We start from the raw sequence: 550,575 nt of genomic DNA on the forward strand, positions 1-550,575 counted from the left end.
CATGGATCATTTCACTGCAACTCCCTCTATGCCTCTCTCCCTTCCTGTCTCCTTTACATCAACTTGTCAGCACCCTTTCACACTTCCTCAGTCCACGCCCATTTTACTGTCTTTACCTGGTGTCCAGGTTCCTGGATTTGAACAGTGCTGAGTGAGTGAGGTAGTTGTGTCATGTGCTTAGGGGACAGGCTTCCAGTCCTCGCTTAACAACTTTTGAATAACTCAAGAGGTAGGCGGGCTCATTCAAGGCAGCTTTGTTTCTTTTTCTTAACTGTAAGCCTCCGACATGTGCTGAGAAAGGATTGTGTGTAAGAGCCCTACTTAGTGCCTGCTTACCCGCGAGGCCCACCTTAGAATAAACAAGCTCAGGTAAGCCTTTGCTCCATTTTATAAAGCTTCCTACCTTGCCCAAACTCCAAACTTACAGCAAGCTTCAAACTTGCCGTTCTCAGGAAAATGCTTAGAGTGGATTAACCCTTTACTACCTTTGCTCTTAATTTTTTAAAAAGGCCATTCCCTTTTTTTCTACCTTCCTGCCATGACCACTTCTCTTCCAGCACCTTTCCCCCTACCCCACTGATCCCCTGATCTGTTAAATGGGACATATAACACACTATCTATTGCCTCTTTCTTCTCTGAAGCGGGATCGTGGGTTAGTGATGGCAGGTAATTCACTGTCAGGGCAGGAGCTGATGTCAGACCCAATCTTGATCTCGGCTGAGGTCCTGCAGCAGTTCTGAGCTTTAAAAAAAATTGTGACAGATCCTGCTCACCCATTTGTCCCGTGCATGCATGCCTACATTGGCTCATATTCCAAAATTTAAAATTCACATCAAAATCTCTACATGTCACTGTAACCTCCTGCAGCCCAACTGCTCCCTAAAATCAATGTGCTCTTCGAGTTCGGGTCTCTCTCTTTGACGGGGTTGCTAAGGGATACAGGAAAATGTAAAAAAAAATGTGTCACACAAAGGGTTGATGTTTACAGTACTAGTGTGGATAAAAACCGGTCGAATTACAGGGAACAGCAGGATTAAACGGCTGTGTTCGGCCTGACTAGTTATTATTTATGGAGTGCCGAATGCTCTACATTCATATTAAAGACTGAGATGAAAGGACGGAGTGTAATGCCTGGATTAGAAGGTATGTGCTATAAAGAGAGGGGTTGACAAACTTGGGTTTTTTTCTCTGGAGCATTGGAGTCTGAGGGAGATCTGATAGAACTTTGTAAAATGATGAAAGGTATAGATAGGGCAGGGAGTCTCAAATTATAGACGGCATGCACCATCTTCTTTTAAGACTCCTTAGCACACATCTCTTCAAGCACACTTTCAGACCTTTGTCCTAATATTTGGCTCAATTTAAATTTGGACTGATTATTCACCTCTGAAACTTCTTGGGTTGCTAAAGACTATAGGTATGCAGCTTGCTGATTGATTGCCTTTCACTCCACTTGCGAAAGTATTGGCTCCTCACAGTGGGCAAGCTCCTCAGACAATACAGACTTCCCGTTAATTCCACCATGTCAACCCCTCCCCCAACCACTTCCTGTAGGCTGAGTGCAGGGTGTCAGTTGATGTTTGGAAGCATCACAGAGGAGTTTGATCTTGTCCTCCACATGCGGCTCTCGCAGAAGAGGTAACAGGGACCCTAGTGCAGGAAGCTTTGCTGATTTGACCTTTGTAACTTGGGGAACCAAGGTCAATATTAATGAGTAGAGTGAAGATCTCCCTGGTTAAAGAGCTCAGTGAACTGAGCGACAAATTGACTGAAGCACAAGCCCTCCCTAACAGTTACTGGCGTCCCAAAGTAAACTGCTGAGATGTTTTGGACTGATAAGGAGCTGGACAAAATCCAAGTAAGAAAATATTGTGTTTGTCTGAAAATGAATTGGGTCTTGTGATAGGTCAATAATGAAAAGTAAGCAAAGAGATTGCTGGAATGCTGGCTTTTATCTTGAATACAAAAGACAGGAAGTTTTGCTTCTGTTGTATAAACCCTTCGGTCTGATCGAGGTTGGAGATTTGTGTGCAGTTTTGTGCATTGCCTCTCGGAAACGGTCTATTGTCCTTGGAGAGGTGCAGTGTTGAGTTTTATCACAGCTCCTTATTTATGTGGCTTCTTTAAGATTTGCAGAGCTGATATCAATCAACATTAGACACAAGCACGTTCAGGATATGAGGGAAGTTGATAAAAATTTTGCTCCAAGAAGTAAGTTTTAAGAACCGCTGTCAAAACACTTGAGAGAATTCCAGCACCATGGCCTGGGCAGCTGAAGACAAGGCAGTCAATGGCAGGATATTAAATTCAGGCATGATCAAGGGGGTTATAGGATTAGTGATTTCTGAAGTTGGAAGCCACTGAGGGATTTGGAAACAAAAATGAGCATTGTTTGATTGGGAACCAAGATAAGTCAGCAAGCACCAGAGGATGGGTGAATGGACATTAGTGCTGGTGAAGGCAGCAGAGATTCTTAAGAATCACTTAAGGTAGAAGATGGGGAAATATCTTAGAAAATAAATCCTAATTGTAAAAGCCAAATGGGTGAGAATTTCAGCAGCAAGCACGTTAAGGCTTGGCAGTCAGTCCATGTTACAAGATATTGTGATAGAGCAGACACATAGTAAGAAGCTTACCTCAGGGTAAGATACAACACCACTGTTGTGATTAGTGTTGCTAAAAGATTTACGGGATTAATTTGAGGAAGAATTGCACATTGCTTGCATTCCCCTAGCTCACCCGTTTTAAGCGCTGAGCTAATAAAGGTCTTTAACATGATTAAGACATTCAAAAGAGATACTCATTCCTCTGAGAGACACAACCCTGAAGCTCAAGCTAGGTAACCTAGGACTGAAATCAGAAAGCACTTCAGCGAAGAATGGAGAAACGAAGAATCTCTTTCCTTAAAAGTCTTTTGGTCAGTTAGAGCCTTAATGCTGAGCTGAATGGATTTTTATGAGGTGAGTGTATCATGGGATAGAGAAGCAGTACTGATAAATGAAATTATGGTCTATGATCTAAGTAGCAATACTCCCGTTTCTCTAAATTATAAACTATGATGTTGGATGTCTAATTTGCATTGTCTGGTGTTTTGCAATGGATGTTAATAGCCTCTGCCATATCTTAAATAAGCCACAAAACTGATACCCTTTGTGCCCTCCATGAAAGATCCTGTGGCAATATTTCCAACAATAGCAGAAGGTTCCCTGCAGATCATATTTTATCGATTAACCAATTCTATCAATATATGCAGGTGGTCTGGTCATTATCAATTTTCTACTTGTGTGACTTTGTATAATGTGGTTGTTGTATTTCAGAATCAGAATCAGGTTTAATATCACTCACGTCGTGAAATTTGATAATTTAGCGGCAGCAGTATAATGCAATACGTGATAATATAGAAATAAAAAGGAAGTCAATTACATTAAGTACATATATGTGCATTAAATAGTTAAATTAAAATTAGTGCAAAAACAGAAATAATATTAGATAAGAAGTGAGGTAATGTTCATGGGTTTAATGTCCATTTAGGAATCAGATGGCAAAGGGGAAGACACTGTTCCTGAACCGCTGAGCGTGTGCCTTCAGGCTTCTGCACCTCCTTCCTGATGTCAGTATTGAGAAGAGGGCATTCCCTGGGTGATGGGGGCCCTCAATAATGGACGCTGGCTTTCTGAGGCACCACTCCTTGAAGATGTCTTGGATACTACGGAGGCTAGTACCCAAGAATTAAGCTGATTAATTTAACAACTTTAACAATCTAGAGGAGAATCTAGAAGTTTTCGAGTGTTTTAGGTGACAAAGCAAATCTCCTCAAACTCCTAATGAAATATAGCATCAATATGTTGGGAACAGGTTAGATCCTCAGAGATCTTAACAGCCAGGAATTTGAAACTGCTCACCCTCTCCACTTCTGTTCCCTCTGAGGATTGGTTTGTGTTCCCTCATCTTACCCTTCCTGAAGTCCATAATCAGTTCTTTGGTCTTACTGATATTGAGTGCATTGTTGTTGCTGTGACTCCACTCAGCTAGCTGGTATATCTTGCTCCCCTACATTCTCTCATCTCCGTCTGAGATTCTGCCAACAATGGTTGTATCATCAGCAAATTTATAGACGGCATTTGAACTACATCTAGCCACACGGTCATGGGTATAGAGAGTAGAGCGTGGGCTAAGCACACACCACTGAGGTGCATCAGTGTTGATCATCAATGAGGAGGAGGTATTATCACCAATCTGCACAGATTGTGGTCTTCCAGTTAGGAAGTCGAGGATCCAATTGCAGAATGAGGTACAGAGGCCCAGGTTCTGTTGCTTAGCGACCAGGACTGTGGGAATGATAGTGTTTCAACACAACATTTCTAATGTACTCTATTGGCTGTTAACACTTTGCAATGCCTTGACATCATGAAACTTACTGCAAAAGTGTGAGCTCTTTAATAGGCATTGAAATCCTGCTTTAATCTGAATATATAGTTCGCATGGTTTCTGAAATTGCAAGCACGACATGGAAGGAGGTATTTAATTAACTCTATTTCAGTTTGTCAAGCTTAAGTCTGTAATTGATGAGCATTTCCAAGGCTTTAATTACCTGTGAAATGGGAATAAAGAAGAATTGTGACCAGTTGTAAATAGAAGTGTGGGGACTTACTGCGTTACTGTATGTGGTATTATATCATTCTGGTATCTCACCATTCTTCACATGCAAGGCTAAAATTAATCTTCGACTATTTGACAGTAAAGGCTTCCTTGGTTTATCCGCTCCTTAACCCATCTTGTACTTCATGCACGTTTATAATAGTGATGATGGAATCTGTTGGAGAATGCTATTTGCTGACTTGCCCTTTATAGTCTAGGGGGTGCAGAGGCTAGTTGTCATCAACTGCTGCCTTGACGAAGATCAAGGATTCTTCACCACATACTGTATGTTTTTCTTCTCTGGTAATTTTGCATAGAATTGCCAATTGTGCTTTTTATTTTAAAGATTATTTTATTTCTGTGCCAAAAGCATATGAATAAGATCGTGGCTTGAGATTCTGGATGGATCTCTGAGGTCAGGCATGTGACATTGGATAATGACATCTAATCTGTGATGTCGGGTCTCCAGTAGCGTCAGAAGCCCCTTAAGCAAAGAGCTGACAGTTACAACTTCCTTGTAAGGCCACCCATTGGATAAGTTCATGCAGTCTGCACAGAGAAGGACAATCCCAGATTTGGTCTTTGTCCTATACTGAATTAATCTGACTTTAAGGTTGGGAGTTTGCTTTAACTCCTTTGAGTATAGAGATGCTGTGGAGAAAGGCGAAGGCAGTATGGGTGGCACAAGGACACAGCTGCTGCCTCGGAGTTCCAGCGGAACAAGTTTAATCCTGAATTTAGGACCTCTGTCTGTGTGGAGTTTGCACCTTCTCCCTGTGATCAAATAGGTTTTGTCTGGCAGCTCCAAGTTCCTCCCACATCCCAAAGACATGAAGATTAGTGGGTGAATTGCCCAGATTAAATTACCCCTACTTTGTAGTTGAGTGGTGAAATTGGAGGGTATTGAGAGTGAAGCTTAGGGAATAAAAAGCGATGAGTGTAAATAAGTGTTCAATGGTTGACGCAGACTCGATGGGCTGAAGGGCCTGTTTCAATGAAGAATGAATCTACGACTCTACCGGTTGCAACATTACAGCTGTTTATTGATTAACAATGCAAGGAAAAACAAACTAAAAAAAAGTTTAAATGGATTTAATTCCTTTATGCCTTAGACTCCTCTTTGGACTTCTTATGCATAAGGGACGTTATTGTTAAAAATCTCAGTTTCAGTCCTTTTTAGACATTGTTCTTCACTTTCTGAAGGAATTACAATACTTGATATTTTCTCATTGAATACAGTAATGCAACCCTGTGCTGGATCAAAAGAAAAACAGATACTGGCTTATGTGATTGCTGAAATTGGTACAACAGAAAAGCTTCATTAATGCATCAAGTGCCCTCAGGATATGAACAACAGAGTCTGAGGTTACATTTATGCTTGCTGTTCTTGGAGAGAGAGCACAGGGTGTACACTATCTCACTGGGCGCTTTCTTGTCTGTGACTGATGGGTATCGAAGAGATTGGAGCACATCTTGGGACTGAGGGCAGCTATTTAAGAATTTTTCAGTGATATTTTAGCGAGATTATTTTAGGAACAGTGTACAAAAATGCACAAAACAGGTGTGTGGACAAAAGCTAAGAAATAAAAAAAAGGGGAAAAAAAGACACATTTGATGCAGAGTACAGTTTTTCCTACACTGTGCCATAAAGCACTCCCATGGTCAGTTGTCATTAGCAATCAGGGTTCGTCGCTGCAGTGACTGTGATACAGAACTGAGGGTTGGAGAAAGAAGTGGGGATGAGGATGTTGTCTTCAACACCTTTTGTTGGTGTAGTGAGAAAAAGGAGAGGAAGTTATTTTATTTTTTGTTAAGAACTTATAATATTTATTAGGTTGGCATCTGGATGAAAGATGACTGTTGGGGGAGTCAGCCAAAGCTGGAAGATTGTGAGTATGGAGCTACCAGTTCTGCTGGGAGACAATATCTCTGTCCTTTGATCTTAACACAAGAAAGTTCCCTTCCCACCCCAACAGTAAGACCAAGTTAGCCTGAGCTGCCTGGCTGAAGAATACTTGTTATAAAGTCTTTATCTTTGATCGGGTATAGACAGTTTTCAGCGAAGATGACTCCCACAGCCAAAGAACGGCCTCAAAGACTTGAATTAACGTCTGTGCTGCACTCATGATCTGTGGCTTCCTCTACCATTCCATACCCCCTCTCTAACCTTTGCACTTGATACTTTTCCAGTAGGGGTGCCTGTGGTTCCTACTCCATGACCACATCATGATTGGTAGGCATAGGGCTCTTCCATAGCTATACAGCTGTACCAAGAAGTTTTAAACTGGCTCAAAGACTCCCAGGCTAACCCGAACAAGTCACTGTTCCATATATACTCAGTGGCCACTTTATTAGGTACCCACTGTAGCGAATGAAGTGGCCAATGTGTGTATTTTTGTGGTCTTCTGCTGCTGTAGCTCATCCTCTTCAAGGTTCAATGTGTTGTGCGTTCGGAGATGTTCATTTGCACACTACTGTTATAACGTTGTTATTTGAGCTACTGGCACCTTCCTGTCAGCTTGAACCAGTCTGGCCATTCTCCTCTGACCTTTCTGACCTCTCTCATTAACAAGGTGTTTTTGCCTACAGAACTGCCGCTCACTGGATGTTTTTCATTCTACACCCCATTCTCTGTAAACTCTAGAGGCTGGGTGTGCGTGAAAGTTCCAGGAAATACTCAAACCACCCCATCTGGCACCAACAATCATTCCACTGTCAAAGTCATTTAGATCACATTTCTTCCTTATTCTGATGTTTGGTCTGAACAACATCTGAACCTCTTGACCATGTCTGCATGCTTTTATGCATTGACTTGTTGCCAAATGGCTGATTAAGTATTTACATTAATGACCACATGTACCTAATAACCTAATAAAGTATATAGTGTGTGTGTATATATATGTAGTATAAAGTATATAGAATCTGCAAGGTTGCAGCTACTGTTTTAAAGGGGCTGCTCCTCAAGTCCTGGTTTCACTTCAGTTCCTTCTCCTGATCTACAGGAACCCAGTGTGGAAAGGAGTGAGATGGTCTAGTGATTACCTTGTCAGTTAGCTCCTGGGCTTTTTCAGGACAGTCATTCACAGGTCCAGGAAGTGTTTCATGAGGGTGGATTGGGTTTGTTTACATGTGTACAGTGGTGTCCTGGAGTGGGGCATTTGGTGTCCACTAGATTACCTTTGACAGTCTAGGACTTGGGATGGGGGCACATCAGGAGTTAGAGTGCATTCTGCTTGAAGAAGACAATATTTTAATTTAAGCTTTTCATTAGCAAATAAAGTTACTTTAAGCTAAAAAAAGAAATGTTGAATAGTTGCCTGGGGATATAACTAGGGGATAAATGCAGACAACAAACAAAATAAGAACAAGTTAGGTTTAGCCTAGCATTTATTTGTTTTTCTTTTTGCACTATTATTTAATTTATCGTTTTAAATATGTATATATACACTTACTGTAATTTACAGTTTTTATAATGTATTTTAATGTACTGCTGCCGCATAACAACAAATTTCATGACGTGCCGGTGATATTAAACCTGATTCTGATTCTGACAATCAAACGTGTACTACATTTGACTATATTTTTAGCATTTCTGTGGGCAATTTATGGATTTTCTACAAATTTCACTGTGGTGACTATCACATGAAATAATGGAAGGCCATATGCTATTACTGCTATTCATATTTTCTTGTTGATGTTGATTTACAACTTGGGTGTTGAGACTGTGAATTGCTCTAACTTAATTGTAATAAATATGTTGAAGTCAGAATAATGCTGTCCCCACACTGTCCTTGTAAACATGTCCCAAGCACATTCAGGCTGGAGAAGACGAAGAGTAAAGCTCCTCCCACACTCCCCGTCACACTCTCTCAGGATGGAAACATAAAGAAGAAATAGGTTAGGTACAGAATAAAATTCTCTGCACTCACCTTCCATCTCAGAGGCGAGATATTTTAGTGTAGCAAGGTTTACATGGGCATCAGATACAGTACTCGCATTCATTAAAGATTAGCAAACATTAAACTGGAAGCAAGCAGACATAACTTCATATTCTAATACAGTTTTGCAAGTGTAGGATTGATAGAGGAAAAGCTTGAGATGGGAGAGTGATTTCCCATCTGTGTTGATGGTGTGAAGTTCCAGTATATGAACCTTTAGCACAGTGTTAATGTTTATGCTGTGCAGTATGCTGTGATATGAATTGCTGGCACGCAAATAGAGCACCACAGGTCATTAGACTACAACATAACAAAACACACTTTTCCCTTAGATGTTCATGATGATGAACATCTCAATTGACTTGACAACAGGATTTCTGATGGCGGAGATGACTCCTGTCTCACAAAATGCCAGAGCACTCTGGTTTTCTTTCACCCTCAGTAAGCCACAGTCAAATGGAATGAAGCGTTTGTACCGGACCATGCATCCCCTAAAGATAGGTTACAGGTTCTGACGAAGGAAACCACCTAAACCAATGCAATTATTCAATGGGCTAGCTGCTTCAACTCTTTTATCTACTTGTATTGGCTTATTGTTCAAAACAGTGGAGTTCCAAGGCCAGCAATTTATATCAATTTAAAGCACAGAAAATGCTTGACACTGCTCATTTTACAAGCACAAAACAGATAACAAAGGGCAAAGTACGGTATGCCATCCTAATTGCCTACTGTTCTTGCATATTAACTTTCACACATCAGAGCCTCACTGAACACTTGCCCTTTTCAATCTCACATCAGGTAAAAACAAAAGCTGGCATTTCCTATTCAATAAAGTGGTTGACCACACGATTTGCCACATTATATTCCATCTATCATGTCCTTGCTCATTCATTAACCTGCTTACTTCCCCTGTACCCTGCTCACGACTCACATTGTCACCCAGCATATGATACTTGATCGCTGATCCCAAATCACGAACAGTTGGCGCCCTGAAATCTGCGGCATTCCTCTAGTCACAGTGTCCTAACCCAAAAATGAGCCATTCATTCCTGCTCTTCATATTTGTCTGTTAACCAGTCTTCATACATTTCTTATGATCCGATGTGTTCTAACTTCGTTTAACAAGATTAGGTGGAACTTTCTAAAAGTCTAAGTACAATACTTCAGTTACTGTGCCCTTAATTATTCCTATTTACCCTTATTTATTTTGCGGTTATAACGTTGAAAATCTCTAACAGATTTGTCAATCATGATTTCACTTTCATAATGACGAGGAATTTCTTTAGCCATAGGGTGGTGAACCTATGGAATTCATTGCCTCAGATACCTATGGAGACCAAGTCATTGGGTATATTTAAAGTGGAGACTGATAGGTTCTTGCATAGTAAGAGTGTCAAAGATTATGGGGAGAAGACAGGAGAATGGGGATGAGAGATATAATAAATCAGCCACTATGGGAGGGGGTGTGGAATTGATGGGCTGAATGGCCTAATTCTACTTCTATGTCTTATGGTCTTATAAATCCATGTTAAACTTGTCCAATTATAATTTTATTTTCAAAATATCCCTATATCACTCCCTTAATAATAAATTCTAGCCTCATTCCTACTATTGATTTTGGGTTAATATGTTTGCAGTTTCCATTTTCCTTGCGGCCTCCTTTCTTAAGTAGTGAAGTTACATTTGCTACCTTCCAAATAATGAGAACCGTTTTGGAATATGTGCAGTTTTGGAATATGCCATTCAATATATCCGAACTTTCCATGGCCACCAGATTTCGCAATGCTATTTTTTTAAACTGATGTTAATATCTTTTCGGATGTTCATTCCTTTCAGATCTATAGCTTTCCATTATTTCCAAGAGATTTTTATGCCTCCTTTCATGTAGACACAAAATTTGTCTTTTCCCTTGTGCCTGAATATAATTTATCTTGAACTTGTTCTTAAAGAGATCCATGTTAACTTTAGTGAGCCTTTTTGCCTATGTTTAAATGTTTCTGCGCTCTGTTTTTGGCAACATTTTAAGCCTTTAATCTAATGCCATTTTTAACTAGGGATGGACTGCTTTTCATGTTGGGCTATTGTGCCTTAAAGGAAACTGGAATTATTATGTAAATGATAGGCATTGCTTGTTTATTGTTAAGCCTTTTAATGCATTTCAGTTAACCACTGTCATTGTTTCGTAACTTGCTTTGTTTGAACTTAATACCCTGGTTTCAGACTGAACTAAAGCATTTTCAATTTTTATACAAAATTCTACCATTTTATGATCCCTCTTCCCCAAACGCCCTACAGCTGACAGGTTATTAATTAACTCTTTCTTGATACACAATATTGTCTCATACATAAATTTGACCTCTGCACTATTCCTGCTAATTTGTCTTATCCAGTTTATATTTAAAGTTCTATCTGATTATTGTATTACCCCCATTACAAGTAGCTCCAAAATCCTGGTTTATACTAAGTCCTACTGTTTCTTAGCTCCACCCAAAATGATTCTGTTTCTCGATTTCCTGGGCCAGATTCCTTCTTGCCACTGCCATTGCCTTATCATTTATCATCAGCACTATCTCTCTTCCATTTTGCATATCCCTTCTTAAGGTTGTGTACCCTAAAATATTTAATTTCTAACCTCAATCACTATATCTATTATAGCTGTCAGATTTTAACCACATATTTGCATGAATCAATTAACTGATTACCATGCATGCCATACACATTCAGAGCTTCTGTTTCTCTTTTAAACCACTTTTCTTGCCTCTAATTCTAATTTAAGCTATGTTGGTCTGTGTGACTATTACTTCTTGACTGAATGCATTTATTATTACCTGCTTTACCATCCTGCACTTTCTCCTCACCACCCCCCCCCCCCACAAAACACTACTTAATTTAAAGCCTTATTTTCTGCTCTACATATTTGATTTGTCAGGATCCCAGCAAAGCCATTACACTGGAAGAGTTACTTCTTTCCCCAGATGAGTCCCAGTGTCCCATGAATTGAAACCCATTTCCTCTACACCAGTCATGCACTTGAATACCTCCCTGTACCATGGTATTGTGGTCAGTTTGCTCATCCTCCCTGTGGCTTAAGCTCTCATCCACACAAACTGCAAGAACCACCTGCTTCTAGAATAATAGAAGGTGACACTGTCTTCCAGATGCCCATGCCTGCCTCTCACATTTCTGCCCTCTTGACCAAACATTTGGACAGCACTTAATCTAAAAGGTGCTACTGTCCTTTGAAACATAGTCTTCAAGCATCGTTTACCTTCCTTAATGCATTGTAACATCTGAGCCTCGGGCTCCAGCTCATCAGCTGTAGGCCAAAGTTACTCTAGTGGCAACATTTACTGAAGAGATGGTTGCCTGGAAGACAATGGATTCTGCGAGCTTCCAAATACCATAGAGGCAACACATAGAGGCTTGTCTTAATTTATTTAATTATTAAAATAGAAAGCTATCCCATTTCCCTTAAAGTCTATACTCACCAAATCCCACACTTCTTGGGATTTTTTTGCTGTGCTAAGTACAACCCGCAGCTTCAGAGAACCCACAGACTTGTATTTCCATGTTCCTGATGCTATGGAGTTACTGCAGAATAGGGGTTGGAACAGAGATATGTTTAGTCATACAGCATGTAAACCAGCCCTTTGATTCACTGAATCTGTGTGGACCACAATGTCTCCATTTACACTACTCATTATTTATTTATTGAGATACAGCGAGGAATCGGTCCCTTCGGCCCTTCGAGCTGCTCCGCTCAGCAATCCCCCAATTTAATCCTAGGCTAATCATGGGACAATTTACAATTACCAATTAACCTACCAACCGGTACGCCTTTGGACTGTGGGAGGAAACCAGAGCACCTGGAGGAAACCTGCGCAGTCACAGGGAGAACATACAAACTCCAAGTGTTAACCATCGGCGAGGAATTGAACCCAGGTCACTGGCACTATAAAGCGTTGTGCTAACCATTACACTATCATGCTGCCCCACACTCCCATCAATCCATCCCCTTCAGATTTTATCGTCAGCCTATACGTTCAGGGAAATTGACAGTGCCTAATTAACCTATCTGCCTGCACTACTCGGGGATCTGGCCAAAACCCAGACCACCCAAATGAAAACCACAAGGTTACTGGGAGAAATGCTAGCTCCATATAGATAGTATTAAGCCAGAGTTACAGTTTTGGAGTTTTGAGGCAACAGTTCTACCGTCTATTCTACTGGAGGAGCCCCAGCCATAATAGTCATTCATTTTCCAAACATCTTTAGATTTGGAGCTAATACCCAAGGAAGAGAAAATTGCAAGTATTAAACTCATTCAAAAGGGCACAGGGATAAATCCAGCAGCTGCAGACCTTCTTTGTAGGGATAGTTACAGAAACAATAATCAGGGCTAGAATTATCAGAAACTTGGGTAAGTATAGATTGATTAGAGAAAGCCAATATGGATAAGATACTGTAAACATTATTTCCTTGTTACAACCTTGACATGGTTTTTAATGCAGTAACAAAGAGAGCTGATAAAGTGATGAAGTGTAGCCAGGCTTCTAAAAGTAATTCAATAAATTACCACATAACAGGCTTGCCATCAAGATTGGAACATATAGAATAAAAGGGACCGAAACACAATGACTAGAAAATTACCTAAGTAACATGAAAGTGCAGTAGTGAAAGGTTGTTTCTCAGACTGATAGAAATGTATATTGAGGTCTCCCAGGTAACGTACAGTAATGAGATATACAGTAGAGTGAACAATTTCCAAATCTGTGATTGCACAAAACTAGATGGTAGTGTGATGTGTATCTTGAAACAAAACAGGGTAAGGGAGGATTTGACAGCAAAACACATCCTAGAGAAGGGTTTATGAGGTAATTAAGAAGAGATTGTTCCTAGAGCTAGCAGGTTCAATAAGCAGGTTGAGGGAACTGGCGAAAGAAGTTAATAGCATTTTTTCAGAACATTCTGATCTGTCCAGATAAGTTATCCGTCTTGCACCAGTGAACTCTGTAGGTGGATTCAGGAATAACTGAACCAGAAAACTGAGAAAGAAACATACCCAGAGCAATGGGAAAGAGCTGGGGGGTGGTGGGGAGAGGCTCACTGGTTGGTCCTTACAAAGAGCTGTCATTGGCATGAAGGGCATACAAGAGAACGTGTCTTGTATACCAGTCACCCTGATGTCAGGTTGCTCACAACATAAAAGCCTCTCTAGTTACATGACAACAACAGTCCTGACGAAGGGTCTCGGCCTGAAATGTCGATTGTACCTCTTCCTAGAGATGCTGCCTGGCCTGCTGCATTCACCAGCAACTTTGATGTGTGTTGCTCTAGTTACATGACCTCCCTCTCACTGTCAAATTGCAGGATTTGTGCTTGTAAATTTTACAACGGCCGAGAGACTAAATAGCGACAGGTTTCCCCAGATACTCAGTAAAGCAATTGCTCTTGGTTAATGATTCAGACCAAAAATTCAAAGGAGAGTTTTGAGGGGCTCGCTCTGTAAGGAAGAGAAATGCCTTGATATAAGAGGTTGGGAAAGGCAGATGCTTGCGCTGGGGACTAGATAAACTCCAATGGAGAAAAGAAGGGATAATGGTGTGAGTGTGATCGGCAGCCATGTAGACAATAGACAATGCAGGAGTAGGCCATTCAGCCCTTTGAGCCAGCACCGCCATTCACTGTGATCATGGCTGGTCATCCACAATCAGTGGAGGGGTGGAGCTGCAAGTTCTGGGGCACTGTGTTGAGCAACTAAATTTCCTACAGGTGTGTCACTGTCCTAGAATGAATTTACTTTACATTAACACCCAAGGTGATGACAAATATGCATTTAGTTCCCTATTGTTTTAATTGCCACTTTCCTTGGATGTGTCTGTGCAGATTGTATCCTATGACTGACTACCAGCTTCCCTACTTAGTTGAACAGCCACTTTTGTTTTTCTTTCATCTTCCAGCTCCAAATATTTTCCTCCATAGTGACTGGCTGATTTTTCTTGGAGTTTTTGCTAAGTTGATGAGCTCACTGTAATTCCAGGTAATGTGCCAGCCACTGCCCACTTTCATGTTTACCACTTTTCCAGCATGCGTGCCCCGGATTGGTTTCCATTCCCTATCTGAATGCCTCTAGTCGTTAATTCAAACTGATCTAAGTAGCAAAGCAACAAATCTCACGACTATGTCAGTGATAATAAACTCGATTCTGTTTCTGAATTAGGAAGTGGCCACAACAAGATTTTCATTCCTGTGACTCACATACATCCCAACAGAATAAAACAGCTGGTGGAAATAGGAACATTTTGTCAGGCTTCAGTACTGATCAACCCTTTACACCACAGATTGGTCTTGACTTCTGTCAGCCATGGCCAATTTTACATGAAGTTTAAGTAGTTTCAAGCTTGGGACAGCAGACACCTGAAATAAGGCCAAAGTTATTGATTTTATCTTTCTGCTCAAGTGTGTTCAAGTGGTGTCTGCATTTGGTGTATGGACCCTGTACAGACTCTGTACCTGGCAGGGCCAGTTGATATGAGATACTGACCCTGTGCCAAACAAGCATTGTTGTACCTGAAGTATAGTCTGCATCCCAGGTAGCTCCTGTTGTATCCCACATTACCATCGGCCACCCCCTCAGCCCACTCACTCCCGTGTGGAATATGGAAAGAAATCAGAACACTTGGAGAAAACTCATGCACTCAGGGAGGACATGCAGGCTCAACACGGAGAGCGCCGAGGTTGGGATTGAACCCGGATCTCCAGAGCTGTAAGGCAGCACTCTCACTGCTGTGTTACTGTGCACCTACCTCTGAATAAACATTCAAAGGACTGTTGTGACTGTGCACGTGGCACAGTCTGGGATATCCAGATTATGAATCACTTCACCCTCCCCATTCCTGAAGGGTCAGCCACAAATTAGTCTATTGGTAGAGCTCTGTCTCATAGAGGCAACAGTGTCCATCACAGGGAATTATTGCAGAAATGTCAATGGAATCAACCGTCCTGAGAGGTGTTTTGCAGCAGGGATTATTAGAGCTCTACACCACAGAAACAGGCCCTTCAACCCAGCTCGTCCATGCCGATTAGTGTGCCTCACCAAGCCAGTCCCACCTGCCTGCTCTTGGCCCGTATCCCTCGGAATCTTCCCTATCCATGTGTGTGTCCAAACGTTTTTTAAATGTTGTGATCGCACCTGTGATGATAATGACAAAGATGGGGTTCATGCAGGACACTAGTGCTGAGGTAGAAGATCAGCCACGATCTCCCCAAAAGACAGAGCGTGCAGAAGGGCCATGTGACGTGCTCCTGCTCCAGCTTCTCACCAAAATGCCGGCTGAACTCAGCAGGCCAGGCAGCATCTACAGAGAGGAATACGCTTGCTGAGTTCCTCCAGCATTTTGTGTGTATTGTCCTGCACTTCCAGCATCTGCGGAACCTCTCGTGTTTACAATGCTGCTCCCACTTCTGTTTTCTTTAATTGTCTCTAGTGGCAGAAGGGGCAGTGACAGGCCATGGATTTAAACTGATCAGAGAATTAGCCAGAGGGAGCATACTGCGATGATCAGGAAGAGCTGTCTCAGCAGCTCCATTAGTAACTCTCAAAGAGAACTGAATAGATACTTGGGGAAAGTAACAATGCATGTCCACGGGGAGTGGGAATAATTCAAGATCTGCACCGATGAGACAGAACTGGCCTAAAGGCCAGAAAGCCCCCCCTTCTGTGTTGTATTGTTGAATCTTTTCTATAACACCTTTCACAAAGCACTTCATTGACATAAGGGATCAGTGTCTGCATGGCAACATAAAGTTACCAGGTACAGGTACTTCTGTTACAACACGTATTTCCATAACACAAATTGCTTATAACGCATTTGGTGGATGAGGGAACACTATTTGCATTATGTGGGTCACGTTGATAATAGTGCCAACGTAGGGAAAAAGTCTGTGCTCTGAAGGTAACTACAGCCTGTTTTGCTATAATCCAACTTCCTATAACACGAAGTTTCTGAGGAATGTAACTCAGGCCCCACTCTCCCTCTCTCTTTTCTATAAGACCACAGAGTTTCCCAAAGCACTAATCGATATAAGCGAGCTGCAGTGCATGGTAACATAAAGCTGGTAGGCACGGGTATTTCTGCTGTGCACCTGTGGGCCTCTTCACACAGGTCTCTTCCAGCTGCACTGTTTGAAGAGCTATCACCTCAGGGCACTGGTGCAGGGTCTCGGCTCAAAAACGTCACCTGTTTACTCTTTTTCATAGATGCTGCCTGACTTGCTGAGTTCCTCCAGTGTTTTGTGCGTGTACCTCAGGGCACTGCTCACCTGACCAGGGCCTGAGTCCCTGACAGGAATGGGGATCTGGATAGAGGTGGCAGTTGATGGAATTCTCTGGTGGCTGGCAGAACTGTCATGAAGAAAGCAATCCCTCTCCCTGTGTCCCCCCCCCACCTCCATCTCTTTCTTCCTTCCCATCTTCACTCCCCTCTCCTAAATGTTCTACCACTGAGAGTGTTTGCAGGCTGCTTATCGGTCGAAGAATTCCTTGTGATTGAAGGTTTCATGTACCCAATTTCCCTCGGGATCAATAAAATATATCTATCTATCTATCTATTCTCAGATTCAGCTTCCTGGGTGGGCTGAGGGTCAAGGTGATGGTGAGCCTAATAAACTGCCCCCTACACACAATGCAGGCTCTGAGGGCAAAACCTAAGGACATGGATAGTGTTAAGATCCCAGGCTGCTGTTCAAACATCCCCACCCTTAAATGTGTCTCCGGGAGTGCCATGTGTAACCTCCCTCCTCTGCACCCACTCAGTTCTCGCAGATCAGCCTGCCTGTCTCCACAAGGGGAGGGTTGCTCTCTCTCTCTCTCTGCTCAGTGTTGAACTCCCACATTTAGTTTGCTGGCAGTCACTCTGTTGCCACTCATTGTTCTGCAGTCACTGTGGACCAGGAGGCAGGCCAGGGCCTGTGTAATAACCACTCCCTCACCCTGTTATTTGCTTACTGAAGTCAGCTGCTCTGCTGTTAAGGAGGACAAGACTTTATGAGACATGGGAGCGGCCCTACCTGCGAAAAAGGAAGACTTATGTTTACGTATCACCCCTCACAATCTCAGTACCCTGCAGACTATCTCTTACATTGCAGTGAATGATGTAATGTAAAAGCAACTCCAAATAAAAACTGGTGCTGCTGGTAACACTCAGCTGGTCAGCCCATTTAACCGCTGTCCCTGTAACTTCCAATCCTTACACCCTACACATCTTACGATCTCGATCTCCTCCCCAAACTCCACACGCCTCGTTATCGCTGTCAACCCCATTCAGCCCCTACATCCTTCCCTGTATCTGTAACTCCCCCAAATCCCCACATCCCTCTCTACCCCTGCAACCTCATCCAGTTTCTACATTCCTGCTCATCTCTGTACAATCTCTATAGCTGTCTCTATCGCTTTTAACTCCTGCATAACTCTGTAACTTCCTCTAGCCGTTACCCACCTCTCTATCTCTGTAACTTGCATCTGTGACACTCCTCTCTCTGTAACTTCCTCCAGCCCTGACACACCTCTCTCTCTCTGTAATTTCTTCCTGCTGCTACACTCTTCCCTAACTCTGCAGTTTCTTCCAGCCTAAAACGTCTCTTTTTCTCTGCAGTTTCTTCCAGTCACAGCAACCCTCCCTATGTCTGTTAACTCCTCCAGGCCTGACAAAACCTCTGAGAGCTCTGTGCTCCTCCAGTTCAGCTGTGATTTCCAAAAAGACTACCATTGGCAGTCATACCTTCAACTGCACTGGAAATCCCTCTCTAAATCCCTTCTCTCTCGCTAAGTTGCAACCTAAAACCCAGGCTCTTTTGGTCACCCATATGTTATTCTATTAACTGTCTCATGTTGTTCAGAATTGTTGAACATGAATCGTGTCTCAAGCACTAAAAAATGCAGAAGGCTATCCTGAGGGATGTCTACTAGTAGAGAGTTCTGGAGAGAACTAGGTGTGAGGCAGAAAGAGAGAGATCCTCACACCCAAGACTGGTAACAGTTCTGCTCCTGATTGCCATTGCCCAGAGGATGCTCTGGTATTTCCAGTAAGAGTCAGTGGTAGACTGCAGTCGCAGTGCTCCCATCCTAACCAGATACCAGCAAGCAGCTGTAGCAACTGTGGCCACAATCTGTCCCTCACGTGACCTGGGCCAGGGCCTGTTGTCAGATTAACAGATGCAATTCTTCTTCTACTGCTAATCCACCTGCCTCTTCTTCCATCCTCCATCTCTAATTTCCTGTCCACCTTCCTCCCCATCTACTCAATCTTCTTCACTCACTCACTCAATCTCTCTCTCCCCTCCACACCTCCCCTCCTTCACAATCTACTCTCTTCATGTATCTTTTCTCTCACTTCTAACCATATAACCATATAACAATTACAGCACGGAAACAGGCCATGTCGGCCCTTCTAGTCCGTGCCAAACTCCGACTCTCACCTAGTCCCACCGACCTGCACTCGGTCCATAACCCTCCGTTCCCTTCCTGTCCATATATCTATCCAATTTAACTTTAAACGACAACATCGAACCTGCCTCAACCTCTTCAGCTGGAAGCTTGTTCCACACAGCCACAACTCTCTGAGTAAAGAAGTTCCCCCTCATGTTACCCCTAAACTTTTGCCCTTTAACTCTCAACTCATGTCCTCTTGTTTGAATCTCCCCCACTCTCAATGGAAAAATGTCAACTCTATCAATCCCCCTCATAATTTTAAACACCTCTATCAAGTCCCCTTTCAACCTTCTATGCTCCAAAGAATAAAGACCTAAATTGTTCAACCTTTCTCTGTAACTTAGGAGATGAAACCCAGGCAACATTTTAGTAAGCCTCCTTTGTACTCTCTCAGTTTTATTGACATCTTTCCTATAATTCGGTGACCAGAACTGTACACAATACTCCAAGTTTGGCCTTACCAATGCCTTATACAATTTCAACATTATATCCCAACTTCTATACTCAATGCTCTGATTTACAAAGGCCAGCATACCAAAAGCTTTCTTCTCCACCCTATCTACATGAGATTCCACCTTCAGGGAACTATGCACCATTATTCCTAGACCCCTCTGTTCTGCAGCATTCTTCAATGCTCTACCATTTACCATGTATGTCCTATTTTGATTAATCCTACCAAAATGTAGCACCTCACATTTATCAGCATTAAACTCCATCTGCCATCTTTCAGCCCACTCTTCTAACTGGCCTAAATCTCTCTGTAAGCTTTGAAAACCTACTTCATTATCCACAACTCCACCTATCTTAGTATCATCTGCATACTTACTAATCCAATTTACCACCCCATCATCCAGTTCATTAATATATATGAGAAACAACATTGGACCCAGTACAGATCCCTGAGGCATACCACTACACACCGTTCTCCAATCTGACACACAGTTATCCACCACTACTCTCTGGCGTCTCCCATCCAGCCACTGCTGAATCCATTTTACTACTTTGATATTAATGCCTAACGATTGAACCTTCCTAACTAACCTTGCGGTTGCAACCTTGTCAAAGGCCTTACTGAAGTCCATACTTGCCTCTGTTCTCCCCCACTTTCCAACACTTCCCTCTCCTCCCATATGTGGCATCTCCCCTCTCATCATCTCCTTATTTCTCCTCCACATCCCAGTCTCCCTTGTTCTCTCATTCTCCTCTCTCCAATCACCTTTACAACCCTATCACCATTTATTCTATAAAACTTCTGAGTAGGTCCCAGTCTCTCCTACATATCTATTATTATAATAACCAACTGTGCTCTCTAAGTAGACAGATATGAGCTTGTGTCTCATTCCTACTTTTCTTGACATTATTTATTTGACCAAGTAACTCCATTGGAACTTGTAGCTCTAGAGCTCAGAATCAGAGTTTAATGTCACTGGCATATGTCATAAATTTTATTGTTTTGTGGCAGCAGTACATTGCAATACATAATAATAAAAAACTATAAATTGCAATAAGAAATATATATATATATATGTAAAATTAAATCAGATAAATAGTGCAAAAAAGAGAGCAAAAAAAAAGATAGTGTACATGGGTTCATTGTCCATCCAGAAATCTGATGGAAAAGGGGAAGAAGCTGTTCCTGAAACGTTGTGTGTCTTCAAGCTCCTGTACCTCCTCCTTGATGGTAGCAACAGGAGGAGGGCATTGGGGGTCCTTAATGATGGGTGCTGCCTTTTCGAGGCATTGCCTTTTGAAGGTGTCCTCGGTGCTGGGGAGACTACTGCCCTTGATGGAGCTGTCTGAGTTTACAATTTTCAGCAGCTTTTTCCGATCTAGTGCAGTGGCCCCTCCATTCCAGATGGTGAGGCAACCAGTGCATCTGTAGAGATCTGCAAAAGCGTTTGGTGACAGACTGCCAATGAAATATCGCTCTTGTTGTGCTTTCCTTGTAATCGCATCAATATATCGGACCCAGACTGCATCTTCAGAGATGTTGACACCCAGGAACTTGAAACTTCTTACCCTCACTGCTAATCCCTCAATGAAGACTGTTGTATGTTCCCCCGACTTCCCCTTGCTGAAATTCACAATCAATTCCGAATTCTTACTGACATTGAGTTTAAGGTTGTTGTTGTTGTTGCGATACCACTCAACCAGTTGATCCATTTCACTTCTGAACACCTCCTCGCCACCATCTGAAGTTCATAGTTGTGTCATCAGCAAATTCGTTGATGCTGTTTGAGCTGTGCCTAGCCACATAGTCGTGGGTGTAGAGAGAGTAGAGCAGTGGGCTAAGCATGTATCCTGAGGTGCACCTAGTGTGAGTACATCCCATCCACTGATTTACACTGTATTACATCAATCCATAAAGAATCTGAAACACCGGGCCAAGTTGGTACGTGCGCACAGGCTTCGTCATGCATTTATTACCTCACTCCATCAGCACGTCCTTCATTCCCTTTCTCTCTACCTGTTTACGTAATATTCTCTTCAGTCCATCCATGCATTTTGTTGGTTTTGTGAGTGTTCGCAAACTGTCTGCCCCCCACTCCCCATCCCGTGTTTCCCACCTGTCTCTGAAATGTATCACTTCTGTGAACTTGAACTTAAGATTGAAGGTTCCAAGTAATTCTCCGATTCAGCTTCCTTTAGGGGGTGGGGGTTGGTGGTTGGTGGTGATAACCTTGCCCCTGCCCTGTGGGACAACATTGCTGGCAATGAAGGCAAATCCTGAGGACGTGGAAAGTGACATGACTTAGGTTGTTGTTCAAACTTCCCCACTCTTAATATTGCCTCCGGGAGTGCCTGGGACATACTCCCTCCCTTCTCAATGTTGAAACGCTGGTCTCCTCTTTAACTGACAGTCTTGCTCTGCGCTCTACACTCTTGTCTGAATTTCCTTGAATTCCTGACTGGGTTTAACAATGTTTTACGTACCTCTTTCTGATTGTTACGGAGAAATTTACCCGTATCTACTTTTCTTATCCCCTTCTTAATATTAAAGACTCTTTTGGGTCAGCCCTCAGCTTTGCCTGTTTTGGAGTGAAGCCCTCCAGCACGTGATGCCCCTCCTGATTGTTACAAACTCTCAGTTTGGTTAAAATATTTGCAAACTTTTTCTTTTTGTGCCTCCCCTCTCACCACTGCCTCCCTGTTCTGAGCTGCACAGTGTGTATCTCCGCAGCTTCCTTGTAATATATATGTTCAAAGGACTTGCCTCGAGATGTTTTTCAATTAGTCACCTTTTCTGATGGGTTTGAATAGGGTGAGTGGGCAGAACAGCCTGTCACTGTTGCTGAGATCAGAGGAAAGATTGCTTCCAAGGGCAAGCTCCTACTTGCTAACTGAGAGTTGACACGGACTGAAAGAAAGAGCAGAACTATTTCAGACATTGCATTCTCCTGGGCTCTTCTGTCAGCTTCATCCCTGTGAGTACAATTCAGGTCCATCTGCTTCTCTTGCCTTGACTTGCTACATGGTCACGTAGCCCCTCAGTACCACAACTTAAACACTGGGTCCGTTTCAGATGCAATCACAGGGGCTTGCTTCTGAGGAAACCACCCCATCAATTCCACCCCATAATCCCATCTGCTCACAAAGCAATTAGCATTCAGTACTCTGTTTACTGTCCACCTCCCATAGCTGTCCAAGAGAATTTAAACCCATTTGAAATAAGTTCACTGACCACACATGGAACCTATCTCAGAGCCATAGCTAACTAGGCATATACATCAGAGGACACTCCAATCTCTGCAAAAAGCAGACAGGTGTGTAGTTTGTGAAGTGTGCACTTTATCGGCCATTTACACACGGCTTCACTGTGAAGTTTCTCCGCTGCTTACAACTGCGCAGTTGGTTGTCTCCATCCTTCACCATATCCCTGTGGGAGTCACTGACTGGCTTTACCTCATTGGTGATCCTCTGGGTGGAGAACACCAGGCAGTGCCTGTCTCCAGACGTGGGTGGATTTTGGCTCATCCGTCCTTTGGCAAGTTTTGAGTTTAGATCCTTGGGGCAACACAACACAACCTGACAGACTGAATGGGGCTTTTAGTTTTGTGCCAACAATGGGATATGATACAGGTAGCACTGGGGACATGGCACCAGTGATGGGGTGAACACTGGTCTCACAAGATCCTTCATGAAATATGGTGGAAATCTGAGGCCCAGGAACAGATCCTGAGGGCACTTCCTGCTAGATGAACTACATATCCTTTATCCCAAATCATTGTTCCCATTGCCCAACCAATTTACTTACTATCAATGGGCTACTTCCAATTGCATATATTTTCATTTTTGTGAACAGTCTTCTGTATTATTGAACATTATTGAATGGCTTCTGCAAATCCTATTCATTGATATTCCCTCTACCACATTTCTTACCTTCTCAGACACTGTAATTGATTATGTTAGACAGTTTCCTTCACAGATCCAAACTTTCTGCTTGTCTAAACATTCAGTCATTCTATCCCGATTGACAAATTCTAGCATTCCTCACAACTGACTCTCAACTAACTGGTCTGTTATTTCCAAATGTATTTCTTTCTATTCTAAAAGAGAGAAACAACTTTGAACCCTTTCCCATACATACATAAACATAGTCTATAGTATTGTTATATAGAGCATCTCAGGCCCTTCAGCCCACAATGTTGTGCCGACCTTTTAACTAATCTAAGATCAGTCTAACCCTTTCCTCCCACATTTTGTATTTCTAACATCCATGTACCTATCTAAGAGTTTTTAAAATGTCCCTAATGTATCTGCCTTTACCACCACCCATGGTTCCACACACCCATCACTCTCTGTGTAAAAAAACCTACCTCTGATATTCCCCCCATACTTTTCTGCAGCCACTTAGTATTAGTCATTTCTGCTCTGGGGAAAAGTTTCTGGCTGTCCACTTGATCTGTGCCTCATACCATCTTTTGCAGCTCTATCAAGTCACCTTTCAACCTCCTTTCCTACAAAGAGAAAACCCCTAGTGACAGGATATATCAAGCATCACCTGCAGTCCAAGACATCCAGTGAAATGCCTGCAACAACCAGTCCTGTATCCCATCATTACGTGTTGATAGTCCTGTCTCCCATCGTTACACATTGATAGTCCTGTATCCCATCATTACACATTGATAGTCCTGTATCCCATCATTATACGTTGATAGTCCTGTATCCCATCATTACACGTTGATAGTCCTGTACAGCCAATATCTCATGGCTATACTGAACAAATCTGTACTATCAATAGTGTACCTCAGTGTTACACATTGACTGTCCCTACTAGCTAATACTTTTCTCACTTTTTACAATGACGGACCTGTACAAATCAATAATGAACACCAGTGTTGCATAATTCTTACTTAGTACAACACAGAAGGTATTCGGCCCAACATGTTTATATGCTAGCTCCCAGCAAAGCAATCCCATTGGTCCAATCCACCTTCTCCTTATTTCTCTGTAACATTGCCATCTATTCACTCTCTTTCTCTGCCAGTCAAATCCCCTTTGTTTCTTTAGCTGTCTGCCTCCACTAAGGATAATTTAAAAGTATCCAATTAATCCACCAGCCCACATTTGTGGCGTGGGAGGAAACCGGAGCCCTCAGGGAAAATGTACATAATCACATGGAGAACGTGCAAACTCCACATGGAAAGTAACCGAGGACAGGATCTAACACAGGTCCCTGGAGTTGTGAGGCAACAGCGCTAACTGCCGTGCTTGTGTTCCACCCAAGGCAGACTTGTATCAACCAATATTACTGTATTAACAACATTAAATAATAACTGACTGGCACCAATCAATATTCGATACTACTGCTATAACATAAATAAATAAAGGCATCCGTTAGTCTTGCGAGACCATGGATCTGCGCCTGGAAAGTCTTCACTCTCCAGGCCGCAGGCCTGGGCAAGGTTGTATGGAAGACCAGCAGTTGCCCATGCTGCAAGTCTCCCCTCTCCAGGACACCAGCGTTGTCCAAGGGAAGGGCATTAGGACCCATACAGCTTGGCACCAGTGTTGTCACAGAGCAATGTGTGATTAAGTGCTATAACATATGGTATTGCATACTAGATTAAAGCAATTTTCTTGGAAAAAGTATTCATCAGGAAGGGCGAATTCTTGACTTGTTCTGCAAGGGTGTATTCAGGGCTAGCTTTGGCATCTGTAATCATTTTATCCATCCACAATTATACAGTGATGTAATCCTAGTGACGATGTTGAGTTCACTTCCTGGGATGACAGCACTTCACTCAATACTTCAGTTTTCTTGCTCGCCCTTATGTAAACAAGGTAGGTGGCAAATTAGTAACTGACGTCACTGCCACTCTGCCATCTGGCTTCCACCGCCACCTCTCCACACCGTTTTGGCAGCTCCCTCTGCAACTTATTACCTACAATCATCAGTCTCCTGAACCAGGGTGACTAACTTCACTCACCTCAACAATCAACTGATGCCACAATCTACAAGCAATCAAAGTCTCATGTTGTCAGTACTTATTTTAAATTTGCAGTTTGTCTTTGTCTGCACTTTGGTTGTTTGCCATACGTTTATGTATAGCCTTTTATTGGTTCTATTCTATTTCTCTATTCTACTGTGAATACCTGCAAGAAAATGAATACTATATGGAGACATATATGTTCTTTAACAATAAATTTGCTTTGAACTTTTGAACTTAGAACTTGGTTTCTTTCGCAGTGAGAGGGGAGCTGGTATGCAGGCTGTTTCCTTTATTCTGTTGTCTGTTCCCTTTGTGATACGAACAGACTTCTAAGAGCTATAAAAGTAAACTGATCTTCTTGAACTTCTTCCTATCCACAGGCACTGAAGCAACTGTACCTGTTCTGAATTGGCCAGATGCCTGGAACTCTGTCACCCTAGTCATTAATTTGCCTCTTCTCAAGAAGAAGGAAGTTCCCTCCTTACCATCTCAAGTGTGTTCTGTTGCTTCAACCTTCAATGCTCACTCAGTCAATGGAAAGCCCTCCTAGGAATGCTTGAGGCTCAACTAAACAGCAGCATCAAGTGCTCTAAACCTTTGCCAGGTGTCCAGGGGAGTTCTGGGGGAGACAGGAAAGAACATCTGCATATGTGATCAGCAACGCCTGTGAGAACTCACTGCATTGTGCCAGAGACAGAAAGGAGGTTCTTTCAGTAAGACTTGCCTTTGGCCTGTTTGACGGGAGAAGATGAACCAGATCTCACCACAGTCAGGACCTAGGAGCTATGAGAGCCACGAGAGGCTCCAGGAGAACCATGTTCTGTGTTGTAACCACTTCTTATCCACCAACACCATGTATGGGGGTAAGTTACTTTTGAATGAATAGTTATTTTTGGGTTACGTTATTGATATTAGCGGAATGCATGACCGACTGATGAGGATGCTGGGTGGATTGAATGTGAAACAATAACTGAATGTGGGAAAGATACTTACTTCCACTTCCACCCCTAACCCCACCCATCCCTCCCCCAGCACACCTACCACCTCCTCTCCTACAACCCCTGGACAGTGGCTGACAATGAAACACCACAACAGCACCAGGGATGACGTTAATGGAGGGCCACATTTCCCACAATGCAATGCATTATAGAAACTGTAGAATTGAAGATAATTTTTAAATTCATTCTTAGGATGAGTGTGTCAGTGGCAAGACTGGCATACATTGCCTCATGAGACCTTTTCAAAGGATAGTCTGGATCTGTATGTGACACCGGACCCATAACCATAATGCTAACATACAGACCCGGACTGGGAAACGATGGTAGTGAATTCATTTTGTAAATGAATTTTGGTTTTTATGACAATCTGGCATATTTGTTGTTACTGACACTGGCATTTTATTTACAGGTTTAAATAAGATAATTCAAATGTTGACACTAAAGCCTGGGATTTAAACTTGTAATATTCGGTGTTTTAGTACAAGCATGTTGATTGCTGGTCCAATACCATTCCACCTTTATACCTGAGCCATATCACAGGCTCCTCTCTCCTGGACAAACCCTTCAGGATCCTATCAATTGGATGTGTGTAACTGTAGAAAGCAGCTTTCTGAAGTGGGAAAAGATGCAATGGCAGGAATGAGGAAAGGTCATTTAACATACCCACACTTCCCATTCTGTGCTAACATTCGACTTTCCTTCACTAACCAAATCCTGGGAAGCTGCTCAAGATGTAGCCTGGAATCTGAAGTACAACAGTGATGTTTGCTGCTAACCCAATCTTCGCCATTCCTCATGGGAAAATCCAAAAGGCAACCCCTATTAAACAACTGTTGAGTTCAGTCAGAGTACCTGTGCAGTGGTCTAAGATCTCAGAATGAAGAATAGTGACTGTTATTAAGTAATACTTTACAGCTGAGTTATGGAATGCAATGTCTGATGTGTGATGGTTAGGTGTTGGGATCTCCAAGAGGCTGTGCTCATGTCCAGTTGGAGAAAAGGAACAGATGAGTATCCAATGTCACACATGTATCAAACACACAATAAGTACCCTGCTCCTGCTCTGAAATTCTGTCCTCAGGGGAAATGAATCTTTGACGTAGAGCATGACTTGCTCAAACTACTGTGCACTGTTGCTTATTGTGTGTGACGAAGGTGAATTCTTTACCCCCGAGTCTTCCTTTTGTGTTCATTCTAATGAACTATGGTTTTCTTTGGAGAGTTAGCGCTGGGACTACTGCACCTTTTGATATATATTCATCACCTTACTCTAAGGAGCATCGTTTCGATGCTTGTCCTGTCGATGCTCCAGGACATATTCAGGATTGTGATGGAGGAGTCTTAGTTTAAAACTTAACTCTGTGAGGACAACTGTGTCAACTTGAGTATTGACTGGCCTATAGTTTGTAAGGCTTTGCAATGTCAGCCTGGCTGACTCCAAATTTGGTTCTGCTGTGTCTGATGCCAGGCGGTCAGTCTGATCTTATTCATTTTCTTTTCACTAAAGGAGACAGGAAAGAACTGAATGGTGTAGACCATAAGAAACACGATTAGGAGTGTTCTGCCATTCATAAAACCTTAGAAGAATTAGAGTGAATCACATAACCCCTGTAGTAAAGGAAATTGAATAAGGCTGGCAGATTCCTTCAGATTCAGATTAGTTTATTGTCGTATAAGGCAAGGTGCAATGAAATCCTTGCTTGTGCGAAACTCACAGAGTAAACAGAATACATGGTAATAATAACTACAGCAGTAAAGATGGCAACAAGCACAAAACAACAGTGGTGTAAAGTGTAACACGATGGTGTAAAGACATGCTGCATTCTGCAGCCGGGAAAAAGAAATGGCAAAGTGACAATGATGGAATAACCAATAATTAAGCTTCCAAAACCATAGCAGCAAACACTGGGACAGGAGGATGTGAAACAGGTGATTAATTCAGAACTCTGACAGCAGTGGGGAAGAAATAGTTTTTATTTAGAGATACAGCATGGAATAGGTCCTTCTGGCCTACCGAGCTGTGTCACCCAGCAACCCATTGACTTTAACCCTCGTCAAATCACAGGACAATCTACAACGACCAATTAACCTACTAACCGGACTGTGGGAGGAAAACGGCTTGCACACGAAAAGGAACGTACAAACTTGCACACGAAAAGGAACGTGCAAACTTGCATATGGAAATTGCACTGGAACTGAACTCTGAACTTGGATGGCCTGAACTGTAACAGCGTCGTGCTAACTGCCACACTCTGGTCTGGTCTGATAGGCTTACAAGCTCCTATATCTTCTCCCAGCAGGTAGAACAGAGTAAAGGGAATTGCCAGGATACAGGCATCCTTGATTATACTAGCCTTCCTGAAATAAAGATGGGCTGGACGGAAGGAAGTGTGGAGTCTGTGATAAACAGTAATGTTTACACTCTCTGCAGCTACATTAATCCAGAGCGGTACCTTTGCCATACTAGGCTGGGGTGTGTCTCGTCAGGATACCTTCTATAGCGCAACTGTAGAAATTCAAAAGAATCCCTGTGGACATGCCAAATCTTGATGGATGTGCACATGCTGATGTACTTTCCGAATGTGAAGGGACCAGGTGAGATTACTGGTGGTATGGGTGCCTAGGAACTTGAAGCTGTCACCCAACTCCAAGAAACTACCTTGATGAGTACAGAGTTGTTGAGTTGGTTCCAGCCATGCCCTCATGGGCTTACAGAGCATAGAGCAGGAGACTGGGAACACAACTGTAGGGAGCTCCAGTATTAGGAGTAACAGTGGATGATATGTTATGAAGAATTGCCACTGATTGTGGTCTACTAGTTAGAAAGTCTAGAAGCCATTTCCAGGTTGTTTGGGGGGGGGGGCGTTATGTGTTCATGTGTAGCAAGGCCAAGATCCAAGAATCGCTCACCATCCTGGTAGTTTTATAGTCATTATTACAAACACCAGTTGTTGTCATCAACTTCTTCCTTTAGGTCTTCAGATGGTTGTGGTGGGATTTGAACTGATACCCCTGGAATATTATTTCAGACCTCATTAGCCTTGTAATTTAGCCACAGCACCACCAATTTAACTAGCTGGATTATTGTGGCCATCTCCTGATGCCACACCTTAGGAAAGACGGTAAAGACTTGGAAAGAGCATTCACACAAAGAGACGTTGTAGTTAGGAATCCACTGCTAGGAAGGTTGTCAAAAATAGTCAGCATTAGCTTTCAATAGATTATTGAAAGTTGGAAGTGGAAATGTTTGCTTTGGGGAAAGAATGGGAATCACCAACTAATCTTTGAAAGACAGTGCAGACTTATAGCCAAATGGCTTCCTTCAGCACTATTGCCCTTTGGATTCTCAGTGTCCAGTTTAGTATGTGCACATTGTTAATTACAAACAAGATCGGCCCACTGCTGGGAGCAATAACCCTGCATCAAATACTCCCATGGCCAGCTCAAACTTTACATTTTATCTAATGAGACTGTGCTAAAACTGTTGAATTGAAAGGAACCAATACACCCCACATCATCTTGGGCTTTACAGCCAAGGGAGGACATGACAAAGGTTTCTGAATCTGAGCTCTGTTGAATCACTTTGAAGCTGAATCTAGATAAAATAAGTCAAAATATCTTGTCTTGAGGTATATAATGGGAAATTGTCTGTTGTCAGGTTTTATGCATTTATGAATCATATTTGTCATTTATACAGGTCCCTCGTGATATTGAAATATCTTGAAATGATTCACATTGAACTAATTTTGGGTACTACGACTGTCATTTTCTTGACAATCGCAGGAACAATATGAGCTCAGAAAGAACATTCATACAACATAAACCTGTTCTTGCTGATGGTTATGGGACTTGTAGTACGTTTGTAGGGCTTTCTTAGAAGTTTGTGTAGGTTTGTCATGTCACCAAAAACTTTGACAAACTTCTATAGAGGCACAGTGGAGAGTTTCCTACCTTTCTCCTAGCCCATCACAGGCAAAGCCCTCTCCAACCTTGAGTACATTTACATGGAGCACTGCCGCGAGAAATCAGCATCCATCGTCAAAGACCCCCACCGCCAAGCCCATGCCTTTTTCTTGCTACCACCATCAGGTAGGTATTAAAGGAGCCTTAGGTTCCACACCACCAGGTCCAGGAAGAGTTATTATCCCACAACCATCAGGATCCTGAACTGGTGTGGGTAAGTTCCTTCACCATTATTCTGAGCTGATTTTGCAACCTGCAGAGTTTCAACGATTCTTTGCAACTCATGTTGTCAGTATTATTCTTATTTGCAGAGTGTGTCTTCTTTTGCTTATTGGTGTTTGTCAGTCATTGTCGGTTTAATAATAAATACAATAAAATTGTATTGTATTTCTTTTTTCCCTGTAAATGCCTGTGTAGACCCCCTGGTAAGCCTCAGGCTTGCTCAACTCACTTTCGTCTAGGGGAAGCATCCTGCGGCCCCGCCAAACTGGGTAATCAAGTTTGTGTGGATGCTGTGTGATGTACCCCACCCCGCCAAATAACAGACAATACACCATATGTGATTAAATGATTACAATTTATAGAACTTACTGGAACTATGTAATTAATAGAGGTAAAGTATAAAAGGAAAGTAAAAGGCGCCAGACTTATCAAAGTTCAACCACTTCGTGCACAACAGTTGGAGCTCAAGTAACAGGGTCCTCTTTTCGATCCCTTCCGACCACCTCGACCCGCCGCCTGGGACCAACCACGGTGGTCGACCAGACGCTCCACATGAGTCAGTCTTCATCTCCTCTCCTCGCTGAAGACCCTGGGCCTCGGACTCCCGCTCGGGGGCAGTCCCGTCAGCCAGCTCACAGCATCGCATCCACTCTCTCTGTCCCCATTGTGCCTTCTGCGCCAAAAACCGCGCAACACAATAGCTTACAGACACACAAGAGGAAATAACATCTATCCCAATTGTTCCGTTTCCTCCCTTATCAATAATATAACCCAAACAAGCAGAGAGAGAGAGAACTCTCTCATCGCAGTTATTTCAGAAAAGCCATTTTAATTATAACATAACAAAGAAGCCATTTTGATTAGCCTACACAGTAACATAAAAGAAGATACTCAAAACACACTGGAGGAACTCAGCAGGTCGGGCAGCATCTGTGGAAAGGTCGACTCATCGTTTCCATGGATGCTGCCCGACCTGCTGAGTTCCTCCAGCGTGTTTTGAGTGTTGCTTTGATCCCAGCATCTGCAGATTATTTTGTGTTAACATAAAGGAAGAAACCCCTTACTCTCTCCCCCCACCAAATAAAGTCATGTCCTCATGACTTCTGAATAACTCGCCCACCCTTCCTGCAGACACAAAAACCCAATCCAGGTACAAACAGTCACATGGCTCCCCAAACAGTGGACATTATGCCCGGTCCCACGGGCGCTACATAGGCCAATCTATCTGGGAGTTTCCTAATCCTCCAAGACCTCTGTACCCCCTTGCCTAAACCCTTAAGGCTCGGACACTACCGGGGTTACCTCGGGTCTGCTTGCAAACTCCTCTCTCAATCTCTCGCTCATGCCCCCACTGCAACTTGGAGCCCCCTGTCCCATGTCCAGGGCCCCGCTTCTTTTGCTTCCGGGTCCTACTGTAACCCAGGCTGCCCACAGCTAGCCCTCCCCACTACACCTGACTCAGTGGGGGAAGGGCCAAAAGTCTCTTCCTCATTCAAGGGGAAGTTAGCGAAAGGCAGCATGTACCACACATCCAGCACGTCATCCTTCGAATCTGTATTCTTCCTCATTCCCTCGATCAGTAGCTGCTGTTTGATTTTCTCCAAACTGAAGCACTTAGCCCGGGCTGCCTCTGCAGCCTCTTCAGCCTCCTGCAGTCGAGACGCCAGCTTCTTCTCCGACTCCTCCAACTCTTGCCCCAGTCTCAGCAGTTCTGACCCATGCTTTGTGTCCATCTCCATCTGGGACACAATTACACCACCAGTTTCTTCCAATCTGTTCTGGATCGATGTCTTGAGTTTCTGCTGATCCTTTCGAAAGCTGGTCATGGTTTCGTCTCTCTGGATTAATTCATCAGTACATGACCGCAGTTTCGGCTCGGAATTCCGTTTCTCCGTCTCCACTTTGATGAGCGTGAACTCCAAGTCTTCAATGGTTGTCCCTGGCTCCGACAGTCGCCTCACATCATGGTCCCCCAAGGCGAATCCAAACCCTAGGTGATCTCCACATACGCCAAAACTCCAAACACCTCCACATCCCCCATGGTCTTCCTCATGCCCCATGGGAAGATTGCAGGGGCTCCGGATATGCCCTGGGACATCTTTTCAGATCGAAAGAATCCTAGGGAACCTATAATGGCTGTCTTCTCCTCGTCGGCCTCACTCATCAGGATCTCGCAACATCCACTCCTCAGATCCAGCACATTAAACCACGTCGCACCATATAAACAGACCATAGCGTCTTCGGCCCTCAGGGCTGTATTCTGGTCAATGACAGTGCGACTGTTCAGAGTCCTATAATCCACACACATGCTGCCTACGTCTTCCACAGCTACAGGGTCCAGTCGCCACGACCTCTCTCTCACCGAGGTGTCTTCAGCAGTCAACTCCCCTCTCTTGTGGTATTTCGGAGCGTCTACTAAGAGGGTCTCACCCTCAGATACTTCCCCCAGGCCGTACCACAATCGGGTCTCATTTAAATTCGGTACTGGCCCAAGGCTGCTACACACGTCCTCACAAGCAGCTCAAAATGCTGGGTGCACAGACAATGCCCCCATGAACTCCAGGTGCCCCAAATCTCCAGTGCCCTTAATGTTGTCAAGGGTAAATGCTTGAGACACCAGTTGTAAAACGAACTGTACAACAAATTGAGCTGCGCCCCGGTGTCGAGGATGACTTTAGCATAGCTTCCATCTATCCATAACGACACACTGGGGCGTGGTCCCTCTAAGCCTTCAGGAATGGGGTCTTTTCCTTTCGGAAGTTCCTTGGTACATTGCTGGGAACATGCTCCCCCAGAGACCCCAAGCCATAGAACCATAGAAACCATAGAAACTACAGCACAGAAACAGGCCTTTTGGCCCTTCTTGGCTGTGCCGAACTAATCCAATTTACCACCTCTCCATGTATACCTAGCGACTGAATTTTCCTAACTAACCTCCCATGCGGGACCTTGTCAAAGGCCTTGCTGAAGTCCATATAGACAATATCCACTGCCTTCCCTTCATCCACTTTCCTGGTAACCTCCTCGAAAAACTCCAATAGATTGGTCAAACATGCTACCACGCACAAAGCCATGTTGACTCTCCCTAATAAGTCCCTGTCTATCCAAATGCTTGTAGATTCTGTCTCTTGGTACTCCCTCCAATAACTTACCTACTACCAACATTAAATTTACTGGCCTATAATTTCCCAGATTACTTTTCGATCCTTTTTTAAACAACGGAACAACATGAGCCACTCTCCAATCCTCTGGCACCTCACCTGTAGACAGCGACATTTTAAATATTTCTGCCAGGGCCCCTGCAATTTCAACACTAGTCTCCTTCAAGGTCCGAGGGAACACCCTGTCAGGTCCCGGGGATTTATCCACTTTAATTTTCCTCAAGACAGCAAGGACCTCCTCCTTTTCGATCTGTACAGTTTCCATGATCTCACTACTTGTTTCCCTTAATTCCATAGACTTCATGCCAGTTTCCTTAGTAAATACAGACGCAAAAAACCTATTTAAGATCTCTCCCATTTCTTTTGGTTCCGCACATAGCCGACCACTCTGATCTTCGAGAGGACCAATTTTATCCCTTAGTGAAGCCATTCCCCCTCTGGGCCACCACTAAATTTCCCGACACCTCTCTGATCAGCTGAACAACTGAGGGAGGGGCTGATCCCCTGAAATGATTCCCCTGGCACTGCAAGCAATTTAGCTGCCTTCCTAGCCAGAGAAGATACACTGAGAGCTTTTCCCCGTTTTTCAGACAACTGGCAGCTGTCACTACAGGGTAATTGAACCTGACAGTTCTAACACCGTCAACAGCCCACCTACTCAAACTTTCAACCAATCCCTGTCAATCTCCCTCAAACGAGCACTGCCACTCATCTAACAACTGAGAGATCCGCTCCACCCACATCTCGTACGCCTCTGCCCCTTTAGGGGTGGACAATATCCCAAAAGCCAGGCAGAGCCTGCCATAGCTGAACATTTATTCGCAGACACTACCTCCGAATCAGACTACTCTTTCCTCTCTCTCCTAACAGTATGGACAGCCCCTGGTCCCACCACCAACTCGTCAGCACTAGTCTGAACTCAAACAAAGACTGCACCCAACACGCATGCAGCAATAACCAGCAATCCCACAGAGACACACATCACTAACCACAATCCCACAGAGGCACACATTACTAACCACAATCCCACAGAGACACAGCAGCATTAATTTAAACAGAAGGCACTGAGGCAGCACACCACTGAATCCAATCCCGGATGAGCCCCCAAATGTAGCCCCCCCCCCCACCGGTAACCCTCAGGCTCGCTCAGCTCGCTTTCGTATAGGGGGAGCAGCCTTCGGCCCCGCCAAACTGGGTAATCAAGTTTGTGTGGCTGCTGTGTGATATACCCCACCCCGCCAAATAACAGACAAAACACTATATGCGATTAAATGATTACACTTTATAGATTTTACTGGAACTATTTAACTAATAGAGTTAAAATATAAAAGGAAAGTAAAAGGCGCCAAACTTATCAAAATTCAACCACTTCGTGCACAACAGTTGGAGCTCAATTAACGGACTCCTCTTTCCACCATTCGATCCCCTCTGACCACCTCGACCCGCCGCCTGGGACCAACCACGGTGGTTGACCAGATCCTTCACACAAGTCTGTCTTCGTCTCCTCTCCTTGCCAAAGACCCTGGGCCTCGGACTCCTGTTTGGGGTCCATCCCATTGGCCAGCTTACAGCATCGCGTCCACTCTCTCTGCCCCCATCGTGCCTTCTCCCCCAAAACCGGCACAACACAATAGCTTACAGACACAAGAAAGAATAACGTCTATCCCAATTAGTTCGTTCCCTCTCTTATCAATAATATAATCCAAGCAAGCAGAGAGAGAGAACTCTCTCATCGCAGTTATTTCAGAAAAACCATTTTAATTATAATATAACAAAGAAGCCATTTTGATTAGCCTGCGCAGTACCATAAAAGAAGAAACCCCTTACACCTGCATGAAAATGAATCTTAAGGTAGTATATGGTAATGTATACACACTTTGATAATAAGTATGCTTTGAACTTTGGTCAGGTTGGAAGACTGTGGGAGGAAGGTCCCATTCCTCTTCAGTGATGCTGCAGGTCCTCTGAACACCAGGAACAAGTGGATGAGACTTTAGTTTAATGTTGGATTGTGATAAGTAAGCCACTCTCTAGAGCTATTGAACACAGTAGAAGGGAACAGGACCAGGAATGTTATGAACTAACATCTGCTATGTTTGCTTATGACTCATATACCACATATAGACAGCTACATACAGACACACCACTTTTCTAACCAATAGATATTACGTCTTACAGTGTAGTACCCTCCTTGTGTGTCACCACAGCAGTTTAAGAGCTCACATTGTTGAGCAGGACTTGAAGCAACAGAGACAATGGTAAGCCTAACCGAAGAACTTGAAGCTGGGATGGACTGGAGCTGAGAACTAGTTGTATAAACATAGAAATCTACAGCACATTACAGGCCCTTCGGCCCACAATGTGTGCTGACCATGTAACCTATTCTAGAGACTGCCTAGAATTTCCCTAGTGCAGAGCCCTCTATTTTTCTAAGCTCCATGTACCTATCTAAGAGTCTCTTAAAAGACCCTAATGTATCCACTTCCACCACCGTTGCCGGCAGTGCATTCCACGCACCCACCACTCTCCGTGTGAGAAACTTACCCCTGACATCACCTCGGTACCTGCTTCCAAGCACCTTAAAACTCTGCCCCCTCATGTTAGCCATTTCAGCCCTGGGTAAAAGCCTCTGGCTAGCCACACAATCAATGCATCTCATCACCTTTTACACCTCTATCAGGTCACCTCTTATTCTCTGTCACTCCAAGAAGAAAAGGCCAAGTTCACTCAACCTATTCCCAACTTCTATATTCAGAGCCCTAACTGCTAAAGGCCAGCATGCCAAAAGCTTTCTTCATCGCCCTGTCTAACTGCAACACTACTTTCAGGGAACCATGTCTAGGTACTCCGAGGTCCCTCTGTTCTACAACACTCCCCAGGGCCCTACCGTTCACTGTGTAAGTCCTACCCTTATTTGAATTTCCCCAAATGGTTAACCTCACACTTAAACGATGACCAAAACCTCTGGGAAGAATAAAAGTGTTGAGTATTTTCTGAACGGGGTGAGAATTTGGAAATCGGATGTGCAAAGGGATGTGGGAGGCCTAGTTCAGGATTTCAGGTTGAGTAGGTGGTAAGGAAGACAAATATAATGTTAGCGTTCATTTCAAGAGGGCTAGAATATAAAAGCAGGGATATAGTGCTGAGATTTTATGAGGCATTGGTCAGCTGCATTGGAATATTGTGAATAATTTTGGGCACTGTATCTAAGGAAAGATGTGCAAGCCCTGAAGAGTATCCTGAGGAAGTTCACTGGAACGCATCCAGGAATGAAAGGCCTGACATATGTGAGCAATTGTTCTGAGCCTGTGCACAATGCAGTTGAGAGGGATGCTGCACTATCTCATTGAGTCCTACTGAATACTGAGCGGTCTGGATAGACAGGACGTGGAGAGTCTGGGATGCAAGAGCTCTGCTCATTATAAAGGGACGTTGATGAACCTGAGGAATTCATTCCCATAGGGGGTGTTGGAGGCCACGACATTCGGTACATTTAAAGTAAAAGTTCTTGGTTGGTAAAGAGTTTAAGGGGAAGAGGAACAAGATGGGAGAATGGGGTTGAAAGAAAAATAAGCCATGATTGAATGGCAGAACAGACTAGATGGGGTGAATGGCCTAATTCTGCTACCATGTCTTATGGGCATAAAATCTTGGTCAGAGAGATGTTTATGAGCCTTATGAGATAGAGAGAAGTATACAGAGAAATCTATAGAGTGGGAATTGCTTCTCAGACTCTGAAAGCACAGCCTGTAGAGCTGGGGGAACACGACTTAGGAGGATGGGAAGCTGGAAAGGTTTCGTGAACACAGAAGGAGCAAGCCAGCTGAGGGGGTTTGAAGGCCCTGTCAGGGCTACCCAAGGGCTCTCCAGCCAACAATGTCAAGTTTAAAGTATAGTCACAAAGCCTGCACACTGCATGGTCCCAGATTCTGTTGGCTGAGGATAGCTGTTGATCGGAGCACGTGAGATAGCTCCCTTGGTGCTCTGGAAGACAGGTGACCATTAGCAGCCACCTGAGGGGCTTTGGTGTAACATCTCATCTGAAGGCTGGTTCTCTTGACAGTGCAGCGCTGCACTGGCGTATTCTGTGCGCATCTCGTGAAGAGCAGATTTTGGGGAACCACCATCTATGAAATGCACATAGTCAGAGTACTGAGAGGCAGCAACAGACACATTCAATGCCTCTTTCAATGTGAAACAACAGAGCAGGGCAGCCATGCTCACTTTCAGTTAGCCATCCAATATTTGGCTATTCACAGCCCATTAGGGAATGTATCAAGGCTTAAGGCCAATTTATACTAGTGCATCAAATCGACACCGTAGGTACGACATAGTCATGTACCCTACACTGTAGCCTGACACACGCCTCCCCAAAATTGTAACTATGCATCGCAGCGACGCAGACTGCAACAACTGTGATTGGTCCGCTTGGTAGCATCGCATTTCCTCCTACGCTGCAATGGCTTCCCACTGGGCGACTGAAGGGCAGGGAAGGAACTCTGGCTGCAATGCTTTCAATAAAGCTTTACAGACCTCCAAAATTATGGAGGACCCTGTGCTTGACACCAGTTTGTAGCTAGCTGCTACAGCCTGTTGACTTCCACCTGAAGCTAAAACTCGAATGGTAATTGACAGTCTCTGAGTATACTGTGCGTACACTGATGTGAAATAAATGGTTGGAGACCATGAACCAAATTGTCAAATCTACCTGCCGACATCTGAAAATATTTGAAATGCATTTCCTCATCCATGTCTCTCAGTGGCCGGACAAGCACAGAAAATTCACCCTCCTTCACTTTCAGTTGCCATTGTTTGAGTTTGAGTTTTTTCATGTTGAGTTTCAACACGAAGAAACTCAACACAGTGGCATAGAAACCCCACCGCCAACTAGCGTTTTGGCGGTGAATTGCAGAGCGACACAGACACACCAACGCACAAGTATAAATGCTCACAACGGCATAGCCCACTTGTGTAGGCTACAGCGTAAGCTAGTATGCACAGGTATAAATCAGCCTTCAGCAGTAAATCAAGCAGCAGACTCTTAATTAGTTACTAGCAGATTCACTCAAGTAATTACAAAGCTACGGTCTCCTTAAGGGATTTTCTGAGTCCTTTGCATTTATCAGCTGGTCTCCAGGCCACTGTTGCTTGCTGATCTGTGGGCTTTGTGAGCCTGGAGTACTTTGGGATCTCTGTAATCCGCTTTTCTCATGAAGGTGCTAATGTTCACAATGAGCCTGCAGCTAATTTGATCTTGATCTTTTGTTTTTAACCATAAAGCTTCCCTTACAATGCAGAGATTTGTATTATACCTCTCAACAAAACAAAACATCCCTATGAGAATCACGGCGGTGTAATTAGACAGAAGTGTGGCCCTGAGCCTCAGAAGGGACATTAGGCCAAGCAACAAAACAAATAAACTTGTCAGCGAAGTAGGTTTGAAGGAGCATCTTGAATAAAATACAGGAGTTGGAGAAGGTTAGCGAGAGTATTACAGACCTCAGAGTCTTGGGACGGCATTGTTATGATCTGGAAAGTATTGCCTGAAAGCCAGTTCATTAGTAATTTTCAGATAGGAACTGGATAAGTACTCGAAAAGGGATCATTGTAAATAAAAGTTGGGGGTCTGTGGCTAATTGGTAAACCCCCTGAACCGAGAATGAACATCCTCCCGGCTGTTGTTGACTACAACACGGCTCCAAGTGATGAAGAGAGGATGATGAGGGTGTGGGGTGTGGTGAGAACTAGCTCTCGGAGGATGGTAGGGCAAGAGGAAGGTCAGAAGTCACAGCTGAGGGTAGCAACAGCTTCCCATTCTCCACCACTCACCCCTTTCTTCAACTCCTCGCCCCTTTACTTTCCTCCCAGCCCACCCTTTCTTCCCTTCTCGCTCCCTTCGCGCTCCCCCCCACAGGGGTGATTTCCATATAGTTTGCACTTGTTGAGGCACTTGTGGGTGCACAAAGTTAGTTTGTGTAACTCCTCGCCCCTTTACTTTCCTCCCAGCCCACCCTTTCTTCCCTTCTCGCTCCCTTCGCGCTCCCCCCCACAGGGGTGATTTCCATATAGTTTGCACTTGTTGTGCACTTGTGGGTGCACAAAGTTAGTTTGTGTAGTCAAGGTGTGGCACAGTACAGCACCAGCAACTAGGATTCAGCTCTGCCGCTGTCTGTAAGGAGTTTGTACGTTCTCTCCATGACCACGTGGGTTTCCTCTGCTTGCTCCAGCTTCTTTCCACGTTCCAAAGATGTACGGGTTAATAGGTTAATTGGTCCCGTGGGTGTAATTGGCGGTGCAGACTCATTGGGCCGGAAGGCTGCATCTCTAAATAAATATAATCACAATTGCATCCAGTTGTCTCCTGACTCCATTTACACTGCCCTGCTCAATGTCCTTTCCATGGTAACTCACCTCCCAGGCCCATTAGCTGCTGTGAAGTGTGTTTCAAGGGTCTGCACCAGGGTTTGCCGTCTGTGTTTAGGGAATTGGCAAACTGCTGGCAGGGCGAGAGTCAGAGTGCTCATCCCTTGATGCTTATTAACAAAAAATTACAAGGTTCTCAGTGAGAAAGCATGCAGTTCAGAGTGGGTAGGTTTGGCATGAATTCCTCTTGGCTAAATATTTTGTTTGACTATGCTCCACAGGATTGTGCATTCTGAATCCAAGGTCCTAATTTAAAACTGGTCACATTATTGAATTTCATCCACGGTAGATGTTAAACCATGTCACCCATGCACATGCAAATCTCTTCCTTCTCCTACCCTCCAATATGCTTGCCTCTCCCATACCCTCACTTCCACTGACCCTCATGAGGCCTTAAGACCCTGCTCACTCAACCCCCTCTCTAAGGTAGGGGTGGCGAACCTTTTTAAGAACATGTGCTAAAATTGGCAATAATCTTCTCAGAATCTTTTTCGTGTGCCACGACAATTTTGAGCAGAGATTATCATTGATTAATGAGTTAGTAACAATAATTATGGACTTTTTTTAGACAGGGAAAAGGATGTGGCCCTGTTGCTTACTTACGTGTGTTAATGGTTTTACCATTAATAAAAGTATAACAGAGACAGATCGGGCGACATAGTAGTGTAGTGGTTAACACAATGCTTTATGGTACCAGTGACCCAGGTTCAATTCCCGCCACTGCCTGTAAGGAGTTTGTATGTTCTGCCCATGACAACAAGGGCATTGACTCTGTGCGCTCTGATTTCCTCACACATCTCAAGACGTACCAGTTGGTAGATTAATTGGCCATTGTAAATTGTCCTGTGGTTAGGCTGGGGTTAAATTGCGGGATTCCTGGGCAGCGTGGCTCGAAGAGCCAGAAGGGTCTATTCCGTGCTGTGTCTCAACAAATACATAAACGAAGCATTTTAGAAAGCCTGTTCAATAATTATTAATATTAATCTTTTAAAAAGACAACTGAAATATAACATTATTTCTAAAGAGAACTGTTGTTGTTACTGCCTGGGAGGTGTGAGGCAAGAACTCTCACAACATTTAAGAAGTATCTGGATGAATGGTAGAATAGCCTGTCCTGCATGAATGGGGTTGGTGTCGATAAGTCCTTGGTTGGTGGTGCGATGAAGGGCCAGTTCTGTGCTCGTGCCTTTATGAGTCTTCGTCCCTCCACTGGACTCCCACCACTGATCACCTACCCTTATGATTTGGGCTGCACAATAGCATAGTGGTTAGCACTACGCTTTACAGTACCAGTGACCCGGGTTCAATTCCCACCTCGCAACCGTTTCGGGCTGTCGTCGTTCATCAGGACTGGAGAGGAAGGGGGCAGAAGCCAGAATAAGAAGGTAGGGGGAGAGGAAGGCAGACAAGCTGGCAGGTGATAGGTTGGGTGGCGATCGCCCCTCCCCCTCCCCCCACCTTTTTATTCTGGCTTCTTCCCACTTCCTTTCCAGTGCAGATGAAGGGCTCCGGCCCGAAACATTGGCTGTTTATTCCCCTCCGTAGATGCTGCCCTGACCTGCTGAGTTCCTCCAGCATTTTGTGCATCTCTGGCAGCATCCTGGTCAATCTCCTTCGCACCCTTTCTAGGGCATTTGAAGGTCTAGGCAGTTGAACGTATTGTGATGAGCCCTCCTGTGATATGCATGACCGGATTTGCCACTTCCTGCCGCAAGTATCTGCCCTCTGCAGAGACTGGGGCTTGTGCTCGTGCTCGAGCACCGCTGGGCTTGCACAGCTGTTTCCACTGGCCTAAACTGGCATCACCAACCCTCCATGGAATTTCTGGATTCCCCAGGAAGGGAGACCGGTCGCTAGCACATCTCTCAAGATGGGGGAAATCATTTCATAGAAGCAATGTTATCTTTATTTCGAGTAGTTAGTATTAAAAATATTGAAGAAGTGAAAGGCCATCAGAGTGACAAACAAGATTAGTCTATGGCAGGGAAATCTTTTCTTTCTCCCCCACCTCTTATTCTATCTTTTGCCTCCTTCCTTTCCGGTACCGATGAAGGGTCTTGGCCTGAAACGTCGACTGATCATTCACCTGACCTGCTGTGTCCCCCCCAGCATTTTGTGTGTGTTGCTCAAGATTGCCAGCATCTGCAGAATCTCTTGTGTTTAGGGAAATCACATTACCTTTCAGCTGGTTTGGAAGGAACTCAAGAGAAGCAGCCAATCAGAGTTAGCAACCCAAGGCTCACTCCAGTGAGCCACCAATGCTAACATGATGCCCGCAAGGTATCCCTGGGTGCTGCCTTAAAGTGTTGCAATTTTGTGGTGGTTGGATGTGTTGTGCTGCATCCAGTTGCTGCCGGATTTGCCTTGCCCTACAAGGAGTCAGCCATTCTGTAGGGGCGGGGTGGTATGTAAGACTGCTGCTGAGATGCAGGCTGTAACATTTTTCAAACCTATTAACCTGTGCTTTTCTCCCTCTTGTCTAACAATCCTGGATTATTGTCCTTGTACTGTAACACAAGTGCAGAACTACGACAAGTGGTAATTGTATAATCAGAATCAGGATTAACATCGCCGACTTATTTATTGACTTTGCGGCAGCAGTACGATGCAATACATAATAATAGAGAAAAAAACTGAAGTACAGTAAGACTATATATAAATAAAATAGTTAAATTAAATAAGTAGTGCAAAGATAGAAATGAAAAAAGTAATGAGGTAGTATTCATGGGTTCAATGTCCATTCAGAAATTGGATGGCAGAGGGGAAGAAGCTGAGTGTGTGCCCTCAGGATCCTGTACCTCCTTCCTGATGGTAGCTGATGCACTATCAATTACTCCAAAAGACTGGAAGTAGAGTAAATACTGAAAGGCTTTTATTAACAGTAAAATGGATCCATGTCCATACTGAATATCTGTCCTGGACTGAGGGAGGAGCAGTGACACAATCACCTTTATTCAGGGGTCTGTGGGAGGAGCCACAGGAGCAGTCAGCAGAGGGGCGTGTCCAGACATGTCCAGACAGGTAACCCAGTTACAACCTATATACATGGTTTACCACATTAGCAATGAAAACAGGGCATATCCTGGGTGATGGGGGTCCTTAATGATGGACGCTGCCCTCCTGCGGCATCACTCCTTGAAGGTGTCCTGGATACTACAGAGGCTAGTGCCCATGATGGAGCTGACTAAGTTTACAACTCTGCAGTTTACTGCGATCCTGTGCAGTAGCTCCCCCGCCAACCCCCATATCAGACGGTGATGCAGTCGGTTAGAAAGCTCTCCACCTACATCTGCAGCACCTTTAATGTAGGCTTTGTCATTTCAAATAGACATCTAAATACTTCTTAAATGTTGTGAGTGTACCTGCGGCCACCACCCTCTCTGGCAGTTCCAAACTTCACTGACCCTCTTGAAAAGAAAATCTACATCAATTCATAATCTCCCACCTTTTACACTTTACCTTAAACCATGCCTCCATGCCATGCATCCCTTTTGAAGGGAAAGCTTTCTGACTATTTATCTGATCGAAACCCTTTATAATTTTGTATATCTTAATCAGTTCCCTCCTCCCCCCAGCCTTCCTCACAGCTCCTCGCATCCAGTCTCTGCTCATAACTAAAATACTCCATCCCAAACAATATCCTAGGGGATCTCCCCTGGTCTCTTCTCAGTCCAATCATATACATAGAACATAGAACATAGAAATCTACAGCACATTACAGGCCCTTCGGCCCACAATGTTGTACCAACTATGTACCTATTCTAGAGACTGCCTAGAATTTCCCTAGTGCAGAGCCCTCTATTTTTCTAAGCTCCATGTACCTATCTAAGAGACTCTTAAAAGACCCTATTGTATCCACTTCCACCACTGTCGCTGGCAGTGCATTCCACACACACTGTACTCTCTGTGTGGAAAAACTTTCTCCTGACATTTCCTTGGTACCTATTTCCAAGCACCTTAAAACTATGACCCCTCATGTTAGCCATTTCAGCCCTAAGGCTATCCACACGGTCAATGCCTCTCATTACCCTATACATCTTATACTTCTCATGGTGTGGCAGCCAGAATTTTTACACAGTATTCCACCTGTTATATCAAACTAATATAATTGCACCTTAAACTCTGCCTTCCGTATTCTATGTCCCATTTAATAAATCAACTATTTCAAATGCTTACTAAACTAACTTCTGCCATCTTCAAGAATCCAAGAACATGCCCACCAAGATCCCTCTGTTCCTTAATACTTCCTTGGATCGTATCATTTATTGTATACACACAGTGGCCACTTTATTAGATTACACCTGTATACTTGCTCATTAATGCAAATATCTAATCAGCCAATCATGTGGCAGCAACTCAGTACATAAAAGCACATAGATGTGGCCTAGAGGTTCAGATGATGTTCAGACCAAGCATCAGAATGGGGAAGAAATGTGGTCTAAGTTACTTTGACTGTGGAATGATTGTTGGTGCCAGATGAGGTGGTTTGAGTTATTTCAGAAACTGCTGATCTAGGATGTTCACACACAGCAGTCTCTAGAGTTTACAGAGAATGGTGTGAAATACAAATAACAAAATAAAAAATCCAGCGAACAGCAGTTCTGTGGGTGAAAACACCTTGTTAACAAGTGAGGTCAGAGGAGAATGGCCAGACTGGTTCAAGCTGACAGGAAGGCAACAGCAACTCAAGTAACCAAGTATTACAACAGTGGTGTGCAGAAGAGCATCTCTGAATGCACAACATGTCAAACCTTGAAGTGGATGGGCTACAGCAGCGGAAGACCATGAACATACACTCAGTCACCACTTTATTAGGTACAGGATGTGGCAATAATGTGTATATACTTGTCTTTTTGTTCTTCCAAAATGTAACTTCTCACATATTTCAGGATTACATTCCATATCCCTTATTCTACCCAATTTTGCTAATTGATCAAATTGTTCTGTAGCCAAACCCTACACTCCTCCAAATTGCTGAAAGCCATGTACATAAATTACATTGTAGATTCCATGTCTTCTGTTCTTAACATGTCTTGCCATGCTCTTAATTGCTGGATTTACCTCAAAGACAAAGTGAACCTAATCTGCTTCTGGTTCATAAAAATTCAATGGATTTCCAGAGAGATGGGTTTGTACTTGCCTGGGAATCTTGGCTGTTGCAAGACCTCAAGAATGTGCTGTGTGCACACAGATTTTCTCTTTAAGAATGGGAGAGGAATTCCAGCTCCAGCTCCTAAACATGTTCAGCACCGTTTGGCAACGCAGGGATGTGGAAATTTGAGCTGGGGCTAACAGAAACAAGGAATGAAACAAAAAGGATTAAAATGTGGAGACAACAAAGGAAATGGGACTTCCTGAGCTACACTGACATTCTAAGTTTTAATTGAAGTTAATCCTTCAATTTTACCGAGTTTGGAACTCTCTCCCTACTCCCCTCCTCCATTCTTTCTCCCAGGTGTACACCCATCCCTCTCTCCTGCCTCCCTCCCTCATCCTACTGGCTCGCCCAGGCATCCTCCCACCCTCCTGCCTCCCCTTGTCCTTACCCTCACACCCTTTCTTTCCCCAATCCATCCTCCCCTTTTCTCACTTGCAATATCTCCCCAGGAGAGCGAGGGGGAATGAATGAGAACTCGGAGAGTGTCGTGAATGGAGGGCAATAAGAGAGGGATGGTGGGGTAGTGGAGAGGTGAGGAGGACTGAGGGAAGTGGGGGGGGTCATGTCAGAGGATAAGTAAGGGAAGCATCAGCTCAGTATCATCTGGGAATGGAGGAGAAAAGTTGAGTCGTATGGTTAGGAAGGAGGGCTGGAGGGCAAGGGCTTCCTTGTGAAGCCACTGTGGGATACTGGGGCTCCTCCTGGGCTGAGGCAGAGCTCTTTCAAGGACTTCTTCTGGTTGGTCAGCTTGCCATATTGCTGTTTCAGGGCAGCAGGCAATGTGAGACCTACCCCTGATTCAGGGTAACACCACATTGCACAGCCAGTGACAGGGTCTGACCCGTAAGCAGGCTCACGTGAGGCTCATTCAGCTCCGAGATCACTGGTGTTGCCTGACCCTCGGGCCATGGTTTAATCCACCAGCCTTCAAACCCAAGTCAGCTTTAAAGTGCCACCCCAATTATTTGTGTTTTCAGATTAGATTAGATTTATTTATTAATCACGTGTACATTGAAACATACAGTGAAACGTGTCGTTTGAGTTAATATCCAACACAATCTAAGGGTGTGCTGGGGGGGAAGCCCGCCCGAGCAAATCAAGACTATACATTTGTGGTCCTAATATTCTGCTCTGAAGATTCTTACTTGCTTTATAGTTATGGCCTTCCCTAATCCCTTCCTCTGAGTGGAATCAACTGGTATCTCTTTCTCTGATTTTAAGACGTCCGTGGAATCAAAGTCTCATCATAACTCTGCGGACAAATGAGATTAATGTGGATGGGCAGAGTGGTTGGCAGGGACATGACGGGCCAAAAGGCCTGTTTCAGTGCTGTACAACCCTATTCCTCCAGTGAAAGAACCCGAGGCTGAATACAAACGGTACATAGTCTGTGAAGTATGGAGAAGCAGAGGCCATCAGAGGGATTTTTCCTGTGATGTGTTCCCACTAGAGGGCACCTGTGGCATTCCCTCTCTGGCAACACCATCGCACTCAGCCACATTTTCTTCTCTTTCATATTCATCCTTTCCTTATACCACCCCCATGCTTTCTTTTCCCTCGTCCACCTTCCCGTTTTCCTTTCTGTAACTCTCCATTTGCTTCAGTTAATATTTAGCCATCTGTTTTTTTTTCTAATCTGTCTCTGTTGAGTCCCAGTCTGGTCTCCTAACTCCATCTATCTCTCTCCTCCCACTTCTGTCACTGCTTCTCCGTTACTCTGAACTGCTTCATTTTGCTCCCTCTCTCACTAAGTACTTTCAGTTTTGTCTCTGTCAAAACATCCCTCTTTCTGCCCCTCACTCTCTATCATCTCTGTGAGCCTCTAAGACCAAGGAGCTGGTGGTAGACCTGAGGAGAGCTAAGGTACCGGATCCAGGGGGTCAGTGTGGACATGGTGGAGGATTACAAATACCTGGGGATACGAATTGACAATAAACTGGACTGGTCAAAGAACACTGAGGCTGTCTACAAGGAGGGTCAGAGCCGTCTCTATTTCCTGAGGAGAGTGAGGTCCTTTAATGTCTGCCGGACGATGCTGAGGATGTTCTACGAGTCTGTGGTGGCCAGTGCTATCATGTTTGCTGTCGTGTGCTGGGGCAGCAGGCTGAGGGTGGCAGACACCAACAGAATCAACAAACTCATTCGTAAGGCCAGTAATGTTGTAGGGATGGATCTAGACTCTCTCACGGTGGTGTCTGAAAAGAGGATGCTGTCTAAGTTGCATGCCATCTTGGTCACTGTCTCCCATCCACTACATAATGTACTGGGTGGGCACAGGAGTACATCCAGCCAGAGACTCATTCCTCCGAGCTGCAGCACAGAGCGTCATAGGAAGTCATTCCTGCCTGTGGCCATCAAACTTTACAACTCCTCCCTTGGAGAGTCAGACACCCTGAGCCAATAGGCTGGTCCTGGACTTATTTCCTGGCATAATTTACATATTACTATTTAAATATTTATGGTTTTATTACTATTTATTTATTTATGGTGCAACTGTAACGAAAACAATTTCCCCCAGGATCAATAATGACTATGACTATGACTATGACTCTCTGTCCCTGTCTGCTTTCACTATACTGTTCTCTCTCTCTCTCTCTCTCTCATTCTCTTTCTTTCTGATGCTCTCACCCTCACTTATATTCACCATTTTCATCATTTGTCTATCCTGTTCCTCTTGTTTCCCTCATTCTGCTCAAAATGTGCCTTCTCTTTACTCCCTGCTCTCTCTCCACCCATCACTCTCTTCCTTCTTAAGCAGCCCTGCTTCCTCAATTTATTTTATACCTGCTGCTGAACGTTGCAGCTAGTTTCTTGTGCAGTAAAGCATAATCTATTTCTCATTTAAAATTAATGAATGGGTTTCTTGTTCCTCTGTAAATGAGAGGGTGCTTTTCACTGAGCTGGATTGTGGTAGATTGTCACAGAGCAGCTGTCCATCCAAGACTCCAACTTTCCTCATGACCAGGTGATGACTGTAGGTAGGTTCTAGGTTCATACCCAATAAAGAGATTTGAAAATGTTGGCAACTCTCTAGTAATCAACCTGAAGAAATGTGTCAGATTTCCTTTTTACATAAAAGGCCATTCAGCCCATCAAGTTGATTTTGGCTCTTAGGATTATCTCATTCACCATGTGTTCTCCCAATACCCCAACTTTCTTACTCACATGTGCACCTTACTTTCTCCCCCAGCCACCTACATAGTCACCAATGAATCTACCCACTTGTACATATTTAGAACGTGTGAGGAAACTGGAGCATCCAGTTGAATCCCACACAAGCACAGGAGGTCAGAATCAAATCTGGGTTGTTGGATCTGTCAGGTAGCTGCATTACCTGAAGCACTTCTGTGCTGTCCTCAGAATCAGCATCGCACCGCCCTCTCAGTCCTGCCCCGGAAGGTAGTACTGGGCCATGTGCTCCAGTCCTGGTCCTAACATATCGATGCAGTTATAAAGAAGGCCAGACAGTGACTATACTTCATTAGGAGTTTGAAGGGATTTGGTATGTCAACAATTACACCCAAAAACTACTATAGATGTACCATGGAGAGCATTCTGTGAGCATCACTGTCTGATATGGGGGGTGGGGGGGGGTGTAGGGGCTACTGCACAGGACTGGAAGAAGCTGCAGAGGGTTGTAAATTTAATAGGCTCCATTTGGGTACTAGCCTACAAAGTACCCAGGTCATCTTCAAGGAGCGGTGTCTCGGAAAGGCAGCGTCCATTATTAAGGACCTCCAGCACCCAGGGCATGCCCCTTTCTCACTGTTACCATCAGGTAGGAAGTACAGAAGCCTAAAGGCACACACTCAGCGATTCAGGAACAGCTTCTTCCCCTCTGCCATCTGATTCCTAAATGGACATTGAACCCTTGAATACCTCAAATTGTAAATATATATTATTTCTGTTTTTTTGCACGATTTTTAATCTATTCAATATGTGTATACTGTAATTGATTTATTTTTTTTCTTCTTCTATATTATGTATTGCATTGAACTGCTGCTGCTAAGTTAACAAATTTCACGACATATGCCAGTGATAATAAACCTGATTCTAATTCTAATTCTGAGTCTTTGTGAAGTGGGACTTGAACCTTGTGATTCAGAATCAGGATGTTACCTATTGAGCCATTTAATAAGCAAAGCCAACTAATTACACCATAAGTACTGCTGAAGGGTAACCACTACCATGATACAGGAGTTACCTAATCTGTGTGCGCGTATGGTGTGTCTTTGCATAATATGTAAATAAGTTCTATCAATACAGAATGTGGCGAAGATGTTATCATGCGTATTTACGTTATAAGCCTCATGTGCTAATGTAACTTACAGTAGTTTAAAAATAAAGCCCACACCTTTGCTGAATTGAATTGTATTGAATTGACTTTATTTCTTACTTCCTTCACATACATGAGAAGTAAAAATCTTTATGTTACGTGTAAGGGGTTTCTTTTTTTATGTCACTGCGTAGTCTAATTAAAATGGCTTCTTTGTTATGTTATAATTGAGAGGGCTTCTTTGTTATGTTAGCTGCTGAGAAAGTCCTTCCCGCTAGCAGTTTGTTTGGATCACGTTACTGATGAGAAAGGTGTTATGAAGCAATTAGGATAGTTGTTATGCTTTTGGGGTGTCTGAAGTTGTTGTATGCACGGGGTTTTGGGGCAGAAGGCAGGAGAGAGAGACAGAGAATGGACCAGGTGCTGTGGGTCCGCTAATGGGGTTGGATCCCGAGCGGGGCATTCGGCGAGGAGAGGAGACGAAGACGGACTCGTGTGGAGTGTCCAGTTGACCACCATTGTTGGTCCCAGGCGGCCGGTCCAGGTGGTCCGAGGGGTCGCAGGGTGAAGAAGAAGGGTCCTGAGCTCCAACTGTTTTGTGCACGAAGAGATTGAACTTTGATAACTGTGGCGCCCTTGATTTTCCTTTTATATTTTATTCTCTATTAATTATATAGTTCCAGTAATATCTATAAATTGTAAATCATTTAATTGTATCTGGTGTATTGTCTGTTATTTGGGCGGGGTGGGGTACATCACACAGCATCCACACAAACTAATTACCCAGTTTGCCAGGGCCGAGGGCTGTTTCCCTAGACGACAGTGAGCCGAGTGACCCTGAGGCTTGGCTGGGGGGGCTACATACATCTCTGTCTAAATGTGCAATGTGCAATTTATAGTAATTTATAATAAATAGAACAATCAATGTAACATAGAAATGCAATCAAATCAGTGTGAGTTAATCAGTCTGATGGCCTGGTGGAAGAAGCTGTCCTGGAACCTGTTGGTCCTGTCTCTTACGCTGCGGTACTGTTTCCCGGATGGTAGCAGCTGGAATAGATTGTGGTTGGGGTGACTTGGGTCCCTGATGATCCTTCAGGCCCTTTTTTCACACCTGTCTTTGTAAACGTCCTGAATCATGGGAAGTTCACAACTACAGATGCGCTGGGCTGTCTGCACCACTCTCTGCAGAGTCCTGCGATTGAGCGAGGTACAGTTCCCATACCAGGCAGTGATGCAGCCAGTCATATGCTCTCAATTATGCCCCTGTAGAAAGTTCTTAGGATTTGGGAGCCCATATCAAACTTTTGTTCTGAAGTTCCTGGTTTCCTGTAGGTATTATAGTGTACCAGGACTCTCAATATTGTCAAAGGTCCATTGCAGTGTATGGTAAGAACACAAGGAAACAGGAACAGAAGTAGATGACTTGGCTGCACAAGCCTACCCTGCCAGTCAGTATGATTACAACTGATCCACCCCTGGTCTCACCTCATCTGTGCCTGATCCCCACTCTGTCATCCCTAACGCCACTTCCAATGAACTGGCCTCCACAACTCTCAGGGGCTGTCATTTCCAGAAGTTCAGTCTTCTCTGTGAGAAGGTGGTAGGCTTCTTTATTTATCTACTGATGCTCGTCTGGGACATTGTCCTCCTTGTGCTTGTAGACTGTAAGGGAACATGATTGTTTCTGCTCACCTGAGGTAATGGACAAGGGCCAAGAAATTAGCTTGTGCTGATCTTCTGGCAGGAAACCAATGTTAGCAAACTTCTTAATACTCTAAAATACTCATTAAATTCGTTAGTACCTATTTAAAATGGAGCTATTGGGCTGCCTTGTGTAATGATACTCTGTTCAGGTAGATCAGATAGCTCTCGACCATTTTCCAATGTTGAATGGACATTTTCTCACAGTTCTGACCCCAAGAAGCAGATGTTAATGTGCCACCCACAAGCAGCACCACCTATATTGCCATGGATCTCCTCTGGAGCCACCTGCACAGCTAAATGACCCTTTCAATAGTCGCAGTCATCAAAAACAGAAGAATACTCATTTTGCTTTTCAAGATTTTTCTGAATGCCTGCAATGGCAACATAGCCCTGATTCTTCCTGCCATGGGTTCCCTTTTTGGGTTTCCTGAGTGCTCTGTTTTTGAAAGCCTGGCTTCCTTGGGATGGCAGGTCGTCTATTCCTCCACCCCACTGATGTTACCATTACTGGAGCACCAGAGCACTCCCAGGGAAAGGTTCCTGCGGCTGGACAGGATGGATTGATGTACCGTGTGATCGCTGAAGGATTACTTCCTCGGATCAAAGTCTGTGCTGACCATCAAGCACACAATTACACCAATTACAATTTGTTCTTCCGGCATTCATTATGAGAAAGGTGGAGAAGACTTCTGTTGCTACCTTTCTGGTCAGATGTCTTTCTTCAGTCTTGTACTTATTCCTGTGGGCTTGCTCAGTGTGGCTCTTAACAGTCACATTTAAATCTGCAAGCATACGCTGTCACAAGAACAAACACCCTGGACTTGACTGTGGCGTACACTGTGCAGTCTTTGAGATAGAGAATTGGAGAGTGAAAATGTTATTCCCAGAACATGGAAACAGGATAAGGTGTTCCTGGGTTTTTCTCTGACAGACAGGTTAGTGGTTGGTCAGGTACTCACACGAGAGCTCACCCAACCATAACCGAGAGATAGAGTCAAATGCCAAGAAGTCAGCTCTTCAGCAGGTATTTTTCTAATTGCATTCTGTCAAAAGGTGTTGAATTGCTGCTGTATAGCTTAATGTGTAAATCCTTAGAGCCTGGCATCAATTTTCTTCAATGATCTTCACCAATCATCTGCAGGGATTGCACATCTATTTTATTTAACTTGACAAGAGTACCATTAGTATTCATGAATCCACAACATCGGCTTGGTTCAACAGGGTGACAGTTTGTTTATTTCGCATCACCTCTGGAGTGGCAGCATGCTCTTGCTTTCCTTCTCACTTCTTGACTTTCCTTCCTTCTTTTCAAACTTCACCTCAAACAAGATGTACTTCTCTGGGATTTTTATTCTGCGTCCAACAGATGTTCTGGAACCATTTGATGAGACAGTTTAAAAGGAGAATTACTTTTTATCTAACCCCAGCTCTCTGATTTTTTTGACAGGATGGTGTTGAAGGAGCTTTATTCTGTATCCAGCTCTTGCTCAGCAGTGTTTAATTAGACAATGTAGAGGAAGCTTTATTCTGTATCTCACCCCTGCTCAGGGATTATTTGACAGGACAGTGTAAAGGGAGCTTTATTCTATATACAACTCCTGCTCAGGTGTATTTGTTGGGAGAGTGTAAAATGAGTTTTGATCTGTATCCAACTCCCATTTTGGGAAACACACACAAAACGCTGGAGGAATTCAGCAAATCAGGAGGGAAAATGTTTTGGGCTGAGAGCTTTCATCAGGACTGAGAAAGGAAGGGGGCAGAAACCAGAAAAAGAAGGTGGGGGAAGGTAAAGGAGTACAAGATGGTAGGTGATAGGTGAGGGGAGGAAGGTGGGTGGGTGGGGGAGGAAGGATGAAGTAAGAAGCTAAGAGGTGATAGGTAGAAATGGTAAAGGGCTGAAGAAGAAGGAATCAGATGGAAGAGGACAGTTAGCATGGAAGAAAGGAAAGGAGAAGGGGAACCAGAGGGCCTACAATTTTGGGATTATTTTACAAAACAGCACAGAGACAGTTGTATTCCTCATCCAACTCTTCTTCAGGGATTGTTTTATAGAACCTATTCATTTATTTCCTAATGGGATGTGGACAGACATTTGTTGTCCATCCCTAATTACATGTGAGGAACCATTTAAGAGTTAGTTATAATGGTGGGTGTGGACTGATGTTTAGACAAGATTTTTTATCATCATGGCCCCGTCTGTCTAAGTAGACAATGGATGCACCCAGTCCTCTCCGGGGCACAGACCTGGGCGATGAATATGGAGATCCTGGGCTGCCCAGATATCAACATTCCCCTCTCGGCCTTGTGGATGTGGTCCAAAGGAATGCGAAGCAGTACATTTGGCATCAGCTTGGCTGCAGGAGCTGCCGGGAAATGACGTGATACGTCATCTAACTGCCTTAGGGGCTCCACTCCGGATTTGTGTAGGGTTTATTCCTTAGCCTTCTCTTCTCCCAAAGATACCCACAAGGCAGTGGGATCCGTAACCCTGGATAGGGGTCCATACCGGGTACTGTCAGCCGGAGCCAGCTGAGCCCAGAACTTGTGTAAGGCAGGGTCGTCACGCCCTGTAGTACTGACATATGGAGCCACTACCCACTACCTATTTTTTATAATCAGAGCAGTACCACATAAGACTTTCTTTAAAAATCCAGATTTATTTAATTTCTTGAATTCAAATTCACCGGCTCCTGTGACGGGATACAAGCCCCTTTCTCTGTATCAATAGCCAGAACCTCTCACTGCTAGCCCAGTGATTAAAGGTAAGGTAGCCTTTCTCTTTACCTAATCTGTGCTGTACCATGCCTGCTCCGAACAATGTTTGATAGAAGGTTTGGCATGGCTCGGTAGGGTATGGGAAAATAAAGTTTGGTTAAGTCCACTGAGGAATTGCTCTCTGTGTTTTGGCTGCTGTCAGCAAAGTAAGCTCTTGGACCTCCATTGTAACCTTTCATCTTAAACACTTTATTTTCAACCCACTCCCTGACTTTGTTATTAACCCTTTCGACCCCATTCTCATGACTTCACCCCATAATCTTAGATGCCCTTACTAATCAAAACCTATTAACCTTCACTTTAAGTATATTCAATGACCTAGCCCTCACATCTTCCTTTGGGAGTTTGGGTCAGCATTTGCAAATTGCTTTCAGATGTCCTTCCCTGATAATGACCGCTTACAAGCACAGTATAATGTTGATCATGAACACCTTGTGTTGTCATGGAGCAAAGTACAACCACCAGGCCACTGCCCATGAAAACCCTACCATCGAGCAAAGGAGAAAATAAAAATCTCACTGGTTTTATTGGACCTTGAAAGGCTAAGTGTAGAAAATCTTTAGGCTGCACTGCTCATGCCATCAAGTCTGCCTGAGCAGTGATCTTACTCTCTTGATAAACACAACAGAAGCATCTGACAGATTTATTTCCTCTCTGACTCTCCGATTTCCATTGTTGTGCCTGGACAAGGTCTTTTATTGCAAGGGAAAGTTTATCCATTTTTAATGTAGTTTGCAGCCACTGCACCATTTATTTGGATTTACGTTGACATCCCAGATCATTCCTTAGATTCAGTTATATGACTAATGCAGCCTGTACTAGAGTTTGTTTTCTGCACTGGTGCAGAAATTTGCAATTTTGGGAGTGTTTGCTGACATGGACGCACTTGATCAGCTTTTAACTGTCGTAGGTTTTCTATTGGCTTACCCCACAGTACTTAAAGTTTCCTCCTGGTTTTCACATCCATCCATTCCCCATATGTGTAACAAGCAGACTGACTACAAATCTATAAAGTCTCTGTTCTCCTCCAATCCACCACATTGCTTAAAGGTTAGCTCTATTTGTCACACGCACATCAAAACATCGCAAAGAAATGAAACCTGTCCTACACAACAGGGGCAATTCATAGTGGCCATTTAAACTACCAGTCTGCACATTTTTAGGATTTTTTCCTCTAAACTTTTCTACCTTTCTGTTTCACTAAAACTTACATCATTGACCACTTTTTCGTCATCTGCCCAAATATCGCCTTGTGCTTCACTGCCGAGTGCCCTGCAGTACGCCGTATGCAGCTCCTTGGAATATTCTGCTATATTATAGTCAATAATCAGGTGCAAGTTATTATTATTATTATTATTATTATTATCTCTGTCCAAGAAAAACTCTCATGTTGACAGGAAGGCCCTTGTCGTAAGAAGCACTGGATAAAGAATCAAAGGAAGTGCAGATTTGGGTAACTTTTGCTGCATATTCGGAGGAAAGTATAGCATGGAAGCTATGGTCCAGGTGTAGGTCGATGGGACCAGGCAGATTAATAGTTTGGCATGGATTAGATGGGCTGAAGGGCCTGTTTCTGTGCTGCAGTGTTCTGTGACTCTGAAACTATGAAATACAGAAAGAGAGGCAGAAGGAGAAAGTGAGAGAGGAAATGACGGAGGGAGACAGAGCAATAAATCAGGAATGGGTAGAGTGGGTGAGAAATGGGTGGGATTTGCCGAGAGAATGAAAGTTTGATGTAAAGTATGTAACCACAGAACCTTACACCGGTGCAACAGGTATTTCAGCCCTTTGTATTTATGCCAGCCCATGGACTTAGTTGGTTAGATGCATCTCATTATGCAGCAAATAAAAGTGCTATCTGTGAAACGGCTGCAATTTTGAGTTATTTTTAATTCTTGTGCATGGTAACAAAGGATAATTTTACTACTGAAGGACCTTTCTGATCCTGAGCCTTATGGTGCAGTAATGCTCCTTTCCAATCTGTGCTCTGACTGGCCGCTAAATCTGTCTGCAAAGAAACACTCAATGGCCACTTTATTAGTTACACCTGTACACCTGCTCGTTAATGCAAGTATCAAATCAGCCAATCACATGGCAGCAACAGAGCGTGCAGTCATAGTCAAGAGATTCAGTTGTTGTTCAGAGCAAACATCAGAATGGGGGGGAAGAAATGTGATCTAAGCGACTTTGACTGTGGAACGATTGTTGATGCCAGACAGGGTGGTTTGAATATCTCAGAAACCGATGACCTCCTGGGATTTTCGTGCACAACAGTGTCTAGAGTTGGTGTGAGTAACAAAACGAAAAACATTTAATGAGTGGCCGTCCCATGGGCGAAATGGGCATGTTAATGAGAGAGGCCAGAGGAGACTGGTTCAAGTCGACAGGAAGGCGACCTTAACTCAAATAACCACACATTACAACAGTGGTGTGGGGAAGAACATCTCTGAATGCACGACAAGTCAAATCTTGAATTGGATGGGCTACAGAAGCAGAAGACCACGAGCAGAAGGAATACACTCTGTACCTAATAAAGTGGCCACTGGGCGTATTTCATAGAGTAATTGTTTGGCTGTGAGGTGCTGGAACATCTTGAAGTTGTATTGTAAATTCTTCCTTTCTAGTCTTGGGATGACCTTCACTGCCAGTGTTGACTCTTGCTCCTCTCTGTTTCTGGTCAGTATGATACCTGCTGAACCATAATCCCTTTGTTAGATTGCTCAAGATCTAAGAACTAAAGACTAGGTTCTCAGGACACTGGTGTGAGTCAAAAGATCAGGGCAATTCCAGATCAAGTAGTTTTAACCCAAACATCTCTGAATCAGTAGGTGGTATTGATAGTGTTATCAAGTGGCAGTCACCAGTAACCTGTTCACTGATACACATTTTGGGTTTTACTAGAGACCCAGTCCAAACAGTTCTGCACAGGTTCTTCACTGCAGGAGATCCCCCCGTCAGTGTCCCAGGGCCACCCATCTTCCGTGGCTTCATCAACGGCTTTCCCTTCTCTTCTCAGATCATAAATATTCAATTCCATTTGCAGCTCCTCAGGGAATGAAGCTGTCCATGTCTACAAGGAGGAATTTGTGCACTGACCTGTCGGTCAGAGTTGACCATAGATATTGCGTCCTAGCTGTCTAGATATGCAAGCCTGGACAGTTCGATATGGAGAGCAAACTGTTGCCCATGAAGCAAGCTCCTCCTCTCCACACATCTGATGAACCCGAAGGGACAGAGCGGTGTCGCAGGGGTTGCCACTCAGCATTGAACTCAATGTAGAATTGCCTTAGGGACCCCACTCTGGATTCTTCCCTTGGGGTTTACTCCCGAAACCTTCTTCATGAGTGGGTATAACCACAAGGCAGCAGAGGTTTGAGATCAGAGTTTTCCTTCTCTTAGGTGAGCTACCAACCACAGCTGACAAGCCCCCATCTCCCTGAAGCAACTGGTTTTAAGGCACCAGTATCCCGCCTTTGCCCCCTCTCTTGTCAGTAGAAATAGTTCTGCCGGGCTTAGTAACGTGAAGGCCAGGAGCTGGACTTGGTTGTCAGAAGCTATTTGAGGTGCATGCCGTTGAGAGCATTTAATAGATAGTGGAAGCTTATCCCCACTACCACCCCCCGGCTATAACAACCTTAAGGAACCATAATAAGTGACAAGTAACATTTGCACCACAAAAGTGCCAGGGAATGTGTGCCTCCGGCTAAAGTCTAAGCACCCTTCCTTCACATTCAATTGCATGATAACATATCATTTCCACTGTCATCAACTTCCTGGGGATCCACCAGCGACCTAGAATTCGACTGGATATATTGCAGTACATAAATGTTGAGGCAGCAAAGGCCAGTCAGAGGCTGGGTATTCTTGGACAATAATCCATTTCCTGGCTCAAATGTCTTCCACCATCTGTCTGAAATATGATGGAATTCTCCCTAATAAGTTAGATGTGTGTAGCTCCAACAACACTTGATAAACCTGACATCATCCAGGTCCAAGAATCTCACTGGATCAGACATCCATCCACCAGCTTTAATCTAATTCCCTCCACCACTTACAAATTTACAAATGACAGTGCAGTTATTCAACTAGGCCTCTCCTTCCTAGTCCCAATTCTACCACCAAGAAGAATGAGGATGCCAAGGGAAATGCACCAGTGACATGGTGGTACAATGCCATTCTATTGTCATTGCTAGGTTTGCATCCTGGAACCCAGCACTGTGGAAGTGCTGTACGCAAGAGGTGGTGCCTTCTAACACAACGAGGAAATGCCACCAGTTTAGGAAGGCTAGGCCAACACCATCATTCTCTTTGGACGTCTTCCATTTATATTAATATTGGGGGTGAATATTCTTTGTCACAGACAGCAGTAAATCATGTAGAATCATGTTATGTCCTGATGAAGGGTCTCGGGCTGAAACTTCAACTCTTTATTTCCCTCCATAGAAGCATCTGACCTCCTGAGTTCATCCAACATTTAGTGTGTGTTACTCAAGATTTCCAGCAGGTGCACAATCTCTTGTGTCTCCTGTGATGTTATACGTGTTCAATTTCCTATCGGCTGCGAATCTGGGCAGAATCTGCCTGGGACATCAACCCTATTGGGCTGCGAATTCATAATCAAAGTTTCAGGCCGGTGACCTTCTATTGAAATACAACAGGTGCTAGAAATTTGAGATGAGAACAGAAAGTCTGAGCAGGCAGTGAGAAATGAGGTCAACAGCCTGAAGGAATTGGGTAGGAGACAGCTAGAGGACATTACATGAAACTTCCAGAAATAAACACAGTCAAATTTATTGACCTTCCTAGTAAGTCAAACCAGCTCTAGAGTACCAGGAAGGCCACAGAAAGCATAGATCCAATACAGTAAAATCCAATCCATTAACTTCTGAGTGTCCTTCCTCTACAACTCATGAAACTCATTGTGTGAAGGACAATAACTTTCCTTAGCCCATGCACTTTTTACTAGAAGGGCATAAACTGGCATAAAGGTAAAAGGTAAAGGCATCCGTTAGTCTTGCGAGACCATGCATCTGCGCCTGGAAAGTCTTCACTCTCCAGGGTGCAGGCCTGGGCAAGGTTCTATGGAAGACCAGCAGTTGCCCATGCTGCAAGTCTCCCCTCTCCATGACACCAATGTTGTCCAAGGGAAGGGCATTAGGACCCATACAGCTTGGCACCAGTGTCGCCGCAGAGCAATGTGTGATTAAGTGCCTTGCTCAAGGGCACAACATGTTCCCTCGGCTGGGGCTCGAACTCACGACCTTCAGGTCGCTAGTCCAATGCCTTAGCCAGTTGGCCACATGCTCACATAAAGGTAATGGCTTTAGCATTTAGCACCATCCTTGATTGATGATGTCTAATTAAAGTCCATTCCTGGTGTTGACATTTGATAGTATTTCAGTATCGTTTAGGGCATGAGTAAATTCTAATTACTAACACAAGTTCAGAACACGGATCGATTGAAGGGTTATTAATTATATTTCTCTCTGCACGGATGCTACCTGACCCGCTGAGTGTATCGTTTCCTATTTTTGTTTCAGGTGCCCATCACCTGTTCTTTTACTCCATAATAAGGAGAAACGTTTGGGAAGGAATGCTTCCTGAGTCACATCTCATTGACTAAAAACAGATTGTTCAATAACTTTAACAGGAAATTGGAAACAATTTTGAAAAGAAAAATAATGCAGGGTTCTGAGGAAGAAGAAGGTTAGATTCAATAGTTCTTTAAAAGAGTTAGCACAGCATGTTGAGCTGAATGGCCTCACTACTTGGCAGGATTGTGAAAAAGTCCCAAAGGTATATTAGTGAAGAGTAATGTAATGTATTGCTCTATCGTGTTCTTGCAGCCATTGGTTACAGGTGGAAAGTGAAATGATGCAGGGACCTCCCTAGCAAAAACTGAGATTTAGGGAGTTCTGGTTCCTTCCTAATTTTAAAATCCTCTCTCTTGCCTCAAAACGTCTGTCAGTTCTCTTTATTCTATAACTCCCCAAGACACAGTAGTGTGGTGGTTAGCGCAACTGTAAGGTATGGGTACAATTCCCACCGCCTTCTGTAATGAGTTTGTACGTTCCTCCAGGTGCTCCAATTTACTCCCACAGTCCAAAGGCATACTGGTTGGTAGGTTAATTGGTTATTGTAAATTGTCCTGTGATTAGGCTGGAGTTAAATTGGGGATCACTGGGTGGCACGGCTCAAAGGGCCAAAAGGGCCTATTCCGTGTTATATCTCAATAAAAGAACATAAACATCTGTGCTGTTCCACTTTTGGCTTCTCGTCTGTCTCTGTCCTCAGCCTCACTTGACCACAGTGTGCTAAGGCCCTAAACTCCAGAATTCCCTGTCCGATCCAACAATTACCACATTTCCACCATAAATGCCTTCCCTCTGCCATTCCTTAAATCCTATTGCTCTAAATTCCTTTAGGTCAACTTGACATTTGTTCCATAGGCCGGCCGGTGGGTTTGAAACTGGTCAGCTCCTTGCACACTTTCCATCCATGCTGAATTGAGCATCAGGCTAGCAACTCGGTCTTGTAAAAAAACAGACAAAAATGCAGAAGGATCGGCCAGGTTACCGCCTGATGCGTCGCAAGGCGCGGTGGGGAGCAACAGTAACGTTTGTGCTGTGGTGTGGTGACAAATTTTCTTCAGTGCCACTCATGTAAAGTGCCTTGGCATGTTCTTGTGCCATTATAGACATTCCGTGAATGTGAATTGAGATTGCTGTTGAGTAAGCTTTAAACTGCCACTGGCTGGACGATAATATTGAACCTTTCAATGCACAGATCCTTCATTTTAATGAGAACTTGCTGAGTTAAGTTTCATAGTGCTCCTCTGTGGATGAAAAGGACCAATCAAGTGTAAATTCTGTTTTATTACTTTCTCACAGTGACTGACAGAGTTGGTCAAGCACTCCCAGGTTGGCTGAAGAAAAGACAACATTATTGACTTTCTGCAGAAAGGCAATATTTATAACCACCTTACTATGGGATCAATAGCGGTGTTCTTCTGATGCACAGCACTCATGAGAAGAATGTACCAAAGGGCAGAATTTGCATGACGTAAATGGAGAGAACTGGGGCCACTTCGGTACTTTGCTGCTCAACCTGGTCAAGCAGCACTGCCTGGGTGTTCATGTGGTGGAAGGCCACACTTCAATACATCACAGGTAAAGCCCTCCCAGCCATTGAGCACATCTACATGAAACGTTGCTGTAGAAAAGCAGTGGCCATTATCAAAAGTCCTCACCACACAGGCCATGCTCTTCTCTCACTGCTGCCATCAGGTAGAAGGTACAGGTACCTCAGGACTCGCACCACCAGGTTACTACCTCTCAATCATCTACACTCGTTCTATTTCTGGTGTCTTCACAACTGTTAGTCTCACTTTAAGGACTCTTTATGTTGTCATTTCATGCTCTTTCTTTTCATGTTATTTACTGCTCATTAATTATCGCTCTTTACAGTCAGCCCTCCGTATCTGTGGGTTCCGCATCTGCGGATCGAAAATGTTCGGAAAAAAATTCCAGAAAGTTCCAAAAAGCAAAACTTGAATTTGCCGCGCGCCGAGCACTACGCTGAATCCACGCAAATGAAGTGATGTGTAGGCATACCCTGCTGTAGCCTCCCACCATTTCACAGATCCTCAGTCTCTCTCCAGCACTCGTTGTTTGAGCATTGTCGCCTCGCGACTCATTCGTTCGCTACTTATGTTGTGAGTGAGAAGAAGTTTAAGGCTGGTAAGGGATAGCTGGCTAGCTGTGTAAAGCACTACAGCCTCAAGAACTTAAAGATCACGGGAGAATTGGCATCAGGTGATGCCGAGGCAGCATCAGCGTTCCCAGAAGAGCTACGATGGTTGCGTCTGTACTGAACATGCACAGACATTTTTCTTTTCATTATTCCCTAAACATATAGTATAACAACTATTTACATTGTATTAGGTATTATAAGTGATCTAGAGATGATTTAAAGTATACGGGAGGATGTGTGTAGGTTATATGCAAATACTACGCCACTTTATATAAGGGACTTGAGCATCCGCGGACTTTGGTATCCGTGAGGGGTCCTGGAACCGATCCTCCGCAGATACTGAGGGAGGACTGTGCGTTTGCACAGTCCTGTTGTTCATCGATCCTGTTTACAGTTACTGTTCTATAGATTCTATAGATTTTCCCGCAGAAAAAAGAATCTCAGGGTTATACGTGGTGACATGTATGTACTCTGATAATAAATTTTAGTTTGAACTTTGAATGAGATCCTGACCCATCCTAATGAACATACTTTCTTTACTCTAAAGGAATATAGAATAGGTACCATGAGTGGAAACCACAGTCAATTTGTCCCTCCCTCCACCTTCTCCCCACTGCGTCTCCTAGTTCAAAGGGCACGTTAATTTGGTTGATCATTGGAACTGTTAGTTAACATGGCATAATTTTATTGGATTGGGGATTGGAGAGAAGCCTGCCCTAAACTGTGTAGCCTAGTAACATGTTGGACAATTGCATTTTGGTTTTATATCTAGAAACAGAATGCAAAGTTATGGAGCCATGCTGAATCTATAGACCTCAATTAGGGTATATTTTGACGGTTCTATATGTTCTTGGATATCCTTTTTAAGTTCTAAAATGTCTCTCCCATGTGTATAAAGCAATGTAGAACAATACAAAAGGAGCAAGGCAGGATACTACAGTTGTAAAGAGAGATAATCCTTCTTGACCAAGAAGGGTGTTGAGAGACCAGACGGAGACATTCTGTGCGGGGAAGGAAAAGTCTGCGAGATTGTCCCACTGATGAGGAGAGGCTAATGGAAGAGTCACGTTCAATTCGATTGCAGAAGGAACATTCAAGGGGAAAAATTCTCTGGAGGAGTTGCTCTGAGGGCAGATCTCCCAGTCCGAAACAGTGATTTATTTAGAGATACAGCAGAAAGCAAGCCCTCCTGGCCCTTTGAGGCACACTGCCCAGCAATCCCCAGGACAATTTACAACAACCAATTAAACTACTAACCGGTACATCTTTGGAATGCGGGACGAAATGGGAACACCCGGAGGAAACCCATGCGGTCACGGAGAGAAGGTACAAACTCCTTACAGACAGTGGCAGGATTTGAACCCTGGGTTGCTGGGACCGTAAAGCATTATGCTGACCAATGCACTACCGTGTTGGAGCAGAGTCCATAATCTTTTAGAGGACCTAGATCATTGCTTAGAACATTGAAGAATATGGTGAGTAAGCGGGATTAAACCAGGTGGGGCGCCGGAGGATCTTGAGAAATGAGTGGGATTAGGCTGGGTGGGATATTAAAGTGAACAGTGAGTGGAATTTGATTTAGTGGGGTGTTGATGGATCTGAGTAAGAGAGGGAGGAGAGCGTATGAGGAGAGAAATGGGTCGTTGCCATTTACCCTGGGAGGTGTAGAGGAGCTGGGATTCACTGTGTGTAGATGAACAGAGAGTGAATGAGATTAAGGTGCTGAAGTTTAGCTGCAGCAGGATTTAGAGAACGCTGAACCAATCAGCACCAAGAGGAGGCAGCGTCTGACTGCAGGGAGACAGCCACTGTCGTAAACACAAAAAGAAGATTAACTCCAATCCACCACATCTCTGTAATTTTGAATAGAGTTTTAAAATTATCCCTCTCTCCAAACGCCAGCTACCATCTTGATTTAATAGTGTGCATAGCAACTAGAAATAGTTTAGAATTTGCTCTTCATGCTGTCGGCTTCTCACCACAATCATTGCAGTACTTACATTGTCAAGGGTCCCATTGAATCCAATTCCGTTGCTCTCAACGAAAACTATTACAGTGGCAGTTCATAAGTTGGTATCCCAAGGGTTTCAGCTGCTTGAAGAGCCGCAGGCTTATTTTAAATCAAATCTAATAATGCAGAGGGAATTGCTGAAGCCTTTAACTCTGCACTCACTGTGTGACAGCACTTGGCTCCCAGAATGGGTGTTTAGACAAACTGCAAGCTTAGCAATATTCTATATTGAGTTAATAAGAGCCTTGTCATCAGCGGTGGCTGAGAACCATAACAGCAAGACTATTTGGTGCTTCAGGTCTGCGCTGGCTGCTTGGTACTTGCTCTGTGTCCACCGACCTGCAGTTCTGTGTCGCCTTGCGACAAGTATTGTTTCATTTCAATTTTTGAATCCACCTTTCCAGATCACACTTCACATTCAGCAGCAGTGAACACCATTACCCCTGAGTCAGACAATAGCGCTTCAAACCCCAGAGCAGAGACATCCCCGCAACCAATGTACCTTCCAAACTTCGGAGGCTAACGTGCAGATTATCCTTTTATTTAGTGATGGTGGTTGCGGCTTAATCGTTAGCCAAAGTGCCAAAAGATCTCTCCTGACAGTCTTTGAACAAAGTGATCTTTTTTTCATATGCACCTCAGAATGCATTTGTGGCTTTGGAATGGGTTCAGGGACAGAGAGATCCTGGGGGGAGGGTGGGAATCTACATGTGTTGTTCATAGAAAGCACGAGAACAGAACAGAATCATAAAATGGTTAACATGCAGTCGGCCTGTTCAGTGTTTGAGTTACATAGCTAGTCCCACTCTCCACCTCTCTCCACAGTCCAGCAATTTCCTTTAGGATACTTATCCAGATCCCTTATAAACTGTATAATTCAATGCCTCCACTATTAGCTGTGGCAGTGCACCCCAGAACACAAACACCCTTAAAAAAATCCTCAAGTCTCTTTTGGTTCTACAGCCAATCACTTTAATTTTAAGTCCCCTGGTTCTTGATTCTCCTTTGATAAGAACACCTCTCTTATGCCCTGCATTCTTTTTAAATACCTGGACTGAATCCCATACACTTGCCTCTGTTCTGTGGAGAAAACAACCAATTTCTTCAGTATATCCAGATAATTAAAGTCTCTCAGCCCTGGAACCAGCCTAATAATTTTCTAAAGCCTTTACAACATTCCTAAACAGAGGAACCCAGAATTGGGCACATTATTCCCGTAGCGACTGAATAGTGTTTTACAAAGCTTAATCATAACTTCCTTATTCTTATCCCCTAATTTATAAAACTATGACTCTTGGACACCCACCCCCACACGGTAGCATAGTGGTCAGCACAACGTTCTCAGGCTTGCCTCCACCGCTGTCTGCAAGGAGTTTGTACGTTCTCCCCGTGACCGCATTGGTTGCTCAGGCATTCTGAACCAGCCTGTGGCTTGGAGAAGGATGTGATGTGTAACTATTATCACAAGCGTGTTGCACCTGCTCTTCCAACAGACAGACAGGGGTTCAATTCCACCTCAGTCTGTAAGGAGTTTGTACGTCCTCCCTGTGTCTGGGTGGGTTTCCTCTGGGTGCTCCTGTTTCCTCCCACATTGGTTAGTAGGTTAATTGGTTACATGGGTGTAATTGGGTGGCACGGGCTCATTGGGCCAGAAGGGTCTGCTACCATGCTGTATCTTTAAAGCTAACTCTCTCAGTTCTTGAACCTATTTTAGAACACTGCACTCAAGTTTACATTGTCTCTTCTCTTTCCTTCCTACCAAAATGTAACGCATAAACATGGGAAAGTAGGAGTAGAAATAGATCTGCCCCTCCATTTAATATAACCATGGTTGATCTACCCCAGGCGTCAGCTCTTCCTCTGTGCCCTTGATTTCCTGATCATTCAGAAATTTATGTACTTCAATTTTAAATACTTGTAATGATCTCACCTCCAGGACTGTCTGGGGTAGAGAATTCCAAAGATTCATTATCCTCTGAAAATGAAATTCCAATGCACTTTGGTTTGAAATGATTGGCCCTTTATCTTGAAATGATGTCCCTTCATTCAAGACTCTTTCAATAGTAAAAATGATATGTACTGTCACATCCCATTGTATGTTTCAATGAATTTCTTATAAACTCCAAAGACAGCTGACCCAACCTGTTAGCTTCTCTTGATAGGACAATCACCTTAGCATAGGAATTAGCCTGCTGAAACATTGCATTTCTCAACCATCTACCATCTTCCTTCCTATTCCACCATCCTTTCTTAAAATCCACTACTATTCTCCAATCAAGTTGGCACTTTGGACAATGTAGCATTCAGCTCTGAAATTTAGTTGGGGCTTGAACATACAAAATGTTCAAGAGGCAAGAGAATTACAATTCGATCAGAAGCACTGGCACTGGTGGAGCACCCCCAGTGGTCAGATGAAGAGCTACAGCACCTGTGGTGGTTGCAAGAGGGCAGATGGGGAAGTGGTCCAAAGGAAAGTTTGAAGTTCAGGGTAACTTATTATCAAAGTACATATATGTCACAATATACTACCCTGAGATTCATTTTCTTGTAGGCAATCACAGTATAGCAAAGAAATACAATAAAAATGACACACAAAGACTAACGAGGAATTGATGTGCAAAAGGCAACAATCTGTGCAAATGCAAAAATAAATAAATAAATACATAGATGGACAGATAAATAAATAGTACTGAGAACATGAGTTGTAGAGTCCTTGAAAGTGAGTCTATAGGGGGAGTAATGAGTTCAGGGTTGAGGTGGGTGAAGTTATCCATGCTGGTTCAGGAGCCTGATAGCTGAAGGGTAAAAGCTGATGCTGTGGGACATTGGGCCTCCTTCATAATGGCAGCAGCAAGAAAAAACGTCTCAGGTAAATAGGATTGTAAAGAAAGCTTTCACATACATAGAACATAGAAATCTACAGCACATTACAGGCCCTTGTGACGACCATGTAACCTACCCTAGAAACTGTGTAGAATTTCCCTAGTGCACAGCCCTCTATTTTTCTAAGCTCCATGTACCTATCTAGGAGTTTCTTAAAAGACCTTATTGTATCTGCTTCCACCACTGCTGCCGGCAGTGCATTCCACACACCCACCACTCTCTGTGTGAAAAACTTACTCCTGACATCCCCTCAGTACGTGTTTCCAAGCACCTTAAAACCTGCCCCCTCGTGTTAGCCATTTCAGCCCTGGGAAAAAGCCTCTGACAATCCACACGAACAATGCCCCTCAGCATCTCATACACCTCTGTCAGGTCACCTCACATCCTCCGTCGCTCCAAGGAGAAAAGGTCAAGTTCACTCAACCTATTCTCATAAGGTATGCCCTCCAATCCAGGCAACATCTTTGTAAATCTCCTCTGCACTCTCTCTATAGCATCCACTTTTGGCACATTGGCCTTTATAAATCAAAGTATTCCTCCAGGATTGGGGATGTTGAAGTTGTTTAAAATGTTACTGAGACCTAATATGGAGTGTTGTGTGCAGTTTTGGTGACCTACCTGTAGGAAAGATGTCAATAAGATTGAAAGAGCGCAGAGAAAATTTACGGGGATGTTGCCTCGAGGTCCTGAGTTATAGGGAGAGATTGAATAGGTTCAGACTTTATTCCTTGGAGTGTAGGAGAATGAGGTGGAGATTTGATCAAGGTATACAAAATTATAAGGGGTAAATGCAGACAGGCTTTTTCCACTGAGGTCAGGTGAAATTAGAACTGGAGGTCATGGGTTAAGGGTGAAAGGTGGAACGTTTAAGAAGAACATGAGGGGGAGCTTCTGCGCTCAGAGGGAGTGAGAGCGTGGAACAAGCTGCCGGTGGAATTGATGAATACTGGTTTGATTTAAATATTTAACAGAAATTTGGATAGCTATATGGATGGCAGGGGTATGGAGGGATATGGTGAGTGCAGGTTGGTGTGACTAAGTGGATTAATATTTTGATGGCTGAAGAGCCTTTTTCTGTGCTGTAGTGTATGACTATAAGAGAGCCCGGCTAGGATAGTGGTCCTTGTTGATGGATGCTGCTTTCTTGTGGCAGTGCTCCTTGTAGATGTGCTCAAAGGTGGACCTCAATAATCACAGGAGGAATCTTGCGAAGAACACTGTAGACGTGTTTGGCCCGACAGTCTGTTTCTATGGTGTGGGACCTAGGTTATCGCTGGCCAGCGTGACTTGGCTACGTCTCTACAAGGATAGCAGCAGGGCTGCTACTGTGACTGTCTGTTTCCTTCTCATGAACTGCAATCTAGGAAGCCAAAAAATCAGTAAGAGATTTGGGAAGAGGAGGTGAAAAAGTCTGAATAGAAGATGAGAATTTAATTTGCATTATGTGGATTGCACTATGGACGGGGGAATCTGGTTCATTGGGGACTGTCAAAGAGGAAAGAAAAGAGAAGTTCTTGAGAAGAAAAATGCCTGCAGTACTGTGGGGAAAGATCAGGGCCAAATTGGATTGGTCTTACAGAGAGATAAGTTCGACCGACCATCGTTCTTCTGTGCTGTAACATCTTTTAATTCTGCAATTCTGACAGGTGAAGATTGGACTTTTAATTAATTCTATTAACCAACAAGTGGCTGGGTATAGACAGCACTAAGTGTGCAGTGTAATGGGCTTTGCTGGAGTTACTGCCATTTAATGATGCTGCAAGTCAATGATGACTACACAACTTGAGTGAAGGTGACAGTGTTTTTCTCTTGCTGGGGACGGCAGTTTTGGACAGATACTTTAATTAGATTCTCATTCTAGGCCTGGCTGCTTATGAGAGGGCTTTTCAAGCTACAGGGTCCAGCTGCCCGACGTGCAGTCGGTCACAGACAGTCTACAGGCACAACATTGTCTGCTAACCCTCAACTCGTACATAGTCCCAGAGGCGATGCCTGTTTCCTAGGAGCCATTGCACCGGACAGACAAGAGCAAATCTGAGTCCAGACTGATTGCTGGATTGCTGAGGAGTGTGAGGGAATCAATTGTAAACTGCACACGACCTGTAACCTTGAGCTAAGAATACAAACACAGCAAATTTAGGGACATGTTAGCTGAGGAATAGTGCAACTGAGAAACATTTATAGTCTTGTTCCTTCAGGGTGAGTGAGGGAAATGCAAGACCTTGCATTTCTTACACAGTGAGAGAAGGTGAAGGTGCTGAGGCTGTCCACATATTCAGAGCAAAAGCGAAGACCTTTCCTCGACCTGCACTGTGAACAGATGGTTAATGGTGAATCTTAATGGGCCAGAAGGGAACTGTATCACTGGAACAAGAGGGCATCAGCACCCAAGCCAGCGGCCCCAATTCAAAGAGATTGCAGGTGAAGTGTGTCCCCACCTAACCACTTTGGTTGTATCACCAGGAATACAAACACAATCAACCTCACTTCTGAAAATTTCGTTCAGCTCTGACCTCAAGAGCTTTCTGAGGATGAGACTGAGCCTCCCAGTGCCCACGTGAGAGCGGAGCACACGGACAGACCTTGAATGATTTCACAGAACCACACAGAGAAGCAGAAGTGGAGGAACTGACCTTAATACATGAGAGGTGGTAGCAGTGACGTTTCCTGGTTCTGATTCTCATTCAGTGTCCTCAGTTGAAACTGAGATAAGAACGGACGCAAGCTCAGTTTGTTGCATGCAGACTCTTGTGGAATTAAATTAGACCGACGGATACCAGCTCTCTGTAGTCAAACTCTGTGGAGTCAATACCAGTGGACTGTACGTCAGCATGAGTTGCTGCCAGTGGAAATGTATCCCACTGAAGCACGGCCAGTGGAATTGTATCCCTGGGGAAATCATTGCCAGTGGAAACATGTTCCAGTGACAGTTGGCTCCAGTGGAACTGTACCCCAGTGATGGTCAGTGCCAGTGGAACTGTAGTTCAGTGAGATCCACTGCCAGTGGAAACACATCCCAGTGGCAGTCAGCTCCAGCAGAACTGTACCCCAGTGGCAGTCAATGCCAGTGGAGCTGTACCCCAGTGACAGTCATTGCCAGTGGAACTGTATGTTAGTGACAGTCACTGCCAGTGGAACTGTACCCAGTGACTGTCATATCCAGTGGAACTGCACCCCAGCGACAGTCAGTTCCAGTGGAAACATATTCCAGTGACTGTCAGCTCCAGTGGAAGTGTATCCCAGTGGCAGTCGGCTCTAGTAGAACTATACGCCAGTGACAGTCAGTGCCAGTTGAATTGCAGCCCACTGGCAGCTAGTGCCAGTGGAACTGTATCCCAGTGACAGTAATTGCCAGTAGATCTATGTCAGTGATAGTCACTGCCAGTGGAGACAAATCCCAGTGACAGTCAGCTCTAGTGGAGCTATACCCCGGTGACAGTCAGTGCCAGTGGACAGGACCCCAGTGAATGAGAGCTCCAGTGGAAGTGTACCCCAGTGACAGTCAGCTCCAGTGGAACTATATTTCAGTGATTTTCAGTATCAGTGGAACTGGATCTCAGTGCCATTTCTGGCATCATGATAGTGACTATAAGAGTTTTGTACGGTCACGAAAGAAGCTATACAAGTGTCTTTCTTCCTCCTTCATAGTATTTTGCCACTGATTAACACTAGAACCTATTAAAAGCCATAAAAACAGATGCCCATGCTATGTGTGTTTGTCTCTAGGCTCTCATTTATTTTCCTACCCTACTTGATGTTTGAAGTGGTGCTTCTGCAGCCTCTCCTGGGCCCAGCAAATTCTGCAGTGCTGTGAAAAGCGCAAGGCCATGAGGTCTCCTATAGGATCATTACAGAGCCAATTATTTTCATAACAAGCTGAAGGTTTTGGGATCACTTTTACAGAAACCAGTATTTTTTTATTTTTGGTTTTTATATCGATAACTAAGTTTGAATTCTCAGCTTCCAAAGAGGGATTTGAACTTGGGTCACCTGTTCCACTCACCTAGTAACAGGATTAATGATGTGGTTGACAAGGCTGTCACTCCCAGTAAGTGTGTATCATCAGACATGGTGACAAAAGTGATGGCTTCAAGCTAACTCACCTTGAATTGCAAACTTTATTTAATTTTTCCTTGACCTGACACATTCCTCGAGGGATTTGTTCCAGTCAACTCTGCTTTGGTTTGCTTGCTTCAGAAAGCGGGCCTCTGCTGCTGCAAGATGGTTCAGCGGACAGTGTCACTACTTCCAAGTCAAAGGACTGAGTGTTTCAAGAGGCACGGGCACAGGCACAGCAACCTGGGCTGATGCTCACAGAGCAACGGTACATGGGTGCTGCACGGCTGGAGGTACTGACGTTCACCTGAAACACTAATCCCAATGGCTGTTTGTATGATCAGATAGCTGCAATGGGTTCCATGTTGGAGGCTATGTCATTGGGTGCATATACAGTGGAAATTGATAGATTCTTGATTAGTAAGAATGTCAAGGGTTTCAAGAAGAAGGCAGGAGAATGGGGTTGAGAGGGATAATAAATCAACCATGATGGAATTTAAAAGTTCAAAGTAAAATTTATTATCAGAGGACATACATGTCACCATATATAAGCCTGAGATTCTTTTTCTGTGGGCATATTTGGCATACCTACCCAAAGGACAGCAGGACACCTCTCAAATCATATGTTAAATGGCTATTCTTATAGCATTTTCAAAAATAAATGCTAACAATTTAGCCCTAAGTGCAAAGTTATTATCCAGCCCATATATCCATCATCATAATTCCACCCTGGGCTGTCAGCTTTCATCTGTCCCCATCAAGTCCTAATAGCCAAATCAGGCATTAATTAGTAATGCTTCAGCTAGGAGCTAGCTCATCACATGACCATTGAAGTGATGTGAAAATATAGTACTGTGACAAAGTCTTAGGCAAAGATATCTAAGACTTTTGTACAGTACTGTATTAGTCAACATGGAGCAGAGAGCGAGTTTGTAAATCGGGCGGGTGCAAAGGATGTTGGGAATGGTGAGGGTGGAGTGCCGCTGGAGGGGTGTGGGAGAGGTGGCAGAGAAGGAGTGCCAGGGGTGGGGGGGAAGTGGCACAGGTGCAGACACATCCAACCCTGAAACACCAGTCAAGGTAATTTGATTCCAAACAATTGGTGTATTGATCATTATAGTACATCTCTCTGGTGCTTCTCTCTCCCTTCCCCTTTACCTAACCATGATTCCCTTCTCCCTGCCCCCTTCCCACTCCCAGTCCACAATAGAGACCCATATCAGAATCTTTATCATCACTCACATATGTGATGAAATTTGTTTTTTTGTGTGGCAGCAGTATAGTGCAATACATAAAATTACTACAGTACTGTGCAACAGTCTTGGCACCCTGGCTATATACATGTGTCAAAGACTTACACACTACTGTAGGTAGAGCAGATTCGTTGGGCTGAATAACTAATTGTGCTTCTCCGTCTTATGGTCTTATGGTTAAATCTTTAAGGAACTGTGGTAAGTTCTCCATGATAGGCTGCTAATACTGTAATGCTCAATCAGCACCAGTAAAAATAATAACATCCGTGATTATTTATCTCATTGTCATAATTAAGTTCTTTAGTGTTTTGAGGCAGGTGTAATTTAAATTTCATATTTTTTTTACTTAACTAGGTCCTTTGTAACTCTTCATTGAGTCTTTCCAATGCTGTTGCGCTTTACAGTGAACATACAAGAGATCAGAATAGGGTTATTACCAGGAGTGATGGTACCTGCACAACAAATGAAAATCAGTACTTGACAGCATGGGTAATGTGAAGATTTCTGCTCTGAAGTGGAGCAGAGAGTCCACAACAAGGAGGCATCTCACAATCAGAATCAGAAACAGGTTTAATATCACCAGCACATGTCGTGAAATTTATTAACTTTGCGGCATCAGTACAATGCAATACATAATAATTTAAAAAACCTGTGAATTGCAGTAAGTTATATTTTAAATAAGCATTGCAAAAATAGAAATAAAAAAGTAGTGAGGTAGTGTTTCAGAAATCAACCACTCAGAGCTAAGGGCATACAATGGGAAGTGGGAATCTGGGCCTCTTGTCCCCTTCAGCCTCCAAATAAAAGCTGGGGTAATTTTGAAAATAGTGAAATAGCAGGAATATTAAAAGGGTTAGGGAATCAAGGGGGTAAAATAGACTTGTAAAGCACAGAAGCGGGTCACTTAGCCCACCATATCCAGGCTGACCATTGTACTTAACTGTTATATGGTGCCAACCATCCAGGATCTATGAGATCGGCAGAGCCTGCCTAAACTGTGCTAATGAACTTCTGCTATGCTAATGGTTTCAAAGCAGGTGTGTTCAAGACTGCACTGTATGAGTCTGTATTTTGAGTCACAAACCGGAGCATTTCTACACTCTCTCTCTGTCTCTCTACATGTCTGTCTGTCTCTCCCTCTTACACACACACACACACACGCACGTATGCACACAGTGCAAGAGCACCCATAACAAAGTAAGGCTTGAGCAGTGGGCACCCAGTAATTCGGCGAGAATATGTAGTTGTAAAATCATTGCTGTCCTTGTCCCCACTAATCCCAGGACAAATAGGTCAATTTAGGTCTATTTTCTTGAAGATGAACATTCGATAAACGACAGTGACCAAGGTGCACGGACCACCTCACCATATCTGGTGGCAAGGTGAGTATGTGAACACTATTAGCTAAGAAGTTAGGGGAGCAAGCTAGGAGAAAGATCAGGGTTGTGGGGTGGTGCTGTGTTAGTGAGGTGCCACCGTGCCCTGATTGTCTTTGAAAATTAGCCAGATTCCAACTATTTACATTTCTGGAGTGCCTTCAACATTGAAGATCATGGAAAATATATCACAGGGCTAAAGTTCAAGCAGAAGTGGACATGGACCTATAAAATGTGGGGTGACTGATAGCCCTCAAAGAGGAGTGAGAGCTCGAAAGTAGGAGGACCTAATGGAAGTTCTGGAGCTTAGGACCAGTAAGTGGAGATTGCATGCAGGGAACACAGGACTAGAAAACAGTCAGCCCACAGTGTTATAGGGAGAGTGGAGGTTGTCGAGACTGGGATACCTTACTGACAGAAGAGTGTTGGATGCGCTATGGGGTTTCTGTAGGTTTATTTGTACAGCCTCCAAGGCAAAATGGGAGAGGAGGATGAGAGAGAAGAGACCTCAGACAGTTGCAGAACCTGCTGCAGAGAAAGTGGATGGCTAACAATGCGGCGAAGAGATTAAATGCTGTCTGGGCAAATAGCTGGCACCACATCGCAGAAGGTGTGCACTACAAGAGAGGAGAAAGATCTGCATTCTGATTCTTTGAGCCCTTCGACACTGCGTCCAACAACCCCACCCCCACCCAACCCCTCCTGCTTGCTAACGGATAACAACTCTTCCCCACTCTGGCTGTGGAGTTACTTGCCAGTATTTTGCAAGCTGACAACAGGACAGCCTGATGGTCCACTCTTGGGCAGGTTAATAAATGAATGGAATTTAAGCCACCTCGCACAGGCTCAGAAGGTGTCAGAGCTTGAGAGAGAGAAAGAGAGAGAGAGAGAGTCAGAGACAGAAGAGAGCTTAATACACACATCAACTCTCTCTCAGTCCTGAGGCATCTATGAGCTACTCGCTCGTACCAATCTAATTGCAGGCGGACTTCAGGAATGGACAAAGCAACAGCAGCGAGGGATCACAGTATGTTGAAGCGGCTGCAGCGCTTTACTTTGTGTTCAATCCTGTCTTTTGTGATTTTTGTTTGAAATAGTCAGCCACACAGCGTGTGTTTTACTGCATGAGGCGGGATTTGAAGATGTTTCTGTTTTGCATTGACACTCATCTTCAGGGAGGTTGGGTTTTTTTTTACTTGGGGGTATGTATGGTGGTGGTCGTGGTGGGGTGGGCTAGTCTTGCCAGATTTAGGCTCCCCTTTCTGGTGAGACTGAGGAGATGGGGTGGATTGTGACGGGGGAGGATGCAGGAGGAGGTACACTTCTTCAGCACTCCCTCACCTACCAGAGCGAGGATTGGAGTGGAGGGAGGGGATGAGGAGCGCAGCGAAGCGGGGGGGGGGGGTTCTTTTCAGGGAACAGCTGGCGCCCGGCGCGAGTGGACCGGCTGAAGTTTAGGGTCTAATCTGGCATTTTATCCAGGAGAGTGGGGCAGAGGGAGGCGGGTCGGGTACCGCCGGCTGGGCTGCCAAGGCGCAGAGCGAGCATTGCCTAGCGGGCAGTTTGTAGACAGAACGGGGCCAGATCTGCAAAATGAAAAGGGGTGTGCAGGCTATCTCCGATTTTGCAGCAATTCTGAATCCGCGCACCCTTTGTTGTGGTTCGGGCTGAAGAGCGCCCCTGCTATAATGTTTTGACGCGATTAATTTCATTCTTGCAGATGTTGCTGCAGGTGACTGGATGCGCTGTCTCGTGTCCCAGGAGCCGTGGGCTCGTTGCCTGGTTAACCCTTCCCGGCTCAGCCTGTCCAGAGAGCGGCGAAACTGCTGCGTGTATGCGCCGCTGTGTGAATGGGGTTTGAATGCGTGCGTATGTGTGTCTGTGAACCCTTGGTTTCTGTGTGCGTGTGTGTGTGTGTGTGTGTGTGTGTGTGTGTATGTGTGTGTTTCTGTGTGTGTGTGTCTGTGCGGGCGCGTTTCTGTGAGCGTATGTGAGTGTGTCTGGCCGCCGTGTGATGCTCCGGCCGTGTGCTGGAGCCGCCGCTCTCTGGCGAAGCCGTATCTCTGCCCACCCGCTCGCTTTCTCGTTGCCTTCCTTCCCACACTCCCGTTTGCCCCGCTTCTTGTTGCACTTCGGTTTAGCGGCGAGAGGACAGAAAACGGCCTCGCACCCGCGGTGGGGAGGGGCACCTTCTCCGACCGCACGGGTGTTGTGGCGGTTGTCGTGGGTGCGACTCACCTACCTGATCCGCTAAGTTTGCGAAAGAGCAGGGGAGGGGAACGGTTCGGAATTTGTTCTTTGAATTTGGCCAGAGATGTGGCGGGAGGCGATGGCTGGCTTACTCATCCTCATCTCATAAGATTCTCATCCTCATTTTCAAAATCGTTCAGAGCCACACCTCTCCCGATCTCTGCAAACTCTTCACGGTTTAAGGAATAGAGACTGGAGTTCGCCAATTAAGACGATCATGGCCATTCTTTTACCTTAGCAACACCTTCCACTACTAACCCCCTTATCGTTTAAACTACTCTCAATCCAGTATCCAAAACACAAGAGATTCTGCAGATGCTGGAAATGCTAATATCCAAAATATCTGCTCATCCCTGTCTTGCATACTTTCAGTGACCCAGCCTGTGCACCTTCCTTGCAAGAGATTCGCTCCCTCTTCTCATCTCTGTGCTGATTAATTCTGCGTCTCAACACCCTAACCAGGGAAAACAATATCCCTTACAGGTAGCCTGGTCAAGGACCATAAGAATTTTGTATGTTTCAATGAGATGATCGCTTATTCTTCTAAGTTCTAGACATTATTCTAAACCTGTCCTCTCAGACATTCTGCCCCATTGTAGGAATCAATCTGGTGAACTTTGTTGCATTCCCTCTATTGTACTATCCTTCTTTCAAAGAGAGACCAGATAGTATTGCTGGTGCAGTTTCACTGGAGTCCTGTGTAATTGCTAATATGACATCTTTACATCTGTACTCGGATCTGTCACAATAAAGACCAACACATCATTTGCTTTCCTACCAGCTTGCTATTCCCAATGAGAACTTGGACTTGCATGACCAGACATCCCATATCCTGTTTCAAAAGAGTCCATTTAAGTCCATGTACTTAGCTTTTCTATAGCTTTTCTATCAGTTCTGTCAGATAGAATGATCTATTCCCCCCCCCACGCCCGTCTATGTCCCTCCTGAAGCATCTCTTCAACTTCCTCCTCTACATCCTTTCTTTGAATTCCGTCATTTTTGGTAGTTCAGTAACCAGTAGCATTAGTCTGGAACTCCCATTCTTAACCTCTCCATCTTTTTTTTTCTGATGTTGAATGCACCTTAAAGTCAACCACAAGCTGTTAATGTTATTAGAGGAGCAAATACTCTCCTCCAAGGAAGAGTACTCATTGTTCCCTAAGCATCCTGCCTTCACCCTAAGTACCCAAAAGATCGGACCTCCAAACTGAGGATGGCACTGGAAGGGAAAGTGAGGACAGGTGCTGCCAGGATTGTCTGTACATCTCCAGCCAACTCATCCTAACCTCTCTAGCTCCTGGATGGGGTTTGACAGCACCACACAGTGAGAATATTTACATTTTCAGGTTTGCAGTTTTGGGGGTTAAAGGGTAAGGACTGATAGGAGGCAGTGGGAATAGTTGCTATTTCCTGTATCTTTCTTTAACCCCCCCCCACTCACAGTTATTATTTTAGTTTTTTTAATCTATTTGTATCTTCCTTTTAATAAATGATCTTATCCATACCAGCTGTGAAAGTAGCAATCAGATCAGTCCCATTTCCCTTCTCCTGCCATTCCTTAAACCTGAGCAATTTACTCCCTCTTTCTCATGTGATATCAACTCCCATTTGATTCTTTTCAACCTGCAGAGCTTTGGGCCAAGAACTGGGAAGTGGGTGTAGCCTAAACAGCTCTATTATTTTGGCTGGTATGGGCATGATGGGCTGAATGGCCTCTTTCTGTGCTGTAAAACATTCTTCATTGACCATTGACCATATTAAAATGGCTCTGTAAATACTGTCTGTTTCAAGCACCTCCCGTGATTCTGAAAACTACATTCCTGCCTCTGAGTGTGAAGAAATTCTTCCTGTTGGTGACATTATTACCTTTGCCTGAATCTCTCTAGAATGAGGAATAGTTACTGTATGTCCACCTAGTCAAACAGTTCATTATTTTTATCCAGGACACAGTGTCAGCCATTCATATTCACTGGATTCTACATCCCTGATCCTGCATTTTCCACTTGCACTTACTCTGGATAGACATGGTAAAGAAAATTCCAACACATTCCCGTTTCCTTCTCTCTCCCTGTAAAGCTCTTATCAGCCACACAGCAACGCTGACTTACTCGGCAATCATACAATACACGTGGTTTGTGCACACACTACAAGCTTCAGCGCATATGCTCATGTTGACGTGCACTTAAGTATACATTCATTCCGCACGTTCACAAAGCACCCTGCGCAAGCAGAGGTGTGAGAGGGAGAGTGTGTGTGTGTGTGTGTGTGTGTGCGCGCGCGTGTGCACGCACACCTGCAGAAATACTCCTTCCACATATTCATACTGTAATTTTTCTATCTCTCTCTCTTCTGCCCCATTTCTTCTTGTTTCTTTCTTTTTCTCTATTCCGTGACCCTTTGCTTTCTCTATTTTCTCTCATATTGTCTTTATCTGTCCATGCTTCTATCTACATTTCTCTCTCTCTGTCTCTTTCTTTCAGACTCTTTCTCAATCTGCATTCCTCGCTGTCAGTTTATCTTTCACCCCCTTTCTCACTCTCTCTCTCTCTGTTTCTCACTTCATCTCCCACCCTCTCACTTTGTTTCTCATTATATCCACTCTCTCACTCTTTAAATCTCCTTCATTCTGTCTCTACTTTAATTGGGAGGACCGCTCCGTTGAGCACTTTCGCTCCATCCACCAAAAGTAGAACTTCCTGGCGGCCATACATTTTAATTCCCATTCCCATTCCTGTTCCGACATGTTAGTCCATGGCCTCCTCTTGTGCCAAGATGAGGCACCCTCGGGGTGGAAGAGCAACACCTTATATCCTGGATAGCCTCCAATCTAATAGCATGAATATTGATTTCTCCTTCCAGTTAAAAAATCTCCCCCCTTCCTCCTTTCCCCACTGTGACCTTTTACCTCTTCACACCTGCCTATCACTTCCCCTGGGTCCCCTCCTCCTTCCCTTTCTCCCATGATCCACTCTCCTCTCCAATCAGATTCCTTCCTCTCCAGCCTTTGACCTTTGCCACCCGCCTGGTTTCACCTATCACCTTCCAGCTTGCCTCCTTCCCCTCCCCCACCTTTCTATTCAGGCACCTTCCCCCTTCCTTCTCCGTCATGATGAAGGTCTTGACCGGAAACATCAACTGGTTATTCATTTCCATGGATGCTGCCTGACCTCCTGAGTTCCTCCAGCATTTTGTGTGTGTTGCTTTGGATTTCTCTCTATTTAATACTCTGTCTCTACGTCTCAGACTATCTTCTTCTTTCCGTCTCTCAGTCTACGTCTTTCACTTTATATCCGCTTCCATCTCTCTCTATATTTCTCTCTCCACATCTCTTTCTCCCATTCTATTTCTTTATCTCTGTCTCTAGTGCACTTTCTCACCCTCCCTGTCTGTGTCTTCCCCAAGCTCTTAATGTGTCACAATCACAGTGGCTGAACTAATGTGCTTCAGTTGTTACCAGCTGACTGGCCACAGACCAGGGAGGAACCCTTGTCCTTCCTGTCCCGTGGGCTAAGGAACACCGTGGGATCTGATCCAGAAGTCGGTGTACTCAGAGCAGTAGGAAGACGCTGGGGGCTCCGTAGATGGAGGGAGTCTGAGAATTTCCCTGCCACCTTCCTTCTAACAGCAGAATAAGAAACTTTTTCTGCTTTTAGTGCTGAGGTATGAATCCAGCACCTAAACTGTTGATGTTGCTGAGGTAAACGCAGAAAGATCCCAAACCATGGAGTCGTAGAACACTAAAGCTCAGAAGCAGGCCCTTTGACCCATCCAGTCTGTGCCGACTTGTTATTCTGTCTAGTCCCATCAGCCTGCACTTGGACCGTAGTACTCCATATCCCTCCCATCCATGTACCCATCCAATTTTCTCTTAAATTTTTTTTTTGGCAGCTGGTTAAGGATTCTGGGACACCTTATCATGTGACCTTTCCCCTACTTTATCAATTTTTTCCCGTTCCCTTTTGTGCAGAATTCCTTAAAGCAAAAGTTGTCGAGGGAAAATTGCTCCTCATTCTAAGCAGCCTAGTGCAGTTCCTGGAGCCCCTGGGTGAATCCACTGGCTCCCACGCCACCCCACCCTCCTACTCTCCCCCTCTTCTGATCTCCAGTGGCCTCTCAGAGCCTTTCCAGTCCCAGCCAGCTCAGGCTTTGTGTGGCTTGTGTGACAGAGGGGTTCGGCTGCAGTGAGTCTGGCTAGCAACAGCAGCTGAGGCAGTGACTATTTCCATCAGCGCCAGTGACTGAGCCTTTCTAGCAACACAAATTAGTTTTCACTAGCTTCACCTTCAAAGCTGCTTGTCTGAAAGGGAGCTGGCTTGTGCAGAATCTCTTGCTTTCCCTCCTGGGTGTTGATGATTACAATGAAGAAAATGCTCGGGCTTTCAGTGACCCCTCGTCCTAAGCCCAGAGACAATCGATGCAGATATATTTCACAGTACTTGCTCAGTTTGCTGATGGCCCTGGATTTATAGCGTTCAGCCTCTGAGTTTGGCTGGGGCCTGAGGTGTGTTTTGTGCTTCAGCTGCCGTAGCCTCTCTGCCTGCTGTTACCCCTGTGATTCACGGTGACACACTTCCTTGCTGTGTCGCAGCTCCAGTAGGTGCTACCCCGCCACCGATGTGACACTGTTCTGGGGAATGTGTCCGCTTATCCTGACATGGTTCTGCTGGATTTGCCCTGTTGCAGTGCTGTGCTCTGAGGATTGTTCACCCTGCTGGCGATGGGGTTCCATGCACAAGGCAGTGGTGCGGCTCCCCACTGATTCCCCGCTGTTGCAGAAGTTTTATCCACCTTTTACTGCCGCTCCCGAATGCACAACCCCTGCCCTGCCACCATCCACCATTACATCTCAGAGGGTTAAGGCTTTGTGGGTCACTGGCCCACCCCTCCCTGATCCAATGCTTCGCCATTTCATCTTCATTGTAATACACGATGAGATCATCACTAATGTATTGCTGTCTTGATCTGAGATCTTCCCCCTTAGCGCAATTCTGAGGCATGTTGCACCTTAGTACAACACAACTTTATTACCTTCACCCATTGCTGCATTTCTGTTCATTTTTCTTCAATACCTCAGTCTGTTACTGCGTCACCCTGCAATGCAGTTCTGGGAGATAATCCCCCTCACGGTGATGCATTTCCATGCAAAGTTCCCTCTTAATGTGCTGCAGATCTGAAGGATTATTCCCCTTGCCGCTGTGCAGTTCTCTAGAAACTTCCCTGCACTTTGCTGCACTGCAGCTCTGAGAGAACATTCCTGCTTTGCTGCGGTGCATTTGCCTAGGATTTTGTTGCAGGCAGCTCCAAGGGATATTCTTCCCAGCTGTGATACAGTTGTGTTGTATGATCCCCCTTTGCCAAGAATATTCCCCTATATTGCGCCCCCTAGTGGTGAAACAATTCAGAGGAATTGTTTGCCTTCACCATTTCACCAAGGTGCAATTCGAAGCGAAGATTTGCTTTGCACCTTGAAGTTACAATAAATCTTTTCCTCCATTCCACACTTCCTTTGGGACATCAGCATTCCAGGGAGCAAGACCCTTCATCCCTCTTGTAGGTCTGCTCACATGGAGCTCAGTGTCTTCGGATTCAGCAGGCATCGAGTGGTTGAGTCCACAGTGTTTTGTCACAGCATAGTTCAGCCACAGAAATGTTGCAGCATATTCTGCACTTTGAAATGTGCAATAAATGAACAATTTGTTCTATTTCCTTACCTTTATAAGGATTGTGTGAGTACGGTGCATTAAAGCTCAAGCAGGCATATCTGCAACCTTTTAACCATGGATGGAGGAGTTTTTGTGGCTGTGTGCATTACGTCGCTTCTGACAGAGATGGCATTGTAGAGGTGCTGTGCTCATGCAATTCAGCCACTCCCCACAGGAGGATGTGAAGGCCTTACAGGGTACAGCGGAGATTTAGCAGGGGTGAAGGACTCTTGTCACATGGATAATCTGGGGAAGACAGGCTGTCCTTCACCCTGGCCCTGCTGACCATTGAGTATCCAACTCGAGCAAGTACAAGTGTGATGAGCTGAGAGGCCTCTTGTACAGTAACTATTCCGTGACTTCTTTCAGAACGTAAACTCCCAGCAATTGAGGACAACTCTTGAGAACTGAGTGACGCCTTTACAGCACCTTCGGATTAGTGAAAGATCCAAAGGAGCTTTATTGGCGAGTTTGTCACCCTTTGTTTGTGTGTAGTTTTTCATTGATTCTATCGTATGTATTTCCCTGTTCTACTGTGAATGCCTGCAAGAAAATGAACCTCAATGTAGTAGATGGTGACACAGATGTACTTTGATAATAAATTTACTTTGAACTTTGATATCAAGCATAATCTGATAGGTAGCCACCTAAAGAGATATTAGGACGGATGAGCAAAAACTTGGCCGAGATGAAAGAGTTAGAAAGGTTTAAGGCAGCAGTTCCAGGTCTTGTGGATCTAAGCATTTGAAGGTTCTGCCGCCATTGGTGGGGGCTGATAAAAGGCCAGAACTGGAGAAGGGTAGAGAGATCAGTATAACGTCTGGTCCAATTGTGATTAAATACGATGGAGTCAGGGACTTGGTATGGTTCAGATTCTGTTATTTGTCAGACTGAATATCACCACTCCAATATTATTAGGTCCTCCACAAAGATTTATATAACAAATATGTTCATTCATGTTGTGTGTGGGTGCTTTCAAACAGGTCAAGGTGAGCAGCCAGTTGGGTATTTATTGTCAAGCTTGTAGTTCACAGGTGCTGTTCCCGAGTAAATAATTTCTTACTAAACAAGTTGTTCATTTATCAAACTGGGACAAAATTTACAAATCTCAAGTGCGTTAATTCCAGCTCCAATTATTTTCGGCAGAGCTGTGGAACTTTGCATTTGTTAATTTGCTGTGATCCACAGTCGTTCCTTGATTGTTCCAGACATTTTCTCAGTCCCTTCTGCTTCACTGCACCAACATTGGGAAAAAAAAACTATTGGGAGGCAATATTCTGAGAAAATGAGCCTCCGACAAACCTGTTCTAAAACAAAAATAGACAAGAAGCTGTGAAACCAGGCAATTAGCTGCTGAGTGTCTGTGAGCATGCCTCATTCTTTTTCTGCATTTATCTCTGTATTAGCCGGTACGTGTGCCAGATTTGTCTCTGTATCTGCACTGTGTGTGTGTCTGTGCTTAGATTTTACTTGGTGAAAATCTCAGTGTGTTTTTCTTTCCATCTCTCTCTTCCTCTTCATTCTTCTGTCACAGATCAATCGTAGATGTCCGTCTATATTCCATCTCCTGTCTCTGCCGCTCCCTTTCATCTATCTCCAACTGACCTGTACTTCCACCTCTCCTCTCTGTACCACCCCCCGCCCCGCCTTGGTCTTTCCATAGTTTAGTTTGTGTCAATCTGTTGCTGCTTTCGAGAGACCCATCAAGAGAACAGAAAACCCATACAGCCATGCCAGCTGTGCCACAGAATTTTGGGTAGGGGTGTGGGGGAATAGTGATCCATGATTCTCTCCCCTCCACCAGGCCAGTCTGGTAACGAGCCACTGAGTGGGATTGCTATGTGTAAGCCACATGGTCCCCTGTTTTAAATAGAGTGTCACTACAAAGCACATCAAAACATCAAACAGCCGCAGAGTGTCACGGCCATCATTAATATTTCAGCCTTATTTGTGTCTATTTTAGTTGATTTTTGCACAGGGTTGCACCTTAATAGAATGTGCTAATGATGTTACGTGGGAATGAGCGGGAACAATTACTCAACTGTAGTGAAGGCAGCAATAAACTGCCTCGAGAGTGACACTGGATTAAGCACAGAGGCCTCCGTTTCTGCCGTGCCTATTTATCTATACTATATTTAGAGCTCTTCCCTGCAGCATGGCATTAGGGCTTGAGGAGAGAGCTGGTTCCACAGCACTGAATGAACAGTCTAATGACTTCCTTAGGGACTGTTGAGCTGAGTTTTTTTCAGTAGACCAATTGCTCCCTCCGTGGCAGGTCAGCGCTGAACAGTTTGTTACTTATTTACTGGTGGCATGAGCATCGCCAACCGGGGAGAAGATCCCCTATCCTCCCCACCCACTGTCGAGCCGTCCAGCCCGAGAGCCTCACTGTAGTGTGGCTGATACGAGGGGAAAGCGGGCTTCAGCTCTCGTTCTCCATACTCTGGGTTGAAGGCCTGATGTTTGCATTGAAAAAGATGCACTTGTTTCTCCCATTGAAGAGTAAGTTGGCAGACGAGGCAGCCGGAAATTGTCTTCATAATGTTGACCTTACTGAACAGTGGAGCATTCCTTCTGAGCCAGATTTTGATAGGATCTTCAGTTTTCCATGAGGTAGCTGGGATGGGGTTTGACTTGATTGGATGGGCAGACTTGGGCTGGGCAGTGGGACGACATTTGATAGAGCAGAGGGGCGGATAATGACGGGAGCCGTGGTGTGTGATAGGATCTCCTCACCAGATTTGCTCAGCTTCCATAGCACCACCCTGCTGTGCCTCGGAAGTGCCTGGGGTTACCAGTGCTGGTGAGAGGGTCCCAGGCTGTAGATAGCTGCATTTAGTCACGGATTTGCTTCACCACCCTGCTACTGCCTTTCGTCGTGTTTGTTAAGATCTGAACTCCACCATGGTTCTCGCTGGCTGCAGAATGGGGGAAGGAGTGAAGATGTGAGGTTGATGAGGTTGCTGGCGTAATTGGGATACTATCTTCAAGGGTCACGGGTAGTGAGAGGAATCTCCTGCCCGACCTGACGTTGGGTACAGTATCCCATTCACACCAACAAACCCCTCCACCTTATGTCCTCACTCTTCCCTCCAATCCTAAAGCCCGGGAAACCATGAGGAGTAGAGCCCATGGTTCCAGCACAGTGAATGTCAGTGGGTATATCAGGGTGAGGGTATGGGGTATAGCAGGGTCAGAGTGTGGAGTATATCAGGGTGAGGCTGTGAGTATATCAGGGTGAGGGTCTGGGGTATATCAGGGTGAGGCTGTGGGGTATATCAGGGTGAGGGTGTGGGATATAACAGGGTGAGGGTGTGGGGTTTATCAGGGTGAGGATGTGGGGTATATCAGGATAAGGCTGTGGGTATATCAGAGTGAGGGTGTGGGTATATCAGGGTGAGGGTGTAGGTTTATCAGGGTGAGGATGGGGGTTTATCAGGGTGAGGGTGTGGGGATATCAGAGTGAGGGTGTAGGTTTATCAGGGTGAGGGTGTGGGTTTATCAGGGTGAGGGGGTGGGTATATCAGGGTGAGGGTGTAGGTTTATCAGGGTGAGGATGGGGGTTTATCAGGGTGAGGGTGAGGGAGTGGGTTTATCAGGGTGAGGGGGTGGGTATATCAGGGTGAGGATGGGGGTTTATCAGGGTGAGGGTGTGGGGATATCAGAGTGAGGGTGTAGGTTTATCAGGGTGAGGGGGTGGGGATATCAGGGTGAGGGTGTAGGTTTATCAGGGTGAGGGTGAGGGAGTGGGTTTATCAGGGTGAGGAGGTGGGTTTATCAGGATGAGGTTGTGGGGTATATCAGAGTTATCTTGACTTCTGCAGCTGTGTAGGGCTTACAACTCCTCCCACATCCCACCGGGATGCTGATTAGTAGGTTAATTGTTCTGCGTGAATTGCCTTCAGGTGTAGGTGGTTAGTGAGAGAATCAGGGAAATTAATGGTCAGGCATTTATATTATTGTTATTTATTTAGAGATACAGCCCAGTGACAGGCTCTTCCTGCACAATGAGCTAGCACCACCCAATTACACCACATGGCCAACTAACCTCCTACCCCATGCAGAGGGAAACCCAGGCAGTCACTGGAGAACGTACAAGCTCCTTACTGACAGTGGCAGAATTGAACCCCGGCAGCCAGTGCTGCAGTGGCATTACACTAACCGCAACACTACACTACCATGCCATTCATACGTATGAGGGAGAATAAGTTAGGATTAATGGGATTGTTCTGAGAGCTAACATAGATGAAATGTACTGAATGGCCCCTTCTTTTTTTCAAAGGCAATACTCTCAGTGGCCACACTATTCGGTACCTCCTGTACCTAATAAAGTGGCCACTGAGTGTATGTTCATGGTCTTCTGCTGCTGTAGCCCATCCACTCCAAAAGTTTGACCTCTTCCGTGCACCACTGTTGTAACACATGGTTTTTGATACTGTCACCTTCCTGTCAGCTTGAATCAGTCTGGCCATTTTCCTTTGACCTCTCTCATTAACAATGCGTTTTTGCCCACAGAACTGTCGCTCGCTGAATGTATTTTGTTCTTCGCACCATTTTCAGTAAACTCTAGAGACTGTTGTGCATGAAAATCCCTGGAGATCAGCAATTTCTGAGATACTCACACCATCCCATCTGACGTCAACAATCATTCCATGATCAAAGTCACTGAAATCACATTTCTTTCCTCATTCTGATGTTTGGTCTGAACAACTGAACCTCGACCATGTCTGCATGCTTTTATGCATTGAGTTGCTGCCACATGATTGGCTGGTCAGATACTTACATTAACAAGCAGATGGACAGGTGTACCGAATAAAGTGGCCACTGTGTGTACACCAAGTATTAGTCCCAATGCAGTTGAGAATTGATCGCGACCTCAGGAAGAAACCAAACCTGCAATGATGGCAGTTCCTCCCTGTAATCCACAGCAACAGTACATGGCCCCCAATTAAGCCACGTTGCTGATTGCTCACAAATCGAAAGGAAATAATTTGCATTTCCATAACACCTTTCAGTTCTGAGGATGTCGGTGAAATATTTTGGAGTTTGGTTACAGCAGCACTGCAGTAGTTTTGTTATCTGAGTCAATGCTGGGATGGGTACTCCACCCCTATCACTGGGATCCTCTCCGTCAGCAGGAAGAAACAAGGCTTGCAAAAGTCAAAGCCAGATCAGCCATGTTAAAATAAAAATAGAAATACCGACAAAGAAATAAAATAAGATAAAGGTTGGTATTTATATAATATCACAACATAAATCTTAGAAATATTCCAAACTGCTTCAGTGACTTGGTGGATGCCAGGACTGTGATGGAATACTCTAGCCTACCTGAATGCAGTTCCATTGACACTCAAGGTGCTCAGCACTTACCTGGGGCAGAGCAGCCTGGCTGATTGGCACTCCCTTTACCATCCTCGGCATTCTTTGCCTCCCCCCACCCCCCCAGCAGGCTGAGTCCGTGCTGTTTACACAATGGCACCGTTGCAGTTGATTAAGTATTCAAGATTCAAGTTTATTTATCATCTGAGCACTGAAACATACAGTGAAGTGCGCCATTTGTGTTAGCAAGCAACACGCTGGGGGGGGGGGGCAGCCTGCGCGTGTCGCCACAAATTCTGGCACCAACGTTCTTCCACAGCTTCTCCTGGAAGTACAAGTGTGGTGGGCACACAGAAACCCCACACCCTGCAGATGTCCCTAGAAGTCACACATCTCCCCGACTAGAAAATATATCAGCCTTCCACTCCTCACCTCTGTGTCTAAATCCTGGTCCTCCCTCCCTAGAACCACCGCAGAAACACTTAAACCAGTTAGTCAGATTTTGAGTATGGTGGATGCCCAGCAGTGAACAATAACCTCTGTTCTTGCCAGCCAGTGACTCCTTCATCCAGAGAATGCATGAGATAAATGTGCAATGAATTTTTTTGCAGTGCGCTGACAGTTGTTACACATGCAAATGTAACAACTATTTTGGCAAACAGCAAGCATTTTTTAAAATCTGTCGCATGGAAAATAATGAAAAAAGAATTGCAGATTCCCAGCGTATTATGGTTACCTTAACCCAGTGGAGACAATCATCTCTGCACACCAGGAGGCTCAAGGCTTCATCTCACTTCAGAGATATCAGTACAAAATTTCAGGCTGATGTGTCAATGGAGATGCCGTTTCTCAAATAAGATGTTAAACTGAGTCTATGCCAACTCTCTCAGGTGGATGTGAATGATGGACTGCACAGTGAATTGTTCCTGGGCATCTCGGCCAACAGGTATCCCATAAACAATGAATTGCTCCTGGACACCCCGGGCAACAGATACCTCATAAACAGCGACCTGCTCCTGGGCATCTCGGCCAACAGGTACCCCATAAACAGTGATCTGCTCCTGGGCATCTCAGGCCAGAGGTATCCCATAAACAGTTATCTACTCCTGGGCATCCCGGGCAACTGGTATCCCGTAAACAACATCAGAAGAAACTGGTTTGCATGTCATCACATAACTGCTTGTGGCATCTTGCTTTGTATAAATCGTTCCTTACAAATGTAATGTTCAGAACAAAGGGAAACAACTGGAATATTATCAACAGCAGGATAGAATAATTATTGGGAAAGGGGGTTGTTGGAACAGAAACCCATTGACACACGGACTGTAACAACAGAAAGAGGGAGATGGGACGCAGCAATACTAAAAGGACTTTGAGGAAGGGTGAAGCGTGACGTTTCTCTGTGCCTGCCAGCCTTGTACTTCCAGGAGATGCTGTGGAATAAGAGGGCACGCTATACCGAATCCGGAACATGTGGTGACGGTTGCGGGCTGCCCCCAGCGCATCTTCAGATGTGTTGGTTGTTAATGCAAACAACACATTCCATTGTATGTTTCAATATATGTGTGATCAATATACTTGAATTTTGACCACTGCTGGAGTCCTGGTTTGATGTTTGATATTGTATGTGTCGTTCACTGGCTTTTTACTGTTTGCGCAATTTGTTCTTTTTTCGTGCGTTGGGTGTTTGATGTTTCCTTGAAAGGGTTCCATGGTGTTTCTTTGTTTTGTGACTGCCTGCGGGAAGACAAATCTCAGAGTTTATTCTGTATACTTACTTTGATAATAAATGTACTTTAAATCTTTGAATCTTGAATCTATTATAAATTGCAACTGCATCATATAAACAATAGTAGTTCGCTTCAGCCGCATAGCATGGACACAATAGGCTGAATGGCCTCACCCTATATTGTACATTGGCAGCTGGACTAGTTCTATTCAGGAGGCTTTCTTGTTTCTGTTGTGATTTATGGATGGATGTTATAAGAAGATTACAAGACAGTGAAGGGTTTTAGGACTTTGATTGTCACAGGCGGCTCTATGACACAAACAAGAGCGAGGTCATTGTGTCAGAATAAATGGTCTTAGTGAATCTGTTATCTTCAGGAATGACATCTTTTGATATTTTATGTGAATAGTTAGATTAGCGAGTCTGCTATGTTGAACTGTGACAGTCAGGGCTCTCAGCACATGGGTGGGTGAAAGCTCCGATAGGATGAGGATGAAAGGAGCCTAGAAGAATAAAGGATTCCATCAGATTGGGTCCCTGTACACCAGCGAACAAGAAAGATAAAGTGCAGTTTTCAGACATCACACAGAACAAACACCAGAGTGAAGGTAGGATCATTAAGGTAAGGACATGGGAATGGGCACTGATCTCATTAGATAGGCTGCCTCTGAGCAATGAACACAATGAGTTTAATAGTTTAGAGATCACAGTTCACAACATATTTCCCTTTCTCTTTTCCTTTATCATTTCTTTTTACTGATTTTGTTTTTCATTCCCTTTCCCTACCCCAATGCTCTTTCCTCCCTGCCCCACCTTTTAACACCTTCTTTACACCTTCCCTTGCTCTGAACTCTTCATCTCTTCACACATTCTCTTTAGCCCTTCTGAGTTGCCCTCCAACCATCTCTACTCTTACCTCAAGCACGAGGAATTCTGCAGATGCTGGAAATTCAAGCAACACACATCAAAGTTGCTGGTGAACGCAGCAGGCCAGGCAGCATCTCTAGGAAGAGGTAGAGTTGACGTTTCAGGCCGAGACCCTTCGTCAGGGCTAACTGCAGGCAGAGTTAGTAAGAGATTAGAAAGTGGGAGGGGGAGGGGGAGATCCAAAATGATAGGAGAAGACAGGAAGGGGAGGGATGGAGCCAAGAGCTGGACAGGTGATTGGCAAAGGGGATAAGAGAGGATCATGGGACAGAACCTACGCTCTGTCCGCCAGAGAAAGCAGGATCTCCCAGTGGCCACACGTTTTAATTCCACATCCCATTCCCATTCTGATATGTCTATCCACGGCCTTCTCTACTGTAAAAATGAAGCCACACTCAGGTTGGAGGAACAACACCTTATATTCCGTCTGGGTAGCCTTCAACCTGATGGCATGAACATTGACTTCTCTAACTTCCACTAATGCCCCACGTCCCCCTCGTACCCCATCCGTTATTTATTTATATACACACATCCTTTCTCTCTCTCTCCTTTTTCTCCCTCTGTCCCTCTGACTATACCCCTTGCCCATCCTCTGGGCTTTCCCTCCCCCTTTTCCTTCTCCCTGGGCCTCCTGTCCCATGATCCTCTCATATCCCTTTTGCCAATCACCTGTCCAGCTCTTGGCTCCATCCCTCCCCCTCCTGTCTTCTCCTATCATTTCGGATCTCCCTCTCCCCCTCCCACTTTCAAATCTCTCACTAGCTCTTCCTTCAGTTAGTCCTGACGAAGGGTCTCAGCCCGAAACGTCGACTGTACCTCTTCCTAGAGAGGCTGCCTGGCCTGCTGCGTTCACCAGCAACTTTGATGTGTGTTGCTACTCTTACCTTATTGAGTTTTAGCCCCCCGCTTCACTGCCTCTCTTTTCAGACCCCTCCCTTTAACCTGCTTCTTCTGTATCCCGTCCTCATTTAATCCTATCCTTTTAATCCTACCCCCTCTCGATAGATCCAACTGTTGTATAGCTTCTCTCCTTTCTCCCTCTCTTTCTCTGTCTCTCTCCTTCTCTCCTTTTCTCCCTCTGTCTCTTTCTGTTTCTCTTTCTCTCTCTCTCTTCCTCTCTCTCTCTCCCCTCTATCTCTGTTTCATTCTCTCTTTCAGTCTCTGCGTTATTTACCTGTACTGAATCAACCTTTCTTGGCAAGTATTTTCAAATCCTGTTTTGCAAAAATAAGCAGAAGCGTATACCTAGAAATAATTCAATAAACAGTAACCAAAAAGCATAGCTGCTGGTGTTAAACATATAAATAGGTTTGGCAGGATGCAGTGCCTGCACACTGCGAAGCTGGCTGGACTCAGGTGTCACGTAGGGTGAATGCAAATGGATGGAGCACACAAAGGCAGCGTTCCTCCAGCAGAAGGTTACTCAGCTTGAGAGCCAACTGGACGTACTCCACTATATTAGGCTGGAAGAAAGCATCCTGGAGCAGATGTTCCAGAAACAGAAATGTTTCAAGCAGCTGGATGCATTGAAACAGTCCTCAAAGTAGAGTGGGGTGGGGAAGATAAAGGGAGGAAGTGAATGGCAGAGGGGATGGACTTGTCAAACCAGTAGCAAAAACAGGGAGCAAAATGGTGGCAGAGAGTAGATTGACTGTGAGGTTCAGACTCCATCAGCAGTAAGTAACGGGTGCCTTTATTGATTGATTGATTGATTGAGATACAGCACAGAAGATACCCTCCTGACATGCCACCCAGCAACCCCTGGTTTAACCCTAGCCAAATCACGGGACAACTTACAATGACCAATTAACCTACCTACTGGGGTGTAGACTCTGTGGGTGGTACTGCCTCCAGGTTAACGTTTTGTAGGTTAGAATCTTACTTGATGGACATCAGCGTGAAATCTCAGCCAGCGAGCTGTTCTTCTCGATAGTGCTGGCTTGCGGTGGTACACTTCCCACTCTTGACAACATCATTTACAAGAATGTTGCTGAGTCCTGAGGATCTGAATTACAGGGAAATGTTGAATAGATTAGGACTTTATTTCATGGAGAATAGGAAAATGAGGGGAGATTTGATAGAGGGTACAGTGTACAATATCATGAGGGGTATAGATAGAGTAAATGCAAGTGGACTTTTTCCACCAAGGATGGGTGAGATTGTAACCAGAGGTCATAGGATGAACTATTTAAGGGGAACCTGAGGGGGAGCTTCTTCACTCAGAGGGTGGTGAGAGTGCGGTTTGAGGTGCCAGTGGAAGTGGTGGGTGCAGGCTTGATTTCAAAATTTGCAATACATTTGGATAAGTACATGGTTAGGAGGTGTATGAGTGCTATAGTCCAGGTGTGGATTGATGGTACTAGGCATGGACTAGGTGGGCTAACGGGCTTATTTCTGTGCTCTACAGCTCTATGACTGTGCCTGCTCAGCTAGGTGGAAAAGACACAGGGGTCTGTTTGGCAGGGCAGCAGAAGATCTTGCCCCAATTTCTTAACCAATTGTTATTCCTTACCCAGCAGCTAAAATTAGTTTATCTAGTTTGTTATAACATTGTAGGGGATCTTGTCGATCATAGATCAAATACTGTAATTCCCACAATGTAAAAAACATTTTACGTGAGGTGTTTGGGAAATTACTATAGAAATACAATGGCTCCTGCCCCTTTATTTATTGGAATATTGAATCAACTGGAGCACAAAAAAAGTTTTAAAACAAATTATTGCGCCATTGATGAGGACTATTATTGACTCTCTATTCTCTGTGGATGAATCTGGGCTGCTTCAGAATTCTCAGGAAGCTGAGGAAGTCGATTAAGTTCTGAAAAAGAGCAGGGAGTTTGATCCTGGAGAAAATCCATACCCTTCCAAATTTTGTTTGAAGCTTCCTGGAGGTTGAAATGGAAAGCACAAGTCCTGGGCCAAACACAGGCAGAGCTGGAGGGGTTGACAAACGAGGTCTGATGTGGGGAGAGTGGAAGAGGAATAGGGGTGTGTACAAGAGAGGCCTGGGGAAAGACGAGCCACCGCATAGGATAGAGCCGGGTATGTGGGGGGGTGAGTGCGGTTTTGGTGTATTTGACCAGAGTGGATGGATGTTTTGTGGTGGAATCCTCCACCTCTATACCCTCTCTGAAATCTGCAATCTTCATATTCTGGCCTTATGAGTGCTGGCATTTGAGTAAATTTCTATTTTCTTCAAGCCTCACTACCTCTGGGTTAGCGTTTTGCAGGTTAAAGTCTCACTCTATAGACATCAACAGGAAATCTCAGCTGCCAGAATGGGTAGGGAGCTGTTCTTCTCAGTGGTGCTGATTTGTAGCTGGTACGCTTCCACCACCTCCCCGCCACCTCTGCTCGCTCAGCTGGCTGTAAAAGGACCCAGAGGTCTGTTTGGAAGGGGAGAGGAAGATTTTTCCCCAATTTCCTAGTTATTCTTTACCCAACAGCTGAAGTTGGATTATCTAGTTTGTTATAACATTAGTGGCTGTGCCTTCATCAGCCAGGGACTTTATCTCTGGAATTTCACCTCACCAACAACTCTCTGTCTCCTTATCTCTCTCCTTGTATCTTTCGCCAGCCTTCAGATATCGGTCTCAAAATCCCATAATTGACTTATTGGCCTTTCTTGGATTTACTAGCAATCTTTCTTTTTTAATTTTTTAAATTAATTTTCAAATTTATAAGCATAGTAACAGTACTAATACAGAGGGATTGGGATTACATTATTGGTGATTGACATATGCAAGTAAAAACTACAGATAATACAAATATATTGAACCTCCCAAACTCTTAATATAATTGACTATGATTGAAGGAAAAATGAAAAAATATCAAAAAAACCCAAAGTGATAAAAAAAACTAAACAAAACCAAAAACTGACCTAAACCAAACAAAACAAAACAAGACTGGGCTAATATATTTGAAGCACAGATTGTATTATATTAATGATGCTATATAAATGCAAGTTGCTATTGTTACTGAATTGAGATGAAGAGTGAAAGAACGTGATGTAATCTGGTTCCGATTTGTCATCTGCCTGACTGTATTTTCTGACTGGATATCGTATGAGCTAATAGTTAAGGTTCAAAAGCAGAGGTCTTTAAGGCAATCTGAATATCAGAAATGCAAAGCTGAGCAAGGCACGGGAGTTTTGCCGCAGTGTATACTGTAAGACACTGAATAATGGGGCTACAGTGCAGATAGTGGAACTGTAGTGTAATTTATTTACAGAGACACCTTCATAATACAAAGGTGGACATAGAAACTGGCAACAAATTCATGTGTAGAATTTAAATATATGTAGTCCAATTACCTCTAAACCTTGTCATTGTGCATTGTCATTAATTTACACACAGGATGTAACTGCTGTACAGATGTTAAACTCTGAGGCTTGAAGAAAATGGAAATTTGCTCAAATGCCAGGACCCAACAATTGTCTTTATCAATGATCTTTACAAAAAAGTCAATAAGGCATTCTGTTTTTACATAGAGCTGTATGATTTATCTTGTTAGCATCAGGTTCTGGTTAATTCTCAGTTTAATAAAGAAGAAAGAAGGTAAAAGTAGACTATTTGAAAACTGCTGCAGGGGACTGAAACACACAAGGGAGCTTTTCCAAAATATATAACAACTCTAATTTATTGATCTTAAGTTCGACTGTAAGACCTACCCGATACCTGAATTTCCCACTCAAATCATCACTGAGCTTTTCAGCAACTGACTGACTGTGTCTGTCACAAAACGTGGGCTGTAACCATCACAAAGCACGGCTGAACCCACTATAAAACACAGGTTGCACCAGTCTTTAAACACAGGCAGTGCTTCTTATAAAACGTCACCCATCATGAAAACAAGGTCTGCACATGTGACAAAACATGGACTCTATCTACACAGATTGCAGCTGTCGCAAGACTTGGACTGATTGCATCATGACAAGTCACAGACTGCGTCACAAAGCACAAAATGTACCGGTCACAAACAGGGTCAGTGGTGTGAGTTTGAATCCTACCACAACATTTAAATTCTGTTCCGTAAATAAATCTGAAATTTTGAAACTGCTGCTCACCACAAGTGAAGGTGACCATAAAACTTTCCAGTTGCTTGAAAAATCCATTTCCTTCAAGGGAATAGTTGAATTCTAAAATTTTCCTGTCTCTGAGACTTACAATTCTTTCTGGCAAGATTGTAAGTCTATAACCTAGCATGCTGTCTCTAGTATCACATTAACCACGGTTGCTCAGAGTTTCTAACTCCGTGAAGGGGAGGATATTGTTGCAAGTTATGAAATACTTTCTTCGAACGTTTGTCATTACTTATCACACAGTCTATCTCTCACAGTATAACTCATTCCTCATACCTACTTGGTTTGATATGTTCAGGTTTGAAACATTATGGAAAGAGATTAATGTATTATCAAAAGCTGACCAGCCTATTTACAACAATTAGATTTCTGATTTAAAAAGCTTTGATTGTGTTAAGCACAAAGGCAAAATAACTTATTGGGAGTTCTCCTGTACTTTGAGCAGGATCGTGTACCTTTGTGTTTGTTCTAGGAATATGAGTAATAACACAGAAGCCAGAGTAAAAGCCACTGCGGTTCTTGCAACATTTTAATTGATCATTGGCTCCTTTATAAAGCTTGAAGCAGTTCGGCATGGTGTTGATTTGACAGCTGTTTGAACTTTGTAATTTTCAGCCTAAAATGCTAAAGTTCCTCAGATTTTTTCTAACTGAATGTAGGAATTATGCAGATGCAAATAATCCATAATGGATGGAAGAAAGAACAGTGGGCATTGACCAGGGGCCCTGGGGGTTGGGCTGTGTTGTTCTCAGCTCCCAGCACCCGTCCAGTGGGTTAGTCCCTGCCACCATACTCCTGAAACTTTACACCCTTTACCTATCCCTTTGCGTTGTTTCCCTTGACATTTTCAGTTGGCGGGTTTCTTCCTTGAAACCTCCAGTTAATAGCGAACATTTGAGTCTTTACTGGGAGGGGAGGAATCCATGATTTCCACAGCCTGATTGTACATAATTTACTTTTCTCATGGGCAGTCTAGTTAAAAGATCCCATGCCCTCGCTTTGAGTTCCCATGTTGAACCCTAGTGTCACTCCAGAGAATCTCGATTGCAAGTCCCTGGGACAGTATATCTTTCTGAAAGTGTGGTCTCCAGGACTAGGTAAGGAAAAGAAGAGGCTTTGCATTTCTAGAGAACATCTCAAAACAATTTACAACCAATCGAATATTTTTGACATGAAGCCACACTTATAACCTAGGAACGATTGTATATAGCAAGCAACCATAGATCACTTTAAAGCACCATGGCAGAGATTCTTCACTCACTAAGCACTGATGTGAGAGTATTTGAACACTGTCCTATCTTCAACACATTCAACCAATTTCCAACCCAATCCATTTGTTTTGGGCATGGGCTGAGAGGTAGGGCAGTTAGGACACCAGAACTCCCCTGCTCTTCAGAAGGACACTGTGGTATCTTTCTTTAATGCTTCCCTGAGAAAGCAGAGGGGCCTTGGCTTCACACTTTCTCGGAGAGACAGCACCTTCAGTACCGTAGTTCCTCTTCAGCACCGTGCTGCATATCAGCATGACGTGTTGAATTGCAACAGTCAACTTGCATACAACCCTAAGTTCAACAAAGAAAAAACCCTTTTGGTGAGAACTCCCCCTCTACGTCTGCTGGAGAGCCTGCAGATCTTTTTGTGTCCTTCTGAGATGGCATTAGGATTCCAGTTTGTCACCTCATCCACAGCGCAGCACACCTTCAGTGTTAAACATAAGGCAGGTCTCCAATGATGGATGGATGAGTGGTGGGTGAACCTACAGATTTCAGACTGGGCCAGCAATCCACCGTTGTTGACACCTAACAATGGTTTTGTTATTTTCGACAAAGTTTTCTTTCCTTTATGTTTCCATTTGAAACAGAGAAAGATTTAGACTTTTTCCTTTTCTGGCAGTTAATCTTGGAAGTATCCTACATATATTGTTGTTCGGTGACAAGATAACCATGCAGTGAACAAGCAATGCCTCCAAAACTGTCCATGTGTGCACATGGAAGTACTCACAGAGATAAAGGCTTGCACCTATTCATATTTACACTTGGAGACAAGTATATCTACCTACATATACACAAAGAGAGATAGAGACACACACACTCTCAATTCCGAGACATACGGAAGCACACAATATATTTGCTTAACTATCTATGCTGAAACATCCACATATACATGTGGACACACACAATCTCTCTCCCAAGTAGAGATGTACATATGCCCATGGACACACATGCACACTGACCTATACACGAGCATGGACACACCTAGGCACAGACTCATAAATCTCCGCATATGAGCATGCACACAACACACACTCACACTCACTTAACTAAAATTGAACTTGTTTTTTTTTTGGCATGTGCCTGCATGCGTGCACATCTGCGTGTCCGTGTGTGCGTCCGTGATGATGTTTTTTTCATGGCTTTTACAAGGCACGGAGCGAGAGAGAGACTGTGTGGCGCGCCACTCCTCACACAGACATTTTCACAGTATCTTCCCTTTTATTTTACGAGGTCGAGTTGCGATCTCGATACTCAACCTGGCACGGATGGAAAGCGTACTCAGGAGTGGACCCGACTAGTTTCGAACCCGGGAACCTCTGCTCCCGGGACCGGCGCCAATGTCGTTGTATTGAACTTGTTGTTAAGTAAACACACAAAGTGAGGGTGCAGGGATAAAGAGAAGTCTTTTGGGAACTCTATCGCTCAACAGACCCTTCTAGTCTGGAACTGGTTGGTTTCGCTAAAATCTGCTTCCAATCTGACCAGTCTCTAGTTCCACTGACAACTCCCAACACTCAATAATGCCAAAAACAAGGGCAGTTTTTATACATTGTATTGAGTCTGCAATACCTGCACGGGCCAACCAATCAATCAACTTCACCTAAGCCTTCTCCCACCCTATCAGTGTGGCCCTCTGTTCCATTTTCCCTGTAATTTCTATCTATTTTTCCTTTCAGTGCCTACAAGCGCTCCACTGCCAGCAGAAGTGAAGAGCTTGAGACATTTAAAGGAAACCTAGATAAATTCAGTTTAAGATAAAAAGGAGTTTCTCCTGAATTGCATATTGAATTTCCCTAGGGTGATTACATATTGGAGGTATTCTAATCTCACTTATGCCTTCTCCTTATCAAACAACGTCTTGTTAGTCACTCTGATTATTTACTTATTTTTGACCAGACTCTAAAGAGAACAAGGATGGGCTGCCCAAATGCCTTCACTTAGCAACCAGAGTGAATCTGGAGCTGGATATCAGCATTCCCTCTCTTGTCATCTCCTGGCCATGGGTCCCCTGCTGTAAAGTATTTTTGTCCAGGAGCTGGCAGGAGGTTCATCACCGATGAGTCAACAGGACTCTTGGGAGCTCCTGTATCAGAGACAGAAGTCATCCTCAGCCTGCTGTCTGAGCACAGGAGCCGGATCGCTGTGACTTCGGCTCAGGAGTCACTAGATAACAGCTGTGCATGGCTGCTTTCTGCTTTTGAGGGGCTATTATAGCAGCTGGAGAGAAACTATCAGTGGCAGGACCAGGGCAATCAATCCAAGTGAAGTGAAATGAGTTAGTACCCAAGATCAATATTTACAATCAGGGATCATCTGTGCAAAACAAAGATAAGGGGAATTTTTTTTCTGGTGATCATGAATCGTTGGAATTCTCATAAGGCAGTAGAGGCATAGTTTGGAATATTTTAATAGTGAAGGTGATAGATACTTGATTGTATGAGAGGTTATCGCGGGGATAGAGGAAAGAGGAGTTGTGCTAACAGCCACAATGATATTAGATGGTACTACAGGATTGAGGAGCTGATGGCTACTTTCTCTCCTACTTTGTACATAGCTGTGGAATCCAAACAAATAAGGTTGTTCATATACATTAACAACCATTCCTGCACACATACAAACATGACACGCATAGAAACACATGGATGACTGAGAGTGGAGGTGAGGCCAGAGGAAAGGAGAGTTAGTTGCCATGATTTGGAACACATAGAAAAGTGATTTTCAAAAGTGTCCAGTCCAAGGAGAGGCTGGTGTGTTTTACACTTACACCAGATCTTGTCTTTCTAGCCAACATCAAATACCTCTGCCTAAGGAGTGCGGATGAACACGGAGATCTTGGGCAATATTCCTGAAAGTGGCAACACAGGTGGATAAGGTGGTGGTGGCTCTTGGGATACCTACCTTCATCGCATGAAACATTGAGATTAAGAGTTGGGATATTGTGTTACAATTTTATAGAACATTGACTGGGCCACATTTGGAGTATTGTGGAGACACAAGAAACTGCAGATGCTGGAATCTTAAAGTTAAGCTGCTGAAGGAACTCAGGAAATCAGCCAGCATCTGCAGAGGAGATGGACAGTCAATATCTCAGGTCGGGGCCCTTCCTCTGGACTGAAAGAGTGGAGGGAAGATATCCAGAGGGGAAGGGGTGTGGTGAGACTGACAAGAGATAGGTGTAACCAGGTGATGAGGGGAAATTGACAGATGAAGGAGGGGAAGGGCCTGTTTCTCTTGGTGACCCTCTGATTCTAGGAGAGTGGGGAAAATCATGGAGGGATGTCAGCTGTCTAACTGCATGCTCAGTAGTGCGCAATGCTCCGGTGACCCAACCACCTTTTCAAGAAGGCGCTGAGCTGCGACTTCCTTTGAGTCATAGTTTAGATTTAGTTGTGTTTTTAATGGCCTTCTTAGATTCGTAAGAATGGTTTTGGGGACTAACCTTAGGGATTAGGTTTGGGTTTTATGAACAGGGATGTGGAGAATTTGAGGTTAAGCCAGAATCTAAGCCTCTGCTCCACGTTCAATGACCAGTGACATGGATGTTAGATGTTGGATTGGCAGAGAGTGGATGACCCGCCCCCCCTCCCCAGCTCAGCGAATTGTTAGCAGGTTCCAGAGTCAGGGTTCTATGTGGGCAGGAAGACCAAGTTCTGATGACCCCCCCCCCCCCCAGTTCACAAATTGGTGAGACCAGAGGTCAATGCCTAACGTTGGGTTCCCGCCATCGGCCATTCCGGATTTCAAGGCCTGGTGTTACGTAGTCGGTGTGTCTTGGGATTGATGCTGAGGATCGAGGCCTGCGAGGAGAATTAGAAGTCAGGAAGGCAAGTCACGTTGGCCGGGGCCGAGTGTGTGAGACTCCGTGAGTCCACTGGGAGGTCTAAGGCCAGTCTCTGCAGGTCTCTCCCATTGGGTGTTGGAGCTGGAGACCTGCCCTGGGGCTAAAGGGCTGTGTATGTACGCGGGTGAGAGGGCGGAACGGGGTTGTTTTTGCTCTTGCTGTTTGTTACTTGTGTTCTGCATTGTTCTGCCGAGCATTGTGGGCGTGCCATGTAGGCGCCAGAATGTGTGGCGATACTTGCGGGCTGCCCCCAGCACAACCTCGGGTGTGTTGGTTATTAACGCAAATGACTCATTTCACTGTCTGTTTGAATGTACACATAACAAATAAACTTGAACATTGAGTGAAAATAATATAAGAGTTCTTACAAGGGGCTGGCAGGAGCATGACGGGCTGTATAGCCTCGCCGTGCTGTAGATTTCCACTTAAAAAAAGAGCAAACAATTTAATAGACAGAATGTATTGAATTGGACAAGGATCGAAAATAAAATTGCAGAAGCTGAGGGAGACTGTGACATATGTAGCACAGATGCAATGAACCATATCAGAAGAGATTGCTATGATCCAGACTTCAGGAGGCAAGCATCCAGATTTATCTATTTCTCTGCTCCCCGGGTGTGTAGCATAAACAGAATTAGTTTTGTTAGAGATACAACATTGGAGATAAACTGGTCCAGTCTCTGAGGTGAGGTGGATGGAGGGGGGTGGGGGGTGGTGTTCCCACCTGCAGGTCAGAGTGCCTGAGCTGGGGCTTGTACCCATGGGGCTGATCTGCAGACTTCGTCGGTGCTGCCTTCAACCTCCAAGCAGCAGAGACTGAACGAGGCTTTCAACAGCAAAAGGCTCCCCAAATCTGGACTGCTGCCCGATCACAACTGATTCTATACCCTTCTGCTACAGTGAAAGCTCAGCGAGTCAAAGCTTTTTCCATAGAAGTTACTAATGGACTTTTCAGTCCAGTATGCTAGCGTGCAGCAGGGCAGGCCTGTACTCACCCATCCTATCCCATGACAAATCTGTACCCAGCAATGCTGAACTCTCCAGTACACCACCACACTGATACAAAGTGCAGACCTGCACCAGCATGCTACCCCATGATTTTACACTGAGAGATCCATACACATCAGCACTGTACACGTTACATAATGACAGATCTGAAACCACCTGCACTCACTCTATGAGGGGTGATTGATAAGTTCGTAGCCTAAGATAGAAAGAGTCCATTTTAGAAAACCCAGCACATTTATTTTTCAACATTGTCCCCTCCTACATTTACACCCTTAGTCCAGTGGTCATGGAGCATACGGATCTTGGAACTCCAGTAAGTGTCCAGAGCAGGGGTGATTGATAAGTTCATGGCCTAAGGTGAAGGAGATGTTATACAGCTCTCGTTACATGCACATGCAGTTCAACTCTTTGAGTGATTATGCAGAAAGTTGAAGTTAATAACTGATCAGGGGTGATTGATAAATTCGTGGCCTAGGGTAGAAAGAGATGAGTTATTAACTTCAAACTTTCTGCATAATCACTGAAAGAGTTGAACTGTATGTGCATGTAACAAAAGCTGAATAACTCATCTCCTTCTACCTTAGGGCACAAACTTATCAATCACCTCTCGTACTGTGTTATACAGTGGCAGATACCAACGCTGTATTCCTGTTGTTACGTACCCCGTAACTGGGTTGCCAAACCAGCAGAAATGGAACGCTCGTTGGAGTCTGTGATTACTAGGAACTAATAAAGTTTTATTAAAGAAATAAGTAATACAATACACTAATCGCAAGGATATAAATGTAACAGGTTAGCAATGATAATACACACATATACACAGAAAAAGGGTAATAGGATCAACCAAGCTCTATCACAGTCTAGGGGTAAAATGATCAGTCTTAAGTGAAGCAGAGTTCAGTTCAGTTTAGTGCAGTTCGAAGTAATCACTGTTGTTGTACCATTGGAGAGAGAGAGAGAGAGAGAGAGAGAGTGAGAGATGCAGTTGGTTTCGGGCAGACCTTTTGATGTCTTCTGATCCTGCTGTGGTCACCGACTGTGACCCCTCCGTTCCAGATACGATCATTCTTCCGCGGTGAACCCGGCGCTCAGGCAAGGGTGGACGCACACCCCAGGTTCCCACCGATCGTACCTTTACACCCTGTGAGCCTCTGACTGATTTCCGCGAACCGGACCTCCAAACTCGCACCTACTTGTGGGGGCACACTGCTCTTTCCAGGGTCTCGTGGCGTGTGATGCCTTAGCAAACCTGCTCTTTTTATCCCCCTGCTGGGGTATCACCTGTCCATCAAACTTCAAACAGTTCAGGTTCAAAGCAAATGGTCTGTCAATATCTGAATTGTGTTTCTTTCTCGTTAATCTCGCTCTTCTCTCTTATTAGCATTTTGAATGTTTCTCCGTTGTCTTCCGTTGTCTCTCTCATTAGCATCATCTGTCCGGTAGCTCTGCTTGGCGTCACACATGACACTGTCATATAGTGATCTAGGCCCACCAGTACTGTATGTGTGTTATATAGCAGTAGACCGTAGCCACCAATATTATATCTGTGGCAAGCAGTGACTGACCTGTCCTCACCCATCAGTGAACCACCCCATTGTTGTATTGTGACAGATCAACACCCACCAATGTTGTACCCATGTCATAGAGCTCTCTCAACCCAGTCCCGGATTGTGCATTGAAATACTAAATTCTTCTTCTAAGGTAACCTGGAGACAGCAGAGGGGGAGGGTTTGATGAAGGTAAGGAGTGGTTTTCCATAAAGCCTTTCCGATACTCCTCATTTTTTTTGGTGTGATTGGGTCAGAGTTCCCCTGGATTGTCTATGCCAGTAATTGTATTTTTATGCATAATTCCATCCAGAGCTGTCTTGCAGATGGGCAGCAGTCCCACGCTGCAGTCAATTACTGAGTGCTCAATGCCAGAGGTGGGTTCCTTGCTTCAATGAGCACAGATGTTGATCGAGTAATTCCTTCTCCGAATGGTTCCACTTCACTGATGGAGTTTGTCAGATCTACGGGAGAGGGTGCTCTAAAGGGCTCATCACTGTTGGGAATGTTTGTGCCAAGTGTCCCATATTATGACAGTGATTGCAGTTCCCTTATACCTCAGTGGCTGATGTCCAGTGGTTATGAAAGGCACAAGATTGAGAGTCCATTCCTCAAGTGTACAGTAGACATCATTGAAAGACCAAGTCTGTGAGATCTCTGGCATGAGCTGGGCCACAGGGAGCTCAGGATGGACAATCTCAATTTGTAACTGACTGTCCCAGTCTAGTGGAGGCCAATTCATGAGCAGTGATGCACTGCAGAAAACTGAAAAGTTACAAGTGGTTTGGAAGGTGTGTTCAGCATCCTGGACTGTGGGCAGGCAGGAAGTAACAGGGAAGCACTGTGGGGCTTGTAACCACTACATGCAAAGATATCAACTTTACACAGCTCATATTGTGTCTCCCTAACACTGATCTTCATCCGCTGCGACACTACTGATCCTCGGGATTAGGATGTTTACAGAAGAATCAATAAAGTCACTGCTTAAATTCTAAGGCAGGATTCTCAGCCATTATATGGTCTACACAGAAATAGTCTTGGCCTGACAGTCAAACTCAGTTGTGGCATCTCTTGTACAAGAGATTAGTCAGAGTAATTCTTAATCCCGGAATTAGAAAATTAACCTTGAGGTAGAATTTAATCCTGAAACTGCGAGTCAGAGGTGGGGGAGGGAGGTGGAGGGTTAATCGTGGAGTGGGATTTCGCCCCACCTACAGGCTTTGGTTTAATTCCAGAATTAAACACTGAATGTAAAAGTTCTGACACCAACCAAGTAATCCCACCTCATTCTCCAGCTCTGAATGGTTATTCCCTTCTCCCTCCCTGTTGCTTCCCCAAGAGTGACATTTTACTCCCCCCTTCCTCCCTTCCTCCACGTCTTGTCACGTTGACCAATTACTGTAGTTGCCTCTCATTCTCTGCCGCTCCCTCCTTACTCTCTGATCCTGGTTCCATAGCCTTCCTTATCCCAAATGTAACTGGTTATTCTCTCTATTTTCTCCGGACACTAACAATTACTCCCCCACCCCCGCCTCCACACTACCTGTTTAATTCTCCCCATTCCATCTCCCCCTCTAAACTGCTCATGCATTCCAGCTCCCAGCCTCAGTGCTGCTCATTCCTGAACCATAAGACCATACGACATAGGAGCAGAATTAGGCCATTTGGCCCATTGCGTCTGCTCTGCCATTTGATCATGCCTGATTTATTATCCTTCTCAATCCATTCTCCTGCCTTCTCCCTGTAAACTTTGACATCCTTACTAATCAAAACCTATCAACCTCCACTTTAAAAACAGTATGAACAATGACTGGGCTTCCACAGCTGTCCGTGACAATGAATTCCACACATTCACCAACCTCTGGCTAAAGAAATTCCTCCCCATCTCTGTTCTAAATGGAGGTCTTTGTTTTCGAAGGCTGTGCCCTCTGGTTTTAGACTCTCCCACTACTGCCAATATCCTCTCCACATCCATTCTATATAGGCCTTTCATTTCATTTCATTTTTAAATCTTTTTATTAATTATTATTGAAAATCAACAACAAAAAAAATTAAAATAATCAAGTCAACATATCAATATGTATAATAATAGAGGATTGGTTGCGAATTTTGAAGTTGGTTAACTCTTCTTCGACTTGCGCCAGTCACTCTCTAATTCAATTTAAAATTGTTTGACAAAGGAGAGACCGTCTAAAATATTTGCTAATTAATAGTCAGTGTGATAGATGTAAAACTGAGATAGCTACATTAACACATATGTTTTGCTCGTGTTCTGTATTGAAACAGTTTTGGAAATCTATTTTTTCTACAATTTCTAAAGCTTTAAAAATTTATTTACAACCTAACAAATTGACAGTTTTGTTTCGTATAATTCCTCAACATATTCATAGTATTTCTATATCAGACCAACATTTCTTTGCATTTGTTACATTATTGGCTAGAAGGGCTATTTTATTAAAATGGAAAGATGCTTCTGCTCCCACTTTGATACAATGGTTCTCTCAGGTGATGCTATGCCTTAGTTTGGAAAAAATCAGAAGTCGAACTTTTGATCCTCGATTTGACTTTGAGAAAAGATGCCCACTACTATCATTTGATTTGTGTTAATTAAGATGGTCCCCTTCTGATTCTTGGGTAAATGGATTTGGTTGGCGGATTGATGTCTTTTTTTATGGAAGCTTGTTACGCGTATAGCTCCGGGTTTGTGCTCCAAATGTTTTTTTTTTCGTTTTTTTTTTGTTAGCAGGGTTTTTTTTGTTTTAGTTAGTAGGGGTTCTTTTTTCCTTCTTTCTTTTTTCCAAAAAACATAGGTTTAACATTTTTTTAATTATTATTATTGATATACTGTTTAGCTTGGTCGATAGTTTAACTCTTATTATAGGCCTTTCAATATTTAGCAGGTTTCTGTACGAGCACTCGTACCACCCTTCATTCTTTTAAACTCCAGTGAGTACAGGCCCAGAGCCATCAAACGCTCATCACACATTAACTCTTTCATTCTCGTAACCCCCTCCCCCCACTGAAGTAAAACAGAGGCTGCTGACCACTCAGCAGCTGGCCAGCAGCTGCTTAACAGATCCTGTGACCCAGGTGCAATCTTCACAAACTCCTCACGCCCAGTGTTATCTGTGTCCAGTCTGAACAAACTCCCAGTGTCTGCAGCGTTTTCTTTGGGGGCACATTCCAAAGACGTAAATTGCCAGCGGTGTGTAGGTGATTAATAGAATCAGGAGAGGCTGCGGGTCGCTGGGGTTAGGTGAAAGTGGGGTGAATACAATGACATTAACATAGGATTCATTTTTACGGTTAGCATGGATTAGATGGGCCAGTTTCCCTTGGTATGAAGCCAGAAGCAGAGCCTATGAATGTTAACAACGGACAGAGCAGAGTGTCTACTCTGAAGGTCTCAAGGCCCAAGAGTGGAAAATGTACCAGTGTTCAGCCTCACTACTCTGTGCCAGCCAAAGTCCCCTACCTGAGCCCGTCCCGTCTGCCCACCTTTGACCCGTCTCCCTCCCCTGTCCCTATCACCATCAGGTAGGGGTTGGAAGAGTCTCGGATCCCGCCCTGCCGGTTTCGGGAGCAGCTGTTGCCCAGCAGCCACCGGGCTCCTGGACCGGCATGGATGGCCTCACTCGCCTCAGCACTGAACTGACTCTGCAGCCCGTGGGCCTCACTTTCAGGGACTCTGCCGCTCACCTGTTTCAGTATCACCCGTTTACTTTTCAAATCATTTGCATGATTTATCCTCTTTTGCAAATTAGCTGTTTGCCGGTCTTTGTTAAGGGTTTAATGTGGCTTCTTATGTATTTCTTTGTTTTCCTGTGGGTGCCTGACTCTCAAGGTTACACCTGTATGGTATATATACCATATATGTATAGCCTTCATAATAAATTTACTTTGAACTTTGTTTACAGGACAGGTACAGGGCTTTTACCATCTGAGTATTATCCTGCTGCTGATGTTCTTGCTGCAACCCTCCTTTGCCTCTGTTTCCCTGGTGAATTTCTCTGAATTGTGGTCCCAGCAGACCATGTTGTTTTGCTCGGGCACAGTCTGCTACGCAGCTCCTGCCCTTCCTGCTGTCGCCTTTACTGAGCGAAGAAGCTGTGCCTTCTCTGCGTGCCCACTGGCCCCTGCGAGGGTCCCTGTTTGCTGGTCCTTCGCCTGCAGCTCCCAGAGAGGGCGGGCCTGGGAGAGGCAGGGCGAGGGGCAGGGCTGGGACTGACCCGTGTTGCTCGGCTTACCGGAGTGACGGCCCCTTGGGTATAGCCGTGGAAGTGTTCGCACCTGGCAATGAGAAGGGCAACTGAGCTGGGAGTGAGCGAGCAGAGACGTTACCACCCAGTGCTGCTCTGCCACTCGGGGGCTGGCCCTGGGACATGGAGGATCTGTGTCGGTTTCGCCAGCTGAAGCCAGAGGAAGGTAAGATGGTGGGCTGAAGGTGGCTGTTCAGAGGGGTACCCCTGTCTCTGCAGGAATGGGGTATCTGGCAGTATTTATCAGTCCTGACCCACACCGCTGGGTATGCTTGGTTGCAGTGGGCATCCAATGTCTGTGATGGTTTAAGTGGATCTCAGTCATGCTCTGTACATTTTGAGGATTGCTTTCATCTCTTCAGGAGTCGGAGGGCCCTGTGTCATTGGGCATAGCTGACAGCAGGAACCCGAGAGAAAAATCTTAAGGTTATCCAAAAACACTTCCATCTCTGTTCGTGATTTCCTTTGCTTGTGTATTGGCAATGTGGGATAAAAATTTACCTGACTAACAAAAGTTTGGACATAACAGAGATTTTGCACTGTACTTTGGTTCATGTGACAATAAGAAACCAATTTAACAATCATGAGGGGTATATATGCAAGTGAAGAGTAGCTGATCAACTTTACGATTGTGTCGGGCATCACAATGTGTTTCTGACCAATGACAGTGGCTTGGAGATCAGACAACTGGAGACAGGAAGTCGAGGGACACATCCACAAGGAATTGGGAGCCCAGAGAGTGGAGGTGTGTGGAAGTGTTCTCTCCTCTGGAACTGCCCGGTCCTGTGATGTCATTCCTTGCTGCCCTGACATTTGTCCGACAACATCTGTGCGAAGGGGAACAAAGTTAACGTTTTGGATCAAAGATACTTTCTCAGAGCTGGAAAGGAGACAAAATAAGTTTGTTAAATTACAGGGCGGATGAGGGAAGGGATAAGATTGTTTAATGTTTAATGTCATTTCCAGTACACAAGTGTAGAGGAGAATGAAATAATTGTTACTCTGGCTCGGATGCAGATCAAAAGTCACAATAAGATAAAGAACACAATAATAATAAAAATCACAATAAATATAAATAGATAAGATAGCATATATATACAGATTGATTGTCTGCCCCATAAAGTGACGCTAGGCGCAGGTGTATCTGTATATAAGGTGGGGGAGGGAATGTTGACTCAGACCATGAGAGGCCTGCGTTGGGCATTTTCATGCCTTACAAAGCGCAGATTGGAAGTCTGTGTGGGGCGCCACTCCTCGCACGGACCCTAGAGCAATGTGTGGTTAAGTGCCTTGCTCAAGGGCACAAACACGCTGCCACAGCTGAGGCTCGAACTTGCGACCTTGAGGTAACTAGATGAGCGCCATAACCACTTGTCCACGTGCATAAGGTGACCGACAGGAAATGATAAAGTAGTGGTGGATGGGTGTGGAGACGTGGGTTAGTAGGTGGAGGGATTGATATACATAGATAGATATATAAAATATAATTAAATAAATAGTGCAAAAAAAAAAAAAACAGCAAAAAAAAAAGCAGGGTAATTTACATGGTTTCATTGTCCATTCAGAAAAATGATGGCAGAGGGGAAGAAGCTGTTTCTGAAACACTGTGTGTGTGCCTTCAGGCTCCTGAACCTCCTCCTTGATGGTAGCAATGAGAAGAGGGCATGTCTGGGGTGATGGGGGTCCTTAATGATGGACACTCCCTTTTTGAGGCATTGCCTTTTGAAGGTGTCCTCGATGCTGGGGAGGTTAGTGTCCATGATAAAGCTGGCTGACTTTGCAACTTTTTCCGATCCTGTGCGGTGGGCCCTCCACACCAGACGGTGACACAACCAGTTAGAATGCTCACCATGGTAAATTTGTAAAAACTTGCTGGAGTCTTTGGTGACATACCAAATCTCCTTAAACTCCTAATAAAATATAGCCGCTGTCATATCTTCTTTGTAAGTGCATCAAAATATTAGGCCCAGGATAGATCTCCAGAGACGTTGACACTTCTTCCACTGCTGATCAGTCGATGAGGACTGGTGTGTGTTCCTTCAACTTCCCCTTCCTGAAGTCCACAATCAATTCCTTGGTCTTACTGATGTTGTGCAAGGTTTTGTTGCGACGCTCCTCAACCAGCTGATCTATGTCACTCCTGTACGCTTCCTTGTCACCATCTGTAATTCTGCTAACAATAGTTTGTGTCCTCAGCGAATTTATAGATGGTATTTGAGCCTGGCCACATATTTATGGGTGTAGAAAGAGTAGAGCAGTGGGCTAAGCATGCGTTCTTGAGGTACACCGATGTTGATTATCAACGAGGAGGAGATGTTATTTATGATCTGCATTGACTATGGTCTCCCAATGAGGAAGTCTAGGATGCAGTTGCAGAGGGAAATAAAGAGACCTAGGTTTTGGAGCTTGTTGTTTAGAAATGAGGGTATGATGGAAGTGAATGCTGAACTGTAATCAATAAACAGCAGCCTACTATAGGCATTGCTTTTGCCCAACTGGTCCAAGTGTCTAAATGGAGAGCCAGTGAGATATCATCCACTCTGGAACTATTGTGGCAATAGGCAAATTACAGCAGATCCAGGTCTTTGCTTAGGTAGGAGTTGATTCTGCCCACGACCAATCTCTTAAAGCATTTCAACACATCAGATATGAGTGCAACTGAGTGATAGTCGTTGATAGTCAGAGAGTAAAGATCTGTGCACCATGCTACCAAACATTCATAGCGGCAGCACAGCACAGAGTAAGATATAGTCGTACTTGTACACTAAACGTGTAGCTAGTGACATCATTACACATGCAGCCCTCCTGGAATTGGGGAAATTAGCCCTCGTTGTTTAAAATGACCACCGTTTACCATCGTTTCCACTGTTCATCCTTGGAACAGCACAGGTAAACTTCATATTTAAATATACCTTGTTACTCCCTGTACCATCCAGCCCACCATACCAAAACCAATTTGGACCAGGACACAACCAACACCCTCCACTTCTTCTGGGCCCAATAATCCCCCCACCCTGACTCCCTAGCCCTGAACCTCTGACTTCCAACCATCACCTCCCTACCCTGGTCCTGATAACCATCTATCATCCCTCACCCGAGCACCAGTCCTTCAATCAAAGCCTAGCAGCCCCAGTTTCCCCCACTCACCAAGGAGAAACCCAGGTAGGACTTCATTCCCTTGGAGCATAGGAGCCTGAGAGATGATCTTATAGTTGTCTATAAAATCATGAGGGGCATAGAGAGAGTGATTTCGCTCAGTCTTTTTTTCCCAGTGTTAGGGAACTACAGGGCATTGATTTAGGGTGAAAGGGGTTAAGATTTGACTGGATCCTGAGGAGCAACATTTTTTACACAGAGAGTGGTCAGTGTTATGTTTTGCAATGCTAACACTAATCAAAAGAAAGACAGAGCCAGGGATAACTTGTGTACACTTTATTTTTACTTTAGTGAGGTGCACACATATGAAGTGGTGACATAATGATGTATGCCATTTACGTACTTTTACATATGACCCACAAAGAATTATGTAATAACAAAGATTGCTCAAATATAACTGAAATATTAAATACACAGCAGTCAGTATATGGAATGAACTGTCAGAAGAAGTAGTTGATATTGGTACTGTATAATAAAAACTTTTAAGGACATTCAGACAGATATATGGATAGAAGAGGTTTAAAATACTTATGGAAAAATATTGCAAGTGGTGCTCGCTTGGATGGATATTTTGGTCAGGTTGTCCACTGGGGCCAGTGAGCCTGCTTTAGTGCTGTATGATTCTGTAGTTCTTTGGTCATAAACTCTGGGAATAGGGGTCACAGCAGGCCCTTGGCGGATCACTCCATCCAACTATTCTGGTGCACGGTGGATTCCAGACCACTGCTGCACCCTCCCTGAAGAAAGACAAAAAGCGCGAGGTAGTTACACATTCAACTGAGCTTCTGAGTATCGATGGATGGATCAGCAAAGATTGAGAGCTGTGAGCCTCTGGAATTCTCCAGCCCCCAGGGAACTTGTTCATGACTGGGATGAATAAACTTCAAAGACAGGTATAGGCCAGGGACTGATATCTTAATGTTGCTGGAGAATTGACTGGGCTGCTAGGTGCTACTTCTCCTGCTGAGGGGTAGGGATGCCAGGGAGGCACCTCCTGAGGAAGGTTCAGGTGATGGGAAGTCCAGCTGGGGTGGGCTCCACCACTTGGAGGGTAGCACAGGAGACTTCCACGCTTCCACTTTAAAAGACTAATGGTGATTTTCAGACAGGAGCTGAAAGCAGGCCTGGATCTGAGCGTTCATTCAGGCTCGACGGTGAGAGGAACACGAGGCAGGGAAGGCAATCTGCTCCCTTGCCATCCGACTGAGAGCACACGCAGTGTGTTATTGCCAGTGAGACGCCACACAATGCACTGAGTTCCAGCACTCAGTTGACACCACTCCTACCTTCCTGTATTTCAATGTGTTAAAACATTGTAACATATTGTGTGTTAGATTTTAATTGGATATTCTAAAAATTTCCAAACTTATTTTTAAAGGAATTATTGTATTTTTAATGAGTTGATCTAATTTTATACAGTGCTGTGTTGTCTTCCTGTTACAGCTGCCCACTAATCTCTGCTTGGTTACTGTTTGTTCCCCAGGCATTTAAGGTGCTGGTAATAGTCCACACTCATGGTGTGGTGGGCAATACCTCACGTGGGCAGATGTTTTAATACTCCACGGGATACTTTATGGCCAAAAATTCCAGCGCTAAGCGCACTCAGAAACTCACCGCGCAGGTCACACAAAGTGCAAACTACACCGTCCTCTGCGCATACGGCACTAATGCAGGCACGCCCAGACATGTGGCAGAGCCGTTAAACTGGCGCTGTGCATACTGCACGTCGGTCAGGAACATTCTCCCCGCGTGCATCTGACGCAGGAGCTGCTGAGTTCACCCCGCCACGGAGGCTTCTATGGTGCACTTGAGAGACAGGTTCGTCTAGTGTGCCACAGCAAAGTCCAACGCCCATATTCTTGTGTCTTTCCCCCTGCCCACCTCACGATGGGATTTCCTCATCCCTCCACTCATGGTTGACAACACTTGGCTCCTAACCGGCCTCATTACAGTCTCCCTTGACCCCTCTCCTCTGCAGCCCCCATCCCTGGGCTGGAGGGCTTCATTTACTGAGAAGAGACTGGATAGGCTGGGTTTGTTTTCCTTGGAGCGGAGGAGGCTGACAGGACGCCTCTGTTATGAGAGGTATAGGTAGGGTAGAAGGAAACCTTTCTCTGTTGTAGAGTGTCTGAAAGTAGAGGGCATAGATTTAAGGTTATGGAAAGATAGAGGGGGATCTTTTTCAGCAAGAACGTGATTAGATTCTGGAGCATTCTGTATCACCACATCACAAAGGCAGATTCTCCTACTAGAGATAATAGTTATCTAGATGAGCATTGGAATCGCCCAGGCATAGAAGGCTTTCTAAGACATAAGAGCAGAATGAGACCATTCAGCCCATCAAATCTGCTCCAATATTCCATCATGGCTGATTTATTATCAACGCCATTCTTCTGCCTTCTCCCAATAACCAATTAAGAACCTATTAACCTCTACTTTAAATACACAAAATGACAGTCTCCACAGCCACCTGTGGCCATGACCAAAGGCTGGTAAATGGGATTATTATATGGTCAGCATCAATATGATATGCTGAAGCATCTGTTCTGTGCTGTCTGACTTGCTGATTCGTATGTAAGCCTACTTAGCCTCAATGTTCAAAAGGTCAAAGTAAATTTATTATCAAAGTATGTATACATTACCATAAACTACCTAAGATTCATTTTCTTGCAGATGTTTACAGAAAAAAAAAGAAATACAATAGAATTTGTGAAAAACTATACATAGACAAAGACTGACAAATAACCAATGTGTAAAAGAAGACAAACTGTTGAGAAAAAAATTACTGAGAACATGAGTTGTAAAGAGCCCTTGAAAGTTAGCCTATAAGTCCAGAATCAGTGCCTCCTGTAGCCTCAGTAATGTTCTGGTGATGCAAATAAATCTGTTGATAGAATTGGGAGGATTGAAGGCCAGTGACACCGAGGCTGGAAGTGGGAATTCTAGGGATCTGAAATCCCGGGAATGACTGGGACCAGTGTTCCCTCTAAGCTGCAGGGGTGTGTAGCAGCGCAGTAACTGAAATGCTCTTGCGCACATAGCCTTTGTTGCTACGCAGCTGGAATTTTATTGACCTAGCTGGTGGCATAGTGGCATCAGCGTTGGACTTCGGGACGAAAGGTTCCGAGTTCGAATCCAGCCGGCTCCCCTGCACGCTTTCCACCCGTGCTGGGTTATGAGCTGGTAATCTCTTTGGAAACTCACCCGGCAGAAACAACGGCAAACCACTGCTGTAATTTGCCTCGTACGCGGTTCCCCACTACGTCAGAGAGGCGTGGAGGGAAATTGTCCGCTAACCAGAGAAACACCGGATGCGACGTACCTTTCCTTTCCTTTTATAATGTTAATATAATTTTGAAATCTATGTGAAATACCTTTTAATTATTTATGTGTTAATAAATATAATCAAAATAATAAATGGACCACAACCTTTACTTCGAAACATTTTAGAGCTTCAATGTATGTATATTGTCAGTTTTTAAGTTACAGCACTGTTACAAGTTATAACAATAGACACAGAATGGAAGTTGGTAGCTCATGGTTAATAAACTGCCGGCTGCTGAATGTCGATGCTGTAATATGTAGATAACAAAAAAAAACATTTAAAGTGCCGTGCAGTTTTCAGGCTGCGTAAAAAAATTCCTGCTCAGAGCAATGGTTAGACCACGCAGCTGTAAAAAAAATTAGAGGGAACACAATGTAAGGAGAGTTGATTTCTGCAGAGTGAAGACGTGAGAAGAAGCAACAGTTCACAAAATAGAATATTTTGAGGAATGAGGATGTAAGTATCAGGATAACAAAAATCAGAGCAGTGCTGGCAATCACAAACAACCGAGGTGCAGGTAAAGACAGGCATGAGAAAGAGGAAGCATGGATCTTACTTTAAACAGAGACAACTCTATAGTTCAAAGTAAATTTATTATCTGTGTCACTATATACAACCCTGGGATTCATTTTCTTGTGAGCATACTCAAAAAATCCATAATTGAATAATAACCATAATAAAATCAATGAAAGGCCACACCAACATGGGCGTTCAACCAGAATAATAAGAAGAAATAGTCATAATAAATAAATAAACAATAAATATCAATAGTACAAGAAGAAGAGACCATGAAAGTGAGTCCATGGGTTGTGGGATCATTTCAATGATGGGGCAAGTGAAGTTGAGTGAAGTTATCCTCTTTGGTTCAAGAGCATGATGGATGAGGGGTAATACTGTTCCTGAACCTGGTGGTGTGAATCCTGAAGCTTCTGTACCTTCTACCTAATGGCAGCAGTGAGAAGACAGCACGCCCTGGGTGGTGGGGGTCCCTGATGATGGATGCTGCTTTCCTGCGACAATGCTTAACGGTGGGGAGAGCTTTACCTGTGAGGAGCTATTCCATATTCACTACTTTTTGTAGGATTTTCCGTTCAAGGGCATTGGTGTTTCCATACCAGGCTGTGATGCAGCCGGTCAATACACTCTCCACTGCACACCTATAACATTTTGTCAAAGTTGTAGATGTCACGCCGAATCTTCGTAAACTCCTGAGGAAGTAGAGGCACTACCGTGCTTTCTTCATAATTACATTTACATACTGGGACCAGGACAGATCCTCCAAAATAATATCACCGAGGAATTTAAAGTTGCTGACCCTCTCCACCTCTGAGGACTGGCTCATGGGCCTCTGGTTTCCTCCTCCTGAAGTCAATGATCAGGCCTTTGGTCTTGCTGACTTTCAGTAAGAGGTGGTTGTTATGGCATCACTCAGCCAGATTTTCAATCTCCCTCTATATGTTGATTCGTCACCACCTTTGATTCAACTTATGACAGTGGTGTCATCAGCAAACTTGAATATGGCATTGGAGCTGTGCTTAGCAACACAGTCATAAGTGTAAAGTGAGTAGAGCAGGGGGAGAAGCTCACAGTTTTGTGGTGCACCTGTGCTGATGCAGATTGTGGAGGAGATGTTGTTGCCAAAATGAACTGACTAGTGTCTATAACTGTAACCAAAATGTCTGACTAGTGATGTTGGGTTATAAGTGAGGAAATCGAGGATCCAATTGCACAAGGAGGTATTGAGGCCAGGATCTTGGACCTTCTTAATTAGTTTTGAGGGGATGATGGTATTGAATGCTGAGCTGTAGCCAATAAAGAGCATCCTGATGTATGCACCTTTGCTGTCCAGGTGTTCCACGGTTGGGTGAAGAGCCAATGAGATGGCATCTGCTGTGGACCTGTTGCTCCCATAGGCAAATTGGAGCAGATCTAAGCCGCTTCTCAGGCAGGAGTTGATATGTTTCATCACCAACCTATCAAAACACTTCATCACTGTGGATGTAAGTGGTACTGGACTTACATCCATGTTACTGGAAGCTTTCCTGGCTGGGATTTCCTCAGGTGGGGAAAGGTACTGGAGAAGTAGAAACTTTTAATTTTTATATCAACTTTTAGTTTCCTGACAGATGTTGCAATGAGAGCACAGAGCTAATATTGGACTGACTGAGGTGCAGCCTAATCAAATATATTTTACTGCACAGAAAGACTCGATTAGGCCTCATTGTCTCCTCTTTGTATCCAGCTTCTCCTTAAATCCATCAAGTTGTATTGTTCAACTACTCTCTGGTCAAAGTGCTTCTCGTTGGATTCCCATTTCTATGATCCTATTATATAGCCAAAATCCTACTTTCGGATGTCCCCACCAGCAGAGGAACATCCTTTAATCACCTGATCTACCTCCTTCACCCATCAGCACACTGCCACTTCTGGATTAATGTGGGCCCTGCACAGGGCTGATGGAAAAGTTCTGTCAACCAGCAAAAATTCAATGGGAAGAATGGCATCGTTCGATATTTTAAGAAAATTTGACAAATATATTGCTCGTGACTGAAAAGGGTTTTACATCCTAAAATAAACTTTACTCTGAGAACCAAGGATATGGTTGGGGGGTCGTCCAGTAGCCAAGTGATCACCATATCCTCCAAGCAATTTTGAGTTGAGTGGAAAGCCTTGCAAGACCATAACTAAAGCAGCACAGTAGCATAGCAGCTTTATAGCTCCACTGATGAGGGTTCAATTCCCGCCTCTGTCTGTGAGAAGTTTCTGAGTGGGTTTCCTCCAGGTGCTCCTGTTTCCTCCCACATTCCAAGGGCATGCGGGTTAGTAAGTAGAAACATAGCGACACTTGCAGCTGCCTTCAGCGCATATTTGGGGACTGTGCTGGTCATTGACGCAAACGACACATCCCACTGCATCTTTCAATGTTTCAATGTAAATGTGACAAATAAAGCTAATCTTTTTTCTTTCCTTCAACTTTTCCAACCTCAGGAAATCACAGTTGTAAGGCAGGAAGGACTGGAGCTGGGTTCGTTCTCAGCAGAATCGTGATAACAATAACATGATGATGAGCAGATTACCTCATCAGGATTGTATTGAATGATGCATCTTTTTTATTGGTTTTATTGTTACATGGACTGAGATACAGTGAAAAAACTTTGCTTTTTAGCCCATTCAGAAAGGAAGTTCTATATACCATTACATCAAAGATACTACAAAGAAAACAGAATGCAGGATTTCATGATACACTTACAGGGAAATTGCAGTCCTGGGAGACAAATGAAGTGCAAGAGTTACGATGTAGTGGATTTGGAGAGTATGAGTACAAGAGTTCATCTTCCGGTGTATGAGCGCTCCATTCATTAGTCTGATAACAGTGGGATAGAAGCTGTCCTTGAGTCTGGTGGTTCATGCTCTCAGATTTTTGCATGTTCTGCCCGATGGGAAAGAAGAGAATAGAGACCAGGGTGGGAAGGGCCGTTGATTATGTTGGCTGCTTTCCTGAGGCAGCGGGAGGTGTAAGTGGAAGGGAGGTTGGTTTGTCTGTCGCACTGGGCTGAGTTCACAACTCCCTGAAATTTTTTGCATTCTTGGAAAAGGCAATTGCCATACCAACAACACTGTGCGCTGTCATACCAAGCTGTGATGCATCTGTATAGGCTGGCTCCTATGGTGCTCCGATGCTTGGGACAAATTCCATGCTGATCCTAGAGAGAGAATACCTTGGGATCTTTTAACCTCGCATGAGAGCAGACAGGGGCTTCTGTCCCCTTCCTTTCTAGCCCCAATGGAAGTTTCATCCCGAAGTATTGACTGTTTATTCCCCTCCATAGATGCTGCCTGGCTTGCTGAGTTCTTCCAGCATTTTGTGCGTGTCGCAGGGCATTTGTCTATTGTCTGATCAGTAGGCTCTGATAATGTAGCACTCCTTCGGTACAAGACTGGAAATCTGAGGCTGGGCATTTCTGCGCACGTCTCTGGAGAGAGCCTTGAACCCATGACCCTGACTCAGTGATGACAGAGTTGAAACTAAGTGAGCCACAGCTGCAGTCCTGAAGGTTTAATTGAAGAATTTTCCTCAGTGTATTGGAGTCCCAGTTATATGTGCCAGGATTACATTGCTGAAGACAAGCCTCAGGTTGCTCACTGTATTTTATACTAGCTATTCCCAGAGGCAAAAGCAAATACCACATGTACACTAATAATGGTTTTGTTACTGGACCAGTAATTCAGAAAATAGAAATTAATAATCAAGCAATTCAGTTAAATTAAGTTGAAAAACTTGAAGTTAAAAGTTAATTTTGTGAAGTTGTCAGTCATAAAAGCCATTGACTTAATCAATGCCTTTTGCAAACAAATATACACTTAGAACCATCTTACCAGGCAAATATTGTTGACGTTTCACTTGTATCTACCTGTAATAGGGTACCTGAAACCAGCCACATTCGCTGTTTACTGACAGACAGACATTAACTGCAGTTCTTACCAACGAATCCTTTATACCAAGGAAACGGGAGCTGGTATCTGGAAGAAGGGCATGATGTGTGTGTGTGGGGGGGGGGGACGGTGGGGGAAGTGTTGGGCAAGTTGTGATGTGTGAGGGAATGGGACTGGTGATGTGCTGGTGAGGATTATCTGGGAGTTGATGTGTGTGAGGAGGAGGGGCAGGTATCTGGGAGTGGGATAGGACATCATCCTCCTGCACTGGGGTCAGCTTTCTCAGCTGAAGTGTCCGATAGACCTTGAGGTTTTCTTGCTCCTGTGGGCTACCTTCAGCATCACAGCAGTGTGGGATGTTCAATGTTAATGGAAGACGGGGAAGAAACTGTGGTGACTCTAGCTCTGACTTGAATTCAGGTACAATAGAGGCAGATGTGTGTTGTTTGTCTAACAGTTGATATCGAGAGTATATTTTAACATGTTCCCACAGGCCTCTGCCGTTGCTTGGGGTGGATGTTACAGCCGTCTGACTGGGGGTCTTGGTGCCCCTCTGCTTGGTGCTGATCAGTAGGCAGGAGACATAATTATCTGTGAATTAAAAACAGGACATACTACTGTATAATGGGCATCTGTGTGTGTGTGTGTCCCCATTTCTACACACATCTACACTTCGGGTATCATCAGCTTGAGAACATGGCACAGGCTGGTGTTAGAAAGAGTTTAGAATAGATGAATTGATGATGCTTTTGTTACAGACTTTTTCTTCGTTTTGTGAGACTGGGTCATATCTATTTGTACCAACTGAGCAAACCCCAGCCGGAACCCAGGATATAGCCAGGAGCTGGGCTGTTAATAGACAATGCTTGTGTCTTTCCAAATGCTCCACTTTGTTTGTGGATAAACATCCAACATTCTGCTCTGAAAGCCATTCAGCTGCTCAGAATTGACCTCAACCCAGACTAAGGGATCAGTATCTCACCTACCCACAGCTTTCAGTCCAGTACGCCTGCGTGTCTAGTGTGCCAGATGTTGTTAGCAAATGGATTTGTGATCCCTGGATCACAGGGGGAAACAGGGCTCACCAAAGATATTGGTGAAGGAATTAGTCAGCTTGGTACCCTGCCTCTGCAGGGTAACCCAGCACAGAGGCTGAATAGGGTGTCCCAAGGCACTGAGGAAGTTCATGAGGCTGATCCTGCAGATGAAAGGGTTAATGTACGAGGAACATTTGATGGCTCTGAGTCTGTATTCGCTAGAGTTTATAAGAATACTGGGGGGTGGGGTGATCTCATTGAAACCTATTGAAAGGCCTGGATAGTGTGGACATGGTGAGGAAGTTTCCTATCATGGGGGAGACTTGAACAAGAGGGCACAACCTAGGAATACAAAGATGTCCCCTTAGAACAGATGTTGATAGGTTCTTGATTTAGTAAGGGTTTCAAAGGTTACAGAGAGAAGGCAGGAGACTGGGGTTGAGAGGGATCGTATATTAAAGTCCAAGTCAAAGTAAAATTTATTATCAGAGTACATACATGTCACCACATACAACCCTGAGGTTCTTTATCTGCAGGCATACTTAGCAAATCTATAGAACAGTAACTGTAAACAGGATCAATGGACAGCAAACTGTGCAAATGGAGATTTAAATAAATAATGAGCATGAAATAACAAGATAAACGAGTCCTTAAATGAGTGTTGTTATCCGCTTTTGTTGAAGAGCCTGATGGTTGAGGGGTAGTCATGATGGAATGGCGGTGAAGACCCGATGGGCTGAGTGGCCTAATTCTACTCCTATGTCTTATGGTCTTATGATCCTAGAAATGTGTCACAAGACGGTATGTCAAGTGAGTGTTTTAGCAAGATGCTGAAGAAAATTTCCCAGAATGATTTTTCTATGTGATGTCTCAGGAGAGTATCTCAGTGTTTGAGAAGAATTCACTAAACAGAAACATATAAGATTCTGAATGGGGTGAAAAGGTAGGTGCTTACGGTTGAGGGGTAGCCATGATGGAATGGCGGTGAAGACTCAATGGGCTGAGGAATCTTAAACAAGGAGACACTTTCAGAATAAAGGTCTTATTCATTAAAGATGGGGATGAGGAAGAATTTCTTCTCTCAGAGAGTTGTGGATGTTTGGAGTTGCCCAACCAGGAGGGCTGTGGAGAGCAGCACACACAAAGTGCTGGAGAACTTCAGTAGGACAGGCAGTATCTATGGAGGGCCAAGGCTCTTCACCAAAACTGGAAAGGAAAGAAGAAGAAGCCAGAATAAGAAGTTGGTGCAGAGGGATAAGAGTACAAGCTGGCACTTGAAAGGTGAAACCAGGTAAGAGGGAAGATGCATGGGTGGGGGAGGAGGGCCAAAGTAAGAAGCTGGAAGGGGATAGGTAGAAGAGGTAAAGGGCTGAAGAAGAAGGAATCTAATAGGAGAGGAGAATGGACCATGGGAGTAAGGGAAGGAGGAGGGCCCTCAGAGGAAGGTGATGGGTAGGTGAGGAGAAGAGAAGGGGCAGGAGGGGAAACAGAATGAAGAATGAAAGAAGAGAAAAGGGAGAGGGGGAGAAATTACCAGGTGTAGAAAGATCGATGTTCACGCCATCAAGTTGGAGGCTACCCAGACAGAATATGAGATATTGCTTCTCCAACCGGAATGTGGCCTCATTGGGGTAGTAGAGGAGGCAATGGACAGACATGTGAGAATTTGAATGAGAAATAATTACAGCTGTGTTAAGCTTTCTGCTTTGTCATGTAGGATAATGTGATTTTTTATATTTGCGACAACCGACAGTCGTGTGAGCAAGGAAGTGTTCTATGGAGCAAGCAGCTTTCTCCACATTTTGCTGTGCATTATACACATCATTCATAACACTGTCCTATTTCTGCGTGACCCAACAACCTCACACACTTTCTATTGTTCTGTTTACTTCGCATTATCCTCTGAATTACTCAAGGTAGTAATCTTGGGATTGTTACCTGTGCCACGTGCTAGCGAGGGCAAGAATAGTAGGATCAGGCAGATGAATGCGTGGCTGAGAGACTGGTGCAGGGGGCAGGGCTTCAGATTCTTGGATCATTGGGATCTGTTCTGGGGGAAGTGTGACATGTTCAAAATGGACAGGTTACACCTGGACCCAAAGGGGACCAATATCCTGGCGGGAAGGTATAATAGAGCTGTTAGGGAGGGTTTAAACTAATTTGGGAGGGGGTTGGGAACTGAAATGATAGAGCGAAGGAAGGGGAAAGCAGAAATAAGTCTAAGATAGTGAGAAGTAAAGACGTCAGGAAAGACAGGCAGGTGATGGGGCAAATTTGTAGCCATTGGGATGTGTTGCAGTGCAATAAAGTTGCAGTGAAATCAAAGCGAAAAGTACCAAATACTGGTCTTAAGGTGTTATACTTAAATGCACGCAGCACAAAGAATAAGGTGGATGATCTTGTCGTACAGCTACAGATCGGCAGGTATGATATTGTGGCCATCACTGAGACGTGGCTAAAGGATGCATGTCTCTGGGAGCTGAACGTCCAAGGATACACAGTGTATCGGAAGGACAGGAAGGTAGGCAGAGGGGGAGGCGTGGCTTTATTGGTAAGGAATGATATTAAATCATTAGAAAGAGGTGATACAGGATCAGAAGATGCAGAATCTTTATGGGTTGAGCTAAGAAATCGCAGGGGTAAAAGGACCCTGATGGCAGTTACTTATAGGCGTCCAAACAGCTGCAGTGATGTGGACTACAAATTAGAGCAGGAAATAGAAAAGGCTTGTCAGAAGGACAGTGTTATGATAATTGTGGGGGATTTTAACATGCGAGTGGATTGGGAAAATCAGGTCGGCACTGGATCTCAAGAGAGCGAATTTGTAGAATGTCTGCGAGGTGGCTTTTTAGAACAGCTTGTTGTTGAGCCCACTAGGGGATCGGCTGTACTGGATTGGGTATTGTGTAATGAACCGGAGGTGATTAGAGAGAGTGAGGTGAAGGAACCCTTACGAGTCAGTGATCATAACATGATTGAGTTCACTGTGAAATTTGAAAAAGAGAAGCCAAAATCTGATGTGTTGGTATTTCAGTGGAGTAAAGGAAATTACAGTGGCATGAGAGAGGAACTGGCCAAAGTTGACTGGAAAGGGATACTGGCGGGAAGGACGGCAGAGCAACAGTGGCTGGAGTTTATGCGAGACGTGAGGAAGGTGCAAGACAGGTATATTCCAAAAATGAAGAAATTTTCGAATGGAAAAGGAATGCAACCGTGGTTGACAAGAGAAGTCAAAGCCAAAGTTAAAGCAAAGGAGAGGGCATACAAGGAAGCAAAATTAATGGGAAGACAGAGGATTGGGAAGTTTTTTAAAGCTTACAAAAGGAAACTAAGAAGGTCATTAAGAGGGAAAAGATTAACTATGAAAGGAAGCTAGCAGATAATATCAAAGAGGATACTAAAAGCTTTTTCAGGTATATAAAGAGTAAAAGACAGGTGAGAGTAGATATGGGACCGATAGAAAATGATGCTGGAGAAATTGTAATGGGAGATAAGGAGATGGCGGAGGAACTGAACGAGTATTTTGCATCAGTATTCACTGAGGAAGACATCAGCAGTATACCGGACACTCAAGGGTGGCAGGGAAGAGAAGTCTGCGCAGTCACAATTATGACAGAGAAAGTACTCAGGAAGCTGAATAGTCTAAAGGTAGATAAATCTCCCAGACCAGATGGAATGCACCCTCGTGTTCTGAAGGAAGTAGCTGTGGAGATTGAGGAGGCATTAGCGATGATCTTTCAAAAGTCGATAGATTCTGGCATGGTTCCGGAGGACTGGAAGATTGCAAATGTCACTCCGCTATTTAAGAAAGGGGCAAGGAAGCAAAAAGGAAATTATAGACCTGTTAGCTTGACATCGGTGGTTGGGAAGTTGTTGGAGTCGATTGTCAAGGATGAGGTTACAGAGTACCTGGAGGCATATGACAAGATAGGCAGAACTCAGCATGGATTCCTTAAAGGAAAATCCTGCCTGACAAACCTATTACAACTTTTTGAGGAAATTACAAGTAGGCTAGACAAGGGAGATGCAGTGGATGTTGTATATTTGGATTTTCAGAAGGCCTTTGACAAGGTGCCACACATGAGGCTACTTAACAAGATAAGAGCCCATGGAATTACGGGAAAGTTACATACTTGGATAGAGTGTTGGCTGATTGGCAGGAAAGAGAGAGTGGGAATAAAGGGATCCTATTCTGGTTGGCTGCCGGTTACCAGTGGTTTTCCACAGGGGTCCGTGTTGGGGCGCTTCTTTTTACATTGTACATCAATGATTTGGATTATGGAATAGATGGCTTTGTGGCTAAGTTTGCTGACGATACAAAGATAGGTGGAGGGGCCGGTAGTGCTGAGGAAACAGAGAGTCTGCAGAGGGACTTGGATAGATCGGAAGAATGGGCAAAAAAGTGGCAAATGAAATACAATGTTGGAAAGTGTATGGCTATGCACCTTGGCAGAAGAAATAAACGGGCAGACTATTATTTAAATGGGGAAAGAATTCAAAGTTCTGAGATGCAACGGGACTTGGGAGTCCTCGTACAGGATACCGTTAAGGTTAACCTCCAGGTTGAGTCGGTGGTGAAGAAGGCGAATGCAATTTTGGCATTCATTTCTAGAGGAATAGAGTATAGGAGCAGGGATGTGATGTTGGGGCTCTATAAGGCGCTGGTGAGACCTCACTTGGAGTACTGTGGGCAGTTTTGGTCTCCTTATTTAAGAAAGGATGTGCTGACGTTGGAGAGGGTACAGAGAAGATTCACTAGAATGATTCCGGGAATGAGAGGGTTAACATATCAGGAACGTTTGTCCGCTCTTGGACTGTATTCCTTGGAGTTTAGAAGAATGAGGGGAGACCTCATAGAAACATTTCGAATGTTGAAAGGCATGGACAGAGTGGATGTGGCGAAGTTGTTTCCCATGATGGGGGAGTCTAGTACAAGAGGGCATGACTTAGGAATTGAAGGGCGCCCATTCAGAACAGAAATGCGAAGAATTTTTTTTAGTCAGAGGGTGGTGAATCTATGGAATTTGTTGCCACGGGCAGCAGTGGAGGCCAAGTCATTGGGTGTATTTAAGGCGGAGATTGATAGGTATCTGAGTAGCCAGGGCATCAAAGGTTATGGTTAGAAGGCGGGGGAGTGGGACTAAATGGGAGAATAGATCAGCTCATGATAAAATGGTGGAGCAGACTCGATGGGCTGAATGGCTGACTTCTGCTCCTTTATCTTAAGGTCTTATGGTCTTATGAATTGAGGAGTAAATTTTACAGAAGATTCACTCCATTGCCAATGAGTTATGCATATGCAGTTTTTTTTAGTGTTGCGTAACACAGTAAACGTGCACTTCAATGCATTCCTCTGTAATGAGGCTCGAGGCACACATTATTCTCTGCATTCTCCTGTTCAGCATTACAGACGCTATTATCTGCTCAAAATATTCTGCCCAGAGGTACTCACATTTTCTTTGCACTGTCTGTTGTGTTCCAGAGGCATTTGATAAAGTGCCACAGAAATAAAAGCTCAAGATGTAGTAGCTAACACGTAGACATACATAGAAGACAGGCCGACAACAGCGAGCACACATGAATGTCTTTCTTGTATTGATAAGATATAACATGTGGTGCATCACAGGGATTAGTGCTGGGGACTCAACCTTTTATAATTCATGTCATTAACTTGGATAAAGGCACTAAGCATATGGTTGCTAAACTTGCTGATGGTACAAAAGTAAATTGTGAGGAAGATTATCAGGAGACAGCAGGGGGGTGTTGATGGATTAAGTAAATGGGTAAAGGTCTTGCAATGAGGGAGAATATGAAGTTGCTCATTTTGGCAAGTAAGATAGAAAGAGAACATTTCTAAAGAGATTAGCTTTATTTGTCACACATAAGTCAAAACATACAGTGAAATACATTGTTTTGCATCAGTGACCAACACAGTCCGAGAATTGTGCTAGGGGCAGCCCGTGGTGTCGCTATGCTTCCAGTGCCAACATTGCATGCCCATGACTTACTAACACTAGCTATATGCCATTGGAACGTGAGAGGAAATGGGAGCACCCGGAGGAAATCCACGTAGTGACGGGGATAAAGTGCAAGATCCTTGCAGACAGTAGCAGGAATCAAACCCCAATCAGGTTTGGTCTAAACGTTCACCGATGCAGAACAATGTATTTCACTGCAGAGCTCTGGGACATAGACGAGCTGAGCGTCCTGGTGCACGGTTCACAAAGCTTGCCTGCGGATGTAGCAAGTAATTAGACAGAAGGTTATAATTTATTGCTGGAGGAATTGAATATGAAAGCAGGGTAGTTAAGCTTCTGTAAATTATAGGCAAAACCACACCTGAAGTATTGTCTGCAGTATAGATGTATTTATTTAAGAAATGACGTTAGTGCTTTGGAAGCAGTTCAGAGAAGGTCTACAAGTATGACACCAAGAATGAGGTGCCTTAGGAGGAAAGGCTGGTCAGACTCAGCTGCTGTCCATTTAAAAGAGTAAGAGGTGACATGATTGAAATGTATAAGATCCTCAGGGGCCTTGACAGGATGAATGCGGAAGGGATGTTCCCTCTTTGGAGATTAACTATTTAAAAATAGGGAACTTGACCACTTAAAACAGCGATATGGGCCCTCTTTCGATAACTGACACCTGACTAATGGACACTCCATACATATGAATGAGATGCCATTAATATTATTAAATTCAAACAAGAACCAGTCTTGGGGAAAAATTACCATGCTGTATCTCTAAATAAAATGAATAGATAAATAAAATCCCCAGGGTAATCAAACAGCATTGTCTTTGAAGAACTCGGGCTGTGGGCCACTTAAGAAGGTTGGCTTCGAAATTAACAAGGAATTAGTTCTACGGCTATGTATGCAATGATGCTCTAATGAAAATCTTAATGGTCATTGATACTTAAAGCCAATGGAAACCAACCATTCAACATGGGACATCCTGATTCAGTAGCCCTGTAAATAGGCAGGGAAGATAATAAAGAAACGTTCATGTTAATGTGCTCTCATCAACACCACTCCTTACAATACTGTGAAACTATCACATTGTTGAGTGATTTTGTGTATGTTTCCCATTTGCGGACAAAGGTGAATTATGGGGATCTGTAAAGGCGGAATCTCTTTGTAACTCAGGGGCAGCTTAGGAGACATTTCTTTCTCTCTGAGGGTCACAAGTCTTGGAACTCTCCTCCCCAAGAAAAGTGAAAGCAAAGATGTTGAATACTTTTAAGGCTTAGTGAGAAAGATTCTAGATAAGCAAGGGAGTGACAGGTTACCAGGAACAGGTGGGTATGTGGAGTTGAAGTTATAGTCCAATCAGTGATGTGCGGTGCTCCCTGCTTCTAGGTCATCTGTTGTCCAATTTGTTGTGTATTTAATATTTCAGTAATATTTGAGTGATGTTATTTGATTAAGCATTTTTCATTGTTTATATAATTCATTACAAGTTATATGTAAAAGTATGTGAATGGCATACATCACTGCACCACCATGTCACAAGTACACACCTCACTAAAGTAAAGAATAGGCACAATAGTCCTAACTCCGTGTTTTTCTTTCAATTAGTTTTATGTTTTGAGATTACAAAACATAACACTGGTGATGAGCTGGTTTTAGATTGAGCTACGTAGATACTACCTACCTGTTGAAGTGCATTGCATTTCTTTCTTCGCAAGTGGAGAGACATGGTCGAGTTAAAAGTAGATCGTGGCGCATGTCTCTTCAGAAAAGGAGAAATACAGTTGAATTATAAAAGGCACAGATCGGTTGAAATTCACGGTTCTTAAACACTGGGTAACAGGTGATAATAATAAATTTTAAAAAAACAAATAACTTGCTACATTGGACAGATAGATGCATTTGATTGCACAACAGATAACTGGCTGATGTATACTGAGCAAATTGTTTTGAAGCAAATCAAATAGTCAATGAGAAACGAGTGCCAGTTTTGTTGAATGTAATAGGGGAAGAGCAGACAGTTTGCTTACAAGCTTAAATGCTCCAACCAAACTAATCAAAATTAGCTTTGCTAATATTGTGAAAGTAATGCAGAAGCATTTAGATCTAAAGCCAGTGTTGACTGTAGAACACTTTAGATTTCATTAGCGGAATCAAAAGGAAGTGGGGTTCATTTCAACGTACGTGGCTGAATTGAAGAAATTGAACATTGTCAATTCAGTGATGGGTTTAATGTTGCACTGAGAGATCATTTAGTTTGTGGAATATTGCAAGAAAGCAATCAAAAATAGCTTCTAACTTAAGCACAGCCTACATTTAAAAGATCAGTTGAAATTGCTGTTTCAATGGCAACAGTAGACAGAGACACAATTGAGTTGCAGTCAGAAGTGAAAGTGAGCATGAACAAAATTGCAACACCTAACCAGAAACCTGCCTGGCCGAACAAATTGTGTTACCTTTGTGACAGGGGTACATATGCAGCATATACAGCAGACCAATGAAAGTTTAAAAGTGAAACTTGCAGAAAATGCAATAAAATGGAACACATATAAAGAGCATGTCCGGATGCCGAAAATAAATGGACTGCACAGGGAAGAGAAAAGGACAAAAAGTCAAGCTGCAGTTTCAAAAAGAGCACTAATCTGCATGCTGTAGATGAAAAATCTGTAATGATGAGAGGGAAACAGTACTGGACAGCCTTGAGATTTATAATGTGAAAACTAACAGAAGACATCCAATATTACTTACACCACAGGTAACAGACACTTAATTAAAATGGAATTGGACATTGGCTCGGCTGTTTCAGTAATCCACAAATTGGGTTTGAACGGCATTTCAAAGGTACTGAACCGAAACCTGCAGATATCCAACCAAGAACTTATACTGGAGAAAAGATAATTCCTGTGGGAATGACATTCGTGACAGTGAAATACAACAATCTACAAGCCACCTTGTCGGTATATGGTAAAAGCAGGAGGGGCAGCATTGTGGGGACGTGATAGAGTAGACAACTACAACTTGATTGGAAATCCATCCACCATTTGCATGCCACAACCCCTGCAAAAGAATCAACTGAAAGCAAATTACAAAAGGTACTGGATCATGACACACGCAAGTTTTGCAAAGCCTATCTGGTTCCTTATACCATCCGTGATAACATAGCCAGTGGCTAGATCACATAGAGGTGGAAGGTTCCAAGGTTGAGTGGAGCCGATGGGCAACACCAGTGGTCCCAGTAGCCAAGAAAGGTGGGTCTGTCAGATCTGTAGTGATTTTAAGGTCACCGTCAACCCAGTACTGAAAGTAGATCAATACTCTCTGACCTGTGTAAGAGCTTATCTTTGAAAACCTTTCTGGAAGGAAACACTTCAGAAAGGTGGACTTAGCTGAGGTCTACCTACAGATGGAGATGGAAGAAAGAGTCTAAGGTGTTTCTTATCATAAACTCTCACAAAGGACTTTATCACTATAAAAGTCTTATTTTTTAAGTAGCATCTGCATCTGCACTCTGACAGAAAACTATGGATCGGGTGATGCAAAGCTGCCCAGACACTGGATGACATCATTGTTACCATGAAGGATGACAGGGAATATCTCCAAAATCTCAACACAGTGATAAAAAGATTAGATTATGAGCTCAGAGCATGACACAACAAGTGTGAATTCTTTGAACCAAGCATCACTTATTGTGGTAACATCATTGATGTACAAACATTACACAAGTGTGCTGAAAAGATTCAATCAGTGGTGGATACCCCAAAGCTGAAGGATGTGTCCCAGTTGTGGTCCATTTTAGGATTTCTCAATTACTATAGCAGGTTCCTGTGAAACCTGGCTACTGTGCTGCACCCCTTGAACTCGTTACCACAGCCCAGGAAGAGGTGGCAATGGATAAAGTAGTGTGAGGTGGCTTTCAAAAAGGTAAAGGAAATGGTGAGATCAGACACCATACTCACATATTATGATCCATATCTGCAGTAAAGCTTGTCTGCGACACCTTGCCTTATGGTACAGGTGCAGTCATGTCATATGTTATTTGTGATGGAAGTGAACAGCCCGTAGTCTTTGCTTCACATTCCCTTACCATTGCAGAGAAAAATTATGCACAGATTGATAGAGAGGCCTTGATTGTGGTTTGGGCATAAAATGTTTCAATCAATACTTGTATGGGATAGTTTAACCGTATTACTGATCATCAACCACTAGTGTCCATTTTCAATCCACAAAAGGGTGTTCCACTAACAGCAGCAGCATGAATGCAGAGATGAGCTCTGTTTCTCAGAGGACACAAGTACAAAATCAAATTCCAGAGGACGACTAATCATGGAAATGCAGATGGATTGTCTCATTTACCCTTGGAAATGGGAATTCATGAAAAATTTACAAAGGTGGACACTCTTCTTGACTTATTCTCCATAATGCAAATCAAAAGGCTCCCTATTATGACAGAGATGATCCAAAGTGAACTAGAAAAGACCCCACACTGTCTCAGATCTTCACGGGCATTCAAAGTGGCTGGAATGTGCAGCAGAAATCCCATTTCCCCCATTTTTACCAGCACTGGGATGAAGGTTGCCTTATGTGGGGATTGAGAGCTGTTGTACTATTTAAACTGAGAGATGAAGTGTTGGAGGAGCTACAAGCTGGTAATTAGCTGTGGTCAGATGGAAGTGTTGGCTCAAGGCTGTGTCCGGTGGCCTGCGATAGATCAGCAGATCAAGCAGCTTTCAGTGCACTGTTCAGGATGCCAACACGTCCAGAAAATGCCAAGAGCTGCACCTCTCTATCCCTGGGAATGGCCTGCAGTGCCCTGGCAGAAGGTTATGTGGATCTTCCCAGGCCATTCATGGGCACAAATTTTTTGGTAGTAGTGGATCCAGCTACAAAGTTGCCACGTGTGTTCCCCATAGCTTCCACTACAGTCACGCACACTGTTGACGTGTTGAGAAGCCTCGACTCAAGTACTGATGTTCCATTCACTTAGTCAGTGACAATGGACCACAGTTTGTGGCGGAACATTTTCAGTCATTCCTGAAAGTGAATGAAATAAGACTTATTACATCTGCACTGTTCCACCCGGCTACAAATGGCTAAGCAGAAAGCTTTGTCCAGAGTCTAAGGAAAGCACTACTAGCCAACGTCATCTTAACGCACTACACTAACACTGAATCAGAAGCCTGCCAATTTCCTCCTTGCATATCGTAATGCAGCACAATCCTCACAAACAACTCACCAGCTGTGCTGTTCCTTGGATGTCCCTTGCACTCATTTGGATCTCCTCAAACTCAGTTTCGGAAGGAGTATGCAGGACAAGCAGCTGACAAATGGAGGGCTCCTCAGACAAGGAGGTTCTATGTTTCACTCCCGGAAAAAAACAGTCCTGGCAGAACTGGAACACTTCTACACAGTGAAGATTGCATCGGATGCCATCTGGAGATGACACATTGATTGGCTGTGGAGAGCAGGGTCAATTGTTAGAGGAGAAAGGCATTCAGAGCTGGCAGTGCCAGAGTCAACTCCAGAAGGCCACAGAATCTGAGCTTGCTTCACTACCACAAGTCTCACCTGCCAAGCAGAGTGACCCTTCCTTGTCAAGAAAGATATTATCCTACAAGAGGAAGAAGTCTCCACAGTGACAAATCTTTAGGCCTGAATGGGACAACTTAAATGTTATTCTGCTGTGGATGTTTATATAGTAGTTGAATTATATAGTACACTCTGTATGTATGTGTATGTACAGTATGTATATAAGTTGTGCATTCTATATTGAGTTAGAGTTTATAGCTAAGCAGAAAGGAGTGTTGTGTATTTAATATTTCAGTAATGCTTGATTAAGCATTATTTGTTCTTTACTTAATTCATTACACAAAATATTATGCAAAAGTACGTTAATGGCATATGCCATTATGCCACCATGTCATAAGTGCTTAACTCTCCGTCCAAACAACAGGTTCTGCGCTTGAACAGGGAGTTAAGTGCCGGGCCTAATTGAAAAGGTCAGGGTGTCGAGGCCCGAGGCGAGGTATGGGCCGTGTAAAATTATAGCTTCACAACGTTTACTCGACTCTACACTTAACTATAGAAATCTCTCGCAGGCTTCAGTTCTGAATGGTATTTGTTTGCGGTTACTGTTTGCATGATGTTTTTCTTCATTGCACATTGGATGTTTGAAATTTTCTTATGGCCATGATGTGTTTTTCATTCTCTGCACATTGGGTATTAGATGGTCTTTTTTCACATATATGGGGTTTGTTTTTGGGTTTCTTTGTTTCATGGCTGCCTGTTAGGTTGTATAATTATACATATAAACTTTGATAATATATACAAAGTATACATACTTTGATAAAAATGTACTTTGAACTTTGATAAGTGCATACCTCACTAAAGTAAAGAATGAAGTAGATGCATTATTCTCAACTCCATGTACTTCTTTCAATGAGTTTTATGTTTTGGAACTACAAAACATAACATAATAATTAACGTAGCACCGCCTCTGTAGTGCTGATAACTGTGTTATCCTCTGAATTCCACACACTATCCCTACATCATCCTGTGAGTTGCTTATATAGTTGATAGCACTTTCCCATGAGCTGCTCTCAATTCCTCTGCATTATTCACTGAATTCTATGCGTCATTCAAAATGTGCTGAGTTACACAGACCTTCTGACATTGCCTTGCAATTTACACACACTATCTCCGCATTGTTCTCTGAGTTATGCTCATGATTCACTGTATTGCTTGTCAGTTGTCTGTACTTTAGAAAGTATTGTTCTGCAAATCACTCACACCTATTATCGTAAGTTACAAAACTTCCTCTGCATTTTTCAGTGAATTACACATACAATTATTTGCAGAGAGTTCTCAGTTGCTCTCCCTCTCTGTGAAATGCCCTGTGAGTCACTCAATGTTCCCTGTATTCCCCCAACTGACCTTGCACCCTATTTTCTGAACTACGCACACCATTCTCTGTCACTCAGCTGAGTTGCACACTTTGCTCAAAGCCCGATCCTGTGTGTTACACACTTCTAGTGTCATGTGAGCAACTCGTTCTCTAAACCAAGCCAGTCTCTGTTTCGTGCACACTCTGTATTGTCCTGCCTTGCACACTTCTCACTTCATTGCTTGAGTGTAATGCACAACGTTGAAAGCACCAACTTCCTTTGCGTTCTGCTCCAACACTTACCATCTCTGCACTGTCCAGTGAGCAACACAGTTTCTCCAACGACATGTGAGGGGTGCGGTATTTCTGTGCCCTAGTCACACAACAATACATCGATGTACTAAAACTGTCCATGTTCTGAGCTGCACAAAATGTCCTCTACATTAATTGCTGAGTTACACACTCTTACCTCCCATTGTCCAGTGACATGCCCTGTGACTTACATACACTTCCCATGCAGATTCCGGGGAGTTTCAAACAATTATCAGAATTGTTCATAACTTACACCTGGTATCTGCATTGGCCTGTGAGTTGGACATACAATTCTGTTTGTAGCCTGTATGCAGGCACACCTTCTGAGCATTGACTTGTGAGTTACAAAGTTGTTCCAAGCAACGTCCTGTGCATTAGTCTCAATATGTCAGCAGTGTTCTATGAGATAGACATAGTGTTATTTGTATCTGCATTGACCCCTGTCAATTGTGCACACTTTTCACTGTGCTTTAGGTACACTGATCATTACTGTATGAGTAACACACACACACTGCATTCATACTTAGCACAAGTCAAACGGTTATGCTCGTTGGAAGTACATAATCTCAGCCTTAGTACATTGCAAAGGTCCCCAGGAGAGATTCTTTGTGGAAATGCATCCTGCTTCCCTCTTGATGTGTATCAGTTTAACAAAAGCTCCTTGACGCTACACTTAGTCAGGAACTATCTTCATGTTGGTAGCAGTCACTCTTGAATTCAGCTCCTCAGTTGATGTTTGGACCAGGGTTCTGATGAGGTCTAAAGCCAGGCACTCTTGGCAAGCCCCAAATGGAGTATTGGTGTACAGAGTAAATCCTGTTATATACCGTCAAAGATGCTCCTAACCCATATACAAGTTTGCTGATGACACCACTGTTGCGGGCCATATCAAAGGTGGTGATGAATCAGCATACAAGAGGGAGATTGGAAACTTGAATGAGTTGTGTCAATAAGGCCAAGGAACTGATCGTCGACCTCACGAGAGGAAACCAGAGGTCCATAAGCCAGTACTCATCAGAGGTGGAGAGGGTCAGTAACTTTAAATTTCTGGGTGTCACTATCTCAGAGGACCTTTCCTGGACCCATCATATAAGTATCAGCGCAAAGAAAGCACGATAACACTTCCGCTTCTTCAAAAGTCTATGCAGGTTCAGCATGTCATCAAAATCCTTGACAAACTTCTACAGGTGTGTAGTGGAAAGTGTGCTGACAGGCTGCATTACGACCTGGTATGGGAACACCAATGCCTTTCAGTGGAAAATCCTACAAAAGGTAGTGGATTCAGCCCAATATATCATGGGTAAAGCCCTCCCAACCATTGAGCATATCTACATGAAAGATTGCTGTAGAAAAGCAGCACCCGTCATCTAAGATCCTCACCACCCAGGTCATGCTCTTTTCTCGCTGTTGCCATCAGGTAGAAGATACAAGAGCCTCAGGACTCGCACCACCAGGTTCAAGAACAGTTACTAACCCTCAACCATCAACTCTTGAACAAAAAAGGATAACAACCCCTCATTCTATTTCTGGTCTTCCCAAAACCGATGGTCTCACTTTATGGACTCTTTATTTCATACTCGTTATTTTTTGCTATTTATTTATATTTGCATTTGCACAGTCCTGTTGCTCATTGATCCTGTTTACAGTTACTGGTCCACTGTGTTCTCTTGTGAGTTACATACACTGTTCACTGTATTGGGTTTCACCACAGTATTCCCCTGAGTCACATACATCGTTCACTGTACTCGTCATGTGCACATTGAGACTTCAAAACATACAGTGAAATGCGCTATTTGGTGAGGACGACCAACACAGTCCAAGGATCGTGCTGGGTGCAACTCACAAGTGTCACCACACTTCCTGTGCTAACATAGAATGCCCACAACTCACTAACTTTAACTGTATGTATTGAGATTGTGGGAGGAAATCAGAGCACCCAGGGGAGACCCACGCAGTCATGGGGAAAACATACAAACTCCTTAGAGCCCGTAGCTGGAATCGAACCGTGATCGGTGATCATTGGTGCTCCTTTATGAAAGGAGCACTGGCCAAACAATTCTGCGGGGCTATGAGAAGTAGAGGTTTCAGGTGGACTATGTGGCTGTTGGTTTGATATAATTTAATTTCATTCCTTTTTTGTGAATCTTTTCACCTCCTGCCCCAAAAATGCTGTGGCTGTCAGTAGTAAATTGTCTCTGGAAATTGTTCCTTCTCCTGGTCAGCATATAAACTCGAAGACTTCAGAGGGTATTTCATTGAAAGTAATTGAAGGCTTCATACTGGAGAGTTAATAACTAAGGGATGGTTAGAGTCAGATGCATTTTAAGACAGGCAGCCTGCTGGCTCCATTGACTGGTGTGTTCCTATGAAACCATTTGCTCTATTAATACATTGATGGCCTAAACAGCGCTGTCAGACAGAGTAGGCACTAATCCAGCTCTCATCAAATCCATCCAACCCCATTCAGACCAATCTAACGCCGCTCAGACTTAGCCTGTCTTAGTCAGACCAGTCTAATATGGGTCAGTTTAAAGTGGAGGTCAATAGGTTCTTGATTAGTAAGGATGTCAAAGGTTGGCCCAATTCTGCTCCTAAGTCTGATGGTCTGGTCTGTCACTCGTCATGTTGACCAGATGTGGACCAGATTGATCTGGCACAGGTCAGACCAATTCAGTGTGGTAGTCAGACAGATCAGCCAAAGGTCAGACTCATTTAGTATGGGTCATACTGATTTGGCACTTGTCAGACTTTGATTGTTTTCTGCAACAAATTGTGAATTTAAATGAATTTCAGATCAAACAAATATCTTACGGAGAAACTCACGTCTTTATTCTTGATTCGCTAGAAACCTGCAATGGAGAATTGACGAGTTAATTTGGGTTGGAAAAGGCATAGTTATGGAGAAAGAGGTAAGGGGAATGGAGCTAGTCATCTACACTGCCACAGGCACAATGGGCCAAATGGCCTCCTCCTTCTCTCAGTACTGTGAAGGAAGGAGAGGGGGATCTGATGGGGAGAAATCTGGGCAGATTAACGCAGGGTCTAAGCAACTTTGGGCAGAAGGGCGGTACAGTAGTAGAGTGGTCAGCACAACGCTTTACGGTACCAGCGACCCGGGTTCAATTCCCGTCGCTGCCTGTCAGGAGTTTGCACGTTCTCCCCGTGACCGCACGGGTTTCCTCTGAATGCTCCGGTTTCCCCCCACACTCCAAAGATGTAGCGGTTGGTAGGTTAATTGGCCATTATAAATTGTCCCATGATTAGGCTCGGGTTAAATCGAGTGTTTGCTGGGCAAGATGGCTGGAAGAGCCAGAATGGCCTATTGCATGCTGTACCTCAATAAATAAATAAAAGTAAATAAATCTGGGCAGATCAACACAGGGTCTAGGGGACCTTCCCCAAGGAGATCGTCCTAGTGGAACGTGCTGTGATTTCTCTTCGTATTATGGAATCATAAATCATGGAGGCAGCTCCTTTGGCTCGCTGTGTCAGTGCTGGTCATCAAGTGTCAATCTATACTTGCCCTATTTCCCAGCACTTGCTCCATGGTGTTTCCCATGTGGTAAATGTGAGATGATCTGCCTCCACCACCATCCCCGGCCGTGCATTAATGTTTTCAGAAACACTGTGTGATTTTTTTTTTTCTCTCAAATTCCATTAAAATCTCCTGTTCCTTACCCTAAACCCGTACTGATCGCTAGTCTTCCAATTCCATGCAGCAACTCTTCTCGTTATCTGTGGTTGTTTTGCCCCATGGCCAGATGACTTTCATGCAGAATGGCATTAAGCAACTTCTAGATCAGGTACTGACCTCAGAAGCACCATTTCCGCCTGCTCAGGATCGTCTACCTCAATTGCAAGTTACCTGAGTGCAAAGTTTATTTGCTGAGAAAGAGTGCAGGAAGAGAAAGCTTTTGCCTATTTCAATGTGTTATTGGTACCTGAGCCCCAGGAATTCTTAATCCAGTTCTGGAGCTCACACTTCCCAATGGCAGAGGAGTGAAATCCATGGGATGCACGCTAGAAGTGTGAAGGTGAGGGCTGGAAACCCTGGAGTGATCCATTCCATACCCGGGATTGGATGGAAAAGTAGCCAGGAACGCTGTTTAGTTTGCTCTCCACTTCCGCAACCTGTACACACCACAACCTTGCCTCCCCGCTTCATGGAACTCCTCTGTTTCATGTACCTGTGGCTGTGCTCCTGTGAAGTAGTGATTTGATTATTGGTTCTTCCAAGGTGAACGTAGATTCTGAAGAATGTGAGTTCAAATCCTTCTCTCATATTTGAGATTTATCAATTAGTAAGTGTGTCAATGATTATGGGGAGAAGTCAGGGTTGAGAGGGATAATAAATCAGCCATGATGGAATATTGAAGCAGATTCAAAGGGCTGAATGGCCTAATTCTGCTTCTATGTGTTATGGTCTTATGGTCTTATAAAACTTGGAAATCAATAGATGTGACTGCAAAGCTATGGCTACCTTGCAAACATGCTTTTTTACTAATGGGGACACAAGAGACTGCAAATGCTGGTATCCAGAGCAACACGACGTGTTGTTACTGGTTCAATATCCTTCAGGAAAAGAAACTTGCATTCTTACCTGCTGTGCATTACATGAGGCTCCAGTTGTTGATCCATAGCTGTCCTCTGTTGTAGCATCCATGATAGTCACTAAATACCATCTTTGCTGGTGTATAAACTCAGAAATTTGCTGAGGTCTTCACAGGGATAGAGTCAGGCAAGGCTTCGAAATGCCTTGATCCTGAGGAGAAGATGAATTGCCCACTGAGTCCCACCAACTTTCAGATTCAACACTTGGTGCATAAAAAAACGGCCAGATTCCTGTCACCATTCTGAAAGGTGCCACTCCACCCGTGGAATTTCAGGACTCAGTCCTCACAGACAGCTTGGGATTGAATGCTGGCTGTGGTTCAGCGGATAACAGCCTTGCATATGAGTCACACAATTGTGTCCTACCCCAGAGACTGAAGGATAACAGACCAAGATGATGCTCCAGCAGAGAACTGAGGGAGGGCAGTGCTATAGAAATTTCACATCTTCAGAAGAGATGTAAACTTGAGGCCCCTGTTGGATCCTGTTGCCGTTGAAATCCAAAAGTTCTTTGGAAGTCAAGAATGAGACTTAAAACTTGGTGGTTGCAGCCGTTTTATTAAGACCATAAGAGCAGACACATATTAAGTATTTTAAGAACAACAAATGATCAAAGAAGTTGGGGCTGTGCTATACAAAAACTAGCTCCAACTTTAAAGCTAACAACATTCCAGTGACACCAATTAACCTATATAAAATAGCCAGGCTCAAATGGCATGATACCTGCTGCAGAAAAACTAAGAAGCTTCCAGAAAAATACAGAAGCAGCTGTACTACAATTGCTGGAAAATTCACAGAGCAATTACACATATATGGGTGATTATATAAAAATACAATAAGCATAGAAAAGTCAAAAAATACAAGAAAAATAACAATTCTATATCCTAATCCAACACGCCTTTAGTTGCATGTGAAGGAATAAAAAAGACACTATTTCGAAGAAGACTAGGGTTTCATATTTAGCATTCGCACAAGATGTTAATACACATTGTGGTTTGTACAGGTTTGCTGTGTGCACATTTGCAGACACATTTCTTACGTCAGATGAATTATCAAACTTCAAGTGTACTTCACAGGCCGTGGAGTGCTTTTGTATTACATCAAATCTATACCATAATCTGAAATCACACGGACAGTGCTGAATAGCTAAGTATTGAGATCACTCACCTGTAGTGAATCAGTGCCTTGACACTGATTAAGTTGCCATTTGCTGGAAAGATGGAACTTAACATCCTCTAACTCTGAGTGATTGATCAGTCATGTGGATTCTGCAATGATTATTATTTAATCTGTTCAATGACTCCCATTCATAAATGTACATCGAACCGATAACATCATAATGCATTTCACCCTCCTAAAGCTTTGTATCATTTTGATTTAAAACATGCCTTGGAATAAATGGGATTTTGTTTTACTTTAAGTAGATCAGTAGCTGTTGGCAAGATAATTAAAAATAAGTTGGGTTTTGGAATCCATCGCTGCCAACAGATCTTGGATATCCTATGAATTAGGCTGAGTTCCCATGGTCCAGCCATAAAATATAAAATATGAAAAGCTTTTAGGATTTTGCAAGCTGCTGATGGGACAGATAGAGGGAAGCGTTATCAGCCGATGGGGAAGTCTAAGATCTGAACCTGGTGAGAGAGGAGCAGAGTGATGAAATGTTCTTTACGCAGCAACGGGGCTAGAGATGTGGAAACCTCGCCTGTAAAAAGCAGCAGATAAAATGTTTCACATGTGAGCTGTACAGATCTTTGCTACTCGGAGGAATAGATGGATTTGGAGCCAAGTCAGGCGGATGGAGTTATAACGATTAGCTTCATTTGTCACATGTACATCGAAACATACAGAGAAAGGTGCCATTTGTAGCAAATCAAATCAGCAAGCATTGTGTTGGGTAAGTGTCGCCTCTGTTCTGGTGCCAACATACAAAACTCTTTGCAGGCAGCAGTGAAACTGAACCCCCATGGGTGATCACTGGTGCTGTAAAGCGATGCACTAGCCACTATGCTGCCATGCTGACCCTTAAGCTGCAGGTCAGTGAAGATCGGACTAATGGAACAGGCTTAAGGGTTAGAATAGGTGCCTCCTGTTCTGAGACTCCTGGTGAACCTCTGACCACAGCCTAAGAAATGGGCACACACATTTGAGCTCTCTTTCTGCTTAATCATTTTACAGGATGGGAGCACCACTGGCAAGGCCAGCTGTCACTGCCAATCCCTAAGTGCCCTTGCGAAGACAGTGGTGTGCCACCTTCTTCTTGAACTGATGTTCACTTGTTTGATAAAGGTGCTCCCTTGAGGGCTTCATGTGGGGAGTTTCAGGATTCTGGTACAATGTTAAGAAGGGAAACTGATTTGTTTACGGATGAGGATGTCACATAACTGTTCAGAAAATTGAAAGCGATGGGTTTCCATTGCCTATTACCCTTGTCACTCTGGATTGTTCCTACAACCAATGATCTCAATTTAAGGACTCGTTATCTTGTTATTTCATGCTCTCGTTATTTTTTTGCTATTTATTTACTGTTTATTTCCGTCTGCACAGTTTGTTATTTTCTGTGCTCTACTTGTTCTTTTATTGATCCTGTTTATAGTTAGTATTCTATAGATTTGCTGAGTATGCCTGAAGGAGAAAGAGTCTCAGGGTTACATGTATGTACTCTGATAACAGATTTTACTTTGAGCTTTGAACTTTGAGGTGGTGGAAAGTACTATTTATTCATGGATGGTGCCCACTGCTATCACCTTGTGCTAGTGGCAGAGTGAGAGGATGTTTACATGTGGAGATGTTGTCCATCAAGCAAGCTTCTACCTACTGAAAGAATCAAGCAACTTGGAAATAGACCATTCGACCCAAAATATCCATGCCGACCAATGGGCACCTGTCATCACTGGTCTCATCTACCAACACTTGGCCCACTGCCTTCAGCACCCAAGTTCTGTCAACAACCCTGCCACCTGCCTCCTGCCTCTCAGAGGTGGGTTGGGTTGAGCTGCTGATGAAAATTTATGAGAAGTCCAAACAACAGGTTGGTGTCCACCAGCAGGAGAAGTGGAGAGAGATGGAACGCACTGTGGTGTGGAAACCAGACTATCCGAGAGGCAGTGCATGTGGCGTGGAGTGTAAGATGTCCCCAGACCCCCTCCTACAAGCACTCTGCACCCATCCCCACCAAGAACAATTCAGCCCAAGTAATGGGAAATTCAACTCATAAAGCTAGCTCTTTGCTGTCCAGTTGGGAAGAATGCTAAACTGGATAGACAATGATTATAAATGGCTGGAATGAACCCAGGGCACAACAGGGGAAATTCTCATGATCTAACAAAAGAAATCCTTAGTCTCCCATAGAGAGTACACATTAGAAAGGTGTTTGGGACATTCTAGGGTTGTGAAATCTAATGGATAAATGCAATATTTTCTCTGGTGTTCGTATATCATCCTCCCTGATGTATTTTACTCAGAATCCTTTTATTATTCAGACCTCAGATCTGGGTTAAATCCATGATTTTAATTGCTTTCTCAGCAACCATCCACTAGGGTTCTTCGGCTTTGGTTCTGGAAATCTCTCCCAGAGCCTCATATCTTTCCTTCCTCTTTTAAAACTTGCCTCAATGGCTTGTCATACATTCCCCTTGTGGCCAGTGTCAATATTTCAACATGCCCACGTACCATGCTGTGACTGCTGTGACTGTGTTAAAGGCTCTGTACACATAGACAGAGACACACAGTCACCAAGCAGGGAAAAGTTGTTTTTTTTTTTCTGAAATGCCTCTTCAGGATTATACTGTCTCAATGAGCTCATAGTTATCCCTTAGCCCAGTTTGCACACTTCAAACATTAGGTTGCCACGGGAATATATTCTGATAGGATGGATTTGGGTATTGGTGGTAGGTAATAGGCTTAGGTGTCATTTTCAAAGAATGTATGACACCTTAACCTTTGACCTGAGGTGTAAATGAAAAGGACCATTGGAGATCGTCAGTTTTAATTCCTGCTATACTGGCAGTAATTGGAAAATTTTCACTCTGCTTTATAAAAGCTAGGTTCCTATTTAGTTGCTGTCAGTCTGCATTATGGACGTTTTTAGAATTACAGATGGGAAATTTGAAGCAGGTAAAAATGAGTGCCCATGGCCAATTGAGCTTGAGAAGCCTTGCTAGAACGTTTAAGTTCAGTTTGGGTTTGAGAGCAGTGCCCAAGTGATTACCAAGTGAGAGAAGAGTAAGTGATAGTCAAACTAGATACTGTCTCACTTGTCTCTGATTAGAGCAGAATATGGCACCAAGGTGTCATTATCAATTTAGGTGCCTGAGTCTTTTGATAGGATCAGAACTGCTCTATCCCAATAGAGACCAACTTGCATCAATAGTTGGCAGGGGAGGTATAATGTGCTAAAACCTTGTGTGTTCAGTGATGGGAATCCGATTTCAAACAAATCTGAGACAAAGAATTTTGTCTCTTTTGTGGTTGTTAGCATCCTGGGCAAAGCTGACCTCTGACTGAAGTATGAATAATACTTCCTTGAGACACAGAAAGGGGCTGCTTGGTCCATCGAATCTGTGATGGTTTTTAGAGCATTCCATCTATTCCATTCCTGTATATATATCCTTGTTCTTGTTCTTCTGATTCTACCACCAGCCAGCAACTCTGGGGTAATTTTACAGGACCCAATTAACTTAACGGCTCATCTTTGGGATGTGGGGTGAAACTAGTTAGGAAATCCATGCAGTAACAGCAAGAACGTGCAAAATTATCGCAGACTGCCCCAGCAGTCAGGATTGAATCCGGTTCACTGGGGCTGTGAGGTGTCAGTTCCAGGATTCAAGAAGAAATTATTCAGCAACAGAAACCCCATCTACAAATCCACCAGATATTCCAACACAATCCCACCAGAAATCACATCTACAAAACCCCCAGTAATCCCAGCACAATCCCACCAGAAACTGCATCTACAAATCCGCCAGAAATCCCAGCACAATCCCACAAGAAACTGCATCTACAAATCCACCAGAAATCCCAGCACAATCCCACCAGAAACTGCATCTACAAATCCACCAGAAATCCCAGCACAATCCCACCAGAAACCCCATCTACAAGTCCACAATAAATCCCAACACAATCCCACCAGAAACCGCATCTACAAATCCACCAGAAATCCCAGCACAATCCCAACAGAATCTGCATCTACAAATCCACCAGAAATCTCAGGAGGAAAGCCAAACTAAAGTCAGAAAAGCTTGTTCAAATCCAGCAGATTCACCAGCATTACTCTCAAACCTAATCCTAAAGTCCAAGGAGGTACACACCCCCACTAAACCGAGGCACACCCCGATTAATCCTGACCACAACACCACAAACCCAATGACTTGTGTAAGGAGGAACAAGATCTAACAAAGGCAAGTGTTGGATCTGGTTAATGAAGACGTGGGCCAGATCAAAGTGGCAGGGTTGGGTGACACTGAATCCCGGGTGATGAGATCAAATAGCACAAGAGGGATGATTTGCCCAATGCCCAAATTGGACCCCCTACAATTCGCCTACCAACACAACCGATTGACAGATGACGGAATAGCCACTGCTCTCCATACCGTCCTTACATATCTGGAGAAGAAGGATGCTTATGTGAGAATGCTGTTCTTGGACTACAGTTCAGCATTCAACACCATAGTTCCATAGTTCCATCCAGGCTCGACAAGAAGCTCAGGGACCTCGACCTTGACCCTGCCTTGTGCAGCTGGATCCTGGGCTTCCTGTCAGGTCGCCAGCAGGTTGTAAGAGTGGACTCCCTCACCTCCAACCCTTTGACTCTCAATACAGGAGCCCCTCAGGGCTGTGTACTGAGCCCCCTCATTTACTCCCTCTATACCCATGACTGTGTTGCCACCCACAGCGCTAATCTGCTAATTAAATTTGCTGATGACACTGCAGTGATTGGCCTTATTTCAAACAATAACGAGGTGGCCTACAGGGAAGAAGTCATCTCTCTGACACAGTGGTGTCAAGAAAACAACCTCTCTCTCAATGTCGCAAAACCAAAGGAGTTGGTTGTGGATTACAAGAGGAATGGAGACAGGCTAACCCCTATTGACAACAATGGATCTGGGGTTGAGAGGGTAAACAACTTCAAGTTCCTTGGCATTAACATCACCGAGCATCTCACATGGTCTGTACACACCAGCTGTGTGGTGAAAAAGGCACAACAGCACCTCTTTCACCTCAGACAGTTGAGGAAGTTTGGTATGGGCCCCCAAATCCCAAGAATTTTCCGCGGGGGCACAATTGAGAGCATCCTGACTGGCTGCATCACTGCCTGGTATGGGAACTGTACCTCCCTTAATCGCAGGATTCTGCAGAGAGTGGTGTGGACAACCCAGCGCATCTGTAGTTGTGAACTTTCCACTATTCAGGACATTTACAAGGACAGGTGTGTAAAAAGGGCCCATAGGATCATTGGTGACCCAAGCCATCCCAATCACAATCTATGCCAGCTGCTACCATGTGGGAAATGGTACTGCAGCATAAAAGCCAGGACCAGCAGGCTCCGAGACAGCTTCTTCCACCAGGCCATCAGAACGATGAACTCACGCTGATTTGAGTGTACTCTATAGTACATTGACTGTTCTATTTATTATAAATTATAAATTACTATGGTTGCACATTGCACATTTAGATGGAGACGTAACATAAAGAGTTTTACTCATGTTTGTGAAGGATGTAGGAAATAAAGTCAATTCATTTCAGAAACCCCACTATAAACCCACCACATGACCATCAGGAATGAGAACATACCCAACACTGGATCTGTTGAAGATGAATTGGATTCACTTACATTGACTACAGGATGGCAGCCTGGCTGAACGAATGGGAGTAGCAATGGTTTGTCTCAAGTAGAGTGGGGGAATAAAATAGGCTGCTTTACCATCCTGACAACGCGGGGAGGGAACCAGCTCCCAAACTAAAGGGAATGCGACATTGTCCAAAAACAGTAGAGCAACGCCCTTTCTAGATGTGTGGGTGACCCAGAGCTTCTTAAAAGGGCGGCAGCATCCGATTGATCCAGATTTTTTCAAATCCACAGTTTCTGTTTCTGTTGCCAATTTGGTAGGTGTGGGGAGAGAAACAAAGTTAACATTTCAACTCAAAGACCTAGCATCAGAAAGCAAGAAACTAGTGTCTGTCTCCTTAGGTGTATGGGGTATGCCAGTTGTTAATTTCCCATCCCTCCCCATCGCCGAGTCTGGCCCAGTATAAATGGAGCTAAATCTGCAATCATAAACATAAGAGATTCTGCAGATGCTGGAAATCCAGAATAATGCACACAAAATGCTGGAGGAACTCAGCAGTTCTGGCAGCATCTATGGAGAGGAATAGAGAGTCAAGGTCAGTGGGACTCATCAGGTCTTGATGAAGGGTCTCAGCTCGAAACATCAACTCTTCATTCCTCTACATGAATGCCGTTTGACTTCCAGCATTTTGTGTGTGTGTGTGTGTGTGTGTGTGTGTGTGTGTGTGTGTTATTATGCAATCTGCAATGGTGTCAGTTATAGAGAAAGGTAGTAGATCAACTGAGAATGTGCTGCTGCCCAGTGTGGCCCCATAATTACCCAATCTTCATCTTTGCTCAAGTGTCCCAGCTAGCTGGAAGCCAGCAGGAAGTCTGCACCTTGCATGGGCTGCTTGGGGAGTCTGCCTGGCTCTTTACGCTATCTATTCTGGAATATGACAGGCCGATGAGAAAGAATTCAGTGAAGCAGAAGACTGGCAGGATTCACATGTGTGACTGGCATCTGCTTCTCCCCTGCCAACTTACCAACAAGGGCTGCGAATTTCAGTAATTGCATTACCACACTATTCTACATCCAATGTCAGGGGAGCTGTCCACTTCACAACTCATTCCCTTTTTCCTCCATGAATGGCTGAAACTCTCGCTGACTTTTTGAACTGTGAAAGCAGCATGGGTTGTCCAACATGGGTTGATTAATATCGACTTGCTCTGCTCTCCAGGGGAGCATTTTATTAACCAGGCTGCAAACTCGTCAGGGTAAGGAGACTTCTTTCAGTTCACAGCAGGACCTATTCAGAACAAAGACTCCTCACTTCATACACGATTCCGTGCAGACATCTGAAACATGGCAATGTAACGTTACAGGAGTTAGCTAAGACCACAATGGAAGATCCTGGATTTCTAAAACACCTTTTATCACCTGTAGAGCTTCTCATCCAGTGAAACATTGCCACAGCATAATAACTGCTTTAAAGTAGAAAATGCAGTGGTCAATATGTGGCATAGGAAGCTCCCATAAAGACGATGTGAATAGCAAAGCTCGACTTCATCTCACAAATTTTATCTTTATTTATCTGCTGGGAGGAGGAAAAGATGGTGGCGCGACGCAGCGCGCACGGCCTCTCTGGTGAATGATATCTGTAATCTGTCAAGTAGGGTACCGGGCACAATTCTGATTTAATGGAGACAGACGTGAGAGTACGGAGAAACATCTGGAGAAACTTCTGAAATGCCCGCTTCGCTGCCGCTGCTACTGTGTGGCAACCGGAATCTCCGGAGCAGAAGGCCCCGAATCTTCGGCTTTGCTTGTTTCGGCAGCTGGGGCTAGGTCGAAGGTGCTCGGCAGAGGATGGCGCTTGGGAGGCTGTATCGGTGGGGCTGGTCGGAAGCTCAAAGTTTTCGGATGGACGGACTCAGTGTCGGCTGTGGTCGGCTGCTTTCAAGGCATCGGCAGATGTCGGTGCCTGGAGGTTTATGGCAGGGAGTTTCTCCCTTTTGCCGCCTGCTATTGGGGACTCAGGAGTCAATCGGAACTTGAGACTTTTTTTTTACTGTGCCCATGGTCTGATCTTTATCAAATTATGGTATTGCTTTGCACTGCTGTAACTATATGTTATAATTATGTGGTTCTGTCAGTGTTAGTCTTTGGTTTGTCCTGTTTTCTGTGACATCACTCTGGAGGAACATTATATCATTTCTTAATGCATGTATGCATTTCTAAATGACAATAAAAGAGGACTGAGTATTCTCATAATCTAATCTAAACTACAGAACAATAGCAGACCCTTCTTGCCCAATGATCCCAATCAGACACGTGATAAATTAACCTGCTAGTCCATACCTTTGGAACCAGAGCGCCCAGAGGAAACCACGTGGTCACAGAGGGAAAGTACAAGCATCGGCCAGGATCAAACCACAACCTTACAGCTGATGATGTAATAGCATTACGCGAACAGCCCCGTAATTAATTCGAGGAAAAGAGTATGTACGTTTGTATTATTGAGCCACATATAAATTAATTAGTACTTGATCAAAAGCATTAGAGACAGAGGAAGGTGAGAGGTTACCAAAGTCTGGGATCTAGATGGTTGAAGACACATCCACTACTGATTGAGGGATACAAAGATTTTATTGATTTAGAGAAACAGTGTCTTCTGGCTCTTTGAGCAGTGGTACTCAGTAATGCCTGACAACCCCCGGATTAGCCTTAACCTAATCATGGGAAATTTACAATGACCAACTAACCAGTACATCTTTGGACTGTCAGAGGAAACTGGAGCAACCGGAGAACACCCACATGGTCACGGGGTGAACGTACAAACTCCTTACAGAGGCTGCTGGAATTGAACTCTGAACCCTGGAACTCTGTAATAGGGTCGTGCCAGCTGCTATGCTACCATGGTGCCCTGTGTGCAAGGGGCTAGTATTAGACAAATAAAGGGCTGGAAGGATTTACACTAAAAGGAGGGGCATGACCTCGGAGAAACTTAGAGAAGCTCATTGGGTGTATTTCAGGAGGATGTTGTCAGATTCTTGATAAGTCAGTGTGTAAAAGGTTACGGAGAGAAGGCGGGAGAACGGGGTTGAGAGGGAAATGGATCAAATGGCAGAGCAGACTTGATGGGTCGAGTGGCCTAATTATGTTCCTATGTCCTATGATCTAAACCAAGAATGAGGATTTGAAATCACAGTGCTGTTGTCAGTGGGTCAGTGTGGCTCAGCAGATGCAGTGAGAGAAAGACGTTGGAATGGTTGCAGATGAACAGACTGTTCCATCCAGTAGGATGTGAACCATGAAGTCGGAGCGGGAGTAGGCCACTTGGTCCCTCTAACCTGTGCTATCATTTAATAAGTCTGTGGCTGATCTGATTGTAATCACTGCTCCAGATTCCCATGCACCTGTGGTAACCTTTCACCCCCTTGGCTTGATAATAGGAGATGAAAGGTGCCGTGGAAGGTTGCTTATCTCTTGTTTATGATATATATTAGTCATCTGGATGCGATTGATATGGGACATGCCAGATTTCTTCATCCTTCTGACGAAGTCGAGGCTCTGGTGAGCTTTCATGGCTGTGGCATCAATGTGATTGGACCAAGACAGGCTAACCACCTTTCCTTAAATCAATGACTAACTCTTCTGTTCTGCTGACAGTGAGGGAAACGTTTTTGTCATGACACCAGCATCAGTAGGCTCTTCACCAACTTGCTGTACCCTGACTCACCGTTATTTGAGATACAGCCCACTATGGTGGTATCATTTGCAAACTTGTAGATAGAGTTACGGCAGAATCTGTCCTGAGTGTAGAGGAAATAGCGTAGGGAGCTGACAACGCAGTCTTGTGGGACATAAGTGTTGAAAATAATCTTAACGGAACTGCTGTTGCCTGTCCTTGCTTGTTGTTGTCTGTTGGTCAGGAAGTCAAGGATCCCTTTACAAAAAGGGAAGTGTTTAGGAATGTGGAGAAGAGTTTGCTTGGAATTATAAGACCATAAGACATAGGAGCAGAATTAGGTCACCCGGCCTATCGAGTCTGCTCTACCATTCAATCATGGCTGATCCTTTTCTCTATCTCTTCCTCAACTCCAATTCCCGGCCTTCTCCCCGTAACCTTTGATGCCATGTCCAATCAAGAACCTATCAATCTCTGCCTTAAATACCACCCAACCACTTGGCCTCCACAGCTGCATGTGGCAACAAATTCCACAGATTCACCACCCTTTGGCTAAAGAACAAATTCCACAAATTCACCATCCTTTGGCTATTATGTATAGAAGGCGGAGGTGTAGCCAATAAATAATAGTCCTGTCGAAGGGTCTTGGTCCAAAATGTCAACTGTACTCTTTTCCATAGATGCTGCCTGGCCTGCTGAGTTCCTGCAGCATTTGTGTGTGTTGCTTGGATTTCCAGTATTTGCAGATTTTCTTTTGTTGTGACAGTCTAATATAGGAGCCTTTACTGTCCACATGCTCTGTAGATGAATGTAGGCCCAAGGAGATAGTGTCAGCCATGAACATGTTACACCAGTAGGCAAATTGCAGTGGGTCGAGTGTCTGAGAGGCTGAAGTTGATGCATGGTATGATCAGCTTCTCAAAACACTTCCTGATGGTGGATACCAGAGCCAGCAGACAGTAGTCCTAAAGACATATTATCTTGCTCTGGGATGATACTGGTCTTCTTAAAGCAGGTGGGAACCTCAAACTGAAGGAAGGAAAGGTTAAAATTGTCTGCAACGACCCCCGCCTGCTGATCTGCACGAGATCTGAGGATATGCCTAGGGACACCATCCAATCAAAGGTTGCAAATTCTGATGTAGTTTTGATCACAACACTGTAGGAAGTGTGAGATCACACTGGGAAGGGTAGGAATTCACCAGGATATTGGTTGGGTTGTAGAGTTTCAGTTACTAAGAGAGATTGGATAAATTTAGTTTGTTTCGCTTGGAGTCGAGGAGACTGAGGGGTGGGTGATCTGATAGAGACAAGAGGTATAAATAAAGTAAGCTGTGAAGAGGACAAAGGAAGCTGCAAAGGATTACAATAAGGTTAATTAGGTGAAAAATAGCTGATGGCAAATTCTAAAATGAATTACAGCATATCTGATCACCCCAGATGTCACTTTGCCCTCCCCTCTGAAAGTAGGCCATTAGAACACAGGTTTTACGCTGAGAAAGACTCCTTTAGAAAATCGTTGTTTTCCCCTTTTATAACATGTATAGCTCTTTCCAGTTCCAAAGCTAATTTTGTTGTTTTATTTTGTTGATTTATAATATTTAATCAGGGAAAGGAGGAAAATTTACTCTGTTCCCACAGTCCATTTCCAGCACTAATCAAAAGCTATTTCTTATTCCCTTTTAAGTAAACAGTGATTGTAATAGGAAGAGTGTCTGTCTCCCTTAGTGGGGAGAGCACAGGCTTCAATTAAACTGATTAAGCACTGATTTAAAGAATGCTCGTACTGAATATTCATTAAGTGAGGGGGATGATATTGCAGTTAATCTGGTAAAATGCCTTGTGATGAAGAAATAAGCACACAGCAATTGTTTTCCTTCCCCAGGTAGCTCAGCTAGCCGCAAGGGAATTTTGCAGTTAATCCGAAACAATATTGCGGTTTTCTTCAGACTCCGTCATGGTTCTGCATTTTACGGTTCCCTTTTGACTGCTTTCACATTGACCGCCGTATTTCTTAGATGCTGTCACATGCAGAGAAGTGCGGCAGGTGCAGTCAGTAATTCCAGCACAAATTGTGGTCAACTGGTCAACCTTCAGCTTGCCGGCCCCTGTACTCTGCTCTGAAGTCCAGCCCAAACTGATGGGTCCTAGGGGCCGGAGTCAGGCTGACTTCCAGGTGAAAAACACCTCAAGGAGAAAATTAGGGGTCAAAAATCCCACCAACAAGGGGAAGGCTTTTGGTAACAACCCTCATCATTGTCGGTAGTAAGGCCAGTGTTTCTTACGTTAGTGTGGTGCTCCCAGTTTTTGAGCTGACCTTGCACTGATTGAGAAGGTTGTGTTTCCGTAGCCAGACAGGACCTCAAGGAAATCTCAAATTTAATGTAAACTCAGTCCAGGGCTGAGAGTTAAAGTAAGCAGTAAAGGACTTGAATTTATACCACATCCAGATACACTCAGTGGCCACTTTATACTTAATAAACTGACCCCTGAGTGCATGCTGGTGGTCTTCTGCTGCAGTAGCCCATCTACTTCAAGGTTTGAAGTGTTGTGTGTTTAGAGATGCTCTTCTGCACACCACTGTTGTAACAGAGAACAGCCGCTCGCTGGATGTCTTTTTTCCACGATTCTCTGTAAACTCTAGAGACTATTTTGCATGAAAATCTCAGGAGATCAGCAGTTTCTGAGATACTCAGACCACCCCATCTGGCACCACCAATTGTTTCACTGTTAAAACACTTAGTTCAAAGTTCATAGTAAATTTATTATCAAAATACATACTACCCTAAGATTCATTTTCTTACGGGCATTCACAATAAAGACAATGGAATCAATGAAAAACTGCACACAACAAAGACAGACAAACAACCAATGTGCAAAAGGCAATAAATTGTGAAAATACAAAAAAGAAAAAAAATAATTAGAATGATAAATACACAAATAATTAAATAATATTGAGAACATGATTTGTAAAGTCCTTCAAAGTGAGTCCGTAGGTTGTGGAATCTGTTCAGTGTTGGGGTGAGTGAGGTTATCAACTCTGGTTCAAGAACCTAATAGTTGAGAAGTAATAATTGTTCCTGAATCTGGTAGTATGGCACCTAAAGCTCCTTTCTGACGGCAGCAGTAAGAAGAGAGCAAGGCCTGGATGGTGAGGATCCTCGATGATGGATGCTGCTCTCCTGCGATAGTGCTTCTTGTAGATGTGCTCAGTGGTGGGGAGAGCTTTACCTGTGATGGACTGGGCTGTTCCATTACTTTGTGTAGGCGTCTCCATTCAAAGACATAGGCGTTTTCAGAGGGATACACACAAAATACTGGAGGAATGCACCAAGTCAGGCAGCATCCATGGAAATGAATTAACGTTCGTCGTTTCAAGCCGTGATCCTTCTCCAGGACTGGAAAGAAAGGGGAAAGATGCCAGGACGAAAGGAGAGGAGAGGGAAAGGATGATAGCTAGAAGGCGATAGATGAAGCCAGACAAGTGAGAAAGGTAAAGGGCTGGAGAGGAAGGACTCTGACAGGAGAGGAGAGTGAACCATAGGAGAAAGGGAAGGAGCAGGAGGGGACTCAGGGGGAGGTGATAAGCAGGCGAGAAGAGTTAAGAGGCCAGATTGGGGAATAGAGAATAGGGGAAGGGGTGGAAAAAATTTAGTGGAAGGAGAAATCGATGTTCATGCCGTCATGCTTTCATACTAGGCCATGATACAACCGGTCAGTACTCTCCACCGTGCGTTTGTCAAAGTTTTAGATGGCATACCAAATCTTTGCAGACTTCTAAGGAAGCAGAGGTGCTGCTGAGCCTTCTTTGTAATGGAATTTACGTGCTGGACCCAGGACAAATCCTTTGAAATGGTAACACCGAGGAATTTAAAGCTGCTGACCCTCTTCATGTCTGATCCCCGATGAGAAATGGCTCATGGATATCCAGTTTCCTTCTCCAATAGTCAATAATTAGCTCTTTGGTTTCACTGACAAGCTCTTTTCTTCCCCATTCTGACGTTTGGTCTGAACAACTGAACTTCTCGACCGTGTCGACATGCTTTTATGCATTGAGTTGCTGCCACGTGATTGGTTGATTTGATATTTGCATTTTCAGGTGTACCTAATAAAGTGGCCACCGAGTGTATATTGTTGTTGTTGTTGAGTGCTCTGAGTCATCGTCGACTCATGGCGACCCTATGGGTAGTGCAGTTGTCCATAGGGTTTTTGTGGCAAGATACAGAAAACCTTTCTTCTGCACAGATACTGCTGCTGTCCAAGTTGGAACCCAGCCGGATTCGAACTCAGGACCATCCGCCTCGAAGACCAGTGCTGTGTATTAAAGCAGTAATATATTTTTATCAAGTCTAGGTTTTTATTGTTACTGAAGGGAAAATGAAAAAAGTAATGGATGCAATCAACAAAGAAGTTACACCAGTGATAACACTTGACCAGTGCACGAGGGTAAGGTGTCTTACTCCTAAGTGACGTTGATTGCTAATCTTTTGTTTCCATCTGATAGGATAGCAGGATCCCAGTTTGTCACCTCTCTCTCGGCATGCACATGAAGTATCAGCCTCTGTTGTGCACTTGGAGGGGTGTTTCAGCCACCTATCTGAGGGACAAGTGTGCTATCAGCTGAAGGGCGCTGAACGGCAGTGTCTGAAAATCTGCAGCTGAAACACTCAGTGGGTCAGACAGCAACTGTGCAGAGAGAAGTGGTCTCTGTTTAAGGTCGAGAGTGTTTCTTTTTTCCCAGTGAAAGTCTTCGATCTGAAACATAACCCCTGTTTCATTCCTTACCTGATCTGCTGAGGATTCTTTTTAGAATCAGAATCAGGTTTATTATTACTGATGTAATAATTGTTGTTTTGCAGCTGCAGTGGAGTGCAAGACATGTAAAAGAATTGCATTTAAATTGCAATAAAAAATAGATAGTGCAAAAGAGATATAGTGAGATAGTGTTCATGATTCATGGACTATTCTGACAGCAGAGGGGAAGAAGCCATTTCTAAACCCTCGAGTGTGTGGCTGCAGGCTTCTGTGCCTCCCTAATGATGGATACCACCTTCTTGAGGTACCACCTTTTGAAGAAGTCCTTAATGCCAAGGAGGGTTTTGTCCATGATGGAGCTGGCTGAACCTACAAACCTCTGCAGCCTCTTTCTTCATCCTGTGCCTTGGAGTCTCTGTAACAGGCAGTGATGTCAGCAGCCAGAATGTCCTCCATGGTACATCTGTAGACATTTGCTAGAATCTGGAGGCATACCAAATCTTCAAACTCAGAATGAAATGCAGCCCCTGGCATGCATTCATCCTGATTGCATCAATATGCTGGGCTCAGGATAGATCCTGTGAGATCCTAACGTCCACCACATTGAAGCTGTTCATCCTTTAGTTCTTCTTTAGCGCTCTCATTTCAGTGCTTTTGGTTTAATAGTTTGTCAGTGCTGGTAATGTTACCAGTTAACTTATCCATCAAATGATCTGGATTATCAGTTTCATTATGTGAACACGTAACTGCGGTAACTGTACAGGAAGTCTCATCTTTCTTACATTCCCAACCAAATCTGAAAGGCAGCGTAATCTGTCACTGCCGCAGTGTCAGCCTGGTTGTGTGCTCAGATCTCTGGACAGGTGCCTTTCAGGGTTGCTGATAATATTTAACGTAACTGGCAATGTACTGTGGGTTGTGAAGGGGAGAAAGTGTATTTACCCTGGGGCAATCTTTTAGGATTTGGAACAGGTAGAAGGAAGATAATAACTGAAGAAGATGGAACCTCCAGACAGAGGTACCTAATAAAGTGGCCAGTCAGTGTATGTTTGCGGTCTTCTGCTGTAGTAGACCATCCACCTCAAGGTTCAACGTGTTGTGCATTCAGGGATGCCCTTCTGCACATCATTGTTATCAAGCATGACCATTTGAATTCCTCTCACCTTCCTTTCAGCTTAGTCTTGGTGATATGGTCCGAATGACCTCCTTGCATATCATTTGTTTCTATGGCAAGTCATTGGCAGATTTTAAGTTCCAAAGAGAAATGAGTTACTCCTTCTCTCTCTCTCTCTCTCTCTCTCTCTCTCTGTTTGATGCTTCTGACACTGTGCCTGAAATGTGTCTGTTGGCACAAGATTTAGACAAGTAACGATATAGCGCTATCTTTAGTATCCTGGTGCCTGTTCTGGTGGAGTGAGCTAGCACTCAACGATCCTTCTTCACCTGTGGGTGGAGGGAGAACGAAGGTCGCTGATGCCCCTGCCTCCAGGGATCTATATGGAACTCCTCGGTGCTGGGATTTGGTGTGGCTTTGCTTCCTCAGTAGGGCACCATTAACCCTCACGGACACCGATTCCCTTGCAGAGAATGAAAGGAAGAATTATTGGTGAGGTACGAGATTGTTCTAAGGTGTTGATAGAGCTTATTACGATGGATGCTTTCACATGGTGAAACATGGGCATTGCTTTAGTGTATGTTATGGGATTTTGCTAGGATGGTGCAATTGACTAGAGTGACCAGCTTTTATTATGGTTAATTGTCATACAATTAAATGTTGGCAAGTTTTAATACATTGAGGTAGGCTATTGCTCAGAATGTGGCTAAAAATTAAATCCATAAGGGATTATAGAATATTGTGGTGGATTTTCTTTTTTGTTTAAGGAATTCATATAGAACAGTGTGTCAGTATAGGCAATTAATGCTGTAGAATATTGGGTTAGATTATTTTTATGGAATCCCTTTAGGGAAGTGTTGTAGAATTGTTACAGGCTTTGTTGTACGGGAGGCCGGAGGTCGGCCTACACCATTGTGCAGCCAGGAGGTGTTCAGTTTTATCTTGGTTGCAATTTGATCTTGCCTTGCACAATGCCCAGCATGCCCGGGTAACAAGAAGTGAATACCAGGAGCTTAAAATATTCAGCAGTAGTCACTCTGAGCTCAGGTGGCAGAGTGCACTTTTGAGGAGATGGGGTGGGAGGGAGGATGAGGGGCAGGGTAAACAACTACGTCAGCTCACGTTTTACTATCCCATGAATATTAGGCAAGAGGCTTGACTGTCTCCCCCATTAACTATGCATATAGTGAGGTGCTCAGCCCTGGGATTCTGGGCACTGACAATGGGCGAGGGACCACTGTGGCTGTTCAGTTAATGGGGGGAGAGCGAATAACCAGCTAAGGCTAAGCTGCCTCTGCCTCTGAGTGTACGCGTACGAGTTGGCAGATTTGGATTACAGTCAGAAGCCGATTTGGACGTGCCTCTACAGTTAACAGCTGTGTTGTCAGCATAAGTCAGAGAGGAAAGCTCCGGTGACCTGAGGAATCCCAGCGACACACAAAGCCGTAACAGCTCCCTCTCTGCTTTTATTTTTTGACAACGTGCCAGAAGCAGTGAGATTCTTCACTGATGTGCACCCACTCGAGGGATTGTTGGTGTGAGGGAGAGCGGTAGGAACAAACTCCGAGGAGATGTTTCATTTCCGGGAAGGAGCTGGATTAACAGATTGGTCTGAGAGGAGTGTAGCAAGGGAATGGTGGCTGCAATGGACGGGAGCTTCTGAAAGAGACATTACGCACTTCCAGTTCGTAGGGCTTTGACAGGATGAATCCCGAGTGACAGCAGGTGCTCTGGAAGATTTGGAAAACAAATAAAACTGGAAATGCTGGGATCTGAAAGACAAACAGAATACTGGAAGAACTCAGCCAGTCAAGCTGCATCTGTGGAAGAGAAACCATTTAATATTTCAGGTTGAGAATCCTTCAGCAGCGTTGTTGTAGAGATCTTGCACTTCTGACTTCTCTAACAAATCCCAAGTGCAGAACGAGAGGGAGAGGTGGTGACAATGAGTGGCGCCAAGTCCCCCTTATCCACGCTTCACCACCAGTCCTCTGTTTGCCGTCTCGCTGAGGACTTCTTCTGGATTGGGGGCAGCATCGTGACGCCAGCCTCGTGGAGACTGGGACACTTTGGTAGGTTGCACAGAGGGGCCATGTTCTGCTCGTCTAGGTGAATGAGAACGAGACCGAGAGAAGGGGAAAGAAGTGAGCAAGGGCGGATAAAGATAGAGTGGAACTGCCTTATAGCTTCAGCAGCCCAGGTTCAATTCCAAATATGTGTTCTGTGTGGATGTTGCACTTCCGCCTGTGGCAGCTTCCTACCACATCCCAATGACCTGCTGAAAGTTATGCCAATGGGTTACTTAAATTTCTCCTCATTGAGCTGGGTAGTAGGGGAATGGGGGCAGAGGGCAGCATTACATTGAACGATGAGAGGGTAGATTGCAGGGAAATAATTGGGCAAATGGGATTGACCAGAATGCTCTGAGCTGGCATTGACTAAAGGGGCTGAACAGCCTCATTCTGTGTAAGGAAACATAAATTAGTGAAAGGAAGGGCATAAAAAAGGAAAGGCAGAAGTGGAAGAGAGAGTTAGTGAAATGAAAAGAGGAGAATGAAAGAAGGTATAATAAAAGACAAAGAAATTTAAATTGATGTAGCAGTATTCAAAACCTCCAGATGTCAATTCAAAGTTCAAAGTAAATTTTATTATCAAAGTACATATACGTCACCACATACAACCCTGAGATGCGTTTTCCTGCGGGCCTACTCAGCAAATGCACAGAATAGTAACCATAACAGTATCAATGAAAGATCACCCAGAGTGCAGAATACAACAAACTGCGAATATAAGTAAATAGCAATAAATAACGAGAACATGAAATGACAAAATAAAACACCCTTAAAGTGAGATCATTTGATGTGGGCACATCACAATGGATGGGCAAGTGAGTGTAGTTTTGTTCAAAAGCCTGATGGTTGAGGGGCAGGAACTGTTCTTGAACCCGGTGGTGTGAGTCCGAGGCGTTTGTATCTTCTACCTGATGGCAGCAGCGAGAAAAGAGCATGGCCTGGGTGGTGAGGATCTCTGATGATGGATGCTGTTTTCCTACGACAATGTTTCATGTAGATGTGCTCGGTGGTTGGGAGGGCTTTACCTGTGATGTACTGGGCCGAATCCACTACCTTGGTAGGATTTTCCATTCAAAGGCATTGGTGTTTCCATACCAGGCCATGATGCAGCCAGTCAATACACTCTCCACTACACGTTTATAGAAGTTTGTCAAAGTTTTTGATGTCATACCAAATCTCTGCAGACCTCTAAACAATTTTTATTAAGTTAATAAAATACATTTGATGCAATTCATTGTTGTAATGTAGGAAATTTGTGAATGGTAAACACACAAATATGAGTTCTGATAAAGGGTCTCGGCCCAAAATTTCTACTGTTTATGCCTTTCCGTAGATGCTTCCTGACCTATTGAGTTCCTCCAGCACTGTATGTGTTACGACTGTGAATAATAAGTTTGTACAAATGCTGATTACGCGATCATCTGATTTAAATACATTTGTGGACTGATAACTATTGGCCCAGTTAGTGGCCAATATCCCACAGATATGATTAAAAAATACTACCATGAGATTTCTTGTACAAAGGGCCAGCTTGGCCTCTCTTTACTGTCCCACACTCAAAGATAATGCAGCAGCTTTGACTGGAAAAGGTGATGGCAATGATCAAAGTCTGCTGTTGCCAAGGCAGGGGTTAAGGAGACCTGCATGAGAGAATGAGTGGAGAACTGACTCCTGTCCAAGGGAACTGTGTCAAGTGGGAGACCGAGACAGTTTTGCTCTCCCCAGTCACCGCCCACTTGTCAGAAGGTGTCTCTGTGATGAGTTAACAGAGTGCCGATTTGGTCGTCGCCTTGCCCAGGCTCAGCGTAATGCCAAATCTCTTTCATGTGAGGCAACAAATAGATTTAGTAGCTAAACCAGCAAGGCTCACAGTGGCCCCTGAGTGAATCATTTAGTTGCAGAGGCAATAGCTTAATCCTGCTGATAATGTTTGCTGCAGTCAATCTGACAGCTGTTAGTACCTGACAACAAAGCAAAATAAAAATCTGGACAAGTTGTCCTCCTCACTGCCACGATGTGTGACCCTCTGTTTCTCTCTTTCACGATCTAATTCTCTCTCTCCCTCTGTTTCCTCTCCCACATTTTCTCAGTGCACAAGATTCAAAGCATCCCCTTCTAAAAATGCTCTTTATGTCTCTCTCCAGCTATTCCTCTTTAACCATCTAATGTTCTTGCTGAGTCCTTTCTGAGCAGAGTTTCTCTAAAATTGCTTATTTGACTTATTATTGACTGCTTTGCATTTATGAGCCCTAGTTTTAATCTCCCCCCAAATGTTCCATGCAGCTTCCTGGTAAGCCACCATAAAGCCCCATTACCCATTCTCCTGAGATCAAAATTTCCCCGATATGAGCTGCTGCTGCAGGCACGTTCTTGAATACAACACCTCTTCACTTTGCAAGATAATTTACACTTATCATGCATTTCTCATTTTCCATGGCGCCCACTCACCTTTACTCCATTTCTTTAATTTGCTTGCCCCTTTACAAACCTCTGTGGCCTCTCCATCCCAGAGCCTTTGCTTTCTAACCTTTCCATCTTTCTGCTCCTTCCACTTCCCAATACTACTACCCCATCTGACTGAGCTTCTGGTTGGTACCCCTCCATTCCCCTGTCTTCCCATATGCTCCACAGAGCTTTGACATTTTTACAGTCGTTGTATCTAACTCTTCCACAAATGCTGGGTCTCTGCCCCACCCCACTGTGCAATGTTGTAGCATCTGCAAAACACTCCCAGTTCCCACTCCAGCCACAGTCCATCTGACACTGCTTTGTTGCCTCCTGTCCTGGCTGTTCCATCAGACTCCTGGCCTGCCCCCAACCTTCACTCTACCATGGCGCTGAAAGCCTGCTGCCCACATCCTGACCTGAAGCATCTGGTTCACCCATCGCCCAGTGCTCCCCAGTATTCCCATCCCAGTGAACTCTCTCTATTTATGTGCCCTGCATTCCTCTGCCCTTTTACCTTTGGAAAAAGTTAGTTATGGAATTTGGTGGCTGAATACAACATTGAAGGCGGCTAATTTTCAGAATCCACCTTTAATGAGAACATGAAGTTAATTATTAACATACCTGAAAAGTGAGTTGCTAGAATTTAATTTGAAAGCAATTTGTACCAACAGAATGCAGTCTTCAATTATTTACTTGGTGTTGGCTAAGCAATATTAAGCTTTGATAAATATGGGAATAAATTTGAGAAGCTGTGTGGGCACGTGTGTGGCTATGTGTTTGTGCATCCATTGTGTCCAACTGGTTTGATGAGAACGACCAGGAGATCCAGCAGCTAATTAACCGTAGACATAGGCTGCCTGGAATGGAGTCTCAAGGGAAGAAGAACCTCTCGTCTGGAGGCTGAAGTTCAATATAAAACCTGTATTCTAAAGGACAGATGGTAAAGGCCTGTCACACAGTGGTAGCTGTGTGGAACGAGCTTCCAGCAGAAGTGGTTGAGGCAGGTTCAATGTTGTCATTTAAAGTTAAATTGGACAACTATATGGACAGGAAAGGAATGGAGGGTTATGGGGTGAGTGCAGGTCGGTGGGACTAGGTGAGAGTAAGAGTTCGGCACGGACTAGAAGGGCTGAGATGGCCTGTTTCCGTGCTGTAATTTTTATTTGGTTATATGGTTATAAATCACTACTCACTACAGCATGCAAGAGAATAGGCCTGGCACTGAACATCTGCAAAGCAAAGGTTGAGCTAAACTAGTCCATTTGAACAGCAATAACATAGTCCACTATCCGCACATTGGGAGCTACCTCTCAGTAGAGGCAGACAGCCATGATGAAACTTTACCATCGACTTCTTCCCCATTCTAATGTTTGGTCTGAGCGACAGCTGAACCTCTTGGCCGTGTCTGTGTGCTTTAATGCATTGAGTTGCTGCCACATGATTGGCTGGTTAGATAATTGCATTACCGAGCATGTGGACCAAATGAAGTGGCCATTGAGTGTATGTAAATATGTACATAGGCACTGAATGCATGTGCGTGTGTGCATGTGTATGGCATATATTTGTAGTTATGTGCACGTGTGCTGGGTTGCACTCTGCTGGGCAAGACTCGCCGTATGCATGCCTGAATCTAGACTCCTGAAAAAGACACTCTGCTCCAAGGCACTGTCAGAGGAAACAATTCAAAGATGTGGTCAAAGCAACGCTAGAAAAAAAAATAAAACATCCCCACTGACACCTGGGAATCCATGGTCCATATTCACTCCAAGGTGAAAAGCAGCACTCAGTAAATATTGAGTTACAAAGAAAAAATGATGAAAATGTTCTGACTGCCTGAGAAATGGGAGTGTAGATGGGTGTTGGATGGTTAACATGTACAAGGTTTCTGTGCTGTGTTACTATGATTCTCACCTCAAGTCCATATGTCAGGAGTAAATAATTCCCTCCATAAATAAATAAGCCAACCCTCCTGCCCCATTTGTGGAAGCAGAATCAGAATCAGAATCAGGTTTATTATCACCGGCACGTGTTGTGAAATTTGTTAACTTAGCAGCAGCAGTTCAATGCAATACATAATCTAGCAGAGAAAAAAATAATAAATAAAATTAAAAAATAACAATAATGATAAATAAGCAAGTAAATCAATTACAGTATACATATATTGAATAGATTTAAAAAATGAGCAAAAACAGAAATACTGTATATTAAAAAAAGTGAGGTAGTGTCCAAGAATTTAATGCCTCATTTCAGATCCCACAAAAGCAAATCATCCTCCATCCTGAAGGACTGTCTCAGAGACAGAATCAGAATCAGGATTATTATCACCAGCATGTGTCATGAAATTTGTTAACTTAGCAGCAGCAGTTCAATTCAGTACATAATGTAGAAGAAAGAAAAATCAATCAATCAATTACAGTATACGTATATTGAATAGATTAAAAATCATGCAAAAACAGAAAATATATATAGGAAGAAGCTGTTCCTGAATCACTGAGTGTGTGTACCTTCGGGCTTCTGTACCTCCTCCTACTTGGTGGTAACAGTGAGAAAAGGATATGCCCTGGGTGCTGGAGGTCCTTAATAATGGACTCTGCCTTTCTGAGACATACCAGACAGTGATGCAGTCTGTCAGAAGGCTCTCCACGGTACATCTATAGAAGCTTTTGAGTGTATTTGTTGACAAGCCAAATATCTTCAAATTCCTAATGAATTATAGTCACTGCCTTGCCTTCTTTATAACTGTATCGATATGTTGGGATCAGATTAGGTCCTCAGAGATCTTGACACCCAGGAACTTGAAGCTGCTCACTCTCTCCACTTCTAATCCCTCTATGAGATTGGTATGTGTTCCTTCATCTTGCCCTTCCTGAAGTTCACAATCAGCTCTTTGCTCTGACTGACGTTGAGTGCCAGGTTGTTGCTGCGACACCACTCCACTAGTTGGCATATCTTGCTCCTGTACACCCTGTCATCACCATCTAAGACTCTACCAACAACGGTTGTATCATCAGTAAATTTATAGATGATATTTGAGCTATGCCTACCCACACAGTCATGGGTATAGAGGGAGTAAAGCAGTGGGCTAAGCACACACCCCTGAGGTGCATCACTGTTGATCATTAGTGAGAAGGAGATGTTATCACCAATCCACACAGATTGCGGTCTTCTGGTTAGGAAGTCGAGGATCTAATTGCAGAGAGAGGTACAGAGGCCCAGGTTCTGTAACGTCTCAATCAGGACTGTGGGAATTATGGTGTTAAATGCTGAGCTAGAGTTGACGAACAGCATCCTGACATAGGTGTTTGTGTTGTCCAGATGGTCTAAAGCCGCGTGAAGACCCATTGAGATTGCATCTGCTGTTGACCTATTGCAGCAATAGGCAAATTGCAGTGGGTCCAGGTCCTTGCTGAGGCAGGCGTTCAGTCTAGTCATAACCAACCTCTCAAAGCATTTCATCACTGTCGATGTGAGTGCTACTGGGCGATAGTCATTAAGGCAGCTCACATTATTCTTCTTAGGCACTGGTATAATTGTTGCCTTTTTGAAGCAAGTGGGAATTTCCGCCCATAGCGGTGAGAGGTTGAAAGTGTCCTTGAATACTCCTGCCAGTTGGTTGGTACAGGTTTTCAGAGCCTTACCTGGTACTCCATCGGGACCTTCCGCCTTGTAAGGGTTCACCCTCTTTAAAGACAGTCTAACATCGGCCTCTGAAGCAGAGATCACAGGGTCATCAGGTGTAGCAGGGACCTTCACAGCTGTAGCTATATTCTCCCTTTCAAAGTGGGCATAGAAGGCATTGAGTTCATCTGGTAGAGAAGCATTGCTGCCATTCATGCTATTGGGTTTTGCTTTGTAGGAAGTAATGTCTTGCAAACCCTGCTGGAGTTGTCGAACATCCAATGTCACTTCCAACCTCATTCAAAATCGTCTCTTCACCCTTGAAATCGCCCTCCACAAATCATACCTGGTTTTCTGGCACAGGCCTGGGTCGTCAAACTTGAATGCCACAAATCTAGCCTTCAGCAGACGACATACCTCCTGGTTCATCCACGGCTTTTGGTTTGGGAATGTACAGTAAGTCTTTGTAGTCACACACCCATCCACACAGGTTTTAAGGAAGTCGGTTACAACTGCAGCATTTTCATCCAGATTCGAAGATGAATCCCTGAATACAGTCCAGTCCATCGATTCAAAGCAGTACCGCTTCTAAGAGAATGCGTACGACTATGAATGGATGGGTACATGTGCACACGTGTACGGTATGGATTTGTGTTTGTGTGGATGGGTCAATCTGTGTGCACGCATGTCCATGTGCATACCACTGCATGCCTGAGCATATGTGTGTGTGTGAGTGATTGCATGTGTGTTACACAGTAGGGTCAGCCAAGGGGTGAGTGAAGTCCAACGTCCAACACTTTTTGCTGCAGGTGTCAAAGGTTATGGGGAGATGGCAGGAGACTGGGGTTGTGAGGGATAATAAATCAGCCATGATGGATGGGCTGAATGGCCCATTTCTGCTCTTATGTCTTATGGTCTTATGATCCTAATTGAAGGAGGAAGTGTTTGGGTGCAATTACACAAGTGGAGAATGGACACCTTCTGGGTGCCGACTCATAACCACCATTCCCTCCCATGTTTCCTTCTCCATCCCTTCCCTCCCACCACCCTTTCCCAATGGTCTCATCACGGTCTCTCCCCCTGAACGCTTCAGGCACTAACAGGGGCCACAACATCCTTTTTCTCTGTATCCACGGGAGTTATGTAGAACAGAAAAGGAGTAAATTAAATGAAAGCATCATCCCTTGTGAAGAATGATGTAAAGGCCACCCCTGCACAACTGCAGAGCTGGAGCTGTGTGCACAGTCGGAGCATGGCTGTCAGTTCCAACTCCTGTCCCTGACAAGGTCTGTGGCATTCAACAAAGCCAACATCCTGATCTGTGTCAGCGAGACAAGCCCAATTATTGCACCAGTATCCTCTCTCTCTTGGACTGCACTTAACCGCTTCAAGCAATGTAATTGGAGATGAAAATCCCTCTCTGGAACCCAGACATAGAATATCACCTCCTCTTGCTTTACAAAAATATCTGCATAAAACACTCAAAATTCAAGACTCAAGATAGTTGATTGTCATTCTTCAGTACATGAATATGAAGGGGAACAAACTGATTGTTATTACAGATCTGATGCAGCATAAAAACACAATAAGCATAAAGAACACAACAATAAACAATAAATATAAACATAAAAGCAATCCTGTAAAACACTAGATTATGTGTATGCAGAAGCTGCTTTATTAGGTACACCATGCAGACATGGTCAAGAGGTTCAGTTGTTGTGCAGACCAACCATCAGAATGGGGAAGAAATGTGATTTAAATAACTTTGACCACTGAGTGATTGTTGGTGCCATGCAGGGTAGTTTGAGTATCTCAGAAACTGCAATTTTGGACAATGTTTCTCACCCCCTGCATGCCAGCTTCAGTAATAGAGTAAGACAATTGTGTTGCTCCAAGGAGCGTGAAATGAGGTCATTCTTACCCTTGGCCATCAGGCTCTATAGTGAGTCGACCTGTAGCCGGGGAAGTGATCTTGTAACCTTTGACTTGTAAATCTTGTACATCTTATTTTTAAGGGAAATTGTTTTTATTCTTTCTTACTTCCCTTCTAACATTTGTACATCTGTACACTTGGAATGCTACTGTGACACTGTAATTCCCTTTGTGATCAATAAACAATCTATCTGTCTATCTCCTGGGATTTTCATGCACAACAATCTCTAGAGTTTATGGAGAAGGGTGTGAAAAACAAAAAAATATCCAGTTACTGGTAAGTTCTATGGACGAAAATGCCTTGTTAATGAGAGAGGTCAGAGGAGAATGGACAGATTGGTTCAAGCTGACAAGAAGGCGACAGTAACTCAAATAACAGTGGTGTGCAGGAGAGCATGTAGTTGTGTCACACACAATATTTTATTACATATACAAGTGTGACATACATTTAAAAATACAAAAACAGACATATAAATCAGGAAAAAAAAGTTAATACAGTATTGAGCTCCATTAGGGCAAGTGACCAAAAACTTGGTCAAGCAGTTGTTCTTAAGGAGTATGCTAAAGAAGGTGCTGGGCTGCCTTCTTGAACCTTGAACATCTCATTAGTTCTGGAATGAAAAGCTTCATCCTGAGAGCAGATAGGGTGAAGGTGGAGGAATTGGGAGAAGGGGGATGGCATTTTTACAAGTGAGGGTGTGCAAAGAGGTATAGTCCAGGTAGCTGTGAGAATCAGTGGGTTCATAAAATGTATTTGTGGATAAACTGTCTCCAGAGATAGAGAGACAGAGAGAGCAAGAAAGGGGAGGGAGGAGTTGGAAATGGACCAGGTAAATTTGAGGGCAGGGTGGAAGTTGGAGGCGAAGAGGCGAAGCTGATGAAGTCGATGAGTTCGGCATGGGTGCAGGAAGCAGCACCAATGCTGTTGTTGATATAATTCCTGCTTAGTTCCTCTTGCAATTTGTTTGACTGTACTGACATTGAATGACCATAAGACAAAGGAGCAGAAGTCGGCCATTCGGCCCATTGAGTCTGCTCCGCCATGTTATCATGATCTGATCCATTCTCCCATTTAGTCCCACTCCCCTGCCTTCTCACCATAACCTTTGATACCCTGGCTGCTCAAATACCTATCAATCTCTGCCTTAAATACACCCAATGACTTGGCCTCCACCATCACCCGTGACAACAAGTTCCATAGATTCACCACCCTCTGGAATGGGCCTTTATCTTGCTGGAAAGTTGAAAGGAAAGTTTCCAGCTCCTTCTGACTGGGCTGATTGATGAGGAACCACACTTTGAAAACAGAGACAGTTATAGTCCCCCCCATCAACATGGCAACTTGAGCACACAGTTTGATTCAGGTCCCTGACCCTGAGCTGAATACACTCTCAATAAAGGCTTTAATAAAGCAACCATCAGTAATTAATGACATTATCATTTGGCTAGTAAATCATCATTCTGATAGTGACAAAGCCTTTGGGTCATGGCTTGCCTTTCATCCGTTGATCAGCCAGAGGAAATGGCTTCATTATTACCTCAATTTGTTACACTGTCACCTCCTCCCTCAACATCCAGCAGCCACAGGATATCTTGAAGCTTTTAATATCATTAGTACTTGGCTATTCAGCCAATAAGAGCATGGGATGCTGGATCCTCATCTCAAAACTGCAGTTACTTCTCCTCCAGCCAGACACTACCTCCCTTACCCCACCCTCCAGATGCAGAGCCTCCGCTATCATCAAATCCCACCTCCCACATCCACATACCTGCTTCCTCCTGGCAGCTTCATTGGTAACCAGGAGGGAGGGAGGGAAAGTCGACTCAGACCATGAGAGGCCTGCATCGGGCATTTTCATGCCTTACAAGGCGCAGATTGGAAGTTTGCGTGGGTTGCCACTCCTCGCGCAGTCACTAGAGCAATATGTGGTTAAGTGCCTTGCTCAAGGACACAAGCACACTGCCACAGCTGAGGCTCGAACTAGCGACCTTCAGATCACTAGACGAACGCCTTAACCACTTGACCATGTGCCCATCACAACCAAATAGAAAGAAATACTGCACAGATTTTTACAGCATGGGAATAGGCTATTTGGTCCATCAGTTAGAGACTCCATTTGCTAGTGAAGGCTCACCAAGAGTAATGTGAACAGTTCTGGTCTCCTCACCTAAGAAAAGATGTGCTGACCTTGGAGAAGGTTCAGAGGAGGTTCACAAGGATGATTCCAGGAATGAGAGGGTTATCATACGAAAAACATTTGATAGCTCTGGGTCTGTTCTCACTGGAATTTAGAAGGATGAGTGGGGATCTCAATGAAACCTTCCAAATGTTGAAAGGTCTCAATAGAGTAGATGTGGACAGGATGTTTCCCATGGTGGGGGAGTCTAGGACAAGAGTGCACAGCCTCAGGATAGAGGAGCATCCATTTAAAACAAGGATGTGGAGAAATTTCTTTAGCCAGAGGATGGTGAATTTGTGGAATTTATTACAATAGACAACTGTGGAGACCAGGTCATTGGGTGTTTTTAAAGCAGAGCTTCATAGGTTCTTGATTGGACATGGCATCAAAGGTTACTGGGAGAAGGCTGGGAAGTGGGGCTGAGAAGGGGAAAAAAGCAACAGGCATAATTAAATGGAGGGGCAGTCTCAATGGGCCAAATGGCCCAATTCTACTCCTATGTCTTATGGTTAGAGACAATCTTATATTTATAGACCGGACTCTCACACTCCTTTACAAATAGAAATGCTTTATCTTTGTTCACCCTATGTAATTCACAATACTGAAGACTTCCTGCTGTTTTCACCTCAGGCTTCGTTTGTCAAGATATATGAACCCCAGCCCCTTACCTTTATCATCCCCCTAAATCTGCTTTGCTCCTTTGCCAGTAGCCCGATATCCTGGAGACCAGAACTGTGCAGAGTGTCATCTAATATGTCTTTTCTATTTCTCATTTCTGTTTCTCTGTCTCAAGGTTTAAAATTTTAAAGAGTTGTTGACGGGTATTAACTTTTGACTTAACTAACCAGTGAGAAACTGGGATAAGATTAGATTTTATTTTTCAACAACCTTGTTTCCCTCTGGGCAAGATTGGAATAAAATGAGCTACTGATACCTGCCCATTGAATTTCATCTCATCATATTCAGCTTTGCTACAAAATCGTGGTAAGCCCAAGGGCCATAATTTTATGTGAGGTCAGTGAAGATTGCAACTCAGATCCTGTGACATTTTTCATTGTCTAGAGTATTGTTGACCAGAGAATAATTGACAAAAGTTCAGAGGAGGAGATTTTTTTAGTATTATAATCTGGATTTCTTTGCTGGAAAGAATAGAGGAAACAAATTCAACAGGGGCAGCACAGTAGCAAAACAATTAGCGTAAGGCTTTACAGTTCCAGTAATTACCTATCAGAGTTTAATTCCTACCACCATAAGACATCTGCATGTTCTCCCCATGGCCGCGTGGGTTTTTTCTGGGTGCTTTAGTTTCCTCCCACATTCCAAAGACATATTACTATTGAGTTGTGTGCATGTTATTTTGATGCCAAAAGTGCGACAACACTTGGCTGCCCCCCAGCACAATCCTCAGACTGTGTTAGTCGCTGAGGCCAAGTGACACATTTCACTGTAAGTTTTGATGCACATGTGACAAAGAAAGCTCTTCTTTAATCTTTAAAGGGAGTTAGATAAATACATTTTAAAATAAAATTTTCTGAGCATATAGAGAAGGAAAATTTGCACAGCTGTGAATTAAGGGATGTAGGAGGGTCTGATGGGAAAAGCTCGGGTGGGTTGTACAGGCTCCTGTGGTGGTGTCAGGTTCCATGTTTCAGCAGCTGTTTGAGTTACGGGAGGAATGGCTTCTGCACTGATAAGTCTCCCTTCTCTCTACAGTGGAACGATGTATGAGCCTGATGCAGGCCGGCACTCAGATGGTGAAGCTCAGAGGAAGCTCGAAAGGCCTAGTTCGTTTCTACTACCTGGACGAACATAAAACCTGCATCAGGTGGCGACCGTCCAGGAAAAACGAGAAAGCCAAAAGTAAGTGACCGTCGTCATCGGATCGAACGCAAAGCAACAGCCGCCACCACTCCTCACCACGCACACACGTATACCATCGACAGCTTGCTGTTACATAGCATCCTTAATTTACTTACTTAGTATTTAGAGATACACCGCAGAGTAGCCCTTCCACCTCTTCGAGCAGCACTGCCCCAGCAACCCCCAACTCACCGATTTAACCCTAACCTATTCACAGGACAATTTACAATGACCAATTAAACCACCCAGTTACTTTTTTCTAAGCTCAAAAATTCAAAGTAAATTTATTATCAAAGAACATATATGTCACCCCATATACAACCTTGGTATTCATGTTCTTGCAGGCACAATAGCATATAATAACCGTAATCGAATCAATGCAAGACTGCACCAACTGGGCGTTCAGCCAGTGTGCAAAAGACAGCAAGCTGTGCAAATACAAAAAGAAAAAATAATAATAATGAATAAATAAGCAATAAGTATTGAGAACCTGAGATGAAGAGTCCTTGAAAATGAATCCATATGTTGTGGGAACTTTTCAGTGATGGGGCAAGTGAAGTTAGATTAGATTAAACTGGATTATGAGGACACACAGTCCTCTTTTATTGTCATTTAGTAATGCATGCATTAAGAAATGATACAATGTTCCTCCAGAATGATATCACAGAAACACAAGACAAACCAAGACTGAGAAACTGACATGTTCCTGAACCATATGTTATCCCATGTGGTTCAGGAACTGATGGTTGAGGGGTAGTAACTCTTCCTGAACTTGATGGTGTGAGTCTTGGGGGTCCTATACTTTCTGATGGCAGCAGCGAGATGAGAGCATGCCCTGGGCGGTGGGGGTCCCTAATGATGGATGCTGCTTTCCTGCAACAACGCTCCGTGAAGATGCTGTCAGTGGTGCGAAGGGCAGTGGTAGGAAACTGGACACCCAGGGGAAAACGCATGCGTTCCACATTATGTCCTCAAGGCAATGAAAATCTTATAACCATTAACAAATTCCTTTTGAAATATTGTCGTTTTGTTTAATCATAGTCCAACAAGAAGCATTGTGTTAGGTGACAGACTACCAAGAATGGTCACTGATGGAATACTAGTGGCCACTCAGTTGCCATTGTATTAGGTATGTTCATGGTCTTCTGCTGCTGTAGCCCATCTACTTTAAGGTTCTATGTGTTGTGCTCTTCTGCACACTACTGTTGTAACATGTGGCTTTTTGAGGTACTCTTGCCTTCCTTTCAGCTGGAACGAGTCTGGCTCCCTTCCTCTGACCTCTCTGACTAACAAGGCGTTACCGCCCACAGAACTGGATGCCGGTCACTAGGTGTTTTTTGTTTCTCGCACCATTCTCTGTAGGCTCTAGAGACTGTTGTGCATGAAAATCCCAGGAGGTCATCAGTTTCTGAGATACTCAAACCACCCCATCTGCCACCAACGAAGTCACTTAGATCACACTTCTTCTCCATTCTGATGTTTGGTCTGATCAGCAACTGAACCTCTTGACCATGTCTGCGTGCTTTGTTGTATTGAACTGCTGCCACGTGATTGGCTGATTAGATATTTGCATTAATGAGCATGTGTACCAAATAAAGTGGCCACTGAGTGTACATTTGGTTTGGTGGTGGTAGTGAGGGCAGAGGGAAAAGTCCCAGGAACCTTCCTTGGAGATAAGGTGGTGGTGATGCTGGGAGCTGGGGGATGGGGAGGAGATCGATGCTGTTGATGTAGAAACATTGGTCTGCGGTGTTTCCCTTGGAGTGAGGCTTCCACAGGACTCTGTCGGTCACTTGGTCCAGAATGTGTAAGCCCATGATTAATTATTCATACTGAGAAATTACATGGGCACAATTGATTTGCTGTCAGATCCTGCTTTATAATTTATGCAGTCAGTGTCTCTGCAACATAAAAAGGTCTGTTTTGGTTCAAAGATTAAAGATTAGCTTTACTTGTCACATCAAGACGTACAGTGGAATGCACTATCTACAACACAGACCAGGGATGTGCCGGAGGTAGGCTGCATGTGTTTCCGTGCTTCCGGTGCCAACTTAGTATGCCCACAATTTACTAACCTTAACCCATGTGTCTTTGGAATGTGGGAGGAATCCTGAACACCCGGAGGAAACCCACATGGTCACAAGGATACTGGAGCACGACCTGGGAGGTAGGGGACCCTGATGCTAGGTGCTGCTTCCATGTACATGACAACGCTCCATGTTCGTGCACTCAATGGTACAGACAGCGGTAGGAAGTGAACCTGCGTCCCTGGCACTTTAAACTGTTACAATAATCCCTACACTACCCTGCCACCCAAAGAGGAGATCCACTTTTGAGGAAACATATTAAGCGAAGATGAAGCTTCAGCCTTGGACTTTGTGTTCTGGGGGATCTCAGGCACCTTACTGCCATCCACCTGACCATCTTGAAACAAGTCTGTTTATTGGATAGGTGGATTAGTTGGTTTGCTAATCACACAGAAATAGGTGGTATTCTGGTTAGTGTAGAACAGGGGTCCCCCAACCTTTTTTGCACAGCAGACTGGTTTAATATTGACAATATTCTTGCGGACCGGCCAACTTGGGCGGGGGGGGGGGGGTTGTTCAAGTAGGGTGAAACTCACCTCAACATGTCTTTTACAGTTAGCGTTGCCAACTTTCTTACTCCCAAATAAGGGACAAAAGTAGCAGTCAAATCCCGGGACACTTGTGTTTACCCCAGGAAAGACTACCACGACCATGAAGTCTTGCATGGGCACCTGTGTGCGCATGTGTGACGTGCACATGCGCGTACATGCCGATTTTTTTTCCACAAATCAGTTTTGGTTTAATCTTCCCGACTATACTGTACACACATTATTTCTTTTTTATATAGGCTATGTATTTATCATATCATTCCTGCTTTTACTATATGTTAGTGTTATTTTCAGCTTAATGTATTATTTGGTATGATTTGTTAGATTATTTTTTGGTTCTGGGAACGCTCAAAAATTTTTCTCATATAAATTCATGGTAATTGCTTCTTCGCTTCACGCCATTTCGGCACGAAAGGTTTCATAGGAACGCTCTACCTTAACAGGGGAAATACAGGAGAAGAGTGGTCCCGTATGGGACAAACCAATTTAGCCCGATATACGGGATGTCCCGGCAAATACGGGACAGTTGGCAACCCTATGTTCAAGTTAAACAATGTGTGACAGGGAATGAGGAAAGGTGCAGCTGACTCATATCGTTTCCTTGCTGCCCGGTAGCACATGCTTTGTGGCTTGGTACCGGTCCACGGCGCAGTGGTTGGGGACCACTGGTGTAGAAGGTTGCCGAAGGATGCAAAAGGTTATAGATCAGTAGCAGACGTGGGCAGTAAAATTGGAAGACAGAATTTAATCTAGGCGAATATGAGGTAGGGGTAGAGGGATGGATATATGTCTCGACCAAAGGAGGTGTAAGACGCACTCTTCCCCCTGCTAGCCTGCAGATCACCCTTGGATAAGGTGTAGCACCTGATTAGCCCGCTGATCAGGGTCACGTGAGCAGCTGGTGCATATCACAATTCCTGGCTATGCGACCAGTAACGCCAGGCAGAAAATCTCGAAAGAGTATTGATAATGGCTGAGGGTCACTCGTCTTGTAAAGACACCGCTCAGAAGAACGCAATGGCAAATCACTTCTGTAGAAAAATTTGCTAAGAACAAGCATGGTCAAGACCATGATGACCCATGTTATATGACACTACGCATAATGAATGAATGAAGTATGAGGTGTTGTACTTTGTGAGTTCAAATGTAAGGGGAAAGTTCACAGTTAATGGCAGAGTCCTTAACAACACTGATATACAGAGGGATCTTCTGGTCCAAGTTCTGGTTCATAGCTCCATGAAAGTGGCCATGTAGGTCGATAGTATGTAAAGAAAGCATATGGAATGCTTGCATCTATTAGTTCAGAATCAGAATGAGAATCAGGTTTATTATCACCGGCATATGTCGTGAAATTTGCTAACTTAGCAGCAGCAGTCCAATGCAATACATAATATAGAAGAAGAAGAAAAAAATCAATCAATTGCAGTATATATATAATGAATAGATTAAACAATCATGCGAAAACAGAAATAATGTATATTTAAAAAGTGAGGTAGTGTTCAAGGGATCAATGTCCAATTAGGAATTGGATGGCAGAGGTGAAGAAGCTGTTTTTGAATCGCTGAGTGTGTGCCTTCAGGCTTCTGTACCACCTTCCTGATGGCATTGAGGCATTGAGTACAAGTGTCAGGAAGTTATGTTGTAGTTTTATAAAACTCTGCTTAGGCCGCTTCTGGAGTTTGCATTCAATTCCAGTCAGCCCTTTGTGGGGAGGATGGGGAGGTTTTAGAGAGAGTGCAGAAGAGATTTTCCAGAAAGCTGCTTAGATTAGAGAACATGTGCTATAAAGGAGAGATTAGACAAAATTGAGTTGTTTTCTCTGGAGTGTCAGGGGCTGAGGGAGACCTGATAAAAGTTTCTATAATTATGAGAAGCATAGCTACACAACTGACTTTTTCTCAGGGTCGAAATGTCATGCATTCAAGGTGAAAGGGAGATAGTTCGAAGGAGAAGCAGAGGGCAGGTTTTTAACACAGAAGGTGGTGGAATGCATTGCCAGGGTGATGGTTGAAGTAGTTACAATAGAGATGTTTAAAATGCCCTTAGACTCACAAATCAATATATACACAGACGGGAGAGATATGAATCATAGCCCAGAAGACATAAGAACAGAATTAGACCATTCAGTCTCTGAGTCCATCATTTTATCATGGCTGATGTATTAACCATCACAACCCCATTCCCTGTCTTCTTCCTGTAACATTTGACACCCTCATCAATCAAAGATCAGCAACATTCACTTTAAATATATCCTATCTCTTAGCCTCCACAGCCATCTGTGGCAATGGATTCCACAGATTTACCACCCTCTAGCCCGAGAAGTTCCTCCTCATCGCTGTCTAAAGGGATGTCCTATTCTGAGGCTGTGCCCTCTTGTCCTGGAATCCCCCACTACAGGAAACATCCTCTCCACATCCACTCGATCGAGGCCTTTCAATATTCAATAGGTTTCAGTCAGATCCCTCCTCATTTTTCTAAACTCCAGCACGTACATGCCCGGAGCCATCAAACACTCCTCATACATTAACCCTTTCATTCCTGGGTCATTCTCCTGAACTTTCTCTGGACCCTCTGCAAGGCCAGCACATCCTTTCTTAGATAAGGGGCTGAAACCTGCTCACAGAACTCCAAGTATGTCTTATAAAGCCACTGCATCACATCCTTGCTTTTATATTCTAGCCCTCTCTAAAGGAATGCTAACACTGCATTTGCCTTCTTCACCACCAACTCAACCTGCAAGTTAACAGGTAGAAAGAATTGAGCGTTGTACAGCATCATAGGTTGAAGGGCCTGTTCCTGTGCTGTATTGTTCTATGATCTGTTTTGGATGTATCAGCCAATCCTGGATGGCTAGAGGCAAGGACAACCCTCAGATCCCATTGTTTGGCTCATTGGTAATGTCAGGATGCTCCCTGCCTTTTGGGTGATAGTAGAGCCATGCAGCTCTTGGCAGGAAATGATGTGTGTTTAGATCTGTTGTCAGCTTAGGGATTTAATACAGGACCTCCTGGCCTTTTATAGAAATGGCAGTGTGATCAATGTCCAGGATGTTGGGGAGAGCTCTCTGCTCCTTGTTTAACTTATGCCAAACCATCTTATCCTTCCACTTGAGAAAGCAAACAGGACATGCCTTAGCGAAAATCAAAACAAAAACTGCACTTGTTGGAAATCTGAAATAAAAATGAGAAAATGCGGAGAGTAAATGTTTCAGGTCTCCCGTAAGGTCTTCGATCTGAAATATAAATGCTGTTTCCCCTTCCACGGATGCTGTCTGACCTGCTGAGGCTTCTGTTTTAATTTGAGACCCCATTTAATGTCTCCTCTGAAAGACAGCACTCTGACAGAGTGACACTCCCTCAGTACAGCCCTGATTTCAGCTGAGATTACGTCCTTGTGTCTCAGGAATGGCATTCAAACCAGAGGCTGGAAGGTGGCCCAGAGTCATTGACTTCAGTAGAGGAGGACCTAAGTTATAAGGAAAGATTAAATAAGTTAGAACTTTATTATTTGGAATGTAGAAGACTGAGAAGTTTAATGGAGGTACACAAAATTATGAGGGGTATAGATAGGGTAAATACAAGCAGGCTTTTTCCATTTTAGGTTGCACTGGTCTACAACCAGAGGTCATGGGTTAAGGGTGAAAGGTGAAAAGTTTAAGAGGAACATGGGGGAAGCTTCTTCAGTTAGAGGGTTGTGAGAGTGTGGAACGAGCTGCCTGCACAAGTGGTGCATGCAAGCTCAACTTCAACTTTTAAGAGAAGTTTGTTTAGGTACACGGATAGCAGGGATATGGAGGGCTAATGGTCCCAGTGCAGGTAGATGGGAGAAGGCAGTATCAATGGTTCAGCATGGACTAGATGGGCTGAAGGGCCTGTTTCTGATCTGTACTCATCTATGACTAGAGGTAGGAAAACAGATTCAAAGGGAAGGAAGAGAAACCAGAAAGATATTTACAGAGGCAGAAATGTGGTTCAGTGGGCTGTTCCTCCAGAGAAGATTTGAAAGGATGACTACAATGATTGTTTGCTTTCTTTGTTTTAAAATGCCCACCAGAAACTCTGCTGTCAGTTCACTCATTATTACTCAGATGCACTGATTGTTCCTGAGTAATTATTCTGCTGAACTATAATCTATGGTTTATCCTTCAAGAGATTTAACAAAAAAAAGCCTGATTATCACATCTGTGAGGAACTCCAGAAGTGTTGCTTAATAAGATGCAGAGGAAATTGAAAATGAAAGTGTGCTAGTAATCAGATTGGTCAGTGCCTGGGTAAACTGTGACAAGTTTATGATGTGCATTTAGTGGTGAGGGAGGCACACCTAGAACACTGGAAAGAGTTCAAAGAACATGGCTCTGGACAAACTGGACTAGTGTTCCTCATCACAAATCGAGAGCAGTGATGACAGCGGGAAATCAGAAGATTTCAATGCAGCTGTAACCTGAAAATGTAAGCCTGTTCATCTTAAAAACGAGTAAGGAGTTTGGAAAAGAAAACATGCAGTCCCTACAGAGGGATGCAAAACACAGGCACTAATATCGAACAAGAGAAAATCTTGCGGATGCTGGGAATCCGAGCAACCACACACAAAATGCTGGAGGAACACAGCAGGCCAGACAGCATCTAGGAAAAGAGTACAGTCGACATTTCGGGCCGAAACCCTTCAGCAGGTACTTAAATGATGAGTTTGTGAGGGATATAGACAAAAACTTCTTGCAGATAAATATAAAAAATGGCCTTCTGTTTTCTACCTAATAAACCCCCCAAATAAACATTTTTATGTCCTATGATGTTCTAAAATCATTAACGTGCTTTAATAGACACATTAAAATATTTAAATGCATAGTCAGAAATAATATTAGTTAACAAACTTTTCCACTAAAACTTAAAAACAATGATCAGGTTTGCATTCACAGGATACAACTGTGTAAGCAATGATATCTCTAGATCGGTGCAAAGCGAGGAGCCACTTGACCCAAGTGGTTTGGAAACTAATCTCTATATTTTATTGACAATGGTTGGTTTCTCAGTGTTTATGTGCATATAGATATCTTTGTTAGAAAAAAGTCAACAGGAGTTGAGACTAACTTGTCACGACACAGATCCTCGGGTAGTAAATTAGTGATAATGAATATAGATCCAATATGGATCATAGAGGGTGGTTGGAGAGTGAAAGTTCTGTCACAGGAAGTAGTTGAGCTAAACATCCTGCATGCTTTTAAGTGGGGGGGGCAAGAACTTCAAGGTATTGTGTATTTAATATTTTAGTAATATTTGAGTAATATTGTAAATATATTGTTTGATTAAGCATTCTTTGTTGTTTACATAATGCATTGCACATTATATGTAAAAGTATGTAAATGGCATATGTCATCACACCACCACGTTGTATGCGCAAACTTCGCTTAAAATAAAAGCTAAGTTTAACTCGCATTTCGGACTCCTTTAAATTAGTTTTATGTTTTGGAGTTACAAACATAACAAAAGGTATACTAATTGGTGAGAAGGGGGCTAGGAGAAACATCACCAAGAAGAATTTGGGCTGAATGACCTCCATCTTTTTTCATAAAGTTCAATGAAAACCCTCTTCTGTGTAAGAAGGCGAGCACATTCCATTGCTGGGGAATTGAGCAGGAGAGATCTGATGGATAATGAGAATAAGCTGATAAGTGGAAAATGATTTCTTCTCTCTGATGGCGGTAAATGGAAAAGATTGTGAAACAAAATGAGATTCAAAGAGACGCAACTCAATTTCTTTCAAAACTTTTTTTTCTCTCTGCTCCAGCTTTCGAGCAAGCCCATTCCTTCTTGAATTATGGTGTTGCTTCTGCCTATGTCAACTGGGTGGAATGCTTTTTGTTCTCCACCTTCAGTTCGGAGAAGCAGAAATCAGCAAGCTTGTGGGGAAATGATGGAAGTTAATTGAAGAGAAGGATTGAGCTGATGTTCCTCGAAGGGGCTCAGTAATTAAATAAACTGCTTATCCTTGAACTATTTAAAGTGAAAACTTAATTTCTAATCTACATTTTGTTGTGTAGCCAAGATCACTGGTATTCCCTTGGCACAAATATTGATCCTGATAACAAAGAGAATGGTTTGACATCAAACACCTACTGAGCTACCCAATTATATCATCTCATTTAGAAACATTTACCTTCCACCTCCATCTTTTTGCTTCTTTTCTCATTGGAGACCTCCCTAGGTTGGAAGAATGTTAAAAGTGCAAGTAGGCCATTCAGCCCCTCAGATCAGACCTGATTTTCAATCTGAATTCCACTTCCTTGATTTACTCTTGCAGGCTTTTTATTTTGCTCTGATTGGGACCAAGAGCATTGCTGACAAGACTTTGCTGACAATCCACCAGCAGCGGATTGTGGGTCCACTCGTTGAACTATAAACTGTGAGGGAGATTTCCATTCTTCAAGAAAATAGGTGGTACAGTGACATAGCGGTTAGCGTAATGCTATTACAGTGACAGCAAGCCAGGTTCCATTCCCCATTCCATTCTGCCTATTAGGAGTTTGTTTGTTCTCACCGTGATCTCGTGGGTTTCTTCCAGGGGCTTCAGTTTCCTCCCACATTCCAAGAGGCTTATGGATTAGTAGGTTACTGGTCATGTGGGTGTAATTAAGCAGCACAGGCTCTTTCGACTGGAAGTGCCTGAAGTATCACTAGAATTAGGGGACATGGCCTCAAGATTCGGGGAGTAAATTTAAGAAGGAGGTGTGGAGGAACTGCTTTTCCCTGAGAGTGGTGAATCTGTGGAATTCTCTGCCCAATGACGCAGTGGAGGCTACCTCAGTAAATATACTTAAGACAAGGTTGGGTAGACTTTTGCATAGTAGGGGAATTAAGGGTTATGGGGAAAAGGCAGGTGGAGATGCGTCCATGGCCAGATCAGCCGTTATCTTATTGAATGGTGGAGCAGGCTGGACGGGCCAGACAGCCTGCTCCTGTTCCTATTTCTTATGGTTTTATTATGTTATCATGCGCTATCTCTAAATAAAAATAAATAAAAACAGTGTACAGGTTGGATCTCTTTGTGGTTTGTTTTACTGATCCCAACCTTTTAATTCCAGGAGGTTTAAGCTACACTGAAGTTCTGAGAGTGGGATTTGAACAAGTTTTCTGTTGAATTCCAAGTCTAGCTCTCTTCATTCCTGGAACAGCCAAGTAACTACATTGTTACCAAACCAACACCACCATTTGATGGAAAGGGGCTGTCGCTGATCTGATACCTCTGACCTCCCTCAGGGATGCCCATTAATTTGAGGTGACCCAAACTTTCAACTTTGACCCTACTTAGGAGAGAATCAATGCGGTTCTTCTGTATAACCTTTTGATGGACTGTAATGAGAGTCAAGAACTAATTATTCAATAACATTCACCACTGTAGCTTCTCTCTGATGTTTCTCCAAGATGCTGCCTGGACTGAAATGATGTCTCACTATTCTCATTTAGAGTCTTAGAGTCATAGAGAAATTCAGCACAGAAGCAGGCCCTTCTGAAACATTTAAACTGCCTAGTCCCATCGACCTGCACCCAGACCTTAGCCCTCAATACCCCTACCATCCATGGACCTAGCCAAGCTTCTCTTAAATGTTGAAATCGAGCTTGCATGCACCGCTTATGCCGGCAGCTCACTCCACACTCTCACATCCCTCTGAGTGAAGAAGTTTCCCTTCATATTCCCTTTAACCTCTTCACCTTTCACCCTTAATCCATGACTTCTAGTTGTAATTCCACCCAACCTCAATGGAAAAAGCCTGCTTGCATTTACCCTATCTATACCCCTCATAATTTTGTATACCTCTATCAAATCTCCCCTCAGTCTTCTACGTTCCAAGGTATAAAGTTCTAACCTATTCAATCTGATATACAGGTATCAGATTTATCCTTGATTTACAAGGGAAGATAGTTTTCTTCCACAGAGATGAGGAGAGAAGCGGAGATTGTTTTTCCTTAGGAGTGTTAACAGTATGAAGGGCTTTGAAAGAATGAATATTGAGGAATAGTTTCCACTACTAGAGAAGTCAGTAACCAGAGAAACCAGGGAAAAAAACTAGAGGGCAAATGTTTTCCATTCAGAATGAAGACATTGGAGGTCCATGAGTCAGTCCTCAGAGATTCAGAGGTGGATAGGATCAGTAGTTTTAAATTCCTTGGTGTTCTCATATCAAAGGATTTGTCCTGGGACTTGCACAGAAGTGCCAACACAAAGAAAGCATGACTGCGCTTCTACTTTCTTAGAAGTTTGCGTAGATTCGTCGTGTCACAAAAACCTTTGACAAACTTCTATAGGTGCACAGTGGAGAATATCCTGATTGCATCGTGGCATGGTATGGAAACACCAAAGCCCAGGAATGGAAGTGCTACAGAAAGTGGTAGATACAGCCCAGTCTATCACAGGCAAAGCCCTCTCCGCCATTGGGCACATTTACATAGCGCTCTGCTACAAGAAAGCAGCATCCATCATCAAGGCCACCCCCCACCATCCAGCCATGCTCTCTTAGTACTGCTACCATCAGGCAGGAGGGACAGAAGCTTTAGGTCCCACACCACCAGGATCAACTGACAGATTCACTTTCAAGGACACGTTCTCAGTATTATTTTTTATTTGCACCATTTGTCTTTTTTTGCACATTAGATATTTGGTCAGTCTTAGTTTATGTATAACTTCTCATAAATTCTTTATTTTCCTGTAAGTTCCTACAAGCAAATGAATCTCAAGGTACCATCTATATACTTCACAAAGATAGTGCTGGTGAGACATGGCGATGCTTTGCAGACAGTAAACAAAAGTACTAACAACTCTACTAAATATGCATTTTTTGGAATACCGTCACTGCAACCCGCAGCATGTAATTTCCCACTGGGAAGGTGTGCTTTTGAGCTGTTTGTAAGAACTGGTATTTTTGTGGTATCCCGAAATATTTGGTGAACTGGACTCTGGAGAATGCAGGTACAGCTGCGGTGGGCTTGAGGCTGGCCTGAAGCGGCAGGGCCCGGGCTCAACAGCTGGTAAGGAATCGATGTTTGGCCGGTTTAAGCACCGAGCCAGATTTAAAAGGTTATGGCATTAAGGCTGAGGGCAGAGCACAAACCGATGTTCAGCTCAGTGTTGAACCAAGTCCACAGCCGTGGCCTGCAGCCGTCAGCACTCGCCTCAGTGCTGAAACTGGCTCCATGGCTGTGGCCTGCAGCCATTGGGTTCCTGGACCAGCTGCAGTTCTGAACTGGCTCCATGGATGTGGACTTACTTTCAGGGACTCCGTGGTTCATATTCCATGGGTTGTTTGTTTACATGATTTGTTCTTTCGTTTTCATACATTGGATGGATGGCTGTCTTTGTGGTGTGGGGTTTTTCATGAATTCTATTGTGTTTCTTTGTTCTGTGGCTGCCTGCAAGAAGATGAATCTCAAGGTTGTATATGGTTTATGTACTTGGATAATAAATTTCCTTTGACTTTGAAAATGTAGGGATGTAGAAAGGTGAACTGATGTTGACCAGTAATTAATGTGCACAAATGACTCACAGGGAGAGGAACGAATGAGACCTGGCGACGATGTTTCATTGGGAGAAAGGAAACAAGTTGAAATAGTGAGAAGCTGTAGCAGCCAAGAGCAGGATTTGTGGAATCTGAATAAATTAGCCAAACCCAAGGAGGAAATGCCAACCAAATAGGGGCTGTGGAGCTGACAGTGTGGTAGAGAGAAAGGTCTACTTCAGTAAAAATGAATTAAAACCAGAAAATGCTGGAACTATTCAACAGGTCAGGCATCTGCGGAAGAAGAAACAGAGTCAACATTTCAGGTCCAAGATTCTTTGTCAAAACGGCATTCCCTGTCAGATCTCTTTCAACAGTTTCCCCAGGTTTACCCCTCGATCAGTTTCATTGAAACTGTACTGCAATTGTGTTAGTGTTTGGAGAGCTCACTTGAACCTTTTTTTTTCAATTGGTGCTTTTGGTAACTAGCTAGCACATAATATAAATGGATCAAACCCTACCCTCTCTTAGCTTTCTACTTCAGCTCGTACCTTGCTCTCCCACTCTTCCCTCCTTCACCCAAACCTTCCCTCCCTATCTCACTCCTTTTTCCCTCACCTTTCCTTCCCGTTCTCAGTCTAATTCCTTCTCCTGTTACTTTACAACAGCTTACGGGCAGTCATCCTTTTTTCCTTTCTTTTCCTCCCTCTCAAGTCCCCTATATTCTCTGCCCCTTGTTTCGTTCTCCCCTGCTTTCCCACACCATCCTTTCCTCTCGTTCTCACCCCTCCACTCTCTCCTCAACTCAACTCCTCTTCCCCCTACCTTTCTCTTCCTTTGCAACACAGACACAAACTGCTGGAGGAACTCAGCAAGCTTGGCAGCTTTTACAGAGGGGAATAAACAGTTGACATTTAGGGTCTCGGCCTGAAAACGTCGACTGTTTATTCCCTTTCATAGATGCTGCCTGATCCACTGAGTTTCTAGAGGATTTTGTTTGTGTTGCTCTGGACTTCCAGCATCTGCGGAATCTCTTGTGTTTATCATTTACTGCCTCTTCCTTCTCCCTCCCTTCTTTTCTCACCCTCTGCCTCTCTCCATCACTTTTCTGCCCCTCCCTCCTCACCTATCCTTTCCCCACCCCCTTGTCTCCCTCTGCCTGTCCCTTTTACCTCAGCCTCTGCCACAAGAGCCTGCCATTCTCTGACGTGACATCATACTGGTAGGATTCCATCGTCAACCACAGGTGGGGTCTCTGATAAATGGTGTCCACACTTGGAATGCAGCTTCACTTGTTTTAGAGCTGCAAAGGGATTGGTAACGTCCCACAGTACAAGTACCTCACAATGCCTGAAATGTGGTATAATTACTGTGCTATTAGCAGCCACTTATTCTGCAAATCACAAGCTGTAGTGCTGTTGGCTGGTACAATGAAGGAAACCTCCTTGTTTTCGTCAGGTTGTAATCAGAAACAATTATTTACAACATGCTGAAAGACTTATATTTAAAAAAACTGTAGTGTATTATCAGGGGGGGGATTGCAAGTATCTAATAATGGAATTGGAGGCCTATTTCTCTGGAAAGCCATTGGCTGCTGAATGGTCTATAAATGGAACAAATTGCCAAATATTGAGCAGCTCTTCTAGGTCATTAGGTCTTTGTTAAAAAGGGCATCGGGAGCTGGAAATGGGACAGCAGCTTCACGAAGGGACTCATAACCGCCTCGGTAATGACCGCCTTCTTTAGAATGACGTCCAGGATTGGGAGGACAATCAGCAGAGCTGACAAGCGAGCCAGCAGGTGGTTGAGCAGCCTCTGGCTGCAGCGAAGGATTTGCACTCTTCAACCTGAATGTGAAAGGGGCAGGGCTTTCTGATTACGTAAAGTTGCCAAGAATACTTCAATCTGTGGGGTTTACCTCAGCAAAGCTGGAGATTGAATGACTGGACCCAGAGAGTAGCTTTGAGAGGACGGAGTTGATCACAGGCATAATGATGCTCCCCACCATCCACTGGAGAGGCAGCAGATCAAATGGCACTCCATATTTCTCCAGTGACCTCCTGTATCCGAGCCTCTGCCATCCCACCAACCCAACCCATCAACATCTGCAGCCAGACAGGTGAAAGGAAGACTTGCATTTCTATAAACAAAAGAGATAAACCCAAAACATAAAATGCTGAAGGAAACCAGCAGGTCAGGCAGTATCTATCTACAGAGGGGAATAAACAGTCGATGTTCCAAGTCGAGACCCTTCATCAGGACGTAAGCTCTGCCCAAAAATTCAACAGTTTATTTCCCTCTTTCAATGTTGCCTGATCTGTTGAGTTCCACCTGCGTCTTGCGTGTGTCGAACTTATATTGTGTCTTTCACAATGTCAGAATGTCCCAAAGCCTTTTCACAATCAACAAAGCACTTTTGACGTGTGTTCAGTTATGGTACAGCCAAGCCTTATACAGCTTCGTATGATAAGGAGCAGATCATCCTGAATAAATATGAGCCAGGACACAGGGGAGAATTCCCCTGTTCTTTGAAATAATGCCATGAGTTACATTATACGCACCAAAGGGAGTAGATGAGATCTTGGTTTATCGCACTTTCAGTGGGTGGTCCAAAGGTTATGATTATTGTCAATGGAATCGTCAGCAGGAATTGTGCCAGCATTTCATCAACGGTGGTCCTAATATTTTTTTGCAGGATGGGTGAGCTCCTGCTCGTCAAGCCCAGGAAGACTGTGTCAAGGAGATGAAGGCAATTCCTATCAGCAGCCCTCACTGAGTCAGCTGAAGGCCAAAGACTCTCTCTGCGGCCCTGAGATTGTACCATAGCTGCAGTCACCCCCTTTAACCCCTGTTTTTTTAGTGAGTTGCCTGTTGTTACTAAATTAAGTACCATAGCACAGGAAATGGTAGGGATTCTTTCTCAATCTGCACTGGCTTCGCAGCTGAGTGCCAGGGACTGGGGATCTAGCCCCTGTGCCATCTAGTTACCATGGCAATGGGATTTACTTATGGTAAGCTGTTGAAGTGAATAACATCAGAGGTGAAATTGGGAGCAGCTGATTCCTGGCATGTAACGAGGCATTCAAATCCCTTCATGACCTCTGTCCTTGTCCTACAACTAGCACGTATGTCACTGTGCTCCTCCTGTGCCGAAGGCATTCATATTGTAGACTGGCAGCAGTCACAAGTCCTCTATGGCCCAGCAAATATTTAACACCCGAGCAATGTCTATCAAGCAGGACAGTTGTTTATGAGGTTTATCACCCTGCTGTGTCACTGCACTCTGATGTACATTGCAGCATGAAGCATGTGATGTGATTAGAAATCCTTTCTGTTACGCAAAGGTCTATGCTTTCTGTTGATAATGTCTCCTCTCTCTGTCTCCAGTTTCAATAGATGCCATTCGAGAAGTGTGTGAAGGGAAGCAATCAGAGATCTTCCAGCGGTATCCTGACGGGACCTTTGACCCCAACTGTTGCTTCAGTATTTACCACGGGGACCACATGGAGTCCCTTGACCTGATTTCATCAAATGGCGAGGAAGCGCGAACATGGATTACAGGCCTCAAGTACTTAATGGCAGGGATCAGCGACGAGGACAGTCTGTCAAAGCGGCAGAGGACACGCGACCAATATCCTTTACTGTCTTGGCCTTAGGCATTGCACTGATGTTTTAAACATTTTAGAGTGGCGGGCAGAATGTGGGCCAGCTGGTAGAGCTGCTGTCCCATGCCTCCAGTAATCTGAGTTTAATCCTGACCTTCAGTGCTCTCTATGTGAAAATTTAATTCTCCTGTGACTGTGGGGTTTCTCTGGGTGCCACGTTCCTTCACACAGCCCACAGATATGCGAGTTGATGGGTTAATTGGCCAAGTGTCTGGGAGGAATTGATGGGAAAATGGGATTAGGGTAAAAGGGTGGTCATGTTCACTGAAGCTCCTATTTCCATGATCTTAATTGCCTTAGAATAGATCCTCCAACGTTGACAAAACAGTGGCAGATCCCTCGTGGGGCCAGAACTGAATGATAGAATCTGTCCAGTCCAAGTTTATTGTCATGGGCATACATGCACAGGATATTAAAGTCATGAAAATTAACTTTTGGTAGCAGAAGTACTTTATAAGCATAAATTAATATAAACTCAAATGAACATAGTCACATGTTCACGTCTTCTTCTGCTGTTGATCACCCGATACATCTCTCCTTTGGGTGCAAGCACTTCCCACAGGTAAATATATGGAAAGCAAACTCTTTCCTACGCCAGTTGAATGAAGCTTGATCTTTAGTCAGTGAGAGCTTCTATCCATTGATAATTGATCAAATAAAAGTGTCCAAAACCAAGAAAATGGACATTTTTTAAAATTCATTTTTTCCCTCCCATCTTTTCGCCTATTCATTGATCATGGTAAATCTTGGAGCATCTATAACCAGTCCCAAGTCTACTAGTGAGGTGGCCCAGATCTTGAGGTAAGCTACTAGTTAGAGTATTCTTCCTTTCATTTAGGAATAAATCCCTGAGAGGGCCAACTCTTCGCTCATATTGCCTTTTGCAACTTGACTGTGGTTATATTTCATTAGGAGAGTTGAATGGGAAGAGATAACTCTTCAGAGTAGTGAAGCTAACTGAGGAAACCCCAATCTTTGGTGTCAGCTCCCCAGGTGTGATACAGTCAATTCCCTCTCACTGCTAATTTATCTTTATCACACGCCGTGTGCACAAGCTGTCTTGGTGTCTCATTTGAGATTGAATCAGCAATGAGACAGCGATGTTGAGAACAAACAATTTAAGCTCTCAGCCAATAAAACTCAGCCAGGGAAAGGCATGAAATGTACGGTAGATTGAAAGGAGGCTACCGGTCTTCCATCTGCCTGTCATCTCCTTTTCATCTGGTTCTACTTACCAGCTTCTGTCCATCCCTCCTCCACATTTCTACATTCTGGCCATTCTCCCCCTAAATCCCTGTCCCCGCAGGCCTGACGCAGCTTTTCAACTCAAATTGTTGACAGTCCTTTTACCTCCACAGATGCTGCTTGACCAGCTGAGTTTTTCCAGCAAGTTGTTTTTTTGTACCAACATTGGTACAATGTGGTTAAAAAAAAGTATTCAACTCATCCATTACATCTAAAGCTATCTCTTTTAAAAGTTGAGATGTGAGATCATTTTATCCTTGAGACTTTTTTTCACTTCATTAACTTCCCTAGAATACTTGTTGTCTAATATTAATTTCCTTTGCTTCCTCATTCTCACTAGATCTTACTTCTTTAGTATCTGGCACATACATGTCACTGAATGGTAAATATCCCACTTCCTATTAATGACCAAGATTGGATGTAGAAAGCAAATATGCAGGCAAACATCAGAACACTCAATCCTATCACATCACACTATTAATTTGACTGAAAGTGAGAAAAACTGTGGCTGATAATGGACAGCCGCTCAACAAAACACAAAATGCTGGAGGAATTCAGCAAGTCAGGTAGTATTTATGGAGGAGCTTAAATAATCGATGTTGTTCCAGCATCTGTAGAACCCCTTGTGTTGATTTATTCCTGCCTGCTTTCTCCATATTGAAACACTGCTCAGAGTAGAACCTCTATTCTTGGCACTTCAATGTTATCAAGGGTGTTACAGTCAGTAAGAAGGTGCTGCTTGGTGAATTCCCTGTATTTTAAAGAGCGCTTAGAATTTTTAAGACCACCAAGAGCAGCACACCCAGTTGTTATAAGAATCATAAAGTATCTATTTCATCAAATCCCTTGCCTTCAGTACCTCAATCATTCCAATTGCATCATTCAATCAACATCTCTTCAATCTTCACAATATTCCTCAATGATTCCCAATGTATCCAAATTCTTTTCCCATTGTTTCACTCAAATCCTGCCCACTATAATCAGGGTTTTCTCACTATAATGTCTAATCTCTACCCAATATTACACTTAACCCCCTCAGAACACATCCTTTAATCCTTATCATTGTGTCCCACAATCAATTATTGTTGTAATTGTTGTACCTTTTCACGCCTTGTAGCACATCGGATGGCATTTTTGCCATTTCTCTAGCATTTGACTGGTTTTTACGAGGCCGAGTTGCTAGCTCAATATTTAATCCAGCACAGATGGAAAGCGTGCAAGGAGCCGGCCGGATTCGGACTCGGGAGCGTTCAAATTCCAGTCCTGATGCCACTACACCACCAGCCAGCACAATCCATCATTACCCTAACCCTAAACGTAATTTCAATTTCCACTTCTCCCCATCCCTTAGCTCTAATTTCTTTTTGTGTCCCTTAATTCTTACAAATCTCAACCAAAATCCCCTAACTTCCTTAAACTTTCCTTAACTTTTCCCCAATTTAAATTCAAGGACTATCCATTTATATCTCATTTTACTAATGGACTTGCCAAAAATCAAAACAAGTTTGATCTATCTCAGGGCATCTCTGAAGCATGTCTAGGATAGACCAGGTATCCCATCAAACCCATAGCATCCACAGAGTGCACAAGGTACCCAGCTCCACACCACACCACTTGGAGACAATTTCAAGTTCCTAAACACTCCTAAGTGAAGAGAAGGCTTGTTTTTCTGGATTCTCTTTAACCAATTTTCATGTGGCTAAAGCAGACATTTGCAGAGGCGGATAAAAACGGGGACGGCTGCCTAAGTGTTGGTGAGGTCCTGCAGCTAATGCACAAACTCAATGTCAATCTGCCACGCCAGAAGGTCAAACAGATGTTCAAGGTAAGAATGTTTCCTGCACATCCATTCATTTAAACTTTTCCCGAAGTTGAGGCATATATTGAGCACATACCGACATTGACCTACCTTCTTGCACCTTCCTTCTGCGTGATGGAGAGGAAATTGGTATGGGTGGAGTGGGTGCTATTAGAACAGGAAGCAGCTTCATTTATATAGAGCCCTTCACATCCTCTGAGCATCCCAGAGTATTTTGCAGTCATCAAGGTACTTCAAAAGGTTGCACCCAAAAGTATAATCCATTCTTTAGTGATGTTGATAGAGTGGTAAAGCATTGACCAGATCGATGGGAAAAATTCCTTTTTTCTTCCTTAACGACTGTACGTTCTTTAACGTCCACCCAGTCTGAGTCTTTGGTTCACAGCTATTGTTGGCAGAATTTCAGGTGGTGACAAGAAGGCGTACAGGAGTGAGATAAATCAGCTGGTTGAGTGGTGTTGCAGCAATGACCTTGCACTCAATGTCAGTAAGACCAAAGAATTGATTTTGGACTTCAGAAAGGGTAAGACACCCGTCCTCATCCGTCCTTGGACTCACTTTACACTGCATGCTGTCGGAGCAGTGCTGCCAGGATAATCAAGGACACGACCCACCCAGCCAACACACCTTTCATCCCTCTTCCCTCCGGGAGAAGGCTCAGGAGCTTGAAGACTCATATGGCCAGATTTGGGAACAGCTTCTTTCCAACTATGTTAAGACTGCTGAATGGATCCTGACCCGGATCTGGGCCGTACCCTCCAAATATCCAGATCTGCCTCTCAGTATTTTTTGCGCTGCCTTACTTTCCCTTTTCTATTTTCTATTTATGATTTATAATTTCAATTTTTAATATTTACTATTGATTTGTACTCCAGGGAGCGCGAAGCACAGAATCAAATAGCGCTGTGATGATTGTACGCTCTAGTATCAATTGTTTGGTGACAATAAAGTAAAAGATCAGCAGTGGAAAGGGTGAGCAATTTCAAGTTCCTGGGTGTCAACATTTCTGAGGATCTATGCTGGGCCGAACATACCGATGCAGTTACAAAGAAGGCACAACAGCGGCAATATTTTATTCAGAGTTTGAAGAGATTTGGTTTGTTACCAAAGATACTCTCAGGTTTCTATAGATGTACCATGTATTCTAACTGGCTGCATCACTATCTGATATGGGGGTTTGGGTGGGGGAGTCACTGCACTGGATCGAAATAAGCTGCAGAAAGTTGTAAACTCAGTCAGCTCCATCACGGGCCCCCAGCATCCAGGATATCTTCAAGGAGTGATGCCCTTTAAAGGTGGCATCCATCATTAAGGACCCCCATCACCTGTGATAGCCTTTTTCTGATTACAATCATCAGGGAGGAGGTACAAGAGCCTGAAGGCACACACTCAACGATTCAGGAACAGCTTCTTCTCCACTGCCATCTGATTTCTGAATGGACATTGAATCCATGAACACTACCTCACTACTTTTTTATTTCTCTTTTTTACATTGCTTCAGTGGTTCCATTTAATATCAGAGAATGTATACAGTATACAACATGAAATTCTTAATTTTCTCAGATATCCACGAAACAGAAGAAAACCCCAATGAATTAATGATAGAAAACGTTAGAACTCCAAAGCCCCCCCTTCCCCCCCAAACACAAGCTGTTGCAAAGCATCAACCCTCCCTGTACTTGTTCTAGCAGGAATTATCACCCACCCCCACCACCCGCCAAGCAAGCAATAGCAAAGACACCATGATCTAGGTCCATCATAAATACAGTCCATAACCCGGCACTTTGTCTTGCCACAGGCTCTCTCTCTCTTACTAACAAGGGAGAAAGAGATGTCGCCCCTTCCATGGCGAGAGGGAGACCAACAAACAGCTCGTTGTTTCAATGTTACAGTCGGCAGCATCGCTTTTATTCTGAGTTTCTCCGACTCAAGAATCGGCAGCAAACTCTCTCTCACCATTGAGAGAGAAAGAGAGCGATCACCTGAGTGTAGAGGCCTTCAGCAGCCGCACTCACTGTCTCGACGTCCCGATATCCTGTGATGCTTTGGTTGGCGACACCAGCGAGGAATCAAGTCCACAGGGCCGCACCTTGAAGGCACATGTCTTTCAGGCTGCTCCTGGAGATATTGAGAAACGACTGGTCAGTGTTGAGTGCAGCTCTAGATCCCGGATTCCACCAGAAACCCAGCCACCTCGAAAAGGAAAAAAGAGACATTAAAGAGAGGAATTTAAGCTGCTTCACAGATGAGCTCGAAGAATTCACCCTCTGACACCATCTCAGCTCCTCCCCCCTCAATTAACTTATTTAATTTAACTTTATATACCCATACACACACACACATACACTTCCTGTAATTTACAGTTTTTGATTATTATGTATTGCAACATATCGCTGCCGCATAACAACAAATTTCGCAACATGAAGGTGATATTAAGCCTGATTCTGATTGGTCAGCTTTCCTAAAAATCTCCCAAAAATGTTGTCAATTTTTATTTGATAATGTTCCTGTGAAACCCTTGGAAAAATGTAATACAAGGATAGGTTATTGTTACTTGAGCTACCTAGAAATGAACCGAGAAACTGGAATAGTTTCAATTAACTTACCATGCAAACTAGATTCAAGCACTCCTCAGATGGGGCACATGATTCACCAATGTAATTACTGTCTTCATTGCTATGTGGCTCTATGGTTTATAGTCCATTTGTACTCTCGATGCATCAGTAAATAGGAAACGGAGCAGAAGTAGGCCCAAGAGCCCCTTGAGTCTGCTTTTTTATTCATAAATAACATTGCTCTTCTATTCATGACCTCAGCTCCACTTTTCCGCCTGTTTCCCATAACCCTTGCGACCCCTATAAACAAAAAAGACCTATCTTGGCCTTGAATATATTCAATGATTTAGTCTCTGTTGGATAATTCCAAAACACATGACTTCGTCATTTGTCTTAAATTAGTGTACGCCTTGTTCTGAATCTCTGCCTCTCAGTTTGAAATTCTCCCATGAAGTACAGCATCCTCTCAGCATTGACCTTCCCAAGGCCTCAATAATATCATCTAAGCTCCAATGCTTAAAGGGTTAAGATGCTCAGCCTTTGATCATAAGACAATCATTTCATCCTCAAGGAATTCACGCCTGAGAACCTACTTTCAATACGAATACTTTACTCCTTAAACAAGGAGTCCAAACTTAGCCAAGTGTGGCCTTACCAAAGCCCTTTAGCAAGAAGACCTATAATGAAATGCAGACTGCATTGATGTAATACAGATATTGACACTGATGGTAGCTAGGTTTGACAAGTACACAGAAAGGCCTGCAACAGACCTCCTCAGGTTATGAAATCCCACCCATACATATGAATGAGTAATTTAAGAGAGTGGAGGGATGGAATTATTGGCTGGTGTGGAGCTACAAGGCTCTTCTGCCAGTAGGACCAGGGCATTTCTGTGTGCCTATTTCCCCACACCCCACCAAGCCACAACAATCAGGGCCAGGCTGAGGAAAGCAGAGCTTTGCTGAGCAGACTCATTCATTCACTTGAGTCAGTGAGGCCGGCTGAAAGCCACTCTTTCTGCAGCTCTTCACTATCCGACAGTTGTTTCTGTGATGATTCTCTCCCTCACTCGTTGTTCATTTCATTGGCTTTTCAGTTACAGAACATTCAAAGGAATAGAAACCTGTTGCAACCCGGGGACTACTTCTGGTTTGAATGATCCTGAACACTGTCTTGGGCATTAAAGAATAAGTCATCTGGAGTCATAGAGCTCTGTAGTACAGAAACAGACCCTTCAGCCCATCTAGTCTGTGCCAAGCTGTTATTCTGCCTAGTCCCATCAATCCACAGCTGGACCATAGCCCTCCATACCTCTCTCGTCTATGAACTTATGAAAACTTCTTTTAAATGTTGCAGTCAACTCACATCCACCACTTCCACTGGCAGCTTGTTCCACCCTCTGAGTGAAAAGTTCCCCCTCAAATTAAATATTTCAACTTTCACCCTTCACCTATGACCTCTAGTTCTAGTCCCACCTACACTCAGTAGAAAAAGCCTGCCTGCTGTTACCCTATCTATACCCCTCATAATTTTGAATCTCTAGCAAATCTCTCCTCATTCTCCTACTCTCCAGAGAATAAAATCTTAACCTATTCAAATTTACCCTGTAACTTAAGTCCTTAAGTCCTGGAACATCCTTGTAAGTTTCCTCTGCACTCTTTCAATCCTGTAGGTAGGTGACGAAAACTGCAAACTGTACACAAATTTGGCCTCATCAATGCCTTAAACAACTTCACATGGCACCCTCACTCCTGTACTTGATGCTTTAATTTAGGAAGGGCAATGAGCCAAAAGCTCTTTGCGACCCTATCTACCCATGACACCACCTTCAAGGAGTTATGGATCTGTATTCCCAGATCCCTTTGTTCTACCGCACTCCTTAATGCCCCACTGTGCCCACTGTGCAAGTTCTACCCTGGTTTGTCCTTTCCAAAGTGCACCACCTTATAGCTGTCTGCATTAAACTCCATCTGCACTTTTTCAGCCTATTATTCCAGCTTTGATAGCCTTCCTCGCTGTCTACTATGCCCTCGGTGTTCATGTTGTCTGCAGATTTATTGATCCAGTTTATTACACTATCATCCAAATTACTGATATAGATGCCAAGCTACAAAGGATCCAACAATGAATCCTGCAACATATTACGAGTCACAGGCCTCCAGTCAGAGGGGCAACTAGTTACTATTGCTCTCTGACTTCTCCTGTTAAGTCTGGGTTCCCAACCTTCTTTATGCCATGGATCCCTACCATTAACCGAGGGGTCCGTGGACCCCAGGTTGGCAACCCCTGTGCAAAGCCACTGTTGAATCTGGTTTACTAAGCTACTGAACCTTCATGATCAGCTTCCCATGCAGGACTTTGTCAAAGACCTTGCTAAAGTCCATGTAGACAAAATCCACTGCCTCCCCTTCATTGACGTTCCTGGTAGCCTCCGGAAAAAAACTTCCTGTCAAAACCAAACTAATGGTTTGGATTAGGACACGCATTTTGCAATGATGGTACCCCTGTTGATCATTTCAAATGATGATATATTGCTCCCAGTTAGTCAACACTAAGTGTGAGTAACTGACCCGTTAGCCTCAACACATTCTAGCTCCTTTACAGATGTCTTTACCTCCCCTCCACTCTGCTTTTCTCCAGGATCACTCCCTCCGTAATTCCCTTGTCTGTTTGTCCCACACCGCACCTCCTGGCACTTAACCTTGCAAGCAACCCAAGTGCTACATCTTCCCATTCACCTCCTCCCTCACATCCATTCAGGGGTCCAATCAGTCCTTCCAGGTGAGGCCACGCTTCGCCTGCGAACCTGCTGGGGTCGTCTATTGTGTCCGGTGCTCCCGATGTGGCGTCCTTTACATTGGTGAGACCTTGTCGTGAGTTGGGGATCGTCTTCCTTGAGCACCTCCACTCCATCTGCCAAAAGTGGACCTTCCTGGTGGCCAAACGTTTTAATTCCGATTCCCGTTGCCGTTCCCGTTCCGACATGTCAGTCCATAGCCTCTTCTTGTGCCAAGCTGAAGCCACACTCAGAGTGGAGGGGCAACATCTTATACGCCGTCTGGATAGCCTCCAACCTGATAGCTTGAATATCGATTCCTCCTTCCACTTAAAAAGAATTGTTCCCTCCCCCTCTCCTCTTCTTCTATTCCCCACTCTGGCCTTTTACCTTTTCTCACTTGCTTATCACTTCTCCTTCTCCTCCTTTCTCTAATGGCCCGCTCACCTCTCCTATCAGTTTCCTTCTTCTCTAGACTTTTACCTTTCCTACCCACCTAGCTTCACCAATCACCTCCGAGGTAGCCTCCTTCCCCTCCCCCCACCTTTTTATTCTGTCGTCTTCCCCCTTCCATTTCAGTCCTGAAGAAGGGTCTCGGCCCGAAACGGCGACTGTTTATTCGTTTCTGTAGATTTTGCCTGACCTTCTGCATTCCAGCATTTTGTGTGTGTGTGTTGCTTTGGATTTCCAGCGTCTGTAGACTTCCTTATGCTTATCATATTTTATTGCCGTTTGAGGATCCAAAAGCCTAGGTCCGAGGCAGTTAAAGTAAAGAAGAGGAATATAAAAAGCTGAGTTTGAAAGCAATTGATGATATCCTGTTGAAGAAAACGCTTAGATTTATATAATGATTCATAACAGTTTCACAAAACCTACACAATTTGCTTAGAATGATTTACAATGGCTTGATAAAGAATTAGATCATGTATAAATGTGGTGGGAGATGCTTTTGGGAGTTTAATCTCAAATCCCTCCTACATTATTTAATCTGTTCAACTAAAAGGCATGTGGTTCCAGGCACAGAGGAGACAACTGATTGGAAATAAATATATAGCAAAAGAAACCAGACAGAAGTACAGAGATCAGTATACTGGTCTAAAATATTTTTATTCTGAGCTAGTTTCGTACTTCCTCATATAAAGAGGATGAACAGGTGATCTGTGGGGGTTTGCTACTGTATGAGGGAAGGGTAGGTGCAAGTTCCGTCTCTGGTGACCACTAATGTGAACATCAATTTGATACGCTTTAACCTCGACGTTCTTCAAATGCTCTCCCCCACTCCCATCAGCTGAGGAGGAGTCAATGGGGGGAGGTTAAGCAATTTAATGGGTCATTTAGGAAAATGAGTGGTTACATGAACATCTGTCCCCTCTCACCAGTGTCACTGGACACAATGACGCTGTGCAAGGTCTTCCATTCCTTTAAACAACATAACAGATAGCCGGCATTTTTCGGGTTGTGTAAATGAGTTTTGACGTAAAGGGTTTTCTTAAAGGTTCAATATAATATTGTCTAGTTTCTTCAGCCTTTGCAGAATTACACACACCATTAAGTAATGACTGTACTTAATAGCGAGTGCCATATGTCATTACCCAGCCCAGATGGTTGAGCCTAACACATAATCACAAGTGTCTCAAGGCCTATTTGAAGAGAGCTTAGCTTCATTTTTGTATTTTCCATATTGTTTGTATGACCATCATTTTCCAAATCTTTTAAAACCTTTGTTTGGAAACACAGGTCCTTCAGGCCACAATGTTGTGTTGACCTTTTAACCTACTTCAAGATCAATCACTTCCCTCAGACGTAACCTTCCATTATTCTTTCATCCACAGTTTAAAGTAAAATTCATTATCATAACATTCGTGTTGCCACAGACAGCCCTGAGATTCTTCTTCCTGCAGGAAATCTATAGAATAGTAACTGTAAACAGGATCAATGAACAACAATCTGCGCAAATGCAAGTATAATTAAATAGCAATAAATAACGAGAGCATGAAATTACAAGATAAAGAGTCCTTAAAGTGAGACCATCGGTTGTGGGAACACCAGAAATAGAATGAGTGTAATTATCCCTTTTTGTTCAAGAGCCTGATGGTTGAGGAGTAGTAACTATCCTTGAACTTGGCGGTACAAGGCAATTGAGGCAATTGTACCTTCTGCCTGATGGCAGCAGCGAGAAAAGAGCATGGCCTGGGTCGTGAGGATCTTTGATGATGGATGCTGCTTTTCTATTGCAATATTTCATGTAGACGTGCTCAATGGTTGGGAGGGCTCTACCTATGATGTACTGGGCCGAATCCACTACCTTTCGTAGAATGTCCAGTTCAAAGGCATTGGTATTCCCGTACCAGGCCGTCATGCGACTGGTCAGCACACTTTCCACCACTCATCCACGTGCTTATCCAAACGTCTCTTAAATGCCCCTAATGTATATTGTCTCTACCCACAACCCTGGTAGCAGATTACATTTGCACCCACCACTCTGCGTAAAAAACTATCTCTGATATCCCCCTCTATAGTTTACTCCAGTCCCCATAAAATTATACTCCCTTGTATTGGCCATTTCTGCCCTGAGTAAAAGGCTGTCCACACTATCATCTTATACACCTCTATCAAGCCACCTCTCACCCTCCTTCACTCCCAAGAGAAAATCCCTAGGTTGCTAAACCTTTCAAGTTTAGTTGTCAATAAACTGTACACATGTATACAGCAAAATGAAACAGCGTTTCTCTGGGGGTCAGGGTGCAAAACAGAGTACATTCAGTCACATACAGCACACAGTACATACAGTTACAATAGCATATTAAGTCAAAAAAAATAATTTTAGCCCAAATGTCTGAGTGGCACGTGCTGAAGATTGGTGGTGCATGGGATGTTGTCCTGGAGCCACGTTTCTGCAAGGACAAGTACACAGCAGTTTCTGATCACAATTCGGCTTGTCTTCCACGGAGTGAACACTGGAGAGCAGCACCAACGGGAGAGTTGGCCTGCAGGGGCCAGCCCTCAACCCAGCATGCCCTCTGTTCTCTGCCACACCTCCTCCCCGAGTGACTGTAACCGATGTCGTCACAACATGAGGGTCTGCTCCACACAACTTAGAGCACACAGCTCCCCGCCATTGGTCTCGCCAATGAACCAATGAATCAGACTTACAGTGTTTTATATTACCAATGTCCAACAGGGTCTTGCGATCCTAAGAAAAACGTTTTTGAAACATATTTGCACCATTTGTTGGACCCAGAGAGGTCATTGCAACCAAGCACGCCGCCATCTTACCAAAGGGACATGCTCCCTTCTTCACAAGACATGCCCTTGAATCTTGGTAGATTCATGGTAAATCTTCTCTCCTCACAATACTACCAATCTTTGTGTTAACTGCAAAATTACTAACCCACTCTTCCATTTCCTCATCCAAGTCATAAAAATCACCAAGAGCAGGGATCCCTGAACAGGTATCTGCAGAACTCCACTAGTCACCGATCTCCAGGCAGAATGTGTTCCATCTAATACCAGCCTCTGCCTTCTGTGAGCAAGCCAATTCTGAATCCACACAGGCAAGTTCCCATGGATCCCATGCCTCCTGACTTTCTGAATTAGCCTTTCATGAGGATTCTTGTCAAACATCTTACTAAAAATCCATATACACCATATCCACTGCTCTACCTTCAAATTGTTTCATCACTTCCTTGAAGAATTCATTCAGGCTTGTGAGGCATACCTTGATCCGTAATGACTATCTCTAATCAGACTATGCTTCTCCAAATGCTCATTAATCCTGTCTCTGAGAATCCTTTCCGATAGTTTGCCCATCACTGAGGTGAGACTCACTATTCTATGATTTCCAGGATAATCCCTATTGCCTATCTTGAACAAAGGAATAACACTTGCCATCTTTCAAGTTTCTAGTACTATCCTGCGGCCAGTAAGGATGCAAAGATCATTGCCAAAGGCTCAGCAAACTCTTCCCTCACTTCCCCCGAGTAACCTGGGGAATATCTCACCCAGCCTTGGGAACTTATCTATTGTAAAGTTTTTCCAAAAGTCCCAGCACATATCCTTTCTTAATGTTGACATGTTCTAGCATATCAGCCAGTTTTACATTGTCCCTCCATTTATCACAGTCCCTCTAACTGGTGAATTCCTTAAGGATCTGTCCCTGATCAGTCCTATCCTCACTCTAATGAAGCAAGTTAATTTTCATATAGCAACACCTAATTTTATCGGGAAATTTTCCCTTCCCTGCTGCTTTCTCCTATGGTTTCTGATTCTAAGATAGACTAGTGAGTGACCCCCCCGTAATCCAATCTCAGACCCAGTTAACTCGGTGATAACTGACAAAATCTATCACTCAGCTGGCTGGCAAACCACAGCTCAATCTTTATCCACCTTTAATTTGAGTCAGTGTTTGACGATGAAGGAAATGGAGCTTGTAAGTGCAGCCAGTTCCACTCTCCAGCTGGAAGACCAACAATGCACAAACAATTTTGACAGTTCACAGAGTACAGTTGTCCACTATGGCTCATATACCTCGAGGTTTTACCCCCATCCTGACACTCCAGCCACTGTCTACCAACGTGCTCTTCTTGTGGTCCCTGCCTTTTACCAATCAGAAAATGAATCGCTTCTTTGTTCCCCAGTTGGATGCTTCTCAAACCTAATTTTTCCCCACCCTCCCAACTCCCCCTCTCCCTCCATCAATGCCTTTTGCAAGTAATGAAGAACGCAGGTCTTTAACACAATATGCTGGAAAGCTAGAGCAACACACACAAAATGCTGGGGGAACCCAGAGGGTCCAACAGAATCTTTGGAAAGGAATAAAGGGCCAAGACCCCTCATTAGGACCTTAATGTTTCTTTGGCCTGTACAGAGCAATCACCTGAAGATTGCAGGCATCCTCAAGGATTAGCGGCCGTGACAGGGAGTTATGCTGAATGGGACCGCTGGCTGGAATAACGGTTCCGCACCAAACAGCCTCTTTCTCTGGCAAGGAGTGAACTTAACCTCAATTAAATTCAAAATCCAAAGATGCAGACTGTTGATAATATCTTAACCACCTCTCCTCCTGCTGCTTTTGAAGGCATGAGTTCTTTCCCACCCTCTGAGCTTTCCTTGCACCAATCACCGGTTCTTTGCACCACCTTGAGTTTGTTGATAGTTAAGTCTAATCCATAATCAGACCCAGGCAATCCCCAACTGTGAATACATGTGAAATTTAAGAGAAAGAGACTGAGATTAGCCATCCATTGCAGATACGAGGTGCCAGGCAGGAAGGGAACAGAAGGATGAAAGCGAGGACTAACCTGTGTCGAAGTTCAAAATGAAAGCGACAGAACAGTAAAACCAAGAGGATAGGTTACAAAGGATATTCAGTCTAGTCAGCACATTGAAACTAATCATCTTATATGATTCCCCACCCTCTAGTGACCCTCATTCCCTTTCTTCTATGGTTCACTGTCCTCTCCTTTTAGATTTCTTCTTCTTCAGCCCCTGACATCTTCCACCAATCACCTCCCAGCTTCTGACTTCATTCCCCTCCCCACCCACCCATCTTCCCCCTCACCTGGCTTCACCTATCACCTGTCAATTTATATCCCTTCCCCCACCCCATTGTCTTATTCTGGCGTCTTCCCCCTTCTCTTCCAGTCACGATGAAGGGTCTCTGCCCGGAACATCAACTGTTTATTCCTCTCTCCATAGATGCTGCCCGACTTGCTGAGTTCCTCCGGTAACTTGAGTGTGTTTCTAGATGATTCCAGTAGCAGCTTGTACACAAGATGACTTGATGCCATTATACATCCCAACATACGACACACTCCTAGTGAAATCTGGTGCTTTATCTCGAGATATCCCCAGTGGAATAATAATCACAGTCAGATGTTTTACCTATCAGGGTTGGGTAGGAAATAGGTCCAGGGGGAATTGTGCAAGTGGATTAAATGTCAGTCGGATCCAATAGGTAAGCAGTTGAAACACTGAAGAATCATCAGACAGAACTGTGATTGTTTGATGTACGTGGGCAGCTCTGCTCCAGGGGAATTGGATTTCAGTGTTCAGTTGCAAAATGCTACCAACTTTAAAATAACTTTGCACCCAGACTTAATGGTTTGGTACACAACCTACAATTGTAGTTAATCACATATTTATTATCCCACTTTAAATGTTTATTCTGGATGGCAGAGCCTGTGAGGTGTCTAGCTGCTGCGTGCTTCATCCAATTTCTCATACAATCTAAACAGAACTCTCCTTCTTGAGGAAGCCAGGTTCTCACATAAAGGTCATTAGAAGCCATTACAATTAATTCAGCTTTGATTTGTAAAGCTGAGTAGTTCTCAGATCACTGGGTCGGAGGTTGGTGGTTTCATTGCCATCATATATTCTGACTCTCGACCACCGACGACTTTAACACATCATTTACCCTGACTCTTGAGTGAAAATAGTGTTTCGCTAGCCACAAGACTTTAATCCTGTCGTAGTCAGGTGAACATTGAAAATTTTGAACTCCACAAAGAGGAGTTATGTGTTCAACCACAGGTCTGTTTTTCCACACAACTACCACCTCCATCACATACAAATTGGAGGGTGTTGAATCTTCTTGTGCCTCCCTTTAGCTCAGTTAACAGCACCTCAGATTGAGATCATTCTAAGCATTAGAATTCTGAATTTCATGCCCAGCTTTTACATTATTTTCTCCTTTTTTTATGTTGTTTTCCCTCTTTCCTACAACACAGGAGGCTAGTCAGTCCTTTGTGCCTCTCAGGACCCTCCCAAAGGACTACCCATTCATCCTGCTCTTCTGCATTACCTTATCTCCTCCAAATTCCTCTTTTCCCATATTTACACATTCCCTTTGGAACGTAATTGTTGAATCTGCTTCCATATACCTTCCAAGTTCCGGACAACAGCATTAGGCTGCACAACAGAACATTTCTCATGCCCTGCTCTGTGATTTCCCCTCCAATTATCTTAAGCTGGTAACTTCTGGTTGCTTCACTTTGTCTGTTGTAGCAGTTTCTCCAATAAAACAGCCTTTCATTTCTCTCGGTCTTTCTGCTGGTCATTCTCATCTTTATTGTTCAAAGGAAATTGATAAAATACATTACACTAGAGAAGGAGAAACTCAGATAGCAACCAAATACTTGATGCCTCATGCATCTACTGAAAGAGTCTTTCTTACATTTAGTGAGGCCCCCTTGAGACCAATGCAGGCAGGGTGAAATCCATTATGGACACAGTAGGAGCAAATGGTAGGGAGGGGTGAGGGGGTGAGTCGTTGCACGGTGCTAGATAGCATAGAAGACAGTAGAGGTGTGTGGCAAATCTAAGCAGGAAGCTCATAATTGATTTATAGAAGTGGTTAAACCAGGTCCTGTACAATGGAGAGAGCTACCCAAATACTAACATCCATTTCTTTTTACCTCAGTTGCTCGGTGTTGGGGCTATAGATTTTGTGTATTGCCCGATTAATTCATAGGCACTCAGTTTGCTCTTGGACGCCACCTTTTGCTTGTATTCAAAGGTGTAAGCGTTATCTGTAGGGAGAGCATTGTAGTAGCCCACTTGCTAGCTCCGGATTAATTGTAACACCATTCCTCGTCCCCCACCTCCTCCTCCTCCCCCTCAAGTCAACACAGAAGTCTTGCTGCTTAGTGTGACTTGAGCTTCATGTTCTTGGTCAGTGGTCCTGATCCGTGCAGCATCCCCAGAAGAGGATGAATTAGAACAGACCGTTCTGTAGAACAGCACAGGAAACGCTCTTTGGCCCACAGTATTGCACTGAACTAATTTGTCATCAAATGCCCAACTAAACGAATCCTTTTGTCTACAGAATGTCTATATCCTTCCATTTCTTGTACATTCCTACACCTTTATTTTGTATTTATCTCCCCCACTACACAAGGCAGCGCATTCCAGGCACCTATCACTAAAAAACACTTCCCCCATTACATGTCCTTTGAACTTACCCCCTCTCACCTTAAGTGCATACTCTCTAGTATTAGACATTTCAGCCCTGGGGATACTGGCTGTCTAGTGTGCCTATCATAATCTTATAATGATATATTAAAGTTCCTGTCAGTCTCCACCACTCACAAGAAAACATCCCAGTTTGTCAAAGTTCAAAGTACATTTATTATCAAAGTATATATATTATATACAACCTTGAGATTTGCCTCCTTACAAGCAGCCTCAAACCAACGAAACCCAATAGAACTCATTAAAAAAGAAGACCGTCAGAGACCCAGTAAAAAGTAAATTGTGCAAACAATAAAAGTAAGCAAATAACAATCAGAACTGAAGTTCACAAAAGTGAGTTCACGGCCACGGAGCAAGTCACAGCCAATCCAGGAGTCCGTCAGTTGCAGGCCACAGCCTCAGTTCAGTGCAGGGACGAGTAAACCTCGCGAGCAGCGAGCTGAACGCTAGCCCGTCCCTCTCCTCCGGCCCCGACACCCTGACCTTTCCAATATGACCCGGCGCTTAATTCGGTCAAACATCGGCTTGCTTCTCACTCTCGGGACCGAGCCCGCCATCTTGACTCCGCCTCACTGCGGCTTTGCCACTTCAAATCAGCTCCGTCCACTCTAGCAAGGCCTTACTTTGGCCCATTCCCTGTTCTTCGGCCCAGGTCCCACTGCCTCAGTTGGGCCTGTACACACCGTGCCGTGACTACACTGTACCTCAGAGATTTCAGTTTACACCACAAAATTGCCAGGTTGTACAGGTGGTTCGAAGGCTCAACTCCGAAAGGGGAGTTACGGGTTATTGATTTCAGTGATCGCTTACCAAAACAAGTGTGATTGATAGAGTAGTTAGCAGTTTTGTTTGCTGCCAGCAAGTCATCACAGTGTTTCACCAGGACCATCTTAAACTGAAAGATCCAGCCTCTTGTTATCACACATGCCCTCTCATCCAGGCAGCACCCTGATAAACCTCTTCTGCACCCTCTCCAAAGCTTCCACATCCTTCTTATAATGGGGTGAACAGAATTGAACGTAATATTCCAGAGGTAGCCTGGTTTTATAAAGCCGCAACACACCTTCCTGATTCTTGAACTCAGTTCCTCATCTAATAGAGGCAAGGACGTGCCATCGTTCAGATGACTAAGGCTTTGTCTTCCTACTCAAGTGGATGGATTAAACCAGGTGGCCTCTGAATGAGAGAAGATACCTGGGTGTCCTGAGTCAATATTTATTCCTCAGCCAACATCAGTAATAAAGCAGATTATCTGTAGGAGCTTGGGTGCACAAGTTGGCTGCTACCTTTCCTGTAAAATGACTGCATTGGCTGCAAGGCGTGTTGACATATTCGGATGGTATGAGAGGCACTGTATAAGGGCAAACCTATCCTTTGAAAACCAGTAGTTTAATGTTGCCCAAGAGATCCAAACACAAGTGTATTTTCAGCGGTGCAAGCCATGCTCGTTATGGAAAGTGAGTGAGAAAAACTATATGCTGAACATTCAGCAGCTCCACTTGTCTCCTGTGATATTTCACCACTGCTGAGCTTAAGGCAGGCTTGTCCTCATTTGCATAGTCATTAATATTTTGCATTTTATTAATTGCTGTGTGAAACTGATTGAAGCTTATTATATCTCAGAGATGCATGAAATTATCAATTTCTTAATTCATTCTGCTTTTACAGAAGCTACTAGTTGATAGAGAGTGCATAGTGAGATTCCAGTAAGGAAAGCCAATTGGTCCATTGTGGCAACACCAACACAGTTTCCTTAAAGTATCTCTAAGGTTTTATTTTTGTTTTGCTGGTGGGGCTGGGGGCCCCTCCATCAAGACTCAATGGCTGCAGAACTCTCCAGCATCAAACTTCATAATCAGTCTTTCAGCAACTTGTCCCAGTTCACATAATAGTGTGGTAGTGCGATCATTTGAGACGAGTATGATGTTCTGCCAAGGGGGTTATTTCCTTAACAGACAATACGTGTGCATGACTTCATTTAATGTGAGGAGGTTGATGCACGGGTAGTCACCACACGATCCTTGACAGATCGGCGTCAGGGTCCAGTGGTATGGAATGCAAGATGACTGGGGGTCCTTCGTTTTTGCAGCCTTCACTGCCATTGTGATATGTCATCACCTTCTGTCAGCTCTGCCGTTGAGGTCTTGCTTGGATCACACTTTGTCTGGAACCTCCTCTTTGACCTTACAGCCATGGGTGACCCCACCAGGAGCTAAGGTCCAGAGAGCACCCCTCTCGGGATCTCAGGAGCTCACAAACCTCTCCACCATGACAGGGTGATGATCCTCAGAGAACAAGAAGTTCACATACACTGCAGACGTCTCTGACTGTCATCTCTCCTTCGCCTCCATTCAATGTTGAAAAGCCCCGAGGTTCCTGTCGTGTCTTCTTGATGAACTCGAACTTTGTTATATGGTTATATGGTTCTGGTACTGCTGACCCTGTAGATGCCCTGAATGGCTCCTTCCAGAACAAATCTGGTTGTCCAGAGCCTGATCTGTTGAAAGTCTTGAGCTGCTTGATGGAAAGCAGACAGACTCTGTGCTCCATGTTCTTCAGGGCTCAGTCATCTCTTTATGAAACAGAACTAATAATGTTGCTAGGTGACCTGGCCTTTGTTTATTGCCAAAGATATTGTTTTAAAATTAAGTCAGCAGAGCAAGTATTATAACTGACCTGAAAATATGAAGTAATGCCCTTAGGAAGCTGATAACGATCTTCTTGAAATTGTATCTCATCCTTGCAATGTAATATGCAGTGTTTATGATGACTTTAATTAAATTGGCAGGAAGCAAGATTCATGGGGTGTGACTTATGCATGGAGAGAGACCCAGCGTGATCCCATCCTTTGAGTGAAGAAGTACTATCTGATTTTACTTCCATTTTGCTCAGCACTTATTTTAAATTTCTATCATTGAGCACATCTTCAAGGAGCGCTTCCACAACAAAGCAGCAAACATAATCAGGGGCCCCCACCAACCAGGCCGTGCTCTCTTCTCGCTGCTGCCATTGGGAAGGAGGTACAGGAGCGTTAGCTCCCGCACCTCAGGTTCAGGAACAGTTATTACACTTCAACTGTCGGGTTCCTTAACCGGTGTGGATAACCTCACTCACTTCAATACTCAACTGATCCCACAAGCTACAGGCTCACTTTCATGGACTCTACAACGCATGTTCTCAATATTATTTTTTTATTTGTTTGTTTATTATTATTTGTTTTTATTTTGAAATTGCATAGTTCGTTTCCTTTTGTACAATAACTGTTTGTCCCTCTTTGTGTGTGGTTTTTCACTGATTCTGTTGTGTTTCTTTGCATCTACTATGAATGCCCACAAGAAAATGAACCTCAGGGTAGTATATGGTGACAAATTTGACAATAAATTTACATTGAACTTTGAACCTTCACCTCCTGGATTTTTACAGATAGAAGGCTAACTGTAAGATTTCACAAATAAAATGGTAGGGGCAATTTATGTTTCAGAAAACTTGTTTATTAAACACCAAGAACTGAACACAAAGCGCAGTAAGAGTACTTTACGTAGTTACCTCATCACATCAGTCCAGCCTCTTAAAGTGAACCCTAACCCAATATAGGTGGTTATGAATTCTGTACTTTTCCACCAATTAAAAGCATCTGTTAGTCTTGTGAGACCATGGATCTGCGCCTGGCAAGACCGGCAGTTGCCCAAGCTGCAAGTCTCCCCTCTCCACGACACCAATGTTTTCCAAGAGAAGGGCACTAGGGCCAATACAGCTTGGCACCAGTGTCGTCGCAGAGCACGGTGTGGTTAAGTGCCTTGCTCAAAGACACAACCCGCTGCCTCGGTTGGGGCTCGAACTCATGACCTTCAGGTCGCTAGTCGAATACTTTAACCACTTGGCCACGTGCCCACAATTACATTACCTGATATGGCCTCCCCAGAATTAACTAAAACTGCCCAGGCACGGGTCCTATGTTCCATGGTGGATGAACAATAGGTGCCTCAGGCTCATCCAGAGGGGTGTTGACATGCTCATGGTCATGTCACAACAGCAGGGGCATGGTAGCAGAATCGTCCAAATCCTGGTGGGTCAGTTTAAAACGATCTCCAAAAGCACATTCAGGCTTACCCCTCTTATCTATGATAAAAGTCTTTTCTCTCTGTTCCAAAAATGCAGAATGGGCCATTGTAAGGGGGCCTGAGGGGTTGTTGGTGTGCATCGTAATGCACAAAAACGGACAGGCAGAATGTAGGTCAGCAGGTACCAAAGAGTGCTTTGCGCCTTGGTGGGAGGTAGGAATAGGTGCAAAGGAGCTGAATTTACTGAGGGGTTGGAGTGCTGTTGAGAGGCCGACCAGGTGATCGAGGCATCAGGAATAAAATCACCTGGCTTTTGTAATGGCTGTCTGTTTACCATGTCAGCCGCGGACGACTGCTGCTTCTCTTTTGGAGCTGTTCTGAGCCCCAGCAGGATCCATGGGAAATGATCTTGCCAACACTCATCCGTCAGGGAAGCCCTCAGAGCAGCCTTTAAGCAGCGGTGAAACTGCTCGCATAGGCCATTGGACTGCAGGTAATATGCCTAACACTGAGGTTCTAGGCCATCGCAGCCCGGAGGTCTGATATGAATTGGGACCACGATCAGAGGAAATATCAGATGGAGTGCCAAACTGAGAAATCGAGTGCTGACGAATGCCCAAGCTACATCTGCAGCCATCGTCGATGCCGGAGGGACATCCTCTGGCCCCTCGTGGTACAGTCCACCATGGTATGGAGTTGCATGAAACCATGGGAGGGGAGAACAAGGCCAACAAAGTCCACATTGACAAGGTCGAACCGTCACTTAGGGACCTCAGAAGTGCCCTAAGTGGCCCGGACGTGGCGGTTAATTTTTGCCCGCTGGCATTCCACACAGGCTGGAGTCCAATCAGTTCAGATAGAGGCCGAGAAGCTCACAGTCCAGCACGCTGTACTTCCTTTCAGGGGGACGGAAAAAGGCAAGTGGCTGCCACACGCCTCCAACCAAATGTTTGTGCGCAGCACCCGCAGCACAGTCTGAAGCATCAGCAGTAATGGCTATGGGTGTGTTGGGGAGCGGTTGTGGCAGCAGGGTCACATCGGGAAGAGCTTGTTTGGTATCAAATGCCCTGGTCATGTCCCGCTGACCAGTCAAGCGTGTGATTGGGGTACTGCCATTAAACGCACTGTAGGAAGCATAATTTCAGTATCTCTCTGAATGAAGTGCTGATAGAAATTCCCCATGCCTAAAAACTCCTGTAGTTTTTTGAGTAGTGTGGGGTGGTGGGAAATCCATTATAGTGGCTACTTTTATGAGAGGGATTTTGCACCTTCTGCGGAGATGTGATGGCTGAGAAGGTCAATGGTTGACAATCTAAACTGACATTTAGCAGGGTTAATAATCAACCCGTTTTGGCTTAAGCACTCGAAGAGTGTGTGGAGATGAGACCCATGTTTGGATTTAGATGCACTGGCGCCAAGTATGTCATCCAGGTAAACAAAAAGATCTAAGTCTTTTAATACAGAGTCTATCAGCCATTGTAAAGTTTGTGCTGGATTTTTCAGCCCGAACGGCATGCACAGAAACTCAAAGAACCCAAATGGGGTTATCACAGTTCTTTTGGGAACGTCCTCCGAGCACACAGGCACCTGATGTAGCCCCTAACTAGATCGATTTTGGAAAAAATTAGTTTTCCGGCTAGTGCTGAGAAGTCCTGGATGTGTGAGACTGGATAATGATCAGGGACAGTGGCCTCATTAAGGCAGCAACCACCATCAGACTTAGGGACCAAATGGATGGGTGAAGCCCAGAGGCTAATCGACTGGCGTACAATGCCAAGTCTTTCCATGTTGGGAAACTTAGCCTTTGCAGTTGCCAGCTTTTCTGGGTCCAGTCTACGCGTGCGGGCATTGACTGGCGACCAGTTGTAGAAATGTGGTGCTCAACCCTTTGCTTTGCATCACCTGTCATGTTCTGTAGGTCTGCATCCTGCTGCCGCTGGCGGCCTCCAGCGAGGTTTCGTCACTCTTTGCCTTCTCATCTATCGGCGATGCTGGCCGCACATTCACTTGATCACTCGTGTCGCACAGGAGGTGTTGCTCTGAAAGGATGCCTGTAATGAACACTGGATGAACCTGACAGCTGGATGTCCCAACGCACTGGTACTGTCAAAGCTACGAGGTGGTCGGCACTTCCTACCATTCGTACCAAAGTGGGCGCCTCGCTGATCGGGCTTATTGAGGTAGAGAAAGAGGGAGCAATGATGCACCATTGCTTGGCTGAGTATAGACTATCAGCCATTTTAGCAAGCTCCCTGTCATCCTTCACGGGTGCATTAGTGTGGGCTATGCAGGCTTGATCAAGCATTTGCTGCATGAAGAGCTCTTTAAACATAAAACAAGGATGGTGAGTTCCCAGGAGAGACAGCACATGGTCCATTTACTCCTACAGCTTAGCATCACCGAGGCCAGGCAAGGAGAGCAATTGTTTGGTCTGCTTAGACTCCGATAGTACAAAAGTCTGTAAAAGGTGAGTTTTCAGCATTCGGTATTTATCGTGTTAAGGCGGGTGTTCTAGTAGACTCACCACCCTCACAGCCATGGAGTTACTGAGCAATGCTATCACATAGAAATATTTGGTATTGTCGGTGGAGATTTCTCACAGAGCAAATTGGGTCTTGGCTTGAACAAACCTAGCAACAGCAATTTGATCCCAAAACTCCGGCAGTTTCAAAGCTACGGCATTTGCTGACACGTTCAATAACTCTGGAATCGTCCTTAAGCATCGGGGTCACCAATGTAGATTTTCACAAATAAAATGGCGGAGGCATTTTAATGTTCAAGAAGAACCGTAGCAACTCATTTATTGAACATCAAAAATTGAACGCAAAGCAAGTAGAAGTCCTTTACATAATTATCTTATCACGTCAGGCCGGCCTCTTAAAGTGAACCCCAACCTAATGTCAGCGGTTGTGAGTTCTGTACGTTTCCACCAATTACATTACCCTACATAAGATTCAGTCTACAGCACACTTATAAAAATAAGAAGAGCAGATTAGAGAGGCTGCAGAGAGGAGATACAATGTTCTGAGCCTTTGGATTTGGGGCAGTGTCGGCTGGGACCACAGAAGCTACCATTGACACCGGACAAGAAGCAAGTACGGGTTTGACAATTGTTCCTAGGCATACAGCTGGAAAAATTATCAAAAAATTTCATAACGGCGGCATCGCTGTTCACCTGCCAGTGGTTTTCTGAAGCATCCACACTAGCTTACCAACGCCAAAGGCTTATAGATGATGAGTGATTCCTGCCCAGCACCACGATGGCATAACGGTTAGCGTGACGCTATTACACCTTAGGGCATTCCAGAAATCAGAGTTCAATTCCAGCACCATTCTGCCAGGAGTCTCTGTACGCCCCCCTTGTCATTGTAAATTGTCCCATGAGCTGGTCAGGGTTAATCGGGTTTGTAGAAGGTTGATGGGGCAGTGTGGCTCGAAAAGCCAGAAGGGCCTACTCTGCAATGCACCACAAAGTAAGTAAGTAAATAAATAAATAAATAAATTTTTTTCCCATCTACAGAAGGTGTGTGCATGCATTTTAATTTGACTCGTCTTGGAGAAGCATTTTAACATCTGTTAATTATTCACACATTCACACAGGCATATGTGCACATACACATCTATGCATTTAATACACATTCATGCACACACAATCACGTGTGTAACTACAACATATACACACAGACACAGACACACACACGTTCATATCATTAAAGTGCCTTGTGATTATGTGACATGCGACAATTTGGTGAGCCCAGTGCTCCTGCTTGCATCCACCTTGCACTCTTGCAAAAACACTCCGATATATTTTCTTCCACATTTTGCCTTTAACTCTTGAAGTCCACAGGCAACCCTGGAGGACTGGTAACCTTGGAGAGATATAAAAATAGGGAAAGGCTGATCAGGTTAGGACTTCATTCCCTAGAACATAGAAGATTAAGGAGACAGTTGATAAAGGTATACAGAATTGAGGGGTATAGATAAGGTAAATGCAAACAGTCTTTTTCCACTGGGGTTGGGTGAAACTACAACTAAGATCATAAGTCAAGAGTGAAAGGTAAAATATTTAAGGGGAACTTTTTCTATCGGATGATGATGCAAGTATGGAAAGAGATGCCAACGGAAGTGGAGGATTCAGGCTCCACTAACAGAAAGCTGGATAAATTCATGGATGGAAGGGGTATGGAAGTCTATAGTCCAACTGAGGTTGTTGGCTCTAGGCAGAATTACAGTTTGGTGTGGACTGGATGGGCCTGTTTCTCTGCTGTAGTGCTCAGTGACTCTACGAACCCAAATTCTGTAAATGCATTGTCCTACAACCAGCAACAGGATGAAATACCCCAAGCTATTGTGATGGTTGGAATGGTTGTGATTGCCTGGAGACCCTAAGCACAAAAATATGTTCTTCATTGGAGTGTGGGAGCCTTCATAATATCATAAGAACCCAGAAACCGGCTTTGAGTTAGCATCTAAAGTGAAAAACAGCAATCCTAATAGTACAATACATCCTTACAACAGTGCAGAACCCGGAATTACAAGCTGGAACTTTGCGTTGTGCTTTCTTTAAATCAGGCTGAATGGCAGCTTGGATTTCCACAAACCCATTTATTATGCTAATGAACTGCATGCTATCACTTGCTAAATAATAGAGTCAACAAATTAGCTGCCAGAGGCAACTTGATGTCCACTGATCTGTTTTCGCCGCCGGTTATTTTTTCTGCTCAGATTATTATGCTACCTTTTATGTTCCTTTATTTGTCATTATCTGCTGCACATATTCAAGTGGTCATTAACTCAGTGCAGAGCATCTGCACGCGATAATGTTTCCCATTACTGGAGAGTGAGTGCACTTTCAGTTGTCAGAAATGATTTGGGTTATTGGGCACCGTCTGAATTCCAACAGTAGTTTATCTCAGAGAAAGCAGCGTGCCCCGTCAACATTAGATATTATCCTTGGGCCCCACTCATCCTGTGCAGTGTCTGTCCATTGGATACTGTCCAGACATCACATTCATCCTGTTGATAATTATCTGTGTTTATTTCTTCATCCCGTTCTCCTGCCACAGGTTTATATCTATTGCCCTTATTTTCTTTGTTGTGCTTCCTCTTTGAAAGTGAGCTAGTGCTTGACTCATGTGTTTGTCTTCGTCTCGCTGGATATGCCTTTCCTTGTACATCCTGTCAGACTTAAGTCTTGCTGACCCTCAGTCCACCTCGCTTGGTTTACACACTGTCCATTCTTTGATCATCCGTCCCTCTCTCTCTCACTCTTGCCATTTTCTCTATTTTAATTTTCAGTTCTTCCCATTCTACCTCCACCCTTTTTTTTTGTGTGTTCTTACTTTCAAACCTTCTGTATTCAAGAAGATGGTAACCTTTAAGGGTGTTAAAGGTTACAGCAGAAGTCAGGAGCATGGGGTTAAGAAGGATAACAAATCAGTCATGATGGAATGGTGGAGGGGTCTCAATGGGCCAAATGGCTGAATTCTGCCTCTGTGTCTTATGGTCTTAAAGTTTATTTCATCACAAGTTTGACTTGCAAATGTTGAGTGGAACACTGGCACGCTCTCACTTGTTCACGACCAGAACAAAGTCCTAGTGCCTCAAAACTCAAATTGAGATAATTGACAGTTTCTGGAGCTGAGCTGGTCTGAAATCAGCATTACCTTCCTCCTGAACTGCACTGTCACCCCAGGACTCTGGAGTGGGGCTTGAACCCCGCTTATTCCCAGTCAGATATCATCCATTTCACACACACAGCCAACAACTAAGGAAAGGATCATGATCCCGAGTGATATGGGGGCAGGCATGAGCAAAGGCTTCAGCTGGGAGATGGGCGTTAGGCTGAAGGAGATGCCTGTGTGAATATTGGATGGGAAGTAAGTGTATGCTGCCAGAGAGGGGAAATAGGAACAGGGACGTGGGGGGAGTTAGAGGTCAGGTCAGAGTCTAGGCCTCCGGTCCACATTCGAAGATCAGCAACGTGGGCATGGAACGAAAGACATCCATGCCCAATGATAGACCGGCAGACCAGTGACGATTACGGTTGGTGACCTCCCCAGGCCAGTGAGTCATTGGTGGGTTCCGGGATCTTAGTTCCATATGGGCAGGAAGCCCAAAGGCAGGTGACTCCCTCAGAATATGAGTCAGCAAGATCGGAGTTTGAGGCCTAGTGTTTGGGGACCCGGTCAACAGAGATCTGGAATTCGATGCCTGGAGTTTACAGTCCTCATCCATGATTTTCATCCAACATTATTGGTGGATCCTGGGGTCAATACTGAAGGTCAGTTAGAAGTCGAGGCCTGATGGCTGAAGCCCTTGGTCTGTGCGTCTGCAATTCCACTGGAGAAGTCAAAAGCCCAATGTCTTCAAGTTCATAGGCTCACGGGAGGCCTGGAGGCAGCCTATCCTGAGGTCGGAGGACTGTCTGTGTCTGTGCATCGGTAGGTAGGTGGATGGGAGAAACGGGGCTTGTTTTGCTGTTGTTCTGTTGTTGTTGTTTGTGTTGTTTTGCAAGCATTGTGGGCATTCTATATTGGCGCTGGAATGGGTGGCGACACTTGCAGTCTGCCCCCAGGTTGTGTTGGTTGTTAATGCAAACAACACCTTTCACTGTATGTGTGATACATAAATGAATCTGAATATTGACCAGAAGCTACCCAGTTCAGTGCTCGTGATCCAGGCCATTGGGAAGATGGCAGGTCCTGTGAGATGTGCCTGTGTTCATGATCTGGAGATGATTAATGTGAAATGAGCAAAATCTAGGAGGGACCTGTAGTCATTCCAACTCCCCACCTCTCAATACCCACAGTACTCAAACCTTCTAGGTGGTGTCATAAAGTCTCACCCTCCCAAAAGCCTCACTAAAGTCCACGTAGACAACGTCAACCACTGTGCCCTCATCTGGTCACTTCTTCAGAAGAATTAATGAAATTCAAGAAACATGATTTCCAACACACTGTAATGATGTCAATCTACCGGAATCCTAACATTTCTGGGATGCTTAACTCTAGCCTTGTGGCTGCTTCTCCCCCTTGCTGTGCACAGATCATATTTTCAGTTCTTATATCACAACGGTGAAAAGCACTCTGTCAGTGCTGGCAGGTCCTGCTGCTCAATAGCCAACAAACAATAACAGAGGTCAGAGAGAAGACTGACAGAAGAAATTATTTTAAAACAAAGAAAGTAGGGATGAAATTGCAAGAGAATATGGCAGCTCTTTTTGCTGAGACCTTTAGGAAACTTTCTTTAATTATATTGGGATTTATTATTATCATGCATACTATTTACTCTGTGTGTTTCAGCTGAGCAAGGAATTTCATCACTCTGATTAGATTAGATTAGAATAGATTAGATTCAACTTTATTGTCATTGTGCCAAGTACAGATACAAAGCCAATGAAATGCATTTAGCATCTGACCAGAAATGCAAAGAATAGTGTTATTTATAAAATAACTGCGAATAAAAAAAGTGCTACAGCACACAAATATAAAAGTACTGAGACAGTACAATATGGGTGCAATACTGCTTAGCGCTGTGATGTGAGGTTCAGCAGTGTCACAGCCTCAGGGAAGAAGCTCTTCCTGTGCCTGCTGGTGCAGGAGCGGAGGCTCCTGTAGCGCCTACTGGATGGGAGGAGAGTAAAAAGTCCATGGTTAGGATGAGATGCATCCCTGATAATGCTTTTGGCCCTGCCCAGGCAGCGTTTATGGTAGATGTTCTCAATGGTGGGCAATTGGGTGCCGATAATCCGCTGGGCAGTTTTCACCACACGCTGGAGTGCTTTGCAGTCTGAGATGGGACAATTGCCATACCACACTGAGATGCAGTTGGTGAGTATGCTCTCAATGGTACAGCGGTAAAAGTCCATCAGTATCCTGGGACAGAGGTGAGCTTTCTTCGTGCTCTGCAGGAAATAAAATATATGACAATGAAATAATTGAAAGTGAATACAAATCTGGAGACTAATCTTTAAAAGTGTTTCACCACTTGTAGAATGCTTTTGACTTCCTCAGATTATGAGGGGCTTTGTGCCTCTTTGTTTCTTGGGCATTTTGTAGAATATGTCCACTTCACTTTATCTGTTACATTTTTGGTTCCAGCGGGGAATCCAGGACCCAGGGATATTAATTGGAAAATTAACGGAACTTTCTTTTCTTCATTACCAGGAAGCAGACACAGATGACAACCAAGGCACATTGGACTTTGAAGAGTTCTGTGCCTTTTATAAGATGATGTCCACACGACGGGATCTCTATCTCCTGATGCTCATGTACAGTAACCACAAGGACCAGATGGACACCGATGACCTGAAGAAGTTTCTGGAGGTGGAGCAGAAGGTGAGCATTTTAAGAAAGACTCAGTTCTAAATGGAACAGTTCCTTCTCTTTACAGATTACCATTTGCCAATTTGAACTGGGTGAAAGGGCACCACTGGGCCAGTCAGAATATTGGTCAACATGAGCTTAAGGGATTACTGTCTTGCTTTATTTACAGAAAGTTATGGACCCTGTGTTACACAGGTCTTGTGAGTAGATGTCCAAGCACCATTCAGCATCCATGACCACACATCAAAAGCTCCTTGGGAACTTAATCCAATGTGTTAGGCAAATAGAAAGGTTTAAATGTGAAACGTTACTCTTATTCAGCAAGGCAGGCAGAATCTATGGAGGGGAATAAACATTCAACATTTCAAACTGAGACCCTTCATTAGGACTGGAAAGAAATGGGGCAGAAGCCAGAATAAAAAGGTGGGGAAGGTGAAGGAATACAAGGTGACTTTCCATTCCCTTTATGGCATTCTGTCCATACCCTCCTCTACTGCCACGATGAGGCCAAACTCAGTTTGGAGGAGCAACACCTCATACCTCCAACCTGATGCATGAACATCGATTTCTCAAACTTCTGGTAATTTCTCCCCCTCATTCCTTCTCTAATTTTCCATTCCCCATTGTTGTTCCCCTTCTCACACCCTCTCTTCTCCTCAGCTGATCATTACTTTTCTCTGGTTCCCCTCTCCCCTCTCCACGGACCTCAGTCCCCTCCTATCAGATTCCTTCTTCTTCAGCCTTTTACCTATCTCCTCCCAGCTTCTTACTTCATAATCCCTCCCCACCTTCTCATATTCTCCCTCAATTGATTTCATCTGCTAGCTTCTACTCCCTCCCCTCCCCTCACCTCCTTCACCCTTCCTTTCCAGTCCTGATGAAGGGTTTCAGCCCCGTTACGTTGCATGTTTATTCCTCTCCTGACCTGCTGAGCTCCTCAAAATTTCCAGCATCTACAGAATCTCTTGTGTTAATAAATCCTATTCCTTGTCATTGATCCAAATTTCTTGCCAGATGTATTGAAGGGCATGAAAAAAATCTTCAGTATGGAGTGATATTGGCTTTGTAAAAGCGACTTGCATATGTTACATGCTTTTGGCGGTGCACCGGGTAGTGCTGCTGTCTCATAGATCTGGGGTTATGGGTTCAGTCCTGGTTTCCAGTGCTGTATGAAGTTTGCATGTTCTCCTTGTGCAAAGGGAGGTACGGTAGCATAGCAGTTAGTGCAATTGCTTTAGATCGCCAGCAATTAACAATCGTGGTTCAATTCCCATCACTGTCTGTAAGGAAGGAGTTTGTACGTTCCTCCCTGGCCGTGTGGGTTTCCTCCGGGTGCTCCAGCTTCCCCCCACGTTCCAAAGACAAACGGGTTATGGTTAGGGCTAATATCGTTAATTTTGTGACTAAGAGGGCTATCCCAAGTATCCTGAGGTCCAGCCAGATCCCAAAGACGTGCTGGTAGATTAAATGGTCACTGTAAATTATGGACAAATTGTTAACAGAAGCAGACGAATATAGTCATTGAGGGTATACTTATACCGTGATTTAGTTTCAGGGGCTACAGGTCACAGAAAAACACTTCATAGATTCACATTCAGATTTGGATTTACTTATCACATGTACGTTGAACTGGACAGTTAAATGAGTCATTTGTGTTATCTACCAACACAACCTGGAGCATGTGCTGGGGACAGCCGGCAAGTGTTGGCACACACTCCAGCACCAACAAAGCGTGACCACAATGTTCCACAGAACAACACAGGTCGCGACAACAACAGCAAAACAATCCCCTTTCCCGTAGGGATACATCCCAGGATTACACAGTGACTGAAAGATGCAGTCAGAAAGGGACACAGTCACAGAGGGATACTGTCGCAGGAGGATACAGCCTCAGGGGCTTACAGTCAGAGAGGGAGACAGAGAGGGACACTCACAGAAAGATACAAACAGACATTCATTAAGAGGGAGTGTCAAAGAAGTGCTGAATAAGGAAAGTTTATAGGAGTGGTTAAGGAAACAGGAGAAGTGGAGAAGGAGATTGTTTAGGGAGACAATCCAGGGAGCTTAACCCATGATGTTGTGACAGGTGGTTTAGTAGTGGTTGAAAGGAAGAAAGCACAGTTGTAGTTCGAAGAACAGTGGGTTTACGGGGCGTTGTTGGGATGAGCAGATGAAGTCAGGCAGGGGGAGTGAGAAATATCAAGAAATGGCAACTTTGAGCTTAAAGATAGCAGTGGGTAAGAAAGGCAACGTGAGAATAATGAAGGCGTTTAACTGTAACTTTGATTAAACATCAGCCCATGGTGCTGGATCAAGAGTGATGATGAGTCTTTAAATAAAGTAATACCAGCCATTAATCTGTAATTGACTCACAGTCAAATGTGAACTTGAAGTTGTAGTCTCAGGAAAGAGCATCAATGATCTCCCTGGACTGTCGCTCACAGAATGTGCTGAAGCAGAGATTTCCACTGCTTTCTGGACTACCATTACAAGCAGACAGCTCTGTTTACTCATTGCCTCCTGCCCAATGAATCTTAAGGATAATGTTACTAAAATGATTTCCCAGGTGCTGCTTGATATAATAATATCTTCATGGTTTCGCTGTATCATTATCAATTTGAACAGGCATGAAAACAGCAGCATTTAGCTTTAATATCTTTTAATATATTTGAGCTGCAATTCTACTGGCTTCATTATTTCTTGCCTCTCTTTTGTTGCTCTGACATGCTTGTTGTGGGATCTGGTGCCAATGCTTAGTCTTCTGGAAAGAGAGCCCAGAGTCTGAACTCAAAACTTCCAACTAATTCAATCACATACTCTTGTTTAAAGCTGCTACATCTTCCTTCAACCTGGGTACTGCGAGGCTTGGCTGGAACACACTCCCTTTAAGGCCAGTGACAGTCCAGTGTCCTATTCAACCATGCAGAACTTCATAGCCGTATCCCTGTAATGTCCACATACACAGTCAGGGGCTAGAATTCAGAATGAAAATCTTACCACCGATCCCAGGAGAAGAATGGCTTGCATTTCCAAAGCACTTCCACTGGCTGAAGAAGCAGTTATGGTTAAGGCAGTATGTTTGGGTGTATAGTTCATTGTGTAAGAAATCAGATAACGCTCAAGGCTCCCATAATCAGTATTGCGAAAGCAACCACACAACCGATTTATTGCGATATTGGTGGAGGGATATGCTGGGGACAACCAATGCTTCAAGTGCTAGTGCCTTTTCATCTTCCCCAGGCATCACAAACCTTCTCTTTAATTCTTGCCACTCCTCCCTCCTTTCTATCCACTCTGAAAAACACATTTCATTTCTAACATCTGACTCTTCTTCTGTCTCCACAGATGCTGCCTGACCTGTTGAGCATTTTCTGTCTTAGTTTCAGATTTCCAACAACTGCATTTTTTTGCATTGACTTGCACGCGAATCAGTTAAGCACACCCGGTGTGGTCTCCTGTACATCAGTGAGACCCGACGTAGACTGGGAGACCGCTTCACCGAGCACCTACGTTCTGTCTGCCAGAACAAGCAGGATCTCCCAGTGGCCACCCATTTTAGTTCCACTTCCCGTGGCCACCCATTTTAGTTCCACTTCCCATTCCCATTCTGATATACCCACCCATGGCCTCCTCCACTGCCGGGATAAGGCCACACCTAGGCTGGAGGAACAATACTTTATATTCCATCGGGGTAGCCTCCAACTTGATGGCATGAACGTCAATTTCTCAAACTTCCGGGAATGCCCCCCAAACCCCCCCCTTCATTTCCCATCCCCTTTTTCCTCCCTCACCTCATCTCACCAATCAACTTCCCAGCTCTTTACTTCGTCCCTCCCCCTCCAGGTTTCACCTATCACCTGGTGGTTCTCTCTCTCTCCCCTCCCCCCATCTTTTGAATCTACTCCTCGGCTTTTTTTCTCCAGTCCTGCCGAAGGGTTTTAGCCCGAAACGTCGACTGTACTTTTTTTTCCATAGATGCTGCCTGGCCTGCTGAGTTCCTGCAGCATTTTGTGACTGTTGCTCGAATTAGTTAAGCACGTCCACGTGGCACACAAACTAGTATCACATGCAGCACTAATGAGTTGAACACAGTTAATGGTCAGCAAGTGCAATGTAACTTGATTTCCCTTATTATATGGGAACTAGGAAATAAACCCTAGGGTTCACTGTACGGTCAGCTAACTGGAGACAGCTGGACTGCTGGAGGCTCTGACTCTAATTCTGACTCATACCAGCCTCAGGACCTCGGTGTGATTGCTGTAGTTGCTGTTCGGGCTTCATTCCATTTCCAGTCCACTCCACATCTCCCCCCGCCACACCGTTCCCATTCAGCCTTCTACAGACACAGTGACTGCACTGTGTAGAATTAGCAGAGTGCAAATTTCAAAACCATCGCAGCCCTCTCACATCTCAGATCTTCCAATATAACTGACCACGTGTTCTGTGTTGTGAAGTGTGAGACATCCAACCATTGGATCCAACATCGGTTGAAACAGTGACCTGGAATTTCATTCAACAATCAAAACAGAATTGCTTCCGGACTTCCGACTTTTAAAATAGATCCATGACATTTCCTTGATGATGCTCCAGCTGAAGGGTCCTGGCTGCACTTCATTTTCCTTTCTCCAGGGAATGGTACAAGTCGATCATTCACTGGGGTAGCCTTGGTAACATTTATTCTTCAACCAATCCCATAATGGAATAAATCATAACCTTGGTTCTCACATTAGAAGAGGAATATGGTTCTCTGACTTTCTGTCTGTTTCTCTCCTCTATCTATATACTAGTCTCTATTTTATTCTTGGCCTTGCTCTTTCTAGAGCTCTCTCTCTCTCTTCTATCTACATCTACATCAGCGTCTCTCTATTCTTTTCTGCACCCTGAGTATTAACTCTTCTGTTCTGTCTACCAGTCTGTGTCTCTGTCTGTTTCTTTGTTAATGCTTTTCTTACTAGTGATGTGTTTTTGTCTCTTTCTATGCCTGTCTCTATTAGTCCATCTCTCTGATGTTCTCTGTTAGCATTTCTCTGTATTGTTCTACCTCCCCTTGTAATTCTATTGATTGTCACTCCTCCTGTCTTGTAATTCTATTGATTGTCACTCCTCCTGTCTCACATCCTCTGTATGCCTCCCCCACTCTCTTATCACACTTTCTTCTGTGCATTCAACTGAAACTAAACACATTGCTCAAGTCTAAGCAGGGGCCACTTACAAAGGAAGCTAATTTAAAGAAAATTCTCAATCCAATTTTCATGGATTGATGAATACACTTGCGCTAAGACTGGATTGTCCGTATGTCAGTGGCATTGATGATCTATTTTTCCGCCAGCCCTTGTAAGGGCCAAACAGAGGTTTTGTATAACCTGAGGTTCTCAGGTATTAGACTAGAGTACCAGTCGTCAAGGAATTGTCTTTTTTGCTATCACCCTGTTTAGAACGCACCAGGAAAGACCACATTGCCCGAACAATTTTCACTGAACAACTGAATGAGTTACACCAACCCAATGTTTCAGTCAGTGAGACCTCACCACCACTCTCCCTATGTAAGCATGCATTCTGGTTTGCCTCAGAATCATCTCGGGTTTAATATCACTGACATACAATATGTCATGAAACTCATCGTTTTGCGGCAGCAGTACAGTGCAAAACATTAAAAACACTATAAGTTACGATAATAAATAAATAAATATGAAACATTAAATTAAAAAGTAGTGAAAAAGGAGAACAAAGATAGTGTGGGGCTGTGTTTATGGGTTGGTTTATTATCCATGATGGTGGAGGGGAAGAAGCTGTTCCTAAACTATTGAATGTGTGTCTTTAGACTGCTGTACCTTCTCTCTGATCGTAGTAATAAGAGAAGAACAAGTCCTAGGCAGTGGGAGTCTCCAATGATGGATGCCGCTTTTTTGAGTCATTATCTTTCGTAGTCGTCCTCAATGCTGAGGAGGCTAGTGCCCATGATGGATCTGCAGTGGCCCCTCCGTACCAGATGGTGATGCAACCAGTCAGAGTGCTCTCCACAGTACATCTAAAGAAGTTTTATAGAGTCTTTGGTGGCATCCAAATGAAATATAGCCGCTGCCGTGCCTAATTCATAATTGCATCAGTATGTTGGCCCCAGGATAGATCTTCAGAGATGTTGACACCCAGGAACTTGAACCTGCTCACCGTTTGCACTACTGGCCCCTGTATGAGGACCGATGTCCATTCCTTCAACTTCCTGAAGTTCATAATCAATTCCTTGGTTTTACCGACGTTGAGTGCAAGGTCATTGCTGCGACACCACTCAACCAGCCGACTCAGTCTCGCTCCTGTACGTCCGCTCATCAGCTCACCCTGGTGCTGTCTTTCAAATAAGGGATTAGACTGTGGTCACAGCTGTCGGTTCAGATGGACGTGTAAGATCTCACGGCACTCTTTGAAGTACAGAGTGCTTTATCAGAAACATATCAAAGATCTTTCATTAATGAAAGGCAAATGGGCTGCTCATTCATCTCACTGCTGCCTAAAGAATGTTTCATTTATTGATTGAACAGCCTACATGAAGGCAATTTAAAAGTAATTTATTTTGTGCAATGCTCAAAGAGGCAGTTTCTTCTGATAAATCTTTATTAAGATTCAGCTCCTGGATTAAAGCAAAGCTCTTGTTATTTGTAATATTTTGCCCTTTGGGAGCAACTCAATAATCCACACCAACACGTTTGCAGTGGTTTAATTGTAGTTAAGATCTGAGTCTGCAATTCCCCTAGAATCATATTAGTGATAGTTTAAGACATCGAGGGCTTGCACTTACAGCTTTCTCAGTGACAGAAGAAGTTTACAGATTCACACACGTCCTCTGGGAGGCAAATGTGTTTTTCTTTCAAATACTTGGACTGTTTCTAATTACTTTTCAAAAACGGAGAGGACCTTCCTATCGATTATTCATTGCATTCACCCTTTTATTCGATGAGGGATGGAGACAGAAGAAAACATATCCCTAATATTAGGATGGGGGATGAAAAGCAGAGTACCAGGTCAGAAAGTGGAGGGATGGAGAGGATGATAGATATCAGGGCCAGTTAAAACAGGCAGGAGCAAAATGATAGATACAATAGGACAGGTAGTTTGAAGTGCGGTGTATTTTAATGCTGGGAGTATTATGAGTAAAGGTGATGAACTTAAGCATGGATCACCATATGGAACTATGATCATGTAGCTGTTAGTGTCTTGGTTGAGGAAGGGACAGGAATGGGTGCTTAATGTCCCAGGGTTTCAATGTTTTAGAAAAGATAGAGATGGAGGCAAAGGGGAGGGGGAGTTGCACTACTAATCAGGGACAGCACTCAGAGGGGGCAGTTGAAAGATTTATCAGCTGCGTCTATATGGGTTGGACACAAAAATAGGAAGGGTGCAATCACTCTGATAGGATTATACTGCAGACCACCCAATAGCCACTGGGACATTGAGGAACAGATATACAGACAGATTAAGGAAAGGCGTAAAAATAATAGGATTGTCAGGGGGGATGTCAGCTTCCCTGATATAAACTGGGATCTCCTTAGTGCAAGAGATTTAGATGGAGCAGAACTGGACAGGAGGGCTTCATAAATCAATATTTAGATTGGAGATAGTCCATCAAGACGAGAGGCTGCACTGGATCATAATGAGCCTGGCTAGGTGACTGACCATTCAATGGGTGAGAGTTAGGGAACAGGGACCACAGCTCCTTAAATTTTAAGATAGCTAAAGATAAGGATAAATAATGGACTTTCCAGTAGAATTTTAAACTGGAGCAGGGCACATCCTGAATACATGAGGCAAGAGCTAGGGATAGTTAATTGGGAACAGCTGTTTTTGGGCAAGTCCACATCCGACATGTGAAGGGTGTTTAAGGCCAATTGTGCAGAGTACATGTCAGGTATATTCCAGTCAGAAGGAAGGACAAGGATAGCAAGGTAAGAGAACCTTGGATGTTGAGTGAGGTGATGAATTTGGTCAAGAAGAAAAAGGGAAAAGTACTGTATGCAATGCCTTGGAAGCTAGAATCAAACAGACCTCTTGCGGGTTATAAAGAAGCTGGAAAAGAACTCAGGAAGGCAATTAGGAAAGCCAAGAGGGGCATGAAAAGTCCTTGACAAGTAGGATTAAAGAGAATCCTGAGGCACTCTATGAATACACCAGGAGCATGATATTAACTAGGATAAAGGTGGGACAAAGCATACGGGGGAGGGGAGACATTTGCTTAGACGCAAAGCATGTGGGTGAGGTCCTTAATGAGCACTTTACATCAGTATTTACCAAGGTGAAGGACATGACAGAGAGGGAGATCAGTGCCGAGAACATTAATATGTTGGAGCATTTTGAACTAGGAGAAAGTATTGGGTATCTTAAGGAGCATCAAAATAGATAAGCCCCCAGGGTCTGATGGGATATATCCCAGCTTATTGAGAGAGGCAAGTGAAGAGATTGCTGGGGCCTTGACCAATATCTTCGTGTCTTCTGTAGCCTTGAGGACCGCCAACTAGATAATGTTGTTCCATTCAAGAAGGGAACCAGCGATTGCCCTGGAAACCATTGACCAAAGAATTTCACTTCAGTGGTAAGGAAGTTACTGGAGAGATTTCTTAGGGATAAGATTGATGAGCATTTGTAAAACCATGGCCTAAATAGGGCAAGCCAGCATGGCTTTGTGCGGGGCAAAATTTGTTTTACTAACTTGATTGAGTTTTTGGATGAGGAGACATGAGTGATTGATGAAGGCAGAGTTGTGGATGTTGTCTGCATGGATTTTAGTAAGGTGTTTGACGAGGTCCCTCATGAAAGGCTCATCCAAAAGATTAAGATGTATGGGATCCATAGTGAATTGGCTATTTGGATTAAGAACTGGCTTGCCCAAAGAAAGCAGAGGGTAGTGGCTATCACCGGAGTTTTGTGATTCGCAGGGATCTGTACTGTCACAATGTGTGCTGGCAATGTTGGAACCCAAGTGCGGAGAAAAGGCAGACTTTGATGTAGAGATGGCAAGCAGGGTTTATTCTGTGGCACTCCTGGGGTGTGGTTGACAGTTCACCCCAGCATTCCTAGCGTCCAGTACTACTTATTGTTCTTGTTTTAAGATGCATTTGTGGAATTATGGTGAGATATTCAAGTTCATTTATTGTTACATTTTAGCTCGGGTTACACAGTTGTTTGCTTGTGTGTTTGTGGGTCACCTTGACTGTACCCGGGGGTGTGTAGTAATCACCTCCCCACCGTCTGTACGTGACTGAGTAGCTCTCTCCCCAGGTCATTGCGCTCGGTCTGTTATTATGCTTGTCGCAATAAAAACTGCAGTGGCGATAAACAAGCTTTTCTCACCTGTCATCATGGACCAAATGCTCGCCACAATTCATCAGAATTCCAGCACAACATTGGTTGCTTAGCCGAGTGACACCATGAGACTTAGCATTCTCAAAACTAGGACCCCAGGATTAGTGCTAATCAGGCGTCCACTTAAATAATACAAATAATATGGAATCCCCAATCTTATCAAAATAAACTTAACAAGTTTAAACATAAAGCTCCAGGAGACTGCAAGATAAAGAGAGAGTCCCTTAAGAAAAAACACAAGGAACGCTAAATGATTAACAACTCTTGTTAAACAGCAATTAACCAATTCAATTGTTCTTAAAAACCTCAGAGCCCAACACACTCTGGCTCATTGTACTGTTACGTAACCGGCGACAATGAATATTAATCGAGACAGGTTATATAAAAACAACGAAACATTTATTAAACACGTATAAACGATAAGGGAAAAAAACAAACGAAAACTTTAACCGGAAGTTAACCATTATGCAGCCGTTCACCAAATCATCACTCGGCACTGGTTCTTAAAGCGTTAAATGCGAAAACAGTTCTTAAAGCGATGCAATCAGATATAGTTCTTAAAGTGATAACTTCGAAAGTCCAACAGTTTTACACATTCAATTGGGAGAGACTTCTCTGGAGAACGATTTCTTCACTGACGCACCTTTACTGCTGGTTCTGTCCACAGGATTCCCGATGCCGAAAATAAACAGTTTAAATCAACTGACGTTACATTCCTTTAGAGAGAGATCACCTTTCTGCATGAACTCATTGCCCTTTTGCAAGAGTTATCTCAATGCAGGTTCTCTCCAACGAAGACTCAATAAGGTCGATTCTTTATTAAACTGCCAAACGATGCCGACTTCTCTCGATCCTTCACTTCGATGAATTCTTCACTCTCCCTACAAAACTGTCGGAATTGAGTAAACTGGCACTTCCAGCCACAAATTTCCAGTCCAATAACACAATATCTTGTAAGGGTATGCACCTTCCGTTTTAAAAATGAAACTGCGTCACAAAAACAAACTCGCAACAGAAACGGAGGCACAGCACGTTCTACCTGGAAATCTACAAACTCAAAAACTAACTGCGTCACCTGGGTCGACCCTTATATAGTCACAGGGCACATGTCATCACATGACCTCACATCGGCGGGAAAATCACATCAGGTGACCTCCAAAAGACCATTTTCTCACAAAAAAAACCAGATCTCCTTGAGCATGTAACAGTATAAGCCCAAAGATCTCATTATATGTACTGAGATCTCTGCTGTTTGTGACGTATATAAATGACCCGGATGAAAATGTGGATGGGTATGCTACTAAGTTTGCAGATGAAATGAAGATTGGTGGTGCTGTGGGTGGTCTAAGCCACTGGCAAAGAATACAATGCAATATAGATAGGTTGCAGATACGGACAGAGAAATGACGGGTGGAGTTTAACCTGGCTAAATAGGAAGTTTTGCAACTTGGCAGGTCAAGTTTAAAGAGACAGTACACTGTTAAGGTGTACTGTAACAGTGTTGAGGAGCAGAGGAATCTTGGGGTCCAAGCTCATAGAAACATAGAAAATAGGTGCAGGAGTAGGCCATTCTCTCTGGAAGTGGCTATACAAGCTGAAAGGTCGTTAAAAAGTCACCTGACATGCTTACCTTTATTGGTCAAGGCACTGAATTCAAAAGTCAGGAAGTCGTTGTAGCTTTATATAACTCTAGTTAGTCCGCAAATGAAGTATTGCATACAGTTCTGGTCACCGCACTATAGGAGGGATGTCGAGGCTTTAGAGAGGGTACAGAAGAGGTTTTATCAAGACACTGCCTCACTTAGAGGACATGTGCTATAATTAGAGGCTGGACCAACTTGAGTTGTTTTCTCCAGAGCAGTAGAGGTTCAGGGAAGATCTGACAGAGATTTAAAAGAATATGAGAGGCACAGATAGAGTAGAAAGACTGTATCTTTTTCACAGGGATAAAATTTCTAATACCAGAGGGCATGCATTTAAGGTGAGAGGGGGTAAATTTAAAGAAGATGTGAAGGGCGAGTTTTTTTCACAGAGTGTCTTAGGTGCCCGGCACGTGCTGCCTGGGGTGGTGGTAGAAGCTGATACATCAGGGACACATAAGAGACGTTTAGATAAGCACATGAGTGTGAAGAAAATGCAAGGATAAGGACATTGTGTTGACAGAAGAGATTAGTTTAGTTGGCTATTTGATTACGAATTTATTTGGTTTGGCACCTGTTCCTGTGCTGTTCTGTTCTGTTCTGTCCTAATAGCATTGTTTCTTTCTAATGTTTGGCATTTACCGGACACAGTTCCACCCTACGACAATGCACAAGGTTAAAGACATACCCTCTGTTGTATATGCTGCATGTTAAATCCTAGCTGAACCCTTCTTCTGAAATTAATTCCATTGATTGCACTAGAACCAAGTTTCAGGAGCAGAGTTCAAAGCATGTATGTGACTACACAAGTATGCGGCAATACATCAACATATAAAACTCTACACTTGTATCTCTATATGGAGAGTGGGCATACTGTCTATGTATGGATATAGTGGACCTTTTATCTGCATAGGTATCGGCACCTCCTCCCCATCTGTAAATTCAGTGACCTTAAATCTACCAAACATCATTGAAATCTCATTTGCCTCACCGATGTCCTTTAGAGAAGGAAGCCTACCACTCTCACCAGTCAACGTCAGCCCTCACCAACAATGTTGGCTCATAGTTGCGTAGCTCAGGGCCAGTTCAGGATGGACAATAGTTGCTGGCATTCTATGAACAAATAAATAAGACAAATTCCATAGACTGACCCTGGTTCCCATCCCCTTTATTTCAGCTCATACAGTGGAGTGTGGTTAATTGGGACACATTGGGACCAGTACATTTTGGCCCAATTAAGTGGCTGCCCCCAATTAGCCAAAATTTCATGGAAATATTTAAAAAGGTATGAAAAAGACAAACTACCATCTAACTGAGTAACAATCTATGTATTTAAATGAAATACAGAACAAAAGAGAACACTATCATTACTATTACAATACTATAAAACAGTGTATTAGTTCCTAATAGTTCATCCAGTGTATACTGCCACGTTCTTTTGATTGACTGTAAATGGACAAAATCAGCACAGGCAGCCAGTGTAGATAGTGGACTGCCTGCATACAATGCTATTGACAATGGCATCCTCTGAATCTTCATTTTAGTTGTAACATTTAAGATGATTGCTGATACCTTCAGATTCTTCGTAGCTTCTAACTTGCTGAAGTAGTGAAATTGTTTCATTTTCACCTCCGGCTGTTTCTGGTGTCTCCAAGCCTAAGTGCTGGAAGCTGCAGTGAGCAAAATAGTGAACAGTGAATTGTCTTACCGCTTACTTCTTGCCAACTATCAGTGACAAGAATCACTGATTTTTGAACACAAGCACATGCAACTGACACTACTTAAAAACCGTTCACTCTAAGCAAGGTGTAGCGTCTAACAACCACACAAATGCACGTGCCTGACAGTGGTTAGAAACTGTTCAGTAATAGTCTCCTGTCCCAATTAAGTGGCGCAGTGCCCCAAATATGCGAAGGGAGCCCTGTCTAATTTCATGATTAGTTTTTGTTCTTTAAGAATTGTCCCTAGAGAGAGGCACTAGACAGGGATGCCCAATTTCTCCTCTCCTTTTTGCGCTATATATTGAACCGCTTGCCCAACTAATAAGACAGAGCGAAATCGTAAAAGGTATCAAGGTGGCAGGGATTGAACAGAAAGTGGCATTATTCGCAGATGATGTTTTGGTCTATCTGAGTGAACCCGAAAAATCATTTATAGGATTGTTTACACTGTTGGATGACTTTGGGAAAATATCAGGTTATAAAATAAATGTAAAGAAAACGCAGGTTATGTCCCTAAATTATACACCATCCAAAAAATTGCAGGATACATACGATCTTAAGTGGGAAGCTAAATCATTAAAATATTTAGGAATAACCCTGCCGAAGGATCTTTCAACACTGTCACAGGTAAATTATGGGCCATTAATCTCAGAGATAAAAGCAGATATGCATAGATGGAATCTTATCTCCTTTTAAAGTTTAAATTCAAGGATAAATACTATAAAAATGAATATTCTTCCTCGGTTATTGTATCTTTTCCGTACTTTACCGGTGGAGGTGGATGATAATCAATTCAGGGAATGGGACAAGTGGATTTCCCGCTTCATTTGGCAAGGAAAGAAACCTAGAATTCGATATAACACTTTACAGTTAGGGAAGGAAGGAGGAGGTATGGTTCTTCCTTGCCTGAGAAATTATTTTTATGCCTCACAGATAACCTCTCTGTTATATTGGTGTAATAGGGAATATAAGGCTAGATGGAAGGAAATGGAATTTGGATTAGTTGACAGTTTTCCTCTTCAGGCCTCAATAGCTGACAAAGGATTGATGGCCCAGTTGGAAAAATTTAAAAACGCTTGGATAAATCTTACATTAAAAGTATGGCAGAAGGTGGTTAATTCATGTGGAATTAATAACATGTTAAAACTCTTTAGATGGTGTGCATATGATACCGAATTCCTTCCCAACAGAGGAGATAAAAGATTTGAGCTATGGATAAAGAAAGGTCTTACAACCTACCTCTCATTTATAGATAAAAGAGTATTACAAAGTTTCCAAATCCTGCAGGACAAACATGGCCTAGAACATAATGACTTTTTTAGGTACCTTCAAGTACGAAACTATGTTAACCAGAGTTGTAGATATACAGACCTATCAACAGTAGAATTAGAATTTTTCAAGATTCTGAATTCGGCTTGCAGTTCAATACCTAGTAAATCAGTTTCTCGATTATATAATGCACTCTCCCATGCTAAAAATGTAAATACACTGTATATTAAAGAGAAGTGGGAGAAAGAAGCGGGGTTGGTACTTTCAGAGGAGGCTTGGGAGAAAATCTGCAGCTTTCAATGGTCCTCGACTAATTCTTTGACTTGGAGAGAACATTGTTGGAAAAACATTATAAGATACTTCAAGACCACATATCAGGAAAAATATAAAGATACAAATGTGATGTGTTGGAGAAGGTGCGGCTCTAAGGAGGCAAATCATTTTCATATTTTTTGGGATTGCCCTAAATTAAGTCTATATTGGGAAGGTATTCATAGAACATTAGTTAAGGTACTTAGGTCCCAGATACCTCTGAACTTTGAGACGCTCTATTTGGGGCATGTATTGTTTCTTGAACAGAAGGAAGATATAAAGTTGCTGCAGGCCCTCTTAGCGGCAAGTAAGAAATCAATCACTAGAAAATGGCTAAATCCAATACCACCTACATTAGAAGATTGGTACGAAATTATCTTGGAAATACTTAAAATGGAAAAGTTGACTTACTCCCTGAGAACTCAAAAAGAAAAATTTTATCAAATCTGGAATAAATGGATTGAATATATAACCCCAATGCGAGCAGACTTTAGATGACTCTCCTAATGATTTATACTGCTCTTCTCATCAACACAGTAATATTGCTAACGTAAGCACCCCTAGTCTAAATGTTTGTTTTTTTTTTTGTTTTCTTTTGGAAAATAGAGAATTAATGCAAGTAAAGGGAAAGATTTGGGAAAGGGATAAAAAAATGAAAAAATTAAGTAAATAAGTACATAGGGATTGGATAATTATGTCTGCGGGCAGGAGCAGGCATGAACATATTAGGATATAAACACCTACAATGGTTGATACATAGGCTTATATACAACATTTTGGACCAGTGGAAATGGTCCAGAAGGGTTATATGGAAACTATTATTACCATTTTTCTTAACAACTAATTCCATTACTTAGCCTAATAGGTTAGATTTACCACAGTACATAATTATCTATTTAAATGTTTATTTTCCTTTTATATCATCTCAATGTGTACTTAAGAATGTATAAATAATTGTAGTTTTATACATATAAAAAAATGGAAAAGGTTATATGTGTGAAAAAAGTACATGATATTTGTGAATTCCTTATCCAAATAAAAATAAAATTAAAAAAAAAAGAATTGTCCCAAAAAAGTTGCTACCCATGATTAACTAATGGCCCAATTAACAGGCATCCATCGTAATCGGCTTTTAATGGATTTCAGTTTGGTGCTTTCCCTGTATTTTCTCTTGCTTCTCTGAAAGATCTTGGCTGTCAGTACGAGGATCAGTTGTCAGGCTGCATGGCTGTTCTTCTCATGATTTTTTGATTTTGGTCCAAACAGCCTAAGGCCTCCAGGACTCAATTTCTTCTTTCACCTCTTACTTCCCAAAACTCCACACCCTAGCATCCTATAGCATTTTCTGAGCAGGCTATTTATCTGTCATAGAGTTAGCTCATCCAGTCTGCACTGAACTGTTATTCTGCCTGGTCCCATACACACCAGGACTATAGCCCTCCATACCCTTCTCATCCATGTACTTATCCAAACTTCTCTTAAACGTTGCAATCAAACCAGCATTCACCACTTCCACCGGCAGCTCGTCCCACACTCTCACCATCCTCTGAATGAAGAAACTCTCCCTCAGGTTCCCCTAATATTCCAGTTTTCAGCCTATGACCTCTATCCTTTCCCAGCCTCAGTAGAGAAAGCTTGTTTGCACTAACCCTCTCTATACACTCATAATAATATCTGACAACCTGAGCAAACAGAATGTGCAACAAAATAAGTCTGGGTAACATTGACAACATACGTACTCTCAATGTCCACTTCAATAAGTGCACCTGTACGTCTACTCATAGATGCAAATATCTGATCAGCCAATCATGGGGCAGTATCTCAATGCATAAAAGCATGCAGACATGGTCAAGAGGTTCAGTTATTGTGTAGACCAAACATCAGAATGGGGAAGAAATGTGATCCACAGGACTTTGATTGTTATGCCAGACGGGCTGGTCTGAGTATCTCAGAAACTGCTGATCTGTGCTTTTCATGCACAACAGCCTCTAGAGTTTACAGAGAATGGTGCAAAACAACAAAAAACAAAACATCCAGTGAACGACACCTCTGTGGGGGAAAAATGAGAGGTCAGAGGAGAATGGCCAGATGGTTCAAGCTGAAAGGAAGGCAACGGTAACTCAAATTGCCACATATTACAACAGCAATGTGCAGAAGAACATCTCTGAATATACAACATGTTGAACTTTGGAGTGGATGGGCTACAGCAGCAGAAAACCATGAACATACACTCAGTAGCCACTTTATTTGCTATAAGACGTACCTAATAAAGTGGCCACCTTGTGTGTGTCTGTATCTTTTCATGCAATGTTTTAAGCAAGAAAATCCACTCAACACAAAGGATAAAAAAAGAGATGTGATTTTGTCATTTTTCCAAGCCTATATGTCACATATCATTTCTTTCTCAATAAGCACAAAGTGGCATTTATCAAACTGCACAGTGCACAATCCAGTAGGTAATCAACACCCCAAGGCAACAGAGACATTCTTCACTTCCAGGGCAGGGTGAGACTAATTCCGTCTACAGTATCTATGTTGACACTTCCTGGAACAAACAGACTAATCCTCAACACATAAGATTCTACAGATGCTATAAATCGTCAGCAAAACACACAAAGTACTGGAGAAACTTAGCAAGTTAAGCAGCATCTATGGAGTGGAATAACCAGCTGACATTTCAAGCCGAGACCCTTAATTAGTCTTGGTCCAAAATATCAACCGTTTATTCCTCTCCATTGATGCTTCCCGACTTGCTGAGTCTCCAGCATCATTTGTGTGTTGCACAGACTATTCATGTTTTCTTATTCAAATTATATCAATGTACAACCTAGATATGCCAATTTGAGTTAAGTCTTTGTCAACCTTTAGGTAATGGCTATCAATATGTGGTGAGTATATGTTAATATTTAATGAATGTATTTTAATATTCATTTTGTGTATTTTTCAAAATTCTGGCAGTGTATATCTGTATATAATCAGTGAACATTAGTATATAATAATATTTGATCAACTTATAACACTACTGAGTGAGTTTATAAATATTCAACCACTATATATGAATACTAACCTGTGTATATAATGTTCTGTGCTAACATGCTAATATTTAACTCCAGTGTACTGTATATCAATATCCAGCCAGTGCATTTTAGTATTTAACACATTTAAATATCAGTTTCTGATTGGCAAAGGGTGCCAATTAATTTAAGAGGCTGTTTTTAAGGTTTGCAAATTCTATTTTTATTTCAAGATTCTGTACTCGGTTTTTTTTTGCAAACAATGCTCTTGCTTAAGTTTCAATGCTATCGTCACTTTCTAGTGTTAGATGAATGTACAACTGCAATATTTCTGACCCAAACTTCCTCTGCTTAGATTGGGATTTCCTCAAACTGTGGGCAACTTCATCCTTCCTGCTCTCTTCTGTAAAGCTAATCTCTAAGCTGCTGCCACCTCTCTCTTCTCACCAGATGAACTCTGTGACGAAGGAACATTGTCTGGAGGTCATTGACAAATTTGAGCCATGTCTCGAGAACCAGAAGCGAGGCGTCCTTGGGATTGATGGTAGGTTCACACCTGCTCTCTTCTGCTTTTCTACTTGTTGATTTCTCCCCACCAAAGTTCTATGGACTGCCGGGCGCCATTCTGTCCAAGTCTGCCCAGATGGTAGAGATTACTCCCATGAGGAGAATTTGACCTTGCCCCTTCTCCAGTATCTCTCCTTATTCACATGTGCAAACACCCATACCTACCTAGTCACCCAACTTCGCTATATGCTCACATGCCCAAGCATACATTTTTCCAGCAGTGAGTGGGAATCAGCTGATACTGCCTCAAGGAAGTATCTTTCCCAGGGAGTTTGTTACTCAATGATGGCTCTGGGCCTGTACTCACTGGAGTTTAGTATGATAAGGGGGGATCTCATTAAAATCTACCAAATATTGAAAAGCCTAGATATAGAGTGGACGTGGAGAGGATGTTGCCAACAATGGGAGAGATGAGGACCAGAGGGCCACTGCCTCAGGATAGAAAAATGTCACTTTAGAACAGGAGTTTTTAACATGGGATTCTGTGGATAGATTCCATGGGGTCTATGAACTTGGACGGGGGAAAAAAATTACATCTTTATTTTCACTAACTTCTAACTGAAAGTTAGCATTTCCTTCAATTATGAACGTAGGCAACAAACCAGGGTAGTATTAACGGTACCTGTGACTTTGTCACCAATAGAAATCACAGATATTTTTAGATCACATTACAGTTGTTACAAATATCGCAAAATATTGTTTACAGCATGTTCATTACTACTTCAAAATTACAGTACTTAATAGACTCTACACTAGATCGAAATCAAATTTAATTTTAATTTCCCCATGTTTTAATGGTATAGTCTTGTTATTTAATATTTTAATAAAGAAATAGATGTATTACTATATCACAATTTTGTCTCAGTATCTTGATAACTGTATTTCAATATAATTGGTTTCTTTTGCAATCCTTTGTATTTTATTTTATATATTTAAATATGAGAAGGGGTCCATAGGCTTCACCAGACTGGCAAAGGGGTCTGTGGCATAAAGAAGGTTAGGAACCCCTGCATTAGAACAAAGAGGAGGAGGAATTTACTGAGCCAGAGGGTGGTAAATCTGTGGAATTCATTGCCACATTCAGCCGTGGAGGCCAAGTCATTGGGCATGTTAACACTGGAGGATGATGGGTCCTTGATTAGTAAGGGCTTCAAGGGTTACGGGGGAAGGCAGTAGAATGGGGTTGAGGGGGAAAATCAATCAGCCATGATCAAATGGCTGAGCAAACTCAACAGGCCGAAAGGCCTAATTCTGCTCCGGTGTCGAATGGTCTGACAGTATAGTGGAAACTCACTACTTGGGAATCTTTGCCCTTCCAGCCCATTTACCAGGTTGTTGGTTTTGATGGTTTAACATGTGAACAGGAGGAGGCCATACAGCCCTTTAAACCTGAATCGTGGCCGATCTGTATCCTAACTCATTCGTCTGCCTTCATTGCATTTTAAACCCTTTTCTGATAGAAAAAAATATTTCAATGTTGTGGAGTTAATTTATGATTTAAGCCGGACAAGTGGCCCCTTTCCCCCCGCACTTCTGCCTCTCTGTCCTCAATGCATTTTAAACTTACTTATCTCTTCTTTTGGACTTCCATCTAAGTGGAATGAACTGCAGTATAAATCCTTCCATCGACACCCGCAGGTTTCACAAACTATATGCGGAGCCCAGCCGGAGACATCTTTAACCCTGAACATTACAAAGTGACCCAGGACATGACACAGCCTCTGTGTAACTACTACATTGCCTCTTCCCACAACACCTACTTAATGGGGGACCAGCTGATGTCACAGTCACGAGTCGACATGTACGCCTGGGTGCTGCAAACTGGTTGTCGCTGTGTTGAAGGTAAGATCAGAGCTAATGCTTTCTCTTCTGGATTTGTCCCCCCATTGTTTTTTTTTGCGTGGAGTTTCATGTAATTTCCTCCCACGTTCTAAGGTGTACGGGGTTAGAAGGTTAATTGATCACGTGGGCGAATTGGACGGTGTGGCTTTGTTGGGCTGGATAGGCCTGTTTATCGTGCTGCATTTCTAATTAAAAAGAATAAAACAATAAAAAAGAGTCAAATAAGTAGCCGGTTCATTTCCCCACCAATAGATCGTGGTTTCAAGTTTTGCCCCATAGGCATTAAAGTAAATTTAGGTGAAATTCAGGGCTGTACTGAAGGAGTGCTACAGTGTTAAAGATGTAACTGTAAGGTTAAAGTGCTTTTGTACCTGTTGGGTCCATACCAGCTCTCTAGCAGAACATTTCACCACTTCCAGTCTCTGACCCTTCCCTTCAGCCATACAAACTTCTCAGAATTTATTTATATAATTCCCTCTTCGAGGCCACTATAGAGCTTGCCTTCATCACATTTGCAGGCAGTCCATTCCTGGCCTGAACAATAGGCTGTCTAGACATGTTTTTCCTTAAATAAAAGGGCAGGGTCACTTTTGATCATGCTTTTCCACGGGACTTGCATTAAAGCACAGGTACTTTGTCACGCACTGCCTTTTATGAGTAACTATGCTGCATTGCAGTTGACTGCTGGGATGGTCCAGATGGAGAGCCCATCGTTCACCATGGCTACACCCTCACTTCCAAGATCCTCTTCCGAGATGTGATTGAAACCATCAACAAATATGCTTTTGTTAAGTCTGAGTGAGTACCATGATTTCAATTTAACGGTTTCAATTTTTGGTTCAAAGTGGCAGAGAAGATGGCACACAGTTTTACCTAAGACTCTGAAGAACCATTATTCCTTGCAAAGGCATATGTCCCATCAAACACCAACAGTGCAGGCATAGCACAGGTTAGATACAGAGTAAAACTTCCTCTACACCTTCATATCAAGCACTGTTCACGAAAGACATAGAAAGGACTAAAATCAGGGTGGTGAACTATGACACACATGTCCAAGATGGCATGCAAAAAATTTGCTGGCATGCAGTGCCGCTGCATATTTCTTTAAATCCTACTCTTAATAAAAAAAAATACATCATGAATATCTTTACTACCAAATGAAGCAGCAAATGATTTTCTACAACCCAAGAGCAGTGAGATTTTTTCATAGGAACATCTCACACCAGTTTGGTGCCAACTAGAAGGTTATAAGAACATGTGACAGTGGATGATATGTTTTGAAATCCTCACAGACCTGGTGTACATATCAGTACCTGGATAGTAATTCTTACAATAATATTACTATTTCAATTTCGATTGTCTTTTTAAAAGATTAAAATTAACATTTTTTGAACAGGTTTCATAAAACACTTCATTTATTTCAATGTCTGTGTTATATTTTTATTAATAATAAAGCAATGAATACATTTAAATAAGTAAAATGATTCATCTATCTTCTTCCTTAAAATATGCCCATAATTACTTTTACTAATTCACTAATTAATAATAATCTCTGTTCAAAATTACCATGGCATACAAGGAAATTTTTAGAAGGTTTTATCACCAGTTTGGACACAGGCTCTCACAAAGGTTCACCACCCCGGGATGAGATACAGAGTAATATTCCCCCGACACTAAGCCATCAAACACCCATTATGGGCAACGTACACAATAAAATTCCCACTATACTGTCCGAGTACATACTTGAGGACTGGTGTAGTACAGGTTAGATAGAGAGTGAAGCTCTCTCACACTGTCCCATCAAAAGCTCCCAGAGGAGCTATGGTAAGTTGCAGAATAAAACATCCTCTGCAATCTGTGTTGCAGGATTGAATTTCTAGGCCAATGTATTTTAAAGCCTTTAGAGTCTGTGATGAATGTTTGGGTTGCAGATATCCAATCATCCTCTCCATAGAAAATCACTGCAGCGTGCCCCAGCAGAAGAAGATGGCTCAGTACCTTTTGGAGATCTTGGGGGACAAACTTGACGTTTCTTCTGTGCACGTGGATAACGTGACCCAGCTGCCTTCCCCTGAGAACTTGAAGGGAAAGATTCTTGTAAAGGTACCAAGGCAATCAAATCTTCATTAATATTTAGCAAGTCTTGATGAGGTCATTGGGATTACCTGCCTTAGAGATTGATTAGAGGGCAACTAAGTCTTGGCTGAAATCAATTTGTGAAAAAGAGAACTTGAAGTTCATTTTTCCGATGTTACCAAGGTAACATGCTCCCTCCCTCCTGTAACTTAAATTGGAAGGCTGCTATTATAAAAAAAATCAATTAACATTAATAAAATAGCATTTGACCCAAAATATAATCACTGCTGTGGTTTGGGGAAAGGATCAATCAATTCACAGCAACCTCCCATGAAAATCAATCAGATAAGGCCCAGGTATCTGTCATGGCGATAAGAGAATAATAAATGGGTGCAGGAGTTGGTCGTCTGACCTGCCAAGCCTGCTCTGCCATTCCATAAGATCATGGCTGATCTAGCCATGGACCTACACTCACAACCCTTAATTCCTCTGCTGTGCAAAGATCTATCTAACTACTTTTAACAGCTGATTGGACAAGCATTAGCCTCCAGTCTAATGCACCCTCCAAATGACTCTGTCAGTAATGCACAACTTTAGAAGCATGCATAAATCCCAGTGTTGGGACCCATCTGCCTACTTCGGAGAGCCAGATGTTGCTGCAAACATATTCCTGCAACATGCCTAATGCAGACCTCATTTCTGACCCTTCCCCCAGAGGATCTGGCAATAAGTCAAAATGATACAGGTTTAGGATAGGTGTACCTTCTTGGGTTCAGCGTGGGCTCAGAGTGGGCTCAGTCTGTAATAAGTAAATAAGCCATCAATACTTTTTGTTAAGTCTAACTGTACAAAGGTCTCTTGAAATTATTTCTGGCTTCATTGGAATTACTGCAGACAATGAAAGGCCAAAGGCCTGAGAGGAGTTCTCCAATTCATAAACACAAAAGATTCTGCAGATGCTGGAAATCTTGAGCAACATGCACAAAATTCTGGAGGATCTCAGGAAGTCAGGCAGCATCTATGGAGAAGAATAGATAGTGGACGCTTCAGGCCAAGACCCTTCATTAGGACTGAAAAAGCAGGGAGCAAAAGCCAGAACAAGAAGTGGGGGGGGGGGGAGGAGAACAAGCTGTTAGGTAATAGACAAAACTATGTGGGGGGGGGAAGGAGGGTAGGAGGGGAGGGAGGATGAGGTATGAGGTGATCAGTGGAAGATGTATGGACCAGAAGAAGAAGGAATCTAATAAGAGAGAGCAGCAGACCCTGGAAGATACAGAAGCAGGAGGGACAGCAGATGGAGGTGATGAGCAGGTGAGGAGAAAGGAAGGGGTGAGAGAGGCTATAATGAGGAATGGAAACAGAGTAAAGGAGGAGGGGGAGAAATTACTGGAAGTGAGAGAAATCGAGGTTCATACCACCAGGTTTGAGGCTACCCAGGTGGAATATGAGGTGTTGCTCCTCCAACCTGAGTGTGGCCTCTTTGTGGCCATGTATGACAAAATGGGAATGGGAAGTTGAATTGAAATGGGTGGGCTCCAGGATATGCTGCCAGCTAATTGCATGCTTGAGATACCTACAGCGATGAATGTGTTAAGATGAAAAGTGGACAAATTGTTTGATTAGTTGTTGTTGGATGCTGGTTGAGAGATATTTTTAGCCAGGGCCTTGGGAGAACCCTGTGCATAAGTAGTGACATGCAATCTTTTGATAACTACATGTAACTAAAACCATTCCTTCTGTGATTCTTTGGGTCAGGGGAAATTAATTTAGCTTGAGGGTGAGTTCGAAACAAAGATGCAGAATTGAAAGATGGTTTCTGGCAGATCACATAAAGTATTCAGGAGGAATTTCTGAGCATGGAGCATGGTGAGAAAGTTCAAAACAGCTTCAGGGAATGGTTGAAGCAGGGAGGGTTTGAGGGTTTGATATGTCCACAGCAGAGATGGGCATACAGTGACTCAGGGCCTAAGTGCAAAGAGGTAGTGTTGGAGGAGATACCTATCGACCTTAGATCACTGTAGCTGGAGCTCAGTAATATTCTTACCTCTCAGATTCAAGGTTACAGGTTCAAATCTCACTGTAGATGTATGCACACAAACCTGCGGGTTTACACTCCAAAGCAGTACAGAAGAAGGTGGTGTGCTTCAGACCAGGTGCTAAACCCAGGCCATGTTTGCCCTCTCAGGTTCCTGTGGCACTATTTTAATAATGATTATCTCAACCAATGTCACTAAAAACCAAACCGATTACTTGCCCAATGGTAATATGTGGGAGGTGTTCTCCCTTCTACACAAAGCATGAGCAATAAAGCGATAGAAGTGGAAACAGGCCCTTCAGCCCAACTCTTCCATGCCAACTAAGTTGCCAACCTGAACCAGTCACATTTGGCCATATCTCATTAAGCATTTCCAATTTATGCACCTGCTTGAATGTCCTTTACACATTGCAATCGTACCCGCTTCTACCACCTTCATTATCAAACTGCATACACTAGCTTGAGACTCATTTTCTTGCAGGCATTTACAGGAAAAGAAGAAATACAATAGAATTTACAAAAAAACTATACATAAACAAAGATAAATAGCCAATCTGCAAGAGAAGATAAATTGTGCAAATAGATAAATAAATAAAATTACACTGAGAACAGGAGTTGTAAAAAGTCCTTGAAAGTGAGAATCAATTCAGAGTATGGTGTGTGCAGTTACCCACGCCAGTCCAAGAGCCTGATGGTCGTAGGCTAATACTCCTCCTAAACCTGGTGGTGTGGGATTTAAGGTTCTTGTTCCTGCTGCCAAATGGAAGCAGTGAGAAGAGAGCTTGGCCTGAATGGTGGGGGTCCTTGATGATGGATGATGCTTTCTTGTGGCAACGCTCCATGTAACTGTGCTCAGTGGAGGGGATAGCTTTGCCTGTGACGGACTGGGCCATATCCATGACTTCTGTAGGTCTATCCTTTTCTAATTAACAACGCAAACCAGTCGGGTGAATGGATTCTATATGATGTTTTCTAGTCTGGCTGGTGCCAGACTGAATCATATTGTTACCATATCACCATCCCAAGACAATGACTTCAATTGTCGGCAGCGTTCCCTTGTGACTGTCTCCTCACCTCATTTGCTACTTGATTATGTGGATCTTCCCTGTCAGCCCTCAGCACTCTCAGTTACCAGTCAATACTAAAAGTCACCCTACAGATGTAACAGGGGTACAATAGCGTAGCAGTCACTGGACTAACAGCCTGAGCTCTAGTCCACTGATCTGGTTGCAAAGTTTGGATTCCACCATGGGGACCTTGAATAGAGCTTGTCCCAGTAATGGGATCCATGAAACCTCTTGTTGTAAAACCCACCAGCTTCATTTACGTTCTTCAGGGAAGAAAATTTGACACCCTTATTTAGCCTGGTGTTTAAGGGACTCCAGGCCCACAAGTATGGATGAACAGCAAGATACTTGCTCAAGGGTAATTATTATGGACAATGAATGCTGGTATTTCCAGCAATGGCCACATTCTGTGAAACAATGGGAAAAAAAATATGTAGCATCGTACGTGACTGACAAACTAATGATTGCCATGAGGTAGAAATGAGAACTGGAGGTGAATAACTTGCTGACTATCTCTGTTTTACTTCACCTGATCTAAATTGGGTAGCTCTGGAGAGATTGGGGACACATTTGATTTATGCTCAACTTCTGATCTGATGTAAATTTCACATGTAATGAAATTGTTCACAGAAAAGAAAAAGAAACTGGGTCATTTAAGGAAAGCACCTATTAAATGAACCAAGGTGAATGTTTTCCTTACAATGACACAACTGCTGTACGAAGACCATGATCAACCACAGGTTTACATGTCTGTGAATCTGCCTCCCTTTTAATGGTTTGCTTTTCCTCCGGTCTTTTCCCCCTTACACTGCAGGAGGAACTGGGAGGTTCCCCAGTTTGGTCTGCTTGGCTGTTCTTCATGGCCGAGGCCTAGCATTGTTTCCTGAGCATCCATCAGACCTGTTCTTCCTGACCCACATTAACAAAGCCTCAATGTTGAAATTTTGGTTTCAAATCCCTCCTTGTTTCACCTCCCCTCTATCTCTGTAACCTCCTTCCACTCCACTACCCTCTGGGCCATGCTCTCCACTATTCTCATCTCTGTGGGCCTTACGGGTGGCAGTACCTACGGGTGACATATCTCAGTTTAGGCTAAGAATCGAACCGGTTATCATTTGGACTATCCTTGACCTGAGAAGACAGCAAGACTATATCGAGATTTAAAGCCCCTGGTCCTCGTCTTTCAGATTCACTTTGTAATTTCTGTAAATTGTGAATCAGACTGACACATCAGAGCTGTCTTCAGGATCTGTCTCCAGTCTGTGTTCATAAGACAACTTCTGCAGCTGGATGAAAGGTCTTTATTTGACAGTTGGCCTTTTCCATGGAGTATGTCTTATCAAATTGGATTCAAAGGCACTAGCACAAAGTTTTTAAATTACCATCGACTTGGGTAAATCTCTCATTTTGTTTTCTGTCCATTTCCTTTTCTCTTCCCATAAATCTCTCTCTCTTACTGGACCTTATTTTCTTCATTATCTTTTGTTCCTTCTTTCCTATCCCTCTCTCACCTTGTTTCCCATCTATTTACTCTTCCCATCCTTCTCCTTTTCTTTCTTCTTCCCCATTGCTTTCCCTATTCTCGCTCCTACTACCTTTACAACTATTATCCCCTTTCCCATTTCCTTCTGACTATTCCATCTCAACTTATACTTTCCCCATTTCTTCTTCATATTCCCTTCTCATATACCTTTCTCTTCCCCATTCTCTTCACTCTCCATGGTTTGCATGATCTTCTCTTCCCATTATTCACGTTGCTCACCACCTCTTTCTCATTATCCACGTCTCTGCCTTTCCCATGCACCCTTTCCCATTTCTCTGCTATCTTTCACTTGCATCGGTTGACCTCTCAACCATCCTTTTCACCACCTTCACCATTTAATCTTTCTCCCCATTATTTGTTTCTCCTTTATCTCTCTCCTGCTCTCTCTTTTCTCTCTCTCTCTCTCTTTCTGTCTCTCAATTCCCTCCGCCCCTCCTACATACTCCTCTGTGCTATCTTTTCTTCTTCTCTCCTCTCTGGCATATCCACCTCTCCTACTTCAGGGCAAGAAGCTATCTGCAAACATCAGTGATGACGCCGAGGAAGGCGAAGTATCGGACGAAGATAGCGCAGATGAGATTGAAGACGATTGCAAGTTAATGAATGGAGATGTAAGTAGAAAAATATAAGCTGAACATTTCTATTTGGTTCTCATGGTGTTGTGAAGAATAACACTGTCTTAATTTTATACGGACAGTAATTTCGAAATGTTAGAAATGGAACCGCTCTAACCCATTAATTCCTTTTATATGTAGTGACAAAGATTGCAATTATCCTATTTTGACAATCATTAAAGATGATTGTTAAAGGTTCAGATGTTTCTTGAATGTTGGTGCGGGGGCTGAGAAGGGGATGCGGTATGAGAATGAGGAAGATTGTCAATGCCACAAGAGCACATTTGAAATTAATTACCCTTTTTTAATTCTAGATGCTGTTGGGAAACCTCCCTGTCTTGGTGATTTTCCTGGTTAGTGCAGTGGATCTGTGCTTCTGGGAGAAATTAATGTTGTGATACCGTGAAAAATTAGTCACAGCATTGGTGGGTATTTAAAACAGCCAAAGATAGAGATAGCAAAGGCATTATTAAATTCTTTGGCGTTGGCACCAACATCGGATAATGAAGACTTATTTAATGAGGGCTATTCATCAGGATAAACATCAGAAAGAAAGAGGAAGAGAAAGAGTTTATGTGCTGGACCTCAGACAATTCTGGAGCAGAAAGATGGTGTTAAATTCCCCACCTGCTCACAGTGTGAAGCATGGGCTTGGGCAGTAGCAAGCAATTTTCAATCTTCAACCAGCACTTGATTGGCAATCCAATCTGAGGAGACGACAGCACAGGAGTGAATCAGGCAGGCTACTCCTGGCAGGATGGCGTATTGTTCAGTTCTTGGGGGAACAGAACCTTAAAGCACTGAAATTAGCTTAGCATAATGTTTGTTGAGACACCATTGAGGGACCTCTTTGCCAAATTCATGCCCAGGGAGTGTTTGCTAGTGCAGTGAAAAGGGAACTTTACTCTATACCCAACCCATGCTGTTCCTGACCCAAGAGTGCCTGAAATGCAAAGCATTCAGTCCTGTAACTTTATGAGCTACATCAATTGGGTAGAAGTTTTAAATTAATTAGATTATAATGGTTGTCCCAGACAGTTCTAATATCACACACTGAAAATAATATGTGAAGATTAAACACTACTCATTTTAGGTGTTAGGGCAGCAGAGAGAAAGACCTTTACTTTGTATTGATACATGGTGTACCTGCATCGTGACATTTGCCCTGTCACAATTCTGGAGAGTAGCTTCTCTCTGTTACCAAGGTTACGCATGAACTATTAATCATCCATTCCATTGCATCTTCCCAGGAATTCCGGTTCCTCTCCTGTTCTTTCTGTTTGCGAACTAGCCACTGTACAGCTTATGACCCAACACTATGGCAGCCCTTTCCCCTCCCACTGCTCATTGACGTATCAACGCCGCCTGGGTAAGAAACTGGGCGTCATTTGTTTTATTCTGCTTTTTCCTCATGCAATATTTTACACCCTCTCTCTTCTGAAAACACTTATTCCGTGCTGGAGCAACACACTCAAAATGCTGGGGAACTCAGCAAGTCAGGCAGCATCTGTGGAGAGGAGTAAACAGTTAATGTTTCAGGCTGAGACCCTTCATCTAGACTCATGATCATGAGGGAGGGGTTAGATTGATCTTAAAGAAGGTCAAACATTGGCACAACATCGTGTATTGTGCCGTAATGTTCTATGTTCTATGAAATATCGACTGTTTACTCCTCTCCAAAGATGCTGCCTGATCTTCTGAGTTCCTCCAACATCTAAAGGTTGCTCAAGATGTCCAACTTCTGCAGAATCTCCTGTGTTTACTCCATGCTGAAGGAGTGTTTTCCACAGTAGCTGTCCAATGATAGCTACTTTAAGGATGTAGGCAAATACATAAATCAGCTGCTCCCCATGCCCATTCAGTGCAAAGCCACCCCCCAACGCTTCCAACAAGAGTCATGGACTATCTTCCAGGAGCAGAATGAATTTTGTTTCTATGTTGTGCATTCTATGTAATTCTTTGCAGCTTTCACATTGACTTCATGAGATTCTCTCTAATTAAGATTTCTGTGCTTCCATGCCTTTTCTTACTGCCTTTTCTTCCTTTTTGATGGCACATTCATATGAAGTGGAAGGTACCGTTGACTGAACTCGCAGCATCTTAACCCTCACCATCACCCCCATCACTCCCCACCATTGTCGCACATGGCATAGTACCGCAGAGTTGCTCAAAGGGAGTACTGAGGTGCCTTCCAGATATTAAAGAGGGGGCAACTTATAACTGAGGATCCTGGGGATCATGCTACAGATTAACAACCTTAAACTATTCTGGCTAACCTCTGAAATGAAGTCAGAAAACAATAAAAATACATTAGGCAGCAGCTCTGCAGAGAGAAATATTGTGTTTTATGTCTGGTTAGCCTCTGTCCTGATCTTTCTAGGGAAGGGAGCTTTCTTAAACTTGCCACAGTTATAGGAAGTGTTACAGCAATAGTGAGTGATTAGATAGCGAGAGCATCAGTGTAGTGGGAATGCCAACTCCTTTGCAAGTAGCTTGCGTTTTCTAAGAAATGAAGGTTAACCTCACAGAACCATTAGGCTCTTCCAACACTTTTGATTATTATTTCCAAAAGTTCTGTGAAGGCCTAGAGTATAGGAATGGGATGGGGCACAGTAGAAACTTCTGGCATGTGATTTGTCATTAGTGTCTCAGCTAGTGTGGTCATTCAGGAATTAAAAATCAGGAAGTAACTTTTTGCCCAACGCGTGGGAGAGATCTAAACTACTCTTCCCTCTGAAGGTTGTGGATGCCAAAGGGAAATTATAACTTTCAAGTACAATACCTCTTTTGCAGAGGAATGGTGGGTGAATGAAGTTCATTCACAAACATACCTTTCAAAGAGCAGGCTCAGAGAGCTGGAAGTTGTTAGTACACCTCCCATCAAGGAACATAATAGTAATAATAATAGTAAGTACTTTATTGATCCCAAGTGGGAAATTATTTAGCAATATTTAAAAACACATTTAGTCCAGAATAAAAAATGGTATGAAATTTTAGCCTTGGGGCTTACCCAGTGTAGTGAAGAGCTGGAGATGAACGGGTGGGTGATGGTTAAGAGCATTCTCTCTGGTCACCTCAATGCTCCCAGTGACAAACAAGCGGCTTCATCTTTCACAATGATGTTGGTGTGGTGAAAGACCTCATTTACTGACTGCAGCCTCAATCCTTCTGAGTTAGATAGGTATTTTTATACTGTGTTAAGAAGAGCCTCAATTTCCCTGAACTGCTAGGTTACACCATCTGGATACTGACCCACACTGGGGGAGTTATGTGGCTCATCATTCCCACATTCAAATAGAGAATTAATGTCTAATCGGATGGTGCAGGTAGGGTTTTGAAATGTCTGTGTTAAACAACTCAAAAGACAAGTCTGGTACATCATTGATGTGTGTCGTCAAATGTAGCCAACAAACTTGCTCAGTTATAATCTGTGCCAGTCCTGTGTATGTCACAGTGGATAATGGATTTACTCAGTAGGTCAGGCAGCATCTACTGTGAAGAGATAAGCAGTGTTACATTTCAGATCAAGAACCATTCGTCTACACTGAGACTCCTTGAGGGCAATGTTGGATTTCTGACAATTGGATTTAGTTTTAGAGCCAGAAACTGTATTGTATGCATTCTTCAGATTCGTGTCTGCCCATGAATCTCCTTAACTGCTGGCTGATGGAGTCCAACAGAGGGTCATCAGCGCAGAGGATTGTAGGGTCCTTGGACCTTTCAGCCATACAGAATGGGTGTTCAGTCAGAGCCTGTCTGTGGTTCCATGCATTTGTGATGGGGTCAACTGTAACATGGGTGACTGTTTAATCTTCTGCAATACAATGGAGACTGGAAGTTGGGAGCGATGTGGTTGAGGAGATGATATGTGAAAATGGCATTCCACCCAATCCCACCCTGCCTGGCTCCCCCCACTTTTAATAAACACAAATTAACACATCTGGGCCCATGTGAGCACAGTTGATTTGGCTAAGTGTGAGGTGTTTTCACTCCAATTAACAGGATACCACTAAAGTTATAACGTTCTCCACCAATAGCAAGTTATTCACTATTGTGAATAGGCCAGTGATTTACACAAATAACTTTCCAAATGATTCACAGAAACATTTCCTGTCCAGGTCACACTGTTCTTGTCACCCTCAGTGCTGCATTTGGCCATCACCGCGACAGCGATGAAGTCCATTGACAACTTGTGGCAGTTGGAACTTCATATTAGAAATGAAAGAATGTGGTATTTAATTATTATTTAATGGATTCTGACTATTATTTGCTTGAATATAGTTGCAGTTGGTTGTGTTACACTGAGGTTATTTTAATAATGTAACTCTCAGGATGTAGTTACACAGTTTCTTCAAAGTAAACCAGTTTTCAACATACCTATATGTCACCTTGAGATTCATTTCCTTGCAGGCCTTTGCAGGAAAAAATAAATACAATAGAATTTATGAAAAAACTATAAGTAACAAAGACTGGCAAACAACCAAAGTGCAAAGGAAGACAAATCGTACAAATAAAAAAAAAAAATAAATAAATAAATAAATAAATAAATAATACTGAGTTGTAGAGTCACTGAGAGTGAGTCTGTAGATTGTGGAGTCAGTTCAGTGTGAGGTGAGTGAAGTTATCCACGCTGTTTCAGGAGCCTGATGGTTGAAGGGTAATAACTGTTTCTGAACCTGGTGGTGTGGGACCTAAGGCAACTGTACCTCCTGTCCAATGGTAGTATCTTGCTTCCATCCCAGCAAATATAAAGCTGACATTGAAATTGTAAGGCTAATGTATCACTCACTGAGCCAATTGTACAGTGTTTATGATTGTAGTGTTGATGCTGGTGTTGCTAATTGCTTGTGTCCTCTCCGTACTCACACTTGAGGTGTTTACCCTCTGTAGCTCACTCTTCACACACTGTATTTCCTCAACAATTCCCTTGCAAGGCATTTCCCCTCTGAAGCTGAGCTGTGTTCCCTTCGCAAAAAGATCAATGTGTATTTCCTCTGTGTGCTCACTGCTGGGTAGGACACTTTGTCAGTGTTACACATTGCAGTCGCCTTGTGCCAATGGTGAAGGAACTGAATGTTTCACTTGGTTGATGGCTACTCTGTCCTGGATGGTATCAAGCTTATGGACCTCACTCTTCTAACACAAGTCCAGAGTATTCCATCTCAGTCCTGATGTGTGCCTTTAAAGTCCAACCCAATTTAAAACCTTCCCATTTGGAAGCTGTTTGGAAGACTTTCCAAAGCAGGTGATCGATGTTTGCAAGTCTCTCTCCCAAAATATCAGAAACACCATATGTTCCCCACTTTTATCAATCCCTGGCCTCAAGAAGGGATCAACTAGTTTACCAATCACAATAAAGAGAAATTCTGCAGATGCTGGAAATCCAAGCAACACACACAAAAGCTGGTGGAACGCAGCGGGTCAGGCAAGATCTACGGAAAAGAGTACGGTCCATGTTATGGGCCGAGACCCTTCAGCAAGACTGGAGAAAAAAGATGAGGAGCAGAGTAAGAAAGTGGCTCTTCATCTTTTCTTTTTCCAGGCTGGAGAGTTGTGTGGCTTAGAGGCAAACATGGGGGTGACGGTGTTTCCATATACCTGCTTCCCTTGTTCTTCTTGGCAGTGGGGATCAAGGATTCAGAACCTGTGCTGTGGTGGTGGTAGGAATGAATGCACAAGGTGCTGGATGGACTGCCAGCCAACTGGGCTGCTTTGTTCTAGGTTGTGTTGAGCATCCTGAGAGTCGTTGGAGATGCACTCTTCAAGCTGAGTGGAGAGTATTCCATCATGGTCTTGAATTGTGCCTTGTGGCTTTTGGAAGAGCTTTGGGATGTGAGGAGTGAGAAGGATTCTCAGGCTCTGGTATACCTGGCATTCATTCAGCTTCTGTAGGTTTCCTCTTATTTGTGATACATTCAGGTTGTCTAGTTGATTCTTTAGTCATTGGTGACCCCCGTGTATTGAAAGTGGGGTGTCAGTAAACGTAAAGCCATTGAATATTAAGGGAAGGTAGTTAGACTCTCTCTTGTTGAGAATAGTGATTGTGTGGCACTTCTGTGGCATGAATGTCACTTACCACTTATAAGCAAACGTCAATGTAGTCTATGTCTTGTTGCTTGTAGGCATGGACTGCTTCATTTGCTGAGGAGTTGCAAACAGAACTAACACCAGCAATGACCCTCACTTCTGACACTGACAAAGCAGCTAAAGATAAGAGCATAATGTATAGGTGCAGAATTAGGCCATTCAGCCCATTGTGTCTGCTCCGCTATTTGATCGTAGCTGATTTATTTTTTCTCACAGCCCTCTTCTGCCTGCTCCCATAATCTTTGATGCTGTTACTAATCAAGAACCTATCAACCTCCCCATTAAATTGACTTGCCTTCACAGCCATCTGTGGCAATGAATTCCACAGATTCACTACCCTCTATGAGGAATTTTTTTCCTCATTTCTTTTCTAAAAGTAAGCCCCTTTATAGTGAGGCTGTGCCCTCTAGTCCTAGACTATTGAAAACATCCTCTCCATATCCACTCTATCCTCGCCTTCAATATTTGATAAGTTTCAATGAGATTTTTCCCCATTCTTCTAAACTAGCCATCAAACACTCCTCATAAGTTAACCCTGGGATCCTGGGATTATTCTCATAAACTTCTTCAACGTCAGCACATCCTTCCTTAGATAAGGGGCTCAAAACTGCTCACATTACAGCAAATGTGGTCTGACCAATGCCTTGTAAAGCCTCAGCATTACTTCCTTGCTTTTATGTTCAAGTCCCCTCAGGATGAATACTAACATTGCATTTGCCTACCTTACCATTGACTCGGTTAATCTTTAGGGAATCCTACACGAGGATTTCCAAATCAATTTGCACCTCTGTTTCCTGGATTTCCTCCTCATTACGAAAAATGTCTATGCCTTTATTCCCTGCACCAAAGATAGATTGGTCCAGGACGCTGCTCTGAAGAATTTTATTTAGAGATACAGCATGGTAACAGGCCCTTCGGCCCAACAAACCCGCACCTCCCAATTACACCCTTGTGACCCATTAAACGACATCTTTGGAATGTAGGAGGAAACCGATGCACCCAGAGGAAAGCCACACGGCCATGGGTAGAACATACAGACTCCTTACAGACAGCTGCAGAATTACACCCAAATCGCTGTCGCTGTAATAGCATCACGAAAGCCCCCAAGCTACCGCGCTGCCCATCGCTGCAAAAGAATCTCTGCAGTGATGCCCTGGGAAAATTGACCTGACGACCACAGCCATCTTCCCTTGTGTGAGTTGTGACTCCGTCCACAAGCAGGGACAAGGTCGGTGCGCAGATGCTGGCTCAGTAACCGTGTACTGAGCTGACGGGTTTGCACAGGGAGACTGTCCATCTGGGGGTGTGGTGCCTGAGGGCTGCTTGCTGATGTGAAGGGGGTGAGTGGAACATTGTAAAGGCAGGAGCTCGATGTGCTGTCAGTTGCTTTCTTCTGTTAGATCTTCTGAAGGAACCGTTTGACTTTAGTGCCCTTGCCACAATAGCAAATGTTACTTTAACAACGTCAGGAAAGAACAATAATCCTGGCATATCAATGTTAAAATTTAAAAATAGGAATTCCAATCGAACTTACAAACAGGGTCAATGTCAAGGACGAAGATGTCAGTGGATGAGGAAGTTGTTGTCACCTGCCGTTGGGATAACGCTAGGACCAGCCTGAGCTCAGTTCCACTGTGCCCTCCTGGCAGGGTGCAAGCTCAAGCTTTGTTGGCCAAACAAGACCAGGGCGGTGGTGAAATCCAAAATGTCAGCGAGAGGGGAGGTGGGGTAGGGCTGTGATGGGGGGAGGGTGCGCATGCAGTACCTTTGCGCAAGATGAGCTGACCTTTTTATACACAGCAAGCTGTTATGATCTAAACACACCAGCTGAACAGTTGCAGTTCCAAGCATAACCTTCAAAAGGCATCTAATTAAAATTCTTGATAATATTCCAGTTTTGTGGGAGGAGCAGGAAGCAGGAGGTGGGACTAATCAGATACGTCTCTCAAACAGAGCAGAGAGAGAGTGGACCAAACAGCCTCCTCCTCTCTTGTAGTGTTCTGTTAAAGTGATGGAGAAGTGATTGATGAGATATTTTCAGTGGCGCGCGGGATATTTTCCTTCCCTCCAGATCATTGGGCAAAAGCATTAAAATCATATCATTTGCAGAATGGGAGATTCTATCCCCACTGTGCTGCCACGACATCAAAATATGTAATTACAAGTCACACATCCTACATCACAGCCGATCCTCGTTGCTCTGGAGTGGTGCTGGTTTGGACTGAGTGAACCTAAGTTGGCAGAGTCAGTGTGATAATCGCACTCGGCTCTGACTGAGTAGGATAGCCAGCTCCCCCAGAAGGAGAAAGAGGATGAAGTTAGCCTTCCAGTTCAAAACTCTCTGGGCAGATCCAACAAAATCTGTGATCTGTTACTGGATCTTAGTCTCCTGGGTGGACCTGTAAGGGTGCAGTTGAAGGAACATGCACAAAGTGGTGGAGGAACTCTGCAGGTCAGGTAGCATCTATGGAGGGGGAATAAACAGGCGAGATCCTTCATCAGGACTGGAAAAGAAGGGGGCAGAAGCCAGAATAAGGAAGTGGGGGGAAGGGGAGGAGCACGGAGAGAGGTGAGCCCAGATGAGGGGAAGGTGGCTGACTGGGGCAGGAGAGATGAAGCTAGGCGGTGATGGACGGCAAGGGTAGGGGCTGAAGAAGAAGAAATCTAATAGGGAAGAACAGTGGACCTTGGAAGACAAGGAAGGAGGAGGGGAACCAAAAAAGAGGTGATGGGCAGGTGAGAAAAAGAGAAGGGGTGAAAGGGGAACCAGAATAGGGAATGGAAGAGGAGAGAAGGTGGGAGAGAGAATGTTCATGCCATCGGGTTAGTCTCATGGCAGTGGTGGAGGCCACGGACAATCATCTTGGAATGCAAATGGGAAGTTGAATTGAAATGGCTGGCCACCAGCGGAGCGAAGGTGTTGAACGAAGCAATCCCCTGCAACTCCCGGTCTATTGACGTAGAGGAGGCCGCACCAGGAGCACCGGATACATTAGCCAACCCCACACAAAATGCTGGAGGAACTCAGCAGGGCCAAGCAGCACCTATGGCAAAAAGTACAGTCGGCATTTTGAGCCGAAACCCTTCGGCAGGACTGGAGAAAAAAAAAACTGAGGAGTAGATTTAAAAGGTGTGGGGAGGGGAGAGAGAAACACTAGATGATAGGTGAAATCTGGAGGGGGGAGGGATGAAGTAAGGAGCTGGAAAGCTGATTGGTGAAAGAGACAGAAGGCCATGGAAGAAAGAAAAAGAGGGAAGGAGCACCAGAGGGAGGTGATGGGTGGGCAAGGAGATAAAGTGAGAGAGGGAAAGGGGATGGGAAATGGAGAGGGGGGTGGTTTGGGGGTCATTACTGGAAGTTTAAAAATCAATGTTCATGCCATCAGGTTGGAAGCTACCAAAACGGAATATAAGATGTTGTTTCTCCAACTTAAGTGTAGCCTCATCATGACAGTGGAGGAGGCCATGGATAGGCAAATTGGAATGGGAATGGGAAGCGGAATTAAAATGGGTGGCCACTGGAAGATCCTGCTTGCTCTGGCAGTTGGAGCGTAGATGCTCAGCAAAGCGGTCTCCCAATCTACGTTGGGTCTCACTGAGGTACAGGAGGCCATACTGGGAGCACTGAACACAGTAAATGACCCCAACAGACTCGCAGGTGAAGTGTCGCCTCACCTGAAAGGACTGTTTAGGGCCCTGGATAGTAGTGAGGGAGGAGGTGTAAGGGCAGGTGTAGCACTTGTTCCACTTACAAGGATAAGTGCCAGGAGGGAGATCAGTGGAGAGGGGCGATTGGACAAGGGAATCACATAGGGAGCGATCCATGCGGAAAGCAGAAAGTGGGGGGGGAGGTGGAGGAAAGACGTGCTTGGTGGTGGGATCCCATAGGAGGTGGCGGAAGTTTCGGAGAATTATGTGCTGGATGCAGAGGCTGGTGTGGTAGGTGAAGACAAGAGGAACCCTATCCTTGGTAGGGTGGCAGGAGGATGGGGTAAGAGCAGACGTGTGTGAAATGGAAGAGGTACGGGTGAGGGCAGCATTGATGGTAGAGGAAGGGAAGCCGCTTTCTTTGAAAAAGGAGTACACCTCCTTCAGTCTCAGCCCGAAATGTCGACTGTACTTTTTCCCATAGGTGCTGCCTGGCCTGCTGAGTTCCTCTAGCATTGTGAGTGTGTTGCTCGGATTTCCAGCATCTGTACATTTTCTCCTGTTGTTGACAGTAGACGATCCCGACAGTTTGAAGGAGGTGGGAAGAGTCTGTTAATCGGCTGATATCCAGTAACCACCAACGAGCTGCATGAAAGCTGTAATGGTTCCTCTTTGCATAAACTTCATATAACTGCATGTGCATACCATTCCATGACGTAGTGACCAATCATGATCTAGGCATCCCATCTGAGTCGCATTTACTCCTCCATTTCTCCCCTCCCAACTCATCACTCCTCTCTCTTTCATTTTCTCCCCTTCTCACCCTGCCTCCACCAGGGTGGCATTAACAAGCCTGTCCCTCATCTCTCCTTGAACAGGCCACAGCCAACCGGAAGCACGTGGAGAGTGTGGCTAAAAAGAAGCTCGACTCGTTGTTGAAAGAGTCGAAAATCCGTGATCGGGAAGATCCTGACAGCTTCAGTGTAAACGCCATCCCTCAAGCGGCCAAAGTGTGTCAGAAATTGGACTCAAAGAAGGTATGTCCCCCCCCCCCCCCAACCCCGCCACTTCACTGATGATTTAGTGCTGAGGTGCTGAACTAAAAACTGCCGGTCTGTATGATAAAGTTAAACATCAAAATATAAAGATAGCAGGGCAGGTAGTGCAACGCTTTCCAGTGCCTGCAATTACTGATCACGGTTCAATTCCCACCACTGCCAGGAAAGAGTGTATACCTTCTCCCCATGACCAGGTGGATTTCCCTGGGTTTCCCCCCACATTCCAAAGACGTAAGGGTAGGGTTAGGGTTAATACATCATGGGCATGCTAATGTTGTTGCTAGAAGCATGGCAACACTTGTGGTCTGCCCCAGCACATCCTTGGACTTTCTTCATTTGCTTATTCTATTTTGTTTTATTTATTGGGATACAGTGTGGAATAGGTCTTTTTTGTCCCTTCGAGCCACGCTGCCCAGCAACCCCCAATTTAACCCTCGTCTAATCACAAGAGGGACAGACAATGAACAAAGCATAAGCAGCATCTGTGGAGACGGAAGGTTTAAGTCAACATTTCAGGCCGAGGCCCTGTAACAGGACGGATCAAGAGCACACAATGACTTATTCAAGATCCCCTCCAAAAAGAAGGGGGTCTCTGACAGTGTAGCCCACTCACAGTACTGCAACAGAGCATCAACTTAACATTTTTGTGCTCGGATTTCGATGGCAGACTTGAGCCCATTTCTATCCAAGCCCCAACCCTCAAGCAAGTTTAGTTAAGTTTATTGTCATGTGCACAACTGGGCGCAGATCCTTCTGCACTCTATTGAAGACCAATAGGAGATTCCCCTCGGACCCTGGCAATTGTTTATCCTTCCATTTGCATCAAAAACCAGATTTTTCCATTGTTAATTTTGGGAGCTTGCTATGCACAGATACAATCTGTGGCCTCTTTATTAGACACACATATGCAGCTGCTCATTAAATGTATCTAATCAGCCAATCATGTGGCAGCAACTCAATGCATAAAAGCATACAGGCATGGTCAAGAGGTTCAGTTGTTGTTCAGACCAAACATCAGAATGGGAAAAAAAGTGAACTAAGTGACTACGACCATAGAATGATTGTTGGTGACAGATGGATAGTTTGAGTATCTCAGAAACTACTGATCTGGAATTTTCACGCACAGCAGTCTCGAGAGTTTACAAAGAATGGCATGAAAGCAAAAAAATATTCAGCGAGTAGCAGTTCTGCGGGAGAAAGCCCCTTGTTAATGAGAGCGGTCAGAGGTGAATGGCCAGACTGATTCAACTGACAGGAAGGCGACAGTCTCTGAAATAACCACACGTTACAACAGTGGTGCGCAGAAGAACGTCTCTGAACGCACAGCACATTGAACCTTGAAGTGGATGGGCTATAGCAGCAGAAGACCATGAACATACAGGAATACACTCAGAGGTACTTCATTAGGTACCTCCTGTATCTGATAAAGTGGCCACTGAATGTAGACTCTTATTTTTATAAGAATGATTATACTTCAAAAAACAACATTATTTGTAAAGTGCTTAGTAGTGGGTGAGACCCTGAAGCCATGAAAGGTGCCACAGTCCTTCATTCTTTCTCTCATGTGATATTCCTACGGATAAGGCAGGCCTATCCTCCCTTTGGAACGCTAAATCTAGCTTCTTCACACCCGACAGAGTCACTTACATTTAATGTTTTGATCATCTTTCCATCTGTCACAGTCTAGCTGCACACATTGACAGTCTCACTCCAGATGGCAACCCTTGTTATTAGATGCAAAGCAACCCCAAGGAAAGGGCCAAACGTCGATACAGAAGCTGCCCTTTGCACTTACCCTTTGCCTGCTCCCATGAGTGTGGTACTTCAGTCACATCCTTAAAAGGGACAGGTCCCATTAACTGTGAAACACTCCGGTTCCGAAAGTCTAGGGAAGACAATCTCCGACCCCACCAAAACATGGGAGATTGGAGTGGGAGCCCACTAAATCCCCCGTTTGTGTGGACGCTGCATGATTCATCACCGTTACAAATAAGTACTCTGAAATAGCGGACAGTAGACCGCATACAATTAAACGATTTAGCTTTATAATTCTTAATTTGACTAAAGGGTTGGTAAAGAAAAAGCGAAAAAAGAAAAGGGCCCATTTTAATGAAACAGCCTAAAGTGCACAAGTTGGAGCTCATGGTTTCCCCTTCGCCGATCCTCCTTTGATCACCCCAAGCTTCATCAAGTCATGGCCCCGCTCCAGGTCAAGTCTTACAATTTTTTCTCCCTGGCATCTTCTCTCCTTATTTCCCACCGAACTAAAAAGCAAACCCAGCTGACACCAGTGTCAGGCACACAATACAAAAACACACTCCCTTCATTGGACGGTTCGCAATCCAAAGCACCCGTTATCTCTAACCATAACCCAAACACTGCTTCTACAGAAAGACCATTACGTAGGCAGTGGAAACTCGCCCAGGGTGTTACAACTGCCTTTCAGTGGTGGGACAGGCCACAAACCCAGCATCAGGACTGACCAAAGCAATGCCACAAATCTGTTGGATTTACTTAATATTGTGTTCTTCAGGCAACACTCAGTCTTTGTTGCCATACAACAGAACATCAACGTTCAAAGTAAATGATTATCAAAGTACATATATGTCATCATACACTAAGCTGAGATTCATTTTCTTGCGGGCATCGCAGTAAATACAAAGAAAAATAATAGAGTCAATGAAAAACCACACATGACGGAGGCGGGCAAACAGCCAATGTACAAACAAACTGTGCAAATACAGAAAGGAAAGAAAGAAAAATTAATAATTATAATAATAAATAAATAAGCAATAAATACTGAGAACACAAGTTGTAGAGTCCTTAAAAGTGGGTACATAGGCTGTGGAATCAGATCGGAGTTGGGGTGATTGAAGTTATCCCCCCTGTTTCAAGAGCCTAATTGTTGAGGGAGAATAACTGTCCTGAGCCTGGTGGTGTAGGACTCGAGGATCCTGTACCTCTGTCCTGATGGTAACAGCGAGAAGAGAGTGTGGTACATAGAACAGTACAGCACAGTACTCTTCAGCCAACTATATTGTGCCAACACTTTAACCTCCTTCACTATCAATCCAACCCTCCCCTCCCACACTGCCCTCTATTTCCCTTTCTTCTATGTGCTCAACTAAAAGTCTCTTAAATCCCGGTAACGTACCTGCCCTTACACACCTCTGTTTCCGCACCTACCACTCTCAATTAAAAAAATTACCTCTGTACTTTCCTCCCAATGCCTTAAATTTCTGCCCCTTTGTTTTAGCCACTTCCAACCTAGGAAAAAAGTCATAGTCATAGCCATACTTTATTGATCCCGGGGGAAATTGGTTTTCATTACAGTTGCACCATAAATAATTATAGTAACAAAACCATAAATAATTAAATAGTAATATGTAAATTATGCCAGGAAATAAGTCCAGGACCAGCCTATCGGCTCAGGGTGTCTGACCCTCCAAGGGAGGAGTTGTAAAGTTTGATGGCCACAGGCAGGAATGACTTCCTATGACGTTCTGTGTTGCATCTCGATGGAATGAGCCTCTGGCTGAATGTACTCCTGTGCCCAACCAGTACATTATGTAGTGAATGGGAGACATTGTCCAAGATGGCATGCAACTTGGACAGCATCCTCTTTTCGGACACCACCGTCAGAGAGTCCAGTTCCATCCCCACAACATCACTGGCCTTATGAATGAGTTTGTTGATTCTGTTGGTGTCTGCTACCCTCAGCCTGCTGCCCCAGCACACAACAGTAAACATGATCGCACTGGCCACCACAGACTCGTAGAACATCCTCAGCATCGTCCAGCAGATGTTAAAGGACCTCAGTCTCCTCAGGAAATAGAGACGGCTCTGACCCTTCTTGTAGACAGCCTCAGTGTTCTTTGACCAGTCCAGTTTATTGTCAATTCGTATCCCCAGGTATTTGTAATCCTCCACCATGTCCACACTGACCCCCTGGATGGAAACAAGGGTCACCGGTACCTTAGCTCTCCTCAGGTCTACCACCAGCTCCTTAGTCTTTTTCACATTAAGCTGCAGGTAATTCTGCTGACACCATGTGACAAAGTTTCCTACCGTAGCCCTGTACTCAGCCTCATCTCCCTTGCTGATGCATTCAACTATGGCAGAGTCATCAGAGAAGTTCTGAAGATGACAAGACTCTATGCAGTAGTTGAAGTCCGAGATGTAAATGGTGAAGAGAAACGGAGACAAGACAGTCCCCTGTGGAGCCCCAGTGCTGCTGATCACTCTGTCGGACACACAGTGTTGCAAGCACACGTACTGTGGTCTGCCAGTCAGGTAATCAAGAATCCATGACACCAGGAAGGCATCCACCTGCATTGCTGTCAGCTTCTGCCCCAGCAGAGCAGGGCGGATGGTGTTGAACGCACTGGACAAGTCAAAAAAATGACCCTCACAGTGCTCGCTGGCTTGTCCAGGTGGGCGTAGACACGGTTCAGCAGGTAGACGATGGCATCCTCAACTCCTAGTCGGGGCTGGTAGGCGAACTGGAGGAGATCTAAGTGTGGCCTAACCATAGGCTGGAGCAGCTCCAGAACAAGTCTTTGGCTATCCACTCAATCTATGCCTCTTATCATCTCATACACCTCTATCAAGTCAGCTCTCATCCTCCTTTCCTCCAGAGTAAAGCCCTAGCTTGCTCAACCTATCCTCATAAGACCTGCCCTCTAATCCAGGCATCATCCTGGTAAAACCTCCTCTTCACCCTCTCTGAACCTTCCATATCCTTCTTATAACATGGTGACCAGAACTTGAATATTCTCTTGTATATATCTATTTCCTTTTCATGTGAAAAAATCCAGTAATGCCCACCAAAGGACCTCCCAGAGATGTTTTATTGCTTGAATCCTGCCTTTTATGGGTGCCTAATGAAGCTATGGTTTCCTTGGGTTCAGTCACTAGTAACTACAGGGCCACCCAGAAGTAGAGAACAGGCATTTACAAGCACTGTGGAGCTTTGTTGAAAGGATAAGATTTTCAATTACAATTCAAATAATATGTTTTATTAAAACTGAAATGAGTTTTTTAACACAGAGCCATTCTGGTAACTCTACTCTGTTTAGCTTAGTGCTCAGTGTAATTAAATTGCTGGAGCAGTGCTTTAGTGTACTGACATAGAATGATATTTCCCACCTGACTGATGGTTAATGAATGAGTGCTGGTTGAGTTTTGCTGCCCACACTTGGCCCAGGGACTGCTGGATTATAATTCCAGTACAGGCAGTGGTTGCTGTTAGACAGTTTACAGGGGGAGCATCTGGTCAAAGGTACCTTTTCTCTGGAAGTTCTTTCCTGTAACCACCTCCCTCAATTCCCCTTGCCCAAGCTAACAGCTAATTTTCCTTGGAGCCCTGGAGAAGGGTCTTGGCCTGAAACATGAACAGTTCATTCATTTCCATAGATGCTGCATGACCTGCTGAGTTCCTCCAGCATTGTGTGTGTGTGTGTGTGTGTGTGTGTGTTGCTTTGGATTTCCAGCATCTGCAGATTTTTTTCTGTTTATAATTTTCCTCTCTGCGCCCATATTTTTATTACTGATAAACAAAATAATTCAAGGAATTTGTGTTTTTTTTAAATGGGTCAGTATCTAATCTCCTGAGTTTTTTGGGCTGCAGTGACTAATCTTTAGTTCAGAATGATCCTGGTGGTTGGAAGACCTGGGCATTTGTTCAGAATTCTACTTCTCCCACTGATCTGGGATCCCAGAGGTGACCTGTGGCTGGAGCACTGACACACAGATACTTCCCACCTGAATGAGTGATGGCTGAGTTTAGCTGCTCACGGTCTTTTGCATAGCTCTGAGAAGCTGCAAGATGCCAGTTCCTCTGTAGGTAAAGGGGCCAGTCCTAGCCAAAGCTCCCTCTCTCGGAATAGAAGAGATCCATGTGGAAGCTGTAAGCAGGAATTGAGCCCAGCTCGTGTGTCCATACCAGTTGAAGTTGACCTGACCAGCCTCGTGCCAGGATTCCAATCATGGTCTGTGGTCCTGCAACAGATCCAAGACTCTAATTGTGCCAATGGTTCTGCTTCCACCATCTCATCAGCTAACAAGTTCAGTTTTAGAGCCAAAACTGTTGGAAATGTTGTCTTTCTAATGTCCTATATCATCTCAGCCTGCTCCTCATCTAAGAAAAGGTGTGCTGGCATTGGAGAGGGTTCAGAGGAGGTTCACAAAGATGATTCCGGGAATGAAAGGGTTATCATACGAGGAACATTTGATGGGTTTGTACTCACTGAAATTCAGAAGGATGAAGGGATCTCATTGAAACCTTTCGAATGTTGAAAGGCCCAGACAGAGTGGATGTGGTGGGAGATTCTAACACAAGAGGGTACAGCCTCAGTATAGAGGGTCATCCATTTAAAACAGAGATGCAGCGAAATTTCTTCAGCCAGAGGGTGGTGAATTTGTGGGATTTGTTACCAGAGGCAGCTTTGGAGGCCAGATCATTGGCTGTATTTAAGGCAGAGCTTGATAGGTCCTTGATTGGACATAGCATCTCAGGTTTTGGGGCAAGGCCAGGGAGTGGGGCTGAGGAGGGGATAAAAAAGATCAGCCATGATTGAATGGTGGATCAGACGCGACGGGCCAAATGGCCTAATTCTGCTCCTATGTCTTAAAGCCTTACGGTCTAAAGAGGAATGAACTCTCATTCTTGGTCATAGCAAGTCAGCTCAATTCCTCACTTTGCCATCCAATGAGTGATTAGCGTGGCTCATCACTGCCATGACTAACAGGGATTAGCTGCGGTCATTGTAACAAGATAGCCAGTGATGTAATGGCACCAGCACCAGACTTCGAGGGGAGACGTTCTGGTCGGAGTGGGAAAACAACAATTGTGACAAGAGACCATTCTCCCTATAAACCCATTCCACTATTTAATTCAGTCCATCAACCCTACTTTGTCTCTATATCCTTTTCTGCTTTTGACTAAGATCTATTGATTATTAACTAAACTGGCATCCACTGCACCTACATCAACTTGTCACATGATCTTTCTTTCCTCTCCAACAGCATAAACGAAGCTCCAGCTCCGTGTCGACAGTGGAGAAGTCAATGGTAGGCTGATTGTTCTCTGAAGTGTCATCACTGTCAATTGGGATGGTATGCCCGATGCTGGGAATACATAGAATGAAGCCAAGGGAATGGTTATTTTGCCCAACTAGTCTGTGCTGATGTTTGTATATCACATGATCCTCCCCATGCCATTTGCCTACACTCAGCTTTTCGGCATACCAACCTGTATACCTTTTCCATTAATAATCAGGAATGCTTGAGATTTTGGTTTGATTAGACTGACAGAATTCCCATTTTTCAGATTGTTTGTATGTGTAGTGTCATACGACATAGGCGATCATGGCCTTTCCATCACTATGATTGTTCTTGGTAAATTATTCTACAATGTAGTTTGTCATTGCCTCCTTCAGGGCAGTGTCTTTACAAGACAGGTGACCCCAGCCATTATCAATACTCACCAGAGATTGTCTGTCACAGTGGTCACATAACCAGGACTTGTGATATGCACCAGCTGTTCATACGACCATCCAACGCCTTCTCTCATGGCTTCTGATTGGGGGACTAAGTGGGTGCTACGCCTTGCCCAAGGGTGACCTACAGGCTAACAGAGCGAAGGAAAGCCTTACACCTCCTTTGGTAGAGACTTATCTCCAACCTGCCAACCTATTTTTGGATGTTATTCCTATTAATAACCCAGTACATTTATAATTTAGGGCAGCACACACAAAATGCTGGAGGTTCCTCTGATATTTATAATTCATTTTTTTAAAGTTACACAGCATTGTAGTAACTTTTTCCATTGAACCTTACAAGTTTAAAAGGTTCACAGAAACTAGAACCCCTGTGAGCTTCAGGGGAGGTGAGAACTGTGACCGCGGTGAGTTTCAGAGGCAGGTAGGAACCAGGACTGATGAGTTTCAGACGTGTGGGAACTGAGACCATGGTGAGTTTCAGGGATGTGGGAACGGGGACCCCAGTGAATTTCAGGGGTGTAGGAATGGGGACCCCGGGGAGTTTCAGGGGTGTGGGAATGGGGACCCCGGGGAGTTTCAGGGGTGTGGGAAGTGGGACCCCAGTGAGTTTCAGGGCTGTGGGAATGGGTACCCCAGTGAGTTTCAGGGGTGTGAGAACTGGGAATGATGTGTTTCAGGGGCGTGGGAATGGGGACCCCGGGGAATTTCAGGGGTGTGGGAATGGGGACCCCGGGGAGTTTCAGGGGTGTGGGAAGTGGGACCCCAGTGAGTTTCAGGGGTGTGGGAATGGGTACCCCAGTGAGTTTCAGGGGTGTGAGAACTGGGAATGATGTGTTTCAGGGGCGTGGGAATGGGGACCCCGGTGAGTTTCAGGGGTGTGGGAATAAGGACCCAGGTGACTTTCAGGGGATGGTGGGAAGTGGGACTCTGGTGAGTTTCAGGGGTGTGGGAACAGGGACCCCAGGGAGTTTCAAGGGTGGTGGGAACTAGGGACCCCGGTGACTTTCAGGCATGTAGGAACTGGAAAAATGGTAAGTTTCAGGGGTGTGGGAACTGGGACCCCAGTGATTTTCTGGAGTGTGGGAGCTGGGAACAACGTGAGTTTCAGGGGGCTGGGAACTGGGTACACGGTGATTTTCAGTGGGGGTAGGAACCAGGACTCTGATGAGTTTCAGGGAGAGTGGGAACCGGGACCCTGGTGACTTTCAGTGGATGGTGGGATCTAGGATCACAGTGAGTTTCAGGCATGTAGGATCTGGGATCTAGGTGTGTTTCAGGGGTGTGAGATCTGGGATCTAGGTGTGTTTCGGTGGGGTGAAAACTGGGATCTAGGTGTGTTTCAGGGGTGTGGGAACTGAGAATGGTGTGTTTCAGGAGTGTGGGGACTGGGATCATAGTGATTTTCAGGGGGTTGGGAACTGGGTACACAGTGATTTTCAGTGGGGGTAGGAACCAGGACTCTGATGAGTTTCAGGGAGAGTGGGAACCGGGACCCTGGTGACTTTCAGTGGATGGTGGGATCTAGGATCACAGTGAGTTTCAGGCATGTAGGATCTGGGATCTAGGTGTGTTTCAGGGGTGTGAGATCTGGGATCTAGGTGTGTTTCGGTGGGGTGAAAACTGGGATCTAGGTGTGTTTCAGGGGTGTGGGAACTGAGAATGGTGTGTTTCAGGAGTGTGGGGACTGGGATCATAGTGATTTTCAGGGGGTTGGGAACTGGGTACACAGTGATTTTCAGTGGGGGTAGGAACCAGGACTCTGGTGAGTTTCAGGGGAGGGTGGGAACTGGGACCCTGGTGAGATTCAAGGGGCTGTGGCAAACATCAGCGGGTGAGCCTGATGCCGACTCTATTAAAAAATAAAGCAGATGAGCTTGAGGCTCAGTTGGAAATTGGTAATTATGATGTTGTGGGAATAACAGAGACATGGCTTCAAGTGGACAGGGCCTGGGAAATGAATATTCAAGGATATACGTCCTATCGAAAGGACAGACTGATGGGCAGAGGGGGTGGGGTGGCTCTGTTGGTGAGGAATGATATTCAGTCCCTTGCGAGGGGGGACATAGAATCAGGAGACGTAGAGTCAGTATGGATAGAACTGAGAAATTCTAAGGGTAGAAAGACCATAATGGGAGTTATCTACAGCCCCCCAAACAGTAGTCTGGATGTAGGGTGTAAGTTGAATCAAGAGTTAAAATTGGTATGTCGCAAAGGTAATGCTACAGTTGTTATGGGAGATTTCAACATGCAGGTAGACTGGAAGAATCAGGTTGGTACTGGACCCCAAGAAAGGGAGTTTGTGGAGTCCCTCCGAGATGGATTCTTAGAACAGCTTGTACTGGAGCCTACCAGAGAGAAGGCAATTCTAGATTTAGTGTTGTGCAATGAACCGGATTTGATCTACAAATTGAGAGGGAGAAGGGAAAATCGGAAGTGTCAGTATTACAGTTGAACAAAGGGAACTATGGAGCTATAGGGGAGGAGCTGGCCAAAGTTCAATGGAATGATACCCTAGCAGGGATGACAGTGGAACAACAATGGCAGGTATTTCTGGGAATAATGCAGAAGGTGCAGGATCAGTTCATTCCAAACAGGAAGAAAAATCCTAAGGGGAGGAAGGAGAGGCTGTGGCTGACAAGGGAAGTAAAGGACAGTATAAAAATAAAAGAGAAGTATAATATAGCAAAGATGAGTGGGAAGCCGGAGGATTGGGAAACTTTTAAAGGGCAACAGAAGATAACTAAAAAGGCAATACGCGAAGAAAAAATGAGGTACGAAGGTAAACTAGCCAAGAATATAAAGGAGGATAGTAAAAGCTTCTTTAGGTATGTGAAAAGGAAAAAAATAGTTAAGACCAAAATTGGGCCCTTGAAGACAGAAACGGGTGAATTTATTATGAGGAACAAGGAAATGGCAGACGAGTTGAACAGGTACTTTGGATCTGTCTTCACTAGGGAAGACACAAACAATCTCCCAGATATAATAGTGGCCAAAGGACCTAGGGTAATGGATGAACTGAAGAAAATTTATATTAGGCAGGAAATGGTGTTGGATAGACTGTTGGGTCTGAAGGCTGATAAGTCCCCGGGACCTGATGGTCTGCATCCCAGGGTACTTAAGGAGGTGGCTTTAGAAATCATGAACGCATTGGTAATCATTTTCCAATGTTCTATGGATTCAGGATCAGTTCCTGTGGATTGGAGGGTGGCTAATGTTGTCCCACTTTTCAAGAAAGGAGGAAGAAAGAAAACAGGGAATTATAGACCGGTTAACCTGACGTCAGTGGTGGGAAAGATGCTGGAGTCAATTATAAAGGATGAAATTACGACACATTTGGATAGCAGTAACAGGATAGGTCCGAGTCAGCATGGATTTACAAAGGGGAAATTGTGCTTGACTAATCTTCTGGAATTTTTTGAGGATGTAACGATGAAAATGGTCAAGGGAGAGCCAGTGGATGTAGTGTACCTGGGCTTTCAGAAAGCCTTTGATAAAGTCCCACATAGAAGATTAGTGGGCAAAATTAGGGCACATAGTATTGGGGGCAGAGTACTGACATGGATTGAAAATTGGCTGGCTGACAGGAAACAAAGAGTAGCAATTAACGAGTCCCTTTCAGAATGGCAGGCGGTGACCAGTGGGGTACCGCAGGGTTCAGTTCTGGGACCGCAGCTGTTTACAATATACATTAATGATTTCGATGAAGGGATTAAAAGTAACATTAGCAAATTTGCAGATGACACAAAGCTGGGTGGCAGTGTGAAATGTGAGGAGGATGTTATGAGAACGCAGGGTGAATTGGACAGGCCGGGTGAGTGGGCAGATGTAGTTTAATGTGGATAAATGTGAGGTTATCCACTTTGGTGGTAAGAACAGGAAGGCAGATTATTATCTAAATGGAGTCAAGTTAGGAAAAGGGGAAGTACAACAAGATCTAGGTGTTCTTGTACATCAGTCACTGAAAGCAAGCATGCAGGTACGGCAGGCAGTGAAGAAAGCTAATGGCATGTTGGCCTTCATAACAAGGGGAATTGAGTATAGGAGCAAAGAGGTGCTTCTGCAGCTGTACAGGGCCCTGGTGAGACCACACCTGGAGCATTGTGTGCAGTTTTGGTCTCTAAATTTGAGGAAGGACATTCTTGCTATTGAGGGAGTGCAGCGTAGGTTCACGAGGTTAATTCCCGGGATGGCAGGACTGTCATATGTTGAAAGATTGGAGTCACTGGGCTTGTATACACTGGAATTCAGAAGAATGAGAGGGGATCTGATTGAAACATATAAGATTATTAAGGGATTGGACACGCTGGAGGCAGGAAGCATGTTCCCGCTGATGGGTGAATCCAGAACCAGAGGCCACAGTTTAAGAATTAGGGGTAGGCCATTTAGAACGGAGTTGAGGAAAAACTTTTTCACCCAGAGAGCGGTGAATATGTGGAATGCTCTGCCCCAGAAGGCTGTGGAGGCCAAGTCTCTGGATTCTTTCAAGAAAGAGATGGATAGAGCTCTTAAAGATAGCAGAATCAAAGGTTATGGGGATAAGGCAGGAACTGGATACTGATTGTGGATGATCAGCCATGATCATAGTGAATGGTGGTGCTGGCTCAAAGGGCTGAATGGCCTACTCCTGCACCTATTGTCTATTGTCTATTGACCCAGTTTCCAGTAAAGAAGGTTGGTTTGGCAAGTCCTGTGACAACAGTTTCTGCATCCTGCCCACTAGGATGTTTCTTGATATTTCCCACTGGACACATTAGTAAAGTTTTTGTTCTAATAGCTTTGGGTTTTTAAATTTCCCACAAGTCGAAATATTTTTCTCATTTCTGCCCTGCATCAACCACAACCTGTTTGTTCTCTCCAGAGAGCCGTAATCACTCAGTTCTCATACCATGCAGGTAAATCTCGTCTGCACTTTCCCCACTGCAGCCATGTCCTTTTTAGAGTCTGGGACCAAAAACATGTGGCTTGATCGCGGGGAGGTTAGTGCATAGAAACTCACCCCTTTGAGGGAGACGTGGGTTCAGTCAGATGACACCTCGGGGTTCTGCCCAACCCTGCAAATGGGACTTGAATCCATGACGTAGTTAAATTGTTATGCACTCGGGACAAGTCAGGAAAGATCATTAAAGCAGCTTCTCGGCATCCCTTACATTATCAAATGAAGCCTATAAATAAACTTGCCTGCAATTTGAGCAGATTTGATGGAGAGTAACAATAAACTGTGATGTGACTTTAACTCCAGCCGCTTCTTATAGCCACTGGGTACCATTGAGGCTCTCTGCAGGGAGTAATAGATGGAGTCAACTACACTTTTTCAAGCCCTGGAGACTGCAGAAAAGCGAGCGAGACAGTAAGGAGCCAAACAGCCTTGATATTCCTCCAGGCCCCATCACTGTGTGTCAGAATCAGCTCTGGCCTGGGCTGCAGCAGTAACAGTGTGGACAGTGCCAAGTGGAAACACAGCGGCAGTTCAGAGAGTAAACCACAGAAAGGCCATTCAGCCCATTTAGAAATTGTGGTGTTGGTGCTCCTCATTCCTCCCACCCACCTTCTGACCCCATTCTTTGATTGTGAAACTTCTCCTTAACTACATCCTGCTGTCCTCCTCTGGCTAAAGGCAGTACTATTCTTCATTGTTTTTATTACTAACTGAGTCATAACTCTGGCTACTCATTGATAGAAGCATCTTCTCTTCACTCAGTGGCCGCTTTATTAGATACACCGGTACACCTGCTCGTTAATGCAAATATCTAGTCAGCCAATTATGTTGCAGCAACTCAATGCTGAAAAGCATGAAGACATGGTCAAGAGGTTCTGTTGTTGTTCAGACCAAACATCGGATTGGGGAAGAAATGTGATCTCGGTGACTTTGACTGTGATCTCAAACCACCTCACCCCGTCTGACGCCAGATGGGGTGGTTAGAGTATCTCTGAAACTGCTGATTTCCTGCGATTTTCATCTATATCAGTCTCTAGAGTTTACAGAGAATGGTGCAAAAAACAAAAAAAACCTACTGTACCCAATAAAGTCGCCACTAAGAGTATATCTAATCTACTAAACCCTTTCAGAATCTAAAGGGTCTTAAAGGAATGAGGTTGCTTTTGCTGATTTGCTTACTTTTGCTGTTTTTGTGTAATACTGGTTCCAGTTCTTCTGCATTCTTTGTATATTAAGGAAAGAACAGTACACAACTGTTGAGAGGCAATGGTCCTGTTCCAGCCAGAGCCATCTCTCACTTAATTCGCTTCAGAACATACTTCACCTTGTAGATTATAGACATTTTGCACGCCACAGTTCTCTTTTTAAATCTTTTTATTGAATTAGTACACAAAAGGTAAACCATATAGGCACTAATACACTGTTGGAATATAACTTTACAAGAGATATTAATACACAAAAAAAATTAGTACAAACAGTGCAGTTTTGATATAAAATAACAAGGTAATATAATAGTATACTAATTTTCATACATATCAATAAGGAAAAGAAAAAAAACCAAAAAAACCCCAAAAAAAACCCCACCATGCAACTAATCTAAAAACCAAAGCAAAGCAATTGGCTAACTAGGAATCAAGTAGAGTTAAACAACTTAAAACAATCACGTCCTCAAACCCGACCTCCATTAAAAACAGTTAAAAAGCAAGAAGGGAATGTAAATATGGACCGAGAGAGAAAAAAAAATTACATTAAATGAAAATGTTGAATAAAAGGTCTCCAGGTCTGTTCAAATTTAGCTGAAGAATCATAAAGATTACTTCTAATTTTCTCCAAATTTAAACATAGTATCGTCTGGGAAAACCAAAAGAACGTAGTTGGAACATTAGTCTCCTTCCAATGTTGTAAAATATATCTTTTCGCCATTAAAGTAAGAAATGCAATCATTCTACGGGCTGAAGGAGAAAGATTACTGGAAATTTTAGGTAATCCAAAGATAGCAGTAATAGGATGGGGAGAGATATCTATATTCAATACCTTTGAAATAATATTAAAAATGTCTTTCCAAAAAGTTTCCAGAGTAGGACTGGACCAAAACATATAAGTTAAGGAGGCTATCTCCCCATGACAGCCACAGTTCTCAAGGAGACTTTGGATTGCGAGTGGATGCAGTCAGTACATTTTGCGCATCACAGTTCCTGAAGGGACATTGGATTGTGCATAACTAGGTACTTGGCAAGATAAGAAGCCAAGTTTAAGCAGAGTGGCCACTGTGTGAGTGGACCAGCATTTAGAGTGGGGAGTTGAGACCTTTGCTCAGCGAGGCTTCAGTGAGGAGAGGCGTAGGCTGTGGGTAGAGGGGTTTTTTTGTTACTTATTCTTTCTTTCTTTATTATTGCACATTTAGAACAGTGTGGATGCCAGGCAGGATAGTGGAATGCTCCTCTTGTGGGATACGGGAAGGCAGGGAGACCTGACAACCGCACCTGCAGGAAGTACATCCAGCTTTAGCCTTTAAACAGACCGTATTAATGAGCTGGAGCTGGAACTGGATGAACTCCAGATCACTCAGGAGGCTGAGGGGTTGATAGACAGGACAAGGTGCAACTACCTCCCCATATGCAAGACACAGGTAACCAGGTGATCATCAGGAGGGGGAAAGGGGATAGGCAGGCAGTGCAGAGTACCCCTATGGTCGCTGCCCTCAACAACCGGTATACTGCTTTGGATACTGTTGGAGGTTGATGTGGACTAGCCCAAGAAAGCCACAGCAAGCAGGGCTCTGGCACTGAGTCTGGCTCTGTGTCTCAGAATGGAAGTGGGTCGAAGAGGTAAGCTATAGTGACAGGGGATTTGTTGCTTAGGGGAACAGAAACAAGGTGCTGTAGACGAGAACAAAATTCCTGGATGGTATGTTGCCTTCCGGCTGCCAGGGCCGGGAACATCTCGGATCGAGTCCACAGCGTTTTTAACTGGGGGGGGGGGGGGAGGAAAAACGGACAGAGATCATGGTCGGTACCAATGACATGGGTAGGAAGGGTGACAAGGTCTTGCAAAGTAAGTTCAGGGAGTTAGGTACTAAGTTAAAGAACAGAACCTCCATCCAGGGCTATGATTTCAGGATTGATACCCATGCTACATGCTAGTGAGGCCAGAAATAGGAAGATCAGTTTAACACATGGCTAAGGAGTTGGTGCAGGAGGGAGGGCTTCAGATATTTGGATCATTGGGCTCTCCTCCAGGGAAGGTGAGCTCTGTACAGGAAAGACAGTTTGCACCTGAACTGGAGGGGGGCTAATATCCTAGTGGGAAGGTTTGGTAGTGCTGCATCAGAGGTGGTGGGGGGGGCGGGGTGTTAAACGAGAGTTGCAGAGGTATAGGAACCAGAGGCACCAGAACAGATACTGAAGTGGTTGTAGAGAAGTACATTGTTCAGCCTACGTACAAAGTCAGGGATCAAAAGGTTGAGCATGGTGAGACTAATATTCTGAGCTGCACATATTTCAATGCAAGGAGTGTTGTAGGAAAGGAGGTAAGCTGAGGGCATGGATCAGCATGTGGAATTATGACATTGCAGCCACTAGTGAGACTTGGTTGCAGAAGGGGCAGGAATGGCAGCTCAACATCCCAGGCTTCTGTTATTTTAGTCATGACAGAGCAGGAGGGATTAAAGGGGGAGGGTGGCATTGTTAGTCAGGGAAAATGACACAGCGCTGCTCAGACAGGATGGACTTAGGGCTCATCTAGTGTGGCTGTGAAATGAGAAATAAGAAAGGTATGACCATGTTAAGCGGATTATACTATAGACCACCCAACAGTCCGTGGAATTTAGAGGAGCAAATTTGTAGAGAGATTGCAGACTGTTCCAAGAAACATAAGGTTATGATAGTAGGTGATTTTAACTTTCCACACATTGACTGGGACTCCCATACTGTAAAAGGGCTAAATGGGAAAGAGTTTGTCAAACGTGTTCAGGAAAGCTTCCTTAATCAGTACATTGAAGCCTCAACTAGAGACAGTACAATGCTAGATCTCCTATTAGGGAATGAGACAATCAGATGACAGAAGTTTGTGAGAGGGAACACTTTGCATCTTGTGATCATAATGCCATTAGTTCCAAGGTAATTATGAAAAAGGTTAGGTCTAGTCCCTGGGTTGAGATTCTAAATTGGAGAAAGGCCAGTTCTGATGGTATCAGAAAGGATCTGGCAAGTGTGGACTGGGACTGGCTGTTTTCTGGCAAAGATGTACTTGGTAAGTGGGAGGCCTACAAAAGTGAATACAGAGTTTGTATGTCAGAATAAAAGGCAAGGATAACAAGGAAACCTTGGTTTTCCCTGTTTAAGAAAAGAAGGAAGTACATAGCAGATATAGACAGGCAGGAACAAATGAGATGCTTGAGGAGCAGAAGAAATGCAAGACAACACTTAAGGAAATCAGGAGAGCTAAAAAAAAGTCATGTTGCTGTAGCAGATAAGGTGAAGGAGAATCCTAAGGGTTTCTGCAGATATATAAAGCAAAAGGATAGCAAGAGACAAAATTGGTCCTCTGGAAGATCAGCGTGGTCATCTATGTGTGGAGCTGAAAGAGATGCGGGGTGGATCTTAAGTAGAATTTTTGCACCTGTATTTACTCGGGAGATGGACATAGAAGTGGAGCAAAGCAGCAGAGAGATCATGGACCCTATACAGATTACAGAGGAGGAAGTGTTTGCTGTCTTGAGGCAAATTAGGGCGGATAAATCCCCAGGGCCTGACAAGGTGTTCCCTCAGACCCTGTGGGAGGCTGGTGCAGAAATTGTAGGGGCTCCAGCACAGATATTTAAAACATTTTTAGTCCGAGGTGTGGTGCTGGAGGATTGGAGGATAGCCAATGTTGTCCTGTTGTTTAATAAAGGTTCTAATAATAAGCCAGGAAGTTATAGGCTGGTGAGCTGGACATTAGTCATTGGACAGTTAATTGGAAGGCATTCTAAGTGACCAAATATATAAGTATTTGGATAGACAGGGACTGATTGGAGATAGTCAACACAGCTTTGTGTGTGGTAGGTGGTGTCTAATCAATTTTATAGAGTTTTTTTGGGGAAGTTACCAGGAAAGTTAATGGAGGCAAGGCAGTGGATGTTGTCAACATGGACTTTAGCAAGGCCTTCGACAAGGTCCCACATGGGAGGTTTGTCGAGAAGGTTCAATTGCTCGGCATTCAAGATGAAGTAGTAAATTGGATTAGACACTGGCTTCATGGGAGAAGTGTGAGGTGTTGCTCCTTGGGAGGACTAACCAGAGCAGGTCCTACACAGTGAGCAGTAGGACACTAAAGAGTGCAGCAGAACAGAGGGATCTGGGAATACAGAAAGTGGCGTCACAAGTAGATAGGATCATAAAGAAAGCTTTTGGCATACTGGCCTTCATAAATCAATGTACTGAGTACAGGAGTTGGGATGATATCTTGAAACTGAATAAGACATTGGCAAGGCTTAGTTTGGAGCATTGTGTGCAGTTTTGGTCACCCGCCTGCAGGTGACCTAAGATGTATATAAGATTTAGAGAGTGCAGAGAAAATTTACATGGATGTTTCCGGGACTTGGGCATCTGAGTTATAGGGAAAAGTTGAATAAGTTAGGATTTTATTCCCCAGAATGTAGAAGATTGAGGGGAGATTTGATAGAGGTATACAAAATTATAAAGGGTCTAGATAGGGTAAATGCAAGCAGGCTTTTTTCATGGAGGTTGGGTGAGATTACAACTAGAGGTCACGGGTTAAGGGTGAAGGGTGAAATTTGAAATGTTTAAGGGGAACATGAGGGGGAACATTTTCACTCGGGGGGAGTGAGAATGTGGAATGAGCTGTCAGTGCAAGTGGTGGATCTGGGTTCAATTTCAACATTAAAGAGAAATTTGGATAGGTACATGGATGGGAGGGGTATGGAGTGCTATGGTCCACGTGCAGGTCAAAGGAACTAGGCAGATTAATGATTTACCACAGACTAGATGGGCCAAAGGGCCTGCTTCTGTACTGTAGCATTCCATGACATTATGACTCTATTTCCGTTCTCCCGTCTTCCATTGACCCAATGAGGCTTGTGGTCAGTGTCCATGCAAGCAGGGGCCATGGACCTTGCCTTCATTTCCATTTCAATTGCACATAGAATTCAGAAGGACAATTGTGTTTGAAAAAAAAACAGAACAGTGATATTGTGGTACATTGTGTTACAAAGAGGGTTCTAGCAGATAAAAGTCAAAGGGTTACGAAGCAGGAAAGCGAGTCAAATGTTGGCCTTCTTTGCAAGAGATTTGGAGTATCTTAGGACAGAAGTTTTGATGTAAATCCACAAAGGGTTGATGCCATCAGGAAGAAGATACAAGAGCCTCTGGACCCAGCACACCAGGTTAAGGAACAGCTATTTACCCCTCAGCCATCAGGCTTCTGAACCAGAAGGGATAAGTTCACTCAGCTTCACTTGCTCCATCACTGAACTCGCATCCCACAACCTACAGACTCACTTTCAAGGAGAGAGTTCATCTCATGTTCTTGATATTTATTGTTTAGTTATTTCTTCTTCTTATTATTATTATTATTATTATTTCTTTTTTTTTTCCTTTTGTATTTGCATTGTTTGCTGTCTTTTGCACACTAGTTGTGTGCCCTGTTGGGTAAAGTCTTTTAATTGATTCTATTATGGTTATTGGATTTATTGAGTATGACCACAAGAAAATGAATCTCAGGGTGATACAGACATATATGTACTTTGATAATAAATTTACTTTGTATCTTGAGATACTGTACATAGTTTTGATCTCCATATTTAAGAAAGGATCTTTTTGCATTGGAGGTAGTGCAGATAAAGCTCAGTTGGGTAAGTCCTAGGATGAAGGAGTTAATGTATGAACGGAATTTCAGCTGGCTGAGCCTATACTCACCAGAGTCAAGATGGGAGGTAATATTGAAACATACGATTTGAAGGCAGACCGAAAGGGTGGATGCTGAAAGGGTGTTTCCACTAATACAGGCCATGGTTTCAGAACGAAATGTGCAGCAATTTCTAATCCCAGAGAGCTATGAGAAGCAGAGTTAGTTAATGTTTTTACAGTGGAGAAGACAGACATCTGATTTTCGAAAGAGTCAAGGGGTTTGGGGAGAGGGCAGAAAAGCGGTGATGAGGCCACATTTGGATTAACATGACCACACTGAATGACAGTGCCAGTTCAAGGGTCATTTATCCTACTCCTGCTCCTGTTACATTCTGTTAGCAAAGAGGGAACAGACAGGGCACAAGACATTCTGCAGATGCTGGAAATCTTGAGCAACGCTCACAAAATTCTGAAGCAAGTCAGGCAGTATCTCTGGAGGAGAAGAAAGAGTCAATGTTTTGGCCGGGTCCCTTCAACTTCTACGAAAACAGGTGACCCAATACAGAATCCCAGGTTTCTGAAAGGGTTCAATAGGTTAAACATAGAGAAGATTCTTCCAATCTGTTAGGGGTCACAATTATAAGTCAGTGACTGATAAAAAGCAATGAAGAATTAATAGAAACGTCTTTGGTCAGAATAGGAGTTTACTCTGGAGTGCTTGAGGTGAATAGAATGGATGTAGTTAAGGGAAAAGTTAAGGGAAAACTTAAGGGAAAGAATAGGATGTGGATTGAGAGTGAATGGAACAATAAGCACTAACAATGCCACTTTCATTTCAATCCCAAATCCCCCCCCTGCACCCCCAGATCAACCTACTTCGAGAAGAGTGTGGACTCAGCTGATTGAATATTTACATCACAGCTCAGGTCACATCAGTTGTGATTAAACTATCTCATCTTTGAGTCAAACGGTTACTGATTCAGCCTCCTGTTGGAGGCCGAGGTACGATATTCCAGGCTCGTACTCCAGAGTAATGCTGAGGTTGGCTGCACTGCTGGAGATACCGTCCTTGGGACAAGACCTTTAATCAAGGCCCGGTCTGCCCTCTCAAGTGGAGTAAGAATCCTCTAGGCACTACTTTAGAGCCTCTGGTCCTGGGCTCATCATTATCCCCTAAACAATATGAGCATAAAGAAGGCAGATAAATGAAGATTGGCCAAACTACATAGAGAGCAATACACTGAAAATACTCCTTTACATTCAAGTCACAGAAAGGGGTGAATCTCCCACAATACTACACACAAGGAATTTTTTAAACATTGGCTTTCTCATCACTTTTGAGCACCTAATATCTTGTGTAACTTTTTCTTGAAGTCTGTCTCTCCGCAGTAGTGAGTGGGCAATGTCTGATAGTCTGGTACGGCAGTGGCGCCATGGATGAGACAGTACTGCTTCACTGGCCACCACTGTGAAACATCTCAGCTGAAAACCGCACTGCATTGCAGTCCCTAGATTCAACATTCTTTGAGCTATTTAGTTATCGAACCCTTTGATTAAAGCCTACAAGGGAGGAACAGGTTGTAAACATGAAATGTGACACTGGCTGTAATTTATTGCCTTTGTAACTCAATCAGTTCAAAAGATTCAATCCATGCATTGAATAATAATTTCTTCCTTTCTCTGTCCTTTCTCCTTTTATCTGCACACGCCTTTCATCCTAAATGTGTCTTTGAGTCACATATATTGGAAGATGTCTACTTCCTCACTTCCCTCTCCTTGTCCATGCCTCCATTTTCCTCAGAATCGGGTTTAATATTACTGGCATATGTACATTGCAATATATAATAAAAACTGTATATTACAATGTATATGTGCCTATGTATGTGTGTGTGTGTGTGTGTGTGTGTGTGTGTGTGTGTATATATATATTTATATTTTAACAGTTAAATAAAAAGTGCAAAAAGAGGAAAGGAAAGCAGTGAGGTAATTTTCGTAGGACCAATGTCCGTCAGAGATCTGGCGGCAGAGAGGAAGAAGCCATTCCTGAATCATTGGATGTGTGCCTTCAGGGTCCTGTACCACTTCCCTGATGGCAGCAGTGTGAAGAGGGCATGTCCTGGGTGGTGGTGGTCCTTAATGATGGATGCTGCCTTTTTGAGGCATCGCTCCTTGAAGATGTCTGGGATGCAGGGAGGCTGGTGTTCATGATGGGCTGACTGAGTTCACAGCTCAGCTCACCTCTGTGTTTCTGCATTTGTAACTATATGTTGTTCTCTCTTTGTGCTTGACTCTGATTGTTAACGTCGTGTTATCCTGAGCTAGGATGGCACCTGTGTTGTAAAACTACTCTACTCAATACCCTCGAGTGGCTAAGTTAAGGGAGTAACTTCTTACACAGCGAGCTGCACATCTACTTGCCGAATCCTAAATGGTGCTGATATCCAACATTTAAATACCGTGAATGGTGATTTAATTGAAATGAGTGACAGTGATAAATGATGTGAGACTGGGGTAGCTTCAGAAGCTAGTGTTTCAGGTTTGCCTGTTGTGAGCTTTAGTTTTTTTTCTCTGGAGGTGTGGAGCAGCGTAGTTTGCTAACTTTATGACGGGCCCTCTGACTGCTTCCCTTCCTCATTCTGAGTCAATCTTCCTGTCTCTCTTTCTCCTTTCCTCTCCCTCTTTCTCTCCTACCCTCCCTACACTCTGGCTAGCCCTCTCCTTATGTCTATCACTCATGGAACTATCCAGAATAGAAGCGGGCTACTCACCCCATTTATCCATGCCTACATGGTGCCTCCCTAGGCTAGTGCCAGTCCCAGCCACCTGCATTTTGCCCACATCCTCCTAAACCAGAGGTTCCCAACCTTTTTTATGCCATAAGCAAGGGGTCTGTGAGACTCAGGTTGGGAACCCTTTTCTAAAACTTTCTTATTCATGAACCTCCCCAAATGCCTTTAAATATTACAACTGTACCCACCTCTGCCAATCTGTTCTTTATACCCACCACCACCCTCTGCATAGAAACATAGAAGCATAGAAAATAGGTGCAGGAGTAGGCCATTCAGCCCTTCGAGCCTGCACCGCCATTTATTATGATCATGGCTGATCATCCAACTCAGAACCCCGCCCCAGCCTTCCCTCCATACCCCCTGATCCCCGTAGCCACAAGGGCCATATCTAACTCCCTCTTAAATATAGCCAATGAACTGGCCTCAACTGTTTCCTGTGGCAGAGAATTCCACAGATTCACCACTCTCTGTGTGAAGAAGTTTTTCCTAATCTCGCTCCTAAAAGGCTTCCCCTTTATCCTCAAACTGTGACCCCTCGTTCTGGACTTCCCCAACATTGGGAACAATCTTCCTGCATCTAGCCTGTCCAATCCCTTTAGGATTTTATACGTTTCAATCAGATCCTCCCTCAATCTTCTAAATTCCAACGAGTACAAGCCCAGTTCATCCATTCTTTCTTCATATGAAAGTCCTGCCATCCCAGGAATCAATCTGGTGAACCTTCTTTGTACTCCCTCTATGGCAAGGATGTCTTTCCTCAGATTAGGGGACCAAAACTGCACACAATACTCCAGGTGTGGTCTCACCAAGGCCTTGTACAACTGCAGTAGTACCTCCCTGCTCCTGTACTCGAATCCTCTCGCTATAAATGCCAGCATACCATTCGCCTTTTTCACCGCCTGCTGTACCTGCATGCCCACTTTCAATGACCGGTGTATAATGACACCCAGGTCTCATTGCACCTCCCCTTTTCCTAATTGGCCACCATTCAGATAATAATCTGTTTTCCTATTTTTGCCACCAAAGTGGATAACTTCACATCTATCCACATTAAATTGCATCTGCCATGAATTTGCCCACTCACCCAACCTATCCAAGTCACTCTGCATCCTCTTACAATCCTCCTCACAGCTAACACTGCCACCCAGCTTCGTGTCATCTGCAAACTTGGAGATGCTGCATTTAATTCCCTCATCCAAGTCATTAATATACATTGTAAACAACTGGGGTCCCAGCACTGAGCCTTGCGGTACCCCACTAGTCACTGCCTGCCATTCTGAAAAGGTCCTGTTTATTCCCACTCTTTGCTTCCTGTCTGCCAACCAATTCTCTATCCACATCAATACCTTACCCCCAATACCGTGTGCTTTAAGTTTGCACACTAATCTCCTGTGTGGGACCTTGTCAAAAGCCTTTTGAAAATCCAAATATACCACATCCACTGGTTCTCCCCTATCCACTCTACTAGTTACATCCTCAAAAAATTCTATGAGATTCGTCAGACATGATTTTCCTTTCACAAATCCATGCTGACTTTGTCCAATGATTTCACCACTTTCCAAATGTGCTGTTATCACATCTTTGATAACTGACTCCAGCAGTTTCCCCACCACCGACATTAGGCTAACCGGTCTATAATTCCCCGGTTTCTCTCTCCCTCCTTTTTTAAAAAGCATGAAAAACTTGCTCCTCAGACTTTCCCCTCTCACCAGTTTTAGACTCCCCGACTCTGGCAAGAGGATTTGTGATTAACCACTCTATCTATTCCACTCATAATCTTACAAACCTTTATAAGGTTGTTTCTCAGCCTCCTTCGCTCCAGGAAGTACAATCTCACCCAATCCGCTCTCTCCTTATAACTAAATCCCTTTAGTCCCGACAACATCCTCATGAATCTTTTCTGCGCCCTCTCTCGTTTAGGCACATCCTTCCTATAGCATGGCAACTGGAACTGCACACAATGCTCTCTAGTGTAGTCTCACAAATATCTTACTGAGTTGGAACATAATGTTCCAACTCTTTTATTCATTGCCCCAGCCATTATGTCTTTTATGTCATATACCTTCATCACCATTCTATTTACCTCACCGCTTTTGGGAACTATGTACAGTACTTGTAACCAAAGTTCTTGCTGTTCAGTTACACTCCCCAGGGCCCTGTCTTTTACTGTGTATATCTGTGCCTGGTTTAATACCCGAAAGAGCTGCGCTTGATGCCTGTCTTGAGTTAAATTCCATCTGCCATTCTTTTGTCCATTCCCCCAGATGATCTAGATCCTGTTCAAAGTTCAAAGTAACTCTATTATCAAAGTAAGTATACAGTAAGTCAGCATATACTACCCCGAGATTTGTTTTCTTGTGGGCATTCACAGTAAATACAAAGAAACACGATAGAATCAATGGAAAAGCTACACACAGCAAAGACAAACAACCAATATGCAAATACAAAAAGAGAATACAAAATAAAATAATAATAATAAATAAATAAGCAATAAATATTGAGAACGTGAGTTGTAGAATCCTTGACATTCAGTCCATAAGTTGTGGACTCAGTTGAGTGCTTTGGGGTGGGAAGTTGAGTGAAGTTATGCCCTCTGGTTCTAGAGCCTAATGGTTGAAAGATAATAACTTTCTGCACCTGGTGGTGTGGGACCTGTGCCTGTACCTCCTTCCTGATGGTAGCTGCGGGAAGAGAGCATGGCCTGGATGGTGGGAGCCCTTGATGACGGATGCTGATTTCCTGCAACAGAGCTCCTTAAAAATGTGCTCATTGGTGGGGAGGGCTTTACCCGTGATAGACATCGACAACTCAATCCTGTTGTAACTTGAAACAATTTATCACACTGTCCACTATACCAGCAGATTTGGTTTCTCGCACAAACTTACTCACCGAAATTTACAACATGCTTATCCAAATCATTAATGTTTATTACAAATACCAGAGGCCTCAAACGGATCCTTATGGCACCCTGTTGGTGACAAGTCTCCAATCTGGAGAACAACCCTTCCCTACCACCCTTTGACACCCTACCACCAAGCCAGGTAGGCAGCTGACCCTGGATCCAATATGATCTAACCTGAATCAGCTTACTATGCAGGTTCTTGGCAAAGTGCTTGTTAAAGTCCATGTAGATAACATCTACTACCCTGCCCTCATCAATCCTAGTCACCTCTTCAAAAATAAAACTCGATCAAATTAGTGAAATGCAATTTCCCGCAAATAGAACCTTTATCTGATTCTCACTAATGTGTACTTTTCATTCTGTCCCCATTTTGTTAATGTGGCTAAATCTCTTCTGCTGACAGAGTAAAACTGATGATGGGACAGACTCTGGAGAAGATCCAGTCACCAACAAGAGGCACAGTCGCTCCTTCATTGGCAGTTTCTCCAAGCGCAAGGTCAGTCGAGTTGGTACTTCCAGAAACTTCCAGAGAGAGGCAGCTGAAGTAGTACACACAAAATAAATCTTGTGGCTGAAGTTTCCTCTTTCTTATGGGTGATATGGACAACATATCAGTGCAATAAATGACAAATTTCCAGGATAGCATCTATAGGGTGGCCCATTAGATAAGGTAATAGATAGAGGGTAGCCCCAGACCCCTCTAGCTATTACCTCAGTCAACGGAATGCACTGGAAACACTTTAAATCTCATTTTATAATGCTGTTTAAATTGTAAGTGCATGCTGGTATTATATGTATTAATGAACATTGTATTCCATATCCATACTTTAGCCTCTAACTTATATATAAGCCGGCCAGTGGTGTACTGGAACTTCGAGGCAAGTGGTCCCAGGTTCGAATCCAGCCTGCTTTCCATCTGTGCTGGGCTGGGTGAGCACTGAGCTAGCAACCCAGCCTCATAAAAAACAGATGAACACTAAAGAAATGGCGAGGTTACCACCTGATGCGCCGCGAGGTGCAGAGAGGAACAGCAACGATTTATACATAATATTTTATTCTTTATAATTGTTGAATGTTGTTTTCTATTGAACGTCGTGCCAATATACCACAGCAAGTTCCTAATTCTTATAAGCGTATATGGCGAATAAAGTTGCTACTTGGTCCTATTTATCCAACAGGGGCCTGCTGTGGCTGAGTAGGGAGCACCTTGCTTTCTGAGGCGGAGGTGACAGGAGTAAAGCACCACTCTTAGAGAACTGAGCCAGCCTGTCTCAACCTTTTTGCTCTGGAGGAACCCTTGAAATAATTTTCAGGTCTCACTGAAGATGTAATAAAAATTATTATATCTACAGCTCACGGTACGTTAGTGTGATCAGTAAGTTGTAGATATAATAATCTAAAAATAATTGTCAATGCTCTTTCGAGTAGAGAAAGAATTTTTAGCCAACCTTTCTTGAAAAAAATCAGGTGGTTAAGTTTAGCTTACCTTTCTTGAAATTAATCTCTTTCTTTCCCTTTTGTAAATTTTAAAAACTCATAAGGCAAACATAATAAATGTCTGTTAAATAACTGGATTAAGCCAAATTGGGGTTTAAATTTTCTAAAGGTAGGCTCTGTAGATTCAATTTAAATAAAGATTGTAAATTGATTTAAATTAATGCTATTTACAACATGAAAATTTATTGACATTGTTGAACAGTAAAGTCACTAAAAACCATAAGCCAAAGCAATACGAATTAAAATATAGCTCATGACACAATTTTATACAAGACTTTAAGAAAACATTTTCTTACTAAGTGACGTGATCAGACTCAAGTATAGGCCCAGCATATGAAACCTGTGCTTGATTTTTGCTGCACAAATACTCAATTCTGGGTCGAACTTGAGATAAGCACACAGGGATTTCACCTTCAACTGGAATGAGACGATTTCTATCCTTGCTGTTGATGCTTGTTAAACAAGAAAAAGCTTACTCACACATGTAAGAAGTTGAAACTGCAGTAAAATGTTCATTGCTTTCCTATGAATGGCAGGATACTCTTCTTTCACAGAAGTCCAGAACTTGTCCAGGGTCAGGTCAGTAAATCTCATCTTGAGCGCACGATCGGACTGCACCTCACAAAGTTCTTCCTCTTCTCTCAAAGTCACGTGCTCAGGCTAAGCAGAAGATTCAGAGATACACCTAGTCATACACTTGTGTTGAAAGGGAGGAAAAATACTGCTCGATTTTGTCCTGTAGTTCTTCCAGGTGGTTTTCAATAAGACTCGAGACTTGCTGATCCTTCCTCACTCTCAAGGCCAAACGGCAGTGGAAACATTTCAAGATTTCCTTTTGCAACATGATTTTTCCAAAGAATCAGTTTCCTTTTAAATCCAAGAATCTTGTCACTTGAAGACAAAACATTTTCTCCAGGACCTTGCAAAGGCTTGTTCAACTGGTTCGTATGATGAAAAATGTCTGCTAAGTAGTCTAGTTCCTGCAGCCATTCTTTATTTTCAAAGCACTTAGCAAAATCTAGCCTACTATTTTCTTGAAAGTACTCCTGCAAATCACCTTTCAGCTCAAACACCCTGTTGAGAACTCTTCCTCTGCTAAGCCACTGGATTTCTGTATGTAGCCAAAGACTGCAGTGCTCTTTGTCCAGGCTTTCACACATTTTTTAAACATTCTTAAGTGAACTGGCCTTTGTTTAATAAAGTTAACTATTTTTGTAGCATCATCCAGAACTTTTTCATTTCATCTCCAAGAGTTTTTGACATCAGCGCCTCTCTGTGTAGAAAGCAGTGTTGTAACAACGTCATGATTTTCTATTTTTACAGGAGAAAGGAAATCTCTCATAGAACCAGCCAGTGATGGGGCACCGTCAGTACAGATGCCAACACAGTTCTTTCGGCGTGTAAAAATTCTTTCTTTAGAATGAAAATTTCCCTCTAATTTTCTACTACACTGGTAGAGTTTGTTCATTTCCATAAAGTTAAGTCATAAGGGAAAGTTGGGGAGGTAATTCATGAGGCTGACATCACAGCTCAAGTTGAGCACATCCATTCAATGCTCAGAAAACGCACTTCACGCTCCTCATCAGCCTACCGTCCTCCCCTCCTTGCAGTACGGTGCTCACCAATTATCAGCGGCCTCCCCTATCTCACCTATCACGGAACCCCAGGGTTCCACAGAATCGGATGAGAAGCCCTGAGCTAGGCTCATGGCTGTGTGCATTACTGACAGAGGGCCATGCTGTTGGAGTTGGCATCCTTCCATTAAGATCAGTCTTCGTCTTGGTCTTCCTGTGCCCGTGACGTTATTGGGAAGAGAGCAGGGGTTGCTCCCGGGAGTGCTGACGAGCTTACTCATCACTTAAAGCAAACAATCTAATCACAGATACATGTGGGAGTTTGCGTGGAGATGAACTGCTCTCTATCCTTCCTTATTCAGTGATGGTATTTCAGAGGTCATTCACTGGTTGCACTTAAACTTCCTAGGGTGCTTTATTTTGTGCTCGATAGCACCTAGCACAGCTGGGACTGCGTTGTGTGGAAATGAGGCAAAGATGGGAGCAAACAGCAAGCCATCTTGAAGTTGTATTCACAAAGTGTCGGAGCTGTGTCACAGAAATCGGACTCATGCTGTGTCAGGATATCATGGTGGGACAGGATATCACATAAACCCATTCAGACTGAGACCTGAGGCTCCATAGAATTATAGAGAACCAGGCCCCTATTCCCATCTAGTCTGTGCCAAACTATTATTCTGCCTAGTCCCATCAACCCACATCTGGACCATAGCCCACCATACACCTCCCATCCATCTACTTATCTAAGCTTCTCATAAAGATTGAAATTGAACCCGCACCCACCACTTCCGCTGGCAGCTTATTCCACACTCTCCCCACCCTCTGAGTGAAGATGCTCCTTCTCAGGCTCCCCTTAAACATTTTACCTTTCACCCTTAACCTGTGACTTCTAGTTCTAGAGTAACAATTACAAAATGCTTGAGCAACTCAGCAGTCGATGTTTTGGGTGGAGACCCGATGAAGGGTCGAAGCATCAACTGTTTATTTCTCTCCAAAGATGCTGCCTGAAATGCTGAGGTCCTCCAGCATTCTGCGTGTATTACTCTGGATTCCCAGCATCTGCAGAATATCTTGCGTTTATAGTTACTTCTGAATCTAGTCTTACCAAACCCCAGTGGGAAAAAAACCCTGCTTGCATTTAACCTATCTATACCTCTCATAATTTTACATATTTCTGTATGCCATCATAGACAAAATGGTGGGTAAGGGTACAAGGATATATCTTTTGCTCCCTCTTTAACCTTACATTGTGGTTGCACACCAGGATGAGACCAGTGTTAAGGACTTCTTTAAACTTTGTCCGCAGACTGTAGACATATGTTGCCCACACATAATGGCCTCTAATCTGACAATGTCATTGAGGGTCAATATAGTAGTGGTTCTGGAGTGAGCCACAGGCCAACCTGGGTAAGGATGGCAGGTTTCTTTTCCCATAAGTCACTAGTCAAACAGGTAACAATCTAATAGTTCCATCACTATCTTTAATATTCATTCCCAAATTTTCCACAGCCTTCTTGGTGAAATTTTAACTTGATCTCTGCATCAAAGAGTCTAAATTGCTGGAAGCCTGTTCAGTAACATTCTGTGGTACTGCCTCACCGGGGTCCCTATAGGGGCCGCAGAAAAGGGCACTTAGCAACGTCAGGAACATTGCACCCTCAGAACCTATGACCATTCAATCAGTGTTACAATTTCACTTGTTGCAGAAAAAAGCTGTGAAGATAAAGAAGTCCTCGAGCCTGGAGGATGATGAAGAAGAGCACGAGCATCAGACCACTGCTGGCCGAAGCGCGGTGCATTCAGCAAGGTGAGTAAGAGGGATGGACTAAAGGAGGGGACTGGCCGTGCCCAGCACAACATTCAAACAAAGGTATTGTGGACGGTAACCATTGGAGAAGGTGCAGGCTGGCCAATTTTGTCCAGTTCACAATGAGCACTTATTGACACAGTCCCATTGCCCAGATCTAAGGATAGCCTCTCATAGTTTATTTATAGAGCTACACAAGCCAATTGCAGGAAGGCCATTCTGGCCATCGTCATTCAGCCACTCTTAATGACACCATGGATCAGACGCTTAACTTTCCCTTCTTTTGTCAGGAGCAGCAGGCAGAAGAAGACCATGAAACTCTCCCGGGCCCTCTCGGACCTGGTTAAGTACACAAAGTCTGTCGGCATATACGATATCGACTCTGAAGGTGGGTGGTACAAAATGCATTGATTTATTATTTCATCTGACCCATGGAAAAAAAAGCCTGACGTAGTGAGTGATGGGCATAGGGTGTGAGACCAGGGGCAGCTAGATATTACAAGGCGTAATTTCAGCCAGTCCATCCCGGGTGATACAGAGGGAACTATCTATAATCCCGCCCACAGAGATAGTCCACAGACCTCACACCATTAGCACTCCAGGCTCAGACTTGCCTTTGAAGGGATCCTAGGCCAAAGGGAATTCAGTCTGAGGTCAAGCATTGTAGAATCAGAGGCTATGGATTGGGAAGCGGCTGGGGGACTGGAGAGTGGAGAATGGGGAATGGTTGGGAGATTGGAGATTGGGAAGTGGTGATAGTCAAGAGAACGGAGACTGTGGATGGTTGAGAGCAGAGATTAGGGAGTTGGGGGATGTTGGGAGTTTGGAGACTGGTGAGTAGGAGGTTGAGAGATTAGATGGTGAGCAGGAACTTGTTGGCAATTCAGCCACTGAGCTATGGCCAAGTACCTCAGTACCCCTGGTCCACACCAAAGAGATTTCAGTCCAGAAACAACAGGCCATTTTTCAAGGGAGAGAAGTGTGCAGAGTGTGGAAAAGGGTGGAAGAAAGCATAGAAGTGGGACCCACGAGGTGGGCCTGGCATGGAGAAGTGGTCAGCAGAAATGGCCACCTTCTTTGCTGTTTAATTCTGTGACAAACCTGAAGCTGTTGACTGAACGTTCTCCTCCCATATTCCCATTGTTAGGAAGGCACAGTATCTGGTCCGGTGATGGTCACTATTTCTGATTCGTCAGTGTGGCAAGAGGCCTGGGCAAGTGAGGGGGCCTGGGAAGCCGTGAGGAGTGGGTCCTTGCTGCTTTAAGTGTGGGTGAGGCTGTGTTCCTCTCACTTGTCCTTTTGTAACCGCTCCTGTGCTTGGTCTCTCCAACAGTCGTGTGCAGTTGGCAGGTCTCTTCGTTCAGCGAGGCAAAAACCCACCAGCTCCTGCAACAGAAGCCCCAGCAGTTCCTCCGGGTGAACCAGCAGCAGCTGTCACGCATCTACCCGTCCTCGTACAGGGTGGACTCCAGTAACTTCAACCCTCAGCCCTTCTGGAATGCAGGCTGCCAGCTAGGTACAAAAACCACACAGCACCCCTGCACCTAACGCTTTGCCCCTGCACCTGGTCCCAACGGCCAGCTCCCGGCCGTGTTCCATTAGGAGTTTCCCACTCAGTCCGTGCACAACGACTCTTCCTTCACTCCTTGTCTGAAGCTCGCTGGTGTTCTGCGTAGTGGGCACCGGATCCACATCAGGCAGGGTAAGAATTCAGATTTAGATCAGACATGTCCTCACTGATTGGCAGAGCAGACGCATGAAAGACGGCGAGACCAAGACATCATTCAGGTATAAGCTGCTGAGCAATACCAAGTTTCCAACAAGAGAACACGTAAGCTACCCTTGATATTCATTGGCATTACCATTTTAAAACCCCCAACATCAACAACCTCACCATTCAACCAGAAATTCAACAGGACCAGCCACATGAACTCATGTGCAAGCTGGAGACCGGTATCTAGTAGTGAGTGACCCACCTCCAGACATCCAAAGCCTTTCAACTATCTACTACACACAAATGAGAGACTGATGGAATATTGTCCATGGCCTAGGACAAGTCCAGCTCCACCTTAAGCATTCATTCCCCCCACTACCCCATAGACAAACTGCACTGCGGTTACTTGCCTTGATAATTTTGTCAGCGACTCCTAAACCCAAAAAGGACATGTGCTTCAGGAAAACTGACACCTGCTCTCTGTTGTCACTGGGTCTAAACCCCAGGATCTTCGACCTACACCATTGTGGAAGTCCCTTCACCAGAAAAACTGCACGCTTTCAAATAGGTGCTCCCTGCCACTTTCACAAGGTCAGTTAGGTATTGGCAATAAATCTGCCATTAACACCCAGATCCAAAAACACTAATAAATGATAAAATAACCATTCCAACGTGTCAGTCCATAGCCTCCTCTACTACCATGATGAGGTCACTCCCAGGCTAGAGGAGCAACACCTCAAGTTCCACCTGGGTAGCCTCCAACCTGGTCTAACTTCCAGTAATTTTCTCCCCTTCTCCCTTTTACCATTCCCTCTTACCCCTTCGTCCTATTCTCACCTGCCTATCACCTCCCTCTGGTTCCCCTCCTCCTTCCTGTTCTCCCATGGTCCATTCTCCTCTCCTACCAATTCCTTCTTCTTCAGCCCTTTACTTTTTCCACCGATCACCTCCCGACTTCTCACGTCATGCCCTGATTTCACCCGTCACCTGCCAGCTTCTACTCCTTCCCCTCCCCCACCTTCTTATTCTGGCTTCTTCCCACTTCCTTTCCGGTCCTGGCGAAGGGTCTCAGCTCAAAATGTCAACTGTTTATTCCTCTCCATAGACGCTGCCTGACCTACCGAGATCCTCCAACGTTCTGAGTGTATTTCTCTGCATTTCCAGCATCTGTAGAATCTCTTGTGTTTAAAAGTGATCTGCTCCTGCTCCTGAGAAGAAGTTCTGCTAAGTGTGGGAGATTGGTCTTCGGAGGAAAGTGATACACCTGCATTAGATGGTCCCTATGTCAAATCCTAGCAACTGATTAATCAATAATATTAATTAGAGACAGAAGCAACTCACCAGGAGTAAAGAGACGTCATGGCGGATCCAGTCCAGGTGACCATACAGCCTGGACATTGGCTGACACTGCTTAATGTGTAGAACTCTCAGCTCAGACATTTAATGGGGGGGAGGGGGTGGGTTCTGAGAGTAGAAATAGTGAGATCTGTGGCAGCTTGAAAGCTCGAAAGGCAGTTAATGCACATAAAACAGTAATGATCTCCTTCTCTCCGTCTTGCTTTAGTTGCATTGAATTACCAGTCTGAAGGAAGAGTGCTGCAGCTTAACAGAGCCAAGTTTAACTCCAATGGGAACTGTGGCTATGTCCTCAAACCCAAGTGTATGACTGAAGGTAAGGAAGAATAACCTTAGTACCTAGGGTTGGTTTATGTAAGGGCTGACACTCAGCTCTGATTTTTCACCTCTGATGTCTCGGTGTGGATCTCGCCCAGTCCCAGTAACCGCCTGCCATGGGGAATGGGTTTCATGAATTGGTGAGAGACATATCCTTTCAACCCTGGTGGGATAAAGATCTTTTCTCCATATGAGCATCTGCGAGGGACTGTGTGATGGACTCTGCATCATCCTGGCCAGCAACAAATTTGTAGCACCAAATTGCTGTTAACTTATACACAATCAGTAACTTACAATAGCATCTTCACTAAATTTCAAGTCAAGTGAAGTTTATTGTCATTTAACTACATACATGTATATAAAATAACGTATATAACCTTCTTCGGCTGTCCATCGATTTTCAACGATGACTGAGGCCTGGGCAAGGTTGTATGGAAGACCGGCAGTTGCCCATGCTGCAAGTCTCCCTCTCCACACCACTGATGTTGTCCAAGGGAAGGGCACTAGGACCCATACAGCTTGGCACCGGTATCATCACAGAGCAATGTGTGGTCAAGTGCCTTGCTCAAGGACACAACATGCTGCCTCAGCTGAGGCTCGAACTAGCGACCTTCAGATCACTAGACCGACGCCTTAACCACTCGGTCACGCGCCACACAACGTATATAACCATATAATATATATAGAAATGAGACAAAGTTTCTCCGAACCAGGGGGTGGAGGACAGTAGTACATTTAACACACAATAACTTATGAAGGTAAGGATAAAATCTACAAATGAATCACACATAAATAACGAACTAAAGTCCATTAGTATTAAGTATTGTAAGGTACGGAACAGATTAATTAGTGACACTTCAAATATGATGTGTCAGAGAGTTCAGAAGCCTGATGGCCTGAGGGAAGAAACTGTTTCCCATCCTGACCGTTCTCATTTTTATGCATCGGAGTCTCCTGCCTGATGGTAGAAAGTCAAAGAGGATGCTGGATGGATGGGTGGGATCATTGGTCCCGGCATACGCAGCGCTCCTGATAAATGTCCCCGATGGATGGTAGGGAGAGCCCTGTGATCCTCTCAGCTGTTCCTACATATGTTTGATCCTCAGGGTGCCTGCCAGGTAGCACAACCCAGCTGAGCAGGTTGTGTACTGCTTGGTCTGTACAGCGCGAGCCTCTTCCCACCCAATCCATCTTGCTCCAGCAGCATAACCTTCAAATCTTCCTTTCTCTTTGTGAGCCTGTTAGATTCACGTTAAATGTTAACCTCATCCCCTGCCATGGATTATCACAATCCCATCCTCTGCCTAAAAGAATCTCTCCTGAATTTCTTTATTATTTACTTTGTCTGATATTCAAGTTTGCTGGTTCTGGCTTGTATGTCTGAAATAACCTTGTAAGAATTAGACGGCAAAACCATAACAGATGGAAAATGTTAAGCCTGTGGCTGATTACTTGGATTTGATGGAACAGACGGAGATGTTCTGCATAATTCTCAACTCAGTTTAGACTTGTCACATCAACTGCCTCGTCGTTTGTACAAACACCCTCAGGAAACTCAAATCAATGACATCTTATGAGGGAAGATCGGGGGAGCTAGGGATTTTCTCTCTGGAGTGAAGGAGAGAGAGAGGTGACAGTAGAGGTGTATAAAATGATAAGGGGCATAGACAGAGTGGAGAGCTCACACAAAGTGCAGGAGGAACTCAGCAAGTCAGGCAGCACCTATGGAGGGGAATAAGCAGTCAACGTTTCGGGCCAAGACCCTTCAGTGGGACTGGAAAGGATAGGGGAGGGGAAGGAGTACAAGCTGGCAGATGATAGATGAAACCAGGTGAGGAGGAAGGTGAGTTCCAGGTGAAACCAGATGAGGGGGAAGGTGACTTCCAGGGCAGATATGCCTAATACAAGAGGGCACAATTTTAAGGTGATTGGAGTAAAGTGCAGGGGGGAATGGCCAAGGTAGGTTTTTTACGAAGAGGGTGGTGGGTGCGTGGAGTGCAGATACATTAGGAACATTTAAGGGCCTCTTAGATAGGCACATGGATGGAAGGAAAATGGAGGGCCATCTGGGAGTGAAGCATTAGAATGATCTTGGGGTAAGTTAAAATGTCGGCACAACTGAAGGGCCTGTATTGTTCAATGTTCTCGGTCATCCTCCAGTGAACCATTCCCTTTCCTTGATGGCATCAATGTTTGGTGCTTGCTGTGAAGATGTTGATGCTAGTTGGTGGTTTGCATTCAGGGTAAGTGACGGAAGAGGCTGGATGTAAACTTGGGAGTTTGATGCCTGCTGCATCGATCTGCCATTATCATTGCCGGTCAGCGGCCCCATCGTTGCTGGCAATCCAGTGCCCATCTTTTTGCTGTCAGAGCCCAAATGATCCAAGCAAGAGAAAACAAAGGGCATAACATGTCCATAGTGCCTTCCACTGTATCCTCCCCACTGAACTCTTCATCAAACTGTCCCTCCACTGGTTGTTCACCAAATTATCCCTCCACTGGTCTTCACTGCAGTGTCCCTACACTGTGACCTACAACAGTGTTTCCTGCAATTTTGTATTTCACCAATATATTCCTGCACTCAGTGTCCACTTTCCAAGGCATGCTTCCTGATTCTGTATCTTTTACAATACCTTCTCTTAAAAATGTCCGTGTCTGATGAATCGTCAGTTAAATCCCGAATAATGTTCTCCGTCTGTTAAATGAGTTCGTCATCTTGCTCTCTGTCCTCAGTATGACCCACTCTCGTTCTCGTCCTGCCACAGACTTTTTATTGATATTCTGTGCGCATTACCTTACGTCTTTTTCAATGTGCCCTCTAAATGATGTGCCTTCTTGCGATCTAACTTGTACCGAGTTCTGTTCAGCCATCACCCAGTCCTGCTAACTCTGATAGAACCCACTCGCCCTCTGACAATGTCTTGTTCTTAAAACAAGATCTCATCCTTGACCGTGATTCCTTCTCATGCTCCCTTCCCATTGCTAGTCAGAGAGGAGATGCAGGAGTCTGATGACACACACCTAATGTTTTATGAACAGTTTCTTCCCTTCCACCATCATATTTCTGAATGGACAATGAACCCATAAACACTACCGCCCTATTTTTCCATTTCTTGTAGTGATTTACAATATTTTCTGTATTGCATTACATTGTTGCGAGAAAACAAGTTTCACAACCTTTGTCAGTGATTTAAAAAAACTGGTTCTGGTTCACTGACCCTCCCCTACCTGTCCTCCGTCAACCCCACAACCCTCAGAGACCTCTGAATCTCCAATTCCCTCTCTTGAATGATCTCACTTTCCACTCCTCTGCCAGGCCATGGTCTCCCACCCCTGTACTCCCCTCACACCTCCTCCAAGTTACTCCCTAACACCCTTTGCAGGACCCTGAGAGCAGGCGGCCGGCCACCACTCGTGACATGGTCCTTCGTAAGTGTGCAACTGTTTAGGACTTGCCTGAATTACCTGAGAATGTTTTGTTACATTTATTGTTTCGGGAGCTGGGAGAAGAAGGCTTTTAATGAGGGGGACTTGTCACATACTAAAGGATTACTTTCCTCCAGGTACCTTGAACTCAACAGCAGACGACTTGCTGTCCGAACAGACAAAGAAACAACTGGTCCTGAGGATTATCAGTGGCCAACAGCTTCCGAAACCCAAAGATTCAATGCTGGGCGACAGGGGAGAGGTCAGTGAACACTTGGTGGTAAGACTCACAGAGGCTGTTCAGCCCACACAATCCATGCTATCCATAAGGTGCCATTCTGTTCTAATCTCAAGCAAGTTGGCACTGGGGTGAGCCCACTCATTGTAAATTCCTCTCTGCAGATCTACACTGCCTACTGTTATAATGGTTCTACCTCAGTGCACTGTTGTAATGTTGTAATCAGTATGGACAGCATGCAAAGCAAAGTTTTCACTGTACCTCGGTACCTGTGATAATAATAAACCAAATTTACTGGCTTACAATTTATCAGTTCATAAAGTCATAGAGGTATAGAAAAGTACACCTCAGAAACAGGCGCTTCATTCTACACGAAATCATTTAAACTGTCTACTCCAATCACCCTGCACTGGGACCATAGACCTCCATACCCCTATCATACATGTATGTACCTGTCCAAACTTCTCCTAAAAGTTGAAATCGTGCTCACATGCATCAGTTGCACAGGCAGCTGATTCCACACTCTCACGACCCTCTGAGTGAAAAAGTTTTCCCCCACCCCCGTGTTCCCCTTAAACTTTTCACTTTTCACCCTTGAACCCATGACCTCTAGTTGTAGTCCCACATATCCTCAGTGGGAAAAGCCTGCTTGCATTTACCCTATCTATACCCCTCATCATTTTGTATACCTCTATCAAATCTCCCCTCAATCTTCTACAACCCAAGGAATGAAGTTCTAACCACTGTGGACATGGTCCACAGTTACCTATGCTTCAGCATTTGAAGTGCTCACCTAAACACTTCTGAAGTGTTATGAGAGTATTTGCCTCACCCTCCCCCTCAGTCTGTGTGTTCTGAATACTAACTACCCTCTAGGTAAAATAGGTTCCTTCTCCGATCTCCTCTAAACCTCATACTCCTTACTTTATCCTTAGCTCTAGACATCATCGCCACGGGGGAAAATTTCCTCCGTCCAGGCTCTCATGTAAGGGACGTTCAATAAAAATCCCTCCTGAGTCCCTTCCAGTGCCTGAGGTTTAATCAGCTTTGTTGACAGGGTTTTTATTGTCCCAGTGTCTCTGGAAATGGACGGTCAGTGTTCAGGACCCAGCCTGAACCAGGAAAATATCATTGGTGAACAGGAATGATTTGGACGTTCTCCTTGATCTCATTTTATTGGTAGTTCTTGTCACAGGTACGTTGAAAGACACAGTGGAATATGTCATCTGCATCAAATCAAATCAGAGAGGACTGTGCTAGGCAGCCCACAAGCATCACTATGCTTCTGGCAATGACATAGCATGTCTACAACTCACTAACCATAACCATGCAGCTTTGGAATGTGGGAGGAATCCAGAGCACCTGGAGGAAACCCACATAGTCATGGAGAGAACGTACAAACTCCTTACAGGCTGTGGGCGGGATCGTACCCCTGACCTTACAGGTGCCACTGTGAAGCAATTGCACAAACTGCTGTGCTACTGTACCACTCTGACATTAGGAGAGCAGATAATCTGACCGAGGGTCACGGATCATCTACTTGAACGGCCAAGGGTCTGTTCGCTTTCCAGTTGGTCACCAGAAGAGTAGGTGGGAACTGTCCTGGGAGATCAGAGGTTGGAGGTCACATGAGAAAACCACCAAGAGTTGTCCAACTGTCCCAACCCGCAGTCCAAGCTCAGTGCGCTAATAAATCTCCGGGCTTGTGAGTCTAGAACTTCCTCCTTACAATAAGATTAATGATCAAAGGTAATGGAAAAGCAGGACTGGTGCAGTTTTATTATGCTGGAGTATACACCAATTTAAGATCTAGATCGAAATAAATGTAATTTGACAACAGAATGGGCTTCAGGAGCCAGAATGGGGGACACAGCAGTGCCTCTGCCTCATAGCCCTCCGGAGCTGAGTTCAGACCTGAGCCACAGTGCTGTTGGAGTGGAGTTTGCAGGCTCTCCCTGTGACCACATAGGTTTTCCCTCAGGCTCCAGTTTCTTCCTCATCCCTAAAACACATGTATTGGTGTATTAACCCCAGTGTGTTGGTGAGTTGGGGGAGGAGGGGACGTTGATGGGAATGGGTGCTAGGGTAGGATTTGTGTAAACGCGGGTGTTTGAATGGTTGGCACAGACTCAGAAGGGCCAAAGGGCCTGCTTCCAAGCTTCATGACGCTGGTTGAAAGGCTTGCTCAGCACCCATGCATTTGCTTCCTTCTAAGATGGATGACGACGGCGGGGGTAATTCCCCTCTCGGTATCTGATGGGTTAAGGCTGACAGGACCTCCTTAAAACAGGTCCCTTTGCGCAAGCCGCCCAGTAACTGAAGGATGGACATTGTCAAAGTCAGATTTTGGTTTAGGTTGGTGGGATGCTTTGATAAGTCCTTGGTTATAGCATTTCCTCTCCTAACACTGTCCAATTTATTTACTTATTTAGAGATACAGCACGGTAACAGGTCCATCTGGCCAAACGAGCCCATACTGCCCAATTATACCCACGTGACCAATTAACCTACTAAATTGTACACCTTTGGAACTTGGGAGGAAACTGGTACACCCAGAGAAGACCCACAGGATTACAGAGAGAACACAGAAACTCCTTATAGACAGTGGCAGAATTGAAACTGGGTCACTAGCACTGTAATAGCTTTACGCTAATCAATAGATTACCATGGAGCTCTACACCTCTATAGTAAACCAGTGATTATGGCATTGGACTAACAATTCAAGGAAAACCCCAATGTGGGGCATTTGAAAATCTGAATTTGCCCTGTTCACTCCATGAGGTGCCAGCCCATTGGATCTATAATGGCAACCATTTCACACCACAGCTGAGGGGTAAGTGGTTCTAAACCAATGACTGCGATCTTCACCGACACTTTTGCTCGTTTTGTTCCGTAGATAATCGACCCGTTTGTGGAGGTGGAGATAATCGGCTTGCCCGTTGACTGCTTCAAGGAGCAGACCAGAGTAGTGGATGACAACGGTAAGCAGAGCAGGGTGCTACACCAGTGTTGGGTGGGGAGGAGAGGTCTCTATGGGTGAACTGGGGGCCTGCGACTCACAACTCCATTGGCTGGGTGAGATTTATAATTGGCTTTAAACTTTAAACGAGCACTTGAATCGCCAAGGCTTAGAAAGGTATGGATGAGTGCTAGTCAGTTGGCATGTTGGGCCAAAAGGCCTTTTTCAGTGCTGGCAAACCCTATGACTTCAGTGCTGTTGTTAACTGAGACATGGAGCAAGGAGGAAACCACCCATCTGTGCTGAGTACAGAAGTTTGTCTCTTCAGTTGTTTATGTGGAGACTGTGTGCAGGGTCTATGAGAATATCCATATTTTTCGCAGATGAATGATACCATGAAGTCACATGAACAGGACTTGAAATTTCTGTTCTTATCACTTCTGCCTTTTTTTTGTTTTTGAATCCATTTCTAAGTTTTCAGCTATTCATCCTGATGGTGTATGCCCAGAGCCAAGGACCAAGCCATTGTCAGGATTCTGCTGCCACTTCATTCATCCACCCACTAGGTGGCACCCAACACCAGAACAATAGTCAGCTCGGTCAACAGCCAGTGTTTGCTGACCTCTCAAAGAGTCCGTGGAAGAGGCACAAAGATTTAACATGAGAATATCCACCGACTATTAAGGAACCTCCTGAATTTCAACTGCAGGAAACAAGTTTTCTTTTGTATAACGCTTCTACAATTTCAAGACGTCCCACCAGGTTTTTAAGTCAGTGAAATTCTTTCACAGTAGTAGTGTATGAAAACAGGAGGTACCCAATGAAGTGGCCCTTGAATGTCTGTTTGTGGTCTACACCCCAGGGTTCTGAAGGAGGAAGCTGAAGAGATTGTGCAGTCATTAATAATGGTCTTTCAAGAATCACTAGATCGTGGTATGGTTCCGAAGGACTGGAAAACTGCAAATGTCACACCACTCTTTGAGAAGAAAGGAAATTATAAGCCAGTTAGCCTGACTTCAGTGGTTGGAAAGATGTTAGAGTCTATTATTAAGGATGAGGTTTCAGGGTTCTTGGAGGCAAATGATAAAGTAGGCCAACGTCAGCATGGTTTTCTTAAGGGGAAATCCTGCCTAATAAATCTGTTGGAATTCTTTGAGGAAATAACAGGCAGGTGAGACAAAGGACAGTCAGAAGGTATTGTTCACTTGAATTTTCAGAAGACCTTTGACGTGAGGCTGCTTAACAAGATAAGAGACCATAGTAATACAAGAAAGGTGCTAGCATGGATAGAAGATTAGCTGATTGGCAGGAGGCAGAGTCAGAATAAAAGGTGCCTATTCTGTTTGGCTGCTGGTGACAAGCAGTGTTCCACAGGAGTCTGTATTGGGACTGCTTCTTTTCATGTTATATGTTAGCAATTTGGATGGTGGAATTGATGGCTTTGTGGCCAAGTTTGCAGACAGTACAAAGACAGGTGGAGGGGCAGTTAGTGTCGAGGAAGCAGGGAGTCTCCAGATGGACTTGGACAGATGGGAAGAATGGGCAAAGAAGAGGCAGGTAAAATATAGTATAGGGAAGTGTATGGCCATGCTCCTTGGTAGAAGGTAAAAAGGCATAGACTATTTTCAGAACAGGGAGAAAATTCAAAAACCAGAAGTGCAAAGGGACTTGAGGGTCCTAGTGCAGGATTCCCTAAAAGTTAACTTGCAGGTTGGGTTGGTGGTAAGGGAAGTAAATGCAATCATTTCAAGAGGGCTAGAATATAAGAGCAAGGATGTGATGCTAATGGTTTATAAGGCCTTGGTCAGACCACACAGAGTATTTTGAGCAGTTTTCAGCCCCTCATCTAAAAAAAGATGTGCTGGAATTTCTAGAGGGTCCAGAGGAGGTTCATAAGAATTATTCTGGGATATAAAGGGTTAATGTACGAGGACCATTTTTATGGCTCTCACTGGAGTTTAGAAGAATGAGGGGGAAATCTCATTCAAACCTATCGAATATTTAAAGGCCTAGATAGAGTGAATGTAGAGAAGGTGTTTCCTATAGTTGGTGAATCTAGGACCAGAGGGCAGAGCCTCAAAGTAGAGAGGTGTCCATTTAGAACAGAGATGAGAAGGGATTTCTTTTTCCAGAGGGTGGTGAAGCTGTGGAATTGAGCGTCTCTACCAATGCTTCACAATCCCTAGGGTTGAGAATTCCAGAGCTTCATCACCCGCTGCGAAAAGAGGTCTCCACATAGCTTTGTTTTAAATGAGTGCCTCTTACCTTGGGATTATATTTCCTCATTCAAGAAACCCCCTCACCAACCAGTGAAAACATCTCAACATATACCATGTGATGGCTCTTAAGATTACAATAAAATCACCCATCATTCTTCGAAACTTTAAGAATACAGATGTTCGTGATAGGATGTTTCTCCATCCCAGGAATTAACCTGGAAAATTTCCTTTGGACTGCCTCCAATGCTACCCTATCCTTTTCTAGGTAAGAGGACCAAAACTGTACGTATTATTCTAGTGTGGCATCATCGATCCTCAGCAAACCACACACCTGCCCCCCACCGCCTGTAATTTCCCTATTTCTTTGCTTCACCTTTCCAATGAAGGACAAAATGCTATTCGCCTTCTAAACTATACAGCACAGCACTTGGAGTACTGTGTTCAGTTTTGGTCACCTCACTATAGGAAGGATGTGGATACTAAGAGAGAGTGCAGAGGAGATTTACAAGGATATTGCTTGGCCTTTTCTCCTCGGAGCAATGGAGGATGAGAATCAACCTGATAGAGGTGCATAAGATGATGAGAGGCATTGACCGTGTGGATAGCCAGAGGCTTTTTACCAGGGCTGAAAATACGAGGGGGCATAGTTTTAAGGTGCTTTGAAGTAGGTACGGGGGATGTCGGAGGTAAGTTTTTCACACAGAGAGGGTGTATGGAATGCACAGCTGGCGACAGTGGTGGAGGCAGATACAATAGGGTCTTTTAAGAGCCTCAGATAGGTACATGGAGCTTAGAAAAATAGAGGGCTATGCCGTAGGGAAATTCTAGGCAGTTTCTAGAGTAGGTTACATGGTCGGCACAACATTGTGGGCCGAAGGGCCTGTAATGTGCTGTAGATTTCTATGTTCTACGTTAAGCTACTTGCTGCACCTACCTGATAACTTTTTATGATTACCTCAAAGAACTCTGAGTGATGAACTAACCTGCAATATTTCTCCATTTAGATAATAATCAGTGTTTTGCTTTCTATGACCAAAGTGCGTGACCTCACATTAAACTCCATTTGCCAGCTTCTCACCCACCCAGTCAACCTAACTGCATCCTATTACAGAGTCACAATATTTTTTCATCACACCTTACCTTTTCTCACGTCAGCATACATTATGCGCTCACATCTCCAGACAGGGACTTGACTCTATAATTTATGGGCTCTGACCTGCGGCTGAGCCTTAAGGAACTGTGTGGTTGTTGGTAATCCAGTATCTTATACAAGGCCTGGCCATGCTCTAACAGGGTGACCTCATGTGTTGCAGGATTTAACCCAATGTGGGAGGAGACACTGGTGTTTACACTACACATGCCCGAACTTGCACTGGTACGCTTCCTGGTCTGGGACCACGATCCTATTGGTCGCGATTTTATTGGTCAAAGAACTTTGGCCTTCACTAGCATGATGCCTGGTAAGTCAGAGAATGTCCCCGTATCTCTGGAGAAGCGCTCAGTAGCTGGGTGTTAAGCACACAAAATGCTGGCGGAACTCAGCAAGCCAGGCAGCATCTCTGGAAAAGAGTACAGTCAATGTTTCAGGCCGAGACCCTTCAGCATGACTTGGGCTGAAACGTCGACCGTACTCTTTTCCATAGATGATGCCTGGCATACTGAGCTCCTCCAGCATTTTGTGCGTGTGTGTGTGTGTTACTTGGATTTCCAGCATCTGCATCTTTTCTCTTGTTTGTAACTGGGCGTTTGCACATGTTTGTTCAGCCAGACCAGTTGTGGCCTGGAAATGCCGCTAAATGTAACACTCCCAGTGGTCAGGCTCCTGTGGGCGCAAGAGCACTGTGTGTCAAAGGTTCCGGGGAGAAGGCAGGAGAAAGGGGTTGACAGGGATAATAAATCAGCCATGATAGAATGGTGGAGCAGCCTTAATGGGCCAAATGGCCCAATTCTTGTTCCTATGCCTATGATCTTATGGCCTTACCTGCAAAGAGCTGTATTGCTAGCTTCCACTTCCTTCTCTCTCCACAGGTTATCGGCACGTGTACCTGGAGGGGATGGAGGAAGCCTCCATCTTTGTTCATGTCGCCATCAATGACATCAGTGGTAAGGTGAGTGCCTCTTACGACAGCTTTCACATCCTTCCTCTCGGCAAGCAGTGAAGGGGGTTTGGGTGAGGTTCTCAGTTCACACCTCTTTATGAAGAAGCTGAGACTGATTTGGTTCTCCAGTTTTCTAAGTGATCTATTAGTGTTGCCACAATACTTTGGTGTTGGTTACACTGTCTGATTGTAGAAGCAAAGCAGATGCAGGCCTGGCTGATTATGGGCTGAAGCCCCAGTGGGAAGCCCAGGTATATGCGACCTAGTGAAGTAATGGTGACACAGGACTGCCCAGCCTGTAGAAATCCAAGGTGCCCCACACTTGTCACAGCAACTTTACAACTCACTTTGCCTTTGGTTTCCTTAGTTGGTGCAACTCTTCATCCCATCCTAAATAAGCATCGGTCCCCAAGGCAAAGAGTGGATGAAGCCCAACTCATACAAGAGTGAGAGAGTGGAATAAAGGGGGGTGGTGTGGTCAGTGCAGATAACCTGCCCCAGTAGTGATCCATCAGGTGGGAGAAAGGAGTGTAATGGCACGTTTGACTGTTAACCCATTCAGTGCTGATTGGAAATTATGTTCCCATTGAGTTCACCAGTTCTGCCTGAGCTGCATTCGGGTATTGTTGGTTAACCCTCTCACGATGCTTATTTTTTAAATATAATTTCTGTGTTCATTCAGTTGGTTGCTATTTACCTTGTAAGGATTAAATCAAATGCAGTCGAGCCTGAATGAGCTACAGTTAGTTGTATGTCACTCAGTTAATGCCCTGGACATTTCATATTTGCTCTAGAAAATTTTTGGATAGAATACCTCCTCTGTGTTCCAGAAGATCCTGGGCTTTGCCCCCCTGTGTTCTAGATGGCCATCACTCCCCAACCCATGCTGCAGAGTTCTAGATCTTTAGCGGGTCTTCCCTGTGTTCCTCAAGAACTTGTGCCAGTTTCCCCACCTAATGTTCCCGAAGAGTTTATTCGTCAGGCAGCCCAGCCTTGTTGTTTTAGAAGCAGATTTTTTTTTGGCCTTCTATGTTCTAGAACAATTCCGGCTGTCCATGACGTCACAGACCTGACGGAAGTTGTCATGACACAATTACAATTATGAATCGGCTTTGAAGGGAAGAGTATTCATAATTGCAAAATTTCTCAGCAGCTTTTCATGATATTTCTGGAAGTGCTTTATGAGTCTGAAATTGAGGTAGTCGTCCAGGCCATGTGGGAACCAGTGCAGTGAGCTGCTCTTTTCCCCACTGATTCCAATGACGAACACTACTCCTTATCCTTTAATCTTCAGCTAAGTCAGATCTGGGAAAGCTGGAATAATACCAGCTATTCAAATAATCAGAGGTATTGAACAGTGCCAGATAAATATGGCAATGCATTTCTCTGCTTAAAATCCCTTGCCTTTCAATAAAATTCAGGAATCAGAGTGCTGGATCTATTTTAATTAAGAGACATCTGCACTAGAGAAGGCACGAAATAAGGTGATGATTAAAATCAATCTCATTCAGTCAGTTCTGTCAAAGGAAAAGGCTTATACAGCCAAGACACCCGGCAGCTCCACAAGTGACAGAAGGGCTGGATCTAATCAGTTGTAGGTAATATTTCTGAGACAAATAGAAATTGTTTTTTTTTTTGATAGTGTGCTCTAAGATTAGAACACAGCTTTAATCTTCTCCTCCTTGGAGATGTGTCTGTACGTCCTTTTGCTTTGTTCCATTGATGAATGCACAAGGCCGATCTGTTGGAGCCTGAGCTGAATTGAAAATCTGTATCATCTTAGAACAGGGGAAAGATGTTAACACACATCAGTTTGGACGAGCAGTGTATTAACAGCCTTTCCCATAAGTGAAACTGACATCCTGATTTTGTTCTTCTTCATGCATTGTTCAGATTCTTAATGTTTGAAGACAAAAAATGATTATTTCTAATTTCAGAATCTGTTAGACACATTCAGACTCATCCATTTTAGTTTCACCCATTTGTTTTTAATTCTGTTCGTTGAGAGGATGGGTAGCTCACTGGAAAGCCCCAGTTTTTAATTGTCCTTTGCCTTGAGGATTTAGCTGAGGGGGAGTTCCAGGACTCTGACCTAGTGATAATGAAGGATGTGCTTCCAGGTCAGGATGTGTACTCTTAGAGAGGATCCTGCAGGTGATGTCTTCACTAATCTGTTTTATTTTATCCTTATCGACAGTGAAGATGCTGGCTTTGGTAAATGTAGTGCAAGGGACAGGGGTGGGTGGTAGCCTGATTAGCAGGGCACATTTGCACACCTTGATGCAGTGGATGTCTAACCTGAGTGAGGAGGTGCTGATAATGTGGTGATTCTGTTCCAGATAGTGTCGCGGTGCTTGACTTCTGCGACGCCACTTCTCCAGGCAGGCGGAGGGTAATTTCCATGCTTGCGAATGGATTATTGGAGCTCTTTCATAGTAACCCATACAAAATTCTGGAGGAACTCAGCAGGTCAGACACCATCTTTGGAGAGGAATAAACAGTTGACGTTCTGGGCTGAGACCCTTTGGAGGGTCTCGGCCCGAAACGTTGACTGTCTATTCCTTTCTGTAGTTCCTCCAGCCTTTTGTGTATGTTACTCTAGACTTCCAGCATCTGCAGAATCTCTTGTGTTTATGGAGCTCTTTCATATCCCATAACAACACAGAAAGAAGCCACTTCGGCCCATCCGTCAGTACTTGTGGATACTGGTCCACAAGGTAATTCCAGTACCTCCATTATTTTTCTCTGTATCGATTCCCCTATTAACTTCTCCCAGATTCTACCAGTTGCCTACACATAAATGAGGTATCTACCATGGGCATGTTTTGGAATATATGAAGAACCCAGTGCACCCAGCGGAAGCACATGAAAAACATACAAACTCTACACAGACAGCACCAAAGGCCAGTTTTGCTGGAATCGTGTGGGCTTCTGTTCTCCACAAGAAGTAAAATGGCTAAGGAGTGATTTTGACATCTGTGCAGGAGAGACATGGAGTCAAATACTGCCAGTCATTGCGATAGTATTATCACATCTAAATCCATATGGAATTCAGGGAGAACAGTGGACAAAAGAGACAGCAGATGCTGGAATCTGAAACTAAAATAGAACACTCGAAGAACTCAAAGATTCAAGCAGCATCTGTGGAGGCAAAATATATGAAATGTTTCATGTTGAGACCCTGCTTCAGGACTGAGAGGAGAGAGGAAAAATTGCCAGTCTACAACAAAATGAGCAAGGGATGGGACAGAGGCTGGTAGCAATAGGTGAAACCAGATATGGAGGGGATGGTGGGCAGGTGGAGGAAGAAATGGGAAAGGTCAACAAAGGGGAAAGACAAATGAGTGGATGGGAGATTGTATGTGTGGGAAGGGTTATCTGAAAATGAAAAATTCAATGCGAGCTACCCAAACAGAATATGAGATGTTGTTCTTCCAGTTTGCATCGGGTTTTTCCGTAACAGTAGAGAAGGCCGACAAAGGGCAGGTCAGTGTGGGATCGGAAAGGAGAGTTAAAATGACATGCTCAAGATGGCCATAGTGGGCAGACCTCTTGTGCTCTGTAAAATGCTTGGCTCGTCTACGTTTGGTTTCACCAGTATAGAGGAAGACACATCACAAGTACCAAATGCAGAAGATCACGTTGAAAAAGGTGCCCCACCTGGAAAGGCTTTTTTTAAGTCTCTGAGTGAGGATGAGGAAAGAATTGAAGAGGCAGGTTACACCTCCTACAAGTGGTGAAAGTGCGGTGGGGCCACTGAGGAGCAGATCAAGGAGACGTGAGGGGAATATATGACTGGGAATTAAGTGATGTTGAAGTTGGCAGACAGATGGGAAGTGGTTGCAGGATCCTGAGTTTTATAAATGAAAGCACAGAATACAAAATCAGGACAGTTTTATGGAAGCTTTCTGAAACACCAGTGAGGCATAACTCAAGTAGTGAAATATTTTGAGACTGTAGTAAAACTGTGAAGTCCTTAAAAGATGGTACAGAAATGTTGTCCCAGGTACATATAAACTGGGGAAACCAAGGTTGTTCTCCTCAGAACAGAAAAGATTGAAAACTGGTTTGACAAAATTGTTCAAGATTAAGAAAAGTCTGAAGGACTATAAAAAACCTACCCTGGCAGAAGTATTTATCTAACTTTGCAGATTTAAGGTGATTGGGAAAAGAGCCAGGTGTGACAAGAGAGTCATACTCACACTGTGAGTGGTTGTGGCCTGAAGTTCACTGTCTGAGAGGATAGTGAAGACAAATCCATTCACCAAAAGGGATCAGGTACAAGTATTTGCAGGGACATGGGAGATAGGACTGGCTGGAATCCTGCAGAGGGACAGCGAGAGTCAATGGGCTGATCAGCCTCCTTGTTACTGTAACTCCCCCAACGCTTCAGGAGAATCTTAGCTCAGAATGTTTTGGCACTGTCACAGGGGCTGATCGAGACTGGCATCTCTGAAGTAAAGTAAGCCCATGGGGCAGTGTATAGAGAAGACAGTTAGAGGACAGATTTTGTAGAACTTCAAGGCAAATAGCTCCTTAAGTGGTAAATTCTCTGCAATTCTATGCTAATGTCTATGTAATTCTACCCTGAGTTCAGCAATATATCAGCAGGGGTTCCATGCTGCCACTTTGCTAAAATACTCAAAACTTGAGCATTTTTGAAGTAAAGTTGCTGGAAGAAAATTCCTGCCAAGGGTGCTTTACAGGGCCCTGGTGAGACCACGCCTGGGGTACTGTGTGCAGTTTTGGTCTCCAAATTTGAGGAAGGACATTCTTGCTATTAAGGGAGGGCAGTGTAGGTTCACAAGGTTAATTCCCGGGATGGTGGGACTGTCATATGTCAAAAGATTGGAGTGACTGGGCTTGTATACTCTGGAATTTAGAAGGCTGAGAGGGGATCTTATTGAAACATTTAAGATTATTAAGGGATTGGACACGCTGGAGGCAGGAAGCATGTTCCCGCTGATGGGCGAGTCCAGAACCAGAGGCCACAGTTTAAGAATAAGAGGTAGGCTATTTAGAACGGAGTTGAGGAAAATCTTTTTCACCCAGAGAGTGGTGGATATATGGAATGCTCTGCCCCAGAAGGCTGTGGAGGCCAAGTCTCTGGATGCTTTCAAGAAAGAGATGGATAGAGCTCTTAAAGATAGCGGAATCAAAGGTTATGGGGATAAGGCAGGAACTGGATACTGATTGTGGATGATCAGCCATGATCACAGTGAATGGCGGTGCTGGCTCGAAGGGCCGAATGGTCTACTCCTGCACCTATTGTCCATTGTCTGTTGTCTATTGCTTGGGGGAAAGTCTGTTTGCATGTGAGGTACTCCCTAGATAACAGATGCGTGTGATCACTGGGATATTAGTGCTATCAACCAATTGTCAGGAAAGATCATCATGGAAAGAATTGGAAAGAAAGGAGTTCAGTGCCTCGGATCTTTGGGAGTAAACCTTCTACTAAAGGCACAGAGGTGGTAAATTAGAACTGTGGGTGAAGATGTGTGATACTGTGCACATGAAAATATATTTTGATGTGCACCAATCATCTTTTTAATTTCTATATTAAAGTCCAAAAGCCCCATAATGAAAATTTCAAAGTTTTGTAGTAGAAAATGAGTTACTATTGAAATCTCTGAATAGGAGAGGGGAGGGCGACATGAATAAGTTAGGAGGAAATGAAAGGGTAGTAACAAAGAAGGTGAGGGAGAAATTGACAAGAAAAGATTGACAGAAAAGGTGAACAGCAGCCTGCAGCACAAAACAAGAGTTAGTAAAAGCAGGACAAAATTGAATTTTGTATTTTAGAAAGCAGTTGCAATAAGATAGATGAGTTAACAGCATAGACTGCAACCTATGAGTATGGTCTGAAAACTATTACAGAGACAGGGTGATCTAGACTGGGTGCTCAACAGATTATATGTTGTCCAAAAGGAACAGTCTGAAACGAAAGGATACAGGGTAGTATTATTAATCAAGGAAGAGTTCAGAACAGTGTGCAGTGTGATATTGAAGCAGTGAATGGTAATATAGGATTATTTTGGGTTGAAATCATAAATATTAGGCCTAAGAAGACATAGATAGGACCCCAGAACGTACCCTCTCGATAGGATGGAGTACAAATGTGGAAATACCTAGGGCATATTTGAAGGGGGCAAAATTCTCATGGGGGATTACAGTATATTAACCTTGTTAATATACGCATTGATTCAATGAATCAATCTGGCAAGGAAGAATTCATGGAGTGTGTCAGGGATTGCTTCTTAGAACAGCATGTTATGGAATAACCTAGGAACAGGCTAGTTTAGATTTGGTCATGAGTAATGAGGAAGGATTCATAAGGGTTCTCGTGGTTAAGAATCCCCGAGAAGGTGGAGACCACAATATGGTAGATTTCCAGGCGCAGGTTGAGGGTGAGCATCGTAAGACCAAGACCGTTGTCTTGGGCTCAATTAAAGACAATTATAAAAGTATGAAGATGGACTTGGAGAACAAGCTAAAAAACAAAACAGGTCAATAGATGAACAGTGACAGATAGTGAACCAGCTGGTCCATAACACTCAGCAAGAGCTTATCCCAATTAGAAAGAGGGATTCCATGGAAAACAGGCACAATCTGTAGTTAATAAACAAGGTCAGGGATAATGTTAAGTTGTAAAGTTAGTAGACAAAGAGTCAAGAGCTGGTGGTGGCCAGAGAACTTGGAAGTTTGAAGATCCAGCAGCAAAAGACTAAAAAGTTCATTAGAAAGAAGAAAATTGATTATGAGAAAACAAGTGTGTAATATAAAAACAATAAGAATTTCTATGGATATGTAAGACAGGCTAGGATAGGTGTGAGAACAAAGAGAACAACACTGGTAAATCAATTTACAGGAAACACAGAAATGAAAGATTACTCTTACTTAAAAAAAACTTTTTTTTTGCTTCTGTCTTCACTGTGGAGAACTCTGCAAGTATCCCAGAGATAACAGATGGACTAATTCCAAATGACAGGCGGAACCTGCAAAAGCCTCCATCACAAGGGTAAAAGTGGACAAATACTAAGACAAAATAGCCTAAATCCTGGGATTTTAAAGGAAATGGCTACAGAGATAGCGAGCCCATTGGTTGGAATTTTTCAAAACTTACTAAATTCCAGACAGATACCAGAAGTTGGAAAACAGCCTTTGGCTCTCCGGTGTTCAAAAGGGAGGGAAATGGAAGCCGGGAACTATTAGCCAGTTCAAAGTTCAAAGGTCCAATTTAATGTCAGAGAAATGTATACAATATACATTCTGAAATGCTTTTTCTTTGCAAACATCCACAAAAACAGAGGAGTGCCCCAAAGAATGAAGACAGTTAGAACCCCAAAGTACCTTCCAGCTCCCCTCTCTCCCGCCCATAAACGGCAGGGAGCAACAATCCCCCCCTCCCCCCACCGGCAAAAAAAGCATCAGCTCCGCCACCGAACACCCAGGCATGAGCAAAGCAATAACAAAGACACAGACTTGCAGTTACCCCAAAGACTTCACACTTCACCCAGTATTCGACATACCACAGGCTTTCGCTCTCTCCCTAATAAGGGAGAAGGAGGTGTCTTTGTTTTTCCCAGCGAGCGGGGAGATATAACAAACAACTCACTGGTGTGCGATGTTAAAAGTCCATTACGTCGCTTTTTCCGAGCTCTGTGCCTGAAGATCTCAAAGATCTCGGGTCTCTGGGCACACAGTCTCAGATATCCTGACTCCCCCAACAGCACACAGGTCTCCTGCCATGACACTGACCCTCGATCCGCCCATCTCCAGGGGCTCCAAGATCCTTGGCTTCCAAGTCCGAGCCTGACTCTTAGGCCGAGCCCTTGGCGTGCCGAACTATGGCCGGTTGTGAAACCCTATTCCGGTAAAGAACCGAAGTCAGTGTGTAACTCCAGGTCAGGGTCTTCAATCAAAAGAACCCTGAAAGGGAAAAATTAAGATACTAAAGATGGAAATAGAGCTGCTTCCGAAGATGCAAGTAAAGGAGTCGCCGTTTAGCATCATCTTTACTCCACTTCACCAGTTAATGTTAATTTTAACATCCAATGGCAGCAAAAGGCTAACGTCTGTAATTAAAGAGGAAATAGCTTGGTTGAATTCTGGGATGTGAGAGGGTAGGCTGCTAGGAGAAAACCCATTGATGAGGTGTATTCAAATTTCCAAAAGGCATTTGATAAAGTCCCACATATGAGGCTGGAAGCAATGTGTTAGCATGGAATGAAAAACCGGATGTCACATAGAAAACAGAATTGGAATAAATGGATCTTTCTCAAGCTGGAGAAATGTTAACCAGTGAGGAAGCCCCAGGAATCAGATCTTGGCCCTCAGTTGTTTGCTATTTACATTGAGGAGGGAATGAAATGTAAGATTTTCAGCTTTGCCTATGAGACAAAAATAAATGGAAGAGAATCTTATAGTGAAGATATTGTGATCCTACAAAGAGATGTTCTGTAAATAGATTGGATGATTGGGTGAAATTTTGGCAAACGGAAGCGTGAGGCCTTGCCTTTCAGTAAGAGGAATCAGATTATTATGTAAATAGAGAGAGACTAAAGTGAATATAATTCAGAATCACAAAGCAGAAGCACACTAGTCCAACAAGAAGACAAGATGCATTTTGGCCTTAGTTTTAAAAGGACTACAGTTTAAGAATAGAGAAAGTTTTAATACAGTTGTACGGGGTACTGGTGAGGCCACACCTGGAATACTGTGTACGTTTTTGTTCCTCTCATCCAAAAAGGAATTAGTAGCATTAAGCCAGTCCAAAGGTGATTCACCAGGCTAATTCTGGGGATTATTGGTTGTCCTGTCAAGAAAGACTAGACAGCTTGGGTCTGTATTTCTTGGATTTTAGCTGAATGGGGGATGATATATTCGAACATATAGAATCCTAAAGAACTTGACAGGGTAGATATTGAAGCAACACACATCAAAGTTGATGTGTGTTGCTTGAATTTCCAGCATCTGCAGAATTCCTGTTGTTTGAGGGTAGATAATGAGATGGCTTCACTCAGGGGAGAGATTCAAACAAGAGACAAAGTTATTTAAATCTGGGGTGTAGAGAAATACCTTCTCCTGGTGGGTATTGAATCTCTGGGATTCTTCAACCTTGAGGGCGGTGAATACCAGATCATTAGATACACTTAAGGTGGGGATACTGTAGATAAATATTTGGATCATCGAAGAATCAAGGGCTTTGGGCAGTTGGCACAGAGGAGGAGTTGAGGCCAGCGTAGATCATCCATGATCATATTGAATGTTAGAGCAGGCTTGAGGGCCCTGGTGACCTACTCCTACTCCTGTTTCTTGGGAAAGATTAAATGACTGGCAGTCAAGCTTCTCAGAATGTTTTTCTCTGTCAATCCTCTCATCCTTTTTCTACTTTCCACTCTTTTTTTCCATTTTTGTTCTCCTTCCTTATTGTTGTCCTTGTGTATATTTCGAGCTTCTAGTGTGGTGTCTGATCTAACTTTGTCCCTACTCGTGCACTTAATTAACTCTTAAGAGCCTGCTTGCTAGAGAGGAAGACTCCCATGTTTTTCATTGGAACTACTGGTAAATAAAAGTATGCTGGTGAAGATTCCAGGTACCTCAAATGAAGTTCCATTTCTCCCCCAAAAAACTGGCATCACTCTTGCCTCTAACTCAGAATGGTTGTGATCACTTCAAAGACTTGAACGCATTATCTGAGCTGAGGTTATCAGTATAGTACAGAGGGTGTGCCACAGAGTCAAATTTTCATTTGAGACATTAAACCTGGAGACCGTCTACTTGTTCCGGTGATCTAGGAAGGTGCCAAAAGTGACAGATCTCCAGAAAACTCCAGGGAGCCCTAATATTTGCGATCCATCTCCCACCTTCCTGCAGTCGAGACAGTGGAAATGGCTGGATGTTATGTTTGCTTCATTGATATGTGTCTGTTCAAGCTCCATGCAAAGCGCCTGATAAGCATGAGAGCAGTGATTACACTATAAAATAACTCAATGCATGTAAAGTGTTTTAAGAGATTTCTGAGGGGTTTGTGAAGAATTCATGAACAAATGTAGGTCTTATTTTATCTATGCCTATCTGGTGCAACTGTCCTTGGTATAAACAGAACCACAGATGCAACATTATCCCCCGTAGCACCTACACACAACTTTTCCAAGCGGTTGGCTTCTTCGTGGGTAAGTAGTCTCCACGACTCATCTCCAATGCTTTACCTATCTGAAAATACCAAACCCAAAACTGGCAGGTGCAAGTAAATATGTACGGGGCCAATACTATTGTTGGTACAACAGCAGATCAGGAGTGCTGACTGATTTATGGGCTATTAAGCAGATTAATGTTGACGCAGAAATACCATTAACCATCATTCTAAAATATGGAGGAGGGCAGGCCTAATCCCTTGCTTAGGGGAGATGCTTTTAAAATGTATTTCCTGTATGGTTTGGTCTAGTTATGTGTTGTCAGATTGCTGCCAGTGTGACAGTAGCATTGTTGATGTCCTGTATGCAAGATCTGTTTCTCACCAACTCTCACTTTGTCTGTTTGTGATTTACAGTGCAACCCTCTCTGTCAAACCTCCACTCTCACACGCTCAGAGTTTTTAGGAGCCCTGAAGGTGCCTGTCCTGACTCAGGGAAGGTGTAGTGAGACCAATCACAAAGCTGCATGCTTCTCCGCCTATGTCATCATTAGCATCGTTGCTTCTGATTTGCTTTGACACTCTCTACTCATCCATGGATTTGTCACCCGGTTTGCCCTGCGCTTATCCATCTTAATTGCATTAACTTTCCGACTTCCAGGTGCAGGATTTTAATTTGGATGTGTGTGCCGTACATATTTAACGATCACAAATGGCAAATGCACAGACAGATCCAGGGTGCAGTGGTTGACGTCAGCAGACAATTTGGCGTTCTGAGAAAGGCAGCTTCCAGATGAGTCTGTGTGTGGCCAGAGCCTGGCTCAGGAAATCCCAGTGCAGTGCCCTCACTTCAGTCAGTCCAGACATTCAGACTCCTTCTTCACCACTCAATGTTCTGAGCTACCCCGTCTGACACCTGAGATTTCTACGTCATTGGCTAAGCCCTAAATTACCAACATCACCGTCCAGGCTTAACTTAAAGTGGGTCAAAAGGCGATTGACACTGAGAGCAAGCAAAGATTTTGGAATGACGCTTTAGTCATGTGGGGATTCTGCTACGTCTTCTATTCAGTTGACTTCAATGAAACCTTACAGTAGCATCCGTGTGTCTCCAGGCTGTCCATACGGCAGGTGTTTACTGTGCTGAGCACATTTGGCACTTTTGGACAAAAGTTAATTCATTCCTCCAACTTCCTCCTGAAGGCCAGCCTGTTGTCTCTTTGACCTTTTGGGTTATCTGTTTTTAGAGTTGAGTGGTGTCCAATTCTTCTGTTGCCCAATGTTTTTGAGCTGGCCTGATGTTGGATGTAGGACTCGACCATTCCCCCTGAAGGATTTTAGCCATCAGCAGATCCCTGGGGCTTGGTTGTGCTGTTCCCTTTCACCATGACTTTTGTGGCTCTGCAGCGCACCACTGACCAACAAATAATATTATCTTTGTTGATGGCGCTCTGTACTAGCAACTGCCAAATTAGGCAAAGGAGGTTTTATGAACCCAGGGTGGAAGGGTTCATAGTACATCTCCCTGTCGATCCCTATTCCACTTGATGGGTGCCCACCTCCAAAGGCACAGCTTACCCAACCGATATTCTGTTCTCCAATAACGAGTGCGTGGTGGGATGGGCTTGTGATGTTAGCACGTGTCTGATTACTGCCCTGCCAATCAATTAGTTGACAATCAGTCTGTAAATTTTATGCCCAGAGTGTTTATCACTCAAGAGTGGTGTGGCTGATCAGATCACGCGTTAGAATGGTTAATCCCACAGCCATGAGGTTAAATATTGGACAAGTTCACCGAAAATCACGCAGCCAAAATATTAGGGAGTTACTTCAAAAGCCTCCAATACACCCCCTGGATCTGCCCGTATATATAGACTTTTTTAAAACTTTTTTGTTTTTGGAAGAGAAACTTAAACTTCCTACTCTTGAATCACTGTCCTTTTGATTTAAGAATTAATTCATTTTATTATATCATAACAGCATGGTTTTATTTGGCTGTGCCCAAGGTGCTACCACACATTTATTGAACTAACATCAACTAGATTGCCACCAGATCTCATACTGGCTGTCTTCTCCTTTCCACCAAACATACTTCACCTGTAACTAACCGTCTGTGCCCAAAGGGCTATGCATTTACTTTCCTAATCCCATAGAGTTGCTGCCTCCCTCCACCCAACCCCAACCTCCCCTCTGCCTCTCCATCCCTTTTCTTTAACACAAATTTGCCTTCACAGGCCCTTGCAGTTATGTGAAGAAACAGAAACCCCAGCCAACAAAACATAGTACGGGTTTAGGAAGAGTAGGTCAGAAAGAATTCAGTGGAGTTATGTGTTCTCCACAGGGAGAATGATGTGATAGGTCTCATTTTGTCTAGGAACAGCTGTTTGGAAAATGCCACTGAACATCAAGGTTCTCTCTCTCTCTCTCTGTTTTCTCTGAACACATTAAATAAAAAAGCCGGTCACCAAGTATAACTCTCAATTAATTCCAGTAATCTTAGGGAACGGGAGGCTCTTTAACCCCTCCAGCCTATTGCATCTTTCGATTAGATCATGATTGATTCCATGTCAATTCCATTTACCTGCCTGTGCTCCACAGTCCTTGATACCTCGGCTCCAAATAAATTGAAGTTGTGATTTTCTTCTCAATTACAACAGTTTCTTTAAGTGTGAGAGGAAAAAAAAACTTTAGATTGAATCCTTTTAGCATTATAAACACCTAGATCAAGCCATCCTCCATCTCCCAGACTTGAGGGAGCATGGCTTTCTCTTCCTGCTAAGAAAATATGCGGAGACACGAGAGGAGAACTGTCTTTGTTCATCTGCGCTAAGCTCTGCGGGAGTATCAGTCATCAGTTGATATTAGACCCCAACACTGTCTACAACAGAATGAGATGAGGTGAGTAGAGTGATTGGCACCAACGTAGCATGCCTGTAACTTACTAACCCAAACCCGTATGTCTTTGTAATGTGGGAGGAAAGTAGGGCACCTGGGGGAAATTTATGCAAAGAGAGAATGTACAAACTTCTTACAGACAGTGGCAGGAATTAAACCCCAGCCACTGGCCCTATGAAGCATTAATGGTAACCACTAGGCTATAATTCTGCCAATGAGGAAAGACTGAATGTAATATTATTATTATATTATTTGGAGCAGAGGAGGCTTAATTGAGGGACAGAGTAAATAGGAAGGGTCTATTTCCCATTGCAGAGGGATGAAAAGCTGACAGGACAGAGGGGATTGGGAGGGGAGGGAAAATGTTCACACTGAGAGTGGAGGGGTGAATGCATCACTGCCTGAATAAATGGTGGAGGGAGAAACCCTCCCCATGAGTAAACAGATTTTGTACCAACAAAGCTATAAGCTTCAGGGCTGTGTCCTTGTGTTGAAAGATGAGATTAGAGCAAGTACCTCTTTCTTGGGCATTAGGAATAAAATAGTTTGGACAGTCTCCACATAAGCTTTCTGCAATTCTATGATAAATATAAGATCTTTAGCATAAATCCAGCAAGAAGTGCAAGGTAGATTTCTTTACCCACACAGTTTGTTTGAAGCAGATATTATAGATGTAGATGCATTTGAGGGATAAGAGAAAGGAATAAATGGGCTTGGTAATAGTGTGAGTTCAAAGGTGAGAAAGAGGCTTGTACCAGCTTGGTTGGGCTGAGTGGCTTTGTGCTCAATGAGGCAGAAGATTGCTGGTGAACATCATTCGGCCAGCACCAGCTGAGCTTGACCCAGCTGATCTTCCATATTAGAGAGGGTGTTGCATCTCAAGAATGTTAACTGGGTCATTGCTGGGAACTGAGGGACTGGCCTGGCGATGAGGCGGTGGAATTTGAGGAACTGGATTTTCTGTTCCCTCCCATCCTCAAGGATCTTCCATGTGTTAAAGAGAGAATGATTAATCAGTTTCAGAGCTTTATAAACCCCAGATTAGAGTAATTTGCGCAACAATGGGCTGTTTATTCCCAAATGGTCTAATGATTGATCTTTCCAATCATAAATCATTGTCCCTGAGAAAGGTACTCTTGCTGATGAGCTTCCTCACTTCGTCTATTTCAATAAAGCAACGCCTCAACTTTAAAGTTCTCCATCCCACTCTCAGGAGCACTTTCCAGCTTCACAAATCTCTCTCAGTTCTGGCTTCTTGTGCTTTCAAAATTTAAGTGTTCCACCTTTGCAGAATTTTGGAATTCACTCTCTTATCCTAGGCCTCTTCCGTTTTCTTTAAGATGCTCCCTAAAACCAAGCTCTTTGACTGAATAATATCTTTCATGCGAGGGTTCCCAGCTATGGACCATAACCATTAAGCAAGGGGTCCATGGACTCCTGCTCTTATGGATAGTGTAAAATGTCATTTGCTGATCAGTTTTAGTACATTGAAGACCCTGTCTAATACAAGCAGCTTTTCAATAACATGACTGTTTTCAATAACATGCCTGAGTGAATTTAATCTAAAACCAGTGAATGGGAACTTTGAGTTGTGCTTCCATGGTTTTCAGTGTTTGTACTGAGTGCTGTCTGTGTGCATAACATGGATGCACGCAGAAGCTGCTCGACAAGTGCAATGACGTACTGGCATCCACTGTATAAGGTCATTGATATCTGAGGCATATGAACAGCTCAAACCATTCACACTGAAGCAGGCCCTACCAAAACGGTTGGGACGTGCTTCAACATTGGTTAATATGAGCCTGATTTAGCAGACCTGTTGACAGGGAGTCGAAGATGTTGATCTTCTCTGAGATAGGTCCTTCTTTAAGTGTTTAATGCCATTGCCCACAAATTCAGGAATCCTGATCTGTAACCCTCGAAAATTCTGCCCTATATATTCCGAACCTCTTCTCCTGGCCCAATCTTACCCTCCCTCCAGCACGTTACCCCATCTGTTCCTTTTTCGCTTGTGTGGGTAAAGCTGTTCCTCCATGCAAAACACCTTGAGCCAGGAAGGGGGTGATGAGGGCAGTGGGCAGACCTGGCAGAAACGGCGTGGGAGTCCCCTGACAGCATGAGTTCAATACTGTATGCCTTTCCTCGGAGCTAAAGGACTTCTGCTGCACCCTGTGAAGCTGATCAGGTGGCGGTCTGAAGGCTGAAGAGAAGCCCGTTCTCCAGGAGACTGCATGAACGAGGCGTTCAACTTAAATGTTTAGTTAAATGTTAAAATTACTCTTCAAGTGTAAAAAATTCCAAGGCAACCCCCAACTCCACTGGTACCTCCTGTGCTGCATTTATGCCTCATTTGAATATTGGCATCTAACTAATTGATGGGATTCCCTGCAGTTTGCTCTAAAGACCACCCATCAGTTCACTCCATAAACACAAATAGTTTCAGTATCCTCAGGAAAATACACACTCTTAAGCCAAAATCTTCCAGGCTAGCAGAGCACGCTGCTGGAGTGACAGGTATCTTCACCTCCAGTTGCTCAGTTATAAGACCTGTGACATACAGTAGCACCCCCCTCAACTTTACACAACTCAAAACGCTCCCCCCTGACCCAAGCCAGCTTTGTAGGACTGATCCGATAATTGTACTGCTGACAGTCTTCACAGTTTGAGCGGGCACTGTCCAAACATTTCACACACCCACTGTTAGTTTTGCTAAAATGCCAGTGACATGCTGGAGTGCTGCAGGCGACATAGAGCTTACAAAGGATGGAATTAAAGTGTAAATGAATGCCGTTACGGTGCACATTAATGAGTATGTTTTATTTATTGACGTACAGTGCAGAATAGGCCCTTCCAGCAAAGCCCCCTATTTAATCCTAGCCTAATCACAAGACAATTTACAATAATTAATTACTCTACCAACTGAGGAAGGGAACTGGAGCACCCGGGGGAAACCCACGCAGTCATGGGGAGAACGTACAAACTCTTTAAAGACAGTGGCGGGAATTGAACCCTGGTCACCTGCACTGTAAAGTGTCTTGCTAACCACTACACTACTATGCCACGCATGAGTGAGTGTGTCTGCAAAGGTGTATGTGTGCGTGAAGGTTGAATTTATCGTCATATACACAAGTACATATATGCACAGGTGCAATGAAAGGGAAGCAGGCCATTTGGCCCATCAAGTCTATGCTACCAAACACCCATTTACACTGATCCCATTCTATTCTTCTCACATTCTCATGTACTTCCCCCAAGTTCTACCACCCACCTACACACCGGTGATAATCTACCGTGGTTTAATTTAGATAAATGTGAGGTGTTATGTTTTGGGAAGGCAAGCCAGGGCGGAATTTACACAGTAAATGGCAGGGCCCTGGAGAGTGTTGTAGAACAGAGAGACCCAAGGGTGCGGGAACGCGGGTCCCCAGAAAGTGGTGACACAGGTAGACAGGGTGGTGAAGAAGGTGTTTGGCACACTTGCCTTCATGGGTCAGGATATTCAATACAGGAGTGGGAATGCTAACCTGTGGTGCGATCATTTCAGTCGAGTATGCTGTACAAGATTGCCGGAAAGGCACTTTTGGAGTACTGTCTGCATTTCTGGTGGAAAGGATGCCATTAAACTGGAGAGGGCGCCAAAAAAAGATTTGCAGGGCTGATTCACAGGGTGAACGAGCAAACCCCACACAGGCAGGAGCCACTGGGGCAGCCCACAACTGTCACCACACATCCCAACACCAATTTAACAAGCCCACGATGCTCGGCAGGACAACGCAGAACACAACCAGCAGCAACACCAACCCCTTTCCTCTGTACCACCCACGGACATTCCAGGCACCCAGACTCCAGGCTGCAGGCTTCTGGCACCAAAATAGGATGCCCATGAACTTGCTAACTTGTAATTCTTTGGAATGTGGGAGGAAACGGAGGCACCCGGAGGAAACCCACACCACGCGATCTCAGGGAGAATGTACAAACTCCCTGCGGAGAGAGCGGCAGGAACCAAACCCTTACCACTGGCACTTAAGTATTATGCTAACCAGTTTGCCACCCCATGATGATCTGACGATCCCACCCAACAGAACTGAGTGTGCAACCTCCACTGACGCAACAGAGAGGTGGAGGGTGAGCTGTTCAAAATCATGAAGTATTTTGATAGTTGAAGAAATTTGGAAATGTTTACACCACAGGGAGATAAGTAGCCAAGGGAGCAGAGGAAGGGAATACTATTTAACACAACAGGAAAGTGGGGCCAGAGCAGGGACAGCTGGAACACAAGCTTCTCATGAACGTTATGTATGCACACTCATCGGCTTACGTGTGTTATGTGCACTTGCCGAAATGCAGTCAGACGCGACTAGTCCACGTTACATGTCAAACAGTGCACTGAATTGTCCAAAAGGCTAATGAAAGCACCAGAAAGGAATTATATCGTTACTTAAAAAAGGAAAAGATTTGCGAGAAAGTGTAGGGGAAACGGACTGAGCTGAACAATGCCAACAAAGAGCAAGCAAGTGTAAGATGGGCCAAATGGCCCCTTTCAAAGCTGTATGATCCATTGGAATTCTCAACAGTGTGTATTTGTCTTTGTTTGTCTGTTCTGCAGATCAAGCAAGTCATGGGATTAAAGGGGCTCTTCCACAGAAACCCAAAGCAGGCTTCGCTCGACAGTCATGCTGCTGTAATGCTGACTCGCAAACACTCTTTTAGCAGCCACATCCTGCGCAGGACTGCCAGCGCTCCCACCAAAGGGCAGCAGAAAGGCAAAAAGGGCTTCCCACACATTGTTCTAGATACCAAAGACTGCAGCTCAGAGGGAGCAAGTGAGTCTGATGACACCTCCCAGCCTCGCTTCGAGCAAGAGGCTGAACATGCCGAGGCTGCTCCAGAAGGTGCTGAACGGGCTGGCAGCGAAAGGGAGGTGCAGACGGAGGCCTTCAAAGGTAAGGGGACCAGACAGGGGTCGGGGGAAGGTCAGAAGCAACGTGTGACTAATATGCCGATGGGTGTGGTGTTTAGCGAGCCCTTAAGGCGGGCTAACCGAGTGCGTATTCTGGACCCCGAGGAGCAGAGGCAAGGCGTGTTTACCAGGTGTGCCCTAAATGGCTGCGGTAGAATTGGCATGGCCACCAATTGCATGAAATGCGTCATTGGTTCTAGGGAGAGCCCAGATCTAGAACGCAAGTGGAAAGATCACGTTCACAGGCCAGCTGCCCTGGCAGTGTCCAAGCGGGCAGGTCAGCGAGCCTCACCCGAGGACGAACGGCTAATACTCCCCCAGCAGGCGGTCCAGTGCCAACCCAAGCAGAGGTGGGGATGCCAGATCGCCCACGGTGCCAGCTGCAGCAGCACAGAGGTCGACCAGTCGGAGGCCACCACCAGGGGCTTTGACTCAGCTGAGTCTGATAGCCTGCAGGGTCTGGGCAGTCCGGGGCTCTCACTCCACCTGGCACGTGACCCTCCGAAGTATCCAGGCACCCTTCAACGTGAAATGAACTCTTTGTTTGTACAAAAGATGGAGGAAATCCGAAGCACATCTCCAATCTTTTTCACGGGTAAGACCTGAATGGACCATTTTATTGACCTGTCTTTTGCTTTGTAGATCAACCTATTTCTCCTGTCCAGCTAAACCCCTGAACCCTGAGCACCGTGCCCACTGTAGATTTGCCATCTGTTACCTCTTGAGAAAACTGGCACAGCCTGGTGCAGACGTGGGAATCCAAGTTAGAACCAGCTGTTCCCCAGTTTGGCATTTCCTGCCCAATGTTTCAAGGTCAATTTTCTTTTCCACTTAGAGACTTCAGAATAGTTCAATCCAGCCGAGCACCTTAAACAAATTGGGTTTTGAGGTTTACATTGCCTCAGAGTGGAGGGAGAGGAGATTGAAACCACTTCTTTGAAACTAACTTGGGTAACAGCACATGATTAGCTATGCTAACCATAACGATGACAAATATATTCAGTCTGGGTAGCATCCAGCATGGTGGCATAAACATTGATTTAACTAACTTCTGATAATTTCTCCCCTCCCCCTTCTCTCTTCTGTTGCCCATTCTAACTCCCCTCTTACCCCTTCTCTTCTCTGCACCTGCCCATCACATGCCTCTGGTGCTCCCCTTCCTCTTCCTTTCCTCTCCTTTCTCCCCTGGTCCACTATCCTAAGTGATTACTTCTTCTTCAAGCCTTTACCTCTTCTCACTTCACCTCCCAACTTCTTACTTCATTTACCCTCTCTCCCACCCACCCACCTTCCCCCTCACCTGGTCACACCTGTCACCTGCCTTCCCGCCACCACCCCCCTACCCCCACCGTCTTATTCCGGCTCCTGCCCCCTTTCTTTGCAGTCATAATGAAGGGTCTCAGCCCAAAATGTCAACTGCTTATTCCTCTCCAGGGTTCCTCCAAGAGTGTGTTCTACATACGTAATGAAGAGGGAAGTCGATTCCTCATCTGGGTTTCCCACTTGCTTTAGTCCCTTCAGTCTTCGCCCACTACTGTGTAGAGTTCTGGTGACACACATACAGTGGAAGAGAAGGAATTTGAGTAACTACGAGTGTTGGCCTGAGGGGAGGGGAGACCCACAGGCACTTTGTGTAGCCAGGAGGGACACCTATGACTTCTGGCCTACCGGGAAGTCTTAACTGGGCTTCTTTTGACCACTAATAGAACCCTAAGTCCTGTGGAGTCTTTTCCTCCAGAAAATAGGGGCCTAGCAGGTCCTAGTCAAGATATGAGTAGGTGACCATTATATCATCAGGCCACAGGTCTGTTGTGTCACAAGAACCAACTGGTCTGGAAGCAGGTGTCTATTCCAAGCACAGGAAATGGCCAGTTAATATATAATAAGTTCTCAGAAACAACTCTGAGTCCTGCTCCCAAAGGGCAGGGCTAAAAATTGAAAGATTGAGACCATTGTGGGTAAATCAGTGCAAAACTGAGAGAAAGTTCAATATAGCACTGAAAAGGGTTAGCACAGATGTTGGTGAGCTGGTTTTGAAGTTCACCCAATATTGGGGTAGGATATAAAACAAGGTTGGTCCTGATGCCCAATGAACAGGTTGAGTTAAAGTTGCCTCCAACTTCCTATCTTTCACTGAAAGAAAGACTTGTGACAGTGTGACCTTTCAGTAAACGCCACTAGTTTTGAGTGTGACTTGTCCGTCTTCCTTTGTGTTTCCTTTCTCTTTTCTTCCTGCCCAATGAGTTTAACTGTTTGCAATGTTCTGCCCTTGCTACCACATGCAGTGGACAACTGACCAGGAGAGCAACACAAAGGTAAAACTCTGTTCCCCTTGGATTTCTCCCTCAACCCCCAACCCCACATCCTGCAGGGAATGCCCTGCTTCATTGAACCTGTTGCCTAATGGGTGACAAGCCCTTGCTTTCCATTGCAGCGAGTTTTGCAAAGATGTCCCAGCATTGGACCCAGACAAGGAGAGGGCTAGAAGGTGAACACCCATCCGCATATTAGTGGAACTCATCCTGGGACACATCCTGGTAGAAAGTTTTCTATTCCATTGGTACAACTTAGTTATTTAGTTCGTTAGTCAGTTATTGAGATATGGTTCAGAATAGGCCCTTCCAGCCCTTCGAACTGCACCGCCCAGCATTCCCCCGATTTAACCCCAGCCTAATCACGGGACAACTTACAATGACCAACTAACCTACCAACCAGTATCTTCTTGAACTCTGGGAGGAAAACGGAGCACCCTGAGGAATCCCGCACACAGTCACAGGGAGAACGTAAATGCCCCTCACGGGCATCGAAGCTGGGTCGCTCGTACCGTAGAGCATTGTGCTCACCACCATGCTACCACTATTCTGCCTGCCTGCTACTCGACAACATACCAAAATCAAAAGTGACGTGCACAGAGAGAATTTAAAACTCACACCGGACCGATCTGATTCGGTTGGTTGAACTCTCATTTGAGTCGGAAGGTTGTGACTTGAAGTCCCACTCCATGGAGCTGAGTCTGGAACCCAAGCTGGCATGGTACACCGTTGAAGGAGCTTCTGCCCGACATAGGAGACGTTACACACAGGGGGCTCTTCGTCCTCTCAAGCAGGTGTAAAGGGTTTCATGGTAACACACGGAAGAAGAGCGGCGGAGTTCACCATATGGGGGCCATTAACACCTTGCTCTTGGCCACATTTCCTATCACACTACAGTAACTGCCTTTGGAGACGCTAAAGACTGCAGATGCTGAAATCTGGAGCCAAAGGCAACTCAGTGTGGCAGCACATCTGACCGGGATGTTGGGCCCTTGACAAGAGTTTCAACTGTCCAGTCCCTTTCACAGGTGCTCCCTGACTGATGATTTCTCCAAAATGTATTCCTTTAGAAAAAACAAGGGTTATAAATGCATTGGAGCATCCTGTGGCTGTGAAAACTGCAACAAAGCGGGGCAGTGAGGAGCAGGTATAATACCTATGGCCTTTAAAAATCTGCTTGCATTCTGTCTTGGCTCTGACCCCACCTGCTCAATCAGTCCCTGATTTCTTTAGTTCCCATCCATAGAGCCATCCATCTCAGGCTTGGATAGACTTCACCATCACTCTCTGAGGTAAAGAGTTCTGATGAGGTACAACCCTCCATCACTGACATTTCCCCTTCTCATGCTCCTAAATGATTGACCCCTTATCCTAGGGTAATGTCTCCTGCTGCCGGGGTAACGTCCCCTAAAATGCAAAGACAGAAGCAGCAACCTCCACAATGAGGCCCCACAGGGAGCCTGCACGTTTCATTAAGATCACCTCTCATTCCTCAAAACCCCATTGTTACATGGCACTGGAAGTCTGACCTAAAAGCAAAGACAGGCACCAGGAGAGAGACTGATGGCTTTTTGTCAAAGGTGATCAATCCAAAATGCTAACGTTAACCTGCCTCACCTGCTGAACGTCTCCAGCATTCGCCTGCTGCTATTCCAGAACCTTATGCACAACCTGCTCGGCCTGCCCCCAGCCGCCCCATCCCGGGATGCAAGAGCTTCTTTTCCGTCAGTTGGTTTAAAGACGCCGTGGTGGAAATCCACCCTGGACGGCTTGAGGCAGCAAGGAATCACAGTGCGGCTGTAGGAGGAGTAAAGGACGCTGCTGACTTGGTATCTGCCATTCCGCATGCTCTCAGTACCAGGAACTATAGCTCCGTCATTGATAGCAGGCAAGATCTATAAAGGAACTTCGATTCACAGAAGGCGGACATCAGCCCGTTGTAAACCCACCTGTTCCATTCGCCTGCTCTTTGCCATAGCCATGTAATTATTCTATGTTGGGTGCCCATCCAGCACCATCTTGTAAACTTTAATGTTTATGAAGTACTTCAAACCTCCTCAAACAAATCCAGAAAGAATGATTTAGCCTTGCATATTGCCTGTCCCACTCTCAGAAAGTCCCAAAAAGTTCTTTGATTCTAGGAACTCCTACTGGCTGCTTTGAGCACAGCAATATCTCACAATGTGATGGCTCAGGGCAGTGGAGGGTCATTGACAGATTGGTGTAAAGGTATCTTTACCCCGCAATAAAATCTTGTTGCAGCCATCCCAAGGGTCATTGATACTCAGGCTCCATTCCAGCATGGACTATCATTCTATAGCCCGCAACCTTAGACATGCCCAGGGTTGGCTGTTAGTTTGTTATCCAGGGTCATCATTTATCATATATTTCCAAAGTCACGAGCAAAGGCTTCTTTCCCCCACGCTCCATACAACTGTTGTTTCTTGGTCCATGTAGTCATCATGCTACAAGAACAGTGGGTGACTCCTACCTTGTCGCAAAGTTCTATGATTGAGACATCTTTGCTGAAACTCAACTGTAATTTCATCCTAATAACATGTTAAACCATCTGATTTGGAAACATTGGGTTTTATCACCAGTAACATTTTCAACGAAGCTTTTCGACTGGTCTGCATGTTCCGAGCCTCTGTATGTGCTTATTGACATTTCACTGACCTCAATAATGCTATTACTTAGTGAGTCAAAGAGTCAAAGCAATCATCCGGGTACCAACATATGTTGTGAGGTGGCCGGGTTGTTGTAAATCTTTATGAAAATTTATGCATACAGAGCATGACAGTAATGTGGATGATTGTGTAAAACACAACTAATAAATAAACTAGTCCCCGGCTGAACTCAATTTTTGAGTGGATCAGGTAACCTTGCACCGCTTACACAAAGAAATAAAACATCCCCGCTGTTTTGAAGGTTTCATGCATCAGCAGTTAAATAATGAGCGAGAAGTGTTTGTTTGTGCATGTATGGTCATGGCCACTGAGTGTAAGTTCATGGTCTTCTGCTGCCAGAGCCCATCCACGTCAAGGTTTGATGTGTTCTGCGTTCAGAGACACTCTTCTGCACACCACTGTAGTAACGCATGGTTATTTGAGTCACTGTCGCCTTCCTGTCAGCTTGAACCAGTCTGACATTCTAATTTTGACCTTTCACATGAACAAGGCGTTTTTGCCCACAGAACTGCCACTCACTGGATTTTTTTTTTTGCACCATTCTTTGTAAAACTTCAGAGCCTTGTGTTAGAAAATCCCAGCAGATTTGCAGTTACTCAAACCACCCTGTCTGGCACCAACAATCATTCCATGGTCAAAGTCACTTAGGTCACATTTCTTCTCCAGTTCTGATGTTTGGTCTGAATAACAACTGAACCTCTTGACCATCTCTGCATGCTGCCATGTGATTGGCTGAATGGATATTTGCATTAACGAGCAGGTATACAAGTGTACCTAATAAAGTGGCAATTGGGTGTATATGTAATTCCCTAAGTCCTCAAGTTGCCATCTCGACCATGGGGTGATGTGTGCTCAGAGCTAAAGCATTGCTATATTGTGCACTAAATTAAGTCTCCTCCAGATAGATCCAGTGATATGTGATATGAATACGTTACTAATCACTGTGCTGTTCATTTGTGTGAAAGCACAGTCCGTCTACGTTTGCAGAATAGCAATACTCCTCTGTAGACTTCAGTGGTAAATGCTACAAGAAATGATATTTTGCAAAAGAATTACAAACAAAACAAACACTATTCAACCAATACTATTTAAATCATCCCAGGGCAAAGAAACTTCAAGGTTATTTCTTCACAGAAAAGTCAGGATTAGGGCGAACTTTGCTACATCTGAGGCAAGTTACTATTATGCTCCAATAATCTGCTCTGAAAACTTAGGACATGTACAGTAACAAGCCTACCCATCAGTGGCATTACCAATGCCTTGATAAGGCATTATGGCAAAAAGTACTTTGTTAAGTGTTGAACAAGTGAATCTCCTTGCTCCTGGACATCTGCTATAGGTGAAACAGCTGCTTCTAACAGTAGTGGTCTTTGCATTGAACTGAGACTCAGCTCCTTTGAGTAATCATTGAAGTGGAGTGGACTTACATTACAACAATATCAACTTTTAAGAGGACTTGTCAATTGCCAGCTGTTTTGTTCTCTGATGCTTTGGGGTGAATCTTTCAGGAAGATGATAGTGTGCCCATTGTACATGGCGTGGCTAATACTCAAATCAATCAACACAGGCCAAGGAGATGACCATTAAGACCTAGGTTGCAAATCTCCAGAATTTACACTACCTTCTTCCCACAAAAAGGCATTTTGCCCTTTGTCTCAATGTTACTGGATTTGTACATTAATTGCTCATTGCTACAAAAAGTTAGGTTAGGGTTTCTAATAAATCCTTCTTACCAGCCTGGTAATCCTTCAGGATAGCTAATCAAAACTACAGGTTCAGTATGAAGAAAAGCTAACCATTGAGGCCTTTCCCACACAGCCCGTAATTGTTTGTTTACTTCCCGTTCCTCATGACCTAAGCATCCCTTTCTTTCCCTTTTCAACCCACTTTCTGTACCTGTCTTGAATTTAATTCATCCTCCCTCTCCATCACCCCTTGACCTTTTTTCTTCTCAGTTCCTAGGCCTCATTGGTCGACAAGAGTTAAGGTTGGGCTTATCACCTACTGAGCTCCCATTTGCCTGTTTCTGCCCATCCAGTGTTATCAGCCCATCATCCAGCTTGTCACCACATTGAGCACTTCCAACAGTCGGCTAATGGTGCAAAACACGAGCTGTTTGGCCTCATCAACACTTGCCTCTTGTGCTTTGCTGCACTTCATTGAACTGTGCTGACCCACATAGGCCTGCTGTGCTCCTTCCCTATGATGTAGAAGGAGGCCATTTGATCCATCTGATCAATGCTGGCACTCAGGGCAATCTCAGCAATCCCATTCCCTTGCTATCTCTTCTTCCACTCATGCTCGTTAACTCCTCCATGATACCCCCACTGGCCATTTACGCTCAGGTTTACAGTGGTCATTTGACCTACCAACCAGTCTTTAGCTGTGATTGGAATCTGGAGTGCCCCAGTGGCCACTGTTGTAGCGTGGATGAAGTCACCGGAGAGACAGAGTCACTGGTAGATACAAAGCAGCTTTATTCACACAACAAGGTACAGCAGGCATCTTACAGATGGAGATGCTTTCCGCAGAAAGGACTGCTAGCTCAATGTGGGCTCGATATTTATATGCTAAACACAAAGGCAATCGCTACTTAAAAAGTTATAGACAATGCTTCCTATTGAAGCTACATACAAAATATCACACCATCCTTTCCTCCCGAAGCCAACATGTCTGGGTTGCAAGTTAAATCCACAATACCATTATTTGGCATTTTACTTGCTAACATAGAAGACAATTAATATTTATAATGTACAGATAATACTGTCTGAAACTACAGCATTAGGTCAAACTACGGCGCCAGAAGCATCTGGTATTCACACCTTTTTAGGAAGCCCATTGTGGTGGACTCAATCCACAATACTTTGTCAAATAGAAGTCTGGTGGCCAAAGTCATTTAAGTGTAAACAAATCATCTACCCAAAAAAACTCACTCTAACAGCCACGAAGAGAATGTACCAACAGCTCGAGAAGTCAGAAGCAAACCTGGCTTACTGTGAGACAGCTGCACTACCTTCAGAGCCACTGACTCGTCCACTGGACTATGCTGTGTCAAACTGCGCTGCCTCATTGTGTTGGAGAGTGGCATTGTACTGATGCAAGGTGTTGTATTGGTGTGTGGTGTGTTGGACTGTGCTGTGTCAGAAGGTACTCTGTCTTTGTGTTGGAGTGTCGCGTTGCGCCAGCATGTCGTGTTGGACTCGGCTGTACTGGACTGTGTTATGAAAAGCTTGACTGTTCTGTGCTGGTGTGTGCCACGTTGGCCTGTGCTGTGTGTTAGTTTGTGTTGTGTTTATGTGTGTGGTGTGTGCTGCAGTTGGGTGGGTACTGTGACGGAGTGCATTGCAATGTATTGCTGTAGACCTGTGTAAGAATGGATTGTGTTGAACAGCTCTCTGTTCATTTTCCATTAAAGGAACAGTTTCTACATTAAATGGAAGTCTCAATTTCTCCGGTAGCCAATTGTTTGTGGTTACAAATCATTGCTGGCTGTGTCAACTGGTTTACTGTGCATTCACTAACCACCAGAGAAATGACATTTTGAAATTGAAAGAGGCAAAGCAATTGATTTAGGAATGATCACTAACAGAGCAAATACCTTTCAAAAATGAAACAAATTGCTTTTTCAAAGGCGTGTGTTACTTAAGCCACTAAAAGAACAACTTTTCACCTTGGGTATTATTGGGTAGGAAGAGTTCTCGATTTCACTGGATGTGCTGTCTGTATCAATGTTTGAAGTGTGTGTAAATGTTAATAGCTTCGCGAGGACTTGAGGCAAAATAAAACTCCTTGTGTTCCTCAAGCACCAGTTCATCGGTTTGTGTCTCCATCAGAAATGTGGGAAGGTGCATTGGAGTTCTGAGCTAATGGTTCAGGTGCACTGGCTGGGATCCCTCTGGCATATATCCCTCTGACATATATCCTTCTGGCATATATCTGTCTGACATATATCTCTCTGGCATATATTTCTCTGGCATATATCCCTCTGGCATATATCTCTCTGGCATATATCTCTCTGACATATATCTCTCTGGCATATATCCCTCTGGCATATATCTCTCTGACATATATCCCTCTGGCATATATTCCTGTGGCATATATCTCCCTGGCATATATCCCTCTGGCATATATCTCTCTGCAAGGGCCCAATGAGCTAGGAGTCACAGGGCGAGGCTCAAAAGGTTATACAGCATGGGAATAGGTCCTTCGGCCAAGGTGGTGAGAATCATCTAAGAGTCCTTCAGATCATTTAAGAATCATTTCCGAGTCCTCACCTCCAGAAGCACCCGCCCTGCCAGGCTCCCTGCTGCTGGAATCAGCTCCAGTGCTTCCTTGACTGTGGAGAATCCCTCGGCCATTGATGGGACTCACCCAAGAAAACACTGCCTCCCTGAAGTGAAATAATCGGCCCGAGCAACGGCCTTGGGAATGTCAGGGGAAGAAGTTGGACATGTAACAGCACTTTGACCCTAGTGATGCAATGATGCTGACTGGCTCCTTGACTTTGCCTGCCTTCCATTCATTGGTTTATTATTGTGATGCTTGTTGAGATACTGTGAAATGCCTTTGTTTGCATATCATCCAGATCATGTCCTACCTTCACACTGTGGGCTGGGATGGGACGGGACAGAGGTAGGCTGATAGTTATTGACTGCCTCCTTCTCTTCCTCTTGCAGGTGTCCAGCCATTCTCATATCCACTTCCAAGCGTCCCCATGCACACTCTCGAAACCATCACTGAAGAATCTATGCATTCCGAGGGTAAACCTTTCTCTGCCTCCCAGCGGATTCCCTCAGCCACTGTGAGCAGCTCAAGAGAAGAAACCAGCACACCAACAGCACATCCAGTTCCAGAAACAAGTCAGTCATCACCAGAATCCGAGGCGGTCTCTGCCACTGATGGTGGAGCAATAAAGGCCCCAGGTACTTGCCTTGCTGAGGAACAGTTGGGAAATAGAACTCTTGTCCTAAGCCCGGATGTCCTCGCGGGAGGCACCAAGCAGTGGGAGGCCCCTCGTACTCATGCTTGCCTGTCATCAAGTTCCTACCATGATTCTCAGGGGAGTGATGAATCTTCCCATATTCCTGCTGATGACACCATGTTGTGCATTGTTGCCAGTCCCTCCTCAGGTACACTGAGCTCCTCCCCAATTACAGGGGATGCCTCGGTGGCACCAAGTAGCCAAGACGAGGGGAGGACCAGGCAGCCCGCTGGCCACCCGGCTCAACCTGAAGCTTCTCCCGCAGGAGCCCCAGCCGAGGCTCCGAGGCAGGAGGCACCTTGTGAAAGATTTGGCATCAGGGAGGCAGCTGAATCCCCAACAAGTCCAGCTACTGACATGATATGTGATGCTCATAACAGCCTGGGTAAAATCATCCCCAGCTGTCAGGTTAAGAGAAGTGTTCAGCCTGGCATGGCGCGAAGTGTCAGTTGCGATGGGTGTCTAATTCAAGGTCAGCAGCCACTATTGGTATCTCCTGTGCAACCATGCATTTCTCCAGTCCCTGCTGTGTCATCCGATGTGACTATGAACGACAGAATCTGGTGCAAACTGGAATCCAGCAGCCACAGGGATAGCATGTCCTCTTCGTCCAGCATGTCCTCTAATGACACAGTCATTGATGTGTCCTTGCCCAGTCTGGCTAGGAAGAGCCTGTCCGACCTCACCTCCAGGCAGAGTGTAACCCTGGAAGGGCTTTTGATGGATAAACAAATGCGGCCCCGGTCAGCTACAGTTGGCTGTGAAATGCTTGCTACAGTCAGCAAGAGCAAGTCGAATCCTAATCTGAGATCTGATGCTGACCAACAACCCACTGATGACCTGCAACCCATTGATGACCTCCAACCCAAGCCCTTGTCGAAGTCATCACCGGTTCCTTTCCGGGCAAACTCCAGGAGGCACACTTGGAATAGGCTGTATATGGAGAGCCTGAAAGAGTCTTTGCCGGTTCTGAAGTCAATAGCGCAGAGCACGAAGGGAGCTGACAGTGTGAGCAAGTCAAAAAGCCTGGGTGACCTGACCTCCGAGGATATTGTGGCTAGCTTTGACAGCAAGTACAGGAGCATCAGCCGCAACTTCATCACCAGGCCCATGCGGGAGCAGCGCTGGGCGGCCGGGATGAGGACACCCTTGCAGGATGACCTGACGGAGCAGCTGAGGAGGATCACCAGCTTCGAACGGGAGAACGACATTACCTCCCCCACGGCAGAGCAGCTGCCCGAGGCGGAGGAGGTCAGCCCTGTTGTCCTTCGCAGGTTTTCATCACGGAGCCAGAGTCGGGTGCGGTACATCGCCAACCGGGCAAAGCAGGCGCAGGAGCGAAAGAGGCTGTGCGAGTTGGCGCAAGCCAACAAGTCTCTGACCGAACTGGGAGAGAGGGGCAACCCTGAGGGGGCCTGCTGTATCTCCAAGAGTATTTGCATGGACCTAGCCTCGCCACAACTAGCCCCAGGGAGCAAAGCCCTACCAACAATTGGCACTGAAGCTGAAGTCTACTTCATGCTGAAACTTTAATGCCCATTTTAAAACAAGTTCTACGATCCAGGCTGTAGATTTCAAATGAGTTGTTCCACTCCAAACACTGCATAAAGACAACGGCCTTAGGGGCGGGTCCAATTTCTAAAGAGCTGGAAATTTGTGCTTTTATTTTGTTGCACTTTTTGCGTGCCATACTTTGCACAAAACACGTGGTTTGCACAGGAAATTGAAGCATTTTCCACACAGAAGGATGCGTCAAAAAGTGTACATAGATTTTGAGTGTGCGGAGAGAGCGGGAAAGAGAGATCGAAAGCGAGCGAGCACAGGAAGGAGAGATAGAGGGAGAGAATCAATTCAGCTCTCAAGAGCAAATCAATAACGAAGTCTTCCTCCCATTGGTGAGGACGTGAGTCGTGTGATGGTATCCAACGGTTCTCAGTCCTGAGTTGGTCATGCACAAACGTCTTAAATTCTAAGTTCACGTTATGTTCGAACACCTTCCCTTTCCACCCTTAATTAGATCAGTGACGAACATTTCCAAATTATATTTTAAAAATATGTACATGTATGAGAATAAAATACTGCACGATGCTATTGATTTTATTTAAAATATAATTCCTTTTGATTGTTTTAAACAAAATATCACCAAAAACCTGAAAATTCAATATATTTCATAAATGTGCAGTTGTGTTTATGAAGCATACCTCCCAACACAATCTTTTAAATGTTGCATGTTTTTTTACAATGCCGTGTATTTAATACACAATTAAGAATGGCTTCAGAAGCGTAGATTTAAAATTCCACTGTGCACGAAGGTGTGTTGCAGCTGTGTTGGTCACTATGTTAACCCTTCCATTTTCAGCTGTAACCGGGCAGATGTTTTCAGGGACACTGATTAAAGTTAGGCTGTGGTGCTTCCAGCGGATAAAGGCTCCCTCTGAATATTCAGAGATCACCCAAGAGCCTGATCTAGGTAGCAGAGTCGACTGATCGAAAAGTGATATGCTGATCAAGGAAAAGAAATGAGAGAGAATCGCTGATCTCTGTTCACTAGGTGGTGCTAATAATCACAGGCATGTGGACACTCAGAATGAGGGGAGGCCATTCGACCCCTTGAGCATGTTCTGACTTTCAATGACATCTTGCTCATCTATGGTTCTGTGTCAAAAAAGCGTATTGATTCCTTGTTTGTGAAATTTGCAAAAGACTCCCAGCCTCCTTAGACTTACCTGCACAAGTTCCCTTTATCTGAAGAGGGGCTTCCTAATAAAACCTCTGAACGATTTTAAAGTTTTCCCAGTTTCCCAGAGCCCTATCCCCTACCAGAGGAAATAATTCCTATTTACTGTACTATCTCCTATTCACGCAATATTACTAATAGTGCTCTGGAAATAGACTATTTTCTGTGCGCAAATTGCAATAAAAGTGATTTAACCTATTGAAATAATCCATCACTTCCAAGTGAAATGACCCCCATGGTGAATGTGGACCATATTTATCATAATGCATATCCATACATTATCACACCTGATTTTTTTTCCCTGACACTATTAAAGAGTAAGTACTGTTTTCGCTTTCAGTGATTTCTGAGTGGAAAAAATGTTGGTTGAACTCTTTTTCTGGAGATCCAGTTATGGTAGTGTCCAGCCTTGGCCTGGTGACCATGGGACAGGAGTGGACGATGAGGCTACCATTTGATCACGAGTAGCTCATGCAGATGAGGAAATCCACTGGGAGCTGGACTCGGTACACGAGTGGCCTGGAGTTCCAAGGCCACGTCTTACCCCCTTCAACCGTGCCCTCGTACCTGGACTCGCAGTATTAACCCTCATCTTTCAGGTCATCTGAGCAGCAGAAATCCACCTCCTCTCTCAATAGCAATCACAGAAAGACTCCAGGTTTCCAACAGTGCAAGTGCCAATCCCCACCCACCACACAGACCTTTTCCTCAACAGAAAGGACTTCTACTCCCTAAATGCGAAAACAGTAGTGAATATGTAGAGGACTTTCCTAATGATTAATGTTTTTGGGAAGCCCATGTGACTCGTACATCATCAGGATGACCACACAGCCAGATGATTTCCACAGAGCGATGGCTTCTGGGAGACAGCACAGCCCTATCTTTCCACCAATTCACAGTCCCATCTCGCCTGCTGAGCACCACTATAGTAAGAGCCCAAGTTCGCAGTCCGTAGGCAGCAGCCGATGTGTGCAGATCCTAATCCTGTCAGGCACGAGGCATAGACTAGGGATCAGTTGGAGCAAAAGGGTCAACAGGTGGAGGGAGGCTGCCTCGGCCAAGTCCCAGCAGAACACCAGCACCTTCATCTCCAAGCAGAGTAGAAAAGGAGGTACTAACTGCATGGACTCCCTAACAGATGCTCGTCAAAAAGAGCCTACAAAATTCTAGTCCCCAGTACAAAGCACCATGTTCCACACTCCAATCCCTGACACTAATATAATTCACCTGTAAAGCATCTGAGGGAGCCCTGATAGCACACGGCATTCTTAACAATCCTCCTTTTCTGTTCCATTGGTCAATAACAAATGCTTCCCAAAATGGCTTGTGTGGCTTTGCGGATTGCTTTCAGAGATGCCAGGACAGGCTGCCAAATCGTACAAGGTGGATTCTCATAACTGGAGTCATCCTCTACCCCACTGGCAGCCCTACTGGGTCCCCTGGTCTCCTTGGCATTTATCACACTGAAGGAATGTCCCAGTCTCTTTCAGTATCTGAAGCCCCCATTTCCTCAATGACAGTAGCTGTTCTGCAGAGAGTGCATGTAGGGCCCTTTGCCTGTAATACTGCATTTCTGCATTCAGCTGAGTGCGGTCTTATCTGCAGCTGCAGGGTCTTCTTTAATACGTTCCAGACATGTTGCCACCATGTCAAATGTGGTTTTTGGACTATTACACAATTCTTTGCAAGAGAAACCAAATGGGTGCTTGACCAGGTTCATTGCTGGAGCACCTATCAAACTCCAGGCAATTATCTGTATTAAGCACTCTGCTGACTGTGGGAGCTTGCTGTGCCAAACGAGATGGTGTTTCTCTCTACGTGAGTAACTTCAAAAAGCTTCAATGACTGCAACACGCTTTGAAAATTCTAACAAGGCTGTGAAGGGTGCAACAAAAATGCAACTCTTTTTCATTTAAAAAAATGTAGATCAGATGTCACTATAATATTACAGAAAGAAAGGAGATGAGTCCAGATCCACTCCTGGTCTGTGACGGCAGGGAGAATGAGAACTTAACTCGTGTTTCAGACACTTCTGTCTTCCCCCAGAAGAATTCCGAGGAAATGAATTGGGGGCTTCTCCGTGACACTGCCTGTCCACTGCTTTGCCCTGAGCTTTCAGCTGGTGGTTCGCCAGGAAAAAGAGCAGATTCTATCATGTCAGGTTTACGTCACAGCTGTACTGTGAAAAAAATACTGCCCGTTACTGCATTGGATGGAGACAGACTCGGCAGGGGAAAAACCTGCACCTCTGATCCAATCTGAGGACCCAGCACACCCTAAGAAGATGCAGCAATAAGGCAGTTGTTGTTTCAGCCAGTCCCCATCAACTGGTCTATATATGAGTTAGTCAGAGTGGCTTTGTCACTGTCTTTGTCTTTCAATCTCCATCGTCTGGGTGTGGCCAATATCCGCATAGTACATTTACATCAGTGTATTCATTTCCGCCCACTTATCTCAGGAGCAAAGGTACCAACAGTCTCCGTCCATAGGACACTTCACAGGAGGATTATCAGAGCAAAATCACACTGAGTCATGTGCAGAGCTTAGTCAAAGAGGTAAGTTTGAAACAGCATCTTAGAAGTGGAAAGTTGAGAGAGAAAATTCAGGAGCCTGGGAAGTTGTAAGCAGATTTTTTCCACTGAGGCAAGGGGAGAAAAAAAAACAGAGGACATGGGTTAAGGGTGAGGGGGGAAAAGTTTAAAGGAAACATTAGGGGGGGCTTCTTCACACAGAGAGTGGTGGGAGTGTGGAACGAACTGCCAGACGAGGTGGTAAATGCGGGTTCTTTTTTAACGTTTAAGAATAAATTGGACAGATACATGGATGGGAGGCGTATGGAGGGATATGGTCCGTGTGCAGGTCAGTGGGACTAGGCAGAAAATGGTTCGGCACAGCCAAGAAGGGCCAAAAGGCCTGATTCTGTGCTGTAGTTTTTTTAAGCATAGCTGCTAGACGATGTTCCCTCAAAGGACTGTGGAGGACTCAGAGGACTATGGAAGTTTAGGTGGCAAAGGATGGCTTGATGAGATGAAGATCAGATGGGTGTAACATTGCAAAAGCACATATACTGCCTGAAGGCTAGTCTGTGCTGGTTTTCATGCTCTCCACAGGGTCTATCCCACCAGCTCCCTATCAACAGTTCCTTCATTCCTTTCTCCATCACCCAGCCTTGAATGTTTCAGTGCAATCTCCCTCAGTTCAGTCCAGCTGGATTTCATGTATTAATCATTTGCTTTCACAAGTTATATTCTATAAATCTCCTCTTGGATTTATTGCAAACCTTATTTTCAAGTTCCATGACTTTGCAACCAGCTGGAAACAAGCTCCTTTTAAAAAGTTCAGAGTAAATTTATTATCTAAATATGTATATGTCACCATATACTACCCTGAGGTTCATTTTCTTGCAGGCATTCACAGTAGAAGAACTATAATAGAATCACTTTTTTAAAAAAAAACTACACACAAACAGACTGATAAATAACCAATATGCAAAAGACATACTGTGCAAATACAAAATAAAACAACTAATAAGCAAATAAATAATACTGACAAAATGATTTGTAGACCCCTTGAAAGTGCGTTCAGTGATCACTTCAATCCTATTATCTATGCTGGTTCAGGAAACTGATGGTTAAAGTGTAATAGCTGTGCCTGAACCTGGCGGTTATGGGATCTAATCTCCTGTATCTCCTTCCTGGTGGCAGCAGCAAGAAGAGAGCATGGCTTGGATGGTGGGGGTCCCTTGACGATGGATGCTGCTTTCTTGTAGATGAGCTCAGTGATGGTGAGGGCTTTTCCTGTGATGGATTGGGTTGAATCCACCAGCTCTGGTCGGTCTTTCCATCCTTGGACTTCGGTGTTTCCATACCAAGATGTGATGCAACCAGTCACGACACTCTCCACTGTGCATCTACAGAAGGTCAATGGTTTCTTCACCTTATTAAACTGTTTCAAAATTTTAAAAATCCTTATTTTTTTTCCTTGGGTCATTCCCTTTTCCCTTCCAGAGGAAAGAGCCGTAGGCTTCCCTATACCTTCCGGTTTCATTGTTGCTAATTGGGTTGCTGTCCATCAGGAAGAGGCCTGTTCAACAGTAAATATTTACACCATCTCCACATCTAGCCATCTCACAGATACCCAAAGTAATTGGAAGGAAACCATCATTGTACCTACCACATTCCCCCCCTACCCCGGCTGATATGAAAGATTCCAAAATTATGGATTCAATGATGGTTGACACACAAATTGTAGACCCCACAAATTGATTAACACTTTAACTCATTAACCATTTCCAGAAATGTCTGCCTCTTCAATTCTTAGTGTTTTAGTTTGCTGCTGTAACTTGCAGTAACTCAACAGGTGCACTGGCCATTTGCATGAGAAATCATTTCAACCAGAGATGTTGTTAAATATTGTTAATATGTAAGCTTTTCACAAAAAAAAAGGCAAAAGGAACCATTTTACAGCTGAAATGTACACTGGAAATATTTTTAATTTTACTTGTTTATTTTTAATGTCTATTCAAGAGTAATAATTGAATATTTCAGCACATGAAATGTTTTGTTTGCTGATATCTTGGATGTAATATTTCAAATGAAAGTTTCTTCCATGTATATTAATGAGGGTTGTGAATGTTATATGTCCATATTGCAAAAAAAATTACAGAACAGAAATATGTAACTTCCTACTACTTTGATAATTCTGCAACAGCTAAGATTTTGAACATAATTTGTAACTGAAATATTATATCAATCAAATAAAATGCAATGGAGTTTGCTGTACTTGTCTTTATTTCAGGTGTTTTCTGTTTGGTTCTAGTCAACTCATTAGAGAAAGAGAGAAAGATTGTGGAAGCTTTATAGATGCAGAGGAGATTTACCAGGATGCTACCTGGATTGGAGAACATGTATTATGAGGAAAGGTTGAGCGAGCTAAGACTTTTAACTTTGTAGTGAAGGAGAGTGGGAGGTGGCTTGATTGAGGTGTATAAGATATTAAGAGGCATAGATTGAGTGGAAAGAGCAAGACTTTTTTGTCAGGTGGAAATGGCTGATATAAGGGGGCATAATTTTAGGGTGATTGGAGGAAAGTGAAGGGGGAGGTGGCAGCAGTAGGTTTTTATACACAGAGTGTGACTGTGTGAAGTGTGGGTGGTGGGAGAGACAGGTACTTTAGGGAGTTCTAAGAATCTATTAGATTGGCACATGGATGGAAGAAAAATTGAAGGCAATGTGGAAGGGAAAGGTTAGATTGATCTTCCAGTAGATTAACAACACTGTGGGCCGAAGGGCCTGTACTGTTCTGTGTTCTATGTATTATGGAGACCCTCCACACGCACCCACAACACGAATGTAATAAGGGACAGAAGTAGCTTTTGAGGAGTAAGAGGTTGTGAACAGGAAAAAAACACAGCCATGGAGTTAACATAGAGGTTGAAGGATAGCAAAGCACAGCAAGACTGACATCAAAGGCTACAAAAGTAGAATATAAACAGAAACTTGCAAGCAAAATTAGACCAAAATCTTTTATATACTTATTTAGGAAAATGTGGTCTGGAGCTAAGTCCACCCTGTAGAATTGACGACTGTTGATAATATAGCCAGGGAATTATAGGTTTGCTTATAAATAAATGGAATTAAAGACAGTGAGTGAGTACTGTGAAAATTGTCAGTTGATCAGAAGTAGGCAGAAACTTCATTTTTTGAAGAGGCTGGCTTTGTGTGATACTTATATAAACCCCCAGAAGGCAGTTGATATGAGCTTTGTTAACCAATGCGAAAGCTCATGGTACTGAGGCAAACGGTGGTTCTAATTAGGAAATTGGCTGTGTGACAGGAAGCAGAAATTACAGAGTCATAGAAAACTACATCACAGGACCAAGCCCTTGGGCCCAACTAGACTGTGCCGAACTTATACTGTCTAGTCCAATCAACTGGCACCCGGACCATAACCCTCCATACCTCTCCCTTCCATGTACCTATCCAAACTTCTCTTGGACCAGGAGTTCCCAACCTTTATTGTGCTATGGACCCCTGCCATTAACCAGGGGATCTGTGGACCCCAGGTTGGGAACCCCGGTGTTAAATGTTGAAATCAAAGTCGCATCTGCCACTTGTACTGGCAGCTTGTTCCACACCATCACAATCATCTGAGTGAAGAAATCTCCCCTCATGTTCCCCTTCAACATTTCAACTTTCACCCTTAACCCATGATCTCTAGTTGTAGCTTTACCCAACCTCAGTGGAAAAGTCTGCTTGCATTCACCCTATCTATACCGATCATAATTCTGTATACCACCATCAAATCTCCCAATGATCTTCTACGTTCTAGGGACTAATGTTCTAACCTATTCAATCTTTCCTTATAACTCAGGTTCTCCAGTCCCGGCAACATCCTTGTAAATTTTCTCCATACTGTTTCAATCTTCGTTACATCTTTTCTGTAGATAAGTGACCAAGACTGCACCTTCAACATAACTTCCCAACTCCTCTACTGAATACCTTGATCAATGAAGGCCAATGTTCCAAAAGCTTTCTTTACAACCCTATCTACCTGTAATGCCACTTCCATTGAATTATGGATCTGTGTTCCCAGATCCTTTTCTTCTTCCACACTCCTCAGTTCCCCACCCCTCACAGTGTAAGATCAACCCTGGGTGGTCCTCCCAAAGTGCAACACTTGTCTGCATAAAATTCCAACTGCTATTTTTCAGCCCATTTTTGCAGCTGGTCCAGATCCCGCTGCAAACCGTGATAGCCTTCCTCACTGTTCCACCACACACCCAATCTTGGTGTCATCTGCAAATTTGCTGATCTAGTTAACCACATTGTCATCTAGATTGTTGAGATAGATGACAAAAAACAACAGACTTAGCACTAATCTCCGTAGCAACCTACTAGGCACAGGCCTCCAGGCAAAGAAAAAGCTACCACTCTCCAGCTTCTCCCACAAAGCCAATATCTAATCCAATTGACAACCTCATCTTGAATGCTGAGTGACTGAACCTTCTTGACCAACATCCCAAGGGGAACCTTTTCTAATGCCTTGCTGAAGTCCATGTAGACAACATCCGTTGTCTTGCCTTCATCAACCTACCACACACAAAGCCGTGCTGACTAATCAGTCCCCGTCTATCCAAATACTCATGTATCCAGTCCCTTAGAATACCTTCCAATAACTTTTCCACTATTGATGTCAGGCTCACTGACCTGTAATTTCCCTGATTATTCTTAGATCCTTTCTTAAACATTAGAACAACATTGGCTATCCTCCAATCCTCCAGTACCTTATCTGTCATTAAGGATGATTTTAAAAATCACTGCTAGGGCCCCTGCAATTTCCGCACTTGCCTTCCACAGGGTCCGAGGGAGTACCATGTCAGACCCTGGGAATTTATCCACACTAATTTGCCTCAAGACAGCAATCATGTCCCCGTCTGTAATCTGTATAGTGTCCATGACCTCACTGCTGCTTTGCCTCACTTCCATAGACTTTGTGTCCATCTCCTGAATAAATACTGATGCAAAAAATCCATTTAAGATTTCACCCATCTCCTTTGGCTCCACGCATAGACTATCATTCTGATCTTCCAGAGCCCCAATTATGTCCCTTGCAGCCCTTTTGCTCTTAACATAACTGCAGAAGTCCTTAGGATTCTCATTTGCCTTGTCTGTTAGGCCAACCTCATGTCTCTTTTTTAGCCCTCCTGATTTATTTCTTTAGGGTTCTCTTGCATTTCTTATTCTCCATAAGCTCATTTGTTGTTCCTGCCTGCCTATACCTGTGTTACATACCTCATGGATATCTTGTGACTGTCTTGTGAGCATGATGTAATGTTTTTTTTTCTGGAGGTCACCTGATGTAGTTTTCCTGCCAATGGGAGGTCACGTGATGACCTGTTCTCCACAGGTATATAAAAGTGAGACCCCTTGGGTGATGCAGTTAGTTTTCCAGTTAGAACAGAGACTCCGTTCCGTTGCGGGGTTTTTTTTTATGATGCAGTTTCATTTTTAAAATGGAGTTTTACGTTCTATTGTAAGGTACAACAGTGCTGGACTGCCAGTTTACTCAATTTCTGCTAGATTTGTTGGTGTACCTTTTCAGTAGTATTGGAGAGTGAAGACTTTATCGAAGTACAGGATCTGAAAGATTAAGAAAAGTTGGTAATGTTCAGCAGTTTAATAAACGATCGACCTTATTGAGTCTTCATTGAAGAAGTCGTGACCTACATTGAAGATAACTCCTGCCAAAAGAGCAAGGTAGTTCATGCAGGGTTTTGCTCATCAGAAGAGAGGGTAGTTGTTTTTAAGCTGTTTATTTCCTTCACCGTGAATCCTTTGGACAGAACCGGGAGTACGTTCAGCCAGAGACTCATTCCACTGAGATGCAACACAGAGCATAATAGGAAGTCATTCCTGCCTGTGGCCATCAAACTTTACAACTCCTCCCTTGGAGGGTCAGACAACCTGAGCCAATAGGCTGGTCCTGGACTTATTTCCTGGCATAATTTAAATATTACTATTTCATTATTTATGCTTTTATTACTATCTAATTATTTATGATGCAACTGTAACAAAAACCAATTTCCCTCGGGATCAATAATGTATGACTATGACTATGACTAAGACACATCACAGGCCTGAAATGCTGTTTGTTTTTCCACAAATGCTCTCTAAGTTATTGATTTTTTCCAGCTTTTTCTGTTTTTATTAGAGTTCTGTACACTTGGTGGCCACATTATTAGGTACATCCGTACACCTGATTGTTAACAAGTTTCTAATCAGCCACTCATGTGTCAGCAACTCAGTACATAGACGCGTGCAGACATGGTCAAGAGGTTCAGTTGTTGCTCAGACCAAACATCAGAATGGGGAAGAAATATGATGCAAGTGACTTTACCCGTGGAATGATTGCTGGTGCCAGACAGGGTGGTTTGAGTATCTCAGGAACTGCTGATCTCCTGGGATTTCAACGCGTAACAGTCTCTAGAGTTTATGGAGAATGGTGCAAGAAACAGAAAGCATCCAGTGAATGGCAGTTCTGAGGGTGAAAACAGCTTGTTAATGAGAGAGGTCAGAGGAGAATGGCCAGACTGGTTCAAGCTGACAGGAAGGTAACAGTAACTCAAGTAACCACCTGTAACAACAGTGGCGTGCAGGGGAGTATTTCTCAATGCACAGCACATCAAACCTTGAAGTGGATGGGCTACAGCAGCAGAAGACCACGAACGTACACTCAGTGGCCACTTATTTTGGTACAGGAGTTACTCTACCTATCAAAGTGGCCACTGTGCATATGTCAAACCAGGATTTCCTATTCATTCACCATAAGTACTAAAAGATTTTGATTCTAGACATCTGGATATTAAAGAGTGTCATGTCTTTGACCTACGTGCTTTGCCTGTTTACACTTACACTCCACACCTCATACCTACACTGACACAGTCACGGTCCTCCTGTGTTTTCATAGGACCTAATGCTGCCTGGAAAATTCACTTTGTCATTTTATCTTTCCTGTCAGTCACCTTATGTAATGCACATTGTGTTTCATCAGATTGCTTTTATATTTGTACTTATTGGGTGTTTTTTATGCTTATTATGTTTTATTTTGCTGCATCAGATTCTGAATAGCAATCATTTCATTCTACTTTACACTTGTGTACTGAAAAATGACAATAAACAGTTTTGAATCTTAGAATTTTGACGATTTATATACATTGACTCCCTAAGTCTCTTTGGACTACTGTTGCTTCTAACATTTCACTATTTGTTGAGTACTTGAAGCTGTTTTAGAACTCATAGTACTTCTTATGTATACATTGAATCTTTTTAATTTAATCTACAAATACATCCTAATGATGTTGTACTATCTATGCCAATTATACTGCAGTTGCATCTTGCTTTGTGTCACCAGCAGATCTGAAAAGATTACTTTCTAAGCCTTTATCTCAGTTTTTTAATGGGAAAAGTTGGAGCCATAGCAGAGATGCCTTCAGGGTCTCATTAGTCACACCAAGAGTAGGATGATTTGGCGGATGAATGTGTGGCTGAGAAACTGGTGCAGGGGGCAGAGTTTCAGATTTCTGGATCATTGGGATCTCTTCTGGAAAAGGTAAGTGGTGTACAAAGGCGAGGGTTTACACCTGAACTCGAGGGGGACCAATATCCTCGCAGGCAGGTTTGCTAGGGCTGATGAGGAGGGTTTAAACTAACTTGGCAGAAGGATGGGAACTGAAGTGATAGTGTTGGTTTACCAGCAGAAGCGGTATGTAGAGAGACTATCAGGAAGGACAGGCAGATAAAAGGTCAAAATTGAACAGTGGGATGTGTTGCAGTGTAAAAGTGGGACAAAATTGAAAAGGGTGATTGACAAAATCAAAAAGAGAGGCAGATACAGGACTGAAGGTGTTATATTTGAATGCACGTGCGGTATACGGAATAAGATAAAGGATCTTGTAGTGCATTTAGAGATTGACAGGTGTGACTTTGTGGACATCACCGAGACATGGCTGAAAGAAGATGATAGTTTGGAGCTTAACAGTCAAGGATACATACTGTATTGAAAGGGCAGGCAGGTAGGCAGAGGAGGTAGTGTGGCTCTGTAGGTAAAAATGAAATCAAATCCTTAAAAAGAGATGACATATGATTGGAAGATTTAGAATCCTTGTGGGTAGAGTTAAGAAACTGCAAGGGTAAAAAAGACCCTGACGTGTTTTATTCTGGCCTCTGAACAGTAGCCAATACGTGGGCTGCAAATTACAAGATTTCTAAATTAATTAATGAAGTAAACAGAAACCTTTTGCTGGTTGGTAAATATAGAACGAAGGAAAAATATCCAGTATTAGGTGTGGACTTTACCATCGTAACTTTAGAAAATATTTTCACAGCAAGGATGTCAGAAGATTAGAAGTGTATTCCATACATTGCAACTGGTGCCCTGTGGTTTGCCAAGTTTAAATTGGAGACCGATGGATTTCGCTGATCAACATGATGAAGGGATATGGAGAAAAGTCAGGTTACAAATCAGTCCTGATGTCATTGATCAGCAGCACAGCCTGAAAGGGTTAAATAGCCTGTTCCTGTTTCTCCACCACACCAAGTTGATACTGTGCAAAATAACATAACATCAACTAATGTGGCCAGCTTCCAAGGAGACTTCTGTCTTGTGTCACACAATAACAACACAATACTGATATTGCTCTATATTAATCTGTAGAATAAATACCATATTAATATTGCCTCACTATTAACCCAAAGATAATTGCATAGGATTTCTAGGCTCTGAAATCTGATAATCAGAATCAGGTTTAATATCATTGGCATAGGTCTTGAATTTTGTTGTTTTGCATTTCATCATGGCTGATCCACTTTTCTCCTCTGCCCCAATCTTCTACCTGCTCCCCGTAACCTTTGGTGCCTTGACTAATCAGGAACCTATCAATCTCTGCCTTAAATATACCCAATGACTTGGCCTGCACAGCCATCTGTGGCAATGACTTCCACAGATTTACCACACTCCGGCTAAAGAAAATTTTCCTCAGCTCTGTTCTAAATGGACATCCCTCTATTCTGAGACTGTACCCTCCGGTCCTAGAACCACCACCCCACCCCACCCCCAAAAAAAAGTTTCCACATCCACTCTATCTGGGCCTTTCAATATTTGATAGGTTTCACACTTCTAGACTCCAACGAGTACAGGCCCAGAGATCCTCATATATTAACCCTTTCATTCTTGGGATCCTTCTTGTAAACCTCCTCTGGACCCTCTCCAATGCCAGCACAACTTTTCTTATATAAGGGGCCCAAAATTGCTCACAATACTCCAAGTGCAGTCTGACCAGTGCCTTATAAATCCTCAGCATGACATCCTTGCTTTTGTATTCTAGTCCTTTCAAAATGAATGCTAACATTGCATTTGCCTTCCTTACCACCTGCAAATTAACCTTTAGGGAGTCATGCACAAGGACTCCCAAGTCCCTTGCACCTCTGATTTCATGAATTTTCTTCCCATTTAGAAAATAGCACACCCTTTTATTCCTTCTGCCAAAGTGCATGACCACACACTTCCCATTTGCCATCTTCCCATCACCCATTCCCCCAATCTGTGTAAGTCCTTCTGCAGATACCCTGCTTCTGCAACACTACCCACCCTTCCACCTACCTTCGTGTCATTTGCAAACTTGGTCACAATGCCATCAATTCTTTCATCCGAATCATTAAAATATAACATTAAAATGATCCCAAGACCAGCCCCTGTGGCACACTACTAGTCACTGACAGCCAACCAGAAAATGTCCCTTTTATTCCCATTCTTTGCCTCCTGCCGTTCAGGCAATTTCCTATCCTTGCTAGTATCTTTCCTGTCAATATCATGGGCTCTTACCTCGCTAAGCAGCTGCTGTTATTTCCTCAAAGAATTCCAACAATTTGTTGGGCAAGATTTCCCCTTTAGAAAACCATACTGACTTTGGTCTATTTTATCAGGTGCCTCCAACTACTCCAAAACCTATAATAATAGATTCCAACATCTTTCGAACCACTGAAGTCAGGCTAACTGGCCTATAATTTCCTTGCTTCTGCCTCCCTCCCTTCTTAAAGAGTGGAGTGACGTTTGTAATTTTCTAGTCCTCAGGAACCATACCAGAATCTACTGATTCTTGAAAGGTCTTTACTAATGCCTCCACAATCTCTTCAGCTACATCTTTCAGAACCCTGAGGTGTCGTCCATCTGGTCCAGGTGACTTATCTACCTTCAGACTTATCTTCCCGAGCACCTTCTCCTTAGTAATAGCAACGACGCTCACTTGGCCCCCCGGCGCTCTCGCTTTTCTGGCATTCTGCTTGAGTCTTCATTCAGGACTGACACAAAATACTGACTCAGTTCATCCACCATTTTTTTGTCCCCCATTACTACCTCTTCAGCGTCATTTTCCAGCAGTCCAAAATCCACTCTCATCTCTCTTTCACTCATAGTATATCTGGAAAAAACATTTTTAAAATCCTCTTTTATATTATTAGCTAGCTTACCTTCATATTTCATCTTTTCTCTCTTTATGGCTTTTTATTTGTCTTCTGTTAGTTTTTAAATTTTCCCAATCCTCTACCTTCCCCCTCATTTTTGTTATACTATATGCCCTCTCTTTAGTTTTTCTACTGTCTTGAATTTCTCTTATCAGCCACAATGCTGCATCCTCCCTTTAGAACACTTCTTCACCCTTGGGATGTATCTTTCCTGTGTCTTCTGAATTTTCTCCAGAAACACCAGCCATTGCCGTTCTTCTATCAGCCCTGCTGGTGTCCCCTTTCAATCAACTTTGGCCAGCTCCTCTCTAATACCTCTGTAATTTCCTTTACTCCATATCTGATTTTAGCTTCTCCTTCTCAAACTACAGGGCAAATTCTATCATATTATGATCACTGCCTCCAAAGGGTTCATTTACTTCAAGCTTGCTAATCAAACCTGGGCCATTACACAACATCCAATCCAGAATTGCCTTTCCCTTAGTGGGCTCAACCACAAGCTGATCTCAAAAGCCAACTCATAGTCATTCTACAAATTCTCTCACTTGAGATCCAAAATTAGCACCAACCTGATTTTCCCAATCTACCTGCATATTGAAATCCCCCCATAACTATCGTAACATTGCCCTTTTGACGTCCATTTTCCATCTCCCATTGTAATTTGTAGCCCATAGCCTGGCTACTGTTTGAAGGCCCGGATATCACTCCCATCAGGGTCTTTTTACCCTTGCAGTTTCTTAACTCTATCCACAAGGATTCTATATCATCTCTTTCTAACGATTTGATTTCATTTTTTTTAAGAACAGGGCCATCCCACCCCCTCTGCCTACCTGCCTGTCCTTTCAATACAATGTGTATCCTTGGATGTTAAGCTCCCAACTATGATCTTCTTTCAGCCATGACCCAGTGATACTCACAACGTCATACCAGCCAATCTCTAACAGCTCAACAATAACAGTTACCTTGTTCCATTTACTGTGTGCATTCAAATATAATACCTGTAAGTGCTCCTCTGATTCCCTTGATCATATTTTCTTAGCTCTCACCATTGGTGCTGCGGTCATTAGTCTCTGCCTATACGCTGGGAGTAGAACTACAGCCAAATGATCAGACTTTCCAAAGTGTGGGCGTGGGATGGCATGGTAAACGTTCTTGATGGCGGTCAAGTGTGTTGGCTCCACTGGTTCCACAGGTGATACGTCGGTGGTAATTGTCCAGAGACTTTTTCAAACTGGCCTGTTTGAAACATCCTGCAATGATAGGGAAGTCATTGGGGTTTGCTGACTCTTGCTGATTATGATGCTCTGTCCCTCCACTGCCTGCTTGACATTGGCCTGAGGTGGAATGCACACTGCTTCCAGGATGCTATGGTGGAAAACGCTCTTGGCAGATAAAAAAGAAGATATTTGACCACTGGATATTCCAGGGTCAGGTGAGCAGAGCTGAGACAGAACCACCACATCTGTGCACCATGATGAGTTAATCATAAAGCATACTCCACCTCCTCTACCTTTAAAAGTTTGAGCTGACCTGTTTTTGTAGAGAATGGTGAAGCCATCAAGCTGCAGTACTGCATCTGAAATGGTGGTAGGTAACCATGTTTCCGTGAAGCAAAACACATAGCAGTCCTTGATGTCTCTCTGGTACAATAATCTTGCTCCGAGGTCTTCAGTTTTATTTTCCTGAGACTGTATATTTCTACCAGGATAGTCAGGAGTGGCGTTTCAATCTTACCTGTAGACCAGCGCACCATCCTCATTTCCATTTTCTTAAAGGGAACTGCATTCGCAACCCAAGTCTGCTGTTCGAGGTTTGTCAATTTTGAGCGTCGATAAACTTTTTAAACATCCTTAAGAAAATGCTACTTACTGAAGTACCCACAGCTGTGACTGTGCATTTCAGCTGTAGTGGCCCTAATTGGGAATATTTGATGATTCCCATCAGAGCTGGACACAAAGAATCGCCACTTATCAGACTCATCTAACAAATGATAATAAATCATACCAGCAGACCCATTACAATGATGTACAGCAACTCTAAATGCCCCGCAACCGTCTCTTTACACACCATACTAATGACACAGGTGAAAAGACAGACTGAACCATATCCAGAATTTCCAATGACACAAAGTTAGGTTGGGAACATGAGCAAGAGGCGGGCTACAACAGGGCAGCGACAGGGACAGGTCAAATGCGTGCGTGGATGAAAAGGAAGCAAATAGACTACACTGGGGCAAACATGAGGCTGACTCTTCTTTAGAAGATTGGGAAAACAGTAGAAAGTAACAACCTGCTGTGCAGAAGGATCTCTGGTTGCTGGTGCATGAAGCACAGAAAATACACAACATACAGCAAGTAAGTAATGAGGCAAGTAATAGTGATAGTCATAGTCATAGTCATACTTTATTGATCCCGGGAAAATTAGTTTTTGTTACAGTTGCACCATAAATAATAAATAGTAATAAAACCATAAATAGTTAAATAGTAATATGTAAATTATGCCAGGAAATAAGTCCAGGACCAGCCTATTGGCTCAGGGTGTCTGACCCTCCAAGGGAGGAGTTGTAAAGTTTGATGGCCACAGGCAGGAATGACCTCCTATGGCGCTCAGTATTGCATCTCGGTGGAATGAGTCTCTGGCTGAATGTACTCCTGTGCCCAACCAGTACATTATGTAGTGGATGGGAGACATTGTCCAAGATGGCATGCAACTTGAACAGCATCCTCTTCAGACACCACCGTCAGAGAGTCCAGTTCCATCCCCACAACATCACTGGCCTTACGAATCAGTTTGTTGATTCTGTTGGTGTCTGCTACCCTCAGCCTGCTGCTCCAGCACACAACAGCAAACATGATCGCACTGGCCACCACAGACTCATAGAACATCCTCAGCATCGTCCAGCAGATGTTAAAGGACCTCAGTCTCCTCAGGAAATAGAGACGGCTCTGTCCCTTCTTGTAGACAGCCTCAGTGTTCATTGACCAGTCCAGTTTATTGTCAATTCGTATCCCCAGGTATTTGTAATCCTCCACCATGTCCACACTGACCCCCTGGATGGAAACAGGGGTCACCGGTACCTTAGCTTGGCTCATAATTTGGCTTTTATCACAAGAACAAAAATAGGCAAGTCTTTCCACAGTCCTGAAGTGGATGAGGCTGCATATGGAGCTCAACGTTCAGTTTTGCCTTTGTAACTCAGGGAAGGATCCTTGCCCGAGTCAGTTTTAGGTTCGTAATGGGGACTGTGGGGGTGAGTGATGAAAAGATATGGCCTTAACTCGCTAAATTTGGGAGTGGAAGGTAACTTCAGTGACTTACTGATTACAAGATTCAGAGTGGGGTGAACAGGGTAGAAGCCGAGAGGCCCTCAGGCTGAATAATCCAAGACTAAGGGGCAATCCTGTGGTATAATGGGGTCAGTCTTTTCCCACAGCGATCGGCAGAGAGACTTGTTTGGCCTATTGGCTGTGGATGCTCAGCCGTTGAGCTTTATCAAGGCTGAGATCAGCAATTTCAGACACCAAGGGATGTGGGGACTGAGTATTAAAGTGTAAATTAGGTAGGTCAGCCATGCTCAGAGTGGATGTGGATGTTAGCACAGGGGATCATGTGAACTCTCACTGCTCACCTGTCGTCAATACTCAGCACAGACTGATGACCTTCCACAGATGTGAAGTAGGAAGTGCATTTACCAGCTGCATTGCAGCCTGGTATGGGAACACCGATGACTTTGCACAGAAAATCCTACAAAAGGTATTGGATTCAGCCCAGTACATCACAGGTAAAGCCCTCTCAACCATTGAGCACATCTGCGTGAAACGCTGCCATAAGAAAGCAGCATCCATCATCAAAGATCCTCACCACCCAGGCCATGCTCTTTTCTCCCTGCTGCCATCAGGTAGAAGGTACAGGTGCCTCAGGACTCGCACCTCCAGGTTCAAGAACAGTTACTACACCTCAACCACCAGGCTCTTGAATAAAAGAGGATAACCACACTCACCTATTGAGATGTTCCCACAACCAATGATCTCACCTTAAGGGCTCTTTATTTTGTTATTTAATGCTCTCTTTATTTATTGCTACTTATTTATATTTGCATTTGCCCAGTTTGTTGTCTTCTGTGCTCTACTTGCTCTTTCATTGGTCCTGTTTATAGATACTGTTCTATAGGTTTGCTGAGTATACCCGGAGTTGTATAGTACGTGGTGATGTGTCTGTACTCTGATAATAAATTTTACTTTGAACTATGAACTTTTTGAACTTTGAGATGTAGATCATCCTGCACAACCATCCCTCACTGGTCAGATCCCTCACCCCTACGGTCTCCATAATGAACCTGCGCAACACTGTTACCCAGGGAGGGACTCTTCCTTCCTGAGATGCAGAAACCAAAACCACACAATGTGCTCCCAATGCAGCTCATCAGAGGTTTGCAGAAACACTTGACTGTTTTTGTGCTCCAACCCCCTGCAGAGACATGTGCCTTAAAAATTGCTTGCTGTATCCACATGTAAAATGGTGCAGAACATTCAGCACGTCAGGCAGATTCCATTGAAGGAGAAACAGAGTTGTTGCTCCTGGTGGCAGACCCTTCATCAGATTCTCGTTTACTGGAGTGGGGCTGTGTGGTGATGTGATTAAGACTGAAAGAGTGCAGAGAAAATTTACAAGGCTGTTGTCAGGACTCAAGGGCCCGGGTTACAGGGAAGGTTGAATAGGTTATTCCCCGGAGCATAGGAGAATGAGGGAAGATTTGATAAAGGTACACAAAATCACGTGGGGGAAAGATAGGGTAAATGCACGCAGGCTTTTCCACTGAGGTTGAGTGCGACTAGAACTGGAGGTCATGGGCCAAGAGCGAAAGGTGAAATTTTTAAGGGGGGACATGAGGGGGAACTTCACTCCAAGGGTGGAACAAGCTGTCAGAGGAAGTAATAGACTATTCAAGTTCAACATTTAAGAGAAGTTTAGATAAGTACATGGACAGGAGGGGTAGGGAGGGCTACGGTCCAGGTGCAGACTGATGCGATGTAACGTGTGAATAACTGACATAAGAATGTATGTTAGATGCCTAGGACAGAAAGCAGCCCTGCCTCGATTATACAAAGGGCTGTGACTCCATAGTCTGCATGTCTGGGGTTAGTACTGAGGCAGACACCATGTCACCATTAAGGAACTTGGATTCATTTCAATATTCAAGTTTATTTGTCACATGTACATCAAAACATCCAGTAAAATGAGTTGTTTGCATTAACAACCAACAAACCCAAGGGTGTGAAATGAGTGAAAAGGGCGTGCTGGGGGCAGCCTGCAGTGTCCACAATGCTTTTCAGAACAACACAGAACACAACAAGCAACAAAGAACAACAGCAAAAACACAAGCCCTGTTCCACCCTCTCCCCTACGTACATACATAGACCTATAGCCCCAGGACAGGTCTCCAGTCTTCGGCCTTGCGTGAACACAGACTCGGGCCTTCAGATACCAGGCCTCCAGTCTTCGGCCTTGTGTGGACACAGACTCGGGCCTTCGGACACCAGGCCTCCAGTCTTCGGCCTTGCGTGGACACAGACTCGGGCCTTCAGACACCAGGCCTCCAGTCTTCCGCCTTGCGTGGACACAGGCTCGGGCCTTCAGACACCAGGCCTCCAGTCTTCGGCCTTGTGTGGACACAGACTTGGGCCTTCAGACACCAGGCCTCCAGTCTTCGGCCTTGCGTGGACACAGACCCAGGCCTTCAGACACCAGGCTTCAACCTCCCCAGCAGACTCACGGAGATTCACAAAATCAGCTCCTGCCAACGGGCCTCACATCGCGGACTTCCGGATTTGGCTTCTAGACTTCCGACTTCTACCTCAGTGCCGTCGAATGCAAATGATGCACTGACATTTTTATATTGGAGATGGATTAAAAGAGTAAAGGAATGGTTAATTATGTAGTTGAAGGGGAAGAAGGAGGAAAGAGATGAGGGAGCTGGATGGCTATGTAGGTTTAAAACCAAATTGGAAGGAAAACCAGAACTAATTCATGTGTACTCAGTGGCCACTTTAATAGGTACACCTGTACAGCTGCTCATTAATATAAATATCTAATCAGTCAATCACGTGGCAGCAACTCAATGCATAAAAGCATTCAGACATGGTCAAGAGGTTCTGGTGTTCAGACCAAACATCAGAATGGGGAAGAAATGTGATCTAGGTGACTTTGACCATGATATAACTGTTGTTGCCAGACAGAAACAGCTGATCTCCTGGAATTTTCACACATAACAGAGTCTAGAATTTACAGACAATGGTGTGGAAAACAGAAAAAGAACCATCCAATGAGTGGCAGCTCTGTGGATGAAAACGCCTTTGTTAATGTGAAAAGTCAGAGGAGAATGGCCAGACTGGTTCAAGCTGACAGGAAGGTGACAGTAACTCAAATAACCATGCGTTACAACAATGGTGTGCAGAAGAGCGTCTTTGAACGCACAGCACATCAAACCTTGAAGCAGAAGACCACAAACTTACAGTCAAAGGCCACGTTATTAGGTTCAGCAGTCCGATAGACTCCAACACCAAATGTTTGTCAAATCAGTTTGCTTAAGGTTCAACAACCCGAAACTCAGTAGCTTGACCCACAATGTCCAGCAATTTTTGCCTTTACTCCAACCTGTTTTGTTTTTCATTTTACTTTTAACCTGAGTTATTGAAAATCTGTCTACTTCCTTCCTTCAATTAAGACAATTGCTGAATGTAGGAGGCTCATGGTTTGGTCTCAGCTCAAATGAACACACAGAGGGATTAAGCTATGTCCTCACAAGGTTAGCCACAGAGAGTACAGGAAGTGGAGGAGGTGGGGGGCGGGGGGGGGGGAGTTGGAGTGCGAACTGCGCCAAAAAAGGGAATAATATTTGAAAAGCAGAAATTTCCAGTGAAATCCTGCACCAGAGTGACCCCGATGCATTCTGAATAATCCAAAACACAGGATGAGTGGCAAATTTGACAAAGCAGCCGCAGGCCTCAAATGGTTGTCGGCATGGGAACCATCAGCAATGGACACTGAACATCCCATGATTGATGGTGCAAGTTCTATTCAACCCCTCATCACCACACTGTCAACAGGAAGAAAATCCCAGCCTCGCCAACACAAAGTTTCATTCATTGCACTCTCTGCAGCATTCCATCCGAATAGAAATGGACAACGTTTTATAAAACGCTACTCTTCTTTTAACAGCTGCTCCTGAGATTAATTTGATTTTGAAGTCAATCCTGAGAATTCCAATAATTTCTTAGACAACTTTTACTATTTCCTGAATTTTCTTTCCTGTTTAAAGTATTTTGAACATGACAACCCAAATACATTTTAAAATCTTAAATGTTTAAAAAATTTTTGATTTTTCTTTACTGTTGTTCAAGTACAGCTTGTACTAAATTTTCCTTCAAAAGCTTCAAGCAGACCAGGTTTCAGTTTCAAAGAATACACTGTTCTGGTTCTCATTAAAAGACAATTGATTGTGACACTTATCTGCTCTTGGCCAATTATTGACTACCCAGGCAGTGTTGAGAAACACCACTGCACAGTTAACAGAATGTTCCATGGCTGACCTCAGTACATGTTTAACTCACGTTCCTTTTTATTTGTTCTCCAGTTCCCACTCCCATCTTTCTCCAAATTCCTGCTCTCATCTGTGACTTCCTCCAATTCCATCCTCCCTCTTCTTCAATTTTCTATCCTCATTCTCACCTTCCTCCAAATTCCCAATCTTCACTCCCACCTTCTAATTCTTCTCCCTCTGTCCTGCCTCCTTCCAAATTCCTGCCCTCACCCACACTTTCCTCCAATTTCCTGTGTTCCCTCTTTTCTTCAATTTCCAGATCTCACTCCAACCTTCTTTTTAATTCCTTCTGTCATCTCTCTCCAATTCCATGACCTCAAACCCACATATTTCACCCTCACTCCAACTCCCCTCTGATTCTTTGTCTTCAGCCCCTTCCTCCTCCTACCCCTACCCTACCTCACTTTTATGGTCCTGATGGAAACCTCTTCTAAACAAGTTCTTACTCACTCCTGCTTTCTTCTATTGTTTCCATGCTGATTCTTTTCTCTGCCTCAGCCCTAATTTAGACCTGTACTGTCAAATGCTTTCCATTTGTGGTGTGAAATTGCTAATCCTTTTTTTTTGTAATTTTTTTTTAATTGAAGTTCATCATCAAACAAACTTTTCCATAAGATATATTTCAGATCAGACACTGTACATATATACATCATATAATCATATTTGTCACAAATCTCCACATAATATTTATCTGAGGTATACACTTATAGAAAGGAGAGGAAAGAAAGAACAATCGAAAGAAGAGAACTATGTACAGAGTAGGGAGTGATCTTTTTTTTACAACATATTCATTGACTTGTGAGAATAAAATCAGGTCTATGAGGTGTTATGTAGTTAAACTATTTTTCCCAGTATGAATCAAATTGTTCTAACTTATGATTAACAGATGCTGTTATCTTCTCCATTTTGTAAATGTCCACGGTAATTTCCATCCATACATTTAAAGTTGGGCTCTCCTGTGATAACCAATTCCTGGTCAGGGTCTTTTTACCAGCTACCAGCAGCATATTCATTAAATACTTATCTCTTTTCAACCATTCTTGAGGTATATATCCAATATGTATGGTCTTACTCTCCAAGGGTATTTCACATTTAAAGATGTCTCGTAGGGCATTGTGTATCCCACTCCAATAGTCTTTGATAACAGGGCAATCCCAGAAAATATGATAATGGTTTGCATTTTGATTTCCACAATTTCTCCAGCGAACAGGGGGGTTACTATCATAATGGGATTTCTGAGAGAGTGTAATAAAATATCTTATCAAGTTTTTCCACCCGAACTCCCTCCATTTCTGTGAACTGGTACACTTCTATTGATACCTCCATATTATTGTTCATTCTTCCTCAGATATTATTGTCCAAAATTGCTAATCTTAAAACCCAGACTCTGTTTCTCACTCTCCTCGGATGCTGCCTGGCCTGCCAAGTGTTTCCAGCATTTCCTGCTTTGTGGGACCAGAGACACCAGTTGTTGAGCTTGAACAAGAGCCAGCCGGCCCTTCCTAGAAGGCACTGGTGAATCATCTGGAATTTTACTATGACCCAGCAGCTTCTTGGTCAATTTTTTATGTGATGTCCATTGATGTTTTTGGTATTTGACTTACTATTTTCACACATGCTAAGATACAGTAAAAATGGTTTGTCTTGCATGCCATCCACACAGATCATTTCATAGCAGTCAGATCTCTGGCACTGAGTGTGGTTCTATGACTCAGAAAGGAATGGGGGAGAAGAGGCAAGCTGTAGCGATAGGGATTCAATGGTTAGGGGAACAGACAGGAGGCTCTGTGGACGAGGAGAATCCCAGATGATACACTGCCTCCCAGGTGCCAGAATCAGGCACATCTCGGATCAAGTCCGTAGCGTTCTTCAGCAGGAAGGTGAGCAGTCGGAGGTCATGGTCCACAGTGGTACCAATGGCACAGGTAGGAAGGGTGATGAAGCCTTGCAAGGTTCAGGGATTTAGCTGCTAAGTCAAAGGACAGGACCTCCAGAATTGTGATCTCAGGATCACTACTGTGCCATATGCTAGAGAGACCAGAAGTAGGTAGATAATACAGTTTAACATGTGGTTAAGGAGATGGTGCAGGAGGGAAGGCTTCAGAATTTTGCATCATTGGGCTCTCTTCCAAGAAGATGGGACCTGTACAGATGGGACCGTTATGCACAGGACTGAAGGGGACTAATATTCTTGCAGGAAGGTTTGTTAGTACTGCATGCAGTGGGTGAGGGGGGAGGTTAACTAGATTTGCAGGGGGATGGGAACTAGAGTGCCAGGGTAGATAACGGAGGAGTTGTAGGGAAAGTAGATGTTAATCTGATGCAGTAAAACAGAAATTGAAAGGATGGACATGGTGGGAATGAGTTGCATCTACTTCAATGCAAGGAATATTGTAAATAAAGCAGATGAGTTTCAAACATGGATCAGCGCATGGAACTATGACATTGCAACCATTAGTGAAACTTGGTTGCAGGAGGGTCAGGACTGGCAGCTCAATATTCTGGGGTTCCGTTGTTTTAGACGTGATAGAAAGGGAAGGATTAAAGGGAGAGGTTGGCATTAACAGCCAGGGAAAACGCCACAGTAGTGCTCAGTCAGGATAGAACGGGGTCTTGTCTACTAAGGCTATATGAGTGGAACTGAGTAATGAGAAAGGGATGACCAGATTAATGGGATTGCATTGTAGACTGTTCAATGATCTGTAGAATTGCAGACAGTTGCAAGAAACATAAGGTTGTGTTAGTAGGTGATTTTAACTTTCCACATATTGACTGTGTCCTATTCTGTGAAACTGCTGAATGGAATAGAGTTTGTCAAGTGTGTTCAGGAAAGTCTCCTTAATCAATACGGAGATCCCAATATATAAAGAGAATGTGCCACTGATCTCCTATGAAGGAACAAGATAGAGCAGGCGATAGAGGTGTGTGCAGGGGAACCCTTTGGATCCAGTGATCATAATTCCATTAGTTTCAAGGTAACTGTGGAGAGGGATAGATCTGGTCCTTGGGATGAAATTGGAAAAAAGCCAATTTTGATGGTACCAGAAAGGATCTGCAGAATGGTGATCTATGCATGGAGCCACAAGGGACGGTGGCGGGGGGGGCGGGTGGGGGTGAGATCTTAAATGAATTTTTGCATCTGTATTTACTCAGGGACGGACATAGCGCCTATAGAAGTGAGAGAAACACCAGTGAGGTTATGGACCATATATGGGTTATAAAGGAGGAAGTACTTGATGTCTTGAGGAACATTAGGGTGGATAAATCCCAGGGTTTGATAAGGTGTTCCCTCAGACCTTGTGAGGAGCTGGTGCAGAAATTGCCGGGGCCCTAGCAGAGGTGTTTAAAGCATCCTTAGCCACAGGTGCGGTGCCAGAAGATTGGAGGATAGCCAATGTTGTTCCATTGTTTAAGGAATGCTCTAAGAATAAGCCATGAAATTATAGGCCATGAGCCTGACAGCAATAATGGGCAAGATATTGGAAGGTATTCAAGGTACTGGTTATATAAGCAGACAGGGACTGATTAGGGATGGTCAACATGGCTTTGTATGTGGTAGATCATGTCTAACCAATCTTACAGAGTTTTTCAAGGAAGTTACCTGGAAAGTTGATGAAGAAAAGGTAGTGGATGTTACCTACGTGGACTTTAGCAAGGCCTTTGTCAAGGTCTAACATGAGACATGAAGCAGGTTGGTCAAGATAGGACAGTCATTTGGCATTCAAGATGAGGTGGTAAGTTGGGTTCAACATTGGCTTTGCAGAAGAAGTGGTTGTAGATGGTTGCCTCTCTGACTGGAGGCTTGTGAGGGATCGGTGCTGGCTCTATTGTTGTTTTTCATCTATATCAACCGTCTGGATGATAATGTGGTAAACTGGATCAGCAAAATTCGTGGCTGTCACCAAGGTTGAAGTGCAGTGGATAGCAAGGAAGGCCATCAAAGCTTGCAGCAAGAAAAAGGGCTGAAAAGTGGCAGATGGAATTTAATGCAGATAAGTGTGAGGTGTTGCACTGTGGGAGGTCAATCCAGGGTTCGATTTACACTGTGAACAGTGGATCGGGTTGTAAAAAGCACTTTTGGTACATTGGCCTTCACTAATCAAAATATCGATAACCGAAGATTGGATGTTAAGTTGAAGTTGTACAAGATGGTGGAGAGGCCTAACTTGGAGCATTGTGTGCAGTTCCAGCCACCTTCCTACAAGAATGATATGAATAAGATTCAGAGAAAATTTACGAGGATGCTTCCAGGACTTGAGGACCTGAATTATAGGGAAAGGTCGAATAGGTTAGGACTTTTTCCCTGGAGTGTAGGAGAATGAGGGAAGATTTGATGAAGGTATACAAAATTATGAGGCATGTTGATAGGATAAAGGCAAGCAGACCTTTTCCACTGTGGCTTGTTGTAAATAGAACTAGCGGTCATAGCTAAAGGGCGAAAGGTGAAAATGTTTAAGAGGAACATGAGGGGGAACTTCTTCACTCAGACGGTGTTGAGAGCTACCAGTGCAAGTGATGGATGCAGGTTCCATTTCAACATTTAGGAGAAGTTTGGACGAGTACATGGATGGGAGAGGTATGTTGGGCTGTGATCCAGGTGCAGGTTAATGGGACTGGGCAGGTTAACAGTTCAGCATGGACTAGATGGGCCGAAGGGCTTGCTTATGTGCCGTAGCATTCTATGACTCTATAAATACATCGAGGTGGTACGAAGAGAAGAGCAATTACAAAATATAGAGTTACAGAGAAACTGCAGCGTGGGTTGACAAGTAAGGTGAAGGGCCATAATGAGGTAGATTGCCAGGTCAAGAGTTTGTCTTTATACTTTATACTTTATTGTCGCCAAACAATTGATACTAGAACGTACAATCATCATAGCGATATTTGATTCTGCACTTCCCGCTCCCTGGATTACAAATCGATAGTAAATATTAAAATTTTAAATTAAAAATCATAAATAGAAAATAGAAAAATGGAAAGTAAGGTAGTGCAAAAAACACCCGAGAGGCAGGTCCGAATATTTGGAGGGTACGGCCCAGATCCGGGTCAGGATCCGTTCAGCAGTCTTATCACAGTTGGAAAGAAGCTGTTCCCAAATCTGGACGTTCAAGCCTTCAAGCTCCTGAGCCTTCTCCCGGACAGAAGAGGGACGAAAAGTGTGTTGGCTGGGTGGGTCGTGTTCTTGATTATCCTGGCAGCACTGCTCCGACAGCGTGCGGTGTAAAGTGAGTCCAAGGACAGAAGATTGGTTTGTGTGATGTGCTGTGCCGTGCTATCACACAAGAGGTCTTATAACAGCAGGAATAGAAACTGTCCTTGAGCCTGGAGGTGTGTATTTTCAAGCTTTTGTAGTTTCCATCCAACGGAAGGGTAGGAGAAAAGAGATGGTGACAGAAGACTGCAGATGCTAAAAACCTGCAGCGATGCACAGAAAAATGCTGGAGTAACTCAGTGTGCCAGGCAGCACCTTTAGAGGAAGATGGACAGTTGATGTTCCAGGTGGAAACCGTTCATCAGGACTGGTCTTTGGGGTGTGGGGGCGGGGGTGGTCTTTGATTACGTTGGCTGCTCTCCTGAGGCATCAGAAAGCGTGGAGTCCACTGGTGTTTATGATGGACTGAGCTGTGAGTTCACTGAGCTTCAGGATGGATTTCTCGCAGTCTTGAGCAAAGCAGCCATGATGCACCTGGAAAGGATGTTTTCTACAGAAACTGGCAAGGGTCAACAGGGCCATGCTGAATTCCCTTGGCCTTCAGCGGAAGCTGCTGTGAGTTGTCATTGTCGAATTTGATTTTTGAAACTCGTGATTGCTTCAGTAGCCCCTCTGTCTCGGGTCAGCTGCCTGGACAATTCATGGGTGAGCTGCAGTTGGCAGCCCATTCCCTACAAGACATGATCCTGCTGCATAGTAACATTCAGACAAGCAGCAGGTACTGCACACTGTACTGCATATGATGGGCCATGGCTGGAAGTTAGGCTTACTGCCATCTCAGCTCTTTCGAATAGTGCCAGGAATCCTTTGTCGGGCCACTGAGAGGGCAGACACGGCCTGTGTGATATCTGGAAGGTATCGCCTCTGACAGTGTGGTGGTGAGCTGGGGTTACTACCAATAGAAAGGGGCAGATGTGAAGCCGCGGAGGTTGGCAGGTTTGCCTCTGGGGGATATCCCAGTTGCTGTACCATGGAACTAGTTCCTCCAAGTCCATTTCCACATTCTCAAAGGGCTCCCAGATCCCAAGACTCACCGATTGGAGCAGTCTGCCTTTGGAAACTTATTGTGACCAAAGAGAGAAAATAACTCAGAAGGGCGCTTCTAATATCTGAGCTCATAGCCTGGATAAAAACTGACCAGGGGTCATTATTTTTTTTATCCAGTGCCTTAAACCGAATTTATATGCTTGCTGTGATTGCCAACTATTTAAGTGTACGAACCCTTTTTGTGTCCGTTGTGCAATCTGTTCACACAAACAAGCTGTGTGACACTCTTCTGTGCTGCCAAACAGTGGGGGGCCATCACAGCTTTGACATCTTTACAAGCAGGGCCAGGAGTGCTTACTTGACAAGCTGAGGTGGGGGAAGAGATGGGGAGAGAGCCTTACGAATCCGCTCCGGCAGTTTCACATCGGGTCTGAGGCTCACACTGCAAAAATAAAATGCTCGATGTATTTCAGAATGAACTCAGGTCACCGATGTGTTCGGCAAGCTTTGGTACAAGTGCAGAATCAATTTTGTGTGTGTAATTGTCACAGCATGGCTTGATAGTCTTTATGCACTCATTAAGGAGTCCTCAATAGACGACGCAGCAGGGGGCCAGCACAATCATCCACTATTTAGAACGCTTTCAGGTTCTGAATAGCCACAATTGTACTGCACAGTCTGATCCAGAGGCAACATTCCCAGACTGGTGAAGGTGGAGAAAAGCTTTCCCACATTGTGCACGGTTTCTTCCTGCTGAGTTGGTGACAGGATGAAGGGAATGAGGAGGCATGAAACAGTGGGAATTCTTGGTTGGGTTTCAAGAAGCGATTGCATGGGAGAAATGTGTAGGAATGGGAAAAAAACTCATTGTATGAAGGGTGAGCTACAGGGACCTAACAGATTATAAACGTAGGAGCAGAGTTAGGCCATTTGGCCCGTCGAGTCTTCTCCACCATTCTATTATGGGTGATTAATTTTCTCTCTCAAACTCATTCTCTTGCTTTCTTTTTCCTGTAACCTTTCATGTACTTTCTAATCAAGAACCTATCAACCTCCACTTGTAAATATACACAGTGACTTGGCCTTCACGTCATCTGTATCAAAGAATTTCACAGATTCACCACCCTCTGACGAAAGAAATTCCTCCTCATCTCTGCTCTAAAGGGGCATCCCTGTATTCTGAGGCCTCTGGTCCTAGACTCACTCTCTATTGGAAATGTCGTCTCTATGCCCACTCCATCTGGGTGTTTCAATATTAAGTAGGTTTCAATGTAATCCCCCCTCATTCTTCTAAAATCCAACAAGTGCAGGACCAGAGCCCACAGTCATTCTCGGTGAAAAGGTTCATCTGGTTATTTGTTTGATGGAGAATTGTAAGCCTTTCAACATGATGGGGTTCTCTCTGATCTGTCTCTCTTCCAGCTCCCTGTTATGCCCCACATCCCTCAGTTCAGCCTCATCTCTCACTTCCTTTAGTCCTGTGCACCGCTATGCTAAGGGCTGTGCCAACTCACCAGCCTATGGGCACTTAACCAAATGCCCTCAGCTACCTGCTCTGGGTCTATGCACCCTTCTGTACTCTGTGCATACCCGCCTCTATACTATATACATACCAATTTGTACCCATCCTGTATGCACACAAGCATTGAGCATACCATGTAATTCATGCTGTGCATGCGTTTCTGCCTATACTATATAATGACATACCTGCACCAAATGATTCTGTAATGTAATGCCCACATTGAATCTAGACAGCTATCTATGAATATGCTCATATCAAAGGAGAGGGTACTCAGATAATGCCCATTGGGCATTTGTTCTTGTGATGTGGGCTACAGTGGGAATGCCACTTTGATTTATTAACAGTATCCGGGATTATGGAGGTGTGAACCCCACTGTATTTATTGCCAATACCTCATCCAACCAGAGCAATCTTTTGGATTCACTGAAGACCCTCAATTTCCTTACCCAGCATAGAAAGAGGAAACTAGACCCAGAGTCCCACTGCTGCTTGGTAACCCTGTAACTGCTGCGGGAAACGTGGCCAGGGTCAGTGGTGACGCACCCGTCAAACCTGCTGGGATTGCCATTGAATGATCATCCAGACAAGATATAAACAATGGCATGGTAGACAGGGGACCCAGTACCTCAGAGAGCAGGTCAACAACAGGCGTTGGAGCCCAGTCCTTGTGCCAGACCTTTATTCATGGATTCAAAGAGTCATGCAACACAGAAACAGGTCCTTCAGCCAGCCAAGATGCCCTGTTTCGCAATTTATCCCATATCCAAACCTCTGTTTACCCCGTATCCAAACCGGTGTCTGCCCCATACCCAAACCACTGTCTGCCCTGTATCGAAACCTGAGTCTGCCCCCTATCCAAATCTGTGTCTGCCCCGTATCCAAACCTGTGTCTGCCGTGACCCAACCCTGTGTCTGCCCCGTATCCAACCCTGTGTCTGCCCCGTGACCCAACCCTGTGTCTGCCCCGTGACTCAACCCTGTGTCTGCACTGTGACCCAAACCTGTGTCTGCCCCATATCCAACCCTGTGTCCGCCCCGTATCCAACCCTGTGTCCGCCCCGTACCCAACCCTGTGTCCGCCCCCTATCCAACTCTGTGTCTGCCCCGTGACCCAACCCTGTGTCTACCCCCATCCAACCCTGTGTCCGCCCCGTATCCAACCCTGTGTCCGCCCCATGACCCAACCCTGTGTCTACCCCCTATCCAACCCTGTGTCCGCCCCGTGACCCAACCCTGTGTCTGCCCCCATCCATCTGTGTCTGCCCCCATCCAAACCTGTGTCTACCCCGTATCCAAACCTGTGTCTACCCCGTATCCAAGCCTGTGTCTACCACGTATCCAAACCTCTGTTTACCCCGTATCCAAACCTGTCTACCCCTGCATCCAAATCTGTGTCTACCTGTATGCAAACCTGTGTTTATCCCCTATCCAAACCTTTGCAATTCACATACCTGTCCAAATGTCAGATAATTGTTTAATTGCATCAGCTTCGACCACTTTCTCTGCCAGCTTGTTCCATGCATCCAGTGCCCTTCATATTCAATCTTGCCCTTGAAATCTTTCTCCTCTCACCTTAATCTTATGCCCCCTGGTTTGACAAGCCCCACTCCATAATCTGGGAAACACTTGTGACTATGCACCCTATCTACAACTCCTCAATTTTAAAAAAGTCTATAAGGCCATCTCTCAGTCTCCTTCCCCTCCAGCAAAAGTAGTCCCAGCCTATCCATTCTTTCCTCATTGCCCTTGGTCTAGGCAACATTTCTGTACTTTTTTCTGCTCTCTCAAGCTTAATCACGTCCTTTCTTACAACAGAAAATTAATCTCAGGGTCGTACATGGTGGCACTTTGATAATAAATTTACTTTGAACTTTCACACCGACCAGAGCTGCAGATAATATTTCAAACGTGACCCAACCAACAATTTGTACAACTCTGGGCAAAAAATTTTGTCATCCTCCTCTTTTCCCAAATACAAGTTTGTCCTTGGCATGTGTCTAACCAATTTTCTTCTGAAAATTACTGTACAATCTCCTTCTATCACACTTATTTGAAGCTAGCTGGTGGTGTTGTGGCATCTGCACCGGACTGCGAGGTGAGCTCCAGCTCTCCTTGAACACTTTCTATCCGTGCTGGCTTGAATGAGCAACTCCGCCTCGAAAGAAAAACACAGACAATAACGCTCAAGAAATGGCAAAGTTGCCGCCCGATGCGCCACAAGGCGCAGAGAGGAACAACAACACTTACTTAGAAAGGAGGAACAGAGGGGCTGAATGTCCTCCTATTCTCCCCGGGAAGATAATCGGACAGAGTTGAATTGGTCAGTGACATTCAGTTGTGTGCTTGTGCAGCCGGTTCTGTAGTCCAGAAAAATGTTCAATGTCATTCCCTGCAGCGCAAGTCAAACACCGAGTATATCTGTGCCAGCTACAGAGCTGAAACACTGTCGCTTGTTGTCCAACAATGCACAGACCAGTCCAGATCAATCAGTCTCAGTAAAGAATTAACTCTTGGTTCACAGGATCCCCAGTGAATTTCCACTTCTCTCATTGCAAGCTCTAGCTCTCATTCATTCTGCCCAAATGCAATACTGTAAATATTACTGAACTCATGCACAGTTACCTGCATTTAGTATATAAAGTGCTTGTGGGGGCAGTTACACACAGAAAATTGACACAGAGCCGCTTGGGGCTTTGGGAAAGATAGCCAGACTTAACTAAGGAGGAAATACCTCATTGAGGGAGGAGAGGTCAGGGAGGATTTGGTGGGGTTGAGACAGGCCTGAGTGGGAGGAGTCAGAGAGGGAGTCAAAGAGAGAGGGGGTTACAGAGAGGGCAAGTCAAAGGGGGAGAGGGTTTTAGAGGGAGGGGGTTGAGAGGGAGGGGGCTGAGAGTGGAGGGTGAGAGTGGAGCAAGAGGAGAGGCAGGAGCGGGGACAAAGGCCAGTGAGAGGGGTGCAAGAGGAAGTGATAGGAGTGCTGAGAGAGATGGTTTATGAGAGGGAGTGGAGAGAGGAAGCAGAGAGGGGGTGGAAGCTAAAGCAAGTGAGAGAAGATGAGAGGACCGAAGAGATGGTGAGAAAGGATGTGAAAGAAAGATGGAAGCCTTCTCTATTGATTTGAGGAATGCAGATGGGTTCAGTTTAACATCTCGTTGGAAACGCTCCTTCATAAGTCAGCTCGAGTCTTTGGAGTGAGGCCTGAACCCTGAGCCTGAGAGGACAGAACTCCCCACTCAGCCCAGGATTGGTGAAGAATAAACCCTGCATGGTATGTTACACAATCAGACTGCTACTGGGAGATCTGTCAGTGTTTCACAAGAGCACACACAAGTCTCCATTCTCAGCTAACCTTTCAAAAGCACCTCTCACTGGCATTTACTTTTGCATTGAAGGGGTTCAGCAGTGTGCTAGCATGTGTCAACTTATGCCACATGAAGGCATTTTGAATCCTTCCCACAGACCATAGTTCATGAGTTTTGGAGAAAACAAAATCAGGATCTAACCCAAGTCAGTGTCTCCTTGTAGGCTGAAAAGCTACAACAGGGTTCCCAAACTAATTTAGTATTCAGCAATCTGGGTAGTTGCTAGAAAGTTCTTCCACTGGCTCCTCCCAGGCACGTGAAACCCTTCCTCAGCCCCTAAACACCCCTCATTTTGATCTCAGCCAATCATTTGTAGATTGGACTGCTTACAAAACAACAGGAAAGATAAAAGTAATCCACAACACCAGACCATAGAAAGAACCACATCGGTGAGAGCAAGGAATTTGCAAGCTCTTTCTATCAACGTCTGAGTAAGTTAATGCTGATTTCAGGGACCCATAATATCTTTGGGAGCTGAGAAAATATAATTAATTTTTAATCAAGTTGAAGTGCAAAATCCTCTCTCTTTGCTTTATTTGGATTGATATATTGAAAGGTCCAAGTACAGTGGGGGGGGGGGAGAAAAGAGAACAGAGAGTGAGTACTGAGAGAAAGGGGGAAGAGAACAGAGATGGAGGAAAGGGTGGTGGGGTAGAACAGAAAGAAGAGAAAGCAGAAAACAGAGAGAAGGGAGAACAGAGAGAGGAGGTAGAGTCCAGAGGCAGAGAGAGAAGAGAACAGAAAGAGAGAGTGTGGAGAGAATAGAGTAAGAGAAGAGAACAGAGAGGAGAGAGAAAAAAAGAGGGGAAGAGTGAACAGAGAGGGAGAAGATGAGAACAGACAGGGAGGAGTGATGAGAATAGAGCAGGGGAGAGGATGAGAGTAGAGAGGGAGAGAAGTGAAATCCATCTGTCGTCCCCCTGGTTTTCTATTTCTGTGCCTCTCGGCACTCACTAAACTTTAGTAAATCACTGTTGAAGTCGGAGGATGCTGGCTTGCACCATGCATGTTTAATCAGTAACATCTGGATCCCACAGCTCTCTAAGCAATTGGAATCAGTTCACTTGTTTATTTTCGTGCGGCTAATAGCAAGAAAAGCTGCTTTTGTTAGTCAAGCTCTGCTATCCTGGATAGAATTTATCCCTTTAATTCCCCTGTAAAACGGCGGGTGCATCTAAAATTCTGGGTTGCAGCAGCTCGTTGACATAGTTTGCTAACCAGTGGAAGGATCCGAGCTCATCCACACCTCACGTAATTAACTAGCACTCTCCACCCTGCTTCGGAAGAAAAGGAGGGTTGGTGCTGGTGTTGGACCAGTAAACCTAACCTCTCCAGCATGAAACCCAAGACTGTGTGTGTTACCCTGTTACTTAAACTCTTACAGTCAGTGTAAAAAGGGTTTCAAACCCAAGGGTTTCCTCTACAGTAGGTAGGTTAACATCTACCTCCAATGTTCTTAGGACTGGGGTGATTAATTGGTGATTTTGCAACAGGCCACATCTGAAAAGTGGGCCCCTGTGATTCCAAAGTACTCCCCTATTGTTGAGTAACAAGGGTAGCATCTTCTCAGCAGTGCATAAGGGAGTACGCTGAAGATAGTACTGGTGAACACACCAAGTTGTGTGCAGTTATGTCCTACTGGGAGTGGTGAGATATTTCTTTATCTAATCAGCCATAAGCAATGGTAGCATACTCTCTGAAAAGGGAACAGAGCAAGGGAAATGGGACTTTCTGGACATTAGTTCTCGAGAGCTGCAATAGGTATGAGAGGCGAAATGGCCTTTCTTTGTAATGAAGCTCTATGAATCTGTGGTTACCTGTTTTAATGAGGTCGGTTGAAATGTTCTTCAAGATGGCAGGGGACCAGGTCCTACTCACCTTTGACGAGCATTTTAGGATTAAGAATGAACAGAGAGAAAAGACAGGTCCTTATCTGGCATCTCACCCAGCAGGTGGTGCACCTGACATTGCAGCAGTCCCATAGTATTGCTCCATTTAAAATCAGTTGTCATCCAACCCAGAACCAAGGACAATACCTCTGAACCCAGTCAACATGTAGACTTAGTAAATATAATCTAAGTTATGATGAGGAGGAATTTCTTTAACCAGAGAGTGGCAAATCTGCATTGCCACAGACGGCTGTGGAGACCAGGTCAATGGGTATATTTAAAGCAGAGGTTGATAGGTTTTTGATTAGGAAGGGCATCAAGGGTTGCTGAGCAAAGGCAAGTAAATGGTGCAAAGAGGAATAGTAAATCAGCCATAATGAAATGGCAGAACAGACTTGATGGGCCAAATGGCCTAAATTTGTGGCAAGTTAAATTATAATAAATTTACATAATGCACAATAATTGAAATCTGCTGATTTGATATGTATTCAGACCACATAAAGGGTATATGTTCTATATATAGACTGGACAGGGAAAGAACTGCAGGTATAATTCCCTTAATACCGGTGAGGCACTTGGACCTCTACAACTGGCCAACGGGATCACGGTCACTTTGGGTAAGTTGCGTTTATTTTACAAGTTGGATACAAACTTTCAAAATGCCCTTCTGGGTATTAAACACTTGCCTTGCTGAATAATGAAATGAGGTCTCCGGTTCGCTGGTTAATAACATCACAATAGAGCAGTTCCCGATTCCAGCAGCTACAGTCTCTCGTGCCTCCAGCAGTCCTTTTTGGCAGTAAATTCATATTCCGCAATTCAGTGCAGAATGACCTGTGCCATTTTCAACAGCACCTCCCCCAGGTGCCAGGGTACGCAGCGGGAGCTGTGCAACGATACTGGCAGCAGAATCCTACACCCCTCAGTACTCTCTGAGTCTCCTTGCCTCGGATGGGTTGTTTTCCTACTCACAGGCTTCATACGCAGAAAGTTGCAGTAACTCAACAGGTCAGGCAGCATCGATGGAGGGAAATAAGCTGTCGACGATTTGGGCTGAGACCCTTCATAAGGACTAGAGAAGAAAGGGGAAGAAGCGATAGATGCTGTCTGATCTGCTGAGCTCCTCCAGCGTTGTGTGTGTGTTGCTCAGGATTTCCAGCATCTGCAGAATTTCTCGGGTATAATCACAAGTCTCACGCTCCCTTTCTTGTCACAGTAGGAATTGAATCAATTGTTGTGCAGGGGTGGTAAACAGCCTACAGTGCCATGCTTGTAAGGATTGTGCAAATTGTTCACATCAGACTGAAAGGGCAGAAGAGCTTTGACCAGCCGAGCATGGGGCTGCTTCGTCCCAGGTAATAATCTTTTTATTGAATGTGTCCTTTTTTCCCCAGCAGACTGCAACGAGGAACAGTATGAAGTTGCTGCTCTCTTTGGTTCTACTGCTGCCCTTCCACACAGCTGAGACAGGTATGACGCTGAAATCTTGCGAGCTGCGGATTATTGAGTTCAGGCAATAAAGTTCAGCTTTTGAAATGGGAATTGCATTTCTATTGCACTCTTCACCCTGGGGTGTGCTGGGACGTTTCAGCCAAGTCCGTACTTCAAAACCATTGCTGCAAAGTAAGAAATGCAATAGCTAATTTACGTACAAACAAAATCCCACCAGCAATTAGGTGGCAATGAACAAGTAATCTGCCAGTTAATGTGGCCGTTGGTTGTGGCTTGTCCTCCTCTTCTTCAGAGAAATATCATGTCTTCCTATGTGCCCATCTGATGGGGTTGAAGGGACAATAAATTCGTCCAGTAAAGGGCATCCCTGGCAGTGTGGCACACCCACAAGTTCTGTACAAGCAGCACCATATCAGCCTATGTCTGTGCTCACTGACCACGGTCAGCAATGGTGCACAGAGTCACCAACCATTAGCACCTCAAATGACAATGAGATGAACACCGGGCTTCTGCACATGTGCAGTTCATGCCGAAGTCCGGGACTTACTGACAAGTTGAAGATGCTAACCCTGCCGCGTTATCTCTGCAGCTGTTACAGCCTGAAAAACTGGGGCCAGGCTTTGGTGAACAATTGAGCTGTGGGACTTGGTCAGCAAATGGCAGCCACCCAGTTCAGGATAGGGAGTTCTGCCCCAAAGATGTCTTTTTGTCAATGCTATCAATTATTACCAAACTGTTGTTTATGGAGTAAATTGCTGGAGAATATCCTGCATTATAACAGCAATGCAGTTATCAGCCAGGAACCACTTTGGAAGTTTTGAGAAAAGTGCTTTATATATCTGTATATCTGTGCACTTGTAATGCCACTGTAACACTGTAATTTCCTTTGGGATCAATAAAGTATATATCTTTCTAAATCCATTGAATTTCTTTAAGGTGGCTCTCCTTTGGGCTCTGAGATCTACGAAGTCCAACCAGGGTAGGTGGGTATACTATAACTTGTACTGGGGACAAGCCCGACCGGGTCATCAGAGTTTCAAAGGGAGACCATTTTGGAAACAGTGATCGTAACTCCCTAAATTTACAAATAATTCTAAGGATAAGACTGGACTTCATTGGAAAGTACTAAATTGTAGAGATGGATATTATTCCGCAGCTGGGGAGAGTAGATTGGGAGTGGATGTTATTGGTAATGTGGGAGTCTTTTAAAGTCCATCAAGTCAGAATCACAGATCAATACGTTTCTGTGAGGAAGAAGGACAATGATGACTAGATTCAGGAATCATGGATAACAAGAAAGATAAAGAAAGCATCTACAAGGTTTAGAAATCTGAAATCAGACACAGCCCTTGAGAAATATCAGGAAATCAGGAGCTATTCCTGGTGACTACGATTAAAGAGATTCCAAAGGCATTTTATACAAACATTAAAAATAAGAGAGGGTAGGACCACTGAATGACAAAGGATGGAATTTATACCTGGAGCCAAAGGAAATGGGCAAGATACTAAATGATCATTTCACATTGGTACTTATTAAGGAGAAGAACATGGACAATAGAGAGATCAGGGATAAGTATACTGATATTCTAGGGCATATCAAGGAGGAGATGGCATTGGGTTCCTTGAAGAACAGTAATGTGGAAGAGTCACCAGGGCCTGAAGAGATTTATCCATGGTTATGAGTAAAACAAGAGAGGAGACTTCTGTGGCCTCTTCAGTCACAATTGAGGTGCCAGAGGATTGGAAGATAGCTGATGTTGTTCCTCTGTTTTAGAAGCACCTGTTCCTGTGCTGTACCATTCCATGTTCTACGTGCCACTGTGGTTAAGTTACTGGTTTATCAGCTAGAATTTTTCAACACCGATCTAGGGACATAAGTTTGTATTCTGCCACAACAGCTGGTGCATTTAAATTCAAGTAATTAAATAACTGTAGTTGTTTTTAAGTCATAAACAGTAATCATGAACTGACAGATTTGTTATAAAAAATCTGGGGAGGAAATATACCATTCTTATCCAGCCTGTCTTACAAATGACTCCAGACTTACCAACCTACAGACTTTCAACTGCCTCTTCTGTTCAGAGGGACTCAGTTGAGTGTGCCAAACATAGGCACAGCCAGCAATGTCCACACCTTGGGAACAAAGAAAACTTAAAGCCTAAATTTCTATAGACCGCTGTCAGTCACTGTGGTAAATCTGGGAGTGGGGTTAGGTATGACACCTTTATAGTGGAATAGGCTCCTCTTGTGGAAAATAACATCCCTTGACTGCCCTGGTACCCTCAGAGTGGTATTGGGATTTTTAAAACATTGAATTTTGTACTTACAGCTCTATCCAGTGAGAGTATTCTTGTTTGTCATCTTCTACAGCCCGGGCACACATAGTTGACTACATTTACATTACCTATCTGAGCTGAAGTCAAATGTAACACCCACCACACACCCCCTGCCTCCTGCAATCCCCACCTCCAGGAGTCCCTTATCCTTCAGTCTAGCTCCTCAAGGGAAATGTGCGAAAATATAAGATCTCACTGAGATTCTCAACATTATCTGATGCAGGCAGTGAGGAAGCAATTCAAAGCAGTATTTAAAAGGAGCTTATTTTTCTTGAATGATTATTAATTATTCAGACTCTCAGCATGCTGGCTTCCTTTCTGCTCTTCATTCAATTGTAAGCTTCCTTTTTGGAATGGAGTAAAAGGGCTCCCTTGTTCAGTCTGAGCTGTTTTATCAGTTTTATTGTCAGGGATTCTGAAGTAAGAGAGGGAGAGCACACAAGAGGGAGAATGTTTGAAGAGCGCCACTGGGGAAATTCTTGAAAACGAACACCAAATACACAAGAGAGGACCAGTCTTTAGTTTCCTGCAGTGCCATAAGGCTAAGGGCTGATGCCTCTTCATCCACTCGCTCCTGGCACTCAAGTTATGGGGGGGGGGGGGGGGGGGTCAGAGGATATGCTTCAGTGGCCAAAGGCTGTGGGAATGGAATGAAACTCCTCTATCATTGCAAAGTAATTTCTCTTTTCCCTACAACGTGCATTTGCAGAAATCATAGTCAACATCGATCTTTCAACAAGATCAACTTAATTCGATATATACATTGACAAGTATTGAGAATTTGCTGTGGTATGTTGGCGTGACATGCACAAAATAAACAACATTCAGAAATTATAAGGAATGGAGAATATTTTATATAAAGTATAAAGTTAGAGGTTAAAGTACAGATATGAAATAAATAATGGTTAAAGTCTTTACTGTCTAGTATCGTCATGGGGGTGATAGATACTGTAGAGGGGGTGAGCAGAACTGATTAGGATGGGTGATCAGATTAACCGCATGGGGGAAGAAACTTTTTAAAAATTATTTATTGAGATGCAGCGTGGAATTGATCCTTCCGGCCCTTTGTGCTGTACCATCCAGCAACCCCCAACTTAACCCAATTCAATTTACAATGACCAATTAACCTATCAACCACTACTACGTCTTTGGGCTGTGGGAGGAAACTGGAGCACTCATTGGAAACCCACGCGGTCACGGGAAGAACGTACAAACTCCTTACAGGCAGTGGTGGGTATTGAACCTGGGTCGCCTGTACTGTAACGTGTTGTGCTAACCACTACACTACCGTGCCGCCCTTTTAAAGTGGCATGAAGATTTTGCGTTAATGGACCTATAGTACTTTCCAGAAGGGAGCTTTTGGAAAAAGCAGTATGCAGGGCAGGTAGCGTCCACAATGATTTTTCTTGCCCGCTTCTTTGTCCTGGATCCATACAAGGGTTGCAGCGAAGTTAGACTGTAGCCAACAACCTTTCCTGCTGACCTGACAGTTAGCTGCAGTTTTCGTGTATTGTGAGAGGATCTTTCCAAATTCCTGAGGACGTTTTAGAGAAAGCAGCCTCCAGGGTTTATGCAGGCAAAAAGCATTTAAAATTTCAATTGGCTCTAATCATTTGACACCACAATGCTGTGGGAATCTTCAGCTCTGAAGAACTGAGAGGGCCTGCTGTGTTGAGATTAGGATACCATGTACGTGGCCAACTGCTCACTGGGGTTGCAAGAGCAGGCCACTCCCTGACTTCTCAAGGCCTTTCCCCTATCTACAAGGCACAAGTGAGGAGCGTGGTGGAATATCCTCCACTACGCAGATGCTGTAGGTGCAGTCACTCAGCTGGGTGATCCAACAACATCCAGGAGAAAGCATCCCACTTGACTGGCACCTTACCCAATCCTATAAACAACCACTCTTCCGTAGCCATCAACAGAGCGCACTTGACGAGGACTTCAAGTTCATGGGATCGCAGGTTCCTCTCCATATTGCACAGCATCCCGCCTTGGAAATTCATTACTATTCCTTTACCGTCACTGGGTTTAAATCCCGGATCTCCCTCTCCAATACTGGTGTGTGCGTACCTTCATCAGAAGCACTACAGTAGCTCAACAGGCAGCTCACCATCACCTTAGCACAGCTGTTAGATTAATACCATTACACAGCCAGCAATGCGGGTTTGAAACCTACCGAGTGTTGAAAGGACTACATAGGGTGGATGTGGAGAGGATGTTTCCTCTGGGGGTGGAGGGTATCCAGAATTAGAGGGCACAGCCTCAAGACTGAGGGGCGGCCCTTTGGAACAGCCGTAAGGAGGAATTTTTTTTAAGCCAGAGAATGCTCTGCCACAGACTGCGGTGGAGGCCAAGTCCGTGCATATATTTAAGGTGGAAGTTAATCATTTCCTGATCGGTCAGGGCATCGAAGGATACGGCGAGAAGGCAGGCGTTGAGGGTTGAGTGGGATCTGGGATCAGCCATGTTGGAATGGCGGGGCAGACTCGATGGGCTGAATGGTTTAATTCTGCTCCTATGTCTTATGGATTCCACTGCTATCTTTAAAGTGGATTTGTGGGGAAAAGTGTCTGCCATCCCCAACCCTCGCTCGCTTGCTCGCACACACGCGTGCACACAGAGCAGCTGAGTCTGAAACTTGGTGTCATCGGATGTGGTGGAGTCAGATACAGCCATAGCATTTAAGATTCATTGAGACAGGTAAGGTCTGGAAAGATAAAAACCACTGCATGCAGAAGGTGGGTACGACATGGAGGCTGCTGTTTCACTCTACAACTTTTGGCAACCAATCATGTAATTAAGCTAGGACAGTGCTGATCCATATGACACATAAATTCTCAGTCTGATCCCTGGTCTTCACTGATCTCAGAGCCCTCTGGTGGAGCTCACGACCTATTGAAATAATGATGAAGGGAGCTAATGCCACCAAAACCAAGGAGATGATTGTCGATTTCAGACAGTCTCAGCCTGAGCACACACCCCTTAGCATCAGCGGCTCCACAGTAGAGAGAGTGAAAAACATCAAGTTCCTTGGGGTGCAGATCTCGGACAATCTCACCTGGTCCAGGAACACCACTGGAATTGTGAAACGGGTCCAGCAGACATTGCACTTTCTGAGGAAGCTTAAACAAGCATCACTCCCCACTAACATCTTAACTGCATTCTACAGAGGCGTGGTTGAGAGTGTGTTGACCTTTTGCATCACAACCTGGTACTCCAGCTGCAGTGCTGTCGACAAAAAAGCCTTGCAGAGGGTGGTTAGGGGAGCAGAGAAGGTTATTGGGGTCTCCCTACCTTCTGTCTAAGACCTCTTTCAGAGTCGATGCCTCCAGAAGACACGGTACATCACTAAAGACCCCTCACACCCTCTCCATGAACTGTTTGTTCTTCTGCCATCAGGCAAACATTACAGGAGCATCAAAACTAAAACCACAAGGCTACTAAACAGCTTCCTCCCACAGGCAGTCAGACTGCTAAATAGCTGCTCTACCTGACTCTGCTTTGGACACTTTTAACTTGCACTGGACACTTATAACTGATTTTAACTGACATGTGGCTGTTGTGTTTTACTATTTATTGTTATGTTTATTATTTAGTGTTGCGTTTGTTATGTTATGATTGCACTACCCCTGAGAAACGCTGTCTCATTCTGCCCTGCAGAGCTGATGTATGGTTAGAATGACAATAAAGTTTTTTGAATCTTGAATCTTTGAGTCTAGAAGAGTGAGGTGGAAAAATAAGGGGAAAAATAGCTACGGAGGAGGGAGGAGAAGATGGCGGCGCAACATAGCGCATGCAGCTCTCCAGTGAAATGATATCATATTTGTAAGTAGGATGCCGTGCACAATTCTGATTTGATGGAGACAGACGTGAGAAGCATAGAGGAACATCTGGAGAAACTTCTGAAATGCCCAGTTCGCTGCCACTGCTACTGTGCGATCGAGAATATCTGGAGGGAAGGCCCCAAAATCCCCGGCTTTGCCTGCTGCTGGCGACCGAAGCTGGGGTCGAAGCGTTCAGCAGAGATGGTGCTCGGTACTCAGTGTCGGAGGCTCGAAGTTTTCAGACGACTCAGAGTTGGACTGTGGTCGGGCATGGCAGGGAGAGTTTTCTTCCTTCTCCCGTCTGCGTGAGATGTGGGACTTTCAAGAGACGTTGAACTTTTTTTTTTACCGTGCTCATGGTCTGTTCTTCATCAAGTTACGGTATTGCTTGCACTGTTGTAACTATATGTTATAATTATGTGGTTTTTGTCAGTCTTTCAGTCTTGGTCTGTCCTGTGTTTCTGTGATATCACACCGGAGGAATATTGTATCATTTCTTAATGCATGCATTACTAAATGATAATAAAAGAGGACTGCGTGTCCTCATAATCTAATCTAATCTACTAATTATCATACAGCTGTTCCCACTGGTTTATCGAATCAGAGCAGCATATTGCTTCATCCAGCCACACTTCACTAATTGTTTCATCTGGAAAAGGACAGGGGTTTAGAATCATAAGCACAATAGACTCTGGAGATACAGTACTGGAAATCCAGAGCAACCACAGGTATCAGAGATCAACTTTTAAAAGCATAATCCTTAGTCCTGTACTTCAGTCTCATCTGGAACTAAGTCGTGTATTAAGTTGCTTTATGTATTTTATGTTAAAATGAATGCTGTTTTAAAAATAAAAAGCACCTTTTGTTCATTTTTGTCAACATAATTTTACAGGAGCTGTGGACAGTCATGACATCCCTCCAAAGGTTAGTATGTTATTTAACATACTTTCTCATGGCTAGTAGTATTATTAGATCTTCTGTATTTGAAAAATATGTACAGACATCAAGTTTTATATTACATTATAATATACATTCAGTGGCTACTTTATTAGGCTCACCTTTATACCAGCTCATTAATGTAAATATCTAATTAGCCGATCATATGGCAGCAAATCAATGCATAAAAGCATGCAAACATGGTCAAGAGGTTCAGCTGATGTTCAGATCGAACAGGGAAGAAATGTGATCTAAGTGACTTTGACCATGGAATGATTGTTGGTGCCACAGGCTGGTTTGAATCTCTCAGAAACCGCTGATCTCCTGGGTTTTTCATGCACAGCAGTCTCTGCAGTTTACAGAAAATGATGCAAAAAAACAAAAAAAAAAAATCATCCAATGAGTAGCAGTTCTGTGGGCAAAAATGCCTTGTTAATGAGAGAGATCAGAGGATGTGGTTCAAGCTGACAGGAAAACAGTAACTTAGCTAACCACATATTGTGCATTTCCGTATGCACAACATGTCCAACCTTGAAGTGGATGGGTGGATGGCCAACAGCAGAAGATCATGCCAGATTCTACTCCTATTCCTAATAAAGTGGCCATTGAGTCTACATTTCTTTGTCTATTCAACCTGGCTCTCCAAAAATTGTGGGTGAGCTTATATTGAAACTTATGAGAGGAGCAATGTTATTCCCTGGGAAGATAAATATGAAGGTGACATTTATTGTGGAGAAATACAAGAAGATATATATTTCATTCAACCAATGAAGGAGGCTGTGCCCACCTATACACAAGCAACTGAAATGCATCAGAGCTTCCGTAAATATTTGGTAAATAGAAGGATTTGTTTATAAAGCTGTGAGAGAAAGCACATTCTGTACGGTCTTTGCACTTACGCACGACCTTCTATATAAGAAGATGTCCTAAGACGCTTCTTCACAGGACTGTTTCCAACCAAAATTTGTCATCTAGCCATTTAATGATTCACATGTTGGGTTGATAAAAAATAAGATGGATCAGAGGTGGAGTCTGACATAAGGAAAGCAAAGAGGGATACAGAGGGAGATCTCAGAGCCTGGGGTTCTATCGCAACAACAACCTCTCACTCAATGTCAGCAAGACTGAGGAGCTGATTATTGACTCCAGGAGGAGGAATCCATGAGTTAGTCCTCTTCAGGGAATCAAAGATGGAGAGGGTCAGCATGTTTAGATTCCTTGGTGTTATCATTTCTGAGGACCTGTCCTGGTCCCAGCACGTTAGGTACAATTACAAAGAAACCATGGCAGTACCTCTACCTCCTTAGATGTTTGCAAAGATTCTGCATAACATCTAATACTTTGACAAACTTCTATAGATGTGTGGTGGAGAGCATATTGACTGGTTGCATAAAAGGCTGGTATGGAAACACCAATGCCGTTGAAAGGAAAATCCTACAAAAACTAGTGGATATGGCCCAGTCCATCATGGGTAAAGCTATTCCTGCCATTGAGCATATATATGCATATATCTGTGTATTGTGTATACACATATTCACAAAGAGCACTGTTGCAGGAAAGCAGCATCCATTGTCAGGGACTCCTACTATCCAAGACATGCTTTCTTCTCCCTTCTGCCATCAGGAAGAAGGCACAAGAGCCTCAGGACTCACACTATCAGGCTCAGGAACAGTTATTACCCCTCAATCATCAGGGTTTTGAAACAACTGGGATAAATTCATTCAGCTTCACTTGCCCCATCAATGAACTGTTCTCACAACCTATGGATTTACTTTCAAGGACTCTTCATTGCATGCTGTCAATATTTACTGCTTTTTTCCCTCTCTCTTTTGTATTGGCACAGTTTTTTGTTATTTGCACATTGGTTGTTGGCCTGCCCTGCGGTCTTTCATTGATTCTATTATAGTTCTTGGGTTTACTAAGTATGCCCGCATGAAAACAAACCTCGCAGTTGTAAATGGTGACATATATGCACTTTGATAATAAATTTACTTTGAATTTTGAACTTTTGGGAGTTAAAGTACAGTCACCAGAGGTGAAAGTGGGAAACAGTTGGGAAGAGGGTGATGGGAGGTAAAGGGAAGAAATAGAGGAGCACAGAGGCATGGAATCAGATTGGAGGTGGTAAGACAGCTAGGAAGGATAAGGTCTGATGAAAACAAAGGTAACATAATCAAGCAACACACATCAAAGTTGCTGGTGAACGCAGCAGGCCAGGCAGCATCTCTAGGAAGAGGTACAGTCAACGTTTCAGGCAGAGACCCTTTGTCAGGACTAACTGAAGGAAGAGTTAGTAAGAGATTTGAAAGTGGGAGGGAGAGGGGGAGATCCAAAATGATAGGAGAAGACAGGAGGGGGAAGGATGGAGCCAAGAGCTGGACAGGTGATTGGCAAAGGGGATACGAGAGGATCATGGGACAGGAGGTCCAGGGAGAAAGATGGGGTGGGGGAGAACCCTGAGGATGGGCAAGGGGTATAGTCAGAGGGACAGAGGGAGAAAAAGGAGAGTGAGAGAAAGAATGTGTGTATAAAAATAAATAACGGATGGGGTACGAGGGGAAGGTGGGGCATTAGTGGAAGCTAGAGAAGTCGATGTTCATGCCATCAGGTTGGAGGCTACCCAGACAAAATATAAGGTGTTGTTCCTCCAACCTGAGTGTGGCTTCATCTTTACAGTAGAGGAGGCCGTGGGTAGACATGTCAGAATGGGAATGGGATGTGGAATTAAAATGTGTGGACGTGTCAACATGTTGCAGATTGGAGCTAGTGCAGCTTGTTAAGTATAGTGTTGTTTAAAGTCAATGATGCAAGTCAGGAGATGGGTACAAAGCTTGTAACAACTAGGCAAAGCAAAACCTCTACAAGTCATTGATGGAATACTGTGGAGAGCTCGGAATTACTTAAACACACAATTATCCCCACATTGAGGTTTTAGTTATAAAAGACAATGGAATTATTTCATTTGTGACATTGAAAGTGATGACATCCTTTAGAGCTGCTCAGCATTAGAAGAGAACTAGACAAATTAAAGTGTTGAACTATTTTCACTGGCCCCCAAATGAGTAATTATAAGGAATAGGTATTCTCAATTTTAAAGAATGAAGGAGGAGGTTAATCAAAATATTTAACACGGAGTAAACAGGTGGAAAAACCTAACAATAATCACAGTTGTTACTTAAACACAGAAAACAGAAGCAGGAGCAGACCTCAGACCTGCCTCACCATCCAATGTGATCATGAATGATGTATAGCCAGGCCTCAACTCCTCCTGGATCACGTGCCCATAGCCCTTGATTCCTCAATCTTTGAAAAAAATGTTCTATCCCAAGTAAAATACTTCTAATGATAAACATGAGAAAGTCTGCATATGCTGGAAATCCAAAGCAACACACACACACAAAATGCTGGAGGAACTGAGCAGGTCAGGTGTTCGATGAAGTGGTCTCCCAATTTACGATGGGTTTCATCAGAGGCCCGCATCAGGAGCACTGGACAGAATAGACAACCCTAGCAGATTCGCAGGTGAAGTGTAGCCTCACCTGGAGGGACTGTTTGGGGCCCTGAATGGAGGTGATGGATGAGCTGCTAATAAGCTGACCTTCAGAATTCCCTGGGGTAGAGGATTTCAGAGATTTACCAACCTCTGCAGGAAGAAATTTTCAGGTATATTAGTATTTAAATACCAGCCCCTAATCATGAATCTATGCCTCCCTCATTTGAGAATCTCCCTCTTCTTAGGATCTGGTGTTTCAATAATTTCCACCCCCCACCCATTATTTTAAATACTGAAGAATAGAGAACCAAATTTATTCAGCTGCTTGTGATAGGATAATCCCCTGATCTCAGGAACTAATTTGGTAAATCTCCTTAGACTGCCTCTGGTACTGCTGAGTACTTTCTTGGGCAAGGAGACCAAAATTAAAATGAACTGAAAAGTAAAATTAATTTCAAGGATGTACTTGTACAAGGGATACTGGGAAAAGGCAGTACACTGAGAGCTAACACTGGAACAAGGCCCATAAACTGTGCTGTAAATTTCCACGAATCTATGAATAGGTAATTTAAATATTTATATAGTTCAACTGAAGATTATCATCTCAAGTTGCATGTTTAACAAAATCAGAGAATTGCAGCAGAGAAAATGTGCATACACCTACTGTGCCTCTGCCAAGTCTTTGAAGGGGTTGTTCAAATAATCCCTTTTGCCCTGTCCTTTCCCTGTGATTTTCTTACTTTTTCAACTCTCATTTCAAAGTTATTATTGAACTTCTTCCAACTGCCTCTTCTGTCTGGGTATACCAGATAAAAGTTAATATCCATGCATACAATTTGAATATTCAAATAACCTTGAACATCAATGTATAAAACATAGTATTCTGGTAGACTTGTTATGCCACATGTGAATTAGTTAACATCATACTGTGGAATGACAATTGCTATTTTTCCAACCAGTTTGATTCAAGAAGGTTGCTCTTCATGGCAGTGCAGAGGGGATTTTCCTAACTCATTTTAATTCCACTGGGTCATGGGAAGAAGGATTAAATCCTTCAGTCGCCCTGTAGAACAGTTATCGGTGTTCTCACTTGATGAGGGGAATGAACAAGCCTGAATCCGAGAAATTTTCAGATTTTCAAATTTTCTGGTTGGCTGCCGGTGACTAGTGGTGTTCCACAGGGGTCTGCGTTGGGACCGATTCTTTTCACATTATATGTCAATGATTTGGATGATGGAATTTATGGCTTTGTTGAAAAGTTTGCAGGTGATACGAAGATAGGTGGAGGAGCAGGTGGTTTTGAGGAAGTAGAGAGGATTTAGACAGATTAGGACTTCAGAAACACAGACTGATTAGGAGAATGGGCAAAGAAGTTGCAGATGGAATACAGTGTTGGGAAGTATATGGTCATGTACTTTGGTAGAAGAAATAAAAGTCTAGACTATTTTCTAAATGGAGAGAAAATTCAAAAATCTGAGGTGCAAAGGGACTTGGTAGTCCATGTGCAGAATTCCCTACAAGCTAATTTTCAGGTTGAGTCTGTGGTGAGAAAAGCAATTCATTAAGAAGGCAGAAGGTCAGGGCTGAGAGGAAAAATAAATCAGCCATGATGAAATGGTGGAACAGACTCGATGGGCCAAGTGGCCTGATTCTGCCCTTATATCTTATGGTCATATGGTCTAATTTTAATCTGAACTCCTACATCACCAAAACGAAAACATCTCACTGTTAAATCTCTCCAACCACCTCCCTTGTCAGAAGAGATTAGAAACCTTCACAAGATGTTTGACAATTTGCTCACTCAATTTAAAAAAAACTCTTGTTATTTCTCAGCAGATTCCAGAAAGAGAAAAGCGGGAGCTCTTTGATAAGCCTCTGATAGTGACCACTATTCTGGTAATGTATTCTTCCACAGTTCAGCATTAAGCATAGTGTGCAGACCTGTAAACTACAGCAATCACAAGCCACACAAATACATCATCACAGAATAATGAACAGCATTTTGCTGTTCTAAATAATTTTACTCTACAAGAGATTCAAGGTGAGAGCCTTTAACCAGTTTCTGGGTCAGGTTTAACCCATGATCAATGGAGCCAGATGAGGTTTTGTAGGGAGCAGCAAAGTTTGTGTGTAAAATGCCCAAGGCCAGCTCCTGGTGGCAAGGATGAACAGCAAGATGCTGTCACTAACCTGGATAGAAGGAAGGCTGCCGGGAATCATCTTCACACTAGGAATTTTACATGAGCCTCATCCACCAGAATACTGAGTGAGAAAGAAGGAAAGGTGAACAAGGAAACAAATTTTTCATCACATCTGTTCTCATGGATTCAGTGACAAGTCTCCAGTTAGGTTAGATGCACTGGTCTATTCCTCGAACTCTTCTTGTTTTTTTTTGACAAAGTGTTCTAGGCCTTTACTTTAATAACTGAATAACTTGCATCATGTGCTACAGCTTAATAACGGTAGAAGGCAGTTTGGGCTATTATAAGATGTTCGTACTTTATCTTGAACTATGAATATATTTTCGAGGCTGGCATATTCAGAACCATTCAGACATATGAAACATGGTTGCAACTATCACCTTTTGGTTTAGTGAGACATTAAACCAAAGGTTTCACCTGACTTCCCACAAGAATGTCTGTTAGACTTAGTGCTAATAGATTAAGTCAATATTTATCAAAGGACATTGACAAGGAAGATTATCTAGAAATAATAATGTTGCACTGTGTTGAAATGGGTCACTGCGTTTGCTTACTTCACAACAGCGACACATGAAAGTAATCAATTGATTGTGTGCAGTTTTGGGCTCCTTATTTTAGAAAGGATATACTGACATTGCAGAGGGTTCAGAGAAGATTCACAAGAATGATTCCAGGAATGAAAGGGTTACTGTATGAGGAATGTTTGGCAGCTCTTGGGCTGTATTCCCTGGAGTTCAGGAGAATGAGGGGGAATCTCATATATACATTCTGAATGTTAAAAGGCCTGAACAGATTAGATATGGCAAAGTTCTTTCCTGTGGTAGGGGTGTCCAGGACAAGAGGGCACGACTTCAGGATTGAAGGACATCCATTTAGAACAGAGATGTGGAGAAATTACTTTAGTCATAAGGTGGTAAATCTGTGGAATATGTTGCCACGAGCGGCTGTGGAGGCCAAGTCATTGGGTGCATTTAAGGCAGAGATAGATAGGTTCTTGATTAGCCAGAGCACCAAAGGGTGTGGGGTGAAGGCAGGGAAGGCAGGGAGGAGAAATTGGATCAGCCCATGATTGAATGATGGAGCTGACTCAATGGGTCAAATGGCCTATTTCTGCTCCTATATCTTATGGTCTTATGATTGTAAAGTATCTCTGACAATAAGATATTCATAGACTCAGGCCCTTCAGTCTATCTGGTACATGCCGAACTATTATTCAGCATGGACTACATGGGCTGAAGGACCAGAGGAATGAGATCCCCTCCAGCCAGCATCTTGTTAGCAAACGTGCAGTTGCTCGAGAACAAATTGGAGGACCTCAGGGCAAGATTGCTGTATTGGAGGGAAATGAGGTTTTGTTGTGTTGGGTGTTTTACCGAGACATGGCTTACTCATAGTACACCAGATACAGCGATCAGACCTGAAGACTTCTCAATACACTGGATGACCGGACTGCTGATTTGGAAAAGGCAAAAGATAGGGTGTGTGTTTCATGTTAAACTCTCTGTGGTCCTCCGATGTGGCTGTTTTGTCATACTTGTGTTCCCTCGACCTGGAACACCTAATGATCAAGTGCAGATCATTCTATTTACTGAGAGTTCTCCTCCGTGATCCTGACCACAATTTACATACCACCATCGGCCAACTGTAATCAGGCGCTCGAGACACTGCATATTACCATCTCCAAACTAGAAACAGTCCACCCCAATGCATTTCAAATCATAGTCGGGGACTTCAGTCAGGCTTTTGAAGAAGTCTCTGCCCAATTACCATCAGCATATACCCTGTAGCGTCAGAGGTCCCAACACACTACCCACTGCTATACTATGGTAAGGAATGCCTACCGCTCCGTGCTCAGACCACATTTTGGGAAATCTGATCACTAGACTGTTCTCCTCCTACCTGCATACAGCCAGAAGCTAAAGAGCAAGACTCCAGAGATAAAAACATCAAAGAGGTGCTCGCAAGAGGCAGAGAAGCAGCTGCACAATTGCTTCAAGTTCTGGACAGGGCCGTGTCAAGGAATCTGACTGAATACACAACAGTTGTCACAGACTTTTGTAAAAAAAAAGCCGTAGACGAGTGTGTCCCCACGAAATCATTCAGAGTTTTACCCAAACAGAAGCCCTGGGTGAACCATGAGATTGCAATTTACTGAGGGCCAGATTAAAGGCATTCATTTCTGGCAACCAAGTAAGATACAAGAGGTCCAGATACGATTTAAAGAAAGCCAACTCACAGATGAAGTGGCAGTTCTGGATTAAATTTGAATCACTGAAGGACGATTGAAAGCTGTGGCAGGGCTTGAATGCTGTCACTTCTTACAAAGTGAAATCAAGCCACACAAGTGACAACAGGGCTTCACTTCCAGGTTGACCTTAAAGCCTTCTATGCTCGATTTGAGCATCAAATCATGGAGGAAGTTTCATGAACTCCTACAGCCCCTGATGACCCTGTGATTTCAGTCTCTGAGGCTGAAGTGAGAGCATCCTTCAGGACAGTGAACTCACTGAAAGCATCCAGCCTGGATGGGGTACTTAGCCAAGTACTAAATACTTGTGCTGATCAACTCCAATTTGCCTACCAGAGCAATAGGTCCACAGCAAATGCCATCTCATTGGCTCTTCACACAACCCTGGAATATCCGGACAGCAAGACTGAATACATCAGGATGCTCTTTATTGATTATAGCTCAGCATTTAATACCATCATCCCCTCAAAACTAATCAAAAAGCTTCAAGACCTTGGCCTCAATACCTCCTTGTGCAATTGGATCCTGGACCTCCTCACCTGTAGACCCCAGTCAGTTCAGATTGGCAACAACATCTCCTCTATGACCTCCATCAGCACAGGTACTTCACGAGGCCATGTGTGTAGCCCCCTTCTCTACTCACTTTACATCTTTGGCTGTGTGGCTAAGCACAGCTCCAACACCAGATTCAAGTCTGCTGATGATACCTCCGTTGTGGGGCATATCAAAGGTGGTGATGAATCAACATACAGGAGGAAGATTGAAAATTTAGCTGAGGGTGTCATAACAACAACCGCTCACATAATGTCAGTAAGGACAAGAAACTGATTGGAGACCTCAGGAGAGAAAAACCAGGAGTCCATAAGCCAGTTTTCATCAGAGGATCAGAGGTAACGAGGGTTCACAACTTTCAATTCCCGGCTGTTACTATTTCAGAGGATCTGACCTGGACCCAGCAAGTTAATGAATTGAGAAGAAAGCACGGCAGTGCCTCAACTTCCTTACGAGCCTGCAGAGATTCAGCATGACATCAAAACCTTTACTTTGTCGCCAAACAATTGATACTAGAGCATACAATCATCACAGCGATATTTGATTCTGCGCTTCGCATTCCCTGGAGTACAAGTCGATAGTAAATATTAAAAATTTAAATTATAAATCATAAATAGAAAATAGAAAAGGGAAAGTAAGGTAGTGCAAAAAACCGAGAGGCAGGTCTGGATATTTGGAGGGTACGGCCCAGATGCGGGTCAGGATCCATTCAGCAGTCTTATCACAGTCGGAAAGAAGCTGTTCCCAAATCTGGCCGTACGAGTCTTCAAGCTCCTGAGCCTTCTCCCGGAGGGAAGAGGGACGAAAAGTGTGTTGGCTGGGTGGGTCGTGTCCTTGATTATCCTGGCAGCACTGCTCCGACAGCGTGCGGTGTAAAGTGAGTCCAAGGATGGAAGATTGGTTTGTGTGATGTGCTGGGCTGTGTTCACGATCTTCTGCAGCTTCTTCCGGTCTTGGACAGGACAAACTTCTATAGATGTGTAGCACAGAGTGTATTGACTGGCTGCATCATGGCCAGGTATGGAAACACCTATGCTTTTGAATGGAAAATCTTACAAAAGGTAGTGGATTCGGCCCAGTATATCACGGGTAAAGCCCTCCCAACCAATTAGCATATCTGTGTGAAATAATGTTGTAAGAAAGCAACGTCCATCATCAGAGATACTCACACCTGGGCCATGCCCTTTTCTCGCTGCTGCCATCAGGTAGAAGGTACAAGAGCCTCAGGACTTGCACCACCAGGTTCAACAACAGCTACTACTCCACAACCATCAGGCTCAAAAGGGATAACTACACTTGCTTGCCCATCCATTGAGATGTCCCCACAACTAATTATCCAATTTTAAGGACTCTTTATCTTGTGATTTCATGTTCTTGTTATTTATTGCTATTTATTTATATTTGTATTTGCAGTTTGTTGTCTTCTGCAGTCTGGTTAATCTTTCATTGATCCTATTATCATTACTATTCTCTAGATTTGCTGATTATGCTCACAGGAAAATGAACCCCAGGGTTGTATGTGGTGACATATATACACTCTGATAATAAAATTTACTTTAAACTTTGAACTGGCTGGTGTGTTCACTGAGATCTTTAACTTCTTGCTTCGGCAGTCTAAGGTACCAACTTACTTCTAGCAGGCTTCAATTATACTGGTACCTAAGAAAAACTGGTAATATGTCTCAATGACTAACATCCAGTAGCACTTACATCCGCTGTGAAGAAGTGTTTTGAGAGGTTGGTGATGAAACATATCAACTCCTGCCTGCGAAGTGACTTGGATCCACTCCAATTTGCCCACCGGCACAGCAGAACAACAGTACCCATTTCATTGGCTCTTCTCTCAACTCTGGGACATCTGATGTATACATCAGGGTACTCCTGATCAATTACAGCTTGGCATTCAATACTATCATCCCCTCACAACCAATCAATTAGCTTCAAGACCTTGGCCTCAATACCACCTAGTGCAATTGGATCCTCGAGCTCCTCATTTGTGCACCCCAAAGTCAATTCAGATTTGCAACATCTCCTTCACAATCTCCATCAGCAGGGGTGCATCACAAGGCTATCTGTTTAGCCCCCTACTCTACTCGCTTTATACTTGGCTAAGCTCAACTCCATTGCCGTATTTAAGCTTGTTGATGCCAGCGCTGTCACTGGCTGAATCAAAGATGGTGACGAATCAGCATATAGGAGGGGGATTGAAAATCTGGCTGATTGGTGTCACAACAACTACCTCTCACAATGTCGGTAATACCAAGGAGCCGATTATTGACTTCAGGAGGAGGAAATCAGAGGTCCATGAGGCATTGTTCATCGGGGATACAGAGACGGAGAGGGTCAGCAACTTTAAATTCCTTGGCGTTATCATTTCAAAGGACCTGTCCTGGGCCCAGCACATAAATGCCATTACAAAAAAAGCACAGTACTTCTACTTCCTGAGAAGTTTGTGAAGATTTGGCATGACATCTATAACTTTAACTAACTTCTATATATGTGTGGTAGAAAGTGTATTGACTCATTGCATCAAAGCCTGGTATGGAAACACCAATGGCCTTGAACTGAAAATCCCACAAAAAGAACTGAATACGGTCCAGTCCAGTGCAGGTAAAGCCTTCCCCTCCATTGAGCACACCTACAAGGAAGAGCAGCGTGTGGGCCAAAGGACCTGTTACTGTTCTGTGTTCTATGATTAATTTCTGAGGTGCTTTTAATATCTTAGAGGGATGAAGTTAAGAGTTACAAATGCTGTACACAACTGGGTGGCAAGCCAAACATTTACACCCACAGGCTAAAGCATGGGATCAAACAATGAGATGCTACTTATAAATGTAAGAAACAGGCCTGTAATTTCATTCATTCAGTTACAACCTTAGGGTGCATTTTCACACACAATGGATTATTTTTAAGTGCAATCACGAATTGTAAGCAGCAATACAAGCTCACACAAACAAACATGCGGTAAAACCATAAGACATTGGAGCAGAATTAGAGCATTTGGCCCACTGAGTTAGCTCAATGAACGACCAGATAATCTATATTTTTGTGATTTTGTTCAGGGCACTGAGGAGCTTTCTGCAATGGCTGGATCTTCAATGTAGACAACTGATGGTCTATCAGCATAACATTTCATCCTCTGACAATGCAACATTCTCTCAATGCTGTTCTAAAATGTCACCCTGCTCACACCTGCTGAGTGGGGACTTGACCACTCCAGCTCATTCAAAAGCTAGACTGCTGCCTACTAAGTCACAACCAACAGCTCTATAAACAGCATCAGGACTGATTGTATTTGAATTGACTGACAGCAAGTAATCTTAAATCAAAAGATCAAAAGACATTGTTGACATGACACTCCCATTGGTCTCTTAACCACAGTTCAAGAATCACCCATAGAATCCAGCCCAATGATCCGTGCTGACCTAATGATTGACTGATCCAATTAGTGTGATTCCCTCACTCTTTCTAAATAAGCCTGAAACTTACTGGGATTCCTCCAGGTGATCCTGTTTCTTCCCACATTCCAAAAAGATGTACAAGTTAGAGTTAGTAAGTCGTGGGCATGCTATGTTAGCACCAGAAGAATGGTGACCTTTGTGTGCTGTCCCAGCACACAGCAGGATGGGGCTGACTGTCAATACCACCAAGACAGAAGTGGTTTGCCAATGGAGTATTAGTGTCCCACCCACTCTACCTGCCTTCACTGTTGGTGATGAAAAGCTGTCAGTAGTGCCATCTTTCAAATATCTGGGGAGCATTCTGTCTGAGGATAGCGGCATTGACAACGACATCCAGAGCCGCATTAAACAGGCATCAGCTGCCTTTGGGAGACTTCGGCGTAGAGTCTTTCAGAACAGAAGCCTTCGTCCCTCCACAAAGGTCGCTGTATACCAAGCGGTCTGTGTCACCACCCTCCTTTATAGCTGTGAAGCTTGGGTAACCTACAGCCGTCACATCAAATCCTTGGAGCGCTTCCACATAGGCTGCCTCCAGCGTATCCTGAGAATTACCTGGCGTGAGCAGATGCCTCACTCTGAAATACTTGTAAAGACCAACTGCAGGAGTATTGAGGCCATGATCACCCAGCGTCAACTGCAGTGGCTGGGGCACGTGATAAGGATGCCCCCATGTCGGCTACCCCACAGAGTGTTATACGGCCAGCTACATCATGGTCGACGCTCAGCTGGAGGGCCGAAGAAGCACTATAAGGATCAGATGAAGAATGCTTTAAGGAAGTGCAAGATTAGACCTGAGGACCTGGAGGATGTTGCTGCTGACCGTACCACTTGGCAACAGCTATGTAGGGACAGGGTTTGTACTCTGGAGATGGAAAGAACAACCAGAAGACAGCAGAAGAGAGCCAGGAGAAATGCAGCCATGGTTGCCACCACTACTACATATACATGTCCCACCTGCAATAGAGCTTGTGGGTCCAGGATAGGACTGTATCGTCATCAAAGATCTCACCGTTAAAGAAATGGACGTCGCCATCGGGTTTCGATGGACAACGAGAGAGAGATATAGAGAGAAATAGAGAGACAGAGAGAAATATAGAGAGACAGAGAGAGATATAGAGAGACAGAGAGAGAGAGAGAGAGAGAGAGAGAGAGAGAGAGACAGAGAGAGAGAGAGATACTGAGAGATAGAGAGAGACAAATAAAGCAAATCTAATCTAACCCTACCACGTTTTCACTTTACAAGCAACACACACAATGTGCAGGAGGAAATCAGCAGGCCAGGCAGCAGCTATGGAAAAGAGTAAACAGTCGACATTTCAGGCCAAGACTCTTCATCAGACTGTGAGTCCTGACATCGACGGTTTACCCTTTTCCATTAATGCTGCCTGGCCTGCTGAGTTCCTCCAGCATTTTTTGAGTGCTGCTTTAGATTTCCAGGATCTGCAGATTTTCTTCTGGTTGCTTTTTCATTTTACATCTAGTTTTCCATTAAAAACAAAGGTTTGTGGCATGTTTCAAAATGTCAGACAGGACTCAACACAAAGGTGATGTTGACCCAAATCTCACACTTGGAGAGAACATTCCTCACATACAGTGCCTATAAAAAGTATTCCCCCACCACCTTGGAAGTTTTCATGTTTTATTGTTTTACAACATTGAATCGCAGTGGATTTATTTGGGCTTTTTTTTTGACACTGATCAACAGAAAACGACTCTTTCATGTCAAAGTGAGAACAGATCTCTACAAAGTGATCTAAATTACTTACAAATATAAAACGCAAAGTAACTGATTGCATAAGTATTCACCCCCTTTAATATGACTCATCAAATCATCACTGGTGCAGCCAATTGGTTTTAGAAGTTTCATAATTAGTTAAATGGAGATCACCATGGCAGTCAAGGTGTTTCAATTGATTGTAGTAAAAATACACCTGTATCTGGAAGGTCCAACTGCTTGTGAATCAGTATTCTGGCAAAAACTACACCATGAAGACAAAAGAACACTCCAAGCAACTCCACAAAACAGTTATTGAAAAGCTCAAGTCAGGAGATGGATACAAGAACATTTCCAAGTCACTGAATATCTCTTGGAGTACAGTTAAGTCAATCATCAAGCAATGGAAAAAACATGGCACAGCTGTAAATCTGCAGGTCGTCCTCAAAAACTGAGTGACTGTGCAAGAAGGGGACTAGTGAGGGAGGCCACCAAGAGATCTATGACAACTCTGAAGGAGTTACAAGCTTCTGTAGCTGAGATGGGAGAGACTGTGCATACAACAGCTGTTGCCTGGGTGCTTCACCAGTTGCAGCTTTATGGGAGAGAGGCAAAGAGAAAGTCCCTGTTGAAAAAAACTCATATGAAATCTCAGCTAGAGTTTGCCAGAAAGCATGTGGGAGATTCTGAAGTTAGCTGAAAGGTTCTATGATCTGATGAAACAAAAATTGAGCTTTTTGGCCATTAGACTCGATGCTATATTTGGCATAAGGTGCATACATCATCAAAAACATACCATCCCTACTGTGAAGTACAGTGGTGACTGCATCATGCTGTGGGAATGCTTCACTGCAGCAGGCCCTGGAAGGCTTGTGAAGGTAGAGGGTAAAATGAATGCAGCAAATACAGGGAAATCCTAGAGGAAAACCTGATGCAGTCTGCAAGAGAACTATGACTTGGGAGAAGATTTGTTTTCCAGCAAGGCAGTGACCCCAAACATAAAGTCAAAGCTACACAGGAATGGCTTAAAAACAACAAAGTTGATGTCCTGGAGTGGCCAAGTCAGAGTCCAGTCCTCAATCCAATTGAGAATTTGTGGCTGGGCCTGAAAGTGCTGTCCACTCACGATCCCCATGCAATTTGACAGAGCTTGAGCAGTTTTGTGAAGGAGAACGGGGAAAAATAGCAGTGTCCAGATGTGCAAAGCTGATGGAGACCTATTCACACAGACTCAAGGCTGTAATTGCTGCCAAAAGTGCATATTGACCTGAAGGGGATATGTAATTATGCAATCAATTATTTTGTGTTTAATAATTGTTATAAACTTAGACCAATTTGTTTTCACTTTGACACAAAAGAGTCTTTTCTGTTGATCAATGTCAAAAAGAGCAAATTAAATCTACTGCAATGCTGTAAAATGCAGTAAAACAATAAAACATGAAATCTTCCAAGGGGGTAGGGTGTGAATACACTGTAAATGGTCTGTATTTGTGCTCACTGTTGATGGGATGGGTTCAGTCAATAATATAATGAAATTTTCTTGGTATTTTCATTTAAAAGCAAGAACCATTCATAATGGCCAAAACTACAGGAGGATTTGAAGGTTTCTGCATTGATCTACTTAAAATATTCTCAGAAAGACTCAATTTTCGTTATGAAATCCAACTTGTGAAGGATGGTCTTTATGGGACAAAACTGGAAAATGGGCAATGGACTGGACTGCTGGGGGAACTGAAGAGAAAGGCAAGTAAATTTTATCTTTGTAAGATTTATTTCGTGCTGGAAGGCCAGTGATTATTGTCGGTTCCTCGCTGTCCTGCAAAAATTATGATGGAGGGTCTTGCTGAACTCCTCATGCAGTCCATGTTGTGAAGATCTCTTTGCATCAAAGTTCCAAAAACTTTTTAAAAAATGTTCATGCTTCACAGAAATTTGCAGACAATCCTGACAATTCACTGAGAGTTCGCTATGTTGGTTTAGGACTACAGACTAGCAGGATTTTCTCCCTGAACACAAATAGTAAGGTTTTTTGATAACAACCTTGTAGTTAGTTGGTCATTTTTACAGATACCAGATTTTTATTCACTGATTATTTTAAACTGTTATTTGCAAATTAACAACTCCCCAAATAAGTTCCAAAAAGATGCTGTTACAGTTCAGAATAGATTAATACCAGCATCAGGATTACTATCCCATGAAAAAAAAGATGCTCCACTTTTAGTACTCTGCATTTTTTTTTTATGTGCATACTAGTTGGCCAGTGTCTGCTGCCAAGTGTCACAATTTTTGATAGGGCATCAGCAGTGGTCTGGTGCTATCAGGAGATCCCATACCACTAGGTTCAGGAAAAGTTATTACCCTACAACCATCAGGCTCCTGAACCAGCATGCAAAACTTGACTTACTTCTGCACTGAACCAACTCCACAACCTACAGACTCATTTCCAAGGACTCTACAACCCAGTATTATTTATTTACTTTTTTAATTATTTGCACAATTTATCATCTTTTGGACATCGGTTGTTTGTCTTTGTTATTTATAGTTTTTCATAAATTTTATTGCATTTCTTTATTTTCCTGTTAATGCCTGTAAGAAAATGAATCTCAAAATAGTATATTGTGACATGTATGTTCTTTACTTTTAACTTTGAATTTTGGTGATAGCTGAGGAATTCCCTTCAAATAAATGGCACCAATAGACTAGGCAATCCCACAGCCGATCATGGAAATACCACTCATATCACTGATATTATGGAGATTAAATATCATGCCATATACACAGGTAGCAGAAAAGGCAGCAATATGCGTAAAGCTACAACATTTAATTCCATTGTTTCTGAAACAATCTGGAGCATCAGGAACAAACAACAATCAGTGTACCCTAAAGCTATTGGTGCCCCATTCAACCTTCGTCATGACATGAACAAAAGAGTTTCAGTTGCATAAAGGTCTTGCCCATCTCTACACAATCTTTTAATTAAATTCCACTACCCCAGCTTTATAGCGAAGCTAAGGATCAGGTCCCTGCACCTAATCACTAATTGGAGAAGGGAAACACACCACAAAATGCTGGAGAAACTCAGCAGGTCGGGAGTATCTATGGAGAGGATTAAACAATCAATGTTTTGGGCCAAGATCCTTCATCAGGTAGCGACATCAGTCCTGATGAAGGGTCTTGGCCTGAAGCATTGACTGGTTATTCCCCTCTATAGATGATGCCCGACTTACTGAATTCCTCCAGCATTTTGTGCGTGTTGCTCTAGACTTCTAGCATCCACAAAACCACTTGTATTTATGCATTGGAGAAGAGGGATGTGTTGGTGAGTGGCATCCATTGTAAAACAGACTTCAGCAATTCACAGCACAGATAACACATGAGTTTTGTTATTAATCTCTCACTAAGACAAACTGGAGCATTATGCACACTCCACCCCATCACACCAGACCGATAATTATAGAGTTTGTGTAAATACGAATCTGCTGCTGTCAACAAGTAGAAGATTTAAAGCAATGAAGTCATTTCTCTTTCATCTGGCTGACTCTTGGCAGGAGGCAGATCTGGCCATTGCTCCCCTCACCATCACCAGGCTGCGCGAGAGCGAGTTTGGCTTCACCCGCCCATTCATGTCTGTGGGGATCAGCATCCTGGTGCGCAAGCACACCAACTCCCAAAGTGCCGGCTTTTTCCAATTCATGAGCCCATTCTCCCCGGAGACCTGGTTCAGCCTGCTCTTCGCTTACATACTGACCTGCTTCTGCATGTTCCTTGCAGCAAGGTAATCATTATTATTATTTTGTTTTATTTAGAGAGATATCTCTATAACAGGCCCTTCTGGCCCAAAAAGCTGACGCTGCCCAATTACACCCATGTGACTAATTAACCTACCAACCTGTACATCTTTGGAATGCAGGAGGAAACCCTTGAAGACCCATCGAGCCACTCTGTTTTTCCAGCACTTAGTCCTGTGCTTTGGAAATTGGGATATTCATCAAGATATTTAAATGTTGCTAGAGCACCCACCACCACCACCAACTCAAGCAGAACCTTCCAATTTCAACCACCCTTTGGTGAAAACAGGCCCCTAATGAATCTCTGTCTGTCACAATAATCTATACCATACAGTTTTAGACACCACTGCCACAGAGAGAAGTTTCTGACAATTTGGATACTGGATCAGTCTCCCATGCAGGACCTTGACAAAGGTCTTACTGAGGTTCATGAAGACTGCACCACCCTCATCTGTGCCTCTTGAAGTTTTGTCCTCACTCAGCCTCCTTTGCTCCAGGGAAAGCAAATCCAGGTTATTAAGTCTCTCCTTGTAGGGAAGTGATCCGTCCCAGACAGAAACCTGGTGAATTTCTACTGCTCAGTGAAATCCTCTTACAGCATGCCAATCAGAACCATACATAGTAGCCTAACCAATGTTTTATAAAGTTGGATCATAACATCCTAGCTCTTGTATTCTTTGCCCCATGAAGCCATGCACCCCTCTTGCTTACCTAACTAGTTTACCTACCCGTACTGTCACCAGATAACCTTAACTTGTAGGCCAAGGTCCCCACGTCCTCAAAACTCCCAGGACCACTACTGTTCACTGCCTTCTTAGTCCTCCCAAAATACATCACCTCAGATTTATTAGGATGAAATTCTATCTGTCATTATTCTGCCCATCTTATCATCTTGCCAAAATCGTCCTGTAACTTAAAGTCAACAATACCTCCAACTTCCATGTGAGGTGTGAATTTACAAACCGTGCTTCCTCCATTCATATCCAAATAGTTAATGTGCATGACAAAACAATTTTGGATTGGTTTCCCATATGAAACCTTGATAAAGATTGTACTAAAGATCATGCAGACAGAATCAACTACACTGTCCTCATCATTGACTTTAATACTTCACATACACGAGGAGTAAAACTCTTTACATTATGTCTCCATCTAAATGTGCAACTTAATAGTAATTCGTAATAGTATGTACAACAGGACATTCAATATAACATAGAAATACAATTGTATCAGCATGAATTAATCAGTCTAATGGCCTGGTGGAAGAAGCTGTCCCGGAGCCCGTTGGTCCTGGCTTTTATGTTGCGGTACCATTCCCTGGATGGTAGCAGCTGGAACAGTTTGTGGTTGGGGTGACTCGGGTTCCCAATGACCCTACGGGCCCTTTTTACACACCTGTCTCTATAAATGTCCTGAATAGTGGGAAGCTGACACCTACAGATGCACTGGGCTGTCGGCACCACTCTCTGCAGAGCCCTGTGATTGAGGGAAGTACAGTTCCCATACCAGGCAGTGATACGGCCAGTCAGGATGCTCTCAATTGTGCCCCTGGAGAAAGTCCTTAGGATTTGGGAGCCCATACCAAACTTCTTCAACCGTCTGAGGTGAAAGAGGCACTGTTGTGCTTTCTCTCACCACACAGCTGGTATGTACAGACCATGTGAGATCCTTGGTGATGTGTATGCCAAGGAATTTAAAGCTGTTCACCCTCTCAAACCCAGATCCGTTGATGTCAATAGGGGTTAGCCTACTTCTTCTCTGTAGGTTGCCTCGTTATTATTTGAGATTAAGCCAATCAATGTAGTATCAACAGCAGATTTAATTAGCAGATTGGTGCTGTGGGTAGCGACACAGCCATGGGCATACAGAGAGTAAAGGAGGGGTCTCAGGATACAGCCCTGTGTTGAGGGTCAGAGGGGCAGAGGTGAGGAAGCCAACTTTCACCACCTGCTGGCAACCTGACAGTACACTCTTTAAAAGATTCAGTCAAATTGGTTAGACGGGTTACTCCCAACAAAGCCATACTAACTAGCTTTTATAAATCCCTGCCTCTCCAGGTTTGATTAATCCAATCCCTCGTTTCCACCCCTCCCCCCCCCAATAACCACTGACTTTAGACTTAAAGGCCTACAATTATCTGACCTGCCTCTGTTATGCATCTTGAATAAAGTTGCCACATTTGCTCTGGTTGTTTGGCACATCACTTGTGACCAGCAAAAGATTTAAAAATCTCTGTCAAAGCCGCAGTAATCTTTTTCCCTGCCTTCCATACACTTCATATGTCCCAGGGAATTTATTCACCGTTAAGTCCACTATGGCATCTGGTAACACCTTCTTAGAACTTTGCCATCCCCTTCTCCAACTGAAATGCCCTTCTATTTAGTGAATACAGATGGCTAAAAACGTAACCTATGTCATCTGGATCTCAGCTCTTTTGGTCCCAAATGGGCCTTACACTCTTTCCTCAATTGCCCTCCTATCTCTAATGTACCTGGGGGAAAAAATGCTTTGAGATTCTTATTTTTGTCCACCAGAAATACTTTGTAACCTTTTTTTTTGCCCTTCTAGCTTCTCCCTACACACCTCATCTATTTAGCATCATTCTCACTCCCTTCTCAGTTACCTGGCTCCCTTTTCATAGTTGACACAAAGTCATGCCATGTCCAGTGTTCCCTCTGAGGTGTGCATGTGTGTACGTGCACACATCTTTTGATACTAGCACACAATGGAATTTAAACTGCGCACAAAAAGGTTGTCCCTCTCTTCCTCGCTGGCATGTTTAGTATATTTTACCATTGTACACATGCCCTTTTCGGGTTTCTGTTGCGAACGGTGTTGACAACGTGGGGAGTTTGCAATATTTGTCTGCAGGTATTAGAACTGGCTTACTTATAACTGTTTTTATTGAAGAAATTATTCAGTGCGCACATGTTGTCACTGGGCAAAAAAAAATTGCACAGCACAAGATTTTTTCACACACTGGTCATTACAAATTAGAAGGACCATTGCCCATTTCTCATGTTTCATCACCAATGATACCAAGATTTCCCCCTAGGGGAAGGCCTGCTGGGATAACAGGGGAGGTGTGAAACAACATCAGGTAAGGCAGAGACTTGAATCTCCTCAGGAAATAGTCTCAAATCCGGCCACCTTTCAAACTAAAACACCAGCTGGAGTTTGGAATGTTTCGTGCCGTTCCCAGTGACTCCATAATGCAGACCAGTCCAATGCAGGGGATTAATTGACAACTTTATTCATGGAAACCATTATGATGGTATACTGCAAATGGAAAGGTCAGGGACTGAGATGGTTGTGACAGTTTTGAAGATAGGCAGATAGAATTGAAGGACTCTTAACACACTAAAATCATTTCTGGCAATTATGAAGGAGCTTTAAGCAGCTCAACTCTACCACTGGCTGGAAAACAGTTGCTACAACAACTGCTTATTACTTCAATCAATATGGCACAGGTTAGATTTAAAGTAACAATTGCTCTGCAGTGCATGACCAGAAACCACTAGGATAGGTACAGTTTGTTATATTCAGAGAAAAACTCCTATACTGTCCACACAAACACCTGTGGCAGCACAGCATGGGTTGAATATGGATTACATTTCCCCTCTGCACCATCAACACCAAACAACTCTTGGCAGGAAGAGCATGAGTTAGATAAAAATAGATAAATATTTCATGTTCAAATTTAATGGATACAAAAGGATGAAAAGTTCTGCTGTTATTGCAGAGAGTTTATGTATGTTATTCAACTAAGTACAGAGGATGTGATGTGACTATCACTTTGCAGACTGAGCCCCAGCGAATGGAGTGAACCTGAGGTTGAGAGTAATCGCTTTTCTCTGCTCGACAGCTTCTGGTTTGGAATCGGAGCTCTCACTTTACAAGGTAGTCTCAGATAACTGAGCAGACTTGTAGATATAACCAATCATATAGGTCAAAAGACAAGGTGGATGCTGAGAGGATGTTTCTCCTGGTGAGGCTGTTTTGAACTAAAAAGGTATCACTTCAGATTAAGGGATTTCCCACTAAAGATGGACATAAGGAATTTCTTCTCTCTGAAGGTTAAGACTCCTTGGAATTCTCTATCCAGAGAGTTGTGGTGTCATTGAATGTATTCAGGGTGGAGATTGACAGTGAGTGTACATTTCCAGGATATGGGGAGAGAGTGGGAAAGTGGTGTTTGGTTCAGGACTGGATTAGTACCAGTAAGATCAATCACCTTGGGTCAGCTCCTTTAGTCAACATCTAGCACTAAACTGCTCTCTAGTTCTACTCAACCCTACTAGGAGAAACATCCTCTTGACATTAACCTTGTCGTCATCCTCAGAAACATCTATGTTTCAGTAAGATCACCCCTTATTCTTCTAATCAGAATCAGAATCAGGTTTACTATCGCCAGCATGTGACGTGAAATTTGTTAACTTAGCGGCAGCAGTTCAATGTAATACATAATATAGAAGAGGAAAAAAATAAGTAAAATAAATATAATAGCAATAAATAGGTTGATCAATTACAGTATACATATATTGAATAGATTAAAAAATCTTCAAAAAACAGAAATACTGTATATTAAAAAAAGTGAGGTAGTGTCCAAGGGTTCAATGTCCATTTAGGAATCGGATGGTAGAGGGGAAGAAGCTGTTCCTTGAATTGCTGAGTGTGTGCCTTCAGGCTTCTGTACCTCCTTCCTGATGGCAACAGTGAGAAAAGGGCATGTCCTGGGTGCTGGAGGCCCTTAATAATGGACGCTGCCTTTCTGAGACATTGCTTCCTGAAGATATCCTGGGTACTTTGTAGGCTAGTACACAAGATGGAGCCGACTAGATTTACAACCCTCTGCAGCTTTTTTCCTGTACAGTAGCCTCGTGACCGCCCCCCCCCCGCCATACTAGACAGTGATGCAACCTGTCAGAATGCTCTCCACGGTACATCTATAGAGATTTTTGAGTGTATTTGCTGACATACCAAATCTCTTCAAACTCCTGATGAAATACAGTATAGTTTCTGTCTTGCCTTCTTCATAACTACATCAGTGTGGTGGGACCAGGTTAGGTCCTCAGATCTTGACACCCAGGAACTTGAAACTGCTCACTCTCTCCAATTCTGATCCCTCTGAGGATTGGAATGTGTTCCTTTGTCTTACCCTTCCAGAAGTCCACAATCAGCTCCCTCGTCTTACTGACGTTGAGTGCCAGGTTGTTGCGACACCACTCCACTAGTTGGCATATCTCACTCCTGTATGCCCTCTCATCACCACCTGAGATTCTACCAACAATGGTTGCATCATCAGCAAATTTATAGGTGGTATTTGAGCTATGCCTAGCCACACAGTCATGTGGATATAGGGAGTAGAGCAGTGGGCTAAACACACACTCCTGAAGTGCGCCAGTGTTGATCATCAGCGAGGAGGATATGTTATCACCAATCTGTACAAATGTGGTCTTCCGGTTGGAAGTCGAGGATCCAGTTGCAGAGGGAGGTACAGAGGCCCAGCTTCTGCAATTTCTCAATCAGGATTGTGGGAATGATGGTGTTAAATGCTGAGCTATAGTCGATGAACAGCATCCTGACATAGGTGCTTGTGTTGTCCAGGTGATCTAAAGACGTGCAGAGAGCCATTGAGATTGCGTCTGCCATTGACCTATTGTGGTGATAAGCAAATTGCAATGGGTCCAGGTCCTTGCTGAGGCAGGAATTCAGTCTAGTCATGACCAGCCTCTCAAAGCATCTCATACTGTAGATGTGAGTGCTACCAGGCGATAGTCATTAAGGCAGCTCACATTATTCTTCTAAACATCAGTGAGAATAACCCAACCTATTCATATCATTCTTTTCATCCCAGGAGTCAATCTTGTGAACCTTCTCTATAATCCATAGCCCTTGCAATAAAAGCCAATATTCCATTAACCATCATAATGACTTCCTGTAGCCTGCATGTCAACTCTTTCTATTTTATGTACTAGGATTTCCTAACAGACTTGTATTGCAATATGTTGTTGAATCATTCCATTTCATTTTTCATTTTTTTCTTTCCAAAGTGAATAGCCTCACATAGTCCACATTATAGTCCAATTGCAAACCATCATGGCCACTCACTTGATCTTTCCCTTTGCAGGCTTTGTCCTCTTTATAACTTGCTAACCTACTTAACTTTTCTACCAAGAGGTTTACATAGCTCAGTAATAAAGGAACTTCAGGCAGCTACTTGTCCCCACAACGACATTCCATCATTCCGCAAAATGGTGATTGGCTTAAGAATTGACTTCATATACTCACCCTTTTCCATATCCCTCAAGATCTTTGGTTAATAAAATTTCATTAATATCATTTTTAAATTTAAATGTTCATTATTACCCCAGCATTTCCTTAGCCTCTCCTGTGCAGCCTAACCAAACTGAAAATCTCTTGGACCGTATGCTAAATAGTGTTTAATGCAGTTCTTGTTTAATACAGTGTGGTAGTGTAGTGGGTAGTGCTTGTCGCTCTCACTTTCAGCTTCCACCGCTGGCTAGCTGTCTCACGAACAGGAGAGCTGAATGTGTAAGTCTCTCCCTGCCAGTACACAACCTCTCCAACAGCAAACCTCGTGTACTGCCTCCTCGCTGGCGACACACAGAAACTGAACTCCTTTCGGACTCAGGCTGAACTACAGAAGATGGGGAGGAGGTCAGGCCCCTGCACACCTAGCACTTAGGCTCACCAGTGTGTGGACACACCCTGGTGCTCATGAACCAGATCCCCAGCTATAAGTAAATAGCTCCACTGCCTTCTGGGCAGCCTCGGGAGTGACAAAGACTACGGGAGTAAACCCAGACAGCAAATCCGGAGTGGAGCCCCTAAGGCGGCTGGACATCACTGAACATCCTTCTGGCAGCTCCTGCAGCCAAGCTGGTGCCAAACGTATTGCTTCATAAGCTTTCCTTTGGACTACACCGGTGAGGCCGAGAGGGAGATCTTGGCAACTGGGCATCTCAGGATCTCCATACCTTCCGCCCAGGCTTGTGATGATGATCATCACCACCCAATGTCCTTTAAGACAGACGGATGCCAACCAATCCAACAGTTCCCGCATAATTTTCCTACTCTTTTCTTAATACATCTTATCCAAATAAAATAAATTCTTTATTCCTTTTTAACCATCTTACCTATTGCATGAGGGCTACATTCTACCGACACTGACTGGCTCTCAAACTCTGAAGAAGTGTTCTCAGAAAAATAACTGCATTTGGGCAAGAGACCAGTAAGTAACTGCTAGTTAAGAAGCTGAGTAACAGCAGGAGGTCGCTTCAGAACAGGAAGAGATTAACTGGGGTACCACACAAAATTCCAGCCGCTAGATTGCATAACAGAATAGAGAAAAAGTAGAAAAACTGTAATTTTCATATTGAGTGGCTACCCATTTCAATCTTACTTCCCATTCCGACACATGTATTCATGGCCTCCTCTACCGCAATGCACGAGGCCAAACTCAGGAAGGAGGAACACCCAATAATCTGAATGGGTCCCCTCCAACTGAACAGTAACTTCTTTCCCACCCCTCACTTTTTCCATTCCCAATTCTGGTTACCATCTCACCCATTTTCTTCTCCTCACCTGCCCATCACTTTCCTCAGGTTCCCTCCTCCTTCCATTTCTTCCATGGTCCACTGTCCTCTCCAATCAAATTCCATAGACCATTAGACGTAGGAACAGAATTAGGCCATTTGGCCCATCAAGTATGCTCTGCCATTCAATCATGGCTGATCCTTTTCTCTCCTCCTTAGCCCCACTCCCCTGCCTTCTTCCTTCTTTATTCCTTTATCTCCTCTAATTATGCCCTCCTAGCTTCTGATTTTGCCACTTCCCTCTCCCACCCACCCGCCTTCCCCCTCACCTATCACTTCACAAAAAAAAGAGAAAATCTGCAGATGCTGGAATTCTGAGCAACACACACAAAATGCTGGAGGAACTCAGCAGGCCAGGCAGCATCTACGGGGCGGGTGGGGGGAGTACCGTCAACGTTTCGGGCCTTGTATTCCCTTTGGGTAGCCTCCAACCTGATGGCATGAACATCCATTTCTCAAACTTTGAGTAATGCCTCCACCCTCACTATTTCCCATCTCCTTGCCCCCTCATTGCCTCCCTCTGGTGCTCCCTCCCCCCCCCCCAAACTTTCTTCCGTGGCCTTCTATCTCTTTCACCAATCAACTTCCTTGCTCTTTGCTTCATCCCTCCCCCTCCAAGTTTCACCTGCCGGCTGGCAGTTCTCTCTCCCCTTCCCCCACCTTTCAAATCTACTCCTCAGCTTTTTTTCTCCAGTCCTGCCAACATGGCTAAGTTGGTTCACTGTACTTTTTTCCATAGATGCTGCCTGGCCTGCTAAGTTCCTCCAGCATTTTGTGTGTGTTGCTCAGCTATCACCTGTCAGCTGGTACTCCTTCCCCTCCCCCACCTTATTCTGGCTTCTGCACCCTCCCCCCCATGGTCTTAGCCCAAAACATCAACTGTTCATTCCCCTGCATAGAAGCTTCCTGACTTGGCTGAGTTCTTTCAGCATTCCGTGTGCATTGCCCAAGATTTGTAGAATCTCAAGTTACAGAATAGGTTATCAGTTAGCTAGGAACAGGTCAGGGAAGGTGGGAACATGGCAGTATGGGTGCTTTGCTCCAGGATAGAGAGGGATGAGTGCTTGAGGACATAAGCAAAGCAATCTTTAAAGTTACTAAGCGAAAAGTTACAGAGGAGATTCAATTTATGAGGAGTAGGAAGCTATCATAAACTGAGGGTCATAAATAAATATGAACAATAATAAACGCAAAATGGGTTCAGGAGAAAGCTGTTTAGGCAAAAAATAATTAGAAGCTAGAATGGTGCGTGGCCAAGTGGTTAAGTCGTTGGACTAGCGATCTGAAGGTTGTGAGTTCGAGCCCCAGCCGAGGCAGCATGTTGTGTCCTTGAGCGAGGCACTTAACCACACACTGCTCCAGTCCACCCAGCTGAAAATGGGTACTGGCAAAAAATGCTGGGGGTTAACCTCGATATAGACTGGCGTCCTATCCGGGGGTGGGGTGGGGTGGGGTGGGGGGGGGGGGGGGGAGTCTCGTACACTCAGTCACTTCACGCCACGGAAACCGGCATAGGCACCAGCCTGATGAGCCGATAAGGCTCGGGACGGACTTTAACTAGAATTATGACAGCTCAGCTAAGCAGCACAAGGAATAACCGAATAGGTAGAATGGAAGAAAATCGGCTGGGCAAGATGAAGTTTAGTAGGTGGAGGCTGGTGTGGAACATAAACATGGATAAGTTGATCTGAATTGTCTTTCTGTTTGCTGTATAGTGTTATTTTCTAACAGGTGTAGGACCACATCCTAGAGCCTTGTCTACACGGATCATCGGAACAGTCTGGTGGCTATTTGTCATTGTTTTCCTGGTAACATATGCCACAAATTTTGGAGCTTCTTTGAACTCAGAGAACCAGAAACTATTTATTAAATCTTTCAATGACCTTGCAAAACAAAATGAAATTGAATATGGGACAGTGCGTGGTGGATCAACATTCCAGTTCTTCAAGGTACGCACTTCTACCCAGCGCTATTATTTTCCCCAACCTACATCATGCTATGGAGAGTCAGAGAGAGTAGACAACACCAAGTTAGTGGTCCCAAAACTAGAATTATGATAAATCATCAAAAGGGGAGATTTGGCTATCAGCACATCTAGTACAATCTTTCACATTGCAGAGGAGGCATGACTTCTGAACAAATGGATGGCGGTGCTGCTGTAAAAAGATTTTGAAAACTCTTTCCAGTGGTGGGTAGCTGCAATGTGAAGCAATTTAGAAAGAGGGAATGCCATCACCAACTACTAAACATTGAAGTTGGAACATAATGGTTATATTTCTGGATTAGGAGATCCAGAACTAAGAACTAAGAATGCCAGGTCAAGTTTCAGAATGGCAGTGTGAGAATTTCAATTTATTTATTAGTGTGAAATAGCAATCATTTATTGGATGGTTATCAAAAAGAAATTGATTCACAAATGCACTGAGGAGAAGGACGCAAGCAGTTCTTCTATGTGGTTCTATTCTCACAGTCTTTCCTGCCCTTGTAACCTACTTAATGAGCCAACAAGAGACTTACTGACAACCATTTACCATCTTCCACAATTGAGCTTTGCAAGTGACACCCATATTTTAAAAGTCAAAAACAAAACCAATAAACCTTCAATCCCAGTATCTTAAGAACTGGTGGTGCTCTGTTAATTAAACAATGAAAAGCAGCTGTGAAGCATTCAAGAAGAATATGGAAGGCAAAAGGAATTAAGGCAGTTTTGCAGCCAATGAATAAAGTGAAACATGTGTCACAGGAGTCTAATAATCCAGAAGTTGCATATATAGTAGCAGTGAACAAGTAAACAGGGATGTCATTGAAACTTCATATCACGCTACAGAAGCAGAATATTGATTTTAGAAATTGATTTAAAATAAAATACTCATATCAGGGAGCATCATTGTGATAGTAAAAGAGGTAACAGCACAGGTCTATAATCTTTAAACAGAACTGGAAGGAGCTAAAGGTTGAATAATTGCTAAGTAGAAAACATGAGTGAACATATTAGAATTTACTGAAGATATCTACATCTGTAATGCTGGGCAAGGAGAAGTTGTAAAGTTAAAAGAATAATAGTGTAGGGCAAAAGGACCTAATAACAGTATGTAAAAAGTCATAAAAGATGGCTGTAGAAGTCCGGTAGTTGAGTGTTCAGCATTTATACCATTTCTAATTATCTTTCTGTGAATGAATGCAACATTTTTTAACAAAAATATTTACTTTTCATTTTCCGACAGCTATCAAAAATTCAAGTCTATCATAATATCTATACAACAATGAACAGTAAAATCGATTCTGTCCTTGTGGATACAATGAAGGAGGGAACGGAACGTGCACTCACCTCAAATTATGCACTAATTGGTGAATCAGCGACAATAGACCTGGCTGTTGCAAAAGACTGCAACTTGATGAGGGTCCCAGACATTGCTGCTATGAGAGGATATGGAATAGCCACTCGCCCTGGTGAGTTGCATTCTTTCTGCAAAATCAAGCGGATTATTTAATCCAGTCCCACTTCTGAACTTCTGAGAAATTTCACTTCACAGCTCTGACTCAAGCCCTTGCTGTAATACCCTCAGGATCATCTCAAGGTCATGAACTGTTTTGTACAAATGTTTCTTCTTGCTCACCATTCCATATTTCATCTCCATCCTAGTAACAAATTTTGCTTCAATAATATATAATTTTTCATACAAGAAGATACTTGAGGAACTCAGCAGGTCAGGCATATCTGTGGAGGGAAATGGACAGCCAACTCACTACAAAGTCTTCAAGGTCTGTCCACCTCCTCTCTTCAAGGTCTAGATGATCCAAAATGTTGACTGACATTTCCTTTCACAGATGTTGACTGAGCTACTATGTTCCTCTAACATTTTGTTTTTTTGCTCCAGATTCCAGCGTCCCTGACTATAATTTCTTTGTTCTATTTCTGGCCCAAGGTGATCCACTTAGAAATAATTTAAGTCTTGTCATTTTGGAATTGGAGGAGTCCGGATATCTGCATCAACTGAAGGCCAAGTGGTGGAGATCTTCCTGCAATGAAGGAGGAAACTCAGAACAATGGAGTCCAGTTAAAATAAACCAGATTGGAGGCGCTTTACTCCTTCTAGCAATTGGATTGTCTTTGGGCTTGGTCATCGCTTGCATTGAATTGGCTATCAAATCAACAAAAAAGGCTGATCAAGATGTATGTATTTTAATAAATTCTTCCTCTCCTTAAACAAAAAAAGTTACCTTTTTCCTGATTTCACATCATGCAACAATAGAGGAAAAGCCCAACATTCTGCTTCGTGATCTCTTAGACTCTTATTCTGCTGTAAGGAGATGCTGAAATAATCTATTTTCCCACAGGAAAATGGAGGGAAAAACCCTCATTTTCCTTCTTTCCAACATACAAATATCTTTTCTCATTCTCTCACAGCTCATTGTGTGCACTCCTCTGGAATGCACACACATCCCCACACACTCCTTCACAAGTACAGGTATATGCTTCCTGTCATTCTTAGTTCTCACCAAGGTACAAGCACAACCTAATGATCAACTTATAATCAAGAAGAAATCCCTGGGAGAAACAAATCAAATCCGGCTGTATTTGTGCACTTTCGTATAACTCAGGTGCCCAACCTCATACATCACTTTATTTGGTTTTCCTTACATTTTCTTCAGGTCCAGAGTGTTCTCTCCTGTGTATGGAGCACAGAATCATACACAAGATAGAGTGGACCAATTCCTGATACAAGCTATCACCCATGGGGCCATGTGCTCTACCTTTGAACCTAAGAGCCTTGTTTGTCCTTTCCACGTTCACCTCGTTGTGCACTCAATGGCCACTTTGTTAGGTACACCTCATTAGTGCGAATGTCTAATCAGCCAATCACGTGGCAGCAATTCAATGTATTAAAGCTGCAGCTGCAGACATGGTCAAGTAGTTCAGTTGTTGTTCAGACTAAAGATCAGAATGGGGACAGTAACTCAAATAACCACACATTAAAACAGTGGTGTGCAGAAGAGCATCTCTGAATGCACAACACATCAAACTTTGAAGTGTATGGGCTACAGTTTCAGAAGACCACAACTATACACTCAGAGTCCACTTTATTAGGTACAGGAGGTAACTAATAAATTAGCCACTGAGTGTATGATGTGATCTTTTTTCCCCCACAGAGTGCAATTCTGGATGGATTCATCTCCCCTACTGTTTTCTAAAGATTCGTTCCTACTTAATTTACCCTCCCTATGGTTATGCCCCTCCATATTTCATGAGAGTTGAGTAGGCAATAATGTTGCTGGGGTAGATTATGTATCTTTATTCTTGTACTTGGTGGCAGGAATAGGATCAAACATAATTTTCCTTCCATCATCCAACGCAAATAGTTTGAGTTCATACATAAAGTGCAAGCAAGTTAGATAAGTAACATAAATTACTGGCATCCCCACAGAAGGAACTTCAATGTTTTCATTAGTGGAAGAGAAAGCATAAAGAAACATTTTATGGTTGGATACATTACTAAATTGAATGATGTCTCCACAAAGACTTAAAACAGAATTAAGCATTTACCTCTGTGACACATTACCTGTAGAAATAAGTGTGCGAAGGTACTGATCACAAATAAGTAACGTCTGAATTTTGGAGAAATTGGCTTACTTGAAGGCTTTTTTTTAATGTAGGGGAACCAGAAAGTGGTAGGTTGTCTTCCATTTAATTTTCAGTTTTGGTAGTGGGAGCCAGGTTATCAGGCTGCTATCCCACATTGAAGATACATACTAGCACCACAATAAAGAACACCACCTTCCAGCTTCAAAACATCACCCAACTTTCCTTTTCTTCCTGCCGTGCTATTGTACTATCTAATGCTTGACAGGCTCCAACTGTAACTTTGGCAGTCATACAAAGCTATACTGCCCATGTCCTATTTTGCATCAACCACTGCTAACCTACTTCAGCTTCTGGGTAAACAATATCTTGATTCTTAAAACTATCATCATTTTCCTGTCCTCCATTGTCTTACCCCACTTTCCCCCCTCACTACCTCCTTTGTTTTGAAGTATTTCCCACATGTATAACTATTTCCTACATGAATCAAAGCCAAAGGAAATAAGGGCAAAAAGGACAGAGATTGATGGTCATATAGAAGTTGACCTTCATATGACTCAGCTAAAAGAAACTTTTCAGCAACAACAAAATGATGGAGGATATCAATGGGTCAGGTGCATCCATGGAAGGAAATGGACAGTCAGTTTTTCAGGTCAAGTTCCTTTGTCAATCCAGATGAAGGATTGTGACCCAAAGCATAGTCAATCCATTTTCCTCTATAGACACTGCCTGATCCATCGAATTTCTCCAGCATCTTCCTTGTTGCTCCAGATTCCAGCCTCCGCAGTGCCCTGTGTCTACAAGACTTTTCTCAAATGGCGCAATAAATGGATACATTTCCAAGATGGATTGAAGATTGCACAGCAGCACTCACCTTCAGACTTAAAAGATGACAGAAGTGTAAACAGTTATCAGAATTAAAGTTCTTAATGTTTTCTCTTTCATTCTGTTTGTTTACAGAAATCCTGCTGCAGTGTTTTCACTGAAGAAGTTAATCTTCGATTTAAAGGGAGAAATGAGGTCAATAAGAAGACCAAGGCCTGAAAAAGCCATAATGGAAGACAGTTGAAATTAATCATATACAATTTTATTCTGTTAATTTTAACCTTAAATTACAGCACATAGCTGAACTCTCAACATAATGGGGGCAAATTATTTCATGTAACAATTCCGGCAGTCTTATTTCAAGAAAAATTTAATTGTACTGCAGGGAAGATTTACACAGATATTGCCATGACTAGAAACATGTAGCTACAAGGAAAGTTTGGATAATTTACAACTGTTTTCTTTGAAAAGAAACAGGGTTTCGTTTTTGAGGTGTATAAAATTACAATGGGCCTAGGTGTAAGTCGGAAATATCTATGCTTCTTACCAGTAAGGCAAGAAAAAAAATGGGGGCACAGATGTAAAGTAAATGGCAGATATATTAGTGTGTAAAATGAGGCAAAGTATTTTTATCCAGAGAATGTCAAACCACCGCTTGTACCATCATAAATTTTCTATAACACTATGCATCACCTAGAATACAAATTAAATAAACCATGATTAATAGGGGGAAACCTGGAACTGCAAGACCTGCAAATGGGAGAAGAAAGGAATTTCTGAGTTGGCCTATAGGTATGATTATGATAAGACAGGAAATGCTGCAATGTACATCATGATTAACATTAGGAATCAAAAAATTTAAATTGGATGTGACCCATAGTAAGTGAGAAATCAGTTCCTTCATATTACTCTAAATTCACTTGGACAATTTTCTTGGACAATTTATTCTGGCCCCTGGAATGCACCACTGTAATAATAGTTAAAGAGATGGGTCATCTTATGTCTTAGATATCATTACAATCTTCAATACAAAGTGTGGACTGTCGTAAAGAAAATTAATTTTCTTGGAAGCAAACAGATGGGTACATTAAGTTCTGCTGACATGGTCTATTAAATCCCCAAATAAAGCCTCTAACCTTTCAACCACAAAGTTACATTTGATTTACTCTGTTTTGAAGATAATTTTTAAGTGCTTAAAACTTTAATTTTAAATATTGGGGAAAACAGAAATAAAATTTGCTATATACAAACACATTAAGACACACTATAAATAACGGTTGGGGGTGGGGGGGGGAGATGAAAGGTCTGCTACTCTAAAGGACACCATTTGTCCGCAAGGTTTTGAATGCTCTCATTCAAATTTTTGTAGACAATTGGAGAATGAATAACTATAAGTCCAGCACAAATCCCCATAAATGTTCTGGGTGCAGGAGGACTGGTTCCACAATGCACAACAGAGATTGTTAAGTGAAAGCAGAAAACATAAATACTCAACAGCTCAGACAGTATCTCTGCAAAGAAATAGTGAGTCAGGTTGATGACCTCTCATCAGAAAATTTGAAGTGCCATTCACTGAGAGAAAAGTATGTGCTTGGAGCATGTTCACGGATATCAACAATGTTCAGAGTTGAATCAATTCTACAGATTACAGGGCCTTACACTGGGTTTTAAGTCAGAACATTAGTACAACAACCTAGCAATAATTTGATCGAGATAATCATGCTTTCCTCACCTTACTGCCAATTTTTCAATATGTAAAACAAGTGGTTTCTACATCTCTGGCACCAACTGCTTCTGTACTGCAGAACTCAATAGCAAGTGTACCTTCAGCAGTCTAAACCTCAAGCAATGGCATTTACTCCCTGAACCTTTCTGGCTCTTTCTGTTGATATTCTTATTAAAACCAACCCCCTTGAGCAAGTTTTCACCTATTCATCAGTATTTTCTCGTGGCGTTGTGGCAATTTTTTTATTACATATCGCTGGTGAAGCATCCATTACATTAAAGATACCAGTGGGGAAAAACTAATTTGGAGAAGTACTGTAGGAAGGAAAACAACAGAAATAGATCCGGGATGATTTGGTCAGAAGGCAAGGGATAGGCCTTAAATACTTCCAAATCAATTTACGGAATAAACTGATGCTCTGGTGTCCCTGGTCTTCGGTCTTCAATTCAGCCTGAACTGATAGATGGGGGGGGGGGAAGAGAAGTAACAGGAGTTTCATCAGTCCAGTTCTTCAAACAGATCTAAAGTATAAGGTAGAAAAACAAAAATAAAATAAGAGATGCAGGAAATCTAAAATAAAACCAGTAAGCACTGGATATAATCAAAGTGACAGAAAACACTTGACAGTTAACAGAATTAGGAAATGCTGCCTGAACTATTGAAATCACCTTGCAATTCCTGTTTTAAATCCCTTTTTATGAATTGACAATCACAACACAATGGTCTAAGAATAGCCATTTTCAATAATGTAAAACAAGTACAGTAAGGTAGTTAACACAGATATATTATTTTTTAAAAAAAGCAAGCTTCAAACAATCTCTGTGTTACGTCTGAAATCCGTTCCTTTTAAACATCTTCCATGCCTTTGGTGATCACATTATGCTTTACTTGTACATTGCTCATGCTAATGCTGATTTTACATTCATTATCTCAAAATCTTGTACTCCAATTCAGAATATATGTTTTATCAAAGTGCATTTTCATTAAGTCAATTTAATATTGAGTTTATTTAGCTTTAGATGTTAATCTTCATGAAGACTTTGAGATTGACAGTCTCAGTTACTCAATAAAAGGATTTAATATCCACAAGATTGATGCAATTTGTTTTTTTTAAAAAAATAATACGTTTCTAGATCAGAAGGATGGAATTTACCATGAAATGATCACTGCCTTGCAGTTTGGAGTTCTTTTAGATTTACAAAATGAATCACTGACATAGCCAACGATTCAAGGTATACCTATAATTATGTTGGATAGGGAAACCAAGGCATTATACCTAGAAATGGAGAAACAGCAATATAATAGTACTATATTATAAGAATATAATGTTGAGGCTTTATAAAGCTCTGGTGAGGTCCCACTTGGAGAGTTGTCAGCAGTTTTGAGCCCCTTATCTTAGACAGGATGTGCTGAAACTTGAGAGGGTTCAAAGAAAGTTCACAAAAATGACTCCAGGATTGAATAGCTCAGCAACATATGAAGAGCGTTTGATGGCTCTGGGCTTGTATTTACTGGAATTCAGAAGAATGAGGGGTGACCTCATTGAAACCTATTGGATGGTGAAAGGCCCAGATAGAGTGGATCTGGGGAGGATGTTTCCTGTGCTGGGAAGTCTAAGACCAGAAGACACAGCCTCAGAATAGAGGGATGTCTGTTTAGAATGGAGATGAGGAGGAATTTCATTAGGCAGAGGGTGGTGACTCTGTGGAATTCTTAGCCACAGACAACTGTTGAGGCCAAGTCTTTATGTATATTTAAGGCAGGGGTTGATAGATTCTTGATTGGTCAGGGCTTGAAGGGATACAGGGAGAAGGTAGGAGATTGGGGCTGAGAGAAAAATTGGATCAACCATGATGAAATAATGGAGCAGACTCGATGGGCTAAATGGCCTAATTCTGCTCCTATATCTTATGATCTTATAAGTCAAGTGGATGTGCCATACAGGGAAATTCTCACGTGATGTTCACACATTACCCTAATAATTTTGGTGGCAAAGGTCACTGGTTTTAAAAGTGGTTTTGAAGAAGCTTTAGCATGTAACTACCATGCAACCTGTAGATGGTTTTGTAAAGTGCAATAGCATTTGGGGAAAAATATTAAGATCGCTGAAGTGAAAATGATCAAAATGAAAAGGGAATCAAATTGGGAAAAAAAACTTTAGCTGCTAAAAATCTTAGGATAGGCGGCAGCTGTGGAATAAGTTAAAGTTTTCATTTTTTCATTGTCCATGCTACTTTGTTCCTAAAAAAAGAAATAATCTCTTCAGGATAGGCCAGTAATCAATGAACCCAACCAATAAAGTCACCGTTTATATACAAATCATAATGTACTGATATACTGTTCCATCAAAACTGTCCTACATCCCTCTGATACACTGACATCTTCATCACCATGATATTCTTCGCTTTATTTAACATCAGGTGATGTCCTGATAAAATCAAAGGGGAAAAAAGTGTATTTACATGTTTTACATACTTTTCATATTAAAGACATACACAAAAATCACAGTACTAAATATTCCTCCCAAAATAATCTGTAATTTATTCACATGGTGTTACTTGGTTTTTCACATAAAATACAGTAAGGTTTTTCTCTTTCCCAATCCATTCCCTTGGTTAGAGGGTACTTTTGGGGACATCAAGTCATGCTGCAAGTGCTATGCAGCCAGGAAATCTGGGAAAATTTGAACTATTGAAATTGATATAAATTTTTCTTTCTAGATAGGAATCTACCAAAATTTAAGCAACTTAAGCATTCTGATTGCCCTGAGGTCTGGTTGCAGGGATTTACTGTACTGTGCCATATTACATTTTGTCCTGCCCACATCCCTGTAGCAAAAGTGTAGCTCTTGTAGAGAATTCACATCAATAGCACATTGTGAATATACTTGCTTATTAATAAACACAATATCAATGGCTTCAGTACAACACAATTTATACTTTATGCTGACCACAAGAAGCAATGTGAATCTAGAAATTCTAAAGGTGCAGTATCATATACTATTTTGCTCTCCCTCTTATCTTGATGCTCCACACAGCACAATAAAGCACAAAAATCCCAACCACCAACCCCTCTTAACCCATATCTTTTTTCTTAAGTGTATTCAGGCTCATGTTCCAAATTGTTTCAATGATTTTTTTGTTGCCATCGTGGAGGAACACTGCTCATGCGAGGAACACAGCATGTCCAAGGAAGAAAGCCTGACTGCAAAAAGCCACAGTCAGTGGGCCCGTTGGAATCTGATATCAGTTTTCAATTAATGTTGCATTTAGAAAGCTGTGTCTCTCTAAACACAACACTGAAAACAATTCCTTTATGCAGCAGCCTTCTTATCTCAAGCTATTGCATCTGAAGGAGAGTTTTAGCAAGGGAACAGGAAGCAAGAGTATTAATTCTGCAATTTCTTTTTCTTATGAAGACAAAATGACCAAACAACACTTTCCATTAAGCCACATTAACACTGATATCTTCCAAGAACTTTAAAAATGGTTTATAAAATTATGCCATCATTAGACTTAAATTAGACCTACATGGTTAAGCTGTACTACTAACTAATCAAAAACAAATCAATATTTTATAGATGGCAGAAAAACAAATTATTTAATGGAATGTACAAAATATTCACTGTGTGCCTGCTGAACTGGGGAAGTGGTCCAGTTCCTCTCATTTTCACATCAGAAAGTCATGGGTTTAATCCCCACTATCCACTTAAACATACAACTTGCAATGCTTACGTATAACATTGCATATTCAAAGATACCATCTTCAAGAGTTTAAATCAAAGCCCCAACTACTCTCAATTGGATATAGATATCACCATGGTATTATTCCAAGAGTAAACTACTCAATATTCCTTCCTCAGCAACCAATTAGCCAGTCATTTATTCAATTAACATTTGTTAAGAGTATACCATATGCATATTGGCAGCTGTTCATTATGATTCTTCTATAGCATTTCAGCAAATCCTCAGAAAATAAGGAACATATCTGCAATTTTTGCAAAAGCCAAGATAGATTCTTTTTATTTATGTGTTTCATTCAATGGATGTTCAGCCAATTATCTAATCAGAAAGCTTCACCCTTTGCCAAGCAGGAGAATCTGGCAAATTCTCGAACAATTCCTGCTCCCATTATCCAACTTGCTTGGTTTTGGTGTGAAAATGTTCTTTTAATGTTTATTTAAAAATTACCTTTTGCCATCTGGACCCCAGGCTGTCAACAGTATAATTTGAAGGAGTGACGTTCATGCACCTTCTTCATACTGTTAACTGTAACATAACCTATCAGGGGCACTGCATCTCACTTTCTGAAGACATCTGGTTGCATCAGTCAAGATCAAAGCAATAATTAGAAGGGCTTGAAAAAAAGTGAGTAACTATGGGCAGCAATGTGTCAGCAAATGAGTAGGTGGTGCTTTAGATTTGGGGCTTTAATTATGAACTCTGCAAGATTATACTAGACTCTTAAATACAGCAAAGCTATTTCTACTGTGCAAGGGTTTAGAAGTCCCTTATTATGTGCATAAAAAAAACTAGTGTGATCGCTAAGTGTAGTTGTCCTTAAACGGTGATGTAGCCTTGTTCCACGAACGCAGTATCAATCCTCACATCCAGTGCAGTCTTTGTGGAATTTGCACGTTCCACCTGACACCACATGGCCTTTGCTTCCATGATCTAGTTACCTCCCACATCCATTAGATTAGCCATTAAGTTGGCCCTAATGTTGATAAGTGGACAGGTATGTGGTTATGATGGTATTGATGGGGATGTGAGTGAGAATTGGTTACAGGGATAGAAGCAGGGAAATGGTAATGATGGGATTTCAGAGAATCAGCATTGATTTGATGGACTAAATGGTCTCCCTCAACATCATATGGAAACTTGAAAACATCCAAACATCTCCATTCAGGCTGGATTTCAGGAGTCACTAAAAGCAGTCAAAATAAATTCAAAGGATCATAATAGTAAATCAGAATGCTAGTCCTAATTCCTAAGAAAACAATCCATTTTCGAATACAACCTCAAGATTTTCCCACATCTTGTGTTATAAGATCAGAGCATTAATCCATGCTGAATGATCTCAGCCAGATTATCATTTCACAATTGCTGATGAGCAACTCTAGTTAACAGTCTGTATGTACATCAGGCAAGGACAAGACTAAGCTATTCTATGATGTACAGTCACACAACTGTGACACACCATCTAAGTGCATTTATGAGGAATCTTTGCTTGACTAAGTACTATCACTGTGCAATTGTGACTGCAAATCTGATTTTTATACAAATATTACCTTTCAAACACAGGATAAAAATTGTTACTGAATCACAGTTCCTCTTTCCCTCACTATTCAAAACTCAGAGTGACAGTGAACACTGGCATATAGCACTTAAATTGAGTGATCTGTTTCCATGCAATACCTTGCGTAAAGCCTTTTATAGCTGGCATGATCTACCTCTGCTCAAAAAGAGAGTGGAAGCAAATTCAGTAACTTTCAAAAAAAAAGCTGGATATAAACAGGTCGACCTTCACTGATCTGACTACCTGTAATTCAGTTCTGTCGATAATCCGGCACTGATTCTGCTTAATGTGATCCTTCTGTAATTCGGCATTTTCACTAATCTGGCATTCCTCGGGTCCCAATGGTGCCGGATTAGTGAAGGTTGACCTGTACTTGAACAGGATAAAAATGTGATGTGGATAAAGCCTAGTGGAGAAGCACTAATTGACCAAGTTTCATTTAGCTGGAATTGACACGATGGGCCTCCTCTTCTAGCATTCTAGATATGAGGACTGAAATGTACTTTCATGGTGAATCATGCAACTTATGGTGAAATTTTGCACAAAATTTATCTTCCCTCAGTTCTGTTACATCAAAACTTTTTAAAAAGCTATTTAGGAGACAAAGTCAAGCAACTTCTGTATGCATATATAGTCAATTAGAATCACAGTGCAAGCCACAAAAATACACTCACCCTTAAGAATTCAATTGCATCAGCAAACACTCAGACCCTTTGATCTCAAGTCTTCAATAGGGTAGAAGTGAGAGAACAAGTTAATATTGTGCACAGCAGTTCACAGTAAACAACACCCTTTGACACTTTATTTCTCCACTATCCCACTATTTCCTGATGATACATACATGCATGGGTCTAGACACTATGCCCAAAGGGACTCTCATTTAATTCTAAGCTATTTTAAATTCCACTTACCCCATTATAATCAAATGACAGAAATAGCCTACAATTCACCTGTCCATAAATTCTTCACAAAGATATAGGACTCCTTTGAAGCTTTACAGTTCAATGAAATACCATACAAACACTCTATTGACTCTAAATTGAAATGCCTCTCAGTACTATATATTCACCCTATTATTAGGCCCATACAAGCATAATCCTTGCACCAAGCATTACTTAGAAAGAATTACAATGAATGACAAAATTTAATTCAATACTTGCAAGCCTGACAAACATTTGCTAACACAGTATCACTTACTCAGTATGCTGCAAATAATTCACTCCACACTGATTCTGCCAAGTTGACGATCATTCCTGAACATAAGACATCAAGACTGGCTGATGCATTGTGCAGGATCAGACAAATTATAGTATAAAACTTTGAAGTATTGTTTGGAAATTTAAGTCAGGTTATCCTTTTCTTTGGAATAAACAATAGGTCACATCAACCAGCAGCAGCGACTAAACAGCTTCAGCAACTATTAAGAATGGCCCATATTAAATTTCCCAATGCCAGTATCTTGGTGTCAGAGCTGAACTTTTTTCAGATTGCAGATTTTGCTTGCAGTACTCATGGTACTTGTATTGTGTAGGTCTTAACCACTCAGTGTAGATCTTTTGTGCCAGAATGAGAAGTTCAATTGAAGCCCAGAAACACAAGATCAAAATCTATAAATGAGCACTCAATGTTTTGGGTTGAGACCCTTCATCTGGACTGAGGGTTATGACCCAAAATTTTGACCACCTATTCCCCTCCATAGATGCTGAGTTCTCCAGTGCTTTCCATGTATAATTAGTGGGCATAGCTTTATGGTGAGGACCAGGAGATTTAGTGGGGATACAAAGATTTTTTTCCATCCAAGGGGTGGATGGAAAATAGAATACAGTGTCTGAGAGGGTAGTGGAGGCAGAAATTCTCTCAATATTTTAGCAATATCTAGATGAGCAACTGAATAGCAAAGGAACAAAAAAAGCAATGGACAAGCTACTGATAAAATGGGTCAGTATAGTTGAGTATTCGGAGGCTGGTATTGACAGGGTGGGTTGAAGAGTCTGTTTCTAAAGATGAGGAGCCCATTTCTGGCCTTTATGACTACCACTGACTTAAGAGTAAATCAGTTCCTTTCCGGAAAAGCTTTTCAAACCAAAATTCCAATGATATCACCAAGAATCAATGGATAATGTTATTCTGATTTAAGTATTGAATTTATGATTTGGGTGATGTAAATTACTCCACCATTACCAGATTCACTTACAGACTGCATCCATCATCACTTAACATTAAAACATAACCAACTTGCATAAACCACTAGTGTATCTTTAGTTTTATACAACTTAAATTGCTTTCTTCTGATATAATACAAGATTTTAAAAAACATTTATAATTGCACTACTGAGTGCTAATCACAATTCAAAATGGGCACAGTATGTCAATCTGAGCCATGAATCATTTTGTTTTAAGAGACCCAACATTTCCATTTGCATCTTACGTCATCCATGAACCCTATTTCTTCAAGGGAACAGCTTGAGAAAGGGATTACATTCAACCTGATTGTCTTGAGTAAGCAAAAGCAAAACAATATTCATTTCCACAAATACTGTGTCTATACAATAAATGTTTTAAGTATATGGTAGCTGTACATATATAATATATATTATTGCTTCTGACACAAAAGCTTTTTTGATCCATATTAACTTTTCTTCCAATCTGCAAATATATAATCACAGAAAATAATACAATTACATTCCACAGAGCCCTTTCAGTGTCAGTGCAATGCCAAGTCCTTCCTCAGCAAAGTAGTTCACAATTTCACTTCGGTGCCATTTCATATTTAAAAACTACACTGAAGATATTTCCACCAAGGCGTTCTGCCAACCAGGCATTCTTGATGACAGCAAGTTTGAGGCTTTCACAACGCAATGCTGCATAATAATTTGTATGAATAGCTCGACCCATGCCTTCAATAATCACTAGATCGGTCTTCCTCTCCCAGACCACTGTCGCCAATCCTTTGTCAAGACGACTAAGAGAGAAAGGGATACAAAAAAGAATAGTTAATCTTTGCATCCAGTGTACTGGGTTAGGCTGAAATGGAGGAATTTGAACATATTTCATTACAGCTATCCTACTATCAACAGAGAAAGAAAGTCACATGAAAAAAGGGCTTATAAACTTAGCCAAGTGTAGTTGGGCAGGCGGCGCCGGGTGCTTGGCCAGGGGCCATGGTCGAGAGGTCGGCGACTTGGGCCGGCTCCCCCACCGGACAGTCTGGTGAGGAAGGTGTGAGGACACCCTGCAGGACTAGAAAAAGCAAGACCTGACAAAGGGCAGATGAGCTCCTTGTGAGCCAACGGCCATCTTCCCTGGAAGAGATTAAAGCCTCACCACGTATTTACGAATCGTATGCTATGCACCTAGTTAGAAGAGACATGATGAACTTGGGCGCTGCACCGTGTGCCTGGACCTGCCCAAGGCTTCCACCTGAGGAAGGGCCAAGCTTGAAGAAGTGGCCGCGGCTGGAGGCCAACATGGCCCCGGGCTCAAGTTTGGCGGGGGCGGTGGCGGGCAGTACCAAGGCGGCCAGCGAGAACAAACTGGAGGAGAGGCTGTACTCGGTGCTGTCGCAAGATTGAAGAAGATGGAAGTGCATAGCTGCCAACCCCGGATTCGGGACGGCACCCACTGACTGACTGAAGTGCAGTTATTTAGTATCCCAATTCTCCCAACCAATATACAAAAAGCCTCATCCTGATCCATTAGACAGTGCAACTTCACAATCTAACCTCAAAGAGAATTAAGGAAGCAGAGCAAAAAATGTGAACAAGTTCAAAAAGTACTGTGTTATGTACGTGGAGAGCCACAAGAAACAGATGAAAAAGAGGATCGAAATACAGAAAAATAGACTAATTTCCTTATAGGCCATCTTCCTGTTTGTGATTTAAGAAAAAACTGTAATCCACAAACTGTAATCCCAATGGTGTCAATGTGGTAACCACCAACTCTTCCACAGATAGTCACAAATGGGGTAGGCAGAGGGGCTCGCGCAGCAGTACACAGAATCAAGCGTCCACTTCAGGAATCTGGTGTTGGGGACAGGAGGGATGTGACCAGCCCAACATAGCTAACTGAGATTGATTTGGGCCTCAATTTTGCAGATGTCCTATAGCTAGGCCATCTACAATGGCTAGTTAGTCTCAAGTGGGTAAGTTGGGCAGGTCACATCCCTGATACTGTTATAAATATATAGAAAGGAAAGGACTACAAAGGTCATGTTGTGGGTCCCTTACAGATATTAGCAGCAAATTTATAATCAGGCAATAGAATTAAACAATTTATGCGTTTCTGTCTTCATTGAAGATACATAAAACTTGTAAAATATATCAGAGTGTCAAGAGTTTAGTGACAATGAGGAAACTTGGTCAAAAAAAAGTAGTTCTACATATGCTGGCGACTTGAGGTGACCCAAAGCCAGAGGGTCCGATAATTTGCATCCCAGAATTTTGTAAGAGATACTGGATGCTCTGGTTATCATCTTCCAGAGATCTCTTGATTCTGGATTTGTTTCTAAGAATTGGAGGGCAGCAAATGTAACATCACTATTTTAGCAGGAAGATAGAAGTGAGGGAATTACTGACCTGATATTTTACTGTGCTTCAGTGATAAGGAAAGAAAAGTAATCCACAATGAAGAAGGTAATAACAGAATACCTTGAAATGAATAGTGGGATTAAGACAGCCAACATGGATTTATGAAAGGGAAAATCATATTTGAGTCCTCTACTGGAGTTCTTTTACCATGTTACTCAGAATTGATAAGTATCCCAGAAAAAAAGATTTTAGAATCAATGGACATGGTGTGTTTGGAAGACCTGCCGAGGAAGCTGGACAATGAAGTTAGGGCACAAAAAAAATTAGGAGGCAATATACAGACATGAATTGAGAATTGTTTACTGGACAGAGAAAAGGGAGGGGGGAAAAAAGATTATTTCCAGACTGGTGGATCACAAATTGTGGCATATACTGCAAGTAGCTTTTCACAATCTACATTAACAATTTGGCTGAGGGAAGCAAACATCATGGTTCCAAGATAATACTAAATTAGATAGGATTTTGGGTATAGAGAAAGTTGTGAAGAGCTTCCATGGGGAATACAGAGACAAGCTGAGTGAGTAAGAGCATGACAGATGAAACATAAACAAAATATGAAATTGTCCAGTTAACTGAATAGTGGAGTATTTACACAATGGTGAAACTCAGAAGTGTTCACAAGAACACATGGAAATAGGAGTAGTAGGCCACTCAGCTTCTCAAGCCTACCCTACCATTCAATATGAACAGCTCTGATTTACCAAGGTCTCATTTTCTCTTCTGTGCCAGTTCCCTGTTGCCCTATTTCATTTTTTTAAAAATCTACTTCCCTTAGTAAACCTACTGAAACTCTTGGATTGCCTACAATGCCAGTATATTCTTCCTTAAACCGGGGACCAGAATTGTGCACAGGACATCAGGTACTGCCATCAATACATGTCTATTTCTAAACTCCAATTCTCTTGCAATAAAAGGCCAAAATAGCATTTGCCTTCCTAACCACTTACTGCACCTGCCAACTGAAGTTTTGCAATTTCTGCACAAGAACACCTGGTTCTTTGACCATTAATTATTATCTTCTATTACCATGAGCTCTAATCTTGTTCACTTGTCTTTTAAATGGCAAATTGTCAAAGAATTCTAAAAATCAAAGCACAGTACAGCTTACCAGTTTTCCTTTATCAACACTACTCACTGTATCTCAAAGAACTCCAATAAATTCGTCAAGTATGACTCACCTTTCATAAAACATCTGATTACATAAAGCTTCTCTAAACAACGAGGCATTTCTTCCTTGATTATAGACTCCATTACCTTGCCAACAACAGATCTTAACCTAACAGGCCTATAGTTACATTTGTCTTCCTCCCTTCTTGAATAACTACACATTTGTAGTTTTTCAATGCACTTGTACCTTCCCAGAACTCATTAACTTTTAACGAACATCAGCCAATGGCTGCATTAACTCTGTAGCTGTTTTCTTTAAAACCTTCAGGTGCAGGCCATCAGGACCTGGCACCTTGTTTGCTTTAGATCCATTAATTCTTCCACCACCTTGTCCCACATTATAGTAATTGCTAGAAGTTCTTCCTCACTGTTTGAAACTCATTCATCAGATTCTTTGGGATATCTTCAGCATCTTCCTCTCTGAAAACTAACTCAAATCAACTCTTTCCTTGTTCCTTGTTGTTAATTCCCCAGATGTACTATCCAGGGGTAGCAGACACCAACAGAATCAACAAACTCATTCGTAAGGCCAGTGATGTTGTGGGGATGGAACTGGACTCTCTCACTGTGGTATCTGAAAAGAGGATGCTGTCTAAGTTGCATGTCATCTTGGTCAATGTCTCCCATTCACTACATAATGTACTGGGTGGGCACAGGAGTACATTCAACCAGAGACTCATTCCTCCGAGATGCAGCACAGAGCATCATAGGCCTGTGGCCATCAAACTTTACAACTCCTCCCTTGGAGGGTCAGACATCCTGAGTCGATAGGCTAGTCCTGGACTTATTTCATAATTTACTGGCATAATTTACATATTACTATTTAACTATTTATGGTTCTATTACTGTTTATTATTTATGGTGCAACTGTAATGAAAAGCAATTTCCCCCGGGATCAATAAAGTATGACTATGACTATTCAACCTAACTACTCAATATGCTATTTGTTTTGACATTTTTTGCTAGTTTTCTCTCAAGATCAACTTTCTCCCTTGTATTCAGTCTCTGATGGTACAATTCCCAGTCCTCTGATCTATCACTACATATTCTCTAGTCTTTGATTAATATTTCTTTGATCTCCCTTGCTAACAATAGATGGCTCATTTTGCTCCTGGAATTGCTCTTTCTAATAAGGATCAATCTCTGCTGAATATAATGGACTAGCTGTTTAAATATCTGACACTGTTATGCTGAGCCTCCCTTCTTGTTCACCAACTGACCTATTTCAAAGATCTAGTTTCCACGACCTGCTAGGTACAAAACTACAGATATTCACCGTTCTCAGCAAATATAAGTACCCACACCACTCCATCTCAAATGACTGATGCCTAATTTTGTTGCTGCATCTTCTTCACCCATTAGAGGAAATATCTCAATATCTACCCATACTCTGAATGAATGCTGCAGCATTCTCAAAGGGATGAATGCTTTCTACTTGCTAATGTTTCTTGTGTTCTAATTATGGGGGGATAGGGGGAGGAAGGGGGAAAATCGTATCAATTAGCCACACAGTCCATACATTTCTGGCTGGCTGATATGCTAAATAAGTGGAAGAATACTTGAAAAACATTGCAGTGCAACACACCCGCCTGCACTCCTCCCACCAAATATGGCAGAACTGGCACTTTACTCAGCCCATGAGAGCACAGGCATAGCAACAGAATTCACTTAACAAAACAACAACTCCCCAGTGGTTCAGTTGCTACAGGCAACTTAGCTGCAAAGACCAGAACGTTCCTGAACTTTTGCCAGACTCTCAACTTGGACTGCAGATTCATTATTATAACTGGGTCAGCAACTCCATCAGGGAGAAGTAATCACCAACTGCATTCTGAATTACCCAACCACCTTCATGTCTGTAAGAGGAGTCAAGAGGAAGAGGAAGGTTGTTTGAAGAAGAAAATGTTTTAAAATGTGAGCAAGTCTGTATGAGAGTGGACTGTGAAGTGATGGGACAGCATGAGGACTAAGAAAATGTACTGCAGTTGACTGAATTGAGGTAACTAGCTTACATTTCTCTAGCACTATCAACAATATTAGACCATACAGACCATCCCTGGATAGTGAACATGTTCAAATCTTATCAATGTCCTTACGTCAAAATTGTCAGAAAATATACAAAAAACACTCAATCTAGTAAACATACCAAGATAGTATTGTGGCTTGTAAGCAATGAAATTGCTAAGAACAATTACTAAAAAGTGGTGAGAGGGTGAGAGAGAGAGCGAACGAGAGCGAGAGAGGACAGAGAAAGAGAGAGAGACACCGATTTTTGCCATTCATCAGAATAAATAACTCACTCTCACTCTCGTATGTACCGGTATCTATAATTCCGTCATTCATAACTCACGGAAGAATATAGGAGTTCACAGAATAAAGCAACTCCAAATGGAAGAGTTAGGGGATAATGAATGGCAATAGAAAGCAAAGTTTTTGAAGAAAGAGATGAGGACCAACAGGCAAAAGATAATCAAATAAAATTAGGGCAACAGTAGCAGACTTACCTCAGATCTAGGCATGGTGAACTGGATCCACTCTGAACTAGTACTAATTTATCTTTTTCTAAAGCCGTCCTGTAGGTAAAGGAAGCAAAGTTTAATAGCTATCACCTGAACTGTTTCATAGGGACATGAAGGAAACAATTACAAGGCCACAGACAGATTGTCAACCTCAGCAAAACAGACCAGTACAGGGACCTAATGTCCAAGGAAAGAATGGCATATCATCAGGCTTCTGGAAAAAGACTATAGAGAGCTACCTTGAGTCATTTATCTACAATTTCCACTGTTCTCACATCAAAGAAACATGCCAAATTTTGTTTGGGTCTGTTCCTTTACCTGAATAAAAATTAGAATTCTGCAGGGGAAATCAATAAGAACAAAGATCCCATCCTAAATTACATCTTTCACAGATGAGCTTGAATCGAGAAGCTATTCAATAACAAATGGTCTCAATGACAAAACTAGACTTGGTCTTCATTCTCCAGATAAGGATCAGCCAACCAAATTTCTGACAGTGTCTAAACTTAAGACAAAACTCACAGCCAATGACATTCAATAACTGTTCCAAGATCCAAAGACTCTTACAGGAGACTAATCAGCCCATAAAGCATGTGTCCACACTACTACCACTTCTTTTTTTAAAAAAACATGGCAAATTCAATGAAGTGCCACAAGGAAACAAATTGCAATGCGGCCATTTTATCTGAACTCCCCTGACAAATAACTGCTTTCCTGACCAAAAGGTAAATGAAGTTCAGTTTCATACCTGATGATCGAGTCCATTGCTGCAATTCTCTCTGTAACTATAGTCAGTTCACTGCAAGTTACGTCATTTAATGCTGGTCCCGAGTTGCTGGCTAAAATAACCTGCATTTGAAAACAATAACATCAGCAAGTTTGGAATGAAATTAAACACAAATGCACTGAAGTGCTGAAGAGACATATTTTGGAAATGCCATATGGCAAATAAAATTCAAACTTCCCCACTACATCCAATTTATCTAGTAATGATCCAGCAGTTCCAGCACATTGTCCAAGCACCATCACTGCCAATCCACTCTCCTTACAGCATTTGACCCTGCAGTTTGGAATGTGAGTAGGAGAGGGAAAATACACCAAAATGAGGGAGAGACAGACATAAAGATAATCAGGAAGCACAAATTGGCAACATCTACATAGACTTCTTCTGTACAACTGCTGGCTTGTAAATGGAGGATGACAGAAGGGAAAGAGTCTAAGACAAGGTCAGCTTTGAAACAGATACTTCTAATTCGAAAGATGATGAAAGAAAAATCCTTTCAAGATGACTTATTCCACTTCAAATTGTCAAATTATTATTACAACAAGTCGATAGTCCATCCTACACCCAATAAAACAAAACAAAACACATTTACTAAAGTGAAAACTAAATGGGTTTTGCACTCCACCAGAGCCATGGCTGATCCTGGTGGGGCCGATCCAAGAACCTCACTAAACCATCCAATCGGTAGTAGTGACAGGCAGTGCGTACAAAGGGCAGGGACTTAGTCAACGTCAGCTTATGACTCCACTTACTAGGAATTCCTTATTCACTGGAAATAATTGCAGTACCTGATCCCAGTCACGAATGGGGTTCAACAGATTACCCACAACTGGCAGTGTAGGGTAGACACACGCTGATCCATTCAGTGTGGAATGTGTGCAGCCCCAGACATTTTATCTTGCAGATATCAGAGTCAAGATTCAGAATTAGGTTTATTATCATCACTGTATGTCATGAAATCTGTTTACACCATATGAAAAATTTTAAGTGCAACACAGAATTCCTCCTAGCTTTGTTGTAAACCAGGTCATTCAAAGGAGGAAAAGGAAAATGCACTGACAGCCAAACACTCTAAATTGAACCCTTTCTATATTCCAATCCTTCAAGCGTCACACATAATTTAAATAGCTCAGCTGGATTTGTACAGATGGATTTTGTGTGACATTCCTTGGATCATTTGAAACCTAGAGAATAGATGTTCAATGGCTGGCAAATATTTAAAATGTTTGTTGTTAATCTTGTCAAAGATACTACAAAGTCTTTATCATTTGTTGGGAGAGTATGCCCATTCTGTATCAGGGTAATGATGCTTAAAGTCCAGTACAAACTGGGTTGATGAAACATTCTGCCATTCTGGATAGGATGGTTCAATTCACCACATTCTGTGCAGTAAGCTTCTAGGTTTTCAACATTGGATTTCAATAAACCATTTTATGCATCTGCTGCAGCACAGTTCCAACAACAGCCTAGGTTTCATCCCAACCTTAAATTTTGTCTGTGTGAGGTTTACAGATTCTGCCTGTGCCCATGTGAATTTCCTCCGAGAGTTTCCTCCCACATTCTAAATGGTAGGTGATGGCAGGTTAACCAGCTACTGTAAATTATCCATAGTGAAGGTGGCAAGAGAATCAGGAAAAAAATTGATGGATTTGTAAGAGAAAACAGGTTACAGAATTATAATTGAGGTAATAGGGGTGATGGGATTTCTTCAAAACCTAACACATGCTAAATAGACTGAATAGCCTCTTCAGTGTCATATTAGAAATAAACATAGAGCTTGTGTACAAGGGGCCTACTTATTCACACACAGCATCTTTTCAACAAGTTTATTTGTCACATATACTTCGAAATGTACAGTGAAATACATAATTTACATTAACCATCAGCACACCGAGGCTGCGCTGGGAGAAGCCTGCAAGTGTTGCCAGACATTCCAGTGCCAACGTTGCACGCCGACAATGCTTGCAGAACTAACCCACTTCCCCCAGAATGGATCATGTTGTGATTCTATTGCTGATCATTTCTTACACATCAGCAGCAGCTTTAGTTTAAAACATGGCAAATCTTACTACACCTCTATTCATCTTTACGCAGGAGGCCTCAGGGGCAAAATAATTTTAGTAATAGATTGCAAATGTGCATCTAAAATACATTTGAGTGTTTTTTTCTGTTTTCATTTATTGTAGAAATTACAAGATGACAAGCGCTGTACTCAAACAAATGCAGCAAACAGCTCTAGTTCACAGTATTACAACAGAAGTAATTTTAAATCTGTAAAATGTGTTTAATTTTGTAAGAACATCAAACAAAAAGTAAAATATTAATGGGGTCAGGCAGTTGTACTGTGGATTCACCAAAGCCTTCAGCCAATCACCAATAGCTCACAAAAGGTGGGTGAAAGGATTGACACACGGTCACCAGCTGACATTCCTGAGTGACTCATAAAAGAAAAAAAATAAAAATTAAATTACCCTCCTCCTAATTCCCATCTCTCCTTTACTTTTCTCCATCCTGGAGTACCATCAAATCTTGGGGTGGCCTAGAAGCTAGACTGGACAACCCTTTGTATTGACAGAGCAAGTTTTGGCTGGCAACTTAACCACAGTATACAGTAAGTACCCAGCCTGCAAACTGGTTACTGGATAATGTTCAGGGCTAGTAATGGATTTACCTACTAACTAGCTCAACATTGCACAGGTCCATTGTGGACCCCAATGCCGCCAAGTACAATTGCTAACTTAGCACTATGCCTCAGACAATGAACACTGAGCATAAGTGTACAAATAAATTCACTAATTAAGCAATTTTGAGTAGCAAGTCTCATCAGGTGTGAGTCACTGCTTTGAAGTAGCGAGTGAGAGAGCAACAACTTGCAGGGCGGAAGCCATTTGAAAACTGCAAGTCTCACTGGGAGTGAGTTTTATTTCAGCCAATAAAAGAAAGGAGCAGTAAACAGAGCAGCAACTATGCGAGTGGGACATTGTTAGAGTGGTTCGATTTTGGCTTGACAGGCTTGGACAAGCACAGACACAGACTTAGCAAGTTTCCAGTAGTTTTCTTTTCCTGTTAGTACACAGCTAATGCACTGAGAATGGGTGCAGAGTTAGTGGTACGTTGTTTCTGTGAGATGTAGGTACTTTCAAAGACCTCTAGTCTCCCTGATAACTATATCTGCACAAAGTGCACTGAGCTGCAGCTCCTTAGAGACCGTGTTAAGGAAATGGAGCTGCAGCTTGATGACCCTCGGCTCATACAGGGGAATGAGCAGGTGACAGGTTGGAGCTACAGGGAGGTAGTCACCCCTAATTTACAGCAGGCAGGTGTCTAGATGAAAGTCAGGAGAGGGAAAAGAAAAAGACAGCCGGTGCAGAGTACTTCTGTAGCTGTTTCCCTCAAAAATAAGTGTACTGCTTTGAATACTGTTGAAGGGAACGAGGTGACCTATCAGGGAGAAGCCACAGCGAGCAGGTCTCTGGCACTGTGCCTGGCTCTGTGGCTCAGAAGTGAAGGGGGTAGAAGAGGTGAGCGGTAGTGAAAGGAGATTCATTAGTTAGAAGAACAGAAACAAGGTTCCTTGAAGGAAGCAAAATTCCCAGATAGTTTGTTGCCTCCTGGGTGCCAGGGTTGGGGATGTCTCGGATCGAGTCCATAGCATTCTTAAGTCGGAGGGTGAGCAGCCAGAGGTCGTGGTCCACGTTCATACCATTGACATGGGTAGGATGGGTGACAAGGTCATGCAAAGTGAATTCAGGGAATTGGGTACTAAGTTAAAGGACAGGATCTCCAGGATTATGATCTCAGGATTGCTACCTGTGCCACATGCTAGTGAGGCCAGAGATATGAAGAACATACAGCTTATCACCTGGCTAAGGAGATGGCTAAGGAGGTAGGGCTTCAGATTTTGGATCATTGGGCTCTCTTCCAGGGACAGTGGGACCTGGATAGAAAGGATGGTTTGCAATTGAAATGGAGGGGGACTAATTTCCTGGAGGGAAGGTTCACTCGTGTTGCCCAGGGTGGGGAGTTTGTTTAAACTAGAATTACAGGGGGATGGGGACCAGCGTACCAGAACAGGCAGTGGAGTGGTTGTTAAGCCTACATATAAAGTCAGGAATCAAAAGGTTGAGCATGGTGGAACTAATGTTCTAAACTGCGTATATTTCAATGCAAGGAGTATTGTAAGAAAAGCAGATAGACTCAGGGCATGGATCAACAAGTGAAATTACGACATTATAACCATTAGTGAGACTTATTTGCAGGAGGGGCAGGACTTGCAGCTCAATGATTCAGTTGTTTTAGATGTAAGAAAGCAGGTAGAATTAAAATGGGAGGGGCAGCATTACTAGTCAAGGAAAAGGTCACAGCAGTGCACAGTCAAGACAGACTGGAGAGCTCATCAACTGAGGCTTTATGGATAGAACTGAGGAATAAGAAAGGTATGAGCAAATTAATGGAATTATATTATGGACCACCTAAGAGTCCATGGGATTTAGTGGAGCAGTTGCGGAGAGATTGCAGACTTGTAAGAAACATAATGTTGTAATAGTTGGTGATTTTAACATTCCACATTCACTGAGACTCCATAATTTAAAAGGGTTGGAAGGGAAAGAGCTTGTCAAACATGTTCAGGAAAGCTTCCTTAATCAGTACGTTGAAGTCCCAGCTAGAAAGAGTAAAATGCTAGATCTCCTATTAGGGAATGAGACAGAGCAGAAGACAGAAGTTTATGAAGGGGAACACTTTGCATCTAGTGATCATAATGCCATTAGTTTCCAGGTAATTATGGAAAAGGATAAATCTGGTCCTCGGGTTGAGATTCTAAATTGGAGAAAGGACAATTCTGATGGCATCAGAATGAATCTGGCAAGTGTGAATTGGTTAAGGTTGTTTTCAGGCAAAGTTGTACTTGGTAAAAGTGAAAGTTTGAGAGGACAGAGTTTGTATGTTCCTGTCAGAATAAAAGCAAGGATAACAGGTTTATGGATCCTTGGTTTTCAAGAGATATTGAGGCCCTAGTTAAGAAAAAGGAGCTGCATAGGGGAGTATAGAAAGGCAAGAACAAATAAGAAAGTTGAGGAGTATGAGAAATGGAAGAGAACACCTAAGAAGGAAATCAAGAGGGCGAAAAGAAGACATGAGGTTGCTCTAGCAGACAAGGTGAAGGAGAATCCTAATATAGATATATTAAGAGCAGAAGGACAGCAAGGGACAAAACTGGTCCTTTGGAAGATCAAAGTGGTGATCTATGAATGGAGCCGAAAAAATGGGGGAGGTCTTAAATATATATTTTTGCATCTGCGTATTTACTCGGGAGATGGATGCAGAGTCTATAAAGTGAGGAAATTCAGCAGCAAGGTCATGGACCCTACACAAATAACAGAGGAGATGTTTGCTGTCTTGAGGCAAATTAACATGGAAAAATCTCCAGGGCTTAACAATGTGGTCCCTTGGACCCTGTGGGAGCGTAGTGCAGAAATTGCAGGAGCCCTAGCAGAGATATTTAAAACATCCTTCACCATGGATGAGTTGCCAGAGGATTGGAGGATAGCTAATGCTGTTCTGTTGTTTAAGAAAGGCTCTAAGAATAAACCAAGAAATTATAGGCCAGTGAGCCTATAATGGTGGGAAAGTTATTGGAAAGTATTCTAAGGGATGGATATATAAGTATTTGGATAGATAGGGACTGACCAGGAACAGTCAACATAACTTTGTGCGTGGAAAGTCATTTCCAACTAATCCAAAAGAGAGTTTTTTTTTGAGGAAGTTAAAGGAAAGTTGATGAAGGGAAGGCAGTGGATGTTGTCTACATGAACTTTAGCAAGGCCTTTAACAAGGTCCTGCATGAGTGGTTGGTCAAGGGAGTTCAGTTGCTTGGAATTCAAGATGAGCTGGTAAACTGGATTAGAAACTGGCATCACAGAAGCCAGAAAGTGGGTGTAGATGTTTGTCTCTCTGACTGGAGTCCTGTGGTGTGCTGCAGGGATCAGTCCACTGTTGCTTGACATCTGTATCAAACATCTGAATGATAATGTGGTAAACTGGATCAGCAAATTTGTGGATGACACCCAATACGGAGTGGACAACAAGGAAAACTATCAATGCTTGCAGTGGGATCCGGACCAGCTGGAAAAATGGGGTGAAAAATGGCAAATGGAATTTAATGCAAATGAGCATGAGGTGTTGCGCATTGGGAGGACCAACCAGGATGGGTCCTACACAGTGAGCGGTAAGGCAATGAGGAGCGCAGTAGAAGAGGGATCTGGGAATATAGATACATAATTCCTTGAAAGTGGCATAACAAGTAGATAAGGTCATAAAGAAAGCTTTTGGCACATTGACTCTCATAAATCAAAGTATTGAGTACAGAAGTTGGGATGTTATGTTGAAATTGTATAAGACGTTGGTGAGGAGTAATTGGTCACCGACCTACAGAAAAAGTAGGTTGAAAGAGTGCAGAGGAAATTTACACAAGGATGTTGCCGGAACTTGAGAACCTGATTTATAGGGAAAGGTTGAATAGGTTAGGATTTTATTCCCTCAAATGTAGAAGATTGAGGAAAGATTTGATGGAGGTATACAGAATGAGGGATATAGATAGGATAAATGCAAGCAAGCTTTTTCTATTGAGTTCGGGTGAGACTACAACTATAGGTCATGGTTTAAGGGTGAAAGGTGAAATGTTTAGAGGAACATGAGGGGGAACTTCTTCACTCAGAGGGTGGTGTGTGGAACAAGCTGCCAGCACAAGTGATGGATGCTGGGTCAATTTTAACACTTAAGAGAAATTTGGATAGGTGCATGGATGAGAAGGATGTAGCGTGCTACAGTCTAAGTGCAGGTCAATGAAACTAGGTAGATTAATGGTTCGGCACAGACTAGATGGGCTGAGTGGCCTTTTTCCTGGGCTGTTGTGTTTTATAACTATATAAGGAAGAGAACAAGAACTGAAGTCTGTTTTTATTATTTCTCAAACAAATACCTTACCTCTGTTCCTTTGGACAGCAGCTCCCTGACAAATGGGAAAACTCCGAGAATTATGTCTATTCCACTATTATCTACGAAAAATAAGGCACATTTGTGAGGAGGACCCTGCAAGAGAAAGCCAGTAGGATTTGGTATTTGACCACAGTAAAACTCATTGTAATTTTTTAAATTTCTAAATCATTTAATTGGTTATATTTCTTAAACAAACATGTGCAGATCTTCTTGCTAACAGATTATGTTTTCAGAAAAGGAGAACTACTTTCTTGCTTTTGCTAATAGTTATTGCTGGCATATGAAAGAAACAGAATAAAACTAACAATGTGTGCTATGAACAACTATCAGAGTGATTTATGCCCACAGACAAATCAGACGTAATGGAAGTTCTCATCTCTTGAGGTTTGATCTTGAGATTTATGATATTTTATTAACTTCAAACATAGCTGTTCTGTAATTCATTACAGCTGCAAAATGTTCTACTTATGAGTCATCTGCACCCAATAATTTGATTCCAGGATGAAGCTCAATTTTAGATATCTGTTATTATATCTGGGGCTGGAGGCCTGCCTGGGTGTGTGAAAGGGTGGGTAGGAGGGAAGGGAAAGGGGCCTATTCAGTTCTTGATGTCTTGTTTTGTTGTTCCTACTACTTGTGTTGTTCTGTGGAACGTTGTAGGCATGCTATGTTGGTGCCAGAATGTGTGGAACACACTTGCAGGCTGCCTCCAGCGCATCCTTAGGTTTGCTGATTGTTAGCACAAATAGAGAAGCGGTCGTCTCTCTGACACAGTGGTGTCAAGAAAACAACTTCTCCCTCAATATCACAAAAACAAAGGAGCTGGTTGTGGATTACAGGAGGAATGGAGACAGGCTAACCCCTATTCACATCAATGGATCTGGGGTAAACAGCTTTAAGTTCCTTGGCACCTACATCACCGAGGACCTCATGTGGTCTGTACACACCAGCTGTGTGGTGAAAAAGGCACAACAGTGCCTCTTTCACCTCAGACGATTGAGGAAGTTTGGTATGGGCTCCCAAATCCTAAGAACTTTCTACAGGGGTACAATTGAGAGCTTCCTGACTGGCTGCATCACTGCCTGGTATGGGAACTGTACCTCCCTTAATCGTAGGACTCTGCAGAGAGTGGTGTGGACAGCCCAGTGCACCTGTAGTTGTGAACTTCCCCTGATTCAGGACATTTACAAGGACAGGTGTGTGAAAAGGGCCTGTAGGATCATTGGAGACCCAAGTCATTCCATCCACAATCTATTCCAGCTGCTACCATCTAGGAAATGGTACTGTAGCATAAAAGCCAGGACCAACAGGCTCCGGGACAGCTTCTTCCACCAGGCCATCAGACTGATGAACTCACGCATAGGGTATTTCTATGTTACATTTACTGTTCCATTTATTAATAAATTATTATAAATTACTATGCATATTGCACATTTTGACGGAGACGTAACAAAGATTTTTACTCCTCATGTATGTGAAGGATGTAAGAAATAAAGTCAATTCAATTCAAACAATGCTGTATGTTCTGATTGCTAATTAAAAACAGGAAAGTAGCATCAAACCTAAACTTACTAAACACTTTTCAAATATACTGAAACCAAATGAACTGAATTGGTACTTAATGAATGCAGCATTCAGCTGACAGAAGATCTAAACCTGAGACATCAACTATCCATTTCCAGACCAAACCCACTGAGTTCCTTCAGCATCTTGCATGTTGAACGTGCACAAGGATAGGTTGCGCCTAAACAGAAGGAGAACCAATATCCTTGCAGGGAGGTTTGCTAACTTTACTCAACAAGGTTTAAACTAGTATGGCGGGGTGGGGGAGAGTGGGAACCACACCAGTGGGTCAACAGGTGGAGAGATTAAGAAGGTAAATATTAAGTAAAGTCATTCTAAAGGGATCAATGGTAGGGTCAGATTAATGATCGTGATGGAACAAATGGATCGAAGCGTGTTTATTTGCTGCAACAAGTGTTACAGACAAAGCAGACAAGTTTAGAGCTAGGACTTGTACACAGTTCTAAAATGTTGCAACCATTACAGAAAATAGGTCGAGAGAAGAGCAGGACCGGCAGTTCAACATGCCACGGTTTGGATGTTTCAGACACAAGGGATGTAAGAGAAGTGGGGGCGCTGCATTACGAATTGGGAAGAATATTACAGCTACACTTAGAGATTATATCCTGGAAAGACATCCTGCTAGGTCAAATGGATAGAGCTCAGAAACTAAACAAAAAGATGCAATTACAGTGATGGGTTTTTAGTATAAGCCTTAAAATAGCTAGCAGGAATAAAGCATACGTAGGCAAAGTATAGAAAGATGCAAAACTAGCAGGGTTGTTGTCATTAGTGAACTTCCCCTATAATTACTGAAGTTTCCTTAATGGCAGATATAGAAGGGCAGAAATTGTTAAGTACATCCTGGATGCTTTCTTCAAACAGCATGTAGATAGTCCAATAGATTCATGTTACAGAGTCTTGATTCAAAACATTGACTATGCTTTTGCCTCACAAATGCTGCTTCAAGCACTTCCAGTAGTTTGTTTTTGCTGTAGGTAGGGAAAAGGCCATACTAGATCTTTTACCGGGGAATGAGTCTGGCCAAGTGATTGAAGTTTCAGGAGGGAGCATTTTGAGTACATTGATTTTAATTCCATATTTCTTATGATAGTTACGGATAACTATAAGACTGGTCCAAGGATGGAAACTTTAAATTGGGTGAAGGTAGTTACAACAGTATTAAACAGGAGTTAGGGTAAGCAGATAGGGAGTGGCACTTCGGAGTACATCTAAATCTGACATTGGTTAGAGGTCAAGAGCAGCATTCTCCTTCAAGGATGAATGATAAGGATGGCAAGGTTCTGGAACCTTGGGTGACAAGAGATATTGTAAGTTTAGTAAAAAGTAAAAGGAAGCACACGTAAGGTTTAGGAAACTGAAATTAGACAGAACCTATGAAGAACATAGAGGATGCAGGAGAGAACTTAAAGAGGGTATCAGAGGGCCTGTCTTTGGCAGGTAAGATTAAAGAGAATCAAGGCATTTTTATGCATGTATCGAAAACAAGATGGTAAGTAGGGAGAGTATTGGACTAAAAGGATATAAGTATGCATCAAGATGTTAGAGACAATAACTGCAGATTTTTTTAAATAAACAAATACAAAATATATTTGATAAAAATAAACAAGTCATGCTTTTCATGGTAGTTATACAAAAGGTAACCAAATGCAACAGATTTACAATCAATGTTAGAGATTCACGTCTGCAGATTTAAGAGGAAACTGGATAACTATTTATTAGCTGATGTGATAAAACTTACATGATACAATAGTGTAAAGTATTTTTCAGATTTGCATTCACCCAGATCAATAGCAATGGCTTCAATGGCTCCCTTTTGATTCCCAAATGAAACCCCTTTAAGGCTTCACATCCTATTTAAAATTAAACATTTAACCACTATCTGATAGAAAGTAACATTCTAGTTGAATATCCTGATTTAGAATGCAAACAGCTGTAATACATGCAAATTCCTACCTTAAGTCGTTCTATCCAGTCATTATATGCATCCACGAGCCACGGGCGTGCTGAGAAATGCAAAATTATTTGACTGTTAATTGCATTCATTAAATCACTTAAGAATGGTCTCTTACAAAGAATGAAATTCCAGGGAAAATAATTCTCAGCATCAGACCAAGTACTGTGACTATGCATGTACACTTCAACTTCAGGCTCAGCAATGGAAAAATAATTAACTGTCACATGCAGACTATAGAACATGCAAAGATGGAAGAAAACAAGTTAATCTTTCAAGTGAACATGTGGATGCAAAGTTCAGGAAATATTCCTGAGGGAGTAATCTGGCTTCCCTTTAAAGTTTTCCATTATTTTTGTTCCCTGTATTCTAAGGTTTGAAGTTCATTAGCTAGAATAACATCTTTTTAGTTACTCCCTTCTTTTCCTGAATGTTGAACAATGACAATTTAAGTGAACATGTAATCGCTCTCAGTCAAAGAATCACATTCCAGCATGGTGCACCAGTTTCAGAAAAATTCAAAGACAGTGGAAAGATTTGGCCAGAGGGGAAATGGGTAGTACTGCAGTTGAAGTGTGGAAGACATACATAACTTCAGTGATTCTACTTTTCCTTAATTTGAGGAAGTACCAGCAGTACATCAGGAAATTGTTCACTTCATTTTAGAATTAAATTACTTTAATTTCTTATAATGTCACATGGTCCATTACCTTGCAGTCGTTCCTTCGCTTCTTCAAAGCCAAATGCTGAATTTGTTTCAAGAACACTAAGTGTAACAAGCAAAAAACACAATTCAACACAGAAAAATCCAGAATATTACAAATAAATGCTAGAAAAGGTTCACATGCATTGCTAAATTTTATTACCAGTAAAGCACTTTCAAAAAAATGTTACTCTATTAGTCTATAAATGCATCCAGTGATATTTTCCTCTAAAATTTCAGCAACCAGTAAAATATTGCAGAATTAAACAGTTTCACTGAGTTTCTTTTAAACTTACTCTGAAACAGCTTTGGCTCCCCAGTCAAATACATTTCCTGCCAAGAGACCTTTCACTAATGCAAACTGTCGCTCCTCCATACTCAACGAGTCCAAGTTCTGCACCACCTTCTGAAAGTGTTTCAACGCAATGTCATTTTCTCTTTGCTTCACCTAGAAAACAATGAATGCCCAAAACTCCAGTCAATTAGTATAAAAGGTGAAAAACAGACACAGGAATCGACAAACAAACTTATCTGAATATATCATGCAAGGGACAGCTAGTAACAAAAGTGGGATATAAATTTCTGTTGCAGTTTCAGGGATGTGCCAGAGACTATCCCAATAAACCAGGGTCCAACCAAATGTACATCTGCTCACTATTTGATCAACAACATACTGCATTGATTCAAACAGAACACCAGAAACATCCCTAATACAGAAAATGGCACAAGCCTTTGGGGATCAAAAAACAGGTTAAAAAAAAAAATCCAATATGCAGTGGGTTAGAAATGAGTTTTGGTCTATAATAAATGTAGACAGGTTTCTTAAAGTATGAATTAATCTACAGCAAAAAAAAAAGACTTCATTTATCCCTCCTAAATAAGAATGTCCCCTGGCTAAGGACCCAGCAGCACAGTTTCAGAATTCAGAGGCAGCATTGAAGTAGAAGATCAGTTATGATCACGACGATTGTTGCAGCAGGCACCAAGGGACAGATGATTTACTCCTGTGTATGTTCTTAATAAAGGGTCACAACACTGTTAATCTGCAGTAATACCAACCCTAAATGAGCAAATGCAGCGCGCAAGTTATCAGGGAAATTTATGCTATAGCCATATGGATGTTTGTCTGACATTGGTGAAACCTTAAAAGATACAACAAAAAAAACACATTTCCTTTCATTGCACCCTTCATGAAGACACCATACCCTAGAGCAATTCACAATCAATGAAGTACTTTTGAAGTGTAATCACTTAGCAGAAACAGCAGCCAATATGCACACAGCATTCAAAAATAGCAATGTGATGCTGACCAGAAATTCTGCTTTAATAGAAAGCAGTGAGATAAATGAGACAATAATCTATTTCCCTGATGATGCATGATAATAAATATTGGACTGGATATGAAGAGCGTACCTGCTTATCGTTAAGCAGCTTCACAATACTTTATTTCACTAAGGAGGGCAAGTGAGGCCTCAATTTAACATCTGTGAGAAGTTACTCCTTCAGCATCGCACAAAAACATCATGCCCATGGAGCAGGACTTGAAGTAATAATCAGAGTTCAAAAAAAGAAAGTGATCTTTGCTCTTTTGAAATAAAAAATTAAAAATTAAATGCTGATACTAGAAATCTGAAATAAAAGCAGAAATAATTGGAAACACTCAGAGGGTTAGACAGCAGAAACTAACTTAGCATTTCAGAATTAAACCTTTTGTCAGAATTGGAAAAGACCAAATACAAGTCAGTGTTCAGCCACAAAGAGAATATCTCCAATAGAGTTAGACCAAATAGGTTAACTTGGCAAGGTTTACCCCTCGATATTAGCAACACATATCAGACAGAGAAACATAACTGCCTCATTAACCTGTTTTTATCTCAGTTTTGTCTCTGTGCTGCTCAGCCTAGCTGTTATTTCCAGCATTTTGTATTTACTCCTTCCCTAGGCATATTTCTCTTGGCCTCTGATGTTTAAACCCAGATTCCCCAAAGTTTAAACTGCAAAGGAAACAAAAAAATATTATTATTAGCTTAGCTTGCAAAAGTAAAAATACAGTTGATGATAAGAGTCCGAAGTAAAATCAGAAAACTATCAATAACGCTTGGCTCAGGGAGGGTATGTAGAGAAACAGAGTTAACTTCTACGTCAATAACCTTTCAAGGTAACATCAGTTGACTCCTTTTGCATATTCTGGCTAACCTGCATTCTGTTATTTTGGTTTTATTCATACAATACAACCTTCAGCCTCAAAGAAACAGTAACAATACCAGGAAAAAATGCACCTTGCATTGCAGCCCACTAGCACAATGGGACTTAACTCTGTGATTCAGGTTTGGGTCAGGTCAGATGTACTGTATATTCCGGTAAAACATGCAAATTTGGATCAGGCTGCACTGGGCCATGCTATACCAGTCCAGCTCAGTTTGTCGTCCATTTCGGGATAACTTGTTCCATGCACAGGCTCTTGATCTTCATCAATGCCTGCATAGCATAGCAATTTCTTTCCCCTCCCCCCCACTTTACTGCAAATGCCTCTAGGTTGGGGTTGGATAAAAATAAAGTACACAAATCAGATTAGGTTTTGCCAAAATCAAGTTTAATTTTTTATTCCTAAGCAGATCTCTTCCTTTCAAACAACTGGGAATCAAAGTAAGATAATGGATATCAAACATTTTGTTTTCAGTACTGAATAAAGCTGTCAATAATATTAGTGCTCAAACATACGATGCTTCCCATGTTGATGTAATGGTCTTCACTTTCTTGAATAAATGTAGCTTTAGTCACACATTCAAGAAGTGTGTTGGCAATACTCTCGTCTTAGTGTTGGAAGGCTATGGATTCAAGTTTCAGTCTAGAGCTCAGCACCCAAGGTGGTACCGAGTCAGAAATGCCATACATATTAGGCCAAGTCTAAAGGTGAAAGTAAATAAATTCAACATTAGGCAAAATATATCTCACCACTTTCTCATTACTGTTTGTGGGATTCTGCTGTGCACAAATTGCCTGTCATGTTTCTTACACATCAAAAGCACTATATGGCTGCGAAGTACTTTCAGAGACATCTGAAGTGCGATACAAAAAAAAATTATATAAATTCAGTTTTACATTCTTGCAGGACAAAGCAACTCAGTTGATTGGCACTCCCATCAACCATCCAAAACACTTATATACACAATTCCAGTGTAGAGCATTAATAACTTGCACCACACAAAATTTCAACAGAAGGAGAAGCAAATGCTTAAAATTTCAAGTTCTATAAAAACCAAATTACGCACATTTACAATCTGAAAAAGAAACTCATCTTTGTTGCTGTCAGTCATGCCACATGTCTGTTCTCACTGCCAATACAGTGGTAAAAGACAATGAACAGGTCTCCAAAAAAGCTTCTTCAGAACGCACACCTCCCCCACCCCTACATATAATTTAAAAGCTCATCCCACACCTTATTTCTGAAAGACTCTTTCACAGAAAACATGAGCCAAAAGTTAATAAATTAGTTATTTTGTTCCATCATTTTGCAGCTGCCTCAACTCTAGACATTTCCATAGGCTAAAAATTCAATTTTCAATATGACCGTAACATTTGTTTAAAGGAATCCATATTAAACTTAAATATTAGAAAGGGTGAGAAAAGAAAAATAACCATTTCACTCAAATTCCATAGAGTCTGTACAACTACAATGAAAGAATCAAACAATTATTTTGATATTTTGTTCTCAACCTATCATCTTCCTTGCTATTTTACTTCAAAACAAAGCCTTTTTAAAAAATATTCTTTATAGGTGGCCCAAATGCAGTGTTTGATCTTTCATGATTTAGTGTATACTTAATTTAGTCACCTTCAGTTTCCTGCATTGCAAACTTTGTTTTAATGTTCTGCTTAGAAATATTGAAAGTAATTTTGAAAGGAAACAGAGAACCTCCTTCAGACGTCCCAAAAATATATATATGTCAACTTTTAGTGAGAAACTAACTTGACAAATGGATTGTATGTGCTCTCATTATACCACTGAGAGCATATTTTTCTCTACAGCACCCCCTGGCAGCAGATTCTTTGCCATAACATCCTATTACAATTCAGAGGTTCTTTCGGTACCAAAAACACGGTCTCAATATTCCACAATCAAGGCAACACAAAAGACATTCAATCAATCAAGTCTTTTTTTAAATATAAATGAATGCTTTTTTTTTGGAGAAAAAGTAAAAGGAAAGCAGGAGTGCCTACTTTTGAGTAAGGATCTGGAAAGTTGAATTCATTCAGACAGTGCTCCCGCGTGTCCAGCAAGCTTCTGACTGTTAGAGATCCATATGCACTGAGAGAAAATGGAAGGTAAAAGTATTTTCAAGATATACTAGGACAGCCAAAGATGTATTAAAAATTATCTAAAAAGTAATGATATTGCTGCTCAAGGTCAAATTTCCCAATGGAAAATGAAGGCAGAGAGAATGCTTTGATGGCTTCTACACTCAATAGTCCAATAATACCATGCTATTCCTTGTGAAGTACTACAAGGTTCCCATCATTTCCAGGGAGGGTCCCAACAACTTTAGGATTTAAAGACACTGGAGCATTTTGGGGAATAACAGTAAAATTGGTATACACAGAATAGGAGTTCCTTTAAATTATTTATTTATTGTTTATAATTGCTAATTTCCTAAGTAACCCACTTTTGTTCAAGCATCCTGCCACTTTCTTGGCAACTGTGTATATTAACTTTGCGAATTAGCAAACATTTTTCATAAAACTTGCTGCTATTTAGTGGCAGGAATGTAGCAACTACTGGATGTATAGACTATGGTTCCTCAAATTCACCTGCTAGAATACTGGTGATCACATGATACAATGGGGTTTTTAAGTACTCTCAGCATCTATCTCACTCAGTTAGTTTAAAGTAGATCCAAACAGGAATCCAGTGTTGGACAAGTTGGAGAACCACAGATCTGCACTTCTTTCTTCCTTTCACAATCCACAATGATTATACCAATCTCAAATAATTTACACAATATTCCAAAAGTATTTTCTGAATGGAAATCTAATCTGTATTAAACTGCTTCTACTATCTACCTGAAGTAGCTATTCCATAGACTTACTACTTCCTCAATAAAATATTTCAGCAGATTAGTTTCAAATTTACCTCATTCAACTGCAGGCTCTGATACTACTGTTCTGGACAAGGTGCAACAACTGGTCATTGGCAAAATTATCTAGTCCCTTAGGATCCTAAAAACAGCAATCATAAGCTTCTCAATCTTTTCTTTTCCAGTAAGAACATGCCCAATTTACACAACTGCCCAAAATCAATCCTTCTACACCCTCCTTTCTCTACTATGCAACCAGAAGTACAATTAGCACCAGGAGCAGTTGCATCAATAATTACTGAAGCTGCAAGATTACATCATGGTTTCATACAATAGCACACCAGACAGCACAAAAATAGGCTAGACAGCGCAATTAGTCTTTGGACCACACCCCACTTAGTCTGATCTATCAGCATTGTCTCCTTTCTCTTCACTTAATACAACTGTATTCAACTCAACTATTCTTGATGATAGTATGGTTCAATTCAACCTTGACGTTTAAAAAAAAATCAAACATTGGCATTTTAACACAAGTATTAATATTTACTACACTGAAACTCAGACCCAGAAGGCTTAAAGTGATTTTGTAAGTGATGAATACATTAGGATCGGGTGCTTTGTGGAGCAAACTACAAGTAATGGGGATCCATTCAAAACTCACAATGGTTGGTGCCTCAGTGTCTGAAGTTTGTGCCTATATTTCTGGCGAAACTTCTCTGCTCGCTCTGTGGCATCCAGGGACTGTGGTTGGCTAGCGACCGCCCGCTTTACTACCTGAAACAAAAGAAATGAAACACCATTTCATATTGCAGCAACATACAAGAGGAGTAACAAGAACATGTTGTTCCTCGTCACTCCCTCAGAACAAACAGAAGCATTTTTACAACCACTGAATTACAGTGCCTATAAAACGTATTGAACCTCCTTGGAAGTTTTCATGTTTTATTGTTTTACAACACTGAATCACAGTGGATTAAATTTGGCTTTTTTGACACTGATCAACAGAAAAGTGAAAGTGAAAAATTTCTACAAATTGGTCTAAGTGTATTACAATTATTAAAGACAAAAAAATTGATTGCATAATTACTCACCCCCTTCAAGTCAGTACTTAGATGCATCTTTGGCAGCAATTACAGCCTTGAACCTGTGTCGATAGGTCTGTATCAGCTTTGCACATCTTGACACTATAATCTTTTCCCATTCTTTCTTCACAAAACTGCTCAAGCTCTGTCAGATTGCATGGGGATCATGAGTGAACAGCCCCTTTCAAGTCCAATCACAAATTCTCAATTGGATTGAGGTCGGGACTCTAACTTGGCCACTCCAGGACATTAACTGTTGTTTTGAAGCCATTCCTGTGGAGCTTTGGCCGTATGCTTGAGCTCTGGTCTCATTACTTGAGGAAGGAAATACTGGCTTTGGAAGGCAGTGCAGAGGAGGTTCACCAAGTTAATTCCAGAGATGAGGGGGTTAGATTATGAGTCACCTGGGAGTGTACTCGCTAGAATTCAGAAGAATGAGGGGAGATCTTATAGAAACGTATAAAATTATGAAAGGGATCGATAAGATAGAGGCAGAGAAGTTGTTTCCACTGGTAGGTGAGACAAGAACTAGAGGACATAGCCTCAGGATTCAGGGGAGTAAATTTAGGATGGAGATGAGGAGGAAATGCTTCTCCCAGAGTGGCAAACCTGTGGAAATCTCTGCCCAATGAAGCAGTGGAGGCTACCTCAATAAATATATTTAAGACAAGGTTGGATAGATTTTTGCATAGTAGGAGAATTAAGGGTTATGGGGTAAAGGCAGGTAGGTGAAAATGTTTGAGCCATGATCTTATTGAATAGTGGAGCAGACTCGTCAGGCCAAATGGCCTACTCCTGCTTATGTTCTTATTTAATTGCCTTGCTGGAAAGCAAATCTTCTCCCAAGCCACACTTCTCTTGCAGACTGCATCAGGTTTTCCTCCAGGATTTCCCTGTACTTTGCTGCATTCCTTTTACCCTCTACACAAGCCTTCCAAGGCCTGCTGCAGTGTAGCATCTCCACAGCAAGATGCAGCCACCACTATACTTCACAGTAGGGATGGTGTGCTTTTGATGATGTGTGGTCTTTGACTTAAACATAGTGTTTAGTCTGATGGCCTAAAAGCTCGATTTTGGTTTCACCAGACCACAGAATCATCTTCCAGCTGACATCAGAGTTTCCCAGATGCTTCTGGCAAACTCTAGATGTGAGTTTTTTCAATAGTGGCTTTCTCTTTGCCACTCTCCCATAAAACTGTGATTGGTGAAGCACCCAGGCAAAAGCTGTTGTATGCGCAGCCTCTCCCATCTCAGCCACCGAAGCTTGTAATTCCTCCAAGCTTGTCATAGATCTCTTGGTGGCCTCCCTCACTAGTCCCCTTCTTGCACATTCACTCAGTTTTTGAGGACTGCCTGCTCCAGGCAGATTTACAGCTGTGCTATATTCTTTCCATTTCTTGATGATTGACTTAATGGTACTCCAAGGGATATTCAGTGACTTGGAAATTTTCTTGTACCCATCTCTAACTTGTGCTTTATAATAACCTTTTCGTTGAGTTGTTTGGAGTGTTATTTTACCTTCATTGTGTAGTTTTTGCCAGGATACTGACTCACCGGCAGATGGACCTTCCAGATACAGGTGAGTTTTTACTACAATCAATTGAAACACCTTGACTGTACACAGGTGATCTCTATTTAACTAATTATGTGACTTCTTAAACCAACTGGCTGCACCAATGGTGATTTGCTGTGTCATTTAAAGGTGGTGTATACGTCTGTAATGAGTACTTTTATTTTATATTTGTAATTAATTTAGATCACTTTGTAGAGATCTGTTTTCACTTTGACATGGAAGAGTCTTTTTCAGTGTCAAAACAAGCTAAATTAAATCCACTGTGATTTAATGTTATAAAACATGAAAACTTCTGGGGGGGGGGGGGAATACATTTTATAGGTACTGTATTTCGGATGCAGGTTCTAATGCAGGCCACGAATGTTAGTAACTTTCCAACGACAAATGACCATGAAAACTGTTTTTAAAAGCGCTGGTTATGGAAGAATAGTTTTTTTTTTAATTTTCAGACCTTGATTTTATTGTATTTCAGCAGCTGTGCTTTACTAGGAGTTTGAGAAGATTTGGTTTGTCAAGTAAAACACTCAAACTTCTACAAATGTACCGCGGAGAGCATTCTGACTGGCTGCATCACCGTTTGGTATGGGGGGGGCGGGGTACTGCACAAGATCGAAGTAAGTTGCAGAAACTTGTAAAATTAGTCAGTTCCATCATGGAATCTATAACATCTTCAAGGAGCAGTGCCTTAGGAAGGCAGCATTCATCATTAAGGATCCCCAACCCCTAGGACATGCCCTCTTCTCACTGTTACTGTCAGGAAGGAGGTACAAAAGCCTGAAGGTACAATATATATATTAAGTGTAATTCACTTTTTCCCCTCAATATTTAATTATCAAGGATTTCATTGTACTGCTGCCACAGAGTTAACAAATTTTACAACATATGCCAATGAAATTAAATCTGATTCTCATATATTGAAACAGAGGCTCAAATAATGCAGGTTTATTGACAGGATACAAATTATCTTTTGCTTAAGTCAGAACATCAATCAGTTGAGGGTCTACTGGCCCGATCTCGGGCTCAAAAGTCAGCCCAGGAAATTAGGTGCTGCTTCCATCATTCCCTTCTGAACTACTAATGCAACATGAGTAAACAGAACCATTCTCCCCTCACGACTTGACAAGAATTATCATACTTTCTGAACATGTTATAGCATTAATTGCACATCAAAAGGTTGAAATTATCAAACATCTGGTGACATAGTTCCAAGTTCATAATACTCCCCAAACCACAACCACAATTACAGTATTACCTATCTTTGACTCAGATAGCTTTCCATAATGTACATTCATTGAAATACAAGCTTTTGTTACTCCTAGACTCAACTCTTCCCATTACTTTCCTAGCTATTTAAGAATTTATTCCCTCGAGTCCCAGAATGTTATAAATTCCCAACTGGAGATTAGCTCAGGTTAAGATTTAAATACCACCCAGACATGGTCAAATTAAATCTACCCCACACCTGATGATGTATTTTTGATACCTGACTGTAACAAAAATATTTTAAAATTCATCCTGTGTTCTTTTCTGATTCAGCCAGGGGCATTCACGAACAAAGGAGGCACTGTACTTGTTAAAGGACACAAGAAATCGCTTTATTAGTTGTATAAAGCATACAACACAAAAAGAAAGACAAATGATCAAATCATTAATGAGGTAGTAGTACAGAAAACAATAATCTTTATATCATTTAATAAGCCGATCTGTACAATACTGGAGGGAACCACAAATATGACAACTTTTCATATCTCCCTCTCTCCATTCTTGTCCCCATCTCCAACTCTTAGCACTAACATTAATCATGACCCAGCTCAAGAGAAAATATCCCTTTTGCACAAAGAAAGTGCCCCTTTTTATACTCATCACGATCGTTACAAAACTCTAACATAACTCTTACCCCAGTACTGTTCCATTCCTTAGTGGTCCCAGCCCAGACACATAACTTAGAAAACAGAGACAACAGGTCTGTGAGGACGAAAACATTCTTCACCAGTATCTCGAGGATGTGCATACACATCTCCAGTTATCACCACATTCCAAGCAAACACCAGTTTGTCTTTCAAACTTCCATTTTATTTTAGCATATACCAGGGAGGAATCAAATTTAATTCTTTCTTTACACTGACCCAACCCAACAGTTAGACTCTATCCTCATTTTCTTTCTTTCTACCAATGAACAAGTGAATTTAGCTAACTCAGTTAACCTCTTCAATGTTCTCCCTAACTTCTCCTTTCATCATCTCATTAAAACTACTTTTTCAATCAATCGTTAAGATGTATCCATTTTTTTAACTTAGCTTTTAGTGATCTCATAATCAGACAATGAAGCACCATCAGATAACTTTAACACATAAAAAGCTGTGTTCCGTTGCAATCGTCTTATTATAGAAAGAATGTGGAAGCTTTAGAAAGGGTGCAGAGGAAATTTACCAGGCTGCTGCCTGAACTAGAGAGCATATTTTATGAGGAAAGGTTGAATGAACTAGGGTTATTTTCTTTGGCGAAAAGGATGAGAATTGACGTTAAAGGTGTATAAGACAATAAGAAGACAGAGTGGATTGCCAGCTCTTTTGCCGACCCAGAACGGAAATGGCTAATACAAGAGAACATAACTTTAAGATGACTGAAGGATAGGTTTGCTTTTTTTACACAGAAAGTGGTGGATGTGTGAAACACACTGTCAGGGGTGGTGGTATACAGATACATTAGAGACATTTAAGACACTCTTATGCACATGGATGAAAATAAAATGAAGAGCTATGTGAGAGGAAAGAGTAATTGTTAGATTGTGTTAAAGTGTTGTGGTATGTTAAAGGGTCGGCACGGCATCATGGGTCAAAGGACCCGATTCTGGCTATACTGTTCCATGTATGCAAACTGCTGTTAGCTAACTGTGTTTGTATATCTGAACCATATAATCTTGTTCAAAGAAATAACTATTGAAGTATAACCAACAGTGGCAACTTTGAACACAAAGTGACAACATATAGTTTGTGTGTGCTATATGAGAAGGTACTTCAATAGAGCAGGACCTGGTATCAAATTTATACTGAGAAGAAGGTATATATATGGCTTTCTGACATTTATCCCATTCAGAAAACATTACCTTAAAGCTCTCCTTCCACAACTTCTATTCAAGACTGTTGCTTCTTCATCACCTTAAGGGTAAGAATAAATTATTTCCATTCCAGATCTGAGGAATGGCAGACGTCCAAGCATGTATTCTTTTAACTTGGTCAGCTGTTGCACATCAACAGGGATCTGACAGGTCAAGTTCATTGTCAATGACAAGAAATCCAAAACAAATGAACAAGACTCTACTGTACACTTAGCACATGCTTGGACACATACTCTAAATATATACATAAAGACACAGCCATAATGACATCAACACCCTCTCCCTCAGCTTTCTCCCACTTCTGCTGATTCCCTACCTGCTTCAAACCACTTCCTTAAGAGACTCCCTTCAATCTCTGCCACCCAATATTCAGTCCTGGCCTTACTTCTCATTTTTGTCCTACTTCCTCCCTTCTCCAGCTGCCAGACGTTTCGAGAAGGAGACTAAAACACAAAATAATCTGCAGATGCTGGGGTCAAAGCAACACTCACAACACGCTGGAGGAACTCAGTAGGTTGGGCAGCATCAGTGGAAACAATGAGTCTCTCTCTACAGTCCTGACGAAGGGTTCCAGCCCGAAACGTCGACTCATCGTTTCCACAGATGCTGCCCGACCTGCTGAGTTCCTCCAGCGTGTTGTGAGTGTTGCTCGAGAAGGAGACTGCCCTCACTGAATCAAAATCATAACCAGGTTGATTATCACTGATGTTGTAAAATAGTCATAGTCATAGTCGTACTTTATTAATCCCGGGGGAAATTGGTTTTCGTTACAGTTGCTCTATAAATAATAAATAGTAATAGTACCATAAATAGTTAAATAATAATATGTAAATTATGCCAGTAAATTATGAAATAAATCCAGGACCAGCCTATTGGCTCAGGATGTCTGACCCTCCAAGGGAGGAGTTGTAAAGTTTGATGGCCACAGGCAGGAATGACTTCCTATGACGCTCAGTGCTGCATCTCGGTGGAATGAGTCTCTGGCTGAATGTACTCCTGTGCCCATCCAGTACATTATGTAGTGGATGGGAGACATTGACCAAGATGGCATGCAACTTAGACAGCATCCTCTTTTCAGACACCATCGTGAGAGAGTGTAGATCCATCCCCACATCACTGGCCTTACGAATGAGTTTGTTGATTCTGTTGGTGTCTGCCACCCTCAGCCTGCTGCCCCAGCACACAACAGCAAACATGATAGCACTGGCCACCACAGACTCGTAGAACATCCTCAGCATCGTCCGGCAGATGTTAAAGGACCTCAGTCTCCTCAGGAAATAGAGACGGCTCTGGCCCTTCTTGTAGACAACCTCAGTGTTCTTTGACTAGTCCAGTTTATTGTCAATTCGTATCCCCAGGTATTTGTAATCCTCCACCATGTCCACACTGACCCCCTGGATGGAAACAGGGGTCACCGGTACCTTAGCTCTCCTCAGGTCTACCACCAGCTCCTTAGTCTTTTTCACATTAAGCTGCAGGTAATTCTGCTCTAATTGTGACAAAGTTTCCTACCGTAGCCCTGTACTCAGCCTCATCTCCCTTGCTGATGCATCCAACTATGGCAGAGTCATCCGAAAACTTCTGAAGATGACAAGACTCCGTGCAAATTTGTTGTTTTGTAGTAGCAGTACAGTGCAAAGCATAAAAATTACTGTTACAATTTTTTTTAATTTTTAAAAATAAATAAATTGTGCAAAGAAGGAATAGTGAGATAGTATTAATGGAGCACTCAGAAATCTGATGGAGGCAAACAAATTGTCCCTAAATCATTTCGTGTGGGCCTTGAGGCTCCTGTACCTCTTCCTTGATGGTAGATAAGAAGAGGGAATATACTGGGTAGTGACAGCCCTTAATGATGGATGCCCGATTCTTGAGGTACCACTTTTTGAAGATATCCTCCTTGATGTTGGGAAGGTTTGTGCCCGTGATGAAATTAGCTGAGTCTACAACCCTCTGTGGCCTCTTTCAATCCTGTGCATTGGAGCCTCCGTACCAAGCAATGATGCAATCAGTCAGAATGTTCTCCACCGCACATCTGTAAAGTACCAAATCACCTCAAATTCTTTGGTTTTGTTGACATTAAATGCCAAGGTACCTCACTATCTCAGCTGCAAATGCCACCAAGCCCAAAACTGGCAGCCTAGCCCAAACCATAATCCACCAGCACCTCCAAGACTCTCCCACCTAGTACTGCCTGATGTTGGCAGAAGATGATCTTGCAGTGCTGTGTGGCTGCATTGGTGGGTACCAAAGTCCCATTTTGCAGCATAAGACAGATTCAACCTACAGAAACAAAAGCATCACTCAGTATTTACAATGACCAGAAACTCAGAGCATCAGTCTCGTGCTCTGCCTCTCAGGGTTGATATCTCCAATCTGCCTTTGAACCATGGGAACCTGACTCCTCAGTAGACTTTAAATCCACACCAATCTCTTGTTCTATCTTTCACGCCACACAGTGACTTCCCATGCTGCCTTTAATATCACAAGAACACAAACGGGATACAGCTTTTTGTCACTCATGCCTACTTTCTCATTCAATAAGATTATGAGTGAACTTTAACACCACTTTCCTGATCTAACTCCCATCCCATGATACTCTTAATACCTGAAAAATTAGTCTGGCTTAGATCTACTCAGTGATTGAGCCACCACAACCCCCTTTGGTAGAGGATTCCCAAGATCCACTCCCGAACTACAGACCCATTATTTTGAGAATTATCAAACCAACCAGGAGAAATAACATCTCTACATCTACCCTGTCAAAACCCATAATAACTTTGTATGTTTTACTGTTTTCTAAGTGCCCTTTTACCACTTCTCTAATAATATATTCCAGTGATTTCCCTACTAATGACTGGTCTATAGATCTCCAATTTCTTTCTCCTTCATTTCTAAAACAGTGAGGTTACGTTTCTGCTTGCCAATCTGTGGGAACAAGCATAAGGTCTTAGGAATGTTGGAAGATCATCAATCAGTGGAGCCAGTAATACCACAGTCACCTTTTTCAAAATCCTTGCACGTCAGTCATCATGTCCTATGCACTAATTACCTTTTAGTCCCATTTACTTCATCAGCAGAACTTTTTTCAAGTATTGTCAATTCTTTCAGCACCTTATTTACTTATTTTTTCTAATATCTTTTCCAAGAAGGCTGGCAAAACATTTATTTCTTAATATTTTATCCTTACAAAATCTAATTATTCCTGTCTTTGTCTGTAAGACCAAATTAATCAGAATTAAATTTATTATCACTGACATACGGCATGAAATGCGTTGTTTAGTGGCAGTAGCACAGTGCAAAGAGAAAAATCTATAAAATATAAAATTTCACAGTGTATATAATGGAAAATGAGGCCGTGTTCATGGGTTCATGGATCATTGCAATCTCTTGAAACTTACTTTTGTGTTTCTTGCTAGATCACTCCCATATTCTATAATAAAGTTCAGATAATATGCTATCAGCTATTCAGAAACCCAGATGGTTTGGCATCTGACTCACCAGATGATACTTGGTAAAATTCCTTTTAAACTCACTGGTGCCCCATTTCCCACAATCCTTTTAAACTAACTAGGGCTCCATTTCCCATGATCTCTTCAAACACAATGAGGGCCAGTTTCACTCATTTCCCTTGAAACACAATGAGGCCCAGTTTTGCACACTCCCTTTAAGTTCTCTTTTATCATGCTATCTTGAAACTCGTTAGGGCTCTGCTTCCCACTGGGTTTACTGGAAAACTATGTGCAATTTATTTTAAATAGTGAATTAAAAGTGTTTGCTATTAATAGGAATAACATCCCAATAGTGAGGAAAATCATCCAGTCTGGAACCATCAATATCCTGTGTGTACTGTATTCTCCCTTACCTTGTTCCTCATTTGTTCAACATTATAAGCCTTTTCCTTTGATCATATGCTGCCTTTAAATTTCTCAATAGTTATGGGTCAATTATTTTCCATATGTTTTGCCTTAAAAGGGATATCCATTATTATTCATTCTTTCTTAAACTATCATTTCTCTTGATGCAGTTTCCCAATTGAACACAACCAATTCATGCTACATACAGTCCTAGAAAATAATTTTTATTTCTAAATTTTTACCATGTATTGAGCAAGGATCCCCTAAGATCATCGATTAACACACCCTCACTACACAATGCTAGATTTAAAACCTCTTCCCTCACACTGATCTAGAAAACCATCTCTTATTTAATCCATGAATTCCTCTTTCAAATGTTTACTGCTAATTTAAATTGCCCAATCTAAATACAGATTAAATCCTCTAATGATTGCTGCAGTAGCTTTGCTAGCCACACCTCTAACTTCTTTAACAAAACTGTTATCTACATTAATACTACAGCTTGGGAACCTGTATACTTTCTCATCTTTTTTTTGCCCTTCACTGTTTATTTTCTCCTCTCAGAGTGATTTATATTTGAAATAATGAGATAAGATTCTTCTTTTAATGCTTTTATCCCATTAAAATGGAATTATCCCTTTCTAGTTTGCCTTTCTCTTAGAGCAGGGATTCCCAACCTGGGGTCCACCAACTACCCCGTCAGAGGGGATTAATCAAATTCACAGCCTTTTCTGTAACAGCTATTAAATAATATCCATTACACTTCACACGTAATTTACACTTGTGCTAATAATTCATCTATCCTGTTACAAATATTGTATGTTCACATGAACAGTCTATAATCTTGTCTTTTTAACTATTTTCCCTGCTCTGACACTAACTAAGGTATTCCCTTATATCAGATCCTAACACCTTACTGTTTTTCATTGCACTTTTAGTGCTTTTGCCACCCACCTTCATTTTTTGATTCGTGATATTACCATCAATAGAACTGGTTTCTCTCGTTCAGGATCTTAAGTACCTCAATCTAGCTCTCTCTGTTCATAGGGGAAGTAAAGTTTATCCACAAATTTAATATCCCTTGCCCTGGAAACATTTTAGTAGATCAATTATGCGCACACTCTACAGCCTTAAAGGTGACATTCAGAATTAGATACAACTTACTTTGCTTTTTTTTTTACAAAAAGGATATTCTGAAACTGCATTCCATGATGACTTAACAATAAAGCAATGTTCAGAGAGAGGAACATTCCTCTATCTTCTTTCCTGTCAGCAGGATAAACCAACGTTACTCAGATGGGACCAAATTTTCTGCACAATCCAGAACTTCTGGACTGGCAAATTAGAGCTAACAAGGCAATGGCAGGTACATTTTGCTTGGTAGATTAGTGCAGTAAAGTGTTTTCATTTAGTGGATCTGGGGCAGTTAGTAGGGGCCCACATTGTCTAAGCCCACGGCAACCAAAAATGACCATAAATGACAAACATCACATTTCATTCTAGAAGTAAACTTACATTCATTGCACAAGTTACAGAACCCTGCATTAATAAAGCTGAAAAACTGAAGATGCTAAAAGACTGAAATAAAAACTAAAAAACAGTAGAAACATTAATCAAGTTAGGAGACAGGAACAGAGCCATTGCCTTATGATGACTAATCTTCCCAGTCTTGACAGCAATTCTGCTTTGTCTCTCCACAGATGCTGCCCAATTTGTCAAGTGCCTATACCATTGCCTACTTCCATATTAGAAGCCTGTGAATGACCAAGTGGACATTGGCATCCATGCACCTAGAGAGGACCACAAACCCTAGCCTTCGGCCTTCTTTCTGCAGTTGCTATAAATGAACTAAAAAGCTTACATTTACAGTATATAGTACCTTATACAGGTCAAGAAGTCCCACAACAAATTTACAGCTAGTTACATACTCCTGAAGTATAACTCTTGTTCTAATATACCATTCAAAATGTGTTAGCCAATTTGAATGCAGCAAAGCTCTCACCAATAGCAACAGAAGAAATAACATGAGCAGATAATACTTGTATAATAAAGGCTATCTCAGATGGCAAAAAAGACCGGAGATTAATGTCTCATCCAATGCATGACTATTCTAATTGCGCAACACTATCACAGTTTTAAATACAAATTGGCATTATGTATTCCAGTTGCTTGAAACTACAAAGTGCTGACTCTGACAGGAGAGTGCAACCCATAGAAGAACCATTGACAATACAAAGATAGGCATCTAGATTCATTAATATTGGCCTTAAAGGCTGCAAATTTAATTTCCCTTGATTGAGAGGATAAGACATATACAGCTCATTCAATTGAAAGTTTGTCTGATCTCAAATTGGGCAGTTGCTGAGAATCTACACTTTTAGCTTCAGTAAGGACAATAAAACAAAAAGCTGGACATTCCATAGAGCCATAGTCCTAGAATACTACAATACAGAAACAGGTCCTTCAGCCCATCTAGTCCATGCCAATCTGTTTTTCTTCCTAGTCCAGTCTACTCGTGCCCGGACCATAGCCCTTCATGCCCCTCTTAACCATGTACTCATCTAAACTTCTCTTAAATGTTGCATTTGAGCCCACATCCACCACTTACACTGGTAGCTCACTCTACACTTGCACCACCTACTGAATTTTCCCCTCAAGTTCTCCTTAAATATTTCACCTTTCAACTTCAACCCATCTCTAGTTCTATTCTCACCCAACCTCAGGGGGGAAAGTCTGCATGCATAGAACCTCTCATAGTTTCATATATCTTTATCAAATATCTTCTCATTCTCCTACATTTCAAGAAAATCTTAACCTATTCAACATTTCCCCATTAATTCAGGTCCTCAAGACCAAGCAACATCCTTGTAAATTTTCTCCGATTGATACTCAGGAAATGTTTTTGGAAATGCAAGATGTACATCTTAAAATAAGACCAGTCTTTTAATGGCAGAGTTGCTTGATTGCATTATTGTTTATGCTTGCACATGATGAATTTTCACTTACAGAAGATGTTAGCACCTTCAATTACCAGAAGTTGGTAAAGGGCAAAAGAAAACTTGAAAACAATATTTTCTAGTTATTTTTAAGAAGATCAAGTTGAACATTTCTCTTTTAGCAGCAGCAGCTCCTGGAGGTTGGGGGAATTTCAATGAAGGAGCCTTGATAATCCCAAATGGGGTAAAAAAAAAAAAAAAAAAAAAAAGCCAGCAAATACCAGTTGAGTTGAATGACCTATTTTGGTAATACAAATTCTATGCAACTACATATATGTAACTTACACCATCTAAAGCATCTTCAAAGCAGCTCAACCAATACTCCCTTGCCATGGCATCTTCAGTGAGGTCAACTGTATCTGGTACGTACGATGATGCATCGAGCAGGAGGGGAAGATTCACCAGCTGCCGCTCCAGTCGGTCCATCTCCAACATGTCAAACTGCCAATGAACCAAACTTGAGTTTACTGTCCAAAGCAACGCTTGCTTTTAATTTCTCACTTTATGAAAGCATGGATCACATGCAAGCAAAACCTAGATGGCTCTGTGCTTATGCCGACAACAATTAAAGCTTCTTCCATTTCACACTGGCAATAATACTAATATGTGCCTCTAAGCTAGTAGGCTTTAAAAGCAATGCAGACACAAAAAGCAGGAAAACAGAATTCATTCTACTATTTTCATAAAAGCTAGTCATAAAAGAGGTAGTGGAGGAACCTGTCATAATGTATAGAAGCTCATAAGTATAAGCAACAATGACAGTAACCTCACCTAGCACACACAAAGCACCATTGGAATCAGTCCTGAAATACATTCCTGAATTACATACAGTCCTGAATTACATACATGAAGGGATACATTCCTGAAGCACTGCTGCACCAGGAACCTGGAGTGAACCAGAGGCTGACTGTAGAGTTGATGTTAGTCAGGCCAGGGGGTGCAGGGGTGTGATGTGGCCATTCAGTACTGCAACTGTGGTCAGCAAGATGAGTGCATGCTGTTTCCAGACAATGACAGAGGTAGTTCCATGTGCTGAGAGACATCTCGGATCACTGCTCATTGGATGTGATGGAAGCTGTGTCCCCTTCTATGCTGCACAGCTCTCCCAGCCCAAAGCTTTCTCCAAAGTACCACCAATGAACTTGCTACCACAGAGAAATCTGTGGGCAGGGAAAGCTGTGAAGTAAAACAAAGACACAGGGAGACCACTGGATCCATGCAATCTGTCAACACTGCTAAATCCTATCAATGTCTTACATACACTCACTATGTAAGCCGAGTTGCAGTCCTGAACCCCACAACTTAGCATCAAGTGTCTCACTGTTTGCTCCTGGATACCTAATACCAGCTGTCACAACCAGCCTCTCTCCAAGCAACAGGTCAACTCACCGCTAGAGGAGAACCAAGTGGCAAGCAGAGATTAAGGGCAAGGATTCACATCAGGCTCCCAGCACTCAGATACCCACGACAACATCACGCGGAACTGGGGAAGGCAAGGATTCATGCTAGGTTCCTGGCACAGCTGTGCATAGCCCAAGCAGATGTCTTTTTACTAAGTACAGAAAATTACATGTTCAGACTGGAGAACAACCAGCACTATAATAAATCAATCTGTGGGGCAGTGCTAAGCTGGATATCCGTGTCGTTTTCTTCCATATGAAACATTTACATCAGCATTGTCAAAAGTGGAAACTTTACCCACTCCAGATACATGCATCCTCAATTGCTGAGGAAAGTACATGTGGAAATTGCAGCAGCTCTAATCACAATTTTCTAATTCTCTTTAAAAAATGGAGAAGTGTTGACACAGTTAGACAAAAGTTGCAACTCAAGCCAGCTTAATATTATTGGAGATAACTGTTCTGGGCAAAGTGCATCGATGAATTAAAATCATGATCATGGTCTTTGGTGAAATAAAGGATGAGTAAGGGATAGTGTGGTTAATGTTCAATACTTGACTTCCAAAAACCACTGTAAAGTACCATACATTAGCAAAATTAAAGTGATAATGAGTAGTTGGAGCATACATTTAAAGGGGGAAAAGTAGTGAATTACTGGGAACACTGTCTCATATATAAGGACAATACATACACAGATGCTTCCTTCTAACTATACACGCAATGTCACTTCCATACCAGCATCCTCCCCCACTTACAGAATCAGTGTTGAGACCACTGTTCTTTTTTTGTACACTGGCCTATAATTTGACACACAGAGCACCATCTCAAAGTCTGCAGATGACACAAAACTAAGGATGTAATAAAGAGCAAGGAAGAGGGATCAAATATCAACAATACAGACTGACAGCAGATACAACTTAACAAACATGATAGTGAAGTAACTTAATATGGCAGGAATAATGAGAAAACAGAGTAGTGCGATATTATAGGGAATGCACAATCAGATGGAACTGCAGGTGCAGCTATAAGCAATCCACGTTACATGAGAGGGGAAAGGATGTACAACTGGTCAACAGTCCATATCTCGATTTTCTGTACGCAAAGCTGTAACATCTGCTCATACATCAACAAAATGAAAGTTGAAAAAAGTGTTTTATGTACCTTCTTCCCCACGTAAATATTATTTCAAACATTTGTGCCATGATTTGCGAATTCTAGACTCCAAGTTCCATTACTTGGTTGGTTGTAACATGGCAGGTGCAGATGTATACATTTTTGAAGATGGCTCAATACGTTGAAACCATTATTAACAAAGCATACAAGATATTATTAATGGAGACATAGAGTACAAAGCTAAGAACATATCACTAAATCTTTATAAAACACTGCTTAGGCCCCAAATGGAGCATTGCAGTCTATTCTGTATATATCCAAGAGATATCAAACCTAAGTTTGCAGATGACATCAAAGCTGGTGGTGCTGTGGATAGTATAGAAGGTTGTCAAAGGTAACAATAGGCCATTGTCAGAATGCAGAGCTGGTCTGAAAAGTGGCAGACGAAGTTCAATCTGGAAAAATGTGAAGTAATACATTTTGGAAGGTCAAACTTGAAGTTGGAGTACAAAGTAATAACAGGATGGAGGAACAGAGGGATTTTAGGGTCCACATCCATAGATACCTCAAAGTTGCTGGTGGCATATGGTGTGTAGGCTTTCATTAGTCAGGGGATTTAAATTGAAGAGCCATGAGATAATGTTCCAGCTCTACAAAACTCTGGTTAGATCACACTTAGAGTAGAGTGTTCAGTTCTGGTTGCCTCATTATAGGAAGAATACGGAAGCTTCAGAGAAGGAGCAGAGGAGATCTACCAGGATACTGTCTGGATAGAGCGAGCATGTCTTATGGAGAAAGATTGAGCAAGCTAGGGCTTTTCTCATTGGAACAAAGGAAGATGAGAGATGACCTGATAGAGGTGTGTAAGAGGACAGCCAGCACCTTTTTCCCCAGGGGAGTAATGGCTAATATGGCAGAACATATTTTAAGGTGATTGAAGGGAAGTATAGTAGGGACTTCTTTTTAACATAGAGAATGGCAATGCATGGAACACATTGCCAATGGTGGAGGTAGAGGCAGATATTAGGCACATTTAAAAGACTTTTAGAGAGGCACATGAATGAAAGAAAAATAGAGCTATGTTGAAGGAAAGTGCTAGATTGATCTTGGAGTAGGTTAAAAGGTCAAACAGCCTATACTGTTTTATGTTCTATAAAAGAACGTCAAAGAAATGTTTTGGAATGTCAGTTAGCACAAGTGGCATATTTAAGCTCATAGGTGCTTGAAAGTAGCTACACAGAAAGATACAGAAGAATAAAAAGGCATATGACATGATTGCCTTTATTAGTCATAGAATTGAATTCAAGAGTTGGGAAGCCAAGTTGCAACTTTATCAAGCTCTGGTTAAGCCACATCTGGAGCACTGCAATCATTTCTAGTTTTCCCATTATACAGTACTGTGCAAACGTTTTAGGCATATGTAAAAAAAAATTCTGTAGAGCAAAGAAGCTTTCAAAACTCATGAAAACTTTCTAAATATCAAAAAAAAATTACTATAAAGAGCAATAAACAGTAAAAGATGAATCAAATCAATATTTGGTGTGACCACGTTTTAGTTGACCACTCCATTTCTGTTCCTCAACTTAGTCCATTTCTTTGTATTTCTTCAGAAGAGCTTGGACAGCACATCTTGAAACTTCTGTCTGCTGTGAAATTACTTCTTGCGAGAGACCTCGCTAATGCAGGCTGACCATCTTCTGTCTTGCTGCCCTGCCTATTCTCGCAATGGTGTGACAATTGATGACTTGAAGGTTAAATTGTCACATCTGCCACACCCTCACCTCTTAATTTGGTTGTCCTTTGCCAAGTTTAATTCTTCTATACCTGTTTCTGTTTCAGCTAAGTTATTCAACTCTTCATGTCATTGTTCATCTTTGTTTAACCATGCACTAGGCTATATGCCTACAAAGTAATCAGGTTTTTAGTTAAAAAGTGGTCTTTTACTTAATATCTTACTTTCTTTAACAAAATACAAAACATTCTCCATAACATTTAATTTTTTGGAAAATGAATGTCTGGAAATTTGCTCTTTTCTACTGACACACTAATGCAGAAGACAAAAAATAAACATCTAAAGCAAAATTTATTTTTAAAAAAATCTAGGTGTACTATACTGTATTGTTTGCACAGTACTGTCGGAAAGACATCACGGCTTCAGAGAGGGTGCAGAAGAGGTTTACCAGAGTGCTGTCTGGATTAGAAGGCATGTGCTATAAGGAGAGGTTCAACAAACTTGGGTTGTTTTTTCTGGAGCGTTAAATAGAGGTTGATAAGATTACAAGAGGCATTGATGGAGTAGACAGGCAGCACCTTTCATCCAGGGTTAAAATATCTAACAGTAAGGGCAAGTTCAAAGAAGATATATAGGACTTTTTTTTTCTTATACAGACGCAATGAATGTTGCGATATCAAGGAAAGACCCCTCTTCCCTGAGGAACAGCACATTGTGTGACTACAGCCGAGGTGAGGTGAGGTAAGGAGGATCTAATCCAGGGTGACCAAGGCAAAGCCGCAGGGGCGGACAACATACCTGGTTGGGTGCTCAGGAATTGTGCAGCCCAGCTAACAGAGATTTTTTTAAATATCTCTTTGCAACAGTACGCTATCCTTGTAGGCTTCAAGGCAGCCACCATCATTCCGATGCGCAAGAGAGCGATGGTAATTGGTCTAAACAATTAGCCCCCACTAGCACTGACATCAAAAATCAAGAAATACTTCGAATAACTGGTGATAAATTGTATAAGATCCCACACTGGATCCTTTCCAGTTCGCCTACAGCTCAAACCGATGCATTGATGATGCCATAGCTACGGCCCTCCACTCCATTTGTCTCACCTAGAAAACGATGCCTCATACGCCAGGTATGTTGTTCATCGACTTCAGCTCAGCACTTAACACTATCATCCCTCAGAGGTTAGTGGGTAAACTGTCCTTGTTGGGACTTAACATCTCTCTGTAAATGGATCTTGGGCTTCTTGGCGGAAAGAGTCCAGTCAGTTTAAGTTGGTAGCAACATCTGGAGCTCCATCATGCTGAACACTGGTGTCCCCCAGAGTTGTGTGCTCAGCCTGCTGCTGTTCACACTGTTGATTCACAACTACACTCCAAATCCAGCTCAAGCCGCATCATCAAGTTTGGTGATGAAAGAACAGTAGTTTACCTCATCAACAACAATGAGTCGGCAAACAGAGAAGAGGTAGAAAGGCTTGTCAAATGGTGTGAATACAATAACCTGAGTCTCAAAATGGACAAGACAAAAGAGGTGATTGAGGACTTCAACAAGGGGCAGGTCAAACATTTCCCATTGCACATCAATAGCTCTGCAGTGGAGAGAATGAGAGAGATACTTGGTGTGCACATAATGGACCATCTAACCTGGACCTAAACACCTCCTCATTAGTCAAGAAGGCAGAGCAATGTTTACATTTTCTGACGAGATTGAGGCACGGACCCACATTCTAACAACTTTCTACATGAGCACCATCAAGAGTGTTCTGTCTGGCTGCATCATAGTGTGATATGGAAACTGCAAGGCATTGGACCGCAAGGTTAAAACTGCGGAGAGGATCTCCTTCCTCCCCCCCCCTCCTCCCCCCATTTGTGGCATTTACCTGGAGCATTACGTACGAAGGGCCTGAAGCATTGTTGAGGATCCCTACCCCCACCTCTTTGATTCATTACCATCAGGAAGGAGGTATAGGAGCATCAGAACTGAAACTGCCAGACTAGGTAACAGCTTCTTCAACTGAGGTCTTATCACTACCACTGCTTACCTGTGTTGCACACTACATACACTTTGAATCATATTTTATTAATTCATTTGTGATAATATTTTGATTTATGTGCTGTATGTGATATACATTTTGTAGGTGTACTATGGAGGAATATTATTTCGTTTGGTTCTATACATACATACGCACAGTCAGATGACAGTAAATTTGAACTTGAGTGGTGGGTGCCTGCAATGCACTGCCAGGGGTGATGGTGGAAGCAAATATGCTGGATGCATTAAAGCTCTTAGATAGGCACATGAATGTGAAGGCAATGAAAGGCACCATGCAGACAGAAAGGATTCGTTTAGTTAGCTTTTGATTGCTAATTTAGTTAGTTAGACACTTCAATGTAGGCTGGAGTGTCTGTTGCTGTGCTTTATCGTCCCATGTTCCATGTAATTTTTGATAATCACACTGTAAAAAGGTTAAGGGATAGCTGATTGAGCCACTCAGATCTAGTGTGTGTGCTGAATGCCACAGAATTAAAGACAAACAACAAAAGTGTCAGGACAACAAGAGGGAATAAGCCTTTACACAACATGCTGCTCTGATCCAGAATGTAATTTCTGAAAGGGTACTACAGACATTCAATAATCACTTACAGGCAATGTAAAAATCTGCTGGAAATGGGGAAGGAGCAAGGGAGTGCTGCTAGTTGGATAACACTATAGTACCATATCCGCTTCATCATTACACTTTGATTATGCATTTGAAGCTTTAAATACAGGCCAACATAATCAGCCCTTCTCAGCTATCCACTTAATAACAATTTTAAAAAAATATCAAAAGCAAAACTACATGTTCCATTTATCAATCAGCTACTGGATAATTTAGACTGTACAAAGATTGCTGACCCTTTGAATCTTTGTTACTTACACTGATTTCAACTTATCTACCTGGTTACAGATGGACTTAGTACATTCTCATTTGGCAGCTTTGGAAAGACCACTGTACATCCAAAGGAATAAAACAGTTGTTTTTTTTTCCCCCCAGAGTATGGGTACTACATTTCCAGTTTAAACAAGCACAGATCTGCAAATTGAGCATAGTATCCAGCAATTTTCTCCAAGGAAAATGGCAAACATTAGCTGTACCTTGAATCAAACAATAATGGATTTTATTTACTGGAACAGGCCCTTCCAGTCCTTCCAGCAGTGTCACCCAGCAATCCCCCAATTTAACCCGCCCAATCACGGGACAATTTACAGTGACCAATTAACCTATCAACATCTTTGGTCTTTCCTCCTACATCTTTGGCCTGTAGGAGGAAACCAGAGCACCCGGAGGAAACCCACATGGTCACGGGGAGAATGTACAAATTCCTTACAGGTAGCAGCAGGAATTGAACCCAGGTCGCTGGTACTGTAAGGCGTTGTACTAACCACTACACTACTGTGCCACCCTAATACTGGATTCCTTACTACACTGCAAAGGAAAGTTATGACTACAACTAAAAGCATGACTAATCAGCCATTTGTCTTCAATGCCAATTGTCCATGAAATTGCTGATTACTACTTTTCATTCCTTCTTTCAATGGGACAAGAATGACACAAGGAAGCTAATGCAACAAGACAAAGGCGGGGGAGTGGTAAAATGAAGAGGATCACTTACTGAAAACTGTAGAAGGATTAACAGAACATGGAAGAGACCAGAAAGGAATGAAAGATGCATGTTAGAATGTAAATACTCAAAATGACTGAAATAACTAAATTATGTACCCTGTATTCCCCAACAAGCAAACTCTCACCAGCTGGATTTCTTCCACCAACTTTCCAGAAATTCTATCTCAGACTTGCAGATAATATATAAGAGTGTGTGTGTGGGGGGGGGGGGGGGGGGGACTTCAACTCTTAAACACATTACCATTAAATTATTGAGGCTAGTTTAGTAGAAGAATGTTTAAGTTGAAGAACAGTTTGGAAATGAACAAACAAATCTTAAATTTGCAGATAGTTCTGGTGTGATTTAATGCAAAAATACTCCTCAGTTTAATAAAAGGGTTTCAACTTATTTACAATATCTTCTTGGTAATAAGTATTTTTCTCCCAATGGTCATTTTAATTCATCCTTATACATGAAATAACCTCGCTTCATTAAAAGCCAAGACTATGCCTTTGCAAATTTCCATCTGACAGTACTTACTGATATCAGTCCACTCATGCTACAAAGATACCCAGAAACCTTTGACAAAACTCACACTTGCCTTATACACTTCTGCATTGCTGTATGAATTAGACTGCAATTTCAAAATAAAAACCTGAATCTTCTCAGATCAATATTGAAAATGCAAAAATTATGTGTTATTTTTAGCAAAGGGCTTTACAGAGTCATAGAACACTACAGCACAGAAAAGTCCGTGCCGAACCATTAATCTACCTATTCCCATCAACCTGCACCCAGACTATAGCCCTCCATATCCGTCCCACCCATGTACCTATCCAAATTTCTCTTAAACACTGAAATCAAACCTGCAACCACAATTTGTGCTGGCAGCCTGTTACAAGCTTTCACCACCCTCTGGGTGAGGAAGGTCCCCTCACGTTCCCCTTAAACGTTTCACTTTTCACGCTTAAATCATAACCTCCAGTTGCAGTCACACCCAACCTCAGTGAAAAAAGCCTGCTTGCATTTACCCTATCTCTACCCCTCAATTCTGTATACCTTTATCAAATTTCCCCTTAATCGTCTACATTCTACGGAATAAAGACAAAACCTAAATCAACCTTTCCAATACCTCAGGTGCTCAAGTCCCAGCAATATCCTTGTATATTTTCACTGCATCTTTCAATCTTATTGATATTTTTCCTGCATGTTAGTTCCCAAAACTGTACATAATAATCCATATTAAGCCTCACCATCTTATACAATTTCAACATCTCAACTCCTGTACTCAATACATTGATTATGAAGGCCAATGTGCCAAAAGCTTTCTTTACAACTTCTTGACAACACTTTCAAGGAATTATGGATCTGTATTCCCAGATTCCTCTGTTCTACCATACCCGTGTCCTACCGCTCACTGTGTAAGGCCCTGTGTGGTCCTCTCAAAGTGCAACACCTCATTCTTGTGTGCATTAAATTTCATCTGCTATTATTCAGCCCAATTCTCCAGCTGGTCCAGATCCCACTGCAAGCTTTGATAGTCTTCTTCGCTGTCCACATCACCCCAATCTTGGTGTCAACTGCTAATTTACAGATCCACTTTACCATATCATCCAGATTGCTGATATAGACGACAGACAAAGGACCCAGCACCAATCCCTTCGGCACACCACTAGTCACAAGCCTCCAGTTAGAGAGGCAACTATCTACTAACACTTTCTGCCTTCTCCTGTGGAGCCAATGTCTAATCCAATTTACTACCTTATCTTGAATGCAAGCAACTGAACCTCCTTGATCAACCTCTCATGTGGGATCTTGCTAAAGGCCTTGCTAAAATCTATGTAGACAACATTCACTGCCTTGCCTTCATCAACATTCCTGGCAACTTCCTCAAAAAACTATATAAGATTTGGGCAGATACAAAACTACATTGACTATTCCTAATCAGTTCCTGTCTATCTAAATACTTATATATCCAGTCCCTAAAAATAACTCCAAAAACTTTTCCACTACAAATGACAGGCTCACCAGCTTATAATTTCCTGTCTTATTCTTAGAGCCCTTCTTAAATAACAGAACAATGTTAGCTATCCTCCAATCCTCCAGCACATTACCCATGACTGAGGATGTTAGAGACCCTGCAGTTTCTGCACGAGCCTCATACAGGGTCTGAGAGAACACCTTGTCAGGCTCTAGGGATTTATCCACCCTTAGTTTGCCTCAAGACAGCAAACACCTCCTCCTCTAATTTGTATATGGTCCATGACCTCGCTGCTGCTTTGCTACACTTTAGACTCTATGTCTGTCTCCCGAGTAAATACAGATGCAAAAAATTCTATTTAAAATCTCCCCCATCTCCTTCAGCTCCACACACAAATTACCACTCTGATCTTCCAGAGAATCAACTTTGCCCCTTGCTATCCTTTTGCCTTGAATGTATCTGTAGCAACCCTTAGGATTCCCCTTCACCTTGTACGATGTCTTCTTTTTGCTCTCCTTCTTTTACCACTTCTTAAATGTTCTCTGCATTTCCTATACTCCTGAAGTATCTCATTTGTTCTTGCCTGCCTATAGTAGCTATGCACCTCCTTCTTTTTCTTAACCAGGATCTCAATATCTCTCAAAAAACAAGATTTGCCAAACCTGCTATCCTTGCCTTTTACTCTGACAGGAACATACAAACTCCGTACTCTCAAAATTTCACTTTTGAAGGCTTTCCATTTACCAAGTACACCTTAGCCAGAAAACAATCTGTCCCAGTCCACATTTGCCAAATCCTTTCTGATATCAACAAAATTGGCCTTTCTCCAATTTAGGATCTCAACCCTCGAACCAGACTCATCTTTTTCCATAGTTACCTTGAAACTAATGGCATTATGGTCACTAGATGCAAAGTGCTGCCCTACACAAACTTCTGTAACCTGCTCTGTCTCATTCCCTGATAAGAGATCTAATATTGCACTCTCTCTACTTAGGACTTTATGTACTGATTAAGGAAACTTTCCTGAACACAGTTGATAAACTCTTTCCAATCCAGCTCTTTTACTGTACGGGAGTTCCAGTCAATATGCAGAAAATTAAAACCACCTACTATCACAAATTTAGGTTTCTTGCAACAGTCTGCGATCTCTCCTCAAATTTGTTCCTCTAAATCCTGCAAACTCTTGGGTGGTATATATTGTAATCCCACTAACAGGGTCATACCATTACTATTCTTCAGTCCTACCCATAAAGCCTCACTAAACAAGCTTTCCAGGCTATCCTGTCCTAGCACTACCATGACATTTTCCCTGACTGGTATTGACACCCCTCCCCCTTTAATCCCTCCTGTTCTAAGATGTCTAAAACAATAGAACCCCGGAAACTGAGCTGCCAGTCCTGCCCTCCTAAAACCAAGTTCTCACTAAATAATTCCACCTGCTGATCCATGCCCTAAGTTCATCCACCTTTCCTACAATACTCCTTGCAATGAAACGTACGCAGCTTAGAAGATTAGTTCCACCATACTCCATCTTTCTTCACAAACGCTCCACTATCTGTTCTGGAGCTCTGGTTCCCATCCCCTGCAATTCTAGTTTAAATCTGAGAAAGAGGGCAAGAAAAGAAAGAAAGAACAATCTACACAATTCAACGTCTTCTCGGGAACTGTGGCGCACAAAATTTGCCAACTGCTCCCGCTTACTTCTTTTAAACTGTTTCTTCGTGTGCACAATCCAATGTCTCCACAGGAACTGTGGTGTGCAAAATGTGTCCACTGCCCCCACTTGCTTCTTTTAAACTCTATTCCATTATGCAGTCCATTGTCTCCTTGCGAACTGTATGCACAAAATGATATCTTTCATGGAATACTGACATTAAAATTCTTTTTTGAGGTAAGATAATTCATTGTGTGAATTAACCATAAAGTGCTTATATTGTGAATTGACACTGCAAATGTAGGCCCTACAGTAGAAAATATCCTTACAGAATCTCTCCATTGTCAGCATGAGCCCAAATTCTGTAATGTGCCACAAATATGGAATTACAACTACCACAATTTAATTTGCACAACAAGAAAGCATAATCAAGAACTTTTTTGCAAATCATTTGCCACAAATTATATTATACAAATTTTGAAACTGGCCTACATTCATCCTGTACTATTCAAGTCAAAAATGTACAATGTCACCAACTTCCTGGTATCCCCAAGCCTGCTCACTATTTACAACTATCCTTAAAGAAGAACCAGCTGATGAATATTGGAGTATTTTGCCTATTACGTGGACTGCATTCAATACATTCTGAATTAAAGATTTTATATACAAGCAACTCAATCCAAAATAACAATTCTGATTTATAGCCGCATACCGTTCCACTTCGTGTTCGCTGCATTGGATGTACCTCAGGTGTGCTGCTCATTAAACCTGAACTGCCAGCATAGTTCTCCCCCCAACTATATTGATTAGGATCTGAAAGGTAAAGAATATGGTAAATGTAACAAAATGAGATGGTCATGGAAAGGCAGCAGTTCTGGGAACAATGAAGAAGTAATAGAATTAAGTAGATTTACCAAAAAACAAATACACACTCAGGAACCCTGCAGAATACCACCTTACACAGCAAATGGATTCTGGATCTTCTGACAAAGGGCAAATGTTCTATTTAAATAAACCAAGCTGAGTTTCACTAGGACTACATAAGGTTAGCCTACATTATAATGATTTACATCCTTTGAATAAAGAGCAACAAAAATCTAAGATGAACACAGGCATAAACAATGTTGGTAAATGTCGTGTTCTGAATTCTTCACTAGCACCATTTCTGCTTGGTGAGAATTCAGAACACAGGGCCTTAACAAATTCAGGGCTAGAGACGAAATCAGTAAACACTACTTCACTTCAAAGATCATAGAAGTTTGGAATTCCTGCTACCAAAATGATGCTGAGATTTGGGCTAATTAAAGCTTTCTAGATAGATAATAGATTGTTAAGATGATGTTATAGAACCAAGGTAAAAAAGTTAAAGACAGATCTCAGCAACAATCTAAATGAGAAATAGATCAGAATCAAGTGGCTGAAAGGTCTACTTTCACTTATAACTGAACCAACAATGCAGTACCTATCAGGCAGAGGTAAGAATATTTAGATTTTAATCACAGCTGAATGAATACAATGAAACAAACACTTACTGTCCTCCTCTGCTCCCTTTAGGAAGGCTCCAATGGCACCAAGATATCCTTCATGTCTCAAGAAGAGTGCCTGGACTTCACCCTAACCACCAGGAGAGATAAAACCAGTAGTAAATGATAAATCTGTCATTCCGTTGAATTTCATACTATATATGCAAAGAGATCAAGAGGCTAAATTCATAGAAGTTAAATAGTATACTATTTGGCTGCTATTTAGAATTACTTGTAACAAGCAGTTCACGTAGTCCCAGCTTCCATAACACCACCACCCACCATCATCCACAAATATCCCCACAAGTAGTACCTTTGTGAAGTAGTTGATACTGTAGGTAATTGTGTGCATGGTTACAGGGTGTCCTCGGATAAAGAAACCACCAAAGTAAACTCTGCTAAGGTTATGAAGTTTGGCATACAGGCAAGCCAGCTGGCCTATGTCATTGCTGATCATATGAAGTAAACTTTTGGCCATGTCCTCTTTAGTAAATTCTAGGCACAGAGAAACAATATAGACTTTAAGTGGTTTCAGTGAAGTGAACAGCACAACTGAGTTATAAATGGATGAATTATTAGTTTATTCCAAAACACCAAAAATCTCAAACTTTGCTTTTCTTAGTAACTACTTGAACAAATGAACACAGATGAGCATCTGTATTTTATGAGCAAGTAATAAACCTCAGTTATACTAAGTCTCAAACTCTTCAATTCTACAGTAAGTCAGTCCAACATGCCAAAAATAGTAGTTAAAAAAGGCCTTGGGTATTGTAGTAAGGGATAACTATATTCTTTCAAAAGATAAACAAAAGCCTCAAATTTACCAACATACACCTTACCTTTATCAGTAGTTGCAGATTTTCCAAAGCTACTAGCTATGAGATCTCCAGTCAACCCAAAGCATTCATACGCTCCTCCATAAATGTCACGAACTAACATGTCAACATTTGTATGCTGCCCTCTTGAGGCAAGCTGCAATAATTCATCAAAGCGCTGGAGAGGGAAAAAATAAAGTGTAAACCATAAATTATTTAGTCAACCTTGGGAACTAGAGTGCAGAAAAAAAAACATTGGAAAATAATTTTTGAACCTAGAGTGCCCTAGAGTCCTAAAAATTGTGAATTTTGCTCCAAACTTAATACACAGAGTTTGGAACATTCAAGCAAAGTGGAAGAAAACTTCAGCAGAGTTTAAGAATGAAAAGGAAATATTTGTCCCTCTTCCTTACCAATCATTTCTTTTTCTTAATGGAGTAAAGGTTCAAGAGTTTAAAATGTCCTACATTAGTCAAAGATCCTTACATATTTCAAATTAGGTTGGCTTCTTTTTGATCACCACTCACCCAATTGATGAATTATTTATTAATTACTGAGCTTCAGCACAGAATAGACCCTTCAGGCCCTTCAAGCTGCACTGCCCAGCAATCCCGATTTAACCCCGTGTCTCATTGAACAAGACCATATTTTAACTGGAAACTTCAGCAGAATAGGGCACCTGTCATCATTATCATTGTTACTGAAGACATGGATTGAAGATGTCGGTCATAACTATAAGGCACTCTCATCTCCAAAACAGAAAGGTATGGGTTTAGTTGCTACTCAGCAAGATATGCACAATATCTACACTGACACACTCACGTCCAACTAAGAGGCCAACTGCATTATTAAAGATGCCGTTTTTTGGGTAACATATTAAATAAAATGATTCCCCATCCACCCTCTTAGATGGATTTATAATCCCACAGCACTTTGAATAGAACTCTTAAGTGTTTGCCCTTGTGTCCAAACCAATATTTGGCCCTCAATCAACATCACTTTTCCAATTTTCTGTAGCTAAATGAGCTACTACAAATGATAAATACAAGTGACTAGGTTACAAAACTACTTCAATTGTTTAAGATACATTGGAACATTTTGTGATGATTAAAGATGTAAAATGCAAGTCTTTTTATTTTGTACAGTCACACCTCTTCTTGAAGCATTTGACTATAAAACAGAATCAAAAGTTACTTCAAACCTAGCTATAATTAAGCATACAAGAGCAAAAGACAGAATAGCAATAAACACCTTTGTTTTTGTCAGCAAAGCTCCAAGTCCCCAAAATGTACCACCTCCTATTGAACTTCCTCCTATTCGCTCAAATTGGTCTTCAGATTCCACCTACATGGACAAGAGGACTCACAATAAGAAATTCGTTAATTTGGCTTTTCTCTGCCCATAAGAGTTATATGTGTGCACCAACAACCCAACTCCCCCGCCCCAAACAGATGGAGTGCATGTACAATCCTGCAGATTAAGAGCAGGAGTAGGCAGATCAGCTCTGCCACTGAATAGGATCACAGCTTATTTACAGTGAACTCAGCTGCATTTCAGTCTCTGCTTCCACCATCTTATGAAGAAGAGGGTTCCAAGGACTACCAACCCTTGGGGAAAAAAATCATTGCCTCCTAACTGTCTTAAATTGACAAATTTCTGATTTTAAAATATGAGCCCAGCTTTAAGTTTCTTGAACATGATGAAGTATCCTCTCCACCCTCTGAAAATTTCTTAGGATAGCACACATTTCAGTCAAGTCCCCATTCACTCTTTCAAACTCCAGTATGTACAACCTTTCTTAATAAGGCAACCCACTCATTCAGTACTTGTATAGTCTCTAAATCAAAATACAGGTGTCCCCCATTTTCCAAACGCTCGCTTTATCACACCTCGCCGTTACAAAAGACCTACATTATTTACCTGTTTTCGCTAACAGAAGGTGTTTTCACTGTTACGAAAAAAGGCAACGCACACCCGAACAGCCAAGCTCCTCCCCTGGAAATGCATTCTAGCCAGCATTGCTTAAGCACATGCTTTATCTCGATTTATTTTGTGCATCCGTTAGCAAATGAGTTCTAAGGTATCAGAAAAGCCTAAAAGAGCTCATAGGGGTGTTACACAGCGTAAAACTAGACATAATTAAGCGTTTTGATTGTGGTGAACGAAATAAGGACATTGTCTACGCGTTGAACTTGCCTGCATCCACCATTCACACTATTTATACGCAGAGAGAAAGAATTTTGAAAGCTGTCGATGTTACTGTTGGATCTGCTTGTAGAAAAGTGGTCTCTCTTAGTCAGCATCCAATAATGGATAAAATGGAAAGTCTATTGCTTGAGTGGATTGATGGGTGTACAAAGCGTGGTGTTCCGTTAAGTTTTCTTATACTTAAGGAGAAATCAGTCAGTCTTTTTAATAAGCTGAAACAGAAAGCACTGGACGACGGTGATGAAAGGGTTGCGAAAGTGGAATTTAAAGGGCAGCTTCATAGTTTAAGCAGTGGTCCCCAACCTCCGGGCCACGGACCGATACATTGCCGCAAAGAATGCAGTGGTGCAGCGGTAGTTCGAACGCACCCAGCACATCTTTAAGAGCCGAAATAAACAAGCTAATTAATTAGGTGCCGCCCAGCATGTAAATGTCGGCCCAGATCAGAGACAATTGTTGATTGCGTCAGGTGGTTATTCGTATAAGCAAGTGTTTAACTGTGACGAAACTGCAATTTATTGGAGTCTTCCCGATTCCAGTAAGTGAAACTACACTGTACATACATTATTTCTACTTTATATAGGCTGTGTATTTTTCTGTGTTATTTGGTATGATTTGGCAGCTTCATAGCTTAAAGGTTACTGGACAGAGTGTTTCTGCCAAGAGCACTTCTGCCAAGAGCGCTTCCGCGAGATTTTCGCTGCACTAGACAGTGCTGCAGAGAAGTATTTCTACTTTATATAGGCTGTGTATTTATCACATCATTCCTGCTTTTACTATATGTTACTGTTATTTTAGGTTTTATGTGTTATTTGGCATGATTTTGTAGGTTTTTTTGGGTCTCGGAACGCTCAAAAATTTTTCCCATATTAATAAATGGTAATTGCTTATTCACTTTACGACATTCCAGCTTACGAACCGTTTCATAGGTTCAGATAGCGGGGGGGGGGGGGAGAACCTGTATTAATCAAGCAATATTAGCTTCCCATTCATAGTCTAAGTAGATACAAGCACACATAGCACTCGTGCTATTTTGACTTGAATTGTCTTGGCTTCAGCTCGCTTATTATCTCAATCCACACAAAAGAATGTTACATTCAAAGAGCTGCCATACTTTAGACAAGATGCTACAAAATAATTATAAACAAGGAGCACTACTTGGTCCCTAATCTTTAATAACCCTACAACCCCCACAGTGAAGCCTTCAAAAGTCTTTTTTATCTAGTTTTTGTACTGTCATGATTTTAGTTTGAAATCTTGCTTATCTAATGGTCTCTCGAAAGAAAAGCCCCACAACATTACTTCAAACTTAATTTTGAAGTTCAATTAGACTAAAATTCTCATAGTCCCATCTGAAGACCAAATAGGAAAATATTTCTTTAGCAACCAATAGAATAGGTGACATTCCTTGTGGTTTACGGAATCTTGGAACTTAACAGCTGTTCTAATTCCTTGTTAGGAAGCAGTTCAAAAGAAGCCCCTTCAAATAACTTTATTGTTTTTTTTAAACAAGACTCCACAGATGTAGGTTTTTCACTGAACTAGAGAAATCATTCTTTAACTTTATAATATGAATAGTTGACTCCCACCACTGGAATGGTCTGGTGAACATATTCCTGGAAGTTCAATGCATGAGTGTGCACTGTCCAGTTGAACAGCATTCTACCATCACCCATCTCAAATAACTTCAAAGCTTAAAAGCAAGTTTACAATTTTTCAATGCCATTATCTCAATACTTCCATAATTATTCTCCTTAGTTACTTGCAGTAAGTCCTTGAGATTGATCCATAACAATCTTGCAAATGTAATCATTAAAACATTTTTTAAAACTGACTACTTGGACTAAGCACTTGAAAGTTAGAAATAACAACTGAGACTTCAACAGGATGAATACTAATTTTAAATAATTACAGTCAAACTTCTAGATCAATCAAATATGCCCATTTTTCAAAAGCTAACAAGACATTGGTCAAATCTATTAATTTCTTTACTGAACAATGAGCAGAAGAACACAATGACACTGCTCCATTGTCAGTCATTGACAGGACCCGGATACACAGATCCTACTTACTCGGACAATAGATACTCCTGACCCAATGTTCACTAGTAGGTAGGGAAAGATATCTGGGTGCGTTGTCTGAAATCGGAATTCAGGGTCTGCATGTTTCACATACACAAAGGCCTCATGTGGAATATTTCGCAGCACAAAGTTGCAACCTTTGATTAAACAAGTCATTTCATCTTCCTTATCCACTCTGCAAAGATATTGAAAAAAATCTCAGACACAAAGCTGTGACACAAAATACATTAAGCATTGACTAGAATTATAGGATGAACTGTTCTTATTAAGCATAAAACATACAGAATCTATTGAAATCTGTTCTAAAAAGAGAATAAAGTTAAAATTAATTAAGACTAAAATTGTGCACAGGCCCAGTGCAAGAATAGCACCATGCCAGCAAAACAGCAATGTATTCTTCGACAGACAAAACCATGCAAAATAAATCATATGTAACTCCACACTCCCACATAACCCCTTATCCATCTTATTAAATAAAATGCCTTTCCTGCCTTTTAAACCCTGTACCTTGTTTGCAACTCTTCCCTCAGCTCTAACTTTCCCATTAGGTTGCTTGGGATACAGTATATATTAAATGCACAATTCATACAAACAATCATAATGTACAAAGCATTTCAAAAACATAGAAAATAAATGTAACACTGCATTTATTACAATTAAAATGAAACCTCCCAACTGGAATAGATGTCTGTGATGGCAAAATTGAAAAGCAAGTTTCCTTTCTCCTAGACAAAAATCTGCAAGTGATAAATGTTGCTGTATTTTCCTTCTCTTCTCAATGAAAATTATTTATCAACAGATCAGGAAATTACCACTTTTATTATACTTCATAATTGGTGAAATACTATTTTAATGAGAAGAGGGAAATAGCTTGGTGATACTAATGTATGGTGATATTAACACTGACAGCAAGAGCAATTCATGGCTATAAAAATCACTGGGCATAACTGCAGCAGATGAATTTCGATACCTAACGTATTAGAGTGAGAGCCAATACTTAAGAAGCAAACTTCCACACAGCTACAGCAAGTTCTGACTGAGTGACATCTGGAGCACCATTTATAGTACGGCCACTGCACTAAAGAATGGAGGTTTAGCTTGAATGCAGTATAAATTAACCAAAATATTACTAAGACTCACAGAGTTAAATAAGCAAAAATGACAAATTTGTCTTCTGTTCCCTGGAATATTGAAGTTGAGGGGGGAAGAGTGACTGAAAATTTTGAATGGAATTGTTAAGAGAGAAAGAAACTAATTTGCCCTGGTTGTGGATTTATTACCACTATTGCACTAGCAAACACTCTCATAAAAGTCAGTAACTTTTTACATCTACAGTACAACCTATAGTACTGTGATATCTCCCACATATTCTCTCCTCAAAGCACACTTAGCAAACAAGAGCTCACAGGAATGTGACTTTCAATTACTATTCAAATAGCATAAAACCAAATTATTTCCAGGTAAAATAAAAAACACACACATTATACTTTCTGCACAGCATTATACACTCTTTACATCCAACAACAAAGAATCACACATATACAATGTTTTAGGAAGTTTATCTGTTTATCTATTCTTCATCATCTTATAAACACCAAAGTTTAAGTGTGTTTCACTCTGAGGTACTCGCAACACAAAGAGAAATATATAAGGTGCCCTAAAAAATTTTGTTTTAATATTTGATAAGTTAGGTAGAAAATATTTCCGTTTGCGTGGGAGACAAACTCTTGGGGTTATATTTTTAAGAGATACAGCATGAACGGGCCCTTTCAGCCCCAACGAGCCCACGTTGCCCAATTACACCCATGTGAACAATTAACCTGCTAACCCATACTTCTTTGGAATGTGTGAGGAAACCAGAGCACCCACAGGAAAACACCACGGTCATGCAGTGAACACACTTACAGACTGCGTCAGAATTGAACCCAGTGCGCTGACACTGTAATAGCATTACACTAACCACCCCTTCATACGTAATAAGGAATTCAAGAGAACATTTTTTACCAAGTTAGAATGTGGAATTTCCTTCCATAGCTTCTACAGGAAATGGATGAAGTAGATTATATTGGCACATTAAGGGGAAAAATGCAATAATGTCTATAACAGAAAAGAATATTGATAGGAATTAAATGGAATGGGGTAGGAGAATAAGGGGAAAAATGCAATAATGTATATAACAGAAAAGAATATTGATAGGAATTAAATGGAATGGGGTAGGAGGTTCATTTTGGAACAAAATCTGCAAAAACCTGTTGAGCCAAGCAGCGCAGAATTTACTCTACATAAACAGATTATATAATCTATAAGCACTAATTACAAGTAGTGTTTATAAGTACTGGGAACATCCAAACATGCATTTTAAATTTGCTGCTATGTAAACAATTCACAAACATTCGCAATGACATCTATAATGAAAATACCATTGATCTCAGTAACTCCATTTTGTGTTCTTTAAGGCAGTGCAAGTGTGATGCTCAGGAAATGCACATTCAATAAACTAGTTCTGTTATATGCCTGTGCACCTGCAGTGGTATTACACACAAGAGTGTAAAGATAAAAGATAGTCATCAGATGCAGCAATCACTAATTCAGAAAATTGGACAAAATATAATCAATCCTGCTTTTAAAGTCATGATTTCTAACTATATTATTACTATTTCCATTACAAAAGGTCACATTTCCATTTTAAATTGATCTGGTTAAATGTTGATCAGGCTTTTTGTTAGGATGCAGTAACACTTAACAACCACTAGTAATGTTATTTAACCTTGTATCTCACATGATCAGCAATTCTTTCCCCTCCCTCCTCTTCCAGTATTTCAATTTCATTCATCATTTTACACCTCATCTCCTTGGCACAAACCTTTCTCATTCTCTTTTGTTATTTTGTCACCCCAGATTTTGACCCTAATACAGAACCTTAGTTTTACCCTTTTTTTTTGCAACTTTTAAAATGCGTTTCATTTCTATTTTTTCCAGTTCTGATGAAAGGTCATCAATCTGAAACATCAATTGTTTCTCACTCTGCAGGTGATGTCTAACTACTGAATATTTCTAGTCTTTTGTTTATATTATAGAAAGATAATACAATGAGACAATTTTTGCTTCCTCCTCTACCCCCTCACCCAAGATTTTTCTACTCTAGATTTATTTTAACCTAACCATTTTACATTCAGTCCTCTCGTGTCAATCACTCTTCTCAATAGGAAACTACTTTTAATCAATCCTCAACAAATCAAGAATGATCAGGGAGAAATACTGATAGCATCCCTTACATTTCACAAAGTAAATCCAGCATTCACATTTATATCCCAAAAAAAATGGGGGGGAGTAGCATTGCTCATTAGGGAAAATATTACAGCAGTGCTCAGGCAGGACAGATTAGAGGGCTTGTCTACTGAGTCCTTATGGGTGGAGCTGAGAAACAGGAAAGGTATGGCCACATTAGTGGGATTGTATTACAGACCACCCAATAGTCAACGAGACTTGGAAGAGCAAATCTGCAGAGAGATAGCAGGCAACTGCAGGAAACATAAAGTTGTGGTGGTAGGGGATTTTAATTTTCCATACATTGATTGGGACTCCCATACTGTTAGGGGTATAGATGGTTTAGAGTTTGTAAAATGTGTTCAGGAAAGTTTTCTAAATCAATATATAGAGGGACCAACTAGAGGGGATGCAATATTGGATCTCCTGTTAGGAAACGAGTTAGGACAAGTGACGGAAGTCTGTGTAGGGGAGCACTTTGGTTCCAGTGATCATAACACCATTAGTTTCAATTTGATCATGGACAAGGATAGATCTGGTCCTAGGGTTGAGGTTCTGAACTGGAAGAAGGCCAAATTTGAAGAAATGAGAAAGGATCTAAAAAGCATGGATTGGGACAGGTTGTTCTCTGGCAAAGATGTGATTGTTAGGTGGGAAGCCTTCAAAGGGGAAATTTTGAGAGTGCAGAGTTTGTATGTTCCTGTCAGGATTAAAGGCAAATTGAATAGGAATAAGGAACCTTGGTTCTCAAAGGATATTGCAACTCTGATAAAGAAGAAGAGGGAGTTGTATGAAATGTATAGGAAACAGGGAGTAAATCAGGTGCTTGAGGAGTATAAGAAGTGCAAGAAAATACTTAAGAAAGTAATCAGGAGGGCTAAAAGAAGACATGAGGTTGCCTTGGCAGTCAAAGTGAAGGATAATCCAAAGAGCTTTTACAAGTATATTAAGAGCAAAAGGATTGTAAGGGATAAAATTGGTCCTCTTGAAAATCAGAGTGGTTGGCTATGTGCGGAACCAAAGGAAATGGGGAAGATCTTCAATAGGTTTTTTGCGTCTGTATTTACTAAGGAAACTGGCATGAAGTCTATGGAATTGAGGGAATCAAGTAGTGAGATCATGGAAACTGTACAGATTGAAAAGGAGGAGGTGCTTGCTGTCTTGAGGAAAATTAAAGTGGATAAATCCCCGGGACCTGACAGAGTGTTCCCTCGGACCTTGAAGGAGACTAGTGTTGAAATTGCGGGGGCCCTGGCAGAAATATTTAAAATGTCACTGTCTACGGGCAAGGTACCGGAGGATTGGAGAGTGGCTCATGTTGTTCCGTTGTTTAAAAAAGAATCGAAAAGTAATCCGGGAAATGATAGGCCGGTGAGTTTAACATCGGTAGTAGGTAAGTTATTGGAGGGAGTACTAAGAGACAGAATCTACAAGCATTTGGATAGACAGGGACTTATTAGGGAGAGTCAACATGGCTTTGTGCGTGGTAGGTCATGTTTGAGCAATTTATTGGAGTTTTTCGAGGAGGTTACCAGGAAAGTGGATGAAGGGAAGGCAATGGATAATGTCTACATGGATTTCAGTAAGGCCTTTGACAAGGTCCCGCATGGGAGGTTAGTTAGGAAAATTCAGTCGCTAGGTATACATGGAGAGGTGGTAAATTGGATTAGACATTGGCTGAATGGTAGAAGCCAAAGAGTGGTGGTAGAGAATTGCTTCTCTGAGTGGAGACCTGTGACTAGTGGTGTGCCACAGGGATCAGTGCTGGGTCCATTGTTATTTGTCATCTATATCAATGATCTGGATGATAATATGGTAAATTGGATCAACAAATTTGCTAATGATACAAAGATTGGAGGTGTAGTAGACAGTGAGGAAGATTTTCAGAGCCTGCAGAGGGACTTGGACCAGCTGGAAAAATGGGCTGAAAAACGGCAGATGGAGTTTAATACAGACAAGTGTGAGGTATTGCACGTTGGAAGGACAAACCAAGGTAGAACATACAGGGTAAATGGTAAGGCACTGAGGAGTGCAGTAGAACAGAGGGATCTGGGAATACAGATACAAAATTCCCTAAAAGTGGCGTCACAGGTAGATAGGGTCGTAAAGAGAGCTTTTGGTACATTGGCCTTTATTAATCAAGGTATTGAGTATAAGAGCTGGAATGTTATGATGAGGTTGTATAAGGCATTGGTGAGGCCGAATCTGGAGTATTGTGTTCAGTTTTGGTCACCAAATTACAGGAAGGATATAAATAAGGTTGAAAGAGCGCAGAGAAGGTTTACAAGGGTGTTGCCAGGACTTGAGAAACTCAGTTACAGAGAAAGGTTGAATAGGTTAGGACTTTATTCCCCGGAGCGTAGAAGAATGAGGGGAGATTTGATAGTATATAAAATTATGATGGGTATAGATAGAGTGAATGCAAGCAGGCTTTTTCCACTGAGGCAAGGGGAGAAAAAAACCAGAGGACATGGGTTAAGGGTGAGGGGGGAAAAGTTTAAAGGGAACATTAGTGGGGGCTTCTTCACACAGAGAGTGGTGGGAGTATGGAATGAGCTGCCAGATGAGGTGGTAAATGCAGGTTCTTTTTTAACATTTAAGAATAAATTGGACAGATACATGGATGGGAGGTGTATGGAGGGATATGGTCTGTGTGCAGGTCAGTGGGACTAGGCAGTAAATGGTTCAGCACAGCCAAGAAGGGTCAAAAGGCCTGTTTCTGTGCTGTAGTTTCTATGGTTTCTAAAATGACAGGGAAAAAAACTGATGGGGTTGCAAGGCACAACAATCTATCTTATTGTCAACATCAGTTATTGTCCCAAAATTTGAAGCTCTCACTTACTTCAATCCTAGTTTCTTCTCAATCAGGTTCTTGAACTTGTGAGCACCACCTCCTGTAGCTTTAATTACTTTGGTCTCTGTCTTGACCAGATGGGCTTTGATGAAGTCCAAACACGTTTCTATATAAACATTTTCAAACTTAACAAAATGAAGTCTGGCAGTGATCTCTTCCTGAACTGAGATCTCATACAATGGCTCATCATCTGGGCCCTTGGGAAAACACAAATACAGTGTTATGATCTACAATATGTATGTGTACTACAAACAACAATATCTTTTGTTAGGAGAAATATAATGTCACTATGAAAGTCTACAGAAAACCATTCAATGCACTTGCCTCCAAAGGGACCTCAGACATTTTTGATAAACTGAAAAAGTTGTTTAACATAGCTTGATGTCCTGTATTCAAATATTTTCATAATGATGGAACAATGATAAGAGCAGCCCCATCCAAATATCCAGCAACAAGATATTCAAATAGAAAGGAACAAAGGCATAAGTTGTCCAGACTTGAAGGACTAAATCGGATTCATACTAAGGATGTCAACATGTGATGATGGTGCAAAGTAAGATTAAGGTAAATTTTGCTCTTAATTTTTAATCGCAGTTTTGAGAACTGCTTATACTGTACATCATTAATTCCACTTATCAGCCAGTCAATATGAATATTACAGCTTCCCGACATCAGTGCTGGAGCAAATAGTTTCAGAAAATATTGATTGTTAAAAGATGGTCAGAGACTTTAAATTATTGTGCTATGTGCATCATCAACTCATGGGTTTCTTATAATCCATATCTTTCCATTAAAGATTCAAGAACACTTCCTCAAGTTCTAAATATATATAGACAAATCTCAGACTCCACATTATCACTAATTTTCCTCATCCCTCCATTGCTAGATTCTTTGCTCAATATAATTCCTCCAATCAAACACTGAAGCAAGTCCTCAGGGTTTGCCATACTCAGGGATTGTCATTCTCTACTGTCACAAACTCAGCTAGATAATATACAGACTCAGCACCCATTTGTAGCTGCAGTTCCAATCACACACTGCTCTCCCAAAGATGGCTGAATTCCACCTCCATGATATTACCCATCTGCAACATCTTATTATCCACCATCTGTAAAATTAACTTCTTATAACACTTCATCTCTTATTCCAACACTTTACCTCTTACTCCAACTTGTACAAGGCCCATTATTATTGGCCTGTGCTAGTGCCTCATAGACCTAAAAATGTATTTTAAAATACTCTTCTGTGTTCTAATCCCCCGTGAACACATATTCCCATTTCCACAGCTTCTCCCAGCCAAATAGCTATTCAAGAATTCTCCATTCTTCCAACATTAGATTCTTTTACAGCCCTCATTTCCCTAAACCAAAATCAAAATGTTTTATCCTATCCAGAACCAAAGCTCTAGAATTCTATGTCATATTGATCTTTCCTTTAAAGCTCCTCAATCTTTAGCTACAAGAGCAAACATTGTACATTGCTCATCTTAATGTCAATAGTAGGAGCACCAAAGGTTATGGGGTGAAGGTGGGAGAATAGGATTGAAAGGGAAAATACATCAGCCCTGTTGAACGGCAGAGAAGACTCATCTGGCCAAATGGCCTAATTCTTCTCCTCTGTCTTTTGGAAATTTTTGACTAGTGGAATATTTTGCTTTTTTAAAAACACTATATTATGCAAATTGTTTCAGGATTCAGTCCTAGAACTATCCATCTTGAATTCATCTAGCCTGCTGACCTTCACAGATAAGTTTTGAAAGTAAAAATAGAAAAGCAATACAGAGTTTGCTTTGGCATCATTCTCAGAGCCTGCATCCAACCACGTTCTCAGTCGATACGTCTCACTAAATTCAGCCATTTCTGTAGGCCATCCATAAAACCTCCACCCAAGTTAGTCCAGGAGATAAGTGTATCTGATGGATAACCTACTCACAGACTCTCTTCTCTCCAAATACGATCGTAGTAAGTAAGGACCCACTTTGTAAAATTATGGGCCTAACCATTCAGTAAGACAGCACAGAAAGAGTGGTGTTTCAACAAACATATCCTTGGCAATAAGATTACTAATAAAATGCATTTTTGTTGAGGGTGGTGCAAGGCTTGGCTGTAAAAAGAGCACATGGCTGAAAAAAAATCTACCAACACATTTGTGCCCTCAGTTACCAGCTAAAATACTTATGGATTGTTAATGGCCCCAGAGAAGATATTAACTAGGATATCCCTGTACTTATGTACTTACTTTGCCATAATGATCAAAGGAACGCACTTTGGCTACTTTGTGCTGCACAGTTGAGTAGTAGGCCAGCTTTGTCAATGAGCCACCTGTTAACAAAAGACATTCTGCTAGTTCTGTAAACAATATGCAGCATAAAAGCTCAGAAATGGCAAAAGTCAAATACCTCTGGAATGCACAGCCTGACATGCTATCCTTAAGATATTATTCTGAGGGTTCAATTACATCAGACTGAAGTATACAACTACATGTCAACATAGTCAATAATCCATTTCATCTTACTCCCTAGGTTCCCACCTTCACAGAAACCTGTTTTCAGCCAATATGACATTGTGAAGCATAAATAAATGGCTGAAAACACTGGATACAACAAAGGTCATGGTAGAAGACAATATCCTAGCTCCAGAATGCTGTGCACTCTGGAGTTAATTTCCAGCCAAGCCATACTGTTGAGTTACAACACTAGCAACTCTCTGGTAATGGATAAAATTGTCCGTGTATGCCCTGACTATAAAAAATAGGAAAATTTAAATTTGGCTAATTACCACCCAATCAGTCTACTCTCAAATATCAGCAAGATGATAAAAGGTATTGTCAACCATGTTGTTAGGCAGGATTTGCTCACCACAGATCTGCTCAGTTTGGATTTCTTCATTTCCCATCACAGCATTTGTCCCAAAGTGAAACAAAAGTTGCTATCTCTGATATCAAGGCAGAGTCTGACAGAATGTTGTACCAAGAAACCTTGGTATGACTGAAGTCAACTGGCAACAAGAGAAAAAAAAAACACTCCAATGGTTAGAGCCACCTGCAGAAAAATGGCTGTGACAGGTAGAGGGCAAATATCTCGCCCCAGGCTTCACTAAAGGAGTAGCGCAGGCAATGCCTTAGGTCCCATAAGCTTCTTCAACAATAAACTTCCTTCCATCATAAGGCAATAATTATGGATGTTCACTGATGATTTACACTATGCTCAATTCCATTTGCAACTACTTAGAAATGAGGCACTCCATACCTTAATAACGATAATACTCAGCTTAAATGCCAAGTATCATTCATGCCACAAAGGTAAAAGGCAACGTTCTCTACTAAGAATGTGTCTAACATCTGTCCTTGACATTCAATAGCATTTACCATTGTCAAGATGCACACCAACATCCTGGGGCAAAAACTGAACTAGATGAGTCATAAAAATTGTGCCTACAATAATATATCAAGAGCCATGGTATCCAATGACACCCAAACAGCTCAACATCATCCAGAATGAAAGAGACTTTTTATCACGTGAGCCCTAGCCTTGATAGGTAGGGACCAAATGCATCAACTCGCACTTACAACAAGGCTAGGTGTTTAGTCACCAAGTACATTCAAAACCAGGAGAGATTTTTGGATATTAAAGAAATCAGGGGAAATGAGGTTTGTTCAGGAAAGTGGCATTGAGGTAAAAGACCAGGCGTAACCTTACTGAATGGGGAGAGAAACATGAACCAACAGAGAATGAAAATATATGGGTGCAGTGTGAAGAGCTGCTGCAGCTGTAGCTTAACAGCAAAATAAATGTAAAGGATTAATTGACATATGGCATTGAGTTTTCAAGAGAATTAAACATAGTTTCTTTAAATTTCTTTTTTTTTGGCATGTGTCTGCGTGCGTGCGAGTGTGTGTGTGTGTGTGTGTGTGTGTGTGTGTGTGTGTGTGTGTGCGCGCGCGCATGCATCCGTGATGATGTCTTTTTCATTTTTTTTTACAAGGCGCGGAAAGAGAGAGAGAGAGAGAGACACACACACACACAGTGTGGTGCGCCACTCCTCACGCAGACATTTTTGCAGTATTTTCCCTTTTACTTTACAAGGTCGAGTTGCGATCTTGACACTCAATCCGGCACAGATAGAAAGCGTACTCGGGAGCGGACCCGACTGGTTTCGAACCCAGGAACCTCCGCTCCCAGGTCCAGCACCGATGTCATTGCACCACCAGCCAGCCCCAGTTTCTTTAAATTTCAGTGATGCATAATTGCATTTTGGGAAGTCAAAATTTGGATATACAGTTGCAAGAAAAAGTTAGTGAACCCTTTGTAATTACCTGGTTTTCTGTATTAATTACTCATAAAATGTGGTCTGATCTTCATCTGTCACAATAATAAACAAGTACAATCTACCTAAACTAATAACACAAAAACAATTGTACTTTTTCTCGTCAATACAGAGACCACCATTTAAACAAACACAGCCTAAGTTCAAAAAAGTATGTAAACTTCTGGGGTAATGCCTTCTACAAAAGCTATTTAGAGTCAGGTGTCCCAATCAATGAGGTAAGATTGGAAATATGGGTTGTACATGTGCCATACTCTATTAAAAAGACACACGACGACAGAAATTTCTAGAACTCGCTAAAGTCTCTGCTCATGTGAGCACCACAAGAAAAACACTGAACAACAATGGCGTTCATGGAAGAACACCACATAGGAAACCACTGCTCTCCAAAAAAAACAATGCTGCACATCTCAAGTTTGCAAAAGACCACCTGGATGTTCCACAATGCTTCTAGGACAATGTTCTATGGACAGATGAGACAAAAGTTGAACTTTTTGGCAGAAATGCACACCATTTCTGCCATTTGGAGGAAAAAAGGCACCGCACACCATCACCAAAACCTCATCCCAACTGTGAAACTGCTTTGCCATCTCAGGACCTGGACAGCTTGCAATCATTGAGGGAACAATGAATTCAAAACTGTATTTGTATCAAGACATTTTACAGAAGAACGTCAGGGTAGTGGTCCATCACCTGAAGCTTAACAGAGGTTGGATAATGCAACAAGACAATGATCCGAAACACAAGAGTAAATCAACAACAGAATAGTTTAAAAAGAAGAAAATCCGTGTTTTGGAATGGCCAAGTCAGCGTCTAGACCTAAACCCAATTCAGAAGCTGTGGCATGATCTGAAGATGCTATTCATGCAAGGTATCCCAGAAATATTGATGAACTCAAACAGTTTTGTATAGGGGAATGGTCTAAAATTCCTCCTTGCTGTTGTGCAAGTCTGATCAGCAAGTTATTGCTGCTAAAGGAGATTATAACAGTTATTAAATACAAAGGTTCACATACCTTTTCCAGCCTGGACTGTGAATGATTAAACAATGTGTTCAATAAAGACATGCAAAGTACAATTGTTTGTGTGTTATTAGTTTAGGCAGATCATGCTGGTCTATTATTGGGACTTAGATGAAGGTCACACCACATTTTATGAGTAAGCAATACAGAACACCAGGTACTTGCAAAGGGTTCTCAAACTTTTTCTTGCAACTGTACCTGATAAATGGTAGGGTCCTAGGAAGATCTGATGAATAGAGGAACCCTTGGTTTACAAGTCCATAAGTCCTCAAGAGTGGAAGCACAGATAAGAGTATGGTGATAAGGCATAATGCTTTGTCAGCTATGAAACAATGGTTGGAGTACTGAGCACATTTCTGGTCACCAGATTGACCAGGGTTGATAGGGTTGTGTCTTGATGAGAGGTTGAGCAGACTGGGTCAGTACTCTCTGGAGCTTAGGTATTTCAGTTTGTACAAAATTCTTACTGGGCTTTGTCAGGAGAAGGCAGAGGTGATACTTTCCCCTGCCGGGATGTCCATGTTTTGGAATGTGAATGTGAATGAACTGGAGAGGGTGCAAAGGAGAAGAACCTGCATATTGCCTGGATTGAGAAATTCCAATTATAAGATATCAGAAAGGCTGGATTTGTTTTCGCTGGAGCAAGTAAGGCCTAGGAGTGAACTGAATGGGGTGAACACAATTATGAGGATGATAGATGAGGTAGTCAAAATCTTTTTCCTATGGTGAGGGTAAGGCAGGGCATAAATTAAAAATGAGAGAAAGGAAATTTACAGGGGACCAGAAGGGCAATATTTTTCCAGACAGAATTCTTGGAGACCGCAATGCATTGCCCAAGGTGGTGGCAGATGCAGGTACTCTCAGCCACAAATTTAATCCCTGTAAACTGAATTAGTACAGGCAGGTGCAACAGTCAGCATGGACATGGGTAGGCCCAACAGCCTGTTTTTGTGCAGAATCACTCCTATGACTCTTGCATAAACAATTGTAAATAAAGATCCACTGTCTTCAGAATCAAGATATTTCTGCTCTCCTGGCTTAGGGAGAGTCAGGGGAAAATATCATCTCTGCCTTCTTCCTACAAAGCCCAGTAAGAATTTTGTACAAGTTCACTGAAACACCTCTTGTTGTTCTAAACTCCAGAGAGTATTGACCCCAGTTAGTCTGTTTAAAATCTCATCAAGATACAACCCCATCAGATCTGAAGTCAATCTAGTGAAACTTTGGTGCAGTTATTCTACTGCAAGAATAACTTTCTCTGACGAAACTTGTAGAACTATTCTAAGCGTGGTATCATGAGGACCCATAAAATTTCAGTATGACGTCTTCACACTCACCCAAGCTCTCTTGCAATAGAGACCAATTCATCCGAACTTTTTCCAGTGATTTATGTACAAGGACATCCAGGTCCCTCTGAACACCAGCACTTTTCAATTTCTCCAACTTCACTTTTACCATCAATGTGGATGGGCTCACATTGTTCCACATTCTAATGCACCTACAACATCCTTGCCCGTTTGCTTCATTGCTCTAAATACTCTTAAAGCCTTTGTGTATTTTTGTCAACCACATTATCAACCATTTTTCTATAACCAACAATCAAAGATGTACTACAAATTCACAAGACAAAAGAGCAGAAGTAGACCATTAGGCCCATCAAGTCTGCTCCACCTCTCCACCATGAGCTAAACTATTCTCCCATCTAGTTCCAATTTCCGGCTTTTTCCCCCTATCCCTTGATACCCTGACTAATTAGATATCTATCAATCTCCTCCTTAAACACCCCCAATGATCGGACCTCCACAGCTGTATGTGGCAACGAATTCCATAAATCCACGACTCTCTGGCTAAAAAACTTTCTCCTCATCTGTTTTAAATGGTACCCTCTAATTCTAAGACTGTGGCCTCTTGTCCTGGACTCACCCATCAAGGGAAACAGCCTTTCCACATCTACTCTATCCAACCCTTTCAACATTCGAAATGTTTCTATGAGATACCCTCTCATTCTTCTATACCCTAATGAGTACAGTCCAAGAGCCGACAAACACTCCTCATATGTTAGCCCCTGCATTCCAGGAATCATCCTCGTAAGTCTTCTCTGAACTCTCTCCAACATCAGTACATCCCTTCTAAGACAGGGGGCCCAAAACTGCACACAATATTCCAAATGAGGTCTCACCAGTGCCCCATAGAGCCTCATCAACACCTCCTTACTCTTATACACTATTCCTCTTGAAATAAATGCCAATATAGCATTCACTTTCCTTACTGACGATCCAACCAGGTGGATAACCTTTAGGGTATCCTGCACAAGGACCCCCAAGTCCCACTGCACTTCCAATTTTTGAATTTTCTCCCCATCCAAATAATAATCTGCCTGATTATTTCTTCTTCCAAAATGTACAACCGTACATTTCTCAACATTGTATCTAATCTGCCATTTCTTTGCCCACTCTACTAAACCGACCAAGTCCCTCTGCAACCTTTCCATTTCTTCAACACTTCCTTCTCCTCCACCTATCTTGATGTCATCTGCAAACTTAGCCACAAAACCATTTAATCCATAATCTAAATTATCGATACACATTGTAAAAAGAAGTGGCCCCAACACCGACCCCTGCGGAACACCACTAGTAACCGGCAACCAATCAGAATAGGATCCTTTTATTCCCACCCTTTGCTTTCTGCCCGTCAGCCAATGCTCCACCTGTTCCAATATCTTTCCTGTAATTCCATGGGCTCTCATCTTATTAAGCAGCCTCTTATGCGGCATGTTAGCGAAGGCCTTTTGAAAATCCATATACACAACATCCACAGCCTCTCCCTTGTTAATCTTATTTGAGATTACCTCACCTATTGGTGAGGCAGAATCTTCCCTTCATGAAACCATGCTGGCTTGGGCCCATCTTGTCATGCACCTCGAGGTATTTCATAACTCGTCCTTGAGGATCGACTCCAATAACTTTCCAACTACCAATGTCAGACTAATAGGTCTGTAATTTTCTTTTTGCTGCCTCCCTCCTTTCTTAAACAGCAGAACTACATTTGCACCTTCCAGTCCTCCAGAACCATGCCAGAGTCTATTAATTCCTGGAAGATCATTTCCAATGCCTCCACAATCTCCAAAGCCACCTCCTTCAGAACCCGTGGGTGCACCTCATGCGGTCCAGGAGACTTACCTATTCTCAGTCCATTTAGCTTCCCAAGCACTTTCTCTCTAGTAATCTTAACTGTACCTAATTCTATTCCCTGAGACCTCTGGCTATCAGGTATGTTGCTAACGTCTTCCACTGTGAAGACTGATGCAAAATACTCATTTAGTTCCTCTACCATCTCTTTGTTACCCATTATAATTTCTCCAGCATCATTTTCAATTGGTCCTATATCTACCCATGTCACTCTTTTACTCTTCATATTATTAAAAATTTGCCCTCTCATCGTTGATGTAAACTGTGAACAGCTGGAGTCCTGCCATCAATCTCTGAGACAGACCATGGTTCGCAGCCTCCCAACAGGAAAATTACCTGTTTATTCGTATGATTGTTCCACACCAGGATATTACCATCACGTTTTCTTTTGAATTTCGTCTGGCTCTCTTTCAGAAGGCCTTACGAAAGTCTGACCATGGATTCCAAGAAAAATGCTAACCATTTCTCTTTCAATGGATGCTGCCAGACTGGATGAGTATTTTCAGTATTTTCTGCTCATTTTAAGTAATTGTTTAATTTCTCTGTCATTTCCTTATTCCACAATACAACTTCTCCATATCCTAAATATCCTGAAATATCCAATTCCCAAAATTGGCCTCATTACAAACATTTCTGTGGAAATAGATCATAACCATTAATTTCCATTTTATATTAAATCATCCAATTTGTTACAAATGCCATATACATTCACATAACAGCTTTCAGTTCTCCCCAGCCTTAGATCTAACTAGAGTTATGCTCCCAAATAAGTACGCCTTGTCCATTCCTGAAAGATTTTGGATATATCATAATCCATTTCATTACTTAACACTATCACATTGCCTTTTCTCTTTAACTTTCTCATTTTCCTTCTGCAGAATTGTCACCCACTAATGAATTCCACAACTCCTGTGCCTGGAATGGGACATAAGCTGGGTTTCAGATAATAGACCAGACACACAGTAGAGAACAAACTTTCTACCAATGACACTACTGATCTTAAAAGCATGCTTTAAGTTGTGTTCTAGTATTTCACAACTTAGATTCTTTTATCATTTACTTCAAACTTTCTAACCTTCCACACTATTAACCTCCAATCCTTAAAACACGTTGCCCTGGTATTAATACTGCAAGGTTACTGGCAAACCTAAGATAGCACAACAGAATGAGTGGAGAACTAATCTGGAAACAAATGTGGGGGGGGGGGTGTGGATGTTGATTAAACACAATTTATAATGGCAAGGTCACAGGTACAATTGAGGACTGCCTGCTAATTATAGTTGGTCTCCTTCCCATGAACGTTCAGGGATCTTGGAACTAAAATCCAGTGGCAACTGTCCGAAAATGAGAAAGACGTGCAAAGTTTATCTTAACCTGGAACATTAAATAAATCAAAGCTCTAATCTACTTCATGTGCAACTACTGAAAGCAGGTATCGATTTTTGAGAGAAATAAGGTATAACATGATTCCTCAATATTTTATTTATGATTCTGTGTTATACTGCCATTTGTTGTAGTGAAAAATAGCTTTCAAATCAGGTACCTAATTTAGAAGGCTATTTTTCACTACAACCAATACAGTGCCACTCTCTGTGCTGACAAATATATTGCTGCCTGTCTCTTGCCTTTTCTAGCTCTGATAAATTAATATCTATCATATTCTCCCCCTCTTCTCATTATCGCCATGGCTCAGAATGTCTAACTTTGCAAGGATCACTGTTCAAACTATGGACAAATCCTACCTTGCTTCTAATAGTGGGGTGAACGATGCGATAATTGCAGAAAATGGAATAGACATGTTTTGGGTTCTGTCAATAATGGTGAAAGGGATGCCACATTTGAGTAGAAAGAAGTACCTACAGAGATGGAGGCACCATCAGAACTGTTGCAACAGAAGCAGAGAAAATGGCAGAATAGAATGAACCTGCTGCACGGATTAAAATATAGTCAAGAAAGTTTTCTCTCTCCAAAGAACCTGCCCAATCTGTTACTGCAAATACCGGCAGTCTGAAATGTTTGGTTTTGAATTTCTGTAATTTTGACCATTACTAAATCCATTAAATTAAAACAGAGATTTTAGTATATTCTCAGCTTGTCAAATAATACCTGTGTAAAGAGAATAGACTTAATGTTTCAAGTCACTTTCATAAAAATAATATCACTTTGATTAATGTCATGAAATAGATCGGTTACTTCAGGTCGTTAACCTGAAACATTAATTCTATTTCACTCTCCCCACTATTGTTCAATATTTCCAGCATTTCTGTTTCATCAGACTTGGAACATCGGAAGTTTATTTTTTGGCTTTTTAAGTCTATCTCCTGGGAGCTGTCCTTTTGAAAATATAAATTCCTCACCTCAAGTTTAACACAGAAAGCAGTCACAGAAGTCACTAACACATGAGTCATCAAATTACATTAATAAAGACATTTAGAAATGGGGAACTGAAGCAAGGGAGCTTATTGTACCTTTTACAGTTGAAAGACCAGTACAATGACTCCATTTAACTAACAGGGGATTCAGAAGAACAGACAAACTCAATCCCAAATTTCTTACACACACATATTCCAGGACTAGGTCATGGGATAAGAATAAGAAGTGGAAAAATCTAGTAGATATTTCTTCGTACCAGATCCAGGAAAAGAAAATCAGATATCCTTCTCAAACCTTTATAATGACGTAACTCAGACAAGAGGGTTCAAAACCAGGATGTGCCCAATTTGCAAGTTTCAGTGCCACATTTGAATTCACTGAAGGGAACAGAATCATCAGATCAGCATTTTTGTCCACTCTAATGGCCCATGAGAAGGAGATAATGAGCCACCTTGCGGTCCATGTGCTCAGTTAAGCATGAAGTTTTAAGATTATTACCTTGCTACAATTAAGGGATAGTGAAATATTTCCAAGTTTGGATGGGGCATGACTCAGAAAGGAACTCACAGGTGGGTGTTTTCTCTTGCACCTGCTGCCCTCATCTTGTAATTTAGTGGAAGCCACGTGTTTGTAGGTTTCTGGTGAGGGAGACTTTTCAATGGCCATGGTATATTTTGTGGGTGCGTTTACTGCCAACATGATGCAAGCATTGGTGAAAGGAGATAGAAGGGGCAACAATCAAACAACTTGTTTTGCTCTTTCTAAGAGCAGAAAAATAATTTGTATTTACATGCTAAACCACAGGCAAATCCACTTTTTATTCTGGAGCCTAGGAACACTTCTTAGTCTATGCAAGTTAAATATTACAATACAGAAGGAAACCATTTAACCCATCATGCTCTCAAGCGCTATAAAACTTTTCCAATCAATCCCACTCCTTATCTTTTATCCATAAATACAAAAATCAACAAGAGTTGCAGAAACATTAGCATTTAGTAACAACACTGCAATAAATATTGACTGAACTAAGAGAACCTGTAGTGTCCATTAAGGCCACAATACAATTAAAAAAAAACAAACACAATCACTGTTCAATTAATCGCTATCTCTTTATTTTTGGGGTATCAATACCATACACTTCACATACATAATTAGAATAAAATAGAATAAAATGTAACTATATCTCAAATCTTTCAAAGCACTTCACATACAACCACTGTTTCCTGCCTTATTGAAGACTCATGCTCCAGAATTAGCCAGCCTTCTAACCAATCTGTCCAGCACTGCTACAACACTAGCAAGTATCAAAATTGTGGAAAATGAGCCTGGTATATTGTGTTCATAAAAAACAACTACTGACCAATAACTTGTTTACAGATTTTCAGTCTGGTCTTTACTAGGACAACTCAGCTCTAGGCCTCATCATGGTTATGGTCCAAATATAGAACCAACGATCTCAATTCCAGAGATTCAACATCGTAGCAGCATTTGACCAAGATTAGCATCAAGGAAACCTTGTAAAACTGAAGCACTAATCGGATGACAGTCCCAAGTCAGATCATTTCAGGCCCAGCCCATCACTGAAGGAGTTTCCCAGGCAGTGTCCAATGCCCAGCTATCTTTAGCTGCTTCATCATCCATCACAGGATCAGAAGAGAAATGGCTGTTAATGATCACATAAAATGTACAATTTCTCAGCAAATGGAAGCAGTCTGTTCACATGCAGCAAAATCTGAACAATATTCAGCTGTGAAGGAAGGTTAATGCCTTGAAGGTGCTATGCAAAGAACATCTCCAACAAGAGAAACTAACCATTTACCATTGACAACAATGGTCCTTTCTAGGATGTTGCACCAGACAGTCAGCCATTCTTGTCTGGCACGTAGTGTCAGGATTGGTCTCCTTTCGGATTAACCAGGTCACGATATGAAGGTTCCTGACACCACCCTTGTTTTTTTTTTACGAGGCCGAGTGGCTAGCTCGACGCTCAACCTGGCACGGATGGAAAGCGTGCTCAGGGGGGTGGCCCGACTTGAATTCGAACTTGGGAGCCTTCGCTCCGAAGTCCGGCGCTGATGCCACTGCGCCACCAGCCAGCCAATAACAATGGTAATACCATCATTGACTCTCCCACTGTCAACATTCTGAATGTCATTAAAGACCAGAAATTCAATTCGATCAGCCAAATCAATGCTGTGATTACAAGACCAGGACAGAGGATGGGTATCCTGTGAATGATCTGCCTCCTGATATCACAGAATCTTTCCACTATTTACATAGCAAAAGTTAGAACAGAAAGATCTCCAATTACTTGATGAAGTACAATACGCACTCAAGCTCAACACCATCCAGGACAAGACAGGTAGATTCATTGTTGCTTCATCCACCCACCTTATATAATAATTTCCTCCATCACCAGTACAAATCATATGTACTGTCCACAAAGTATACTGCAGTTACTTCAATAAACTACTCCAAAAGTACCTTCAAACCATCTATAGACATTATGGAGAGTTTCAGGTGCATGAGCATATTTCTGCTTACATGTTCTCCTCCCATAGCATCCTGACTTTGAAACATTGTCATTATGTCTAAATCCTACTCACCACTACCTTTCCTTTACAATAAATCAAGGCAATGCCCCCTAGAAACACAGATTCCCGAAACAAACTAAAACTCCAGAACAAGTCAATAAATGAGAATTCAATCTATACAGGCTTCTTCATTTACATGATTACTTGATGTCTGCTGCAACTTCAAAAAAAGGAACTGGCAGGAAAATCTCAAAAAGCAGCAATGAAACTCAAGAAATATCAATATAAAAAGTATTAATTCACAGTGGAACAAAGGGAACTTTTAATATTACTGTAGTACATTCTTCAACAACTTAAATTTAACATTCTAAAACCTTCTAACGCAAGTCTAGGACCAGAAGGCATGGCAAACTTGGGATGTCCATTTAGACAAAGGAATTTCGTTTGCCAGAGGGTAGTGTATCTGTGGAATTCATTACCACAGACGGCTGTGGAAACCAGGTCATTGAGTATATTTAAAGTGGAAGTTGATGGGTTCTTGAATAGTCAGGGCATTAAAGGTTACAGGGAGATGGCAGGAGAATGGGGTTGAAGGATAATAAATCAGCTGAGCTGACTCAATGGGATGAGTAACCTCATTTCGGCTGCTATTATCTTATGGTCTCATGTGATTCTCATGTGTAATTAAAATCAAATCCAACATAAGCCATACAGAGAGCAAGAAGATCGATCAATCAAGTTCTTAGGAAAGGAGAAAGCTTTCCAACTACAGTTCAGCATTCAATACAATCATCCCCTTAAAACTAATCAATATGCTTTAAGACTTTGGCCTCAATACCACCTCTGCAATTCGATCCTCAATTTCCTCACTTGCAGACTCCAGTCAGTTTGGATTGGCAACAACATCTCCTCCAAATCTACATCAGCACAGGTGCACCTCAAGGCTGTGTGCTTAGCCCCCTGCTCTACTTGCTTTACACTTATGACTGCATGGCTAAACACAGCTCCAATGCCATATTCAAGTTTGCAGATGACACCACTACTGTAGGTCAAATTAAATGTGGTGACAAATCAGCATACAGAATGGAGATTGAAAATCTGACTGAATGGTGCCACAACAACTTCTTATTCAATGTCAGTGAGACCAAGAGGCTGATTTTTGACTTCAGGAGGAGGAAACCAGGGGTCCATCAGCCAATCTCCATCAGTGGCTCAGAGATGGAGAGGGTCAGCAACTTTAAATTTCTCAATGTCACCATTTCCGACAATCTGTCCTGGGGCCAGCATGTAAATGCAATTACAAAGAAATAATGACAGCACCTCTACTTCCTGAGAAGTTTGCAAAGAATCGGCATGACATCTAAAAACTGTCAAATTTCTTTCGATGTGTGGTGGGGAGTATATTGACTGGCTGCATCACAGCCTGGTATGGAAACAGTAATGCCCTTGAACTGAAAATCCTACAAAAAGTAGTGAATATAGCCCAGTCCACTCGGTGTAAAGCCCTCCCCACCACGGAGCACATCTACACAGAGCACTGCCACAGAAAAGCAGCATCGATCAGCAGGGACCCCCAACACCATGGTCATGCTCCTTTCTCACTTCCGGAATCAGGAAGGAGGTACAGTACAAGATCATCAGGACTCCACCATCAGATTCAGGAATGGTATTTACCCCTCAATCATCAGGCTCTTGAACCAAAGGGAATAACTTCACTTGTTCCATCTCTGAAATGTTCCCACAACCTACAGATTTACTTTAAAGGACTCTTCATCTCACGCTCTTGATATTTATTTCTTACTCTCTGTATTTGCACAATTTGTTGTCTTTTGCACGCTGGTTGTACGCCAGTTGGTGCAATCCTTCATTGATTCTGTTAGGATTATTGGATTTATTGAGTAAACCCACAAGAAATGAATCTCGGGGTTATATATGGTGACATACATGTACTTTGATAAACGTACTTTGAAATTGGTGTGGTAAAACGCTGAGGTCATAGAACAGCGATAACTTCAAAAAAAAGACTAGAAACCAATGTTTTCGGGAGGTACCGGCCGACAAATGTTTCCGTCAAGTCAGTACATAACAATAAAGTGCTGGGTCATTTCAAATATAACGACGATCCAGCAGAACACCGGAATAATCCAACCTGGAGATCTACATTAAAGCCCGCTGAATAAACACAATCTATTGTCAAATTGAACTTTAATCCGCCGTAAATGTAAGAGCACTAGCCAGTTATCTAATCAATAAAAATAAACTCTAAAGCACAGTCTAAGTCCAACACGTACGTGTGCCAGACTGATTGTATTCCACTAGCTCTACTTGTTTGTGTATTTGCTGGACTGCGCTCTCAAAGCGATGCGTTACGGGAGTTGTAGTTTTACAGCGCCCCGTACGCCCGCATCAACCCAGCAGTGACGTACAAAGAGAACTACAACCACCTGAGGACCGCGCATGCCCGTCGCTGCTGATCCACTCTTCCCCAGCATCTCCGGCTCTCACTTCCCAATCCTCTCAGGCCAAACACCCCTCACCACTTGCTCCTCACACTCAACACCAGCGGCTCTCCAAGCTGCCTCTGCTGACCTATGTCAATGGCGAAGCTCTTGGCGTTCTCCAGGTTGCGGAAGATCTCGTCGGGCGGCAGTGTGATGCTTTTGTCGAGGCCGTCGCGCGCTGAGCGGGACGTTCGAACGCCCCCAGCTGCTTTCGTGCAATCTGCCGCCATTGCCGTTCCCACAGCACGGTGCGTCCTGCGTAAACCTGGCGTCATACGTCCGCCGCGCGTTCCCCGGCAACCCGAGTCGCTGATGGCCCGCGATGAAGTTTGTTCCCGGTGTCGCAGAAACAAGACATCATCCTAACGCTTTGCAGTTTTACTGTTTGGACAACATTAATGAATTTGACCCGTGGAATGTATGTTAAAATTCAAATCTTAAATATTGAAAGTCAGATTAAGTGCAATATTAAATACTGAAATATTAGCCAGATGCAGGGTCTCGACCTGAAATGTCAACTGTCTATATCCCTCCACAAACTCGCTGTGCATCTCCATCGTTCAAGATTTCCACCATCTGCCATCTCACCTGTTTCAGCCTTAAATATTAACCATTTTATCAAATTCCTTGTCAGATTATAAATCCAGATGTAGGGTCTTGAACCGAAGTATCGGCTGTCCGTTTCCCATCACAGATGCTGTCTGACCCACTGGGTTTCCCCAGTATTTCGTTTGCTCCAGATTCCAGCATCTGCAATTCCTTGTGTAAGACCAAAAGAACCAACGATATAGAAGAGGATCGGGCTATTCCGCCCATCGAGTAAAGAGCATTACTGGTGCCTCCACAATCTCTTCACCTACCTCTTTCAGAACCCTAGGGTGTAGTCCGTCTGGTCCAGGTGACTTATCTACCTTCAGACCTTTCAGCTTCCCAAACACTTTCTCTTTAGTAATAGCAACTGCACTAACTTCTGCCCCAACAGTTCTGAACTTCTGGCATACTGCTAGTATCTTCCACAGTGAACCTGATGCAAAATACTTCTTCAGTTCATCTGCTTATCGTTGTATTCCATCCAGCATCATTTCCCAGTGGTCAGATATCTACTCTGGCCTCTTTTTACTCTTTATAAATCTAAAAAAAACTATACTCTTTGATATTATTGACTAGCTTGTCTTCATTGTTCATCTTTTCCCTCCTTGTGGTATTTTAGTTGTCTTCTGTTGGTTTTTGAAAGCTTCCCAATCCTCTAACTTCCCACGAATTTTTGCTCTATTATATACCCTCTATTTTGCTTTTTTGTTAGCTTTGACTTCCCTTGTCATCATGATTATGTCATCCAACCTTTAGAATACTTCTTCTTTGGGTTGTTTCTATCCTGCACCTTCCAAATTGCTCCCAGAAACTCCAGCCATTGCTGCTCTGCCGTCATCCCTGCTGGTGTCCTCTTCCAATCAACCTTGACTAGCTTTTCTCCCATGCCTCTGTAATTCCCTTTATTCTACTGTAATACTGCTACATTTGATTTTGGCTTCTCCCTCTCAAACTGCTGGGTGAATTCTGTCACAGATATCTCCTAAGGTTTCCTTTACCTTAAGCTCCCTAATCAAATCCAGTTAATTACACAACACCCAATCCAGAATAGTATCCAGATTATAAACAAGGTTAGGCAAACTAAATTATAAACCAATTCCTCAAACATCTCCTTACATGTATTTCATTTGAATTAGCAGTGTGAATAACATTCAATTATAAATTCATGTATATTTTGACCCTTGCAGATTGCTATCACCTCCAGTGTGTTATGTACTGAATATAATGTGAGAGGGCATTCTGGATACATGACTTACAAGTAAAATAAACCAGTGTATTTGCTTCTCACCTCACCATCTCTTGTGTGTATTATTTATGGCCAGCCGGCTACCCAGTACTACAAAACATAACAATTGGTGTCACAATAACAAGTCCTCATGCAATACTTATTGCTTTGTTCCCTTTGGCAAAAAAGTCCATGTGCAATGCTAGTGCTTTACTGCTGTATAATGTGGGTGAGCAAGAAGAAAGCGGCCACTGGAAACATTGGGAGAGGAGAATCCAAGGAAAGAGAACGAGAATGAGGCAGTTAAATAGAGGGGGAGAGACACAGATAAGACTAGTTAAATTTTCTGGGTTTTCGTGATTGTGGTTGAAAATGGCAACAATATTTGGATGTATGGGGTTGCATAATGAAACAACAGAGCAATGATCCATATACTGAAAGATTTGAATATTTGGCACTGACAAATCAAATTTCAGATGATATTCATGTTCCAACTTTTTTGACTGTGATGGTGCAAAAATGTTTAATTTATTACACAGTCTAGTACAACCTGCTAAACCTGGAGTTCAGCCTTAAGGGGACATAGTTAAAATCTTAAAGGACCACTGTTCACCTAAACCTTTGATTATTGCTGAGAGGTTTAGATTTCATAAAAGGAATCAGGAGGAAGGAGAGTCTATTTCACAGTTTGTGGTGGTGCTGAAGCAATTGTCTGAACACTATGATTTTGGGCAGTGGCTGAATGACACATTACATAATAGACTCGTATGTGGTCTGCATAGTGAGCTATTCAGATATGTTTGCTCACAGAAAACAAACATTACAGAAAGCAATTGAGATTAGTACATCTATGGAGATGGCTGCTAAAGAAGCACAGCTATGAAGCACATCTTCCTAAGTTCATAAAGTTGCTGCAGACTTTAAGAATAAGACACTTATTGAAAGTTGGTGTTACCATTGTAGAAAAACTGGGCATTCAGTAAAAGAATGCTGGAATAAAGGATTTAGATTACTGAGGCTGTGGCAAAAAGGAACTTGCCTGTAAAAGTAAAAAGACACTGTCAACCAAAAACACTAATAATGAAAACTGGCTTTTGGAAAAGCAAAAAAAAATGTGAACAAGATGGAACGTACTGAGGATGGACTGAGTGACTCACCCTGTGGTTGAAGAAATTTTGCATGTTTTGTCTGTTGCAAGACACAAAGACGGCTATTGGGTGACCCCCCACAGTTGGATGTGGCCACGCTGAGGAATGCAGGTGGACACGGGTGCTGCAGTATTGCTGGTGTCAGAGACAAGAAGAAATTGCAGCATCTCACCCTAGAAGGGGCAAGGTCGACTTTAAAGACTTACAGTGGTGTGTTTGTTCCACTGAGGGGAGTAGTACATGTTACAGTGGAGATTAACGAACGGAGAAAGAAACTTCCACTGTGCACTGTTAAAGGTAGTTACCCAGTGCTTCTGGGCCGCTTATGGTTGGGACAGCTCAGGCTTAACTGGCACGAAGTGCACTTCATTAGTAGGAGCACAGGTCTACAAGAGGTTTTAAAGAAACACGAAGTCTTCGATTGAGAACTGGCCAATAGAAAGGGAATCACTGTTAAGCTGGCTGTTAAGCACAGGTTCTTAGCCGAGCGGTGAGGTGCCTGCTGAGTCTCGGTGGGCAATGGATAAGAAGGAATGGATTGAAGAAAAAGGTCAATTAAATGATAAAAATAAAATTAAGTGACATAAGGAAACCATACAGTATATATATTCCAAGGAAAAGCTGCTAGAAATCAAAAGAAAGCAGATACCGGTATGCCTTTTGGAAAAGTATGACAGTGAAAACATCTGGGACCCTAAAAAGTGACATGCATCCCAGTTCTAGCAGGAGTTTGCCATTGCGTGGAGCTAAGAAGGACTATGCTTTGGATTTGGCAAGAGCAGCTCTCAAGTGAAGAATTGCAGATCCACGAAAGGGAGTAAAGGAAGAAGATCTTGATGTTGCACTTAGTCCTCAGTGCCAAAGCTTTGGTGGTGGTTGTCATGTGACCAATCACTCCGATCTGAAAGCCCACTGCAAAATAAAAGAATGGGTTGAGTTGCCAGCGGAGAATTGGAAGTGAGCGCATAATAACATCAAGAACCTTTGATCGAGATGGTGAAGGCAAAGACTTGCTTGACAGTGATGCTAGAGAAGGAAAGGAGTGTGACTACAAGGAAAAGCACTTTATGAAAGAGCTTAATGTTGGCAAATATGTTTTTGGTGAACAGAGGCAATGTGATTCCTATACTGAAGAGGAACCAGAATGGTTTTCTGCTCATTAATCAATTAAAACTTTAGACACCATACACTAGAATACTACAGCACAGTACAGGCCCTTCGGCCCTCGATGTTGTGCCGACCCATATATTCCTTTAAAAAAAGCACTAAACTCACACTACCCCGTAACCCTCTATTTTTCTTTCATCCATGTACCTATCCAAGAGGGTCTTAAATACCTCTAATGTTTTAGCCTCCATCACCATCCCTGGCAAGTCATTTCAGGCACCCACAACCCTTTGCATAAAAAACTTACCCCTGATGTCTCCCCTAAACTTCCCTCCCTTAACTTTGTACATATGCCCTCTGGTTTTTGCTATTCGTGCCCTGGGAAACAGGTACTGGCTATCCACCCTATCTATGCCTCTCATAATCTTGTAGACCTCTATCAAATCCCTTCTCATCCTTCTACGCTCCAAAGAGAAAAGTCCCAGCTCTGCTAACCTTGCCTCATAAGACTTGTCTTCCAATCCAGGCAACATCCTGGTAAATCTCCTCTGTACCCTCTCCATAGCTTCCACATCCTTCCTATAATGAGATGACCAGAACTGAACACAATACAGAGACTCTTCCTTCAGTTAGTCCTGACGAAGCGTCACGGCCTGAAACGTCGACTACACCTCTTCCTACAGATGCTGCCTGGCCTGCTGCGTTCACCAGCAACTTTGATGTGTGTTGCTTGAATTTCCAGCATCTGCAGAATTCCTGTTGTTTACAATACAGAGATTTGTAGAGTTGCAATATGACCTCTCTACTCTTGAACTCAATCCCCCTATTAATGAAGCCTAGCATCCCATAGGCCTTTTTAACTATTCTATCAACCTGTGCGGCGACCTTGACGGATGTATGGATTTGAACCCCAAGGTCCCTCTGTTCATCCACACTCTTAAGTAACCGACGCTTAACCCTGTCCTCAGCCTTCTGGTTTGTCCTTCCAAAATGCATCACCTCACACTTATCCAGATTGAACTCCATCTGCCACTTTTCTGCCCAGCTCTGCATCCTGTCTATATCCTCTTGTAACCTTTGACAACCTACAGCTCCATCCACAACTCCTCCAATCTTTGTGTCGTCCACAAATTTACTCACCCATCCTTCCGCCTCTTCATCCAGGTCATTTATAAAAATCACAGAGCAGGGGTCCCAGGACAGATCCTTGCTGCACTCCACTAGTCACCGACCTCCAGGCAGAATACTTTCCTTTCACTACTACTCTGTGCTTTCTTCCTGTAAGCCAATTTTTTATCTAAACAGCCAAGGTATCACTGATCCCATGCCTCATGATTTTCTGGATGAGTTGCTTGTGGGGGACCTTGTCAAATGCCTTGCTAAAATCCATGTAAACCACATCTACCGCCCTACCCTCATCAATTTCTTCTGTTACCTCTTCAAAAAACTCAATTAGGCTCGTGAGGCACAACCTTTCCTTCACCAAGCCATGTTGACTATCCTTGAGTAGGCTGTACTTCTCCAAATGCTTGTAGATCCTGTCCTTAAAAATCCTTTCCAATAGCTTGCAGACCACCGACGTAAGACTCACCGGTCTATAGTTCCCAGGATTCTCCCTATTACCTTTTTTTAAACAAGGGAACTACATTTGCTGTTCTCCTGTCCTCCGGCACCTCCCCTGCAGCCAAAGAGGATTCAAAGATCATAGCTACTGCTCCAGCGATCTCTTCTCTCACTTCCCACAGCAACCTGGGGTATATCATGTCCGGCCCTGGGGATTTATCAATCTTGATGTTTTTAAGAAGATTCAACACTTCTTCTTCCTTGATCTCCACATTGTCCAGCACACAGGCCTGTTCTATTTTGACCTCACCCTGATCAAGGTTCTTTTCACTTGTGAATACTGAAGCAAAGTATTCAGTTAGGATCTCCCCAACCTCCTCTGCCTCCAGGCACATGTTGCCTTCTTTATCCTTTAGCGGTCCCACCTTCATTCTTGTCATCCTTCTGTTCTTCACATACACATACACATACAACCTTGGGGTTCTCCTTAATCCTACATGCCAAGGCCTTGTCATGCCCCCTTCGAGCTCTCCTAAGTCCTTTCTTAAGCTCCTTCCTGGCTACCCTATATTTCTCATGAGCCCCTGCTGCTTCCTGCTTCTTATATCTAACGTATGCTTCCTTCTTCCTCTTGAAGAGTTGCCTCACGTGTTTCATCAGTCACAGTTCCCTGTTCCTACCATTTTTTCCTTGTCTCAGTGGGACAAACCCATCCTGAACCCAGCACAAGTGGTCCCTAAGCTTCCTCCACATTACTTCTGTGCTTTCACCCTTGAGCATCTGTTTCCAATTTACTGTCGCTAGTTCCTGCCTCATCCCTTCATAGTTAGCCCTTCACCAGTTAAGCACTTTCCCATTTTGTCTGTTTTTATCCTTTTCCATAGCTATGCTGAAGTTAAGGGAGTTGTGGTCACTCTCACTAAAATGCTCGCCCATCAAGAGGTCTGCCACCTGACCAAGTTCATTACGCAGAACTAGATCCAGTATGGCCTCTCCTCTCGTCGGCCGGTCCATATACTGTGTCAGGAATCCTTCTTGAACACACCTGACAAATTCAGCCCCATCTATCCCCCTTGCAGTCAGGAGGTGCAAGTCAATATGAGGGAAGTTGAAATCACCCATAACTACAACCCTGTATTTCCTGCACCATTCTAAAATCTCCCTGCTTATCTGCTCCTTAGTGTCCCGAGGGCTATTTGGGGGCATATAGACTACTCCCAGCACAGTGATTGATCCCTTCCTACTTCTGACTTCCACCCACACTGACTCAGTGGACACTCCCTCTGCAGCGTCCTCCCTTTCTATAGCTGTGATACTATCCCTGACCAGTAATTCTACTGCCCCCCCTTTCTTCCTCCCATCCTATTCCTTTTAAAACACCTAAACCCCGGTACCTGCATCAGCTAATCCTGCACTTCCTCCAGCCAAGTTTCAGTAACGGCCACAACATCATAGTTCCATGTACTGATCCATGCTCTAAGTTCATCCCCTTTATTCCTAATACTCCTAGCATTGAAATAAACACATTTCAACCCCTCTAACTGGCTACATTTATGTTTTGTCCCCTGCCTGTCCTTCCTCACCAACTCAGAACACATAGCATCATGCCCTTGTCCTTCTACCCTAATCTCTACACTCACATTCTGATTCCCACCCCCCTGACAAACTAGTTTAAACCCTCCCCAACAGCTCTAGCAAACCTGCCCACCAGGATATTGGTCCCTTTCCAGTTCAAGTGCAGCCCGTCCTTTTTGTATAGGTCAGACCTTCCCCTGAAGAGATCCCAGTGATCCAGAAATCTGAACCCCTGTCCCCTGCACCAACTGTTCAGCCAGACATTCATCTGCCATAACTTCCTGTTCCTACCCTGTCTGTCTCGTGGCACAGGTAGCAATCCCGAGATTACCACCCTTGAGGTCCTGCTTTTTAACTTCTTTCCTAACTCCCTATATTCCTTCTTCAGGATCTCATCCCTGCTCCTATCAATGTCATTGGTCCCCACGTGGACCACGACATCTGGCTGCTCACCCTCTCTCCTGAGAATACCGAGATATCACAGACCCTGGCACCTGGGAGGCGGCAGACCATCCGGGATTCTCAATCTCTCCCACAGAACCTCTTATCTGTCCCCCTAACTATCGAATCATCTATCACTACTGCTTTCCTCTTTTAAAACGCAAACACAAGGAAATCTGCAGATGCTGGAATTTCAAGCAACACACATAAAAGTGTGAACGAAGGAGTCCTGACGAAGGATCTCGGCCTGAAATGTCAACTGTACCTCTTCCTAAAGATGCTGCCTGGCCTGCTGCATTCACCAGCAACTTTTATGTGTGTTGCTCTCCTCTTTTCCCTCCTTACTTTCTGAGCTGAGGGTCCAGTCTCGGTGCCAGAGACGTGACCACTACAACTTGTCCCTGGTAGGTCATCCCCACCACCAACAGTATCCAAATCAGTATACTTATTGTTGATGGGAACGGCCATAGGGGTGCTCTGCTCTTTCTGTCTATCCCCCTTCCCTCTCCTGACAGTCACCCAGTTACCTGTCTCCCTGAAACTCTGATCTATTACTGCCTCAGCCTCTCAAATTATCCAAAGTTCATCCAGCTCCAGCTCCAGTCCCCTAACTCGGTTTAGCAGGGGCTGCAGCTGGATGCACCTTTTGCTGGTGTAGTCATCAGAGACAATTGTGCTGTCCCTGACTTCCCACATCTGACAATCGGAGCACTGGACTGCCCTGTCTACTGCCTCCATTACCAACCCCTAAGTTAATTAAATTAATTAAAGAAACATACCCAGCCTTACCTCACTGGGAGCAAGTTCGTCTTCAGCCTCTGCTCGCCAAAACCTCTCGAGCCAAAGCCTCAAAGCTCCACTCCTTCACTGGCCCGCTCACTCACTGGCCGCTCTGCTTGAGCGACCCCTCTTTTTATTTGTTTGAGCTTTTCAATTTTCGATTACCCAATCAAACTGCTTGATCACCTGACCTCGACTGCCCAATCAGCTGCTTTCTGCTGAGTCTGAGCTATTCAAATCTTGATTGCCCAATCAACTGCTTTCTGCTGAGTCTGAGCTGTTCAAATCTTGATTGACTTGATTGCACAATCCAACTGCCAAAACTGCCAAAACCTCTCGAGCCAAAGCCTCAAAGCTCCACTACTTCACTAGCCCACTCACTCACTGGCCGCTCTGCTTGAGCTACCCCTCTTTTTATTAGTTTGAGCTTTTCAATTTTCGATTGCCCAATCAAACTGCTTGGTCACCTGACCTTGATTGCCCAATCAGCTGCTTTTTCACCAGCTTATTTGAACACATTCAAGAAAGTCGCCCATCTAAGAGTTCTGTTATAACCTAAAACTACAGCCTGTGCAGGGAAAATTGAATGGAGGATTTCAGGGTACTTCCTATGGTCTGGACAACCAGCTACAGAAAGTGTTGTCAGCTGGAAGAACTCAAGCCCCAGCTTTCAGAGCTAGAGAAACAGCTGGCTCCCCATTGTCTCTTCACAATGGAATGTGTTTCATAAAGAGCACATTTCTAGAAATAGTCACTCCAAGATCAAAAGTGGGTAGGCAGAGAGGAACTAAGTGTCATTTCTTTAAAAAGAGCAGACGGATAATTTAATAAACATCTAAAGTCAAGGTAAATTGTCAAACTACATATGTATTACCTTGAGATTCATTTCTGTAGGTATTTACAGGAAAATAAATACAATAGAATTTATGAAAAAACTATAAAGACTGACAACCAAACAATGTGCAAAAAATCAAATCATACAAGTAATAATTTAAAGATGAGTTGAAAGTGAGTCTAGAGGTTGTGAAGTCAGTTCCGTGAGGTGAGTGAAGTTATCCATGCTGGCTTAAGAACCTGATGGAACAGAGTGGTAATGACTGTTCCTAAGGTTCCTGATCTATGGGCATCTTAATTGCTAATCAGTATTTGGTTTTAAAGATTTTGGGAGAAAGGGTTCTCTTTCAGAGTGCAGCCAGAACAAAAATACCTCATGTGATTTAGCTGAGCAGAGATGGCAGATAAAGGTCAATTCAGTAATTACCAGGTTACTCCTGAAGCCACATGCCAGTAAGTCTATAATTAAGAGTTCTGTTCAAATGGGCGTTTTATTGGAAAATGGAGCAAAGGAGGGCTTAGACATTGGAGCTGCTTCTGAGGAAGCTGGGACCTGGGCAGGTCAGACCACAGCAAGCCTGGAACTAACATATTCAATGCTCACTGCATTGGGTAGGATTGAGCTCACTTGGCAGGAGATCAGAAGTTGAACATTGATTCAGACAGGTGAAAGACAAATCTGGAAGTGGAAGAGAGAAAATTTGTGTGCTTGGAAGGGAATGTATAGAAGAGGTTCTGACAGCAGTTAACAGATGGAATTTAATGAACAGGGCAGGGAAGTTAAAGGCACTGGTAAATGTATGGAAATATAATTAATAAAATATAATGGATTTTAAAAATTCAGATGATTGTATTATAAGTACATTTTATAAGTTAAGTTCAAGAGGACCAGGAATAACAGATTAATGGTCCTGGTTACAGTTTTTAGATGAGATGGGGAAAGTGATTAATACAATAATCACAGGTGTGAGAAAAGATAATGTGATCCAAGGACCATCAAATATGTCTAAATGAGTTCAATTAATGTAGAGAAAAGTGGGCAAATACACTCCTGAGGGGGTATTGTAACACCTGTGTATCACCAGTCCTAACACATGACTAGCCACCGCAATGTTTGAGAAAATCAAATTAACTGGGTGCTAATTGGATATCAGAACAATCCAGATATTGGAAAGAGGCAGTGAATAGAAACCACACTTCTGGAGGTAAGGCTTTGTTTATAAGGAAAAAAAACAATATGTATAAAATATTTACATGAGCAAGAACAATTCAAAATCCCAATATTCTGTTTAGGTTCCAAATCTTAGATATCAACAACAGCCAAATTCCTGTTTAATTAGAATCAGTGAGATTCCTTTATTACCCTGATCTAATTAATTAGATCGAGTGTTATTCCCTATTCCCTATTTAAAAGTTTACAGACTAAACTGTCCTTTTTACTTATCCCTAGTTAATTAGAAAACCAAATATATTTATTATAGTTAACTTCAGTTTCCGTTCCAGGCAGTATACCTACAAGTTTAAATTCAAATTCAAAAATTATATATAGACAGTTTAACTCTTTTCACAAAATTCTCAATATCACAACTCTTAAAGTAAATCTCATCCAGTAACTTATCAAAGTCTTTGCAAAAATAATCAATTCTGGCAGAAAATCAAATTTGGATTTTTTGAATGAAAATAAACGTACATCCAACCGCATAAAATTCTCTGCATTACACATTTCGTTTGCCGAGCTGGGTCTTCATCTTGTTGGTTCGTTGGAATGAAATAGTTGATCATTCTCGGCAAGTCAGTTCACAAATTTGTACAAAAACTTGACCAAATCCCTTGGTACGATTTTACAGAAATAATTCCTGACTATACGGTAAGGATTTTGGACACTGGTCTCTGCCGATGTTATCTAATTAAAGTTGCTGCATGTTATAGTTCAAACAACAGGAATTCTGCAGATGCTGGAAATTCACACATCAAAGTTGCTGGTGAGCGCAGCGGGCCAGACAGCATCTGTAGGAAGTGGTGCAGTTGACGTTTCAGGTTTCAGGAATGACGAAGGGTCTCGGCCTGAAACGTCGACTGCACCTCTTCCTACAGATGCTGCCTGGCCTGCTGCGTTCACCAGCAACTTTGATGTGTGTTGCATGTTATAGCTGTAGCTTCAATAAATTTTTTATCGCTATTGTCTCTCCTCCAGGGGTTTCACCCTGAGGTTTTCAAATTAGTAGGGTAAAGACACTCATTACTGATTCCACTCTTTAACAGTTCATCACTTCAGCTTCTAATCATTGCCGCATTTCTTTCCTTGTCCGTCCTGTGTCCAGCCCGCCCTGCCCTCGCAAAACCTTTGTTTTTTTTTCAAATTCTCTTAAATCGATAAACTTCGTTTTCATTCCTCTGCAGGTGGAACTTTCTAACATTACATCTTTGGGTATAATTAACCTGGGTTACACCATCATAACCCCGCGCTGACTGAGCAGAAATTTCGAGGGCATGTTTCTGATTACAGAAGTCACATTGTTAGGTTTCAATTGCCCTAAAACTAACAGGAATGCCATCAGTGTGGAAGTATTATCATTATGTGCCGTGTCGTATGATGTAGGTGATCATGACCATGATTGTTTTGGGGACTTTTTTTTGCTGAAGTGGTTTGTCATTGGCTTCTGTTACAAGACAGGTGACCCCAGCCATTATCAAGACTCTTCAGAGATTGTCCACCTGGAGTCAGTGGTTGCGTAACCAGGACTTGGTGGTAAGGTATAGAATGTGCAAAATTCTTAAACTGCATTCAGGACAATTTTTTTCTCTCTAAAAAGCTAAGGGCAAAAAAAGAAGGTGAGCATTTCTGGATTTAGTGATATAAGATAAAACTGGGCAGATGGAAGGAAATCCGTGGGACAGAATTTTTCAGTGAGTATTAGCATAGCCATGGAAAAGGACAAAGGTAAAATACGAATGAAGGTTCTAAGCAGGAAGGCGGATCAATTTTACCAAAATAATAAGTAGCTTAAAATATCAACCTGAAGGCCAATGTCAGAACACTGGAAAGTATTTAAAATGGAGATTTCAATAGTACCTAGGAAGGAAAAAAGTGATGTGGGACTGTCAAATTTAAAGACCCTGTATGACAAAGTGCACAGATAGCAAGACCAAAAAAAAATGAAGTTTACGTGAGAAACTGAAACTTTAATACAACAAATTGTCCAAAAGAGTACAGAAAGGATGGGAGTTATTTTAAGTGGGATATTAACAATGCAATGATGTAAAAAAAAGTACTAGAGGGTAAAATCCCCCATGCTTAAGACCTTCACTTTCTTTACTAATCATTCGTGCTGTTAGTTTTCTGGGCTTTAAACTTCAGCAGTTCTTCTCAAACCTCATGGGCTCTCAGCGTTCCCTCTTCATTTTTTTTAGACCTTCCTCTATATCTTTCAGCTGAGCCATTGAAACCCTTGTCCAGTCTGCCACTTCCAGTTCACAAACAAGACCATAAAACATTCTTAAAAGAACAGCACAGTTTTTCTCTCAATGTCTTGGCCAACATTTAACCTTCAATTATCATCTACAACAAATAACGTGCTCATTTATTTCCTGCTGGCTTTCAACTTGACTACATTTAAATTTTCATATTACATTTTCTAAATGACAGCTGTAGCTACACATCAATATGATCTGTAAAAGACTTTGGAACATATTGCTTTCAGGAAAGGAATTATATAAAATATTTCTAATTGCCCATGTTAATCCTTTATTTTAGTTCAGTACAAGGAATGAGTTATAGGGAAAGTTTGAATAAATTAGGACTTCATTCTCTGGAGTGTAGGAGAATGAGGAGAGATTTGATCAAGGTATACAAAATTATCTATATCGAGGGGTATAGATAGGGTTAATGCAAGCAAGTTTTTTTCCACTGAGGTTGGGTGAGACTAGAACTACAGGTCATTAGCTAAGGGTGAAAATGGAAATATTTAAGAAGAACCTGGGGGGGATCTTCTTCACTCAGAGGGTGGTGAAAGTGTACATCAGCTGCCAGTGAAAACGGTAGTTGCAGGTTCAGCTGCAATGTTTAACAGAAATTTGGATATGTCCATGGATGGGAGGGGTATGGAGGGATATGGTCTAGGCGCAGGTCGATGGACTATGCAAAATTACAGATTGGCACAGACTAGATGGGCTGAATGGCCTGCTTCTGTGCTGTAGTGCTCAAAGATTCCATCACTTTATAAAAGTGCTGCATAAACTCAAGTTATGGGTGTTGGTATAAGGCCTGATGTTTTCACACCTGACCCCTTTGCATAATTCTCTTGCGCAAAGCCAACATTTGCAAAAGTTCCATTAGCTTTCTGAAGTGCAAATAATTTGTTTATCTTCCCACTGCTCTTACGTAATAAGTGAACCAGTGGAATTAGATGGAGACTGCTACCATACCAGGAAGGTTGGTGAAGGGGTGTTGGTATACTGGTCCAGGTTCTGATCCTGTGAGCTTCACACATGCAATGAATTTCATTGCACAGTGGTGTATAGGACAATACACTAATCTGAATCTGAAACTGCAATATATAATGAGGTCCTGATTAAGAGTCTGGGGGAGCATGGAGGGCATTTGGAATTGATCTTGCATAAGGTATAACTCAAATCCAATCTGGTTGAAACCAGGAGGGACCCATTATTAAACATCTTTAAGTTCAAGCAGCCTCTGGTAAGGAAATAGCCTCACACATGCTGAGGAAGAGGGCTGCAAATTTTCGGCCTGTGATTAAATTGGAATTAATGGCTCACTAGCAGTGTCCTGCAGCAACTATTCTCATTGTAAAAGGGGCCAGGCATGGGTGGGGGGAGAAAAACTGTCTCCAAACAACACTGCAATTTATTTGGGATTAATAAGATTAGAATTTAGCCTCTTCAACTGTCACCATATTGGGTTAATTATTGTATGTTTTCAAACCTTCGTTCAATTGTAAATCCTTGAAGAAAGACAGCGCTTTACCTTCATTGTAAAGATTCTTCAAGGCTTCTCTTTAATTTTCTACAGCAGATGTTTGATGCAGATTAAATCCACGACAATGACAGAGTTTGCGTAGAGGAATGTATGACTCGGCTTTTGTCAACCTTCAGAGAAAGGGGGCTGACACAGACTTGTTTGTCCCGGTCGTTGCCCATAAACTCACCGCTGCCTCGTCACAGCCCCCTTTCAGCTCTTTGCCTGCACTCAGTGTGATGTTAATGCGGCTCATTGAGGCTTTCTCGCCCATTCATAACCTTACCGACCCTTTATGCCTCTAATCAAACTCGAGTGACTTAAACAAGCTCCGGGAGAGTCCATCGAAATCGTGTATGGTCTCGACTTTCTTTCAAAGGCCTGTCGCGTGCCAAACCTCCTTTCACCCTGCTCCCAAAAGCTGCCTCCTCTTTACCCACTCGGGATTTTTCTCGCGGTATCGAATCGATTGGTCGCGAGATGCTTCCACGTTTGTTGTGCGCCCCGGGCTGGTGACTTGTTCTCTCTCTGTGGCCACGGAATTGGGGCCGTGGGAGCTCAATGGGATGGAGGCGTTTCTGCGATTTTCCTCGCTGCGAGGTGCCGTCCTGCCTGAAGGCTGCTGTCAGGGACTGGGTCACATTTAATATGGTAAACGGGGGCCCCGCCGATTCGCTCCAGCTCAGCAAATCGCTTCTAAAAGAAAAGCGGAAAGAAACATTTCAGGAGATGTCGTTGTACCGTGTGTCTATGTATCTGGGTGTGTGTGAACGCATGTGATGAATCTTTCTAACTATCTCTGACATGATGTTCTCGTTTATATTTTTTAGGATTACAGGACAGAAGGCCGCTTGGCCGATCGATCCTTTGATAGAAATTTGGTGGATCCTGTTCGATATGTTCCATTACCTGGCTCTTACCGCACATTCCGGATCTTCTGCCCACGTTTAACTACTTACCTAATTCCCTTATGAATGCTACCAGCGAATCGTAAACCAACTAAGCTGCAGGCCACTCCGAACTCCGAGACTGCTCCACCATTTTAAAATGTAAAGTGAATTTATTATCAAAGTACGTATATCACCAAATAGAATGATGGAAAGCCCAGAATCAGGAACGGGTTTAATATCACTGACATATGTCGTGAAATGCATTGTTTTGCAGAAGCAGAACAATGCGATACAATAATAGAAACTATAAATTACAATAAATATGTAATTAAAAGAACATGCATAATTAATGAATTTATATTAACGGCGTCTTCCCCGCTGCCATCAGATTTCTGAATGGGCAATGAACCCATGGACACTGTCATCGTCCATTCAGAAATGTGATGGCGGAGAGGAAGAGGCGGTACCTGAAACGTTGAGTGTGTGTCTTTAGGCTCCTGTTCCTGCTCCTTGATGGTAGCAATGAGAAGAGGGCATGATGGGGGTCCTTAATAATGGACGGCTTTTTTTTGAGGCATCGTCATTTGGAGGTGACCTGGATGCGGGAGAGCTGGAACCCATCATGGAGCTGGCTGAGTTTACAACTTTCTGCAGCCTTTTTCCGAGCCCGTCCAGTTGCCGTTCCATGCCAGACGATGGTGCAACCGGTTACAAAGCTCTCCATGGTGATCTGTAAAGATTCGCGAGTGTCTTTGATAACATACCAATTCTCTTCAAACTCCTAATGAAATATAACCGCTGTGGTGACTTCTTTGTAACTGCATCAATATGCTGGGCCCAGGTAGAGCCTTAGAAATGTTAGCACGCAAGAGCTTAAAACTGTCCGTCCTGATCCCTCGATGAGGACTGATTTCCCTTCCTGAACGTCCACAATCAATTCCTTGGTTTTACTGACGTTAAGAGCCAGGCTATTGCTGTGACACCACTTACCTCGCCTCCTCGTCACCATCTGAAATTCCGCCAACAATATTTGTGTCGTCGGCAAATTTATACATCGCGTTTGATCTATGGGCGTAGAGGGAGTGGAGCAGCATCTTTAAGGTGCGCCAGTGTTGGTTGGCAGAGAGGAGGCGATGGTATTTCCGATCCTCATAGATCTTTCCCAGTGAGGAAGTCAAGGATCCAGTTGCAGAGGGAGGTACAGAGGCCCTGATTTTGGAGCTTGTTGATTGGAAATAAGGGTATGATTGTGTTGAACTCTGAGTTGTAGTCAATAAACAGTAGCCTGATGTAGATATTACTATTGTCCAGGTGTTCCAAGTCCGAGTGGAGAGCAACTGAGATTGCACCCGCTGTACACCTATTGCGGCGATTGGCAAATTGTAGTTGGTCCAGGTGCTGTCTTAGGCAGGAGTTTATTCCAGCAATGACCAACCTTTCTAAGTACTTCATCATAGTAGATGTGAATGCCACTGGGCGATAGCTGTTGAGGCAGCTCTCCCTACTCTTCTTGGGCACTGGATAAGATTGTCGCCCTTTTGAAGCAGGTGGGAGCCTCTGAATTTGAAGATTTGAAGACGTCCTAGAACACACGCCCCAGTTGGTTGGCACAGGTTTTCAGAGCCTGGACACCTGTTGCCTGGCGAGGAGTCGCCTTCCTGAAAGATGTTCTGACGTCGGCATCCGAGACAGAGATCACAGGATCACCAAGATGTTGCGGAGATTCTCTCTTTCAAAGCGAGTGTAAAGAGCGTCGAGCTCAACTGGGAGGGAAGCATCACAGCCAGTCATGATGTTGGGTTTCGCTTTGTAGGAAGTAATGGCCTGCAGACGATTCCGTCTCTAATCTCAATCGGAATCGGGTTTTTTTTTCGCTTTAAAATAGCCTTCCGTCGGTCGTACCTGGACTGCTTGTATAGTTATGGATTACCTCTTGTGTAGTTCTGCCCGATGGTCGTAGTGAAAAGAGAGCGTGGCCTGGATGATGGGGTCCTTGATGATAGATGCTGCTTTCTTGTGCAACGCTCGATATAAATGTGCGTAATGATGGGGATGGCTTTGCCTGTGACGGACTGGGTTGTATCCACTACGTTCTGCAGACCCACTGGTTCCTGGACATTGTTGTTTCCACACCAAGCCGTGATGCAAACTGTTACGATACTATTCCAATCTGCATCTATAGAAATTTGTCAATGTTTTAGATGACGTGCCAAGTCTAACCAAACTTCAATGAAAGTAGAGGCTCCGCCGTGCCTTCTTTGTGATGACGCTTACGTGCTGGTCCCAGGACAGATCCTCTGATACCAATTTCTTTAACCAATTTCCCTCGGGACCAATAAAGTATGACTATGACTATGATATGGTAACGCCCAATGTTATATTAATATTAAAGATCATGGTGATCTTTGCTTCAAACGCTATTTTCCAGCTACGTATCCATGTCTCTTTAACAACCAGAGGGCTTGGATAATAGATATCAGAATCGGCCCAATTTCACTCACTGAGTGCAGAACTAGCCCCTCATTTCTGTCTTTAATGATCTACGTCTTATTTTGAGGCTTTAATCTAATATGACTCCCTTGCCCACATTCTGGGGTCAGAGTCAAAATACCAAGTGCCGTTTGGGACTGAACGTCTTCAATCAAGGGACGATGAATCCTTGGCCTTCTCTATCCCGGAAGGTTGCGGAGGTTCTGTCATTGGTTCCGTTCCAAACGGAGATCGATATTTTTCGGGATATTGGAGGAACTCGAGCAGTAACATTGTGACTGTATAAGTACAAATATATATTGTATTAACAATGGTTGGAGCATTTCCCTCAAGATGTATGGATTCGTAACTGCTCCATCGTTTGGATCCATTATCATACAAAAATATTTCTTTCCACCCCCCCCCCCTCCCGCACTCCATCTGCCTCTCATATTTGCCTCTGTCATTCACCTGTCACTGTCTCCCACTGTCACCCCTCCACTATCTGGCTCAACCTACCCGTCACCTTTCACCCCTCTGCCAATTACTGTACTCCCATAAGGCGGTAAGACATAGGAGCAGAATTAAGCCACTCGGCCCATCTAGTCTACTCTGCCATTCCATCATGGCTGATTTATATCCCTCTCATACCCAGTCTCTTGCCTTCTCCCCAAAACCTTGACTAACCTAGGATCTATCAATCTCTGTTTTAAATATATCCAATGACTTGGCCTACTTAGCCGTTTGTGACAATGAATTCCAGATTCATCTCACTTTAGCTAAACAGATTCCTCCTTATCCCTGTTCTAAATGGATGTCCCTTTATTCTGAGTGTGCCCTCTGGTCCGAGACTCCCCCCCCCCCCCGCCCCACTACACACACACACACACACACACACACACAGGAAACATCCTCTCTGCATCCACTCTATCTTGGCTTTTCAATATTTGATAAGTTTCTATGAGATACTCTCCTCATTCCTCTAAGCTCCGGCGAATACAGGGCCAGAGCCATCAAATGCTCCTCGTACGTTTATGCTTTCATTCTCGTGAAATTCCTCTGAACCCTCTTCTGTGCACCTCCACCTCTTGTCACACCACTCCCCATCTCCTCTCTCTATTCTGACTACCTCCCCTCCCCACTCCCTGTCCTGTGCAGGGCTTCAGCTCGAAACATCGGCAATTCCCTTCCCCGCCAGATGCTACTCGACCCACGGGGTTCATCCGACACATTTTGTTTGTTACTCCAGATTCCAGCATCTGCAGTCTTTGATGTCTTCTTATGACATTGGAAATTGCCATGAAGAAAACTGTACGGAAATCTGCCATTGTGATACCCGCGATTTGTGGGTCCAGTCATGTTGCCAAGCAACCTATTCAAAGTCCTACAGAGATTGCAATCGTCTAGAAAGGTGTTTTTTTTACGCGGTAAACAAAACATCCTTTGTTGTTTTTGTTGCATTTCCTACAAAACTTCACTCAACGATTGTAAGTGATCTGAGAATTTAAGTTTCTGTTGGCTTGTACAAAATCACCATTCTCAAACTGAAAAGTCTCCGCATGAAATGACAGCAGCAGGGTGCACAGAAACATTTTCTGGGGGTCTCATGCACAATGCAAAACTCTCCCCTCGTAGTAATTTGCCACGTATCAAGCTCAGGGGACGTAGAGAGGCAGGGTAGTAAAAACTGAGTTCAATCGAGCCCAAAGTACGAAGCAAACTGCGGCAGTTAGCAGACTATTGCATTCGTTTAATAATTCTTGTTTGTTCAAGGTGTGATGGGGGGAGATGTTGACAGTGGAAAGTGGGAAGGTCGGAGAGCGCGGGAGGCCGCTGTGAGATTTCAGAGCAGAAAATTGTGATTGTGTCAGAACATGGAGACCATTAGCACGGTGCTGGCTTTGAAGGCAGAGCATGAAATGGATTTGGAGTTACTACAGAGCGAGAAATGAGCTTTGAATAGCACGCCCACTATGACATTGGCCGCAAGTATCTTACCGCCTTATCACCCACACACACTGAGCAGCAGGAATTTTTCGGTTCAGTTTTGTTGTTGTTTATGATGGAAATGAATCTACAAGTAAGACATTGTTGTATATGGCATTTACATGAAATGAGCATGGACATGGGAATATAACGGGGCGCTTTATTCATTCTGCTATTCAATAAGACCGTGGCTCATCTCTATCACAAGCCCAATTTACCACACTTGATTATATATTCTTAAGTCTTACAAACAGGTATTAAATTCAGTACACATATTTCTTTTACTGGACCCGATATCCTCTTATTTTCCCCGCTCTTCTCTCCCTCTACCTTTCATAGCAATTCTTACACAGAAGAGAAACTTATTGTGAGTAAAAATGCGCTTCCTGGCAATATCCCACGTGGTCTTCCAAGCAGGGAGGCAAGTTCTTCTCTCGGATCTAAAAAGATTACAAAGAATCACCTCAATATCCCGTTCATTATGTGTCAAATTAATAAACAACAATGACTCTTAATAAAAGAAAAGCAAGTATCCGATAGACACCGTGTGTCTTTGATGTGTTATTGGATATAATTAACAATAATGAAAATGTGCAATGTACATATTTTCTGCAGAACTCGTTCGACATAGGATAAGAGGTGAGAAGTAAATGATAGCGGAAAATTCAAAATAAAAGGTATATGCTACAATATAAGAAATATGTCGGGCAATTTGCAGGTAAATTTACATTTTAACCAAATTAACAATTTTTTGAGGCATTGCCTGAGGAACTGGCGAAGGCACACGCTACCGAATAACCCTATTACCCTTCCTGGAAATAGAGCCTTTGGTTAGAACGTTCTAGCCAAAAAGCTGTAAATTTCAGTCAGGATTTCTGTTCTCAAGGAATGCATGGTCGGGATCCGAAATTGACGTGTCCCTCCAGCCACTTTAAATATACTCTGCCTGGATGAACGATTAATAATACTAACATCCTCCTGCAGACAAGAGCTACGAAGGGGAATGAGTCTGGACTTCATGTAGTGTGCGGATGGCCTCTTTGCAGAGCAGGAACTGAAAAGACCTTGTGATTCTAAAAGCCTCTAATGAGAGTCGGGTACCCAACGCATTCCCCGTCTGCTAAATGTAACAACTGTCGAATTCCGTCTAATTTTTATCATGCGCTTTTTTTTTCTTTTCAATGCAACTTTTGTTTTTCAGCGATCAAGAGATTTTTCATTTTTCCCCATCTTATTCCAAACTTTGCTCGCTGACTTTTATCCCCGCCAGATGTTTGCACATCAGCCCACGACAATCGCAGGCAGCTCATGTGTAACAATGAAGGCCGGCCGCTTTTTTTTAACCAGCTCCACAAAGACAATGAAGTATTTGTCCCGGTCGCTGCCCATAAACTCGCCGCTGCCTCTTCACAGCCCCCTTTCAGCTCTCTGCCTGCACTCAGTGTGACGTTAATGCAGCTCATTGGGGCTTTCTCGCCCATTCATAACCCTACTGACCCTTTATGTCTCCAATCAAACTCGAGTGACTTAAACAGGCTCCGGGAGAGTCCATCGAAATCGTGTTTGGTCTCGATTTTCTTTCAAAGGCTTGTCGCGTGCCAACTTCCTTTCAACCTGCTCCCAAAAGCTGCCTCCTCTTTACCCACTCGGGATTTCTCTCGCGGTATCGAATTGATTGGTCGCGAGATGCTCCCACGTTTGTTGTGCGCCCCGGGATGGTGACTTGTTCTCTCCCTGTGGCCACGGAATTGGGGCCGTGGGAGCTCAATGGGACGGAGGCGTTTCTGCGATTTTCCTCGCTGCGAGGTGCCGTCCTGGCTGAAGGCTGTTGTCAGGGACTGGGTCACATTTAATATGGTAAACGGGGGCCCCGCCGATTCGCTCCAGCTCAGCAAATTGTTCCTTTTGGTACTGAAAATAAAAGAAGCAAAGGCCGTTGGAAAGAGAAAGTGTTGAAAAGCCACACAAACAAAAAAAAGGACCGACATGATAAGGAACCAGTGAAGTTATCAAACAGAGGGGAGGCGCAGCAGATTTAACACTTAACACTCTAAAACTTTGGGAAAATGAAATTGTTTTGGAATGACGGTCAGGTGGGAGAGGTAGCAAGTTGTATGCAATATGGGATGTTTATATATACACGATTTATTACATATAATATGCAGATTCGACCCCCAATAGTCAGTTTAACAACTTCGCTTCTGATGAATTATTATGCATTTTTAATGCAGTATTGCTGCTCTACCGTCCTGTAGGCAATAGTTGTCCTTTCATGCTGGTTATAGTAAATGAAACTTAGTGCCCATCTTGCAAAATTTCACCGTTGACTCAGACTGCTGTATCTTCAGACCTGCTCCACAAAATACTCGAAGGCCTTCAGAGGGTAAGTACTGGGAGTCTGGATCCCCCTGGATGGAGGGGAGTGTTTTAGGATGAGGGTCCGGCGCTCAATGCCTTCTAAGCAAAGATAATCTGAGGCAGTACTGAAATGAACGGGTCAAGGGATGTTGGTGAGGTTGAACAGTGGATGAAAGTGAATCCGACCGGGATATTCAATCGCACTCACAGGGCAGAGTGACCTGCCCTGATCCGAGTTTTTATATCCCAGAGTCTTTCGCACATTCTCCAGACTAACCCGCAGCGAATTGCCATCGGATCAGGTGCACGTGGAATGTTATCCTTAAATGATCATTATATATCTGAATCAAAATAATACAATATAATTTACTTGTTGGTTTTAATTATCTGCTCGCAGGACCCACTAGCAATACTCGGCGCTTATCCATCAAAAAACTGTTCACGGAGAACAGGGAGGGTCAGATGTTGCTTTGCACGTTAACTCGAACTGGCTTTCTCGCAAACGATCAAAAGAGAACACGGCCGTTATTAAACCGTCGGACAAGCCTTAGCCTCCGTCAATGTCACGTTGCTGATTGTGGGTGCATTTTGTGCGCAAGTTGATTGGCTTGTTCCCTAAAATACCGGTCACAATACCATTTGTTGAAACAGGCTTGATCTTTCTCCATGAACAGCTACTCTTTTATATATGGAGCTCTCATATAGAGAGCTAGAGTTACGGGTTCTGCTAGCAGATAATTAAAACCAGCAAGTAAATTATTCGTATTATTATGATTCAACTATATAATGATCATTTGAAGAGAACTTTGCACTGAGATTCCTTTACGCGCAATTAACACAATTGACGCAACTCACGGAGAATGGGGGGCGAGTGACCCAGGTGTCTGTTCATCCGCGGGTCAGTGTACTGTGTGTGAAGTGATGATAAATAGAGGGGCTTGCGGAGAAGTAAACCCGGAGCCTCGTTGGAAGCGCTGCCATTTAGTGGTGTGGGAAAGGCAGAAAGCGCTAATAACCGTAACACGGAGAATCTAAACGCGACTTTCTTCCCCAGGAGACAGCTGGCGTCTCTCCATTCAGTTCATCGTACAGCACCCCACCTTCTTCCAGTCCCGAGCCCTGCCCTCGCTGGCTGAACGAAAATGCCTAGGTTTGTGAACAATCTCCGTGGCTTTTCAAGCTCTTCCTTCACTCCCAACCATGAGTGTTCAAAGTTCAAAGTAAATTTAGTATCAAAGTACGGATACTACCCTGGGATTTATTTTCTTGCAGGCATTCAGAGTAGAACAAAGAAGTACAATAGAATCAATGAAAAACTACACACAAAGACTGACAGGCAACCAATGTGCGAAAGAAGACAAACTGCGCAAATACAAAAAAAAGTGAATAAATAAGTAAATAAATAATACTGAGAACATGAGTAGTAAAGTCCTTGAAAGTGATTCTATAGATTGTGTTCAGTATTGTGGTAAGAGGCGAATGATCAAAGAAGGAAAGACCAACCCACATTTGTCAGAACTACTTTCTCGAGGTTCTTTCTAAGATATCGAAATTAGAATTGGTAATCGTTTTATAGTATCAGAGAATTAGCAAACTAGTAATATAATTTTTTATTATGAGAAAGTCCCTTATAACAAACCTAGGTGGAGGGGCATCTCGTGATATAGTAACAGGATATAGATAGACGGTGAGTGGACAAAAGACGGGCAAATGGGGTTTAATTTGGGGAGGTGTGACTTCATGCGCACATTCTGTAAAAAAAACAAAAGGCAGAGTATTATATAAATGAGAGAGACTGCAAATGAGTTAAGTACAGAGGGATTAAAGTGCTTCAGTGCTTTCAAGCATAAATGGCAGAAATCTAGCGGGCAGGACCTACAGGTGGCCACACCTGTATCTCCCAGTGGCCACACATTTTAATTCCACCTCCCATTCCCATTCTGATATGTCTATCCACGGCCTCCTCTACTGTAAAGATGAAGCCACACTCAGGCTGGAGGAACAACACCTTATATTCCGTCTGGGTAGCCTCCAACCTGATGGTATGAACATTGACTTCTCTAACTTCCGCTAACGCCCCACCTCCCCCTCGTACCCCATCCGTTATTTATTTATATACACACATTCTTTCTCTCTCTCTCCCTCTCTCTCTCTCTCTCTCTCTCTCTCTCTCTCTCTCTCTCTCCTTTTTCTCCCTCTGTCCCTCTGACTATACCCCTTGCCCATCCTCTGGGTCTTTCCCCCCCTCCCCCCTTTCCCTGGGCCTCCTGTCCCATGATCCTCTCATATCCCTTTTGCCAATCAATTGTCCAGCTCTTGGCTCCATCATTCCCCCTCCTGTTTTCTCCTATCATTTTGGATCTACCCCTCCCCCCCACTTTCAAATCTCTTGCTAGCTCTTCCTTCAGTTAGTCCTGACGAAGGGTCTCGGCCCGAAACGTCGACTGTACCTCTTCCTAGAGATGTTGCCTGGCCTGCTGTGTTCACCAGCAACTTTTATGTGTGTTGCAGGACCTACAGGTGGTTTTTCTCCATTGCAAAGTTCTAAAATCGTGAGCTTTGTTGTATTTTTACAGGGTGTTGATGAGGAGTCACCTGGAATATTGTGTGCAATTTTGGTCCTCTCACCTATATAAAAATATACTAAACATTGGAATCACTGCAAATGAGGATTTATTGGGCTTGTTCCTGGGATAATAGGCTTGTCCTGCCAAGAGAGACTAATAGCATTCCTTGGAGTTTATCAAAACGAGACTGACCTTATGCAAGATCCTAAGGGGACTTGGCAGGGTAGATGTGCAGATGTTGACTCAAGAATCTCAAACAAAGGGACATAACTACAAAATAGGGGGTCAATGGTTTGGTTGGAATTTCCTTTTGTGCAGAGTGATGAATCTCTGGAATTCTCTGCTGTCAGGAGGTAGAATTATTTGAAGGACATAAATATTTGATTATTTGAGAGGAATAACGGTACAAGAAAGAAACTGAGGCCAGCTTAGGTCAGACATAATCGTATTAGATGGCAGGGCAGACTTGAAGGGATTGATAGCCTACTTCTGTTCCTATTTTCCTGTGTTCTTAGTTGAAGGGCGACTCCACTCCTGTTCTACAGGTCCTGGACTCTACTCCGCAGCTAATTATCTGATGGTACTTTGCCACAGTACCTGACTGACAAGAAGTTTGGAAGGTCATGTGCCATCTGAAAGACAACAATTCCCAGTTCCTCAGGAATGAAATTCTGAAACTGGTTAGAGGAGAATTCAATTACAAATTCACAACCACATTTCCAGCTGCTTCCTGAATTGCAGCGAGGATTTAGCCTCATCCTGAGGTATTTTGGCGTTTTTTGATGCATCAACTCCTTGAGAAATGCAGAGAGCAGTAACCACTGCAGTTGGCCGTCTTTGACCTCACTATAATTTTTGACGTTATATATTATGGAGGTATGAAGAGCATCGTTCTCAAACTTCGACAGAAATTCACCTTCACCTTAGATAAAGTGGACATGGAGAGGGTGTTTCCTATTGTGGGGCAGCCTAGGACCAGGGGGCATTGCTTCAGAATACAAGAAAGTCCCTTTAGAACAGAGGTGAGGAGGTATTTCTTTAGCCAGGTGAAGGGTGATGAAGCTGTGTATTGGGTCATTGGGTATATTTAAAACAGAGGTTGAAAGGTTCTTATTTAGTAAGGGTGTGAAAGGTTACCGGGCAGGAAAATGCAGTTAAGCAAGATAATATATCAGCCATGATGGAATGATGAAACAAACGAGATGGGCAGAACGATCTCCTAAGTCTTAAGTCTTAAATCACAAGGGTATATAAATGGTGATCTCAACTAATTGCTTTTCATCTATTAGTTGACACACTCTTATTGGTGACTGCTATCAAGCAAGATGCGACCTTTTGCCAACTGGTTACCTAATATAACAGAAATCCACGATATTCTTTACATTGTACATATTTATTAAAATAGTATATTATTTAATTATGTAGTTATGTTGCCGAAATATTCAGAATCTTACTGATTGTCAGTCACCTTTATTTCCATTACTAGAGCCTCACTTTCGCTGTATATTCCTAACTAGTTTCGATCGGTAAAAGATTCGAACCCTTATTTACAACAGTGTTGATTGAGAATCTTGTCTCACGAGTATAATTGTATTTGGGATAGGATTGCTGGTAAAATGTCGTCGTGTTTTGATTATTTACATATGAAACTTCCTCCAAGGATCTGGAAAGATAGATTGTCGCCTGGTTGCCCTGTGGAGAACATTGCTGACTCATTGTATTGTATTATGCTGACTCATTGTATTGTATTATGCTGACTCATTGTATTGTATTATGCTGACTCATTGTATTGTATTATGCCTAGAGAGCCGACGAATCATCATCTTCCCTTCTAAGTTCACTGCAAAGCGGCTTTAATAATACAATTGCAGACATTATTCAATTTTAAAATGTAGAAAGTAAATTCAAAGGGTTACCGCTCCAAACCGTCCCAAATGAAGACTGTAGGGTCTTGTCTTAACATTCTTTTTTTTTAGCTTGGGCGAGCTTTTAGCGGTAAGAAATGGGAGGGTCGAGGGAAGCTGTGAGATCTCTGAGCAGAAAATTGTGATTGTGTCAGAACATGGAGACCACTAACACGGCGCTGGCTTTGAGAGCAGAGCGTGAAACGGATTTGCCATTTACCACAGAGCAAGAAATGAACGTTGAATAGCACCCCCACTAAGATATTGGCCGCCAAAGCCCTGTCACTCACACACACACACACACACACACACACACACACACACACACGCTGCAATTTTTCGGTTCATTTTCCCCTGTGGGATGTACATCGCCGACCAAAATGCCCCACCTCACTTTTTTCCCATATATAGTATTTCTGTTTTTTTGCATGATTTTTAATCTATTCAATATACATATACTGTATAAAGTATACTGAACAAGATATACTTTATTATTATTATTTCTTCTATATTATGTATTGCATTAAACTACTGCTACTAAGTTAACAAATTTCACGTCACATTCTGTGATAATAAATCTGATTCTGAGATGACGCTCCTGGCCATGAGCGAGTACATAATCGAATTTGTTCAAAATTACGCATAAGTATTTAAATAATGTAGGCTCCATAAGTGTCTGGAAAACTATACAGTGGTCACAAACTCAAACGAAATCCTTCAAAATTCTGAAGCCACCATCTGTAATCAGGGAAATGAGAAATCAAAAAGAAATGACAGCCCCTGACAGTCAGCACATTCCCGCCCTGTAACCCACACACCGCGTAGAGTCAATTTTTTTTTTGCTTCATGTTCCCATCAGTGAGGGACACCGCCGCCCAAGATGCGGGTCCCTGTTCTCCGAGGCTTGTCTCTGTCTGGTGGTCTCCGAGTCAAACCAAAAGGATTAAAATCTTTACATGTCAAAGCAACAAGTAACAGAATAAGGTTTAGAAACGCCGCTTTTCTGGAAGTAAGGGAATTTGGCCTCGCTCCGGATCAAGTGCATGCGCCAAAAGCCAGGAAAACAAGTTAAAAGTTTCACTAAATAAATTAAGAAGTCTCGCATGTTTGTATCGGATCTGTTCAGCCATTGTGGCCTACACACTGAATAAACTGTCCTCGCTCTGTCCTCCGAACCTGGTGTTATAGACAACATGTAACTCTGAATGTTGGCTTTCATCCCACTGCCATCTTCAACGTTTGGATTCCAGGCTTGGACATGGAGTCCCGTAACACGGAAAGAGTTTTCCACAACACACGGCACATACATTCTAATTGGAGAGAGTGAAAGATTCATTCTGACAGAGAACCTGTTACGGAAACTAATCTCACTTTTCAGTTTTCTGTCTGTAGTCTTGTCGATTACAACGTATAAAATGCTCATCCCGGTACATTTTACTATCATTGATGTTTTATCCCCCGCCACATTTTAAGATTGTGGTTACTTGACCCCAATACTCTGTGTGAGCACAAAACCCTCCCCTCTGTTCTAATTTTTCTGCCAATTATTTTCATTTGATGGCATTGGTTACCGACCACCGTGCGGAGGGATGGGAAATCGTAATTTTATACACACCCACTAAACTCCTTTATTGCAAGGTAAATGATGCAGGACTATTTACTCTTTCGTCATAATTAAAATTCTCCGGCCATTGTGCCATCTTCCAGCGTTATCTCCTCACTCGTATCAGATAATTTCTGTAATATTGACATGAACAACCCACAACACAGTTGCTGTGGCATCGCCAGCATTTTACATCATGCCTCACTTATTCATATCTTCAATGTCTTTGGCAGTTAAGGAAAGTATCCCATGTTTCGTCTCTCTTATTTTGTCTAACATCTCAGCATTTTATCCATCAACCTACTGAATTTTTCCAGTATTTTTTTGTTTTTATTTCAGATTTCCATCGTCTTCCTTTTTTACCTTCCAGGTTGACTATCAATCCTGTTAACATTAGGTGTGTATGGACATACACTCTCCTCTATTCCTCTGCTCTTCTACGTATCCAGCTACTTACTGAATATTCCCTCTGGAAGTGCGTTCTTTTATACAGTATGTCTCTGGAGGAATAGCATGTGCCTCTTTTCTGTTTGCATCCCTAATACCGCCCCCCCCCCCCGCCTCCGTTACTTGTGGTTTTACTCTTGGCTTAATCACGCGTTCAGGCTTGACACCTACATACATCTTAAACACGATATCTACCTTCAAGTTTAATTTACTGGCAAACAGAACAAAAAGGCAAAGAGACCCGTGGGCAGCTTAATGCGAACAACTTCCAATCGCTAAAACTCAGGTGCAGTTTTACTCCTTGCATTTACCACCCAGCCAAATTTGGATCCAATTTACCACATTCCTTGGAATGGGAATGGCAACCGCTTTTACTTTCCTGATCAGTCTGTCCTGTGAGATGTTGTAGAACATCTTGCTGTGGCTGCGATCTCTGCAGGCTACATCAAACCTTATTTCCTCATGCACTCATTGACTATCTTTACGGACCTCCTCAAGGCTAAATTATTAGCCAGATACCTTCTTCCCTTTCCTTATCCACATTAACTGTCCTTGATCAACCTGCACCTTTCGAAATGATAATTTGTAAATTCCATTCAGAATTCTTTCTAATAATTCAGGAAGGCAGCTCATCACCGCCTTCTCAAGGGCAATTTGGGATTAGGAATAAACACTGGTTTAGCTGGCGATGCCCATATCCCGTAAATGAATAATTTTAAAAATGCCCACCACCGATGTTAAAATGGTTGCTCTTAGATTACCTTTCTTCCCTAATTCTGATGTTTACTGTGAACAATAATTGAGCCTCTTGACCATGTCAGTAAGTTTTTATGCATTGAGTTGGTACCACATGATTGGCTGATATTTGCATTAATGAACAGATGTACAGGTGTACCTAATAAAGTGGCCATTGTGTATTTTATCAAACCGTTCTTATTTATCTGATTTTAAGTGCGTTAAATTCTTTAATATTTCGTCTCTCCCCCCCCCCCTTCTCTAGACCCATAACCATATATCCGTTTTTGCAAAGATGGCGGCGCCAAAGAGTACAGGCGACGTTTCGGGCCGAGACCCTTCGGCAGGACTGGAGGAAAGAAAGATGAGATGTCGATTTAAGAGGTGGGGGGAGGGGTGGAAAAACACAAGGTGATCGGTAAAACCGGGAGGGTGAACGGGTGAAGTAAAGAGTTGGGAAGTTGATTAGTGAGAGACATACAGGGCTGGAGAAGACGGGATCTAGTGGGAGAGGACAAAAGGCCATGGAAGAAAGAAAAAGAGGGAGGAGTACCAGACGGAGGCGATGGGTAAGCAAGGAGATAAGGTGAGAGAGGGAAAAGGGGATGGGAAATAGAAAAGGAGGGAGGCATAACAGGAAATTCGAAAATTTCATGCTCATGCCATCAGGTTGGAGGCTACCCAGGCGGAATACAAGGTATTGCTCCTCCAACCTGAACCTGGCCTCATCGCGACAGTAGAGGAGGACATGGATGGACATGTCGGAATGGGAATGGGAAGCGGAATTAAAATAGGTAACCATTGGGAGATCCCGCTTTTTCTGGCCGACGGAGCGTAGGTACTCGGCGAAGCCGTCTCCCAATATACGTCGGGTCTCACCAATATAAAAGAGGCCACACGGGGAGCACCGGATACAATAGATGAACCCAACAGTCTGACAGGTGAAGTGTCGCCTCACCTGGAAGGACTGTTTGGGGCTGGAAATGGTATTGAGGGAGGAGGTGTAGCACTTGTTCGGTTTGCAAGGATAAGTGCCAGGAGGGAGATCAATGGGGACGGGTGAATGCACAAGGGAGTCGCGTAGGGAGCGATCCCTGCGGAAAGCAGAAAGTGGGAGGGAGGGGGAGATGTGCTTGACGGTGGGATCTCGTTGGAGATGCGGAAGTTACGGAGAATATGCGCTGGACACGGAGACTGGTGGAGTGCTAGAATGGGGCAAGAGGAACCCTATCCCTGGTGAGGTGGCGGGAGGATGGGGTGAGGGGAAACGTGCACGGAGTGGAAGAAATGTGGTTGAGAGCGTTGATGGCGGACGAAGGGAAACCCCTTTCTGTGAAGAAGCAGGGTACCTCCTTCGTTCCGAGACGAAAAGCCTCATCCTGAGAGCAGATGCGGCGGAGACAGAGGAATTGAGAAAAGGGGTCGGAAGAGGTATTGAATTGTCGGCATGGTCACGATGGGCCGATCGGCCTGTATCCACACTGTATGTGTCTGTGCCACTTGATCAAGTTCGTACGCGGAGAACGGCCAGCAGAATCTCTAGACTCTAAACTCCAGAGCTTGGAGATAATTCCTGTAAACCGCCTTGTGCTTCACATTCCTGAGCTGTTACTGACCCAAGCTGCCGAAAATAGAAAACTCGTTGGACCTCGTTCATTTTACTTTATAAAACATCTCTTCTGCTTATTGGGAATAAACAACTCATCTGAAATTGGCACTATCGGAAAAGGGTGCATTCATTCCGTAAAACAATAACTCTGCTTCTTATCCACAAAACATAAATTACAATGAATGAAATAGTTATGAACACGTTCATATCCTATCATTGGAATAGAAAACTTTAAGTAATGAGGTCGAATCCATATATTCATTCGAACTTAGCATGAGGATACTGTTCTCTTAACATCTCGCCGAGTTTACGAAAATTGCAGGGAAATCAGATCCGATGGGAATCTCTTCACGTTTCCAATATTTGTTGTCATGTTTCGCTCAACCATCTCAAGGTAATTGGTGGAAAGAGAAAGTCAGTTAACTTTTCAGCTCTGACCGCATCTTAACGTCTGAAGCGCTTAATGGGTTTCTCTTCGCACAGATGTTGCCTTATCTGCTGAGTGTTTCCAACATTTACTTTATTTCAGATTTTCAGTGTCTGCAGATTGTTTTAATTTTAAAGTGTTTAGTGAGACGCATTCTTAATTGAGCAATTGACGGTTCTAATATTTCCTTTCTTTAGTATCTGATATTAGTTACTCAATTAAGAATGTGTCTCACTAAACACTTTTTAAGTAATCTGAAAGCAGACGAGCCAGTATTTGTGAAGAGGGAGAGCTGTCATGATATTTTCAGATTTCCAGGAACGCAGTACAGTATTTCACTCTTCTATCTTTACTGCTGAACGCGATTGAACAGGTCAGAGTGGCTATGCAATATGTAGCCACAGTGATATGTGTTGGTTATGTTAGTGGGCCAGCAATTCAGAAAGTGAGTCCGCAGGCTATCAAGGCAGTCTGAGGATTTGTACGCACGTTGTTAAAGGAGCTTAAAAATAAATAAAGAGCAGGTGTCTGTAAAAGTGACCACAACGCTGTAGGATTACTGAAAACCCAGACGAAAGGTTTGGTAGTGGTAATACTAAAGGACTATTCATCTAGAGATCATGAGTTCAAATCCTCATTTCAATTCACATTCACTCTGGTCAAGGGAGAATCTAATTACTCTTGGTTAATGGCAACTAATTCACTCTTGAAAGCGTCGGTTTAATTTAGAAGATGTTATTAGCCGGGAGATAAATAACCTGTGATTCTCAATTGGAGTCCAGGGTCTCGTCAAGCGAGCATGGGCTTGTCAGTTTCACTGTAAGACCTTGTCAATTATAATGACATCCTTCTGATCCGAGGTCGAGTCCCGTTTGTCTGCTAAATGACTAACCAGACTCTCTTTTAAAAAATGAGTTGAAGAGGTCGGGTTGGATGGGAGAGGTGGGAGTGGGGGCGATTCTAACAAATAACAGTGTATGAAGAAACTGCCAGATTATCTTGTCCCCGTTTCATTCCCGAGGCTATTCATTCGGAATTTGTGGTGACTTTTGAATTATTATTATTATGTCAATTTGGAAATCAGACATAAAAAATAGAAGTCTTTATCCGACTTGATTTTTGCGTACAAATGCCTCGTTACCCGATTTCATGCTCCCAACAACTTTAAATTGTGAGCGCAAAATCTTTCAATCTAATTGTATTACAGTTTGAACGCATTAATTTATTCGGATTATATTTGTGGGGCCGATAATTTATACTTTAGCCGACATCATTATCTGATTGTAAAATTTATTTTCTTGGAGCGGAACGTGCATGAATTTATTTCCGTCCGTTGGCTTGGGACATTTTGATGTGTTGCAGTGCTTTCATAACCACCGCTTTCTTCCAAATTCCTAAAAAAAAGCTATAATATTCCATGCTGTCCCACAAGCGTGGATATTTAGCCGCCCTTGTTTCCGATAAATCTTGAAATTTCTCACTTGATATTTTGCTGCTCTTTGAAGCAAAATATCCTTTCCCTTCCTCCACTAACTCCTTGTCTCCGAAACTTCAACCACACTTCCCACAGACACACACAGTGCGCACACACACACACGCCTGAAGGCTGACAAAAAAAGTTATCCATGTATAGAAATCAAAACCGAGTTAAACTTATGCATCCCGTCTGTGATGAGATAGTTTGAAGAGGGGGAAAAATCAGATTCGTAGAGATTTATGGTCCATTTGACCGATTGTGTTCAAGACAACCAAAAATGGATCTGGGATTAATCCCACCCCGACCTACACTCTTCAAATACATTCTGGAGGAGGGTCGCCAGCCACGTGTTTGAGAAGCTGATGGTTTGCACAGCATGCAAGAATTTATTTGCAATTCATTACTACTTTGATGATACAGTACTATTGACTCTAGTAGTTCAAAGACTGGTACTCTAATGAAATACCGAATTGCCACAATAATGACAACCGAGAAGGCTGTCTGTACCGATGTAAGCAGAGGTCCCACACTCCAGTGGGCGAGTCTTTGGAGTCTATCAGGTTGCAGGACCCTGTCAGCATTAGTATTCCAGTGAACCAAAAGCCAATAATTCGGGGAGGTTTCCTTTTCAGTTACCATCCGTAAAGAACATCCGGAATAAATCAACAAATCCCTGTTAAAAAATATTCAGCAAAGGCATGTGACACTCGGCGTGGCTGTGAATCATCACGAAACTGTAGATAAACCAAAGCAATATCCTAATACCAAATAACAGTTAAAATGAGATCTAGAAGTACGTTTGTGAAAACAATAAACGGTGCGCTAGGATAACCGTGCACCGAGTTACTCCCTAGATCCAATCCACGGCGATATTTAATGCATCCCGGAATCCCTTTCCGTCTGGTCTCTTCAATAACATCACAATATTCCATTATATTCTCTCACATTTCCTTATCTGGTTTCCCATGTACTGTTGTGCTGGGCAACTGTTCCACAATGCAGCGTATCTCACGGACACACTCCGAGCTTCTGCAGGTCTCTTTCGGACCTATGGCCAACAATTATTTTCATTAACCAAAGGATTCTAAAAAAGATAATCTAATTAAACTTTTTTTGGTGGGGGGAGTAATATCTTAAAGACACGTGAATAACCTGGGGAATAATATTTAATATTCCTGATTCTTAGTTCACTGTCCCTCGCATATCACCCAATCAAACATCCATGATCTATACAAATCACTATCTAGTTACACTTCACCTTTCTTCCCTCCAGATGAAACATGCCCCTCCCAACTGGTCCAGTCTTTACCCCCTGTTTAGCTCTCCAGCCTCCGCCTCTTCCCCCGATTTATAATGGGAAGATAATATTGTGTCAATTTGCCTGATTATAATTTGTATTCAGACGTGAGAATTGGGATCAGCCGTTCCCCCCACTTCTGTCAGTCTGACAGCCTTGCCGGGATCCTCGCCCAGAATTTTGCTGCCATTTTATTTAAATTCCCGCCAGCTCATGTTTAAGAATGAACGCCGGCCGCTTTTTTTTACCAGCTCCATAAAGACAATGAAGTATTTGTCCCGGTCGCTGCCCATAAACTCACTGCTGCCTCGTCACAGCCCCCTTTCAGCTCTTTGCCTGCCCTCAGTGTGATGTTAATGCGGCTCACTGGGGCTTTCTCGCCCATTCATAACCCTACCGACCTTTATGTCTCCAATCAAACTCGAGTGATTTAAACAAGCTCTGGGAGAGTCCATTGAAATCGTGTTTGGTCTCAAAGGCTTGTCGCGTGCCAACCCCTCTCTCACCCTGCTCCCAAAAGCTGCCTCCTCTTTACCCACTCGGGATTTTTCTTGCGGTATCGAATCGATTGGTCGCGAGATGCTCCCACGTTTGTTGTGCACCCCGGGATGGTGACTTGTTCTCTCTCTGTGGCCACGGAATTGGGGCCGTGGGAGCTCAATGGGACGGAGGCGTTTCTGCGATTTTCCTCGCTGCGAGGTGCCGTCCTGGCTGAAGGCTGTTGTCAGGGACTTGGTCACATTTAATATGGTAAACGGGGGCCCCGTCGATTCGCTCCGGCTCAGCAAATTGTTCCTTTTATTTCGCAGTAATGAAAACAGTTTCTTTGAACTCGTTAGAACGTGACACTCAGTCCGTGTCCGAATCCTAGAGAGAGAGAGACTGAGCCACCGGCTGAAGCCTCCGAATTACGACTCAGGTCAGAGGCAGAGAACGATATTCACAGCTACTGTCCCTGTTATATATTTTCTCCAAACATTTCTCGGGGTTTAGCGAGGGACGGGCACATCATACACTTGTAACACGAGTATACAAGAGGCTGCAGATGCCAGAATCTGGAGAACAAGCTGTTTCCTGGGGGAACTCAATAGGTCGAGCAACATCTGTGGGAAAGAGAGAGAGAAATTGTCGATTTTACGTGTCGAGACTCGAGCCTGATGCACCGACTCTATCCAAAACGTCGACACCCCACCCCACCCCACAGATGCTGCTCAATCTGCTGAGTTCCTCTCGCCGATTGTTTGTTCCACAATGAAATAGCTTAGAAATCTGTTGGAACGAAAATGCAGAAATTACTGAAAGGTCATTTCATCAACTTTATATTCGATATTTCAATAGGTTTCAATAGCACATTTAATGTATCATTGTACATTGTATCATTTTTAATGCACGCATTTCTAAATGACAATAAACGAAGACTGAGTGTCCTCATAATCTAATCTAATGTCAGAGAATGAAGTCAAGCGTGCAGCAAAGACACTGACTTGCAGTACCCCAAAGACTACTCGTTCACCCGGTAATTCGACATACCGCAGGCTCTCTCTCTTCCTAATAAGGGAAAAAGTGGTATCCCCGTTTCACATCTAGAGGGGCGACATAACAAAACAACTCGCTGATTTATGGTGTTAAAAGTCTGTTGTGTCGGTTTTTTTCCGAGCTCTGTGCCCAAAGAACTCGGGCCTCTGGGCACACAGCCAGCAACCAGCTCGCTGCTTACAATCTTCGGCCTTCCGTGACCCATCAGGCGGCGGCGGCACCGGCCCTAAATCCGCCCGTCTCCAGAGTCTCGAAAATCCGGCACCCTGAAGGCGCGCTCGTCTTCCAGGCCGCATCCTTGGCATAACCCCCTGTTGTCTTGTGGCTGAAATGGTTGCCACAAGAGGACACAGGGTTAAGGTACTGGGAAGTAGGTACAGAGGAGGTGTCAGGGGTAAGTTTTCTTACGCAGAGTGGTGAGTGCATGGAATGGGCTGCCGGCAACGGTGGTGGAGGTGGTTACAATAGGGTCTTTTAAGAGACTTGTGGATAGGTACATGGAGCTTAGAAAAATAGAGGGCTATGGCTAAGCCTAATAATTTCTAAGGTAGGGACATGTTCGGCACAACTTTGTGGGCCGAAGGGTCTGTATTGGGCTGTAGGTTCTCTATGTTTCCATGTTTCTATATTTCTATAACTTCACCTAAGTTGCATTCAATCATGCAACTGTTTACCGCTAAGGAAAATCATTCGGGCCTGCATTGTCTCGGAAAGGTCTTTGAGCAGGCAACGGCATTAGACGTAACCTCCACAAGTCCAAGAAGCTGTACCTCATAAAGACAGCGTCCATTATAAAGGACTCGCATCACCCAGGACATGCTTTCTGCTCATTGCTACCGTCAGGAAGGAAGTACAGAAGCCTGAAGGCACACACTCAGCGATTCAGAAACAGCTTCTTCCCCTCTGCCATCCGATTTCTAAATGGACATTGAACCCATGAACACTATGTCACTTTTTAAATAGTATTTCTGTTTTGCCTATTTTAATTTAACTATTTAATATACAGATATTTACTTACTGTAATCGATTTGTTTTATTTTCCATATTATCATATATTGCATTGTACTGCTGTCACTAAGTTAACAAATTTCATGACATACGCCGATGCTATTAAACCTGGTTGTGTAACACCGGAGGAACATAGCAGGCCAGGCAGCATCTATACAAAGGGATAGTGAATCGACGTTTCGGGTGAGACCCTTCACCAGAAATGGAAAGGAAGGGGGAAGATGCCAGGATAAGAAAGTGGTGGATGAAGCCGGGAGAGGAGGAAGGTAGGAGGGTGGGGTGGGGGAATGAAGTGAGAAACTGGGAAGCGGTAAATCGTTGAAGAAGAAGAAATCTGATGGAGAGGACAGTAGTCCGTGGGAGAAAGGGGTTCGAACATCCCCGGGTTTTCCTCAGCCTCTTACCTTTACAGGCCCAGTTTCCATTTGAAGCTGCCCACCATTACATCCAGTCTATTCCAGAACATAATACACAGGATGTAAAAGAAACAAACCTCATCGCCTCTAGCCTAATTTCCCCTCCTCCACACTGTTTTTCTCTAACTATTTGTCAAAGATTCATGATGTTTAGCAGAACATTAACCAATTTAACAATACTAGCATCAACGCAGTATGGGTATGATCCCTAGATAACCTCCTCCCATTTTCACCGATTGCAGTGTTAGAATGGAAGTGATTATTAAAGTTTGCGTGGATTAGACTTCCTTTCTTGGGAACCAAAGGAAGACTTAATTGAGATATAAAAGTTATGGAAGGCCTCGATATCAGGTCTATTCCCAAAGAAACGCATTATTTTATTTTAAAATAGCTGATAAAATGATTTGGGGAACCAAGAGGATATTTTTCATCCATATTTTTGTAGGGTCTGGAAGTCCCTGTTTGAAAAAAAATGGCAGAGCGTCTCATTACATGAAAATAGTTTGGATGTGTACTTGCACGGTTGTAATCTGAAGGATGACGGATTTAATGCTGGGATGTGGGATTAGATTGAACAAATCTTCGACCGGCCGGAACTCGACGGTCCGAATGGTCTCATTTGATGGCTCCATGATTATAACGGAAGGCAGAATGGTGACAGCGTGACTGCCCAGCTCCTCTGCAGAAGTTTACTCTTATAGCACCGTGACCAGATCCACAGTGAATATATTAAACGCGGGATGATAGCAAAGGGAAATACCTGGACACAACCCCGCCTCCCCCCACCGCCTTGCCGGATATATTCATTAGTCAAATAGCTGCAACTCATACGGTGGGGGGGGGGGGGAATTGGGCAAGTTCTGTTCATCTGCGGGTCAGTGTACTGTGTGTGAAGTGATGATAAATGGAGACGCTTGCGTAAAAGTAAACCCGAAGCCTCGCTGGGAGCGCTGCCATTTAGTGGTGTGGGAAAGGCAGAAAGCGCTAATAACCGTAACACGGAGAATCTAAACGGGACCTTCTTCCCCCGCAGACAGCTGACGTTTCTCCTTTCGGTTCATCGCCCCCTCTCTGTCTAGGCACAAAGAAACCTGGCCCTGTGAAATGTCCAAGCCGTCTAGAGGCGGGTGGGAAGAGGGCAGAAGAGCCCCAGGTGCAATAAGCCATCTCCAGGATGGGGATGGTCGGTTAATGGTCGCGAATGTAATGCAGTTTGACTGGATCTTGCCGTGCTCAAATCGGCTCCAGTCGTTTTCTAAATTACAGGAGTCACTGCTCTCCAAAAGTACTTGACTGTAAAAAGCACTTTGGACGTGCTAACGTTGTGAAAGGCGTTATAGACATGCTAATTATTCCTCAAGCCTGTGCAGAAATAAACAAGACTCTTTTACATAAAACAGGAGGAATGTTTTCGACTGCATTTGTCAGTATTTGTTATTACCGTAGGAACAGCAAGGACAGGACATTCAGCCTTTGAGGGGGCACCGCCATTCAAGAGGAAATTGTCTCTTCTAATTTGAATGGAAATCTGATTTCTACATATTAATTAACACCTCAGATCATCCTGATTCTCGCCTTTGTTAGCAGTAATGGTCTCACTTGTTGATCTAACGTACTGGAATTTAGCGAGGCCAACGTTCATTCATCGCGGATTTTCCCAGAGTAAACTCATTCTCTGTTAATGGGGCACCTGCGCGATCACGCACAATGCCGAGGGGCTATTGGAAATCATGAACGCACAAGCAAGCTCTTTCCGTGAGTTTTCGAAGGGTAAATGTTTCCAAATTGTACTGTGGCGGGGGAACAGTGGAAACGGGAGGGTCGCGGGGAGCTGGGGTCAGTTGTGAGATCTCAGAGCAGAATTGAGATTGTGTCCGAACATTGCGACAGTTAACGCGGCGCTGGCTTTGAGAACGGAGCGTGAAACGGATTTGCCATTTACTACAGAGCGAGAAATGAGCTTTGAATAGTACTCCCACTACGCCAGCATCCTATCGCCCTGTCACCCACACACACTGAGCAACAGCAATTTTTCGCTTAATTTTCCGCTGTGGGAGGGACGCCGCCGCCCAAGCTGCGGATCTAGAGGACGCACTCAGTTTTTGACCTAAACTGTCCAAAGTTACAGTTAAGTAATATAAGACTGTAAGATACAGCAACAGAATTAGGCCATTGTGGCCCATCGAGTCTGCTTCGCCATTACATCATGGGTGATCCAGCCTTCCTCTCAGCCCCAGTCTCCTGCCTTTTCCCTGTATCCCTTCATGCCCTGACCAATCAAGAATCTATCAGCCTCCGCCTTGAATATACATAAAGACTTGGCCTCCACAGCTGCCTGTGGCAAAGAATTCCACAGATCCACCACTCTCTGGTTAAAGAAATTCCTCATCTCCATTGTAAAAGGACGCCCCTCTATTCTGAGGTTGTGTCCTCTGGTCTTAGACACCCACCACCATAGGAAACGCCCTCTCCACATCCACTCTATCAAGACCTTTCACCATTCGATAGGTTTCAATGATGTCACCTCTCATTCTTCTGAATTGCAGTGAATACAGGCCCAGAGCCATCAAACGTCATCATATAGACAATCAACGGACGGAGAAAACAACACTCCGGGACTGTTTTCTTTTTATTTTTTAAAAAAACTTTCAGATCAAAGGAGTGAGGTTGACAACGTAAACTCAAACTGTCTGGGAAACAAACATAACCCACTATGCTCGCAAACTCAGACAAAGTCCTCCAAAGTTCCGAAGCCACCATTTAAAATCAAACTTTGCTGCATTCACGGTCAGAATTGGCGATGGACTAAATACAAATTCCACAGTGGACCACTACTGTGATCTCTGCTGTTCACTGGCTCATGGTAGAAAAGTGTCCTCCCCCTCCTTTCATTTATTTAATCTCATTCCAATAGACCCCTCATCCTTTCTCTTCTCCTCTTCCGCCCTCATAATCTGCCTTTCGTTTCCCTCTGATTCCCCACCTCCTTCCATTTATTCCATGCTCCACTGTCTTCTCCCATCAGATTCCTTCTTCAGCCTTTTGACTCTTCCACTTATCACTTCCCAGCTTCTTCCATCATTCCATTTCATCCATTCTGTCCCACTCATCGACCCCCCCCCCAACCTGGTCTTACCTGCCAACTTGAGCTGAATCCCCCTCCCCCGCTACCCTTTGTTATTCTGTCTTCTGCCCTCTCCCTTTCCTGTTCTGATGAAAGGTTTCGACTCGAAACGTCTACTCTTTATTCCTTTCCACAGATGCTGTTTGACCTGCTGAGTTCCTCCAGCATTTTGTGTGCTGCTCCGCAGCGTTCACCGTGCCTCTTCGCGTCGCAACCCCTCTTCTCTCCGCATGCTCTCACTCTGACCACTGCTTTCTTTGAGGTTTGGAGTGATCCCGAGTACCCACACTCAAAGTTTATGCTCCCAGGCTGACCCTCGGGATGAAGGATAACTGGTTCTACTCCATTTCTGTGGATTTAGATGTCTGATAAGATCAGTTTGGGGCCTATGGCTCTACCATAACCGGGCAGGAAATGGTTGATAAGGGTGGGAGTCGTAGGTTAAAAGTGACGTATTATTTGCCATTTAACATTCTATGTTCTTGAACCACAGACTCGGAGCTCTCAATGACAAACAAATATTCCTTCTTCATCCCAGGAGTTGGTGAGAGATGTGGCTTCTTTATTCAAAGAGGCGTTGAGAGTATCCTCGTGAAGTTTCCTTTGACTTCCCGGTAATCTCGTGCCAGTGGTGAATCTATGCCCTGCCCAATGGAGATGACATTCTCTTCGCTGCAGATATTGACTTGGGACCTGAGCCAATCCTGACACTGTTTTGATATGTTGCGGGGCAGAGTTGGTGAATCTTTCCGAGAATCAGCGGCACCTGCTTTAAGTAGTCCAGTTCGCAGAGGGAACCACAGCTGCCTGCACGCCTTTTCTATCGGTCAAAGGCTTTGCCAATTCACTGAAGCTCATAGTAAATTTCATCTCCAATACCTGCCCTTAATGAGAGTTGGCAGCTGAGATATAGGAAATGCTCTCCACTCTCCAGGGTCTCGTTGTCAGAGGGTGGTTTTGTACACCAGAACAAATTAGTTGAGAACCCTTAATTTGCGGATGTTGGGCTCAGATCGACCGAAGCATTCAAGATTGAGGCGACAGCGTCCAAGTGGTAAAAGTGGTGAACGTGCGGTTACGAGCATAATTCAATCCCCCTTTCTTCCATTCCCCACTCTGGTTCCCCTCTTGCCTCTTCTCTTTTCCTCACCTGCCTATCATCTCCCCCTAGGGCCCCTCCTCCTTCACTTTCTCCTACGGTCCACTCTCCTATCCTATTAGATTCATTCTTCTTCAGCTTTTTGCCTTTTCCACTTATCACCACCCCCTCCTCCAACCACCGACCACCCGCTCACCTGGTTTCACCTAACACCTTCAGCTTGTGCTCCTTCCCCCATCCCCCTTCTTATTTTGGTTTCTTCCCCGTTCCTTTCCAGTCCTGATGAAGGGTCTCGGCCCGAAGTGTCGATTGTTGATTCCCTTCTACAGATGCTGCTTAACCTGTTGAGTTCCTCCAGCACAGGATTTCCAGCATCTACAGAATCTCTTGTGCTGCTCCGTATGTGCGGTTTGGTTCTATATGGGAGCGCTTTGTTCTTGCGATGAGCGTGGCGAGTAGAGAGGAAGTAGGAATTGTCCATTAATGGCTATTGTTGTGTCAATGATTAACCGCACCAATTATTCCTCTTTAGATAGTTCATGAAATGCCGCATTTGCCCAGCGGGGCTGTCCATGATCCACTATAAAAGCTTACAGAGCTTTGTACGTTTTATTGTTCACTTCGGATCCTGTGCATTAGGTGTAACATAATAAACCCCTGGAATTTCCCATTCATCGCCACAAGAGGAAGATCGTCCATAAAAAAACCAATCGAATGAAGCCCCAAGAAGAATCCAGATTACAAACGACCTCTCTTCATTTATGGTCCAATTTAACACCTATCAGTTCCAACAAGGATTCGGTCCCCTGTCCAAAGGTCTTAATGTATATTGTGCCACTTTTTACTCGCGTGAAATCCTTGGAATATTTGGTGACATTGGAAGAGCCATGCAAGAAAAAGTTGATTAAATACAACGCAAATTCATATTTACATTTCTCATTGGCTGGCCACGTCTCATGGATTGTTGGGGTCACTTCCAGGTTCTGTCAAATATAGTGACCGACCATTCCACGCTCCACGCTCAGCCAACCCCGCTGAACCCTCAGCCCCAGTGCTGGCGATGCAGAGTTTGCACGTTCTGGCGACAACCACGTGGGGGTGCCTGGGTCTCCGGCTTCCCCCCGCAACCCAAAGGTCGTGAGGTCAATGAGCTACTCTAAATTATCCCCAGTGTAGGCAGCTGTCCGGAGAATCGGAGGGAGCTGAGTCTGAGTCCGCTATGTTAAACCATCTTGCCAACCCAGCACACAGCCTCGGCGCACATGTCCTGACAAACTAAGCGCATCAGCAGCTGTCTGAGAATTGCACGCTCGCTCTGCGTTGTGCAACGGAGGGTGCCGAAATCGGACATTCATGCGAATCACAATGGGATCTATCATTTTCATGAGGCAAAAAGAAACTATGCTTATACTTGCCAAATGTTATAACTTGGCAGAACCAGCGGCAGAAGGTCTAGTTAGCCCTGCTGCTCCCAGAATGTGAGGGAGGGCAGCCGAAGAAGAATCAGTCACACTTCCCATCTCTGACTGCTACACAGTGACTCCGGCTGCGAATCGGCCTCCTTGCGATGCAGTTCATAATCGACCGCTGAGGCCAAAAAAAAATCTGTGAAAAACGTTCATTAACAGTAACGAATTGATTTATTTAAATCGACTGCTATTTTACACAAGTACATTGAAATTGTGTTGGGAAATTCGATATGGCCCAATTATTCTGCGAGGCTGTTTGTGCTTCTGATTAACAACATCCCGCGACTTCATCTCATTTGTTTCATTCCACTTCCTTCCTGCCGCATTGGTATTTGTACCTAATCACAAACAAGAGAAAATCTGCAGATGCTGGAAATCCAAGTAACACACACGATTTGTCCTGCTGAAGGGTCTCGGCCCGAAACGTCGACTGTACTCTTTTTCATAGGTGCTGCCTGGCCTGCTGAGTTCCTCCAGCATTTTGTGTGCGGTGCACGTACCTACTCGACTTTCCAACTTAACCAAGGCATTCCTTAAAACACTTTTAACTGTTAGTATCATATTCACTCTAATCTACCCCGTCGATCTATATAGTTTCAGACATCAGTCTTTTTCACACACACACACACACACACACACACATTCACACACACACACACACATTCACACACACACACACACACACACACACACACACATTCACACACACACACACACACACACACGCACACATTATTCCTTTTTATATTCTGCTTAGTTTTCCTGTGAGCTTGTTTATATCACAAAACAGTTAAAAAGTACTGACTGCAGAAAAATCGTTGAATAAAGGCATTTTTAGTGTGCTCCTTCCATAGGGCTGATAAATATGTGTAAAATGCACAGTCTCATTATTCTCTTCTAGCAAGTAACCAGTAACTATACTTAATATAACAATGAGAATCAGATGGATCGTGCACGACCTGATGATGATCCAGTCGATTTCTAGGAGGGACAATCGGGTTTCTTCTCCGCTTGTTATAAATGAGTGGGTTATTTCGGAAGTTAACTCCAACACACATTAGGGAGACAGGCGAATTTTCAGAATTAGACACAGTAGTGTTTTATTGCAGATCTGTATAATTCCCTGATTTTAAGTTCGCCAGCTGATTAGTTAAGGTCTGGGCGGGGTGGGTGTGGGGGTCCTAACCCAGTACCATCGCTACCGGGTCTGTTGATCATGGAAAGATAAAAGCCCGAAGCGCAATCTAAACAATACAACCTTTATTCCATTCCGATATAGAAATAATATTGCAACGCTTTTTTTTCGCACAATGCACTTACATACACTTATATACACAAAGCTACAAAGGAAATCACAGAACTATGTTAATGTATACTATGTACATCTCAGGGGATGAAGCAGCTACCAAGGCCGCCAAAGGGTTTCTGAGTCAGGACAAAGTACAAGGTTGGTGGTAGTTTTAGTATCAATGCTGATGGCTGGACTTCTCTTTTCCTTTGCTGGGGTTTCGGGGCTGGATTTCTGTTCACTCGACGTGACTTCAGCCACTCGTCTCTGGCTGCTGCGTCGAGCCAAGGAAGGGGAGGGAGGAGGAGGTTTGCCCGAGCGGCCGGTTGGGACGGTGGGCTCGCTGGGTGGCGGAATCGACGGGCTTAATGAAGCCTGCACTGAGTGAAGCCGGGTTGACGGAGAAACTTCAAACCGACAGCCGCTGTCCGCCGTGCTGAAACCAGAAGCCGAAAAGACGGGAAAAGCGTTTACCAAGTGGTTCAGCACTTCCAGTCGCAGGTGTTCGTCTGTACTTTTGCTTCGCAGCAGGTACTGACTGACCCCGTTCAAGCAGCTTCTGAATCCTGCCTGGTATTCCGCCACACCATCCTGCGACAACACCAGGGCCCCTGAAAACACAAATACAATCAGCGAGGTCAACTGGATGAGGATCGCCAGTAATTTTCTAACTATAGCGTTTCATACTTTACCGATGCTTTATACGTTTATTTTCCAATTTATTTTTCCACTGTTTCTTTTAAATATCAACTTACACGTTCCCTCCGTCCGCACTGTTTGCTATTGCGATAACGCATAGTCCAATACAGAGGGAGGTCAGGCACTCAAGTGTGTTAACCTTCCTTTTTCTGAACGCCTCAGCCACATCACCACCAACCCCCAGTCCAAATCCCGCTTCTTCTGCTTCGGACACTCAAGCCATCTACTTAACCTCCTTCTTCTACTACGTCACCCACATCTCGACCCTTCCATCTCCACCTCTTCGCATTCCATGCGCCCAACACCATCCCCGTTCGCGTATCTCCGTTAATTTCAATGCAGCGGAGCGGCGCATTTTGGTGGCCTTGTAAAGGGTTGACGGCTTTGGGGGAAGACAAAGGTCAACTAATTGGTCAAAGATTATTTTAAATTAAATTACACTATAGTAAATAAAATTTATCCTGCAGGGAATTCGGCGTTGAAAATTAGTAATCATCGCATTTACATTTGGAGATACCCAGGGTTTTTGCATCAACCTTCCGATGACGTTGGCAGAGCTCTGAATCCCACCTTCCTCCTTCCCTTCTTTTCCTTTCCCTCTCCCTCCCCTCCTACACACACACACTCTCTCTCTCTCTCATACACACAGGCAGACAACACACACACACAGAAACAGACAGACAGACAGACAGACAGACACACACACACACACACACACACACACACACACACACACACACACACACATATTTACTCATTCTCTCTCAGCCCATCCAAGGAAAGAGGGTGCTATTTTGCTGTTATTGAAGGGAGTCAATTACCAGGGACACGAAATGGAATTGAGACACAGATCTCATCGAATGATGGTGCCCTGACTCAAATTTAACTGTACATCTTACCGCGCAACAACAACACATGAAGTTTGCGATAAAGTTCCATCAGTTTGGGATGAAAGAGAAATATCACTGGAAATTATGATTCTTTCGCATGGAGGCCGGGAAGGGTCTGGAGCTCACTTGGTGGAAGGAGCTGGAATAAGGCCGGGCAGCATTTTTTTTCGGCCAGTTCAGTGGAGCCGATATGTGTCGATTCCACTAGACGTTACATCCACACCTACCACCGCTCTCTCTCTCACACACACATACTCTCTCTTTCTTTCTATCTCTCTCTTGCTCTCTCTCTCTCTCTCTCTCTCTCTCTCTCTCACACACACACACACAAACCACCACCCACTGAGGGTGATAAGGCCTACCTTGTCGAGAACTCTGCAAATCCCTCAGATGTTTGACTGTTAATTCCAGGATGTCGGCCTTTTCCAGTTTGCGCTTCCTGATCTGTTCGGGATATAATAGTGGGTACAACATTTAAACAAAGCACACCGGAGGTGGGAGTGATAAATACCGAGAAATAAAGCATCCGAGCAAAAGTACAACACTCCAAGAGTTACAGACAGAAGGCAAGAGACTGGGGCTGAGAGAAAAATGGATCAGCCATAATGAAATGGCAGAACAGACGCGATGGGCCACAAATGGCCCAGTTCTGCTTCAAAATATTTTGGTTTAAGTTTACAAAGCACTTGGGCAAATGCCCATCCCCGCGGGACGGCCGTGAGAAAGATGTTCACAGTTTAAAATCTCACATTGTTGGAGTAGTGTTCTTCCAATAACGTCTTCAGCTGCTCCAGACATTCGTTGATCCGGGCTCTTCTTTTTTTCTCCATCAAAGGCTTCGAAATCTGGAAACAATAAAAACGTTTACATGCTTTGCAATTTTCACAAATTAATACTTCGAAAGGAGACACCGCGGAAGTCGAACAATTCCGTTAAATTTCGTTCCCACCTTTCGATAGCTGCACGCTTGTGCGGTGAGCGAGAGCTGGAACCGTCCCACCGGCTTGTTTGTATTTTTCATTTCAGTTTTTCGTTTTCCTGACGTACTTATTTTGGTTTTTGGAAACCTCGCGTGTTCTTGCTCCCTGAGAGCAGGTGAGCGGTGCGATTGTCCGGTATGTCGCTGGCAAGCCGCTTCAGGGTTTTATAAAGCTACGCCACTTTGCATCTGAATACAACGTGTTACCGCCTGTAGAAGCGGCCACTTGCCGCTGCTGTAAACCCCTATTGTAAAGGGGAAGAGAATGCGCCTTTTATCATTATTCATCCCCACCGAATTAGAAACACTGAGCTGATCTTCCAGTGGTCAGTTGGTCAAATCTTTGCCTGATATTCCTTTAGAGTTGATGGGAATATTCTCCATTGATCAATGCCCATCAAAATAAGAAAAACAATAACCGATTATTAATTAGAACCCACTTATCTATAAGACGAAATACGAAGAGGAATTTCTGTCTGGGAAGGTAGATACTGAGAGAAGTGCGGGTTTTTATTAAGAATTAATTAATTCTAATTCCTGTAAGGTTACCGAAAAGCCAACTGGTGATACTTTGCGATGCCCCTTATGTTTACCCCAAATGAAATGGGTTATCAGAGGCCAAGATCCGCATCCTGGGCGGCGGTGTCCCTCCCACAGCGGAAAATTAAGCGAAAAATTGCTGCTGCTTACTGTGTGTAGATGACAGAGCAATAAGGGGCTGGCGGCCAGTGTCATAGTAGGGGTGCTATTCAACGCTCATTTCTCGCTCTGTGGTAATTGGCAAATCCGTTTCACGCTCTGCTCTCAAAGCCAGCACCGTGTTAATGGTCTCCATGTTCTGACACAATCACAATTTTCTGCTCAGAGATCTCACAGCGGTTCCCAGCTCCCCACGGCCTTTCCCTATCCACAGCACAGCCAGCAATAGTCGACAGTACCTACAGAACTCTGCTAAGCATCCTCTAGCCTTTTGTGAGAACTTTATTCTTAGTGACGTATGGAAGTTGGCTGGTTGCAGTTTAAAATATCATTCTATTTAATTGATTGTATCAGCGTGGCCCGGACTTGCATCAGTTAGGAGCATTTAGAAGTCTTTTAAGGCTTACACATAAATGGGACTGACAGCCGAATATCCCGTGTGCAAACACGTGTTAAAGAAGATAATCTTCCATTTATTGTTCAAATACGCAAAACGCTACCCACTGGGAGCTAAAGTTTATCTGCACATTCACGCATTAACACGTTGCCCGCAGAACCCACGGCGCGGACAAGTGTTATTTTCTAAAGGCAAATTTACTGCGCGGGGACTTGCAGAAACTTCACTCGGCGAGAATCTTCCGGCTTTCCTGAAGAGTTTTGAAATTTAGCATTCCGCTGTTCTACATTGTTTAAGATGTTGTGGAAAGGGAGAGCTCGACCATTTCACCATAAACTACCGAAGCTCCGAAATACCAGGAGATAACCAAACTACCAATTCACGCTGCTCCGCCGTTCTGTAGGAGTGATCAAACGAATCTTTGTCATCAGCTGATTACATCAGCATCTAAAAATCAGCTCTGTGTAACGCCTGCTGTCGCCAGAGCCCAGTCTAGTTCCTTGGCCCCCTCAGTTACACAATTTGCCCTTCGCATATCATACCCGCATTGCCAGTGGAGCAGTTCTCCAATGAAGAGCTTTGCGCTTTGCTCCGCTCTCCTTCCCTATGGTACTTTAATTTTGCTCTTTTCAAATAAATGTCAAATTGTTATTGAATCTACTAATGCTGATCCCGCAGTCAATGTATTCCAGTACATTTGCTCTTCTTAATTACTCAGACAAAATAATTTAGTTTAATGTAAAGTTTCTGGAGAATTTTGGAGAATCAAGTGCTACTAGGAAGTGAGATGTTGTTATATGTTGTAAGGCCATCAGCCCTCAGAGAGGCATAGGACCGACGTTTTAGGTCGTGCTTCGAGACATCCCGGAATCTTACGCTCATCCTTGCGTAATGACAAGATAAAGGATCCAAACTGGAGGGAACTCCGGGTGCGTCTTTTCTTGACGACGGTTGAAGACAGTGTGCTTGGGTATGTGTTGCACCCAATAACTGATGGACATAGAACAGGCCTTGGCCCAGGATGCTGTGCCACCTTTAACTTACTGTAAGATTAATCGAACCGCTCTCCACCCCCTCCCCAACATGTACAGTACATAGCTCTCCATTTCCCTTCACCCATGTGCCTATGAGACTCGTCCCTAATGTCCACGCTCTCGCCACTTTCTCTCTAAAAATCCTACTCTTAACAATCAACTTAGCCATTTCTGTCTGTTCACTCTATCTATGCCTCTTTTGATCTTACACCCCGCTATCAAATCACACCTCGTCCCCCTTCGCTCCGAAGGGAAAAGCCCTAGCTCGCTCAGAACATGCTCTCTAATTCAGGCAGCATCCTGGTAAATCCCCTCTGCAGCCTCTCTAAAGCTTCCACGCTCTTCCCATAATGAAGTGACCAGAAATTATATTCCGAGTGTGGCCTAAACAGAGCTTTACAGAGCTGCAAATGGCCAAATATTAAACTGATTTTAAAGGAGGAAAGTGCTTTGAAAGATTTACGAAGAGTATGGAGATAACGAAGAATGTACGAAAACATACAAACTTGCAGATCGTTGCGGGGAGTCGCATCGAACCATTCAGAACACTAGTTTACCCGCTGCCGGAATATTACTTCGAATACTGGTCGCCTGACTTCGGGTTAGGTTTCCCAGAATAGTTTCAGGAATTAGGAATTTCAACTATGATGTTCAACAGGGGAAGCTGCGATCGAGCTCCGCCTGTGTGTGTTTGGTGTGCGGAGGGAGATGGTGGGGGTGGGGGTTGGGACGATTTGATCACGATCAACTTAGGTAGAATACAAGATTCTATTTTCCTGTGTCGGGAGGGGAATTTCAAATGTTAGTGACGGGGAAAATACCCGGAGAATAATTGTGATCTGGAATTCAGCTGGGTTACAAAAAATCAGAGATTTGACTATCTATCTGTATTCTTACTGTAATCCACAATTTCCACTATTATGTATTACATTGTCCTGCTGTCGCAAAGTTAACACATTTCACGACATTTGCCGGTGATAGTAAACCTGATGTGATCCGGAATCTGATTCTGACCGGTTCTTAACGGATCACAGGGTTGTGGGAGCAGTGAGCAGTGGGGTTGCAGGGGCTTGTTCTACAAGTAGACAGAGCAGACCGCAACAGTGTTTCACTGTGATCAATTCTACGATGGTATAATTCCATGAAACACCCGGAAATATTGTTTAGGTCGACGGTATCTTGTCCAGAAAGCGGAGGTGGGGGGGCGGGGCCGGTGAATTACTTAATGTAGTTCTTCATCATTACAAATGCGCTCGAAAAGAAGGCATAAGGAAATGCTTCAGTCTGCGGCGGAAACTCTTAATGAGGTTCATAGATCTAAGGAAGTTACGAATAAAACATAAGGAGAAGCCTTCCTGCTCAGGGAATGTTGCCAAGAGTGTCGCTATCGTATGGAGAAGCGGGCCTGATAATGTCAACACATTCGGGGGTCGAAGGGGAAATTGAAGCAGCTCGACAGGATGAAAGGAAGGGGGTTGGTGATGGGTCACGCTGGTTCCATCCTATACAATGGGCCGAAAAAATGGAAGCGAGGGCAGGAAATGTCAGATTGTGAAATGGAGGTAGTTGAGCTGAGGACACGAACTGAAGTTGCGGGGAAGTCAGCGGACTCTCCAAAAGAGTGAAGAGTCAACATTAGAGGAAAGGGATACAGCGTGGAACAGGCTTGATACAGGCCGGATGCAGACTGGGAACGAGCTGTCCACGTAATAAACTGGATGCCATTTTGGAGCGAAGGAAACTGAGAGGCGACTTGACAGAGGTGTATAGAGTTATAAGAGGCTTAGAAAGAGCGCAAAGCCAGCGCCTTTTCCCCTATTACCAAATGGCATCCTTTTTACGGGGAGTGGAGGAAAGCTTAGGGGGAATGTTGGCGGTGTTTTTTTACGCAGAGAGTGGTAAATCCCTGTAAGTGCATGGCCGGGAGCGGTAGTAGAGGCTGATACTACAGGAACATTTCGGAGACTCTTAGGCACATGAATGAAAGAAAATGGATATTTATGGGCTGTTTGGGAGGGAAGGGTTAACTTTATCGCTCGGTACGTCATCGTGCGCAAAAGAGAAGGTACTGTTCTTGCTAGTGGAATCGTTGCGAATAAATATTTTGGGGAAGTCCAGTTTTTGGAATTCTCTTCCCCAAGAACTGTGGGCACTGCACCGTGGAATATATTCATGACCGAGACAGAGGCAAGAATGTTGAACAGAGGCCGAGAAAGAATCAGAATCATGTTTATTATCACTGATGTCGTCGTGACATTTGTTGACTTGTGACAGCAGTACAGTGAACGGCATAAATAAATTGTACAAAAGAGAAAACCGAGGCCTCGATCCCGGCGAGTAAGAGAGCAGATCCTGCGGCCGGAGGCCTTCCGCTTGTTCCTCTTTCAAATTCCGGATAGTAACAATAAATAACGTCTGCCTCTATCCTGAGACGTCATTCGGGGGCTCCAACCCGTGGCGCGGTCTCTCTCCGAGGTTCTGACACAGACTGAGCGTCACTTTCACGTTCTAACGAGTTCAAAGAAACTGTTTTCATTCCTGCGAAATAAAGGGAACAATTTGCTCAGCCGGAGCGAATCGGTGGGGCCCCCGTTTACCATATTAAATGTGACCCAGTCCCTGACAACAGCCTTCAGCCAGGACGGCACCTCGCAGCGAGGAAAATCGCAGAAACGCCTTCGTCCCTTTGAGCTTCCACTGCCCCAATTCCGTGGCCACAGGGAGAGAACAAGTCACCATCCCGGGGCGCACAACAAACGTGGGAGCATCTCGCGACCAATCGATTCGATACCGCAAGAGAAATCCCGAGTGGGTAAAGAGGAGGCAGCTTTTGGGAACAGGTTGAAAGGAGGTTTGGCACGCGACAGGCCTTTGAGACCAAACACGATTTCGATGGACTCTCCCGGAGCTTGTTTAAGTCACTCGAGTTTGATTGGAGACATAAAGGGTCGGTAGGGTTATGAATGGGCGAGAAAGCCCCAATGAGCCGCATTAACATCACACTGAGTGCAGGCAAAGAGCTGAAAGGGGGCTGTGAGGAGGCAGCGGTGAGTTTATGGGCAGCGACCGGGACAAAAACTTCATTGTCTTTGCGGATCTGTTACAAAAGCGGCCGGCGTTCATTCTGAAACATGAACCGCCTGAGATTGTTGTGGGTTGATGTGCAAACATCTGGCGGTGATAAAAGATGCCAAGTAAAACTGCGGGGCAAGGCAGAGCAGGAACCTCAGTTCCACCTACCTCTGAGTGAATCTCGCTTTGATTTGGAGGCAACAGAACCAGACGGATCAGTCAGGGAAACTGATACTCCTCGTCGGTAGCGCCCTTCCATCTACTCCCCAGCACACCCACTCTCACGCAACGTTCGAAGTAAATTTATTATCAAAGTACATGCGTGCCACCATATACACCCCTGACATTCACTTTCTCGCGGGCATTCACAGTAACTACAAGAAACATAATAAAATCAATGGAAGATCACTCTGAAAAGGACGGACAACAGCGAACGTGCCGAAACCCCCGATAAACTCTGCAAATACAAAAAGAAAGAGTGAAAAAAGATATAATATAATAAATAGGTAATAAATATCGGGAACATGAGACGAAGAGTCTTTGAAAGTGAGTCCATAAGTTGCGGGAACAATTCAGTGATCGGGCGAGTGAAGTTATCCCCTCTGGTTCAAGAACCTGATAGTTAAAGGGTAATAGCTGCTCCTGAACCTGGTGCGGTGAGTCCCGAGGCCCCTGTGCCTTCTTCCCGATGGCAGCAGCGAGAGGAGCGCACGGCCTGGGTGGTGGGAGTCCCTGTTGGTGATGGATGCTGCTTTCTTGTGGCAGCGTCCCTTGTAGATGTGCTCAAAGGCGGGGAGGCTTTCCGTGTGGTAGGCTGGACCATATCCACTACGTTTTGTAAGCTTTTCTATTCAAGCGCATTGGAAATTCGATATCGGATCGGAATGCAACCAGTCAATATACTCTCCTCTATACATTTATAGCAGTTTGTCAAACTTTTAGATGACATGCCGGATCTTCGTAAACTTCTAAGAAAGTAGGGGAGCTGCCATGCTTTCTTCGTAATGGCACTTAGATTTTGGGCCCAGGACAGATACTTATACTTTATACTTTATTGTCGCTAAACAATTGATAGTAGTGTCACGTACCCCGTGACGGGAATAAAAAAACAGCAGAGATGGAAAACATTTTGGAGTCCAGTATTGCTATCAACTAATAATATTTATTAGTAACTACGCAACAGTAATATAAATGTAGATAAATCAAACAGGTTAGCAATGATTTTATATATATAAGTAAATCAATAAGTGTGGAAATATATGTGAAAACCGAGCTTCTTTAAGTCTAGGGGTAAAAAGATACGGTCTTACGATGATGAGTAAAGTTCAGTTCAGTTCAGTTCATGGTATTGAGTTGAGTAGTGATGGAGAGAGAGAGGGAGAAATTTGAGTCTTCAGGTGAGCTGACGCCGTCGATCTTCTCGTTGTCCTTCGAAATCCTTTAAAAGTCACCGACTGTGACCTTAACAAAGGGGACCGGTTTTCTGTGGTGGAGCTATCCTCCAGGCGAGGGTGGACACATGGACGACTCCCCTCCAGTCAACCCCTTTCCTCTTTCCACTGCAAGAGCGAATGATCGATCCTCCAAAACCCACTTTTTCTGCGGCACAACAATGCTCATTCAGTGTCCAAAACATGTGTCTGAGGTCTGTATCATCTGACCTCCTATTTTATCTTCCGGTGCTGAGCATCAACTGTCTCTAAAAATAACTCCTCCTTCCTCTCTCTGTGTAAGAAATGCAAGCAGGCAAAAATCCTTGAGAAGTATCAAAAACCTGCCGAAAATCATAACATCGAGTGTCCATTAAATAATGCCCTCGGTCACCACAGCAACTTACGAGCTGCTCTGTGCTGTCTCCAACTCAGCAGAAATCCAAAAGTTATTCAGTTCTTTCTCGTTCCTTAAAGTGACAGTCCAACAGTTAGTCTTTGTCTCCCTCTGTCTTCAAAACAAGATATCGATGTTAAATAACTCTCTCTCTCTTTTCAAAAGCACAGTTCATAGGGGTAATTCAGGACCCTGTCACACTAGAACGTACAATTATCACAGCGATATTTGATTCTGCACTTCGTACTCCCTGGGGTACAAATCGATAGTAAATATAAAATTTAAATTATAAATCATAAATAGAAAATAGAAAAAGGAAAGTAAGGTAGTGCAAAAAAAAAAAAAAAACCGAGAGGCAGGTCCGGATATTTGGGTATTTCAGATACTCTGAAATGGCAACATTGATGAATTTAAAGTTGCTGACCCTCTCCACCTCCGATCTCCCGATGAGAACTGGTACATGGACCTGCAATATCCACCGCTGAAGTCATAATCATCTCCATTGCCGTTTTGACAATGAATGAGAGGTTATTGTTGTGATACCACTCAGCCAGATTTTGAATCTCCTTCCTATATGCTGATTCGTCATCACCTTTGATCCTGCCAATGACAGTGGTGTTATCGACAAACTTAAATATTGCACTAGATCTGTGCCTAACCTCACAATCATCAGTAAAAAGCGAGTAGAGCAGGTGGTTAATCACATATATCTTCGGTGCACCTGTGCTGAGGGAACTTCTGGAGGAGATGTTGTTGTCATTCAGTTGTGGGAAAGTCATTGGAAAGTGACGAATAAACTCTACTCGGGTTTCCAGCCGGCTACAGGTATCGATTTTAACAGACGTTTCGATGACAGACTCTGCCATCTTCATCAGGGATGATGCCTGGGGGCATGTCTAGTCTACTGGTATTTATACCCCTGTCGTCCCTCCCTCCTGATTAGCTAGTCCTCATCATTGGGTTTCCGCTCTCCCACCTTGTTCGCAATCGAATTCAAGTTCAGTAAGGCACTGATAAGATTCCCCACGCAAGAATCCTTCAGAAATTAAAGAGGCACGGGATCCAAGGGGACCTTGCTTTGTGGATCCAGAATTGGCTTGCTCACAGAAGGCAAAGGGTGGTTATAGATGGTTCGTATTCTGCATGGTCGGTGATCAGTGGTGTTCCACAGGGATCTGTTCTGGGACTCTCCTGTTTGTGGTTTTTATAATGACCTGGGTGAAGAAGTAGAAGGGGGGTTAGTTGTGGATAGGTTGGAGGATTGTCAGAGGTTACAGGGGGACATTGACAGGATGCAGAACTAGGCTGAGACGTGGCAGATGGACTTCAGCCCAGATAAGTCTGAAGTGGTTCATTTTAGTAGGTCCAACTTGAAGACAAAATAGTATATTTTAGTATATAGTATAGTATAAATGGTAAGACTCTTGGCAGTGTGGAGGATCTGAGAGATCTTGGGTTCCGTGTCGGTAGGATACTCAAAGCTGCTGCGCAGGCTGACAGTATTGTTAAGAAGGCGTCTGGTGTGTTGGCATTCATCAACCATGGGATTGAGTTCAAGAGCCGTGAGGTAATTGTTACAGCTAGTCAGGTCACCTCACTACAGGAAGGATGTGGATACTATAGAGAGAGTGCAGAGGAGATTTACAAGGATGTTGCCTGGATTGGAGGGCATATATTATGAGAATCGGTTGAGTGAACTTGGCCTTTTCTCCTTGGAGTGACGGAGGATGAGAGGTGACCTGATAGAGGTGTATAAGATGACGAGAGGCATTGACCGTGTTTGCCGAGGGATCAGCATCAGCTGGAAAAAAATGGCAGATGATGCAGACAAGTGTGAGGTTTCGCACGTTGACAGGACCAACCAGGGTAGGACTTACACAGTGAACAATGGGGCAGTGAGGTGTGTGGTAGAACAGAGGGATTTAGGAATACAGACACACAATTAATTGAAAGTGGTGTCATGGGTACCTAAGGTCATAAAGGAATCGTTTGGCAGATTGGTCTTCATAAATCAATGTATTGAGTACAGAAGATGGGATGTGATGCTGAAGTTGTATATGGCGTTGTTGAGGCCTGATTTGGAGTATTGAGTGCAGTTTTGGTCACCTACCTACAGGAAAGATATAAACAAGGTTAAAAGAGTGCAAAGGAAATTTACAAGGATATTGCAGGGTCTGCAGGACCTAAGCCATAAGGAAAGATTGAATAGGTTAGGACTGTATTCTTCAGCACATAGAAGATTGATAGGTAATTGGATAGAGATATACAAAATTATGAGGGGTATAGACAGGGTAAATGCAAGCAGGCTTTTTTCACTGAGAATGGATGGGACTACACCCAGAGGTCATGCGTTAAGGGTGAAAGGTGGAAAGTTTAAGGGGAACATGAGGGGAAAACTCCTCACTCAGCAGGTCATGAGAGTGTGGAATGAGATGCCAGCACGTGAAGCTAGCGAGGTCGATGTCCACATTTAAGAGAAGTTTGGATAGGTACATGGATGGTAGAGGTATGGAGGACTATGGTCAATGGGACAGTTTAAATGATTCTGGCATTGACTAGATGGGCTGAAGGGCGTGTTTCTGTGCTGTACTTCTCTACGGCTCTAATCTGAACTGAATGGGGTCTAACTCTTACTGAATTCTACGTGTGCATGCTGGCAAATAAGGCACCAGGAGCTTGGACTCCCGTGTTCAGTTGAGTGGAGTTTGGCTTACTGCTGTATTGTGTACTTCTACCTCACACACAAGAAGAGTAGTTCAGTAAAAAGATGACAGCACAGCTGACCGAACAGCATACGAACAGTCGATGGCAGTGAATGACAAGCATTGTGGATGCGCCGTACCCGAAACACACCCCACCAGAGGAAAGGCAAAGCTCACCAGCCCGAGCGTCTAACAGTTCTCGTCGCCGTTCATTGCGATCGTGCAGATCATCAGCTGATTGTGCAGCATCACCAGGCGGAGCGAAGGCAGAGGCTGCGCCAACACGTGCTACATTTGCAGAGGGGGAGATTGCCATTAAAACTGACGAAAATTGGCTAGAGGCTAATTTGGAAGCCTTGCTTTTTCAAAAATAGGCTGCAGCTTCTGTCGCTCAGGCGGAGATATTGGAGGCAGCAGAAGAGCAAGAGGGTGAGGGGCTTCACAGTAGAAAAAGCCACTCAGCATCAAACCAGGACACATAATAACGTGTGAGTGGTTGTGTTAGGGACCAAGCCAAACGTCTTACCAGCAGTCTGAGTCTCCCTGCTACATAACCAGGATCAACGGCTGCACTCCGTTCAATTTAGCTCTCACACTTCGCCTAACCCCCCTTGGAAAAAGACAGTAAGCAGCAGCCTGCAACAATGGTTACCCCCCCCCCCCCGCCCCTAGTAAATTGTTCACAGCGGAGCTCAGAAATACTTAATCCTTCACATATGTTACGCAACTCTTACTTACCCGTCTAGCACCAAACAATGAATTTACCTACGGTTAAAACAGAGGAGACAATGCCAAGATTTGACAGGGAACAATCCACGTTGACAGCCAAGGTTTAATACGCTTCATTACAACACACATAAAAGTTGCTGGTGAACGCAGCAGGCCAGGCAGCACCTCTAGGAAGAGGTACAGTCGACGTTTCGGGCCGAGACCCTTCGTCATTACAACAGTCGTTTACCAGAGAGGGCCGCGCAGAGTCTTCAGGCATGAAGAATATGGCAAAGTGTTTGGCGTGCATAGAGCTCGTGAGCACCGGCCTATCACACTTTCCGATTACCGCTCAGAAGGTTATAGAGCATGGAAGCAATCTTTTAACAATACAGCCCAAGCCCAGGATCAGAATTGTTGAAGTGGCTTGGTACGGAATCCTCGGACTGTTTAGAACAGTTCAGAAACGAGCCCCAGTTGCAGCTTTAAGAATGACCCGGGGCAGGCTCGAAGAATGTTCCACTGCACTGGAGGTAAGGGAAAGTGCATTTTTTCAAGGAGCTGGATGGCTTTCCACAGATTTCAAATGAGGTTAACAAAGTTAAGAGAGCTTGGGAATCTGTTAACGGAGCTGCTTTCAGCAAATTTAGACACTTCCCGCGACATTAGTCCTATTGCTGGAAAGCTGTCACACTCTTCGCAAGAGAAATGGATTTCTCAAGGTTCAAAGTGCAAAGAGGAAAATGGAGTCACATATCTCTCCCTTTTCTTCCTTCACTGATTTTGCCTGCCGTCAAGGTAAAATAAGAGCTACAGCTCATCCTGGAGAAGGCACATCTGAAGCACACAAACATTAAGACTCTAGTGTCAGTGTCATCCTACAGTTCAGAATGAATCTGTACTTAAAGATGACCCAGCAAAACATTGTCCCATTCATAATAAAGCCTCATCTGTTGTGAAAGTAAGTGTAGTGGCATAAGGTTAAAAACCGTTGAGGAAGGAAAGGCTTATCTGAAAGAGCAAGGGATTTGCTTCAGATTCTGTTCTTCATCCTGTCACCTCGCACGTAACCGTAAGTGTGATGAATGCAACAGCAGTCATGTTACAAGCACTACATCATGGTCTTCCTCTGCGGGCATCCAAGGTTTCACATCACCACTTCAGGGTACGCGGGAGGAAGAAACTTTGCCGTCTGTGAAGTCTTCATGCACAGAGGTTTGTAACAACAGTCTAGCCACTAAAATCTGTTCCAATATACTCTGAATGTGTATCTGAAAGGGCGTACAGGGTGTCCGGGGAAGGGTTGCACCTCTGGTGAAGGGGCTTGTCATGTCTTTTCCGGAGCAGTTTACTTACTTTTGGTCCCCACTGGACACTCAGCTCTCACCTGTAGCACCATGGTACACTAGGCGGGCTAAACCAGGTGAAGGTAGCTGGTGGCCTCATACCCTGGTGAGATAGGGATAGCCTGTCCTAGCATCCGAAGTCAGCTTCCGTAGACTGGGCAGATGAGATCTGCAGTGAGATCCAACTGTTAGGAAGACGATACTGCAGTGGTCCGTGGAGAGCAAAGCGCATGACAAGGCATTCACTGCAACCAACGAAGACCTCAGTTTGTGACACTTGCTCGTACCAGCTGACCTGGATTTCTGAGGTCTACAGAGTGGAACTACCCCAGTGCAACGGCTCTTGCAGTTTAAAAAAAAACTCTCCAGTACAGGTTTCCTGTCATCGTCGGACATGATGTACAACCACCATCATAAAGGGCAACGGGAGAATGCTTTCAAGATGTACGCTACGCTCGATGACCAGAGCAAAAGATCCTTAGCTTCGTCAGAGTTCTTTGTTTGGCATTCATTGTGATTCATCCTACATTTTGAAGACCTGTGCTGCTGTAATGGAGAGATCAGGCAGAAGAACAACAGGTTATCAGATTGAGGCATGGAATGGTGACATTACTCTTAAACTTCCAACACTGATTGAGTTCAATGTCATTCCAGACAATCGCGAAGAAATACCAGTTCCAGAGGCTGCTTTCTACCCACTTCAAGCGTCTCGCCGACCAGATCCCACTCTAGCCCAAACCTTACTTCATCTTGGGCCAGATATCCTCAGAGCACATACAGTCGGGAAGCATCTCAATGGTCTTGGCAATGCACCCTTCACATAGGATGGGTCCTTGTTAGTGATATGTACTCAGGGAGTGCCCACAAGCCAACTGTTCACAAGTTTAAAACAAACATTTCGGAAAATGGGAGGCGTTCACTGTTCAGACCTCGCACAAGCTATGCTAACCTTAAAGAAAAGGTAAACTGCAGTTCACATTCTCGACATGGTCTCTCACAAAGCGTCAGTATCAACAGAACGTCCCAGGATAACTTGCATCCTCAGGTAGATATTTCAGACACTGAACTTGGCCAAAGAAAAGAATTAGCTGAACACAGTTTCTCTAGCAAAACCGCAGGGCAAATTCAGGATATGGTGGAAAATCTCCAAAGACTAATGGAACTCGTCCCAGAAATGAAAAGGTTTCTGGGCAGCCATTAAGAGGTAAAAGGCATGTAGAACAACAACTGTGTGATTAGATGGCAGTGAATGGAGGGTGTGTCAACACAGTGTTTTGCGTAGAGCGTGTGGTTCACAACCACCCAGCAACTGCGCAAGATGCAGTGAAGGACTGTAAGGCGCAGGGACACGTATATCAACAGCCAAGGCTGCACTTGGGACTTTAATCCACCACACTCGCCACCCACGGGTGGGGCATGGGAGTGCGTAACTGGAGGGTCGAGGAGAATCTTGGACTCGATGCTGATGTGCACCCTTCCAAGTAAAAATTGGAAAGTTCGCAAAGTGAGAGTTCAAACTTCCAGCTTGAGTCATGAGGTTCTGTGCAATCTCATGGCAGAAGTAACGACAATTATCAACTCGATGTCATTGGTTCCTGTCTTTAATTCTTACTCATGCTTCTCACACAGAGAAGCAGCGCACTGCCCCTACTGGAAAGATTACAGGACTGGACCTCTATAAATAGCAGTGGCGTCAAGTGCAAAGTTTAGCTCATTAATTCTGCATGTGATGGAAACAAGAATATCTGCGGACATGGCAAGTTCACCACAAATGGCGCGAGTCATGCTCTAACATTGAAGAAGGTGATTTGTTCTTCTGAAGGACGGCAGAATAGTCCAAAACGACTGGCCCATGGCATCAGTAACAAGTGAAGATAGGAAAGTTGGAAAAGTAGAGCTCAAGGTGACAAAACAAGGGTGAAGCAAGAAGTTTTTCGGACCTGTGCCTGAAATTGTTCTGCTGAAAACGTAGGACCGAACATTGTAACCTGAACCTTTAACTGTGACATCTTTATAGATGTCGGGCGGGGTGTGTTCCGTCTTTTACTTTGAAATATAGCCCTGCAGACTTTTATTCTGATTGTGCTGCTGACTTTAATTCTACACCCTTTCCTCGTTCTATGCGTCTTCAGACAATGCGGATTCACAGTTCTGCAAGGAACAAAAACTCTCAGTTAAGCGAGGAGCACTGCTTTCCCGCCAATACAAGACACGTGCGCACGCCTCACGGTCTCTCTCCCGCCAGTCTTGCACTGGTTTTGGTGGCGCGTGGATATGCGATCTCGCGCTCTTCAACTTTTGTGTTTTTACCTACAGTGCAGTGATTTTGTGCTTGAAATATTTAACTATGCCTCCTGAGCGTCCCATGTCAAGTCCTGGGCCATCAGCCAAGCGGCAGAGAACCGCTTTAACACTTGGAAAACAAGTTGGAAATTATATACAGGGCGGCGTCAGCTGAAGGTAACACAGCTCTGGGACGCTACCCTGTGCAGTTGCGGGATATGGTAGCTGAGTTAGGCATCACACCATAGCAGGTGTTTAATGCAGATGGGACCAGGCTTTTTTGGAAGCGTGTGCCGAAACGCACTTACAGAAATAAGGATGAAAAAACTGGGTTTTAAGGCAGCAGAGGATAGATTGACTTTGCTTATGTGTTCCAATGCCGAAGGAGACTGTAAGATGAAGCCTCTCTTGGGTTTACCATTCACTAAACCCCCGTGCTCTTAGGGGTTTGAGTAAGAATATGCTTCCTGTCCACTGGGCAGCTAACAAGAAAGCATGGGTCACTGGTTAAATCTTTGAAGATTGTTTTGCTGTTGCGGCTGAACGCTACTGCCGGGAACAGAATCTTGCCTTTAAAGGTTTTTGTTGCTTGACAATGCGCCATCCCATCCTAAACATTTGGACAGCATTCATCCTAACATAACAGTGCGTTTCCTGCCGCTTAACACAACATCACTGATTCAACCACTCGACCAAGGTGTGATATCCACATTCAAGGCGTAGTTTTTACGGCGAATTGTCTCTCAGATGCTGCAAGCAACAGACGATTTTGAAAATCCCGGGCGTTTACCAACGGTGAGGGAATGGTGGAAGACCTTCAACATCAGGCATGCCACCAACAAAATTGATGAATCCTGGAAAGAGGTCAGGCCTTCCACTTTGAAGCAACTGGCAGAATTTTTTTAAGGCTGCGGAACACTTGGCACAAATGGCGATGGACATGGACCCAAGTTTAGAACGGAGCCAGCATTTCAGTCGTTCCCTGCAGTCAAGCCTTCTTCCCTACAAGCAAATTTATGCTGAAAAACAAAATGCTGCCAAGCAAACAATCCTCACCACTTTCTTCAAACCGGTGTCATCTCCTGTTGCCGGCAGTACTGAGGGTTTTGTGAGTCTTCCTTCACCCCTTGCTGTCCTTGGTGATCCTGACGACACACAACCATCCACCTCATCCATGTAAAGCTGCCCGACACCACAACAACCACTCATCTCCTGGAGCGAACACACCTGCCACTGTCGGTGAGTACTGTATACCCTAGTATGTTAACTTTCTATGATTTATTATGTTGAATATTACCTTAAATTGATGAACTATAATACGAATGTTGTCTTGTACTGCTTTTGTGTCGTATTGGTATGAAAATCTGAATAAATTACAGATAAAACATATTTAGGAAGCCCTCAAGAATGCATCCCTATTTTCTCTATTTAAATAATTATTCACATTATGTGTTTTCGTCGACTTCGGGGAACGTATCCTCCGCATATAACGAGGATAGGGTGCAATTGTACTGCCGCCCTTTTGATTGGAACACGTAAGGAAAGTAACCATTTTGTTTCGGCGGGTTTTTTTTAGTTAGAATGAAACACATTTACACAATCCTGCATTGTCTTTGCACCATCGTAAACCATCGTATGTAAGTTTTGACAGTTCATAAAGGAGAACGCTATCTGAGCAATATTTTATAGTATTGATACGTAAAAGTTTATTTCATATTATTAGTATAATGTTTGACCATGGTTGCTACATCCTGACTCCCGTGTTCAGTTGAGTGAAGTTTGGCCTACTGCTGAATTGTGTACTTCCTACTATACACACAGGCACAAAATCCCCTCTTATTAACCCCTTGTCCCGCTCAGTTTATAAGCACGGCCCCAACAATTCCTGCCATCACGAACAGCTTACTGTATCCCTGCTGGAAGATAGCCCCCACCCCATCACCCCCTTCTCCATCACCGCTCTCTCCAAGGCGAGTCCAGCTTTCCCTTAGTCCACTTCCCGCATTCACCTAATCCCGACCAGGTTTCAGAACCCTCATTGTGAGTTAATGTTCTTCACCTGTTTACGGAATGAAAGACCCGCTTACGTATTCCTTCCCCCCGAAAGAAGTATCCACTTTATATTCAATGTAGCATCTCTTTAGTCCTGTCTGTTCCTCTACATTACAACCTGTAATTCACTGCACACCAACCCCTGGTTCACACACTCCATTTACCATTTCTCAGATGTGAAACCCAGTACAGTCGTAGAGTGATACAGCAGAGATCCTACAAGTTCACGCCAACCAGGATGACTACCCAGCTAGCTCCGGTTTCCTGCGCCCACGTACTTCTACACCGCTCCCCTCCAGGTACCTACCCAGTGCTTAAATGATACTCTTCTAACAATTCCTCTGGCTGCTGGTTCCATGTATTTATCACCCTCTGCTTCAAAACATTGCTCTTCAGGTCTGCTTTAGATCTTCCTTTTTCGTCCTATAGCTATGTCTCCTAGTTTTGATCTCCCCTACCCCCGGGGGAAAAAGCTGCCATCAACCACCTTATCTATACTTCTCATAATCTGAAACATTTCTAAAAGGTAGTTCCTCATTCGCCTGTGTTCCAGGGAATAGTGACCTAGTGTGGCCGAACATTCGCCTTAACTAAGGCTACCATTCCCTTGTAAATCTGTTCTGCACCCTTTTCAATTCAACCACATTTTTCCATAACAGGTGACCACGACTGTACACAACACTCCAAATACAGCGAGAAACACATTTTTTACTACACTGCCTGTCTGTGATGCTACTTTCAATGAACTATGCACATGTCCCTCCGTTCCATTTACACTCCCCAGTACCCGACCACTCAGAGTATAAGTTCTATACTGGTTTAACTTTCCAAATTGCATCATCTCACACTTGCCCGCACTGGAATTTATTTGCTTCTCCTCAGCCCACTTCCCTGATCAAGATCCCATCATGATCTATGATAACCATCTTCCCCATCAACAACTTCTGCTGGAGGAGGGGTAAGAAAATCTCAAAGTCAACTGTCCACACCCGATTTCCACATGGTTACTGAATCTCAAATAATATTCTGATGAAGGGAAACATGAAATGTTAACTGTATTCTGTATTTCATTTTCTACAGATGCGACCTGTCCTGTTGAGTATTTCTTGCATCTTCTGTTGTTATCTTAGGTTTCCAGAATCTGCAGTTTATTTACTTATTTTTCACTATTATAAGGTTGACGATTGAGAATGGTCACCACCAGCTGCAGAATCCAAATGTCCATCAACTTCCCCCAGTGTCTTCAGTAGGGCTAAGCCTCGGTTAAACCAGGGTAACTTTTACAAGCAGCACAAACAAGATCTGTGTGCTACAGACCGGAATACCAGAGACTTCATCAACAATGATTACACTCATGAGAGTTCTACACCACAGAAAGAGACCCTTCTGGCCCATGCCAATCAAGTTGCCTATGCATACTAATCCAATTTGCCTGCATTAGCTCTTATCCCCCTCGGCCTTTGCTATCTGCAGCATATACCTGTCCAAGTGCCTTTTAATTGTCATCATTGTACTTGTTTCTACCACCTCCTTTGACAGATAGTTTAATATACTCACCAATATCTGTAAGAAAACTTTCCCCACACATTGAACTGCTGCCCTCTAAACATAGACCTTTAGACCTGCAAAATAGACTAATTATCTACCCTATCTATGCTCCTCATAATTTTATAAGGTCATCTCTCAGCCTTCTTAGCTCCATGGGAAACAGTCCTAACCTATCCATTCCTCGGATTCCTTTTTGCATTTTCTTGAGCTTATTCACAGCCTTCCTATAGCATGGTGGCCACAATTGCACATTATCTTCCAAGTGCAGCCTCACCAACGATTTGTACAACTGTACATAATGCCCTAACTCCTCAACTCAATATCTTGGCTTGTGAAGACAAACTTAACATACAACTTCTTCACTCTCTGCCTACCTATTCAGGGAACTTTGTGTTTGTACCCCCAAGGTCTCTCCGCTCAGTATAGCTCTTCAGGGTCCTGCCATTCACTAAGTATGTTCTGGCCTGATTTAGCTTCCAAAATGCTCCACTTTGCACTTGTCAGAGTTAAATTCCATCAGCTCTCTTTCCCAGTGGATCTCAACCCCATTGTAGTCTTAAGGCAATCTTTTTCACTCTTTGCTTTCTGAACCACTAATTTTGGAGTCTTTTACAAACATACTAACAACACACCTACCTTATTATCCAGATCATCACTATACATGATGAAAAATGAAGCACCCAGCACCAAACCCTGCAGCACACTGCTGGTTAAAGATCTCTAAACTGAAAAACAACTTTCCAGTACCATCCTCTGCCTCCTACCAACAGACCAATATCATATTCGAAACCCTGTCATATGCTAAACCCTGTATAAGCTTCGGGATCAGTATAGCAACGTGGGATCTTGTCCAAAACTTGGTAGAAGTCCATGTAGTCAATATCATCAACCCTGCTCTGATCAATCCTTTTGGTCACCTCTTCTTAAAACTCATTCAAATTTGTGAAACATGATCTCCCATGAACAAAGTCATGCTGACGATTTATAATTGGTCCTCAGAATCCCTTCCACTAACTCTCCCACTTCTGGTGTAGTTCTCACTAGCTTGCAGTACAGTGGATTGTCCTTGCAATCTTTCTTATATAAAGGTATGCTATTAGCTGTCCTCCACTCTCCTGTAGCTAACAAAAATCCCTGCCAGGGCTCCAGCAGGGCCTTATTTCCCACAACATTGTAGGAAATTCCTGGTCAGGCCCCAGTGATTTATCGAGCTTTATGTGCTCAGAGACCATCAACACTGTCTATTTCATAACGTTGATATGCTTCAGGATCGCTCTATTTTCTTCCTTGAGCTCTTTGTCTTCCATGTCCTTCTCCATGTTAAGTGCAGATGAGACATGCTGTATTCGATTATGGCCTTGCTGATCTCCCATGGCTCCACACGTAGATTCTTAAGTGGACGTTGTCTCTTCCTAGCTATCCTTACTATGCTTATGGAATTTTTTTTAGGATTCTTCTTTACTTTATCTGCCAGGGGCGTCTCATGTTCTGTTTTTTTTCCATCCTAATTTCCTTCTTGGGTATACTCCTACTTCACTTATCCTCAAAGAAAAAGCTTTATTCCAGCTCTTTATACCTGACATATGCCTCTTGCTTTTCTTGATAAGAACTCACTATCTCCCCTCAGCTAGGTTTTCTAATCTTGCCAGCGTTGCTCTTCACTATAACAGAAACATGCTGGAATTGAGCTCTTTCTGAGTTTTAAAAGCTTACCACTTGCCAATAGTCCCTTACCTGTTAACTGTCCCTTCCAATTAACATTTAACATTCCTGCCTAATGCCCTAAATATCAACCTTGCCCCAATTTAACTTGGGAATTAGTCTTATCTTTTTCCTTAATTATAGAATGGAGTACAGTATAGGCCCTTTGCCTTGATGTTGTGCCAACCTTTTAATTTACTCTAAATTCAATCTAACCCTTCCCTCCATTTTTCAATCATCCATGTGCCTTTAAAATATCTTAAATGTCCCTAATATATCTGCCTCTCCCACCACCCCCGGCAATGCGTTCCACGCACCCACCACTTCCTGCATAAAACAAAACTTACCTCTGATATTCCCCCTATACTTTCCTCCAATCACTTTAAAATTATGCCCCTTGTGTTAGTCATATCTGTCCTGGGAAAAAGTCTATGCCTGTTATCATCTTAAAAGCCTCTATCAAGACATATATACCATAGAAACCATAGAAACTACAGCACAGAAACAGGCCTTTTGGCCCTTCTTGGCTGTGCCGAACCATTTTCTGCCTAGTCCCACTGACCTGCACATGGACCATATCCCTCCATACACCTCCCATCCATGTATCTGTCCAATTTATTTTTAAATGTTAAAAAAGAACCCGCATTTACCACCACGTCTGGCAGCTTATTCCATACTCCCACCACTCTCTGTGTGAAGAAGCCCCCCCTAATGTTCCCTTTAAACTTTTCCCCCCTCACCCTTAACCCATGTCCTCTGGTTTTTTTCTCCCCTTTCCTCAGTGGAAAAAGCCTGCTTGCATTCACTCTATCTATACCCATCATAATTTTATATACCTCTATCAAATCTCCCCTCATTCTTCTATGCTCCAGGGAATAAAGTCCTAACCTATTCAACCTTTCTCTGTAATGGAGTTTCTCAAGTTCCGGCAACATCCTTGTAAACCTTCGCTGCACTCTTTCAACCTTATTTATATCCTTCCTGTACTTTGGTGACCAAAACTGAACACAGTACTCCAGATTCGGCCTCACCAATGCCTTATACCTTATACCTCCATCAATTATCTTGAAACTAACTGAATTATGGTCCCAAAGTATTGCCTCTCTGACACATGAACCACTTGCCTAACCTCATTTCCGAAGAAGAGGTGGCTCCCTTCTCTAGAAAAGACATCTACACATTGATTCAGACACATTTAACAAATTTTGCCCTCTGCAGTCCCTTAGCAGTAAGGCAACCCCAATCAATTAAAGTAAGGGAAGTTAAAATCAACTACTATTACAACCCTATTGTTGTTTTACCTGTCTGCAATTTCCCTACATACAGTACTTGCTCCTCTAATTCCCACTGACTGCTGGGGGTGGGGATGCTAATTGTACAATCCTAGCAAAATGGTCCCTCGTTCTATAGTTCTAAGTTCTATCAGTATGGTTTTGCTGAACATTCAGGTAATTTTTGGAGTGAAGGAGGATGAAAGATGACTTCTTGGAGGTGTGTAAGATAAGAGGCATAAATAGATTGGACAGCCGGAAAACTTTTTCCCCAGGGTGACAATGGCTAAATAAAAGGGCTTAATTTTGAGGTGATCAGAGGAAAGTATAGATGGGATGTCAGAGGTTTTTCTTAACACAGAGCGGTAAGTGTGTGGGATGCCCAGCCAGGGCAGGAGGTGGAGGCTGTCCAGTTAGGAACTCTTAGGTAGGCATGTAGGTGAAAGAAAAATGGAGGGCTGCATTGGAGGGAAGAGTTAAATTTATCTTGGAGTATCTTAAAAGGTCAGAACAACATCGTGGGCCAAGGGGACTGTACTATTCTGTGTCCATATATTGCAGTCATGCTTTCACAAATCAACCTTCCCTCCTGTCTTATCTTTCCATCAGCTGGAACATTGGTGTCCCGGAACACTGAGCTGTCAGTCCCTGCTATCCTTTAACCCTGTTCCTGTTACAT

The 550,575-nt window shown here is 43.2% G+C and overlaps 3 protein-coding genes across 9 annotated transcripts; 2 read left to right on the top strand and 1 right to left on the bottom strand.

Moving 5' to 3' along the window:
- Nucleotides 1–232: 232 nt before the first annotated feature.
- Nucleotides 233–328,584, top strand: plch2a (phospholipase C, eta 2a). Of its 2 annotated transcripts, XM_072244834.1 has the most exons (25): nt 233–369; nt 25,880–26,362; nt 166,462–166,608; nt 182,118–182,361; nt 185,336–185,465; nt 210,991–211,161; nt 228,907–229,000; nt 230,662–230,865; nt 231,543–231,663; nt 232,797–232,968; nt 238,090–238,197; nt 248,814–248,972; nt 256,020–256,064; nt 274,374–274,466; nt 278,748–278,848; nt 279,139–279,236; nt 280,182–280,364; nt 282,127–282,234; nt 285,800–285,924; nt 288,797–288,881; nt 292,392–292,538; nt 293,107–293,186; nt 310,814–311,762; nt 320,843–326,439; nt 327,589–328,584. In XM_072244834.1, exons 2-24 carry the CDS (start codon nt 26,248–26,250, stop codon nt 322,678–322,680), a joined length of 5,517 nt encoding a protein of 1,838 aa, XP_072100935.1. In that variant the 5' UTR covers nt 233–369; nt 25,880–26,247; the 3' UTR covers nt 322,681–326,439; nt 327,589–328,584. The 2 variants fall into 2 exon arrangements, with proteins under 2 accessions (XP_072100935.1, XP_072100934.1); XM_072244833.1 differs by lacking the exons at nt 233–369; nt 25,880–26,362; nt 166,462–166,608; nt 182,118–182,361; nt 327,589–328,584 and having other exon boundaries at nt 185,372–185,465; nt 310,814–311,150; nt 320,843–326,551.
- A 27,322-nt stretch (nt 328,585–355,906) lies between these two features.
- LOC140188510 (probable glutamate receptor) lies at nt 355,907–400,323 on the top strand. 5 transcript variants are annotated; one of them, XM_072244849.1, is made up of 12 exons: nt 355,912–356,017; nt 357,999–358,092; nt 358,870–358,945; nt 365,983–366,014; nt 371,353–371,415; nt 381,256–381,438; nt 383,244–383,470; nt 387,286–387,383; nt 392,834–393,051; nt 394,327–394,552; nt 395,029–395,276; nt 397,644–400,323. In XM_072244849.1, the coding sequence occupies exons 3-12, from the start codon at nt 358,891–358,893 to the stop codon at nt 397,725–397,727; spliced, it is 1,434 nt and encodes a 477-aa protein (XP_072100950.1). In that variant the 5' UTR covers nt 355,912–356,017; nt 357,999–358,092; nt 358,870–358,890; the 3' UTR covers nt 397,728–400,323. The 5 variants fall into 5 exon arrangements, with proteins under 5 accessions (XP_072100951.1, XP_072100950.1, XP_072100949.1 ...); XM_072244848.1 differs by having other exon boundaries at nt 358,873–358,945; XM_072244852.1 differs by having other exon boundaries at nt 358,873–358,945; nt 371,356–371,415.
- Nucleotides 400,324–401,393: 1,070 nt separating this feature from the next.
- On the bottom strand, nt 401,394–482,976 carry pank4 (pantothenate kinase 4 (inactive)). 2 transcript variants are annotated; one of them, XM_072244845.1, is made up of 19 exons: nt 482,829–482,976; nt 469,037–469,119; nt 466,787–466,995; nt 460,669–460,852; nt 457,640–457,732; nt 456,413–456,566; nt 455,887–456,068; nt 455,583–455,664; nt 454,763–454,863; nt 442,812–442,967; nt 430,562–430,674; nt 429,047–429,134; nt 425,122–425,273; nt 424,833–424,888; nt 424,125–424,174; nt 420,573–420,677; nt 413,553–413,653; nt 412,790–412,858; nt 401,394–407,494 (listed from the first exon to the last, which is right to left on the bottom strand). In XM_072244845.1, exons 1-19 carry the CDS (start codon nt 482,968–482,970, stop codon nt 407,281–407,283), a joined length of 2,334 nt encoding a protein of 777 aa, XP_072100946.1. In that variant the 5' UTR covers nt 482,971–482,976; the 3' UTR covers nt 401,394–407,280. The 2 variants fall into 2 exon arrangements, with proteins under 2 accessions (XP_072100946.1, XP_072100948.1); XM_072244847.1 differs by lacking the exon at nt 442,812–442,967.
- Nucleotides 482,977–550,575: the final 67,599 nt, after the last annotated feature.

The sequence above is a fragment of the Mobula birostris genome, chromosome 27 (genome assembly GCF_030028105.1).
Source record: "Mobula birostris isolate sMobBir1 chromosome 27, sMobBir1.hap1, whole genome shotgun sequence".
Taxonomy (NCBI): domain Eukaryota; kingdom Metazoa; phylum Chordata; class Chondrichthyes; order Myliobatiformes; family Myliobatidae; genus Mobula; species Mobula birostris.

Excerpts from the sequence above, each read along its gene's own strand:
- LOC140188510 (XM_072244850.1), top strand. The coding sequence starts at position 358,891 with ATGAAGTTGCTGCTCTCTTTGGTTCTACTGCTGCCCTTCCACACAGCT. Across the intron at positions 366,015-371,352 it reads GTCATGACATCCCTCCAAAG|CAGATTCCAGAAAGAGAAAA; the intron begins GTTAGTATGTTA and ends GTTATTTCTCAG. Across the intron at positions 387,384-392,833 it reads CGGAGCTCTCACTTTACAAG|GTGTAGGACCACATCCTAGA; the intron begins GTAGTCTCAGAT and ends ATTTTCTAACAG.
- pank4 (XM_072244845.1), bottom strand. The coding sequence starts at position 482,970 with ATGGCGGCAGATTGCACGAAAGCAGCTGGGGGCGTTCGAACGTCCCGC. Across the intron at positions 429,135-430,561 it reads ACACTGAGGCACCAACCATT|TGCATATGGATCTCTAACAG; the intron begins GTGAGTTTTGAA and ends ATTTTCTCTCAG. Across the intron at positions 413,654-420,572 it reads TGCTGTCCAAAGGAACAGAG|GTTATTTTAGCCAGCAACTC; the intron begins GTAAGGTATTTG and ends TTTCAAATGCAG.
- plch2a (XM_072244834.1), top strand. The coding sequence starts at position 26,248 with ATGAACCAGATCTCACCACAGTCAGGACCTAGGAGCTATGAGAGCCAC. Across the intron at positions 230,866-231,542 it reads TGGTTGTCGCTGTGTTGAAG|TTGACTGCTGGGATGGTCCA; the intron begins GTAAGATCAGAG and ends GCTGCATTGCAG. Across the intron at positions 232,969-238,089 it reads AGGGAAAGATTCTTGTAAAG|GGCAAGAAGCTATCTGCAAA; the intron begins GTACCAAGGCAA and ends CTCCTACTTCAG.